General features: G+C 46.0%; 9 protein-coding genes, 1 long non-coding RNA gene and 2 pseudogenes across 16 annotated transcripts; 5 read left to right on the top strand and 7 right to left on the bottom strand.

Moving 5' to 3' along the window:
• Positions 1-68,895: 68,895 nt before the first annotated feature.
• Stk25 (serine/threonine kinase 25) lies at positions 68,896-81,753 on the top strand. The gene is made up of 12 exons (XM_059278626.1): positions 68,896-69,089; positions 69,249-69,334; positions 74,397-74,627; positions 75,983-76,039; positions 76,744-76,852; positions 77,632-77,789; positions 77,876-78,061; positions 78,225-78,370; positions 78,656-78,770; positions 79,178-79,249; positions 80,303-80,439; positions 81,129-81,753. The coding sequence occupies exons 2-12, from the start codon at positions 69,305-69,307 to the stop codon at positions 81,166-81,168; spliced, it is 1,281 nt and encodes a 426-aa protein (XP_059134609.1). The 5' UTR covers positions 68,896-69,089; positions 69,249-69,304; the 3' UTR covers positions 81,169-81,753.
• Positions 79,513-183,811, bottom strand: Farp2 (FERM, ARH/RhoGEF and pleckstrin domain protein 2). Of its 2 annotated transcripts, XM_059278625.1 has the most exons (28): positions 183,725-183,811; positions 167,057-167,267; positions 143,797-143,901; positions 142,924-142,966; positions 140,932-141,010; positions 136,240-136,337; positions 134,565-134,679; positions 133,496-133,643; positions 131,052-131,147; positions 128,133-128,296; positions 127,835-127,903; positions 126,422-126,479; positions 123,899-124,157; positions 110,428-110,606; positions 104,583-104,672; positions 104,036-104,169; positions 103,341-103,422; positions 100,682-100,919; positions 95,675-95,805; positions 93,615-93,683; positions 92,840-92,929; positions 86,466-86,548; positions 85,488-85,606; positions 85,053-85,210; positions 83,738-83,845; positions 83,342-83,493; positions 82,395-82,559; positions 79,513-80,160 (listed from the first exon to the last, which is right to left on the bottom strand). In XM_059278625.1, the coding sequence occupies exons 2-27, from the start codon at positions 167,237-167,239 to the stop codon at positions 82,415-82,417; spliced, it is 3,195 nt and encodes a 1,064-aa protein (XP_059134608.1). In that variant the 5' UTR covers positions 167,240-167,267; positions 183,725-183,811; the 3' UTR covers positions 79,513-80,160; positions 82,395-82,414. The 2 variants fall into 2 exon arrangements, with proteins under 2 accessions (XP_059134608.1, XP_059134607.1); XM_059278624.1 differs by lacking the exon at positions 79,513-80,160 and having other exon boundaries at positions 81,886-82,559.
• Positions 183,812-185,959: 2,148 nt separating this feature from the next.
• On the bottom strand, positions 185,960-224,216 carry Septin2 (septin 2). Of its 4 annotated transcripts, none has more exons than XM_059277980.1 (13): positions 223,932-224,216; positions 212,005-212,031; positions 209,141-209,261; positions 201,017-201,103; positions 198,856-198,979; positions 197,673-197,807; positions 197,425-197,542; positions 196,117-196,218; positions 195,485-195,630; positions 190,946-191,029; positions 189,178-189,235; positions 188,548-188,667; positions 185,960-187,915 (listed from the first exon to the last, which is right to left on the bottom strand). In XM_059277980.1, the coding sequence occupies exons 2-12, from the start codon at positions 212,011-212,013 to the stop codon at positions 188,566-188,568; spliced, it is 1,086 nt and encodes a 361-aa protein (XP_059133963.1). In that variant the 5' UTR covers positions 212,014-212,031; positions 223,932-224,216; the 3' UTR covers positions 185,960-187,915; positions 188,548-188,565. The 4 variants fall into 4 exon arrangements, with proteins under 4 accessions (XP_059133963.1, XP_059133959.1, XP_059133961.1 ...); XM_059277976.1 differs by lacking the exon at positions 223,932-224,216 and adding an exon at positions 223,594-223,665; XM_059277978.1 differs by lacking the exon at positions 223,932-224,216 and adding an exon at positions 223,477-223,500.
• Positions 215,386-216,745, bottom strand: LOC131923617 (protein IMPACT-like; annotated as a pseudogene).
• On the top strand, positions 223,818-302,443 carry Hdlbp (high density lipoprotein binding protein). 2 transcript variants are annotated; one of them, XM_059277974.1, is made up of 28 exons: positions 223,818-223,972; positions 263,164-263,228; positions 264,661-264,773; positions 267,424-267,581; positions 268,716-268,931; positions 274,154-274,360; positions 274,541-274,756; positions 275,419-275,625; positions 276,207-276,314; positions 277,499-277,603; positions 278,125-278,203; positions 280,067-280,206; positions 281,321-281,425; positions 281,892-282,005; positions 283,371-283,457; positions 283,586-283,717; positions 286,641-286,859; positions 289,351-289,572; positions 289,654-289,872; positions 290,367-290,505; positions 291,947-292,101; positions 292,949-293,053; positions 293,289-293,423; positions 294,505-294,648; positions 298,847-299,032; positions 299,528-299,644; positions 299,869-299,997; positions 300,136-302,443. In XM_059277974.1, exons 3-28 carry the CDS (start codon positions 264,698-264,700, stop codon positions 300,220-300,222), a joined length of 3,807 nt encoding a protein of 1,268 aa, XP_059133957.1. In that variant the 5' UTR covers positions 223,818-223,972; positions 263,164-263,228; positions 264,661-264,697; the 3' UTR covers positions 300,223-302,443. The 2 variants fall into 2 exon arrangements, with proteins under 2 accessions (XP_059133957.1, XP_059133958.1); XM_059277975.1 differs by lacking the exon at positions 223,818-223,972 and adding an exon at positions 259,443-259,544.
• A 2,119-nt stretch (positions 302,444-304,562) lies between these two features.
• Ano7 (anoctamin 7) lies at positions 304,563-336,996 on the bottom strand. Of its 2 annotated transcripts, XM_059278453.1 has the most exons (24): positions 336,889-336,996; positions 334,922-334,979; positions 333,984-333,986; positions 332,353-332,483; positions 328,049-328,156; positions 327,287-327,423; positions 325,272-325,329; positions 323,963-324,073; positions 322,671-322,836; positions 321,388-321,478; positions 320,722-320,818; positions 318,309-318,452; positions 318,104-318,241; positions 317,412-317,510; positions 317,233-317,335; positions 315,464-315,575; positions 315,174-315,228; positions 313,711-313,808; positions 312,478-312,611; positions 311,395-311,600; positions 311,154-311,296; positions 306,354-306,444; positions 305,845-305,964; positions 304,563-305,672 (listed from the first exon to the last, which is right to left on the bottom strand). In XM_059278453.1, exons 1-24 carry the CDS (start codon positions 336,994-336,996, stop codon positions 305,595-305,597), a joined length of 2,589 nt encoding a protein of 862 aa, XP_059134436.1. In that variant the 3' UTR covers positions 304,563-305,594. The 2 variants fall into 2 exon arrangements, with proteins under 2 accessions (XP_059134436.1, XP_059134435.1); XM_059278452.1 differs by lacking the exon at positions 333,984-333,986.
• Positions 336,997-349,219: 12,223 nt separating this feature from the next.
• On the bottom strand, positions 349,220-376,499 carry Ppp1r7 (protein phosphatase 1 regulatory subunit 7). Its single transcript, XM_059278311.1, has 10 exons — positions 376,291-376,499; positions 373,534-373,662; positions 369,252-369,307; positions 368,588-368,653; positions 367,968-368,098; positions 366,978-367,140; positions 364,606-364,722; positions 361,360-361,464; positions 357,467-357,553; positions 349,220-349,605 (listed from the first exon to the last, which is right to left on the bottom strand). The coding sequence occupies exons 1-10, from the start codon at positions 376,340-376,342 to the stop codon at positions 349,429-349,431; spliced, it is 1,083 nt and encodes a 360-aa protein (XP_059134294.1). The 5' UTR covers positions 376,343-376,499; the 3' UTR covers positions 349,220-349,428.
• On the bottom strand, positions 351,613-351,712 carry LOC131923757 (U6 spliceosomal RNA; annotated as a pseudogene).
• On the top strand, positions 367,802-369,724 carry LOC131923317 (uncharacterized). Its single transcript, XR_009382571.1, has 3 exons — positions 367,802-368,186; positions 368,603-368,738; positions 369,395-369,724. It is a non-coding gene; the product is annotated as an uncharacterized LOC131923317 (long non-coding RNA).
• Positions 376,500-377,258: 759 nt separating the features above from the next.
• Positions 377,259-414,092, top strand: Pask (PAS domain containing serine/threonine kinase). The gene is made up of 18 exons (XM_059278310.1): positions 377,259-377,552; positions 382,423-382,658; positions 384,079-384,326; positions 385,122-385,292; positions 387,728-387,868; positions 388,567-388,701; positions 391,575-391,835; positions 393,490-393,658; positions 394,626-394,779; positions 397,115-398,562; positions 398,655-398,836; positions 399,210-399,377; positions 404,177-404,302; positions 404,416-404,550; positions 406,824-407,023; positions 410,446-410,579; positions 413,053-413,199; positions 413,757-414,092. The coding sequence occupies exons 2-18, from the start codon at positions 382,472-382,474 to the stop codon at positions 413,912-413,914; spliced, it is 4,164 nt and encodes a 1,387-aa protein (XP_059134293.1). The 5' UTR covers positions 377,259-377,552; positions 382,423-382,471; the 3' UTR covers positions 413,915-414,092.
• Positions 414,093-417,219: 3,127 nt separating this feature from the next.
• Positions 417,220-421,961, top strand: Mterf4 (mitochondrial transcription termination factor 4). Its single transcript, XM_059278613.1, has 4 exons — positions 417,220-417,306; positions 417,880-418,378; positions 420,014-420,198; positions 421,223-421,961. The coding sequence occupies exons 1-4, from the start codon at positions 417,286-417,288 to the stop codon at positions 421,568-421,570; spliced, it is 1,053 nt and encodes a 350-aa protein (XP_059134596.1). The 5' UTR covers positions 417,220-417,285; the 3' UTR covers positions 421,571-421,961.
• Positions 421,962-426,925: 4,964 nt separating this feature from the next.
• Positions 426,926-488,729, bottom strand: Sned1 (sushi, nidogen and EGF like domains 1). Its single transcript, XM_059278740.1, is given in 32 exon segments — positions 426,926-426,962; positions 427,720-427,732; positions 427,735-427,802; positions 432,883-432,970; positions 433,491-433,607; positions 439,581-439,679; positions 440,528-440,610; positions 440,682-440,826; positions 443,049-443,330; positions 443,984-444,096; positions 445,682-445,865; positions 446,093-446,389; positions 446,710-446,823; positions 447,439-447,552; positions 447,857-447,970; positions 448,618-448,731; positions 453,133-453,306; positions 453,931-454,044; positions 454,192-454,308; positions 454,512-454,628; positions 455,897-456,013; positions 456,514-456,627; positions 456,764-456,868; positions 457,113-457,238; positions 460,424-460,537; positions 460,669-460,782; positions 463,782-463,895; positions 464,230-464,355; positions 466,562-466,724; positions 467,273-467,413; positions 470,652-470,939; positions 488,517-488,729. Coding segments are annotated over 32 exon segments (4,239 nt in total).
• Between the last annotated feature and the right edge of the window lie 5,639 nt (positions 488,730-494,368).

The following is a 494,368-nucleotide window of genomic DNA, read 5'->3' as shown; positions in this document are numbered from 1 at the left end:
GACTCATACCTGGGATCTCAGAACTCCAGGTAGGGGCAGGAGTTTCAGGAAATCAAAGTCATTCTCATCTATATAGCAAATTCGAAACCATAAGGCTGTTGGGGAATATTATTTTAACTAGGCAAAGATGTGTCACATTTGTTTATGCTGCAGAATATTACTTTAACCGTGTAAAGGCGTGTTGTTTTTGTTGATGCTGCATTGGTTTAATTATGTGACGATGTGTTGCTGTTTCACTTGGCCTGCCTAAGGCACCTGATTGGTGTAATAAAAAGCTGAACAGCCAATAGCTAGGCAGTAGAAGGATAGGCGGGACTAGCAGGCAGAGAGAATAAATAGGAGGAGAAAGCTGGGCTCAAAAAGAAGGAGAGAAGAGAAGGAGGAGAGAACAAAGGGGAAAGAGAGGGAGATGCCCAGGCCAGTCAGCAGACACAGACAGAAGAAAAGGTAAAAAAGCCCCGAGGCGAAAGGTAGATAAAGAGAAACACGTTAATTTAAGTTAAAAGAGCTAGCCAGGAACGAACCTAAGCTATTCAAAACTAATAATAAGTCTCCTTGTCATGAGTTGGGAGCTGGTTGGTGGCCCAAAAGAAAGCCTGCTACATAAGGCCCTATCTCAAAAAAATTGTTTTAAAAATAGACTCGTGGGATGGCTTAGAAGATGGTGTTTGCCCCCAAGCCTAACTGAGTTCAATATCTGGAACACCTATGACAGAAGAAGAGAACCAATTCCCACAAGTTGGCCTCTGACTTCCACATGCGTTCCATGCCATATGTATGCCTCACACAAAAATAAATCGAGATTAATGAAACAAAACAAAGCCAAGCATGGTGATGCACACCCTTAATCCCACCACTCAGAGAGGCAGACACAAACATATCTCTGTGAGTATGGAGTCGGCCTGGTCTGTATAATGAGTTCCAGGCCAGCCAAGGCTTAAATCACTGTGTCAAAAAATAAATAAATAAATAAATAAATAAATAAATAAATAAAAGAAAAGAAAAGAAAAAATAAAAGAAAAAAAAGGTTGAGAATTTGATAGTTCAGCAAGTAAGAGTGCTTGTTGTGCAACCACGAGGACCTGAATTGAAAACCTCAGATCCCGGTATGAGCTCAGTGCACAGGCCTGTAATCCCAGTGCTCAGTACCATCATGCACAGCCTGTAATCCCAGTGCTCAGCACCATCATGCACGGGCCTATAATCCCAGTGCTCAGCAACATCACGCACAGGCCTGTAATCCCAGTGCTCAGCACCGTCATGTACAGGCCTGTAATCCCAGTGCTCGGCACCATCATGCACAGCCTGTAATCCCAGTGCTCAGCACCATCATGCACAGGCCTGTAATCCCAGTGCTCAGCAACATCACACACAGGCCTGTAATCCCAGTGCTCAGCACCATCATGCACGGGCCTGTAATCCCAGTGCTCGGCACCATCATGCACAGGCCTGTAATCCCAGTGCTCAGCACCATCACACACGGGCCTGTAATCCCAGTGCTCAGCACCATCATGCACGGGCCTGTAATCCCAGGGCTATCAGGGGCAAAGACGACAAGATGCCTGGGCCTCGCAGGGCACCAGCCTCGCTCAAGTTTCGCTGAGAGAGCCTGTCTTAGGGAATAAGGTAGAGGGTGTTAGAGAATGAGGGGAACCCTGCAAGTGTCCAGGCAAGGAAGCAAACTCCGAAGGGATGAGAATAAAGACTCAGTTCAGGTTGACTTCATTCACCCGGATCAAACTTGGGGAGTCTGATCTTAGGCAGTTTATTCCCAACAAACTTAAACACAGGATACTTTGGACAAAAGTTTCCTGGTGCGATACAATCCGCAGTGCATAAGGAAGCATACATACACTGAAGCTCAACTCAGGGTCCATGCCGTTTCTTCCAACAAGATGAGTTCTAGAGACGGGCTACTTGTACTAGCTTAAGGGTCTAGGGAAGGCTCTGGCCTGGTCTTGGTCATACAGTTAGCAAAGAGGTCATTTGGACTATTTAGCTTACCTCTGTTCCTGGCTATGGGAGCCTGGGGAACCACTGGCTGTAAGGATCAGTTGGACTACTAGCCACCTCCAGTCTTGGTTGCAGGAGCTTGATATGCCCTGGCCTAACAGATAATGCAGATCACAGATAACCAGGCTATTAATCACTTAGAAATCCCAGCTTTCTGGATGGAAGAACAGGTTTTTCATTTTTCCCGTTGGAAAAACAATTCTGTCCGCTTAACGTTGTTGATTTCTCTAGAGATCTGTGGGCACAGGACCTTTGTGCTATGCTCCCAACAAGAAGAGGACACTAGAAGTCTTCCTCTGGCCTCTTCATGAATACTCAGGTAAGCAAGTGCCCCCCACACACACACATTGCGCACACACACACACACACACACACACACACACACACACATACATTTAATCTTAAAAAATAAAAGGACAAAAGAAGATCATATATACAAGTTCACAGTAATTTAAATTTTTAAATGAAACACAGTTTGTCAAAACTGACTCTGGAAGAAAAGAAAATCTGAACAATACAATACCAATGAAATATATTTAGTTTGTAAGAGTATTCCCAAATTATTTTAGTTACTTTTCTATTGTTGTGAAGAGACACCATGACCAAGGTAACCTGGAAAAGAAAGCATTTAATTGGGGGTTTGCTTACAGTTTCAGAAGGTGTGTCCATAACCATCACAGTGGAGAACAGGCAGGCGGGAATGGCACTGGAGGAGTAGCTGAGAGGCAGAGAGACCCTGTACCTGGTGTGGGCTTTTGAAACCCAGTGACACACCTCCTCCAACAAGACAACACACCCTCTAATCCTTCCCAAACAGCTCCACCTACCACATATCAACATTTTTAGTTTCGTACAGTTTGTTGAAGAAATATCAACAACCTTTCATGGGCCTCCCCAATATTTCTCAAACTGTTTTGTAAGAATAATCTAACACCGATATCCAAACCTGTGAAGCACACTACAAGAAGGGTAGGAATGACGTTGCAGTGAGGGCTCAGTAGTTAAGAGTTTGTACTGTTCTTGCAGTTGGCCCAAGTTTGAGCAGCTCACAACTGATAGAATTCCTGGCCACTTCCCCAGCTACATGACCACACATGCGCTGTCCAGCAGCCAAGCAAGAGGCACAGTCATTCCAGGGCCTTATGTCCTATGTAATCTGTGCGCTGCGTGGTCATGTAATTTGTGTGCAGCGTGATCACATAATCTATGCACACACATGGTGTAGCTATGTAAGCCCATATGCACATGTGTGGGGGAATCCATAAAAAGCAGGTCACAGACCCCTCACCCACTCTCTCCTTGCACGCCCATTTCCATAGGCCTAAGCACTCCCCTCTGTTCTCTTTCCCCTAATAAACTCTTATAGGGGGGTTTGTTGTGCCTTGTGGCTTTTCTTGAATGGTAAATAGCACTGCATAATAACTAACAACAACTGCCTGCAACTTCAGGGGGATCCAATGCTTCTGGCTTCCCAGGATACCTGCACTCATGGGCACATACCCCCACAAAGACACCCAGACACAGACACACACACAAATTTAAAAATAAATGAATAAATAGTTTTAAAAGGAAAGTTGTGGGCCAGGAGTGTTGGCACATGCCTTTAATCCCAATACATGGTTGGCAGAGCAGGAAGATCTCAATGAACTGTCTTTTTCCAATTAAAATTTAATTTTATATATATGGGTGTTTTGCCTGCATATATATCTGTGCACCACATGCATTCCTGGTGCCAATGAAGGCCAGGGAGGGGCACTGAATCCCCTGGAACTGGAGCTACAAACAGTAGTGAGCCACCATCACGTAGATTCTGGGACTTGAACCCCGCTGCTCTGGAAGAGCAGTAAGTGCTTACCAGTGTTGTGGAATGATCTTTTTGTACACTGTGAAGATGTGTCACTCTGATTGGTTTAATAAAAAGCTGAGTGGCCAATAGCTAGGCAGGATTTCCAGGCACAGAGGATGCTGGGAAGAAGAAGAGAGATGCCAGGAGATGCAGAGCAATCAGTATGAGCACTATGGAGATGAGGTAATAAAGCCATGAGGCAGAAAGTAAATTAATAGAAATGAGTTAATTTAAGTTATAAGAGCTAGTTAGAAACAAGCCTAAGCTATCAGCCGAGCTTTCATGATTAATAATGTCTCAGTGTCATTACTGGGGAGCCAATGGTCCCGACGAAAAAGTCTGATCACACTCCAGCCCTTCCGTGAACTCTTTAATGCAGAGTTGAGTGCTGTGGCAAGACGGTCATGAATTTGTGAAGAGCGTTCAAGTGCGGGATTCCAGTTCTGGATAGGTAGAAACACAGAAAAGCTCAGCAGGGGAAAGAGGCTAACCCGAAGGATGGACGAAGAGAGGACGTAGGCAGCCGTGAACCCTGGAGCATGACTCTAAGTCTTTGGGGACTTACTTCTGACAAGGAAAGAGCTGGAGCCCGCAAACTCACAACTGTTCTCACACCTGCTTCCTCCTCTCCCCGTGTAGCCTCCAGCCCTTTTGGCCCTGCTCGGTCTGTTTTCTTCTGTGTAAAATGAGACCATGTTCTCCCACTTCCGGTCTCCTGCTGAATGAAGCTTGACTCCTGGCTACACAGCAGCAGGGGTGAGTCACTGGGTGGAGCTGATGACTGTCTCTCAGTCCAGGAGTGCAGAAAACAAGTCAAAAGCCAAGCCACCGCTGGGTGTGGCAGATTACACCTCTAATCCTGGCACTCTGGATGCTACAGAGTGAATTCTAAGACAATCTGGGTTACACAGTGAGACCTTGTCTCAAATAAATGAATAAATAATAAATAAGCATATAAATAAACAAAGCCGGGTATGGTGGTGCACACCCTTAACCCCAGCACTCAGGAGGCAGAGGCAGGTGATCTCTGTGAGTTTAAGAGAAGCCAGCTGTGCTGCCAGGACCTCTTCCCTGGGTGGTCTACGTCACCATATCCTCAAAGCCTGATACCTCCTGGGCACCTCAGGATGCTGGTTGACACTAAGCAGAAGTTCCAAATCCTGGCCCTTATTGGGCCAGGCCTCCTGTCTCTTAGAGTAGAGAACATCTCCTCCACGTGAAGTGCCCTGTAGCAGGCTGAGCTGAGATGCCATCGTGTAGCTGTGGAGAAAAAGCCCAGAAAGACACTTTGGAAGGGGAACTGTTGTTGGTTGCTTTTTACTCTTTATGCTTGTGAAGGGCCCACCACCCAGCTCCCAAATAAATCACATGGAGGTTTATTCTTTCTTACAAATGCCTGGCCTTAGCATGGCTTTTTTCTACACAGTTTTTCTTAACTTAAATTAGCCTGTCTACGTTTTGCCTCTGGGCTTTTACCTTTCTCTATTTCTATATACCTTTCTCTATTTTTTACTCTGTGGCTTGCTCTGTAGCTGGGTGGCTGGTCCCTGGAGTCCTCCTCCTCCTCTTGCTCCCAGATCTTTTGGCTCTCTCTGCCCAGATTTCTCCTCCTATTTATTCTCTCTGCCTGCCAGCCCTGCCTATCCTTGCTTACAGGCTGTTCAGCTCTTTATTAGACCAATCAGGTGTATTAGACAGACAAAGTAACACAGCTTCACATAGTTAAATAAATGCAACATAAAAGAATGCGACGTATTTTTGCATCATTAAACAAAAGTTCCACATCATAAACAAATGTAACACATCTTTAATATTCTACAACAGAGACTAGCAATGCTGTCCTCAGGTGAGACTTGCCCCTAGCTGTCCCCACGCTTCTCATAGTCTGCTTTGTCCCTTTTTGCCATACAAGGGGCATAGCACCCCAGGCAACTCTCTCTCCTCCAGACCTCAGCTACCTCCAGAGCACGTGTGGTCCACAGCATAGCACTAGAGAGGAGCTGTACTTCCAGGTTTCCAGAGGCACCGTGGATTAGACAAGTATAGACAGACGTAGACAGGTCTAGGTGGGGCTGGATGGCAGGGTGATGGGGTGGGGATTGGGGAGAATGGCAGGAAGCTCTCAAGTTCAGGATGAGATATGGTATGGAGAGGAGTGATAGATGATGTCCACAAGAACCTGACCCCTGGCTGGCCCCAGTGATGCCTGTTTTCACATTCTATGTCTGGGGAGGTCTTCACTGACCAGCTCTCCAGCTGCTAAGTGTGGGATGAGCCCTGTTTGAAGGATGACCATTACCACAGTTTCTGAAGTCTCCTTTCCAAATGTACTCTCAGATGGCTGCTTCCCAAAGCCCTTGCTGCTACGGCTGAGGTTCATGTCAGCCTCTCCCTCTGGACAGCCCTCCTTCCCACAAGCTTGTCTTTCTAGGCCACCACATGCATAAGACACTGAGAATGATGTTGTGTTTCTCTATATTGTTCTATTACCAATAAAGACTTGGGAGTCAGATACCGACAGATCAAAGAAGCAGGGGTGACCAGCAGACCTTCCCCTTTTTGCCAGAGACCCAGCCAGCGTGTCTCTCTCCACATGTTCCAGACCAAAAAGACTGAGAATCTCTAAGTATAGGTGGATTTTTCATCAGGACCATCAGCTCCCTAATTGCTGTGGAATAAGCTTTGTACACTGTAAATATGTATTGCTCTCATTGTTAATAAAAAGCTGATTGGCCAATAGTGCAGCAGGATTTTTGGGGCAAAGAGAATGCTGGGAAGAAGGAGGGGAAGTCTGAGAGGTTGCTAGGAGATGCAGGAGGAGCAAGACATGCTGGAAGACTATTAAGGCCATGACCCACATGGCAATGCATAGATTAATAGAAATGGACTAATTTAAGTTGTAAGAGCTAGTTAGTAATAAGCCTAAGCTATTGGCCAAGTATTTATAATTTATATTAAGTCTCCCTATTGATTATTTGGGAATTGGCAAGTGGAAAAGAAAAGTCTGCCCAATAATGACACAGAGATTTATTAATTATGAAAGCTCAGCTGATAGCTTAGGCTTGCCCCATTAGCACTTATAACTTAAATTAACCCATTTCCATTAATTTACTTTCTGCCTTATCTCCATAGCGCCCATACTGTTTCCTCAATGTCTGGCTGGTGACTCCTCCTTTCTTCTTCCCAGAACTCTCTGTCCAAAAATCTCATGTAACCTCTTCCTGGCCATTCAGCTCTTTTTTTTTTTTTTTAAGATTTTTATTTATTTATTTCATCTATATGAGTGCTCCATCTGCATGCACTCCTTTTTTTCATAAGAGGCTATCAGTTCCCACTACAGATGGTTGTGTGCCACCATGCAGTTGCTGGGAATTGAACCCAGGACCTCTGGAAGAGCAGACAGTGCTCTTAACCACTGAGCCATCTCTCCAGGCTGGCCATTCAGCTCTTTATTAAACCAATCACAGGGACACATCTTCACACAATGAAGGAATATTCCACATCATCTAAGCCCCTCCCAACTCTTTCCTGTGCATCCCTCTATCCATCTCCCTGGGTCCTCTGTACTCTCTATGGCTAATTCTTGTCAACTAGTTGCTTACTCCACCTCCTGATTCAAGGTTAATTTTATTAACACAGTCTCATACAGTTCAATCAAATATTCCTCAACAGACCTCCTTTCCAATCTCCATTCCAACTCCTCAGAGTAAGATCAGGTGACCCCACAATGCACTGCCATGGTTCTCTCTCCCCTCCCACCATCTTGGCCTCTCCTCTCTGTCACCAGTCTCCTCAGAGATCCTCTCTTTGGAGACTGGGAGCCTCTTCTGCCTCAGTCACTCATTTCTCCCTTCCAGAACATTCTTCCCTGTGTTATTTCCTCATAAAGGCCCGCCGCTCCTCTAGCCTCGCCATCCCTGTCCTAGTTAGGCTTACTATGGCTATGATGAAGCACCAAGACCAAAAGCACCTTAGGGAGGAAAGGGTTTGACTTACATTTCCACATCCCACTTCATCATCAAAGGAAGTTAAGGCAAGAACCTGATCAGATCAGGGACCTGGAGAAAGGAGCTGATGAAGAAGCCATGGAGGTGTGCCAGCTTGTTCATTATGGCTTACCCAACCTGCCTTCTTTCCTTTCTCTCTCTCTTTCTCTCTTTCTCTCTTTTTTCTCTTTCTCTCTTTCTTTCTTTCTTTCTTTCTTTCTTTCTTTCTTTCTTTCTTTCTCTCTTTCTTTTGTTGCTGTTGTTTGGGTTTTTTGTTTTGTTTTGTTTTTGGTTTGTTTTTTAGGTTTTTTCAAGACAGGGTTTCTCTGTGTAGCTTTGGTGCCTTTCCTGGATCTCGCTCTGTAGACCAGGCTGGCCTCGAACTCACAGAGATCCGCCTGCCTCTGCCTCCCGAGTGCTGGGATTAAAGGCGTGCGCCACCACCGCCCGGCTTCAACCTGCTTTCTTTTCCACCCAGGACCACCAGCCCAGGAGTGGTACCACTCACAATGGGCTGGGCCCTCCCGTATCTATCTGTAGAAAATGCTCTACAGACTTGCCTACAGCACAATTTTATGGAGGCATTTTCTCAGTTGAAGTTCTCTTCTCTCAGATTACTCTAGCTTGTGTCAAATTGACATTAAAAACTAGACAACACAATCCCCTACCCAGTGTTTCTTGTGGGAAGTGTAGGAACAGTGGGCTCTAGTTGGAGGAGAAAGAGGGCTAATGTAGGCTCACATTCTGCAAGAGCTGGGCCAACCACAGTCTTCCTTGCTTTGAACTGGCTCATCATGATACCTCCCACCAGTCTGGAAGCACCTTTGATAGTCCTTGATATTATGAAAGTTTAGGACATCACCAATGCTGCTTGTACACAGGATATCTTGTAGGGTTTGTTGTTTGTTTACTTTGGTCTTGTTTTGTTTGCTTTAAGCCTGCAACACTTGGTATTCCAAAGAGGTCTCCCATTCAAGTACTAAGCAGGCCTAAGCCTGCTTAGCTTCCAAATCAGATGAGATTGGATGTGTTCAGCATTCAGGATGGTATGGTTGTCAGCTGTTTGTTCTGAGACAAGGCCATGATGGCCTCAAACTAATTATATAGCTGTGTTGGCTGGATTTTATGTCAACTTGACACAAGCTAGATTAATCTGAGAGAAGGGAACCTCAATTGAGATAATGCCTCCACAAGACTGGCTTGTCAGGAAGCCTGTGGGATATCTTCTTAATTAATAACTGATGACGGAGAGCCCAGGCCATTATAGGTGGTGCCACCCCTAGGCAGATGATACCTGAGTGGGATAAGAAAGCAAACTGAGAAATCCATGAGAAGCAAGCCAGTAAGCAGGCTTCCTCCCTGGCCTCTGCATCAGCTCCTGTCTCCATGTTCCTTCCCTGACTCTCCTCAATGGTGGACTGTTACCTGGAAGTGTAAGATCAAATTAACCCTTTCCTCCCCAAGTTGCTTTTGGTCATGGTCTTCATCACAGCAACAGAAACCCTAAGGCAGTAGCTAAAATTGATAGTCCTGCCTCAGTTTCCCAAGAACTAGGATGACAAGTGTGTACTCCCATGCCTGGCTTTCTTGTTTGTCTGAGACAAGGTCTCTTGTAGCCTCATGCTTTTTAAAATCCATTTTTGTGAATGGTAGAAAGATTTGTGCTTTCTTTCTTTCTTTTTTTTTCCTCTTCAAATTGTTTTAATAATTGAACTGGAACTTCCTGAAGAGCTCCTACTGACATAGGACTCAAGATACCGATGGGCCCCTTGTAGCTATTGGCCGGCCCAGCTTCTATTCAATCAATTTATTGTGAACACCCCTGCCTGTCAGAAAGGTGACACACCTCCAGCCTATTGCTTATTTGAACTCTTGTGATTTCAAGCCAAGAGGAGGTCATTGTCCTGCTTGCCCATGGCGTAGTGCCCATGGGCAGTTATTGACAGCATCTTTCTCACCTGTGATAAGCTTCCCTGGGAGGAAGAGCTGGTATAGGTACCAATGTAACTTCGTCAACGACTATGGATTCCAGGTCTAAAAACACTGCCTTGGCACATACGTGCTAGAGCCTTTCTCACTGAAGAAGGGACTAAAGAAATTACCTCCTTCCATAGTGGTCTTGTCACTTGGCAGCTGTCCGTGGCGCTGGTGGCCCTGCCACTCTGGACGCCAGCCTGGCCAACGTGGATGGAGATGCACTCACATATGATGACTATAGGTTAGAAGGCTGTGGTGGTTGGAAAGAAAATGACCCCCAAAGAGAGTGGCACTATTAGGAGGTGTGGTTTTGTTGGAGGGAGTGTGTCACTGTGGAGGTGTGCTTTGAGGTCTCCTCTGTTCAAGCTACACACAGTGAGATAGACCACTTCCTGTTGCCTGCACAAGATGTAGGACTCTCAGCTACTTCTCTAGCACCGTGTCTGCCTGCACGCCACCATATCACATCCTAATGATAATAGACTAAACCTCTGAAAATGTAAGCAACCTCAATTAAATGTTTTCCTTTATAAGAGTTGCCATGGTCATGGTTCTCTTCACAGCAATAGAAACCCTCACTAAGACAAGACCAAGGCTACAGGAACAGATGCCAGGTGCAGGTTACTGTCCTCAGCAAGCTCAAAATAGAGGTTGGGTAACCACTATGCAGGATGTTACCTCAAAAGTTTCTTTTCTTGTTCACACTTAGTAATGGACAAATGTATCCTGGGGACTTTTATTTGAATGGGGTTTCTGCACCCTCAACATCACAGGTCTGTTCTCAGTCTTTTCCCTCAACCTCTGTGTTTTGTTTTTATTTTAAATGTCGGTTCCATTTTATTTTCATGGAATATTTGCCAAAGACATATATTACAGATCAGGAACTCATCTGTTTTTTTAAAATCCATTTTTGTGAATGGTAGACTTTTGCTTTCTTTTTTTCCCTCTTCAAATTGTTTTAATAATTGGACTGGCACTTCCTGAAGAGCTCCTACTGACATGGGATTCAAGATACCGATGAGCTGACCTTGTAGCTATCATCAGGCCCAGTTTCTATTCATCAAAGTGCTAATTACTTTATCACAGGTGTGGATCATCTAATGTAGTAACATCCACTGTCATGCACCTGTGCATTTATTATTCAAGATTTTTACTTTAATTATGTGTCTGTGTGTCTGTATGAGTGTACATGCACAGGTGTGGGTGGGTGCCCACAAGAGGGCACTACATCCTCTGAGCTGGAGTTATAGATGTTTGTGAGGTACCTGACATGGGTGCTGGGATCTGAAGGCTGAGCCTCATGACTGAGCAGACTGCGCTTGTGCATTTTAACCCAAATTTTCCATATCTGTGATTCCAATGGGCCAATAGTTCCTTGACATTGTCCATGAAAAGCAGCTACTCACCGGGCGGTGGTGGCGCACGCCTTTAATCCCAGCATTGGGGAGGCAGAGCCAGGAGGATCTTTGTGAGTTCGAGGCCAGCCTGGTCTCCAAAGTGAGTTCCAGGAAAGGCGCAAAGCTACACAGAGAAACCCTGTCTCGAAAAACAAACAAACAAACAAACAAACAACAAACAAACAAAAAAAGCAGCTGCTCCCTGCTTTTCAGCCCTGCATGGCATGACCTCCGGGATCTAACCCCACATCACTTCGTACTACTCCAGTTGGCACTTGCCGGTAGTCGGTAGCTATTGAGTTTCCGTGGTGAAAGGTAAGGAATTAGTTCCTCCTGGCCCTTTCCTGCTTCCTGTCTGGAGTCTTCTCCCACTTTCGTTGAGGCAGCGTTTGAATCGTTTGATAGTTCAGGCGACAAATCATGTTACCTACAGGAGATGAAACTGTACTTCTAACATCACTCCTGCTCCGTGGGAAACCTGGGCGCCATCAATTACACTTTTCCGTCTTGTTCTGGTTTGGTTTTTAGATATGTCTACACTTTATCTCCTTGGACTGATTTTGTTTGTTCTCTGAAATGGCCTGGAAGTCAATTCCTTTAACTTTCTAGTGGTAGTTCTCCATAGTCGAGCACACCTGTGTAAACTTTTGCTGTTCCCAGTGTCCAGGCTACCTGCTCTATGAAGCTTTCCTCACATGAATTGTTTTCTTTCTTTTCTTCTTGTCTTTCTTTTCTTTCTCTTTTTGTGTGTGTGCAGGTAGTTGTGTATAAGGGGTGTCAGAGGACAACCTTGGGTATTGTTCCCCAAGCACTGTCCACCTTCTTAATTTTTTTGAGACAGGGTCTCTCATTGGCTTGGAACTTGCCAACTAGACTAGACTGGCTGGGCTTTGAGCCCCAGGGACCCACTTATCTCTGCCTCCCCCTTCAGACTGGATTCAAGGCCTCGGACTGGCAAAGCAAGCACTCTGCCAACCAAACTCTCTCCCCAGCCCTCCACCCCACCCCCACTCTTTGAGACAAGGTGTCATGTAACTCAGGCTGGTCTGGAACTTGTTATGTAGCTGAGGATGACCTTGGATTCCTGTTCTTTCTACTTCAGCCTCCTGGGGGCTGGGATTACAGGCATGCACCACCGCACCGATATGTGGTGCTGGGGTGGAACCCAAGGCTTCATGCATACTAGACAAACGCTCTATCACTGACGTGCATTCCCAGCCTCTTGCATAATTATTTTCTACCAAAAATATACAGAAAACAGATCAAAGACGTCTAACAGTACACTCTAAGAATAAATCTCCTTCCTTCTACTTGCTCATCTTCTGAACCTACCTTTTATTTTCCCAGTATAATTGTACTATAAATCCTGGTTGCCAGAAGGCAGAGGTAACTTTCACACCCTCCAGATCCATAAGACTCCTGGTCTCCACTTCCGGTTTGTCCATCTCACAGGCTGGGACAACCTTCTTTGTACAGAGCATTAAATGCCACAGACACCTGTACACCCTTCCAGTACTCCATGCCACTTCTCCATATGAACACCCCAGAGTATTTCCCTGATTTCTCTGCCTTCTGGCTGGATCTATAGAAGTCTGCAATAGCAGGTGGGACCCAATGCTAGTGGGCCACACATCTCCTTTGTCTCCATTGTCCAGCTCTCTGCTCTATCTCTTGGTCTTTCTCTTCTGGTGTGTGGAAGAGGACTTAGTTTTCATCTTTAATCTTTCTGTTGAATTTTACTAATGACTGTCTTGTCTTTTTTTTTTTTTTTTTTTTGGTTTTTCGAGACAGGATTTCTCTGTGTAGCTTTGCGCCTTTCCTGGAACTCACTTGGTAGCCCATGCTGGCCTCGAACTCACAGAGAGCCACCTGGCTCTGCCTCCCGAGTGCTGGGATTAAAGGCGTGCACCACCACCGCCCTGCTGTCTTGTCTTTTTTAATGCTCTTATTCTTTGAATGTTACCTTAATTCAGCCCCCACCACCAGCACTCTTGAGACAGGGTCTCACTAAGCAGCCTTGACTGGCCTGGAACTCAAAGAGATCTGCCTGCCTCTGTCTTCCGAGAGCTAGGATTAAAGGTGTGTGCCACCATGCCAGGCTCCCATTCTCTTTTATGCACAGTGCCTTCTCTTACGGTGGCATTTCCTATGTATGCACTTTGTTTTGCTGGTTTCCTAGAGTGCTATTCCTCTTGTGTGGGTTTCTCCTTGGCTATCCTTCAGTGGGACTGAAAGGCCCAGCTGCTCCAAGCAGGTGTACTTGGAGAGCGGGCGACTGGCTTATTTTCTTGGCGATCCTGAAAAGCCTTATTCCTGGGCACTTTCCTGCTGAGGAAGCTCCTGCTTAGGGCAGAGGGTACAAGAGCTCTACTGTCTGGCCGGTGGCACCTAGAGACAGAGCGTAGGAAAGAGGGTCACAGGTTCACAGTCAAAAACAGGCCCTCTTCCCTCATCCAGACCACACCATTGCTGGGGTCATCTATGGCTGGGGGGCTCAAATACAGTTCCCCCAGAGCTGCCTACCCCAGCTGTGGGTATTTACATTTTGATTCATAACAGGAGCAAAATTACAGTTATGAAGTAGCACCGAAAATAACTTTATGGTTGGGGGTCACCACAGCATGAGGAACTGTATTAAAGGGTCGCAGCAGTAGAAGGTTGAGGACGACTGCCTTAGGGCATCCAGCGGCCTCACTGTTCGCACCGTGGCTGGGGCTTCAAGTGCAGTGTCCTCAGAGTTACCATGATGAGCCATTTTCATAGTATTCTCCATTCCCACCTGTGAGAGGGTGCACTCCCCTGACACGGATGGAGGTGGACCTCATGATTTATCTCAACCAATGTCATACATGCAGAGTGATGAGGGCCACCATGGGGCAGAAACCAGCTGGTCATCTCACTGGTCCTGTGTCAGAGAGGGCTGCTCCCTCCACCTTGCTCTAGGAGGACTGGATGTCAGCAGAGCTGCAGAGAACCCAGTGTGGGCAAGGAACTCGGGCAGGAAGGATGTCTCAGCTGCGTGTCTACTGTGATCCGAGCTGTCTTTTTACACCGCTTGCTGTAGCCGACAGTTACAGTATTAAAATCTCTCATTTGATGTGCGGAGACAGTTCAGTGGGAAGGGAGGTCTCTGCACAAGCCTGGTGACTTCAGTTTAATTCCCAGAACCCACATAAAGGTGAGAGAAAAGAGCACACTCTACATAGTTGTCCCCTGACCAGTGACATGGCATGAACAACCATACACATATCATACACACATTAATAATAAAACAGCAATAATATTTTTCAAAAATCGTATTCATTTATTCACTCCTGTCTCTCCCCAGTTTTCTTGTCCAGTGGTTTTCCCCTAGTTTAAAAATACCTTGCTGGGGGACTGGGAGACATAGCTCAGTGGTTAAGAGCACTGGCTGCTCTCTAGAGGACCCGGGATCAATCCTGAGCACCCACATGGGAGCTCACAACTGTCTGTAACTCCAGTTCCAGGAGATATGGACTCCCTCACACAGACATACATGTAGGAAAAACACCAATGCACTTAAAAATAAATCTTGGGGGGAGGAAGAAATAAAACTTAAAAACAAATACCTTGCTGGATCTGGTGGTGAACGCCTATACTCCCAGGCTTCAGGAGGCTGAGGTAGAAGGCTCTTGAGTTAAAGGGCAGCCTTATTACAATAGCCAGATCCTGTCTCCAGTAATATGTCTATATCTATATCTATATCTATATCTATATCTATATCTATATCTATATCTATATCTATATCTATCTATCTACCTATCTACCTATCTATCTATCTATCTATCTATCGATCTATCGATCTATCGATCTATCTATCTAGCCCTTCACTGTCATTTTAGGCCAGTGAACCATTTCTAGTTGGGATTGTAGTCTCTACTAATTATTCTTGTCATTTCTTTTTTTCTTTTTTCTTTTTCTTTCTTCTTTTTCTTTTTATTTATTTATTTTTTGTTTTGTTTTTGTTTTTCGAGACAGGGTTTCTCTGTGTAGCTTTGGTGCCTGTCCTGAAAAACTCACTCTATAGACCAGCCTGGCCTTGAACTCACAGAGCTCCGCCTGCCTCTGCCTCCTGAGTGCTGGGATTAAAGGTGTGCACACCACCGCCTAGTGTTTTCCTTTCGTTCTTTCAGAACAAGTTTGTGAGGGCACACAACTCCCTGGTACCCCGTGGGTTTGTGAGAGCCCTTAATTCCACTCTCAGGACTGAAAGATCATGGCTCAGGATAGATTTGAAACCTCACCCCACTCTTTACACTCCTCACCCATCAGTCCAGTTTTGCTCCCCCAACCCCATCAAACGTTCCTCTCCTCCTTCTCTCCCTCCTAATTTCCTAGCAAATGACCGCAAACCTGGCACCATATGGCCACCATCACTTATGCCCTCTGAATAAACTCTAGAGACCAGAAGTCCAAGCCCAGGTGTGGTAGAGCCAGCCCTGCTGGGGAAGGGTGGGGGGCTCGCTCTGGCGCACCTAGTCCTGGAGAGGCCCAGCAAGCCTTAGCATTCCTCAGTGGAGTCTGTACCGCTTCACTCTGCCTCTCTGGTCACAAGGCCTTCTCTCTGTGTTCCTGTGCCTCTGTGTCCCAATCTCCTTCTCCTTATAAGGACACTAATTGCTGGTCTTAGGACCCACCCTTACTCAGTGCCACCATATCTCAGCTCGATCACAAGGGCAAATGCTGCTTCCAAATAAGGCCACAGTCCCAGGTGCTGGTGGCTAAGGCTTGAGCATTACCCTTTGGGTGGGACACAATTCATCCCACTCCACCCTGTGCCCGTTTTCAGATTTTTCTTTGTCCCACAACAATTCCAGCACTTAAGAGGGAGAGTAGAGGCAGGGGATCAAGAATTCAAAGCTATCATCAGCTGATCCCGAGCCCAGCCTGGACTACATGGAGACACTGTCTCAAAAACAAACACAAAACTCAAAACAAAACAAAGCAAAAACCCCCAAAGCAAGAGAGTGTATATTTTTTTTCTGTTTTATTTTACATCGTATTTATTTATGTGTGGGTGGGTAGGGGCACATGTATGCCATGCGAACCCTGTGGGAGGAAGTCAGAGGCTGACTGAATTGATTCTCTCCTGCTATCATGTGGATTCTGGGGATTGAATTCAATTCTTCAGGCTTGGCAGCAAGTGCCTTTACCTCTGAGTTATCTCCTTTGGCCCCGTTTTTCCCTTTTAATCTGAGAATTTCCTCATCAATTTTTTTGGGATATTCTTATCTTTGTGTGTATGTGTACATGTATATATGTCATGTATTTGTATTTGTGTGTGTCTAGTTTGTGTGTATGTTAATGTGGCGTTTGTAGTTTATGTATAGTGAGTGCAACCATGTGTGGTGTATATGTATTTTGTATTGTGGTAGATGGGTCTTTCTGTGTATATGTATGTATCTATATTTTGTGTGCATGTCTGTGATTTGTATGTAGTATGAGTGTATCATTATGTTTGTGTGCATATGCTGTATATATTGCTGTTTGTCTGTGTGTAGTGTATGCGTCTACGTATGGTATGTGGTATATATTGCTGTGTCAGTGTGTGGTATGTATGACTGTCTGTCTGTGGTTGGTGTCCCAACCCCAGCTCCTGGTACATGGATAGTAGGATCTATGTGTTCATCTTCCATGTTTCTTTTTCCTTGACATCATTTTCTAGATCCACACTGGAGAAAAATCAATTTCTGGGCTCCGTCTTCCCCTCAGGAGCTCCTCACTTATGATGCTACTTTATTTGAGTTCTGTTTTTAAATCCACATTTATTCCCACATCTATATATGCACAATGTCCCCTGGTCTTCTGGAATATCACTAATGTTCCAGAGCCTTTGGTCACCTCAGTCATGTTTCTCAGGGGTACGAGCAGGGGTGATTTCCTTCTTCAACTGAACGGGTGTTTCCTGTTTGTTTTGGAGAGATGCCTGAATAAGGGCCTTGATGCCCTGGTCTTAATCCTCAGATGCTTAACATGGCAAAGAAATTCTGTAGACGGCACTAAGCTCAGGAGCTAGAGATGGTCCTGGGTCTTGACAAGAATCTCTGTGAGAAGGAAGCAGGAGAGCCAGGGTGGGAGGGGAGATGCTTCACTGGAAGTAGATAGTTGAGATGCTGTTAACTGGCCTTGCAAATAGACAGAGGGTGGTTCTGAGAGATGGGAAAGACTGGGACATAGGTCCTTCTTAGCCCGTCCTCAGGAGAGCCGGGCCACACACCACTGTCCGGCTGCTGGCATGCCCTGAGAATAACAAAGGTGTTCTGTGTTAAGCCAGTAAGTCTGTGGTCATTTGTTATAGCTGTCATAAAAAGTGGCTGTGACAATTTAACTGTGAGCTCAACTGTACACAGACCACGGCAGCAGTCACGTCTCCTGTGTGGGGTGGGGTGGAGGGAGGAGAAGCCTGGGGGGCACTTTGGGGTTGCTCTTGGGCCCTCCTCAGAGGTAAACTATTTATAAACATAATATTGTTTTGTTTTCTGAGGTGCCTAACAAGGACATGTTAGGCAGAAACTCTACCACTGAACTGTACCCCCAACTCTACGTGTTCAAAAACAGACAGACGTGGACCCAAGTGTGGTGTTGGACATTTAATCCCTGCCCTTGGGAGACAGAGGCAGGCAGATCCCTGTGAGTTTGAGGACAGCCTGCTCTTCATGGCAAGTTCCAGGTTACTTAGTGAAACCTTGATTCAAAATAAATACCTAAAAGGAATTCCAGGTAAGGTGGCTCACAACCCGTTCTCAGCACTTGGGGGGTGCAAGGCAGGAAAATCTTGACTCTGTGGCATGTTAGTTCCCACAGCAGCAGAAGCCTGCCTCGGCCACCAAGGCAGTTTCACCGTCACTGTCTGTCGGGTGCCTTTCCTCTGCGGGTTATGTGACATGTGCACCCCTTAAAAATGTCCAGGCACAGCTCACCCTCTTGCCTCTTCCCTGTTCTCTCTGTCTGTCTGTCTGCCTGCCTTCTCGTGTCCCCACTCCGACAAGGCCTTTGGCCTTCCGGTCTTTCACTTCCGCCTCTCCCCTCAATAAACCTCTTGCTGGTGCAAGTGGTGTTTGCTTAGGAACTTACCTTGGCAGGGCCCGAAAGGTACCCACTTTGCCTTGCCTTTCGGGGAACTCACTCTGTAGCCCAGGCTGGCCTCAAACTCACAGAGATTTGCCTGGCTCTGCCTCCCGAGTGCTGGGATTAAAGGCGTGCGCCACCACTGCCCGGCTCGCCTTTCTTTTTTTAATCATTACAAGCAAGCTGGGCCTCATTATTCTTCCCCAGCAGCACAAACGTTCCATATAAGAGGATTAGGGGTGGGGATATATTAACACAAGACGACAAGTTGGGTCCAGCAAGGTAGCTCAGGAGGTAAAGGTACTTGCTGCCAAGACTGATGACGAGTTCGATCCCGGGAACCCACAGAGTGGGAGGAGAGAACCTTCTGTAAGTGGTCCTCTGTGGAATATATGATTGCGCCTGCATTCACACACACAAGTAAATAAATATAGATAGGTAGACAGACCGACAGACAGATAGATCGATGACAGATAGATAAATGGGGCGGGGAAGATGGCAGCTGAGTAGGGGTAAGCACCAGGGTACCCATCCGCACCAGGTAGCACTGGAAAGAGAGGGAAGAAGGCACCAGGCTGAGCCAGGAACAATGACTTCCCGCAGGACATGGCCCCTTCCAGCTGGGGCTAAAGACTCCTGGGGGCCCCATCGGCCTCAGTTCCCGCCTCCAACCTGGACCAGGCCAACCTACCAGAACCTTAATCTAGGCTTCACCAGTGAAACATCCTTATCTGCAAACCCCTGTAAGTAAAGCATCTTGCCTGAGGCTCCGCCCCTATGACTCACCCCCTCCTGACCCCGCCCATGCCCGTAGCCCCTCCCCCAGGAGCAGGAGGACCTGCCATAGAAAGACCATGACCTTGTTCATCTCCCACTTAGTTCTCCGCCTCTTCCAAGATCCGCTCCTACAAGTAGCTGAGCCTCCATCACGCCCCACCCTGCGCTCACTAGAATCTGTACTATACTTGAGTGCTCCTTCACCCTACACCGCCCTACAGCAGGCAGGCCCTTCTGATGCTCCCGACCTGGTGACAGTCCGTGCACCAAGACTGTGAAAACCATGGGGGTGGGGGGAAGGGAGTATGTACTGGGGGAGGTGTCTTCTTCCTCTAAAGCCGAGGCTGCTCCTCCATTCCCGATAAACCCTCAGATCGGTCAGGAAGAGTGCACTTGCCAGCCATGTGCTAGCCGTCAGGGACAAAGAGGACCTTTCTTAGTGGCCATGGGTCCTCTCGTGCCCCCAGGCGGCCAGCTGCCCCAGAGAAGCGCCAGGTCTTTTTGCTCCATTGAGTTCTCAGACGCCCACAGCTGCAGGAAACTGGTGGCCCGTGTTTCCTGTGGGAACTTTAAGTTTTTCCCTGTGGATAAGCATTCTTTTCTTCAGTTTGTTCCTTGTTCTGGGATCTACGAGCCCCGTTCTCCGCACCGCCCCCTCCACCGCCACAAAAATATGTTGTTTTGAAACAGCATTGTTCTGAGATTTTAAAGTCAAGGCCAGCAATCAACGCAATATTTTTCTTTCCAATTATAACAGTAAAACCTGGGTACAGTAAAAAACTGGGAAATTAGAAAAGCATATAAGATTTGAAAAGCTGCAATCACTGTATGGAAATAACTCTTGTGGTATATTTTCCATGCGAAAGAATATTCACATTTATGTCAAAAGCCTGAGGTTCTAAAACCGGACTTCACACTAAATGTTACATGAGTATTGTGTTCCTCTGGCCTTTCCTCACATTCCTTGTGAAATTCTATCCCACAACTGGGATCCTTTGCTCACTCTTCCTAGACAGTCTGACCTTGTCCTTGATGTTGTGATAAACATGGGAGTAGGAAACACTACATCATGGACAGTGAGGTGAACTGTCAGCCAGGGCTCAACTCCGCTGCTGAGATATTGCTCTTTGATCTGAAGAGATACTGGTTCCTTGCGCTTTTCAGCCCCAGGGGAGATGGAGAGCTTGTAGTCACATTCTCCATCTGACAGAGAAGAAGCAGACTCCGAGGGAGAGGAATAATTGGTCTACGCAAAGCAATTCAGTGGTGGCGTGGGAAGCCCGAGAAACTGGCAGAGAACCCAGGGGCCAGGTGGAGGGTGGGGCTGGTAGGAAGATTAGAACGTCTGCCCTAGGAGTGGTCCCAGCAGGGCTCTGTCCTGACATCCAAGAGAGATCTCATTCTGGGCATTCTCCTTGCCTGCTGGCCAGCAGCTGCTGAGCTGTTCCAGGGACAATGACTGGGAATCGGTTCTGCAGTACATACACACACACACACACACACACACACACACACACACACACACACACACACGTAGTTCAGGAAATCTCTTCTGGGACACCTGGGATTCGATAGTCAGAAGTGAAAATCACCTGGCCCAGAAGGCTGAAGTCCAAACACAGGGCAGGTGGCTCCTATCCATCCTCTCTGGTGTTCTCGCATAGTTAGTTCTGCACTCAGCATTCTCGTTATCTCCCTGGTAGCACAGGCTTCTCCAATCCTCAGATAATTCAGTTGGACCCCAAATGATCTGGAAATAGTCAAAATCACATAGAGGTCCCCAAGCTGCCCTTGCTACAAACCCCAGGCAGGTCAGGGATTACCGGAAGAAATTTGCCCCAACACATGGGTCACAGGGTGAGATGTCACAGGGTGGGTGGACAGACAGCAGCTATTCTAGCCTGCCACTGGCTCACCTAAGTCCAGTCCTGGGGCCCTTGGTCTGCCAGGTGACTGAGACCCATACTCAGATCTCTTGGGGCTAAACTCCTTGACCCTCGCTGCTTTTCCTTGGGCATTGACTTCTCACACTATTTTACCAATTGGCATTTTAGCCTGGTCTCAGTGGTGTAGCTGAGTCCTGGACCTCTCCTGGGCACAGTCGACACCCATAGCTGTACTATCTCAGTCTCCAGGCTGAGTGAATTAAAAATGCCCAAAAGGTTTTGATGTGCTACAAGAAGGAAATCCACCAAGATGCTCTGGTGTAGATTGACAACCTGGACCATCCCCCGAGGGCTGAAGAAACAGCACAGGGGACCAGTAATAACAACTGTGAGGTCTAAGGAAGAGGAGTCAGAGGCAGCATTTGAAATCCTGACATCGGGGGGAATCAGGGACCCCAATAGTGAGGCAGGTAGATGGCTGTGGGGGTTAGTCTCTGATAGCCATGGAGCCCCAGGGAACAAGCAAATGGCAGCTGCCAGCTGAGGAGGTGAGTGATAAGAAAACCTGGCACTGAACTGCCTGAGTTGGTTCTGGCCTCTCCTCTGTTTCCAGGCTGGATTCGTGGCATGGATGTTGTAATAAAGCTGAAGAAGAGGCTGAGCAACCTTGGGGGAAGAGTATGGAAGTTAACTCCTGAAGTCAGAACCCCTAGGCATGCTCTCAGCCCACGGAGGGTCCATCTGCAGTACAATTCACATTTTTGGCTGGGGTGATCCTCAGTGCTACTATCATGGCCTCACAGGACCCCTTGAGTGACATAGCTCACTCTAGGGAGTGAAGGGAGCCAATGAATGGATGTTCTATAAGCATCTTAACCTCCCTGAGCAGAGGTCAGGTGGGATAGAGCACTGTAGACTTGATGAGACCATTCAGCTGTATTACACCTCCAGGCTCTGCCACAGAGGGGTAACTCATATGTGAGGCCATTTGCCCTACAGCAAAATGTGCAGGTCCAAGGTCAAAGGGACCCAGCAGCTCCTGGCTCTAAGTTCTATGTTTCCTCAGTGGAGGCTTTGTTCATAAGGGGGGCAGGTTATACCTAGGCTAGATAATGAAACTGAGGCCTTGGTTTCCCTGGCTTTGAGGAAGGTATGTGCTTATCCAGTATCCAAGTTTCTCTCCCCTGTTTCCCAGGGATCCATTAGAAGAGTGTGCCACTTCATCCTGGGCTAAGGTAGACCAGATGTCCTTCTGGCTGTGATCTCCTTCAAACCCTCTCTCTACACCCAGTACAGCTTCTGCAGGGGAGCGGGAACATCTTTACACCTGGGGACAAGACTTTCCAGAAAGGTTTGTTGACATCTGGCTGCCCCGCACCCCTGCCCCCATATTTGTGTTTGTACAATCTGACAAGTGTTACCTGTGATTTGAAGAAAAAGCTGAGCCTCCCCCATGGAACCAAGGAGCCTGGGGCACACAAATGCCATCTCCTATGATCATTCTAGTGTCAGAGGAACAGCGTAGTGTGGAATGCAGCCAGTGAAGTCCAGTCCATAGACGCCCATAGAACGAGAGGCTTGATTTCTCCACAACTAATTGGGACTTACAAAAGCAGAAACAACCATGACAGGTAAGAACTACCAAGCTCCTGATTTGAACAAAGTGTTTGCAGTCTCACAGGGGAAACCACAGATGTAGATATGAAATTTAAACACTGTAAAATGGGTGTGGGTGGCATGTTCTTGTAATCTCAGATAAATGCCAGCGTCCTTCCTCCCTCCCTCCCTCTCCTCTCTCTCCTCCTTTCTCTTTTCTCTCTTCTTTTCCTCCTCTGCTCTTTCCCCCCTCTTTCTCTTCCCCTCTTCTCTCTCCCCTCCCTCTCTCTTCTCCCCCTCCCCTTCCTCCCTCTCTCCCCTCTCTTTCTCTCTCTCCCCCTTCTCTCTTTCTCTCTCACTCTCTTCTCTTCTCCTCCCCTTCCCCTCTATCTTTCTGTCTCTCTCCTTCTCTCCTCTCTCTCCTCCTCTCTCTGCCCTCCCCCTCTGTCCCTCCTCCCCCTCTCTCCCCCCTCCCCTCTGTTTTGTATAATATTTAAGGGTCCAGCCCTAATATTATACAATTCCAGGGGCCCAGGAGAGACTCTACCATCAGTGCGGGAATGAATCCAATTGCACAGAGCTCTTTTGTTCAATTTGTTTATTTGTCAGTCACCATCATTCCCTCACCAGTCCAACTCTTCAATTCTACTAATTCCCTTAATTCCAATTATCTTAATTCCCTTCCATCCCCTCTCTTAATTCCCTCAATCCTATCCTCTTTCTCCCAGGACTGGTCTCTATCCTATCCCAAGCAGCAATGCCTCATGTTTTGTATACAACACAAGGTTGTAGGGTCCCTGAGGCTTCCTGGCAATTTTATTTGCAACCCAAAAGGAGAGAGATAAGAGTGGAGTCAGTTAGCAGTTGAAATAAATCAGAAAAGGAATTTATGTGCTAGAAATATATCTTACTGTGGTTAGGTGAAGGCATTACGAGTCTATCATAAATGTGTTCAACTGTAAACTTACAGGTGATGGGTAGGGAATGTCTGTAGGTCACTAAAAGTTAAAATTGTCACTTTTTTCCTCTGCCGCCAGTTTCCTGACAGGGCTGGGGAGGAATACTGATAGCTAGTCAATCTGCATCACAGCTGGAAACGCCTGCTGAGAGAAAACCCCTTTGATTTAGGTTCTCTGGGACCTTGAGAGAGAGCTGGGTAGGATGCCTTGATTTGCACAAAAAACAAAGCTTGTTTGTCTAGTGGGCAGGTACTTGGCCTGTGAGACAGGCAGTCTCAGAAAGGACATTTTATCTTAGTTCAGAGGGTTTTCAGGCATCTAACAGATGGCCTGGTAGCTTTCTATTCCTTGCTTGCCTTTTAAGGGTTTGTTTGGGGTTGACTCTATCTTAGGAAGTAGCTCAAGGAGGGTATTTTCAAAAGGCAGATACCCAAAACAAATGCTAAAGAGGGGCCTGGGGCTCAGAGGCAGAAGGTTCTGTTTATGTGACTGTTCAGGTGCTTTGAAACGGAGGTACACACACACACACACACACACACACACACACACACACACACACACACACACACATTTTAGGAGAATGATGAGCACAAGGAATTTATAGCAAGACACAACTGAATATTAAGCTGCATAACACCAATAGTCCTTGCTGATTGGCTTCCCACTCAACTGACCCTTGGTCTGGTCAAGGTATAGCTTAGAATAGACAGCTGGACTTCTATTTCATATTCCTGTGGCTCACCACACCTCTGCTTCCTGACTGTGCACGCAGTGTGACAACCTGCCACCATGCTTTCCCATCATGTGGACTATATCCCTTCAAACTATGAGCCAAAATAAACCCTTCCTTCGTTCCCTTAAGTTTGTCACAAGGAGAGAAGTAAGTAACTTCTGTATCTTACTGTGTTGAATTCAGTCTTCCTGTGCCAAAGTGAGATAGATGTACCTACACTGGTGATTCTGCTCTGGAGAACCCTGACATACACTTGCTATGACTGATTATTGGGGTTTTACTTTCTGCCAGTGCTTGCAGTGGATGCCCAGTTGCGTCTCCTCTGGGCTTTAATTTTCACTTTCCTGCTGGCTGCGGACCTGAGCACCTTTTTTGTTTTTTGGGTTGTAGCTGAAAGTTTTTCTGTGTCCAGGCCTGATGGCAGTCAGGACAAATCTCTCCCACTCACATCCCCCAAGTAAATACACAGAGGCTTATATTAATTATAACTGCATGGCCATGGCTCAAGCCTTTTTCTAGCTAGTTTTTATATCTTAAATTGGTCCCATAACTATTAGTCTATGTATCTCAACATGTTCTGTGGCTTTACCTGCATTACATGTTTCTCCTTGGGCAGCTCACTAGTATCTCTCCCTGCCTTTTCTCTCTCTCTCTCTCTTTGAATTTCCTGCCTGCCTCTAAACCTGCCTTGCCATAGGCCAAATGGCTTTATTTATCAACCAATCAGAGCAACATATATTCGCAGCATACAGAAAGACATTCCCCCATCACTTCCCCTTTTCTGTCTAAACAAAAGGAAGGTTTCAACTTTAACCCATTAAAATGGTTACCAAGCAAGAATTATAATATCTAATCTATTTGTATTTGACAAAATTAAAGAAAATATTCTATATATCCTATATTTATGAGTCTAAACTTTCATATCTAATTTATCTTTTATCATAACCAAGGAAAATTATAGCTATAACTATATAGTCTTCAACTACATCAAAGACCCCAGAAGGATACAACATTATCTAGGTAAACAGGAAGTGCATTGTAAGCAACTTCCAAAAGGCTAGAATGACACAGACAGTTGGCTGCCTGGACAGTCATCCAAAGTTCCTCTGTAATGTTGGGGCATCCATCTTCAGCCTACAGGCCTAGAGTCTCTCAGTCGCTTCTTCCTGTGTTCTGTAGAATATCTGGCAGTCTCCTCTGCAAAGCAGGAACCTGAAGGACCATTTCGCCTTGCAAAGTTCAGTGGTCACCTTCCCATGGGTGCTGCATGTCTAGTCAATACATTTTGTCAAGTAGTCCAGGCAGGAACAGTTTCTTGCCCAAATGGCTATTTTTGCAAAGAAGAAGATAAACTTTATATAGAGTGTCTTTGATGCCCATCCTCCTCTCTGAAGTAAATCAGTGCTGCCAGGAGCAGACATGTCTCACTGTCTGGGAAAGTCTTAAGTTTTTAAAACATTTTAAATGCCATATTCTGTAGGTCTTTGAAGTGTTTGAAGATTACCTACCTAACTGAATTATATCTAAGAGTATACCTAGAAAACTTAACATGATTACAAGTTTGATTATCATAGATGATTAACTATTAACCTGTATTTCTCAATTATACATTACAATTTTAAATGAGTTACACAAACAAGATACTTTAAACAAGAGTAGAAATATACAAAGAGTATAACAAAATTAACTTTAAATTTGTATTAATAAACTAAAATCCATAGCAATGTAAAATATTTTAAATAAGTTATTGCTCTTTAAAAGTAGATTCAATAATCTACCCTTTTATCCTATCATATCTATATCCTACATTTCTATATCATATTTCCCCTTTCTTCTTTTAGAAAGTGATTGACTGTGACCAATAACAATTTGTAACCAACAACCAAAACAAAGACAAACATCTATACATAGATTAATAGTTATGGGCTAATTGAAGATATAAGAGTTAGCTAGCAAAAGGCTTGAGCCACGGCCATGCAGTTATGATTAATATAAGCCTCTGTGTGTTTACTTGGGGGATGCAAATGGTAGAGATTTGTCCTGATCGCCAGCAGGCCAGGATACAGAAAAACTTTAGTCTACAATTGGCACCCATGTGGCAAGAATTCATTAAAAAAAACATTGGTGTCCTTACAGGCCAGGATTACAGGACCCCAGCTCGGTCAGAGCTACAAGCAATCTGGGCTACATGTGGCCAGAGCTGCACTCAGCCATAGCTGCAAGTGGCCGTAACTGTAAGCAGCCGGACTGCTTGTGGGTTTACAGAGCCCCTGGCTCAGGCCCGGTATGGCTCAGGCCAGAGTACGTGGCTGGACTTTCTTTAGCTTTTAGGTTTTTTTTGTTCTCCTGGTAGGTAGTAGGCTCTCTCTCTGAGAGAAATATTAGAAGATATTATTCTAAAGAGCGATCACCAGCCATCCAGATTTTCCAAGAACAGGGCACAACTGCTGATCTTCCAAAGACACCAACAGCTCTACCTTTAAAATGGTTAACAGACAACCCTGTATGGGTTCAGCAATGGCCTTTAACAACAGAGAAAATTCAGGCTTTAGAAGAGCTGGTACAAGAGCAGTTAAATGCTCAGCATATTGAAGAATCAACCAGCCCTCGAAATTCTCCTGTATTTGTTATTAAAAAGAAATCTGGTAAATGGAGAATGGTAACAGACCTAAGAGCAATTAACAAAGTAATTCAGCCAATGGGCTCTCTACAATCTGGAATTCCTTTGCCTACTCTGTTACCTAAAGTATGGCCTCTTATAGTTATTGATTTAAAAGACTGTTTCATTTTCAATACCCTTACAAGAAAAGGAGAGAAAAATATTTTCCTTCATGATGCCTACTTATAATTCTCAACCAGTTAAGAGATATCAATGGAGAGTTTTCCCACAGGGAATGTTGACTAGCCCAACACTGTGTCAATATTTTGTACAACAGCCATTGGAAGTAATATGTAAACAATTTCCTAAAATTATAATTTATCATTATATTGATGATATTTTACTAGCTAATTCAAATGCAGATACTTTAGAAAGAATGTTTGAAGAAGTAAAGAAAATTTTGCATTGCTGGGGATTACAAATTGCTCCTGAAAAGATACAAAGAGGAGATTCTATTAATCACTTAGGATATAAAATAGGTCTACAAAAAATTAGACCCCAAAAGGTGCAAATTAGGAGAGATTGATTATGGACTCTTAATGACTTTCAAATATTATTTGGAGACATTTCCCATCTATGAACTGTTGTTGGGGTTAAAAATGATGAACTGAATAATTTGTTCAAAACCTTGGAAGGTGACAAGGACTTAAATAGTCCAAGAGAATTATCAGCTGAAGCTGAGAGAGAATTGGCCTTGGTAGAAAAGAAAGTACAGGAAAGACATGTGGATTGTGTGGATCCAAAGCTTGCTTACATTTTGATTATTTTACCCTCTAGGCATTCTCCTACAGGAATTTTAGTGCAGAAGGAAGATGTTATATTAGAATGGATATTTCTACCAAATAAACAGAGTAAAAAAAATTAAAATTCATGTGGAAAAGATCTCTGACTTGACTTTAAAAGGAAAATTCAGACTTCATCAATTAGCAGGAATAGACCCAGCAGAAATTGTCATGCCTTTTACTAAGGAGGACATTGACAAATTATGGGAAAAAAGTGAACCTTGGCAAAGAGCTTGCAGTATTTTTTTGGGAGAGATTAACAGCAAATATCCCAAAAGCGATAGAATTGAACTTATAAAGAGAACTGATTGGATTTTTCCTCGAATTGTATGGGAAACACCCATATCTGGAGCTTGTACATTTTATACAGATGCAAACAAACAAGGAAAGGCAGGTTACAAATCAGAAAATTTCAGTAAAGTGGTTCAAAGTCCTTATAATTCAGTTCAAAAATCAGAATTGTAGTAACAATTTTCCTTGTTAAGAATTTCAGAAAAGAAACTCACTAAGAGGTGTAAAGTGTATAAGTTTGAAAGACATCATAAGATAGTTTTTTGTTGGTAATACAAGTTAGGATAAAAAGTGAATTAGGTACATTTTGGACTCACCAAAATAGAATAGATAATGGAATATTTTCTCTGAATTTGTCAAATGCAAATGGACTAGACATTGTTGATGTATTTATTGCCTGTATATATTGTATATAGTTATTGTACTTATTGTATATAGTTTTCTTATATTAGTTATAACTTTTTTATTCTTTTTATTTTTATTAGACAAAAAAGGGGAAATATGGTGATATTTTATTTGTGTTGAAATATGGTGATATTTTATTTGTATGTTAATGAATAACGTTTGTCCGGAGATCAGAGGAAATAGCCAGCCATAAACACGAAAGTCAGGCAGTGGTAGCACACACCCTTAAACTGATCGCTTAGCAGGCAGGGTCTCAGTGTGTTCAAGGACACACTAGGGAACAGAGTCAAGCGTGGTGACACACGCCTTTAATCCCTGTACCAACGATAGAGACCTGGAGGTCTGTACAGACAGGAAGTGACAAGGAAGTGAGGTAGCTGGGTTAAGAGCCAATGAGAGGGCAGAACTGCAAGGCAATAAAGGCATGGGTAAGACAGGAAGTAACTTGCATTTTGGAGGCTACATAGCTGGTGAAGTAAAGGGGTTGGTGGCTATCACTATTTCCCTGATCTCTAAGGTTTTTACCCCTATATTTGGCTCCGTGTTCTTTATTTAATAAGACCACTTAGAAATTTGTCAACTTTGGGTTTTTTGTTTGTTTGTTTTTGTTTTTGTTTTTGTTTGTTTGTTTGTTTGTTTGTTTGTTTTTGAGACAGGGTTTCTCTGTGTAGTTTTGGTGCCTGTCCTGGAACTCGGTCTGTAGACCATGCTGGCCTCGAACTCACAGAGATCTGCCTGGCTCTGCCTCCTGAGTGCTGCGATTGAAGGAGTGCGCCACCACCACTTGGCTTGTTAGTTTTCTTATTGTCAAATTTTTGAGAGTTTTTTTTCCCCAACATCAATTATTTGTATGTTATTTGCATTCTTTTCTTTTCCTTCTTTTTTTAAGATTTATTTATTTTATGAATGAGTGCTCTATCTGCATGTATACCTGTAAGCTAGAAGAGAGCATCAGATCCCACTATAGATGGCTGTGAGCCACCATGTGGTTGCTGGGAATTGAACTCTGGACCTCTGGAAGAGCAGCCAATGCTCTTAGCTGCAGAGCCATCTCTCCAACCTCCTGCATTATTTTCTTTGTGTCATTAGTTTATTGTTTTCTTTTGTGCATGTATATATTTATGTATACATCTGTGCGTTTGTTCATGTGAGGTGCACACATTTGTGCAAGTGCATGGACACTTAGACTTTTCTATGTGTGTGTACGGGGGCTAGAAGGCAGCCCAGCTGACTTTCCTTAAGTGGTGTCCATCTCGTTTTTGTTTTTGTTTTTTTTAATCTTTAAAGAACTAATCTCTCTCTCTCTCTCTCTCTCTCTCTCTCTCTCTCTCTCTCTCTCTCTCTCTCCCCATCCCCCCTCTGTGTGTGTGTGTGTGTGTGTGTGTGTGTGTGTGTGTGTGTGTCTTTGTGTCATGGCACTTGTGTGGAAGTCAGAAGATGACTTTGTGGAATCAGTCCCTCTACCTTCCTGTGAGTTCTGGGGGCTGAACTCTCGTTACCAGGCTTAGCAAAGGCCTTAACCTGCAGAGCCAGCCACCTGCTGCTCCTCCCTTGTTTTTGAGACTGGATCTTTAAATAACCTGGAACTAATTAGGCTAGGCACCTAGCCAGTCACCCCAGAGATCTCCTGTCTGTCTCTATGTAACTTGTAATGGAACACATGTGCGCACCTCCATACCTGGCCTTTTAACTTTTTTTTTTTTGTAATGCGCATGGGTGTGTTGCCAGCATGCCTGTCTGTGCATGGTGTGTGCTTGGTGCCCAAGGAGGTCAGAAGAGGGAGTCAGAGTCCTTGAAACTGGAGTTACAGACAGGTGTGGGTGCTGGGGATTGAACCTGAATTCCCTGGAAGAGCCGCCAGGGCTCTTAAATGTGGAGTTGTGTCTCCAGCCTCCTGGATTTACACAGGTGCTGAGGATTGAACTGGGTACCTTACGCTTGTACAATAAGCACTGTACCAGCTGGGTGGTGGTGGTGCACGCCTTTAATCCCAGCACTCGGGAGGCAGAGCCAGGCAGATCTCTGTGAGTTTGAGGCCAGCCTAGGCTACCAAGTGAGTCCCAGGAAAGGCGCAAAGCTACACAGAGAAACCCTGTCTTGAAAAAAAAAAAAACCCCCCCCCCCAAAAAAATAAATAAGCACTGTACCAACTGAGCCATCTTCTCAGCCCCAGTCCTCCGATTACAGGGCTGGAGAGACGGCTCAGCAGTTAAAAGCTGTTTAGGTTCAACTTATCATTCCGTTCCCTTTTGTTTTGTTTTTGTTTTTTGAGACAGGGTTTCTCTGTGTAGCCTTGGTTTTCCTGGAACTCACTCTATATAACCAAGCTGGCCTTGAACTTAAGAGATCTGCCTGCCTCTGCTGCCTGAGTACCGGGATTATAGGTGTGTGCCACCATGGCTGGCTCATGCTTTTCCTCTTTGTGGTATATGATGTGGAATATACCATTTTAGCCATTTTAGGTCTACAATTCAGTGGCCTAAGTAAATTTCCAGTGTAACTTTCACCTCTATTTCCAGAACCCTTTCCTCATGCCAAACAGAAGGTAAGTGTGTACATGAAGGTGTATTTTCCCAATTTCTTCCTTGGTCCCTGGGAACTCCTATTTTCTGCCTCTAGGGGTTTGCATACTGTGGAGGTAGAATTACATTATCTGTCCTCTGTGTCCAGCGGCACGGCTATCCTCTGAGTCACACACATCCCCCCTTTTACGGTATTTATCTCAGTGGGTGTGAGGTGTCATTTCGGTAGCATTTCTTCTTTGGTTTTCACTCTGGGGGATGAACGGAGTCCCACAAATGCTGAACGCATACTCACAGCTGAGCTGCACCTCTCCGCTTTGGGGATTTTTGTTTGTATTTCCACAATGTTTAATAATATTGAGTCTCTTGCCGGGCGGTGGTGGCGCACGCCTTTAATCCCAGCACTCGGGAGGCAGAGCCAGGCGGATTTCTGTGAGTTCGAGGCCAGCCTGGGCTACCAAGTGAGTTCCAGGAAAGGCGCAAAGCTACAGAGAAACCCTGTCTCGAAAAACCAAAAAAAAAAAAAAAAAAAAAAAAAATAATATTGAGTCTCTTTTCACGCATTTGCAGTGTCAATGGCAAGAGGCTGCAGCCCAGGCCTGCCACCAGTCACCTGAAAAGTTCCTTTTCTCTTTAGGTAAAGCTGGAACCCTGCCTACACCACAGAAAAAAAAATTCATGACCAGTTAAGGTGAAGCCAAATTGGTGAGTTTATTAAGTATGTAGACAGAGAGACATATAGGAAAACAATACATATTCAAGACATAGGAATGGATGAAAGAGTCATGCTTAGGTGCCTTTACAGAGGATATATATATATATATATATATATATATATATATATATATTAGATTATTAGATATATATCATGTATATAACAGAGGATATATATATATACACACATATGTATTTATACATGTATAAAACATTGTTGAGACTGTGATAGACCATGGAGACTTTTGCAGTTGAACTGAATGAATTTTTGCATTATGATATGGCTACAAGCCTTTGGGGGCCAGGAGTAGAATATAGTGGTTTGAAAGAAAATGCCCCCCAAAGCAAGTAACATTATTAGGAGGTGTGGTCTTGTTGGAATAGATTTGGCCTTGTTGGATAAAGTCACTGTGGAGATGGTCTTTGAGGTCTCATATATGCTCAAGCCACACCCAGTATCTCAGACCACTTCCTGTTACCTGCATGTCAAATGTAGCCAGCACCATGTCTGCCTGCATGTTGCCATGTCCTGTCATGATGATAATGGTCTAAACCTCTGAAATGTAAGCCACCCCTATGAAATATTTTTCCTTTATATGAGTTGCTGTGGGGGCTGGAAAGATGTCTCAGTGATTAAGAGCACTGGCTGCTTCTTCCAGAGGTCTTGAGTTCAATTCCCAGCAATCACAAGGTGGCTCACAACCATCTATAGTGCGATCTGATGCCCTCTTCTGGTGTAAGGGCATATGTGCAGATAGAGTAATTATATACATAAAATAAAAAAATATTTAATTATTAAAAAAAAGAGTTGCCGTGGTCACAGTGTCTCTTCACAGCAATAGAAACACTAAGACAGACTATTACCAGAAAATAAGGACAGTTTGACTTCTTCCTTTCTCATTCTGATCCCTGATCTCTTTATGTCATTTTTGGTTTTTTGTTTTGTTTTTTTGTTTGTTTTTCGAGACAGAGTTTCTCTGTGTAGTTTTGGTGCCTGTCCTGGATCTTGCTCTGCAGACCAGGCTGGCCTCAAGCTCACAGACATCTACCTGGCTCTGCCTCCTGAGTGCTGGGATTAAAGGCGTGAGTCACTGCCGCTGCCTGGCTGCCTTTATGTCTTTTTCATGACTAATAGCTATAGCTAAAACTTCGAGCATTATGTTGAATAAGAGAGGGGAGCATGGCGCTGGCCTCGTCTTGCTCCTGGCTTTAGAGGAAATGCTCAGTTTGTCTTATTGACTATAATTCTGGCCATAGGCAAGACCTTTCTAAATGGAACTTTATTACAAAGGAGCCAGCTCTAAGTATCAGCAGAAAAGATAGATGAATAGAAAGTTTCTGTACAGCAAAGAAAATATCAGCAGAGGAAACAGACAGCCCACTGAATAGGAGAAAATCTTTACCAGCTATACTTCAAACAGGAGACTAATATCCAAAATTTACAAAGAACTACAGGAATTAAACACCAAGGAAATAAAGCCACCAATCAACAAATATGTTAATGAGAGAGGTTGATGAGACAGACACTCTTCAAAAGAAGAGACACAAATAGCCAGTAACTACTTTTAGATTTATGTGTAAGAGTGCTTTGCCTACTTGTATGTATGTGTACCATATGTATGCCTGTACTACAGAGGTCTAGAGAGGACATCCAATTCCCTGGATGGGATGGTTATGAACCACCATGTGAGTGCTGGGAATTAAACCCAGGTCCTCTGCAAGAGCAAAAGGGCTCTCAATCTCTCAACCCCTGAGCCAACTCTTTAGCCCCACTATTTTTTAAAAATATTTAACAGAGCTAGTCATCAGGAAAATACAAATTACTACTACTTTGAGGTACAACCTCCAATCGGAATGGCTGTGAGGAAATCTGGCAAAAGGGCTGGAGGGATGGCTCAGCAGTTAAGGGCCCGTCTTAAGTTTCTGTTGCTGTGACCAAAGACTATGACCAAAAGAAACGTGGTGAGGAAAGTCTTTATTTGGCTTATACTGCACATTACAGTCTATCGTCAAAGGAACTCAGGGCAGGAATCAAAGACAAGGACCTGGAGGCAGGAACTGAAGCCAGAAGCCATGGAGAAGTGCTGCTCACGGGCTTGCTCCTCTTAGGATGCTCAGTTTGCTTTCTTATTCGCCTCAGGACCACCTGCTCAGAGGTGGTACCACCCACAATGGGATGGGCCTCTCCATGTCAGTTATTAATCAAGAAAGTAACCCACAGTCTTGCCTACAGGCCAGTCTGATGGGAGCATTTTCCCACTGAGGCACTCTTCTCGGATGACAGTATTGATGCTCTTTTAGAGCAGAGTTCAGTCCCTAGCACCCACAGCGAGTATCTCACAACTTCAGCTCTAGGGTATCTGTCTTAACTCCTTCTCTATTGCTGTGATAAAACACCATGACCAAGGCAACTTATAAAAGGAAGGGTTTAGCCAGGTGGTGGCGGCAGTGGTGGCGCATGCCTTTAATCCCAGCACTTGAAAGGCAGAGGCAGGCAGAGCTCTGTGAGTTCCAGGCCAGACTGGTCTACAGAGTGGGTTCCAGGATAGCCAGGGCTGTTACACAGAGAAACCCTATCTTAAAAAAAATAGGAGGGGTTTATTTGGAGCTGGCAGTTCTAGATGGTTAGAGTAGAGTCCATCACCATCACAGCAGGGGGCATGGCAGCAGGCAGGAAGACATGGTGTTGGGGCAGCAGATGAGAACTCATACCTTGAACTGCAAGCATTGGGTAGAGAGAGCTAACTCAAATGGCTTTTGAAACCTCAAAGCCCACATCCAGTGACATGCTTCTGTCAGCAAGGCCACATGTGGGACCATTTTCATTCATACTACCACAGGGTCCAGTGTCCTCTTCTGGCCTCTGAGGACAGCTGCACACAGGTGGTATACACTCAGACAGACACATACACAGAAATAAAAAAATTAAGTGTGTTTAGTAAAGGGAGATTTGATTAAGAGAAGAAATTTGGCAAATGTTGGCACGGATGTAGAAAAAGATGTCCTTATTTACTGCTAGTCAAGTGTAATTTACAGCCATAAGAAGATCAGTTTGGAGGTTCCTCAAAAAATTAAAGAGTTTACCAGAGCTGGGCAGTGGTGGCATACGCCTTTAATCCCAGCACTCAGGAGGTAGAGGCAGGTAAGGTGGACTGCTGAGTTCAAAGCCAGACTGGTCTATAAAGTGAGTTCCAGGACAACCAGGGCTACACAGAGAAACCCTGTCTCAAAAAAAAAAAAAAAAAAAAAAGCTGGACGGTGGTGGCACATGCCTTTAATCCCAGCACTTGGGAGGCAGAGCTAGGCAGATCTCTGTGAGTTCGAGGCCAGCCTGGGCTACAGAGTGAGTTCCACGACAGGCTCCAAAGCTACACAGAGAAACCCTGTCTCAAAAAAACCAAAAAAAAAAACCAACCCATATTAATTAATTAATAAAAAATAGAACTACCATATGACCCAGCTATTCCACTCCTGGGCATGTACCCAAAGTACTCCATACCTTACCACAGAGATATGTACGCATCCACACTTACTGCTGGCTGCTCTATTCACTACAGCAAGAAAATGAAACCAGCCTAGATTTCTATCAACAGATGTTACATAATATTATTTTAACTAGGCAAAGATGTGTTACATTTGTTTATGCTGCAGAATATTACTTTAACTGGGTAAAGATGTGTTACTTTTGTTTATGCTGCATTTGTTTAATTATGTAAAGATGTGTTACATTTGTTTCACCTTGCCTGTCTAAGGCACCTGATTGGTCTAATAAAGAGCTAAATGGCCAATAGCTAGGCAGTAGAGGGATAGGAGGGACTTCCAGGCAGAGAGAACAAGTAGGAGGAGAAATCTAGGCTAAAGAGAGGAAGAGAGGAGAGAACAAGAGAGATGCCCCACGGCCAGAAGCCAGGCAGCCACCAACCAGACATAGAGACAGCGAGAAAGTAAGAAAAGATAAAAAGCCCCAAGGCAAAAGGTAGATAAAGAGAAACAGGTTAATTTAAGTTAAAAGAGCTAGCTATAAATGAGCCTAGGCTAGGCTGAGCATTTATAATTAGTAAGTCTCTGTGTCATGATTTTGGGAGCTGGTTGGTGGCCCAAAAGAAAAAGCTTAGTACAAACAGATAAATGGATAATGAAAATGTGGTAATAGACAAAATGGAATGTTATTCAGCTATAGAGAAAACTTAAACCACTAAATTTTCAAGAGAATGGATGGTCTTGGAAAGGATAATAAGCTAGGTGACCCAAACTCAGAAAAGTATCACATGTTCTACCTCATATGCAGATCCTAGCCTATAATACATAATGTAGACATGTAAACAGATGTAAGTATGGATATAGTAAAAATAAAATTAGAAAAGAGACCAAGAGAGGGTAATGTTATGTGATGAGAAAGGATGGAGTGTAGGCAGGACGACTTATGAGTCATGAAAAAAGACATAAAGCTATTTTTTTCTAGTGTCAACTATCATCGTTTTTGCTTTGCTTTGCTTTTTTGTAGCAGATAAATGAACAAAACTGCAATTGAGAGTGAAATGTTAAAACCCCAGGCAACCCTGTAAGCAGAGTTTTCCTGTCCTGCAGCTGCTCTCAAACACACCAAGGCTTATATTAATTATAAATGCTTGGCCAATAGCTCAGGCTTGTTACTAATTTATTACTTCTTATACTTAAATTAACTTATATTCCTTATTTACACTCTGCCACATGGTGGTACCTTTATTAACATGGCACATTCTTCTCCTGCTCTCTCTGTGTCTAGTTGGCAACTCCAGACTCCACCCTTCTTCCTTCCAGCATTCTCCTAGTATGGCTCTCCTGCTTAACCTTATCCTGTTCAGCTACTGGCCAGCCAGCTTCTTTATTAAACCAATTACAGTAACATATATTCACACAGTGTAAAGGAATATTCCACAGCATGAGGAGCCACTGCTTCAGAATGGCCACGTGTAGAACTTCACTGAGACGTATAGAGTTTGGGCCTGGACAAAGGCTTGAGTGGCTCTTGATCTAGCTGTGTGATGTTTTCAGTTGTGAGTTCATTAAAATAAAGTGATTTTATACTAAAAAGTTAAGTTTTTTTTTGTTTTTTGTTTTTGTTTTTCGAGACAGGGTTTCTCTGTGTAGCTTTGCGCCTTTCCTGGAACTCACTTGGTAGCCCAGGCTGGCCTCGAACTCACAGAGATCCACCTGGCTCTGCCTTCCGAGTGCTGGGATTAAAGGCATGAACCACTACCGCCCGGCTGTTTGGAGAGAATTTTTAAGCCTTTTAATGGTTCGTAAGTTAGAAGACTAGAGGGTGTGGAGACTCAGAAAGGTCAGGTTTTATTCTCTTTCCACTCTGAGGCATCAGCAAACGGTAGAGCCAAGTAAAGTCTAATAGGCAACCCCTTTTCTGGAAATATGACTCTTCAGTAAAGGTGGTGGCTCGGGGCAGCTTCACGCTGGAGGCGGAGTGTGCAGAATCCTACCTCAGTTTATACTGTGGACTTTAATCTGCTCCCCGCAGGGCATGGATGACTCAAGTAGTTAATGTTTCCCTTCCCAGGTGACATGAGTCATGAATCCCTGAATAAATTTTTATTGGTTTGCTTGGGGCAACAGAATCTGGGTTCCCTTGAGTCCACCAGCCATTTTTGGTCTACCTTCACTGTGGGCCCTCCTCTTTTCCATGTTTCCTGGGAAGGCGTATCAGAGCTCTCTGTGCTGCTCCCTGGAGTCAGATACACCTGTCAGCATGTCACCCTGAGTAATGTCAAAGTTGCCTCTGGTGTCCCTGGGTACATGACTGCTGTCTGTGTGAGTCACCAGGTATCTCCAAAAGAGATAACGTCTTAGGTCCATATTGAACCAGATGGGTTTCCCTGTTAAAGGTCCTCTCCTTTGGGGCTGGAGCAATAGCTTTGAAACTGACTGTGTCCTGCTCTGGGAGAGGACCTGAGTTGGGTTTCCAGCGCCCACATCAGGTAGCTCGCAACCACCCCAGCAGATCTAACACCCACTTCTGGCCTCAGTCAACACATACACTCACATATACAAAATTAAAAATAAAAAAAAATCTTTTTTTTTTTTAAATGCTTGTTGTCTCTACAGCAGCATGAACAAAAAGAGCTAGGGTTGAGTATTTCAATTCAGTGTAAACAGCAGCTTTCTTATTTTTCCCGATTGTAAAGCAACGTGTTCAGCATTTTGAGCTGAGGTGTTTTGAGGAAGGGGCTTTATTTATGTATTTGTGTACGTGTGTATGTATGTATGTATGTATGTATGTATGTATGTATGTATGTATGTATGTATGTATTTAGGACAGGGTCCTCATGTAGCACAGGCTCACCTCAAATTCACTAAGTAGCCGAGGATGAACTTGAACTCTTGATCCTCTATCTAGAGATCCCAGAACTCTATGTTCTGAGTGCTGGGATTGGAGACATGCACTACTATATCTGTTTGTGCAATTGTTTTTTATTTGATTATGGAGGTAGGGAGACCACGACACATGTGTGGAGGTCAGAAGGCAGCTTACAAGGTCTGATTCTTTCCTTCTGTCGTGTGGAGCCCAGAGCTTGAGCTCAGCTTGTCAGACTTGGTGATAAGCCACTCTACCTCCTGAACCACGTCACTGGCCCCTATAATTATCTCTTGGAATAAACCTCTCTTCTGTTTAAAGGGTTTTGTTTATTCACGCAGTTACTTTATTTGTAAACTACTTTATTATTTGTTAAAGGTTGGCCTCTCAGGTTAGGCTTGCTAGCATAGGTATTTTAAGATTTTTACATCAGAGTAGAATTGGTTTTGGTTTGGTTTTTTCCATTTGTTTTGGGGAATAAGGAGCAAAATTGTCAGGTTTCTCATGTGGCAAGATTTGAGGGTAGTTTTTAGTGAGCCTGATGAAGGAGTTTAATATGTTGGCGTTACCTCCTACTTAATTCCTGGTGTGCTTTGACTTTAAGGCCCTATTCATTTTTTAGTGATTTATTCATTTTTATTTTATGTGCATTGGTGTTTTGCCTGGATGTGTGTCTGTCTGTACGAGGGTGTCAGATCCCCGGGAAGTGGAGTTACAGACAGTTGTGAGCTGCCATGTGGGTGCTGGGAATTGAACCCGGATGAGGTAGGAGAACAGCAAGTGCTCTCTCTCTCTCTCTCTCTCTCTCTCTCTCTCTCTCTCTCTCTCTCTCTCTCTCTCTCGGGTTTTCAAGACAGGGTTTCTCATTGTAACAGCCCTAGCTATCCTGGAACTCATTCTGTAGACCAGGATGGCCTCGAACTCACAGAGATCCACCTGCCTCTGCCTCCTGAGTGCTGGGATTAAAGTCATGCACCACCAAAGTGTTCTTAACCACTAAGCCATCTCTCCAGCCTTTAAGGCCCTGTTTCACACAGTGTTGAATTAGGCCCTTGTTGACATCAGGCTACCCATGTTCTAAGTTACTTCATATTATATAAAATAATAGTCTTTCAGACTGTGCCTTTGAAGACTTCACCTTATAAGCAGCTTATAAACTCTAGTTGAAGGAAGAGGGTGACTCAGTCTCTGGATAGACTTAGAAAGTGCACTTCCTGTCAAGAATTAACCACCTATCATAAACTGATAAATGAGTGATTCCTGGGAACATATTAGAATAAAGGAATCGGCATTCCCCTTGGCCAGACTCCCAAGGGAGGGAGGGAGGGTAATATGACAAATTATTGTTATTGAAACTGCTAAACCCTGTGAATTTATTGCTACTCATTAATTCTCACATTGTGGAAAGACACAGACATGTTCATCTATATTTCTGGCAGAGCACATTTATGACAACCCTCTATCACAGTGGTTCTCAAGCCGTGGGTTGCAACCCTTCAGGTGGGAGGGGGTCGAAGGACCCTTTCACAGGGGTCGCATATCAGCTATCCTGCATATCAGATATTTACATTGCCATTCATAACAGTAGCAATGAAAATAACTTATGGTTGGGGTTCACCACAACACGAGGAACTGTATTAAAGGGTCGCAGCATGGGGAAGGTTTAGAACTGCTGCCCTAACAAGTGTCCCGGACTGAGCTCAGTGGCCTCAAGTGTCAGCATCGCTATATCTGCTCCTGAGTTTTCTGACTATTCACACGCTAGAGTCTGTCTGCTGGGGGAAGCAGGCTATGGGCCCACGGATGTCCTCTTACAAAAGGGCAAGGACTCTCAGTGAAACCTTGCCTTTCTGTCACTTACAGGGCAAAAAGTTGTTTGTTTTTTCAGTCAGGAATTTCCAGTGCTGCAGCCTGTAACAAAATCTCCCTTCACTTTTGAAAAGCTGTTGTATAAAGTTTATCAATTTTTTAAAATCCCATGGTCACATCATTAATTCATTAAGTTATTTAGAAAGGAGTTCTGGCCTCTCCATCAGCTCCTGCCTCCAGGTTTCTGCCCTGTTTGAGTTCTAGCCCTAACTGCCTTTGATGATGAAATGTCATATGGAAGTATAAGCCAAATAACCCTTTTCTCCCCCCACAAAAAAAAAAAGAAAGAAAAAGGAAAAAAAAAAAAAAGAAAGGAGTTCTGGGTGATTGATTAAGGTAGAGAACAAAGCCCTATTATCTAAAAGAAAATTAATGTTTTTTACCTACCCCAACAGAAGTTAGCCAAGGCTCCTCATTGATATCTGCAGTAATTGAGGGGAGATCCATCAGGGAAAACTGGAAAGCTTCAGTCTTCAAGAGCAGACATCACTGGAATGAGGCCCATCCTCTCTTAGGAGGTCAGAACATCCTGGCTACACCGATTTCCCTCTGTGCAGGACAAAGGCCCGATTTCTTAGGATTCTGCTAAGGATAGTTTTCTCAGTGCCCAGGTTTCCAACAATTGTGACCCAAATTGGTCTCTTTACAACACTCTTTTATATGGGGTCTCTCTGAGGAGGAAGGTTTATTTGCTTGAGGGGAATGTATTCTTCCTAGGACTAAAGCCATCAAATGGGCTTGATTGTACGTCCGTAATTGCTTCCCCTGGGCCTCTGTCTTTATTTGATCTCTGTTATGTGGTGTACGTCTTTAATTCCAGCACTCAGGAGGCAGAGGCAGTGGATCCCCGAGTTTGAGGCCAGCCTGATCTACAGAGTAAGTTCCAGGACAGCCAGGGATATACAGAGAAACCCTGTCTCAAAAAGAGAAAAACAGAAAACAAAGGAAAGAAAGAAAGGCCAGATAAAGTTGACTTAGGAGGGACTCGCAGGTCCATTTATGAGGCTGATGTCCTGTCCACTATGCTAAGAGTAACAGGGTGTAAAGGTTTCTACTGATGTCAGAACAGACTGATAAAATAAGCACTGAGCAAAATTTGGTTTTAGTATTAAAAAAAAACTTTATCATACATCCACTATCCCCAAATTTATCTTTTGTAAACTGTCTTGAAACTTTAGGAAAACAAACACTATCATAAATATTTATTACATTGGTGTAAGTGTGTGTGAATGTGTGTGTATGTGAGTGTGTGTGTGTTTGTGTGTGAGTGTGTGTAGGTCAGAGGACAGCTTTCAGGATATGGTTCTCTTCTGCTATGTGAGTCCTGGGGATTAAACTCAGATTGTCAAGTGCTCTACCCACTTAGCAGTCACCAGCCCAGCATTATCTTTATGGACAATTTTGTTTTGATTTTGTGAGAGAGACAGACAGACAGACAGACGACAATGTAGACCAAGCTGATCTTACACTTGCTGTGATTCTCCTACCTCAGCCTCCCTAGAGTTGAGATTACAACAGGTGCACCATGCGTGGTTTTTATAGGCAATCTGGGTTTTATCAGTTGCATTGAAGTTTCTTGACTCTCAGCCAACAGGAAACACAAAGTAGCCCTCAAGGTGCCAGGTGTTTCCCCTTCTTTTAGTTACTTGGGTTTTTTTTAAAAAAATATTTATTTCATTTTTAAAATTGTGTGTGAGGATGGGGTGGGGGTATGCACACACAAGTGCAGGTGCCAGAGGAGCCCAAGGTGGCGGAGCTCTTGGAGCTGGAGTTACAGGCAGTTGTGAGCTGTTGGATTCGGGTTCTGGGAATTGAACTCGGGTCCTCGCAGTGCTCGCCCCTAACCACTTTGCCATCTTTCCTGCCCTCTCTTGATTTTTTCCTGGTTTAAGAAAATACATTTCCAGGCCCTTACCCAAACACACCTTTCCCTGACAAGGTCTCACTCTGTGCCACAGGCAATCCTCCTGCCTCAGCTTTCTGAGGACTGAGTCTATAAAGATGAGCCACCAAATTCAGCTTTCCAGTCTTTTTTGTCTTAACTTAGTAGGTGTGATGGCTGTTCTTGGTTGTCAACTTGACTACATCTGGAATTAACTAAAACCCAAGCTGAGGCACACCTGTGAGGGATTTTTGCCTAATTTGAAGTAGGAAGACCCATTTCTAATCCGGATCTTTGAGATAGGAAGACATGCCTTTAATCCAGATCATTTGAGCTAGGAAAATCCACCTCTACTCTGGGCCACACCTTCTGCTGGAAGCCTGTATAAAGACAAGGAAGAAGGAAGCTTTTGCTCTTTGCCTGCTTGCCCTTGCCTGACTAGCAAGTCCATTCCTTCAGTGGCATTAGAGCCTACTTCTTTGGGATTCCAGCATATACTGAAGACCAGCTGAGACATCCAGCCTCATGGACTGAGCAACTGTGGGGTTCTTGGACTTTCTATTCACAGCCACACATTGATGGATTAACTGGTCTGTGGCCTGTAAGTCATTCTAATGAATCCTTTTTCTATATATATAGAGATTCATTCTATAAGTTCTGTTACTCTAGAGAACCCTGACTAATACAGTAGGCAATCTGTATCTTTTCTTTGGAGAAATGTCTGCTTAAGTTCTTTGCCACTTTGAATTTTAGTTTAACATATTATTACTCAGTTGCAGTTCTTTGTATATTCGGGGATCTTAAACCTTATCAGACAAGATTTGCAAATATTTTCTCCCATTCTGTGGGTTCCCTTTTCTCTTTGTGGATGTGTATGTGAGGGTAGGTGGTGTCTCTTTCTGTTCTTTTTTGTTTGTGTGCTTGTCTGTGGGTGGATGCATCTGTGCATATATGTATGAGTACAGTTACCCAGGTGGGCAAGTCTAGAGGCCAGAGAGTCTTCAATTGTTTCTCCATTTCATTTAAAGAATATTTATTCTTATTTATGTATATGTATGTATCTCTCTGTGTGTGGGTGTATGTCATATTCAGGGGAGATGGTGCCCCTGGAGGCCAGAAGAGCCTGTTAGGTCCTCTGGAGCTGCTGTTCCTGGCTGTTGTCAGTCACCTGACATGGGTACTGGGAACTGAAGGGCAGCAGGCACTCTTAACTGCTGAGCCATCTCTCCAGCCCCTCCACCCCCACGTCATTGTTTGAGACAGGATCTCTCACTGACCCTGGACGTTGTGGTTTCAGCTAGACTGGCTAGCCAGTGAGCCCCAGGGATCTACCTTTCTCGCCAGCCAGCACTGGAATTGTATGTTCAGCTTTCATGTGAGTGCTGCGTGTCTGAACTCAGGTCCTCATGCTGGGAAAGCATGCACTTCACCCAGCGGGCCACCACCCAGCCTTGTGTGTGTGTGTGTGTGTGTGTGTGTGTGTGTGTGTGTGTGTGTGTTTGCACATATTCACGTGTGAGTTCAAGTATGCATGTTCCATGGTATATGTTCAGAGGTCAAAGGACAACCTCAGATATTGGTCTTCCCCTTCCACCTTGTTTGAGACATCTTCCTCTGTTGTTCCTGACTGTGCATCTCAGGCTAGCTGGCCCGGCCTGTGATCTCCTGGGGGATTTTCCTGTCTCCACAACCCATGTTGTTGGAGCACTGGAATTACAGATACCCAGCTCAACACAGGTTCTGGGACTCCGAACACAGGTGTTCACACTTGCATGGCAAGTGCTTTACCCAGGCCCCCTCTGTGTGTGTGTTCTTTAAAGGTTTATTTTTATTGGTGTGTATGAGTGTTTTACCTGCACATACACAGTCTGTGTACCATATGAGTGCCTGGTACCTGAGGAGAGATGACTATGAGCCATCTTGTGGGCACTGGGCACCAAACCCAGGTTCTCTGCAAGAGCAGCCTGTGCTCTTAACCTCTGAGCCATCCTTCCAGCCCCCTTTGTGTTTGTTTATTTGTTTTTGTTTTTGTTTTTTCAAGACAAGGTCTCATTATGTAGCCCTGGCTGTCCTGGAACTCACTGTGTGTAGACCAGGCTGGCCTTGAATTCACTATGTAGACCAGGCTGGCCTCTGCCTCCTGAGTTCAAGGACTGCTCCTCTTTGGGTGTTTTGAGAGTGGGTCTTGCTATATGTAGCCCTTGCTGACTTTGAACTTGCATGGGGTTCTTCCAACTCTACTCTTGCTCAGGCCATTCCAGTCTCGTCCCTTTTACACAAGTTTGGAAGTTACTTCTTTGCATCTTATCAGCTTGTTCTGCCTGGAGCTCCCAGAGAACAAAATGGTGAGCTTACAGCTGGCCCAGGGACACTCTCCTGTGCGTCCTCTGTGGGCCGACAGCTGGCTTTTCCTGTGAGGAAAAGGGGACATCTTGAATTTTGTCCACTCTATCTTACCTAAGTGGGAATCCTCACTTTAATTTTGCTGTTGTTGTTGCTGTTCTTAGATAGATTTTCACTGTATAGTCCTGGCTGGCCTGGAACTTGCTTCTTACACCAGGCTGGCCTCAGACTTGAGGCCGCTGCTTGTTGGCTTGTCTTAGCGGACTCAGCACCGTGCTTCTCTTCCAGAAGTCCTTGGCTTTCAGACATACACTCAGATCTATGGACTAAATGAGTTTCAAATCCTCAGTCACGGAGTATTTTAAAGATACACTAGACGAGTAAAGCATAAACAGTTTCATAATGGAAAGCTAGCTCTAGGTGGTGGACGGGACAATTACTGCTGACTTCCCTGGCCCAGACTCAGATAAGCTCCGGCTATAAGGAGGCCTTGAACATGCTGGCAGTGTCTGCCACCGCTCAGGATAATAACAAACCCTCCTCCCAAGTGTGAGAGAGCCAAATGAGCCGCAATGCGGAAACACTAAGAACCTGACTGCTGTAAATGCTCTCAGGGGCAGACAGACCCCACCTTCTGTGAGTGAGGACAGGAATGTGAGTTCTATGGAGGGCAATGTCCTTAACATTAAAGATGTTTGCAGCCATTGACTCAGTGATTCCCTTCCAGGAAATGTTCCTATGCTCTCCTGTGACATCATCACAGGGGTCATGGTACAGCAAAGGTCAGAACACACCCAGAGTTCATCATAGAGATACATTCCATCCACAGGTATTGGCCTAGTTTAGACTCCTATCTGTTGTCAGAAAGATCAGGCAGGTGTCCTGTGTGAGATGTTCTGTGCATGCTGTGCAGAGGGAAGGGCACCGGGTGCCTTTGTGTTCACTTCTGTGTGTCACTGGGACTCTTCAAAGGGCCCAGGGACTGGTGACCGTGGCTTCTCTGAGAGAAAAATGAGACAAGAAGGGTGTGAAAACAGCTCAGTTTCAGAGTCAATGAGTCTTTCCTCCCTCCCTCCCTCCCTCCCTCCCTCCCTCCCTTCTTTCCTTCCTTCCTTTATTTCTTTTTTGTATTATGAGACCCAATGTTTATTTGAATACAATTTTTTTTGTAGTTTTTACATTTCTCATGTGAGCTAATCTTAATTCTATGCCCCGTGGGTGACCCAGTTCTGGGGAGGGAAGGAGGGGTGCAAAGTGCCCAGCTTTCCTCCGTGTGTGGGAGCCTGAGGACCATGCCTTTCTCCGGTCCTGTTTCTTCAGTGTGTGGGAGCCTGAGGACCATGCCTTTCTCCTGTCCTGTTTCCTCAGTGTGTGGGAGCCTGAGAACCATGCTTTTCTCCTGTCCTGTTTTTGGAAGGAGAGCTGGTGGACTCTCATGCCTAGGCTTCTCCTCTATACTCTTGTCTTGGAGTTGCAAGTGCGTAACAGAGATGGGGAGAGAGGGTAAACTGTCAGTCAGAAAAGACTAGAGCCAGTGTGATGGCTATTCTTGAGTGTCAATTTGATGCATCTGGATTTAATTAAAACCCCCAAATGGAGGGCACACCTTGCTTAATTTGAAGTGGGAAGATCCACTTCTAATCTGGATCTCTGAGGTAGGAAGACTCGCCTTTAATCCAGATCATTTGAGCTGGGAAAACCCACCTCTACTCTGGGCCACACCTTCTGCTGGAAGCCTGTATAAAGACAAAGAAGAAGGAAATTTTTGCTCTTTGTCTGCTTGCCCTTGCCTCCCTAGAAAGTCCATTTCTTCAGTGGCATTAGAGCCTACTTCTTTGGGATTCCAGCATACACTGAAGAGCAGTTGAAACATCCCACCTTGTGGACAGAGCAACCATTGGGTTCTTGGATTTTCCATTCACAGACAAACATTATTGGATTAGCTGGACCACAGCCTGTAAGTCATTCTAATAAATCTAATAAATCCCATATATATGGAGTTCATATATATGTGATATATATAATATCTAACATATGTTGTATATAATATACAACATATATAACATAACATATTATATATTATATATGGTATATATAATTTTTTTTGAGACAGGGTTTCTCTGTAGACCAGTCTGGTCAGATCTGACTGTCTCTGCCTCCTGAGTATTGGGATTAAAGGCATGCACCACCACTACCATGGCACAGCAAGTGCTCCTAAGTCTGAGTTTTACAACAGACACACGTATCACCCCCTGTAAAGGTGAGGGTACCAAGAGGGAAATGAGGTGGTCTGACCTGCCTGAGGGGTCTGCATCTCCCATGCCCTAGCAAACACTCTGAGGACATATTTCACAGGAATAGAAAAAACAGTCCTAAGGTTCATACAGAGTCACAGAGGACCTCAAATAGCTATGGCCACCTGGGAAAGGAAACAGCTGAGTCAGGGCTGGGTGGCACACACATGTAATCCCTAGAGGAGACATGGAGGCAAAGAGGATCATGGGTTCAAGGCTAGCCTGGGGTACATATGGAGACCCTGTTACAAAAAATGTGTGAGTGGTAGCCTGAGTTCTATCCCTAGCACTGGCAAAAGACAAAACAGAAAACAATAGCAAAAAACAAAACAGACAGAAGAAACTGAAGAGATGCCTCAGGGTTTAAGAACACTCCCTGGTTTTTCCAATGACCTGGGTTCAATTCCCATAACCCACATGGTAGCTTACAACCATCCATGACTCCAGTTCCAAGGGATCTGACACCTTCTTCTGACCTCCATGGGCACCAGACGCACACATGATAGTACAAATACATACATGCTAGCCAAACACTCATACACATAAAATAAAGAAATCTAAAAAGAAAATAAAAATATGGAAGCTGGAGACATCTTGGGGACATTTCATGATTGTAAACCACATCTCAAAACTGTAGCAATTAAATAGTAAGGTATTGGGGTGAAAACAGACACACAGACAAATGGAACAGAATAAAGCTGGGGGGGGGAGGAAACTACAAACACATAGTTTCTGTGGTTTGAATGTTTATCCCCTTCAAAACTCATGTTGAAGTTTAATTACCATTGCAATAGTACCAAGAGATAAGGTCTTCGAGCAGCAATTGGATGTGGTATTGTGTTCCCCAAAATATTGTGTACCTTAATAAACTTATCTGGGGTCAGAGAACAGAAAAGCCACTAGTTAGGCAGTGATAGCACACGCCTTTAATCCTAGCATTCCAGAGGCAGAAATCCATGAGTTCAAGGATACAGACAGGCATCGTGACTCATCACGCCTTTAATCCCAGAAAGCAAGCCTTTAATCCCAGGGAGTGATGGCTGAAAGCAGAAAGGTATATAAGGCGTGAGGACCAGAAACTAGAAGCATTTGGCTGGTTAAGCATTTGGCTGGTTAAGCATTTGGCTGGTTAAGCTTTCAGGCTTTGAGCAGCAGTTCAGCTGAGAGCCATTGGGATGAGGACTCAGAAGCTTCCAGTCTGAGGAAACAAGACCAGCTGAGAAGTTGGCCAGGTGAGGTTAGCAGTGGCTTGTTCTGTCTCTCTGATCTTCCAGTGTTCACCGCAATAACTGGCCTCAGGTTTGATTTTATTAATAAGAACTCATGCTACAATTGGGCTTGAGGTTTCCACCCTCATGAATGGACTAATGCCAACAGAGTGGCACTCAGCTGTCTCGCTATGTCTCCTTGTCCCCCATTGAGGGAAAATGCAGAGGAAGGCCTCGCTGTATGCCAGTGTCTTGATCTTGGCCTTTTCAGCCTTCAGATCTGGGGGAAAGAAAAGTCCTCCTTACAGGTTGTACAGCGCTGAATGTCTGGTTGTAGGAGAACTGACTACAGAAAGACTCTGGCAACAGACAGTCCTCAGCAAAGGTCCCAGGAATACACAAGAGGGAAAGACATTATCTTCAACAAGCAGTGCTGGAGAAAAATGGATATAAAAGGAAAAGCTGTACCCTTGCCAAATACAAGGCACAGAAACCAACACCAAATAGAGCAAAGATGTTCACACCCGATCTTGAAACCATAGGACTTCTAGAAGTAGAGAGGGAAGTCTCCTTGCCATTGGTCATGGTAAAGCTTTTTTAAAATGTCATCCTAAAAGCAAAAACAGACAAGTGGGACCTGGGTTAGATCCCCAGCAATGCATAAAGCAGGCATGATGGTGCAAGTCTTATAATCCTAACACTCAGAAGACAGAAGCAGGAATCTCAGAAATTCAAGGTATGTGTGTGTGTGTGAAGCTTATGCATAGTGGGAAATTATCAGAAAGAAGAGGGAGTCTATGACTGTTGAGTGGGAAATATAGATCCAAGCCATGTATACAGGACAGAGAGAGAGAGAGAGAGAGAGAGAGAGAGAGAGAGAGAGAGAGAGAGAGAGAGAGAGAGTCACACAATAGGAAAATCCCATACCTAACCTAACAGACCTAGACAGAGGACCTGAATAGACACACTAAAGGCATCACGGCCGGCCGGGGTTATAGGTCACTGGTAGAGTTCTTGCTTATCCCTCCCACGCCCTGGGTCCTATCTCAGCACCACTGTGTTGTTCTTGCTGTTTCTGATGAGATCACTGTTCCCTTGTAGATCGCAGTTTCTCTCTGTCTGTCACACTGCACGATACGATCCCTTTATCCCTGGAGCTGTGCAGTTTCACTGGGTTGCTGGAGAAGGGAGTTGCTTCTTATTTATGCTGCTGGCCCAGGGAGGGCACTTCCATGAGCCTTCAGGCCTTCCTGCAAGTCTGGAAGGTCTTAGCCGGTATATTATCAGACAGCATCAAAACCTGCAGGTCACACCTGATGTAGAGGTGACAGCTTGGGAAGACTAGGTGAAAAGAAATGCATTGTGGGCCTACAGTCTCAAAAATCTGTGGTGTGTGTGTGTGTGCGCATGTATGCATGTGTGTGCAAGTATGTGCATGTGTGCATGTGTGTGTGCATGCGCGCATGTGCTTACACACTTGCATGTAGAGGGCAGAGGTTGACACTGACTGTTTTCCTCAGTCACTCTCCACCTTATTTTTTGAGGCAAGTTCTCTCACTGAATCTGGAGCTTGTCAATTTGGTCAGTTGTCTGGCCAGGAGCTCCAAGGATCCACCGGCTTTCATTTGCCCAGCAGAAATTGCAGAAATGTTCCACCTTTCTTGGCTTATATGTGGGTTCAGGGGATGTAAACTCAGGTCCCCATGCTTACATGGCAAACACTTTGCCAACTGAGTTAAAATTCTTTATCCACAAAAGCAAATATCCTAGTACCTTGTCTCCCATCCCTGGAAACCCGCAGCTGTGGTGGAGACAGTCCACGGTACCGTCTTTGCTCTTGGTGGATCAGAACTAAGGAGTCCTTAGGCATTTGGTGACCATAAAATCTCAGCGGGGCTTCCCTGGCTCTGCTCCTCCCGCTACCTTCCACTGGCTTCTCCTTTACTTTTACAGTTAAGACTGGAAAATTACAAAAAAAAAAAAAAAAGCTGTGTGGTGGTGGCACATGCCTTTAATCCCAGTACTCAGGAGGCAGAGCCAGGCAGATCTCTGTGAGTTCGAGGCCAGCCTGGTCTACAGAGTGAGTTCCAGGACAGGCTCCAAAGCTACCAGAGAAACCCTGTCTCGAAAAACAAACAAACAAAAAACAAAACAAAAAGACTAGAAAATTCACACTCTGTTCTGAAACCACATGTAAATATTTCTTGTCTATCTATCTATAGCATAATTCTAACTGTTGAAAATCAACATATGAACTGATGTGCTGCAGGATAATCTTTTTGTACACTGTGAAGATGTGTCTCTGCTAAGGCACCTTCTGATTGTTTTTTAAAGAGCTGAATGGCCAATAGCTAGGCAGGAGAGGATACGCAGGACTTCTGGAAAGACATACGGACTCTGGGAAGAACAGAGGTGGGTTTCACCAGAGAGACAGAGAGCAAGTTGGATGTACAGTATGGAGGAGAGGTAACGAGCTATATGGCAGAACACAGATTAATATAAATGGGTTAATTTAAAAGAGCTGGTTGGGAACAAGCCTAAGCTAAGGCCAAGCTTTCATAATTAATAAATCTCCATGGCATTATTTGGGAGCTGGCAGTCCAAAGAGAGACTGGCTATAGTGCTGGCACATACCTTTAATCCTAGCACTTGGGAAGCAGAGGCAGTTGCAACTCTGTGAATTTGAGGCTAGTCTACATAGTGAGTTCTAAGTCAGAGATACTGTCAAAATGAGAAAGAAAGAAAGAAAAGGAAGAAAGAAAAGGAAGGAAGGAAGGAAGGAAGGAAGGAAATCAGCATTCAGTATTTCATTGTTACTGCTAAGACATTATTTGTTGCTGACCTGGGATAAATACAATGAATAAGGTCGCAGGGTGGAGTCAATGGCAGGCTGTTTTAAGAAGAGATGCCGAGCCCACTCTCTTACAGTCCCGTGAGGATTCAGTGACAGTGGTTTACAGCCCACCTGGCCGGGAGCTGAGCTAGCTCGCATCCTCATTTTGTGCTCCCCAGCTTCCAGAACTGTGGGACGTAGGGTTTTTGTTTGTTTTGTTTAGGTGACCAGGCTTCGGTATATTGTTATAATGTCTGAGCAGACACATACCATCTTTCTATCCCTCCTGCCCCACCACATGGTGAGGAGTGTGTAGAGCCCAGAAGAGGGCACTGGATTCCCTGGAGCTGGAGTTACAAGCCGTTGCGAGCTGCCATGTAACTGTCAGCTAGAAACCAACTTGGTGCTAGAAATCAAGCTCAGGTCCTTTGCAAGGGCAGTAGGTGCTTTTAACTGTTGAGCCACTTCTCCAGCACAATTAATTAATTAATTGCTGCAGGATATTCAATCACACTGTGAACCTTGAGTTTGCATTTATATTAATTAAATAAAATCAACCTTGGGTCAGGAGGCAGAGCCAGCGGCTAGTTGACAGAAAGTAATCATAGAGAGTCAGAGGGAGTCTGGAAGACAAACAGGCTCATAGGAGGTAGTAGAGAGGGACTCTGAGTGTGGCATCTTTTTTGGTTTGGCAGAGAGGGAGGACACACTCTTTCTGAGACACCAGCGAGGAGGGAATGTCAGCTAGTAGCTCCTCAACCTCTCTGAGCTAGCAAGTTTTCACCCCAGCCTCTGACTCCTGAGTCTTATTGATAAACAGAATGATAGAGATTTAGTTAAAAACTGTATTGGGTGGCAGCAGCAGGAGGTAGATGGGGTGGAATGTAAAAGTCTGGCTGGGCCACTGCCTGAGAATCGGGCCAGTAACTTCAGAGCTACAGCTACTCACTGAAACAGCAGTAGATTCAGGTGTAGCTGCTGTGACTGCAAAAAAACAATTTATTTATGTGTTTTTTATTTTTATTTTTCCTACTTATTTATTTTTGAGAGAGAGAGTCTCATTGGGTACTCTGGCTGACCTTGAACTCAGATCCACCTGTCTTTGCCACCTATGTGTGTGGGGAGGATTAAAGGCATGTGCTACTATGCCTGGCTTTCTTTTTCTTTTTTTCCTAAACACTTATTTTTATTTATGTATGTCTTTCGGTATCTGTGTGTGGGTATGTGCATGTGTGTTCAGGTGCCTGTGGAGGCCAAAAATCAGGGGACTGGAGTTACAGGTGTCTGTGAGCTGCCCCATAGGACTTTAGGGAGCTGAACCCAGGTCCTCTGCAAGAACAAATGAGCACACAGAACTGTTGGCTTCCTTCTTTATTAGTTTTTGTTTGTTTGTTTTATGAGACAGGGTAGTCTTGAGTGCCCTTGAGCTACCTGTAAAGCCAAAGATGACTTTGAATTCCTTCTTATTTTTTTTCCAAGTGCAGGGATTACAGGCATGTGCTACCCATGCTTGGCTCATGAGGTGGTAGAGATTGAACCCAGGGCCTCCAGTCTGCGAAACAGCCTATTAACTGAAGTACATTCACAGCCCAACTTTCAAACAAAACAAAACAGGTTACTGTCCACTTCCCCAGTTTGTGGAGCACCCCCAAAGCCTCGTCTGTGCAGGCCTTCACTGGCAGGTGTCGGGGTAACTAAACAGCTTTGGGTTGGCCGCGTATTGCCTCCTTGTAGCCTCTTCATGAGGTCGCCTGGGTTTCTCTAGCACAGTGGTTTCTGGGTCCCGTTCTTTCCCCCTTCTCCTCCACCTTCCAACCTGGAAAGGCTAGTTGTCTTTATTTACAAAATATCAAAAATATTTAAAACTGTGTAAAATGTATCAAGGGCAAAAACTAGAAGTGGCTTGGTGGAAATCTTTGTTTCCCAAGGCAAGCAATGGAAAGAATGGATCCCTGGGGCAGAAGTAGGGCATGAAGTCTAGAGTGTTTGGGTGCACTTTGAGATTTTAGGACAGAATTGTGGTGCCCCCTGCCCACTTATCATGGACCTCTGGATAGATTTATTAGGCTAATTTTTCCAGACATGAGCTTTCTGAAAAGCTACCTAACAGGGTTTGTTGTTTGTTTTGTTTTGTTGTTGTTGTTTTGAGACAGGGTTTCTCTGTGTATCACTGGCTGTCCTGGAGTTCACTCTGTGGAGATCCACCTGCCTGGGACTAAAGGTATATGCCACCACCACATGGCAACCTAAGTTTTAATTAAGTATAATTTTCATCTTTTGGGAGCTTTATCTTGGGCAGTTACTTGAAGCATTTTTGTTGTTTTATGAGTAGGGGATGCTTTCAAATCCCTTTGCACATCCTAGTACATTTTTGAAACACTATTTCCCTGTATTTTCTGTTACCTCTTGGGCATCATTTTGTTTTAGTTCATCGTTTTTGTGGATTTTTTTTGTTGTTGTTGGTTTTTTTTGTTTTGTTTTTTGTTGTTGTTGTTTTGGTTTTTTTTTTTGTTTTTAGGGTTTTTTTTTGTTTTGTTTTGTTTTTTTTTTTTTTTTTTTGGTTTTTCGAGACAGAGTTTCTCTGTCTTAACAAATCTGGCTATCTGGGAACTTGCTTTGTAGACCAGGCTGGACTCAAACTCACAGAGATCTGTCTACCTCTCCCTCCTGAGTGCAGGAATTAAAGGCATGCGCCACCACTACCTGGCAGGTCATCATTTTTATGTTGGTGTCCTTTGCTCATGTGGGAAATTATGTTATTTCCCACTTCTGTGACAAAATACCTCAGATAAACAAAGTAGAAAGGATATATGTTGGATTGTAGTTTCAAATGGGTCAGTATGTCCCTGGGTAGCTCCTTTTCTAAGAGCCTCAGGCAACACTGAGCATCATGGCAAGAGCATGTGGTTATACAAAACAGCTCACCTCAGAGAGGCCGGAAGCAGAGGGGGTTGGGAGAGGCCTGGGCAAGGTATACCTTTCCAAGGCCTGTCCCCAGTGACCTGCTTCTCCCTATTTGGCCCAATTATGCTATGAATGTATCAAGAATAGATTCTATCTATCTACTGATAGACTCTATCAATTTACTGGCTGTCCTGGAACTCACTCTGTAAACCAAACCAGGCTGGCCTCGAACTCAGAGATTCACCTGCCTCTGCCTCCCAAGTGCTGGGATTACTGCCCAGCACATGGGGGATGCTTTAAATTTTACAATTTTTGTTAGCTAGTTTTATGTCAACTTGGCACGAGCTAAAGTCATCTGAGAGTATGGAACCTCAATTAAGAAAATGCCTCCAGCCAGGTGGTGGTGGTGCACATTTTTAATCCTAGCACTGGGAGGCAGAGGCAGGAGGATCTCTGTGAATTCAAGGCCAGCCTGGTCTACAGAGCAAGTTCCAGAACATCCAGGGCTACACAGAGAAACCATTTCTCGAAAACCCAAAAATAAATAAATTAATAAATAGAAAAAAGAAGAAGAAAAAAGGAAAATGTCTCCATAATATCTGGCTGTAGAAAAGCCTGTAGGGAATTTTCTTAATTAGTGATTGATAAGGAAAGGCCCAGCCCATTGTGGGTGGGGTCATTCCTGATCTGGAATAAGAAAGAAGGCTGAGCAAGCCATGAGGAATAAACCAGTAAGCAGCACCCCTCCATGACCTCGGCATCAGTAACTGTCTCCAGCTTCCTACTCTGTTTGGGTTCCTGTCTTGACTTTCTTTGATGATGAACAATGATATGGAAGTGTAAGTGAGATAAACCCTTTCCTCCCTAATTTGCTTCGGTTATAGTGTGTCATCACAGCAAAAATAACCCTAACTGGGATAGAAAGTGGTACCAAGATAGCGGGGTGTTGCTGTGACAGACCGGACAATGTTGTTTGGGGACAGTTGTGGAAGGACTTTGGAATACCTTGGTGAGCTGTTCTGTGGGAACTTGGAGGATAAGAATGTTGAGAGCAGCACAGATAACGGAGGTGTAGTTTTTAATCTAAGTTGTTCTATTACCAGTGAAGACTAGGGAGACAGATATTGGGGTAAAAACCTGACAGATCCAAGAAACGGTGTAGGAGTGACCAACTGACCTTCTCTCCACATTTCCTAGACCAAAAGAAGGCAAACTCCCGCTCCCGCCCTGAGAATCTCCCTTCCTATTCCTTCCTATCTGTATCCTGGGTCCTCTGTAGTCTCTATGACTAATTTTTGTCAACTAGTCACTGGTTCTGCCCTCTGATTTAAGGTTAACTTTATTAACACAATCTCAGGATGTCACAGTGTAATCAAATGTCCTACAACAGTTCCCCCTTTTTGTCCAATAAAAAGGAAAGGTTTTAACTCTAACACAGTAAAACTATATACAATTATTATCAGGTAAGAACTATACTCACAATGTTCACTTCATTTGTATTTGGCAAATTCAGAGAAAACACTCTTTTACCTATCCTGTCTTGATGAATCTAAAGTTTTATACCTAAACCACTTTCTATCATAACGTCTATTACCAGCCTAAATACCCTTTTAGACCATAAGACATTTTCTTAAATAAACAACTTAAGCTTTTAGGTCTCTCAACCTTACAAACTTTACATCTCTTTTGTAAGTTTCTTTTCTGAATTTGGTAACGAAGAAAATGGTATAACTATCTAGTCTTCAACCCCCATCAGAGACCCAAGAAGGATATAATATTACCTGAGTAAAGAGGAAGTATAGAGCAAACAAATTCCAAAACTAAAGAAATAACAGAGACAGCTGGCTGCCTCGACAGTCACCCAAGGTTCCTCTGCAATGTTGGGACATCCATCTTCGGCCTACAGGCCTAGAATATCTGCCAGACTTTTCTGTGAAGCAGGAATTTTGAAGGACTGTCCTACTTTGTCTTGGTAAAGTTTGGCAGTCAACTTCCTTTGTGTCCTGCTTGTCCAATTTGGACAGCATACTGTCAGCAGTCAAGGCAAGGGCAGTTTCTTGCCCAGTGGTTAACTTTACCACAATGAAAGCAAATTCCATTTGGAGGTTCTTTAATGCCCATCATCCTTTTTTTGAAGTTTATTGGTGCTGCCAGGAGTAGATATGTCTCACTGTTATGAAAAGCCTTATGTTATTAATACATCTTAAACGCCATATTCTGTAGATCTCTGAAGTGTTTGAAGACCATCTATCTAAAATATATCTGTTTAACCTTGAAAACATACCTAACATGACTACAAGTTTGATTGTTATAGATGACTAACTACTCACCTGTGTTTCTTAAGTATCCTAAACAGTTTGTAATAATAGCTTTGAAGGACTAGAACTTTATATTACAATTTTAAATTAGTTGCATAGGTACAATAACTTACAGCATATTGTAACAAAAATAACCATAAGTTTGTACACACAAAATATACAAAAATCCATACCAATGTAAAATATTTGAAACTAGGAGTTGCTTTTTAGTTTAAAAGTAGATTCAGGCCGGGTGGTGGTGGCACATGCCTTTAATCCCAGCACTCGGGAGGCAGAGGCAGGCGGATCTCTGTGAGTTTGAGGCCAGCCAGATCTACAGAGTGAGTTCCAGGAAAGGCGCAAAGCTACACAGAGAAACCCTGTCTTGAAAAACCAAAAAAAAAAAAAAAAAAAAAGTAGATTCAGGCCAGGCAGCTGTGGCACACGTCTTTAATCCCAGAACTCAGGATGCAGAAACAGGCAGATCTCTATGAGTTCAAAGCCAGTCTGGTCTACAGAGCAAGATCCAAGACAGGCACCAAAACTACACAGAGGAACCCTGTCTCGAAAAAAACCAAAAATAAAAAATAAAAAAAAATAGATTCAATAACCAACCCTTTTATTCTATTCATTCCTATATCCCCCCTTTTTTCTTTTCAGAAAGAGATCCCTGAATCTAATCTCCTTTTCTTAGATTCCTCCCTGACCATGACCAATAACAACTTGAAACTAACTCTCCTAAATAATGACAAACATCCATAACTCATCAAATGACCCAAAACCACCCACCCTACCTCTCAGGAATGTGGGCGTCGTGTTCTTAAAATTACTTCCTGTTGTCTGGGGGTGATGGCATCTTTAGGGAACCCTAAGAAAATTGGGATAATGGTCAAGTCCTGGAAGCACTAGCTGTATCATTTGTTGTCCAGTCTCTGTGGTGATGGAAAAAATGCAGGGTTTATCTGAAGTCCTGGCTGGAGTAGTCTATGAGGCTGGACCAGTTTAGCTAACCACTTTGAAGTTGTCCTGAGAAGTTTGTAGTTCAAAGCTGATTCTTGGGTGGTGTTTGTCATCTTAGTGGCATTACCACAATCTAGGTGGATTTGTCATTGTGAGGCCCCATCATGTTCTTGGATACCTCAAAGGTCACTGTCAGGAATGGTCATGGTTCATTGCAGAAAATGTAAACATTTTAAATGTACAGTGTGTTCATCTCCTGCTTCCTTTGCTTCTGGCTGGTGACTCCACCCTCCTTCTTCCCAGTGTTCTCTCCATCTGCCTCTCCCTCCTAGCCTCTTTCTGCCTAGCTATTGGACAGTTGGCTCTTTATTAAACCAACAAGAGCAAAACACCTTCACAGTGTACAAAAGGATTATTCCACAGCAAGTTAGTTTAGATTGAATGGCCAAGCTGTTTGATGAACTACCACCTCTCCTATTCATGAGGTCTTTCCTGTTCAAATCTAATCTTGATGGTATCCATAGTGTTTCTTATCCCATGGAAACAAAAGCACAAGCTCTTCGCCAATGTAACACGTATCCTGGTTTCCATTCCAAGGTCAACACATATTTAAAATATATAGGCTGATTTAAAGTTAATAAAGCACTGTGTAATCTATCACTGGGGATCTTTATTACCCCTTTCTGTTTATTAAACATCTCTTTTAAAGTGCAATTAGATATTTCTATAACTACTTGTCCTACAGGATTGTGTGGTATACCTGTAATATGCTTTGTGTTGTAATATGCAAAAAAACTGTTTAATTTTACTAGAGACATATGCTGGAGCATTGTCAGTCTTAATTTGTACAGGTATCCCTATAATGGCCATAATTTCTAATAAATGTGTAATTGCAGAATCAGCCTTTTCAGAACTCAAAGCAGTTTCCCATTGAAATCCTAAATATGTATCTATGGTATGGTGCACATACTTTAATTTTCCAAACTCTGCAAAATGAAACTTGGCCAAATTCCACTTCTTTGAGTACCTTTTGGGTTACTTCCTGCAGGTAATGGAGTTTGATTATACAGAGAACAGTAGGACATTTCCTTATAATTTCCTTGGCTTGTTGCCAAGTGATAGAAAAAAATCTTCCTTCAAACATTTGCTATTAACATGGTGTTTCTTATGAAATTCTGAGGCTTCTAGAACATTTCCTACCAATAGCTGATCAATTTCATCATTATCTGTGCTAGAGGGCCTGGTAGACCCATACGGAATCTGATATGTGTTGTATACAAGGGATGATTTCTATTTTTGATTAGTTGTTGTAGTTGAATAAATAACGAAATTAACTCTGAATTATCTGGAATAAGTTCAGCAGTTTCAATATGTAAAACAACTCTTTCTGCATATTGAGAGTCAGTAAATATATTAAGAGTTTCTGGAAAATCTAATAATGCCATGAGAATAGCATATAATTATGATTTCTAAACTGAATCATAAGGGATTTGAACCACTTTAGCTATTTTTCTTGACTTATAACTTGCCTTTCCTTATTTATTTGCATCAGTGTAGAATGTAGGGTCCCCAGAAATTGGTGTTTCCTTTATTATATGGGGGAGAATACAATTAGTTCTCTTTATACACTTACGTCTCTTGCTTTTGGCATATTTGTGTAAATGGACATTTCCTGTCCCAACTACCTGTTCCCATATACCCAGCAGCCACTTCCCAAATTAAAACATAGAGGCTTATATAATTATAAATGCTTAGCAGATAGATCGGGCTTGGTACAAACTAGCTCTTACAACTTAAATTAACCCACTTCTATTAATCTATATATTTCACATGGCTCATGGCTTGTTACCTCATTTATTTTACATCCTGCTTGCTTGGCAGCTGGCTAGCATCTCTCCTGACTCTGCCCCTTTTCTTCCCATCATTCTCAGTTTGGCTTTCCTGCCTAACTTTCTGCCCAGCTACTGGACTGTCAGGTTTTTATTAATCAATGAAAGTGATACATATTTATAGTATAGAAAAGGATTGTTCCACAGAATATTTGTTACTAATCTCTCACAAAAAATTACTGCAAGCTCTTTGCCAATATTCATTTTCTGCCCATAATGAGGCAATTTTAGCATTGCTAAAAAGGTACCACAATTTCTACTGGGTCTGCTCCTATGAATTGATGAAGTCTCAATATTCTTTTCAAAATCAATTCAGAAACCTTCTCTACATAGGTCTTTAATTTTTTACTCTGTTCGGATAGGAAAAATGTCCATTCTAAGATATTATCTTCTCTCTGCATAAGAATTCCTGTGGGAGAATGAATAGAAGGCAAAACAATCAGAATACAATCAACTTTGGATTCAAGCAATCTGGATGTGCATTTTTTTTCTACCACAGTCAATTCTTTCTCAGCCTCAGATGATAATTTTCTTGGACTTCTTAAGTCCTTATCACCTTGTAAGGTTTGAAATAAATTACTTAGTTCTTGAGTTATTAATCCAATTGTGGGCTGTAGCCAGTTAATATCTCCCACCAATTTTTGAAAATCATTAAGGGTTTATAATTGATCTCTCCTGATTTGTACTTTCTGTGGTTGAATATTTTATAAACTTATCTTATATCCTAGGTAATTAAAAGAACTTCCTTTGTATTTTTTTTTTTCAGGAGCATATTATAATCCCCAACAAGGCAAAATTCTCTTTACTTCATTAAACATGTTTTCTAAGGTTTCTGCATCTGAATCAGCTAGTAAGGTGTCATCCATATAATGATAAATTATATATTGAGGAAAATGTTTACAAATTATTTCTAATGGCTGTTGTACAAAATATTGACATAAGGTGAGGCTCTTTAACGTCTCTTCTGTGAGAATTTTCTAATGGCACCTATTAACAAGCTGGGAATTATTATAAGTAGGCACTGTGAAGGCAAATTTTTGTCCATCCTGTTTTTGTAAAAGTATAATAAAAAAGCAATATTTTATATAAATCACTATAATAGACCATTCTTTAGGTAATAAAGAAGGCAAGGGAGTTCCAGGCTGTAAAGAGCCCATTAGCTGGATCACCTTATTTACAGCTTTCAGATCTGTTACGATTCTCCATTTTCAAGATTTCTTTTTAATAACAAATATAGGAGTATTCCAAGGACAGATCAATGCTTCAATATGTTGAACATTTAGCCGCTCCTGTACCAGCTGTTCTAGTGCCTGTAATTTTTCTGAGGTCAAAGTTCATTGTTCCACCCACACAGGTTTGTCAGTTATCCATTTGAAAGGTAAGGCTGTTTGTACCTTTAAAAGAACAACAGACCAAGATGTTTATATACAACTTGAACAGTCTGTGTCTGTTCTTGATAATACTTTTTAATATTTCTCTCAGAAGCATTCTTTATTTTATAGTTTGGGTCTGAGATTGGAGGAATGTTAATTTGTGTTTTCTATTGCTGCAACAAATCACATCCCCATAAATTCATTGCTATGCTAGCCACACATTGCCTTAATTTCCCTATCTATCCTTCTGACCCTATACACTGGACCTACCTTGTACATTGTTTTACCTGAGATAAAATTCCAATCCCTAAAAGCTGAATATTTACCTCCTGAAGAGGCCAATCTGGATGCCAAGATTTTGATGAAATTGTTATTATATCTGCTCCTATGTCCATCAAACCTTCAATTACAATGCCATTTCTTTGTATTTTTAGCTTTGATCTTTGATCATTTATAGAAGTTTGCCTAAATACTTGTTTTCTGATCTCTCCTGAACTTTTTTGTTGTATCTATAGAGTTGTTCTGTCTTTAGTCACATCCAGAGCAATGTAGTTTTTAACAACAGGTATTAAGTTTATTAATTGCTCTGTGGATGAGTTTCTCCAATATTGACAGAGAATAATTGAACCAAATTTGATACTGGGGCCTGCAGGAGGCCCCCTAAGGCATTTCCCAATATCAAAGAGTTATCTAGCTTGTCTTTTGTTGATCTGCATCATTAGTCCAATGCCACCCTTTGCCACACCATCTACATACTCCAGAAGGCTATGCTCTTCTATTTGAATTATCTTTAGAAAAAACATTGTTCCTAAAAGTGCCTTGCCTACAATCCCTTTTCAGATGACCTTGCTTACTACAATTAAGACATCTGATAGTTTGATTTTTCTTAAAATTTTTAGAAATCACTTCTCCCATCCAAGTATTATCTTAAACATGAGATCCAATATCAGCTGTATTTCTAATCCATTCATCTTTTGGTGCTGATCTTGCCTTTAAATGCCCAATCACTCTTTTGCATTCAGAATTAGCATTTCAAAAGTCAAAGATTCAATTAATATTCATCTGACTTCTGGATCTGCTACTATTCTATTTACAACTGAAGTCAATCTTTGCAAAAAAAAATCAGTGAAGGCTTCTTTTGGGCATTGTATAATGTAGCATGAATTCTAATTGATCTTAACAATAAAAACTCAGAGTCAGATATCAAAGGTAAAAGCTGAAAGATCAGAGAAGTAAAGGAGCCAGCCACTAAGGAGACTTCTTACCTCTACCAAATTCTCAGACGGGAAGGAGGCTGAGCTTCTGTCTCTTCCCACCTTATATTACTGTCTCCACCTCCCTAGTGCTAGGATTAAAAGCATGAGCTTCCTATGTGCTGGGATCAAAGGCATGATCTCTAGTGCTGGGATTAAAGGCATGAAACTCCACTACCTGGCTTTGTTTCTCTTTTAGACTGGATCAATCTTGTGTAGTTCAGGGTGGCCTTGAACTCCTGATCTTCCTGCTTCCTCCTCCTAAGTGCTGGGATTAAAGGTATGTGCCACCACTGCCTGGCCTCTATGGTTAACTAGTGGCTAGCTCCACACTCTGATCTCCAGGAAAGCTTTTTTTGTTAGAGCACAAACAACATATCACCACACTATAATTTTAGTAAATGACTAAAACCTCTTTCCTGATTTTTCAAACTTCCCAAGCATTCAAAGCTGCTAGATGCTATAGGGCCAAGGTGGGATCATCAAATCCATATTGTCTTTGCAAATCAGCATATTGGCCTTCACTGAGGAAATGATCTTGGGAAATATCAATACCTCTAGCCTTATTTCATTGTTCAATGGCCCTAGTTTACTCTTTCCACCATGTTCTTCATTGTAACTAAGGACCAGCTTCCAATATTGCTGTAGCTAAATCTTTCCAGTCTTGGGGGATAATTCTGTTTTGAGTTGCCCATGAATTTTACATCTGCTTTACATAGGGTGAATGCATACCATATGAAATGACCACTTCCTTAAATCACCTCAAATCTAATATTTCTATAGGATTCCATTTAACTTCTATATAATCTTGGGGGTACCTATCATCTCTGATCATTTTTGTATAGTAACTGGATAGAATACGTTTGCTTTTTAATAACCTTGGGCCCCTCTTCAGTTTCATCATGCAGTGGTGCAGTAGGTTCTGGTCTAAATTCCTCTGTGTTTGAGTATCTTCCTTATTTTCATTAGTATGTATTTCAAAGCTTGTATCTTAGCAATAGTTAGTCCTTCTAAGGCTTGTATCTTATCAGTCAACTCTTCATATTTGGCACAGTTATCAAATCACTTTTTTGTAGTTGTTTTGTTTTTTTGTTGTTATTGTTTTGTTTTGATGTTGGTTTATCAAGACAAGGTTTCTCTTTGTAGCCTTGGCTGTCCTAAAACTCACTTTGTAGACCAGGCTATCCTCAGACTAAGAGATCCATCTGCCTCTGCCACCTAAGTGCTGGGATTAAAGGCATGCACCACCACACCCAGCTTCAAACCACTTGTTGAAGGATAAATTATGAATTACCAAACTGATAGTAGTTATAATTGACATTATGTCAATCCCAGCTAAGTCAGTTATCCCTTCATTTATTTTTCCCTCTTCAAACTATCCATAGTTGCACTACACATAGTCCTAACTCCCTGTGTTGTGCTATTTCCCATTTTTAATGTGGGAAAGACTTTTCTTTTTTAATATAATCTACCTAAATCTCTCATTAAGAATTTCCCAGGTGATTTACCCAATCGGCTGACTTTTCAGTCTGTCCACAGCAGTGGTGAGTGTGAAGGCAGCTATGTGTGACACATGGGGGCACAGTTGCAGAGGGGTGCCCAGGCTGCTGGACTGGCTTGGTGGGCACTGAGGGTGGCAGGGGTGCAGCAGGCAAGGGCACAGTGGGAGCCGAGGGCATGGCCGGTGCCAGAGCCGCTGGCTGACAGAGCCTGTGCTGGTTGGCTGTGGCGAAGGCTGCAATGTCTGCAGAATCGTGTGGCAACAGAGTGCCCTGTGTGCACATGTGAAGTATTAGCAGCAGCAGAAGCCTGAGCAGGCTCTGCAGGTGGGTGGGTGTGGCTTTGGCCCAGGGAGTGGATGCAGGGGAACCACAGCTTGAGAAGCCTGGGACCCGTGGTGAGGGTGTGGTTGGGGGCAGTGGTGGGAAAAGCTGCCCAAGGGGTGGCTGCAGCAGTGTGTGTGTGTGTGTGTGTGTGTGTGTGTGTGTGTGTGTGAGAGAGAGAGAGAGAGAGAGAGAGAGAGAGAAAGAGAGAGAGAGAGAGAGGTAGCTTTAGAAGCATCCACGTGATGTCATGTCATGTATTGGGTGCCAAATGTTGTTTTTATCTAAGTTGTTCTATTACCAATAAAGACTCGGGAGTTGGATATTGGGGTGAAAACCTGATAGATCAAAGAAGCAGCAGTGGAGGAGCTACCATGGGGGCCTGGTTTATGAAGTTTCAGAGGGAAATTTGAGAGTCCCTCAATGATTCTATCAGGGTCATTTGCTATTTTGTGTTGAGAATCTGTGGTTCTGATCGGTTGGGATTGAAGAATCAGTTGTGATTAACAAGATGGTAGAATCACTGAATGCAAACCTTTGCTTTTCTGGGACAGTTGAGGCTGGTCAACTGGGGCTGAGATCAGTGGCAATTAAGAGAGATCAGCATCATTGGGGCAAAAGCTTCTGAGATGTGTTTCCTCAGAGTCAGCACATGCAAGCTATGTTCAGAAGGGGCCAAGGTTGTACCTTGTGCTGGCAGCCAAACTTGGTCATATGTAAGAGTCTCCCAGATGGTACCATTTTTGAAGGCACAATGGGGTCATGGAGAGCAGCTGAGGCTTGGCACTGTGAGAGCCCAGGAGAGGCCATTGGTGAAAGTGCAGCCCGGTTGCAGCAGAAGACTCTAGCATTTTGGACATGCCAGTACCATGAACAGCAGTAGCTGTGGAATGGAACCAACCTGAGCCTAGGAGACAAGCTCTGCATGCTTCAGAGGGCCAGAGTAGTGTAGTGACCCCAGGCACTTTGGAGGAGCCCAGAAGATCATGATTGAATCCCAGATATTGGATATTTAACGAATTATGTTGTTGGAGTTTGGTTTGAGCTGATTGTGACTGTGCCTTTTTGAAACAAGAAAGCATTTAACTTATTTTTTTATTTTATAGTAGCCCACAGTTGAGAGACTTGATTTTAAAAGGGAGTTTGGATTTTAAGAGTCTAGAGGCTAAATTAAAAGATATATTTAAAGCCGGGCGGTGGTGGTGCATGCCTTTAATCCCAGCACTTGGGAGGCAGAGGCAGGTGGATCTCTGTGAGTTCGAGGCCAGCCTGGTCTACAAAGTGAGTTCCAGGAAAGGCGCAAAACTACACAGAAAAACCCTGTCTCAAAAAACCAAAAAAAAAAAAAGATATATTTAGATTTATTTTTATTATTTTATGTGTATGAGTGTTTTACCTGCATGCACATCTGTGCACCACACATGTCACATGTGTGTCTGTGCCTGAGGAGGTGTGAGCCTCCATGAGGGTGCTGGAAATCGAACATGGGTCCTTTGCAACAAGTGCTCTTTTTTTTCTTTCCTTTTATTAAAAATAGATTTTCCCCCTTTTTTTGGCTTTTCAAGACAAGGTTTGTCTGTGTATCCCTGGCTGTCCTGGAACCCACAATGTAGACCAGGCTGGCCTTGAACTCAGAGATTTGCCTGCCTCTGCCTCCTGAGTGCTGGGACTAAAGTCATATGTCACCACCACCTGAGAAAAATAGATTTTTAAAACAAAATATGGTAAGATAAAACAAAAAACGTCACATCAAAGTTGGACAAAGCAAACCAACAGAAGGAAAAGAGCTCCAAAAGAAGGCACAGGAATCAGAGCCCCACTCACCCACACACTCAAGAGTCTTACAAAAACACTAAACTAAAAGCTATGTGCAGAGGACCTGGTACAGACCTGTGTGGGCCCTGTGCTTGCTGCTTCAGTATCTGTGAGTCCATACGACTTAGAGGGCCTTGTTCTCCTGGTGTCCTCCATCCTTTCTGGCTCCCACATTCCTTCTGCCTCCCCTTCTGTGGGGTTTTCTCAGCTGTGAGGGGAGGATATGATGAAGGCATATCATTTAGAGCTGCATGTTCCAAGGTCTCTCTGTCTGTGTAATGTCTGGTTGTGGATCTCTGTACTTGTTCCCATCTGCCGCAGGATGAAGCCTCCCTTATGATGGCTGACTAAGGCACTGATCTATGAGTGTAGCAGATATCATTAGTAGTAATTTTATTGTTATTTCTTTTCTTTTTAGACCAGTATTATTTGATTTCATCCTAGGTCTCTGGTTCTTAGTCACCCAAGCAGTGTCCTGTATGAGCGGCATATCACAGAGTGAGTGGGCCTTAGGTCAAATAAGACAAGGCTTGGTTACTCCCACAAGTTCTGTGCTACTATTGCACTAGTATATTTTGCAGACTGGACAGATTTTAGATCAAAGGTTTTGTGGCTGGGTTGGTGTTTACCTTTCTCTTTTGGTAGCCTGCAGAGTGCCTTCCCATACCAAAGACACTAGAACATGAGGGCGAAGGTGCTATGGAGGCACCAGCTTGACTTCTCCATGTTCAGTGAGTTGTGTGGGTGTTACAACAAGTGCTCTTAACCACTGAGCAAACTCTATAGCCCCGAGATGGAATTTTTTAAGTGTTTGAATTTGTAAGACTGTGGGACATTTTTAAGTTTGTAAAATGTTTTATATTGTGATGTTGATATTGATGTGTAATCCTGGGGATAAAAAAGAAGGGAAAGGTTGTGCTTTACAGTGATGTGTTTGTGTGTCATGTTGACAGTGGGTCAGTTATGCTGGGTAACTTTACGTCAACTCAACACACGATAAAGTCATCTGAGAGTAGAGAACTTCAATTAAGAAAATGCTTCCATAAGATTGGCACGTAGGCAAGCCTGTAGGGCATTTTCTTAACTAGTTATTGATGAGGAAGGCCCCAGGCAATTGTGGGTGGTGCCATTCCTGGGCTGGTGGTCCTGGGTTCTATAAGAAAGCAGGCTGAGCAAGCAATAAAGAACAAGCCAGTAAGAAGCACCCCTCCATGGCCTCTGCAATCAGCTCCTGCCTCCAGGTTCCTGCCCTGTTTGAGTACCTGTCCTGACTTCTTTTGATGATGAACAGTGATATGTAAGTGTAAGCCAAATAAACCCTTCCCTCCCCAAGGTGCTTTGGTCGTGGTGTTTCATCACAGCAGTAACTAAGCCACAACAATCTTACTGTTTTATACATACAGACATTCCACATCCACGTATGTCTGTACACCACTTGTGTGCCACCTGGTGCCCACAGAGGCCAGAAAAGGACTCAGACTCCTGGAATTGGAGTGACAAATGGTTGTGAGCCACCAGGTAGATGCTGGGAATCGAACCCGGGTTTTCTGCAAGAACCTGCAGTGCTCCTAAGAGTTGAAAAAATATCTCCAGGCTCTTGGGGAATGCTTTGTAGCCAAATCACAACAGAAGTCTTCCTAAACAGCCAACAGCTCTTGGCTATCTGTTTGATCCAAGAACAAGGTGATAAGCAGATAGGAAGTTTGATCTCATGAGTAGGGTTTTTTCACATTGAGTGTGAACGTACACATTTATAATCCCAGCACTTGGGAGGCAGAGGCACATTGATGTGAATTTGAGGCCAGCATGGCCTACATAGTGAGTTTTAGGTCATCCTAGGCTACAGAGTGAGATCTTGTCTTAAAAAACAAAAACAAAAGCCTAGAGAGATGGCTCAACCACCAAGAATTTCTGCTGCTCTTTCAGTGGACCAGAATTTAGTCCTAGCATCCATGTCCATCAGCACACAAATCCTCATGTAACTCCAGCTCCAAAGGATCCAACACCCTTTTCAGGTCTTGGTGGGTGACACAGGCCTTTCTTTGGACTGCCAGCTCCAGAAGAACGACATGGAGACTTTTTTTTCATTAATTATGAAAGCTTGGCCTTAGCTTAGGCTTATCCCCAACTAGCCTTAAAACTCAAATTAACTCATTTATATTAATTTACATTCTGCTATAAAGCTTGTTATCTCTCCTCAGCACCATATATCCAACTTCCTTCTTGTCTAGTTGGTGAAACCCCTGCCTCTCAGATTCATCCCTGAGTTCCTTTCTCTCCCCAGAAGTCCTGCCTACTCTCTTCTGCCTAGCTATTGGACATTCAGCTCATTATTAAACCAATCAGAAGGTGCCTTAGGCAAATGAGGTAAAACTGACACTGTTGTGTGATATTTTGTTTGTGTTCTGACAAGCAAAGCTTGCTTGGAGTCAGAGGGCATTACTAGCCACTAGTTAACCATAGAGGTCTGGAAGTCTGTACATGGGAGACAGGAAGTGATAAGGCGGGGCAGAGAGAGGATCTAAGCTCTTTTTTGGACAGAGGAGTGGTAAAGGTAGGAAGCAACTGGTAGCTGCTCCCTTGCTTCTCTGATCTTTCAGGTTTTTACCCTGATATTTGACTCCTGATTTTTATTGATAAGATTAATTAGATTTACGCTTCATCTGATGCCCAACATGGGGCTTCTTTTGTTGTTGTTATTGTTTGTTTGTTTGTTTGTTTTTTCAAGACAGGGTTTCATACATTTTCACAGTATATAAAAAGATTATCCTGCAACAGGTGGGTATCTGTTCACATGTGACATACATATATATGAACATAAATAAGTCTTAAAAATAGTAGGACTTGCCAAATGCCAGATTTCACTATAGGAGAGCTAAGTAGGGATCCATACTGAAGGTCACACCACAGATGGTCTTTTTCAGGGGCAATAAAAATATTTGCCCCAATTATTTATGCCTAGGGGTGGGGCATGGTGCTATGGGGCCCAGTGTTTGCTGGAAATCCACTTTCTTCTGGGGAGTAACACGACAAACAGCCTAATCAGCATGTAGTAAAGTTTGGAGATGAAACAGAGTCAGATGCAAGGTGCTGTCTTGTTTGCAAGATTTGAGATGGCCCCAGGATGACGCACAGGAAGAAAAGCCACCAGGGAGCAGAAACAAAAAGCTTTCCTCAGTAGAGTGGGGAGGTTGTGTGGTTTGTGCTGAGCTATTTTTTTGGGGGGGGGGGCAACACCCAGCTCCAAAATAATCACACAGAGACTTATTCTTTCTTATGAATGCCTGGCCTTAGCTTGGCTTATTTCTAGCCAGCTTTTTTTTTTTTTTTTTTTTTTTACTTAAATTATCCCATCTACCATTTGCTTCTGGGTTTTTACTTTTCTCTATTTCTGTATATCTTTACTTCTTACTCCATGTCTGCCTGGGTGGCTGGGTGGCTGGCCATTGGCATCCTCTTCTCTTTTTCTCTATCTACTGCCTCTGCCTGGCAGCCCTGCCTATCCCTCTCCTGCCTAGCTATTGGCCGTTCAGCTCTTTATTAGACCAATCAGGTCAATCATGACAAAATCCACCTGATTTCACAGGATGGAGGGCATCTTCCAGCCTTGGGAAATCCCTCTAGGACCACAGACATCTTCCCTGCACCAAGTCTTGTCCCTAGGGCCCGACGATTACATCTTTACAGATAGGGAAACTGAGGCAGGAGAGAAGCATTTGCCCAAGAAATGGGCCATGCTGAGCGACTTCTCTAAGGCATGTGTGTGAGTGTGCATGCGTGCGTGCGTGAGTGTGTATGTGTGTGTTTCTAAGTGCAGACAAGGCCATCACACTGCCATTAGTGCTGGAACACCAGGCCCTGAGGGTAATGTGGGTTGGACTCCAGGCACTGTAAACAGCTTCAAGGGAAGTGAGAAGGATTGAAAGGCCTGGAACACTTCATGGCAACTGCGCACGCGCGGCACTCGGCACACCGTGCGGCCTAACAGAGCCCCCGCAGGAACCCAACTCAAGGTTCCAATCCAATCTGTGGTGTTCCTGCACCTCTCTACGGCCCGCCCCACCGCACGGCCTGCTGGGACTTGTAGTCTGACACCCTCGCGGCCGCAGAGCACCCCCCGCGCAACTCCGCATCCTACCGCGCAGCCAGCTGGGACTTGTAGTCTCAAATTCGCGGGTCCGGGGTACCCGGCGGGCGGCGGGACTCCTAGTCCCACAGAGCCTCGCGCTCGCCACGACACCCCGCTCGTAGCCGCTGCCTCCACCTCACGGGCTGAGAGGCCTGGGCGTTCCGGGCGCCCGAACTGCGGTGTGAGCCGCCGTGGGGACTGCGAAGCGGGCCGGGAATCCGGGATGGAGCCTCCCGGAGGTGGGCGCTGCCAGCGGGCCGCGCCTGGCTGTTGGGGAGGCCGGGCACGCCCTGATCAGGGGCGGGTCAGGGGCCCTGGGCTGGGGATCGGAGGTCGCGGGTGGAGGGACTCCATCCACGGAGCTGCTGTTGATCGAGCGGCCTGCGGGTTTCTCGCAGGTGCTTGAGGCGAGCGGGCGGAGTGGCTACGACGGACGGGTCACGTCAGCGGGGACATGGCTCACCTTAGGGGCTTCGCGCACCAGGTGAGTGTGGGCGTCGGCGGTTCGTGGGGGAGCGGGTTTCTCCACGCCGGGCGGGAGAGGGGCGGAGGCTGTATGTCGGGGGGTGGGGGGCAGGTCGCTGTGTGGCCTGTGTGGCCGAGCCATCGCCGGCAGGAGCCGAGACCCACGGGGAACCTCTGCTGTGTAAGGACCTCTGCTCAGGAGCTGGTGTGGACAGGTGCAGGAGCCTGCCCTGGGCAGAACCGGCTTGACCCAGGCTCGCAGCGCCTCCAGAAGATGGACTTTTCCTTCCCTGGCTAACGGGATGTGTAATCCCAACACGGAACCACATAGGCATGGAGGATGAGGAGGCACAGGGTTCAAGGACTCGGAGGTGGGGTGGGGGAGGATTTGCTGGTTGGACCCCTTTCTCTTTGTCTGTCTGTCTGTCTCTCTCTCTCTGTCTCTCTCTCTCTCTCTGTCTCTCTCTCTCTGTCTGTCTGTCTGTGTCTGTCTGTCTCTCTCTCTCTGTCTCTGTCTCTGTCTGTCTCTGTCTGTCTGTCTCGTTATTTCAAAGCAAATGTGACAGCCAGCCGTCAGTGAAGTGGAGCAGACTGCCTTGGTGGCTGGTTTTCGGTGCTTTCGCTGTGGGATTTGCATTTTAAGGGCTCGGTTTGGTTATGCATAGGCTTGACAGTGGCACCGCGAGGGAACCGGCGGCGCTGGAGGACAGTGCAGTCCCCCCACCCTCCCTTTCCCCTGCATCCTTGAGAACTGGGTGTGCAGACAGGAAGCGCGTCCGTCCGCTGCTTGTGGGCAGGAACTGGAGGCAGGGCTCCTTGGAGGAAACCAATCCAGCCTGGAAGACTCCTCACAGCTGTTGTTGGGTAGGGCTTTGGGCCCAGCTGTCAACAGATGGGCTCCCGGGCTTGCTAACTGATGCTGAATTAAGCTAACACATTTTAAATTTTTTTTTTTGACATTTTGCCTCTAATTATATAACATACTGAGAGAAAAATGTGCCTCTAGTTTATTTTTAAGAGGCCTAGGCTTAGCTCCTGTAGGTCCCAGAATGACAAAGTGGAGCTGTAAACTGTGAAGGGCTGATGGTGAGGGGACCTTTCTCAAAGAGAGCACCTTTTTGTCTTTTTGGGGGCCTGTGTCCAACCCAGACATGCTTGGCTTCCGAAACAAACACAAAACCTTGTAGGGTTCTTTTCTCCCAGCGTGGCTGTGGTGTCTTATGAAATTGCCCCTTTGTGTGGTAAAGATCATGCTTTCCTCCATAGCCTGCGCTTCTGTCTTAGATTGCCCTTCACCTGGCCAGTTCCATCTCTGGAAGGACCAGATGGTTATGGGCAAGCAATGTGTGGTGGTAGTTGAGGATGTGTGCCAGGACCCTCCTCTTGGTTTGTTTGTTTTTGGGGTGACACCCAGCAGGCAAGAGGCTCTCTGTATAGCAGCCCTAGGAGTGAATGGAGAGAATGGGTCTCAACTGCACAGAGCCAGTTCAGTCACTTGAGTGATGGCCCAGAGCACATCCTGTCCAGAAGAGGAATCTGAGCCACCCACATCAGGATGCTGCCTCACTGTCTTTGACCAGTTGAGACTAGGGCACTAGGGCACGACCATGCCAGGAAGGTTCCTGTCATACTGTTTCTGCTAAGGCTGGCTGGTGCACAGTTGTAGGTATCCGAAAAGCACGGACTTAGAAGAATGAGGTTTCCCCCTTCCTTGCCGAAAACCTAGAACTCTGGCTTTGGGGTCTGCTGCTTTCTCCTTCTCTGAGGCAGTGGTGAATGAATGCCTGGCCTGAGGATACCCTTCTTGGGCTGCTCTGCGGACCAGTTCTGACTCTAGGTTCCCAAGTGGAGGGCAATTAAGGATTCTCAGTATGGCTGAGCATTAGGTCTGAGTCTGTGGGAAAAGGGGCCCCCGAGAATCGGAGGGATGGTGGTCCTGGGTCATGGTTCTACATCTTCCAGGTTTTCTTAGGCTGCTTTAGCAGCTACTGGATGAACCAGTGATGAGACTTTATAACCTCAAGTCATCAGCTAGACCTCCTGGAGTCTGAGATGGCTCTTAAGGTGTCTCAAAACTACACATGGGTGGAGCTGTAGCAGCTGAGACACAGTGGGGACTAAGTGGGAGGAGGGGGGTTTGAGGAAGTGTTTGGGAGCCCCTTGGAGCAGAAACAGGCAGAAAAGGGTCTGCTATGTGGACCTTATCCTGCACTTGGCTTTCAGGACTGGCTTTGAGCAGGGATCAAGTGGTCAGGGCCCAGACAGGAAGTGGCAGAAGACTGAGGTAGTCTGTACTGATTTCATACCGTTATTGGTGGGCTATCCACTGGTGGTATGGTGAGAGTGCATGGCCCAGAGTGTTTATTTCTGATCCGGCTTGGATCGAGTGCCAGTCTTGAAACAGCCGAGGTGTCTGACTTATCATCCATACTAGAGAGAATTTACTTGAACACGTGATTCAGCAGGAGAGCCTGGGGGCAAACACTACTCCCTGGCCAGTGCAGCCTAAGGGACCTCAGGCAGCCGTCAGCTTTCTCTGTCTGGCCAATTCTCAGTGTGGCCTTTGAGGACTTCAGGCTGCAGATCTGCTCCAAGCATCCACTGCTGCTCAGTGAGAACCGGTCTTAGGATTTGGCTGCCAGTTCTAATGGGGCTGTGAGAAGGATCACTTTGGAGTGGATTGGTCTCCCTTTTCATTTTCTTTAAAAAACAAAAAACGATTACCTTTATTTATGCATGGGTAGGTGTGTATTACCACAGTGTAAATATTAGAAGACCACTTATGGGAGTTGGTTCTCTCCTACCATAGGGGTCCAGGGGATCAAACCCAGGTTGTTAGGCTTGATGACAAGTGCTTTTACCTCCTGAGCCATCCTCTGGTCTTGGTCTTTTTCTTTCCCTTCCTTACTTTCTCCTTTTTTTTAAGTTTATTTACTTTTATGTGTATGTGTGAGTACATGCATGTATATATGTGCACCACGTGTGGGTGGTGCTTGAGATATGGGTTGTTGGAAACCAAACCCAAGTGCTCTTAACCACTGAGCCATCTCTCTAGCTCCCAGGCCAAAGTAGGGTACATATGGATACCACAGCTATTCTGCTCAGAGTGCCTGCTCTGGGCACTGCATGGCACTGTGGCACATACTCAGGCCTCTCAGAGGCAGCTTTGCTTGAGGGATTAGGTGACTTCTGTGTTAAGACACTGCCCTTGTTCCTGGAGCGCATCCCCAAACTTCTCCACCTCCTCTTGTTCTGCAGAGTTCTTGGCTTTTAAGGGGGAGGGGGAGTATGGTTCTCTGTGTCTCCCTGCTGCTTCGTTCATGGTTAAAAACCTTAGCAGTGTAGCTAGTTGGCAAGGGAAATGTCTCTGGAAAGTCTCAGATGGGGTTTAGTCAGGTCTCTGAAACCAACTGCTTTGCTTGGAGAGAAGAGGCTGGGGCAATTAGGCCTCAGGGCAGCAGGCAGCCAGGTCACTCTTGGAGGACAGGCTCCTTAGGAGCATGGTAAACACCTCGGACAAGCTCTTCCCTAAGCACAGAGGGATTTGGGCATCAGTACTTACACAGCTGTAAATAAATGTGGTTTTGCTCCCTGCCCCCACTTTCTTCCACCATGTGGGCCTAGGGAATCAAACTCAGGTTGTTAGTCTTGGTGGCAAGTGCCTTTATCAGCTGGACCATCTTACCATCCTTATTTGGTTCCTTTTAATCGGCACTAAAATACTATTTGGGGGACATCCTTTTTGGAGGAGCATTTCCTAATGGAGGTAAAACCTGGCAGGATTGATAAACTGGATGAGACTCGGTGTTCCCATTCCTAGGTCCTCTTCCAGCTTGGTCAGTGGTATGGAGAGCGTCAGTGGTATCCAGAGTCTGCCAGATCTCACAGGCAGGGGTAGGGACACTCAGTGGTGGCCCTGGGAGAGGCTCTGCTGCGTCTTCCCTTTTCTGTGTAGCCCAGGAGTATCTCCGTTCCTGGAGGCAGCCGGGTTTGGACAGAGGACGTACCTTTGCCGTCTTCACTTGTAGTGTACTGGGCTTTAAACCAGGTATCTTCAACACGGTTGGTTCAGCAATGATAAGATCTTACTGTTTAAATCTAAGAGCCGTCTAGGGCAGCCTTCTGTGTTCAGTATCTAGAATCCAGCATCTGAGAACGTGTTCAACTCAGTGCGAGTATGAGGGTGTAGCTGGCTACAGGACTGATTTGGGAGTGGAAAAGTCCTAGAGGACTGATCTGGGAGTAGGTGTAGCGTTTAAGAGTGTGGAAAACATAAGTTAGCTTGTGTTAAATCTTAATATCTCTATCTCTCTCTCTCTCTCTCTCTCTCTCTCTCTCTCTCTCTCTCTCTCTCTTTGTTTTGTTTTGTTTTTGAGACAAGTTTCTCAATGTAGCCCTAGCTGTCCTGGAACTAGCTCTGTAGAACAGCCTATCCTGGAACTTACCTGCATCTGCCTCCTGAGTGCTGGGACTAAAGGCATGTGCCACCATGCCCAGCTAAATTTTATTTTTAAATTATGGGGGTGTATGTACATGTGAGTGCAGGTACTCGCCAAGGCCAGAGACCTCAGATCCCCCTGGAGCTGAAGTAGTAGGCAGTTTTGCAAAAGCAGTATGTGCTCTTAACCACCAAGCCGTCTTTCCAGCACCCAGCTCACATTACTTCTGACTGGTTTTCTTGGAATAGTCTTAGATTTATAATAAAAGGAGTTTTAAAATACCCTCTGACACACACATATTCCTGCCTGTCATTCCTGTCAGGTCTTGGCCTGGCTCACTGTTAGACAGCTGATGAGGGCACTTTGAGATATGATAGTACCCAAAGCTTATAGTCTACATCTGAGTCTACAGATAACCTCTGATTCACTTTATCAAATCTACTGAATATAGTGTCACTTGGAGAGTTACGTTTAGGTTTTCTGAACAGGAATAAAGCGGCCAGAAGAGACTTGAGGAGAGTTCCCCCAGCTCCTTGCAGTGGACCGTGCCCTCAGTCGGCAGAGGAGCCCTCTTGTAGTATTTCCTCGAGTGGGTGTTACCCATGCTCTGTCTCAACGTTCTGTCCCTGTTGGCTTCTATAGCATTCTCGTGTGGACCCAGAGGAACTCTTCACCAAGCTTGACCGCATTGGCAAGGGCTCGTTTGGGGAGGTGTACAAGGGCATCGACAACCACACCAAGGAGGTGGTGGCCATCAAGATCATTGACCTGGAAGAGGCAGAGGATGAGATTGAGGACATCCAGCAGGAGATCACTGTGCTCAGCCAATGTGACAGCCCTTACATCACCCGCTACTTCGGCTCCTACCTGAAGGTACCTGCCAGGAGGAGGGGCCTCTGTAGTGGTTGGGGTGGAGCACTCTGAAGGTTCTGGACCAGGTTTTCTCCTTTGTTTCCAGAGGGAATAGTATGTACCCAAGAGTAGAGGAGAGCAGAGAAAGGCACTGCTGGGCACATGGGGTCCCTCCGGAAGGACAAAGAGTCCCCCCTCCCCCATAGCTCAGCTTCACAAGAAAGTCTGTTCTCTTGAGGAGTGCCAATCTACAAGGGTCACTTGGCTCTACGGTGGTCCTAATGGCCCAGCTGTCTTCTCCATGGGTTCTGTTAGGCACCATCTAAGGGGTCTCTGCCAGCAGTACTCTGGGGGCCTGCTAGGAGGGCACTATTGAAGAGACTTAGCTACTTCTCTGAGCGCTTGGTCTGTCCACCTGGTGCCTGTACCAGAGGTATTGTAGCTGGGCAGTCACTGAGACCTTTTCTCCTGCCCCTCCCCCTTGACAGGGTCTATGTAGACAAGGCTGGCCTTGAACTCACAAGAGATCTGCCTATGTCTCTTAAGTGCCAGAATTAAGGTGTATGCCACCACACCTAGCCCTCCTTTTTTTGTTTGGTTTTTAGTTTAATGTGTGATGTTGGTTTTTGCTGTTGTTGTTGTTGTTGTTTTTAAGACAGGGTCTCTCTGTAGTTTTGTTTGTCCTGGCTTTGAACTTACAGAACTCCACCTGCCTCTTCCTCTAGAGTGCTGGGATTAAAGGCATTCACCACTATGCTTGGCTTGGCCCTCCTTTAAAAAAAAAAAAGTATTGATTTTTAGTATATGTGCTGCCGAAGCGAGCACGTTGATTTTTTTATTATTATTATTATTTTTACCTATATGTGTCAAGTGGAGGTATGTGCACATGAATGTGTGTATGTGTGTGTGCATGCATGTGCATGCGTGCTTGAGGAGACCAGAAGAGGGTGTTGTATCCCCCTGGAACTGGAGTTAAAGCCCTTTGTGAGCCACATGATGCTGGTGTTGGGAATTGAACTTGGGTCTTCTGAAAGAGCATCAAGTACTCCCACCTGCCAAGACATCTCTCTCTCCCTTCTTCCCTCCTTTAAAAAAACAAAACAAAACAAACAACAAAACCCAAGGTCTCCTAGCCCAAGCTGACCTTGAACTTCTAGCCCTCCAGGTGCTGGGCTTATAGACATTTACTACTTTGCCTGGCTAGAACCCTTTCCTGTTGGGGTTCTTGGCAGGAACTAGCCTGGTATAGTTGCTGTATGGCCTGAGCCCCTAGCTGACATCTTTTGGTGGCGTTAGAGGGGTTGACCTGTGGACTCCACACTTGGTATGCCTCCTTCAGTTGCTGTCCAGACACTGACATGGTTTTCTGCTCCCAGAGCACCAAGCTGTGGATTATCATGGAATACCTGGGTGGTGGCTCTGCACTGGACCTGGTAAGTTTGGGCTCAAGCTATGAGCAGCTTGCTGTGGGGGTGTCTTTCTGTACTCCAGGAGCCACTGCTCTGCAGACTCTTAGGCTTGTGGGCTTTCTCAGGCCACCTGTTTACTGTCTTAGTGCTTTAGATGTTCATCAGGAATTGTCAATTCCCAAAACAAATACTGTTTATCTTGCCCTGATTGATGGTGAAAGAGGTCTTGGGCCTCTACTGGCCTGGGGGAGGCACAGTTAGAAACCCCAGACAAATAAGAGGGTCAGGATCATGGTTAAGACCCTATTCTTATCTTTATAGTCACAGAAAAGATAAATATAGGTTTATTTTATTTTTATTTACTTTCTGTTTTTCAAGACAGGGTTTCAGCCAGGTAGGTGAAACAGCCTTGGCTGTCCTGGAACTAGCTCTATAAACCAGGCTGGCCTCAAACTCCAAGATCCGCCTGCCTCTGCCTCCCAAGTGCACCATCACCACCACCACCACCACCCAGCTAAAAGTAGTTTTTATGTTTTCTGGAAACAGCTTCTCACCCCCATTTCTCCTTCCCCCATTATCCTTGACAGCTGAAACTTTCAGAACTAAGGAACACAAAGGCCCCAGCCTTCTGCAAGGACTCAGAAGTTGGTGGGTGGTGGAGCTCAGGAGCTGTGGTGGTATGGGCGTGATAGCTACAACTGAGGTTCTTCCCTGATGTCTTTCTTCAGCTAAAACCTGGTCCACTGGAGGAGACCTATATTGCCACCATCTTGCGGGAGATCCTGAAGGGCCTGGATTATCTGCACTCAGAGCGCAAGATCCACCGAGATATCAAAGGTCCTGCGGGGTGGGCATGGATGCAGTTCTGCCCATGACCTAGAAAGAGATGGGCATGTGGAACCAGTAGATTGTGGTGCCTGAGGGCATGGGATGTGGGGAGCCCTTCTGCCACCTGGAAACTGGGGTGTGTGTGTCAGTCTTGCTTTTTATCCCTTTTTAATGGCCACACTGAGGATGGAACCTAGGGGATTGTGCATGCTAAGCAAACATTCTGCTACTGAGCTACTTCCCAAGCCTAGGAAAACCTTCCTAATTTCACATCACCTAATCTCAGTCTTCACATAAGTGAAGGAAACCAGTTGTGTACCTAGTATACGTCAAGAGCCTTGACTCAGCATCAGGTGTGGGTTTGTGCAACACTCCTGTGTGCTCCAGTCCTGATGAGGACTCACAAAGCTGGGCCAGTGAGTGACTTGGTGAGGATGGCTGAGCCTTTATGTTACAGTGAGGGATTCCATGGGCAGAGTGATAGACTTCCTGACTAGCCCATGTCAGCTGTGCCCTTTGGTTAAGGTCACTGTGACTAGGTGTGGTGTGGATGTCACCCTGGAGCAAAGGTAGGAATGCTCGTGTAGGTGTCCAGCTTGCCTGCTTTGTCAGCAGTGGCCCACTGGCCCACAGTGGCAAGAAAATCCATCCAAGGTCCCAAGACATCCCAGCTGCTGTCCCCAGGGGCCAGGGATACCATCCCATCACTGGTCAAGGAGTTGCATGCAGGGCTGCTTGGGGCGGGCTGTGGAGCCAAGGATGATGCCCACCTGTCCTGTATTGAGCAGCTGCCAACGTGCTGCTCTCAGAGCAGGGTGACGTGAAGCTGGCAGACTTCGGTGTGGCTGGGCAGCTCACAGACACACAAATCAAGAGGAACACGTTTGTGGGTACTCCCTTCTGGATGGCACCTGAGGTTATCAAGCAGTCTGCTTATGACTTTAAGGTGAGTTCTGGATGGGAGGTGGGAGTACGCTGCCACCAGCTCAAAATGTCACATGTAGCAGCTGTCCTGTGTGATACCCTGTCTAGGCTGACATCTGGTCCCTGGGCATCACCGCCATCGAGCTGGCCAAGGGGGAGCCACCAAACTCAGACCTCCACCCTATGCGAGTCCTGTTCTTGATTCCCAAGAACAACCCACCCACGTTGGAGGGCCACCACAGCAAACCCTTCAAGGAGTTTGTAGAGGCCTGCCTCAATAAGGACCCACGATTCGTAAGGCCTATCCCCACTTCGGCCACCCCAGGCAGCTGAGGGAGGGCTTATGAAGGGAGGATATTAACTTGGGGTGAGATGGGGCCCAGCCTTCACATCCCTACCTGTCCCGCCTTGTGTCTGTTGTGAGGGTGGAACTCAGCTCTGACTGTCTTCCTGGCAGCGACCCACTGCCAAGGAGCTCCTGAAGCACAAATTCATCACACGCTACACCAAGAAGACCTCCTTTCTCACTGAACTCATTGACCGCTACAAGCGCTGGAAGTCTGAGGGGCATGGCGAGGAGTCCAGTTCTGAGGATTCTGACATGTAGGGCCTTTTTGTTAATGTTTGTCCTCAAGGGCTCCCTGGGTGCTTTAATGCCAGCGGGGTCTCCTCCAGAGGCAGGCTTAGAGCTAGTTGCTAGGGTGAATGAAGACTGATAATGGGCAGGGAACCTGCATGCTGAAGAACGGGGCCTTTTAACTATCACCTAGATGCTGCAGCCCGGGGCCTCCTAGGCCAAGAGGCTGTCTCAAGGAAATGAGATGCACCCCAGTACGGTTATTTCCAGCCCTGTCTCCATCAGCTCTTCTGATTCTTTATCCTCTTTAGTGATGGCGAGGCTGAGGATGGGGAGCAGGGTCCCATCTGGACGTTTCCCCCAACCATCCGGCCAAGTCCACATAGCAAGCTGCACAAGGGGACTGCTCTGCACAGCTCACAGAAGGTCTGTTCATGCCCTGGGCCAGAGCACTGCCCCATATGTACCAGCCCTGCCTCAGCTCCCCTGGGACAGCCGATGTGGACTGCAGTGTGGGTACCAGGCTTTTGAGGTCAGCTCCAAAGTGCCCTTGACCTAGGGCTATTTTAAACACTCATTATCTGGGGTCTGGGGTAGAACAGGGTAGAGTGGGTGGTTTCTAAGCTCAGAGTGGCATTGATCTAGCCAGGAATCATGTTGAAGCCTGGGTCTGCAGGTGCTTAGGTGTGGGCCTGTGAGAACTGATGGCTTGTAGTTTGGGAGTTGACCCCTGGTTCATACTCTGTCAGCCTGCCTAAGCCAGAGACTGAGGAGACAGGGAAGGGAGCCTCTCTAATCTCTCCATGTACCCAGTGCCTTGCTTCCCCTTACAGCCCGCTGAGCCCATCAAGAGACAGCCAAGGTCCCAGTGCTTGTCCACGCTAGTCCGGCCTGTCTTTGGAGAGGTGAGAGTTGGTCATGCAGGGCAGTAGCTTTGTTCTCTAGAGGTGCTCCCTGCAGAGCCATGGTGTAGTGTTCTAGAGGGCCCTGCACCCAGGCTTTACACATTGGATTCCTGCGTCGATTGCAATTGGTGATGTGCAGGCTTGTGGGTCCGGTTTCCTGAGTAGACGGACCAAACCATAAACCACTGGGAAGAACTGACCTGGCCAGTGCCCTTTTGTGTCTCCAGACCTGCTAAGGTTGTCTGGCATTACGGTACTACTGTTTGCAATGTCCAACTACCACATGGTTCTTCTGTGGAGGAAGACAAAGGATCGCTGATGTTGGGTCAGTCCTAGGCAAGGGCGGTGATTCCTTGGTGGCCACATGACCTTATGTCACTGTTGCCGGCTGAGGGAGGTCAAAGCCATCATCAGAAATACAGTGCAAGCTGGGGGTGGTGGCACACACCTTTAATTCTAGCACTTGGGAGGCAGAGGCAGGTGGATCTCTGTGAGTTCAAGGCCAGAAATGAATGCTCATATGGATTTGAAGGTCAAGCAGCAGGTTGTAGGCCTATTTTCCCACCCCCGTGGGTGACAACAGCATCTGGAGCCCAGAGAGGGAGTACAGGAAGTAGAGGAATGGAAATAGTCTCCCTGAGAACAGGGCAGGTAGAGTAGGATTTGGCAGTGACCTTAGCCAGAGGAGGAAGCAGCCACTTAGGGCTGAGTTATGGGCAGCATGCAGTGTTGCCCAGGGCCGAGAAAGTGACTAAGTAAAAGTACTGTCAGGAGCTGAGGTCCCAGAAATGGTTACCGACGCTCTGAAGTCTGATCTGGGATGTCTGTCAAAGTCCTTGTAGTGTGCTCTGGGTTACTGTAGTAATTTCCAAGTCAGACTGGATCCACTTGATTTCTTCCCGACCTTCAGTCTGTAAGAAGCCATTTGTTCTGATCAGGGGAGAGAAGGGCCCCAAGAGTCCTCATCTACAGGGAGTGCTCCCTTACTTCCTGTAGGTCTTCCCAATGTGGGTCTCGGGTAAGATGCCAGTTAGGTGCATGTTCTCTCTGCAGCTCAAAGAGAAGCACAAGCAGAGCGGCGGGAGCGTGGGTGCCCTGGAGGAGCTAGAGAACGCCTTCAGTCTGGCCGAGGAGTCCTGTCCTGGCATCTCGGACAAGCTGATGGTGCACCTGGTGGAGCGTGTGCAGAGGTGAGCACAGTGCCTGACCAGGTAGGAGAGCCTCATGGGGGAACTTAGCACAAAACAAAGCCTGGGACTCATTCTTGGGAGCAGCTGGCTTGGTCCTTTTTCAGGTTAGCATACTCTCTCGTTTGTGCCTTTGGAGTTGGAGAGGGAAGTGGGCCTCTGTGGCTTTGAGCTACACATTAAGGTTGGACCTCAGTCTCAGGCAGTGTCTGGACAGTTCCACAAAATGGCTCAGTGACACAGCATTGTGTATGGCTGACTTCCAACCTTTATCCTTGGTGGCTTCCTAGAGGTTCTGTGCCCCAGGAACAGCATGGGTGCTTTGTAAGCCGAGGACTTGCCTGCTGTTGATTGGGGGCCCCCCAGCTGACTCACACCTGTGAGGGGACAGGCAGGGCAGACACTGGCCCTTCCTTGGCAGCTGCACAGGCTCAGGGTTCCCAGGCTGTTCGAGGCCGATGACCAGTTCCTCCTCATATCCTCTGGACCCTGTTCTTGTCACTGAGAGACCCATCCTGGTGGTTCTTAGGAGCAGCAGGGCGGGTTTAGCCAGCACTGATCCTGCGACCGAAACCCTGAGGATGTCTTGTGAGATGCTGCTGGTAACCATGCTGTGAACCACACATCTGAGAGCTTGTCGGGTGCTGCTGAAGTACATGTCCAGGAACGATAATGGTACCTTTCACTTACAGGTTCTCACACAGCAGGAACCACCTGACGTCTACCCGCTGAACGACTAAATGCACTGCTCTTCGTAGAGGGAGAAGAATGCTTTTTGTTTTGAGCTCTAAAAGGACTGACTTGGAAGCCCTCTTGTGCTGGGTTGCAGCTGCAAAGACCTGCCAGTCTGTAGGCTTCACAAGCCAAGTTACCTTCCTTGTGCCCCACCATCATGTGCTGCCCCGCACAGCAGCCACTGGATACCTGTGTTCACCTCCTCGGTTGTCTGAAGCTATGGTAGGCAGCCAGGAGCCCTGGAAGAACTGGGAGCAACTTGGAAGGCTAGTGTGACCTTCTAGAATCCTGGGCGCCTGCAGCTGCTAGACTAAGGATCAAAGCAACTTTTGGGCAGCTCTGGCTCTCACCCTACACCAGGGATATTGTCTCGGGGGCTCATAGGGGTCCAAGACGGTCATAATTTGCCTTGTGGTGTCAGTTCAGGTACTGTGTGTTTTCATGAGTACTCGAATCGTCCAGAATTTGCCCCCCCCCTTTTTTTTTTTAAAGAAAATTGAACTTGCTAAATATCCTGACAGTAGGTGTTAGTTTTCATAGAGCATTGAAAGCCCTACCATTTCAATAAAGACCTGGATTGGAGACAGTCTGATGATGGAGCCTAGCCAGATGGGGTTTCAGTAGCCTCTGAGCTAGCGTCCCTTCTAAATGTTGCCATATAACTTCACAGTTTCTTGTGGCCTGCTGGAGAACAAAGTAAGGCAGAGGGGATGCTAGTGGGTGGGGATTTGTCTTTTTATTTTAAGTCACATGAATGAGCAGGAGTCACAGGCCTGCCCTAGTTGATGAGAAATACCGGGAACTAACAAGGAGAGGCCCCACCCTCCCAGGCCTCGGTGGAGGGGGAGGTGTCTTTGGTTTCCATTTTCTAGACGGTATGTGGGATGGGAACCAGAGTGGCTTTTGCCACACTTGTTTTGTTAGGACCTGGAGGCTAACCCTGAGCTTATCACATAAGCCTGAGTATAGTGCTTGTCTAAGGCAATGTGAATTTGGCTAGTAGTGCTACAGGAAGATGTGGAAGCAACCAGTCCTGTGTTTGGGGCCAGTCCTCAGCAGGGGCTGTGCTCAGAACAAACTAAGGACCCCCATTTCCTTTTCATGGATCTCAGACATGTGCCACAGCCATCTTGAGCCTTCACTGGAGCCCATTCTAGGGCCAGTGCCAGCATCGTCTGGTGGGGAGATGATGAGCCCTAGTTGCTCAGCTCTGGGGACAATACCTATACTCTGCAAGTCTCCGTCATAGGTTCTTGTCCATGCAGGCTGAAGGACATTCCTCCTCTCTGACCTCTGCCTCCAGCCCTGGAGAGAGATGTGAGCAGTCCTGAGTGAAACTTGGGGGTCTCTCCGGTGAGCTGCTGGCCCTTTCAATGACTTCCATCCACCTGTAGAAAGGGTCAAACCAGTGGGCATATGCTCACATACCTTCCCAAGAATGAGACAAAATACAACTAGTCAGTAAAGTTCTTGCTGTTGAAGCATGAGGAACTGAGTTTCATCCCTAGCACCTGAGTAAAAAGCCAGGTCTGATGTGCACATGGAAGTCCATCACTGAGGAGGTGGCGATGGATTCACTGGTCGGCCGGCCAGCCTAATCAGTGAGCCTCAAGTGAGACACCTGTCTCAAAAAACATGGTGGACTGGGGCAGTGCAATGCCTTAGCAGCTAACAGCACTTGCCATGCAAGCCTGGCAGCCTGAGTTTGATCCCCAGAACCCACACAAGGGTACATAGAGAGAACCAACTCCAAAGTTGTCTTCTTACCTCCACACAAGTGGCACATGGGCCCATGTTCCCTCCCTACAATAAAAAATTTAAATAAAAGGGGGGGGAGCTGGAGAGACGGCTCAGCAGTCCAGCCCTGGCAGCACCCACATGGCAGCTAACACCTGTCTAACTCCAGTTCCAGGGGATCCGATACCCTCACAGAAATACATGAGGGCAAAACACCAGTGTATATAAAATTGAAAACAAAAAGGATGCCTGCTGAAGTTGTCCTTTGGTCACAATATGTATGCATACATGTGTACACTTTGTGCCCACATACAAACATGGACATACACTGAAAACAAAACCCTGCATTATTTGACCCTTGTTTTCTGGGAACTGGGGAATTGGCCTCTGGGTCTATGACTGGCGATGAGCAGAAGCAGCATGGCAGAATCACCTTTCAAACGTGTACTTGCTCTCAGCCCGGAAGAAGTAGACGTGAGATTTGAATTGCAGCTTGAAAACGTAGTCCTTGTGGATGCTGTCAGCCTCCCTGGGGAGGCTCACACTGTAACCCAATAGTGGGAGGCTGGCCAGCGGGTAGTCATCCTGGAAGTCAGCACAGGAGCAGGGTCACTGGGGTGCAGGTCTGCACCAAGAGAGCCCGGTACTCTGTGGCCCTCCCCAGCCCTTCACTTAATATCACTGGTTCTCCCCCCCCCCCAAAAAAAATGGTAGTTTGTACAGAGGGACCACAGGTGAAAAAGGCTAATTCCATTTTCATAGAAAAGGTGCTATAATGGTGGAATCAGCATCAGACTGTGAAGAAGAAATAGAATCGTGCTCAACATACCTGATGAGTTTTATAGAAGAACAAGCAGAAGTTGGTAAAGACCACCCAGAGCTTCTGCCAGCCATTGCTGTTCTTGAACTTTCTCAGCAGATATCCTGAGAGCTGGTTCTGTCAGTGGAAAAGGCAAAAGCACTTTGCCTTCACCATAATCCTTGCTCAGCAGATGCACCAGTTCCATGACCCTGACATCTAGCCAAAATATCCACACACAGGTCTCTGCATGCTCAACATGTAATTTTTTTCTTCTCCAAGACAAGGTTCCTCTGTGTAGCCCTGCTGTCCTGGAACTCACTCTGTAGACTAGGCTGGCCTCAAACTCAAGCGCTGTGCCTGCCTCTGCCTCCCGAGTGCTGGGATTATAGGTGTGCACCACCATACCTGGCTGATGCTCACCGTTTATCAACATGGTTTGTGCACACTTAAGACCTGACAACAGGATGTTAGTCTGGGACACACTTAGGTAGGATACTTCTCTTCCTGATACATAATAAAATTAGTTTTCTGACAAAGGACACTATTTACAAACATATAAGAGAACAAGACGAGGTTGGTGATGACATATTGAACCAAGTGTGGAAGGTTCTTGGAAATTATGGGGGAAGATACTTAAGTGCCACACTGGAAAAGACACCCCCAGCCAGCCCACTGACCCCTCCTGTCTTCAGGGCCTGTGTCTAATATGTGCTGCCTAGCTTCCCAAGAGTGCCCCACCTACTTTGATCTGTAGGTATCTCGGGCCTCACTAGGGACCTGCTGTGTTCTGACTCCCACACAGTCTTGGGCCTGGCCCCCGAGAGTGAAGACGAGGCTATGGAGAACTTGGAGCCAGGGTGGAGGGGGCAAGTCCAAGAATGGGTGTGTTGAGGTGCTAGGCTGAATAGCTTGAGGTTCTGTGAAGCCAGATGTGTAAGCGGGTGAGCATGAGCATGGGAAGTGGGAAAGGCTGTGGACAGACTAGGGAGAGCACTGTCCTGGGGCAACAAGTGGGCCTTTCACAAATCCCTCCATAGAGAGCTGCCGCCTTGACAAGACACTAGGTGACGTTTGGTGTGACGTCGCTTTTCAGAGAGCTTGAGTCGACAGTGAGACTTAAACCGCTTTCTGCTGGTGAGGGAGGGCAGGAGGCTGCTGTCTGACTGCGCCCCTGCCTAGGAGCCAGCACGCCAGTAGGGGAACTCACAGGAGGGCTCGCCCCTGCCTAGGAGCCAGCACGCCAGTAGGGGAACTCGCAGGAGGGCTCGCCCCTGCCTAGGAGCCAGCACGCCAGTAGGGGAACTCGCAGGAGGGCTCGCGTGTACGCTCAGGACAGCCATACCTCAACGGCTGCGCTGTGGTCTGCTCTGGACACACTCGTGTTCCGGTACCAGCACACGTGCATTGTGGTGTTGGCCCTGTGCTGGCTGTTCCCTTCCAGGGAGCCCCGGGTTCCTCGGGCATCTTCTGATTCCTCCAGAGAGACCTCATCGGAAGATCCTGGGGAGAGTTAGCAGCACCTGGCACCACGAACCAGTGAGGCTCCCCCAGGGTCTGGGAAATAGGCCCTTGGTACCCAAGCCAGCAGCCAGACAAAACCATACGGTGCTAGGATAGGCCAAGAATCCTTCCACCTGGGCATGGGCACCTATTTTCCTGTGTACGGGAGGGAAGCTCACGGGACCTGGCATGCTGGCCAAGATCAGGAAAGCAATTTCTAGAAAAGCTTTTAGAGCTACAGAGGGAGTCTCCTAGGGTGTCTTGAGTCAGAACTCACTGGGGGTACGAGAACACACTGGGCCTCCCAGCAGCACTGGGGATGTGTCGCCAACACTCTTGGCTGCCTGGATCGCAGCATTCAGGTCCTGCATCCATTTTTCCTTTTCTAGCCGAGTGCTGTAAAGCAGAAAGTCAAGTTAGCTGCCTCTGCAGGGCAGCTCTTCCTGGCCTGGAGTCCTGTCTTTTGTCTCAGGAGATAGGTCTGGTTTGGGCACCTGCTCCATCCCCTGGGTCCTGAGGATTGTCAGAAACATGCCTTCTCCAGCCTGTTACTAGGGTGAGCTGGAGAAGCAGGAGGAGCTGGAGGAGCAGGAGGAGCTGGAGGAACTGGAGAAGCTGGAGGAGCTGGAGGAGCAGGAGGAGCTGGAGGAGCAGGAGGAGCTGGAGGAGCAGGAACAGCTGGAGAAGCAGGAGAAGCTGGAGGAGCTGGAGAAGCAGGAGGAGCTGGAGAAGCAGGAGAAGCAGGAGGAGCTGGAGAGGCAGGGCAGGCCTCGGTGCTAGAACTAGTGAGTTTAGTATGAAAAGTCTCAATGTTGAAACACAAGACGATTTGGTTCACGATTAAGGTGGCATTTCCTGATGGAAAGAGAACCAGCCAAGACAGACTTCACTGAGCAGGAACTACACCTGGAGAACTCACTGATCTGGAGAGGAGAAAGCCTCAGTTTGCTCCCATGCTGTGGCCCCAAGCTGACTTTCACCATGGTAAGTATTCCTCTTGCTCTAGGGCTAGGGTGCTGGTGCCACTGGGAGACCAACTGCCATGAACCCTAGGGCACAGGCGCCTTCCCAGAGCACCCTGGTTGGTCTCTTGAGAAACAAATATCAACAGTCCTTCCCTGCCTACGAGGGAGAAGATACTCCTTGCCTGGTAACCTGGGAACAGCTGAGTCCCATGAGGCCCCAGGGGTTGGTACTGAGGTCCTCATCCCCGCAGCAGGCTCTGTTCTCAACTGAGTGGTGGAGAAGGCCTTACCTGGCTGCCACCACAATCGTCTTCTGAGCTGCATAGATTGTGAAGCAATGAGGAACAGACCATTCATTCTCGCTTTCTTCTACCTGGAGGCGAGAGAAGAGACAAGAGCCCACGGTTCAGAAGAAGGCTGATTGAGCCCAAACCTGAGGCACATACAAAATGACGGCCAACAATGCTAGGTGCCTCTGGCATGGAAGGCTGTACAATCTAAGTCTATATGACTATTGGGAAGTCCAGGGGCACACTTGGATCCCTACATTCTGGCAGCTGCTGCCAAGTGACTGAGGTCTGATCTAGAGACACTGAAATACTCACCGGTGGGTCCAGCACTATTAGCTGAAAATCAAGCAAAGAAGATGTTGAGCATTTTAGAAAATTCATCTGTCAATCTGGCACCAAAATCTTTACCAGATGCCAAGAAAAGCCATTGTATACTGATTTCAACCAAAGCATACTAATGATTTGATGGAATAATTCCAAGATAAAATATTACCAAATCAAACCTAAAGTCATAAAAGAAGTGTCCTAGCACCAAGCAAGGTGACTTAAAGAATGCAAGGATGGCTGGGCAGTGGTGGCGCACGCCTTTAATCCCAGCACTCCGGAGGCAGAGCCAGGTGGATTTCTGTGAGTTTGAGGCCAGCCTGGTCTACAGAGTGAGTTCCAGGAAAGGCGCAAAGCTACACAGAGAAACCCTGTCTTGGAAAAAAAAAATGCAAGAATGGGGTGATACTAGAAAGCTTAGTAAGAGAATTCATCCTATCAGAGGGCAGAGAAAGTGATCTCTTTACACACTGAGAACGCCTTTGCTGAACGCCAACATTCTAATACTTCTGACAGTAAATACCTCTGCAATAGGAGGAAACTGTTTTAATGTGACCAAGCTCCTCTCTCACAAGCCAAGAACCACTCTTTCTCTGAATAGTTTAGATAAGGACACACTGTGTAGCCCTACGACTGACTACCCGTTATAGATGACCCAAAGAATGCATAGTTCCCTATACAGACAGAGCCCACAAGACAAAATCCCTGAACTTCACTCTCGACAGGAAAGATCTGGATTGGCACCCTGCCAGCCATTTAACAGAATGTGGTCTGTTAGTCTTCCCCCTAGTTAATATTTAAATTTCGTGTGATTTCAGTTGAAATGCCAATGGTATTTCGGAACGTAATTTGTCTAAATGGCTCCAGAGTTTACTTGGAATACTTCAATTCATTTTTAAAAAGTGTGTCATCATTGTGTGTATGATGTGAGTGAGTGTGTGTGCATGTGTGCATAGTTATCTATTTCCACTTTTACATGGGTTCCAGGAGACCCAGCCTGAGTTGTCAAGCTTTCATACCAAAAGGAAATCTAAAAGTGGGGATAAGGATGGGGTAGGATGCAGTCCCTCACATAATAGCCATCTCCACCGTGGATGACACTGTAGTCGAGTGGACAATGCGGTCGTAAGGAAAGTAGAAGATGAGGTGTCCCACAAAACAGGCAGTCTTTGCGTTCAGCGAGAGCAGGGAGGCTTCAAAAATGATGGGGAAGTGACTACCTGGAGAGAATACTACATCCCTAACTAATCACATCTAGAAAACTCCAGACTGAAAAATGGAACTGAAGAGATGGTTCAGCCGTCAAGGGTGTTTGCTGGTCCTTCACAGGACCAAAGTTTGGGTCCCAGCACCCACTTGGACCGCTCACAGTTGTCTGTAACTGCAGCTCCAGGGTATCCAACACTCTTCCGGCATCCAAGGACACCAGTCCACAAATGCACATACCCACACATACATAAAAATACATCTTAAACACATTAAAAGTGCCAATAGGACTGTGTGGTGGCACACACCTTTAATCCCCGCACTCAGGAGGTGGGAAGAGGCAGGTAATGTCATGAGTTTGAGGCCAGCCTGCTCTACACAGTTCTAGGACAACTGGGGCTACGTAGAAAGACCCTGTCAAAACACCAAAAGACAAAAGCCAATAATACAGTGTCATGTCTAGCCTAAAGGGCTAAACATACCCTACATGGAAAAGGTGGGAAGGGCTGACCACAGCAATATGTCTACAGCATTCCTTCAACAAATGGTTAATGCCAACTCCACATTTCAGAGGCCATTCCAAAATAAGACTCCTCTACAGGATGGAGTTTTAAATTCCACTAAACTATAGAGAAAAAAAAAAAGGTAATTACTCCATGATAAAAGCATTTGTGGCCGGGGCTGAGTAGATGGCTCAGTGCAGTAAAATGAATTCAGATCTCCAGCACCCATGTAAAAAGCTGGGTATGACACTGAGCATCTGTAATCCCAGCACTGGAGGGACAGTCAGGCAGATCCCCAGAGCCCACTGGCTAGCCAGTCTAGCTGATTGGTGAGTTCTAGGTTCAGTAAGAGACTGTCTCAAAAAATAAGGTGGAAAGAAACCTAAAGAACCTGATGTTGACCCCCAGGCTTCCACATTCATGCACCCCCTCCCCCCCATACATACATGAAATTGTGCACACACACCACACACTTGGAAAGGTTGACTAGCCAGCTTTATTTTAAAAAAGTTTCACTGATGTGCACAAATGGGGACAAAGCAACAGACACACTGAGTGATTATTTTGCAGAAAAACCAAGTGCCAAGGCTAGGGACTTAGTTAGCCTGCCAATCAATCGTCCAAGGGCCGGAAGAGTAAAATGATGACGCCCCTCTCACCAGGGTAGGGAAGGCAGAGGGATGGCCCTCCTGTACTGTAGGCCAGGTGCACATTTAGAACTCATTGTCAACAGCGGCTGGGCAGCCATGAGCAAAGACACTAAGACATGCTTTGCATGATGGGACCACTGTGAGGATGGATTTGAAGATGTTTGAGAGACAGCCCAATAATGTGGTGTACGCTCCAGAAAGACCGTACTGGCCTGATGACATGTTAGCTGCAGTACACTGGAGCTTACCACTTGTCACCAGATTCCTCTACTGCACCAGAGAAGTCAGAGAGTGTCACAGAGTGCTCAGGATGAATTACTGAGAAAAAACAGTACTGGTCATAAAGTGGTAGGTGGTAGCTGGTAACAAGTCACCACAGCTAAGCCTGGAGTGCTATAGTCATGGTGATATTTACCTAATATTTCCAGTGTCTGCCCTATAGGGGTGTGTACTTTAAAAGTAAGCCATTGGACAATGGGGTTGGCTTCCAGAGGTGGCCCCTGCAAACTCAGCCTCATGGAATCACATGTTATAAACATCTGTTTCAAGGCTAAGCAGAGGCTACAGTCAGGAAGAAAGGAATCCAGCATGCTGCTGCAGCAGTAGACACCAGAGCAGTGTGCGGGGTGCAGATGACCACCGCAGAGGGGTCCTGGAAACACACACTGTATCGCCCTTGCCTTCAGTGTCTCCAGGGTCTACATGAGGGGAAGACAGCCTCCAGATCAGTGGTTCTCAACCATGAATGCTGAGACCCTTTAATACAGTTCTTCATGTAGTGACCCCAACCGTGAAGTTATTTCCATTGCTACTTCATAACTGTCATTTTGTTGCTGTTATGAATCATAGTGTAAATATCTGTGTTTTCCAATGGTCTTATGTGATCCCTGTAAAAGAGTCGTTCGCCGGGCGGTGGTGGCGCACGCCTTTAATCCCAGCACTCGGGAGGCAGAGCCAGGCGGATCTCTGTGAGTTCGAGGCCAGCCTGGGCTACCAAGTGAGTCCCAGGAAAGGCGCAAAGCTACACAGAGAAACCCTGTCTCGAAAAACCAAAAAAAAAAAAAAAAAAGAGTCGTTCAAGCTCGGGGGGTCGCGACCCATGGGTTGAGAAGCACTCCCTGCTCTAGATTTTCCTGACTCTGTGGCTTTAAACAGGGTTTTCTTTTTCTAAAAGAAAATTTATCTGAAATTTATGCTTTTATTTTGTGTGTATGGGTCTGTATGTATGTCTGCAAACCATGTGCATGCAGTGCCCACCTAGACAAGAAGATAGTGTGGGTCCCCTGGAACTGGAGTGACAGATGGCGGTGAGCTGCCATGTGTATGCCGGGAATCAAACCCGGGTCCTATGGAAGAGCAGCAGTGCTCTTAAGAGCGAGCCATCTCTGGCTCTTATTTTTAAAGATTTATTATTTTTATTCATATGTGTGTGTATGTATATGTGTGTCTGTGTGAGGGTGCTCATAGATGGCATTGAGTCCCTTGTGCTTGAGTTACAGGCAGTTGTAGGATGCCTGACATGGGTGCTGGGAACTGAACTTGTGTCCTCTGGAAGAGCAGCAAGCACTCCTAACTGCTCAGCCATCTCTGCAGCTCTTAAACAGGGTTTTCATTAACCTCCATAGGCAAAGCTGGTAAACTGGGTTATGTTAAAGTCCAGTTGTTATCCCATGTTAGACATCCCCATGGGCACGTATGCAGGGTGTACAGACACCCCCATGGGCACATATGCAGGGTGTACAGACATCCCCATGGGCACATATTCAGGGTGTACAGACACCCCCATGGGCACATACATAGGGTGTACAGACACCCCCATGGGTACATACATAGGGTGTACAGACACCCCCATGGGCACATACATAGGGTGTACAGACACCCCCATGGGCACATATGCAGGGTGTACAGACATCCCCATGGGCACATACATAGGGTGTACAGACACCCCCATGGGCACATATGCAGGGTGTACAGACATCCCCATGGGCACATATGCAGGGTGTACAGACACCTCATGGACACATATGCAGGGTGTACAGACACCCCCATGGGCACATATGCAGGGTGTACAGACATCCTCATGGACACGTATGCAGGGTGTACAGACATCCCCATGGGCACATATGCAGGGTGTACAGACATCCTCATGGACACGTATGCAGGGTGTACAGACACCCCCATGGGCACATACATAGGGTGTACAGACACCCCCATGGGTACATACATAGGGTGTACAGACACCCCCATGGGCACATATGCAGGGTGTACAGACATCCCCATGGGCACATATTCAGGGTATACAGACATCCCCATGGGCATATATGCAGGGTGTACAGACACCCCCATGGGCACATATGCAGGGTGTACAGACACCCCCATGGGCACATATGCAGGGTGTACAGACACCCCCATGGGCACATATGCAGGGTGTACAGACATCCCCATGGGCACATATGCAGGGTGTACAGACACCCCCATGGGCACATATGCAGGGTGTACAGACATCCTCATGGCATATATTCAGGGTGTACAGACACCCCCATGGGCACATACATAGGGTGTACAGACACCCCCATGGGCACATACATAGGGTGTACAGACATCCCCATGGGCACATATGCAGGGTGTACAGACATCCCCATGGCACATATTCAGGGTATACAGACACCCCCATGGGCACATATTCAGGGTGTACAGACACCCCCATGGGCACATATGCAGGGTGTACAGACACCCCCATGGGCACATATGCAGGGTGTACAGACATCCCCATGGCACATATTCAGGGTGTACAGACACCCCCATGGCATATATTCAGGGTGTACAGACACCCCCATGGGCACATATGCAGGGTGTACAGACACCCCCATGGGCACATATGCAGGGTGTACAGACATCCCCATGGGCACATATGCAGGGTGTACAGACACCCCCATGGCACATATGCAGGGTGTACAGACATCCCCATGGGCATATATTCAGGGTGTACAGACACCCCCATGGGCACATATTCAGGGTGTACAGACATCCCCATGGGCACATACATAGGGTGTACAGACACCCCCATGGGCACATATTCAGGGTGTACAGACACCCCCATGGGCACATATTCAGGGTGTACAGACACCCCCATGGGCACATACATAGGGTGTACAGACACCCCCATGGGCACATATGCAGGGTGTACAGACATCCCCATGGGCACATATGCAGGGTGTACAGACACCCCCATGGCATATATTCAGGGTGTACAGAAAGCTCACAGCAGCAGCATCAATGACTCAAGTCCCAAGCAGCTTTGTACCAAGCACAGTACAGTGAACACAAGCCTGTGTCTGTCCAAGGGATGGTTGTTCCTGGGTGAGCATCATAACTATGTGGCATATGGAAACAGCTATCTACCCAAACCCACTCCGAGTTGTGGGTACAGTGGGTGAATACTGTCAGGTGCTGAAGGAGACTGACCCAGACACCTGCCCATTGGTTGAATATGGTGCAGTCTGGGAGTCAGGAAGAACAATAGTCATGAGAGGTTGAGGAGAAACAAGAAAAGTCCAACATATTCCCTTAATATCACGTGGCCTGCTCACCACTGATAAAGACCTCAGGCTTGCTGTTGTGTGAGGGAGGTGGGGAGAAGCCCAGCCCAGTACCTAAAAGCCAAACCTCGGGTAAGCATGTTACCACTCACCAGCATGCCACGTAGAGGAAGGAAGCCACGAATCCGGAAATGACTGGCCCCTGTGACACTTTTGCTTGTATACAGCAACATATCTGAGAACTGAGGGATGGAAAGCCTTTTAGACAAGTGAATTGTACCAACAAGGGACAGAGTTTCAATGTAAATCTGGTTAGACTCTGATGACTACAGATGGCCATTATGTGTCTACCAGATCTACCAAAGTGATTGGAGGTGGTTGGGGGAAAAGTTCATTCCTTTGATCCTTTTTGACCAGATATATGTAGCAGTCACATAAGCCAGCAGAACTGGGGACCAGCCAGCAGTGCCCCCTGGGCTGGCCTAGCCAGTAGAAGCAGTCAGGAGCTCTGGCGGGCACCGTCAGTTGGCCCCTCACCTGCACGGATCAAGTCTGGGGCACTTGGAAAAGAAACCCGCTCAGATGAGGACACACACGGTCGGGTCCTCTGTGGCCACGTTTCTAGGCCAGCACTGAGACCCCTCGGCTGCTACTGGGCCACCAGAACATTCCTGCAGCCACATGGACATCTCCATGTTGGCTCTGCTTGTCCTCCCGGAATGTGGAATGGGAACCAACGGGCAGCGCAGGCGGAGCAGCCGCCTCCTATGGCTGACTCTCAGGAGACCTCCTGAGTTCCCATGGGACCCTGAACTGCCACCTGGGGTGAAGCTTCTTGGGGCTGAGCTAGCAGGCAGAGGGAGGGCTTGACAGAATTTTGCCCGCTGACTCCTCCCAGAGTGGAAATGCGGTTTGGGGAAACATTACCAGAAAAAACATCCTCTGCTGCAGGCCCTTCTTGGTGAGCTTGTGAAGGCAGCCCTCACGGATGAACTCCTGAAAGACAATCAGGCTCCTGTGAGCAAGAGTGCAACAGACACGCGCTAGTTGGGCCAAAGGTCATGGTAGCCAACAGCAACTTCCAGCTTGCTGGCTGGCTGGCTTGTGTGCACATGCCACAGCATACGTGTAGAGGTCAGAAGACAACTGTCAGGACGTCTCTCCTGCCACTCTGTGGGCTATGGGATCAAACCAGGGTGTCAGGCCTACACACACACACACACACACACACACACACATCTTCCTGCTGAGCCGTCTTGCCAGCCCCCCTGGCTTCTTTAAGCCCTGCTGAGTGGCAGCCGTCTGGGAGAATCATCCTACTCTTCAATAGTACCCCTAGTTACCCATGTCCTATCCTGGTACCAACTTGGTCCCCAGTCATCTACCTGCCCTGAGACGAGGGAACCAAGAGGTACACTCTAGTGGAGAGACACTGGGAGGTCATGAAGAGTACATCTGAGTTCTGCTGTGGGAAAGGCTGGGCAGACGCAGTTTTGAGATGGGGACAGTCTCCACCAACACTGGTGCTTATAGTTGGCTACCCTGCACTGGGTACTGAAAGAACAAGACCCCTATTGCCACAAAGGCTTACAAAGTCAAGGAGCCAAGTGTGGTGGCACGTGCCTTTAATCCCTGTCCTCAGGAGGCAGGGGCATGAGGCTCTCTTAGAGTTCATGGCCAGCCTGGTCTACATGGTGTAGTTCCAGGCCAACCGAGGCTACCCAGTGAGACCCTGTCTCAAAACAAAGAAGTCAAAGAAAAAGGGCCAATCAGAATGACTGATGCTTGGGTGGGTGCGGCCCTCCAAACACCAAGTAAAGCACACAAGAAACTACATGCTTGCTGACATAAGACAGTCCTAGCAGGATAGTTCCCCAGGAGACGGGACGGTCTACCACCCTGTATGTGAACTTCTGTAGCAGTTAGTCCTTAGTGGGGCCAGTTACTATGCTTGCTCACTCCAGTCTTTATGTCAACAGTACTGAGTCAAGAGCAAAGGATCATGGTGACGGGACACAGGCAAGGGACACACCGATCCTTGGGCTAGAACTGCACATCCAGAAAGAGCCCACACACCTACAGACAAGACAATCCAACCAATGTGCCAGGATATCCATGTGCAAAGGAATAAAGCTGGACTAATGGGTCAGAAGACTGGGCACGCGGCTCAGTTAGTGCATGCTAGGCAGGCGTGCACAAAGTTCCATGCTTGTCCCTGCTGTTACATAAGCCAAGTGTGTTGGTGTGCACCCACAATCCCATCACCCAGGAGGTGGAGGCAGAGAACAAAAGGACTAGAGGTTCAAGGTCATCCTTAAATACATAGTGAACGTGGGGTCAGCCTGGGTTACATGAGATCCCCCCAAAGAAAAAAAGAGAAAGAAAAACTAGGAAAGAAAACCAAATAGGTGACTAATCTTGGGTTAGGACATAATTTCTGTCCTATGACACCTAAGGCGTGCACAACTAAATGTAGCTAGAGTTTGATAGCTTGGGTGTCCTCAAAAGGAAAAGTTTTAATATTGTAAATGATATAACCAGTGAGGGTAAAAAGACAAGCCAGAGAAGGGGAGAAACTATTACAAGATTATTCTGCTGTTTTTCATCTCAGAAACCTGAGATGGAGTCTCGCCATGAAGCCTAAACTGCCCTCAAACTCAAAATCCTCCAGCCTCAGCCCCACGCGCTGGGATTGTAGATGTGAACCACCATTCCTGCTACTGTGTTTTCTTAGTCTCCCGGCACCTTGTGGGGCGGTTCTTCCATACTGGCTCTTCCAGAACGGGGACTGACTACTAATGGGTCTCCCATGGGGCTTCTTTCTGGGGTAATGAAAATGTTCCCAATAGTGACGATGACTACATAAGTTTGTGTGTACACCGAAAGCCACTGGATTACGTACTTTAAAGGGGTGAGTTTTATGCTGCATTAATAAAATTCAATTAAAGACAACAGGCATAAAACCTTTCCCAAGTATAGCCACTTACCCTTCCAGGAGCAATGAGGTTTTCTACGCCGACCAGGTCCCGCTGTAGCTCAGTCAACTTCTGGAGGTTCTCTAGCCGGGTAAGGCTGTGCTGGAGCCTGGTGGTCACTTCTGTGATGGCCTTCAGTGCCTCTGTGTGGAGAGGGCCCTCGGTTCAAACCCCTGAACAAGACCCCCACTTTCTGCCTTGTAAAAGAGCCAGTGTTTTATAGGGTGGCTTTAGTTTGAGACACTTGAGACTCTTTGCAGGGATCCCCTGGCATGAGCTCTTGTTCAGGGACAGTCCCTGCAGATGCCCCGGAAGCTTTGGCTTTGTTGAAGCCAAGGGGTACACCAGCCGACACTATGGCTTGCTGGAAAGGGGCAGCTTCTGTAAACAATGCAAAGCACTATTAGTTCTTTAAGGAGATCAGGTCATTGTGCCTTAAATAGTTGAAGTAACTTACTTCTTGTGACAGATGACCACTTAGAGCTGAAGCAAATGTAAGAGGTCAATAAATAGGAAGGAAACTCACTGGGATGAACACAAACTCCACAGCTGCTTGCCTGGTCCTGTCCCTCTGCTGTCCCCAGAGCAGTGGCCCATCTTCCCTGCCGGACCCACTCATGGGGACTGCTCTCATCTCTTGTAAAAGAAGTTTTGTCTTTAATTGTGTACATGTGTATGTGTGGTTGTGGGTGATTATGTACACACCCGAGTACAGACACCACTGGAGTGTTCACGAGGGCATTGGACGCCCTGGAGCTGGAGTTACAGGAGATTGCGAGCCACCTGACATGGATGCTGGGAACCAAACTTGGGTCCTCTGCAAGAGCAGCGAGTGCTCTTAACCACCGAGTCATTTCTCCAGCTTCCGGCTCCCCCTTTTATCAGGACCCTCTTCCTGCCTGACCACAGGGCCTCTCATTTGTGGGTCCTCCCTCCACAAGCAGCTTGACAAGGTCTCCAGCCCTGACTAACATTGTCTTATTCTCAGTCCCACCCTGACAGGGATTTCATGGAATCAAGGATATCTGGTGTTGTTAGAGGGTGCTTGTAGCTTTCAGAGGCAAAAGCAAATTAAGAGAGGAGCACACACAGAAATCATCATCCTTCACAAATCATGAACACATTCTTCTACAAATGCTACGTACACAACACTGAAAACACCAGGAGGAACCAGCGATGTTACTGCAGTCTGAACATGAGTCATGGGAGCTGCAGCCTGCAGGTCTGGGCATCTGCATCGCCTTGTTCTGCCGCTGTGAGCCTGGAGAGATGGTCAGTGGTTGGGAGCACTGACTCCTCATATAGTGAGGGCCCAGGTTCGATTTTCAGCACCTACATGGCACCTCATAACCATCTGTAACTCTGGCTCCAGAGGACTCCAGTGAGCCTCCAGCCTGGACTCCAGTGACCCTCCTGCCTGGACTCCAGTGATCCTCCAGCCTGGACTCCAGTAAGCCTCCTTCCTAGACTCCAGTGACCCTGCTACCTGGACTCCAGTGACCTTCCATCGTGGACTCCAGTGAGCCTCCTGCCTGGACTCCAGTGACCCTGCTGCCTGGATCCCAGTGACCCTGCTGCCTAAATTCCAGTGACCCTCCTTCCTGGACTCCAGTGACCCTGCTATCTGGACTACAGTGACCCTCCGTCTTGGACTCCAGTGAGCCTCCTTCCTGAACTCCAGTGAGCCTCCTTCTTGGACTCCAGTGAGCCTCCTTCCTGGACTCCAGTGATCCTCCTTCTTGGACTCCAGTGACCCTGCTGCCTGGACTCCAGTGACCCTGCTGCCTGGACTCCAGTGACCCTCCTGCCTGGACTCCAGTGATCTTCCTTCCTGTACTCCAGTGACCCTCCTTCTTGAACTCCAGTGACCCTCTTTCCTGGACTCCAGTGACCCTCCTTCCTGGACTCCAGTGACCCTGCTGCCTGGACTCCAGTGACCTGCCTGCCTGGACTCCAGTGACCCTCTTTCCTGGACTCCAGTGACCCTGCTATCTGGACTACAGTGACCCTGCTGCCTGGATTCTAGTGACCCTGCTACCTAAACTCCAGTGACCCTCCTTCCTGGACTCCAGTGACCCTGCTACCTGGACTCCAGTGACCCTCCTGCCTGGACTCCAGTGACTCTGCTGCCTGGACTCCAGTGACCCTGCTGTCTGGATTCCAGTGACCCTGCTATCTAAACTCCAGTGACCCTCCTTTCTGGACTCCAGTGACCCTGCTGTCTGGACTCCAGTGACCCTGCTGCCTGGATTCTAGTGACCCTGCTACCTAAACTACAGTGACCCTCCATCCTGGACTCCAGTGAGCCTCCTTCCTGGACTCCAGTGACCCTGCTGCCTGGACTCCAGTGAGCCTCCTTCCTGAACTCCAGTGACCCTCCTGCCTGTACTCCAGTGACCTGCCTGCCTGTACTCCAGTGACTCTGCTGCCTGGACTCCAGTGACTCTGCTGCCTGGACTCCAGTGACCCTGCTGTCTGGATTCCAGTGACCTTCCTTCCTGGACTTCAGTGACACTCCTGCCTGGACTCCAGTGACCCTCCTTCCTGGACTCCAGTGACCCTCCTGCCTGGACTCCAGTGACCCTGCTGCCTGGACTCCAGTGACCCTCTTTCCTGGACTCCAGTGACCCTGCTGTCTGGACTCCAGTGACGTTCCTTCCTGAACTCCAGTGACCCTCCTTCCTGGACCCTAGTGACCTTCCTTCCTGGACTCCAGTGACTCTCCTTCCTGGACTCCAGTGACCCTCCTGCCTGGACTCCAGTGACCCTCCTGCCTGGACTCCAATGATCCTGCTGCCTGGACTCCAGTGACCCTCTTTCCTGGACTCCAGTGACCCTGCTGCCTGGATTCTAGTGACCCTGCTACCTAAACTACAGTGACCCTCCATCCTGGACTCCAGTGACCCTCCATCCTGGACTCCAGTGACCCTCCTTCCTGGACTCTAGTGACCTTCCTTCCTGGACTTCAGTGACACTCCTGCCTGGACTCCAGTGACCCTCCTGCCTGGACTCCAGTGACCCTCCTGCCTGGACTCCAGTGACCCTGCTGCCTGGACTCCAGTGACCCTGCTGCCTGGACTCTAGTGACCTGCCTGCCTGGACTCCAGTGACCCTCTTTCCTGGACTCCAGTGACCCTGCTGTCTGGACTCCAGTGACGTTCCTTCCTGAACTCCAGTGACCCTCCTTCCTGGACTCTAGTGACCTTCCTTCCTGGACTCCAGTGACCCTCCTGCCTGGACTCCAGTGACCCTCCTGCCTGGACTCCAGTGACCCTCCTGCCTGGACTCCAGTGACCCTCCTGCCTGGACTCCAGTGACCCTCCTGCCTGGACTCCAATGACCCTGCTGCCTGGACTCCAGTGACCCTCTTTCCTGGACTCCAGTGACCCTGCTGTCTGGACTCCAGTGACCTTCCTTCCTGGACTCCAGTGACCCTCCATCCTGGACTCCAGTGAGCCTCCTTCCTGGACTCCAGTGAGCCTCCTTCTTGGACTCCAGTGACCCTGCTGTCTAGACTCCAGTGACCTTCCTTCCTGGACTCCAGTGACCCTGATACCTGGACTCCAGTGACCCTCCACCCTGGACTCCAGTGACCCTCCACCCTGGACTCCAGTGACCCTCCTGCCTGGACTCCAGTGAGCCTCCTTCCTGGACTCCAGTGAGCCTCCTTCTTGGACTCCAGTGACCCTGCTGTCTAGACTCCAGTGACCTTCCTTCCTGGACTCCAGTGACCCTGATACCTGGACTCCAGTGACCCTCCACCCTGGACTCCAGTGACCCTCCACCCTGGACTCCAGTGAGCCTCCTTCTTGGACTCCAGTGACCCTGATGCCTGGACTCCAGTGACCTTCCTTCCTGTACTCCAGTGACCCTCCTTCCTGAACTCCAGTGACCCTCCTTCCTGGACTCCAGTGACCCTCCTTCCTGGACTCCAGTGACCCTCCTGCCTGGACTCCAGTGACCTTCCTTCCTGGATTCCAGTGACCCTGCTGTCTGGACTCCAGTGACTCTGCTGCCTGGACCCCAGTGACCCTGCTGTCTGGACTCCAGTGACCTTCCTTCCTGAACTACAGTGACCTTCCTTCCTGGACTCCAGTGACCCTCCTGCCTGGACTCCAGTGACCCTCCTTCCTGGACTCCAGTGACCCTCTTTCCTGGATTCCAGTGACCCTCCTGCCTGGACTCCAGTGACCCTCCTTCCTGGACTCCAGTGACCTTCCTTCCTGAACTCCAGTGAGCCTCTTTCCTGGACTCCAGTGACCTTCCTTCCTGAACTCCAGTGAGCCTCTTTCCTGGACTCCAGTGACCTTCCTTCCTGGACTCCAGTGACCCTGCTGCCTGGACTCTAGTGACCCTGCTGCCTGGACTCCAGTGACCCTCCTGCCTGGACTCCAGTGACCCTCCTGCCTGGACTCCAGTGACCCTCCTGCCTGGATTCCAGTGACCCTCCTGCCTGGACTCCAGTGACCCTCCTGCCTCAACCTCCCAAGTAGCTGGAATTACACTACATCCATGGGTCACCCCTCCCAGCCAATTGTATTTTAATGACAATTTCAATGACTTATAGACAGAATCTTCTTGTACTAAGTATATACTATAACTAAAATTTCTATTCGTAAGTGAACAGGATTTAGACTTTATCCTTTTGTCCCTTTGACAATTCACGTAAGTTAGAAACTTCCAATAGGCCGCTTGGCTCAAATACCTGCTAAGTTTTAGAGTCAAGTCTTCCAGGGCAGAAACACCTACAAGAAAGGTCATTCTAGAATATGCACCATCCCTCAGTACTCTCGTGTAAGTGATCCTAACAGCAGGACACCACCTTGGGCATAGTACCCCACGCCATGGAAGGTAGTCAGGGCTGGGAACAGAAAGGCAGGTCCCCGAAGCAGCTGAGAGGAGGGCCAGGCCGGCAGCCAGTTGTGAGCACTGGGGCTGTCAGCCCCTCTGGAGTAGAGCCATGGCGTCTACACTTCCAACTCCGCCCTCAGAGTGGAGAGGCACAGTGCCCTCACTCACCGTGGCAGTCGCCATAGTCTGGGTGCCCAGGGGAGTAGTGAGCACACAGGCGTCTCAGCAGCAGACGGTAGTGGACGAGCCTCTGGACAGGCTTCAGCAGGAATGTGTTGAGAGGCAGGTAGCAGACCTTCTGGAGCTCGAACTCTTTGTAGACTGCCTCCAGCTTTTTACAGTGTTTCGTGGCCTTTTCCAGTTCCGTTAGGACCTCGTCGTGTCTTTGGAAGTAGCTGGTAAACTCCTACAGAGGCACAAAAGGACAAGGCTCAGGTGAAGAGCCACAATGGAGGGACGGTGGCATGTCAGTGGGAAGGCACCTTGTCCACCTGGGCAGAGTCCCCGTGTGGACTTCACACAGTAGCTGGGAATGCTGACAGGGTGTAACAGGGATGCACAGTGCGGTAGATCCAAGCCAGAGTTCCCGTTTCCACGGAGCCCATGTTTCCCCATCTTAGACTGTACTCCAAGTGTGCACCCTGGTCCGTTCCCAGGGTCAGGGCCCCTCCACAGCCGGGCCTCACCACACCCACTGCTGGCCGGCCCCTCCCTCCACGCTCATGTGGGGGAAGACCACGAGCCTTTCCTCCATTTATGGCTAAAGAACAAACCTCAGAGGCTAGCGGAGCTAGAGCTCACCTCATAGGATACCCTGAGAACCGGACAAGAACTAAACTCCATCTGAGCTCTGCCCAGGTTCAGTGCCGACTCGGTTATTGGAGAGAGGGAGCAACCACGCTTTGGGGAACTGCCCCGAGAAGACTGTTCTGAAGGGACCCCTGTGTTGAGGGATACCCTACTGCAAAGCTAACAACGGTCGGAGGGGAATTCTGTTTTAGGCACTGTGTTCTAAGGAGCATTCTGGACTGGATAAAAGCATGATTCTAGAGGGATCCTGTTGAGGGGAACACTATGCATGTTTTGAGGATCACTCCTCTAAAGGGAACGTTGCTCTGAGGCTGACTGCTTTGCTGGGAGCCCTATTTAGAGGACTCTGCCGAGAGTAAGTATGCTAGAGAAAGACATTCTAAATAAAACCTGATTCTGAGGGGCATGGTTTGGTTGGTAAGCTGTCTAGGGAACCATTTTGGGAGAATGATATTCCTAAAGGAACCTGCTCTGGGGAAACACTGCTTTGAGAAATGATAGTGAGTAGCCAGGCAGTGGTGGTGCATGCCTCTAATTCCAGCACTTGGGAGGCAGAGGCAGGCAGATCTCTGAGTTCGAGGCCAGCCTGGTCTACATAGTGAGTTCTACAACAGCCAGGGCTACACAGAGAAACCCTGTCTCGGGAAACCAAAAACCAACCAACCAACCAAACAAACAAACAAAACAAAAATGAAAAGGAAAGAAATTATATCGAGAGAAATACTGCTCCAGGGAAAAGTACTCTGAGGGGAACCCGCTATAAGGAACCCCATTCAGAGAGAATGCTGTGAACAGGAAATCCTATTCTGAAGGGAACTCATTGCTGAGGCATGATGTTCTGAGGGAGGGAGAAAAGATAATCATATTGAGGGGAAATGCTATTCTGAGGATACTCCTCTCCTGGTGGAAGCTTATCTCCTTCTCCCTTCTTTTACACACACACACACACACACACACACACTCAAAAACACTGTGTGTGTGTGTGTGTGTGGGAGAGAGAGAGACAGACAGACAGACAGAGAGAGAGACAGAGAGAGAGAGAGACAGAGAGAGAGACAGAGAGAGAGAGACAGAGAGAGAGAGTTTCTCTACATAGCCCTGGCTCTGCCTGCCTCTACCTCTCAAGTACTGAAATTAAGGGTGTACATCACCATGCCCTCTCAGAAGGGGGCATTATATCTGCTGGAACTGGAATTACAGACGGTTATAAGACACAATGTGGGTGCTGGGAATCCAACCCAGGTCCTCTGCAGATACTACAAGTGCTCTAACCATTGAGCCATCTCTGTAGCCTGGGAATGTTCTCAGAGCACTGCTCTGATAGGAACACTGTACTGGGGTGAACCTTCATTCTGGAGAATATCATTCTGAGAGGAAACAGGGGCCTGCCCTTCTAGGAGAACACTGTTCTATGGAACTCATTTCTGAGGGGAACCTTATTTAGAAAAAAAGCTGTTCTGAGGTGGTAAGGCCGCTCTGGGAATACTACTTTGGGGAAAGGCGTTCTGACGGGAAACCCAAGGAGAGGTAGGTGGTTCTGAAGGGAAAGCTGGACTGAGCAAGCCCCTCCCGATGCCATGTTCTGAGAAGAGCTGCTCTAAAGGAAACACTCTTTTGAGGAAAACACTTCTGAGAGACCTGTATTTTAAGCACATCTCCTTGGGTGAAATCTTGTTCTGGAGACTGGTGTCTTGAGGGGAACCTTCTAGGAATTATACTCTGAGGGAGAGGCAGCTCTGTGGGAACCTTGCTTATCTAAGAATGTCTGTTCTGAAGACTTCTCTTGTGAGTACTGGTACTCTTAGGGGAACCAAGTTCTGAGGAGAATCCTGCTCTGAAGGAAATCCCTTCCAGGAAACGCCTGTGTTTTTATTGGGATACTGCTCTGAGGAACCCCGTTAAGACAACACTGTTATTAAATGTAGAATGTTGTTCAGAGAACAGTTTCGAAAAGAATTGTACGTTTCATTCACAGCTTTTATGCAAGGCCTGGAGTTACCACACAGACCTGTCTTACCTTTAGCTGACGCATGTTCCTGAGGAGAATGTCCCCAATGCGTTGATGGTCGTCTTTTAAATGGGCACTGGAGGGTCCTTCCCTGGATTAGAGGAACAAGAAGGTTTATAAGTCTCATGGAAGCTTCTGGAAAATTCCACGGTAACAAGTTGCTGTAGTCAGAGTCATTTTTCCTTTTTTTGCGACAGGGTTTGACAGCTGATGCCCACATGAGATTCCCGTCTCCATCTCCCTAGTGCTGGGATTGTAGGCACGGTCACTACACCTAGCAGTCAGAGTCATGATGACGTGTTTGCAGGTGGAAAGAATTTGACTTGACGGCAACAATTACTGCATCTCTCTAAATCTGACAGTAACCAGGTGAAAACAGACTTTTTCTTTTTGACTTGCTTCTCTATTCTCTTTTCTGGAATAGGATAAATAAAATGTATTGTTATTTGAGTTTATTCTAGCTCACTCAATAGGATTTTGAAATACACTTCAATGAATTAATGGTTGTCCTGAATTAGTTTCTGAAGATGGGGACTTCCGGAGATAAGTCAATATGTCAAGGGTGGGTACTCCCCAAGGAGAGTTCAGGACTTGGGGACCCAGCCCACGGAGCCAACAGCGTGTGCCGTGGAAGTTCCAGTAGGTGGGAGTCTCCGGTGGAGGGAGTCAAGGGAACAGTCCCATCTGGTGCCCGGTATCGTTACCAGAGAGCCAGCCTCTGCTCCACCTCATGCAGGAAGCCTCTGTGGAACTCGTAGACTGGATCAATGTTGGAGAAGAGCAGGGTCATCAGGCCTGCAGGCATGGCATCCTCCTTGATCACCATACTTCGGAACCACTATGGGAGGAGTTTGGCATGATGAGAGGCCCAGCTGGGAACTGAAAGGCCATGCCTCTGAGGGCTTGTGACCTCACGACACCAAGCAAAGGTCCTCCAGTTTATAAGGATAGCCTAAACCAGAATTCCTTACATAGCCTCTTTGTTGACCGTATAATTTTCAAATATAAACAAAACAATTCTAGGTCAAAGCTTCCAAATAGATACATTTTTGGCTTTACAGCATCATGAAAACTTAAGACATCAGCATATCTAACATGACTTAGACATCCTGCTGCACGGCAAATCTGTTCAACAGAATTTACATAAGTAGGTCTCAAGATTGCCAAAGGTATTTCTCAGGATGGTGCCTCTGTGTTTATATCTAAAGCATATTAAGGAAATCAAAACGATCAAGGACTAAGGTTTCATACCACAGTAATAACTTCTAAATCCTTCAGATATGTTCGTTCTGTAGCGAGAATCTCCTTGGCTATGAAATAGGCCTCGTCTTCTGGTATGTGCTGAAAGAGGCAGAGAGAACCGTGAGGGCACTTCTGGGGGACACTTCCTTCACATCCAGGGAGAGCCTGAGGTTTGTAACATGCTCTGCTCAAGCAAACCGCATTTTGGAAATTCCTGCCATAATTCCTAAAGGGATTGACTGTAAAACAGAGACTTTATTTGTACATGTGTATGGCTCAATGTATGTTTGTGTGCTGATGTACAAGTGCCTGCAGAGGCTAGAAGAGGTCACTGGATTTCAGTTACAAGTGGTTGTGAACCTCCTGATGTAGGTGCTGGAAACTGAATCCAAGTCCTCTGCAGGACCAGCAAGGACTCTTAACTACATAGCCATCTCTCTAGCCTGGAGATTTACTTGTAAGTAAACACATCCAATTAAGCCCAGCTAACATTTCTCTCCACATTTTGCCCTCATTATATGTTATTCTTTGGAGAAAATAATTGCTATTCAAATATTAATATATGTAAAACAGAACTGAGGTTTATTACCGGTTTTGTGATGAAATTATGTTCCTCTATCATTGCCATTGATGAAGCTGGTTAAAAGATACAGAATGTATATGTTTAACATACATAGTGTGTATGTTAAACAGGTATGTATGTGATTAAAGGCTGGAGAGATGGCGCTGTGGTTAAGAGCCCTGGCTGCTCTTCCAGAGGACCAGGTTCAAATCCCAGCACTCACATGGTGGCAGACAACCACCTAGGACTCTAGTCTCAGGAGAAGCTGATGGCCTCTGTGGGCACTGCATGTACATATATGTACATACACATATATACATGCAGGCAAAATACACAGAAACATAAAATAAGAATAAATAAAAACATGTATGCAATTAAAATAATTAAATTTGGGCTAGAGATATGGCTCAGCATAAAAAAAAATTTTAAATTAAAACAATTAAACTTACCTCATAAAAGTAACAACAACAAAAACTACGAGTGTGTATTCTGAGTGTGCCTATGACAAGGTGCTGAGCTGGCCGATACACTTCCTGAATGTGGACGCAGACCCCAGGTCCAACTCCAGGCTCGGCTTTCAGTGGCTTCCCTTGTGCTTGCTAGTACTGGACCTGAGATGGACCCGTCTAAGGAGCTGAGCGATCTCCGTCAGGGCTGTGTCTGTCTAGCGTGCAAGGCGACATTCCCAGTCAATGAGGGGCTGCAAGTCATGGCAGAGCACTGTCATGGAGCATGAAGGTGGAAAGGGCTGAAGCCTGCAAAGACTGTGACCAGGTCTCTCACATGGAATGGGTAGAGTGGGCCAGCAAACAGGACAAATGTCAAGCACAGAAACTGATGTGGGATAGTAAAAGGGGGACGAAAGAAAGCCATCCGACCTCTGGTGCTTTGGAGTGTTTGGGGTCAACGTGAATGCACTGTGGCATGCATGCATGCAGGATGCAAGCAGACCTGGAGAGGCAGGCGGGAGTCTCAAGAGGCCTTTGGACAAGTCCATTGAGATGGTGCGGGCGTGAATGTGATGTGTGATCGACAGAAGCTGCAAGAATGACCGCAGTGAATTCTGACCTAAGCCAAGGGAAGGATCAGCGCTCACCACCAGAGGTGGGAAGGCTGAGGCAGTCCGGGAGGAAGCACCATGCTAGCCTGCAACATGCTTCACAGGCTGCACAAGGAGAAGCAGGGGCCAAGGTGACCCCACCAGAGGCCCATGTTTGGGGACCACATCTCTTCTGTGCCCTGATTTAGTTCAAGACAGACTGCAGTGTTCTCTCACAGTCCCTAGAATAAAGGAGTAATGAGGTGTGCTCATCTTAGGTGTCTTTGAGCCCATGGAATGTAGTGCCTTCCACCCGTCAGAGAGACACACCACTGTAATGCATTCTGATGCCATCCTTCAGAGCCAAGTTCTGCCATAGTCTCCCCAGAAGTCATGTGCAACTTCTCCATCAGCTCTTCTCAAATGATTGGGAGCAACTGTGATAGTCTGGGTCCCTGGTTCTACCCCTTGGTATCTTCATGCTGTTCCCGGAGTGTGGCCCTTTCCCCAGCAGAACAGCTCACTTATTTTTACAACCTTCCACATTTTTTGTGTGTGCCATAAAGCATTTTTAAAAAAATTCAAATCCAATGACATCTTTTTAAAGAAGTCTTATCTCCCAGACTTGACATACGTATGTCATGAACTTTCAGCAGTGAGAGCTGGGCGGCTCCAGCCTTCCTCACAACAGGACAGAGGTTCTGGTTGCTCGTTTTGCACACTTCTGGCCTTGGCCTGGGATAAACAGGTCAGGGAAGACGGCCTCTTAATGGCAATTATCTTTGTCTGAAACCCAAAAGCCCATCCTAACTCTGCATGTGCTATAGAAACCAGGTCCAGAGCCCCAGACCAGCTCTTCACTGTGTGATAGGAAATGTGCCAGAGCACAGTCCCAAGAGCATCACTGAAGACTCTGCAGGAGCCACTGATGGCGGCAAGCACCAACTGCCCTGCCCTGTTCTAGAACGACCAAATCAAAGCCGAGCAAGCTGACCTGCTGGCCAGAGATGGATGGATGGTGATGGGGCCAGCCCAGAGGGACAGCACCATCTGCCCTTCTTCACCCCTGTTACCACAGGATAGCGCCAACTCTCACACCCACACAACACAACACAGGATGCTTCTGCTGTCTTTTGGCAATCCTGACTTCAGAATACTCGATCTTTAGCGACCTCTTTTAAAAAAGGAAGTGGGGGGAAAAGCACTAAGTGAGGCCAGAGAAACAGCTCAGTGATTAAGAGCACTGGCTGTTCTTCCAGAGGACTCCAGTTCAATTCCCAGCATCTACACGGTGGCTCACAACCACTGTAATTCCATTTGCAGGGGATCTGATGCTCTCTTCTTGCCTCAGTGGTCACTGTATGCATGTGGTACACATATGCATACACAAGCAAAACACTCATATATATAAAATACAATTAAAAAGTTGCATCAAGGGCTGGAGAGATGGCTTAGTGGTTAAGAGCACTGGTTGTTCTTCCAGAGGTCCTGAGTTCAATTCCCTGCAACCACATAGTGGCTCACAACCATCTGTAATGAAATTTGGTGCCCTCTTCTGGCCTGCAGGCATTCATGCAGACAAAATACTGTATACATAATAAATAAATCTTTTTTTAAAAAAAATTGCATCAAGGGCTGGAGAGATGGCTCAGAAGTTAAAAGAACTGGTTGCTCTTCCAGAGGTCCTGAGTTCAATTCCCAGCAACCAAATGGTGGCTCACAACTATCTGTAATGAGATCTGGTGCCCTCTTCTGGTGTGCAGGATACATGGAGGCAGAATGTTGCGTAATAAATAAATAAATAAATAAATAAATAAATAAATAAATAAATAAATAAATAAATCTTTAAAAAAATAACTGCACCAAGTAGAAGACAGTGGAACAAAAGAAAACAGGCTGGCTCCCACCAGCAGGCTTGGAGGGCCATCCTTTCCTTGTTCTTCCACACACCCGAGCAGCTAGACAAAGGCTTGAGCAGGCCTGGGCATGGATTGGGTGGTACATCTCTAACTCATGCCTCTATGTGCAACCAAATGACTTCAGGAGAGTCATCAGTGGCTTTGGTTCACAGAGTTGGAACAGTAGGAGACTCTGGTAGAAAACGACCTTCAGGTCAGACCCCAGCTACTTCTGGCTCAGTGCCCCTGGGGGGCCTGTGATGCCCTGGACCATCTGTGCCACCCAAGGAGCTTAGCTATGCTTGATACTGCCTTTATTAGGCAGACTTAGATATTCGGGACTGTACAGTTGCCAGACCAGAGCTGAATCTCAAAGGGCTGCTGTAGATGTCCCTCTTTGCTGAGGAGGCTGCCACCTCCTGGAGAGCATGCATCTGTGAAGGCTAGAGGTGACCTTTCCACACAGGGCCTAGGACGGTTCTTGTTCTCAGGTTCATTCTCAGGTTGTGTATCATGATGACCAGACACCTTCTCTTAGGGCTACGCCCTGTGAGCCCAACTATCTCAGGTGAAGGTCAACTAGCTTTTTCTTTTTCTTTTTTTTTGTAATGTGGTAATGTTAAAAGGAAATGGTGAAATAGATTATTAAGTTTCCAAAATAAATAAAAATGATCATAAGACAACTGTGTTCATGCCAAACATGAAGTGGTTGAAGAAGTACAAGTGACCCCACTGCAGGCTGATCTGTAGTCCTGGGAGTCCACCTCTCGCCTGCACGCCTCCAGGATAGCCACCTTGTAACCATCTCCCTCATTCTGTTCAAAGGACTTCTCCTAGTCAAGATGGGGTTCTGGGAGATACCTGGGCACAGAGGAAGGAGTGGCCTGCCTCCCACCATGTGGAAATGGGTCTTGTCCTCCCTGCTAAGGTGTGTCAAATGACCCATAGGCCCTGCCATTCTCTGGATAATGAGGCTAGAATCTTGCTAGAGTTTGGATTCGGACTGTTCCTGAAAGGCTGACACGTTGAAAGCCTTGGTCTCTTAATTTAGCACTATGGAAATGTGAGAACTTCAGGTGGGACCCAGTGGGAGTTCTTTGGGCCCACTGGGGGCAGGGATGTCCCCAAAGGGTTCAGGAGACTGCAGTCCCACTTCTCTCTCATGTCCTGGCCATGAACTAAATGGCTGTTCCACCAGGAGCTCCCACCAAACCAGCTTCTCTAGGGCCCAAACAGCAGAGCGCCTCTCCATGGGCTAAACCCACCGACACTGTGCGACAAAATAAAACTTGTGTCTTCATAAACCGATGTCCCGGGTGTTTCTGCCGGAGCCACAGAGAGCGAATACAAACAGGGGGCACAGGTGCTGTAAGAATGGCAAACAATGGCACTTTTCCCCGGGCGGTGGTGGTGCACGCCTTTAATCCCAGCACTCGGGAGGCAGAGGCAGGTGGATCTTTGTGAGTTTGAGGCCAGCCTGGTCTACAGAGCGAGTTCCAGGAAAGGCATCAAAGCTACACAGAGAAACTCTGTCTTAGGGGAAGAAAAAAAGAAAAAGAAAAAGAAAAGAAAGGCACTTTTCTGTGATGGCACCTGAGACAGGTCCCACCTGCTCAGCCCCTATTACCCACCTGGCTGATGCTCAAAACCATACTTCATCCTGCTGTGGCCTCCTAAGAGATCGCAATGGCTTTCTGTTATAGGTCTATTCCCTCCCCCAGACTGTAATTGTTTGATTGCCTACCAAAATGTAACCCCAGGTTGGCTACCGTAAAGTGAACTGGTTGTCCCTGGCACCTATGAGTAAGTAGGATCTTCTGCTTGCTCATTCTCTACTGTATATTAAAAATGTGCCCTCACTACAGAGACCTACAGGAACACCATGTCACGCCCTGTCACAAAGCCCAGGACCTCCCACTCCAGGCACTATCTCCAATGTTGGCCAGGTCCCCTTCTCATCCAGGAAGTCTCCCATATGAGATCTTCCTGAGCCCCAACCAACCTTCCTTTTGCAACCGCATCTCCAAGTCACTTGGCTGTAAGCAAGGAGAGAGGAAGGAACCAGTAGGGCACTAAATCAAAGGGGAGAGGCAGTGGGCCCCTGCAGGGAATGGCCTGTCCCCTTCCCACCTATCTTCGGGATCCAGCCGAACACTTGGAAACCATGGATGCCAAAACATCCTGGCACACAAACACGGGAATGCGTGGGCACGGAACCCTGAGTTCTAAGGGTAACAGTGTCTCAGATGATCTGTACCAGGTCAATGGGGTGTGAGCAGTCTTCTCCTGCCCACCCGGGGGCTCCCCAGTTAGGGTATGCATCCGGCAGCACGGTCAGTCTCAAGAGTGGCCCACCTTGTGTTTCTGCTCTTCTGGGTTGTCCATCCTGGCTGTACCAGCACCACTGAGGACAGGGCTTAGAACAGGGGATGAGCCCTGCTCAGCCGTGCTCAGAGAGGCCTGAAGCTCAGGGCTCAGGCTCAGCTGGCTCTTCTGGCTGGAGGGAGAAGGCTGAGGACTATCCACAGAAAAGCCTAGAAACGAATGAAGTAGGGTGGAGCAAAAAGTGAGAAGAGCTGTGAGGCTGGCCCCTCGCATAGACTGCAAACCTGGTGCCGTTAACGGGCTCTATGGAGAATGTGTGGGGTCATGCGCGGTCCTAGACACGGCGCCAAAGGGAACAGCGGCGGCTAATCTGCCCAGCACCGGAGACCAGCACACGGTGTGACTCCTCGTGGCCCCGGGTTGGGATTCTAGGGGTGTCTTTCTGAGTATATCAAACACCACAGGACCCTGAAGCAAACGGCTCCATGGAGGCCAGGGATGGCACACACACACATCACCACGTTGCTCACCGAGAAGGCACACCTAATTTTCAGCCTGATTTATTCAAAAGCTAGGTTACATAAAGTTGCTCAGTTCACATTCTCTGTCTAGCTGCTGGGCTTTTCACTAATGAGAATATTTTTTCTGTTAGTTTCTCTTACCAAAACAAGAGACTAATACCTAACTCCTTTACTAATTAAAACAGTATTTGCTTTTCAACAGATCAGACTTTCAGCCAACTTCCTAGGAGGCCAGTGATGAGGCATAATGCATCTGACAATTTATAATATTGAAATTTGCTTAGGAGGCTGAGCAGGACCACCTTGAATTTAAGGCCAGCCTGGGCTACAAAGTAACATCCTGTCACACTTTAAAAAAGAAAAAAAGAACATTCCTTAACTTCTTATCAAAGGATTCTTATAATTTTCTATGGGAAAGCAACAATTATTAAATGCCAAATTTTAAAGATACATTTAAAACAGCATTTTTGTTTGAGACAGGGTCTCAGCCCAGGCAGGCCTCAAACTCACTACGTAACTCCTTATCCTCCTGTTCCCACATCCTGAACGTTCAGATTGCAGGCAGACAGTACCATACTCCAAATGGGATTTTACAGGAGAAATTCAACGCTGTTTAGAAACTACTGAAATTTAGAAACTACTGAAATGGAAATTTACCTCATATTTCCAGGTGAAAAGTACTTTAACTCTGAAGTCACTGTTCCTCACTATGATTACTAAGAGCCTAGGAGCCCTGGTTGTGAGGATGCTATAACAGCAGGGCTTCCTCACTCCATCCATGACTGCTTTCAAAGGGAGGTCCTCGTCTCCGCTGCTAAGAGTCCTTAAGTGAAGTCCTCTATAGTGACCAGTTTATAAGGCTACACCTTGGCGTTTAACGTAAAGCTCCTAAACGAGAACAGGTAGCATGGAGCCCCCACTCACAGGGCCGGCACAAGCCCCCGGGCAGGGCAGCCTCCAGGGTGGCAAGCTGGAGCAGAGGAGGTTTTTATTTTCACATTGACAAAGTCAGGGATCTGCAAGGCCCTCGCCTGCTGCTGGGGAGTTAAGGATGCTCTGCAGCGCTCCCATAGAACTCTGCTTTGGAACTGTTCACAAGTCATATCTGAAGGCAGGGGAAAACATTTATTGACATAGAAACCTAGGCGATGTTACTACACAAACGTTTAACAACCAGTTTATTAAAATTTGCTTTATTACAGATTTAGTTGAAACATGCTAAACAACATTAATGATAAAAAAAATTATAGCTGCCACCACATTTCAATCTTTGTCTCTTTTGTGGGGACCAAAGTGGAGCCGACTCTCTGTGCTCCCCTGAATTGTGGGTTTCTCTATGTTGAGTACATCCCAAAGACGTACTATTTAAGGTTGATGCTCCAAAATCTTTGTCACTGGTAGCTCAGAACTGCATGAAGTCCTTTTAGAAAATTAAAATTCAGAGGAAATCTAGAAGCTATGAATAACTTACATTTTACAACTACACTGTTTAAAATAGAGTAGTTGTGATGCTTTACATCCAATTATGAAAAATATGTCAAAGACCACCACTTTACAGCCAGGCATGTGCCTTTAATCCCAGCACTCAGGAGGCTGAGGCAGGCGGATCTCTGAGTTGAAGGCCAGCCTGGTCTACAGAGTGAGTTCCAGGACAGCTAGGGCTACATAGAGAAACCCTGTCTCAAAAAACCAATACAACAAAAAAACAACCCCCCCCAAAAAAACGAAACAAAAAAAGAGACCACTTTTACCTATGACTTTACTGTTCCTCACTTGAAGATATGAAGTCTAGAGCAAGTTCTAATGGACAATTATCAAAAAGTTTCTGGAACACAAAGTAATATAGAGCACAGGCCGGCCTGCAATCCTAACAATTTATAAGCTAGCTGGGCTACACAGCAAACCCCAGCTCAAAATAAAACAAAACACACTCCCCATCCCCCAAAACAGAAAAGGTTCTCACAGAGGCTGGCTGGCTGGGTAAGTGGTTAAGAGCATTTGCTGCTCTTCCAGAGGACTCAGGTTTGGTTCCCAGCACCCATATGGCAGCTCAAAACCCATCTGTAACTCCAGTTCCAGTGGATCTGATGCCTTATTCTGACCTCTGTGGGCATCACGTGTGCATGCAGTGCATAGACATACATACAGGCAAAATATTCATAAGCATAAAATAAAAATAAATCTTTTTTAGGTTGCCACAAAATTGGACTTTAATTTTTAGTAGCGGGAGGGGCAGAGCATGCAGAAATGGGTACTTGAGGCACCGTCGAATGATGCACTCTGAGGATGCCAGTAGGTTTGGCAAACAGTGTACTGCCAGTGTGAGGGAAAGAGCCATTAAGGCAGGAGGCGCAACTGCCAACATCCAGCCTTTAGTAAGAACCCTATGAAGAAGGGAGACTCGGCTTCGGGATGGATTAGGGTTAGTGTAAGCGACTTTTGGCTTTATGGAGGTTAAAAATCACTTGGTATCATCACTGTATATATTTTCTATATTACAAAAAAGTTATCAACTCAAAATTTAGTGAATTATCTTAAAATGTACCACAAGGTACCCTTAAATATTTTGTTTACAGTTAAACCTGTTAGAGAAAAATGTCCAAATCATTCTTGAAATTATACAGATAAAGATCACATGATAATGTTAAATAATCTGGGACTTAGTGGAAGGGTACTTCTCCAACACGTGAGGGGCCTCAATTTGACCCCCAGCAAACACACACACACACACACACACACACACACACACACACACACACACACCGCTACTACCACTGCCACTACTCTACCAAAAACTACGAGGAGATATTCTGTCAACTGGCAATAAACATGTAACTCTTCTCAGTGGGACTGTGGTAGATCCTCTGAGCTCCATTAGCACAGCAGCATCTGTCCCTGGAACACACTTTCAGCTGGAGCCACCATTGTGTGTGTGTGTATACATATATATACACACACATATATATAGTGTGTGTGCGTGTGTGTGTGTGTGTGTGTGTGTGTGTGTGTGTGTGTGTGTGTGTATGAAGGAGTAGCTAGCCAGTGTGCTTTCCAGAATTGATAAAGACAGCAATGGAGTCAGGGCCACTCAGTTTCAGTGACTCGGTGTTCCTTGACATAAAAGACAATTGGCCTGATGGTTCTTCCATGAAAAATCCTCTCCACATGACTAAGACATATTTTTGTTTTGTTTTGTAGACAGGCTCCATACGTGGCTCAGGCTACCCTCAAAACTCCCTGATCTTCCTGATTCCACTTCCTGAGTACTGGAATTGCAGGTGTAAAAAGACATATTTAAATGCATGGCTAAAGCTGTCTTAAGAACAGTTTTAAGTGCTATAGAATGTTTCACGCTAACTGACATTCTACTACAGAGTCAATCTTATGTATTTGCAGAAACACCCAAGGTCCTCTAATAAAAAGCAGAGAGTGAACTGCTCTGAGCCACAGGAGTCCCTATTATAAAACTCATTCATCCTCAGCCCTTGATGAATATGCCTACACTCAGAGAACATTTAACCCTCCTACTACAGTGTGAAGGATCAACTTTTTTTAGCTGTAGGGAAGGGATTCTTCAGTTCTCAAACTGAGTTTCCTGAGATTGAGAAGTAGAAAGAGCAGCTACGAACTCTACATTTCTGAGGGGGCAGATCCTGCTGTCCACTGGGAGAGACCGTTGCACGGGCTGTGTGGGGGAGTCATTTAACACATTCTCAGAGCTGCGAGTTACACGCTTGCCTTCACAGGGTATTTAACGCTTATTTCAAACTGTCAACAGTGAGCATTCCTGGGAGGTGGTTTATCTCTTAAAACTACTCAAAACACATCTGATAATTTTTGTAATATTATTTAACAGGCAGTATAATTCTTTTGTGCTTACCTTCATTTTTTTCCTTCAAGACAATTGTTTTTGTTCATCTAACTAGAGATGAAAGATGATGAAAAAGAACTTCACATTTAGAGAGAAAAGAAAATAAACTTTTATTTCATACCTTTAAGTTCTCTTTTTAGGAATTCTTTAATAAAAACAGTCTTGAACATATTTGCCTCATAGCAGAGGGTCAGATCCTATTCAGCAAAATTGAAGGTCAAATTGAAGGTTAATTTGGGTGTCAGAAGCACAAGGAAGAGAAAATATGGCTTGAATAGTAGACTGTCAGTTTCAGAAAGAAAAAGAAGGGGGAAAACCCACAGAACTGACTACATAATGCAAACAGGTAAATGTGCATTTGATGAGTTCAAAGACCTTGTTTCCGGCTTTGCTACCGGGCCAGTGTCATGATTCTCTTCACAAACAGAATCTAGTTTAAAAACAAGTGGAAGGTGGAGAAATGATTAATAGTGCCTCCCTGTCTTGATAAGGAAATAAGGAAGACAAGGACATTCTTCCCTCATGGTCACTATGGCTTACGGTTCAACGGTTGCTCAGAGCATACCAGTGGTTCAGCTCCACAGGCCGACTGCTCAGAGCTGGCAGCCCTCTGCCCCTCCTCACAGCGTCCTCAGGCACCCTGGCGGACTCCAGCTGCTGCAGCAGCCTTCTCAGAATCACACCATGATGCTCAATCTCCCCGTGCAGGGGTGCCAGACCCCCTACCAGGACTTGGGAGCCACCACCAACTGCCAGATCAACCTGGAACTTCACAGTTCTGGTGTCAACCTATTCTGCAGTAGGACAGTGTGTGACTCTGAACTTTGCTCACCGGAATCTCACAAGAAGAGGGACCTGGAGAGAAACTGATAAAGCTGCCAAGCCACTGAGGTAGCTAGACCTTCCTCAGGCTGTCAAGAAATCAGACTGAAGCCACAGAGAGTGGGCTGAAGGCGTGCTCCGCTTGGGAAGAAGGGTGTTTTTCTAGCGCTGGAGACACTGGCCACAGACAGAAGACACGCCCACTTGTGTGGCTTCAGTGAGAATCATTACCTGGATAAGCAAGTGAATTCCAACAAAGAACTGGTGATCCTATGGCCAACTTGTACAAGGTCAGAGTTCCCACCGTGACACGGTAGAATGTCCCGGCAAGTGCACCCAGGGGGAGGCAGTGGGAGCCGAGCCTGAGGCTGACTCTCCTGTAGCTTAACACTGCACAAAACAGCAACTCAAGTTCTTTAATTTCATTGAGGAAGAGGGAAAAGGGAGGGAGGGAGGAGGGAGAAGGATAGAGGGGAGGGACGGGGAGGAGGGGGAGAAGAGGCACAGCACTGTCAGGTTATGTGGTTTACTTTGCACACGGACTTTGATAGTTTTGTTTTAATAGAATGATTTCCTGGAGGTTAGGGGTATAGCTTAGTGGTAGAACATTTACCTAACATGCACAATGAGGTCCAAACCCCAAAACACACTTTTGCCTAAAACCTTTAGAGCCTGCAACAAGTCAAATATAGTGAGTCTACAGAGTGGCCCTCATTGGAAGGGGCAGTTTGCCAGGTGGCGGCGGTGGCGCACGCCTTTAATACAAGCACTTGGGAGGCAGAGGCAGGCGGATCTCTGTGAGTTTAAGCCTAGCCTGGGCTATGGAGTGAGTTCCAGGACAGCCAAAGTGGTTACACCGAGAAACCCTGTCTCAAAACACCGATAGATAGATAGATAGATAGATAGATAGATAGATAGATAGATAGATAGATAGATAGGCAGGCAGGCAGGCAGGCAGACAGACAGAAGTGGCAGAGTTAAAAAATGTAAGGACCTTGCTGGTTTTACCATCTCCATTGGATGGCGTTAACTCAGGTCAGATGACACACAAAGCCCCGAGTTGGAGCTCAGCAGCTCACTTATCACCAGTTTTCTCCCTGTAGACCCCCACACTAGAGCCAGTACGTCGTTCATGTGCAGCAGGTGCTGACAGTCATGTGTCAGCAGGGAGCAGGCCTGTGTGAAAGAGACCTGAGTTTCTGCCACTAGCCTCTTTTGTGTGAGAGGTGACTGCACCATGGGCTGTCTCCTAGAAGTGCTGTTGTCCCGGCCACTGCTCTGTGGAGACACACGGATGCTGGGCTCTGGGGCCTATGTGCCTCCCACTCCAGTCACAGGTGCCAGCTAATCACTGGTGCCTGGACCTGTGGCTCTGCACCCCCAGCACCTCAAAGAATTAAGGTGCTCAGCGTGTTTCTGGCCATTGCTGCCCCGAAGGTGGAAACAGGGTCCTCGAGCCCCCAAGGATACAAGAGGCCAGAGAAGTATGGACCTCTAAGCAAGCAGCAGAAAACCTCTGTTGGATGACCAGGAAGTTCAAATTCGTAGCTGGAGCAAAACCTGCATGAGATTGCTGAGCTCTGGGGAGTACTGCGCTCCAGGACAGCCCTCCTCCCTACACCACTGGGAGGTTCTAGCCCATGGGAACAAACTGAAAAATATGTCCTGGTGCTCAGCTTTAAGAGTTAGCAGCACTGTCTGCGCAGAGTAAAGCATGTGTCTGTGGTGTGCACTCTCAAGGTGGCAGCGTGAGGCTTGCACCTTCAAGTGTGGTATCCATGGTCTAAGCACACTCCAGCGGCTCCTCTACCTCCTCTGCCACACTGGCCATGTTAACCACACCAGACAACACAGAAAGGTATTGAAAGAGTGCTAAGACAGAGAAAGCAAGATGCCCCCCCCAACCGCTGGCCTTCAACACAGATGTCACTACTCATACCCATAGTGAGACAATTTATGTAATCTACGTTTGGTGAAGGGTTGCATAAATATGCACTTATTTCAAGGATTAATTTAATATGTGAAATAATCTGTAATCTATATAAATCAAAACTCTTAAGTAGAGGGAAAGAAAGCTAAAAAGCCCATTTAAAAATTCATAGTAAATATTTCCTCATTTTATTGAATAAACAATTAAAAATTGTCAGTACATATCTGCAAATTTATAAATTTCCATGGAAAACAAATTTTATAAGTACCACAAACAGACAACAGAAACGTCTCTTTAAAGCATCAAAGTTTGAATGCATAGAGAAATCCCAGCTCCACTTCTCCTCATTCCCTAGAAGAATGAATGCAAATGCTTTCATCCAAAGACAGAGCCTTGTGCACCAGTGGACACTGTGGAATGGGCCACTGCAGGGAAGGAGGTGACAACGGCCGCCACCTGTGACAGTGTCTTTTGTCTATGCAGCCCCGAGACAAGAGCCAAAGTGAGGCCACAGCAGATGCAGTTCCACGGACTTCAGAACAAACATTAACTACTGAGTACTAACACTGACTACGAAGTAACCGTTCTCGTAAAGGACTTTCTGCTGTTCTATGAACTGGAGGGAAGAAGTGTACCTTGAAGATATACAGTACCTATCAGTATCAACTGGCACATAAACACGTAAGAGTTAAGAATGAATGTGTGCACATCGCTGTGTTATTATAACCACAGTGTGGGTGATACAATATAATTACTACTCAGGCAGAACAGGGGAGAGTGCATGAAAAAATGAAAACATACCTGTGTACTAAAACTATCAGAAAGGATGGACTCACTGGGCATGTCAATGGTTTTCATGTTACATTCCTGAACGTGCTAGTGGCCATCCCTTGGTCATTCGTACTAAATAAAACACAAGTGCTAATGAAAACAGGGCATTCTAATCTAATGCCAGACTCAGACAATGTCTCTGCCATATGAAAAGGCACAAACATTACCTAATGGATCAAGGATATGCAGTGCAGAACATTGCACATCTCTAATATAAACAATCTTGCTACCGTGTAATCATGTTGTTAGTCTTCAAATATTCATAGTGGCTTATATAAAAGGCCGAGACTTTGGGATCTTAAATACAAAAATAGACTTGATAACTAATAAAAATGTATCTAAAGCAGAGTACATTGTTAGTGGTGGACTTAATGGTTAGAACAGATACTGCTTGATGGTGGCCTTGTACTGCAGGGGACAGCCATGGAGTCTTGTCCCCTACCGACACTGACACACAGACCTATTATCTGCGTGGACAGACCTGACCACTGTTACCTTTCTGCATGGACACACTGGCTTGGACAGCTCTCTACCTAGGTCTCCCTTCTACTCACCCTAACTGTCACCAGGACAGCCTTGACAGGGCCTATCCAGGGTGGAGAACTATTTCTTTTAAGAAGGTTCTGGACATCACTAAGGAAACCAACAGACTGAGAGCACTGTAGAACACTGTAGAACTTTTGTCTACTCACTCTGAAGAGCTATTCCCGACTAGGACATGCTACTCAAGGCTCTGAACTCACCTCCCTCAGTCTCTGCATCTGAACAGTTACTGGTCATATGGGCCACATCCCCAGGCTGGAGCCACTGGCCAACACAGGCAGGCAAACCACAGAAAGGCTCAATGCTCACTCTGGGTTCAGTGGCTTCAGGTCAAACCATACCTTCTCCTAAAGTGAGAGTACCACTGTAGCTCCAGAGCAGGAGAGGCGTAATTTGTGACTGGCTCTGGCATCCTTTGGTCCTAGGTCTGAGCGCCTGCCCACTGTGACTGACAGGGAAGGGGAAGGTCAGCACAAGCGTGAACAGGAACTTAGAAGAAGGCACAGCTGATGCATTATCAATACTCTATTAAAAGAAAGTTGTCTGAAGTTTCTCCAAATTATGCCAAAAAGTGGCCCTTCACTAGTGTTATCCATAGAGCACCTCGGATGCCAGGCTCGTACCAAAGCTGTCTTGCCCCCTTTCCCACTGGTGGTCATGTGGGGCTATGGAAACTGGTATATGTGGCTGGCCTCCTGGGTGCCAGTCCAGGCTTTGGGACCTAGGCAGTATCACTAGGCTGACTTTCCCTACAAGGCACAGGCTAAAAGTAAGGGGTAGGATATTCTGATTGAAACGTCAGACAGGCAGACACAGAAAGCAGATCCTGTCTGTGTCCTGACTTGAACAGTTCAAACACTAACTGGCTTATGACTGTTGAGACAGGAATCTCACTGTGTAGCCCGGGCTGGCCTTAAACTCAAGAGCTTCTCTCCTCTACTTCCAAAATGCTAGGATTGCAGATGGGCCACCATGCCCAGCACTTTGAAGATAACTGGGTAATTTAAGTGTGTTCTCGCCTCAGGTGATACCAGGGAACTATCATTTTATACAATAATGAGTGAGTAGGCTCATGTCAGACTGTACCTTCTGTTTCACAGGCACGTTCAGAATGCTCAGGAAAGGTATAATAAGCACTCCAGGGGATTCTTCAAAGAGCTACATCCCCCAGTCAGAAAAGGCAAGGATGAGCGTAAATACCTATAATCTCAACACTCTAGAGGCTAAGGCAAGATCACAGAAGTCCAAGGCCTGCCTGGGCAGCTTAGTAAGAAGTAAAGAGAAGAATGGGACAGAGTCTGGGGCAGGCAGAGTGCTTGCCTGACCAGCAAAGAGCTCAGGTTCAATCTCTAGCACTGCAAACTAACTAGGAGAAAAGAGAGAATGGGTGTGGCCAAACACCAGCAATGCTGATGTGGGCGGGGACTGAACGGGACAGAACAGGCTTATTATACCTCTTTTCTAGTTTTTGTATATTCTGAAAACACCCCCACCCCCCAAATGAAAGAATTATCTACAGAAAGTGAGGTTCCATTAGTACAAATACAAAACAACAAACCCCACTCTATAGGAGGCCCTAACAGCAGATGGTGACAACAGAATTCATCGAGACTCTCCAAGGGGACAGTGTGACAAACTGACCCGGAGGAGGTCCTTGTCTGTCTGATGGGAACAACCCCTTCCCTCAGCACAGCTTTGCCATGACATAGTCACCCCAGCCTGGTAGTAGAGAGGGCTCCACCCCTTCCACACCGGACCTGCGGCCCAGATACGAGGGTGGGCTTGCTTAAAAAACAAATGAGTACCGAGTTCAACCCTCAGCACTCAAGAACTGGATGTGGTACAGCATACATCTAATCCCAGCGTTCTAGACGTGGAGGTAGAAGGTCAAGATATCTTTGGCTAGATAGCCTGGGATACGAGGGTCTCAAAAAAAACCGAAACAAAAACAAAAACAAAAACAAAAACAAAAAACCAACCAACCAGCCAAAACTCAAAGATGACAAGTTTGTTGCTTCACAGCATGAACGAGTACCCTGGCCAAGCGACAGTGAGGGAACACAGTAGTCTTCCTCAACCACATGAACACCAAGGTTCAAGAACAACATTCAAAAGGTGACACAAATCCAAGGCTGACTTTGGGAATCATACACTGGGAGAAACCAACTGTCTTAAGCAGTTCTGCTCTAAGCAGTGATACCTTGTATGCATGGAAAGCGGCACCCCACCTCTAAGAACCGGAGACAGAATAAACAGTACTAAACACACAGCAAGCACTGATTGGTGGGCTGGCAAAGAAGGAGACTGCAGTATACAAGTCTAAGGGAGTTACAAAAAAGAAACTTATGGCTGGGTGTAGTCTGTATTCCCAGCATTTGGGAGGTTGAGACAGGTAGACTGCCATGAGTTCAAGGCTAGCTTGGGCTATATGAGTTCTAGGTCAGCATGGACTACACATTAAGACCTTGTCACAAAAACCAAAAGGAAAAAAAATCAGGGAACATTTAGTCACAAACTCCTTGCTAGAATCTGTCCAATATAACAAGAAAAGACAGAGGCCCGTGGTGCCCCAAAGACCAGCACAAAGCCAGAAGTCTCACAAAGGAGGCTGGGGACGACCTCAGGGATAAAGCACTGGCCTAACATGCTCAAGAACCTGGGTTCACGCCAGAAAAAAGTGATTTCCACAGGACATTTTGATAAGAAAACGAAACTTTCAGTGTATATTGCATTGCTAGATAAGATCACAAAGGACCACCACCAAAGCAACCAACCAAACCATACCAATAAACCTGTCACCTGTGGGCCTGTGGGCCTGTGGGCCTGTGGGCCTGTGGGCCTGTGGGCGGGACAAGCATACCCAAGTGTGGCCAGGGCTGGCTTCAGCCCAGCACTTAGGAGGTCCCGGGTCTCATGTCAGCGGCTTATCTTGTCTGAACCATGAACATCAGTCCTGCCCTTCAGAGTGCTCTGAAACATGTAGTCCTCCGCACAGCATCAATCAGGGCTACCTGAGCACTGGTCCCTCCCGCTGCTTTGGGGCAGAGCCGGGTTTGCGATAGTATCTACAGGAAACAGCCAGCAATGTGTATTACAGACCACCTGATGCAAGCCAACACCACTCCTAGAGAGAAGACTCAAGCTCTTGTACGTTCTGAGGCACTTCTTAGGTTCTTATCACTTTAAACAAACAGCTTGCTACGTCAGTAAAAGAAACAACTCTCCTGCACCGGCTTATACTAGGACCTTCAAAGCTCACTTGTGGGTCTGGCTCTGCTCGACTGCAACCATAGTACCTACTGCACCTGTAACTAGGATGAACAGAAGGGAGCAAGGCATTTCACACTTTCACAGCGGCTTTTAGACCAGTGCCCCTGCCAGCCCACTCTAAACACAGCATGGCCTTGGTCTCAAGTCAGTAATAAGGAGAGGCTGGTGGCACCAGTGAAGTCCCAGGAGGGCCACCCCTGCATCCAGAAGGCTATCGTCTCCACTGTCCTTCCTGTGTTAGGATGCTATCAAGGCATTCTACAGAGATGTCATACCCTGTACTGACTGCACAAACTAAACAAAACCTCATGCTAACTGGTCACAGGAAGCATGGGTCATTTTAAAAGCAGCATCAAGGGGCATGATACCAATCTATTACAGATGAACAGGAATCTGAACTGCATAATATTGAAAATGTATAGCACCAGTTTTTACTTGAATTCAAAGCAGGTGTCAAAAAGCCAATGCTGCAGAGGCCAATTCATCAGTCACTACAGGGAATGGCTGGAAATACTCTATATTAGAGTGATGTGTAAGTTTTAACATCACTTCAAATGAAAGTTTTAACTCTTGACATTCAAAACAGTATCATCTAACTGTAACTAGAAAAAGCCCTGACTATCTACATGAACTCAATCACTTCCTATGTCTGAAGCAAAGGATTCTGATCTGTAACTACACCAATGGGGGAAGGGTCTCTTTATAAAGGAGTCTAGAGGGGTCAAGATGGGTTTTTATCTATCTGCTTTCCTAGAGTGGAACTCTTTAAACTGGGCTGAAAACCGAAAGGGACTCTCTCCCCGCCCGTCTGTGCAAAAGGGTTACTGAAGAAGAGGCTCGTGTCCAGGGGTGCCTCCGCCTCCGAGTCCCACGAGTCTGTGTCTGAGCTGCTCGAGTCCTCAGCTGTCGTGGGCGGGTAGCTGAGCTGCTCTAGCTGGTCTACAATGTCGGAGAACTGGAAGGCTGAGCTGGACTCAGAGCGCACTGAGTACGCAGGGAAGTTCACCATGGAGCTGGCCTCAGACTGGTTGGCTGAGCTGCACGTGTGCAAAGAAAGGCCACCATGCAGTGGCATGTTGTTGAGGGAGCTGTTATCAGACTGGTTGTTCCTAAGGGAGCTAGTTTCAGAAGGACTCAAGAGGCTCTGCATCAGGCTGGCCTGTGCCTTCACCTCAAACAGCTCTGAGGTGTCTGAGGGATGGACATTGCCATTGAAGTCACTTCCTTCCCCAAATTCAAAATCATCTTCTACACTCATGTCTACTGCCTCAGTAGAGTATCTGTCTGGACTGGACTGGGCAGACTCTGGGTGCTGGAAGGAATCCAGACCACACAAGGCAGGGGACCCAGTGGACTGGACAGGTAACAGGGACTCCTGAAGGACTAAAGAACTGTATGGGAAAGAAAACGCCTCAGAGCCTCCAGCAAAGAAAGAGATGTCTGCTGGGTCATCATCTATGAACTCTTCAGACACCTGCAGCTGCACATTTGTCAATGTGAAAATAGGGGTCCCTCTGAGGCACTGCCGGCCACCCTGGTACTCCCCGCTGGGCAAGAAGGAGCTTGCAGAAAGCTCATCCTCACAACTGTCATATCTACAAATAGCGTTGAGTCCCCTACTGGCCCTCCCTTTGTTTAGGTCTAAAGCATTGAGACTCTGTCCTTTGGGACAGGCAGAACCATGGCTGTTCACAACACCACAAATCCCGGCACCTGGACCAGGCTGGAGCACAGGGGGTCCAGGGAGATGGGCCGACTGCATGCTGGGGCCTTCGGATGATGATGCTCTGCTGCTCTTCTCTGCTGCTGTGCTCTTGATGTAGGGAGCCTGGGGATCCACAAGGGAGCTGCTGCTGTCCTTCACACTGGGTACACCAGGAGGGGACAGAGAGGAAGCAGGGAGTGCATAAAAGGAGGCATTTGCTGAAGACAGGGAGGCAGAAGTTCTCAAGCCATCGGTGAATGAGATGCTCTGGGGATCAAAATTAAGAAAAGAGGGAACAAATAAAATTATAAAACACTATTACAAACTGTAAAGCCAACGGGGTCAACTTCCAACATCTATACATCCTTACAACTTTCCTTGAAAAGGGAACCTGAGCAGATTTTTCTCTTTTACCAAGTGAGGATTTGGGTTTTATTTGGAGACAGTCTCACTGTAGTCTTGGCTAGCCTCAGATTCGTGGCAATCTGCCTCCCAAGTACTGGGATTATGGATGTGTGCCATGCCTGGCTTAGAAGTGTATAGTACTGCAACCTGACCCAAGGCCATCTGCTTATAACACCCTTTAATTCCTTCCCCACTCCTGTGGCATGAAATATCATCGTAGAAAAAGAAACTATCACAGAGAACCACATGACAAGGTTTCTGGGGTAGTCCTAGTCCTCCTAAGTCTATAAGCAGATACGTTGGGTGTTCACATCTCTATTCAGCTAAAAGCGCCCTTCACTGTGGTGCTGACACCAGGTGACAAGGGCCTGTTTATGGTCCTGGGGCTTGTGAGTGTTAGAGATTTAATATCACCAAGGAGGAGATACACGTCAGTCCACTCAAGACTGAAGCGGGAGGTTGAAAATCACTGACTAGGATGTCCCTTGCCAGCACCCAAGGGCTCTGGGACATTTTTAAAGTGCTAGAGTGGCTCCAAGTGTGAGTCAGAGGAGGTGACAGCAGGGGGAGGGGAGGGGAGGAATCACACTGTGGCTCTCTCTACTCCAGGTCCCTACCCATGTCCTCACTCACGATGCCACATGTAAGGATGCCTTAATTCTCTACTTGCTAAGCATCACTCTCGTGTGTGCTATTAGTAAGACACAGTCACACTTCGAAAAAACCCTTAGCTGGGTGGTGGTGGTGCACACCTTTTTTTTTTTTTTTTTTTTTTTTTTTTGGTTTTTTGAGACAGGGTTTCTCTGTGTAGCTTTGCGCCTTTCCTGGATCTCGCTCTGTAGATCAGGCTGGCCTTGAACTCACAAAGATCCACCTGGCTCTGCCTCCCGAGTGCTGGGATTGAAGGCGTGCGCCACCACTGCCCGGCTGGTGGCGCACACCTTTAATCCCAGCACTCACAAGGCAGAGGCAGGTGGATCTCTGTGAGTTGGAAGTCAGCCTGGTCTACCGAGCAAGTTCTACAACAGTCAGGGCTACACAAAGAAACCTTGCCACAGAATTGAGTATTTCCAGGGCAGTACGTCCGTAAGCAGTACACCTAGGCATATACATATCTCAGCATGAGAAACAAGCAGGTGCTGTCACAGGAGGCCCAGTAACAAGCCTTGTAGAAAACAATAGTTGGTCATAGTTTAAAAGTAATCTAGTTTCCAACAGCTACCATATTGCCTGTTTTTAGTTTTGTGTGAGGCGGTGTTTTCTATGTAGCCTAGGCTGGCTTTGAACTCACGAGCCTCTTGCCTCAGCCTCCCAAGTGTTGGAATTATAGGTGTCAGTCACCATGCCTGGCATACTGCCTTTTCTTAATCACTCAACCACATTTCTTTATTTTCTGTGGGTTTTTAAAATAAATTAGATAATGAAAGTATAAATGTAATTTTCGTGTAAAAAATTCAATTAAAAGATGGGAATACCAAACATTAAGACACAAGGCTCAAAAGAAGTTCTCAGAAACTGTGTTCAGTATAAATGACAGACCATCAATAAAAAGGGCAAACACTGCTCAGAATGAACTATAAGCATGAAACCACAGCAGCACAAGGAAACAATGACATGATGGTACCCAAAAGCAGAATTGGTCGTATAGTCATGCTTGAGTGTGGGAGTTAATATGAAAGTGGTATAAGACGTATTGTGAGGCAGACCTGGAACACAGACTAGTCACTTATGGCTCAGCATAGGGGTGCGGAGCAGCTGATATCTCACTGGGGACATCCCTGCCAAGTGTTCTTCCATGAGGAGTCTGCGCACATCTATGTAATCAGACCAAACACACACAGCTGCAAAGCTGTTTCCTCCGTGCTCCATCTTTGTACAGCATCCTTCAAGAGCAGTGCGTCAGCCCGCCACTGCAGAGGCTACAGTGTGCTTGGGAAGTCACTGGCACAGCGGGCAGCTGTCCCGGTTTCCCAGCAACCGCAAACACTAAGACTCATCATCTGGGATTCTCTCTGAATCAGAAGCGTGCACTGAGCCATGTGAGCCTTCTTACAACACTGGGGGTGACTGTCTAGGAGAGCACACCCTGGTAGTTAATATCGCTAATGGTTCAACCAAAGACTGACCTGTTTAGGCAGATCTACAGTGAGAGCATGAAGAGATGTCCGAGTCTTACTGTGCCGTCTGCAAAACAGAGAATATGCTATGAGGCTCACACACCCCCCCCCATCTCCATATCTGTATCCACAAAGAAAGCTCACATAAGAACATGACCAAGACAGGGTGGCAAGCTACAAATTGGTAGCATAAAAGGAATGAGTAACTAAAATTAAAAAAGAAATTCAAAAGGGATAAAATTATATATTCACACTAAAGAAAACTTCACCTAAGTTTTGAGGTGGCTTACCATACCATCAAGGTTAGCATTAACTGTCAACATGACAGGATCTGGAATCACTTAGGGGTCCAAGCCTGTGAGGGTGATTTAGCTTCTGGGTACGCCTTGAGAATTATGCTGATTATGGTTTTTTGTTTGTTGGTCGTTTGTTTGAGACAGGGTTTCTCTGTAGCTTTGGAGCCTTTCCTGGAACTCACTCTGTAGCCCAGGCTGGCCTAGAACTCACAGAGATCTGCCTGCCTCTGCCTCCCAAGTGCTGGGATTAAAGGCGTGTGCCACCACCGCCCAGCTATGCTGACTACGTTAACTTCCATTGTGAACAGAATCTTTCCCTGGAAGGGGATCCTACGCTTGAGAAGGAGAGCGAGCTGAGCAAAGGCACCAGCACTCTGCTTCCCGACTGGGAAAGCGCTGTCACCACCGCTCCAAGGGCCTGCTGCTCTGCTCTCCCCACTGTGGCGGCTGTAACCTGGAGCTGTAGACCAGAACAAGCCCCTCCTCCCATAAGTGGCTTTTGTCTGGTATTTTTATCAGAGCAGCAGGAAGAGAAACTAAGACACCACGTAGAACCATCATACAAAAAATGAGCTATGTAGTTTAGAGACTTTAAATTGATACCAACTACGAATACAATTATCTCCATGAAGACATTACAAGCCCATTTTTCTTAAAAAACAAAAACCAAAAACCAAAAAAAAAAAAAAAAACCCTCAGCATTGAAATACATGCTTATGCCTTTAAAATGTCATTTATCCAAGTAAATATTTAAAATAAGCTGGACATAGTGGCACATGCCTTTAATCCTAGCACTCAGGAAGTAGAGTCAGTAGGATTTCTGTGAGTTCCAGGACAGCCAAGGCTACACAGTCAGACCCTGTTTTTTAAAGGGGGAGAGGGGCCTGGAGAGATGCTCAGTGGTTAAGAGCACTGGCTGCTCTTCCAGGGGACATGGGTTCAAGTCTAAGCATCTATATGGCAGCTAGCCACCATCTCTAAGTCCAGACCCGGGGGATTTGGCGCCCTCTTTTGGCTCTGAGAGTACTGCAGGCATGTGAACGCAGGCAAAAACGCCCCCCCCACAAAAGTGTTAAAATAGAAAATGTAAAGACATACACTTTATATCATAAGTGTCAGAGTTTACCTTTCATATGGAACTCTCTTCATCCCACCGTCTTTGACATAGTCTACTAGTTGTTTCTGAGTTCTTCCACTACAAATAAAAGCTCAGTTAACAACACAACGAAACAGTAATCGCCAGTGTTACCGTTCAGAGTTAGGAACAGACTGTCCATCGTCTTCCAGAAACATGGGTAAATAACTCTGTGTATTGTCCCTCACAAAACTGCTCCTGAATACACTCATCTGCCCAGCCTATGCCACCTCCTTCTCTCTTCCCTCACCCCAGCAGTCAGCTCCCCTGCAGCAGAGGTTAGCCCTACCTGTATCTGAAGGAGGAGCCCCGGCTGAAGAAGACAGCTTTTGCCTTTGGCTTAGGCTGGTCAGAAAGCCTAAAAAAGGTATGGTATTCCACACATATCTTCCAGAAGTTCTTACATTCATCTCTGCTACCCAGCAAGAACTCTAATGTGTCCTGGTAGGGTCCCTAGAAACAAAATACAAAGGTTCAAGAAGCAAACACAACAATAAAGAACTGGAGAACAGAAGCAAGATCTGGAAGCAGATCATATCACAGGCAGTCTCAAAATTAAAAATCAGAGCCAGGCATGGCAGCACATGCCTTAGATAACTACAGGTTATAGTTTTCAGGCTCACGTGTATCAACAGGAAGAAACCACTGCTGTTTGTCTCTTTGAGTTCTTGGCATAGATTCCTAGAAATGCAACTGTGAGCTCTAGGACCACGTGCCTTTGAATCTTATGGTCTATCTCACCGAATCATTTTCTACAACTGCAATACTTCCACGTGCACTTTGAATCTTATGGTCTATCTCACCGAATCATTTTCTACAACTGCAATACTTCCACGTGCACTTTGAATCTTATGGTCTATCTCACCGAATCATTTTCTACAACTGCAACACTTCCATTCTTCTACTGAGTCCTAAAACATAGGCGGCTAGCCAGGCGGTGGGCACGCCTTCAATCCCAGCAGAGGCAGGCACATCACTGTGAGTTTGAGGCTAGCCTGGTCTACAAAGCAAGTTCCAGGACAGCCATGACTGTTTACACAGAGAAATCCTGTCTCAAAAAACCAAAACAAACAAAACAAAACAAACAAAAAACCCTAGGTGTTTAGAGATTTAAATGTAACTTTAAAACATGCCATTCCAATAGTTGCTTTCATAAACTGAACAGTGTAGCAAGCTTTCTTATGGGCCACCAACCAGCTCCCAAATCATGACACAGAGACTTATTAGTTATAAATGCTCAGCTTTATCTTATGATTGTCCCACTAGATCTTATAACTTAACCTGCTTCTCTCATCTACGCTTTGTCCCGGGGATTTTTATCTTTCTTTCATTCTGTATGTCCTACTCCGCGTCCAGCTGCCTGGCGGGTGGCCTTGGGCGGCATCTTCTCTTTCTCCTTCATTCTCTTTCTCCTCTCTCCCATTTATTCTCTCCAATCACCAGCCCCACCTGTCCCTCTTCTGTGTAGCTATTGGCTGATCAGCTTTTTATTAGACCAATCAGGTGCCTTTGGCAGGCAAAGTGCAACAGCAACACACCTTTACATCATTAAACAAATGCAGCACAGACAAATGTAACACACCTTTACACAGTTAAAGTGATATTCCACAACAGAGTAGTATTTCTCTTCTACCTTTCCAGATTAACTCTAAGAAACACTTTTTACTCACAGAGAAAAAGGAAGCCTTTGACTTGCATCTTTTCATCCATAGAGAGTAGAGAACTATTTTAAATAATTAACAGCAGATCACCTTTCTTTTGATTGAGCCTGTGGAGTGGAGCTATAATCACAACACTTAGGAGTCTGAGCATAGTGTGGGGGACACTGTCTCACAAACCCCAAAACCAAGCAAAACAAGAACAAAAAACAACCAAACAGCCAAGTAAACACACAGACATATGCAGACAGATACATGCAGACAGACACATGCTCCAAGTCTCTACTAAAGTCAATGCAGCCCCATACTGCACATGAACATGGACAAAAGCCCCATGTGCTTCTCCGAGGCTTAGACAGAGACACTCTTCTGATCGGTCCCAGGGGACCAGAAGTACCCTGAAGCCCACCCAGGTAGCATCTCAAGCTTCAGCCAGGCCACAGCTCAGCTGATCTACTGTTTCCTAGCTTCCTTTGAACAAAGAAGATACAATTTAAACACTAACTACTTGAAGTATTGAATTTTCCCAATGATCACATTGCACAGATTACACTTTTTCTATTTCTAATCATTCAGTGGTGAAATGGTGGTTATTAGCTTGTCAGCTCTTGTTGACTGGAATCTCTGATAAAAAGGGGGGGTGTTAGCCGGGCGGTGGTGGTGCACACCTTTAATCCCAGCACTCGGGAGGCAGAGCCAGGCGAATCTCTGTGAGTTTGAGGCCAGCCTGGGCTACCAAGTGAGTTCCAAGAGAGGCGAAAGCTACACAGAGAAAGCCTGTCTCGAAAAACCAAAAAAAAAAAAAAAAAAAGGGAGGGTGTTTTGTTTTCTTTTGTTTAGACTGGATCTTGCTATATAAACCAGGCTGGTCTCAAACTTTGTAATTCTCCTCCCCAGCCTCCAGAGCATTGGGATTAAAAGGAGTTCTTATTATTCCATCAGACCTAGTCAGGGGTCAAGTTTTGGGAGTTATTTAATGAATGTGCCTGTGTGTGTGCCTGTGTGTATGTATATGCACCATGTGTGTGCAGGAGCCTATGGAGGTCAGAAGAGATCCCCTGAAACTGGAGCTACAGACAGCAGTGAGCTGCCAGGCAGGGGCTGTGAACGGAGCCAGGTCCTCTGCAAGCAAACTGCTGAGCAGAAGTCCTCACTGTGTATTGCTGACAGGTCCAGATTACTCTCAGCGTGTGCCTTCCTAGGCTCATGCTGAACTGGAAACCCTCAGGTAGGGACTGATAAGCTCCCTAGAGGGGCAATGTGGGCATGCTGGGCACTCATCCCCATCTTGACTCTGATCCCAAGTCCCAACTTTAAATTATCAAATACCTGATCCTGAAATGATTTATAAAGTAGGGTTTTTGGAGACAGGCTCTCTAGCCCAGGCTAGCCTCTAATTCCCTAGGTAGCCAGGGATGACCTTGAACTTCTGATCTTCCTGCCTCTTCCTCCAGAGTGCTGAGATTTTATATTAAATGCTTAAAAAGACCCTTAATATTCTGTAGGATTAAACTGCCTAACAATATTAAAAGTTCTAAAATAATACTCACATGGACCTCTGGGTGGAGTTTGATAAGAAACCTTTTCCTCTTGAAGCTTAGTTTCCGGACCTTGGACCAGTTGAAAGTGTTGATTTTGGTGGTTCCCTGGAATATCAGAGACAGACACACATGGTACATTTGATTACAATGTAATCAATGTAAGCGCACATGACTTTTCTCACAGAGCGGAATCCGCTTCAGCTACATCCTTGATGAGCAGCAGAGCAGTTCAAGTGCACATCACCATTTCACCTAGAACAGCTCTGAATCAAATGCCAACATCACATATATTATCTATTTTGCACTGGTGATTTAAATTTCTTAGATACAGCTTCATTGCAAATTTTAAAAACCAATGGTAGCATCACACATTTTGAAGTCCCCCCAACAAAGGGAAGTGTCTGGAAGAGGCCATGGTGATGGCCAGGCTGGCAGAGAGGGGTGTCAGGTTTCTTCCTAGGGAAAGGCAGGAAGACCACCCTAGACTGCACTGTAGTTAAAGAAAACTTCTGGTTTCCACATCAGCAGATGGGCAGACGCAAAAAACAAATACAGGTGCATGACCAGTGCACACGTATGTAGCTTTCAGAGGGCTTAGAAATGACTCCCTAAAAAGCAATGGGTAGACCTGGCGCCCAGATCTTGGTTTCTTTTTTAAAGAAAACTTTTAGCTGGGTGATGGTAGCGCACGCCTTTAATCTCAGCACTCAGGAAGCAAAAGCAGGTGGACCTCTGTGAGTTTGAGGCCAGCCTGGTCTATCAACTGAGTTCCAGGACAGCCAGAGCTGTAACACAGAGAAATCCTGTCTTGAAAAACCAAAAAAAAAAATTTTTTTTTTTTTTTTTTTACTAGGATTTGGGAGCAGGGCCTTCATCAGCTGAACCATTTTGTAAGCCTAAGCCTATTTCTAAATGTGTAGTTTGTTCTACATTTGTTTTTCTAGCATTCTGATTTGTTTTTAGGGATTGACATTTCCTCTGTAATAACAGCAGATTGACAAGGCTCAGAGCCTGAAGCAGCAGTGAATCTACAGTAGAGCCTCCCTCTCATTCTTAACCGAAAGCCGGTCATTTTAATTATCCTCTGTAGGACCAGTAAAATCACCAGTTTAATTTGTACAGAACAGTGTGAGAGTGTGTGTGTGTGTGTGTATGTGTGTGTGTGTGCACGTGTGTGTGTGCACGCGCGTGCGCGTGTGCGTGCGTGTGCTCAAGTGTACACGCACGGGTGCATACAAGCCATGGGACATGTGTGGAGGTCAGAGGACAGGTTGTAGAAGGCAGTCCGTTCCTTCCTCCATGTGGCTTCCGAGGATTAAACGCATATCATCAGGGTTGGCAGTAAGCAAGCTTACCCAAGGAGCCACTATGCCACAGGCTAATTTTTTTTTTTTTTTTTTTTTGAGGCTTGCTTTGTTGCCCAGCCTGCCTTGAAGACGGTTGGGATTACTGTATTACGGTGTCAGTGGTAAATGCACTGTGATGATGTAAAAAGCACCTTATCCATAGGACATACCATATAGGTCTGAGGGTGAGGATGTATGTCACTTATCTCAAAGGACACTGTGGTAGAAGCAGGGACGGAGTGCACCAAAGGGTGAATCCAGGTTAAGGACAGACGGGGTTCTCTGTGCTGTCCTGACACTCAGCGACCCGGAGAAGTTTCCACACTAGTGCTGTAGTCGCAGGCACCGGCATCAGCACCGACAGGTGCTAGACAGTCAGGCTTTTCAAAGAAGCCTCCAGCTGCCTGTCAATCTGGCCAGCGTTCCCGGGAGCTGACACATGGAGGGATATCGGGAACTAGGGGGGTCCATATTCCTGCGGCCTGCAGCAGAGGGACTGTGTCACCTTCTAACTGCAGGTTTCTCGTGAGTCTACATTTTCAGGGAGGTGCCTTGATTCTAACCTCTGACACACACCATGGATGGGAGACCCCTAGACTGCTGTAGCACAGGGAATGTATACTGTGTCTGTCGTGGCTGCGACTGATCTTCATACAGATAAACCAGGCCTTCTGCTTTCAGGCCCAGCGTGTCTAACTCTGAGCTCCCTGTCATCAAAACTCTCATGGCCCAGCAGAGTTCTTACCCCCAGAATGTCCTCTGCCCCACCCCCAGACAAGATCCTGGCCCGAGTTTCAGATCCTAAAGGTGACTCTGGTTCACCATTAGAAGGAATGACAGAGCAGACACCTTGGGCAGTGGTCAGCCCAGGCAGTAGTCACGACTGTGAGTTCCAGGGCAGTGAGCACAGCTGTACTGGGCGAGAGAAGGACCAGAAAGCAGCTTCTTCGTTGTAGGAGATGGGTCAGATCAGATGATACGCTAAGTTTCTCTTCTGCACACAGCACTCACTCATCACAACAAAAGTCCACCAACAAATACAGCAACAACAAACCATAGCAAGCCCCTGTGCACCGGACTCTGGCCCCTCCCTGTCCTTCCACCTACCTGGAACACAAGGACACCCATGTGAGAAACTGCCAGATTAATCTTGGTCCCTTCTCTATCAGAAGCCATGTGAAATCTGATGCCATACATTTCCAACTTTCTTGCAATCTCCAGCACCTGGAAATCCGATTCTGCAGGTGTCTGGCCCCTATAATGAAGGACATTTTAACATATCAAACACTTGTCTTCTAAAGGAGTCAAAGCATATAAGAAATAGGTCAGGAAAACAGTCAGATAAGTCAGCTAACAAATCAACGTGGAAGTTTTTATTTTTAGGGGGCATGTGGTTCACTTCTGCATTTACCAACTACAAAACTAGCACACCACATGTGGAGGCCGAGGAAATGGGCTCCTTCTGTGTTAGTCTTCCATCTTCTTATTCTAATCTACTTGTAAAAGGTAGAGTGTTTCATCTGAACTCACTAAATGATTAGTTTTACAATTTACTAGAAGTTATATGCCAACGACACTAGCTACTGAACAGTGAGCTGGAGGAAATGTCCTAAATGATACTGGTATCTTTCTTATCATCGCAAAACAACTGAATTTACTGAGTGGTGGTGGCGGCGGCGGCGGCGGTGGCGGCGCACGCCTTTAATGCCAGCACTTGGAAGGCAGAGGCAGGCACATCTCTGTGAGTCTGAGGCCAGCCTGGTCTACAGAGCGAGCTCCAAGACATCTAGGGTTAAACAGAGAAACCCTACCTTGGGAAAAACAACAACAACAAAAATAACTGATCTATCCACATAAAGGTCTCCTAAAATGCTATACAGTCCACAGCCCAGGTTACATTACCAGAAAACAGAATGAATCTGGCCAACATCCTATTAAGCAGCCTCAGGAAATCAATGCTCACATGAAGTCACATCTGGAGCAAAGGAAGGCTCCCCTGCTCTGTGCCCGAATGTGGGACTTTCCCCTTGCTTTGTTAGACCCACACAGGCTGCTGCATGTTCTCAGACCAGAGAACAACCAATGTTACTTCAGTTCAAATTCTGCAGAAGCCTAACAAAAGTCCCTAAACATCCTTTAGCTCTAACTGCGTCACCCCCACTCCTGACCAACTTACGTGTGCCTCTGATGGAAGTCTAGTATCTTTTCCAGGGATTGCTCCTGGTTGGGCAAGTACTCATTGACTTTGAGGTGTTCTCGATCCAAGGCTTCATCATAATCCCCTATCTCCGCTGAGATGAGACAATGAAAGCAAATATTTTATATTTTATCTTTCCAAATATTTCCAGCATATTTCCAAATATGTTGTTCAAAGATAAACACAGAAAGGTATAGGGATTTTCCCCTCTAACTCCTGAAGACCAAAAATTCTGATAGTTTATAGTGAACCCTGAATATAATGACAATTTTTATTTTATGTTTTAAAAGATTTTAAAAAGTTTGTGTGTATGAGTGTTTTGCCTGCATAGGAATGTAGCATGTACATGGACCATGTGCATGCAGAGCTTGAGGAAGCCAGAAGAAAGCATGTACTCCCGGAGCGGGAGCTGTTGATGGTTATGAGGCACCATGTGGGTGCTGAGAACAGAACCTGAGGCCTCTGCAGGAGCAGCAAGTGGTCTTAACCTTTGAGTCGTCTCTCTCGCCCCAGCTTACTATTTGTTTGTTAGTTTGCTGAGACAGGGTTTCTCTGTGTAACCCTGGCTGTCCTGGAACTCACTCTGTAGACCAGGCTGGCCTTGAAGTCAGAGATCTGCCTTCGCCACCCAAGTGCTGGGATTAAAGGTGTGGGCCACCACTGCCCAGCTTCTATTTTTAAAAATCAGTTTATACATATATTGTCTCATGAATACTATAACCACGACAATTATTTTGCTTTAGAAAAATGCAGGCTAAATCATTTTTTTTTCCTTCAGGGCTTTTCAAATTTTCAAGAATCTCCTAAATTTATAATTTAAAAAAATATTTATTTATTTTTATTTTATGTATGTGAGTGTTTTGCCTGTACATAGTAAATGCACCATAACATAGCCTCGCCTTAGTCTAGAAACAATGTGGGTCCTTCCCTTCCTATGTCTTCATAAGTCCTGTAAAACACGTGCCTGCGTCTCGGAATCTCTTGCTACTCTTCACGGTCTATGTCTGAAGTGAGTTAGTTTTTGTACCCTTCTCCACCACCTTTTGTTCCACATAAGACACTAAAGGAATGTGTTCTCTTCCCTTCAGCGTTAATGTTTAGACAGCGGGGACTCTAACTCACCCTCAGGAGGCCCCTTCTGGGTGTGCTGAGGATCTGATTTACAGCCTGACTCTGGACTGAATATGCATTGCTGTTAAATTGGCTAAAGGTAGATGGGGCGCGGAGACAGAGGTCAGTCTGGGTACACAAAGTAAGGCCAGCCCAAGTTGTTTAAAAACATAAACAACAACAACAACACACCCGAGTGCGGGCTCTGTGGTTCAGTGGTGCAATGTCTGCCTAGCAAGTGTGAGGCTCGCTGTTCTTTTCCAGCACCGGGAAGGAGAGAGACAGAGGAAAGACAAATGGGAGACAACTCTGAAGAATGAACGTAACTACAGATTTGGGCTTTGGGCCTATATGCAGAGCTATTTGTCAAGGAGTGGCACATTACAGTGGTTAGCTTTCATCTTATCAAGAATACATCTAAATAGAAATGCCCATTTAAAAAACAAACCAAAACCAGACTTGTCAATTACACATGCGCACCAGCCAAGCAAGGGCAGCTCTGCTGGCCTGTCCCAGACCCTCCCGCGGGGGCGCAGATACTAACACTGCAGGAGGTGGGATACGAGCAGGGCTGCAGTGGCGGCAGCGCACGTCAAGCGTTCTTCCAGGAGGTCTCTCTTGAGTTGCAAGGCAAACAGGTACCTAGACAGGTGTTCAAGCAAGAGAAGATCAACTCCAAAGTTCTGAACATAATACAGACACGCCTCTCTAAGAGCGCACACAGCTCTGGGGTGCAGCACTCAACACTGAACAAAATGGAGTGCCCTCCAAGCACAAGTCACAAAAGCCCTTTCACAGAGCAAGCAGACACCAAAGGTCAGAAGACAAGTCTGCTCAGCAGGCTCTGTCGTGCACGTCAGAGCACACCCAAAGTGCTCAGCACACAGAGGAACTTCTGTCCACAGCAGGACAGAGAAATTCGCCTTTTCAGGCATATCACTAATCCACGCAATCACACTCTCTGAGGGAATACCTTCAACAAGGAAGTTCATGAATTCATATTACAGAACTGCAATCACAGTTTTGGACAGAAGAACAGAAATACACAGTTAAGACAGCTTCAAATGTGCTGTAATGCTTTGAAGCAGATTGATAATACTCAGTCTCAGTGAGAATCTAAGACACATGTACTTTAAAACACCACTGGTGAAAATGTAAACAGAGAAGGCAATTGGAAAGCATTTTTGAGGCCAATCATGGTGGCACACACTTTTAATCCCAGCCCTCCAGAGGCAGAGACAGGTATATCTCTGTGAGTTCAAGGTCAGCCTAGTCTACATAGTAAGTTCCAGGAAAGCCAGAGCTACATAATCGTCAGACCCTGTCTCAAAATAAATAAGTAGGTAGGTAGGTAGGTAGGTAGGTAGATAGATAGATAGATAAAAAAGAAAAGAAAAAAGAAAATATTTATATCTTAATTTAATCCTTAATAAGCATGACTAAGTAGTTCTTTCTAAGTATTGTTCTGGAAGTTGCAAAACTTGGTGAATAACCCAAACTCCCTGTTTTCACAGAAATTTACACTTTGGTACAAACTATTAAAATTTTACTAGATTTGGGAATGGAGAGATGACTCAGCAATTAAGAGCACATGTTGCTCTTCTGGAAGACCTAGGTTCAATTCCCAGCATCCACATGGTGGCTCACAATTGTTCTGTAACTCCAGTGCCAGAGAATTTCATGGTGGTCATCAGGCACGCATGTGGTACACAGAAACTCGTGCAGGCAAAGCACACACATGCAAAAAAAAAAAAAAAAATTACTACATTCTCTGTTTTTTGATAAACGAAATGGAATGCTTCTGAACCTGTATATTGTTCTTATGTAGATGGCATGCTAATCTCTGTAGCCTTTCAATTTTAGTATACACGCAGCTGAAAGGAGCACCTGTAGACTCAGAATTTAAGATGTATGTGCTCTTGAACCAGACAGTTCCATGCTAACAGATTTTCCACAGCAGTATTCCCAGAGTTCACAAAGGCATGCCAACAATGACATTTCTTTATGATATTTTAACAGAAAAACTGGGAATAAGCCCCAAATGCACTAAGATGCTAATGAATGCATTAGGTGCCAGTCTACACTCAGTGTGAAAGGCTATGGATTACTAAACATGGGGGGAAAGTTTCAACGTACAGTTCACATGTATCATTTGATAATGCTTTGTAACATAATTTCCTTGAGGCTCTAAGCTGTGTTCACTGAAAGAACTCTTAGGAAGATCTCTGCCCAGTGTTTGAACTTACCTGGGGGGTAAGGGGTGGGCAAGGACAAAGAACTTTGGTTTTTTATTTTACATAACTTTATTTGAAATTTTCTTTTTTGCCACAGATATACTTTTTAATAAACTAAAGGGGAAAAAGGCCTTCTGAATGAAAATAAGGGGGCATAACTGACTTCCCAGGGCCGGGCTGTTGGTAGAGTGCTCACCAAGTGCACGAAGCCCTGGCTCCATCCCCAGCAACACTGGAACAGGCTGTGGTGGCCAATGCCTAGAGTCCTTAAACTCAGCAAGTGGAAACAGGGGGCACCCTCGGCTGCTCAGTGAGTTAAAGTCAGCCTTAGTCATAAGAACCTTTTCAACAACAACAAAACAAACAAACAAAAAACCAGATTGCCCCAAACCAAGCTGAACCTAATACTCAGACACAGGATTCTAAATTAGAGACTATTTTGTTTAATTTGGGAGAATATGATTTAGAAATGATTCCCCTTCAAAAAGGTCCCGCATGGTGCTTCTCAGAGTTCAGTAAGTTACCAAGGTGTGTTTTATGTTCACTTACAGTAGCACTGCTTTGCTAGCTATAGTTCAGTCTCCTCATCAACCTAAGATGCTGCTCTCCTTTCTCTGTACCTGACATTCCATGAGTTCCTGCATGGTCCATGATCTACAGAGCCTTTAGGAGGGATTCACTGTAACTCACATGATCCTGGCCCAGTCAGGACTTACTCATTTTGGGGACACTATGATAGTGTCCTATTCTCTTTCATCTGCATCTGACCCAGGGTTTTGAGTCTATTTTATTTTTTATTTTATTTTGGCTTTTCAAGATGTGGTTTTTCTGTGTATCCCTGGCTGTCCTGTAACTTGCTCTATAGACCAGGGCACTGGCCTCAAACTCAGGTATCTGCCTGACTCAGCTGGAATTAAAAGTGTGTGTCACCATACCCAGCTTGAACCTAATTTAAAGTTGTAGCTTTATTTTTCATTATAAAATCAATATACATAAGCACAAAAGGCACAGAGAAGATTTCCTAATCTTTCCCACCTCAAGGACAACTGTTACATTTTCTGTCAGTAATTTCTACAAAAAGAGCAACATATAATTAGAGAAGCAATGGAAACTTCCTCATACCCCTACCTGACTCATTCTATGCCGCTATTCATGAGGACTATTGCATGGTATACACCTCTCACTTAAGTAGGTTTTTGTTGATAAATATTTATATGATCAGAATTTTGACAAATTTTAATTTGACAAATTTAATTTGTAAACATAAATCTAAGCCATGCAGAAAATACTATTTGAAATTGTTCTAGCACTCCATTCAAGTTTTATTTTCAAGTTTAAAGCATAGATCCTTCTTCTAAGTTCTACTTCATATTTGTGTCTGTATAATAACCAGATGCTAAGATCTTCTTTAACCACATTTACTGGCATTTATTTGTCTCCTAGCTCATTTATTTTTTAGCTTAAAAGTATTTATTTGGGAATACTAATGTGCCACACACACGCATGTGGAAGTGGGGGCATGACTTTTGGATGTTGTTTCTCTCTGTCCACCATGGGGTTCTGGGACTGAGTTCAGGTCAGCAGGCTGGCAGCAAGCACCTTTACCCACAGAGACATCCACCTTGTTCTCATTCATTCTTTTTGTTTGTAATTGTGTGTGTGTGTGTGTGTGTGTGTGTGTGTGTGTGTTTTAATGCACTAAAGATAACTTTAGAGGTACCAAAATGTGTCCATGTTGCATTAAGAAATAAAAACAAACACTTCATTTTGTATTTATTTGACCAAGAACAAGCTCAAATTTGAATTCTCCATTATTCTCCTTGCATACTACATCTGTCACACTTCGTGGTTACTGGTCAATCTGTGGTCTGTCGTTGTATATATTTGTGCCTGCTTGAATGCTGTCTAATGTCTGACAGTCCCTTAGGTCTGTCTGTCCCTTAACAAAGAACTTGGCTCTGAATTTATTGAACTATACAATAAACAGCACGGCAAAGGGACGAGGGGTCCTTTATAGAAATCTTTAACAGAGTTCTACAAGGGGAATCATTTTATTGACCCTAACTCACTCAAACAATATCCATATGCTTTTCCAATATTTATAGTGAATATTTATTTTATAAGCAGAATATTTATTTTATAGCAGATAGTTACCACAATACACACACACACACACACACACACACACACACACACACACACACACACAATCTGGGTGAGGGGCATGGAAGAGGACATAACTTAAGATTGAAGCCATTAATTAGCTTAGGTTGTAAAAGCTGATTGCATGGGCAATCCGAGGCAAGTTTGGCTGGTTCTCTTAAAGGCAGGTTAAACACAGTAGGAAAAAGATACATTAAGTGGGCTTTTTGTCAGTTTCACACAGGCTAGAGTCATCTGGGCAGAGGGAACCTCATCTGAGAAAATGCCTCCACCAGAACGGTCTGTGAGCAAGTCTGCGGTGCATTTTCTTGATTAATGATTAATATAGGTGAGACCATCCCAAAGGGTGAGGGGCTGCAGAACAGGTTGAGCAAGCCATGGAAAGCAAGCCAGTAACCAGCATTCCTCCGCTCCAGTTCCTGCCTTGAGTTCCTACCCTGACTTTCCTCAGGGACACAGTGGGACCTGAGAGTTGTAAGATGGAATAAACTTCTTCCTCCCCAAGAAAAAGGTTTTGCTTTGGGTCATGGTATTTTTTCACAGCAATGAAAATCCTAACTAAAACAAAGATAAAGCTTATGTGAGTTCAAGGTGTATCATTAACTTGGGTGTGAGGTTCAGCAAAAATTCAGTCTCTCTGGAAAATATCAAGGGATATTTTCATAAAATTATAGCACTGAAATAGCATATCATAATATTTTTCACAATAAATAAATAAATGTAGTAAAAATACAGTTCAGCTACACTCAGAAACAACTAAGTAGAAAGACAGCTTTGTTCCCTCCTAACCACTCAGGCAGGTGAATAACAAACGCCCCTGATCAGCATGAGCTCATTACCTTGTGTACTCTTCCTGCAACTGACCAGGATCTGGTGGGAAAAATTTTACTGCCAGACGAAGCACTGCATTCTTTGGCCCTATAAAAATAAAATAAATAAAATGTCACAGATAAGGTTAATCTCCATATTTATTTTCTTTCTATAATAAAATATCAAAGACATTTCCTATACACTCATTAATGAGTCCTTAATTACCAATCACATGTATTGAGAAATTTTAATATTTTGTTTTAAGCAGAGATTACTTGGGGAACATTCTAAAGTAGGTGGGAAATTACACATTAAAACTTTAAAATTAACGCTAGGCATGGTGGTGTACACCTTTAATTCCAGCATTTGGAAGGCAGAAGCATGCGGATCTTTGTGAGTTCAATACAAGCCTGGTCTACAAATTGAGTTGTAGGCCATCTGGGGTTCCACAGTGACACCCTGCCTCAAAAAGAAACAGAAAAAAAGCTAGAGAGGATATAGGTGAGTTGGGAAAGTATGTGTCTACCTTTCACAAGGCACTGGGCTCCATTCCCAAGACCACATAAAAACCAGGTGTGTGTATCCTATAATCCCAGCACTGGAGAGAGGCAGAAAGACCAGGAGTTCAAGGTCATCCTTGGATACATAGCAATTTTGAGGCCAGCTTGGACTACATGAGATCCTTTCTCAAAAAATAAAATTTAATTATAGACAGCTGTAGTGGCTTACGACTGTAACCCTAGCACCAGGGAAGCTGAGGCAACAGGATTACTGTGCATTTGAAGCAATCCCAGGCAACACGATAAGTCTGAGGTTAGCCTGGACTACAGAGTAAGACCCTGGCCCTAAAAACAAAAGCAGTATTAACAATGAATTTAAACAACAACAAATATGGGCCAGGAGCGGTGGTGCACCCCAGCACTTAGGAAGCTGAAGCAGGAGGGTCATGGGTTCAGGACTAGTCTGAGCTACAAAGGGACCTTGTCTTGAAAATGAGACGACACACAGAACAAAATACATTCCTGATTATATTTTAGGATAAAATTACATTAAGATGCTTATACCATTAATATTGTGGAAATAAAAACATGTTTTTTAATTCTTATATACATTAGAGAGAAAAAACATCACCGGTACTTACTAACTGAACTAGAACAATCTGACTTTGCAAAAGGCACCAGACACAGCAGATCTGATGTCTGTGCCACTGAAATTTAACACCAGAGCTGTATAGTTTTTAGGGAAAGAGGAGGAAGTTGGCTAAAATGCTATGGCAACATGAACAGTCTTATCTTCTCTGTGCAAGTTACTTCTATCCTTTTCTCCTTAATGTAGTTACTAAAAAGGTGTAGTCAATGCTGCCCATGACAGCACATGCTTGTAATCCCCTCACTTGGGAGGCTAATGTGCAGGATCATGCGTGCAAGGGCAGTCCGGAATATGTGGAAAGAACCTGCTCCCCTCTCCACATCCAAAACCCAAACCAAGAAAATATAAAAAAATCCCCGAAACAAAAAGTTTGTTTTGTTAAGTGTAGAAGTGTTTGCTTGCATATATGTATGTGCCCAACATGCCTGCCTGGTCCTTGGAAGCCAGAAAATGGCGTCAGGTCTCCTGCACTGGAGTTGCAGGGGATTATAAGTCTCCATGTGGGCAGTGGGTCTTGCAAGGGCAGCAAGTGCTCTTAACCACTGACCCATTTTTCTAGTCCTCCAAAAGTTTCTTTAAAAAGGCCTTGCAATGTCTTCTCATGACTTAGAAAGAAACTTTTCTCCCCATAACATACTGACCCACAATTAAGATACCAAGCAATAAATCCTGTGACTTTCAAATTTAAGGCAAGTTATCTATGATGATTTGAGTTAAATCTAATGTCCTTATGCCTGTTTACTGTAGTTTAAAAACCAACCAGCAAAGCGACTTCAAGTCTATCCACTGTGACTACTCTTCCCACCTATGCAGAGCCGTGACAATGACCGTGAACACGTAGAGAATTTACCATTCCAGAACAAGGTACTTACTTCGTACTTGCCTAACGATGGGCTTCATGGGTTCAAGCCAAATCTAAACAGGGTTTAAACAGAAGAGAATGAAACTAGTCAATAACTTCCTCATTTAGTAAGTATACTACAAAACACAAACAATTAATTAGAAGATTTTATGACAGGATATTTTAAGTTGTTCTCTTTCACAACAATCACATCTTAATAAGCTGTACAGGAAGCTCAGCAATGCCTGCTTCAAGGAGCTGGAGCACCACTAATGTGCTATAACTCCGTAACACTAATCTGGGTAACGCTCAGCTCTCAAACAGAACCAATTGTGAGCAAGCCACAAACTGATGCTGCTATGTGCAAGGTGTCTGCTGTGCACCGGAGCAGAAAACTCAAGCAAACCCACCCCGCTGCAGGGCCGAGACATGACAGAGCACAGCAACGACACACTTTCTGATCTAAAGGGCTGATGAGTTTTTTGTTTTTAAAACAGTCACATCTATAAATAATAATACGCCACACTTTTACAGTTTGTTTAATAAGTGAAATGATGCAAAGTTAGTCACTTTGCTCAAAATCAACTTGCAACACAATTCAGATCTAGCAGGCTGCATCGGTGGTTGTCATGGCAACTCAGAAGGTTTCCTTGGCACAGGTGCTAGTGGGTGGAATAAGTTTAAGGAGGATATGCATTTAGGCTTAAAGGCAGGCATATTCCTCACAGGTGAAAAATCAAGTACTTTATTATCACAGCTTTGCTAAGAATGATGTGTCACTTATCAAACATCTTGTTTACATCATTATAGTATGACCTAAAAGGTTTTTTGGACACCGTGGACACCATGGTTATTCTACAACACAGTTAGATCCAATTTCCAAAAGCAAATCAAAAGCACATACCCAGTAGGACTGGATGTTCTTAAACTCCAGACCAAAGTAGTCACATTCAATCAGGTTCAAATGCTTCCACACTTGTGTCAGTAAGACCTGTCCATCACACTTAGGCTGCAAGGAGACAGGTGAGAAAAAGCTCACTGATTGTATGAAGAACAACAAAGGTTTGTGAAAACTGGCATAAAGTCACATGTTCCACATAACGTTTTATTGAATTTCTTGCTTCATTTTGACCTTGTATGTATAAGATTCACAAACTATCACATAGAAATAAATGGATTTTGGGCTTAGAAACTGATAGCAAAATAAACATACAAACAAAAACTCCATCTTACATTCTTAGTGTGTTTTAGTCATTTCTTTCTGATTCTAGACTACAGCAACCATTTCTAGGTTCAGTTAACATTTTATCAAATAATTTATCAATATAAATTACCAATAAAAAGTAGCATTCCAGCCGGGCGGTGGTGGCGCACGCCTTTAATCCCAGCACTCGGGAGGCAGAGCCAGGCGGATCTCTGTGAGTTCGAGGCCAGCCTGGTCTCCAAAGTGAGTTCCAGGAAAGGCGCAAAGCTACACAGAGAAACCCTGTCTCGAAAAACCAAAAAAGAAAAAAAAAAAAAGTAGCATTCCAAAGTCTATTTATGTAGTATTCCAATTAGTAACTTACTATTTGACAATATTCACATGCTATGTAGCCCTGACTGTGTTGGAACTCACTTTGTAGACCAGGCTGGCCTTGAACTCAGAGACTCACCTGCCTCTGCCTCCCCTGTTCTGGGATTAAAGGTGTACACCACAACTGCCTGGCTGAAAAACTTTTGAATAGAGATGTTGAACAAATAATCTAGAATCATACTGAATTAATATAATTTATCTTCTACCCACACATAAGCTGAGGAAGAAAAACAAACAGAGCTTAGCGGTTAATAAATTAGTCCCAGGATAAATTAAAACAGTGACATTCATTTATCTTAGAGGATCAGGAGAAAGGTCTGTAAGGCAATTCCACCTTGTGATGAGACTGTAAATAAAAGAAATTTCTTGAGGGGAAGAGATGTTTCCATGGTGCTGCACGTGGATGTCAGAGGACAACTTTGTGGAGCTGAATTTCTCCTTTCACCTTTACATGGCTTCTGTGGTTCCTGGGGATTGAACTCAGGTTGTCAGACTCAAGGCTACCTTGCTGACCCTATTTAAGAAATTGGGAGTGTGGGGAGCATGATGCTACACACCTGTGATCCCAGCACTCAGGAGACTGGCAGGCTGGCTTCTCTGAGTTGGAAGGCCAGTCTGGCTTACATAGTGAGTTCCAAGCAAGCCAGGGTTACACAGTAAGACTGTTATCTCAAAAACAAACAACAATAAAAAACCAACAAAACAACAACAAAAATCTTAATATTATAAATTCATATGTGTAACCATTGGGGAGGAATTTGAAAATAATTTTCAAAGTTTAGTATGTATTTATCTGTCCCAACAAGGCCACCTCTGGAACTTTTCCATATAGACTGTCTCATAAACTGCACCAAGCTAATTACACAAGGACACATTCAGTATAGAATTGGCCAAATGAGTAACTGTAGTAAGCTCATGGCTGGCTGTAATCTTAGTACCTGGGGAGGCTGAGCCAGGAAAACTGCTGTTGAGTCTGAGGCTAGCCCTGACACACAGGATGAGTTCCCAGGTAAGCTTGGCTCAAAACCAAACATACAAACAAACAAACAAAAAACCCCATAAAACCCAAATAAGTAATAACACACTAATGATGAAAAGAGAACACTGAACTCTTTTTTGTTTGTGTTTTGTTTTGTTTTGTTTTTGAGACAGGGTTTCTCTGTGTAGCTTTGCGTCTTTCCTGGAACTCACTCTGTAGCCCAGGCTGGCCTTGAACTCACAGAGATCCTCCTGCCTCTGCCTCCTGAGTGCTGGGATTAAAGGCGTGAGCCACTGCCGCCCAGCTCAAGAAATTTTTATTCATTTTACATATCAATCACAGATGATATAATTATTTTTTAAATATTTATTATCCTTACTTTGTTTATGAGTGTTCTACCTGCACACTTGATGCTTGCTGCATGAGTGTGTGGTGCCTGCAGAGGTCAGAGGAGGGCACCAAATCCCCTGGAACTGGAGTTGGGTGGTTGTAAGCAGCCACGTGGGAGCTGTGAACTGAGTGTGGGCCCTCTACAAGAGCAGTCTCCAACTTGAGACAATTCTTACCACCAGTGCCGCAGGTGGTAAGAAAGCAAGACACTGAGCACAGCAGGCAGGTACTCTATCACTAGCCAAATCCCTAGCCTGATGTAACTGTAGGGATTTTTCATGGATGGGGTGGGGCGGGGTCTCACTACGTAACTTACATGGCTAGCCTGGATCTCATTAAGTAGACCAGGTTGGCCTTGAGCTTGCAGTGGTCTTTTTGCTGCTGCCACTCAGTGCTAGGAAGACAGATGTGGGACAGCAGGCCACCAAATGTGACTTTCTGTTTTTGAGAATAGTTTTCATTGAATGTGCATGACTGTTTGGCCTACACATATGTATGTGCACCACAGGTGTGCCTGGAGCCTTTGGAGGGCAGAAGAGGGCATCAGATCCCTTGTAACTGGGGTTGCAGGTGACTATGTGACATTGGAAACCAAACTAGTATCCTCATCAAGAGCAGCAAGAGTTCTTAACTTCTGAGCCATCTGTCTAGCCCCCAATTCTTTTTTAGACAAGATCATATGTAGCACAGGCTACCCTTGTGCTCATTATGTAGACAAGGCTGGCCTTGAGATCCTGATCTTCCTGTTTCTACATCTACAGTGCTAGAATTAAGGGCATAAGCCATCATGCTCAGCATCAGATGTTATTCTTTTTTTTTTTTTTTTTCAGGAGACAGTTTCTCTATGTAATCCTGGCTGTCCTGGAACTCACTCTGTAGACCAGGCTAGCATTGAATTCAGAGATCCACCTGCCTCAGCCTCTCAAGTGCTTGGATTAAAGGCGTGCTCCGCCACAGCCGCCGCCACCACCAACACCACCACCCGGCTCCAGGAGTTATTCTTTATCATCTTAAGATTGACTTCCAAAATTCCATGCTGTTGTTTTAACACTTATAGTAAAAGAGAAAAAAGAAGCTAGGTGGTGGTGGTGGTGGTGGTGGTGCATGCCTTTAGTCCCAGTACTCTAAGGAGGCAGAAGTAGGCAGATCTGTGAGTTTGACGACAGGTTGGTCTACAAAGTGAGTTGTACTCACAGAGAAACCCTGTCTTGAAAAAAAAACAAATCAAAAAAAAAAAAAAAAAAGAAAAGAAAGAAAGAAAAAACCAAATCAAACTAAACCAAACCAGAGATGGGGGGGGGGGGTAGGGGGTAAGTAAAAACCTAGAAGGAAAAAAGCAAACTATCATAAATTGCAAAATGATGTTATTTTTAAAATCCAAGGGGTTGAGGATTTAGCTCAGTGGTAGAGCGCTTGCCTAGCAAGCGCAAGGCCCTGGGTTCGGTCCTCAGCTCTGGGAAAAAAAAAAAAAAAAAGAAAAGAACATTTAAAATCCAAGGATAGCAACTAGAAACTATTATAAAAGAAGTCAAATCCAGTCATGTGACCAGGGGAAAACTATTACACAAAAGTCAATAGCCTTTACCTATACAATTGACTATAATTTGAGGACAGATTAGAAGAAACAATTACATTTTCAACAAAAAAAAAAAAGTGAGCGATCTTGGAACAGGCTCACTAGTCTCTAATGCTGTTCATGTCTGCAGCTTCTTGATTGATTTTCTATTGTCTCAGTAAGGTACCAAAGTCTCCAACAATTGTCCTGTTCTCAGCTTCCTCCCTTCATATGCTACTGTTTTGCTTTAGGGGTAGGTGCTCTGATGTTGGGTACATGTATATTTCATTACACTTTCAGGCTGAATTGACCCATCCATCATTATATAGTGACTTTCTTGTTTGTACAGACAGTTTACTTTGTCTGGTTAAGTACAGCCTCTTTTCTTCTAGCTAACATTTCCATGGCATACCATTTCAGCCTATAAGCATCTCTGAATCGAAATGGCATGTTGCTTGTAGACAGCATATAAGTGGGACTTGCAGATTGAACTCAATTCCTTTAAAGATTCTAATGGCATTTTTCATATAAATAGAAAAAATGTCTAAAATTTGTGTCTAACCACAAAAGGTCTCATATTACCCAAAACAATCTTGAAGATAAAAACAAAGTTGGGCACATCATACTTCCTGATTTCAAATGACATTATAAAGCCACATCAATCAAAACAATATGGTACTGGAATTAGCTATACACAAAACCAATGACGTATAGCGAGCTCAGAATAAACAGAAGCAATTAAGTCAACTATTTTTTTTTCCCAAGGAGACAGAATAGAAAACAATAAACTCTTTAATAAATGGGACTGGGCAAACTGAATAACCACATGCTAAAGAAAGAAACTGGACCCTTACCTAATACCATATATAGAAGTCAATTCAAAATAAAGACTTTAACATATCTGACTTAAAACCATAAAACTTCTATAAGCAAGGCCCAGTATAGTATATCCAAAGCCCAGTACACACTTTTAAAACTGGCACATGAGGGGCAAAGACAAGTTATCCTCCACCACAGCTGGAGGATAACTCAGGGGACAGTACTTTCTAGCATGTACAAGTCCCTGGGTTTGATCCTTTGTGCCATGAAAAGAAAGGGAAAGAAAGATGAAGAGGAGGAAGGAGATGAAGGAGGAGAGGAAGAAGAGGAGGAAAGGAAGAAGACAGCAGGAAGTGATAGAGGGCTTAATGAGCTCAGAATTAGAGATACACAAATGAAAATTACACTTATCATCTCTCTGCAAAACTTGGAATCTCAAAGTACACCATGTTGGAAAATGTGGAGAACAGGCATGCTCATGGGATGCTGCTGGGAGCAAGTATCAACCTCTAGTGGGGCCAGGGTGGTACTACCCAACAAACGCAAGCATCTGTATCATTATCTTAAAATTCCCACTTCTTAGAGGTACTTTACGAGTGCAAAACCATGCATGAAAACAGCACTTGTTACAATATACTGCTAATACTAACTTTAAACATCAATCAGTCAGTAAAGTGTGGCAGAATATTTGTTTACACTGCGTGAAGATGTGGTGTTGTAATTGGTTTAATAAAGAGCTGAATGACCAATAGTTAGGCAGGAGAAAACAGGCAGGACTTCCAGGCAGAGAGAGAATTTGGGATAAATCTAGGCACAAGAGGGACATCAGCAAGACACTGAAGAAGTCAGACATATGGTACAGAGAAGAGGTAACAGAGCCATGTGGCAGAATGTAGATTAATAAAAACAGGTTAATTCAAGTTATAGAGCTAGTTGGGAAAAAGCCTAAGCAAAGGCCAAGCTTTCACAATTAATAGTAAGTCTTCATGTCTTTATTTGTGAGCTGGCTGCCCAAAGGAAAGTCCGACTACACTAGAGGACTGCTTGACATTTGAACATTCAAACCAGGAAATGCTGAGCACGGTTAAAAAAAAAAAAAAAAAAAGAGTAAGGCTGCTGCCATCTGCATACTGAAATGGAAGTCTCTCTAGAATACAATGTTAGAGGAAAAATTAACGTGATTCACTATGCACTCAGATGTTCAAAGGTTTCCAAGATGGCTCCTTGGCACCCTTGTTTCTGGGCCTGTGCACTGCGAGGCAGGACATCTGACAGGGAGCATGTGGTGGGCCAAAGTGGCTCACAGGAGGCAGAGAAAATGAGAAAGGAAGGCAAAGGAACAAGACATACCCTTCAAAGACATGCCTCTGGTGGCCCAACTTCCTACATCTAGGTTCCATTTCCAAATAATACACACAGTTATGAACTAATCAATGGATTAGTCCATTGAGAAAGAAGGCACTCTCATAATCAAATCACCTTTCTGGACTACCATCAGCTGGGGACCAAGCCTTCAACAAGTGAGCTTTTTTTGGGAGAGACTCTGTATCTGAACAGAAACGATGGTAAGGACAATGAGAAACTCAATCAGGTAGAACCTCTCTCTAGTCCCTTGATTCATGGGTGTGCTGCCAGGCATCTCCAAACTGTACCAGCAGCTGTCCTTCCTGAGAGGCTCTGATCACAGGGTGTTCCCCAGACATCGTCTGGCCCCTGTGGTTAAAAGCAAGGGCAAGTTTCACTGTCTACTCATGAGACAGGCTTTGAGGCTAGATTCCTGGTTTTTATTGAGTGGTTATTTTAAGCCTTGGTTTTCTTCATTTGAAGATGAAATGCTATTCTTACCCTGGTGTTCGTTAGTTTTTTGTCAATGTGACAAGCTAGAGCCATTTGGGAAGGTCTGTGGGCAAGCCTTAGGGCATTTCTTGACTAATCATTAATGACTGATGTGGGTGGGCTCATCCAAGTGTGTGCAGTGCCAACCGTGGATAGGTGATACAAGTTTTATAAGAAAGCAGGCTGAGCAAGCCATGGGGAGCAAGCCAGTAAGTAGTGTCCCTCCATGGTTTTGCTTCAATTTCTGCTACCAGGTTCCTACTTGAGGTCCGCCCTGCCTTCCTTCGATAATGAACTGTGATATGGACATATAAGAGAAATAAACCCTCTCTTCCCCATTAGCTTCAGTCATGGCAGTTTATCTCCAGGACAGAAGCCCAACTAAGATGGCCTGAAAGGGTTTTGTGGACATTTAATGAAATAACAGGAAACAGGCTCTGCACCATGCATGGACAGGTCTCCAAGCCAAAACCGGTACATACCAACTTAACACAGAAAACAGCAGGGGCACCACCAGAGAGCATCGGCCAGCACACACCAAGGATGCAGACCCTTCCTGGGATGCTCACATAGGAAAGGTCCTCAAGTTCGTAACTATCTTTTCAGGGAGGGTCTGCTGAGAGGACAAGACAACAGATGGCGCTGAGATGATCCCTTGATTATGTAATGGATGAGCTTACTCAAAGTGGCATCTAACAGTTTCTTCCTCCTGCCTATATGTAGGCAGAATAGGTGCTGGAGATGTGGCTCAGGGGGAGAATGCTTGCCTACTATGTGCAAGGCCCTGGATTAGATCTGCAGCATTAGGAAAAAAATATAAAACATGAAGAATTTTTATCTTTATCATAATGTATTTTATTTTAATTTTTTAGGTTTTTTTTATTTTATGTGTTTGGGTTTTTTTATGCATGTATATGCAACATGTGTGTGCCTGGTACCCATGGAAGTTGGAAGAACGTCTTCGATCCCTTGAACTGGAGTGTGTCTCAGTTAGGGTTTCTATTGCTGTAAAGAGACACCATGACCATGGCAACTCTTATAAAGAAAACATTTCATTGTGGTGGCGGCTTACAGTTTCAGAGGGTCAGTCCATTATCATCATGATGAGGAGCGTGGCGGCGTGCAGGCAGACGTGGTGCTAAAGCTGAGAGTCCTCCATCTTGCAGGCAACAGGAAATTGACTGACTGTCACACTGAGGGAAGCCTGAGAAAAAGACCTCAAAACCCGCCCCCACAGTGACACACTTCCTCCAACAAGGCCACACCTCCCAATAGTGCCACTCCCTTTGGGGCCATTTTCTTTCAAACCACCACAGCATCACTGCTATCCACTATGTCAGGTCCCCAGCAAGAGCAGCCAAGTGCTTTTAACCACCAAACCACTCTCTAGCCTACCATGATATATTTTAAAGATACAAAACTTGGAGAATATTTTTCAACATTACTTTCCAAATAAGTTTTTATAGGCTCAGGCCCCTTAATTTTTACAGATTCCTCATGACCTGACCAATAGTTTACTAAATGTCATAATAAGCTCTGTTCCTAGTGTTACACACATCTGTCACATGTCCATTCTGTGTGTGTACAACACGTGTGACTGCAGGTGCATGCATGCCATGGCTCACACATGCCATGGCGCACCTGCAGAAGTGAGAGAGAAACTTTATGGGAGTCAGTCCTTGCCTCACACCTTGTCTGAGGCAGGCCTCTCCTGCTGTCTGCTGCCGTGATTCACAGTCAGGCTGGTTGCTCAGGAGCTTCCAGGGGATTCTCCTGCCTCTGTCTAACACCTCGCTGTAGGAATGTGAGGATTGCACATAGGATTACAGTGTTAGAACCACTGTGAGGGTTTTGACACGGGCTCTGGAGACCTGAACTTGGATTGTTTTGCTTGCAGGGCAAGTGCTTTTCCATCTACAGAGCCATTTCTCCAGCCCCCATATTTTTACCATCTCAAATATTCTATATTACAAGTTTACTTTCTGTACCTAAACATGAAGAAATTCATGTTCAGCTAGACAGTAATAGTCTACCCCCAAAGCAGTAATGAGGTGAAACAAGATGCTCCATGACATAAAGTGAACAGGCTGTTCATCTACGGACAGAAACACTGATGCCGTCCATAGACACTCGGATTGAAGAGAAACCTGTTGTCATACTGGCATCCCACTTGACAACACAGCCATCCAGATCAGAATACAACATGAGAACTACAGGGTAAAAAGCAAAACATTTTGTTCAGTGCTTCATCATTTTAGTTGGTCATGGCATTCAAGTAAGTCCCTTCTCCAAGCTTAGACATAAAGTATATTGTTCAAAGTCTACATCTACAAAAGTGCCATTAAAGATTCTGTCTAGATAGAAATGGGCACAAAAGCTCAGCTAACAAAGTACTTCTTTATCCTTTGTCTCAGATCTGTGGGAAAATTCTTCTGCACACAGCTTGATTTTGTCCTCTAGCCTGTTTGCCTCATGCACCCATTTACAGTTCAAGCCAAGCTGCCCTGTGACAAAATCTGTATCTATACTATTAGCTTCATTACTTAATATTTGTTTTTTGTCTCATATTTGGTCATCCTCAAATTGCCCCCCCTTTTTTCCTTTTTTCTTTCTTTTCTTTTCTTTTTTTTTTTTCAGAGCTGAGGACCGAACCCAAGGCCTTGCACTTGCTAGGCAAGTGCTCTACCACTGAGCTAAATCCCCAACCTCCCCCTTTTTTTATATATATAATTTATTTAAATTTATTTTATGTGCATTGGTGTGAAAGTGTCAGAGCCCCTGGAACTGGAGATACAGACAGTTGTGAGCTGCCTTGTGGGTGCTAGGAATTGAACCCTGGTCATCTGGAAGAACAGTCAGTGCTCTTAACCGCTGAGCCATCTCTCCAGTCCCTCTTTTTTTTCTTTTTTTTTTTTTTTGGTTTTTTTGAGACAAGGTTTCTCTGTGTAGTTTTGGTGCCTGTCCTGGATCTTACTCTGTAGACCAGGCTGGCCTCGAACTCAGAGAGATCCGCCTGACTCTGCCTCCCGAGTGCTGGGTGTGTGCGCCACCACCTGGCATCAGATTGCCTTTTTTTTTTTTAATGCCAAATGCTGTTTATTGAAGGAGGGAAGAGGTCTTAAATACAGGCTTACAGCACAATGGGAGAACCCTGGAGGGCAGAAGTTCGCTACCGATGTTTTACAATCTTGAGATTGCCTTTTATAATGCATTACATGGCACAATTAAAATAATCTCGAGAGCTTACAGGCAGTTGTAGCTTTTTTCATTCTAGATTCACTGAAAGCTTGTCAACATTGTGAACAGCCATCTTCAGTCTACCTTGCGTCCTCATACATCCCTGCATGGTGTTAATGGGTGCTTCTGACTGTGTAACAGTGAGGGACCGACGCTGACTCCATGCAGTCTACATCCTTAAGACAAGAGACCGGCTGAAGACAGGGGTGGTTGTGCACACCTGTAATCTCAGCACTCAGGAGACTAGGACAGGAGGACTCTGAAGTCCCAGGCAGCCTGGGTTAAACAGGGAGACTCAGTGTGACAAAACCAAGCAAGCAAACAAACAAACAAACGAAGTGGAAGGGGATCCAGAGAAACAAATCACTCTCCATCAGGGCACATGAGGAAACACAAGTTCACCTGTCGGTGGACCCACAGATATTCTTGATGTTAGACAACAGTTACCTTAAACTACTCAAGGAAACAGTGCAGCCTAAGATTCTAATGGAAACCTGTTAATATCAGTGAGACAATTATTTTATTGTCTCTCAACCCCAAACCCCTGTTCCTCAGCCATGCTTTGTGGTGTTGGGGCAGGGCACTGAGGAGAATATGAGGGAGAATTTCTCTCCTCTTTCAGACTTCAGGAGTTCTTGTCAGCCGTGTGCAGGATGGCCAGTGACTCCACTATCCCAGGAACTTCACCAGCACTCCAGCTCATGCCAGCCAACCTGTTCCACTGGCATCACTGAACGTTGCCATCATCCAGGGGTCTGAACCTCAGCTTTGGGGAAGGAGGCCTTTGCAAGCTTGTCTTTCCACTGAGTCTCCTTCCCTCTGCTCTGCACAGCTCCTCTTCCCCAGCCTTTCAGTTATGCTGCTGTAACTAGTTAACGACTCTTCCTGGTAAACATCCCAGGTTAAGGTCCTAGTGTGGTGTAGTGTCTGTCTCCTGACTAGATCATGAATAACTAAGTAGGCAGACTCTAGAGAATGCCCATGCACTGGGCATCCTTAACAGTTTTAGCCTGAAAAGGGGGCCCCATGTGTGAGGCAGAAAAAGGAAAGCCCTGTGCCACTCCTGCAAGCTCCGAGTGAGACTGCTTGCACCACTAGAGCAGTGTGACAGGAGCAGAGGCTCTGCAAAGCAGGAGGGGACTGCAGCTAGCAGAGGGTCATCGGGTATCTGGTCCCCGGGACCGACCGACCAACCGATCGGCCTGCACTCCCAGGCTTACCAGTACAAAGAACACTTGCCTGTCAGTGGCTCTCAGGAGTGAAGAGATGTGCCTGAGACACAGACCCTGAGACAAACTTCCTAGTAGACAATCCACTGGACTTGTAGAGCCCGAGGCATGAACAGATGTGCAGATAGTAGTGAACTCCTATCCCATTAGTGAAAGAAGTTGCTTAAGTCTCCCCGCTGAGCAGGAACAAAGGCATATCCAAAGGATTGTGCCCATCAGTTTTACTACAACCTTGTTTTCTCAACAGATTTGCATGTAGCATGTCATACACAGGAAACCAGAGGAGCAACCTATGAATTGATGTGTAGGATCTGGACAATGAACACAGGACTTCCTTTTATTTCTTATCTTCCTACTCTTATCTTTGGTTCAAAGAAAACTCTCTAAAGGAAACTGACATTAGAAATCCCGTATTTCTTCTTTATTAACAGAAGTGGGTCCTGATTCGTGAGTCCAAGTGAAACTGGACATGGAAACAGAACTTGCCCGTCAGTGTACCCTGTGACCTCACCGTGCTGGGGCCCTGCTCATGTCCACCACTTGCTGCAGCATGGAAACCCACTTCAAACCACACAGACAAAGTAAGAGTGACCAAATATTCCTGTCAAATTCCTAAACTAGCAGTACCTTCCTAAAAAGCAGAAAATCAGCTCTAATGAAAAGAGTGTATGTGGCACAACAAAGAGGAAAATATAATTTTTTAATTTATTCTAAGACTTATTTTTTGTGTATGAGTATTTGCCTGCACGCACACACACACATATGCACACACACACACACACACACACACACACACACACACACACACACACACTACGAGGCAGAGAGAGGGAGACTTGGAATAGCAAGAGTCTCTTAAACTCTCAAAACCTGCCCTCAGTGATGCACCCTCCAACAAATCCTCCCCAAACAGTTCCACCAACTGGGGACCAAGTGTTTAACTATATGAGCTTATGGGGGTCCATTCTCATTCAAATTTCCACAGTTGGTTTTAAGTATGTATGGAATATTATGAAAGGACATAGTCATAGTGGTGGTCAGACATGTAAGTGGTGGGGAGACAAAAATACACATGTGAAATAAAGTATTTTAATAAATGTTAAAAAGGGGGGCTTCTTTCAGTAAAAATAAGAAAACTAAATCCAAACCCAAGGAATGGCCTGCAGTCAGTCAAGGCCAGGGAGTAAAGACCTCTGCAGCACAGGAGGCCAGAAGCCGGTGCAATTCCAGGAGAGTCCTTGAGTAACACATGCTGATGGCAAAGTGCAAACAAAACCCAGGGCTTGAAACCTGATAAGGCTAGGAGACCATGGAAGCAAAGTCTAAACACAGCCAAGGACGGCTTGGTGATGCCGAGGGGACAGGGCAGGAAACAGCATATATAAACCATACATACCCACACACCAGCCTCCAGACATAGGGCATGTTCCAAATTTCAACCAGGTATAATCAGTTTACTCCAAGGTAGGAACCTCCTTGAAACAGCCAACCACTGAAGAAGCCCTCTGCTTTGAAGTATACACGGCAAGTATTCAGATACACACAAACACGATGATATTCAGATAGCCACACAAAAATAACTGAAGCAACTGCCACTGTAAGATCAGAGCACAGGGTGTGACAGAAGAGATCTAGAAAGGGAAGGGGTCACAAGAGAAAGTTATTTGGATGAGAATTCTTGTGTTTTGGCACGTTAGCTGTGCAACCTTGGATAAGAGTGGAAGCTAGGTTATTTTTTTTATTTTTATTTTTTTTCCGAAACAGGGTTTCTCTGTGTAGCTTTGCGCCTTTCCTGGAACTCACTTGGTAGTCCAGGCTGGCCTTGAACTCACAGAGATCTGCCTGGCTCTGCCTCCCAAGTGCTGGGATTAAAGGCGTGCGCCACCACCGCCCGGCGGTTATTTATCTTTTAAAAACTGAGTAGAAAGATGGCATAGCTCAGGTTGTTATAACGAATACACCACAGATGGTAGAACTTATCTAATATGTGCCTCTTGGTTCTGGAGGCTGAAAGTCTAAAGCCAAGGTTGTAGCAGACATACCGAATAATGAAAACTCCTTCCCGGTGCAAAGACTGAAGTCTTCTAGCCCCAATGAAGAAAGAGGAAGCAAGCTCTTTCATGTCCCCTCTTACACAGGTATGGAGTCCATTAATGTAGGCTCACTTTGGGGCTTTAAGGCTCCTCGGAAGTGTGGATGGCTGTCCACTTTAACAGCCACCTGTGGGTGTGGCCATGAGAGCTTCTAGGTTTCTACAGTTGATATACATTACTTGCAAAGAGAAACAATTCTTTGGTTTTTGTTGTTTGGGTTTTTTTTTTTTCTTTTTTGAGACAGGGTCTCTAAGTCAGCTGTCCTGGGGCTTGCTATTAGACCAGGCTGGCCTCAAACTCAGAGAGATATGCTTGCCTCTGCTTCCCAAGTGCTGGGATTAAATATGTGTGCTATGCCCAGCTGAAATAATTATTTTTTTAGATGAACCCTCTGTAAAATCTTAAGGCAGAATAGCTTGAGACCCCCATGGTAGCAGTATGCAGCATATGGATGTGATGGCTGTATACAGCTACTGTCTGAGGCTTTCCAGGGACACACATCCCAGAGAGCCAAGGAATTGCCCAAGCATAGCCCAAATGGGGCCACACTGCTTGTAAAATAACATAACATTTAAAAGTATATGATATTCTGTAAGTTAGAAAAGTAGAGCGCTGTCTCTGAAAAGACAGATGATTGTATTTGTCCCCTCAGCTTTCTGGGAAGATCTTGGTTACTTTCTTAAAGTGACAGATAACAGAATAAAGCAATTTTGTTAAAGACAAAAATCTCACTATGGCCAGGCGGTGGTGGCGCACGCCTTTAATCCCAGCACTCGGGAGGCAGAGGCAGGCGGATCTCTGTGAGTTCGAGGCCAGCCTGGGCTACCAAGTGAGTCCCAGGAAAGGCGCAAAGCTACACAGAGAAACCCTGTCTCGGAAAAAAAAAAAAATATCTCACTATGTAATTCAGGCTAGTCTCAAACTCTCCATCCTCTTTCCTCAGTATCCCAATTGCTAGATCTGCAGGTATACACCATCGTGCATCGCTTAGAATTTTCATTTTTAAAGGTAAATGTAAGTAGAGCTGACGTGGCCTAGAAAGGCTCCACAGCTGAGGTGAAGCTGAGATGGAAAAGCATGCATGGAGAAGAGGGAGGCTTTCTGCCCACAGGTGAGTGGGGGACGAGTTAGGAAAGAACGGATTCAGCAGGAGGTCCCTGACAGACTGGGTGATGTGCAATGGTAACAAGTGATTGAAGGGTCCCATTCCCAAGCTCACTGACTCTTCTCACAGCCAGAGCCTAGTGTCTAGTCTACAGCATTTAGGATGCTCTCAACAACATGGCACCCACCTATTTACCACTGGGCTTTAAAGGCCACTGAGGTGGAGTACTTGGGGAAAGCAACACTTGAGGACCACACGGCTGAGGCAGTGACCAGAGCAGGCCTGAAGTAACTTTGTTGCAGGCCCCACAGTAGGTCAGGTGGTAGACAGTAGGAGCCATCAGCATAGTAAGGCTCTGGGAAAGCTGGGAAAGAAAAACAAAACAACAAACAAAACAAAACAGAAGACGGTAGCAAGATGCTGTGGGATTTTCTGTATGTCACATGTGTTGCTGATTAGTCAATAAATAAAACACTGATTGGCCATTGGCTAGGCAGGAAGTGTAGGCGGGACAAGGAGGAGAATAAAGCTGGGGAGTGGAAGGCTGAGTCAGAGAGACATTGCCAGCCACCACGATGAGAAGCATCATGTGAAGATGCCGGTAAGCCACAAGCCATGTGGCAAGGTATAAATTAATGGAAATGGATTAATTTAAGCTGTAAGAACAGTTAGCAAGAAGCCTGCCATGGCCATACAGTTTGTAACCAATATAAGTCTCTGTGTTTACTTGGTCGGGTCTGAGTGGCTGTGGGACTAGCAGGTGAGAGAGATTTGTCCTGACTGTGGGCCAGGCAGGAAAACTTAAGCTACAGCAGGATGTGAGAGGAAAGGGACTAAAGTTGGGAACAAGTTGACTCCTTTGGGGTCACAAGACTATAAAACAGCTTACTTTCCAGAGTAATACAGCAACACCTTGGCAGCAATTCAAGATAGGTAACCCCCAACTCAGAAGCACAAATGTACACATGATGACACAAAAGAATGTGTGTGCCAAGTCTGCTAGATACAGCTGAGCATCAGGAACAATCTCACCGCTCACACCTCTTAGGAGGCAGCAAAACAGCTGGAGCCCCCCATTTCTTTCTGAGCCATCAGAACAGCTAAGGGAGCCCAGCAGTTCTGAAAGTACTGTCTGACTCCTCTGTGTGTGCTGGGCAGTTGAGGGAAGGCCTCCCATGACCTATGAGCCTTCTGGGAACAACCTGGCCTACAATTCCCCTGGCCCCAGGAAGCCAGTGCTGGTGACCTCTCATCCTTGTATCTGCATGCCCAGATATGATGTCAGAGCAAACTGCCCTACCAAATCTCTCCCCCAGGGATGCAAGCTGGCAGAGATGCAAGCTGGCAAAGATGCATGCCCACACTCTATCAAGTGGCTAAGGGCTGACGTATAAACCTTGGTCCTAACCAGTTTCAGAGATGAAAGGTGGTGCAAAGAGGAATGAGCACATGGACATTGCAGGCTTGAAATGATAGCATACATGCCTGGTGGCATAACCTACCCTCCTCCTGCTCCAGTGAGTGATCCATGTCCTGGCAGGAGTGCTCCCCTCCTCTAGAACCAGAACTTCTAGACCAGCAGAAGTTAAGGTGGTGGGAACAGGAAGCATCACTAGGGGTGACAGTGAGTGGAACCATTCCTGTTTCACCCCTTGATTCCTGGATCTATGAATCCTAGCTATGGGAGAAACTACACCATGCTGACACCTAATTGGTGCTCTGTGTCTTCAAGAGGCCATTCCATTGTTCTATCAGTCCAGCTTCTTCAGGATGGTGGGGAACACAGTAAAATGAATGGATTCCATGAGTATGGGCCCACTGCCGTACTTCTCTGGCTGTGACGTAAGTTCCTTGGTTAGAATACCAAACACAGTGTGGAATACCAAGGCTGTGGGTAAGGAATTCTCTAAGTCTATGGATGGTCGTTTTGACAGAAGCATTACATGCAGGAAAAACAAATCCATAAGCAGAATTAATATCTACTCCACTAAGGACTACGTATTGTCCTTTCTATGAAGGGAGTATTTCAATGTAACTCACCAGCCACCAAGGTGCAGGCTGTTCACCCCAGGGAATGGTGCCATACTGGGTTTTGGTCTCTATTGTTGGCAGATCTGGCACTGAGCAGCAGCTGTAGCCAGGTCAGCCTTGGTGAACGGAAGTTCTTGTTATTGAGCCCATGTATAACCTCCATCTCTGTCAAAGGGCCACTTTGTTCTCAGGCCTACTGAGCAATGACAGAAATGGCTAGGGAAAGAGGCTGACTGTCCCCAGACTAGACCATCCTATCTACTAGGTTACTAACTCCTCCGTTGATGTCACTGTTTGATGAGCATTTACATGGGGCAGGAGAATCTTTATACCCTTTGCCCTTCTGGAGAGTTCTATCCACATACTTCTTTCCCAGGTATCTTTCTTACCAATTTTCCAATCATGTCCTTTCCAAGTCCCTGACCATCCAGCAATCCACAAATCAGTGAGCAATCACACATCTAGCCATTTCTCCTTCCAAAAGAAGTATGACCAAGTGTACTGCCAGAAGTTCAGTATTGCCCAGTAAAGCAAGGTTTCATTTCAGTGATGCTAAGCTCTTCTTAATCATGGCTGATTCTTCATCCCTAGCTGACCAGAAGCACAGATTATTAATTCAAAATATCAAATGACCCCGACAGTCTTTAAACTTCCCTCTGAACTTTATAAGCCAGGCCACCATCATCTGCACTGTTCTCAGTATTATCTTCCAAGTTCCAAAACAGCCCACTGAGCTCTCAATACTCAATGGCTTTCTAGCCCACAGCTCCAAAGTCCCTCCCCCATACAACATGGTCAGCTCTGTCACAACAATACTCCATCTCTGGTGCTAATTCTGTCTTGTTTGGGTTACTATTGCTGTGATGAAACATCATGACCAAAAGCAACTTGGGAAGAAAGGGTCTATTTGGTCCACACATCCTGAATCACAGTCCACGGAAGGAAGCCAGGGTAGGAAATACAGAGGTGGGTTGGGAATGTAGCCGCATTGGAAACATGCTTGTCTGTTACGCTCAAAGCCTAGGGTTTGGTCCCCAGCACTGCATAAATAGGGTGTGATAGTACACATGCAGTCACTGCCCATCATCCTGGCATTCCAGAGGTAAATTCAAGGCCAGCATGTGCAAATGAGATGCCTATCAAAACAAAAAATGAATGCATAAGCAATAGTTTAACTCTGTGACAAGGACAAATTCTGAGTCATGAAGTTCCGTGCTAGAGTACAGAGTTTGTGTTCCAGTAAAAACTTAATGCTTTCCTTCTGACCAGGAAAAAATAGTCAGAATTCCAGAAAGTATTGTAGACAGATGTTTGCCATTTCTCCCACATGAGCATCCTAAATATGGCAAATAAACGGCCTTAGAATTCATTTTGGTCTGACCTCAGAAGAAACAGCTAGTAATTTAACATCTTAAGTTTGGGGATAATGTAGGTGTTTTGCAAAAGCTCTTAGGAGATTTTAGGATACATTGCTGTTATATGACTCTGCCCTAGATCTTGAAACCTGTGATTTTGTCATGGAAAATTGATCCTTTTTTTTTTTTTAATCCTAATGCTAGGAATGTGGTTGGGTGGTGCATGGCAGAGACATTGACATTCTTATTCTTAGCTATTCGGATTGTGGTATTGGAACTCTCTGTACCAGCTCCCCACACTAACAGCAGCAAACACCCTCTGTGCTTGACTAAAAAGAAATGATGCCTGATGAAGAAGTTAGGTTATAAAATGGAGAATAGGAAACGTTACCTTGCTTATCCTGGTGTCCCTAAAAATCCTTTAACCACAGTTTTGTAAGGAGAATGCTACAAGGATTCAGGATCTCAGCAGAGGGTATAGAAGTGAAATTTGTTGGTTATGTCCCAGCTTCTTTAGCTGTGGGTCACAGCCCCATATGGGGTCATGTAACTGAATGTGTGGATTGTGAAAAATTTGGCATCAGTAAAAGATTTCTTTTTTTTATTTGGTTTTTTCAAGACAGGGTTTCTCTGTGTATCTCTGGCTGTCCTAGAACTCACTCTGTAGACCAGACTGGCCTCGAACTCACAGAGATCCACCTGCCTCTGCCTCCCGGAGTGCTGAGACTAAAGGCATGCGCCACTACCGCCCGGCTAGTAAAAGATTTCTTTGGTTTGCTTTTTTTTTTTTTTTTTTTTTGGTTTTTCGAGACAGGGTTTCTCTGTGTAGCTTTGTGCCTTTCCTGGAACTCGCTTTGGAGACCAGGCTGGCCTGGAACTCACAGAGATCCGCCTGGCTCTGCCTCCCGAGTGCTGGGATTAAAGGCGTGCGCCACCACCGCCCATAGTAAAAGATTTCTTAATGCAGAGTGACCAAAAAGTAATTCAAAACTGAATGTGCATAATGAGTGTAGTGCTCACCCATGGTATGTCGCAAGACTTCATTGCTGCTTTGGTTCTGAACACAACATGCTCTCTTCACTTCATACTGCATATAGCTCACACCGTGCAAGGCCAGTGAATCTGCCTGAAAAGCCTCCACTCAGATTCAAGGCTGTTATATGGTATAAATTGCAGTGTTTTTATTATACATGCAGAGTTTTCCGTGCCTATAGAAATATAATGGTTTAATTATAGAAAACAAAAAAATTTTAATACTTTTCTACTATCGTTTATTTTTCAGCAGGTATCAAATTAATATGTCTTTAGATTATATTGTGTTAGAATGTCTGTGCTGATGATTTGAGTTTCATTTAAAAATATCAAATGAACTTTGCAGAATTAGGTTAGAATTTCCAATAGTTTCTGAAATGGCTGTAAACATACTTCTATTGTATATTGATGCAAAGTAGCATTCTCAGCATTGATGACTACAAAATCAAAGTATCATTTAACCCTGAAAAACATTGAAGATGCTCTGTGTCCTGTAGTATCAAATATTTAGCCAAGATTTAATTCTTAAAAGTAAATAGGCAGTTTCACCTGCCCTAGACATTCTGCCCTCTGTAGTTTGGAGAGGACCCTCTAGGTGAGGTCTCAGGTACCCCCTTCACTGTATGAGTGACAGAGTTGGACACTGTCAGTGTCAGAGCTGAAAGCATTTCTACTCCACAGCTTAGCATGTGGGATAAAGCAAGCTGATACATAACTTTCTTCTACAGGGTTTTTAAATAAAGTTATGGCTCCAAGTGAAGATTCTCTAGAGATGAAGCTAGATTTCAGTGTTGATCACCAACCATACAACTCATTCAGTGAACCGAAACAAACCAAGACTATCCAAGTCAGAAAGCCAGTCACTGACTGACCTTTGGATAACCAAATATCCCATCTATAAATGCTAAAAGTCCATTAAAATGAGAGTAATAACTGAAGCCTACATCCACACAGGGCACTCACCCTGTAACTGCCACAGCAACATCCTCCTTTTCCTGCATCACTAAGAGTAAGTGCCTTCTACACAAGCAGAAGCCTCTCAATCCAGTCACAGTCAATGTGAGAACCATGATGTGATCTTACTTCAGTCTTACAAAATCCTCGTAACCAAGTTTGTTTCTGCAAATGACGTCTATGGATGGGAGTACCATAAGTCCTGGTTTTAAAATAAACTTAAGACTGTGTGTGGTGGTGCACTCAGAGGCAGAGGCAGGCAGATCTCTGTAGGTTTGAGGCCAGCCCAGTCCACAGAATGAATTCCAGGACAGCCAGGGCAACACAAAAAAACCCTGTCTCAAAATAAATAAATGAATGAATGAATGAATGAATAAACAAAGTTAAGGCTCAAAACCGAGACCCTTTAGAGCAGAGGCCAGACTTCAGTGTTTACAACCGTATTACTCATTCACCTAACCGAAACAAATGGCACTGCTTCCTGGCTTGCCTCTCATGGTTGCTCACCCGGTATGAACGACTCAGGACCATCTGATGCTCAGGGTGGCACTGTCACAACGGCATAGGCCCACCCCCACCAGTCAATCAAGACAGTGCACCACAGGCTTGCTCACAGGCCAATGCTTTGGTGGCATTCTCTCAGCTGAGGTCCCCTCTTCTCTAACTTGTGTCAAATTGACAAAAAACAATCCAGCTAGTGATGCATGAGAGGCTGAGGATTCCAGGACATGCTGGTGTCTGTGTTCAGAAGGTAATAAGTGAGAGTTAGGACAATGTAATTACTGTAATTAATAATATCAACAGAATAAGAGAAAAGCAAATGAGCAGGGCTCAGGAGGCAAAGGCAGGCAGGTCTGTAAGTTCCAGGGCAGCATGGTCTACATAGTGACTTCTAGGCCAGCCAGGGTTATATAGCGAGACCCTGTCTCAAAAAAGAAAGTAATAAAGAAAAACAAATGATCATTTCAATTAATGCAAAATTTTGGCAAATTTTAACATCTGTTTTTTGTTTGTTTGTTTGTTTGTTTGTTTGAGACAGGGTTTCTCTGTGTAGTTTTGGTGCCTATCCTGGATCTCACTCTGTAGAACAGGCTGGCCTTGAACTCACAGAGATCCGCCTGGCTCTGCCTCTCAAGTGCTGGGATTAAAGGCGTGCGCCAATACAGCCCAGCAACATATGGTTTTAAAGAGAATGGGAGAACTCTCACTTAACTAGGAATAGGTGACAACTTAACATATTAAAGGCATCTATAAAAACCAACAGCAAACAGTATACTTAAGGATGAGATTGTAAATGTTTTGTTTTAAGGTTAAGAACAAGACAATAATATCTTCTCTTAACGTGTATTTAACACTGCATTGGAAGCTATAACCAATGTGATAATATAAAAAGCGCAGAGATTTAAAAAGAAGAAAAACTATTTTTTTCACAGATAATCTGATCAAGTTTGTTAAAATATTAAGAAATTCAAAAAGCCAGTTGGAATAAGAAAAAGTGTTCTCAACGAGTTGTGTCGATTCATGGAATCTGTCACAATCCTTTATCTGAAGGGCAGAAACCACATTGTGCGTCTTCTAGGACTCTGCCTGATGGAGGCACTTTGGAAACTTTGCTGTCATGTCTTTTTCCAGTGTTTTTGATATTCATAGATCCCCTGGACACCTTGGCTTTCTGTATTTAATCTTGGGGGGACTTTCAAATGATATGGGTGCCTTGAATATGACAGAGGCTTTCACGGTTCTTGGTGAACTGAACTCAGTATTCTGGGGTTCTAGACGATCAACAGCCACCTAAGCCTCCCTGAACAAGTGGCTTCTGAGTTCCCTGCCTCATGCCCAAGAAGCACATGGAAATTTGGACAAGAAGTAAGAACACAAAGTGTCCGTTTATTAAGAAAAGGAAAGAACTCCCAAGAGTGGGAGTGGCTACAATGGAAGAATAACTTTTTTTTTTTTAAGAGTCTCACTCTGTAGCTCAGGCTGGTCTCTAATTTGTGGCAACCCTCCTGCTTCAGCCTCCTGAGAACTGGGATTACAGAAGCACATCACTTTATTTAAATCAATATTTAACCTTATAGCTCAGTTTGAGGTCAGCCTGGACTGTACACACAGTGAATTCTATGCCAACCTGGGCTATAGAATAAAACTGTGTCTCAAAACCAAAACCAAAACCAAACCAGACAGATGGACAGAGTACAAACAGACTGGGATTACAGGGATCAATACAGCTCTTACTTCTATAAACCTGCATAACACTTGGAGATGAAACTAAAATGCTTCAAAAGTCATACAAACAAGCTTTGGCTCTTGTCTAGTGCGGCCTCTTCAGGTCTTTACGGGCAGAAGCAGCACACTTCCCCACCACTCCTCACACCTGTGCACTGCAGAAGCTTCTCTGCGTGTGCTGACTCACACAGACAGGGCTAACTGTGACCGACTCACTTTGTCCTTACAATCTATCTCAGGAGCAGTTTCCTAAACAGCACACCCACTAGGATGGCTGAAAAGGCTCAAAAAAGAATGTGGAGAAATCAGAACCCTTTAACATTGCTGATGGGAACGAAGAAGTAGTACCACGACTTTGGGAGACAGATTGGTGCATCCTCAAATGACCAAACCTTGGAGTTACCATGTGATGTTGCAATTTGACTTCCTTGTCCATTACCAAAGAAATTAAAACATAATGTTCACACAGAATCTTTTACATGAAATGCTCATGAACAGCATTATGTATAGCCAAATGGTATATACTGACAAATGAAGTATTTTTAGCTACAAACCATCCTTAGCTATATACATAGTTCAAGTTCAGTCTTGGTTACATGAGATCCTGTTCCAAAAAAACTGTATAACTGTTATGCTGAGCAAGTAAGTTCTGTACTAATAATGTGAACTGCCTCCCATTGTTAGCACTGGTGTGCACCTCCTCACACCAACGTTGGCACTAGTGTACACCCCCTCACACCAACGTTAGCACTGGTGTGCACCTCCTCACACCAACGTTAGCACTGGTGTGCACCTCCTCACACCAACGTTAGCACTGGTGTGCACCCCCTCACACCAGCGTTAGCACTGGTGTGCACCCCCTCACACCAACGTTAGCACTGGTGTGCACCCCCTCACACCAACGTTAGCACTGGTGTGCACCCCCTCACACCAACGTTAGCATTGGTGTGCACCTCCTCACACCAACGTTAGCATTGATGTGCACCTCCTCACACCAACGTTAGCACTGGTGTGTACCTCCTCACACCAACGTTAGCATTGGTGTGCACCTCCTCACACCAATGTTAGCACTGGTGTGTACCTCCTCACACCAACGTTAGCATTGGTGTACACCTCCTCACAACAGCAGGCCTCCCTCGCTGCGCACTGCCTGGACGCCAGGTTCACTGTGCACTGCCTCAGGAGGTCAAGCCCACACTACCTCTCACTGGGCACTAATTCACAATGTAAGGCTTACTGTGTGCTGCCTGTCCGTGTAAGGCCTCACTGTACAGTGCATACCGTGTCACCCCTCACTGTGGAACACCTCGTCCACAGGCTTGCCTCCTAGTGCTTATCCAGCCCTTGTACCAGCCCCCTGAGCAGGAAGGACTGATTCTGTGCTCAGACAGGAATGCTGACACATCTCAAGGCCACATGTCATCTATTATGGAGGTGCCAGGACCCCAGACACCCAGGTGGGGAATGGAGAAGGTCGGAGTCAAAGCCATTTGGTCGCAGCTTGAACTCTTCCGCCATCCTCTTAAAACAAAAGAATGGAAACAGTGGACCCTTCAGAATTTTATTTGAAAGTTAACTTAGATTTACTATTTCTAGAGACTCTGCTGGGTAGTCAGCAAAGCAACTCTTGATTACCTGAATAAACAAACACACAACACAAACCCTTACCAGCAAAACGGAATCTGGTACAGATTACTTGTCTTTAGACCACAGAAGGAAATATGCCTTAAGAAATCATGCTTCTTACCTCAATGTCAAACACTTCCACAGTACTGTCCAACAGTTTCACTCTGATGCGCAGGTGCTTCTCCTGCATCCTGGGTGAGAGAGTCTGCTCTGGTTCCAGGGTACTCACTCCAACAGAAGTCTGGCCGCCCAAGCGTGTCCCTGAAGTCGGTAAAACTCTGTATGTTCCTTCTATCTCTCCCATTCTTCATTAGTTGAAAGTGGAGGAAACACTAAAACAAAAATACAGTAAATAACTACATTATTTAGGTATTAAAGCAATGTAAAAAATTGAGCTCATAAGAACCCGCAATATCGTGTATTTAACTTCTGTGAGTTTTAAATTACATTAACATAAGGAACATAAAGTTCTTTTCCTATACATATAGTTGTGGCACAAAATGAATAAAATCCCTAGTAATATTTCAAGGTTCTCTGAGCCAGATGCATACATTAAGTCACTGAACATCCGAGAAGCTCTTCATGAGTGACATCATTACCACTCACCTGGGACAGGGAGAAAACCTATGACCCTCTCTCTTCCCAGAACTTCTCAGCACCCAGCATGCCTTCCTCCTTCAGCCCAGTCACATGCGCTAACAATTTGGTCCAAGTGCTGGACAGTGTCCTTTCTAGTAAAAGTAACAGGAGAGCATCAACATGTCTCTGGCATGGTCACAGTAATCTGAAGCACCCATAGACCTGTCTTTTACATTGGCTCAGTGTGCCAAGAAGGCCACAGGGATGAAGCTAAAGGACATGGAAACAGCCAGATTTGTCTTTGCCAGCTTCATACTTCTTGTATTTTCTAGGGTAGAGCAGTTGCCACTGGTCATCTGTGAGGAAATCTGAGGTATGGCACCAAATGACAGCCTGGACAAGGACCTGGTGAATCCACATACCTGCCCCAGACTATTCTCAAGTTGTGCCCCACCTTAAACCCACCATAACACTGGTACCACTATGCAAGACCATTTAAGATGACACTAGAGGATCATTTTCAATCCTTCTTGTTGCATGAAAGGAAAAGCCTGTTTTTAAGCTGTTCGGTCTAATAGGGTAATTTAATAAAGAGCAAGCTAAATATCTGCTAGAATCTCAATATTGTTTTCCCTTGTACTAAGGTACTTATTATCTATGGAAATTTTTCTTCTTAAATCTACTATTTATGTCTGAAAATCAAATTTTAAAATATTAAGGAGTAGGGATGTGGCCTGGTTATTACATCACTTGCCTGGCAATGAACAAAGTCCTGAGTTCAATGCCCAGCATGACATAAAGCAGGTGGTGGTGTGGCACATACCTAATTCCAGCACACAGGAGCAGAGGCAGGAGGATGGGTCTGAGTTCAAGATCATCCGTGGCTACACAGCAAGTTCTAGGCCAGCTTGGTCTATATAGGACCTTCTCTTAAAAAACAAAAAACAAACCTAAACAAGCAGAATGTGGATGTGCATGCCTTAATTTCAGCATGCAGGAGGCAGAGGCAAACGACATTCTATGAGTCTGAGGCCAGCCTGGTATACAGAGTGAGAACTTGCCTTTAAAACAAACAAACAACAAAGAAAAAAAAATTTTAACAGTAAAACCATGATAGCAAAAGACACAGGCAACATGGTAGAAGTGAGACACATACACCAGATGTTTAACCAACGAAGATTGTAGTCTGCAAAACTTACTTTATGTCTCTTAAATCACTTTGTAAATGTTTTCTGCTAACTGTAGTAACCTTTTAAAGAGTTTATTTCTCTCGCGTGGGAGCTGTGGCTCAGTGGCAAAAGGCTAGCCCAGCATGGCACAAGGGTCTGAGCTAAACCCTCAGCACTAAGAAAACAAAAGCATCAAACTCACTCAGTCCCCGCCCATCCTCTTCACTGCCACCGCAGCTGCCAGTCCTTTCCCGTTTTCATGAATATCTTATCAAGACCAACCAACAAAAGGATCTCGTAGCCTTTGAATGACATTTGAAAAGCTTCCTCATGACTCACTACCAACCAAGTCCTTCTTAAAGCCACATCCCACAAGGATCTTAGTTCAGAAGTGCTGCATGCACCCAGTTTATCAAAGGAGGTTAAAATCTTTTGGCAAAGTGCAACATTCTAGTGCTGTGGGATGTTCTGTATGGCAAATGTGTTGCTCTGATTGGTCAATAAATAAAACACTGATTGGCCAGTGGCTAGGCAGGAAGTATAGGCGGGACTAACAGAGAGGAGAAAAGAAAGAACAGGAAGGCAGAGGGAGACACTGTCAGCTGCCACCAGGACAAGCAGCATGTGAAGATGCCGGTAAGCCACGAGCCACGTGGCAAGGTATAGATTTATGGAAATGGATTAATTTAAGCTATAAGAACAGTTAGCAAGAAGTCTGCCATGGCCATACAGTTTGTAAGCAATATAAGTCTCTGTGTTTACTTGGTTGGGTCTGAGCAGCTATGGGACTGGTGGGTGAGAGATTTGTCCTGACTGTGGGCAAGGCAGGAAAACTCCAGCTACATTCGAGTGCAAGAAGGTTCAGCAAGTAAAGGCACTTTGCCAAGCCCGATGACCTGGCCTGGACCACCAGGACTCACACGGTGGAAGAACAGAACTGACTCCAGAAAACTGTTCTCTGACCTCCACAAATGTGCCACATATGTGCATCCACACAGATGCACACAAATAAAAATTTTTTAAAAAGCATAATGTGAGCAAAGTGATGAAGTGGTATGTAATCGCACCAAGTTAATTTCCCATCTCAATTCCCGTATAAAGCCAGTTCAAACCAATGAATAGGCCAACTACTTACATGTGAGGCTCAGGTAGCTGTGACCTACCATTCTTTGGAAGCTTTCCAGTCTGTATGCTTCCTGAGGGCAGGACTAGATTCTCACTGTGTCTGCCAGCTAAGTAGTTACTTAGTATCCATGGCATTAAAGAAATTGCTCTGTGCAGCTAAGTAGTTACTTAGTATCCATGGCATTAAAGAAATTGCTCTGTGCAGCTAAGTAGTTACTTAGTATCCGAAGCATTAAAGAAATTGCACGGTGCAGCTAAGTAGTTACATAGTATCCATGGCATTAAAGAAACTGCACTGTCTCATCAAGCAGTATACTGTATATCATACATAAGACTGAAGACTGACCACAGCAGACCAGCACATAGAAGTGTCCACACTGTCAATGTTAGCACAAGTCTATGAAGCTTTGAAAACTACAACCATGAACGTTTTCGGTTCACTTTCACAAAATTTTAATACAAAAAGACTAAATGGAGACTTCTGCCTTTAGGTTACCTCCAAAGTGGAAGTAGATTAAAATACAAACAGTAGCCTCTTGTTCTTCATCAGTTTATGTTTCTCAAATACTGAATCATCAAGTGTTCTTGCTAAAGTTTAAGTGTGAACTGTTCCAAAAGGTCTCAGTGTTAAAGGCCTGGCTACCACCTGATAGGCTTTTGAGAAATGACTGAATTATGAGGGCTCTAACCCTGTGGTGGATTAACCCACTGACAGGTTCATAATTGGATGACATTACTGCCTTAGGGCCTACTTGGAGGAAGTAGGCCAGTGGGGGTCAGTGTCCCTCTGCTTCTCTGAGGTCAGCCAATTTACCACATGCTCTCTGCCATGATGTTCTTGCACTACAAATGGACCCAGAAGCAATGGGGAGTGACTATGACTAAAACCTGAGACTGATTCAGAATAAACTCCTCTTCCCTGGAGTTGTTTTCTCGGGTATTTTGTTATAATGATGGGAAAATTGATTAACTTTAGTTCTTCTGAAACAAAGTATGTGTTTTATTCTGCTCATCAAAGCCAATCTTCCCTTAAGTAAGGCTACAACTCTGAAAATTCTATTTTCAGAGGCTATTTATCTAATTTATCTTACTATGTAATTTTCACTTGTATTTTATATATATTAATATAGAGACAGGATTTTGTTATCTTCCCTGACTGAATCCACCCTCTTGCCTCAGCTTCCCACATGTTGGGCAATGGATACATGACACTGGACTCAGCTTCTATGTTGAAAGAAAAAAATTCTTCAGGTTTTCTTTTGTATTTATTTTTGTTTTTTGAGACAGGGTTTCTCTGTGTAGCCTCGGCTGTCCTGGAACCCACTCTGTAGACCAGCCTGGCCTTGAACTCACAGAAATCATCTGCCTCTGCCTCCTGAGTGCTGGGATTAAAGGTATGTGCCACCACTGCCCAGCTTGTATATTGTTATAAGATGGTTGCATCTAATCATGCAGTTCTACGAATGGTTATGAACAAGGATAACCACAGGACCTAGAAGTACACACTAAGATGAAAAAAAAAAACATATAAAAAGAAAATGCAAGGGAAGTTATTGCTAGTTCACTCAGGATAAGAGTCCCTCTCTTACTTAAGCAGGGCACAGGGTAAGTACTCCTAGGGCAGACAGAGTTCACTTTATAAAGCATTAAACCACACAGTGTGGTGGCATACACATGCATCTAGGAGGCTAAGGCAGGTGGTCACAAGTTCAAGACCAGCCTGGGCTACATAGTAAGACGTTGCCTCCTAACAAATGCTCTTAACTGGACCATCTCTCTAGCCCAGCTCCTTACTTATTTTTATTTTTCATGTGTATAGGTGTTTTGCCTGCATGTATATCTGAGCACCTCATGAATACAGTGCCTGAGGTCATAAAAGAGCATCAGGTCTCCTGGAACTTGAATTATGGACAGTTGTGAGTCACCATATAGATGCTGGGAACTGAACCGGGATCCTTTTTCAAAAAATATTTATTTATTTACTTATTTATTTGTGTGTGCCACATGCCAATAGGAGCCTGTAGAGATCAAAAGAAAGCACTGGATCCTCTGGTACTGAAGTTACAGATGGTTGTGAACCATCATGTCGGTGCTGGGAACTGAACCTGGGTCCTCTTGCAAGAGCAGTAGGCCTTCCTGCCTTCCTCCTTCCCGTCTTTCCTTTTTAAAGATTTATTTTGTACATGAGTGTTTTGCTTGTGTGTATGTCTGTGCCTGATGCCTGAGGAGGTCAGAGGAGGGCACTGGGTCCCTGAAATGAGTTACAGACGGTTATGAGCTGTCATGTGGGTGCTGGCAACCAAACCCAGGTCCTCTGCAAGAACAAATGCTCTTAAACATTCTCTCTCAAAAACAAAACAAATGGAATGACTCAGCAGTTAAGAGCACTTGCTATTCTTGCAGAGAAGCTGGGTTTAGCTCCTAGCACGCACATCAGGAAGCTTACAACCACCTGTAGCTCCAGTTCCAGGGAATCTGACACACTCTTTTGGCCTCTGAAGGCACCTGCATGAACATGTGCACACACATATAAAACAAATATTTTTTTAAAAAATCTTACACAATTAAGCCATAAGTTCATATTGTATATGTATATTTAGTAAAAATATATTTAAAAATAGATTAACTATAACCTAGCTGTAACTTTTCATTTAATATTAATTAGTTCATCGGTCATGAGAACAAAAGACACAGAAGAGTTCAAGGGATATCAAAGCTCTCGTGAACCCTGAGTCTCACCAGGGAAACCGCTGCAAGCTTACACACCTTCTGAGCGGCGACCTTTGTCTTTCTTTTCATCTGGTTCAAAGAGAATCATTCATAGAGCTGCAGCTGAGACCCAGAGTCCTAACACACTCTATTCACACTGGTTTGGATAAGAAATGACCCTGGAGGCACTGTGCTGCAATTTCAAAGACAAATCTGTTTGCTGTTCGCAACAGTGAGTGATGTGGCATGAACTATCCACTTAACAAGTACTCAGATTTAAGGTGGAGTCTGAGACAGGGACTTAAGGTGAGACTTTAAAGCTCAGTGTATTACTAAGTTTAGGAGAGATGAATAGAATTTGATAGAAAACTGGTAGACAATCCCAGTGTAGGGAATGCTGGTTAATCTTCATCTCTGGTCTCTCAACTGTTTCAGAAGCAGCAAACAGTTGGGCTCTTGCTGCAGAATCACAGGCTGCTTCTTCACTCGGTATCATTTGCTTTAGTCTGACATGAGGAATAATTGGGGGGAGGGGATATGCTCTAAATCTGCCTTATGTAAGATATGACCTAACAGGAATGAACTTTATTTTGTTTTGTGTGCTTATAAATAAATATTAAGAAGACTAGGTCAGAAGAAACACAGGTCTGGGAGCCTACAGTCCACTTCTGCCCTGTCCTGGTATCTGCTGGAGCACCACCCCCAGAAGTCCACAGAAAGGCCGGGCAAAGAACCAGCAACCTATATAGGGGACTCAAGCAATTTTCTCATCTCTTTTTCCATGTGAATGGAATGCTTTGTAGTCTGCATCCCTAAAAATATCTCTGGTAGCTGGATACAATTTCCATCATTTTGTACCCTTCACTACAAATTTGGCTGCTTTGGTTATGTTCCTATTTAAAAATAATAATTTAAAAAACTCTGTGACATGTCATTTCCTAAAGTTGGAAAATTCAGCCTAAAAGTTGGCAAAGGCTTTGGGGATGGTGGTGATGTAACAGACATCTACTCTGGAAGGGCTGCTGACAGTGGGGGCGGGGGAATGTATAGGACGGAATGTGTATGGGAAAGCTCTGCACCAAAACGGCTTAAGTAAACAAATAAATAGAGGCTGCGAAGGAACACTTAACCCAGAAGCGACAGAGTCAGCTTTGAGCCTCGCTCTGGTTACCAAGATTCTTGCTCTCCCTGAACAAAGGCACAATCTACTGTCCACGGTTAAGGGAGCTAGCTAGAATGCTGTTGAGTCGTGGACATCTGCCTTCCTTGAAACCCTGGGTCCTAATAGGAGAATTAAGAGGCAAGCTTCTTTATTGACTAGCCAAAGAGACAGGATATGATATTTAGCATTTTCATGAAATTTGTCTAACAGGTCTAAAATCTACTCAATGTTATGAACTTTAAAAATGTTTGTGTGTATGTGTATGGGCATATCTGTGCCACAGCATGTATGTGGGGGTCATAGGACAACTTGTGGGAGTTGGTTCTCTCAGTCTTCCATGTGGGTCCAAGGATGGAACTAAGGTCATTAGGTTTGGCAGCAAGTGCCTTTACCAGCTGAGCCTTCTCACCGGCCCATGAGTCATCTTTCATAAATGGACTCCAACCCAGTCCCCCAACCTTGGGCTACACTACTGCAGTACAGCAAGGGATGGGCCCCTCCTTCTCCCAGCACAACTGATTTTTAAAAAAAAAAATAATAAGTAAGCAAGTTAATCAATATGCAAAAGCTGAAAAACAATGTCGGGTTTTATATTACAGGGCAAGGTTCAAAGAACTGATGAGAAACAGCTAGCTAGGCAGACGGGCAGGTGTGAGCATCCACACCCTTCCTAGGAGTCTCACTGACTCAACAATCAGCACCTCTCTAGACACAGTTGCAGCACTGCCAGGCGGAAGCTGACGTGGCCTTGGCCCTGCAGAAACCACAGCTGGAGTCATCGCCTGCACCATGTGGACAAGTGAGCCCAGCGGCAAACACTGGCTCCTCCACCCGATCAGTCAGGAACTTCTGGTGTTGGTGATGTTAAGACTTTAAGAAGGCCGTAGCAGTGCTGGGGAGATGGCTCAGTTGGTCAAGTGCTTGCTGTACAAGTGTGAGGACCTGAGTGTGCATCCCCAGAATGCTGTGGGATGTTTCTACACTGTGTGAAGATGTGCTGCTGTGATTGGTGTAATAAAGCACTGAATGGCCAATAGCTAGGCAGGAAGAGGTTAGGTAGGACTTCCAGGGACAGAAGAAGAAAGGCCAAATCATCAGCCAAATGCAAAGGAAGCAGGATGGGCAGGATGGAGAAAGGTAACACCACATGGCAGAACATAGATTAATATAAATTGGTTAATTTAAGTTATAAGAGCTAGTTGAGACAAGCCTAAGCTAAGGCCAAGCTTTTATAATTAATAATAAGTTTCAGGATTGTTATTTGCAAGCTGGCAGTCCAAAGATAGTCCGACAAGAAAGCTTGCTACACCAGAACCTGCCCAAACCAGGTGTGCCTGTAATCCCGGTGCTGGGGAGGCTGCGACAGGCAGCTCCGTGGGGTTTGCTGGCCCACGAGTCTCATTTAATTTGTGAACTCTAAGTTAGTGTCTTAGTCACTTTTCTATTGCTGTGATAAAATAACATGTCCAAGGCAACTTACAAAGAATTTGGGGCTTACAGTCTCCGAGGATTAGAGTCCATGATGGTAAAACAAAGGCATTGGGACAGGAGCAGCCAAGAGCTTATCTCTTGACCCGACAGTTGGAAGCAGAAAGAGCAAGACACACTGGGACTGGCAAGAGTCTGTTGAAACCTCAAACCCACCCCAAGTGACACACCTCTTCCAAAGAGGCCAGACACACCTCGTAATCCTTCTCAAACAGTCCACCAACTGGGGACCAAGTGTTCAAATATACGATTGGATCTCATTCGATCCACATTTAGTAAGAGACCTTGTTTCCAAAAGTAAGGTGGAAAATGACTGAAGATGACACCTGAAGTCAACATACAGCCACACACGTGTATGCACACCCACAGTATGTATGTACACACACACACACACACACACACACACACACACACCCCAAAACCCAGAGAGAGGTAGGTATTTCCTAGAACAAGGACAGCAGATGCTTGGTGGAAAAAGTTCGAACCATCACACACAGGATCCAGTCCCAACTCTGCCACTGATCCACAACTGTTGTAAACATCTCAATGGAAAGAAAAAAACACAACTGAAAGTTGATGTGCCAACTAGTTTATAGTACCTATAGCCCAAAATAAAATAAGCCCCATGGGGCTCTGTGATCAGTCTTCCGACCTGGGCATGTCCAGCAACAGCTACAGAATAAAGACCCATCACACAAACACCACAGAATAAACAAGACAACGGGTCCAAAGACGCGTCCACCTTGCAGCTCTACCTTCACTCTCTAGTTGTTTAACTATCTGAACATTAAACAGATTTATAATTTCCATCACTTGGTGCTTCAGACAATTGCTAGATGCTCTAATTTTACATAAAACAAAATTCTGTAACTGAAAAAAAAATTTTGTGGTGGCCTCACAAGCTCTAGGCAAGTACCGCAGGCCCAGGTTTAACCCCCCCACCCCCCCACCTCCCCCCCACCCCCCCAGTATAACAAGCAGCCACCTGCACTGTTGGCGCCTGGCCCTTCTAACCAGGAAGAATACACTGAAAACACGTGTTCTAACTCTCCACCTCTCTCTTCTGGTGTCAGCTGGAGACAGATCCCCACAGAACTCTAGTCACATGAGTGGACCACCTGAATCCAGGCCAGCCTCATTATTTCAATATTAGCTGATTAGTACCATTAATTACATCTGCCAAGTGTCTTGCTATGTAACACATTTCCAGGATGAACACTAAGAATTAATGGCCACAGAGGCCACAATCCTGTCTTAGGGTTTCCATTACTGCGATGAAACACCGTGACCAAAAAGCAAGTTGGGGAGTTTTATTCGGCTTATACTTACACAGCACTGCTCATCATCAAAGGAAGTCAGGACAGGAACTCAAACAGGGCAGGAATCTGGAGGCAGGAGCTGATGCAGAGGCCTTGGAGGAGCGCTGCTTACTGCCTTCTTATAGAACCCAGGACCACCAGCCCAGGGGTGGAACCACCCACAATGTGCTGGGCCCTCCCCCATCAATCACTAAGAAAATGCCTTACAGCTGGATCTTATTGGGGCATTTTCTGAGTTGAGGTTCCCTCCTTTCAGATAACTGTACTTTTGTACAAGGTGACATAAGACTAGCCAGCATACTAACAATCACAAAGTTCTCACATCGGTTCCATATTTACATCACTTCACTTTCAGTCTGTCTTTCGCTTGTGAGCATTTCCCTGGGTTTTCATGTATGAGTATTTTTGGATTATATCCTAGACTTTTAAAAGCACTGTGCTGTGGAGTGTAGGTCTTATTTCAGTCCTGTGGAGCATACTGGTATTTCTGATGAGCAGACACTGGCCTGGCTGCATTCAGGTTACAGTCCCATCCAGTCTTCTGTGGAATATTGTTTCAGTGCCAACTCCACTTCAGAGCCCTGATGTTCCCCAGGAAAACCCTATATGTGCAGAGGCCCGAAGAAAGCATTGGATCCCTCGGAACTGGTTGTGAACTGACATGTGGGTTTGGGAAATTGAACACAGGTCCTCTGGAAAAGCAGTCAGTGCTCTAATCTGATGAATCATCTCTCTAGACCCTGGTTCTCAGTTTCTGACCCACACATGATCAGTGTTGAGCCCCTAAGTCCATAAAACTTTAAGGGGCAACTTTCTCAAACTTTCTCTCTGTGGTCTCTCTGGTACACTTTCCTGTTCATAAGGCTCCCTTTTCAGTCCTTTAGCCAGAAATCTGGGGCTTTAGCAGCCCTGCTGGCCTACAAATTGTACTTTGCCTGGGACGGAGCTCCAAGGGGGTAGAGGGGAAAAAGGCAACTGCTACGGCAATGAAGAGGCAAAGAGGAAAAATGGTGGACTTTCCCCGCTCTCCTCTGGAGCCCAAACTAGAAGGCTTTTCTGTAGCTCTCCCTATCCCTACCTGAAGCCCACCTCCAGGTTCTGAATATTCTGATGGCAAGACAGGGAACATTTGGGGGGAAACAGGAAGCTCTCTGTTGATGGCATTCATCTCCACTGCCCATTACCTTTTGCTTGCCAGAGTCCTCCGCAGCTGCATCATGCACATATCCAGATGTTCTAGCTAATGAGTGGGAGGGCCAGGATGAATGGAGTGTGCACTCCCAGAAACTAAGCTCCACTATCACACATTTTAACCATGAGCCAAAATAAACCCATCCTTCCTAAAAAACAAGCCCACACATGTTTATGGTGGTTCTCACTGGGAGAGGGTAAAGGACTGATTTTTTACTCTTCTTTCCAATGTAAAATTCTTTCCCAACTTTTTACAGTAATGGATATATATATATTTTACCTTTGATATCACACAACACCTGTAATGGCCTGCTTCATGATTTACTGATAGCTGCCAACCTTCCAGAGGCGGCAAGAATACTGTCCCTTGTCTAAGAGTTATAGTTGTTCTTGTTCTGTTTTTCTACAACAGTTCAATTAATAAATATTTTTAGCTGAGTGTGGTGATGCATGTATTTAATCCCAGCACTTGGGAGGCAGGTGGATCCTTGAGTTCGAGGCCAGCCTGGGCTACAGAATGAGTTCCAGGACAGCCAAGGCTGCATAGAGAAACCCTGTCTCAAAAAGCCAAAAGTAAATAAACCAAGCAAAACTTTTAACACTGGAACTAATTTAGATATTATGGTCTGCTCTCCATATTAACTACTACTGAAGAAACTGTGACTTTAATAAAATAGACAAAATATTTAGTAAAGCCTTGTAAGTTAATTTCCAACATCACTTTTTCCTTCTCAAACAAATTTCCACTAGCCAAGGAAAATGCACTTAGGACCTTCACTCTACACACTACTGGTTTATTTGGCATCGAGCATGGGTATAAAACTGCCCTCAATCAAAGTTAACTTGATAAAAAAAAAAAAAAAACTAGTCTGGCTCAGGTTTCTAGGTCTCTCACATGGGCCTCGGTTCCAAGGTACTGGTAAGGCCCCAAGCAAAGTGTTCCTATCGTCATATGTTTCTGTAAAATTTACTAAAAAGTTATTCTGATTGTAACCACTTAAGGTTGTTGGATCTGTCTGGTGTAACTGCCTGTGCCGTTCTCCCCCACAAGAAGGTAGCTTGGAAGAGCAGCTGGCACTTCTGGGCGCCAGATAAGGACCAACTAAGGTGGACGTACATTCAAATGAAATGAGCTCCCAGAACGCTGCTCACACCCTGTGGCCCTAGGCAAGCAGCACAAATGGGTCCACTAGTATCTAGCCTGGAAGGTACATGGACAATGGAAAAGAAACCGGAAGACGGAAATACAAGGAGCCGGAAGTTCCTTCGTGAGGACATTGTCAATAGATCTATCAAACTCTAGGCAGAGTTCAGTTCTCAGAAGACAAAGTACAAATCCTTACCTATCAGAAAAACAGGTCAATAATACAGAACTACAATTGTAAATATGCCTTTGATGAATATTTTCTTCCTTATTAAATGTAATTGTGCAAAACAGAATAAAGATCTCCACTCCCCCCCTCCCTGGCCCCAGAAACACAAAACTGTTTGTGCACTATTATAAAATATGCCTATATGTGAAATCATAAATTATGTGCCCTACCAATAAAAAAGTATCAGCTATTCTAGAGGGATGAATGAATTTTATTTTCCCACTGTCATGAAAAGGAAATTAAAAATACAGAGCTAAGAAAAAAGGGATTATATGTCAAGTAATAAATGTGTCCTTCCTTCTTTCCAAACAGGGTCTCATGTAGCCCAGGCTGTCTTTGATGACTCTGAACTTCTGGTTTTCCTGTCTCTACCACCCTATGCTGAGATCACAGGGATGTACTACTATGGCTCTGAGGATCAAACCTGGGGTTTTGTGTATGTTAGGAAAGTGCTCACTCATTATCAGCTACATTCCTAGCTCCTTACTTTTTCTCATACTAAACAAATGTTTATTTAATGAATTAACTTTTATCTGTAGTCTTATTTCTTTAAAGGAGATTTATATTTATTATTTTAAATTGTGTGTGTGTGTGTGTGTGTGTATACGTGCACTCACACATTTTGAGTGTGTGTGTGTGTGTGTGTGTGTGTGTGTGTGTATACGTGCACTCACACATTTTGAGTGCAGGTACCCACAGAGACCAAAAGTGTCTGATCCTTCTGGAGATGGAATTACAGGCTGATGTGAGCCGCCCTACCCTTTTCTAATTACATATTCTTCAGGCTCCACAAAACTTAGCATCGGAGGTTGCCCCCACACAAAACTTTATTATTGTATTGTATTACTGATTTGTTATTATTATGTATTTCAAACATTTACTGATCACTTATTCTGATACTATAGAAACTCTGAATGTTTAAGGATATAGGAACTTCTAAGGGAGAAAAACCCCTACAATGCAGTGGGAATGGGAATGTTAGATGGTAGTTAAGTATGCTAGATAAAGTGAGGATGGCAGAGGGGAATTCGGCAGGTAGAGGAGCAGTTGGGATGCAGGGAAAGTCTAACCAAAAAGACTTGTCAGTCCTCATACCCATGACAGTAGCTACTATGTCCCAAATGACCACCACTGCCAGGAGGCCCAGATCCAGCCCTTTGCTTTATACTGTGTCATTTACTGTCACAACCACCTGTAATGGTGGCAGTACAGCTCAAGGAACTCCAGCTCATGGAGGAGAATGACTTGGCAGTCCCTCACCTCTACAGAGGGCCTCAACTCCATCCTGACTCTACGGTGTACACACAAAGGAGTTGAATCAAGAAAGGGAACCAACCGAGTGAGCACACAAGACCACTTGCCCACGGCAAGCACAGTGAGGAAAAAGAAAATCACTAGAGCAGTGGCCGCCCAGGCTCAATGGGGTGGAGGTCCCACAGGAAGCAAGAGATCAAGTGGAGCATAGTGATACTCGCCTTTAATCCCAGCACGCCTGAGAAAGAGTTCGAGGCCAGCCTGATCTACATATCGAGTTCCAGGACAGCCAGGGCTACATGGCCAGACCCTGTCTCACTCAGGTAGGGTGGCTACATTACCTGTGTGTTATCAGGGTTAGGGGAAAAGGCAGAGTGCAGCTAGTTCAAGACACCAGAGGAGAGCAAAGAAGCATTCTGAGGCTGGGCTGTTAGGGCTCCAGCAGGTCAACTAGATGGAGGTCCATACTGAAGCAGGTTTTGAAGCTGGGGTGGGATATTACTAAATTCATTTTGGGATGTGATCAGGATGGGCTGGGGAGGGGAGATAAGCCAAAGCAGGCTTCCTCATGGGATCCTGTTGTCACGGTGCCTTTGTTTTTTAATTACATTAACTTGTGTATGTGTGTGCACATGTTTGACATTGCTCACATAAAGAAGTCAGAGCACAGCTTTTGGGAATCATTTATCCCCTTCTACCATGTGTGTCCTTGGTTTGAATGCAGGTCACCAGGCTTGGCGGCAAGCACCTTTTCCCATTCAGTGGTCTAACCGTCCTCAGGTTTTTTATTTTAAAGGAGTAATAAACTAAAATACCTTAGTATTTAGGCTTAGTGGGAAATAATCTTCTAGGACTAAAACAAAGTCACTCAAATCATTCTGCCCTCCTGAGTCTGTCCATGTCCTCAAGCATGTTTTTACACTTTAATTTTTGTGTACACACCATTTCATCTTTAAGCTTAAAGGCGTATTTCAGGCATCTTTCTCGGAATCAAAATGGTTCAAATTATGCTTTGAGGAGGGACAGGAATGAGCTTGCCAAAGAATGTTTACTGGTCAAGAGTACTTACTTAACCACCTGACTGATACAATGTTTGCTGATGTGATTATTTTTTAAAAGTGGGATTTCCAAAATCAAAATATCACATACTGACTAGTAGTTGCTTTCCAAAAATAGTAGACCACAATCCTCTCCAACATAAACACTCCCAAGAAAATTGTAACACTGGAATTTATCGTACTAAGTTCTTTGAGATCCTCAACTTTCCAGCTTTCCTTGATAAAGTCAAACCCTCACATCAACAGATACATTAGAGCCAACTGACTCTACACATCGTGACCTAAGAGAGCGGACTAAACTCATCCAGCTTTTCAATGTGCTCTGGCTGCATACTTAGCACTGCATGGCATGTGCAAAGCTCATGAAGGGAAACCGGAAACCAGACAGGAAAATGGGGGAAAGGAAAATATGATTGTAACTGAAATGGTAGGCAGAATTTAGAGAAATCCATTAACGTCTGAATACAGGTGTTCATGTGACTAGAAGCAGGAATGTCTGGAAAGGGGGAAACTGACAAATAGACATACATGACTTCCCATGGGGATTACTCATGGATTAATCACTGCTTAGGCAATCCAGTTCAGATCCTTCCCTCCAAGCAGGTAACTGTGGCATCACTAATGCTCTACCAACTCATCTGACAAATACCCAGGGTTAGCCTGTGCTACCGTTTACTCAGGCTGCTCTTTCACTTGATAGTAACAATTACTGAAGTTCAGAAAGTGCTAACGTAATTCAAGGCATCTTAACAGCTGTCAAAAATTGATTCTTAGTCCTCACAACAACCCTACGAGGTAAGTACGTTTTAAACCACTTCACGGATAAGGAGTCTAAGGCAGGGATAAATGAGGGATATACCTCATAGTGACTTCCTCTTTGGTAAAGGAATTTGTAGGAAGGAACCTAACTCACCATTAGCACCCATAAAATGTAGCAAAGCAAGGTCATTAGAGAAGCAGGGGGATGACTGGTTTTGCACATATGCCAAAATGTCATCCTAAACCCACCAGTTAACTTCTTCCTGTCCTTTAAAACGGAGTTGTGCAAAGGCACTCATGATGCACACCTGTTCCATCAGCACTCAGAAGGCTGAGGTAAGAGGGTGGTGAGCTGGAGGCCAGCCTGGGCTATGGAAAAACTGTGGGGGATGTAGGTGGGAATGTGGGAAGGCTGTGCAGCTTGGGCATGTCTCCTTTGAAGACTTTAGAACTGACAAAATAACAGCCATAAAAGTGCTTCACAAAAAACTTTTTGTGTCTGGAAATTCACAAAAATTTTATTTAGCCTACAAGTAAAGGTTACTTCACACCTTCCTATTTCAAACGACCTCTTTCATCTTTCTAACACTGAGAGAACCTGTAGTGCTGATTATAATACTGTCGCCACAAGACCCACTCAAATTCAGTGTTACCCGCTAATTACCAAACATTTTCACAGTGGCCCAGTCAAAAACACCTCATGGAAACAAAACAAAGCTAGAGAGAAAAGTCACCCTTGAAAGATTCTGCTCGGAATTCTAAGTCTTTCCATTCTTTCTAAACACTATGTATCGACATTATTTCCTCCATGAATGCCTTGCTTTCTCGTTTCGATTTTTCACCACCATTCCTGGGACATGAAAGATTCTGAGAAATCACTGCCACATGTAAATGGCAAAGGTGTTTATAATCTAGAGTGAGTGAAACGCAACGGGCCAGTACTATTTCTAGATCCTAGCAGAGTAAGAACCTGGTTCTCAGTTTTGAAGGAAAGGCTGGGAAGAAAAACCAGGGAGTGGCCGATGCCCTTCTGGGCTTTCATTTGTGGCTCTCGGTGCTGCTTCCCAAGGCTCCTGCTTTGTTGCTCACTGGCCTGGGGGAGGGGGTGTCTGCAGGAGGGCACTCAGTGGCCCTTAACTCCCCAGGAGACACCCAGTGCCCAGGAGAGATGCCCAAACTCTCGATCGTCCCCCTTTCTCGACAGCTGGCCTCCACGTGTGATGTTCCTGCCCTCGGTACTCTGCTGACAGCCAGGCTCCATTCGGAACTCTGCAGCTATCAGCCCTCCCCAGACTGCCCATGGACACCAGCAACACTCCTGTCCTCAGCGGACATCCAGTCTCGACCCAAGACTCTCCTCCCTTCGCCCTCCACGGAGAGGCCGTTCACAGACGTGTGTTGTCACACGCGGACTCGATGAGGAGCTGGCGCGCCTCACGAAGGCCTCAGAGCCCGGGCGTGGACTTTCTCTGGTGGACCGCCAGCCTCAGGCCTGGGCCGGCTCGGGTTCCAGAGGTTCGGCCAACGAAGGAAGCCCGAGCTCGCCCCACCGCCCCTGCGCGACTCGCCCCCCTGCCCACGCCCACGGCCGCCGCGTCCTCACCGTGCCACACCGGCCTGCGCCGCCGCCAGCCAGGCCTCCTCCACGTCCTGCGCCCGCGCCGCCCGATCCCGACAGCTAGCTGCTTCCCCGCCCCCGCCGCGCGTCCGCCGCAGCCCCGCCCCCCCGCGGACGCACCGCCGATTGGCCTGCGGGCGGGTCCTCCGGACCGGCGCCTGCGAGCGCAGCACTTCGTTCTGATTGGTGACCACACGGGGGAGGGCGGGGCGAGAGAGAACCATAATGTCAAAAGCAAAGCCGGGGAGCTCCCCCGCGGGTGGAACCAGGCTTCCGTACAGTGGGCGGGTCTTCGGCCCTGGGAGGGGTTTGAGGACCCGAGAACTCTGCGCTGGGTGGGACTTAGGAAGCGGCGAGTTCTTTTTCTTACTCTTCGCTTTGGCATGCCGGGAAGATTCGGTCTTGGACCCGACATCGGAATAACTTGAGGACCCAGCCCTGGATTGGACTCTGGACTCTGGTGGGCCCTACATAAGCCTTGGGCGGGACTTTGGCACATGGGCGGGTCTCAGCCTACAGCCTGGCTTTGGCAAGCAAGGTGGTCCGATTCTGGGTGCAGCCTGCTCCCAGCTCGCGGAACTGTCCTGGCACTCATAGCCTTGGTCACGCCCGACTGCCAGCCTCCTTCTTGCCTCCCGTCCATCGTGCCCCACCTGGGAAGAGTGGAATTGTGGTCTGTGGGCACCAGGTATTACTGAAGGGTCGCTCTTGAGTACTGTACCAGAGGCAGGCTACGTCAAGGAAGACCCCTGGAAGCCTTCGTTGTTCCCTTCTGGTTTTGAGGCTCTTTCTGGGAATCAAAATGGTGAGACCTGATTCTGGGCCCTCCACTCCTGTGACTTTCAGCACCCTCCTTTTCTTCTTCCATTGGTTAACTGGCCCTGCAGAGAGCCAGCCCTCTCAACCACGTCCAAGCTAAGTAAATCCAGGAATGATTTGGCGCACAGCCCCAAGCGATTCATACAAAGCACTGGCTTTTGGAGAGAAGTCCATAAGACAAGATGGGAGGGCCTCAGCTTCCCCAAGGCAAACTAGGCTCAGCAATGTGGAGAGGGTTCCCAACTTTCTCCACCACCCTAGCCTTTTCCTCTAACCAGCCAGTGCCACTGAGTGTGCTACCAATTGTAAGAAAGGAGGCTGGATAGGGCAGGAATGAGGTTAGACCTGAGCAACCTAATGACCTAGAGAGCAGGAGTCTCACTACCCTGGGGTCAATGTGCTGTTCCGAAAGCAAGAGGAAGAGGGGCCCAGATGATACTGGGACGGTCGATCCAGTGGTCTGGCTACCCAAATGGGCATGAGGCCAAGTCGAGGAGGTTCATTCAGATTAGGATAAAGTTTAGGTTTGTGTGGCCTTGCGTCTCCTTCCACCTTGTGAGTCTCAGGATCAAACTCAGGTTTGATCAGGTTGGGTGGTCAGTACTCAGCCACTGAGCCATCTCACCAGTCCAAATTCTGGTTTTTAAAGTTGCTTTTCTGGGCTGGAGAGATGGTTTAACAGTTAAGAACACTGGCTGTTCTTCCAAAACACCCAAATTCTATTTCTGGCACCCACAAGGCTGCTCACAACTATCTGTCACTCCAGTTCCGGGGAATCCGACATCCTTTTCTAGCTACCCTGGGCACTAAGCATGCACATGGTACAGACACATGCACGCAGGCAAAACACTCATACACATAAAAACAAAACTGTAAAAAACTTAAAAATCTGAGCATGGTGGCTTACACCTTTAATCTCAGCACTCTGGAGGGAGAGGCAGGTGGATTTCTATGAGTTGCAGACCAGCCTGCTCTACAGAGGGAGTTCCAGGCTAGCCAGGCTACAAAGGGAGACTGTCTCAAGCACTCCCAAGCAATAAATACAGTTTAAAAAAATTAAAAAGCTGTTTTCCTCACTTACCTCTTTATATGGAGAATTAGAAATATATTTGGATCACTTTACTTCCCACTATGTTTAACAGTTGTTGCTTCATTTTCTAATTAGTAAATTTACCTATGAAGTTTTAGTGTCCATTTTAACCAAATAATCTGTAGATAATTTGACAGCCTGTACATAGTTCTGTCCCAGCTGTACCATTTCTTCTGGAGTATCTGAGTTATCTCTGATGCAGTACTCATGCTATTAATACAAGTAACTTCCTGTTCTGATTCACAGTTGTCATTGGGGCCCTGAATCTTCCCAGTGGACTTCACACCTTACTCAAATAAAATGAGGACTGCTTATTTAATATCTAAATAATAGTGCTTTATTGAAAAAGGGTTAGTTTAAATGGCTACAAAGTTGAAGTATACAATGTTTTCAAAATACATTTCTACAGGCACAAGTTACTTCTTTGTGAGAGGACATTTATTAGCAAAAGTGTATGTTTAGACTTGGGTGGAAAAACTGAAGGGGGATTTAGAATTGTGGCGGCAAGACCTTCCAGCACACATTGCCATCCTTCAATGTCAGCTGGCCCTAAGTGGCACCCTTAGCTCACCAGGGCTCACACTGACTACCTGGAAATGCTTTTCTATTGAAAAACCATCTTTCTCCAATCAAATTAATGTTAAAGTAACCCAAACAAAGGACTGCATGGGTGCACTCTCAGAGGCTTCAAGCCATCAACACTTTTCTGGCAGGAACTTCAGATAATGAACCCCGTAACCATTCACAGTGAGGCAGCAGTGAAGGGGCAAAACGAGCAAACGGATCATTTTCTGTAATTTGTAATAACAATTTTAAAGTCTCCTTTTATTAGTACTATTTTTGGCCCCTGCCTTATCATCAAACACTTTCTTCTGCAGCAAGATGAAAGCGCAGAACTAGCACCTGCTTCGCTCCCTCCACACCACCATCTCCTTCGCTTGCCCCTTTCTGTGGCCATTACCTGACATGAGAAGACATGGCAAGAGAGGGCAGGCCTGAGTGCCAGAGATAAACCAGGCATGGCTCTGCTCACCTGCTTGCGGCACAGAATGTCTTTCATTCATGCCATGAAGACATTTATATGACACAAACTGAGGAAAATGGCAATGGCTGAAAACAGATAAGACAGTCTGTACATAAAAAACTGCTATTTTCTTCTCAATAGAAAAATCACTGAAAAAGGGAAGTGTTAGAGAAAAACCTGGCAGGCATTTGGGCTTCAAGCGGCATTTTGTGCAAGAGCACCACCCAATCACAAGCCTGGGTTCAGATGCATGCCAGCCAAGGACTATTATTCCCACTGCCATGGTAGATCTTTTGCACCTAGTTATACAAAGTACATTAAAGTGCAGTATAAAATATAAACATTTTGGTTTTTTAAAAAAGTATTGCCTTTTTAGTTGAGTAAAAAGTTTATTGACTCTTACTGTGTAAAGAGTCTTGTTACAATATGAAGCTGGAGCTCATAGCTGCTTTGGTTTTCTCCACAGCATAGCATAATCAGTGTCCACAGTATAAAAAGTCCTTGTAGTGAGTTCTCTACAGAGGTTTGAAAATGATCTGGCACTAGAATCCAGAGCTCTTAAAATCTGACCCTGAAGTCCTGCTTTTTAAAAGGCATTTAAGCATAAACATGTATCTCATTAGGTACTCTCCTCTATTCTGCCTGGTTAACAGATAAACATGCAGATGAATTAACCGTATTAACTACAGCAGCAAAAGTGGTTTTAGGTGTTCTGCACAAAAATAAAGTTAACAGTGTGACTTCGTTCTAATAAGCAAGTATTCTGCCACCAAGTATGCACAACCACTTCTGTCTGTCACAAGTACATCATGTCCACCACACAAGAACATTCTGAACAAATAAAAATGTCTCGATATAAATCAAGAGTACTTGTCAGTGATTAGTCAGGCCAGCTAAATCAAAGAAATTCACTATTATTAACAGTATACGTGTTGACTGATTCTTAGAAATAAATTCTAACATTAGTGGTTAAGGAAGAAGAAAACAGGGTTTACCTCACAAAATATAAAATGTAACAGCAATGAGATATAAATGTTAAAAGTACTTCATACCAGAGGGTAAAAAAAAAAAAAAAGAGAAAAGAACCAAATATCAAAACCATCCAAAGTTAAAAAAAAACAAAAAAACTGAAATCCTCAGACACAGGAACTTAAATTCTGATGGGCACACTTCCAAGGGTGTTAAGAAACTTGATGCTGCAGCACTTATCAGGAATACTTTTCTTTTTATCGAAGAGTGTTTTCTGTAAAGTAAAAACAAAATAATTTAAATGGAAGTGATGCATTTATTGCTTTGATCATTGACAATACTCCCTCTGCATATGGAAGGGAATAAACTGAGCAAAATGTTTTGTATCTATGACCAGTTAACTAAATCAAGATTTATGAAGCTCTCCTATACCATCAAGCTCCGTGAAACTCAAGTGTAGAGAATTACACTAAAGCACAAATCTAAGTGATATGCCAATTTCCAATGGTCACATAATGGTTGCCTCAAAGGCCTGGAGGTCAGTAGTTTGCAGCTAGGCGACCCTCATTTAACTGGCATTGATTCTTCTTCCTACCACCTATACTTTTCATCTGCAAAAGCTTTTAATAAATTAAGGAAGTTTCTTTGAAGATGTTTACAATATTAATGAGTTTCCAACACTGTCTAATGAAAGTTTAACATAAATTATATTTGTAACATTAGAAAATAGGAATATTTTCATTAGACAGTAGGTGGCAGCAGAGAATGGTTTCTGCTTTTCAATAAAGGCTAGCGATACAGCTAACGGCAGATTAAAAATGCACCACATGGGTAAAGTTTAAGACAAGGAGCCCATCATATTCAAGGCTGAGCTGATAATGAGATCCCCCTACCTCCCCAACTTACTAATATGAAAACACCATTTCACACATGGTGCCCGAGTGTACCGCTGTCACTGTCACCACCCTGCATCTGCATCTGCATCTGTGCTTGCATCCTTGCGATCATCTCCTGCATGCGGCGAAGCTAAGAATGGGACATAGCAGATACAGTGTTGGTGTTGTCAGATTTAGCTTTTACTGTTTTTCTCAAATACAATAATATGTTCAAATAAAAACTTACAAACCTAAAATCTAAAAGATCAACAATTCATCAAAAATTCAAGTAAGACAAATTACCACTAAACAGAAGCAATAGTTAAACTCCCTATGTAAACTCCTGATCTCCCTGTTTCTACTTCCCAAGTGCCAAATACAGGCAAGATCCATCATGCCTAATTTATGCCTCACTGAGACTGCACCCAGGGGGTCCTGAATACTAGATAAGCACTCTACCAACAGAGCTACATCCCCAGACTCCTTACCAATTATTGTCACTGAAGTTTGTATATGTTCAGAAAGGCTCCAGAAGTATTCTAAAATACTTACTTACAATCTTTCAGGTAGCTTTGTAGTTATGACAAGTATTCACACTGAATTGATTTGGCTAAGAAGTGATTTCTTTTTGTTGACACCAGAATATGTGTATTCTACTTACCTCAGCCTCCTTTTCAAGCAAGATCTGGTCTTTATTCATGTCCTCATTCTCCACTTTCCTAAGGGAACAACAACAGAAAAATTACAATTGGAATACTGCAATGTACTTCTGAATAGAAAGAAAACTTTAGAATTCTGAAGACCACTACTTTATAAATATATGCTTACAGCTTTTTAAATTAAAGCCATGATAAAGAAGAGAACACAAGGAAGAAAAATGACAAAACATGAAACTGGGACTTCAGAAGATGACCTGACTTTTGTTCTACAGTCATAAATAGCCAGTCTAACCCAGGGAAGGGTCTTGGTTTTTAGGTAAGTTCCCCTTTATGACTATATGGTGAATAAAACTGTCCCTGGAAGGAGCCAGAGGAGCTGAATGAGCAGAGCCTGTAGAATAGGACTGAGGAAAGTACCTCTAAGCACACTGGCACCACCACCAAGGTGTGCTAGTAGGAATACTTTTTTTCTTCTTTTTTAAAGATTTATTTATTTATTATGTATACAGAAGAGGGAGCCAGATCTCATTACAGATGGTTGTGAGCCACATGTGGGTGCTGGGAATTGAACTCAGGACTTGTGGAAGAGCAGTTGGTGCTCTTAACCTCTGAGCCATCTCTCCAGCCCACTAGTAGGGATTCATGTACTCCGGCTTCTAAAACCTTTCCTTATGTCTGGTTTCCAAATTAACATCATAATACTTCAAAAAGCTTTTTTATTTTTAATTCTGTGTATATGTGTGTCTATATACGTATACATGCACATGAGTGCTGGTTGGAGTTCAAGTTATAGGCAGTTGTAAGCTTCCTAGGAACTAAATTCCAGTCCTTTGGAAGGCCAGTGTGCATTCTTAACTGCTGAGTCATCTCTCTATCCCCTGCCAAAAGACACTGAGTAACTGTATCACTTATTCATCCAGCTCTATTTTAATTCAATGCAGATTGGGTCACAAAATATACATCTTATATACATTAAGATGGTAAAAAAGGCCGGGCGGTGGTGGCGCATGTCTTTAATCCCAGCACTCGGGAGGCAGAGCCAGGCGGATCTCTGTGAGTTCGAGGCCAGCCTTGGCTACCAAGTGAGTCCCAGGAAAGGCGCAAAGCTACGCAGAGAAACCCTGTCTCGAAAAACAAAACAAAAAACAACAACAAAAAAAAAGATGGTAAAAAAAAAGAAAAAGTGAATGTGTCCACATGGAGTCTGTAGAAAACAGAGCTGCTACTCCAGGGACACCCATGGCGAGCTTACCCTCTATAGCTTTCAATGGCAAGCAAGCCTGTCCTTATTTATAGACACAGTAATGCTAAAGAAGTACCAATACCAACCTCTGGCTTTTCCATTTCTGCTGTTTAAATAAATGGTTTTATTATTATTATTCCACATCTCTGCATTTTGCCTGCCATGTATACCTATGCACCACAAGCATGCCTGGTGCCCAAACATGCCAGAAGGCATGGAATCCCCTGGATCTGGAGTTACAGACAGCTGTGAGCTATAATGTGGGTGCTGGGAATTGAACCCAGATCCCCTGCAAGACGAGCAAGTATTCTTAAGCACTGAGCCATCTCTCCAGCCTCCAAAACTGCTCTTGATGTGCACATTACGAATGTCTCTTCCCTACCCCCACTTGACCGAATTAGCAATATATTTTTAACAATTTTTCAATAGGAAGCATATGCTGTGTGTGATCAAGAGGACTGAGGTAGGCACACAAAAGACAAGGGAAAATGACTCAGGGAACATGATATGGGGAAGACTGTGACGACCTGCCGCCTCTCTTCAGCCTCTCAGAGCGGAAGTTTTCATAGTGAAGGTCCTGGGTCACTTCCTGTAGGTCCTGCATGTGGGTGCTGAAAAAGAGGAGGAATACAGCAGGGATTTATGCCTATGGCAGTTTCATGGGGAACAACTATCAAGAACACAGAAAAAAACTGCCAGTGATGAGAGCCCAAATAATTGTTTAGTAAACTGTACACAGGTTGCTGGAATCTCAGGACAAGCTATGTAACTGGAAATGCATAGGTGAAGTAAACTCCTTTGCAACCACAATAAGCTACAATAAAGTTTTGGGTAGAACACTTTCTCCTGAACACTGCCACAGGTACTACTAGACACAGTACAAAGCCATTACCACTGGAGGGATGTGGATACGAAAAAGACTTTAGGAGACTTTTAGGTAAATGATACCTGAAATAAAACACATTTTTCTAAAAGATCTTATGAAAAATAAACTATTCAAATAGGTGTCTGTGTAGCTTTTTGTAAATACTATACATTTAAAAGTATGTACAGAACATTATAACACCTTCCTATTTACTGAGAATCTAGGGAAATAATAAGAATGTGGATAAAAGGGTAGTTGGATCTTTCTTTTTTTTCTTATTTTTTCCCAGAGCTGAGGTCCAAACCCAGGGCCTAAGTGCTCTACCACTGAGCAAAACCCTCAACCGCATGGATCTTCTTCATTCTCAGAAATACACACCTGGCATGTAACAGAGAACCACACCTCTTCTACAACACTAACACTCCCTGAATGACAGGGGCTAGGACAGCCACGGGCTCAGCACTGCAGACCAAGTGTGTCCTAACTACTCTCAAAACCATTATGCTACATTTGTAGTAACTTAGACGGCAACATCTTAGGGGTTCTCATTCAGTAGCAGTGTTAGTAAGCGGCAATTTTAACTCATCAAAATTTTAGTTTATTCAGATTATGTCTCTTTGAACTTTTTTCATTAAAGAGATATATTTTATGGAGAACTACAAGAGGAAAGCTTAAAGGCTCTATAAAGAAGTCACAGAGAAGGAAATTGTTTGGTACATACATTATATGGGTGTTAAATATACTATACCCCAAAATATATATAACTGTATGCTAATAAAAATAAAATCAGGTATCTGTTCTGTCTCACCATGTGATAACCTCTGATTCATTTGAACATAGTAAGGAAACCCTCACCAGATGCCAATATTCTAGCTTCCAGAAAGAGACAAATAAGCTTCCATATTTATAAATTACAATAGGAAACAGGCCCAGACTGTCTTATGTTAATCTGACACCTGTAACATTTTCACAATTTCCTAGGCAAATGTTTAAGAGTGATGCTGGTTTACAGCCTGTAGCATTAACAGGCACTGGGGGCTCCCACACTGTTTGCCGGGCAGTAGCCATGACCCCCAGGGTCCTGATTTGCACAACTAACAAACCTGCTATTGGTGAAACAATGCTAACACGCAGGTGTTCATATGCTAGCCTAACTTCGACATTATCAGCTCAGACGGTTTTTTCTCTTTAATAAAAAATATTTTTATTTAAGTGTGTACATGTGCGTTCAGGTGCTTACACTGGCCAGAAGAGGTCACCTGGAGCTGTTGTTGAGAGCCTGATGTGGGCACAACAGCAGCAAGCACTTTTAACTGCTGAGCCATCTTTCCAACCCAGTTTTTTTTCCCCTCTTAAAATCTAGGGTTCCACAAACTATATCCTCTTTTGTTTTTCATAGTATTGTCCAAAGTCATTACCCTTAATTATAAAACTATTCAGAATCAACGGTGAGGGGAGTACATACTTAAAAAAGAAGAGAGGTGTATTGTCTTTAATCCCTTCTTCTAAGTTTAAACTTGTTTATGGGGAGGCACTTGTGTCATGGCCTACATGAGAGTCAGGTGACAACTTGCAGGAGTCAGTTATCACCTTCTACCATGTGGATCCTACAGATGAAATTCAAGTTGTCAAGTGTGGTAGTATGCATATTTATTGGCTGAGCCAACTCACTGATCTCTATTTTCATTATCATTGTGTGTGTGTGTGTGTGTGTGTGTGTGTGTGTGTGTGTGTGTGTGTCTGTGTGCTGGCAAAGGTCAAACGTCAACACTGGGTGTCTTCTTCAATCAATCTCCATACTTTTTTCTGTTTAAAAAAAACGGAAAATGGGGGAGGGTTCTAAATAGGGAGGGAAAAGGGAAAGAAATACAGAGGAAAGAATGAGGATAAAAAAAAAAAAGTTTGTGTGCACACATACACAAGTGTCCACAAAGGCCAGAAGAGGGAGCTGAACTCCCTGAAGATAGAGTTACAGGCAAACCCAGGTCCCCTGCAAGGATAGCAAGTATTTTTATGTTGTAGGACATTTGATCACACTGTGTGAAGATGTGCTGCTGTTTTACCTCACCTGTCTACAACACCTTCTGAGTAGTTTAATAAAGAGCTGAATGGCCAATAGCAAGGCAGAAGAAGATAGGCAGGACTTCCAGGCAAAGATAGGAAGGGAAGAATCTGATGCATGGGGGAGTGGGGAGGGATTCACCAGCCAGACACAGAGGAAGTGGAACGTACTGTACTGAGGAGAAGTAACAAGCCACGTGGAAGAATGTAGATTAATATAAACAGGTTAATAGAAGTTTGGATTGTTTTTTTTTTTTTTTGAGACAGGATTTGTTTGTGTAGCCTTGGCTGTCCTGGAACTGTAGATCCACCTGCCTCTGCCTCCCAAGTGCTAGGATTAAAGGCCACATATGGCCAATTTAAGTTTTAAGAGCTAGTTGGGAACAAACTTAAGTTCAGGCCAAACTTTAGTAATTAATAAGAAGTCTCCATGTCATCATTTGGGAGCTGGCAGTCCAAAGAAGGTCCAACTACAATTTTAAATTGCTGAACTATCTCTCTCTCCTGTCTTTTTTAAAAAATACATTTAAATTATATGCGTGTGCTCCCACCATAGCCCATGTGTACAGGCTTTGCAGCACCCTAATGCCACCAACTGACACATTTCACTGACTCTCTCTACCTTTTTTCCCCCTAAGACAGGGTTTCTCTGTGTAGCCTTAGCTGTCTGGAAACCATTCTGTAGACCAGGCTGGCTTCAAACTCACAGAAATCCATCTGCTTCTGCCTCCCAAGTGCTGGATTAAAGGCATGGGCCACCAGTTTCCCCTTTCTACCTTATTTTTGAGAGAGTATCTAACAATAAACTTCGAATTACTGATCTGGCTAGGCTGGCTGGCCAGTGAACCTCAGCCATCTCCCTGTCTCTACTCCACAGTACTAAGATCACAGGAATGTGCCACTGTACCCAGACTGTTGTCTGAGTGCTGGGGATCTGAGTTCAGGTCTTTATACATGAGTAGCAAGCATTTTACTGTTCAGTCATCTCCCCAGCTCCCATCAAAGTGTATTTTTTGAACAATATGCTTTCTTTTATTGTGGTGGTTTGAATGAGAAAGGTTCCCTGTAGGCTCAGATGTTTAAATACTTAGTCCTCAATTGGTAGCACTGTTTGGGTAGGTTTAAGAGTTGTGGCCTTAGCCGGGCAGTGGTGGCGCACACCTTTAATCCCAGCACTCGGGAGGCAGAGGCAGGCGGATCTCTGTGAGTTCGAGGCCAGCCTGGGCTACCAAGTGAGTTCCAGGAAAGGCGCAAAGCTACACAGAGAAACCCTGTCTCGAAAAACCAAAAAAAGAGTTGTGGCCTTACTGAAGAAAGTCTGTTACTGAGGTAGGCTTTGAGATTTCAAAGCTTCATGTCATTTCCAGTGTGCTCTCGATGCTTCCTGTGGTCAGTTAAAGAAGTAAACGCTCAGCTTTCGACAAACTACCATATTTGCTGCTTCCCTGCCAGGACAGACTCTATCCCTCTGAACAGAAAGCTCAGATAGATCTTTTTACATGTTGCCTTTGTTATGGTGTTTTATCACAGCAATAGAAAAGTAACATCTATACTTTACTCTCTTAATGACAGCAATTGGGGTTGGAGATGCAATTCAGTTAGTGAAGAGCTTGTGTAACATGCACAAGGTCCTAGGTTCAATTCCCAGCATCATAAACTGGGTGTGGTGGCACATGCCTAGAATACCAGCACTTCGGAGGTAGAGGAAGGAGAATCAGAAGTTCAAAGTCATAATTGCATATACATTAAGCCTGAAGCCAACGAACATCTTTATTACTATATGTGAAACTCAACTATAAAGAAGTTTATCAGTTGCAAAAAATGAACGGAAACCTCAAGGCTAATTGGGACCATCTAATGTGAGATCTTCAGGCTAACAAGGAGGAGCACCATGTGTCAGAGCTGGGCCTGGGGCAACTACAAGAGGCTGTTCACCTTCTAGCTGGAGCTAGGACCTCTTGGGCCATGGTTAAGGTTTAATTTTCCTTTAGCATCAATGACTTGAGATGAGAGAGCAAGAAGAACAAGTACTATGAGAAAGAGGTTCAACAGAGATTCAGAGCCCCAGTAAAGGACCCCAGTCCCTAACTTATTAGTCTGATGTTAAGCTCTGCCATAATGAATACACCAAGTGTCTTACATGAGCATTGTTCTCAGCTTCAGGAAGTCATTGTGTTCTGGGTTCTCCACCTCCACAACACCCCATGGGTAGAGACGACCTCTGACCTTCTTGCCTTTGGCTTCAATCAGCTGGTTGGAGCCAACCACAGAGAATGGGATACTGGCCTAGAAACAAATACAAGGCAGTAGCAGAATACCAATGTTCACTGTAAACCAACAATGGGCACAGAAATGGCTCCCTGCTGCTATATTACAAAGCCGCTTTTTTGTTATTGTTGTTTTGAGACATACATAGCTATGGAAGGCCTGGAATTGGCTATGTAGACTCCACTGACCTCTAACTCACAGTGATCATCCTGCCTCTGCATATCCCTAGTGCTGATATTAAATAGGTATGCAAGTATGCCTGGCTTTAACTATGTTTGACTGAGTGCTAAATACATACACATTTCACTTAGAAATGTCAGTTATTTTCCAAATGGTACAAATCAAGCCTGCAATGACATTTTCAAGCCTTAAGTAAAAATTTCCTAAATATACCCAAACTATATTGCTGTAATATGACTTTCCCAGTCTTTCATTTTAAAATATGTACACAAAAAAACAGGAAAACGGAATTGTTCACTTTATATATCTGGAGCCAATTCTTACCTTGAGGAGTCTAGTCTGTTCCTTAAAATCTTCATCTTCATCTGACTCTGCATCCGGTAAGTGATAGATTTTGATGTTATGCTCCTCGATTTCATCCAAAATCTGGAACAATAACAAAACTAGAATCAATTTTAGCTAACTGTGTATCATTAGCTAACTCATATTAGAAATTCAGAAGAACTGTACAAGAGGCAGAGGCAGGCAGACCTCTGTAAGTTCAAGGCCAGTTTAATCTACTTAACAAGTTCCAGATCAGCCAGGACTACAAAGTAGTATCACCTTAAAACAACAACAAAAAGAAAATACCAAGAAATACATAAGAATTATTTGTATATCAATGATCAAACAACCGACAAGTTATTTTCAAGCACTTTTAAGAACCGCTAAAAAGGTTATGTATGTTTGAATTTTGGGAGCTTTTCTGTCTGCAAGAATAACAATAATAACAGTAATAATCACAAGCCATCACTTTCAACATACAAAACAGTAGGAATACTGATGATAGTCCCAGAACAACAGCTAAACTAAAAACACTCCCACAATCATCTAGCAAGATAAGAGCCCAAGAACAAAGAGAAACTATGAGCACCTAAAGTTCCTGGGCAATGGGCAGGTGCCTCATGCATAATCATGGCATGGGAGGAGTATATCATGCAGGCAAAAAGAAGTCTGGGGAGTAATCCCAGCACTTGTCAGCAAAAGCTGGTGACCTCTGAATTCAAAGCCACCCTGGTTTACATACTGATTTCCAGGCCAGCCAGGGCTACACAATGAGACTGTCTCAAAACATGAAAATTAATTAGTTAATCTTCAACTGGGCATGGTGGCACATGTCTTTAGTCCCTATCTCAAAAAACCAAAATAAAAATAACAAACCACCACACAGGACACCATAAAGACTGGTCAGTGTTAAACTAGCTGAGATGCATCAGGTGGTAGACAGCTGCCACATGAATTTTCAAAACCCAAATACAGGGAACAATTCTACTTAGACAGACTACTGCAGAAAAACATTTGGGTTAAGAGGACAGACATCCACTTAATGCTGGTGGGAGCTCCTTTTACTCAGCCACTTCCTACTCCATGAGGCTATTATTATCTAAGAAGAAGAAGAATTTAAACTATACAAATCCGATTCTATGAGGATGAAAAGTAAAAAACAGAACAAACAAAAAAATCTACAAATACTGAGTATGAATTCTGTAGTCCTGCCTCTGGCAACTCAGTTGAAATCTTCCTTCCTCCTGCTTCCTGGACAGCTGGCACAAAGTCATGCAGAGGAGGCATGGGTGGCCAACTCTTACTCACCCTTTTCTTTAGCCGCTCACGCTCCTTCAGAGTGAGTGTGTCAGCTTTTGCAATGACAGGCACAATATTCACCTTATTGTGTATCGCTTTCATAAATGCAACATCTAAAGGCTTCAATCTAAAAACAATGTTCAAAAGTCACACATTTAGGGAAAGCATAGGAATATAGCACAATTTTTTTTCTCAAAATCATCTCACTGCTTATATTATAACACGCAGCAGGTTTCTGTGGTAAACAACTGACTCACCCATGTCCAAAAGGTGAGATGAAGTAGAAGCAACAATGTACCCTGTTATCAATGATGTGCCGCCTGTTCAGTCCACTCTCATCATGTAGGTAGCGTTCAAATTGCTCATCAATGTAGGAGATAATTGTCTTAAAACTGAAACACAAAGTTCAACAGTAATCATGGGGTACAGAAACAGGCAGTCCCTAACTTCAAAGAAAAAACAAGTTTCTCTCCCCTTTCCCATATAATATGTAAAACAATCCATAACAGAAGACAGTTAATCTTTAAGAAAAAGAAGGGGTGTGTGTGTTTTAAACTGTGACAAGTATTAAGTAGGTCTGGTGAAGCAATGGCAGTCAACAATCTAAGTATAACAGGTTATAAGCACCTGACGGGTAGCCTGTGAAACTGGAAGGCTGCCAACCCTTTTAAGACATACAAGTGCTTCCCAGGAGGCCAAGAAGCAGGGCGCTATCAGAAAGCATGCAGTCCAAGGCAGGATTATGTAAGCTGCTGAACAGGACAGCACATTCATAGAATGGTGAGAAGGGGGTCATTCTTAATGCAGAAGATGGGCAAAGGAGTCCCATCCCCTTCCTTCCTCTTCTCAGTGCTGCTAAGTTGATGCTTTCTTGTGGCAGGTTTAGGAGAAGGAGGAAGCAGGTACACCAGTAGGATTTTCCACACAATAAAAGCAACAGGTTGGTCTACCTTCTTAATTTCCTTGTTTATAAAAATAATGGCAAAGAGAAGCCATTCACAGGTCCTATGACTCACATTTCACCTCCTACCATATGGAAGGGACATACATACATAAATAGCAATCTGTCCACTGGTTGCAGTTCAATCACAGGGCTTTGTTTATGTTAGCAGTTTATAGATGATTAACTTTTCAATCTCTGGTCTTATTAGAGTGCTCTTAGAAAAAAAAACACAACTAATTCTCAAGCTGGACACAGTGGCTCATACCAATTATCAAAATACTTAGGAAGATAAGGCAGGAGAATTTTGAGTTCATGGCCAGCCTGCATTATATAGTGAGACCCCGTTTCAAAATAGCCAATATTTAACACTTTAAATGATTAGGTCCAGCAGTTCGTTACTAACATTGTCTATAAATGTAAATTCATTAAATTAAGTAAATGAAAACAAATGCATAGTACTTGGCACTTTGGGGGCTCTGTACCCTCTGGATTCATACCAATCCCTGCAGTTGATGGCATCCCCATAGCCAGGTGTGTCCACTACTGTAAGCCGAAGTTTGACACCCCGCTCTTCAATTTCAACAGTTGAAGCCTCAATTTGGACAGTTCTTTCAATTTTCTCTGGAAAAGAAACAAATTTAATAGAAAATGTACCTTAAAATCAAGCATGCTAAAGAAGAGATTATCCATTATTCATGTTCTTATGACAAATGTCTTGGAAGGTCCGTACTTGCCTTTGAGGAAAGTTCTCAGAAAATAATATAATGACTACTTAAAATGATCCCGAGCCAGCAAGAGAAATGTTGGTGCTAAAAAATGAATGTTTTCTTGGGATCATTAAAAATACCTGTAGCAGGAATTGTTAGAAGGTCTTATTAATAAAATCAAACCTGGAGCCAAGTATTGGGGTGAACACTGAAAGATCAGAGAGACAGAACCAGCCACAGCCACCTCACCTTGCCAATTCCTCAGCTGATCCTGTTTCCTCAGACTGGAAGCCTCTGAGTCCTTATCCAAATGGATCTCAGCTGAACTGCTTCTTGAAAGCCTGAAAGCTTAACCAGGCTCTAGTTCCTCGTCCTCACACCTTAAATACCTTTCTGCTTCCTGCCATCACTTCCTGGGATTAAAGGCTCTTGATACCATGCCTGGCGGTTTCCAGTGTGGCTTTGAACTCACAGAGATCCAGACGGATCTCTGCCTCTGGAATGCTAGGATTAAAGGCGTGTGTGCCACCATTTTCCAGCCTCTCTATCTAGTGGCTGTTCTGTTCTCTTACCCCAGATAAGTTTATTAGGAGGCACAATATTTGGGGGAACACAATATCACTACAAATATCAACACTGAGAGGCCAGAGAGATGACTCAACAGTTAAGAATACTTGTTGCTCCTGCAGAAAACTAAGGTTTAGTTTCTCGCACCCACATGATGGTTCATAACCACCAAGAACTCCAGTTCCAGGGGATTCAACCTCCAAGGGAACCAGGCAAATGTGTGGTACACATACATACATTCAGGCAAAACACTCATACAAATTAAAAAAATCTAAAAAAATCTTAAAATGAAAAAAATACCAATATTGGGACTGCTAAGACAGCTCATGGAGTACAAGTGCCTGCTGCCAAGCCTGCTGATGACTGAGTTCAAATTCCTGGATCCCATAGGGTAGAAGTCATAGAGTTACCTCCTGACTTCTACTCATGCATGCACATATGAACATGCCCACACATGTGTGTGCATACATGCATGCATACACACACACACACACACACACACACACAGAAAACATTTTAAAACCCTAGGTTTCTAAGACAAAGAAAATAATCTATGAATTCATTTAAAAACAGAATGTAAAAGTATTGATGAAAAGGTTGTACATTTTTATTGTGGTTGACTTTATAAGCTTAATCCATCTTATCAAAAGTATTTATGAGTCTAGAGATGTGGTAGAGCATTTGCTAGCATGAAGGTTCGATTCCCAGTATTATAAAGCCAACAAGCATATATTTGAGAATGCCAGTGTCCTATGGTGGGATAACCAGAGAATAGCCAAATTAGACATATATTCCTGTAGTAATTTTCTGTTTACATAACATTTTAAATTATATTTTTTAGATAATACTGAAGATTGAACCTACGGCTTCATGTATGCTGTGAATGGCTCTACCACTGAGCTATCTTCTCTTGTATGTAACTTTTTTGTTTTGTTTTGTTTTTGTATTTTTGAGGCAGGGTCTCTCTGTGTAGCCGAGGCTGTCCTAGAACTCTCCCTGTAGACCAGACTGGCCTCAAACTTGCAGAGATCCAGCCTCCGAGTGCTAGGATTAAAGGTGTGTGCCACCACCACTCAGCTTATGTAACTTTTTAAAGACATAAAATTCTTTCAGTTGAGTTTCTCATCCAGTGTACAATACGAACAGAAAACTAGGACATTTAATAGATAACAAACTGAAATAAAGGTTAGCTGCACAGATACAGAACAAAGTCTACAACCAAATTCCAGGACTTCAGATAGAACATTCTTTCTCTACTTAAGTGACAGTTTACAAAACACAAACTGACTAAATAAAACACACACCTAAGGCTTAAGTTATTAATTATATACTTTAACAATGTTCAGGTAAAAATTATACTTAACAGTAATATAGAAATATTTACCTGCAGCTCCAGGTATAATTCTTTCTGGATAGAGATCAGTCAGGAATAAGCTGTTTATGAGAGTTGATTTTCCTAGACCAGATTCACCTTAAATAAAAATGAAAACATTGTCATGACCTTCCCCATATGATTGTTAAACCTAGAGTGTTTACCAGCACATTTGCTTCACAAAAAAGAACATCATGGATGCTCAAGGAAGGTCAGTAACCTGCCCAAAGTCAAAGAACAGGAACTTAATTTGAATCCAAGACAATGGGATTGTAGAATTGGTTCGCGGCATGATTACAAACAAATTTTCTCTCGTCACAGGTGTGCAGTGTCTATACACCTGTGTAGTACAGAATGTACTTTGGAATTTCATTGTTGTTGGTTCTTTAAAATAAGTCGTGACTTCTATTACTTTAAAAGCTCCACATTTATTTAGCTCTCTGACTCTGTGCCTTCTGTGTTTGTGCCTTCAATACTTTCACAATGACTCTTCTACTACTCAGAAAGCACACTTGATCCTGTCACTGACACACTTAGCACATATGTAACCACTCTGTAGGCCCTGCTGACATGCTTCTTGATGTTGGATAATCTCATAAAGACTTGAGATCTTAACAGCACACACCATCAATTTCAGCACTTTCCCAAACTTCTTGGTATAAAGATAAACAATTTTATTACCAGGGATTCAAGGTGCCCTAGTTTTAATAGACTCCATTATAGGAAAGACTACAATAGTATGTCAAACACTGGGCCATGCTGAGTGCCAATAAGCACCATCTACGGAAAAGCAATTTTGTTCTTTTGAGATGGGGTTTTACTACTTAGCTCAGGTTCTATGAGAGAGCAATGTGCACTCTTAATGGCTGAGCTGTTCTGAGATACTTTGATTGCATTCTGACACTACCGAGACTCCCAATAAAGCCTGCTTTCAATCAGAGGTGGAGCTAGCTACTAGCTGAACAAAATTAGCCATTGAGATTTTGGAGGATGGAGGACAGATAGTAGCAGGGTGGGGCTTAGAGAGTCTGGGCCTTTTTGGAATGAGAGAGAGGGGGAGAGGGAGGTGGTGAGGGAGAGGGAGGAAGTCACTGGTTGCTTTGTTGCAGCTTTTCTGATCATTCAGGTTCTTACCCTGATATCTGACTCCCAAGTTTTTACTGATAATAATATTTAGATCTGGTGTGCAGATCTCTAGGTTTCCCCTACTCCTTCAACAAATAGTGAAATTCCCCCAAGGCTATGTTGCGGGATATAGTACATTGTGTGAAGATGTATTGCTTTGATTGATGTAATCAAAGCTAAATGGCCAATTGTTAGTTATTTAGCAGCACTCTTACCCTGCGAGGAAATGTCATGAATGACAGAATCCACTAACAAGAGTTTTATTAAGATAAAAGAGACAGACGAGGGCTCAGGCCTTCGGAGAGACACGTAGGAGGAGGAGGAGGCGGAGGAGGAGGCGGCAGCCGGGAATATGGCGCAGGCTTATAAAGGCTGGGTGGCACGTGTGTACACAGGTCGAGGTGGCTACTCCATGCATGCGCAGATCACATGGTTGCGTTGTGCGCTCTTACGCAACCATGCAAAGCCACAGGGTCCTGGTCACGTGAGACGCCTTGGCCCGGAAATGGCTATTTTGACCCGGAACTGGCTAGGCAGAAATGTCTAGGTCTGCCAGACATGCACAACGGTGGGGGTGTGTCGTGGGTCTATCACCAATAGCTAGGCAGGAGAGTATAGGCGGGACTTTTGGGCAGACAGAGAACTTTGGGAAGAAGAAAGGCGGAGTCACCAGCCAGATAGGAGGAAGTAGGATGGGCAGTATGGAGATGACGTAAAGAGCCACATGGAAGAATGTAGATTTAAAAAAATGGGTTAATTTAAGTTATAAGAACTAGTTAGAAACAAGCCTAAGCTAAGGCCAAGCATTCACAATTCATAAGTCTCTGTGTCATTATTTTCGGGCTGGTAGTCCCAATGAGAAAGTACAATTACAATGAGCCATGTCTATAGCTTTGGGGTAGTATTTTTCTATATAAAATATTTATATTAAATTATGTGTATGTGTAGTTGGGGGTGGGAGTTATGTACAAGTGAGTACATAAGGTGCCTGAGGAGACCAGAGAAGTTGAATTCCCCAGGAGCTGGAGTTAAAGGCAGTTGTGAGCTACCTAACAAGAATGCTGGAAACTGAACTCAGGTCCTCTGCAAAACATAGCAAGGTCTCATAATGGCTGAGCCATCCCTCCAAACACCAAAGTAATATTTAATGGGGCATTTTTTTCCTCTTGTGGTAACTATTCTTTTATGTTCTATGAAATGTGTTTTGGCTCTGTCATAAAATTGTTTATCTACTTTCTTCTAATTTTTTTTTATATTAGGTGTAGGATCTATTTCAAGTTAATTTGCAAGTATAATAGCAAGTACTAGTTGAATTTTTCCATACAATCATCCAGTTACATCCAGTTAATATTTTAAAAAGATTAAGTTTCTGCTACTGAACAATCCTGGTACCTTAGTCAAAAGTAACTGACCTTATAATGTGGATCTATTTCTGGGCTATTAAGTCTCCGTGCCTTATTATACGGTCTTGATTATTTTAGTTAAGTTCTCCAACTTTGTTCTTTTTGAAACTGCTTTGTCCATTCTAAGTTTTCTGAATTTTCATTTAATCTATTTTTAAAAACCTAATAACATTTCTGATTGGGAACAAACTGACTCTGTGTACAGTTTTAAGGAGAAAAGACATCATCTGTAATGGTTTGAATGAGCAATGTCCCCTATAGGCTCAGGCATCTGAATACTTGTTACCAATCTGTGGCCCTATTTGGGGAGGTTTCCTCATTGGAGGGAATATATCATTAGGGTCAGACCTTGGGAGTTATAACCTTACCCTACTTCCAGTTTGTTCTCTCTGCTTTTGTGCTTGCCTTTGAAAATGTAAGATCTCAGCTTCGTGTTCCTATAGCCATGTCTGCTGCTTGCTTCTATGCCTCCCACCATAATGAACTCATCCCTCTAGAACCATAAGCAAAAAATAAACTATCACTTCCTTAAGTTGCCTTGGTCATGATTATTTTAGCAAAGTAACAAAAAAGTGACCTACATATCTTCTTAATAGTTTCCAAATAGAGCAGATCTCACAATTAATTTACATTGTCTTTAACCTCTCAGCAGTATTCTTCAATAAACAGTTCTCACACATATTTTGCTAGATTTATCACTCAACAGTATGTTTTTATTTTATAATAATAATAATGTTTTTATTATATAATAATAATATAATAATAAATAAATGTCAAGATTTTGTCTCCCCTTTCCTCCTCTGCTGTCGGATTATGCTTTTGTACACTCGTTTATTAAAATGCTGATTGGCCAGTAGCCAGGCAGGAAGTATAGGCAGGATAAGCACACAAAGAGAATTTTGGGAAGAGGAAGGCTGAGTGAGGAGATGCCAGCCCACTGTCCAGGGAGCAGCATGTAATGGCACACAGGTAAAGCCATGGAACACGTGGTGACATACAGATTAACAGAAATGGGCTGAGTTTAAGTGTAAGAACTAGTTAGTGGTGGGCCTGAGCTAATGGCCAAGCAGTTTTAATTAATATAAGCCTCTGTGTGTTTACTTGGGTCTGAGTGGCTAAGGACCAGGCAGGACACAGGAAAACTTCAGCTACAATCCTCTTCCACCTTTTTTTTTTTTTTTTTTAAGATAGTCTCACGTGAAAGAGGATGGCCTCAAACTTCCTAGGTGGCTAAGGACAGCCTTGAACTCTTAATGCTCCTCCCTCTTAAGTGTTGGGATTAGAGGTATACATCCCCATGCCCGGCTTGGTTCTGTCTTTAAAATTATTCACTCACAGTCCATGTGCATAAGTGTTTTGCCTACATGTATGTAAGTGTACCACATGTATGCCCACAGAGGCCAGAAGAATGTATTACGTCCACTGGAATTTCAATTGTAAGCTGCCATGTGGTAGCTGAGAATTGAACCTGGGACCTTTACAAAAGCAAAAAGCTGTGCGTTTTTTTTGTTGTTGTTTTTTTTAACCCTAGGGTTATAGGGACAACCTTTTCAAGCTTGATATTAGTAGTTTGCTCAATCAAAGGAACTTACTAATTTTGCCAATCTAGCATTTAGTTCCATTTTCTATATCAGTTTCTCTTTCAGTGTTTTCCTCTCATTTTCTTATTTCTGAGGTTAGTCTGTTCCTTTCTAGAAATTGGTTAAAAAAAATTGATGACTAAATTTAACTTTGAATTTTAAAAAAATTCATTGTATGCTTGTGCATATGTGCTATCATACATATGTAAAGGTCAAAGGACAATTCTTGGGATTTAGTTCTCTCCAGGCACCTTCTAGGATTGCAGAGGTCAAACTCAGGTTGTCAGGCCTGCCCACAAGCTCCTCTACTGAGAGAAGGGGTGAGGAGAGAGAAAGAGAAAGGATGTATGCAAACTGGAAGTGGGATAAAGCAAAAACTCTCAAGCCCTACATCAATGATGTAATTCCTCCAGGAAGGCTCCACCTTTCTTCAAGGTTCCACAACCTTCCTAACAGCACCACCAACCAGGAACCAAGTGTTCAAAAACATTAGCCTATGGGAGACAGTTTTCATTCAAACCACCCCAATAGTGTAAAATACAAATATATTGTTGGTTTGTTTTTCGAGACAGGGTTTCTCTGTGTAGCAGCTCTGGCTGTTCTGGAACTCACTTTGTAGACCAAGCTGCCCTTGAACTCACAGAAATCTATCTGCCTGCCTCTGCCTCTGCCTCCAGAGTGCTGGGATTAAAGGCATGTGCCACCACTGCCTGGCTACATACTTTTTAATTTTGCTTTTTGGCTATTCAGTTAAAAACAAAAACAAAAAAAACAAAAAAAAAAACAACAACAACAAAAAAAACCCAACTACCCAATATCCTGTTAAGTGTAGTATGAATACTACACTATAAATGGCCAGATTTAATTTCTCTTTCTCTCTCTCAGAATCAAAGTCTCATTATGTAGCCCAGGCTGGTATCCAACTTGGATCCCTTTTCCACCAGCTTCTCAAGCACTCGATTTAAAGACATGCAGCACCACATTTATTGATGTGTTTAATGATATTTCCAACTTAGTAAGTATTAAGTAGTTTGATTCTCCAAGGCTTATTTATAACTTTTTAGGGATGGATAACAACAGATTCTATGTCTGTTTTAGTCCTAGAGACTCTAAGTGCCCTGAGTGTTCAACAAGAGCTCTCTTTGAATGGCTAGAATTCAAATGTTTCCAACCATACACAAACTTTCTAGCCCTGTGTAGTCTTCAGTTCAGTTCACTGTCTCTGGTGTTGACATTTTACCCAGCTTCAGCAATCTATACGCTACACGCATAGATCAGTGTCATTCAGCCAATACCTCTGAGGAATTCCAAGTGTATAATTCTGGAATTCTTTTGCTTTTTGAGAATTCTGCCTGGCTATCTTAGGTAATAGCTCTGTGACACTGTTGTATTTTTTATTTATTTCATTCTCCCCACTCTGATAAAAGAAAGGTCTACATAATTTGCTTCAAAAGGATTAAATTCCTGCATTGCCTACTGTTCAGGGTTAAAACAAATAATAACAACAACAACAACAAAACCTAAAGCATACATGTTTTCCTCAGTTGTCTTAACAATCCACTGCAGAAGGGCTAGCTTATTTAAGGGGCTGATTGCTGTGGGATGTTCTGTATATTAAATGTGTTGCTCTGATTGGTTAAGAAATAAAACACTGATTGGGCAGTAGCCAGGCCAGGAAGTATAGGCGGGACAAGCAGAGAGGAGAATTCTGGGAAGAGGAAGGCTGAGGCAGAAAGACACTGCCAGATGCCGCCATGACAAGCCAGATGTAAGGTACCGGTAAGCCACGAGCCAAGTGGCGACTTATAGACTAATATAAATGGGTTAATTTAAGATATAAGAACTAGATAACAAGAAGCCTGCTGCGGCCATAGAGTTTGTAAACAATATAAGTCTCTGTGTGTTTACTTGGTTGGGTCTGAGCAGCTGCGGGACTGGCGGGTGAGAGAGATTTGTCCTGATCATGGGCCAGGCAGGACCAGAAAAACTCTAGCTACAGCTGATGGACTTCAGGCATCAATTCAAGTCCAGTCTGTTGTCTTTCTTATAAGTGAAGCTCTATTACATCATTATGCCTATTTGTTTATGTGCTATCTGTCTATGGCTGCTTTTCCACTCTAAGTGTAGAGTTGAATATTATGACCAAACTATATGGCCCATAAAGATCTAATACTAATGTGGACCCTTTTAGAAAGCTTACTGACCCCTAACTTATGAATAGTCAGAGAGTAAAGATACTGCTTGTTTTGGGGTTTTTTTTTTTTTAGCGTTATATAGTCAGATAATAATGTGACAGAGTACACTGCTCTTTTCTAGTAAGAACCTAAATTCCCATTATTTGTATTATATAATTGTACTCCTAAAATATGTTGGCACCTACTCTTCAGCAAGAATCCCTCATTTTAGATCTGTGTACTATTAATTCTAAAAAATAAGCATGTCCTACTTAGTCATGACCATCACAAGGCTTTTCTAATGCTTACTTCATTAGTTTTGAAATTTTTTACAATTGCCAAAAATTGTAAAATGTGATATCACTAACAGAATCAACAATTCACCATTAAAGCCAGGTATCATGGCTCAAGCCTTGAACTCCAATACACAGGAGGCAGTGACATGCATATCTCTGTGGGTTTAAGGCCAGCCTGGTCTATATAGCTAGTTCTAGGCCAGCCAGGGCAACATAATGAAACTCTGTTTAAAAAAACAAAAACAAAAACCAGTAACAACAATAAAACCCCCCACCACAGCTCATCATTAAGCTTCTACTGGCATGCTAAAACACAATATATGCAATAATTCATAATACATTATGACAGTATCTATTATATTGGATACAATAAAAATACATTTAAGCAACCATTCAATTTCAATAGCCTTCCACTGTAGTTTATTACTATTTTTAAGTGAAAATTAAACACAATACTAATTAAGCGATTACATTCATCATCTCTAATATATAGTAATTTTGCAAATTCGCCTTTAACAATACTTCACAAATTTGGGTTGTCACAAAATTTGACAGTGTTGTTTTTTGTTGCTATTTTTGTTTTTTGAGACAGGGTCTCTCTATGTAGTCCTGGCTGTCCCAGAGCTCACTACGTAGACCAGGCTGGCCACAAACTCACTGAGATCCTCCTTCCTCTGCCTCTGCTGAGATTAAAGGTACTTGCCATCATGCTAGCCTTTGACAGTATCTTTAAGAGCCTTCTGTTTGGTGTCTCATAAGACAGTAGCCAATGTCAGCAGGGATGGCAGACATGCATAGGAAGCCTAACTGGGACTTGAGGATGCTTCTGAAGTGGGTCACTGTAGGACTACTGGCAGCCTCAGTTCCTTGCCTTACAGTCCTTTTTTTATAAAGTCATAACAGCTAGCTTCCTCTAGAGTGAACAGTTCAAGTGATTGCAAGGCAGGAGCCATAATACCTTTATGACCTAGTCTTAGAAGTCATATCATTTCTTCAACATCCACTGGCTACATTAACCCTGTTTAAGGGGGAGGAGTGGGGGGCACACAGCAAGATGGTTCAGAAAGTAAAAGCACTTAATGCTCAAGCCTGATGACATGAATTCTACCCTTAGAACCCATATAAAGATAAAGAGAACCACCTCTACACAGGTGTGCCCCTATGCACATTAAGCTCACGCACAGACACAATATAAAAATTAAAACAAAGAAAACCAAACCAAATGAACAAACAAACCTATTCAGTATAGAAAAGGACTGGTAAGGGTTGTGACTACAAGGAGTCAAGTATCATTGGTGACTATTTTGAAAGTTAATTATCACAAAGAAACTTTCATTATATACAAACAAGGAGATGACATAAAATTGTATTTTCCTAGTGGGCAAAAATTTCTGAATATATGTGTGCATATATATGAAATCCTGATCAAATAAACAAACATGTTTTTAAGTTCCAGAGGTGATTTTGTCAAAAAAGAAATGTTCTCATTTACATTATAGGTCAGGCCAGTGCATTTCATAGGCTGGGAAAGGGGAATATTTAGTAAGATAATTCTTACCAACCACCATCAGTGTGAACTCGAACCCCTTTTTCACTGATTTTCGGTGAACTTGATTGGGAAGATTCGCAAATCCAACATAGCCAGGAGTTTCTGGATTTATAAACTGAGTTGGTTGTTGCTAAAGTAAGATTTAAAAAATAAAGAGCTAATAAACATCTTATTGGTTGCTTTTATGACATTATCAGACCTGTGATAAACATAGGTAATCAACAATTCTCACAAATTAAAAAAAAATCATCAAAGAAACTCCACAAATTATTATCTTCAAAACTTATACTATTATCAGAAAACAGTGTTCACTTAAGAGGATTAAAGAAAGCACAATCTGGGGGATGGCTCAGTGGTTAAGAGCACTGGCTGCTCTTCCAGAAGAACTATGTCAATTCCCAGCATCCATATGGCAGCTCACAACTGTCTCTAACTCCAGTTCCAGAGAATTCAACACCCTCATACTGATATACATATGTAGGCGAGACACATAAAATAAAATCATTAAAAAAAACACACAATTCAATCAAATTCCATAGCTATATGCTGACTCATAATTACTATTTTGTTAAATATTCTGCTTAGCAATTAACTATGTAAAATATATATTAATTTATCCCAGTGCAGTAAATTAAATTACAGTTTGAGATGAAGAGAATTCAGAGAACTGACTCCTTTCATTCAACATTTAGCTAAAGAACAGCAGCCTTATCAGGCATGATGGGTCTGTGAAAACATCGGGAAAAAAGACATTCTTGCTATTCTTCCTTTGATGACACAGAGCTTTATCTAGAGGAAGCAGGAAGCTAAGAGTGGAATGTTGAGAATTCAGCGTCAAAAATTATGAAACAAAAAACTAAGCCCACAGCTGACTACACTGAAATATCTATTTATTTGTTTGAGACAGGCTCACTACATATTCCTGGCTGGTCTGGAGCTTGCAACCTTCCTGCTTCAGCCTTCCAAATACTGAGATTATAGGCATGTGCCACCGTGCATGACAGTGAAAAGACAGTTAAAAGAATTCTTGATGAAAGAATGCCTGGTAAGACTAAAGATGGTTGAAGATGTGATAAATCAAGAACAGTAAAACCACAATCTAGGAAATGAGAAGATAGTGTACTTGCCTTGCAAGTCTGAGAACCTGAATTCAATCACTAGAACCTAAATTAAAAAAAAAAAAAAAAAAAAACACACAAAAAACTGGACATGGTGATAAACCTTTGGATCCCAGCCCTGGACAAGTGAAGACAGGTGAATAGTTGAAGCTCCAAGCCAGTAAGAGATCTATCTGTGTCTCTCCCTCCTCCCTCAACCTGATATATACAAAAGAGGAGGAGGGATAAACAAACAATCAAGCATACAAACAAAACACTGGTAAACCATGAGGAATGATACCCAAGGTTGAACTCTGGCTTCTACACACACAAACACTAATGTACATACACACATTAAAAGCTGAGCGGGCTAACACAGGGAGAGCGTGCAACCAGGACATGGTGCAGGCAAGGAACCCTAGCACTAAGCAACTTGAGCATCAGTTTCTTTACTCTGGAGAGCTGAGCAATGCCCAAAGTGGGGGTCTTCTCAAACATGGAGGAGATCCCAAAGCTGCACTCAACACATTGAAGGTGAGGACTAGAGAATGAACAAGAATACCTCTGACACACCACAAGCACATGCTTACACTTCCATCCTACTCTCATATACCAACACTCACCTAGAGCCACAGACATGCAGATCCACACGCACACAAATTCAGACCCAAACACTCCACTCCAACACACTATACTCACACACTCACATATCCTTACCACAATGGACTCCTACATGCACACATACCACACTCCCACACATGCACACATACACAATACACTTGTATCTTCACATATACAAGTCTTACACATACCACACACCATACACACAGGTTTATACACACCCGACTCACATCATATATACAGGCTTGTACAACACACACACACACACACACACACACACACACACACACACACACACAAACCCAACAATTTATGCAGTGGCATACTGAAAATGAAAAAATTTGAATACATTATTTGAACTAGACAAAAAAGACAAGTTATAAAATAGCCTTTCTTTGAGGATTACATTTTGTAACGATCCAGTCACATATACACACAGATAAAAATATACCTAAAACATTCATAGTGATTACTTCTGGGTGCTAGAATAATGGCTCTTTTGTTTATCTCTGTTCCACATTATTTTATAAAAAGCAAAAACTGATGTTATGGCTTTTCTTTTCTTTTTAATCTTATGTGCATTACCGTTTTGCCATGGGTTTTGGGTGCCCTGGAACTGGAGTTACAGACAGTTGTCAGCTGCCATGTGGGTGCTAGGAATTGAACCTGGGTCCTCTGGAAGAGTCGTCAGTGCTCTTAACCACTGAGCCATCTTTCCATTCCCCTGGCTTTTCACTGTATAGTAATAAACACCCATAGACTAAAAAATAAAGGGCAAAGAAAAATGATACCCTTGCAGCTTTAACCACAATTCCACTTTATCAGCTTATGTCCTTTAGAACTAATTTATATCAGGGCTCTGGACCAATTTATAAGGGCTAATCTAAACCAATATAGCATTTCTAAGAGCCCTATCAACTTAATTATATGAATTATTGGAATTCTGAATTGCTGTTTTATTGGTTTTGGAAAAAAATTAAGATGGGTAAGAGGATTTATGTTAACAAATTAAAAAATTTGGAAAAGAAGTTAACTCAAAACTTTAGAATAATAACCCAATATTAGAAATTTACCTATAGAAACCCTACTTTTTAACTATCTGAAAATATAAAACAATTTCTCTCTATACCATAGATACATGAAATAAGACCTTACCTTAGACATCTTTCTCGATTTTTCTGTCTGTTAAAAAAAAAAAGACATGTCTGAATTTGTATACACACATTTAACAGCATGAACTGACCCATGATGATACAGACACGTGACATTAGCTTGTTTCTTTAGCCTTTTAATAACCTCAAACATTGCCCTAGAAATGATACAATCATTACTCAATATAAAAACAAAACTAGCTAAATTAATAAAAGCAACTGTATATATGGCTCTACATTTCCAAATATATATATTCCCCACCCCCAGTACTGATTACATCTTAGACATCAGGGATGAGATGGGAGAAAAAGACAACCTACTTCTCACCTCCAATTTAACTGAAGCCTTTCAAAGAGGAAAGGATACCCCTGTACCTGGAGTACTGTACCCTGAAATGTGTGCCATCTCTTACTGAAAGATCCCTAGAGTGACTTGGGAACTAAATTTTAGCACTGGGGCACAAGGTGCAATATGAAGCACATTTACAAGTAAAGAGGACAGATCGAATAGTTATGTGCCTGCCTGGTGACCTCTGAGGTCAGAAGGTGTCAATCCCCTGGAACTGAAATTATGGATGGTTTTGAGCCACCATGTAGATGCTAGGAACCAAACCCAGGTCCTCTGAAAGAGCAGTAAGTGCTGTAAACCACTAAGCCCATCTCTCTAGCCTCAGAGGGCTGAATTTCTATACAATGCTTCTTTGATATTTTTAAACCTTAACATACATGAGCACTACAAACCCCAAGTTTCTCTCTCAAATAGAAAGGTTTCCAAGCACCTAAGACAAAATGAGGTTCCCACACCTCATTGTTTTGGGCAGGTTAATTAAGGTAGACATGCAAAAGAATTCATGGGCCTTTAATTCAGTATTATTATGTTTCATGGGAAACCTAGGTTATAGTCTTGGTTCCCTTTTCCAGTGACTTCTATAAGCCTTACTGTTGAAAAAGTCAGGAAACCTACATTATTACAAGAATTTTCAAAGTGTCAGGGTGAGGGAGAACATGTAGAGGCAAAGAAAACAATCAATAAAATTTTCCTGTCAAAAACAAAAACAAATGTCTGTACATTAATCAGCTCTCTGGAACTATGAATAGAGAGTAAATTATGGCCCTTGGATAGAAATGACATCCTTGAAAAATGCTATTAATAGAACAACTAAAAATATTAATCTCAGCAAAATTGAAAAGTTAGGAGCAGGAGTCAAATTAGAGAATTAAAACTTTCTAAAGGAGATATAAATGAATCAGAGGGAATATAGTTTGTCAGGAGCTGTGCCCTAACTGCAAAGAACAGTCTGGCCAGGAAATAAATGGGAAAGTAAATAAATACTAATGGGAAAAAAGGGAAGATTTCCAAATCAATAGAAAAATATAAAACTATATGTGCTGGTCTATCCCTGTAACCCCAACACGAGGAAGACTGAGGCAAGAGAACAGTGAATTCAAGGCTAGTCCTGGATATTTGTCTTGGTATGTAGGTGTTTTGTTTTGTTTTTTTTCCTTCTTTCCCTCCTATTATGTATCCTTTGCTGTGTATATCTCTCTGTATAAATAAAATGCTGACTGGCCAGTAGCCAGGCAGGAAGTAAAGGCGGGACAAACAGAGAAGAGAATTCTGGGAACAGGAAGGCTGAGTCAGGAGACACCAGCCTGCCACCCAGGGAGCAGCATGTAAAGACAACAGGTAAAGCCACAGAACATATGGTGACATATAGATTAATAGAAATTTTAAGTGTAATAGCTAGTCAGTAGTTAGCCTGAGCTAATGGCCCAGCAGTTTAATTAATGTAAGTTTCTGAGTGATTATTTTACAACTGGTTGTGGAGGTCCGCAGGGGCTTGTTGGGACCAGAGAGAAGCTCTCCCGCTACAATCCTTTGCTGGCGTCAAACTTACAGGGATCCAACTCCCTCTGTCTCTGAGTTATGGAATTAAAAGTGTGAGCCACAACACCCAGCCAATGTCTTAAGTCTTAAAAAAAAATATTAACAATCAAAGTAACAAATAGCAATCTAATCAAACCAACAGAACATAGGGAAAAAGAAGAAACTATGAATAACGATCTTACATCAAGACAGAAAAGATGAAATTCGGAAAAATAAGCGTTGAAAAACAGATATCCTCCTTAAAAGACAGATTGAATTAAAGCAAATAGACCAGGCTGCAATAATTTGATTACACTGCATATGGAGATTTTTGGTAGGGTGAGAAAGGCTGAAAACTAAGAGGCAAGTGAAGAAATACCATGCCAGTGCCAACATAGGCAAATGGGCAGTTGTTTGTTTTAAGTCCTAGAAGAGTATTATCTGACAAGAGGAAATGTTAACAATATACTTCTATAGGAAACATGTAGGATACAAAACAGTATATACAGTTCAATACCATTTGTATGGAAAGATAAAGTTGTATGTATAAAATCATGCATAAAATATAAGAAATGTACACACCCCATATGTTTATGGTTATCTCTTTTTTTGTTGTTTTGTTTTTCGAGACAAAGTTTCTCTGTGTAGCTCTAGCTGTTCTGGAATTCATTTTTGTAGACCAGGCTGGCCTTGAACTTGCAGAGATCTGCCTGCCTCTGCCTCCTGAGTGCTGGGATTAAAGGTATGCACCGCTGCCACCATCCAGTTATATCTTATAGTGGAATTGGATGTGATTACAATTTCACCAATATAGTTCACCTGTCCTGAAGTATTTTGATACTTCAGCTGTTCTTCTGCAATTAGTCTGAATAATTTTCTTCCCATAGCCTGCCTCATGGGTCACAAAACATCTCCTTCATGAAGCTACTGCTGTTCCCATTAAAAAGTAGATGCTACTTGCTTTTATATACTGGCATATGGAGAACATTTTTAACTAATATAAAAAATGCCAAAGCAGACACCTGGCAGTAGAAAGTTATATGGAGAACTGGAAATTTTCTACATATGATTTTCACTTTTTTTAACAGAGGAAAAAAATGCTATCATTAGCTGTTTCACATTCATGGTGTAGTTTGAAATATGTAATTCAGGAGTTAGAATTGAAAATTTTGGTATCTCTTCTCCTACCAGCAAATGACCGCAGTGAAAATTAAGGATTGTTTCCATAAAATATGGCTATTAATCTTATAAAAATAAATTAACAATTTTAAGTGAAGGAAAACGAGATCAGCGATATTAAAATATGTTTTGTCTTCTGTAAAGAATCAAAACAAATGTTAGACAAAACATCAAAAAAGAAATTCAAATGTATTGTAGCAGGAAAATCACGTCCCCCCCAGCATCAAATTCTTGCTCTTTTTATGAGTTATTTTGATTCTAATAAATGACATCTAAAGTCTTTAACAGTTAATACATAGAATATATTTAGGATTTTATGAAAACAGAGTTGTTCCAAATATAGATGTATAGGTCATCCTACAACTCGATAACTTACATTAAATAATGTTGAAAGTAGGATTTTCTGTCTCAGAACCCACTCTACTGTAAAGATAGGTTTAAAAGTAAAGGTCACTAGCTTCTAATTTAAAATACTAAGTGAGGATGTGGATCTTTCAAGGTTAAAAATGAGAAAAACATCTGCCCAACTTCAGATACTTTCCATGCTCTTGTACCTCCCCAAAACTGCCTTCCTAACTTCTGCTCCTTCCTATGGGAGCAAAACCCAGACAAGTCTGTGCTCAGTTCATCAGTATAGTAAATCATATCTGAAAGGGAACAGTGCATGACTTACCCCCATCTCAAAAAGGGCAATTTTCTGCCTTTGACCTTTCATACAGTTCACTCCAGCCTTTTTTCACTTTCTTCTTTCCCAAACTCCTAGATGACTAGAGTGAACTTGTGAAGTTCTCCACTAGTATATTTCTAACAGTTGTTGATGTTTGAAATGATCTGATCCTAGCAGAATCCCTCCATACAGTGGGATACTACCACTACAACATTCCTCCCATTCAAAATCTCCATCATTCTCAGTCCTGCAAGATGGTCTGTTTATTCTTACAGTATATGCTAGGCATAGATATTGTAGGTGAACACTGACCATTTTCTTAGTCTCAAAGAAATTGACAAGAACCATTTTTACTCATTTAGAACAAAGTACTGTGGCCAAGTGTACCTTAAAAGTACTTCTTCCTTTTGTAATAGGAACAATATGATCAACTGTAAGTATTTTTTTCTATTTATGGTTCATTTTCGCTGATATTGAAATCCAATGCTTTAACTGGATTTTCTAGCTGATATTCTAAAATGAGATCATCTATGTATTCAACATCTTCAGTTTTTTTCCCCCTTTATATCTGAGTCTGGTTCTGTTATCTGAAATTACAGCATTAGAATTTCTTTTCTTTTCTCCACCCGCAGGTAAAGGAATCTTTCACCAATATTCTGTCATTTCCTTTTAATTAAATATTTTGGGAGGAAAAGAAACTTGGCCTTGATCACAGGACATAAAAGGGAAACTCTCAACTGTACCAAACGGGTAGACACATATACTTTTCCTCAAGGCTGTTTGATAATGGTGCACATTTTGCCCTTTCAGCAAGGAGCATTCAATCAATAAATAGGTAGCTGTGCCTGAATATTTACTTGGAAACATCACCTGCAAGCAAAGTGTCTATTTGGGGTCATCTACATCATCAATGATGCTAACACAAAATATTATGGCACAGCCATTAATGACACACCATTCTTTGCCATAAATGGTTGCCACTTCTTCAATTTCCTCATTAGTTCCAGAGGAATAAGAGTCCATCACCATCATGATGGGGAAGCATGGCAACAGGTAGACAGGCACAGCACTAGGGCAGCAGCTGAAAACTCAAATCCCTACATACCTTGAGACTGTTAATACCAAGCAACTGGAATTCAAGGCAAAAGAATAAAACAGCGCCAGGTGGCTGTGGCACATGCCTTTAATCCCAGCACTTGAAGGCAGAGCCGGTGGATCTCTGTGAGTTCGAGGCCAGCCTGGTCTACAGAGCGAGATCCAGGACAGGCACCAAAACTACATGGAGAACCCTGTCAGAGGAGGGAGTGGGGAGAACAGCAACAAAAGCACTAATCATTTTAAATAATCATTTAAAAATGTATAAGGAAGACATAACAGGTCCTGTCCAAATACTTAACTGCAGACAAAACCATAAAGCAAAGGCAAAGAAAATTACCAAGTCAACTTAATAAAAATACAGTTCAAATGAGGAAGCATTAATAGGCTTCTCTTAGAATTGTACAGACCAAGTAAACAGTATTCCAAGGGTAGAAAGGCAGTAATACAACCAGTCTTGCTTAACTGATATACAGGTTTATGGAATAGGGAATGAATAAAATTACATCTTACATTTCAAAGGTATTAACAAAATGTGAAAGCTTTAATTTACTTTTTAGGGTTTTGTTTTAGAGACAGTGTCTTATTATGTAGCCTTGACTGTCCTAGAACTTGCTAGATAGGCCAGGCTAGCCTCAAACTCATTAAATATCTGCCTGCCTCTGTCTCCGGAGTGATAGGATTAAAAGTATGTATCACCATGCCCAGTATGAAAGCTCTTTATAATCAACATTCTCAAAGCTCTTTATAATCAACATTTTCAGTGCATGATCTGTTTAAACTAATTGTAAAAAGAAACAAAACAAACCCTCAAGGAGCTAGAACAATCCTGAACTACTCTTGGATTAAGGAAAGCCCCAAAGCGAAAACCACAAATTGTCTCTAGGAACCAAAGGAAATGGGGGTGAGGGTGGGGGTGTCCTCAGATGTCCACATTTATAGGACAAACTCAAACTTGAGTTTTACATAGTTTTATCAGTAACACTAAAAATTTAAAAAAAAAATTGTCCCTAAAAATACCCACAAATGACAAAAAAACTCTAAAGAAATACAGAGAAAAAAAATTATGCCAAAACTACAAAGACAAATAAACTCAAAAACTGAATCTTTCAAACTAATTCTTGTTTGTTTTTAAGGCAGGGTCTATGTAGCTCTGGCTGTCCAGGAACTCACTAAGTAAATGAGGCTGACCTCTAACTCAAAGAGATCCACCAGCTTCTGCCTCCTCAGTGCTGGGATAAAAGGCATGTGCCACCATACCTGGAAGAAACAAATTCTTCATACTCACTTAATTAAAGAAATGAGAGCAAGAAGGTACAATCACAGATACAGACTACTAAAAAGACCACAAATTGAAAATGAGAGGAAAGAATACTATCTCTGGCACTATAAATTACCAAAATATAACAAAAACTAGAACCAGTGCCACTAAACAGCCCACCAAAGTCCAGCAGCAGGGCCAGCTAGATCTTGGGGATCTACATGGCAAAAGGGGGAGAACAGGTTCCAGCAAGTTGTTCACTAATCTCAGCACACACAAGCAGCATACGCCCTCACTCTCACCAAATACATAAATGTAAAAAAATCATCTAACACTAAAGAAAGCAACACACACACACACACACCCTAAACTAAAAATGTAAAGGGCCAACATCAGATGGAATTAGAGCAAAATAGCATGTACCTCTGAAGAGATAATAACAAAATCATTTAACTATTTCAAGCCACTACAGAAAAAAGGAAAGTGAACCAATTTATTTGTGAAGTCAGCATAATTTCATTAACAAATCCAGAAGGGAAAGGAAGGAAGGAAGAAGGAAAGGTCCTTCAGTAAAGAGAAACCAGCAAACATCAAATCAACCTCATTCATGAATATAAATATAAAATTTTTAAATATTTGCCAGCAATTAGATTCTCGTAATGTATCAAAGTTATCAATATAAGACATAACAAATTAAGAGAAAACCATATATAGATACTGATGAGGTATATAATTAAATTCAATCAATCTGCATGAAAATACTAAGGAAACTGATTAACTATAATTCAGGGTTGTTTCCAAAAACAATAGCAAATGGTATTCGTTAATCAGTGGGATTACTTAAACTAGGGGCTGAAGGGATGGTTCCCTGGTTAAGAGCACTTGCTACTCATCTGAGGACCTCAGTTCGATTCCCAACAATAAAACAGCAGCTCACATCTGTCTGTAACTGAAGTTCCAGGGGACTCGATATCCTCTTCTAGCTTTCTGGGATACCAAGCATGTGAAACACAGATGTACATATAGATAAAACATTCATACACATAAAATACAATGTTTTAAAAAAGAGATACTAAACCTATTTGAATTATAGCCAATAATAGATTAAAAGATGTCCATTACTCTTTAAAATACAAATGAAAAACTTAAAGCACACACAAAAACATCACAATAATACCCTCAGGTACTACCCTTTATTCAATTTCAATAATTAGCAACTCAAGGCCAAAATTAGTTTATTTCCAACTTCTCTGGATTACAGTGAAGCAAATCCTAGATATACACTTCATTTATAGTTCAGTATGCACAAGGGCTCCTAAAAATGACAAGCTGTTATTTCTAGAGAAAATTAATTATAGCTGTTTAATATAACCAAATACCCAACTGCCTCATTTTTTTCATTAGAATCAAAATGAAAGTAGGATCTAGATATTGCAATTTTACCATGATTATTTAATACAACCCTATTAGGATTATTGCATCAAGAAAAATCATGAGCTGAGCAGTGGTGATGCATGCCTTTAATCCTAGCATTCCAGACGCAGAAGCAGGCGGATCTCTGTGAGTTCGAGGCCAACCTGGTCTACAGAGTGAGTAGTTCCAGGACAGCCAGGACTGTTTCACAGAGAAACCCTGTCTCAAAAAAACAAAAAAAAAACAAAAAAATCATGAAACAAAACTACTTTGCTGACAGGGCTGAATATGCAAAAAAATACAACACTTGAGTCACAAAAAAACACAAAACAAACAAAAAACAACAGTAGCTGGCTTGGTAGCTCACACCTTTGATCCCAGCACTTGGGAGTCAGAGGCAGATGAAACTCTTGAGTTTGAGGCTAACCTAGTCTACACAGTGAATTCCAGGACAGTCGGAACTGCATAATAGAGAGACCTAATCTAAAAAAAAAGCCCAATAGTAAACCAGCCTATGAGGTATAGGCCTTCAATCTCAGGTATCTGAGCAACTGTCACAAGATCACAAACACAAATGTTCCTGACAAAAAAAGAACTTTATAATAAGGTAATTTATTTGGTCAGGTGCTAAAAAAAGGTATGTGATGAGTCAAAAGTTTCTTTTTAGGGGCTGGAGAGATGGCTCAGTGGTTAAGAGCACTGGCTGCTCTTCCAGGGGACCTAGGTTCAATTCCCAGCACCCACATGGGAAGAAAGGGCAAATAATAATAATAATAATAATAATAATAATAATAATAATAAACAGAAATAGGGGAAAATACTTAACAAAAATAATGAAAATCGAACTATGTGTGGTAGCACAGCACTAGAGGCTGAAGGCAGGAGCATTACAAATTTGAGGCCAACTTGGATTATATGGTGAGTTCTCAAATAGTCTAGGCAACAAAGAAACCATGTCTGAAAACACAACAAAACACTTAGCTGCACAGGAATACATTTTAGCTTATTTGTCTTTTTTGGTTTTTGAGACAATCTTTGTAATCAAAGCTCACTTTGAACTGGCAATCCTGCTTCAGCCTCCCAAGTGCTACGATTACAGGAGTGCAATACTATACTTGGCTACAAATAGATTTAGAAACAAACAAACAAGCCCTAAACATATCATTTTGTTTCCCCAAATTGGTATAATTAATTCAATTGTAAACTGGAATCCCTATGGCATGACTTCTTTAAGCACTGGGTAAAGTAACTTCTGTCTACATGGAAGGATAAAATACCTGAGAGCAGTATCAGAGTGGACACTTGCCTTCACTACTGTTACATGTATTTTATTTCAAACCACAGGAAGATACAGGCAACATCATGAGTCCTTCCTACACAGCTGTTATCTCCTTACCTTTACTGACCCACGTTTGCTGTGAGATGTCTTTCTGTATGCTGTGAATATGTGTTGCTCTTATTAGTTGATAAATAAAGCTGCATTGGCCTATGGCAGGACAAGATGGAGCCAGGCGGGAAAATGCAAGAGAGATAAGAGGAAGAGAGGAGAGACAGAGAGACGCCATCCCGCCATCCAGAGAGCAGCATGTAATGGCACACAGGTAAAGCCACGGAACATGTGGCAACATATAGATTAACAGAAATGGGATAAGTTTAGTTATAAGAGCTAGCTAGGAAGAAAACTGAGCCATAGGCCATGGCCACACAGTTCATAATTAATATAAGCCTCCGTGTGTTTATTTGGGTCTGGGCGCCTGCAGGACCGGGCGGGACCCAGAAAAACTTCCAGCTACACAAGTTCCCAGCCATTTTGAAGATATGGGTCAGTTCAGACCAAAAAAGGGTAATTCTCACTATCAGTTTCCTTTCTTTCAAGAAATACACAAGCACAGAACTGGAGAATACAGTGGTTCTTCAATATGGAGCATGCCAGGCTATGAATTCTTTACCCTACGTTCAAACATAACTTGGATCCACAATGGTTTTCTAACAATTTAGTAACCAAAACAAAAATGGGTTTTGGTTTCGTGTGGGGGTGCAATAGGGACCCAGGACTCCTGCATTCAGGCAAGCTTTACCAACTGAACTATATATCCCCAGTAATGCCAAAATGAAAGCTGAGAGGGGAATGCTGAATTTCTGAAGCACTTGGTATTTTAGTGAGAAAACCTTGATCCATTTACATACTACTAAGTACAAAGTGGAGATCTAGTTGATCTCCACATCTAAGATAAATGCTCAAACTAAAATTTTATTCTTTCACACTGTGCATATTTCAGATGTCATGTTATTTGTAAGTTCTTTATCCTTGACCCACAGCTTCTTTATTCCAGAGTAACACTATCACCCTAAATAAGATCCAAAAGATGAATAGATTAACAAAACTGTATTTTGACATTTGACATTATTTTGCAAGTGGCATTTATAGTAATGGAATATTCATAAATCAGAAGCATCATTCATGTACATAAACTGTTACATTTTGCATGCATTGTCCCTAATCCCCACACACACATTCAGACTTCTCAATGTAGGATCCTGAATAGCTTTTATTCGAAGTACCTAGACTGTCTTGCCATTTAGAGTTCTTAGATGTGAGGACTGCACAAGTACATTATGCAACACAACACTCTTAATGGAGCTTGGGGCAGCATGCCACAATCAAAGAGAGCTGAATTACACTCATGAATGATAATAGAGGGAGGCCCCACCCCCTTTCCCTAGGCTACCCAGCTTAACCAAGAGAATCTGATCCCATTAAAAAGCTCTTGTTCTTCACAGAGCTGTAAAGAGAAAAGAAAAAAAAAATTCAAGGTGGAAAATTGAAAAAAAGAATCAGGACAACCTTTACAACTAAGAAAATCATCACCAAAATTAGATATAGCAGCACACACTGACAGTTTGAATGCTGGGTGCTGCAAAGAATACCTGAATGGCAACTACCAAAAAAAGCCACTGAAAAGGATCAAATTAGAGGCATGCTGAGGAAAGTTTTCAGGACTGCTACAAAACCCTACTTTTCCCATGTTAGCAAGACTAATTTAGAAATGTATCTCAGGTACTAAACTAATTTTAGCTACTAAGGAAATACTTGAGAACCCAAGTTCCTGAATCCCTTACTATGCAGTAGGTACCCCAATACTGAACGCCAATGGAGCACCTAATCCGTCTGAAGGAAATCTCATCCAGTCAGAGTCCTGAATAACGAGCAGCGAGCAGGAACTAACCAACAGATAAGCAGAAGACTGAGAGCGTGGGAGGTAACACGAGGCGTAAATTGGGCTAAGGCCAACGATAGAGACCACAGTGGTTTGAACTAGAAGTTCCATGGGAAGAGTCTGGCATTCGTGTAAGGTAGGACAGGACAGAGCCGGGAAGCACTAAGAAATGTGGCCGGAAGATTAAAAAAGGGGGGGGGGCAGGCGTGGTCTGGGCCTAGGACCGGCTTCAGAGTTAAGACTTCAGCGCTTCTCACCTTCAGAGGCCTCCGCTCCACGTCCCCTGTTCCCTGTCACTTACACTGTTACAGCCCTTTGTCTAGCATCGCACAACCCTGGGGAAGGCCACAGCCGACAAGACCACTCCTCCAAACGACTATCCACTGCCTCCCACTGGGGAACCTCCTTACCATCTCGGGATGACTGACTACAGTGCTTCACACCCCCAGGGCGAACTGGCACCGTTAAGTGAGAAGATGGCCACACAACCGTCGATAGGGCTCTAAAGCTACCCTCACCCAACTCCTCCATCCGCCAGCGTAAACGCCCGAGGCCCCCACCACACAGCAGTTGGAACGTACGCGGTAATCTCACCGGGACCGGCCACACCCGCCCCAACGCCCTGGACCCCGGCCAGGAGGATTATCCAGATGGGGGACGCCCGTCCGGTTGTCCTCGAAAGGGACGACGCCCGCCGCGCGTCCATCGCGGGAGCCGCGGACGAAGGGCGCGGCCGCCCCTCCCCCCCACCCCCCGCGCGCGCGCCCCTGCCGCACCCGTCACCACAGCCGGAGTGGGCCGGGGGCGAGAGACGACCTCTGCTAATCCCCGGAGCGGGGCCAGCTCGGCTCCAGCCCGCGCGACAGTGGGTACACACACGGCCACACGCTTACCCGCTAACACGCCGGAGAACGCCCGTCCGACTACGGCCCGGATCCGCCCCGCTCCGCTCCGCCCCGCCCCGCGGCGCGCGCGCGAACAGATGGCGTCATCGCGCCGTCCCGCCCCATGCCAACTCCTTCCTGGGCCCCCGAGTAGTTCCCTCCCCCCCCCCCCCCAGGTTGCCGGCAGAGCGCAAGCGTAGGACACGGCGGGCGTCCGCCTCTGCGCAGGCGCCCTGCCCCTCCCACGGCGGTTGGCCATATAGAGGCTGGGGGTGGGGGGAGGTCAAGCGTAGCCTCTTCTCCTTTACCAAGATGGCGTCCTGTTCCTGTTTCGCCACAGTTCCTACCTTATGAGCTTGGTTTCCTCGCGCTAATAAGAGAGGAGCAGGTAATGAGATTCTTCGCTTGGGGGGAAACTTAGAGTCAGGGCAAGGATATTTCTTAGGTAGGAATGAGGTGTCCACTGAGAGTGAGAGACGACCGGGGGCGGGCAGGTGGCAGCGTGAGTGCGGAGCGGTGAAGGGGAGGGGGCTCTTTGCCTCTGCCCTCTCCTCCAGGAAGATGGCGGCAGCACCGAGCTCCGAGCACCGAGCCGGGATGGACAGGCGCCTTTGACTTGCCGGCGGGCATCTCTAGCCGCCTCCGCGGTCGTCTCGATGGCGGGCTGCCGTCCCGTGATTGGCTAGGCGCTAGTCACGTGGGCTCGCCCCCCCCCCACGAACCATAGAGTGGTGCCTGTCCCTGGGGACGTGGCCTTCCTGTGCCGTCGTGAGCCCGAGCCCCGCGGGGGAGGGCGGAGCCGGCGCGGCCCCTCTCCTCTTTTGGTCTAGGGGCGCGCAGTGAGATCCGCGGCGTGCCCCACGAGCCCGCTCGCTGCGACCGGCTCGAAGCTGGGAAGGTGCAGTACTGGGCTGCGGCCTGGTCCGGTTGTCCTTTCCTCTGTCCCAGGAGGTCCTCTGGCTGGGCAGCGGTCGTAAACTCCCGCCTAGGCCTTGCACAAGGCCTTTCTATAGGAAAATACCCTAGGGTACCCCGCCTGAGAGGAAACAGTAATCGCGCGACCCTAGTGAGTGATGCACACAGTGTCGGTACCCCAAGCTGTTTTGACACATGCCTGTTGTGAGGGGGTGTTTCGTGCGTATCTACTTTTTGAAAAGTAGCCGGGTGCTCAAGGCTGCCTGCTGTATATATCCTGTCTGAGGTGGAAGACTGGAGGGTCAGTCTAGGCATGGTATTTGTATATGGTATACCTGTAAACCAAAGGAGAAACTGACCTGTGTTTTATTATAGTGTTTACAGGCGACGAGAAAGTATGGGGGGAAACCGGAGGATTGTAATCTTCACTTAAAACGTGACTTGCCCTTCACCTTTGGGTTTTGCTATATAGTCACCTTAAGCCCTCAAGCAATGACTTCACATATTTGTTGGTGTGCCCGCCTTTATTCCCAGCACTCGGGAGGCAGAGGCAGGCTTCAAGGCTAGCCTGGTCTACAGAGGACGTTCCAGAACAGCCAGGACTACAGAGAGAAACCCTGTCTTGAAAAAGCAAAAAAAAAAAAAAAAAAATTGCTTTCTTAGCAGGTAACTTTCAGAAACCTAGTTAAGTCAGTCATAGAATTTTGTTTGAGGCTAGTAATAGCCACAATCCACAAGTAAATATTTATTATGGACTCATAATGTGAATATGGAAACATTGGGCAAAACCTATTGCTTAGGTTTATGTTTTGAACACAAAGTACCCATAGGCTAAACTTGTTAATTATGTTAGACACTGGGATACTTGAAAGCAGTGCTTTAAAGTAGTTGAAGAGGTCTTTGGTTTAAAAAAGTGAATTAATACTTCTGGATTCAAAACAATCCTTAACCTATTAAGACTGTTTTAAACTTAGAGAAAATGGGGCATATTTTCTCCAGTCTCAGGGATAGTATCTGAAAACTGGTTAAGTAATTTCCAGCAGCAGCCAACGGTGTTGATAGCATCATTAGTTATGAGTCCTGCACTTTGTAGAGGCTTGCTTCATCTTGAGAACACCTGGAAGAGGCAGCTAGCTCAGAATAGACAGGGACACACACAGGCAGATCCTTATCTTTGCCTTTCTTAAGGCAGACTCACTCGCAGTGTCCAAATAGACTTTCAAGTACATTTTTTTAGTATTGTCTTAATTTTCTAATGTCAACCTAATAACCCCACTTCTTCAGCATTAAAAAAACGGGGTGCCACATGCTGTTAGGGATTCTAGGGATGCAGAGATAGAAAAGATCTTCTTTTTAAAGAGATCTTCTTTTTCTAGCAGTTTATAGTTTAGTGCAGAAGATTCACTTGAAAAAGAAAGCTTATTTTAGAGTCTGATGAGTGCCATAATGGAAATACATGAGAATGAGATAGGAAATAGACGATGATTACTTGTTGGAAAGCCTTCATAAAGAATGTAATTCTCTTGAGCCTGTAATCCAGCACTTTGGATTGTGGAGACAGACACATCAGGAGTTCAGGGTCAGCCTCTTCTGCATATCGAGTTCATGGTCTGCTTGGCCTACATGAGATTCTGTCTCACAATCTTCTCCACCAAAAAAGATTATGGTCCTTGAACTGGGGTTCCAAAAATGATTAAAGAGTTTCCAGGTGGAGTTGGCAGGACAGAATGTTGTAAACAGAAAGAGTAGGAAAGGTAAGGTATAATGTTGTAGCCAGTGACACATACAGCAAGAGGCTGAGAATTTGATAACCATACTGCTGATTCCTTGAATGGCAGAGGGCTTAGCAGAGACTGTATGAAGATGTCTTTGTGGCCTATGTTCAGTCCCATCCCAGTCTGATTTGGACAGGATTATGACCACTGGGATGACCTATGTTATTTTGTAAGATAGAGACACTTCATTAGTGTCTCCCAACTGAAAATTATTTACTGTAGAGTCTTCAGCAGAGACCATGCCTTTTTTTGTTGTTTTTGATTCTTGGACAATTTCACACATCCTTATTGTGTATCTTGGTCGTCTCCACCTAAAACTCTCCCCTTCCACTCACCATGAATAACACCTGCCTCCTTTTAAATAACCCACTGAGTTCAATTAGTGCTTTTAACATGAGTGTGGAGAACCTACCAGCAACCACAACCAGGAAGAAAAATGATACCACCACAACCTCTCAGCAGCCATCTATTGCTTGTAACTCCTTCTTAACTGATGTGGAGTTTCATGAGCCCCTATCCTGTCCATACTGAAATTGACTGGCTTGATCTTGTGCAGGTAACTGTACTGCTCTGAGTTTGTGCTTGTAATGGCTGTGTCCTGTCTGTCAGGCAGTACTTCATAGCACTGCTCCCCATCTTCAGACTCTTACATCATTTCCCACCCCTCTTCTGCAGTGTTCCCTGAGTCTTGCTGGGAATGGGTGTTGATATAGAGGCCCCATTTAGGGCTGAGCACTCAACAAGAACACAAGATTTTTTTTTTTAACATCTCATTTTGGATTAAAAAATTCTATTATCTTAGAATAACAAAGAAGTGACTGTTCCTTAGCATCATTAAAGACTATGCTTTAATAAACAGTGTTCTTCGTGAAGACATCAAAGACTGAGGTGGGCTCTCATTTTTAGTTGTGCAGGTAAATATTATTTTGGGTGTGTTTTAAAACTTTTATTCAACTAAATCCTTAAGCTCATTCTTTTATGAATAATATCTTAAAAAGCGGGAAATAATGAAAATGTAAAAAAAAATATACAAAAACAGGCACAGTGAGAATTTATCATCATTTGGTTTAAATGAGCTAAGGGTCTCAGAAAAAGTCTGTCCTCACTGCCCCCAACATTATATTTTATAATTTAAGATCTAAAAAACAGCTACAGAGACTGGAGAGATAGCTCAGTGGTTAACAGCACTTACTGCTTTTGCAGAGGTCCTGAGTTCAGTTCCCAGGACCCAGATGGCCATTCACATCTGTCTGAAATTCCAATTTCAAGGAATCCAACATCCTCTTCTGGCTCTTAGGGTACCCAGCAAAAACATGGAGTCAATACGTAATATTTAGGCAACTCTCACTAAAATAAAAAGAATTCTAGCACTTGGGAGGCTGATGCAAGCAGATGAGAGAAGAGATTCAAGAGTCAGGTCCCACTCTGGACTATAGAGCATGACTCTGCCTTCTACTTTTTTTGATTCTAGAAGCTCTTATTTGATGAATAGAAAAAGATGTGAGACTATTAATGGATTGTAGCTACACTCGGTCAAGTTCTTGTCCCAGGTGCTTATAGACAGTGGAGGTGCTCTGGCATTGGCAAGGTCTAGTCTGTTGGCTTCTTTCCTCTGGTTTTTTTTTTTTTTTTCTCATGACTCTTGTGCTTTTTACTGATAGCCTGTTGCCTGGCTCATAATATACTGCAGTTGAATGTCCTTTCTGTGTCTCACACTGATGAGAGCTTTTGTGTGGCAAATTTAACTAATGTTTTTGATTCATTTCTGCTGGATTGTGAGGCTCCTCTATATCCAAATGGGATAGCAAACTGATTTTTGCCCTTCCAAAGTTCTTTCTGTCTTTTGGTATCACTGGTCCATGGCTGCTTTTGCTGACATAGGCCATCTCCACATACTCAGTCCACCCAGGATGCATTTGTATACGTGTGTGTCTAAGCACAGGATAAAAAGCCGTACTTTGTTATTCTCAGCTACATGTTGAGTTTGAGGAAGCTTGGACAACATGAGACAATCTCAGAAAATGTTATAAACAGTGCTTCAATAAACAAAACAATCTCTCATTTAATCCAAGATAGAAAAAGGCAAAATGGTTATTCTTTACAAGTTATGTATTAATTGGAAAACTGTCAAAGCTATTGGTAACAATATTTTAAGTAAGGTGGTTGACCAGGCACTAAATATCTGCAAATCTAGTTTTACTTACTTATTTATAGGTAGGGTTTCTCTGTGTAACAGTGCTATTTTGTAGACCAGATGGCCTTGAACTCACAGAGATCAACCTGCCTCAGCCTCCTGAGTGTTGGGATTAAAGGCATGTTGTACCACCATCCATCTAGATTTATTTTTTTACTTTTTTTTGAGACAATATCTATGTACCCCTGGCTGTTCTGGAACTCTATGTAGATCAGGCTGGCCTGCCTCTGCCACCTGAGTTCTGGGACTAAAGGCATATGCCACTACACAGGCTTTAGATTTCTTATATGTAGAAGTAATCAGGCACAGAATAACAGAAATAAGACATGGTGGCACACCCCTGTAATCTCAGTACTCGAGGCTATGTCTTGAACACACACACACACACACACACACACACACACACACACCCCAAGAAAACTGATCTGATTAGACCTACCACAAATATATATGAATATATATGTATGCACAAATACATATGTCTACATGCATGTGGATTGGTGTGTGTGTGTGTGTGTGTGTGTGTGTGTGTGTGTGTGTACAGGCACATGATAAATCTATAGCACCTATGAAAAACCTAAAAATTTATTTAAAAGCTTTTATTAGATGATTGTATAGTAATTCCTTCATAGGTGGTAACTTTTTTTTTTTAAGATGTTGTTGTTGTTGTTGTTGTTGTTATGTGGTTTTGGTTTTTCGAGACAGGATTTTTTTGTATAGCCCTGGCTAGCCTCGAACTCAGAGATTTGCCTGCGTCTGCTTTCCGAGTGTTGGAATTAAAGGCCTATGCCACCACTGCCTGGCATGATGTTATTATTTTTAGTTACGTTTATGAGGGGACACGAGTGTGTGTTCGTGAGTGCAGGTGTCTGTGGAATGACCCATCAGTATTGGATTCCCCTGAAACTCCTATTGTATAGGCAGTTGTGAGCGACCCAATCAATATGGGTACAAAAGCAGCATGTACTTTTAGCTGCTGAGCCATCTTTCTTGCCCCTTGTTGTTTTGGGGTGTGTGTGTGTGTGTGTGTGTGTTTTAGTTTATATGTATGGGTAGTTTGCCTGCATGAATATCTCTGCACACATATGCAGTGCCACAGAAACCAGAAGAAGGCATTAGATCTCCTATTGCTGAACTTACACAATTGTGAACCGGCATGTTTGTGCTGGGAACAGAACCTGGGTCCTCTGCAGGAACAGTCAGCACTCTTAACAACTGAGCCATCTAGCTCCCCCTTGATAGTTTTAAGTAGAATACCTTTTATTTATTTACAATTTCATTCATGTAAACAGTGCATCTTGATCATAGCATACCCATCTCCACCCTTCTACTCCATACAGACCCTCTTAACACTTTCCAGATTCCTACTTTGTATCCTTTTCTTTTATTGTTTTATTTGTTAAGAACACACAGAGCCCAATTAGTGTGGCCTGTTAGAATGTTCAGTTATCTTGAGCAGGTAATCGTAGCTGCAGCAAGTTTATGGGTGTATTGGCCATGTCATGCCCTGAAGACAGAATTCACATGTACTCCTCCCCATCCTCCAGCTCTTATATCTTTCTGCCCCTTTTTGTGAGCAGTTGTGGGTGGGGTGAGGCTGCTGTAGATGTCCCGGTTAGGGCTGAGCATTCAATAGACACTTCATCTCTGAACTTTGACTAGTATGAGCCTTTTGTTAACTGCTGACTTCTGCCTAGGGAAGGTTCTCTGGCCAAGGTTGAAGGCAGCACTAATCTGAGTAGAAACATAAATATTTAAAAGACAGTTTAACCACACATTGTTTTTGTTTGGCTTTTTGAGACAATGTTTCTATGTGTAGCCCTGGCTGTCCTTGAACTCACTCTATGGACCAGGCTCGCTTCTGCCTCCCAAATTCTGGGATTAGTAGTTGGTTTAGCAAAGCAATAATAGTAGATTCCACACTAGGGCCTGTGACTACCAGCTTTTGGCCAGGTTTACTATATCAGGCCGGATATTCCCCCCACCCTTTGAAACAGACCTCAATTGACTCCAAAACCAGTTGATTACTTCCATAACCTTTTTTTGTTTGTTTTTTTGTTTGGTTTGGTTTGGTTTGGTTTGGTTTTTCGAGACAGGGTTTCTCTGTGTAGTTTTAGTGCCTGTCCTGGATCTCGCTCTGTAGACCAGGCTGGCTTCGAACTCACGGACATCCGCCTGGCTCTGCCTCCCAAGTGCTGGGATTAAAGGTGTGTGCCACCGCTGCCCAGCTTCCATGACCTTTGTGCCTCTGTTGCACTAGTGCATGCATCTTCCCTGGCGGTTGATACTGTGGCATGCAGGGTTGGGTGCAGTGATACCGTTGATGTTGGGATTCCAGATGTATACAGCCATTCCCAGTTACCCTTATTACTTTTCCTTGGTTACTGGTAAGTTGTTTAAAAATTAAAATTTCATTTAAAATCAAGTTTATATCTTATTATGGTTTAAAAGTCAAATCCTAGAAAAGCCAAAAATATCAATATTCTTCCCCATTTACAGTTCTAACCTCTGTAGAGAACCCATTCAGTAGATTTTCTTCATTTTCCAATTTGGAAGAACTGTCTGACATTATTTTCCACCCATGTTTCATATATTGTCTCTTCACTTAACTGAGAGTAGATGAGAAGTTTCTAGTTTTTCCCTCCTCTATTCTGGTCCCCCCCCCCCCCCCCCGGGATTCTCTGTGTAGTTTTGGTTTCTGTCCTGGAACTCACTCTGTAGTCTAGGCCGGCCTCGAACTCACAGAGATCCGCCTGCCTCTGCCTCCCGAGTGCTGGGATTAAAGGCGTGCGCCACCGCTGCCCGGCCTATTCTATCATTTTTATGCAGACAGATTGGTAGCTGCTTAGAGTACTAGTCTGTCCATAATTTGATTAGTTCAGTATGTAATTTTTTTTTTTTTTTGTTTTGTTTTTTTGTTTTTTTCGAGACAGGGTTTCTCTGTGTAGCTTTGCGCCTTTTCCTGGAACTCACTTGGTAGCCCAGGCTGGCCTCGAACTCACAGAGATCCGCCTGCCTCTGCCTCCCAAGTGCTGGGATTAAAGGCGTGCGCCACCACCGCCCGGCATAATGTTTCTATTTTACTGCTCAGTACAATTCACAACTAGGCCAAATGGTGTAAAGTGAGGTTATCATATATCTCGTTTTGTTGAACTTTTTTAGTTTTCTTTATATTTTTATATATTTTAGTTTTCTTCTGCCCATATTGTTGAAATATTTTAATAAATGTAATCCTTGTTATCTGATGAGATACAGTATTCTGCCCATTTCATTAAGGTTTACTGTATGTGTATAAGTGTGTGCCTGCTTGTATGTATGTATACCATATGTGTGTGTGGTTCCTTTGGAAACTAGAAGAGAACATCAGAGTCCTTGAAACTGAGTTACAGACGATTGTGAGTGGCCATATGGATGCTAGGAACCAAACCCAGATTCTTTGCAAGAACATCAAGTACTCTTAACCTCTGAGCCATCTCTCCAGCCCACCCTACCCTGTTTCATCTTCAATCATTCTCTTCTAGTGCCTGTGACTTTACCTGTTCCTGGGATCTTTCTATGGCTTTGTGATGGCACCTTGGTTTTCAGGAACCCATGTCCACTTATGTCTTTTACTTACATTTGGTGAGGCACATCTTCCGGTAGTGGTCATACAATAGTTGTGAGAGCTTGTGCGTCTGAAAGTCCTTTTTCTGCCCTATTTTCTGCGTGAGGTTTGGGGCATCATTTAGCTCTTTTTCTTCCAACTTCCAGCCAAGTCTGGGACCATCCTCAGATGTTTTCCTTGATGAAATGAAACAAAAAATTTCCTCTGGGATTCAGAACAGAACTCCTTTAGGGGCTGTTTACATCCCATGTCTTGCCTGCACATTGGGCCTCTTCACTCTGAAATTCATGCTCTTCTCAACTGGGCATTTTTCGTGGTTTATCATCTTGAGTTCTTCCCATATACTTTCTTGTTCTTTGAGTTCTCTTGGTACTTCCCAATTACTGTTGTAACCTCCCTAGGTTTTCTGCTACTTCTAATTAAAGTTATAAATTGACAGATCAGAATTCTATGTATGGGGGTACAAAGTGATGTTATGGTTGACCAATACAATGTGCAGTAATGAAAAATTAGCATTCTACACATTGAGTAATTGTTTTGTAATAAAAGTCTTTGAAATTTACTCTCAAGAATTTTGGAATGTATGATGTATTACTTACAGAGTTTCCAACACCATACAATCCTTATTTACACTTTGTACCTTCAGCTTTCATGTTCTTTCTGGAAGATGTTCTCAAATTTATCTCCTAGCCCTTTTGCTGAGCCTTATTCTTTGTATTTTTATTTTAGAACTTCCTATTTATGTATAGCTATCCTATAGTTTTTTTTTTTACCCCAAAGTCACTGTTGCTTCAGGCTGCTTTGTGTTTCTTTGGGGTGTGTTGTTTTATTTCTGCCTTCTCCAGTCTTGCTTTGGTGCATATTGGTGTGTCAGGGCGCCTCTGAGCCTGTGGTCCTGCCTTGTCTAGGGCAACATTCATTGTAGAGGCATTTGTCAGGGTTGTCTCCTTAGAGCATCCTAACAGCTGGTGACCCTAGTGCAAAGAGTGTACTTCCCTTACTAGAGAAAACAGTGACAGCCTTTGGGGGTGGGGGGAGAGACAGCTAGACAGCTGTCTAGCTCTACAAAGTTTCATGTGACTCAAGAGGTCCTGCTCAAGTTCTTAATTCTGTTTCCAACCCAAGTTTCTGCTACTTCCAGTCAGGTGTGTTGTCTTCTGCATTGCTGGTGAAAGATTCAGCTCTTTCTGATCAAGTTTCCATTTCTAGTCCCTTGTATTTTAAAGTTCTTATTTCTACTCAGGCTTTCTGTTTTACATCTTTAAAAAAAATCCTTATTTATCGTTTTAGTTAGTACTTCAGAAAGGAGTACAAGAAAATGTACTCCTGCCATGTGCCATAAGGAATAAAAACATGGAGATCACATCTTAGTTGGGGGAGACAGGCACATTAGTTACAGCTAAGAAAGAGGAAGAAATAATAGTATCATCGAGCTAGACAGCAGGAGACAGTGGCCACTGAACATAAACTACTTGGAGAAGCATTGCTGATGGAGTGACACCTGTTACTTTCAAGCCTGAAGTGAGTGGATAAGCTATGAACAGCCACCTGGGAAGATTCTAAGTATAATGAATAGGAAGTACAAAAGCATGGAGTGAGGATGTGTTTGGTGTGTGGCTGGAGATCAAGGAAAGAGGAAAGCAGACTTGGAGGCCCTTGGTAGTAAGTAACTGCAGCAGAGTAACCACTGATGGTGGCATTAGTTTTCCCACCAGCCTGGGGTCCAACTCCTTTGGCCTCTGTGGACACCTGCATTCATGTGCACATACCTACACAGATATATACCCATAATTAAAAATAATTCTTTTATGAAAATGAAAATTCATTTGGCAGATAAGCTAAGTGAGATTTCAACCTAACAGCAAAAGATTTGCCTTAAAATTGTATTTTCCCCACATCAGACTGGAAAAAATAAGACCTGACCATCTTAGTTGTTATCAAGGGTGACAAGGATAGTTCACAGATTGTAACTGGACAATTGAGCTCACTAGAAGGGCAGTTTTGTTCTGGCAGTACAGATTGATGCATTGCCTGGGGGAAAAAATGTATTTTTCAGGAATTTGACCTAAAGAGTTTCTGGCCCAACTGAACAGAGACCTCCCTTCCCCTCTTCCTCCTTTTTATTCCTTCCCCTTGGAATAAACTCACAGAGTAGCCTAGGCCAGCCTCAAGTTCTTAATCCTCCTGCCTCCATCTCCCAAATGCTGAAATTAAAGATAGGAGCCACCACAGCCAGCCAAAGAATTTTCTTTTTAGCATTTTTTGGTAGATGTTAGCAAGATGAACAAACAAAACAAAATACAAGATAGCTAGGTGTGGTGGTGCACACCTTTAATCCTAGCACTTGGGAGGCAGGGGCAGGTGGATCTCTGAGTTCTGAGACCAACCAGAGCTACATAGTGAGACTCTGTCTCCAGAAAAAAAAGTTACAAGCTACTCTGGCATTCCATCAGTGGGGGATTTATTGTTAGGTCTACTCCATTTAACATGCAGTTGCTAAGAAATGAGTTAGAGTTGTACATAAATCTTAGAAAGACGGCCATGACCTATTTATATACAGAAATAGGTGTGCCAAGTGGTAAGTTTATATGAGATCTTGTTTTTATTTAAGCAGTATATCAATGTATGTACTGAACAGTGAATTTGGAGATGTTTCTTAAAGAATAAACCAGGGAGGCAGAGACAGATCTCTGTGAGTTTGAGGCCAGCCTGGTCTACATACTTAGTTTAGGATAGCCAGAGCTTCATTGTGAGACCCTGCCTCAGAAAACAAAAACCAAACCAAAACAAAAAGACTTAATTTTTACATAGTTCTGTTGAATTGCATTGGGTTAGTGATAAAATTGTCTTCCTTGCTAAATTATTCCTATTAGCAGATACACGTTAATACCAATGAATTAATTCTACCCATATTAACCAAACCAGTATTAATGTAGCCCCTCCTATCCCATCCGAGGCCCTGCTGTGGGTAGAAGACTCAGGACAGATAGAGACTTTGCTGTGGCAGCGGGCTGCACCTGAAGTGGCCAAAGGTAGGAAGTTGCTAAGGCAGAAACCATATGTTTACAAGTGGCTGTGAACAATCGGTATGAAGTAAGTTTGTGAAAATACTCTCAGGTTTGCCCTTTCTTCCCATGTGTTGTTCTCAGGAGTTCCTAAAGGTGGACACTGAAAGCATGCTGCAGTATTCAATGTCTTAGGTTCAGACGGTTAGGCCTTACTTCTTTAGCCCTGACTGGGATGAAAGTGTGAGGTGTTTTCCCTGGGAGACCTACTTTTTTAGCCTTGGACCTGTTTTTTGTTAGTTTTGAGAAAGGGTTTCACTGTATATACCATGCTGGCCTTGAGCTCTCCGTGATTCCCTCCTGACTCAGCAAAACACTGTTGAGTGCTGAGATTACAAGTGAGGGCCACAATGCTCAGCCTTTGGGAGACAGGCTCTCTCTCTCTCTACCTGCATCTCATAGATTTGCTAAACTGGCTGGCCATGGAGCTCCTGGGATCTGCCTGTCTGCCCATTCCAAACCCAAGTGTGGTATGTGTGGGTGTTGTGTCTGGCTTTTATGTGAGTATTGGGGATCTACACAGAGGTTCTCGGGCTTATGTGGTAAGCACTTGAATGACTGGACCGTGTCCCCAGACTTTGCCTTTCTAGTTTAAAGGTGGAGAAATGAGTCTCTGAGAGGGTTTATTTTTATAGCTCTGGAATCTCATAACATTTGACTCAGTTCATTAGAAATTTAGTTTTTAAGATTTAATTTATCATTTTAAGAGTGGTACATTGAACTATTACTGAACAGCATTGTGGTCCATTTCAAGAGTGAAGCCTGGCATGTCAGCACATGCCTTTAGTCCCAGCACCTGTAAGGCAGAGGCAGGAGGATCTCTGTGAGGCAGAGGCCAGCTTGGTCTACATAACAAGTTCTAGGATAGCCAGGATTACATAGTGAGACCCTGTCTCAAAAAAAAAAAAAAAAAAGAAAAGAAAAGAAAAAGAAGGCATCAGTGATACAAAATGCCTCATTTGCTAGACATAATGATGAACACCTGTAATCCCTATACTTGGGAGGCTGAGGCAGGAGGATTGTGAGTTTATACCCAGCCTAAGCCACAAAGCAAAATCATGTCTCAGAAAAAAACACCTTACCTGCTAGGACTTGTATTCATTGCTTTCTTTACCCCCAGTAATAGTTCTCAGCTGGGAAAGGTGGTCTGCAGTGGCCATCTTAGGGTACTTCTCGAATCTAGTGGTTAAGACTGTCCTACACTGCACAGGACAGCCACACAAAGGTCGTCTGACCCAAACACCAGCAGTGCTGTGGTGGTGAAGTACTGTCTTGAAGGGTCAGTTCGTAAAGCTGTCGTCACCGCCCGTTTTCCAGCTTCAGGGAGCAGAGGCTGGTGGAGAAAAGCGGATGCAGATAGGAGGTTAGTGCTGTGTTGCCTGTAGGATAAGTGTTCTCAGGGATGGTGTTGGTAATAGAAAATCTGCACTTCTTACCTGTGTCGGGTGTGGGTTAAGTAAGCATCATGTGTGAGCTCACTTAATCCTCACAGTGAAACCAAATGGTACAGGAGAGGAGACAGGTATACAGAGTCAAGATTTGTAATTACTTTTTTCTTTGTCTTGTTTTCATCCTTTTTTTTGGGTGGGGGGGAGTCCTCGAGGCAAGGTTTCTCTGTGTAGCCCTGGCTGTCCTGGAACTTGATCTGTAGAACAGGCTGTTCTCCAACTCAGAGATCCACCTGCCTCTGCCTCCTGAATGCTGGGGCCAAAGATGTGCACCGCCACGACCTGGCTTATCCTCAATTTTAGAGGTTAACAAATTCAAATATTCAGTCACAGTTACATAGTAAGTGTCTGTAGGGCCTCTCTAAAGTTCAAGGCTACAAAGGTAATATCCTCTCCTTCCTTCCTTTCTTTCTTTTTTTTCGAGACAAGGTTTCTCTGTGTTGTTTTGGTGACTGTCCTAGATCTTGCTCTTTACACCAGGCTGGCCTCAAACTCACAGAGATCTACCTGGCTCTGCCTCCCAAGTGCTGGGATTAAAGGCGTGCGCCACCGCCACCCGGCCCACACCATTCTTTCTAGTCCAGGAGTGAGGACAGTCAGGTCTTTGCATAAAGACAGATATTTAATCCAAAAATACCCACTGTGAAATTGTCCTATGTCCCTCAATCAGCAAAATTTATTTTTCACCAAATGTATATTCCCTAAATAGGTTTCTGGTACGGAATGAACAAATCAAGTCTCAGCCCTAAAGCCATCCATGTACTCAGCACATCTTTACAGTAACCTGCTGCTGATTAACACTAGAACAAAGACCACTTGTGGCTGCCTTCAAGAAGAGATCGGCTTTCTAGTCTAGACTGCTTGCCATATCAGTGTTTCTGTCATTCTGTCGGTCAGTGACCTAGCTCCAGTGATTCTAGCAACATCCTGCCATCTGATGAGGGCCTCCACCCCCACTCTAGATTAAGGGCAAGCCATCAATGAGCATTTTCTTATTTGGGATCCCCGTGTCTTAGCTGGGTAGTGGAATTATTAAGGGTGCCAGCACATGTTTAAGGGAATGAACAGGATATTGTTGGTTGGTATTTGGCACACTTGTCTTTTAACTGACATTTTGATGAATTATAATGGGTTTCCTGGATCTAGATCCTCAGTTTCAAGCTCTGAGAAAATGCTTGCTATATGTAGAAATCTAGTCTAAAAGCCATCAAGTGATGTCAGTGCCCAGCTTTCTTTCTCTGGAGGTTTACCTGTGCTGGGATTAATAGAGTCTTGAGGTCCAGGTTTACTTGAGTCAACATGTTCTGTGTCTGAGCCCAAGTGTTGAGGGCCTACAATCCTTTTGACACTACCTTGGGTTGTTAGGAGCTGTATTACTTGATGGCATGTGATGCTCTATTCTGCAGCAAGACAAGTGCTGCCTCTTGTCTTGCTTCTTACTCACTTTCTGTACTAGCCACCTTTATTGGCACTAATTTCTTTGCCCTTCTGGCACCCTTTTGCAGGGGTGAGGAGGCAGGGTCGCTTGGGTTGTCTGGGGCCATGGAACAGTGGTTTGTGGGTCTGCCTATAACAAGCTTTCTTGCCAAACTATCTTTGGACCACCAGCCCACAAATAATGACCCAGAGACGTATTATTATGAAAGCTTGTCCTTTAGCTTAGGCTTGTCTCAACTAGTTATTATAATTTAATTAACCCATATTTTTTAATCTATGCTTTGCCTTGTGTTTGGTTACCTCTATACTGTATGTCCAACTTCTTAGAGTCTCATTGGTGTCTCTCTGCCTCTCTTCTTCCCAGAGTCCTCTCTGTCCCCAGAAATCCCACCTAACCTCTTCCTGCCAAGTTATTGGCCATTCAGCTCTTTATTAAACAAATCACAGGATTATATATCTTCATGCAGTGTACAAATATCCCACAACATCTGCCAGATAAAAAAGGACATACATGATACTGGGCTTCTGGAGGAGTCTCTGACCTTGTGAAGTTGTCCTGGAGAGAACAGACAGACTTTTCTTTCACAGCTAATTGGACTGACTAGACCCAGTGCTAAATCTGCTTTCTTTTTTTGTTTGTTTTGTTTCGTTTTTGTTTTTTGAGATAGAGTTTCTCTGTGTAACAGCCCTGGCTGTCCTGGAACTCGCTCTGTAGACCAGGCTGGCCTCAAACTCACGGAGATCTTCCTGCCTGTGCCCCCCAAATGCTGGAATTAAAGGCATTCGCCACCAGCCCACCGCTAATTCTGGTTTCTTTCTGGAGAGAGGAGAGTAACTTAAACCAAGTACAATCCATTTGTGTTGTCATCTTTACTACAGATGCTGCTCTCTGTACCTTAAAGGGACACTCTCTAGGGTGCACTAACACTTGTGTGTCAAGCCTTCCCAGTACTTGATCCCCACACTGGGATTGAATTAGTCGAGATTGGGAGTGTTCTGTAAGCAAAGATCCTCTCACCTGGAGTCAAGCAGATAAGGACACATGTGTGGGCCCCTGGGGGAGGGAAAGTGGCCCTCTGTGGGTTCCTTGGCATCACCACCTACAGAGCAGCTCAGCCAGTGGAGGTTTGAAGCCTGGAGGGAGGCAGCTACTGCAGTGGTTGCCATGCAAAGGCCTTGGGGAAGTGGTAGCTGGAGAAAGGGCTCTGACCCACCAAGAAGTAGAAGAAAGAGAAACAATCGTGCAAGTGGAGAACTAGTAGGAAGATTTTGAAACAGGTTTAGTTGTTTTGGCTGTTTTTGAAATTAAGATAGAGATGACTGGCTTACAGATGTTTTCTCTCAGGGATCCCTTTCCTGTATAAACTGTGTGATTCTGAATCCCTGCCTTCCTTGATAAGGTTTCAGACTTGATAGACTGTGTATGAGTAGAAACTTAGAATCATTTTTCTTGTTTGTTTTGTGATACTGGGAATTGAACCTGAGGTTTGAAACATGCAAGGCACCCTCAACTGTATTAGTCAGGGTTCTCTAGAGTAACAGAACTCAGAAAGTGAATCAGTCTCTCTCTCTCTCTCTCTCTCTCTCTCTCTCTCTCTCTCTCTCTCTGTGTGTGTGTGTGTGTGTGTGTGTGTGTGTGTGTGTGTGTGTGTGTGTGTTTGATTTATTAGAATGACTTAAAGGCCGTGGTTTAGCTAATACAACAATAGTGGACTGTATATGGAAAGTCTAGGAATCTAGAGTTGTCCGGTCCACAAGGCTGGATATCTCAACTAGACTTCAGTATATGCTGAAATCCCGAAGAAGAAGTAGGCTCTAATGTCAGTGAGAGAATGGACTTGCTAGTGAGGCAAGAGCAGCAGGCAAAGAAGAAAAGCTTCCTTATTCCTTGTCTTTATACAGGCTTCCAGCAGAAGGTGTGGTCCAGATTAGAGGGGGGTTTTCCCAGCTCAAATGATCTGGATTAGCGGTGTGTCTTCTTACCTCAAAGCTCCAGATTAGAAGTGGATCTTCCCATTTCAAATGAAGCAAATATCCCTCACAGATGTGCCCTCTATTTTGGGATTTTTGTTAATTCCAGATGTAGTCAAGATGACAACGAAGAATAGCCATCACATCAACTTTTTTCACTTTTCTTTCTTTGATTTATTTTTATTGGTGTGTCTTTATGTGTGTGCACATAATTCAGCCAAATTCTTCTTTGAGACGGAAGCAGGACTCCTGATATCTGTAAGATTGAGGCCAGTCTGGTCTAGAAAGAGCCAGAGGTCCATAGTGAGACCCATTCTCAAATAAACTGCACACACCCGACTCTACCCTCAAAAAGACAGGGTCTCATCTGCCCAGGCAGGATCCTCTTGCCTTAGCCTCCAGAGTAGCTGAGATTACAGGTGTGCTTCACCAGATCTGGCTGTGTTGTGCCCTTATTGCTAGATTTTGCACTGAAGTCTGAGTGTTTCTCGGGGACTCTTCTGGCTCCTATGAATGAAGTCAAATTGTGCTGCATTGTGCCTGTGTATTCTGTTTTATATAAATGCATGTTTAGCTGTTAATTTCACTCTTTATAAGTATTTCAGGGCTGGAGAGATGACTCAGTGATTAAGAGCACTGTCTGTTCTTCCAGAGAACCTGGATTTAATTCTTAGCATCTACATGGCAAGTCACTACCATCTTGGGCATATAACACCCTTTTCTGGACTTTGTAGACATTGAGCATGCACGTGGTGCACATACATATTTGCAAACACCTACACACATAAAATATAATATTTCAAATGGAATTATGGATTGTGTTTGCTTTTCAGTTTTTAAAAATTAAATGTAATTTACTAGGTAATTTACTTAAATCTTATGTGAGACATCAATTTGAAGAACACTTCTCCTCTCTTCTCTTTTCTCTTCTCTTCTCTTCTCTAACAAGACTTCTATTTTGATACATTTGCTTCTACTGGGAGCTGACATGCCAACCCCAGAGGACTAAAGTTCCCTATTACCTCTGTTGCCTGCACGGTGAGCCCTGTGGGATTGTAGGGTGGCCTCGCACAGAACTCTTAGCCTTCTTACTCTGGCAGTTTGGGGGACATAGTCGAAAGAGCTAGAGTACTCAGACAAGAACCTACTTAATTTACACAGATTCCAGAAATGGTTGTCATCATATCCCTTTGAGATTGGTAAGTGCAAGGAGAAAAAAGGATGGTGTTACTGAAGAAAATCAACAAAAGCCTGGTACAGTCTCCTTTGTCCCTGTGGAACAAGATGCTGTGTTTTGGAGCCATGGTTTTCAGTGTGCCGATGCTGCTGTGGCTGTCCTCACCTTGTCTTTGGCCAGCTCTGAGTGGGATCTGCTTAATTAAGGAGGAAGAAGTCCTGAATGGGAGGAAGGGAATGTTTTCTTCCAACTGAAGACCTTTTCAAGCTCTGAGGTTAATTTTACAGTAAGATTTTCATGCAGATCATGGCTGTAAAGCACTGATGTGATAATAGGTTTTTTTTTCCATCAAATCTCACTAATTACCTACTATCATAAATTTTCCTGTTGAACTGGACTCTGTTGAAGGTTGTTTTAGCATATTGAGAATTAACTTGGCATTCATGTACAAATCTGTGAAATGTTTTAGGTCCAGTGCTGGCCTCCTTCACTAAGTCCCACATCCTGATTTGGTAGGGATGTGTGTACAAGGGAGCATGTGTGTGCATTTTTCTCTTAGCCATTGCTGATTGCCAGTTGCTCCCTTACTTAGTCCTTGGCCCTTGTTTATGTCATGTACTGACCAGTCTATAAGCAGGGTTTTTTGTTTTGTTTTGTTTTGTTTTAGTTTTTCATCTTGCTGTCCCTCAGAACAGTCTGCATTTGGGTCCATATAACAGTAGTGGTAAGCTTCTGGAGCACTGATTCCTCCCCTCCTGGGTGGGGTGGGTTGCTACATGGACCTTGAGGTGGTCTGGTGTGTGTCTCTGTACATACCTGGCTGAGCTCAGTAGCTTCCTTCATGCTTTCTAATAATTTTTTTAAACTGCTCTGCTTTCAGGACTTTCACAGAATGAGTAATAGGCTTGAATATCATTACATCTTTTTTGTTTTTAAAGACTTCAGTGGTGTGTGTGAGTGTGTGTGTGTGAGACTATTATAAAATCTAGCAGGACTACACTCCCTCTCTGGGCTTTAGAGAAAAGTCTGTACTTTACTTCTTCCAGCTTCTTAGTGGGTACCAGGTCACCCCATTTCCACCTCTTTCTGTTCAGCTTGTTCCTTTCTCTTACTGTTCTGCCTCTCTCTTACAAAGACACATATAATGAACTAGGAAGAGAACAAGCATCTTTTGTGATAAAATCTCCTGGACTAAGACAAGATGTCAAGCATCACCTCCCTTATCCAGGTTCTCCTGCCAGCATAGACATAAACTCAGGAAGTATGAATAAAACTTCAGTTTTGCCAGCACTCTGAACTCTGCCCTTAGTGCTCCTAGGACTTCAATTCAACAAGGAGGCTTTTCTAGACATGTCATTTGCAAATAGTGCAATTTGTCTTCTTACTTAGTTGTATCTCCTTAGATTTCATGTTTGCCAGTCTTTGATGATAACATCTTGTAATTTTGTTGCTCCTTCTAGTATAGTTGTAACTTTTCACTAAATATAATAGGTTACTTTTGGGAAATATTGTACATGTAGACATTTCCTAAGATTAAACTGTAGGAAGCAAGGAATCAATGTGAAATGTCCTCAGTCTCTGGATTTTTTTTTATTATTACTATTGTTTTTTTAAATGATCCTCTGCCAGTCTATGTGTGTTTGCACTCCTTTAAACTATAAATACAGAGTTACTGGAATTAAATCGTTTTTGCATCTGTAGGATAGATCTACTGAGATATAATGTTTTATTTTCTCAATTTTATGACTTGTTAGGCTAGTGTTGTACTTAAAAATTTATATGTTTATATATGATTTGAATTGATAATCTCTTTGCAACATCCTCTCCTTGTTTGGGAATAGGGGGAGGCAGAATCACGTGTGCCCTGTTTTCCTCTGGGAAACCGTCCTTTCCACCAGGTAGAAACCATGTGTTTTGGATAGAATGGCTCAGCTGTGTAGATAGATGCTGGCTGGTTTGCTGTGGCCCTTCACTACAGTTATTGGTCCCTTAATGGGCCCAGAACCCAATTACTGCCAGTGAGATACCAAAATAATTAGTGAGGCCCCCATGAGGGAAGGAAGCTCTTATTTCCTTAGGAGATACTAGATGATATAATTAATGCTGTTTGTAACTCTGTTCTTGTTCAGAACCAGACATAGGTAATTCTCATATTCTCCCCTCCACCCGTGTGTGTGTGTGTGTGTGTGTGTGTGTGTGTGTGTGTGTGTGCGCGTGTGTGTGCGTGCGTGTGTGTGCGCGCGCGCGCTCAACTTTGTTGAACTAGAGTTACTGCTCTAAAAAAGAGAAACTGACACTTCGGTTTGGGTGGCTGGGGGTAGGATTTGTTTGTTGGTTTGGCTTTTTGATACGGGTTCTCATTGTATACTCCTGACTGGTCTACAACTTATGGCTCTGAAGTTACTAGAATTACTAGGCATATATGACCCCACCTTGGCCTGATTTGGATAAACTGGGTTTTGTTGTTGCTTTTATTTTCTCTTTGGCCAATTCTTTTGTTTATTAATCCCTTTGACTGTATTGGTTTTCTCTGTCTTGCCTGAGTACTTAATTCGCTTGTTTTCATTTTTCTTATGATGCAGGTGTGTTTTACCCACTGAGTACAGTTTTAGTCACATCCTGAAGACTTTAGTAAAGAGTGCTCTTTGCTTCTTTTCCTTTAAAAATACTTTTCTTAGGAAAACCTTGAAATACACAAAAAAGAGGTCTTTGGAATACTGCCACCCACCTTTGACCAGTTGTCAGCGGATTGCAGTTTTCTTTCTCCTCTTCACTCTCTGGGCAGTAGTTTCTGCTTTTAATGTTTTCCGTCAAATTTCAGACTTCATATCATTTCTTAATACTTTAGTGTATTACCTTTAGTAGATGTGAGGCTTAAATCATAACCGCCTTACCATTGTCAAAGTTATTAGTATCATCTAATATCAGCTAATTAATATCATGGTATCATATATTCAGTTTACCAGATATCACAAAAAGCGTTTTTATGCTTGGCTTATGAATCAACTCCAAAAGCCTTCTCTCCCCTCCTATTTGGCTTAAGCTAATGCTTAGAAAATCTGGAAAAATACATTTCCTTTTTACAAAATTTTCCTTTATACAGTTCATTTATGAACATATGGGGCATCTGCACTGTGGGGTACCAACATTTTGTATTTGGTTTACTGAATTTTGGTGCTCTTCAACATGATTTTGCAATCCTTACATTTCCTGTGAATTGGAAGCTGGAAACTAGGTCTAAACAATTATTTTGATTTCAGGTATTCCCCTCCCCTCCTTGGAGGTCATCAAGAATATTTCATGGGGCTGGAGATGATTCAGTCATTTAGATCAGTTACTGCTATCCCAGAGGACTCAAATTTATTTCCCTGCACCCACATAGGAGGCTTGCAACTGCCTCTAATTCCTTCTCTAGGAGGACCAGATGCCTTTGACCTCTATGAAAGCACACACACAGACACAAACACAGATACACATACACACACAAGTACACACAATTAAAAATGGAATCAAGCTTTTTTATTTAAAAAAAAAATTTATAGACATTGCTGAATGATTATTGTGATTGGTCAGGAGGAGTGATGCCTGACTTAGGATAGGTCAATGGATACAGTGCAGTGACATCGGGATGATTTGTGAAGTTCTTTGTCATGAAGTTCTTTGTCAACCAGTTATCTAATAGGCTTAACAGTCATTTTGCTTGTTGCTTGGGTCCATTGTTTCACTGGAGTATTGGTTTCCTGTTGCAGCTGTTCAGATTACCAGATTGTGCTTGAAATGAGTCTTGCTGAGCTAGTCAGAGCGTCACTGGGTGGCTCCCTTGCCTTTTCCCTTGGTAGAAGTCATTATTTAGCTTGTGGACCCTTCCTCCTGTAGGCATACCTTTAAATGCATAGGTAAATAGATACAAAATGCCCCCTGGGGGTGTATACATGCTACGCCAGCACTCTACCACTTGAACTATATCCCCAACACTTTGATCTTTTTGTTTATTTGGTTTTTGAAACATGGGGTTTCATATCACCTAGGCTGGCCTTCAGAATGTAGGATGAACTTAAATTTCTGATCTTTCTGCTTTTGTGTCCAAGTGTTGGGATTACAGGAGTTGCTACCACACCTAGTTTTACCAGATGCTAGGCATTAAACCTGAGCTTGTGCTAGAGAGAATGTTGGATAGTTAAGAGCACTTGCTCTTGTAAGGGATGCTGGTTCAATTCCCAGCACTCATATGATGGCTGACAACCATCTGTAACTCCAGTTCCAGGGGATCTGACACCCTATTACTTCAGCACCAGGCATGCACATGGTGCACATGTGTACATGCAGGCATAATATTCCTACACATAAAATAAATACAATCTAAAAAATAAAAATATCAACAAGAAAAGAATCCTGGTGCCTAATAGGTAAACATCCTCCCAACTGAGTTATATCTTATACCTAGACCAACTTTTTTTTTTTTTGAGCTATCTTTTTTTATTATTTAAATGTGTGTGTGTGTATAGGGAGGCGTGTTGCATGGAAGTGCAGGTGCCAATGGAGGGCATTGTGTCTCCTGGAACTGGAGTTAAAGGTGGTTATGAGCCATCAGATGTAAGTGCTAAGAACCAAACTTCAATCCTCTGCTAGAGAAACAAGAACTCTTTATTGCTGAACTATTGATCCAGCCCTGAGATAGGACCTTACTATGTTGCCCAGGCTACCCTTGAACTAAGAGACTCTTCCCATCTCAGTATGCTTAATTCATCTTTTACAGTTCCATGGATGTGAACTTTTCTTCTTTTGCCACCTGCTCACAAAGAAACAACACAGAGACTTCTTATTAATTATGAAAGCTTGGCCGATAGCTTAGGCTTGTTTCTAACTAGCTCTTATAACTTATAACTAGTTCTTATAACTATCATAAATTAACCCATATCTTTTTTTTGGTTTTTTGAGACAGAGTTTCTCTGTGTAACAGCCCTAGCTGTCCAGGAGCTAGCTCTGTAGACCAGGCTGTCTTTGAGCTCACAGAGATCTGCCACCCGGCCATAAATTAACCCATATCTTTTAATCTATGTTCTACCACATGGCTTTTAGCTCTAACCCATTTTGTGTGTCTGACCTCTTTGGAGTCTGGCTGCTGACTCCTGATGTTTCCACTCTTCTTCAAATTCCCACATTCTCTCTGCCCTGAAAAATCTGCCTAGATATTGGCCATTTAGCTTTTTATTAAACTAATCACAGTGACATATATTCACACAGTGTAAGGAATATTCCACAACATTTCCCTCTTTTTTTTTTTTTTTTTTTTTTGTCTAAATAAGGAAAGTTTTAACTCTAACATAATACAGCTGTAAACAATAAGAACAATTATCTGTTAAGGATTACATTTACTATGTACAGTTCATTTGTATTTGGCATGTTTGTAGAAAGTACTCCATTATTTATATTCTCTTGATGAGTCCAAAGCTCTGTACGTAATTTACCTTCTATCATAACTAAGGAAAACTGCAACTCTTAACTATCTCATCTTCAACTCCATCAGAGACCCCAGAAGGATATAATATTACCTGAGTAAACAGGAAGTGCAGAGTGAACAGCTTCTAAAACTATTGAAATGACAGACAGCTGGCTGCTTAGACAGTTATCTGTAACATTGGAGCGTCTATCTTCATCCTATAGGCTTAATATCTGACAGACGTTTCTGTGAAGCAGGAATTTTGAAGGATTGTCCCGCCTTGCCTTGTACTTTCTTTTGTGTCCAGTGACTAACTTTTGCCACATTGAAACCAAACTCTATATGGAGGTTCTTTGATGTCCATCGTCATCTCTGAAGTAGATTGTTGCTGCTGGGAGCAGATATGTTTCATTGTTGTGAAAAGCCTTATGTTATTATAATATTTTAAATGCCATATTCTATAGGTCTTTGAAGTGTTCAAAGATCACCTGTCTGTCTAAAATATATCTATCTTCTGTATAACATTGAAAATATACCTAATATGACTATAAGTTTGTTATATGACTATTCACCTGTATACAGTTTGAACTGTATAATCAAACTGTAATGTAAATCTTTAGCCATGCCATATGAAAGGATGGCATGTAATAAGTCATGAGGACTCTGAAGCCAACAAGATTTATCATATCTCATCTCATCTCAGAGCTGTTCCCATGTAAGGGATCAGCTTATATATCACCTGTCCTATGTAGTCTTTTGGCTTCCTTCCCCATGTCTCAGATACTCAGGAGGTCTCTCCTGGTCAAATCTGATCTCTATTGATCTGGAAGGAATTCACAGCTTTTCATTTCCTGTGGAAACAAATAAAACCTCTCCCCCAACACACTACATTGTCCAACTTCCATTTTGAAGTTAAGACATTTTTAAAATATATAAGTCAGTTTAACTTATCAGTTTCCATAATCCAATGTCTCTCATCAGCTATTGTTTTTTTGTACATTAGCATTTTTAAAATTCAAAGTTAACAAGACACCACATAGGATCCAGACTCTCTGTGTGTTTTCCATCCTTACATGGCTTTGTAAAGTAACAACAGTTACTTTACTCTCTCTTTAAAAACTCTACTTTATTATTTTTAAACTAGTTTTTTCTGTCTAAACCCATTTTTTTTCCTTAAGCCTATGCACATTGTTAAACGCTGTAACCTGTGCACTACATATCTGTAACCTTTTTTGTCTGCATGAGCAAAACCTTAAATCCTCCACATGGCTTAGTTCATGGCGCACTGGTGACTCAAACATACAGGCAGCTGCTGAGACACGTGTCTGTATTGCGGCCAGCATAAGAGAAACGAGACTAGGAAGCTCCATTTTTGTGTGTTTGAAACCTGTTTTTAAGCTTTCTCAAGTCTTATGTGGATATATGTGGCCTGATGTTGAGCGCCATTTGTAGGTGGATTTTTCTGTCCCTCCAACCAGCTCCTAGATAATTACATGGAGACTTCTTACTAATTATGAAAGCCCAGCTGATAGCTTAGGCTTGTTTCTAACTAGCTCTTATAATTTAAATTAACCCATATCTTTTAATCTAAGTTCTACCAAGTGGCTTTTACCTATATCCCATTTTGTGTGTCTGACTCCTTCCACATCCAGATGTTGACTCCTGTTGTCTCCACCTTTCTTCTTCCCAGCGTTCTCTCTGCCCCTGAAAATCCTGCCTAGCTATTGGCCATTTAGCTTTTAATTAAACCAATCACAGTGACGTATATTTACACAGTTTATTTCCTTATATTTCTGTGTGTGTGTGTGTGTGTGTGTGTGTGTGTGTACGTACATGTGTACACATACACGTGCTATAATGCACATGTGGAGATCAGAGGACAACTCATAGGATTCTGTTCTCTCCTCCTACCATGTGAGTCCCAGGAATCAAACTCAGGTCCTCAGCCTTGGCAGCAGGCACCTTTATCTCCTGAACTATCTCTCTGGCTCTATTAGTTGTATTTTTTTATAGAGATTTCTATGTAATTTTGCTTGTCCTAAAATATGGTTTCAGTAAAGAAAATAGACGGTTTCTGTATCAGCATTGAAACATATTGGAACTAGCAATTTGCAAAGGTGAATTGTGGGTTTTTTTGGAGCTTCTCACCTAGAATTTTTGAAAAGCACATAGTTGCATGTCAGTCCACTTGTAACCATTTTATGAGGCTTGTATTGTCCAAGTTGATGTCCCTATACCTTGCTCTTTAACTGCTTCCTTTTTTGTTTTGTTTGGAGGTTGTTGTTGTTGCTACTTCTAAATATTTTTTTTAAATTTTGTGTGTAAGTGTACCTGTATGTATATAAAGACACCATTTGTATGCAGTGCCTATAGAAGCCAGAAGAGTGTGTTGGGTTCCTTGGAACTAAAATTAAAGATAGATGCAGGCCAGCATTCAGGTGTTGGGAATCAAACCCAGGCCTTCTAAAAGAGCAGCTAGTGCTCCTAACTGCTAAACCATTTCTCCAGCCTTGTTTATTGTTTTGCTTGCATGCCTGTTTAACATGACTCTTAAAAGGTCTTATAATAAAAACCCAGAGCCAGTATATCGCCACATACCTGTATGTATCCTTGACTGCTTTCCAGTTTTAGTGAGGTCTCTCACTGAACCTAGAGGCTTGCTTGCCTCAGATTCCATCTCTGCCTTCTCAGTGCAGGGGTTACAGGTGGCTGCCACAACTGTCTGGCTTTTACATGGGTTCCAGGGATCCAAAGTCCTCACTCACTCTTTTGAATCAAAGCTTTTCTATTTGCTGACCTGTTTCCAAGATCCCATGTCTCCTTGCTTTCTGCTATGGCAGGATGGCCAGTATTGTCTAAATCTGTTTCAGGCCTAGAGCCATTTCGCAATGACTCCTGGCCCAGTGGGAATGGTGTTATAAGCTGCTAGGTGGTTTCCCATGCAAGTAAACACAGAAGTGTACCCCAGACCAAAATGAAAAGACATAGATATTTCCAGTTCAAATAATAACTTCTAGGGTTCTTACTGTAGTGTATGTCTTATTCTGACAATTTTGATTCTTAGGGATGTAAACTTGATTACCAAGACACATAAGAATGTAGTAAATTTAGGGGGCTGGAGAGATGGCTCAGAGGTTAAGAACACTGGCTGTTCTTCCAGAGGTCCTGAGTTCAATTCCCAGCACCCATATGGTGGCTTAAAACCATCTGTAATGAGATCTGGCTCCCTCTTCTGGCCTGCAGGTATACATACAAACAGAACACTGTATACATAATAAATAAATAAATCTTTTAAAAAAAAAAAAAAAAAAAAAAGAATGTAGTAAATTTAACAGAGGACTATGTATAATTTATTTTACAGTTCTCTGATTTGTATGGTTCTAAAAGTTTTGAATCGATGTGTTTAGATGTTCTTGGCTTGGCTTCTGTCTCTGACCCCCTTCTGTTGTTCTTTGTTTCCTTCTCCCTTCCCATGGCTGGAAAGATAGAACTATAAGGTCTTGGGTATGTTACATGCTTGCCTTCTAGTTTTGAAAATGTATAATAATTAGACGATATAATAGACCTTTGCAGTTTTGCTTTGTTGCGGAAGATGTAGTCTCAACTGCACCATTACATTTGAGACTGGACTGTTGTGGGTCCCAAGCTATGATACACATTGTATATTCAGAAGCTGCCAAGAAACCACTTTTTCTTTGAATGTGTCTTGGAAATGCTGCTGTGTACCACAGCCTTCCACCTTGTGTGCTGCCTCTTTGTGGACTCAGGGTTAGTCCCTCACTTCCTTCTGGAGGTTGTGTTTGTTTCCCGACTGCTAAGCTGTTTGTCACTATCTGCTCTTGCCCTTGTACATCTTCATTCCCTTGCTGTCTAGACAGCCTCTTTATCAAATGTTGAAGTTGCCACCGCCACTCTTGTCCTGCGTGGTCCCTGAAACCTGCCTGTAGTTGCAGTAGAGGACTTTCCTCAGCCCTTGTTGCTGGTCTGCTATTCTGCTTGGCTCCCTCTGGTTTGGAGTCACGGGATTGTCTCTACCTTCCTTCCCTCTCTGTGTGGTTCTGGTTTTCTAGTAGAAATTATCGTTTGTGGGCTGAGGAGGTGGCTCCGTTGATAGAGTACTTCCCTCACAAGCATGAGGATCTGATTTTGATCGTACATTAAAAACTAGCCTTGGCCAGGCGTGGTAGCCCATGCATTTAATCACAGCACTCAAGAAGCAGAGGCATGGGGCTAGAGAGATGGTTCAGATGGTTAAGAGCATTGACTACTCTTCCGGAGGACCTGGGTTCAATTCTCAGCACCCACATGGCAGCTCATAACTGTCTATGTAACTCCAGTTCCAGGGGACCCGACACACATGCCAAAACACCAATGCACATAAAATAAAAATAAATTAAAAAAAAAAAAAAGAAGAAGCAGAGGCAGGCAGATGTTAGTGAGTTCCAGGCCAGCCAGGAATACAAGTGAGCCCTTGCTCTACCCTCTATCTCCCCCAAAAAACAAACACGGTGTTGCACCCTTGTAATCCCAGAGCACTGGGAAGGCAGAAACAAGCAGAGATCCTGAGGCTCACTGGCCAGCTAAGCTAACTAAAGGTTGCCCTCTGCCCTTCATACCAACAGTACACAAACCTGCATGCATGTTGCACATACACAAAGTACACTTTGGTTTTTTGCAAATAGCATTCTCACTTGACAGATGAAACATCCAAGTTCTTGCTCCCCAGATGTGAATCAGTTTTTCTCTTCAATTGTGGCATCCTAATCCTAAATTGATGTTTTGACTATCAATCATTTAGGATAGAGGAAAATGACTTTGCTCTTGCAGAGACAGGAAGGGTTTCCCTGAAGCCTGTTTGTTTGTTTGTCTGTCTGTCTGTCTGTCTGTTTGTTTGTTTGTTTGTTTTTCAAGGCAGGGTTTCTCTGTAACAGCCCTGCCTGTGTCCTGGAACTCGCTTTGTAGACCAGGCTGGCCTTGAACTCACAGAGATCTTCCTACCTCTGCCTCGCGAGTGCTGGGATTAAAAGTGTGCATCACCGCCGGGAGGTGGTGGCGCACGCCTTTAATCCCAGCACTCGGGAGGCAGAGCCAAGCGGATCTCTGTGAGTTCGAGGCCAGCCTGGGCTACCAAGTGAGTTCCAGGAAAGGCGCAAAGCTACACAGAGAAACCCTGTCTTGAAAAACCCCAAAAAAAAAAAAAATGTGCATCACCATTGCCTGGCTCCAGAAAGTCTTTAAATCAAAAAGAGTTGATCTCAGAAAGATAGTACTGAAAAAAGAATGCAGTCCCACCAGCTCATTTGACAATTGAGGAAAAGCCCAAGTGAAGGGGGAGAAATGTCCAGTGTCACCAAGCATGTGACACCTTCTGGTGCCATGGGCTGACTCTATTTGGAAAAGTAAAGAACCCACTTAGTTTTCTAGTATTTGTTTCTTTTGTAGAGAGTTCATTGCTATTTGGATAAAATTGGTCTTAAGCTTAAACTTACAATTTTTTTTTCCTTTTTTTTATTTTTGAGACAATCTCACAAATCCCAGACTGGCCTAGAATTTCCTATGTAGCTGGAAATGTCCTTGAACTACAGATACTCACTCTTATCTTTCAAATTCTTAAGTATTTTCATCCATTCCTTTAGCTGGCTTTGTATCCATAACAAAGCTTTTTATAAAGATGAGTTTAGCTTAATCTAGCTTGTAGAACTTTGTAAGAAGAAAGTTAAAAACCATTCAAATAAAATCCTCAAGTTTTAAGTTGCTGCCCCTGGTCAGTTGTCAAAGTGTTTTGTTTCTTGTCCAATGGGATTTATAGTGAGACAATTAAAAGTAGTGAGAGGGAAAGTGCTCCTTTATAACCGTCTCGTTTCTTGTCCTCCTCCCCAAAATATTACATGCTGTTGAGGCTGGATTGCTGTGAGCTCCAGGTAGTAGAGCCAGAGCTGCTCTGAGTGAGTCCTCTCTTCCCCAGGCATGGTGGAGCACACCTTTAATCCCAGCACTGGGGAGGCAGGGGCAGGCAGATCTCTGTGAGTTTGAGGCCAGCCTGGTCTACAGAGTGAGTTCCAAGACAGCTAGGGCTACATAGTTAGACCCTGTCTTGAAAAAATAAGGGGAAGTGGGGGTGCTATGGAGCCATGCAAGGCAAGTGATCTTCATGGGTGAAGATATAGGAAAGCATGTTCACTTTCAAGGCCTGTTTTTTGTTTTTGTGGAGTGGGTGACGTGGGGGTGGCACAGGTGAACTGTATCCTGCCAGGTTACCCCTGGGTGTGGTGCTGTAGTTTGACAGAACTTAGCCTGTAATGCTCTCCAGGTTCTCAGAGAAGCTCTATATTGTTTTCCCAGTTACCCACAGGTTTATATATGGGTTTTGTTTCGTTTGTTGTGGTGTTGGAAATTGAACTTACTTGTTGGCACAGTAGCCAGTTCTACCATGTTTTCTTCTCCAAACCTGTCTTTTGAGTTTGAAGCCAGCCTGGTCTACAGAGCGAGTTCCAGGACAGGCACCAAAACTACACAGGAAACGCTGCCTCAAAAAAACAAATAAACAAAACCAGTTGTCTTTTTTTGTTCTATGGCACTGGGTGTAAGGTTGAAGTCCTCTTACTAGACTGTAGTCAAGGCTCTGATGTCTGCCACTTAATGAGTGCTGGGTAGAGCCCTAAGACCTTGGGCCTCTCACTTGAAATAGGTCTGCTGATTAGGTTCCACTTACTTTCTTAGGTAAATCAAACTTATGTATAGCTTCTAGAATTTTCTGTCTCTCTTTTTTTAAATAGATCCCAAACTTCAGAAACTTAAAAGCAAATAGATTATAGTGTTCTTTGAGATTTTAAAGATAATTTTTTCTAATTGACATAATTTTTAAAGCTATTTGCCTTGCCTAAGAATTTCATTATAGTAAACTTAATGTTTAGAAACATTCATTCTTGCTTCATTATTTGTACTATTTTTACAAGTGGTTACATTAACAACCAGGTATGAGAGTAAGCCCAGAGGACTCTCTCTAAACTACAACATCCCTGGTGGGAGCCATAACTCAGGGCAACCAGAAAGCAGGCTGTTAGCAGGACCTGACATCATCTGACTTCACGGGGTGGAGGTTTGGTCTATTAGGTATGAAGAATAGTCTGTTTCATTTCTGTAGAATTCTATTAACTTACTGCTTTGTTTTGGATCTCACATCTGGTCTACCCTTTAGAAAAGAATTCCATGTTTTATTCACCTGACATACATTCTTTTAAATATATTTTAAATACATTTTTAAAATGTATTTATTTTATTAGCTTTATGCATATGTGCTGATTATTTCAGTATTTATCAAATTGAGTTTCACTACGTATATTCATTTATTGGATTGTGCTCATTTAGTGCTAGCAAGATACCTGCTCTACACCAAGTTCTTTTAGATGGCACCACAACTGACAAAACCTACCCACCCAAATCTACAAACGTGACAGGTAAAAGTTAGCCAAGGTGACCTGAGTCATACCTGCGCAAACTCAGGAATTATGGCAGCCCATTTGGTGTTCTTTATATAGTCTGTCCACTTAGTTCATCACTTGCTGAACTAAAATACAGATACATATTTTCACATTACTGAGAAATAAGCCAGAATAACAGTCACTGAAGGAAAAATTGTTACCCTTCTGTTACTTCCTGAGGAGAAACTGACAGAATTAGGGGAGGAAAAACAAGATACTGTGGCTGAGTGAGATGCCTCAGTGAGTGGGTAACAAGTTTTGCAAAACAAGACCCTGCCTCAACAAGGTATAAGGTGAGAACCAAATCCTTCAAGTTGTCCTCTGACTTCCACATGTATTATTTGGCATATGCATAACACACACACACACACACACACACACACACACACCCTCAGTAAAATAAATGTTTTGTTTTAAGACAAGGTTTCTCTGTGTACCCAGGCTCTCAACTCACTCTGCAGACCAGGCTGCCTCTGCTTCCTGAGTGCTGGAATTAAAGGCACGTACCACGACCACCAGACATATTTGTTTTTTATTTTAAAAAAAAAAAAAAAAAAAAGGCTAGCAAGATGTCTGAGTGTGGGTAAAGGTCCTTGCTCAGTTCTAATGGTCTGAGCTCTATCTCTGGAACCTATATGGGGGAAAGGAAGAATTGACTCCCAAAAGTTGCCCTCTGACCACCGTGCAGTCTGTAGCACACCTGCATCCCACCACATACCTCAGAAATAAGTGTATGTTATTTTTTTAAGGAAAAAATATTGAACATTTACTGTTTTTGTTTGTTTGGTTTTGGTTTTTCAAGACACAGTTTCAGCTGGCCTTGAACTCACAGAGATCTGCCTGCTCTGCCTCCCGAGTCCTGGGATGAAAGGCGTGTGCCACCACCGCCCTGTTTTTTGTTTGTTTGTTTTTAAGGCAATGTGAAAGAAACTAAAGACGGCTATTTGTTTCTCTTCCTGAACCTGTACTATCTATCTATCTATTTATTTATTATTTATTTATTTATTTATATTTTATGTATGAGTGCTGTGAATGTATACCTGCCCACCAGAAGGGGGCATCAGATCCTATTATAGACGGTCATGAGCCACTATGTGGTTGCTGGGAATTGAACCCAGGACCTCTGGAAGAACAGCCAGTGCTCTTAACCCCTGAGCCATCTCTCCAGCTTGAACTTGTACTGTTTTATTTAAGGCTGCTGAATTGTGTGTGTATATGGTAATAAACATCAGTGAAAGAAAAGTGAATTTTGATATATTTGTTATTAAAATACTGCTTTTTTGTTAAGCTTTTTTGCTGTGTTTTGTTTTCCAGATAGGGTCTTGCTATGTAGCTCTGGTTGTCCTGGAAACACACTTTGTAGTCATAATAGGGGTTTACACTAATAAAAGTATACTCTGACCCATATATATTTACAAATTTTTAGCTGTCAAGATCACTGAAAACATTTCTTTGTCCTAACCTGGTGATCAGTCTCAGTATGAGTGATGGAACTGCTAGCATTGCTCTCCCTTGTCGATAACTAGTGTAGCATGTCTGGTGTAGGTCAGTTTCTTCTGTAAGTTTTTCAAGTGGGGGAGTGTCACCACTCTAGAGGCAGTGGGACCTGGGAGAACAGAGGCAATAAATGAGGTGAACTGAAGTCTCCTGCAATAGCCGACTTTATTCAGAGCATCAGACGTTTATACTCTGAGGGTTAAGAAGAGTCACATGAGTAAGTGTACAATCACAAGGACAAGCAACACGTGGCAGAAACATGTTTTTCCAAGAAGTATATAAAGGATAGTTTAAACATTTAATTGAATGACAGCAGCAAGCAATAATTAGAAATCTGAAGTAAACTCACTTCTAATCACTACACCTGGGAGGAGCACGAAAACACATTCCAAGAACAATTTTGTGTTTTGAAAAAGTATGGTCACAAGACTTGTTTTCTTGGAGCTTCTCACAAGCACTCAGAATTCTTCTCACACAACTTCATTCATGGGCTTTATGACTCCTCTTAGAATATGTTAGACTGTCTTATCCTCTGCTCCATGATTTATTGTTTAGATTAGTTTGCTGGGCTAGGAATCAAACCTAGACGCTTGCACGTGTTAGCCAAGTGATCTATCTCTGCGCACCATCCCCAACTCTGAGATTCCACTCCATGATTCTTAACTATCTCTTCTGTTGTTCATTCTTATGTTTGTTTTATTTAATGTCATGTTTGTGGTTGATGTCTTTATTAATTGATGTTTTTTTGGTTTTTGGGTTTTTGTTTTGGTTTGGTTTTTGGTTTTTCGGGACAGGGTTTTTCTGTGTAGCTTTGCGCCTTTCCTGGAACTCACTCTGTAGTCCAGGGTGGTCTCAAACTCACAGAGATCCGCCTGCCTCTGCCTCCCAAGTGCTGGGATTAAAGGCGTGCACCACCACCGCCCGGCTTCATGTTTTTAATAGTTATATCATCTTGTGTCTAATCCCATATCATTTAATTTTTTTTCATTTAATTTTTTCAGTTGTAGTTTCACAAATTTTTATAGCATTAAGGAGCAAAAGCCAGGATATGTGTATGCATGTGTTGCCTACATGTATGCCTGTGTACTGCAGGAAAACCAGAAGAGAACACCAGATACCCTAGAACTGGAGTTATAGACAGTTGTGAGCTTACATGTTGGTGCTAGGGATCAAAATGGGGTCCTCTGTAAGATGGTAAGTACTTTTAATCAATAAGTTATCTCTCTGCTTCCCCCCTTTTTAAAGGAGGGGTTGTGCATGTGTTTTACAGGTGTTTATGGGGATACCAGGCTTGTTACATGGGTACTGGGATCCAAATTCCAGCCCTCATGATTGCAAAGCAAGTGCTCTTAACTGCTGAGCCATCTCTTCAACTCCCTGCATCTTACTCTTTGGACTTTTAGCTTCTATACTGTAGTTGATCTGTGAATATGGGGTTTTTTTATCCTTTTATGCAGTTTATTCCTTCTTGAGTGTGCCTACCTTCTGTTTGTTTTTTTTGTTTTGTTTAGTTTTTGCTTGAGGTAGGAGGTCCCGGGCAGAAGGGGTAATGGAGATTTAAACCCAACCGTTGAGAGTCCTAGTCTCCCTCTGTGTACTGTCCAGAGAGGCTTTCATCTCCCAGCCCAAGCCAGTCAGAAAGCATCTACTTGTTGCTATGTTCCTGGTCTACTTTTCCCCTTAGATCTACTTTTTGTTTAGGGCATAGCTCTTTTAGGGAACCATGATTTGGAGAATTGGAGAGTGTGTCTATCTGCTAGCATTTTACTTTGAGCAATCAATCAGGAAGCTTATTTTATGTTCCTTGAGGTATGAAAACCGAAATATCTCAGACCAGTGTTCACTTTTTTGAGGCAGCTAGAGTTCACACTTCCCATGTTTCAGTATACTGAAGATAACTAGTCATAATTCTCAGCGTTCCAGGAGCATCTGGGATGTTTTTTTGTTTGTTTTTGTTTTTGTTTTGGTGCACATTTAACATTTACTTTGTATCTTTTTGTTTGACATAAAGTCTCATATAGATAGACCAGGTTAGTCTTGAACTCTAATCCTCTGGCTCGCTCTCTCTCTCAAGTGCTGAGATTACAAGCCAATGTTACCACACCTTCCTTGGTGTAATAATGTCATTAAGTCCATGCTTTGTTTTATTTTTGAGACATCATCTTACTCTGTAGCTCACTGCCTCAAACTCCCACTACTCTCTGCCTCAGCCTCCTGAGTACTGGGATTCTAGGATATGACCACACCCAGCTAGCCACATTTTAACCAGCTCATTGAGGTCTCCTCGTACTTGTGTTGACTTCCTGACTCCACTGGAGGTCCCTTGACAGCAAACTAGCTGACTTGTGGGTTCTTACTGCTTTTCTTTCCTTCTCCTCCTCCTCATCTCCCTCTCCACAACCCTGAGACCTCAGCAACTAACAAAAGAACAACAACAACAACAACAAAACACTTGTTCTAGTTGCTGTTTGATTCATCTCCAGGGAAAGACACCCTGCAGACCACAGTAATAACACAGAAGGGAAGACAAGTTGGTGCCTACAGAGGTTTTAGGAAGCTGTATCCCTCGGTAACTGCTGGCAGCTTGGAGATGCCCTTGGGTCTTTCAAGCAGTGCACATCCTTTGCCTTCAGTGGTTTATGTCATGAAGGGCTGTGATGTTCATGCCAGGTGTATTGCTGGCTCCACGGCTTCTGAACTCTGACACCCCTGCTTGCATATACTTTCATATTCAACAGCCCTCATCCCCAGCCTGAACTCCTTATTCCTTGTGTCACATTCCTTGTCCCTTAGTCTGCAGTCCAATTAGAGCAGCTCTTCCCAGTCCCTCAAGCCAACAGCCTCTGTGCTGTGCTGTGCTGTTCCTAATGCCCATCACAGTACCGCTACCTTTTAAGTATGTGTCAAGTCTGCCCACTTATTTTGTTCACTGCTGCAAATCCTTGTGAGCCTTAGACTGAAAAACTGCAGAAGGCCTCTTCTGCCCTTTCCGCATATCACACTAAAAGCACACCTGGGAAGACACATACTATCCAGACCTGGTGGCTCATACCTGTATGTAATCCAAGTACCAGAGAGGGAAGCTGAGACCAAAGAACCTCTAGTTCTACACAGTGAAACTTTGGGGGGTGGGGTGCACATCTGGTTGATTGGTTACTAGCCTTTAGTCATTCTGGGTAACATCTCATGGTCATGGCCTGTACTGATGGGTCTCACTGACCTGTCTGCTCTGTGTAGGTCAGAAGTGTGTTGATGTCACCTCAGGAGAGGTTCAAAATGATATATGTCTACAAATTCAGGTAGTTGTCACTAGACACAATAGGGCAGAACCAACTGGCTTCCAAGGAAGCACTCTGAGGCAGAGGTTCTGCACTGTCCAACTCAGTATGGGTGAGGGAGGAACACACTGCAGGCTGGTCTGTACAGATAGGACCCTGAATAAAACTGTGAAGACGGCTTCACAGTTTTGGAGTTGGTTATGTTGGTCATTGAGGAATGAAGCCGGCAGGGGTTTGTAGTAGAGGCAGGAGGAGAAACAGAACCTCTAGAGAAAGAGATGTGCTTCACCAAGGAGTGCTCTGGGGGATGGTAAAATAAATGGTTTTCCCGGCCGGTCTACTGTGTGAGGTCCTCGGAGCTTTTCTCTTTTGGTGACACTGTTGCTGGTGGCCTCGACTCCTCTACCCTTATCTCGGGGCCTGCCTGCTCTCTGTAGGTAACTAACTTCCCAACTCCTCGCCCCCTCTCAGGCCGCAGAACTCTTGTGGAGTTGGTCCGCTCCCGAGCGCTCTGGGGACCCTGCAGCGGGCGGGGCGGGCGGCCGGTCTGACGTGTCTCGGCGGGATTGGAGCCGCCGCCCTATATAGCAGCGGCGGCCCGGGCGCCGCGCCTCGGAGCGTCCCGGCTTCTCCCGCGCAGCGACAGACGGACAGACTCTCGGGAGGTCACACTCACGAGTGAGGATCGGGCGAGCTGGCGGGCGGGAGTGCCAGGGGCGGGGCGGCGGGGGGCTCGCTGCTGGGCACGGCCGGGGTCGGTTCTCCAGCTCCCGGCCGCACTGGCGCCTGGTCTCCCGCTACCGCGACGGGCGGGGGCCGCTACGTGTCACTCTGCGCATGGCCGCACTGGAGCGCAGAAACTTTCCCAAGTCCGCCACGCGCCGCGGGTCTGCTTGCGGGCCGGGGCAGCCTGGACTACTAGCTCACCGGGCGGGCCGCCGCGGTGGGGGAGGGGAGCGACCTGGCCAGGTTGGTGACGTGGGCAACCGAGCCGGCCCCTCCCCCGCACCCCTTCCCCCCAGCTCGGCCGCACGGGCCCTACGGGCTGTGGACAGGACCTGGGTCAGTGGCGCCCTAGTTCGCGCTGCAAGCTGGGATCTTCACCCGGGGCCCCTATGTCCCGCGCGGTGCCTCGCTGCACCTCCACCTGCGGCATCCGGCTACGTGGTCACTGGAGGACTCCTGGCCCAAGTACTTGGATGCGCCCCAGGGTCCATGGGTGAAAAATACATTACGGAAAAATACCGAATTTGGATGAAAGGCAGGGAGGCCGAACAGGATACTGTCCCTTTAAGTCTGTCCCCGCCCGCGGGCGCTCTTGGCCGGTGGGAGGGCCATGCTGAGGTGGCATCTGCGAAAGTTCCTCCCAGGCTGGGTCTCTGACTTCCAGAGCTGGGTAAAGCACTAGGCCGGCCTTGGTGGTCACAGACTTAGAGTATGTGATCCCAGCAGAGCTGAGTTTTGTTTTTAATTTTGGAGTTTGTACTCTACTATTGAGGTGTGGGGGGGGGTACCTTCGCAAGAATTCTGAGGATATAAAAGTAAACAGTTTCAACTTTGGAAGAGAAACCTGAATCTCAGATGAAGGTTTTCAAGCTAGAGGTTTTCGGTGCCCTCCATGCCGACTGGTCTAGTGTATAAAGAACTTGAGTCCCTCTAAGGTTGATAGTGATACTCTTTCTCGAGTCTGACTGAGTTATCTTCGCATACTATTGCCCCTTACATAATTAGTTGGCACAATTTAGCACAGGGGAATCAATTGAAATACTTCCTTTTTCAGAAGCAAAAGTGTGGAATTATTCATTTTCAGCCTTTTCTGATTTCTGGATTAACACAAGGTTTCAAGCTGCCACAGATTCACCTTTCTCTTTTGCAGAAGTCCCTGTTGCTCCCTAGTTCTTAGAGGAGTAAAAAAGGCCGCCCTTGGCCTCTGCCTCTCTTCCTTTAGTTCTGGTTCTGTGTATTGAAAACTGACTTTTTCTGCCATGTTTATTTATGCTCTAAGAAGCAAATTGTAATGTCCAAGTTGTAGATGGAGGTTTGCATTGGGTGCTGACTCCAGCTTCCAGCGGCAAAGGTGGTTGAGATGGCCTCAGTGCTGAGGGACTGGAGACTGTAGAGGAGGGTCTGCACCCACTGGAGGAGACATGACATGGAGCAACCAGAAGAGGAAAGGGTGTAGATTTCATCCTATCTTGACAGAACCGTTACAGGGAGGCAGGGGAACTGGGATCCCAAGAGTACTCTTTTTATTTTCTCTGGTGGTATTTGAAAATCAGATTAGAGTAGTACTCAATCTCTTTCAACTCAATCTCTTTCAGTCCTGACTTGTATGATATAATCCAGGAAAAGTCTGAGATACCAAATCTTGGGCTCTTAATCTCCTGAAAGTTTAGCCAGTGGAGATGCAGGAGGAGGGCACGTGTTCAGCTGTGGTGGCTGCTGTGCAGTGTGAACATCCAGGTGCAGCAGGTTAGACCTCTGAGTGTTGTCAGTGGAGGTAAAGCAAGGAGCAGCGGGTGCAGGTGGGTATAAAGGTGAGGGGAGCACTGCATAGGCCCTGCGTTAAACCAGGGGCAGGTGGGCTCTGCTTACCCCAGAGTCTACAGGGGAGATGAGGTCTATTTACAAATGGACATCGGGTATTTGTTTAAAATTAAGTCTTTAACAGGGTTCTGAGTCGTTAATTTAAAAAAAAAAAAAGCCTTACCAGATGATAACTGAACAGAATCTGTTCAGTATATCTCTGTGATCTCTTTGCCCCAAGCTCTGACAAACCTTGAAATCTGAAAGCTAGGCCCCAGTGAGTCTTGTCCACCTGTCCGGAGTTTTCTAGAAATCCACTCTGCTGTCCCTGGCTGCCAGAGGGTGTTTATACTTGTCAGGGGCTCTGGAAGCTCTGTCCAATTTGTTCCTTGGCAGTGACAACTGGCTTAGACACGGAGGTGCTTTCAGTAGCCACTTGATTCACCGTAAATACTCCAGGAAAAGGATGCCTAGGTGTGGGAGCATGCTTAAAAGAGTCTATGTAGCTGGGCGGTGGTGGCGCACGCCTTTAATCCCAGCACTCAGGAGGCAGAGGCAGGCAGATCTTCGTGAGTTCAAGGCCAGCCTGGTCTACAAAACGAGATTCAGGAAAGGCGCAAAGCTACACAGAGAAACCCTGTCTCAAAAAAAAAACAAAAAACAAACAAAAAAAGAGTCTATGTAGAGACTGTTGCAGTCTGTGCTGGGCAATATATGGTGTGGGCTTGAGTAGCTATTGCTCTGTACTCAAGACTTACCTTGTCCTGGAAAGCAGAGGCACTAGTCAGTGGCAGCACAGAGACAAAGACACATAGTGGAGGTCACGTGGATGAACATGATAAAGTGGAGTGGGCATCTGGGTTTAAGGCCAGACGGTGGTGGCACACGCCTTTAATCCCAGCACTCCAGAGGCAGAGCCAGGTGGATCTCTGTGAGTTCGAGGTCAGCCTGGTCTACAGAGTGAGATCAAGGACCAGGACAGGGACCAAAGCTACACAGAGAAACCCTGTCTCGAAAAACCAAAAAAAAAAAAAAAAAAAAAGGAAGTGATAGTAGAACCCACTTTAGTCCAGAAAGTCAGGAGATAGGCAGGTGGATCTCTGAGTTTAAGGCCAACATGGTTCACATAGATCTTGTCTCAAGAACAAGAAAAGGGTGTTTATAGAATAGTTTATGACCTGATTTTTAAATGTCTGGATTAGAAGGGACTGAAGGACTTTTACAGGACAATAGCAAGAACAAAGGAACTGCAAAGTTAACAAGGATTCTTTTTGGTTTTGTTTTGGGGACAAGTCTCATTTTGAAACCCAATCTGGCCTCAAAGTCACAGAGCTCCACCTGCCTCTGCCTCCCAAGTACCAGGATTAAAGAAGTGCACCACTCCAGCTCTGTTACAGAGCCCTTGGGCACTCTGAAAGCTCAAGCACAAGATCTGAATTCTGCTATGTGCCACAGCATCACAGCAGATTCAGCCTGGCAGAAGTCACAAGGACCTAGTGTACAGGTCACTTCTAAGATCCCTTGAAGACTTGTCCTCTGCGAGTTCTAGATGATTGAAGTTTTACTGTAATGTGTCTTGTTCAAAGTAAATGGTCTAAGACAAGAACTTTTATAGTGTTTTTCCCTACGAGATTGCCTAACTATTGAAATTACAAGAAGCCAAATATAAAGAATATTTAGCCCTTTCTTTCTTGAGAGGTGAAAGGGACTAAGTTATAAAGCATAGAAAAGTAACTTTTTTTTTTTCCTCTCCCTTTCTACCCTATACCAGTAAAAGCTGGCAGGCTGACAGAGGCAACCTCGGGACGGACTTTCTGGCTACTGACCATTTTGCTGGTAAGTTCGAGTGCCTTTACTGAAGACTTCCCTGTGCCTGGGGCACAAAGATGTGTAAGTTAGTTCTGGCCTGTACCTCCTCTTAGGCTTCATCTTGTGTGCATAAGAGGCATCTCCATGGCTTCATGTGCCTTAGCTGTGTCCTCTGCCCTGCATCTGTTTTAATCCTTTTCTTCTTATAGGTGAATTTGGTTTTTTCAGGATTTGGGCCTTAATATGCTTTAGGAATATTGAGCTTAACTTTATAAAGTTGGAAAGAGGTCTTTATTGTAATGAAGTAAGGTTTTGGTTTTTTGTTTTGTTTTGTTTGGTGTTTGTTTTGTTTTTGATACAAGGTTTCTCTGTAGCCCAGCTGTCCTGGAACTCCCTCTGTAGACCAGGCTGGCCTCAGAGATCCACCTGCCTCTGCCTCGGAGTGCTGGATTTAAGGGTGTTTGCCACCACACCCAGCTGCATAATTTATTAACGTACTTGCATTTTGCCAAGATGTGATACAAGTAAGACACTGGTGCGTAATGGTGTAAAGGAAATGAGTTCTTCCTCTGGTGTTGTGAAGCTGCCTAGAATTACAGAAGGGCAGGGTCTGAGAGTACTGAATTGCACCAGACTTTACAAATAAGGGAGCTGGAACCTTCCGAGCCAATGTCCATGGCTGTCCTGGAGTAAGGAATGCTGTGCCTTGAGCCAGTCTCCTCTCTTGTGAGTGAATCTCCTCCCACACTGGGCAAGAGGGGCCTGAGATAGTCAGCAAGTTGAAGCATTTAGCACACTATGTGGCCCTGGTTTACTGACATCATGAAGCACTGACACATGAGACTTCTTTTCCCCACGAAACCTGAGAGTGTTCAAATGGTTCTTAGGATCTCTTGATAAGTACCTTGCATATCCTAGTTGTAGTAATTGTCATTTTTATACTTTCTACAAACATCAGAAGGCATATGTTGAACAGTTAACAAAGTAAGATGGAGATAGCTGTTAAGAGAATGAACCCGGGACTGACCTATACCCCAGCTTTGTCAGGCAGGTGGCAGGTTCCAGTAGTCCCAGAGTACCCACGATGTGGGAGGAGGGTACACGCTGTTACTGAGGCCATCTCACTGTGGCTCCTACAGTGGATAGGCGGTACAGAGTCTAACCGTGGGCATCTCGTACTAGGTCTCTTAGCCAAGTCTTGTCTACTGTATGACAGTTTCTGAGAAAACAGCTAATCAAGTGGGCCAGGACCCTACTTTACTTGCCTTTTCCATGTTTACCCTTCAGATGAAACCGTGAAGAGTAATTTACATCAACCTTGTGAGGAAAATAAATACTCTGGTGTTCAGTAAGAAGATAAAAACTTTGACTGAAACATTTAAAATAACAGTCCTGTAGATGGTTGTGAGTTAGCTGTACTTGGGTCTTCTCCTCCTTGATTACCTTTCTCTTGATGTAGTGTCTTACTAGGATTGTGTGTGGACGTGAGATCAACCATGAGCTCCGTTGCAGTTTTGACCCAAGAGAGTTTTGCTGAACATCGAAGTGGGCTGGTTCCACAACAAATCAAAGGTGACAGACCACTTTACAAGTTTTCCTTGTTAACCTTCGGAGACTGGGCTTCTGCTAATTTGTATTAGTTGGTTGCAAGTGGGACTGGACAGGTGAGAGGAATGACTCCAGAAACAGTGAGCTGTAAATGTGGGCAGTTTCCTAGAAATCAGTTAATCTGACAATTGGCAATTAATGGTATCATTTACAAAATTGTTGCTCCAATTATGGGATACTAAAATGTTGGCTGTGAAGCATCCCAAGACATTGTTGAGCCTCTGAGGATGAAGGTGAGGTCTGACTTCTGTGCTCTTGAAGGCCACTGGCTAAGATAGAGACTAGCACTGTCCAGTGGAATAGAATGCTAGCCACATAAGCAATTTGGAAGTTTTCCAAACCCAGGTTAAATAAAAGGGAACAAGTGAATTTTTTCCCAAATACTTTCAGACAAAAGTTTTGCTGTTTAAACCAGGCTGATCTCCAACTCATGATCCTTGTGCCTCTGGGATTGTAGGCATGTGCCATTATGCTTTTAATATATTTATTTAACCCAGTGTATGTAAAATGTTGTCATTGCAACATCTCAATATAAAAAAGTCTTAAAACCAGCTATTTTTCTTTAAATTTTAGTATACATGTTTATATAGGGCATTTGATTGGAGTGCTAAATTTTTTTACAAACGTCTTTCATCAGGGTTCACAAGACAGCTCAATAGGTAATGATGCCTATCTGCCAAGCCTTATGACCTGGATTTGGTCCCAGCACCTACACAGCTGAAGGAAAGAACTGACTCCTGCAAGTTGCCCTCTAACCTCATATGTCAGCATGCAGACGTATGCACATACACAGATAACATGTCGATAATATTTTTGATTTATAGTTTCTAAAATTTTCAAATGAAAGAATAAACTGTTCTAAGTTGTTAAAACATGTTTAAGTTTTCCCATAATGGGATTGAATATCATTTCAAAAATTTAGAATGAATTAAATGTTTAAAATTCACTTCTTAGCCACACTTAACCCACCCATTCCCAGTGACCACTGTGTTGGTCATTCCTAAGACACTGCTGGTTGCCTTGTTCTCAGTATCTGGAGCCTAAGTGCAACCAACTCTCTGTAGTTTCTCCTTTAAGAGGGAAAAGGCACTGCCAGAGTTCAGCCTCTGCTCATGCTACGACCATCAGGCTAGAAAGCAGTGGACTTAGACTAGAAGCCTATTAATTCCATAGGGCATCTTCTCTCCTCCATGTCTGCATGCTCCATTGTGGGTTTTGTTTTTTTGGGTTTTTTTTGGTTTTTATTTTATAATTTAGTTTAATTTTACATATCCGCCACAGATTCCCCTGTCCTCCCCCCTCCCACCACCCCCCATTCCCATCTCCTCTAGGGCAAAGACTCCCCTGGAGATTCAGTTCAACCAGGTAGATTCAGTCAAGGCAGGTCCAGTCCCCTCCTCCCAGGCTGAGGGAAGTGTCCTTGCATAAGCCCCAGGTTCCAAACAGCCAGCTCATGCACTAAGGACAGGTCCCGGTCCCACTGCCTGGGGGCCTCCTAAACAGTTCAAACTAATCAGCTGTCTCACTTATCCAGGGGGCCTGATCCAGTTGGGGGCTCCTCAGCTATTGGTTCATAGTTCATGTATTTCCATTAATTTGGCTATTTGTCCCTGTGCTTTTTCCAATCTTGGTCTCAACAATTCTCGCTCATACAATCCCTCCTCTTTCTCACCAGTTGGACTCCTGGAGCTCCACCTGGGGCCTGGCCATGGATCTTTGCATCCGCTTCCCTCAGTCATTGTCCATTGTGTTTTTATTAGACCATGTTACTGGTAGATACTGCTCAGTCCTAGGAATTTGGGATTATCCAAAACAGTCATGTACTTGCTTTTGTGGAGATAATGGTTAACTGGACAAAAGCATGCACAAATTGAGCATCATGGACCATGAACATAATAATCAGAGGCTCTGATTTTTCCAAGTCTCACTGTTCCTGACTTGGCTTGAGAGGACATCAGAGACAGTCCCCTGTGAGTTAATTTCACCATTGTACATTACAGAGAAAATGTGGAACCTGCCTCAAAGGTAGTTCTTTCTGGTTTTTTGAGACCGGGTTTCTCTGTGTAGCTGTGCACCTTTCCTGGATCTCACTCTGTAGCCCAGGCTGGCCTTGAACTCACAGAGATCCACCTGGCTCTGCCTCCGGAGTGCTGGGATTAAAGGCGTGCGCCACCACCACCCGGCATCAAAGGTAGTTCTTAAAAGCAGTGTTTAAACTTATACTCTGTGCCAAGCATTTATATAGTCTTGATTTGCTTTTGTACTATTAGAAAATATGAGGACCTAAAAATCTTGCCTTCAAGGGTTTTATACATCTTAGTATTAAAATGGGGCTTATACTGTCTGACCTCTCATAGTGGGACCATGTAGAGGGCAAAAAGTTGACACTTCTGGAATTAGGAGTCTAGCCCCATCCACTTCTCACGCTCAGGGTGCTGGGCCTGATGACTACCTGAGACCCTTTCCCCTAGCTGTGAGTGACGGGAGTGCGATGGTAGCATTGCTCACTCACCGTTGTTTAGTGGTCAGGGCTTCCTGCTGAAACCTCAACTATTTCTCTTCATATCATGTTGAGTTGTAGTGTTTTCCTCCTAATCTGTATTCTCTGGTCTAGTTGCCACTTTAAATTCAGAAGAGGAAAGCGACCCGCCAACCTACAAGGATGCCTTCCCTCCACTTCCTGAGAAAGCAGCTTGCTTGGAAAGTGCCCAAGAACCTGCTGGAGCCTGGAGTAACAAGATCCGGCCCATCAAGGCCTCTGTCATCACTCAGGTAGAAACACCATTCCTTTTTGCTTTATCTACTCCTTGTAGGAAACAGTAAGATCTGATAAAAGGGTTTTGACTCTGCAGTGATGAGAGCAGTTGGGTATGTAAGGTTGGGAGGTCCAAAGATTAAACAGCCCCCTCCTCCTCTGTGCAGCACACCTTTTGCCATGGTCATCCCATCCAGCCTCCCTGGCACTCTGGGCTGACACACAGTTTGAGATAGGCCATAGTTGTCAGATTCATGGGGCCATGTGCTTTCCTAGTCACTGTAGCCCAGAGTTGCCAGGTCTGCCTTCCCTATCCATATGACAGTCGATAGCTAGTCGTCTGTTGCTGGGCTTGGTGACACCTGTCTTTAATCCAGCACTCAGAAGCAGAGGCAGGCAGTTCTTTTCTTGAGTCAGAAGCCAGCCAGAGCTACATAGTAAGACCCTGTTTCAAAAAAAAAAAAAAAACCAAGCTACATATCTGTCTATAAGCAGCTAACTAATTTCCTGGTTTCTTTTGGCTTCATTAGCCCTTCTCTCTGAGCTATTAATGGATGTTAGAACTGATGCCTGGTTGTGGTAGAAAATTGTTACCGTATAACCATAACTCCTTGTCCTTGTGTGCATGAGCAACTGCATCTTGATCTTTTCTTGTGGCCTTGCTGCTATCTTGTCTTGTTACATGTATCGTTTGGAAGGTTTACACCTCTATCAGAGATGATTGATCCCTCTTGCCTCCAACTCTGCTCTTCCTCAGCTCTCCCTAAACCTCCTCACTCTTTAAGCAGAATTTGTTATGCTTCAAACTCTTGATGTTGCCTATGCTCCTGCCTCCTGGTCTGTTCTCCTGCTTGTTGCCTCTGCTGTTTCCTGTCATGGTGCTGCCTTCTCTGTTTAGGAAGGTTCTCTGTCATTTCCTTGGTGGTTTGGACCTAGGCACTCGTCCCCCCTTTACATCCTTCACAGGCTTGTTTCTGATACTCTTCCCAGTTCTCTGTACCAAATGCCAGTCTCCTGTCTTGGGTGATTTCTCCTTACTGCCTTGCCTAGGACACTGCTTAGTGAGTGAGTGATTAGTAAATACATACTGCATATGGTCATTCTTCCTCTTCTTTGGTGTAACTTTGTCTTTGGGGATCTTTTCTGAACAGGTGTTTCATGTACCCCTGGAAGAGAGAAAATACAAGGACATGAACCAATTTGGAGAAGGAGAACAAGCAAAAATCTGCCTTGAGATCATGCAGAGGACTGGTGCTCATCTGGAGCTCTCTCTGGCCAAAGACCAAGGCCTCTCCATCATGGTCTCAGGGAAGCTGGACGCGGTCATGAAAGCCCGGAAGGACATTGTTGCTAGACTGCAAACACAGGTGGGTGTTCCGAGGCCTGGTGTCCCAAATGGCCGTTACTTGGCTGATCCTGGTGCAGGCAAGAGGTCAGCAGCATTTAGAACCTTGGTGATTTTAGTGAAAACCACTAAATTAATGATAGCACTGGGGTACCTCTCAGATCGGGAATTGAGCTCAATGTACTCTGGCTTTTCCCAGAGTTTGAGACACTTAAAATCCAGTGAGCTTGGTAGGTAGGTAGTGATCATCAGTTTCTAAGCCTCAAACTTGGGAAGTAAAAGATCAGATTTTTTTTTTCCTCTATTCCTAGCAGTCTGATGCTAGTACTTGGAATTTATTTGAGACCCATTAGAATAAAAACGCAGATCTGCAAGGCATTTCTCCCTAAGGCCAAGAAAAAGGCAGGTGTGCCATGTGACAACTTCCATGCTGTGTGGGCTTGTCCAGAGATGGGGGTTACTCCCACTTGCTGCTGAGCTCTAGACAAGCTAGAGGGGGAGTGATCCTGCTCTGCCACTGACTGAGCCACACAGTCTCTAAGGTGGTTCTAAGCCCCAGGTAGCTTCATGGAATTATACAATTAACTGTCACAAAGGTGAAAGCATTGCTTGTGATTGTGTAGCATTGTAACTTGTATATACTAGGCTCTAAAACTAGTATATACTAGTTTACTAGTTACATGATGAATAACTGTTATGTGATTGAGAATTTTTAAAAGCGAATACAAAAATACCATTTCACCTATAAATAGTATATTATCTATTACTTTATAAAGGAGATGCTAAGGTATTCATTCATATTTGACCCTTTCTTTGTTTAGACTTCTGTGTCAGATGTCTTTCAAGTTGGTTTAAATTAATTTTCATTTGGTCATGGCATCACATGTCTCCTTAACAATATCTCCCTACACACACACACACACACACACACACACACACACACACACACTGCCATTGATTTGTTAAAAGGTTAGTATTTAATTGCTGGTTTCCTTTGTTGTGTCTTATGGGCTGGTATTAAGAGCTTGGCTAATTTATTTCTTGTTTTGGGGGGTTGTTATGTTTTGTTTTTGAGACAAAGTCTTGCTACGTAGCCCTGGCTGTCTTGGAGCTTGCTCTGTCTCCCAAGTGCTGGGATTAAAGGCACATGCCACTGTGCCTAGCCTTGAGCTTGATTACTTTCATATTCAGCTTGTCTGGTGGGGATACTTGTTACCACAAAATGAGTTTTGCTGTTGTTGTTTGATTTTCCCATGAACTGGTTCTGAGATTGGTTTGGAGGCTGGGGTGTCCTCTGCCTCAATTTGTCTTATGTTCGTACGATTTACTGGTGAGCTGGCTAAATTCATTAAAAGTCGAAAGTGGTGGTTTTCTGCATCCTACCTTTATCAATAGCTGATTTTAAAATGTATGATGGTGCTGGGGAGATGGTTTCATGGGGAAAGATACCTGCTGGCAACCTAAATTCATCCCTGAAACATGCGCAGTAGAAGGGAAGAACCAGTTCCCCCAGTTGTCTTCCAAAAACACACACATAAATGCCCATAAAGTAAATAAAAATGTAATTTTTAAAATAAATCACTTGGTCTGAGAATGCTGTCGGTGGTAGGTTGTTGTTTGGGTTTTTTGTTGTTTTGGGGTCTTGTTTGTTGGTTGGTTGGTTTGGTTTGGTTTGTTTTTCTTTTCTTTTTGGTGACAGGGTCTCTATGTAGCCCTGGCTGTTCTGGAACTCTCTGTAGACCAGTCTCACCTCGAACTCACAGAGATCCCCTGCCTCTACCTTTCCAGCTACTGGGATTAAAGGTGTGCAACCACCACCCCCAGCCTGGTAAAGTGCTTTTAATGTGTGCAAGACCTTAGGTTTCATCCTTAGCATAAATAAATTAAATAATTAACTAATGTAATTTTTCCCTTTACTATTTTTCTACCGTCAGTCTTCAGCAGGTAATTGTCAAATTTTAGTACATCTTTGGATTACATTGTATTAGAATGTTTATATATATATGTATATAATGTGTATATATATTATATAATGTATAATGTGTATATATATATATAAACTTTTTTAAAGATTTTATTTATTTATTATGTACACAGTGTTCTGTCTGCATGCATGCCTGCAGGCCAGAAGAGGGCGCCAGGTGTCATTACAGGTGGTTGTGAGCCACCATGTGGGTGCTGGGAATTGAACTCAGGACCTCTGGAAGAGCAGTCAGTGCTCTTAACCTCTGAGCCATCTCTCCAGCCCGTATTAGAATGTTTGAGGGGCTGAGTTTAGATTAATTTTTTAAGAAATGTTAAATAAATTTTGATTAGCGTTTCCACCACTTTCTGCAATGGCTATGAACATACTTCTGCCATTTGGTACTACATAATCAGTACTATTTTACTTCTGTACCTGGAGTATAAGAGTTTCTCAGGAACAAAGGAGTTGTGGCTGCTAGTGACTCCTGATCCAGATAGTATTGGTTCTCTGACCACATCTTCAGAGTCAGCCTGTCATCGAACTCACGGTGCAGTCCAGGCTGGCCTCTACCTCATGAACCCACCTCAGGTGCCATGTGCCACCATGCTAAGGAATTTTCCTATAATGTCATCGTGAGCTTGGGGACATTGAGAAATAAGCTGCCTCATCTTTGACTAGAGGAGTCCTTAGGTTTTCTTCTTGTAGGCAGCTTTCTGTTGCCACCCCAAATCTGGATTTCTTAATTTCTAACACAAAGAGGTCTCAGGTTAATCTTGGGTGTATGCTTCCAGAGATCTTAGGCTGTTTTCCCGGGTTTGGGGTGGGAAATGCGCTGGAGAGGTGAGTGCCGGGCTCAGTGCAGTCGCTGGAGAGTGGTTAGGCTCCTGCGTCTTCCAGAGGGAAGTTCTTGAGAAAGGGATATCATGTATCCAAACTATTTCTGCTTAACGTGAAAAAATGGCAGTATTTTTAAATCAAAATAATTTTTTTTCTGGGTTTTCCTACATTTGTTTGAGTTTATTTTAAATTTTTCAAAATTATTCCAACAGTCACATGACTATAATGTCAAAGCTGGATAGAAACGCTCCTTCCCAGCTTATATAGTATGCACCTGTCCCCTCCATTTCCTTGTGTGTGACTATACCTATATACCCACTACATATGTTACTCATTGTTTACATTTACAAATAGAAACATAATACAACTTACCATAAGCCCTAATCTCTAAGTTGCTTTTTTTTTTTATACTATTTCTGTGGTGTCTTATGTATCAACAAATATTGATTTTCCTCAGTGTTATAGACAGCTGTGTGACATACTCTGTAGGTATCCTGTAGTTTAAGCACTTAGGTGGTTTGTAGGCTCTTGTTACTATGTGACTGACCAAAAAAGTGGGGGCAGGGATCATATTCATAGGCTATTTCTTTTTTACTGGTTTGTATTTTGGGATAATCCTGGAAATGATATTGCTAGGTCAAAAGGTGATTTTAAGTATCTACTTTGGCCAACAACAAGTAAGTTCCCTCCCTTAGAAGTTTAGTGTCTTTCTCTCCCATCTGCAGAGAACAAGAGCCAAGCTCATCTAATATTTAGGGTTTTGCCAGTCAGAGGCATAGCTGAATAGACTTATCCTGGCTTTTGTATGCAAATGCATATGTAGGTGTTTATATGAGTGTGTGCTTGTGTCTGTGCAAGCTGGACACTGATGCCTCAGTGTCTTCCTGAGCATGCTCCACCTCTTTTTTTTTTTTTGGAGAAAGGGTCTGTTGCTAAACCTGGAGCTCCAGGATGGCAGGCTGGTCGGTGAGCTCCAAAAATCTGCTAGTCTTCTCTCCCTCTGCACTATTAGAGTTACAGACAGGTGCCACTGCACCCAGATCGTAACTTAGATGGCAGGCACTTTACCAACCAAGCCATTTCCCCGGCTTTGGGGATGTCTTTTAATTTGCAGCAGCATTTTGTGAAAGGTCTCTTCTATTTTTTTATGTCAGATGGTTTGCTTGCTCAGTTTTGGGGAATTCACACTAAAAGAACTTCCAATCCCTTCTTCAGGCATAAAAAGTAAAATTTTTTGCAGTTTATTTTTCCCTTTTTAATCTCTGTATGTTTTGCTCTGTGAATCTTTGGTCCATTTATATAGTTACGTTTACTATTTTTATTATGTTGAATCACTGTTAGGAAAGCATTTTCCACTTCCAAGTCATAAAAAAGTTTATCCCTTTTTTCTTCCTTCATGTCTAAGGGTGTTCTTCTTTTTCGGTTTCTGATTATTTGGTTGTATTCCGGTATTGTGAAATACTGGTCCAGGTTGATCTCTTCCCACATGGCTGTTTTGTCATCAGCACCCTTTCTGACCAAAGGCTGTTCTCGGTAGGTCCTAAGTGTCCACAGCAGCCTAGGTCTGTTTCTGGTCCATTAGTCAGTCTTCCTTTGTGCTGATGCTCTCCTACTTCTATCTAGTGCTGTACTATTGCTTGGTTTTCTGGTTTTCCCATGCAAGTTTGGGGTGTGAGAGAAGGGTGTGTGTTATGTGCAGGTATGTGCACATGTGGGGACCAGAGGTTGACATCACATGTCTTTCTTCATTTCTTTCTGAGACAGAGTGGCCCACCATACTTAGAGCTCACCAGTTACCTAGACTGATTGGCCAGCAAGCCCTGGGATCCTGTCTTCACCTTCTAGCACTGAGCCCATGAAAGTTTTATAATCAACTTTATGCTTAAAACTCCAGTAATTTTTTTTTTGTAATTAGAAAAAAATGATATATTTGTGATTTAAGCTGCCTTTTGTAGCTTGTATGTGATGTTGTTAGCTTGTAGCATACATTTTTCTCCCTTTTCCCATGGTGGGGATCAAAGCCAGGGTTTGTAGACACCTGTCAAGTCTAGACCACTGGACTACACCCCATGTTACATTTCCTAACTTGCAGTTTAAGTGAAGTTGCTGATTTCTAGAGTCGTCTTCCCCTCCCCCCCCCCCCCCCGTTATAAATGTTAAGAAGAATGTAATGAAATATTTCTCCATGCAGTCAGACATGTTTTCTTCTGTCTCTTATAATAGAGGGGTCTGAGCAATGGTGTAGATACACTTGAAATGGCCCTAGTTGGGGCCAGGGCAGGCTCCCTGTGACTGTGGTGTGGTGTTTGAGCACTTATGATTGTAATAGAATGAATGAGAGAGGTTGGTTGAGCATTCTCATTAGAGAATGTCCTAGACAAATGTGCTTCCTCAGAACCCTATGTGTGTTTTTATTTTTTTGTTGGTCTCTCCTGTTACAGGCCTCAGCAACTGTTACCATTCCTAAAGAGCACCATCGCTTTGTCATTGGCAAAAATGGAGAGAAACTGCAAGACTTAGAACTAAAAACTGCAACCAAAATCCAGATCCCACGCCCAGATGACCCCAGTAATCAGATCAAGATCACTGGCACCAAAGAAGGCATTGAGAAAGCTCGCCATGAGGTCCTTCTCATCTCTGCTGAACAGGTAGGTCTCTGAGTGGTTTGCACCCTACACTCTGCCACCTGCCCAGCACTGGCCTTGCTCCTAGTGAGCTGCCCTTTTCAAAAGGAACTAGGGGCACTGTGTGTATGTGAGCCTTGACTGTGACGTCGGCAGGCTCTGTTCTTCCAGGGTGCTCTCATCAGTTCATTCTGCCCTTTGCAGGACAAGCGTGCTGTAGAGAGGCTAGAAGTGGAGAAGGCCTTCCACCCCTTCATCGCTGGGCCATACAATAGACTTGTGGGTGAGATCATGCAGGAGACAGGGACTCGCATCAACATCCCTCCACCCAGTGTTAACCGGACAGAAATCGTCTTCACTGGAGAGAAGGAGCAGCTTGCTCAGGCCGTGGCTCGTATTAAGAAGATTTATGAGGAAAAGGTGCATTGTGGAGGTGGCAGAGCTGGGAAACAGGAACAGTTAATGGGATTTGAGTGTGGGAATTTGGCTAATACCATAGTTGACCCTATACCCTTTCCCCCTTGCTCACAAAGCCTTAGTATCTGTGTTCAGTGCTTGGTGGCCACATTTCCCTCTTGGCCTACTTGGTATGCTGTAGGGTGGTGTCCTGGTGTGTGACCTTTCTCGGGTCTGTGACCACACTGATAGGTTGCTGCTGTAAGATTGACACAGACTTTTTAGAGGTGATTTGTAGGTTATTCTGACTTTGAAGTGTGAAGCCTGTTCCTTATTTGGAAAAGCAAGATGGGAGTATAGCTCTGTAGTAGAGTACTTGTCTCAAAAGCACAAAGTCCTAAGTCAAATCCCCAACTCTATAAAAGAAAAAGAAGAGGAAAAATGGGGAGAGCAGTTGATTTATTTACTCAGGTCTTCGGGGTTGGCATTAACAGCTTTGAAATTGACCAGACTCGGGGGAAGGCCAGGCACTTGAGAAGTAGAATTTTGGAGAAGCTGGTTATGGTCTTCACTTACTGAGAACCACATCTGTGTCCCCTTCTGACTTGGCTGGTAGTGACAGTCTGTCCACACTGCCTGTGTCTCCTGTCTTTCTTGCTGACTACCTTTATGGTGTTCTTAATTAGAAGAAGAAGACTACAACCATTGCAGTAGAAGTGAAGAAATCTCAGCACAAGTATGTCATTGGGCCAAAAGGCAATTCATTGCAAGAGATCCTGGAAAGAACTGGAGTTTCTGTTGAGATTCCACCCTCAGACAGCATCTCTGAAACTGTGATACTTCGTGGTGAGCCTGAAAAGTTGGGACAGGCGTTGACTGAAGTCTATGCCAAGGTAGTTCCCTCTAAGAGTAAAGTGTGCTTTGATGGGGGGCCCATTATGGACTGGCTCTTTGTTGGTTTATCCTGGAGACCCAAAAACAGTGAAATGTGCCCAGTTTGGGGCAGGGGCTACTCACCACTGAAATCTTCGTGTGTGTGTGTGTGTGTGTGTGTGTGTGTGTGTGTGTTAGTGCGTGTTAGTGCATGTAGGTGGGTCATCACTTAGGAGGTGAGACGTTCTCTTGACATAGAGCCTCCCAAGTGGGCTGGGCTGGTAGGCAAGCACAATTCTAGTAGTGAAATTGCAAACATACGTTATCCCATCCAGCTCTGGGGACCATCAGCTGTGTCCCCAGCCCCACCTCTGTACTCTTATAGGAGTGGTTTGACTTTTTCTTTTTTAATAAGGTCTGACTGTTAGACCAGGCTGTCCTAAAACTCTTTAAAAAAAAAAAAAAAAAAAAAAAGCTGGACTTGCCTCAGTGTCTTCAGTGCTGGGATTAAAGGAATGCACCACCGCACCTGGTGTGACCTTTGTTTCAACATGAACTTGAGCCCTGCAGACCCACAACTGTTTCCCTGTTTTTGTCCTAGGCCAACAGTTTTACAGTTTCCTCAGTCTCTGCCCCTTCCTGGCTTCACCGTTTCATCATTGGTAAGAAAGGGCAGAACCTGGCCAAAATCACTCAGCAAATGCCAAAGGTAGGGAAACACTTTTAACCTGGTATTTTGAAATTGCCTGATAAGGTTTTGTTGTTACTATTTGTACTGTGGATGATTTGAAGACTATGGAACAATATCAAGCTTCAGTTACCCTGTTGATACAGTCAGCTTCCCTTAATAACCATGGAAGAGCATAATAAATGTCTTTAGGTATATGCACCATTTTTCAGTCTTTGTAACCAGAGACAGTTTTCATTAATAGATTTAATGAATGAAATGTCTTAACTGTGCATTTAATAATTACAATGTAATGATTGTAATAATGATTTGAAGAGCAACCTTTGGAAAGGGACTTCAGTGTGTCATCAGCCTTCTCACACTGTGTTGTCCTTACCGGAGACGGCAGAGAGCCTCTGTCACTTTATTCCTGTTCTGTTGACATTGGGGTTGTCTGGCTTGCTTGTCACTTCAGTGTTTCTAGCCTTAGAATCACAAGTGATATACTTAGATGTAGGCAGACTGCTCTCCCTTTCCAACTACCTTACCCTTTGTATGTTACAAACTGCACAAGATACTGGCCTGCTCATGTAAAAAGTGAGTTTTACTCCATCATGTTCTCAAAATTTTTGTCCTTAGACTGAGTAAATAGCTTAGCTGCTAAAATGCTGAAAAAGTATGAAGACTAGAATTTGGATAAATGACAACTGGGCATGGCAGCCTACCTATAAGTCTAGTCTCAGAAGGTAGAAACAGGATCCCCAGAGCAAGCTCTGGTTTTGACTGAGAGACCCTGCTTCTTTAATAATAAGGTGGAAGAATCACCAAGGATGATTCTTGCCATCTACTTCAGGTCTCTACAGACATAAACTCACATGGATTTTTACACAAAAATGAAGAAAGAAAAGAGACACTGTCTTTGCCATCTTTTCTCTTTATACAATCAAAGTGAAGTCTGCCTTCCAAAGGGAAAACAATGCCTGAGAACATGAACAGTGGTGATGTCTGTACACACTGAGGGCAAGCACACTGGGAAGGGCTTCCCAGCTCCTGTTCTCAGCAAAGAAGGTATATCAGACCTTGGACCATGATATTTGGTGCCGTGCTTCAACCCTTCCTTTCAGCTCTTTGTGTTGTTGGTGGATGAGACCCTCACTACCTGTACACGGCATAGCAACTTGTATGATTTGGCCTTGGCCATTCCTTCCCTCATTTTGGTTTGGTAGGTTCACATTGAGTTCACAGAAGGTGAGGACAAGATCACCCTGGAGGGCCCCACGGAGGATGTGAGTGTAGCCCAAGAACAGATTGAAGGAATGGTCAAAGACCTGGTAAGTGCCCCTCTAAGTAGAACATTTGCTAGCTACAGGGAAGGCTCTGGTAGGGTGGGAACAGGTAGAAGTCTTGTCATGGGTGGTCATGGAGACAGAAGAGTAGCTTTGTTGGGGGTGGAATAGGTTCTGAGACAGAAGGTGACTGGACTCCCAGAACTCTGGGTAAGGGAAACTATTTTGAGGTTGGGACCTTTGAGGATAACAGAGGGACAATCTTGCAGCAATTCTTGGTGGTTGAGATAGGGCATTTCCTGCTGGGTGTGTGGTGGTGCACACTTTTAATCTCGGCACTTAGAAGGCAGGGGCAAGTGGATCTCTGGAGTTGGAGGCCATCCTGATCTACATAGAGAGTTCCAGGACAGCCAGGGCTACATAGAGAAACTTTGTCTCAAAAAAACAGAATATGGAGAAATGGCAAGAAGAAAGGACAAGTGCTGATGTCTTCTGCATTTCTGAATGGCCAGGCACATCTTCGAACCAGAAGCATTCATCTTTTGAACTTTGTTCTTCCCTTGTAGATTAATCGGATGGACTATGTAGAGATCAACATCGACCATAAATTCCACAGACACCTCATTGGAAAGAGTGGAGCTAACAGTGAGTAAGGCTGATGGGTGGTGGCAGGGCCCTAATGCCCTGAAGCCCTGAGAAGGAGGACCTCAGTGATGAGGACCTTCATGATTTTCTTGCTGTAGCCTCCTGAGTGCTGGGTGAATACGCCAGGCAAAGTATGCTGTCAATAGAAATTGATTATGCAGCTTCTACACCTTCCTAAAGAGACCTAATTGTCACTTTCAGAAACCAGCCCTCTCTAGCTGAAAATTGTGTCTTTACTCTTCATCCAGCCTGCTACACTTTGCCCACCAGTGTTCGTGGGACTCTTATAGTTACCTTCTCAGACTTGTGTCCAAGTCGTCCACTCAGAGAGGACTATTGTTAAGTGAGTAGTCATACACTGTCTCAAGCTCGGGTTTTAATTTGTTGGTTCAGATTGCAGGAACAGCACAAGAGTGCACTGACTTTAACAATATGTTAAAGTGAGCCACCACTCCCAAGGATTGATAGATTGAGTGCTGGAAATGAAATCCAGGCCCTTGAAAGTGCTAGGCCAAGGAGTCCTCCACCCCCAGATAGGGTGTCTATATAGCCTAATTGAATTTGTGACCTTCCTGCCTCTGGGTCCTGAGAGCTGGGATTATGGTGTATGTCACCACTCAAGTCCTTCTTTTAATCCACCTTTCCTGTATGGCTGTGCTCATATAACACGTTTGCATATCCTTAAAACAACTCCATGCTATAGGGGTTATAAGCCTGTCTGCTCCTCAGTGACCTGTGAATGATGCGTTCTTTCTGGTGGTAGTTTTATATTTTGTGCCATTTTCATGACAGTGATGATATCCCAGCTGAATGACCTCAGTTGGCACTTACTTCACATGCAGCTTGAACCTTGCGTGTACACACCAGGAACTTGCTTTTATAGTTTTGCTTTTTGTTTTAGTTAACTGTAGAGTTTACTTAATAGATACAAAGTACAGTCATACACTTCTGAAATTGATTTCTGCTCACTAGGAATTACAGAACTGTACCATGGTCAAAGAACTGTGTTCTACCAGTTACAAACCTTCATTTTCTTCCATATTCTAAAATCTATTTTCCCCAACCTACCCCTATCTCTTACTCTTGAATTTAACCCTAGAACAGCTGATCACATCAGTTCCTTCCAGATGACTATCATATACTGTTTGTGGAGCTCATCTTGGGCTTTGCTTTTCCTGACTGTACAATGGACGGGTCTTGAATGGGATCACCATATTCTGTCCAGAGAAAGTGATGGGAAGGGATTTTTGCAAATTTTGTCCAACAACTGTTTTACAAAAGGCATAATCTCCAGTATACTACCCGGAAAGCCATGATCCCTTGAGCGACCCCAAGTTAAATGGCCTTAGTGTGGTGGTACACTCAGGAGGTAGAGGCAGGCAGACAGCTGGAGGCCAGCCAGGGCTATTTAATGCGACCCTGACTTTGCCAGAGTGAATCAGGTCCCTGGGTGGCTGTGTCCTTATTTAATGTGCGTAACTTGCTGCCTGAATTATATAGTTAACAAAATTACTTGCATATTAGTAGTGCCTGTTATATTTTAGATATTCTAATACCATATGTATACTCAAGGCCAGCTATGTTTCATACTAATTGGCACTGGTCATCATTCATCTGAAGCTCTTAGGGCAGTTGCAGCTTATATTCAAAGCTGGAAGACAATGCCCTAGAAACTTAGCAATCTGGAGAGCACAACCAGGTTTTTTTGTTTTTGTTTTTTTTCTTAGATACTGAAAGTTTTGATGAATAGGAATGACTAGTTAGCATATTGAAGCATGACCCTCATTCTCTTGACTATTAGTCATTAGTAGACAACCATACCTTTTGTGTTGAAGATGTATTTGTATTTCCTTTTGTCCTAAGTCAACAGAATCAAAGACCAGTACAAGGTGTCTGTGCGCATCCCCCCTGACAGCGAGAAGAGTAACCTGATCCGGATTGAGGGAGACCCACAGGGCGTGCAACAGGCCAAGCGGGAGCTGCTGGAGCTCGCCTCTCGAATGGTAAGCCAAGCGTCCAGACCTTTCCCGAGAGGTGCTGGCTTGTGCCTGTTGGCTGCCTCTAAGGAAAAGCGTTGTTGGAATATGTGGTCCTGGAGCCATGTTTCTTCTGCTGTCCTCCCCAGATCACCAGTGAATCTTGTCTCTCTTCACCCCTGAATGCTAGAGAACAGAGGTCCCATGTGCCTGCTGCAGCTTCACAGATGGGCTGTTATTTCTAGGCTTGAAAGACAATGCAGTCTCACTGTGGGCCTGAGACACCCAATGATGAGGATCATGCTGCAGTGATTCCTGACTAGCTTCCCATGAAAGTCGCTGACAGCCTTTAAAAGTCCAAAAGGGTTGATTTAAGACCTGACTGTGTGTTGGTCCCAGTTCATGTTCTTACCCTAGTTCCCATGCTAGGAACCTCAAATTGGAAGAAGAAATGTTTTATGGGGAGTGGTTCTTTCTTTCCTGTAACCCTTTGGCTGTCCTCTGACCGTCCTTGAGCTTGGTATCTAAGCCAAGGTCTGCTGTTGACATCATTGCCTCCTGCCTTGTGTACCTTGCCCTGGAGTGTGTTCTGCCCGTACTGAATCACTGACATCAGATACCAATCTGATCCACCAGAATTCTTAGCAGTGTTTTATAGGCTGATGGTGTTCTTCCTGGATTCTGTCTGTGCCTGCTGTTCTTTCCTTCTGACATTTCAGTGGGGACAATGGAGGACATTGAGACTGGTGTGGGTTCAGTGACCTGGGATGAGCCATCCTAATTCTCCATGTAGGGAATGTGGTCCAAGCCCAATTGTGCTCAAGGAGCGTTTCCCTGCTGTGTAGGATGTTGTGGTTCTGGTGGAAAAAAGTGCTTCTGGCCCAGTTTAGTGGTCAGTGCTACTGTGACTGCACTCAGGGCTGACGGGCCCTGCAGTCCATTCTTTAACTGTACTGTTCAGGGAGATAGCTCACTACCAGGATGTCAGACAGGTGTCCTGGAATAGGCACTCGTAGTGGTATATTGTTTCTAGAGGCTCCTGCAGACAGCTACCTGGACACTACTTCACATGGTGCCTGGTGGTGGGACGTTAGTAGCCTTTCTTGTGATAAATGGCATCATCTACTTAATTACATTTTAGGAAAATGAGCGTACCAAGGATCTAATCATTGAGCAAAGATTTCATCGCACAATCATTGGGCAGAAAGGTGAACGGATTCGTGAAATTCGTGACAAATTCCCAGAGGTAAAGCTTTCTCCAAAGCACTCCCTCTTCTTTCCTTCCTTCTTTCCTTCCTCTCTCCCTCCCTCCCTTCCTTCCTTCCTTGGTTTTTGTTTTTCCTTAATGTTTGTTTTTCCTTGTTATTGGGGATCTAACCCACAAGGCCTTGTGCATGCCAGTAAGTGCTCTACCCTGAACTACACTGCTAACCCCAGTAGCATTCGTTGACCTCTAGGAGTGGTGATTTCCACTTAAGGGATTGTCAGTATTTCACTTTAAAAACATACATGCTCATAGGCATACATACACAGTAGATGATATGGATTGAGGTTGGGACAACTTTCAGGAGTTAGTTCTCTTCACTGTGTGAGTTCTGAACTCAGGTCATCAGGCTTGGTGGCAAAGCACCCTTACCCACTGATCCATCTTGCTGCCCCCAAGTTTAGTCTTAGAATAATTGTACACTGTCTCTCCTGGTGATTTGTTTTAGGTTATCATCAACTTTCCAGACCCAGCACAAAAAAGTGATATTGTGCAACTCAGAGGCCCCAAGAACGAGGTGGAAAAATGCACTAAGTACATGCAGAAGATGGTTGCAGACCTGGTAGGCAACTTCATGTACCCTCTGGGGTTGGGGAGCAGGGCTCCCACAGACCTTTTGAGAACCTGCAGGAGCTCGGCCTTAAGGGTGGTCTGCTGTCTCGGGGGCTTGGAACAAAGTGATGGTAACACCTGTCTCAGTACCTTGGTGCTTGGTATACAGTCGGTAATTATCAAGTGTCTGTGGTGGAAGTCAAGTGGAGATGCCGTTTTCCATATCCCCCTCATTTTTCTTGAGGGAATCTTCAAATACCCAGGTAGAGAACCTGCCCCATTTTGTAAGGAAAGAGAAAACACACAGGTAAAGAGAGAGTAATTTACTGAATTAACTGTTTCCTCAAAAATTGAACTGGAAAAGGAGGCATAATTGCATATACCTGTAATTCTAGCACTCAGAGGCAGAGACCTAAATTCAATGCTGTCCTGGCTACATAGTAAGAACCTAACTCCAAAAAGAGGAAGAAAAGATAATTGTAAAAAGAAACAAGCTGAAAGATTTAGAAAAATGTGGAAAGGGAATTGGTAGGAAAAGCGCAGATCACCATAGTCACATGAGGGGTCCATTCTAGTTCCTGTCTCCCCCGACGGGTATCACGGAATTGTTGCCATGAAGCTACCAGGTGCTGGGCTTTTTAGGGTACCAGGGCCTACAAGCCTTGACATCGATTTTAAGTCCCTCCCCTAGCCAGAATGTGTTAAAGCTGTGTGGACAGACTTTTCTCTGTGTATACTGAAGAGCTACAGAATCTTTGGATGACCCCTTTTTTTTTTTTTTTTTTTTTTTTTTAGCAAAAAAGTAGTAAAAAAAAAAAAAAAAACAACTTTATTGATATGACATCACATTGCTCTTAAAATTATATCTGGACTTCCAGCACATTAGAAAATTTCAAGTCACTATCTCTTTACCAGATTTTTTTTTTTTTATGCCAAATGTCGTTTATTGAAGGAGGGGGATGGTCTTAAATACAGGCTTACAGCACAATGGGAGAACCCCAGAGGGCAGAAGTTCGCTACTGATGTTTTACAATCTTGCATCTAAGCTGTTAACGCCCATTATGCAGGATACACAGACAAGGAAGTTTCCTTAAGCACTCAGGAGGGTGGAACCGGGCAGGGAATTAGCATAGGGAGGATATCAATGGATGACCACTTCTTATAAAGGGATTTCTATAAGTTGATATGCCAAGTTAATTAGATGGTGGACAATTTATCTAATTTTTCCTTACAATAATCAAGTAGATGGGGAGAAAAGTAGGCTGGGTCTGTGTTTGCCAGTGGTATGTACTTGAGTTCATGTAGCTTTGGAGGATAAAAAGGAGACTTCACCCTCTGGCATGAATAGTTATTGTACCATTCTCTTGTCTTTAAGGTGGAAAATAGCTATTCAATTTCTGTACCGATCTTCAAACAGTTTCACAAGAATATCATTGGGAAAGGAGGCGCAAACATTAAAAAGGTGATCAACTCATTTTGGCCAGCCCTAAAGCCTTTGTGGATTCAAAGGAGGGACAGACTTTCCTTCCCAGCCCTGTGCTCAGGTGTGTCTACTGTAGGAAAACTTTCTCTTATGTACCTCTCCTTTAGATTCGTGAAGAAAGCAACACCAAGATTGACCTTCCTGCAGAGAACAGCAACTCTGAGACCATTGTCATCACTGGCAAGAGAGCCAACTGTGAAGCTGCCCGGAGCCGGATTCTGTCTATCCAGAAAGACCTGGTAATGGGAGCTGCTTCTTGGTGGAACTCCTTAAAATCCCTAGCCAACTCTTCCCAGCCTGTGTGGGGCTCCGCTGTCCACCTGGGGAGTGTTAATCAAGTGGTCAGCAGCTCTCTACTTCCGTTTCTCAGTTCTTATTCACTTGATACTACAGCAAGGATGCCACTTGTCCTTGGGTCTGACCCAGTGTGACTTTATTAGACTTTCTTTTGTTCTTTTTTGGGGGAGTTGGTTTGGTTTGGTTTGGTTTTTCAAAACAGGGTTTCTCCGTGTACCTCTGGCTGTCCTGGAACTCATTTTGTAGACCAGGCTGGCCTTGAACTCACAGATCCACCTGCCTCTGCCTCCGCCTCCCCAGTGCTAGAATTAAAGGCATGCACCACCACATCCTGCTTAGACATTTTCCTTTTGTTAATTTTTATACCAGAAAATCATTTCTGGGGCTGGAGAGATGGCTCAGTGGATAAAGTACTTACTTTAACCACATTACATGGTTTCAGAGCCTCAGAAATCATGTTGAAGCCAGGTGTGGTAGTACACGTCTGTAATTGCAGTGTGTGTACATACATTGAGATGGGAGCTGGAGACAAGAGAATCCCCAGCCAGCCTAGCATATGTAGTGGGTAAAAAGAAACCCTGTGGCCCAGGATTGTCTCTGACCTCCATGTGTGTGTCTACACTCACACACATCATACACAGAAGGATTGTAAAACGGAAAGCAAACTGTATCTCAAAGTGCCCACTGAATTTTGTTTAGCTTTTAAAAAATTAACATGGGGCTGGAGAGATGGCTCAGCCGTTAAAGGCTAGGCTCACAACCAAAAATATAAAAAATTAACATGAAGTAAGCTAGAAATGTTTTCATTGTGTAGTTTGATGATAATTGTACACCCCTGGAATCATCCTGTTATGTGACTTTCCTGGGGAGACATAAGCGAGTGTCTTTTCACACTAGATATGGCATCAACAACACACTGATGTAACTAGTATACCAAAGTCCAATTTGGTAAACCTGTGAGTTTATTGCTCATTTTACAGACCATGGATGAGAGCTTACTTACAGGTACATGGGTGACGTCTTGTGATAGTGGCATCCCTGGACCTCACTGTACCACTTGGACAGTTAGAAAACTTCCTCTCCCTGCAATTATTACTGCATATCTAACTTTAGAGAGGGTCCTTGTGAATCTTGGAAGTTTCAAGACCTTCCTGACTCTAGACTCTAGGGGGTTTTGTTTGTTTTTTTTTAATTCCTGAGCTTTATAAATTTCATTTACTTCCTGAGACTTGAGCCTCCTCCAAAAGAGAACTTGTTTTTGTTTATAGACTGGATCTAACTACTTAGCCTTGCTTGGCTTGAAACTCAACAGAAATCCACCTGTCTGTACCTGGAATTAAAGTTGTGTGCCACTACACCCAGCCTAGAGAGAAAGATTTTAATTGAGAAGTCATTATACAGCACATCCCCATATGTCAAATTAGTGACTGATATTATTGTTGCATACATTCATAATGCTTTTGAACTTTAAGTTACTGAGAAACCATTTGTTCCTTTAGGGTTGTTAGACAGGATCACACCTGATTGTGTCTAGTTTGGGTCCGAGTACCTTCTGCTAAGCTTAGACTCAAGACTCAGCACCATGTCATCTACTGAAGGTGGGATGCACGCACCATCCCTTTAGTCCTAGGCTCCTCCTGCGCCCAGGGTGATGTCTGTAAATCCATAGATAAGTGGCCTCTATTTCTCAGGTTTTTTTATTCATGCTGCCCTCGTTAGACTCTGGTCTGTGTATTCACACTGCCTCGTCCCTGACTGATACCTGTTTCCTCGCCTCTTGTGGCTCGCCTTGCCTGTTTCTCATCACCAGTGTCTTTAAAACCACTTTTTTAGGTAACGGGTAAATTCAGTCTTTATTTCATCTTGACTAAAATCAGAGTCTTTGTTTTAATAAGAAAATTTGTTTGTAGATATATATTGTTTGTTTTTGCTCTTTTGGAGGGCCCACCAACCAGCTCCCAAATAAATCACACAGAGGCTTATTCTTAATTGTAAATATCCGGCCTTAGCTTGACTTGTTTCTTGCCAGCTTTCCTTAGCTTATCCCATCTACCTTTTGCCTCTGGGCTTTTCCCGTTCTCTTCTGTAAATCTTACTCTTACGCCATGGTTCGCTATGTAGCTGGGTGGCTGGCCCCTGGAGTCCTCCTTCTCTGGCTACTTCTTCCTTTTCTCCTCCCAGATTTCTCCTTCTGTATATTCTCTCTGGCTGCCAGCCCCACCTATCCTTTCTCCTGCCTTGCTATTTTCCATTCAGCTCTTTATTAGACCATCAAGTGTTTTAGACAGGCAAAGTAACACAGCTTCACAGAGTTAAACAAATGCAACATAAACAAAAGTAACACACCTTAAAATATTCTACAACACACATTAATTCACCTGCCAGCCACCTGCAGAATTGACTTAAGGCAGCAGATCCAACATTACAGAGTCTAAAGTCATGGCTTTCCTATTAACACTGTTTATGTCTTCCTGCTGGCCTACACGCAACTGCCTTAGAAAGTCTCCCCCTGCCGGGCGGTGGTGGCACACACCTTTAATCCCAGCACTCAGGAAGCAGAGCCAGGCGGATCTCTGTGAGTTCGAGGCCGGCCTGGGCTACCAAGTGAGTTCCAGGAAAGGCGCAAAGCTACACAGAGAAACCCTGTCTCGAAAAACTAAAAAAAAAAAAAGAAAGAAAGAAAGAAAGAAAGAAAGAAAGAAAGAAAGAAAGAAAGAAAGAAAGAAAGAAAGAAAGAAAGAAAGAAAAAGTCTTACCCTATCCTGTTTCTTCAAACACTTTCAGGTTTTAGCTGCATTCTTTTCTTCTGGCCTTTTCTCACCACACAACAATGTAACTTCCTCTTAATGTTCTATTTGATTTCAGGCCAACATAGCTGAGGTGGAGGTCTCAATCCCTGCCAAACTTCACAACTCTCTCATTGGCACAAAGGGCCGTCTGATCCGCTCCATCATGGAGGAATGTGGTGGAGTCCACATTCACTTTCCTGTGGAGGGTTCTGGAAGTGACACAGTTGTCATCAGGGGTCCTTCCTCAGATGTGGAGAAGGCCAAGAAGCAGCTCCTGCACCTGGCTGAGGAGAAGGTGAGTCACTGCTGACGCTCCCTTTCTCGGTATGGAAAACCTTGAGTGTTCTTTCTTTGTGGCAGGTCAGAAAACAACTTTATAGTAGGCACGTATGTGTACAAATGCCCGTACATAGGGGATTAGAAGGTCGGGGCTTTGAATCACTAAGGTGGGGGTTTGGAGGGAGCAGTTAAGATTTCAGGAGGAATTAAACTATGACTTACCATAAAACTCAAAAAAAATCTTTTTTCTATAACACTAATTCCATTTTTTTTTTTCATTTCTTTTATATACTGACTGCAGTTTCCCCTCCCTCCTCTGTCTCCCTGTTCAGAAAGTGGGGGGGGTCTCCCATGGGCTTGAAAACTCACAATTCTTTATGTGTAGTTCTGGGCTTTGACCAAGACAGTCTTCTGACCTCTGCTGCCATGAAAAATTTACTAACCACCACCAAGACTCTCCTTGGGTCCTTCTGTCAACCCCCCATGGGCTGGCATGGTGGTGCACATCCCAGCAATCTGGAGGCAGAGGGAGGCACATCTCTTGAGTTTCAGGCCAGTAAGGGGTACATAGTGAGACCTGTCTCAAAAAAAACAACCAAACACAATCTAGACCTTTCTACTTGGATAACACCACAGGTTTGGGATGGCCAGCCTTACAAGCCAGCATGTCAGCTGATGGAGACTCCTTCCTTCAAGTGTGGTCTCTCAATTTTTTAATTATTGGGCTAAGGGGCCAAATAGGGATAGTTTAGTGGTTAAGTACTTACTGCTCTTACTCTCTGAACTAGAGTTCAGTTCCCAGCATCCATGCCACTATATGGCTGACAACCTCCTGTAACTCTGACTCCAAGAGATTCAACACCATCTTCTAGCCTCTGGGCAACATGTGTGCACAGATATGTGCAGAGATACTTTTTTTTTTTTTTTTTTTAATCTAAAAGGAAATTTTTCATGGGCTAGGGAAATAGATGGCTTACCATAAAACTATGAGGACCAGAGTTTGGATCCTCAGAACCCATATAAAAGCCAGGTGAGTGTGGCAGCCCATCTATAATCTTAATTCTTGGGCAAGTAGAGTCAGAAAATCTAGAGCTAGATGACTAGTCACACTGGCAGAAATAGCAAGCTCCAAGTTCTCCCAGAGAGCCTATCTTAATATAAAGGGAAGGATAGTGAGGAAAAACATCCAGTGTTAATGTTGAACCTACAAACATATGCACACTCCAAAAAATTTTTGTTAAAAATTGCTTGGGCTGTTCTGATCCTTTGTTTTTCTACATGGACTCAACTGTTATTATCTCTGTTTTGGCGTGTAGAAATACATTTATTATTTATACATACTAAGTACTTACTAATTCTTAGGTCATCTTTGTACGTTTTTGTCTTGTATGTAAAACTCACATGTCTTTGAGTAGGCTCATGTGTTCCCCTAACCTCTGGTGGAAGAGGTAACGGGCAGCCTTGCCTAGCTGACCCTTAGATGTAGTGTGAGGGAAGTGAATATTAGACTTTAGCAGACTCTTGGTCTGTACATACTGACATGGCCATCCTTGGTATCCTGTTTGCTTTTATTTTGTTTGTGACGATTTAGCCAACCTCTTGGTTTTACATAATGTTGAACTGGATTTGCCTAGTTGATTTACCTTTGTGTATATGCAGCAGATCCAGTGTCACATTTAAGATCCTTCTGCCTCAGGCTCTTAGGCTGCAGTTGCAAGTGTTTGCCACCACATTAGTTTTTAAACAATGTTGTTTATGAACATCTTTATCTGAGGAGTCATAGATCTGGATGGTAGTATTTGGTGAGGTCCACTCGGTCCTTTCTTCCTCATCTTCTTCATGCTGTGGACCGGGTGACACATCCAAAGACAGTCAGGCTGGCCCTGTGGATCCTCTGTTTTCTCTAATTCATGAGTCTGCCAGACATACACCTATGTCCAGCTTTTGTCATACCCTGCTTTCTTGGTGCAAAACAAGGGCTTTGGGCTACTGTGAGTGAGGGCCCTGTCTTAGCTGTGGCCTTTGTAGCTGGTGCTTCTCCAAGCTTGAGCTGCTAAGTTGTTGTGCACTGGCTAGTCTGTAGGCTGGGAAGGAACAGGGCTGACCTTTGGAATACTTGATGTGTGTTTGGTCTGGAAGTATATGAAAGAGTGGGAGAGCCACGGCCCAGGAAACCCTGTTCTCCTCAGGGCCTGTGCTCGGCTAGTCTGCCACCACACATAGCAAGCCTCTAGTGGGTAACAGATGGCTTAGAGAAGTTTAGTCATTGCTGATAACAGGACCAGAGTCATTTGTGCATCTTTCTGATGGCTGTGGAGAAAAATGACTGTCTCGGTATTCCTGTTTACTAGGTATAAGGTGTGATAATTCCACTGGCGGCTTTGATAAGACATAGGACATTGCAAATGCATAAGGAGAGCCCACCCTACTTCTCAGAACTCTTTATTCACACACTGTGGTCCAGGCAGGCTGTGAGGGGCAAACATACATGAAGTTTGTTTCTGCAGCAAACCAAGAGTTTTACCGTGGACATCCGAGCCAAGCCAGAATACCACAAATTCCTCATTGGCAAAGGAGGAGGTAAAATCCGAAAGGTGCGTGACAGTACTGGAGCCCGAATCATATTCCCAGCTGCTGAGGATAAGGACCAGGACCTGATCACAATCATAGGAAAGGAGGATGCTGTCCGTGAGGCCCAGAAGGAGCTGGAAGCACTGATCCAGAACCTGGTAGGTCACAGGCCTTAGCAGTCCGTGCTGATCATGCCATGGTAGAGTAGGTCTTCTGCAGTTCCTTCCTTCTTACCGCAGGATAACGTGGTTGAAGACTACATGCTGGTAGATCCCAAGCACCACCGCCATTTCGTTATCCGAAGAGGGCAGGTGTTGCGAGAGATTGCTGAAGAATACGGTGGGGTGATGGTCAGCTTCCCACGCTCAGGCACACAGAGTGACAAAGTTACCCTCAAGGGTGCCAAGGACTGTGTGGAGGCAGCCAAAAAGCGCATTCAGGAAATCATTGAGGATCTGGTGAGTGCCCAAGGGCTCTTGATCGGCTCTGATCACCATTGTGTGTCAGGGAATCCACAGAGCAGTCACATTAAAGCACCTCGCATGAAATCACCAAGACAGCCTTGAGAGTGTCGCTTCTCCATATCCCTCATGGTCTTCCTTGCAAGGCCTTATGCCCTCTCTGTGTCTAAAGTGACTGCCCACCAGTAGGCAGTGTCTCGTGGGCAGCGTGCTGCAGTGAGGCAGCACTTCTCGTATGTAAAGCAGGTGTTATATGTTCAGACTGTAATAAAAATTGTACTGTAGGTTGTGGGTATCTGTTCACTAGAACCCACTGCAGGAGGCCTGCCACCCTGCCCTGTGCCCCCCACACACACACCCAGTCATGCTGGGATCTCCAGGTTCACTTCGTAAAGGGTGGTATGGGACTAGTGGGGAGGGTGGTAGGGAAAATGCTGCTATACATTGACTTGTAGAAGTTGACCTTTGCTCTTTCTTGTATCCACCTTCAGGAAGCCCAAGTGACGGTGGAATGTGCTATCCCCCAGAAGTTCCATCGATCTGTGATGGGTCCCAAAGGTTCAAGAATCCAGCAGATCACTAGGGATTACAATGTTCAAATTAAGTTCCCAGACAGAGAGGAGAACCCAGGTGGGTCTACTTAAGCTTAGGTTGTGGTGTCACATCGGTGGTAACCATCACTGCCCTTACTGCTGTCAAATGAGTCCATCCTGGTGATTCTGGACTCTGGTTTTGGCACTGGAATGGTGCTTTGATGGATGCTAGCATAGATTTCAGGCCCATCATCCTGGTCTGTAAAGGACAGGACAAGGCCCCATAAAGGGGCCAGGAGCTTCCTTTGTCTTACCTAGGAAATTGCTGAGAGTCTAGTTCCACTCTTTTCTAGGACACGATTTGCGTAATAGTGGGGTGTCTGCTCAGCCTCAAAGAACCCTGCACACGCACATACGCTCGCTCTCTCTTTCTCGCTCTCGCTCTCTCTCTCTCTCTCTCTCTCTCTCTCTCTCTCTCTCTCTCTCTCTCTCTCTCTGTCTCTCTGTGTCTCTCTCTGCAGTGCAGATACATCCTTTCTAAGCCTCTTTGAGGTACCTCATATCTGTTCCAGAAAGGCCTTAAGCCTAACCATGCTTTGTTACCTTGTTCTACTTGGGTAGTTGGTAACAGGAGACTTTGGTTGAAGACAAGAAGAGTTAATGTGGTCAGTTGCCAAGGAAGGGTCATGTATGAACCTTCTTCTGCCTGCTTTGCATGTGTGAAACACAGGGTGTGGGCTTTCCTACTGATGTGTACTCTACTGTCACTGGCTTGGTGTCCACGGTGCTTGTCACACAGTTACTCCAGTCCATTTTCCTGAAGATACAGGCCATTTATTAGGAATCTTAGACATATTGCTCTATGGATTTCACACCTGAGTAATCTGTTCTCAACATAGAATAGCATAAAGAGTTGTAGTGTGTTTTCTTAGCCGCCCTTGTCCCCCAATTATAGATACATTTTCTAACTTTGAGTATGCATTTATATGTTTACTTTTATCAGTGGGCGATTCCTAAGAACCTTTGACTTAACCTTGGCATATTCATCAAGATCATACCTAGTATCACATAGCTTTATTACATTATCCATAGTATTCTAAATTGCTAGATTAATGATATCTTCAGAGCTACTCTTGCCTAGTTTAATTCCAGTTGATGGTTGTCCCATTTTTTGTTGACTCTCCAGTTAGCTCACTTTGATGTGTGTGGGTTAATATTACCTGGACATTTACAAGCTAGAACCCCTTTCCACCTTGCCTGTATCCTAGTGGCATGCCCCTTTGTTTGGGGGCTTTTCTTTTCTGGCATGAAGAATTTTCATGGGCCTGTCTTGTCCTCTCCCTTGTTATCTTTCCCAAATCTCTGAAACTCTGCCGTTACCTGTCCAGAACAAGGTCACTGGGACTGAGCTCCTACATACCAGTCTCCTACATCACAGCCTCCCCAAGCAGTAGGCCTTCTCTGCACAGCTGGGACTCGCTAGTGTATGTGATTTATACCTCTGCAGTTGTCAACTAGGCTTTCCCCTTTATTCCTAGTTCACAGTGTAGAGCCTTCCATCCAGGAGAATGGAGATGAGGCTGGAGAGGGCAGAGAGGCCAAAGAGACTGACCCTGGCTCTCCCAGGAGGTGTGACATCATAATCATCTCTGGCCGGAAAGAGAAATGCGAGGCTGCCAAGGAAGCTCTGGAGGTGCGTTTGCCTCACTCTTTCTCTTCCTGATGGTTCAGACTCTGCCCGGGTGGCAGCAGACAGTAGATCCTATTATGTCAGTCCTAAAAGTGCAGGCATTTGCTCTATGCCTTTCTGGGCTGGTCACACAGCCCAGGGAGGCCATTTCTTTTCACCAGGACTCAGGATTCTACAGTTTATTCCCTGACAGCAGTGTTAGGCCGTAGTCATGGAATTTGTAAAAGGATCTTGTTAGTGGTGGGTGAATGCGAACTCCAGCCTCAAGCCCCTCTTGTCTATCTACTGTCTGTACATTCCCTTCCCAACTGAAGTAGAGATAGTCTACCTCAAGTTTTCCATAACCATGAGTTATGTGTCGAGTCCTCTTGTGAGCACCATGACACCACAGTTTACAGACAGTGCCTGCATGGCAGTATCTGTTGACTGATAGAAATAGGTGCTGTGCAGGAGCAAAGACTGGGGAGAATGGGTGATAGACAATACATGTCGGGACTTGAATGCAGATAACTGATCCACCTGTCCAGGAGACTCCATTGCAACCCACACAGACTTTGGCCAAGTTGTCACGACCACAGAGGCATGCCAAGAGTTGGGCTTCTGTGCTGGGTCTTCCTCCCGTGGGCCTTGGCCTGCTATAGTGCAAAAGGAAAGTGAGGTGCAAGAGTAAATCCTCTGCCAGCATTACCTTAGACTGGGCTGCCTGTCCTGTCTTGTTCACTGTGCATGGAGATCTGTGCCATCTGTCTGTCAGCCGGTCACACTGACAGCAGGTTCTAAAGGGTACACTGTTGTCTTCAGGGCTGTTGGCCTTCACCTCTTAGCCTAATCTCTACCATTGTCCTTCTAGGCCCTGGTTCCTGTCACCATCGAGGTAGAGGTGCCCTTTGACCTTCACCGCTATATCATTGGGCAGAAAGGAAGTGGAATCCGCAAGATGATGGATGAGTTTGAGGTAGACAGTGTTCACTGGGTGCTGTACTATGTGGTGGGGACTGTTAATCTGGAGAAAAGCCCATGGCTCTCTGATGCTAATGTTCTTCATCAATGTATATTGTCTCTGCCTCCTTTGTTTTGTCCAGTCAACCACTAGCCTTCCTCCCAGTCTCCCTCAAATTCCCCAAAGCAGGTGAGCATTACTCCCTTTCCATCTTGGTCCTCTAGACATCAAGTTGACTCTGTTGTGACAGGTGAATATACATGTACCAGCTCCCGAACTACAGTCAGACATCATCGCCATCACTGGCCTCGCAGCAAATTTGGACAGGGCTAAGGCGGGGCTACTGGATCGAGTAAAGGAGCTACAGGCTGAGCAGGAAGATCGGGTGAGCAAGCACAAGGCTGCCTGCCTGGGCTGGGTTTGGAAACAGCGTGGTTCAGAGCCTGTTTCAGACAGCCAGGTGTCAGTGCTGTGTTGTCGGAGTCTGGTGGTCCTGCTGTGGAAAACTAAAGGCAGAGCTTAGAGTTTCTCTTACTCCCCAGTCAAGAGAAATATTTTGATGTATCAGCTCCTACAAAAAGGGAGGAACATAGTACCTCATCACAGGGACAAGTAGCTTGCTCCTGTGCTTCTGGCAGAGTACTCTATGAAAAATTCTGAGAGACATGCTGCTCAGGAGTTAGGGGAGGTCTGGGAACTGACCCTTCACAAAGGGGCAGAGAGAGAGAGAAGCACAGCTCAGATGCTTGTGCACGTTATGGCTGTACTCTGGTGCAGCTCTAGCCTTAGGCTGTCGAGGTCCCGGACTGTCCATCTGTCCTATGGACACATAGGCTCTTACTGCCTTCTTGGCCTCTTCTGTACTCCAGCCCTAAAAGACCTAGAAGATTTTATTCAAGCTGATTCATCAGATCCTGGTTCATAAATTCAGGAAGTAGAAATAGAACTGAAAGAGGCGACTGACATCTTACCCCTGTAGACAGGCATCAGCCTGTTTAGAACCAGTTATGTACTGGGTGACACATGAGCAAGACCTAGTTCTACAGCAGGTGATTGAAAGTGACAGCGAAGCAGCACCTAGTCTTCTGGACCACCAGGGTTAAAGGCATGCTGTTAGCAAGTACTAGAGTTTCTGGCTTGTGTTTTAAGAATCAGGCTGGAGTGGCGGGGGTGGGGGATGGGGGGGTGCGCACCTTTAATCACTTGGGAGGCAGAGGCAGGGATCTCTGTGAGTTCAAGGCCAGCCTGGCCTACAGAGTGAGTTCCAGGACAGCCAGGACTACAGAGAAACCTGTCTTGTAAAACCAAAAAAAAGATCAGGCTGGAAATGGGACCTGGGTAGAAGTGACTTAGCTTTAAATACAAGTGCTCATACTCATGGGCTCGCTCTCTCTCTCTCTCCCCCTTCCTCCCCCCCCCCCCTTTTCTCTCTGTGTGTCCTCTGCCTCATTCTCACTTCATTGTAGGCTTTAAGGAGTTTTAAGCTGAGCGTCACTGTAGACCCCAAATACCATCCCAAAATTATCGGGAGAAAGGGGGCAGTGATCACCCAGATCCGCTTGGAGCATGACGTGAACATCCAGTTTCCTGATAAAGATGATGGGAACCAGGTAAGATGAGCACCTCAGATGATGTGGTTAGAACAATTGGGCAGGTGGAACCTTGTTTGACCTTCTTGCCTTGACCTGGGTTTTATTGTTGTTGTTGTTGTTGTTGTTGTTGTTGAGATAAGGTCTCTATGTAGCCTTGGCTGTCCTGAAACTCAATGTGTAGAATAGGCTAGTGTTGCGGGATATTAGATAGCGCTGTGAAAAGTCCGAGACCCTTGGATCAGGGGGTGGAGCCAGTGACTAGTTGACAAGAATTAGCCATAGAGACTATGGAGGACCCAGGAAGATGGATAGAGAGAGGCACACACAGGAAGGAGTAGGGAGGGACTTATAGGCTCATGGGCCTTTTTGGTTTGGCACAAGTGGAGAGATGAGAGACACTCTTGCTGGTTCTCCAGCTGGAAAGGAAATTCAGCTGATGCTTTTCGGCTTCTCTGATCTAGCAGGTTTTCACCCCAACATCTGACTCCTGAATCTTTACTGGTAAATAGAACAACTTAGATTAAAAACAACAGGCTGGCCTTGAACTCACAGAGATCTACCTACCTCTGCCTCCTGAGTTCTGGGGTTAAAGGCCTGCACTACTGTGCCCTGCTTGACTTGGGAGTATACTTAGGCAGCTTCTGTGATTTGTCCAGCAGGAAACAAGTGCTTAAGTCAGAGGGACAAGTGTCTCAGAATCCAACTTCAGCTCCAGTTATGGACCAGAGCATAGTGCTTGCCAGCTGTGTGTGCTTCCTCAGATTGTTACCTGGGGCACAGGGCAGTCTAACCGCCCTGGGCCAACTGTGGCACTCATGACAGCCGGGCCTGAACCTCAGCTGGTGCCTCTTGAGCCGTCGTGCCTACGTATGCGCACACTATGTCCACCAGTGCCCAAGACTTTGTGGCCAGGCTACATTGAGCTATGGAAGCAGGTGGACAAAAGCCAACCAGTTCTAGATTCTCTGCATCCCCATCCCACTTGCCATGGTCCCTGATGAGTTCTGCACAGCCTCCTACTATACATAAAACAGTGTGAAGGGTAACTCGGCTCCTCGCTCGGTTCTACCCTGGTGGGCAGACAGTCCCATTCCACCTCACCTCCAAGTCTGCTTATGGCTTGTCTTGACCTATGTGTTCAGTCCGTCCTTCCTTAGACCTTACCTCTCAAATGCCCTCCATGAATGGCCCTCTAGGCATGGGCCAGCTCTGCTTGAACATCTTTCAAGCCCTGTGGCCATGATCACTGTGCCCAGAAGTGTACCAGTAGTAGCACGAGGGTGAGCACCCATCAGCTGAGGTGTCCTTCTCATTCATATGTGTGTGTGTGTGTGTGTGTGTGTGTGTGTGTGTGTGTGTGTGTGTGTATGTGTATGTATGTATGTATATATTCAGTATATGAGTGTGTGTGTGTGTGTGTGTTTTAAATGTACATTGGTGTTTTGCCTGCCCGTGTGTGAGGGTGTCAGATCCCCTGGAACTGGAGCTACAGATAGTGTGAACTGTCATGTTGGTACTGGGAATTTAACCCAGGTCCTTTGAAAAAGCAGCCAGTGCTCTTAACCAATGAATCATGTCTCTAGCCCCTCCTTCCCATCTTTACTTCCACATCTCTTAGCCTGTTTGTTTCTGAGTCTTTCAGCTACACAAATTTAGTTGGCTGTTGTTTGTTTGTTTGTTTGTTTGTTTTAATATGTATGGGTGTTTTGCCTGCATATATGTCTATGCACCAGATATGTGCCTAGTGCTGGCAGAGGTCAGAAGAGGACATCAGATCCCCTGGGACCTGGAGTACAGATCATTATTAGCTACAGTGTCAGTGCTAGGAATTGAACCTGGGTCCTCTGGAAGAGCAGCCAGTGTTCTTAACAGCTGAGTTATCTTTTTAGCCCTCAATTTACACACACACACACACACACACACACACACACACACACACACACACACACCAGATGTGGGGGAGGCATAGTGAGGGCAATAGATTTTATATATGTGTATAAATTATATCAAAATATATATTATGTGTGTGTGTGTGTTTATACACACACACACACACACACACACATATATATATGTAGTTTGTTGTCTCACCATGCCTTAGCTTCTTCCAGTTCCCTGTAATTACTAATTTTTTTTTAGTTGTTCCACCATTTTGACTACTTAGCTAATCTGTGTATGTATAGGGGCACATATATGCCGCAGCATGTGTGTAGAGGTCAGAGGACAACTTGTAGGAGTCAGTTTGTTTCCTCCAGCCATGTGGGTCCCAAAGATTGAACTCATCAGGTTTGGCAACGAGTGCCTTTACCTACTGAGCCATCTTGCCAGCCCCAATCTCTTTAAATCCACAGCTTTTTCCTGTGAGAGTTCCACTTGCACTTTGCAGAACTGATTCTGTGGAGTGTGCTGACTGACATGGCCACGGCATGCCTGTTTTTGATGACCCTTATTTGGATCCGCTGCCTGGCCTTCCCCTTAGTCTGGACAGGAAGTTCTTAGTTGGCTGCCTCTCTCTCCCCTTGTTCCTAGATCTCTTGCTCCCCTCCCAGGCTGGATCTTTCTGCCTCCTAATGTTAACTCCAGTAGTGGTTTCTTTGTAGTCTCTGTGTTCTTCCTTTTATTTTGAGCCTGTTGTCCTGGAGATGAAAACACTGGGGCTGTTTTGTTCCCATGTGTCCCTCCATAGTCCCTGAATTGTCTGTTGCTCACATCTGTTTGGAGGCCTGCGCTGATGGGTCTGAGTGAGCAGAGAGTACTCTAAGGGTCCTGGACACTTCCAAAGAAGCAGAAGGCTGATGGGCTGAGAACTTTGCCTTATAGTAGTCCCCAACCTTGTGCTTGCTTTCCTTAAACGCACCTACTGGTACTTCCTCCATCTTTATGATCAGGTTTCCTTCCTAGCCTTTTTTTTTCCCCCTTGTGCGTGTGTGTGTGTGTGTGTGTGTGTGTGTGTGTGTGTGTGTGTGTGTACACACGTACGTACAGGTGCATGCACACACACACCACAGCACACATGTGGCGATAAGAGAACAGCTTGAGGGAGTGATTTTTCTCCTTCCACCATCTTAGCTCCAGGGATCAAACTCTAGTGCCTTTACCCACTGAACCATACCACCTGCCCCTCCTTCCTACCTTTCCTGGGTTTGGGAAGGAATGAGTGCTTAGTGGATGTTAACTGTGGGTGGTTTTGTTTACAACTTTATTTTTAAAACAATTATTTTGAGTGTATGAATGTTTTGCCTATGTGTATGTATGTGCACCCTGTGTATATACTGTCCAAGGAGGCCAGAAGAGGTCATTAGATCTGGAGTTATGGATGGTTGAGTAGCTTTGTTGGGGCTGGGAACCAAACCCAGGTCATTTATGAAAGTAGTGCACACTCTTAACTAGTGAGCCATCTCTCCAAGATTTATTTTTATTTATTTATTTATTTATTTTGGTTTTTTGTTTTGTTTTTCAAGACAGGGTTTCTCCATGTAGTTTTGGTGCCTTTCCTGGATCTCACTTTGTAGACCAGGCTGGCCTTGAATTCACAGAGATCCGCCTGGCTCTGCCTCCCGGGTGCTGAGATTAAAGGCGTGTGCCACTGCCGCCCAGCCCCAATATTTAACTTTTAACTTTTTTTTTTTTTTACTTTATGTACATTAGTGTTTTGCCTGCATGTGTGTCTGTGTGAGGGTGTCAAATCCCCTGGTACTGGGGTTACAGACAGTTGTGAGCTGCCATGTGGGTGCTGGGAATTGGCTGGGAATTGAACCCAGGTCCTGTGAAAGAGCAGTCAGTGCTCTTAACCACTGAGCCATCTCTCCAGCCCTAATTGTTAACTTTGATTATGTGTATTTGTGTGTGAGCTCATGAGTGTAGGTACCCACAGACGCCAGAAAGGGGCATCAGACCTCCTGGAGCTCGAGTCACAGGCAGTTATGAGCTGCCTGACATGGGTGCTGGGAATTCGATGAGACCTCTGGTCCTCTTCAAGGGCAGCAAGCACTCTTAACTGCAGGGCCACCATTCTGACCCTCTAACCTGATGTGTTTTCTGCCTTGTTCTTCTGAGAGGATGAATGTCTCCCCTAAGGTGACGTCTGATGCATTCATCCATCTAGCCACCATCCACACACCTGCACTGTGACCAGCTTGCTAGGTCGGCACACTGCTTATTCTGGGGCATCCCAGAGAAGTCACACTCTTCTCTTGACTGATTTCTCCTTTTTAAGCCTCAGGACCAAATCACCATCACAGGGTATGAGAAGAACACTGAAGCTGCCCGTGATGCTATCTTGAAAATTGTGGGTGAGCTAGAGCAGATGGTTTCTGAGGATGTCCCACTGGACCACCGTGTGCATGCCCGCATCATTGGTGCCCGAGGCAAAGCCATCCGGAAAATCATGGATGAGTTCAAGGTGAGTCCAGAGCCAAATGAAGTACAAGAATGAGAACTCCCGTCCTTCCAGGGCACTGGAAACCTGCGGACGCCTGCCTATGCTACTGACCACATAGAGCTGGCAGGGAAGAGTGTTTGGTTCTGGGGTATTAGGACCAGAACCCTTCCCTGCAAGCTGTAGGACGGTGCTGCCCTCTGACATCACTGGTAAGCACAGACAATGAGGACTCACAGAAAGGGCCTCTAGAAGAGCAGAGCCATTAGGCTATCGGCCATGCGTTTCTTCTGCAAGATGGGACTGTCATGCACACACTCAGCAGCACCCTTTGTCTTCAGGAAACCAGGTAGTCCTGGCAGGATGATGCGGATGACTTCCTCAAGCAAAGAGCCCTAAAACCAAACTTTGAGATTGTCCTGAATTCAGAGGGAAATCCTTCACTAACTAAAAAAGTGTGATGGTGGTACTTTGGTCCAGAGTCCTTCCTTTAATGCCCTTTGACCCTGCTTCTTCCAGGTGGACATACGCTTCCCACAGAGTGGAGCTCCAGACCCCAATTGTGTCACTGTGACAGGACTCCCGGAGAATGTGGAGGAAGCTATCGACCACATCCTCAACCTAGAGGAGGAATATGTGAGTCCTGAGCAGAGTCTTTAGGGGCCCTCAAGCCAGCCCAGGCTGAGCTCTGAAGCAGCCTGTCCCTTGACTAGCTTGGAGGCTTGGCTGTAATCCTGAGGTGACTCAGATGGTTCCACAGGCAGGGAGGGGCAAGGGGGTGGGAGGGTGGCCCCGGGATGGCCATCAGCAGGTTCGGCTGGCTGTCGGCTGAGCAGCACCACCTCCCCTGTGCCGTGCAGCTGGCTGATGTGGTGGACAGCGAGGCGCTGCAGGTTTACATGAAGCCCCCAGCACATGAAGAGTCCAAGGCACCATCCAAAGGCTTCGTGGTACGAGATGCTCCCTGGACCTCCAACAGCAGTGAGAAGGTCAGATGGCACTTCTGTACTGCCTGTTCCCCATGGGCCAAGCTGGTGGGAGAGTGGGGTGTGGGCAGAGTTACTTTGGAAACTTGGTAAGTCAGTGAGAGCCACCCAGTACTTAAGTTGTGTCCTCCCTCCCCACAGGCTCCTGATATGAGCAGCTCTGAAGAATTTCCCAGTTTTGGGGCTCAAGTGGCTCCCAAGACCCTCCCTTGGGGCCCCAAACGATAATGATCAAAAAGAAACCTTTCCAGCCTGCTGCCCAAACCCAACCACACAATGGTTTGTCTCAATCTGACCCAGCAGCTGGACCCTCGTAAATTGTTGATGCTCTTCCCCCTCCCCGAGGTCTCGCAGCAAAGCCTGGTGGGCTGGCCTTGTGTGGCTGCTTCTCCAGGCCTGGTCAGCACCCAGCAGGCTCAGGGTCTGCTCCTGATGCTGTGCTCTGGGACAGGCACGCCACTGTGTGAAACACTAAGCAAGGTAATCGAGCATTTCGTGATCACAGACTCCAGCTTCCTGGTCCACCCAGCATGTAGTCAGCACTCTGACCTTCACACCAGAGCTCCACAGCGGCTAGGAGCTGACTTCCTGTGTCATGACCTCAGGAAATAAATTTCCTTGACTTTATAAAAGCCAAAACGTTTGCCCTCTTCCTTTCCCACCTCCCTCCTGCCCGCCCCCGTCACCCAGACCTTCCTCTCTGTGAAAGCAGTCAGCTTCCATTAGCTGCCAAAGTCTGCTTAGCACGGGCTACAGGAGAGGAGGAAGGCACGGTTTGGGACAGCAAGAGGTCAGATGTCCTGGTGATAGAGTGGGCCGAGAGGTAGAGGGTGACCTGGGTCCTCAGATGGTACCCACTAGGGTTCTGAAAGCATCGGGGCTTGTCCTGCAGCTTTAGCCTCACGAGCTGGTGTCTGCAGCCTAGAGGCCCAGCTGTGTGTGCCATCTGGGCTCCCTGTGGCTGTCACAGCAGACTGGGGTGGCTTGAGACTTTGGGGGGAGGGGAGGTAGAGACTGGCTTCTTTTTGGTGGTGGGAGAGGGCTTGACCCTAACTGATAGCTCAACTTTCCTACAACCCTTAGCCTCTGCCTGGCCAGACACCTCGTGTTCAGCTGCCTTCTTTCTACCTCAGCCAGTGTGGTAGTACTCTCATGTGGTTAGTGCCACCCCCGAGGCTCCTCTTGATTTAGACATTTCTGGTGGTTCTGGGCTTGCCATTGAGTTGAGGAGGGTGACAGCTTGTGCTTTCCCTCAGCCCACATGATTCAGGGGCTGGTCCAGAGCAGGGTGCTCATTCCCAGCCAGCCTGACCATGTAGGCTCTGGCAGGCATACCTGGATGCTTTCTGCAGTCCTGAGGGACAGGCTTAAGGGCAGGTATCATCGATAGAGGTTGTCATTCAGCGTGGATTAAAAGGAAAGGCAGAATGAAAACAAAGGACCCAGCGCAGGGAGTGCTGCTAGCTGAGGGAGGCCTTTTCTCCGCTGCAAGAGGTAGCTTGGACCACTGGCCCCAGCTAGCATGGCTTCGGGCCCGCCCTCACCAGGAAAAGTGGTCCCCAGCAGAAGTGTCCCTCTTGTGGAGACTGAGGACAGGTCTTTTATCTCCAGGTCATCTGATCAACTAGCAACATGTCCTGTCCCAGATACTTGGGTTCCTAGAAAAGCCAACCTGTGCCCATCTCATGGCCTTCCCTGGGAACTGTCACTTCTACTGTGTGACACCTTCCCCAAGTCTGTCACTCTCTATTTGGTAACTCAGGCTTGGCCACCTGTAGATTAACTCTTAAGTGGATCCAGAATTGCTTTTCCAAGTCTGACTTCAGTTCCCTGTAGACGAAGCAGCCCCATGCACCCATTATAGGAATGATGCTGAGATGGGAAGAACATCATCTCCTTTGCACAGTAGGCTGGCCGCTTGAGCCAGGTGGGTGACACAGGGAGAGGGCTGCCCTGCCTTTTCCCTGGAGCTGTCTTTTCTCCCATCTGCATGACACTGGGACACCTTGCTTCCCTCCTGCCCTTCCAGCCCCTCGTCATCTTCATTGTCATCCTACAACACCCAGTCTCTTCCTTCCCCAGAAGGTAAAGTGGAAATGATCACCGGGATTTTGCACATCTCCATTTATTGCTAAGTGCTATAGATGTAAGCCCTACCCTACACTGTTCAGGGTCTCGCTCCTTTTCTCTGATTGTTAATAAGGACTATGAAATTGACTGTGCCCAGGTCACCTCCCTGCAGCCTCCAAGCTGTTGAGGGGCCTAGGCAGGGGTGGGGAGTGTCCTTTCCTCCTTGTTGAATGTCTTCCATGTCCTATGTTTCCATAGCTACATCCATCCCTTGGCCTTAACTTTGGAATTTGGAGATTATATGCAAACATGTGTAAAGGCTCATGAATATGGATGACACTGGAATTTTATAAATTCTAAAATAAAACCCGAAACCAGAGGCAGTGTGATGAGACTCATTTTATCAAGTCTATATTCTCTCCTTGTGACTGAGTGGTCACAGTAGCCCTGGGTAATTCCCTAATTCATGTTGTGATTCTCTAGCAATTCTTAGCACTGTTCTGGCCTGTCTGCATGAGGAAGTCTTGCGTGCTCCTGCACCTTGACCCAACCTCCCAGCCCAGGCAGTGCCTACCCCACAACTATTAAATGAGACAACTCTGCTGGGGGAGCAGCATGGTCTTTGCGAAACCAGCAACATCCCCAGCTTTGTGAGTTTTCTGTTGACATTCCTGACAGGCTCCCAACACCCGGGCTGAGGTTAGGCCTGTGAGCAGGTCCCTGCCTGCGGGAACTGAGAAGGAAAGGGGTGGAGGGCAGAGCAAGGTTAATTAAGGACCAACTACTCCAGTCCCCATGCCATAGAAGATCCATCAAAGGGCTAAGGGAGCAAGGGCCTAGCATAGCACCTCTCGCTGAGAAGGCCAGTAACCCAGCATCTCCAGCCCAGGGGATGCATCCTGAGGAAGCACACCTGCAAGATGGTTCCAGATGAAAACAGGACCCCACAGTGGGTCTACTTTCAGGTCCCAGCACCAATATGCACCTCCTATAGTGTTGTGGATAAGACCCTGGTGTCCCGTGGAAGTCACTGGGAGTTAATGGCTGGGTAAGGCATGGGCCACCCTGGATTGGTTTCAGCAGTGTGTTTACATGACACTCCTTCAGGTAAAAGCAGGTATTTTCTTCTGTTTGGAGTGGAGTGGCTTAGGTAAGCGTGCTTCCTGCATGCAGTAGTGACTTTTCTGTCACTGATAAAACAAGGCACCTTTGAGAAGGGGGTTAAGGCTGTAGTGGACGCAGCGGAAGAGCAGGAGGATGGAAGTCGCATCTTGACCCATAGATACAAAGCAGAGAGCACCAACTGGAATGGTACACTGTGGGAGCCCGTTCTCGGGTTCCTCGTGGCTTTACCCAGCAGGTCCGCATAGAGGATGATTAGGACCACGGGCCTGAGTGCAGGTGTCTGAGATGGTCTGCACTTGGCTGTGCTGGGGGAGGAGGTCTTTTGCTCCACCCCTTGGCATCTCTATAAAAACCCTGGGGCCCGTTGGAAAAGGTTCCAGGCCCTCTCGACGCTATCCTTTATTTTCTATCTGTTTATCTCCGCAAGATTCTCCGCAATAAATCCTTCTAATATTTCCTGCTGCTCACACTCAAGAAAACTCTGGGGAACTGGGGGGGGGGGGGGAATGCCCCACAGTACACTTTCTCAAAATTTCCTCCAGCAAGGCTATACCACCTAAGCATCCCCAAATGGGGATGGAGTATTCAACTGCCAAAGCCTGTGAGGGCCATTGCTCATTCCAACACTACACTGTACAAGCCTGACTTCAGTGTAATCCCTGGAGCCCAGGGGAAGAACTGGCCCCACAAAGTTGTTTCCTGAGTTCTATATATGAGCTGTGGCACACATCCCCACACTTACCCACAGGTCTTAAATACACACAATAATAGGTTTTAAAGACTATGACAACAAAACAGCTTGAAGAAAGTACATGTGGCTTGTGTAGTAAGGCTTTCCCTAGCAAATGCACTCATTGAACTGGCTAGGTTGTCCAGCAGCCACGCAAGCTTCAGTGGGCAGCCTTGTCCCATGTCAACTGCCAGAGTAAGCACAGAGCCACATCTGAGGCCAGGAGTTGCCAAAGTGAAGCAATGGGTATGTGGATGAGAGCATGGTTTGGAAAAAGGTTTTCAAAGGAAATGTGTGTGCTTCATGGCCTTCCAAAACTGCATATTTTTCTTGGTTGTGCTGACAACCTCTCGGTGAGTCGTAATAACCCTACAGAAATAAGCACAGATAAGTACTGACTTTTAGACCTTTATTCCAGTGTGGTCGGATGGCAGAAGAGGAGGAAAGACCCATATCCCATCATGAGTGGGTAGGAAATAACTGGCAATTAGCCATCAGTTAACCCAGCTAACAGAAGGCAAGCAACGAGAAAAGGCCCAAATTGTACCCCATTTGAAAAGTAGTTGTATGTAAACACAAAGAAAGGGAAAATGGAAAAGGTCCACTAGGTGTCACAGAAATCTGGTTTGTTTGTTTGTTTGTTTTGTTTTTCAGCTTCCACTGTAAGGGGTAAGGCCTCATTCCACACCCTCTCCAGTCTGTGCTGGCTATGTGCTGAGTCCCTGGCCCAGCACTGGAAGGCACACAAGGGGGATAGATATTGCAGAGGCCCTTGATCTGTCAGGATAAAGAGGCCAAGCTAGCTAGAACCCAGAGGCCTTGGGTAATCGGGTATGCAAGAAAGAGCAGACACAGGCTTCCTACTGTGGCCTGGGATGTGGTATCAGGCCTGAGAGCCAGATGTGCGGATGTGCAATGACCATGTGAGGAGAGGCAGAGGGTGGGTCTGGAGGGATGGTCGGACCCTACACTATCACAAGGAATGCTACAAATAACTGAGTAAATCCCTGAGGAGGCAGGGACCCCAGAGTCTGACCTCAGTTGACAGAGGACTTATGCCCAAGGATGAGGACAGAGGGGTGAGAGGATGTGTCAACAGTAAAGCCACCTCCTGGTCACTAGGATTCAGGAATGCATGCAGAGGCCCCTTAGCCTTTGGTTTAGGGATAGGAAACAGGGATCCTCCCTACTGGAGATAAGAGAAAGTCCTGGCTGAGGCAAGGGAAGCACAGATTCTCTGAGTACAATGGCCAGCATTGTAAAAATGAGAGCCACAGAAGCCAGCGTTTCAGATAGCCCTTTTGCCTTGAGATAAAGGGAAACAAGCCATTGGCTCAGGGACTTAGGAATGGCATAGGGGATAGATAGCCCCCTGAAGGCCAACAGATGTCTCTAAGCACTGCTGCTCCATTTGGGTGGCCTTAAGGAATACCTAGTAGGGGTGGTGGCCAAGCAGTATGTATGAGCTGAAGACTGGCAGCCAGGGGCCTGGTTATTCTAAACCAAGTGTATGAGTAAGTTGAGCTGGGGCCAGGAGCATGGCCATGGCCTCCAAGGACATGCACAGTGAACTGTCTCCTATGACATCTTCAGTCTTCCAAGCAAGTGTGTCAGCCTCCAGTAACCCTCAGAGGTGAGAGTAACCTCAGAGATGGAGGAGAGGAGGTTACTAGTTCTAAGACCCTAGGCTGGAAGGCCCAGACTCTGAGCTTGGAAGCTGGTCATCCTTTGCTCCTGTTGCTCCAAGGAGAGCCTGTCTTGAAGAAAGTGAGTTGTCAGGGTGACTACAGAATAGATGTGACTATAAAACCCCCCAGTCCTTTGCCCACTTTGTGGATGTGCTGTGAGGACTGACTAGGTAGGAACTAAGGTCCATGGTTAGTCATGGGGCCTGAGAGCGTGAGGGTCAGGGCTTGGATGCTCACCTCGTTCTCAGCCAGGGCCTGCTTAGCTAAGTAGTATTCCCGCTTCACCTTGATCTCCACAGACTCTGGGATGTCAGGAACCAGGAGATCCAGAAGACGGCCAATGGAGAACACCACGTGCTGGCGGTAGAAGCCCCACCCCGCCCCCAGCCCTTGGTAAAACAAAAGCCTAGACTAGCCTTTAGGCAGCCAGGCTCCCAGGTGAGTGGAACTGCTGGAGGAGCAGAGGCCTAGACCACAGAGACCAGGGTGTATGGCCCTTCAGAGGTCCCCATAGCACCTTGCAATCCTCAGAGCACTCAATGGCTAGCTAGCCCATGAGCCAGGGGCAGAGGCCGGCAAGTAAGGTGCAGAAAATTTCGATGAGCGGAGAAGACAGAGTGGGAGTTCTTTGGTCTTACTGACCCACAGGTTTAGGTTAGGCAAAGCAAGTCAGGGGCATCATGTTAAGTACAGGGGCCAGCAAGGGGATGGGAGTCATTGGAAGAGCTTTCAGAGGTCTTGGATACCTCAAACACGATGACAAAGGCCAGGCGGATGGCCAGGAGAGTCCAGTAAGTCTGGGAATAGTGTCCATCATCATCCCTGAATGCTCGGTACCTGCAGGAGACACAAGACTCGGGGTACTGCTCTTGGGTTGAGCTCTAGCTGGCAAGTGGTCCATCTAGAATCAGCCTTTCCATTTTCCTTCTCTGACTCTTTGGTGCTGTCCACAGACCAGCTTTCTGGCAATGCTCTCTGAAACAGGAATTATCCCCAAACAGGGACTCAGTATCTTTAACTGGTGAAGTTCTGAATGAGTGGGTGGGAAAGGTTGTCCTTTCACCCCACGGGGCTAAGCTGCAAATGTCTTTAATAGATGTAACAGCCCAAAGAGATTTCTACAAATGCTGTCCATCTCCTTACACCCAGAAGATGTAATCTCTACAAGCCAGCAGCTGCCCTGCTCCCTTACCAAAGCAGTTCTTTTTTTTCTTTTCTTTTCTTTTCTTTTCTTTTTTCCCCAAGGCAGTGTTTCCTTGTGTATCCCTGGCTGTCCTGTCCTGGAATTCACTCTGTAGACCAGGCTGGCCTCTAACTCACAGAGATTCACCTGCCTGTGCCTCCGGAGTGCTGGGATTAAAGGCGTGCAACCACCACGGCCTGGCACCACAGTGGTTCTTAACTTGTGAGTCATGACCTCTTTGGGGGTCAAATGACCCTTTCACAGGGGTTGCCTAAGACCATCAGAAAACACAGATGTTTGCAATTCATAACAGCAAAATTACAGTTACAAAGTAGCAATGAAAATAATTTTATGGTTTGGGGGTCACCACAACATGAGGAACTATATTAAAAGGTTGCAGCATTAGGAAGGTTGAGAACCACTGCTTTACCAGAACATGTGGCCTTCACCTCCTGCACTATCTCAGACCATCCTGTCTTTTGACATCTTCCTGTGTTTGTCACATGGTAAAGATGGACATTCCACTCTGGTACATACTCATAAGTTCCACTCCAGGAAAAGCATCACCAGGGAACTGTGTGGGGTGGGGCAGGGGTGAAATCTTTTTTTTTTTTTTTTTTTTTTTTTTTTCTGGAGCTGAGGACTGACTGAACCCAGGGCCTTGCTAGGCAAGCGCTCTACCACTGAGCTAAATCCCCAACCCATGGGGTGAAATCTTGAACATTAAAAACGTTATCACTGGGGCCGGGTGGTGGTGACACACAAGCTTTTCATCCCAGCACTCGGGAGGCAGAGGCAGGCGGATCTCTGTGAGATTGAGGCCAGCCTGGTCTACAAAGTGAGTTCCAGGAAAGGCACCAAAGCTACACAGAGAAACCCTGTCTCAGGGTCTCAGGGGAAAGAATAAATAAATAAAAAACCTTTATCGTTGAAAGCAAAATCCCTGTTACAGTTTGGATCTGGAACAGCCCTGAAGGTTCGTGTACTGAAAGCTTCTTCCCATCTGGTAGCACTCCTGGGAGGTGGCAGAAACTTAGGAGGTAGAGCCTAGCTGGGGGAAGCAGCTGACTGGGGCCAGGCCTGTGAAGGGTGTGCTTAGACTCCAGCCCCGTTATCTTCCTCCTGCTTCCTGGCTGCCATCAGATAAGCATTTCTGTTCTGCACACCTTTTCGGCCTTACCCATGTCCCCAAAACACAGAAGCCAGCAACCATGGACTGAAGCCTCAGAAACCTCCTGAGTTGTTTATGTCAGGTGTTCTGTCCCAGCAGTGGGAGTCTAACAAGTCCTCGATGGATGGGATAAGCTTGACATGGCTAAACTCGGTGCAACAGAAAAAAGACAGAGTATGTAAGGCGGCAGTGATGAAATCCCCTCTGAATGTAGTGCAGGGAGCAAAGGACTCAAGAGTATTCAAGATGAGAGGAGAAATGGAGAGACTCTACGGCTTAGCTCATAGACACAAACTGTTCAAAGGAACAAAATGACTGGGCAGAGTGGCACACACTTTTCCCTGTACTCACTCAGAAGCGGAAATAGGTGGACCTCTGTGAGTTCAAGGCCAGCCTGGTCTACACAGTAAGACTGTCTATAAATTATTTTTATTAATTAAACATATTTCTGGAACAAAGACATCACTCTAGGTCAACAGCACACTGTGAAACTAAATGAGAAACTTTAAAACCAACCCTACCCCAACAGATATGTGTTAGTGGAACATAGGAAATGAGGGAGAAACCGTAAGCGCTATCTGTGAACGCTGCTAATGAAAATGTTAAGAGTTACAAGTGAGGCGTGGCAGGCCTGCAATCCCGTTGTTCAGGGAGAAGACCATTGCTGAAATAGTAAAGCAGTAACGACTTCGTCTTAAAATAAAAAAAGAATGAGATGGAAGGAAGGAGAAGGGACTGGTGTGGGGCACCCACCATGGGCTGAAGCCACAGAAACCATAAGCTAAGATACCATCCTTTCTCATCGTTTGTGTCGGATTTTAAACAGGGATGGCATAGCAAGTCACAAAAGAATACTATTTCCTGAGATACAAGCAAAACAACTTCACCTGTAATTTATACCTGTTATGTGAAAGAGAAGGATGCAGAGAAGTATTTCCATACATGTAAGGACTGAGGGGCTGGAATGGCTTAGCATTTAAGAGCTCTTGATTTGGTTCCCAGCATCCACATGGTAGCTCACAACTGACTATAACTCCAGTTCTAGGGGACTTGATGCGCACGCTCATGCGCGCTCTCTCTCTCTCTCTCTCTCTCTCTCTCTCTCTCTCTCTCTCTCTCTCTCTCTCTCTGTGTGTGTGTGTGTGTGTGTGTGTGTGTGTGTGTGTGTACATGCTTGTGTGAGTGTGTGCATGTGGTTTTTTGCAATTAGGGTCTCACTATCTAGCTCTGGCTGTCCTAGAACTTGCTATGTAGACCAGGCTGTTCTCAAACTAATAAGAGATCCACCATCCTCTACCTCCTGAGTGCTGGGATTAAGGCATTTGCTACTATACTGAGCCAGATGCCCTGTTCTGATCTTTCTCTGTGGGGCAATGTACACATGTTGTACATAAACATACACACAGGCAAAACACACATATAAAGATAGCTTTTCGAGGCCGGGCGGTGGTGGCGCATGCCTTTAATCCCAGCACTCAGGAGGCAGAGGCAGGTGGATCTCTGTGAGTTCGAGGCCAGCCTGGACTACCAAGTGAGTTCCAGGAAAGGCGCAAAGCTACACAGAGAAACCCTGTCTCAAAAAAAAAAAAAACAAAAAAAAATAAAAAAAAAATAGCTTTTCGAGCCGGGCGGCGGTGGCACACGCCTTTAATCCCAGCTCTCAGGAGGCAGAGACAGGAGGATCTCTGTGAGTTCAAGGCTAGCCTGGTCTACACAGCTAGTTCCAGGATGGTGAGGGCTACAGAGAGAAACCCTGTCTTGAAAACCAAAACAAACAAACAAAAAGAACATAAGGGAAAAATAAAAATAAAAGGAAAAAGCAGTCTCTTTGAAAAAAATCACAAAGATGAACTCATTGCAATTAAGAACTTCAAAATACATAAAACAAAAACAGTCCTATCTGGAGAAACTGACGTTACATTCTTTACAAGATTTTGAATCACATCTATTAGAATCTAATGGGTTAAGTGAGGTGAAAATGGGAATAAAGGAAAATCAAAAAGTAGGAACCCTGGCCTAATGGGTCTATCTGTAAACATGCTCCAAAGTTAAGAAAACTTTTTCAAGCTCATGTGAAACGTGCCAAACTCCACTGTAACCAGATCACCGAAAGAAGACTCAACCAATGAAATACACACACCAACTCAAGTTCTACAAGCTACAAGCTAGAATCAATGTTTGGGATGGTTGGGTTTGTTTGGTTTCTGGTTTTCCAGAGGACCCGGTTCAATTCTCAGCATCCACATGGCAGTTCACAACTGTCTGTAACTCCAGGATCTGAGAGAGAACTCCTTATGGGGACCTTCTAAGTAACTTCTGGTTGAACTTAAAAGAGTTAAGGCTATTACCAAATGTGTTGAAGTAAATGTTGACAAAAATTTGTTTACTAGGGTTGAGGATTTAGCTCAGTGGTAGGAGCACTTGCCCAGCAAGCGCAAGGCCCTGGGTTCGGTCCTCAGCTCCGGAAAAAAAATTTTTTGTTTACTGATACTTCAGAAAGGAGTGTACATTTTCAACTCTAGACAGGGGTAAAAAATACACAAACTACACCTGGAAGTCAGGCTCCAGAAGTTCAAGGTCAGCCTACATTAGAATTCAAGGCCAGGGGCTGGAGAGATAACTCGGTAGTTTTAGAGCACTTGTTCTTGAAGAGGGTTCGATTCCCAGCACCCACATGGTTGCTCACAATCATCTGTAATTCCAGCTGCAGGGGATCCGATGCCCTGTTATTGAATTCGAGGTCATCCTTAGATACATGAGAGACAGCTTCGAAGACCGAACAACAAAAACCTACATGTCGGCCGAGCCGTGGTGGCTCACGCCTTTAAACCCAGCAGGTTCCCTGAGTTCGAGACCAGCCTGATCTACAGCAGGAGGTCCAGGACATCCGGGGCTGTTACAGAGAGAAACCCTGTCTCAAAAAAACAAAAACAAAAAACCGCCTGGCGGTGGTGGCGCACGCCTTTAATCCCAGCACTCAGGAGGCAGAGCCAGGCGGATCTCTGTGAGTTCGAGGCCAGCCTGGGCTACAGAGTGAGTTCCAGGAGAGGCACCAAAACTACACAGAGAAACCCTGTCTCGAAAAAACCAAAAACAAAAAACCTACCATCTCAGGGGTGAGTGGGGGCATCGGGGGAGGAATGGATGAGTAACACAGAAGGAGAATCCCGCACTCTCCTGCCGCCGGCTCACCTGCAAGTGCGGTTGTGCGCAGCCGCGAAGGCTGGCGGCGCGCGCGCCAGCGTGAAGTTGAGGAAGCCGCGCAGGTCCGGGGCGCGCGTCCAGCGGTAGTAGGCACGCGGCAGGAAGTCGGAGGAGAAGGCCAGCAGGAAGGCCTGCGGGCGCGGGGTCAGCGCGGGTGACGTCAGCGGGCCCCGGCTCCCACCCCACCCCCGGCCGCACCACCCAGCAGGCCAGCCGGGCGGGCGCTCACGTTGCTGATGACGGCGAGGTGTGTGAGGCCCGCTAGGATGTGGAACCAGATGCCGATGTCCTGGGCGCGCTCGGCCACCGGGCGCCGGCACTCGCACACGAACTTGCGCGCGTCCAGGCGGATCTCCACCCAGTTGTTAAGCAGGGCAAAAAGCGGCGCCAGCGGGCAGGCGGCCACGAAGATGGTGACGAATCCGAACTGCAGCACTGCGGGGCAGGAGTAGCCGCTGGCTGGAGCTGGTCAGCCTCTCAGATCACCCGGGGCGGGAATGGCATAGGGACGCACAGCTTACCCACCAAAGCACCAAGCAGTTGATTTCGCCCTTTTTCCTCCCCGCCGGTTGTATTCAGGGCCAGGGCCACTGCCCACCTTCCTGACTTGGGAGCTCTGCACGACTCTGATCATGGTGCTCCTGGATGGCCCTGGCCACCCAATACGTCTGAAGTCGGGGAAAACCTGCCTCTGGCTTTACAACTATCCTTCCCATTTATCTCCAGGGGTAGCCTGGGTCTTCTGTAAAATTGCTCAGCGAGGTCTTCAGATGCCATTGTGCAGGATACATAATATCAACCTGCTCCCTGTAACCCACCCGGTTTCTTATCCACAGAGTGATCTGCAGCTGTTACTGGTTATGCTTTGGTTGCCAGGCTCTGCTGACAAAGTTATGACTGTGCCAGATCTCCCTTGTGTTAGTCAGGCACAAACCCCGCCCTCAAAACCATCACACCCCTCAAGCTATGGGCATGGGCCACCACTTGGCAGTTTCACAACTAAGGAAACCCGTTAGAGGAAATCAGCCCTCTAGACTGGCATGGCCCAGGTGTACATGCTGGAGAATCTTGGCTCTGCCCCAGGACCTGCTTTCCCTAATACACAGCCTCAGCTCCCAGGCATCCCCAGCCCCCACCCCCATCCCCCACCTCCCCACCTCTCACCACCACCACCCTGGCTCTGCTGCCACCCCATCTCTTCTCCAGATATCTGTAGGCTGACTGCCAGGGCCCCTGTATCCCCCCCACCTCTCAATGACACATTGCGTTTCAGGGTAGGCCAGGGGCAGTGTGGCTGTATTGTGGATCTTACCCATTTCAAGGTACTCGTGGAACAGCCCCTCACAAGGCAACAACTCGTAGTCAGCCTCCCAAGGTGCTGGGTGGGTCCCCATGGCAGCCTTCCCTCTCCTGGAGTGCAGCTTCTGCCAGCAGCCCTTCAGCTTTCTGTAGGTACAAAGTGGAAGATGCCAGGGCTGCTCCAGCGTCCAGTGATGACTGAGCTCGTCGGAGAGGACACGCACCCTGGACGGGCTGTTGCCCTCCGGCGAGGTTGGGCAGGGCAAGGGACTTGGAGTTCTTGCAGGTCAGACTCATCCAAGGCCCTGACCCCTCTAAGGGACATGACGCCGTTTGCCTTTCTGGTTTCCTGCTGCGTCCTCGAGAAGGTCAACCCGGCTCCCTGGAGCCTTTGGAGGGGGAACCATAGCAAGGCTAGGAAGGAGCTAGTGAGGCTAACAGCTGAGTCCCAGGAAAGCAGAGGGGCCGTGGGGCCAGGTATGTGGGCTTCATCATACTGGGGCCACATAGATGTGGCTGCATCACACCCGGGAGGCAGGTATCAGTCCTGTGTGTATGAGGCTTTGTCAGAGGTTGTGAGGTGTCGTGCGTCGAACACATGTGTTGCTTATCAGATTGTATGGGGGTACAGGTGTCTATTGGCTTCCTCACACGACCTGCACCTGCTAGACACTGAGCTTTACCCTGCACTTCCTGGTCCCCCTGAGTGCCAGAGAAGCCAGGATGCTTCCAGAGAGAGACTGCTACGGTTGTAGTGTCAGGGTGAACACTGCCTTTTGGAGGTGGTAATGGGCATCTGGGTTGGTGTGGCCTCAGGTAGGAGACTACTCCTGGGCAGACTCTTTGGAGGACTCCAGCCTATGAGGAAGGCCACAGTTCCAGCTAGTGGGACAAGGATGAGGAGCTGGTCCCTAACAAGGGAACCTGAAACAGGCATGAGTGTAGGAGTCAAACCTGAGGCTTATCCCTCCCAGGCTGGTTGGTGGTGGTAGGAAATACATGCTGGCCTGTGTGGTCTCCTACTGAGGAACCCAGGCCTCCCCTGACAGAGCTGTCCAGAGGCTGTGCTGGTGACAGGCCCCCCAACACCACAGCCATAACAACAGACGGGAGAGGCTGTTGTGAAGCCCACAGTATGACATGGCGGTCTAGGGTACGGCAAGTCCTGCCTCCCCTTTTATTCTCCTAGCACTCTGAGGAAACCCTGTTCCCTAGAAGCTGCCAGGGCAGGGTGGAGGTGACTTACGGGACAAGGACCTCCTGCACATTGTTGATGATCTGCTTGCCCACCATGATGACCAGGAGTTCCTGTGCCAGCTCAACGAGGCAGCCTCCAGCCGCACACTGCATCAGGACAACTTCACGTTAGCTGTGGGGAGGGCCCAGGCACACACTCACCTAGCTTTTTGCCTCAAAGGTGGCTTCTCTACCTCCACCTCCCACAGGACATGCCTGGAGTAAACCTTGAGAATTGCAGAGATCGACCCTTTCCACCTCACTTCAGTTATGTGTGGGAACAACCACTGGGCAGCTGTACTTTGTGCCCTGTAGCTCCTCAGCCAACTGTAGCCACAGGCTCCAGGGAAGACCCAAGATGTGGTCAGTCAAGAGTCAGACCCAAGGAGTTTCTAGGAGTGCATGCCATGCCTGGGAAACTCAGCCACACCGTGGGATGTCATCCTCCCAGGGTGGGAAACCTTGAGAACTCAGTCAATGCTGAGGGCAGCACCTGGATCCAGCCATTCTTGAATGAGGGTCTCCAATAATTTCAATGCAAGAGCATGTGGTAGCCCTTTTCTCACCTAAGGCAGTCTGAGCTGGGCATCTCACTAAGAGGTGGAAGCTACCTCATATGGCACAGCAGCCACAGTATGGCCCTGAGGTAGGGGCCCAGTTGCTCTGCCTCTCCCTACACAGTTCCTTCCCCTTAATGTAAAGGTGGACAGCTTCCCTCAGGGAGGTGAACCAGCTTGCAGTAAGATGAGATAATGGCCCAGGCCCTGGGAAGAGTTCTAAAAAGAGAAGGGTCTTTCAGATCTGGTGGCCAGTAAGGGCTGTGGAACCCCATGTCTCCCAAGTCCAGCTCTATAGCCACCACTGGACAGCTCCAGATGTACCCACCACACTGCCTGTACCTCTGATCAATCCCGAATGGCCCTCAGCTAACAAGGCTGGAAGTGTAAAGACAGTTCTTTGGGTGTCTGGGCAACATAGAGTCCATTCCTTACTCCTTCTTGGTATTTCTGCTTTGGTGTCTTGAAGCCCTGTCCCCTCCAGAGGAACCCACGTGCCATCCTCTGCCAAGGCCACCGCACATCTGAGAAGCCAGGCTTTAATGATTCCCAAAGAGAAGCAGGGCACACTAGTGTCCGTGGGAGAGGATGGCCATGGAGAACCCAGACAGTGAGGCTGGCGGGCACTGGCCTCAGTGCCCCCCTCATGGGGGGCATCCTAAGGGCTCAGATGCCTCCAGGGTGTGTATTGGGTTAAATCAGAGTAGGGCAAAGACCGATGGTGTGTGTATTCTCTAGACAGTGGTTGTGAATGGGGCTGATGTGGTCGAGTCCTGGAGTCTTAGGAAGCAGCTGTAAGCCTGGCCTCTGGCTTGGGCAGTGGTGGACACAAAGAACAGCAGAAATTAAGGCCTCAGTGGGTACAGAGGGAGCCTAGCCTCCATTCCCTGGCTGCGTGTGTCCTCAGCACACTCACCTCTTCATTTCGGACTCCAAACAAGGTGTGGTAGTTGCCTGGGTATCCCACAAACCTAGCAGGATTCAAATTGTGAGGCTGTAAGAGACTAGATTCTGAGTGTCTCCTCTCTTTCCCACCCCCCGAGGCCTGGCTGGGAGAAGCACAGACTTGACCCCTTGTCCCCTCCCAGCCCATGAAGTCATTCTTGCTCCGTCCTTTGCCCTGGCTACCTATCTCTATCCGCTGCTGAGCAGAGTGGGGCAAAGCTGAGCCACAGAGGAGAGGTGACAAGTTGAGGTGACACTTACCTGCCCTTGAAGAAAGCAATGTACACAGGCGAGGCGTAGAAGTTGACAAACTGAAAGATGAACACCTTGAGGGTGAAGGCATCCTCGAATGAGGTCTGTGTCCGGTGCATCTCTGTGCAGATGGGGCTTTCTCTCAGTTCCCCGGGTATGCTGGCCAGTTCCAGTGCACTGCCCCTTCCCAGGAGACCACACCACCATCCAGGGTGAGGAAGAAGCCATGTTGTCCAGAGAGTTTAAAGTTCATCAAAGGAGGGGGTCAACATAGAGCAGTCCTAAAATTCTAATTTCTAAATTTTCCTAAAACGTGATTAAAGTGGTGGTAAATCTTGATTATGTATGTGATTAGGTTAAATTGGATTATGAAAACACACCTATTGGTCTGTCCAGGGTTGTTTCCAGAGAGTATTAGCTCATGAGAACTCTGACCTTATCAGTGGATCAATATTGCTAATCAGATGGATTAATAATATGCTGAATACTATTGGGATTTGGTGGAAGTTGGGGCCTACATGGAAAAAGCAGGTGTCCTAGGGTCTGTATTCCACCTGATCCTGTCCTGTATTCCCCTCCTTGCTTTCTGGGCACCACACCCTCCCTGCTGTGATGGACTGTCACCTCTGAAACTGTGATCAGGGATACATAATTCCTCCCTTAAGTCACTCTGTCTGGTAATTTAGCAAAAAAGGTAACTAATACAATTAGGAATGCCTGGAATAGTGACTAAAAAAAAAAAAACTACACTAAAATCTAACAACATTTGCACCCTTGTTAAAATAGTGTATACAGGACCAGTGAGATGGTTCAGTGAATAAAAGTGCTTGCTGCCAGGCCTGATTACCACAGTTCCATCCCCAGAGCTCACCTGGAAGGAGAGAACTAACCCTCACAATGTATCATAGCACACACAAGCCGTAGCACATGAGCACACACACACATTAAATACATGTAATAATTTTTAAAAGTGTGTGTAGATAAGGTTGGGGGTGGGATATGTCCAAGGACAAATAGTTTCTGGTCAAAGCTGAGTGAGAGCTGAGCTATATTGCAAAAAAATTGCCAAGACCAATGTGAGAACGTAAAAGGTCAGTTGGAGGAAAAGGGCCCAAAAGTCCCCAACTGTGGGAACCTACACCAGCTCCAGCTCCACTATTCATTCTCCTGGGAACATCTACCTGTGGCTCTTCCAGGTAAGAACTCCCCTGGCACCTTCCTGGAGACCTCCCTTAGTACTGTATTCCCTTTCTATCCATGTGCCCCAAGGGTGCTCTGTCCCTTCTCAGGACCTTGCTTGGCCGGGGCTGGTATAGGCAAGGCCTTGTGGGACAAGTGATTGGGCCTCTTAGCGTTTGCTCTTAGGGAAAGTTGAAGACAGAAAGAGAAGTGGAGAGACGGTGGCAGAGGGAGAGGTATGTTGACCTGGGGACAGATACAGAGGATGTCCAGACACTTGGTAACCATTTGGAGTGGTCTGAGCTGGTCACAGCTAAGCCCCCATCCCTAGTCCACCTGATGGAGGTCCTAGTCCTTGTTCTGGAGGCTCTAGTATCACACTGAGAACTCTACAAGCTTGAGGGATCTTGTGAGGAAGGTAGGAGAAGCAGAGCCCTTGGCTGAGTGCTCTTGACCCTCTCCCTTAAGCCCCCCCCCCCGCCCCTGCTCCCGCCCCTGCCATTTTAAGGAGGTCTCTGGGAGACAGCGCAGATGCCTCTTTGGGGAGCATGGGTCCACGGCAATCAGTCCATGTTTGTATTGGTTTGGCCAGCGCTTACCCCATCTTGTTAGGACCTGGGCCAGGACCACGTAGACCTTGGAAAGGATGACGATGAAGACAAGGTTCACTACTGACCCTGTGAGGCTGGCAATTCGTGGAGCCTGGTGGGGAACAGATGATAAGAGCAGGTACAAGGGGGGTTGGAAGCCCCCAGAAGAACAGGCCGCGGAGACTCACCCAGGCCGAAAGGAAGGCGTTGTCTGACTTGGACACAAGCACAGCCATGATGGCCCGGTACAGAATGATAGACACAAGGCACATAATCACCACGGCCACCTGCAGGACCAGGAGAGCCCTGAGCCCCTGCTGTGGACCCAGCACCCACACCCTCAGGCCATAGGCCTACACAGGCCTCTGGGTCCACAGCAGCTCCACAGGTTCCTTTTCCCAGGGCTCTCATCTGCAGGCTGCCTATGCCCCAGGGGTTCTCCAGAGGTGGGGCAGGTTAGGACTGGGAGGTCAGGATGCCAGGTAGTTACTGTATGTTGACCTTCTACCCTACCCAGTGTTGGAGAACTGTGCCCATTCACCCACCTCTTTACAGCCCTAAATTCGGATCCATAGTACCTAGAGAGGGCTGGAATCCTTTTAAGCAGTCTTTGACTAGAAGGTACTAGAAGAAATTAGTGTGCCCCATGCTCATTTTTGGAATCCGTTCTCTTGTTTAATGGGTGCCCTGGGCCACACATGGTGAAGCTCTTCCAGAACCCCTCATGGTATATGCACATACACCCCTTATGAAAGCCCAGTTTGGCCCTGGGCTCAGGCCCTTCCCTGAGGCACAGAGCACAGGAGCCTTTCTGGAGGAAAGAACCCCTGTGGCTCAGGAAGACAGAGGCAGAGGAGACAGGGTGGCAGGAGCCCCGCACCATCATCAGGAGAACCACAGAGCCAGCCAGCATGCGGTGTACACGGCTCTTCTCAGGGAAGTAGGGTTCGTCTTCCCCAGTGATGGGGTTCAGGGCTGTCAGAGGAGCCTTCGCAGCGAACTGGGGCCGAGGCCTCTCCTGAAAGGGAACCATGCTCAGGAGGGTGTGACCCTTGCCAGAAGACACCCAGCCCAGCCCCACTTACCTCAATGTCCTCATAGTCAGAGCAGTCCCAGCGGTAGGCCAATGTGGCATTTTTCCGCTTCCAGTACTCCAGAAGCAGCACCGCCCACAGGGCCATGAACAAACTGAAGAAGACAGTGCCGCCATGGTCAAAGAGCCGCCCAACCTGCAGGGGAGAGGGGACTCCGAGTCTTCCCAAGGACGGGAGGTCCTTTCACAGGCCCTTCTTCTGGAGCTGGAGTGTCTTCCCACACAGGCACACCACGATGCCCCAGACCCACAGGAAGAAGGCCTCTCAGGAGCTGCTAGTGCCTAGTTTCACCCAGTCCAGGGAATCTTTTCTTAAAGAGTACCTTCAAACTCACCATGCCACTGAGGATGATCTCGAATTCCTGATCCTCCTGCCTCTGTCTCAGGCATGCTACCACCCTTGTTTACGTGGAGGAGGGGCCAAACCCAGGGTCTCATGAATGCTAGGCAAGAACTGTTAGCAATTGGCACACAACCAGCCCATTGCTCAGTCTCGCCCAGCTCACTCAGCTCAATCCTGACTTGGATTCATCTGAGCCCATCACATAGAGAGGAGAGTTTTGTATTTTAGAAAAACTGGAGGATGCTGGGACAGATGAATATGTTTCACACACAAGGTAGTCAGGAAGTTGGGAGGCTTAGGGGGAGTTGTAGTGGGTTGGATTGTTACTCTCAAAGAGGATATGTCCCTTGATGTAATTTTATTTGGAGTAGGACGCTTTGGTTATAGATGTAATTAAGGTATGGATTTCTAAAGAAAAGTGCCTTCCATGGAATCATAACCCCAATGTCAGCTCTCATAAGAATGCCTGATGGAACACATTAGGGAAAGAAAGGCCATGGAGACAGAAACAGGAAGTGGGAACAGAGAGGCAGCCACAGACTAGATACCAAGGAGCCAGAGAGCTCAGCATCTAGCCTTCACCTGCCAGGCAGCACAGCATCCTTCATCCGTCACTGCTCTGCCAGACCGAGCACACTTGTTGTTGTTGTTGTTATTCTGGTTTTTTTGTTTGTATTTTGAGAGAGAAAGGGTCTTATGCATGTCTGGCTGGTCTCAAACTTGCTATGTACTGAGAATGACCTTGAATTTCTGATTCTCTATCTTTTTTAAATAGCTTATTTTTATTTTATGTGTATTGTTGCTTTACCTGTACATTTGTCTGTGTGAAGGTGTCAGAGCCCCTGGAACTGGAATTACAGACAGTTGTAAGCTGCCATGTGGGGTGTTGGGTATCGAACCCAGGTCCTCTGGAAGAACAGCCAGTGCTCTTAACCACTGAGCCATCTCTCCAGCCTTGATTCTCTACCTCTTAAGGGATCATCTAAGACACACCCAGGAGGATTTCTGGGATAGAAGCAAAGGGAGTGTGGGTTCATGCTGGGCACCAAGGATGTCAGGAATGCACAGAAAGGAAGCATACCCAGGGCCATGCTGGCCCAGCCTCTAGCCAGCTGCACAGAGCCTGTGGCCAGGTCTCCTAGGCTGGGAATCCTGCTCAGAGTCCAGACTCTGTTTGTTTGTTTGTTTGTTTGTTTGTTTGTTTGTTTGTTTGTTTGTTTTTCAAGACAGGGTTTCTCTGTGTAGCCCTGGCTGTCCTGGAACTCACTCCATAGACCAGGCTGGCCTCAAACTCACAGAGATCCGCCTGCCTCTGCCTCTGCCTCCCAAGTGCTGGGATTAAAGGTGTGCGCCACCACCGCCCACCTTGAAGTCCACACTCTTGGTTCTGCCGGTGCCTAAGAGCTTCTGGAGATGCCACAGCTAAAAGTCCTGGGGCAGGTTTCCAGGTGATCACTTGGTTAGTCTTTTGTGCTGATTAGTGTTTGTTTGTTGTTTGCTTGTTTTTGTCAACTTGACACAAACTAGAGTTATCTGGGAAGAGAGAGTTTCAAATAAGAAAATACCTCCATCAGATTGGCCTGTAGAGAAGGCTCAGTGGGCAGTGCTGCCCTGGGCAGGTGGTCCTGGGAGGTATAAGAAGGCAGGCTAAGCATGAGTCTGGTGAGCAAGCCAGTAAGCTGCACTCCTCCATGGCCTCTGCTTCAGTTCCTGCCTCCAGGTTCCTGCCTTGAGTTCCTGCCCTGACTTCCCTTCATGATGGGCTATGATCAGAGCATGTAATCCAAATAAATCCTTTCCTCCCCAAGCTGCTTTTGGCCGTGGTGATTTCTGACAGCAACAGAAAGCAAACTAAGACATGGATATCTAACACACATATCAGTCAAAGCTACTTTGTGACGACATTCTTGAGTCATTTGTACGACATAGCAGACCTAACCTGAATGCCAGGTTAGGGGCACCAGAGTCGACAGCTCTCTGAGGGTTCTGACTTCACAGATAGAACCAGGACCTTTAGGAGTGGCCCACCTTCAACACCCTGACCCCCGCGCTGCTTCCATACCTGGGCCAGGGTGCAGGCACTGGAGAGCAGCCAAAAAGAACAGTCAGCGCAGAGTGGGCACATGTCAAAGCCATCGGAACTGTGGCACAGCTCCTGCCTGTGGGGTATCGATACGGTTCCAGGAACTGAAGGACTGCACCCTCTTCCAAATCCGCCCCACTCCTCGCCTCCCTGCATCACTGCTCTGCAGTCCTAGAACTTTCAGTCATCGTTTTATTTTTTGAGACAGGGTCTCGCGTATCCCAGGCTGGTCTTGAACTTGCTCCGTAGCTGAGGATTCCTTGAATTTCTGATGCTCCTATCTCTGTCACCTGAGGGATTGCAGGTGTGCACCACCACAGGCTTATGACGTGCTGGGGACCTAAGCCAAGGCCTCATGCATGCTGGGCGGGTACTGTCAGTTGAGCCCATCTCCAACCCCACCAGCAATCTTTAAAAGGCAGTTTTTGAAAATATGCAACAATAATAGTGAAAGATAAATTTCTGGACTTCGAGCTACACAAGGAAGTAAAACACAAAGCCAGTCATTTATTATAGGAAAAGCCTATACTATTCTAAGGACAAAAGGTTGAGCATCAGTACCAGCCTGGGGACACCCCTGACCACCTTTCATCTTATATCATGAGGCACAGGAGGCCTTGGGAGCTAAGGTAAGAGGCCACTTACGTTGGTATGTCTGAGAAGACCAGGAAACATCCCACCAGGAACACCACGGTGCCCACCACTGCTGCAGGCAGGAGCCAGCCTGTGTAAAACCCTGCAGAAGGGATGCCAACAGTCCAGCAGTTAGAAATTGGGTGTGCCCTAGGGATGTATTTGCTTTATGGGACCCAAGCTAAGCTCCGTGGGAACTAGAATCTGGAAGGAATGGGAGTCTCCCCTGGCCACTGCTCTTGACTCTGAGCATCTGCCCTCAACTCTGGACTCTGTCACCGTGTGGGCTCAGTAACAGTGTCCCCTTGACTCCGTCCCACTGGGTGCTTTATCTCCTGATAGTGTCCCCTAGCACATGCCCACCTCCAAACAACTGCTCACTAGTGTCTTTCTGAGAGGCACAGGATGCTTTGTAGTTTGACCAGTGGAGGTGTGGGTCCTTCTGGGCCCACCCTTATTCCCACACACGACTAGGGCACCATCTCAATGGACCATACCCCGGCCCCCTGAGGTATCCCACATCCATCAAATGTGCACCTGCCTGCTTCCTGTGGGGTCAGCCTGGTCCCTACTGACCCTGTGAGGCCAAGAAGACACCTATAAAGTGTCCTCTGTCTGGAGTCCAGACGAAGAGTTTTCCAGCATAGCCATACTGGACAGCAGGAAAGGTAAATCCCAGGATGGGGAAGGAGGGTCAGAAGGCAGATCCCCGAGAGGGTGACCAGTCTCTGAGATGCCAGCCTGACTTGGAGTAGACTCCCCCATAGGGATATCTTTTCCCTCAGAGTAGACATTCCTGAGGGAGCCTCCCAAAAGGGAATGGGTGCTAGTTGTAGTCAAAAGGACCCCACAAACTAAGGGGCTCCCAGTGCTGTGCCTAGTGTTGTGGGATATGTATACACTGTGTGAAGATGTATTTGCTGTGATTGGTGTAATAAAAAGCTAAACAGCCAATAGCTAGGCAGGAAGTATAGGTGGGACTTCCAGGTAGAGAATGAACTCTGGGAAGAAGAAAGTGGAGGCACCAGCCAGATGCGGAGGAAGCAGCATGGGCAGTACAGAGAGATGAATGAGGTAACAAGCCACACAACAGAATGTAGATGAAGATAAATGGATTAATTATGTTATAAGAGGTAGTGGGACAAGCCCAAGCTTTCATAATTAATAAGCCTTGTGTTATTTGTGAGCTGGCAACCCAAAGAAAAATCATCTACACAATGTCTGTTTTATTTATAGAATTATCCCAGAGGGCAGATTGTCACAACACAAAGACCCTGCAGCAAGGCGGGACTCACCAAGCCAGGCGAAGTAGAGAGCCACCTTCTCCCCGAAGTACCGACGCACGTGGTCCAGTGGCTGGTACTTGTTCCACTTGCCCCAGCGAGCCCAGTGCTGGAGTAAGACTTGGCGCTGGGTGAGCCCCAGGACCTGTGAGTCCTCTGGGACTGCAGAGAGTGGGCCCTGGGAATAAGAGGCCATTGCGCTGGGCTTCTCCACGATGTTTTAGCTCTGCCCGCTAGTCCTCCCACAGGACACTTCTAGCAATGGGAACTTCAGTGCTGACCCGGACCCACAATTCCACCCTCTAGGGCAGGCAAATGGCACAGATCCCAAGGGACGATGTTGTAAGGAAAAAACACAATCACACTGGGGGATGGGCCAAGAAGTGTCTGAAGGGAAATGTAGTTCGAATTCCCGTGACTCCTGGGACTGCTGAGTGTCCAGGGCAGGGGATGAATCTGAAAGAGCTGGCCAGGACAGTAACTGGGGTACAGGCTGACCAACAGCACTGTGGGATTGTCCAGGCCTGGCACATGTGCTGTGTGGTACCCAAGCCATTCATGAGCCGCTCCTCATGGACCCCAGCTGAGTTGACATGAAGAGTAATGCCACTGTGAGACTGTGTGTGTGTGTGTGTGTGTGTGTGTGTGTGTGTATGAGAGAGAGTGAGAGAGAGACAGAGAGAGAGAGAGACAGACAGACAGACAGACAGACAGGGGTGGGGGTGGGGGTGCGCCTGACATTTCTATGTCCACTTCATTTAACTTTGTGATATCAAGCAGGATTGTTCCCATGGCTTCATGAGCATGCATGACTCAAGACCTTTTGGAATTGCTCTTCAGGGGTCCCCTGTATGGTAGAAGGCTGCGGAAAAACTGGGGCAAGAATAACACCCTGACCTACACATGGATGATAGAAAGCGTGTCAGGGCAGCACCAGGCAGCTATTATAGTGAATGTCTCTCTGCCTCTGCCCTAGACTGCCCAGCTTCTAGGTAGGGAAAAGGGTGCCGGAGACCTTCCTATCTTTTCTAGTGAGAGATACTGCCTGAGAAACCCAGTCTTGGTATCTGGAGTGGGGGTCTGGTATATTTGCCAGGGACCCCCAGCCAGGGCAAGAGACCAAGCTGAACCTTCAGCCTCCAACATGGACTACTTCACATTACAAGGCTATGCATTTGGTATTCCTAACCCCGGGGCGGCTGTCACAGAGGGCAAGACTCCTCTGCTTCCTGTGGACAAGGCAGGCAATAGCACTGGGGGAACTCACCGTCCACCCTAGCTCAACCCCAAGCCCTGAGACTCACGTCATGCAGAGGGAAGGCCGCACTGAAGACACCCTCTGCCAACAGCTGATCGATCCCAAAGAAGCCTTTCTTCTCGTGGCCATATTGAGTCTTGGCCAGGATCTCAAACAGCTGTGGGATGGGTGGAGGATAGCACCTATCACTGGTCATGTGAGGGCACAGTAGGGAGACCCATCTTGGTGCTGAAACTTTGGATGACCTCTTACGGCCCCCAGTGATAGATAATGATATTGGTGGAGTGTCCCCAAGGCCGTGAAACCCAGATCCTGTGTCATAACCACACATTCATGACTACACTGGTAGGGATAATAATCATTCTCCCATCTTTAGTCACATAGCTCTTTAGAGTCCATCCTGGGCTGGAACCTGGACCTAGTCATGCATGGACCCCTGTTCCAGTAGGATCAGCTCTGTTAGGATACCTGTCTGGGGTGGGAAACCTTTGCCTTGGTGGCCACTGTAGCAGTGGCCTTTGGTGGTTACAAGTGTGTGGTTCAGGCCTGTCTAGATGCTCCTGGCCACATGCTGTTGGAGCATACCTCCTCGTGTAGTGGTTCTCAACCTTCCTAATTCTGCAACCTTTTAATACAGTTCCTCATGTTGTAGTGACCCCCACCCAACCATAAAATTATTTACATTGCTACTTCATAACTGTAATTGCATTACTGTTATGAATTGTAATGCAAACAGCTATGTTTTCTGAAGGTCTTAGGCAACCCCTGTGAAAGGGTCATTTGATCCCCAAAGGGGTTAAGACCCAGAGGTTGAGAAACATTGTCCCAGTACCTCAGATCTGCCCCTGTAGCCTGGTTTTGACAGATTAGCTTAGGGTATACCGAGACCTATTTCTTGTCTGTTCTGGCCAGCCAAGAGGATCACCTCAGCTGGGCCTGGTGCCTTGGCTGTCTGTCCCAGAGGTCCATACCAAGTATTGTTCTGGGCCCCAGGTTGTGGAGGGGTACTGGATAGAGAGCTGGCTTTCACTTGACTCCATGCCATCTGGACATGCCCCACCCCCACTGTCCTGCATCCAGGCCACACCCTCCCTCCATGCAGCAAGATCAGAGACAGTCTATAAGGCTTCTGCCCTCTGGCTACGGGGAGCTTTATGGTGGCCAGGAAGACCTCAGGGTTGGTGGCTGGGCTCTGTCAGGCCTTTCTTTTTTTTTTTTTTTTTGGAGCTGAGGATCAAACCCAGGGCCTTGCGCTTGCTAGGCAAGCACTCTACCACTGAGCCAAATCCCCAACCCCTGTCAGGCCTTTCTGAGCCTAGTCAGATGAGGGTCTGTAGCAGACACACTCCACTCACAATCTGGTGCCTCTTGGTACTGGTGAAAAAGGTGTCCTGGTTGTCACTTCCAAGGAACCTGCAGAGGTGGGAATTTTAGAGCTTTGAGAGTATGGGAATTTTTGCCACAATACAGAAGTAAAGACACAGAAACAGACATGATGGAGAAGAGTATGTGCACACAGAGCCTTCACAGAGACTCACAACCCAGAGGCCGAGGAGGCGGCCACTCTGCCAGATAAACCTAGTTCTCATTTTTGCCTTTTCTTTCCCTCAGACAGGAGGCCACAACAGATGCTACACACCACACACAGAAAGCCGGGGAAAGCAGACGGTTCATACAGAGGACAAGGCCCACTAAGAAACCCTCAGCATGCCTGCCCTGAAGCTTGGAAACAAGGACTAAAGGCACAGGAGGAGGGAGTCGGGGGTCACAAAAGTCCTGGCTGCTTCACTGGTGGAGGAAACAATGACTGAGGTTAGGTCTGCAGGCTTCGTGTGGTCACACAATAGCTCTGCCCAGAACATGAGTAGGCTCCTGAGTTCCTGAGGGAGGGCTGTCCACACACGTGTTGTCTCCCTCACTGGTCAGAGAAGGTGTAATGAGGGAGTCCACTGACCCAGGACCCTGGAACAGTGCAAGGAATGGACTGCTGAGGTCTGAATGTGTCTCATTAAAGTTCATGTGCTGTAACATGTCAAGGTGGTGGAACCTTTAAGAGTGGGGCCAAGCCAGGCATGGTGATAGCACATGCCTTTAATCCCAGCACTTGGGAGTCAGAAGCAGGTGAATCTCTGAGTTCGAGGCCAACCTGGTCTATATAACCAGTTCCAGGACAGCCAGGGTTACATAGTGAGACTCTGACTCAAAAAAATAAAAAAAAGTGGGGGCCAGTGCAAAGGCATGAGGTCATGTGGATTCCACTCTCAGAAGGGACTAATTCTGGTCTCAGGAGAGATCCAGTTACTGAAGGAAGCCTTTCTGGGCATAGCTAGCTCCCTTTCTGTCTCTGCTGTCCTGTGTTGTGGCTGCTACGTCTAGCCAGAGGCTGCCCAGCAAGACTGAACTTTTTTAGCTGCTGAACACGCAAGCTGAATGAACCTCCTCTTTTAAAGAGCAGTTTGTACAGCGAGTGAGAGGGAAGAATGGGCCAGCTATAATCACTGCATATCAACCCTCGTTTCTTCCTGTTTCTTCTGTGTGTGTGTGTGTGTGTGTGTGTGTGTGTGTGTGTGTGTGTGTGTGAGAGAGAGAGAGAGAGAGAGAGAGAGAGAGAGAGAGAGAGAGAGAGAGAGAGAGAGAGAGAGACATGTGTGCACATCCCACAGTGCATGTGTAGTGGTCCCAGTACCGAGTGACCTTGTTGAGGCAGGGTGTCCCTAGTTTCTGCTGCTCTGTATACTCCAGGCTAGCTGGCCTGTGAGCTTCAGGGCAATTCTGTCTTAGCCTCCATCTCAGTATAGGAGTTCTGGGATTACAGCTGTGCACCATCACGTCTGGCTTTTTGGGTGGGTTCCAGGGATTGAACTCACATTGTCAGGCTTGCATTTTGACTTGTTAAGCCATTTCCTCTGCCCTCAACTTTTCTCCGACAGAGTACCCATCTTTGGGTATTTTGTTATAGCAACAGAAATGGATTGTGACTTGGGCCTTGTGGATCCATTCCTAGGATTTGGGGCATGTTTGTCCCACAGCACTATCCTGACTAATGCAGGTGACTTACCAAGTCACAGCTGTTCAGTAGGCTTGTTCACCTGGGATTCAGATGGTGTTCTCTGAAAATCCCAGGTGAGGAGAGCATTTGAGAAAAAGCATGACATTTAGTTAATTCATTCACAGTCTCATTCACACATCCATCCTGTTCATTCACACATCCATCCTGTTCATTCACACATCCTTCCTGTTCATTCACACATCCATCCTGTTCATTCACACATCCATCCTATCCATTCATACATCCATCCTAGTTCTTATGGGGGCTGGTCCCCCAGGAGGCTGTCCTGCTGGGCTCAACAGGGCTGTGACGATGCCATACCATTGCAGCTTGCTTGCTTTGAACTGGCAGGAGTAGTACTCAGGAGGCGTGTCTGGCACGTGCTCCAGCAGGATATTAGGGATGCCCAGCCACTCCAGAAGGGTGGCCGACCAGTTGGAGGCCTGGTTCGGTAATTCCTAGAAAGAAAATGGTTCAGAGGGAAATCTTCGCAGCTGGGGAGGAGACTGGCCAAATCTGAAAATGGGACTCCAGTCAAAAGACCTCAGCATCGAGAAATAGCATCTCTTATTCTTGGCCCTGCCACGGACCCTTCCCCTCTCGGGGCCTCGGGCTCTGAGAGTTGCTTGGCTTCTTAAATGGAGGACCAGAGCTGCTCCTGTCTCTAGGGAACAAAAGAGAGTGAACAGTGTGTCTCTCTCCAGCCATGCTAGTGAAACCCAATGTGAGCAATGCAGGCACGCCATCCTGGGGGCACAGGGAGGCTGCCGTCCTTCACCCTGAGCACACGAGGGAGGCTCCAGCTGCCTCAGCAGATGGGCCTGCAGGGAACTCAGCCATCCCACAGCCTCGGCTACCCTCCATACTGCCAGACTTTTGTATTCCTGAGCCTGCCAGGCAGGATATTCTCCCCCATTCACCCAGTGGGTGTTTTGAGGCTCCATGTGACAGTGGACAGGAAACTAGAGGTCCCCAAGTGGAAGCACCTCCAAGGAGTGATGGTTTTGGCAGCTGAGCTGATCAAGCAAACGTAGATCTGGGTGGGGCCCCCACCCTCTCCTTCTCCCCTTACACCCCCCATACCTGCAGAGGTAGCTTCAGGCGCAGATCTTCTGCATAGTAGCAGAGTACAGCCCAGGGTGCTCTGAGGAGGACGTAGTGAACTGCAGTGGCCTTGTCCTGGACGTCATGCTGCAGGTACCAGAGGCTTCTGTGAAGACCTGAGGGTGTTGCTTTGTGCTCTGTGTCTATTCACATTGAGGAGAGGCCTAACCCTGGCACAGCCCTGGTGCTGATGGACAGCCAGTGGCCCGGCACTTTCTCAGTGGGGATGCTCACTTCCAAGGCCTGTCTCAGAAAGCTTGTGGTGACAGCGCCTCCTCTGGGGCCCATGCCACCTGCACTCTCTGCTGCTGTGGCTATGACAGCCAAAATGACCCTTCCTCCAAGTCTGAGAAGCCATGCAGGGCTTCTCCGAGGTCATACTGACCTAGGCCATCTTCTGGTTAAAGAGGCAGCAAATGCAGCTTTGCTTGGTGATGCTCAGCGGCTGCTTCACCCGTTGACAAATCTCTGGAAAGTCACACTGTTCTCCACATACCTAAGTAAATATGTACACCCCTGCGCGCACAGATGGGGGACACTACTGTCTGTTCAAAAGTGTAATGAAACTAGATCTCCACATCTAGAGAGAGTAACTCTGCTGTACAGCCAGCCTCCACTCAGCTATGTGTCAGGCTATAGCAAAAACAAGCCTTCCTCATGGTCAGGCACTGTTCACTGAGACCAGCAGAACCCCTGACAGAGACAAGGACAAAGTGCACATAAGGATAAAGCTTTGGGGCTGGAGCAATGGCTCAGCGATTAAGAGCACTGACTGCTCTCCCAGAGGACCCGGGTTCAATTCCCAGCACCCACACGGGAGCTCACAACTGTCTGTGACTCCAGTTCCAGGGGAATCCGACATCCTCACATATATGAAGGCAAAACCACAAATGCACATAAAATGAAAATTTAAAAAAAAAAAAAAAGAATAAAGCGTCCCCAAGTCAGGTTTCCTCTGTGTCTTATGCTGTGCAAGCTTGTAGTCCCTGCTGATTTAGGTCTAAGTAGCACTGTCAGTCCAGGTTTATACCAGTTCTATTATAGACTTAGAGCCGCACGGAATGGGAGCTTGATAGGTAGATGGGGATGTGGGGATGTGCAGCAGTCTGTAGTCTATCACCGCGGCCTAGATACTCCCAGTAAACTCCTTTACTCATGAGGATGAGCTAGTCTGAGCTGCTCTTTGGGCTGTCATTGCTCTGCTAGTTTAGAGACACATGTTAGTTTTCCATCTTCCCCCAGATCCTGTAACACTGACTGACATGATGACAAGACACCCTCAGAGCCCTGGGACAGGTGAGGCTTTGGGTCCCACGAACAAGAGCCTCTGTGAAGTACAGATGTATTTCAAAGACCTTCCCAGAGGTTCTCAACCTCTGTACATCACAGCCATCCGGGGTTCCCCCGATGTCCACGTAAAAACTACACCTTGCCCACGGGAGCAGACGTGGACCTGGTCATTCGGGGCACCCTTGGATGGTTGTGACATGCTGAGAGCTGAGAACTGCATTGTAATCTCAAGCCTGAGGGGACTTTGGATAATGTATTGGGGGAGGTTGTGGTTGGGTAGATGGATAGTGGGTGATGAATGGATGGTGTATGTGTGTGTGTGTGTGTGTGTGTGTGTGTGTGTGTGTGTGTGTGTAACACACAGGGTCAGAGACTGTGGTGGTTTGAATAAGAATGGCGGGGGCTGGAGAGATGGCTCAGCGGTTAAGAGCACTGACTGCTCTTCCAGAGGTCCTGAGTTCAATTCCCAGCAACCACATGGTGGCTCACAACCATCTGTAATGAGATCTGGTGCCCTCTTCTGGCCTGCAGTCATACATGCTGTATACATAATAAATAAATAAATAAAATCTAAAAAAAAAAATGCTCCCAGCACATTTAAAAAAAAAAAAAAAAAAAAAAAAAAAAAAAAAAAAAAAAAAGAATGGCGGGGCTGGAGAGATGGCTCAGAGGTTAAGAGCACTGACTGCTCTTCCAGAGGTCCTGAGTTCAATTCCCAGCAACCACATGGTGGCTCACAACCATCTGTATTGAGATCTGGTGCCCTCTTCTGGCCTGCAGTCATATATGCTGTATACCTAATAAATAAATCAATCTTAAAAAAAAAAGAATGGCTCACACACTTGAATGCTCAGTCACCAGGGACTTTTTGAAAGGATTAGAAGGATTAGGAGGTGTGGCCTTGTTGGAGGAAGTGTGTCATGGGGATGGGGAAGAGGGTGGATTTGAGGTGTCAAAAGCCCATGCCAGGCCTGATCTGTCTCTGTCTCTCTCTCCGATTACAGATCAGGATCTAGCTCTTAGCTACTTCTCCAGCACCACACTTGGCTGTCACCATGCTTCCTGGCATGACGATAATGAACTAACTCTCTGAAACTGTAAGCAAGCCCCCAATTAAATGCTTTCTTTTGGAGTTGCCGTGGTCATGGAGTCTTTTCACAGCAACAGTGACTAAGACAAAGGCAAAAGTAGCTCTTTCAGTCAGTAAAAACAAACAAAACTCATATCAAAAGTGACACACGGGACCAGCAATCTACATGTCTAGAGCAAATGAGTTCCTACACAGCTGAGTGGAAATAGGCAAATGACCCAACAGAAAAGAAAAAAATGACACACAAAGGAAGTTGGCCTCACAGTTGCTCCCGGACTTAGCTGGTCCTACTCTGGATTTCTTCTTATTTTAGGATAGGTTGTTAGCAATAATATGCATATGTGCACACCAGACTTTGAATGTTGGTCTTTTTCTGGCTAGAAGTATAGAAGAAGAGAGTCTCACCCTCTCTGATGATGCTGGGAAGCTGCTGTGAGCTCAGTTCCTGGTCTACCCTGTGCTCCCCAGCAGAACATCTGCCCTGTACAGTGTACTGCGTGGCCAAGCTGGGGTGTTTGGTACGATAGGTGCATTTAATGTATTTTTAATTCTACCCAGGTCTAGGTACTGGGTTCAACTGGGTTATGGTTGGGAGAAGGTGCCCCCATCATAAGTCAAAGGGAAGCTTCATGGAAACACAAATGGCTCATAAATGTGTAAAAAGGTACAATCTCTTTAGAAATGAGAGAAAAGGAAAAGGAAAACTAGGGGAAGGTATAGCTGTGTATCAGCTGATTGGTAAAGATGGAAAAGTCTGACATTGCCACGTGTTGAGAATATTCAGAGCAAGGGGGTGCTGGCTCACCCCCAGATGGCAATGTAAATTGGGCCACCAATTGAGAGAAGGGTGTGGTCACAATCACAGGCCTTAGCGGGTCATCAACTCTGCTCCCAGGAGAAATGCAATCCACAGCCACCCTAAGATGACTGACAACAGGTAGCTGTCACTGGGATCCTCAAGAGGGAAGAACTCAAACACCCACCAGCCCACAGCAAGGCTGGCCAGCGCCTGCGGTTAGGAGAGCCTCACAGGCCACATAAAATGGAAGGAGCAGACTCTATTGATGGAAGCCAAACAGACAAAGCCAAGCTGCAGTGCTCAGTTATGATACGATTAACAGAAGGTCCACAACTGATTCTTAGGGCGGGGACTGTGATGACAACATAGGACTATGATGTCCTCTTCTGGGGACAGAGGAAGGTGGCTGGGATGGCAGAGGATGAAGAATATGTATATAAAGACCCACCAGTGAAGGGCATGGGGATAGACAGGGATCTGCACACTCCCACCCTGAGATCCCCCATTGCCTGCCTGCCCAGGGCTTACATGATTTTCTCTTGCTCCCTGGAATCATTGTGTAAGTTGTTCTTTGGTACCATAAAACATGCAAAGGGGGCTGGGCAGTGGTGGCACACGCCTTTAATCCCAGCACTTGGGAGGTAGAGGCAGGTGGATCTCTGTGAGTTCGAGGCCAGCCTGGTCTACAAAGCAAGTTCTAGGAAAGGCACAAAGCTACACAGAGAAACCCTGTCTTGAAAAACCAAGAAAACCAAACAAACAAAAAAACAAAACCAAAACATGCAAAGGGACCTTCGAATCTGCTAATCCTATAAACACCAACAGTGATTGCAAATGACACAAGCTGGTAGGCAGTGGGTGGCGAAGATGGAGGCAGTTTTATCGACCGCCCTGAAGGCTTCAGCCTCTGTGAGCGAGCCTGGTGCATTAGGATGGCTCCATGTTCTTGTTGGCCTGGGGTCTGTGGCTCCGAGCCACAGGAAGGGTGGGTATCCAGCAGGACCCTGGGGCCTTGTTTGCTTTATATCTGTTGATAGTAAGCCCTCTGGTGTGCAGAGCAAAGTCATGCAGAATTTATAGAGCCCCCCTCCTACCACCATGTACCTGATCTACATGCAGGCCAGCCAGACGAAGGTTTTCCAGAAAGGCCTCCCTCCAGAACTCATGTGTGTCTGTCTTGTCCTGGGTAGGGTTCTCTTGGTTCCTCAGGTCTTCTTCCCAAACAAGAACAAAATCTACAGGGATCAATGGGGACAAAAGCAGAGAGTGTAGGCTAATGGAATGCAGGCCCAGGGCAGGGTTGCTGGGGTCTCAGCTAGGGCACAGGGGCTGTGATGGGCTTCTCTGTGGCTCTTGCCCAACCCTATCCTTAATTGTAGTTCAGGCTGGAGGGCAGGCGAGTGTGCCATGCAGATCAGGAACAGAGGCTGGGCGTGTCCTCCTGGGATCCCTTCCATAGCTTGGTTCCCACAGTCTAGGTCCCAAACTCCTAAAAGAACCTGTCAAGTGTGATTTCTTGGACCAAATGATAAGACACATTTCATCAGAGGACACCATGGAAAAGGTTAAGACAACACAGAGAATAGTAGAAAATGTCTGCAAAACCTGTTTCTGATAAGGGACTTGTATCCAGAATTTAGAAGACTTTTACAATCTAACAGCCATGCAGACACAGACAGACAGATACACACACACACACACACACAAACAACCAACTTAAAAATGGGCAAAGATTTTGAAGAGACATTCGTCTAAAGAAGATATGAAATAGCCGGGCGGTGGTGGCGCACGCCTTTAATCCCAGCACTCGGGAGGCAGAGCCAGGCGGATCTCTGTGAGTTCGAGGCCAGCCTGGGCTACCAAGTGAGTCCCAGGAAAGGCGCAAAGCTACACAGAGAAACCCTGTCTCGAAAAACCAAAAAAAAAAAAAAAAAAAAAAAAAAAAGAAAAAAAAGAAAAAGAAAAAAAAAAAAGAAGATATGAAATATCCAATTGGTGCAAGAACAGACAGTCCATATCATTAGTCATTAGGAACATACACACCCAATCCATAGTGAGATAATGTTACAGAAATAGTTTGCCTTCTCAGTGAGCAATCATCAGCACACTTAGAGATAAAGGATAGCCCTTTACTGAATCCCCTGGCTGACTGGGGCTGACGCCAAATTAAGAGTTGTCGACTCCCAACAGGAGGTTTTGTTAGCTTGCATGCACCACCTCAGGCTTATGCATTTTACATACACTGTCATCCTTAAATCTCTTCCGGGTCCTGGCCCCAGGTTACACTTCAGACAATTTAAACATTGAGACAGGGGATTGCAAGTGCAGCCACTTAGGCAGAGGGGAGATTTACATTGCAAAGATATTGCCACAGTTAATAATTGTTACCCATGGTCATCTTGTTCACCTGACAGAATTCTGCTTTTCCTAATAAGAACACAGGGGACTTAATGGCAGACCAGAACTTAGTCATAGTTGTGACCTTGCACTGCCTCCCCAGAGCTGCCCTGGAGAAGTATGTCTTTAGTATGGGAATCAGGGCTTAATGGCTGCTTAATCCTAGTGAGTAAACATTTACATACTAAGTTTTGCTTATCTTATCCCGGTTTGCAGACTACTATCTTTTGGGGTAGTTTGGAGGCAGCATTCTAGCCAAATTCCACTTGCGTGGCTTTAATGTCTCCTAAGCAAAATCTATCCCTCCGAGTTTTTTCTACATCAATAACATTTCACACCCGCTGTGCTAAATAGAGGCAACAGTAGAGGCTGTGGTGTGCTGAGAGTGTGGCATTTACACATTTACACAGAAGGTTAAACACTGAGTTACCCTATGATCTGGCAATGTCACCCAAAACTATCAACTCACGAAAAATTAAAAATATGTCCACACAAAAGCTTGCATGTAAACGTTCATCTTATTCCCCATTCACAACAGAAAAAGGAAAGAATGGGTGAACTTTGTGGTGTGTAAATTATTTATCAACAACTGCTTTAAAAAAAAAACAACCCAGCAATATCAACATTTACCTCCCTTGACCACGTGCATTGAGAATCGCTGGGTCCCACGTGATTGTGTGCTGGTCTTCCGTGGAGTCCTAAGTGTTTTCTGGGCCATGTTACATCCCTCCGGTGGTGTGCGTTTGCATTCCCACAGGCCTTTGCCTGAACATGCTACTTTCTGCTTTGCTTTTCCCTAAGAGTCATGCTTAGGAGCGTGAGAGCTGTCTACTGTCCCTTCGGAGCTGATGGGGAGTGTGGGCCCTTGACCCCGGATAGAACCCCTGCAGGTCCCACCACAAAAATGAAGGTGACTCTGGGCAGATGGGAGCCATGGGCTAGGGGGATGGTAGGAGAAGTGGACCTGAGTCTGAGATGACCAGAATTTCTGGCTGACAACTAGGAGGAGGAGGGGACAGTCTGTCCTAAGGCTGGAGCGGGCGGAAGGGGTTTTCCTCTCTGAGCCCTCCCGTCAGTGGGGACCTTCCTTTCCTGTTATTGCCCCAGCTACTGCTCGCTCAGCAGATACCTCTCACCTCACCCTCAGCACTACAGTATCAACAGGGGACATCATGGGAGGCCTGGTTATTCAGTGACCCAAGCGTGCTGGCTTCCTGTTGTCCCCCGAGGCACCCCGTTTGTGACCCCACCCCAGGACCAAGTACAGATGGCTTACCAATCGGGGGTTTGGCAGGGCTCCCAACTCTGCTGGGGCCCACCTGCTGTTTACCTGCCTGAAGGAAGGAAGAACACCTTCAGCACCCAACCATCAGGGTGACTCATTCCCACCCTGCCCCCTCCCTGGCTGCTCCATGTCCCCTCTACCTCAGTGGTTCTCAACCTTCCTCATGCTGTGACCCTTTAAAACAGTTCCTCATGCCGTGGTGACCCCCAACCATAGGATTATTTCACTGCTACTTCATAACTGTAATTTTGCTACTGTTAGGAATTGTAATGTAAACATCTGATATGCAGGATATCTGATATGCAGCCGCTGTGATAAGAGAGCCAAAGGGGTGGAGACCCATAGGCTGAGAACCACAGATCTACCTCCTCCTACGTTCCTCTGTCCCTCCTGTCTCCACCCTGCACCCTCTTCATCCTCCCCTGATTCTTCCTACCTCTTCTCATTTCTTCCTCAGCCTTCCCCCTCACCCCGTCTCCTGACCCTGCTCTGGCCCTGCCCGAGACCACCCTGCTCACAGAGAAAAGCTGGGAGGGAGCCCCAGGGCGAAGGGCTGCTGAGAGGAAGGACTGGAAGAGTAGGCTAGTCCAGCCTTCACCCCGTCCTCACTTTCCCCACCAGCCTCCACCAGGCCTGTGGTAAGGATCAAGCCAGCAAAAACCCTGGTCAGGCCTGTGCTGAATGCCCTTCCCGGTCTCCACAACTGGAAGGGAAGCCACACTGCCCGCAATGCAGCCTTGAGGACAAGTCAGAGCAACCAGAAGGCAGACTCATTCTCGTTTTCTGTACGTTCTTTTTCCCTCTGGAGAGCAAGGCTCTGTGTTCTCCTCTCTGGGGGCCTCATTTTGTGGTACAGAGGGTAACAGAAAGGGGAACTTACATTTACCCTCAGATTACTGGGGCAGCCCCAGGGAAGGACCAGGGCCTCCTGTGTGGCATCCAAGACTGGGACCCACAGTGCTCCCAGCCTACTTGGGATGCGAGTGGTCTTTCCAACAGAGAGAGAGAATCCTAAAGCCAGAAAACGGCACCTGGAGGGACTCTGTCCTTCCATGGGTGCTAAGGCCGCCTTCTTGGTTTTGTTCAGGAGACCAATGTCTATGCCTTAGTTGCAAAGAAGCTCAGCTGAGGCCAAGGAAGCTGTGTAGACCAAGAGGCTCCCCCTCTAGGGCTACTCACCTTTGCAGAAGGTCTCCCTGTCTTTGGAGACTAGCCCTTACCCCAAGCTAACTTCTCTTGTTCCCACTCTAGCCTTCGGGTAGCACACTCTGAACCTTAACCACCTCCCCCTCCCCCTCCCACTAACCCCACTGCCCATCCAGCCAGGACATGACCCTGACTACAAAGCTTTTCCTCCTGACAGGAGTGGACTCCCTTCACAACTTGCTGTTTTGACAACAAGAGACTAACTAGGTCACAAGCACCTTTTCATTTCCAGAAGAGAAAGTACCGGAGCAGTGGAACATCCAGGGTGTGGTCACTGTCTGTCTCCTGGTATTTGCAGGCCTTTGCGTGCATCAGAATTCATGGGTGACTCACCATACTCCCCATCCCTCACATCCATAAAAAACCATGACATATAGCCCCGACTCCCTCCCTTTCGCAGGAGCTCTGGCAGAGAAGGACCAGACCCCGGACCCTGGTTCTATCTGCTTTCTCTCTTTCCCAGAGCTTCCCACCTAACAGGACCTCTGCTGTCCCTCCAAGTTTGAGAGAGGTGAGTGGTGACCTATTGTTTGGCAAGGAGGCAGCTGTCTCCCTGTAACTCAAGGTTGAGGGGTCATGGACGCTGTACCCACTTTTCAAGGGCTCTAGTACAGGGGCGAGAGTACAGGTCCTGACTGGGATGGGAAACCTCCCAAATCACATAGTACACAGGAGCCTCACGGCCCAGAGTGTAGGGAGGGGGAAGAGGGCACTTTCGCCGTGCCCACCAGTACCCCTAGGGTTGAGGGTACCTCTGAGGCGTGGGCTGTGCTTCCATAAGAGGACCCATTCTCTGATTCGAGGGAGGCCATGTCGATCAGCACCGCACTGTCTTCTTCCCGGGCTCGCCTCCGCAGCATCTCACACCTGCACCACATCAAGGCCAGGGGAGCCACCGAGGATGGAGTGGTTAGTAGACACCAGTGAGAGCCAGCCCTGACACTGGCAGAGCCGGCAGCAGCCTATTTTACAGATGAGCAGACTGACTCACAGACATGGGGAAGACTGACTCACAGACATGGGGAAGGGCTCTGCCAGAGCCAGACAGCATTGTCCTAATGTGGGCATGTGAGGGTTCCCACATCCTGGGATGCTAGCTGCAGGAAAGAGCCAGCCACTGAGAGGAGTCTCTGGGAGTCTAGTGTAAGATTCGACCACCCACCCACCCACCCATTCGTTCATCCAGTAAATACCGAGTCCTCCTGCCCCGAGTGCTTCCAGTCTGTGTAAGCAACGTCACAGCATGAGGTTGCCACGCAGACCCCCGCCCCACCTCCCCGCCAGCTTCCTTCCTTCACCTATAGAGGAGGGCTGTCTGGGCCATGAAAAACAGACGATGCCTTTTAAGGTCACCCAGCCTACCTGGTTTCTAGAGGAGATCTCAGAGGTCACAGCCTGCCCATCAGCACAAACCTGGTCTCAGCCTTCGCAGTAATTCTGGAGGACTTGCTGCCAGGTCTCCAGGCTCCCCAGCAAGACAGAGCACAATCCCTCAGGGAGTCCTATGGGGTCACCATGCCAGACTGTGACCTGTGGCCCAGGGAGGAGGTAGGTGGAAGCAGGGCTGTTGTTCAGGTGCACGGAGCCCAGGGATTCAGGAAGGAGAAGGCAATGCTCTCATTCCAATTCCTTATTTTAGATAAACGGAGGCCTGGAATGGCAGCCATAAGCCCAAACCTCCTGCTCCTTCCAAGACTCAGCATTATAATGTGGGGACCCCAGGAGCGAGTGAGAACCGCAGGGTAGAACAAGGGCCCTGGAGTTTTGTCACCTGATGAGTGGGACAGGGAATGAGGACAAAGGAGTCCCAACCAAACCCCAGACATGACCTGTTATGAGTAGGTGGAATGCTGACCTTAGGGCAGGGTGCCCTGTTCAAAGTCACATTCGACACTTGTCCCTGCTCGTCTCTAGGGCTTGGAGCCGACACTGTGCCAGGCCTCTGGGGCCCAAGAGTAAGTCCCCACACGGCCTCTCACAGCTCAGAGTGTGGAACCCCAGTGAGCTACAGGGGCTGGTTCAGTTTTCTGAAGTCCAACTCCTTCCTGCCGTCCCTGTGGCCCAAGCATCTAGGAGGAGGTCACCCAGCCTACCTGGCACAGTGGCTTCCAGAGGAGACCTCAGAAGTCACAGCCTGCCAATCCGCACAAGCCTGGTCTCAGCAGGAGCAAAATCGGGGCCAGCTGTGTTCCTAGGGCCCTGCCTGAGCTGCGGAAACCACTCACCTGCCCTTGCCTCACAGGTTAAAAGGGCTGGAAGCCGACAAGAGAGGTTCTCAGTGCAGCTGGCCACCGGGAGGTCTCTCTCTGGGCAGGATCTACCTTTGTTTAAAAAGAGGGTGTGGGGCTCTGAGCCTGCAAACACAGTCAGCCCATTTTCCCTAAGAGCCTTCACACACCCTACATGCAAATTCGATGTGCCTCTGGCACCTTATTTGCTTAGAGATTCCAGTGGCAGGGAGATGGTAGTTACAGGGCCAGCCACAGGTGTCACCAGTCAGGGAGCCTCGTGTATGTGGGGTAAAGTGAGGCTTCACAGGGGTCAGTCAATAGCACTGAGAAAAGGGTAAGGGCTTTACTATGTCTTGGAGTGTGAGGTTAGGCGCTGTCGTGAGCATGCTGTTAGGAACACAGAGAAATAGTTTGTGTTTGTCCACATCACATTTTATTGACAACAAATTCACAAGGTACAGCATCTTCAAGGGCAGCAATCTGCCAGATACTCCTGCGTTCCTTGACAGTCCTGGCTGAGGCAACACAGGTTCTTCTATTCCAGTCTTAATTACTCTCAAATGATACACATCTCACACAGTAAATGTGTGTGTGTGTGTGTGTGTGTGCAGATTATGGAATGGCTGCAAAGGGTTAAAAGGTGCAAGGAGTTTCTGAGTTTCCAGCAGGTCTGAGAAGCCAAAGCTGGGAAACTGTCAGGGACAGGAGAAGCTGGAGAAGCTGGAGAAGCAGGAGCTGTGAGTCAGGACACTGTGGGTCATAGGTTAGAGAGTGAAGTGGGAGAGCTGAGTCCAGCTGCAGAGGCAAAAGGACAAGACGGGTCCAGACCGGGCCGGGCTGAAGGATGGAGGCAGTACCAGATGGGAGAACAGGAGGATGGGCAGATTGAATCTGAGAAGGCTGTGTCAGCAGTGTGGATAGCCTGAAGCCTCTGGGGCAGGCAGGAGTTCTCTGCCATTAGTCAGCCCTTGATACATGCTGGGCAGTCAGAAGGTAGGTCCATGGGGACTGTCACCATCCAATTGCTAGATTACTTCTTTATGGGGCTCAGATGAAGGACTTACATACTTTCCTTGGCCTGGTGTAGTGCAAATTCTTTTTTTATTTTTTATTTATTTTTTTTTATTTAATGGCTGGAGACACAGCTGTGGGTGCTGGGAACCGAACTCTTATATTTTTGGTTGTGAGCCTAGCCTTTAACGGCTGAGCCATCTCTCCAGCCCGTAGTGCAAATTCTACTTGGTCTTAATAATAAAAACCCAGAGCCAGATATGTGGTAAATGCTGAAAGATCAGAGAGACAAAGGAGCAAGCCACAGCCATCTCTTGCCCCGACAGTTCCTCGGCTGAGAAGGGGGCAGAGCTCCTGTCTCTGCCTGTCTTATATTCCTTTCTCCACCTGGCCATATCACTTCCTATTTCCTCCTCCCTAGTGCTGGGATTTTTTTTTTTTTTTTTTGAGACAGGGTTTCTCTGTGTAGCTTTGGAGCCTTTCCTGGAACTCACTCTGTAGACCAGGCTGGCCTCGAACTCATAGAGATCCACCTGTCTCTGCCTCCCATGTGCTGGGATTAAAGGCGTGTGCCTCCCAAGTATTGGGATCAGAGACATGAGATCCCAAGTGCTGGGATTAAAGGCGTACGCCACCACTGCCCGGCCTCACTAAGTTCTTGAACCTGATTTTCCTGATATGATTTTAATATGCCCACATGCCCCTACAGTTCCAATCCACCATGATAAATTCTAGAGCAGTACCCTTTCTACTCCCAGAAATAATCATTACTCTGTGCCATGTGGATGGTGTCGGACAGATGGTGTACAGTCAACTTACATTCTCCATCTAGAGTACAAAGATGCTTGCAAACAGAGTCTCTTGAGGTGAAAAGCCACTGTTTTACACAACGTGGAATAACTTAGGGCAAGGTGAGGCCTGACCTCAACAGGCACGTACACCTTCTCAGGGCTTCCTGTGAAAGGGCTTGCTAAATGGAGAGTTGCCCCAGCTTTTCTCCTCTGTGGTTTCGGCCTGTCTATGAGCCACTCCCATCTCCTTGGTTCCCCGTGCAAGCAGGGAGAACCCTCTGCTCCCTTTTGAGATCCCTCCATGGACCTCAGACTTGTCTCCAAACCCTCTCAGCTTGGCACCTTTCAGGAAGCCTCCATTCTGGGTCCTGTGATGTGCCCTTGAACAACACGTAAAGCACAGGTGGGCAGCAGATCCTGGTGGGCAGCAGGCCCTGGGAGACCAGGCTGCCCAGGCCCAGAGATGGATTCTACAATCAAGCCTCACAGAAAACAGGAGGAGAGCACATGGCAGGACAAAGGGGGGGGGCAGAAAGGTGGGGGGGCAGATACATGTGGCTCTCAGCAGTCCCAGAAGACACCTGCAGCTGATCTACTAGGGTAAGCTGGAAAGCATGACATGATATACCACCTCCCCCAGCCTGCTGTAACTCCTCGTCTCTGGTTGGTCAATCGCAGAGGACCATCACAGGAAAAAAAATCTCCAAGGACTCTCCAACTCCAAATCTCTGCTCTTTTTCTCTTTGAGACAGGGCTCCTCTATGTAGCCCTAGGTGTCCTAGAACTCACTCTGTAACCCAGGTTAGCTTCAAACTCAGAGATCCCCCTGCCTCTGTCCCATGAAGAATATTCACCACTCTGCCCAGCTATGGTTTTTTGTTTGTTTGTTTTGCTTTGAGACAGGATCTTGGCCGGGCGGTGGTGGCACACTCGGGAGGCAGAGGCAGAGGATTCTCATTCCTGCACTAAGATTTTTAATTTAAAAATTATACTTATTCACATAGGAATGTTATATGTGCATGCACACCCATGCATGCATACCATCACATATATGTGAAGGGCAACTTGTAAGGGTCACTTTTCTCCTGCCCCCACGCGGGTTTCCAGGGATTGAACTCGGGTCACCAGGCTTGTTTGTTGGCGAGTGTCTTAACCCAGTAAGTCATCTCACCAGCTCCCATGGGCTGATTTCCCATGTGTATGCTACACAATCCTACATGAGTTGGTGTTTTTTTTTTTTTTTTTTCCCAAACTCTGTCTCCTTAGATCCCAGGTGCTAGGGAGAGCTAAGGCCCCCATCTTTGACACCGGCTGTATTTGGCTCTTTTTCTATTGGCTTATGTGACATTTCTAAGTCCATCACAGAGGCTGGAAAAATGGCCTGGTGGTTAGAAGCACTTGCTGCTCTTGCAGAGGGCCAGTGTTCAATCCCACAGGACAGCTCACAACCATCTATCACTCAGTTCCAGAGGACCCATGCCTCTTCTGGCTTCCAAGGGCAATGCAGCACACTTAGATGGAGGAAAAACACTCATACACATAAAAAGAAAAAAAAATGAGCCCCTACTCAACCCTGCCCTAAAGTCTAGGTATCCATGTGGGGAGAGGCGATTGTGATGTCTAGGTAGGTTGGCCACAGGGCCCTGGTATGTTTCTTTTCCAGCTGGGGATGGGGCCCTAGCAAATTGGGTCACAGGCTCCCACAGCTAACCCTGGAGGGCCTGCCTAAGGACAGTTCCCTCTACCTCTCCAGCTTGCTGTCCTCAGACTGCTTTGAGATCTCTCAGGCCATATCCCACACAGGTCAGAGGCCCAGTGCTTTCTTCACCTCTGTTATACCTACCACATTTGGTCTGGCGTCTGCCTAAGGTGCCCCTACCCCTTCCCTTACTAATACACCCTTTCCAGGCTTGGTGCCCAGGAGCAGGGAGAGGGAAGCAGGATAGGGGGCCACAGATCAACCTTAATTCTGTCCAGCTCTTCTGTACTCTGAATGCCCACACAAGTGGGCATGTGGTCCCCACCTGGAAGAAGGCAGGTAGGTCCCTGGTTGCCCCTCCGCAGTCCCATGCCCCATGGTGGCAGAGATGGTGAATCTGCAGCAAGGTTGGCAGTGTTATGAGACCCTGCCGTGTCCCATCCCACGTTCCTGATCCCAGCTGGCAGAGCTGACCTGAACAGGGAGAGAGGGATAGTCTTGTACAATATTAGAGGGACCAGCCTTAATATTATACATCTCAGGGGCTCAGGAGAGAGAACTACTAACGGCGAGGACTATTTTCAGGAAATAGAATCTCAGCACACCGAGCTCTATAGTCCACTTGCTTTAATTCCTCTGGCATAACATCCACATATACACAGCTTCAGTTCTGTTCTCATGTCTAGCTCCTTTCTTGCCTGATTTCTCTCTGTTTATCTACTGTTCCCTCTTAAGTTCCACCTTAATTCTACCTCATCTAGGTCCTTTTCACCTTGTTCTTACCCAGCTAGGACTTTCCCATCTGACTCTTCCTCATCTTCCATCTAGTTCCTCTAGTACTCTCCTCTAGCCCTTCAATCTAGTTCTTTCCCTTCTCAGTTTGTTCCTTGCAAGTTCTTACCCATCTAGTTCTTCCATTCTCTTTTCTCTTCTCTGTCTCGTGCCCTGGAAGTCCCAGTATATAAAGGGAGGGTCCGAGCTAAATTGTGTAAAGCTATTACTTAACGTCCACCTCTCCTAGGCGGTGTCTCCTTGTGGAATTTACCTTAGGTCAGGGGACTTGCATGTGGGCTGTTATCATTGTTAGTCCTCGAAAGTTGGGCGCCCCCCTGAGCGGTGTCTCCTTGTGGAATTTAAGTCAGGAGACTTGCAGGTGGGCTGTTATCATTGTTAGTCCTCGGAAGTTGGGTGCCCACCCGGGTGGTGTTTCCTGTAGTCCTTGAAAGTGGGCAAGGGAGATAATCTGATTCTAGAGAAAGCCTTTCCTGAGGCTGTTCTCCAAATACCTGGAATGTGTATGTCCAGAGAGTGATCAGTCCACACTGTTAGCCCTTCTTAGGGAAAAGTCAATTGGGAAAACTACGAAGGCACACATGATTTTCATAACAGAATACAGCTGATATATAACAAGCCAAGTAACACCAAAAACTCCTTGGGATTTGGCTTCCTCTGGAGGAATTCCCTGATCCCTCCAGGTAGTGACTTTGCCATAACCAGCTGAGTTCTTATGATAAATTCCTGCGGCCTGCAGCAGGAGAGCTGGCAGGTGGGTCTGGGATGACCAGGACAGAAAAACAGAGGGGAGGAGATCCTGTGGACTCCGAACAGGAGGGTGCAGACAGGGGTGAACATGGACTCTCCCAGGAGCAGGGGTTAAGACCTTCCACCTTCCGGTTGGGGAGTGATGCAGAGGAGGGAGTGGGAGAGGTCATTTCTGGAGGGTCCACTGAGGGGAGAACTTCCCTGTGGGCCCAGCCCTCCCAGCACAGGCCTCCTGGTGTGCTGGGTTCTTGTGGGGGTAACAACCTTGAAGGGATATAGTACTCAGTCTAGCCACAGACAGAAGTAAACCTTGTTTAATAACCAGTCATGCTTTGATTAGACATCAACGGAGCCAGAGGCAGACGCAGGGAAATAAAAGGGCTCACTTTCATACAGCTACTACCTAGCTGCCATCTTAAAACATACAAAGGGCCAGGTGGTGGTGGCGCATGCCTTTAACCCAGCACTCAGGAAGCAGAGGCAGGCGGACCTCTGTGAGTTCGAGGCCAGCCTGGTCTACACAGAGAAACCTTGTCTTTTTTTTTTTTTTTTTAAGATTTATTTATTTATTATGTATACAGTGTTCTGTCCGAATGTATGCCTGCAGGCCAGAAGGGGGCAACAGATCTCATTAGGAATGGTTGTGAGCCACCATATGGTTACTGGAAATTATTGAACTCAGGACCTCTGGAAGAGCAGCCAGTGCTCTTAACAGCTGAGCCATCTCTCCAGCCTGAGACCCTGTCTTGAAAAACCAACCCCCTCACAAAGGACACATCACATACCCCAGTTCTGGAGATGTCAGGTCTAAGTGTCACTAGACTAAGGTCAAGGTGTGACCAGGCTTCATTCTATCCAGTTTCAAGGGAAAGGCTGATTTATGAATTCTCCTTTATCTTCACAGCAGTCCTTACATCTAACAATCTATCTTCCAGTCACATTTCTCCACCGTGTCTCAAAGTTTTATAAACTTAGTCCAAACTGCAACCCCCTCTCCTGCTGTATCAGGTCTCGGATTAGGACCCGGATGTTTGAGGGTTCAAGTTGGCTTCACTTCTGTGGGCAGCACTGGACAGGGTTTAAGTCTTTGTATACACATCTAGTTATTTCGGCAAGGGTTCTGAAGAGTGGAGCTGAGTGAAGAAGAGCTTAGATGGTATAGGATTGCTGCAGCCCCAGGATGCTGAGCTCCCTAGATCTCATCAAGAGAACCGAGTGCTTATTCCCTCAACCTCCACAACCTGAGTTACTTAGTTCCCACTGAAGCATTCCAAGAACAGCTTCACTCTGGTTTGTTGTATTGTTTCGTGGTGCTGGTGATAAAACCCAAGGCTTGCCACATGCTAGGCAAGCACTCTACCACTGAGCTTCAGCCCCAGCTAATGAACAGCTTTAACTGCCCTTCACTGATTATTAAGAGCTCCATGTTTGTTATGCGTCTGTCTCTTCTGATGGAAATTCCCAGTTTTCTGACTTTTTTCTTTTTATTAAAAAAAATTACACTCTTGTGTATGTGTGCAGCACTCAGGAGGCAGAGGCAGACAGACCTCTATGGACATGTGGTGGTCAGAGGACAACTCACAGGAATTGGTTCTCTCTTCCTATCATGTGGGTCTCAAAGACAGAACTTAAGTCATCAGGATTGGTGCCTTTACCTGTTGGGCCATCTGGAAGGCCTAACTTTTGTATTGTCCTGTAGACACTCTCTCTACTAAATCACAATGTCTCGCACACTGACTTTGTATTGTCCTGTAGACACTCGCTCTACTAAATCACAATGTCTCACACACTGACTTTGTATTGTCCTGTAGACATTCTCTCTACTAAATCACAATGTCTCACACACTGACTTTGTATTGTCCTGTAGACACTCTCTCTACTAAATCACAATGTCTCACACACTGACTTTGTATTGTCCTGTAGGCACTCTCTCTACTAAATCACAATTTCTCAAACACAGGTGACTTTCTACTTTACTGTTTTGAATTTGGCTTTTGGTAAGAAGGGCCCTTTTTCTTTTTTTTTTTTTTTTTTTTTTTTTTTTTTTGTTTTTCGAGACAGGGTTTCTCTGTGTAGCTTTGCGCCTTTCCTGGGACTCACTTGGTAGCCCAAGCTGGCCTCGAACTCACAGAGATCCGCCTGGCTCTGCCTCCCGAGTGCTGGGATTAAAGGCGTGCGCCACCACTGCCCGGCTGGGCCCTTTTTCTTAATGGTGGCTTTTATCAGGTAGCTAATACCTCTCACTTCTTTTCCTTCCTAAGTTTGTGTTCCAGTCTCATGACTAGAAACCCTCCTTAGGGAGAAAGTCAACATAATTTCTATCTAAATGCTCCCATGCTTCACCACTTACTTCATCCATATAACAAATCTGTTCCGGCCTGCTGGAAACATATCTTGTATCAGTATCTACTTGCTTCACATCTGAACAAAACATTTCCATTTCAGTGACTGTCTGCAGTTTCTTGCACTGGTATTTATGCAATCTGCCTTATTTTTCACATTTCAACAGCTCTGGACTGAGCATACGGTGTACAACTAATGGTAGAGCTAGCAGTACAACTCATTGGCAGGGTTTCCTAATGGTTCATAAAGTGCCAGTATCTTACAATTCATGGTATGTGAGTTTGATGAAAGACAGCATGGTAGCTTTATCGAGTGTGCGTGAGCTACCGGTGGAAGGTGAAATATCCCCAGAGACTTATACATTTGAACACCTGGTCCCCAGTTGGTGTTCTATTGGGGAAGGTTGTGGAACCTTTGGACACAGAACCCAGATGCAATGGGTCACTGAGTGGTGACCCCTGGTTGAATGGGTCTTTGCCTCCTGATTGTAGATGTCAATTCCCACGGTTGGAAATCCACTATGTCCACAGAGCCATGAGCCAGACTAAACCCTTTCTTCCTTCTGCTGTTTTTTCAAGACATCCTATCACAGTGACAATAAAAAAATAAGTGTATCACCCAATGGGGAAAGTGCTCCCCATTCAGTCATTCTCCAACCCCCGGCAATGGAATCAGGGCCTTGCATATTTTAAGCACACACTCTACCATAGAGCTAACTACTAAGGTTATAGTATAGTCGAAAGCCATGCTCCGTTTTTTTTTAATGTGGGGATGGGGATTTGAACACAGGTTCTCAGGTTTGCAGAGCAAGCTTTCTTACCCACTGGACTTTCTCAACAGCTCAAGTTCATCTATTAGATTCTACAATCTTTTTTTTTTTTTTTTTCCCCGAGATAGGGTTTCTCTGTGTAGCTTTGGAGCCTGTCCTGGAACTCACTCGGTAGCCCAGGCTGGCCTCGAACTCACAGAGACTAGACTGGCTCTGCCTCCTGAGTGCTGGGATTAAAGGCGTGTGCCACCATCGCCCGGCTAGATTCTACAATTTTTAAGACATCTTTTTGTTTATAAAGGAATAAAAATGTTAAGATATATAAGATGCAGGACTACAGAGCCAGTGAGATGGTTCAACATGTAAATGCCTGCTGTGTAAGCTTGACAACCCGAATTTAATTCCCAGACTCACACAAAGGAGGCAGGAGAGAATCAGCTCTACAAATCTGTCCTTTGAGGTTCATATGGTGCACCATAGCACTTTTGTGCCCACAGCCACACACTGACATCATGCATACAATACTAATAACAACAACAATAACAATTAGTTTTCTTTGAAAAAGAATCCAGGACTATAGACAGCTGAGTCTTTATAACATTAAGATAATTGGTGGTTTGTTTTAACTGCACTAAATGGTGATTTATATAAACTGTTTCCTTTCCCTCCCCCTAACAGTAGGAATTGAACAGGGTCTCCTATATGCTAGGCAAGTATTCTATTCTTGAGCCCTTGTTATTTTTATTCTGGGTTAGGGTTTCATTAGGTTGCCTAGGCTGGCCGTGATTTCATTCTGTAGCCAAGGCATGCCTTAAACTTCTAATCCTCCTCCCTCAGGCTCCCAAGGAAGTAGCTGGGATTATAGGTCTGTACCCTGGCCCAGTCCTGCTTACTCTTAAACCATCCTTGCATTCCTGAGATAAAACCTTGGTCAAGAAGCAATATTTTTTCATTTGCTGATCTTCTATTTAAGACTTCTGCATTTATATTCCTGTGAAGAAGCAGTGTTTTTTTTTTTTTTTTTTTTGTTTTGTTTTGTTTTGTTTTTTTCACATTACATTTGCCCATATTTTCAGCAGGGGCATTCTCAACATAAACTGAACTTCCAGCCTGTTCCACTCTGGAGATTCTTTCTGGGACTTGGAACTGTTTTAAGGAATAACTTTTTTTGTTTTGTTGTTTTGAGACAGGGTTTCTCTATGTAGCCCTGGCTGTCCTGGAACTCGCTTTGTAGACTAGGCTGGCCTTGGACTCACAGAGATCCACCTGCCTTGCCTCTGGAGTGCGGGGTGAAAGGTGTGTATCACCACCTGGCCTAAGGGATAACTTTTTGACATTTCTTCTTCCTTCTAGAGTTTCAGTTCATTTGGAGACATTTAACCGCTAAGGTTCTCCTCCACCTGAATGCCGCAGGTGCATCCTTGAGACGGCTGTGTCGCTGTGGTGCCTGCTGCTCCCTCTCAACTACTTTCTCTACACACTCTATGGAATCATGTGCAGGTGTGGGGTTCCTGTGAGCTGTGGCAAGGACACCTACATTTCAGTCCTTCTGTGTCCAGAAGGTTTCGGCACAATCCCAGGGCCATGGCACAACCTTCTCTGGGCTGCACGCTGCTCCACCCACCTTTTCTTGCTAAGAGCTTGCTTCATGACAGGGAGATGCCGCACAGATTCAGATCATACAGTTTATTTCGGTGAGAATTAAAATCAGGAAATGGATGTTAAACCCCATGTAAGCATTCTGACATTACAAACTCCTAGGCAGTTGGCCAACCAGTTAGCTTGGCCACCTGAGCACATGCTTAACAGCTCAAGGCACACTGTCCCCTGATACTGAACACAGTCTAGATCAGTGCTGTCTCTAGAACCTTCTGTGATGATGGGAATGGGATGCCTCCCATTAGATGTGGCCTCTGAACAGATGAAGTGTGAGCACAAAAGAAGAGATAAAATAGAGTCAACGGACTTAGGTATGAACAGTTAACTGCTGCATGTGGTAGTTAGGGGCCCCATCTTAGACAGTGTAGAACGAGAATCCTGGAAGCTGAGAGGCCTTTGGTGACCATATTCAGTCCTTACTGTGTGAAAGAGGAGATCTGAGGTGCCAAGGGATGACAATGCCCTTGCAGCATTAGATTCATGCCTTAGCAGTTTGCTCAGAGAAATTTCATATAAATAAGGCCAGAGGATCATGGGTGAGAATAGGAGGCCACCTGATTAGTAACTAGTGGCCAAGAGCTTAGTTTCATATGTTTTTGAGAACCACTTAGGTTCAGCAGAGCTGCGGGTATGGAGTGAAGCTCTCCATATCTCAACTTTTACCAGTGGGAACAAGGTCATACAGTGCCCAGCGTGCTCAGCCATCACTCATGATGGGAAGGCAGGGAACAAGGTTACACAGTGCCCAGCGTGCTCAGCCATCACTCATGATGGCAAGGCTCTGAGGATTACAGCATCTGAGATTGGACCACCTTTTACTCATTTTTTTTTAAATATAATTTTTTCTTTCCAAAATTGGTCTGAAAGACTATCAAATGTGCTGTTGTGGGTCATGACTGCTTAAACCTTGCAAACTGATTTGAGGGCTTGCTGGGGCAGCCCAGAATGCCCGCCAGGCTAAGGACATAGACAGACAGGAAGAACAAATGGCTGTAACATGTCCTGCATTCTCTCCATGGCTACAATAACCGTCACCAATTCACCAGGAAGACCGCGTGGCAAGATTTAATAGTGTTGGCATCTCCAAATGGTGTGTGGCATCACAGGCCAGCTACCACCAGTGCCTTATTATTGCCATTGGGTTGTGACTGTTGGTATAGTGACGACTTCAGGAGCAATAGGTAGATTAAAAAACCGTGGCCGGGAAGTTCTTTCGAGGAGAGGGACCAGGTGAGGAGCAAGAGGACTCAGAACCTGACGAACGTGGCGTCGATCTGCCGTACGGAGGGTAGGGCCAGCATGACCTTCCGCCGGTACTGTGGGTCCTTCTGCAGGGGGTTGCGTTCCAGGTACACGGTCTCCAGGTTCCTGGCACCCTTCAGCTCATCAAGGTCACTCCAGCTCTCCAGGAGATTGTCATTCATCTGAAGGAACACATGAGAAAAAAGCCTTTAGAGATCAGCTCTGGCCTCTATGTGCCGGGATCCCCCAAATATGAGACAGGGGTTATTAAAACACCCTACAGCACTGGCTCTCAACCTTCCTAATGCTGTGACCCTTTAATACAGTTCCTCATGGTGACCCCCAGCCATTAAATTATTTTTGTTGCTACTCCATAACTGTAATTTTGCTGTTATGAATTATAATGTAAATATTTTTGGAGACAGGTTTGCCGAAGGGGTCGTGACCCACAGGTTAGAACCACTGCTCTATAATCCTCCTTATCCCGACCCTCATAGATCCTTCCATCACCACTTGGCACTTCCTGGCTGCCTTTAGCAGCACTGTGAAAAGCTCTACTGCTCACACACGAGCCAAGTCTGTTAAGAAGAGCTGAGGCAGCGTTGGCTGCACACCTCTTGGCCCTCACGCAGGTCTGAAGCTGGCTACTCTTCCTACACACTTGCTCTCCCCAACTGCTGCCAAGGCTGAGGCTGTGCTGACTGTATTGCAGCTGGCCAGGGGCTGCTCTACTCCAAGCATGACTCTTAGATCACCTTTGTGGTACATTTCTGAGGATGTCTCCATTGCTTGCTCCTGTATGCAAAGGCCACCAGAGGCTGACCGACCAACATTGCCAGCACCAGATGACAAACACAGAACCTTGCAGTGGGCTGGGGGCTGAGCCTGGCAGGAGAGTGCTCTCCCTTCTCAAATGCGCCATCAAGATGAGACTGAACTGGTTGACTTCTACATTGTCCAACAGATGCATGCGGCTTCATGGTGGGATCAATTTTTGAGACAGAGCTACCTTGCGTAAGAACCTACAGTATCAGGTTAAACTGTCCAAACCCATTTTCCAGTCTAAGTGCTGAGGCAGAAGCTTGGGAAGGACACCTTTAGCAAAGTAGCCACCTAGATGTGGGCCATGGCATGCTAGTTTAACCAATAGCTTGTTCTACAGGACAGAGGAAAACCATGATTAATTAGTTGAGTGTGCTACTTCTGTGGTGTAAGTACCACGGCTGACTTAGCACCAACATGCCACCACTAACTATAGCTGTTCACAAGTGTGCACAATTGGCTACTCATGTCACTTAGGCTAGATGTGGTCTACCGCACTTATGGGTTTGAAGACAGAAACTAAACGGCAGGGCAAGCTGCTATGTCAACAGCCTGAACAGAGGAGCCAAGTCTAGCAACAAACTTCAGGACTCCGACTGCAGCTCCTGCTCTGCCCATGTCAGAAGTCATGTCTGTAGACACTCCAGGTTGCACGGTCTGCAGCAAGCAGCTGTAGGAAGAACCAGGGCATCACTCCTAGAGAAGTGACCTCTGTAGTCTAAGAGCCTACCATGGGAGACAGGCTACATGTGAAGCAGAAGGGAAGTAGAAACCTGTAGCCTGGATGAAGGGTCACTGGATGAGAATGCAGTGGAGGGAGGCATTTCAAGAACTAGATTAGCCGGGCAGTGGTGCATGCCTTTAATCCCAGAGCCAGGCGGATCTCCGTGAGTTCGAAGCCAGCCTGAGCTACAGAGTGAGTTCCAGGATAGGCGAAAAGCTACACAGAGAAAGCCTGTCTTGGGAAAAAAAAAAAAAGAACTAGATTAATTTCCATGTAAGAGCTTCTCAGGCACTTGTCCTAAGACCCCACTGTCCACAGGACTTGGCCTGGTACCATTCCTTTGGGTTTAGCACCTGGTCGCATAGGTCCTGGGAGTGTTGCTTCTCTTGCACTGATGATTCATGAGGCTCTATCCTGTGTGAAGCCCTGAAGAATGCTGGGATTTGACAGAGTGATGATGTTTGCGGGGAAAGGTAAGGAAGGGATGGGCAATACAACAGTGAGAGCCCTTAAAAGGATCATGGAGCTTTTTAAGAATTATGCTTTGATTCCTAAATGAGTTGGGAGTCCATACAGGATTTGTTCTAGAAGGGTCTTTATGCTTTTTTCCTAGGTCCTGTCTTTTTATTAGCTCATACACAATAAAAATATGGAATGCTTCATAAACTTCTGTGTCATCCTTGCACAAGAGCCACGTCAATCTCTGTATTGTTCAAAATTTAGTATGTGTGCAGCCAATGCAAACACAAGGGTCTTATTTGGAGGGTAGACACAGGGCTCCAGGGCAGAAGGCCATCGGACAGTACAGGGAAAGGATGCTGGGGGTTTGGGCCAGGCGGCAGCAGCAGAGGTGGGAAGAGATGGGGGTTCTGGATGCATTTTGAAGGCAGGGCAAGTATTTAGATGTTGGAGTGGAGAGTGGATCTGGTACACAGGAAAAAGGAGGTTTAGGAGGATGCCTAGACTTCTGGCCTGAGGATCTGGAAGGATAGAGTCACTGTCCACTGAGGCTGAGTCAAATGGAGGGACTGTAGGGACAAGGCATGAGCTCAGGCTTGGACTTGTCTTACTTGGGTGACGGCTCAACACAAGAGTAGACATCTAGATCCAGGGAAGACACTGGAGCTAGGAAGAGAAACCTGAGCAGAGTGGTGACATTTAAATCTGTGAGACTGGACAGGGCTGTCAAGGAGAGGAAAATGAAGACTGAACGCTGAGGCACTCCTGTGGGTGCAGAACAGAAGAGGAAGAAGCAGACAACCAAGAAAGACTCAGGGACACAGGAGAACGGAGGCCTGTGGCTGGCTGTCTATTTTCAGAAATGCTCAGAAATCAAATATAGCTGCTGAGAGGTGGGAGAAAGATGAGGAATGGAAAGGATGTTGCTGAATCTGGAATGTGTCCACTGGCAGAGTGGAATTCAAAGCAGTGTATAAAGGGCAGAGTGCCCACGGAGATACCTGGATGTTGGCTGCCAGGCCATGCTGGTGGCTGCGTACTTAATTTCAGCAGGCTCAGGAAGATAGATGTCTGCTCACCACAAGCCATCACCTCATAGGGCAAGTCCAAGCCTGCCATCATGAGGCCCCTCTGCTGCCCCTGTCTGGCTTAACTTCAGTGGGTAAGGGTCCACCCCTGCTGCCAGGCTAGACAAGGGCTGGCTGTGAAGGGGAACTGAGAGGGGACAATGGGTGAGCAGGGGAAGGAGTGAGGCCAAGGTGGGACTCAGGATGTCATCTGGCCAATGTGTCTGAAGTTCACGGAAAAGGGTATGAAGAGGAAGAGGTGGAGAAACTGAGATGTTAGGTCATTAGAGAGATCATCTACAGGGACACTGTATCACCAACGGTGTAGACAGACAGAAGTGGTGTTGGAGAGCATGAACTAAGTACGAATGTCTGCAGAGAAGAGAGTAGCTGTGTGCATGCGTGTGCGCGTGCGTTTTGTGTGTGTGTGTGTGTGTGTGTGTGTGTGTGTGTGTGTGTGTGTAGGGGGGGGTGTCTGGGAGCTGGTAGTGTGCAGGGTGCTGGGTGGGTTACATAGCCTATGCCAGCAACCACTAAGTCACTGGCCAAGTGTGCCACCAGGCTGTTTACCACTGACTGGAAACATAGGGCAGCACTCCCGAGAGGCCCAGTGGGGTGAGGCCGGCACAGGCACATTGAGAGAAGAGAAGCAACTGATCCATTCATTTGCTGGTGACATGTAGGCAATGTCTGTCGTCAGAGCAGGTATCAGCAGCAAGCAGGCTGCTGCACCAGGTCTCCTTCCTGCTCTAGATTTTGGTCAGCATGATGCCTGCCTTGCCAGTCTGGTAAGGGGAAGGGGCAGGACTGGACCCTCCAGGGACCTGTGCCACCCCTCCTAGATCCAGACTGTAACCGTGGAACATTTCAAGTAGCAGGAGTGAGGCAAATTGTTCTGTATATTACCCATACTTATCTGCCTGCTATTTTTCTACTGGGTTGCTTTCTTGTCACTTTTAGGTTTTATAAATTAGAGAAAATAATCTTGGCCTTTCAGGTGACCATCATACTCATGCATCATGTGAAATGTTCCTAGGTTTCATATATAATAATATATCTAAAAAGTGTATCTATAAGATGGAAAGGATATATGCTAGAAGGGCTTTCTTTTCCTCTTTAAACCCGACCTTTTTTTAAATATAATAAGCATATATTTTTATTATGAAGAAATGTAACAAAGCTTTTACTACTATGGGAAACAAACCATGTGCCACTGATGACATTTTGGTCAACAAAAGACTGTATCTCAGTGTTGGTCCCCGGGGTCCATCTAGTCAAGGTCCCACAAGGTGTTATTTAGTGACATCATAGCTGTCTTTGTCTATGTACATATACTCTATGATGCTCAGATAACCGAGGTGTCCAATGATGTATTTCTCAGAGGTGTCTCCATTGTACAATACACCTGACTATTTCTTCATGTGTATGTCTCATCATTTTGTTAGGATCCTGCATGTGATCCTACCATGCTTCAGTGTGTGGGTATGTTTAAGGTTCTGAATGCTTCCAAATACTTGTGTTAGCACAAGGGTTGCTGTACTACAGACTGGCTGTAACCACACTGCACAAATCTGCCAACTTCACAGACAAAATGCTTTCTCTCATTGTTTTTTAAAAGATGGATTAAGTTAGGAATCGTGTGGGCATTTGCCAGCAGTAAGTACCTCTCCTGTTTCTGTCAGCAGAGTGCTAACCTCTCACAGTTTGAACATTAACACGGTCAGCCTCACTGAAATGACAACCCTTCCTTTCCTAACTCCCTCTTCTGGATTCACAGAGTCTGTATCAAGCACTGTTCTAAGTGCTGGTGAGACAAAAGAAACGACATGTACACAACAGAACAGCACTCGGCCTTCAAAGCAGAGACAGTCTCACTGTGCTACGACAAGGAAGAGCCTGGACGACACCACACTGTTGAAGCAGCAGTGACAAAAGGTCACAAACTGTGTGAGAGTCAGAAGGGAGAACGGTGGGAGCCAGCAGGGAGGAGAGGGAGAGGACAGTTCTGGTTTGTCAGACAGGGGTGGTGGTGACGGCCACACAACCAGGAATGTGCTTAACACCATTCCATTCCACACTAAGAAGGTGTAGATAGTAACTTTTAGGTTTTGTTTTTAAAAAGAAGATTAAAAAGTCCTAAACAAACCTTTGTTCTTTGGTCTTCCTGACCTCTACATTTACTAGTGGGGAGACATACAGATAAGATGAGCTTTAGCTCCAGTCAACCCGGGAGCAACTGCTGCTAGACTTGCTTTTGTTATAAACGAAGAGAGCAGGACATGGTGGGGACAGCTGCTTTCACAGGCTGGACAAGAGGCGGTGCAGAACAGGGATCCCTGAGAGGGGAGGCAAATGGGTGAGTGCCTCGGTCACCCTGGCTGGCCTGTCCTATAGGAGGCGCTTTCCATTAGGTGAGGATGGGAGCCAAACAAACCGGCAGCCGCACTGAAGTGAAGTGGAATTATGTGTAGGTGGGGAGAGATGATGTCAGTCAGAATTTCTAGGTAAGAGTGAGCTACATAGGAAAAGAAAATCCAGAAATCCCGTGGTGTCTCCCTCCTTGTATGTTGGACTAAAACTAAGGCAGATACAAACAGAGTGGGAGAATGGGCTGAATTTACCAGGGCCCACATGGAACAAGGACATGTCTGTGGCTTCTGTGACACTCACTAGAGACCATAGAGGGGTAGGCCATATGCAGGGACAGAGCTGGTTAGCCTGAGAGGACAGAACATGCAGGTTCACGCTAGCAATAAGCCCTGAAGGTCGGCAGGGACTTCACTTCTTGCTAGATACAAAGCCCAATATATTTTGAAGAAACACAACACAAATCCAGGTATATAACTTTTAGTTTCACAATACCTAACATACAAGAAGTTACTAGCCATGCAAAGAAGAAATGACAAAGAAACCTAAGAATCTAACAAGAAACCAAAAAGAACAGTGCAGGCTGCAGAGACAGCTCAGAGGATAAGAGCAAGGCTGTTCTTGTAGAGGGTCTGAGCTTGGGTCCCAGCAGCATATCAGGTGGCTCACAGTCCCCTGTAACTCCAGCTCCAGGGATCCCATACCATCTTATGGCCTCCATGGGCACAGGTCCTCATGTGTGCACAATTCATACTCAGACACACATAGATATATATAACTTAAAAAAAAAAACTAGCAACACGTTCTCAAAGAGCTGAAAATATAATCAGAACAAAAACTCACTGAATAGGTGTGATCAACTTCACTGTCAGCATGACTGGGTTTAGACTCACCTAGGAGATGTCTGAGTATGTCTGAGGGAACTTCCAAAGAAGTTTAACCAAGGAGGGAAGCCATGCCCTGAATGTGGGTGGCATCATCCCTTGGGCTGGGATCCTGGACTGAATAAAAAGGTAAAAAGCAGTATCATCAGCCCCTGCTCTATGTTTCCCAGCCTTCCCTGATGTGAAGGGTCCAGAATCTAGCTGCATGCTCCTGCTACCATGAACTCTGCCATGACAGACTGTGCCCTTTTAAACTGTGAGACAAAAATAAATAAATAAATAAATAAATAAATACATTAAAAAAAAAAAAAAAAAAGGTTTTCTTAACCTCTGAGCCATTTCTCCAGCCCAAATCCTTTTTTCTTTTACGTTGCCTTTGTCAGTTATCTCGTCAAGAGAAATACCTAGGGCTGGAGAGGTGGCTCAGCAGTTAGGAGTGCTTGCTGCATAATGAGGACCACAGTTTGGCTTCTGTGTAACAAGCCAGGCACCCTGCATGTGTGTGTAACACCAGCTCCAAAGGAGGTGGAGACAGGATCACTGGGGTTTTCTAGCTTCCTGCTTAGCTGAGTGAGAGAATGCCAGACCCAGGTTCGGGGAGAAACTGTTTCAAACAAACAGGCAGAGGATGACAGAGGAAGACACACATGCCTTCTGTGCCACACACAGGCATAGGCATCCATCCATACACATGTTCTATAAAGATGCATAAACACCAATAAATTCACAAATCTCTAAAAATGGAAGTAGCTAATTAATGAGCTTAACAGCAGACTAGGTACTGCAGAAGGGAAAACAGTATCTTCAAGACAGCAACAGAAATCACAGAAACTGAAACTCAGCCAGAGCAAAGCCTGAGGACAGGCGGGATAGATGAGCAGCAGATGTGCTATGATCTAATTACCAAAGGACTAACACACATATCCTTACAGTTTCAGAAGAAACTAAGGATTTCTTAAGGATTGGGAGGGACTGGAAAAACTTTAAAGGGAAAAAAATTTTGTTTTCTGTATTCCACAAAACTATAAATTTACATATTTAAAAAGTTCAGCTGGGCCAGGCGGTGGTAGCGCATGCCTTTAATCCCAGCACTCAGGAGGCAGAGGCAAGCGGATCTTTGTGAGTTTGAGGCCAGCCTGGTCTACAGAGTGAGATCCAGGAAAGGCGCAAAGCTACACAGAGAAAACCTGTCTCAAAAAAACAAAAAACAAAAAACCCCCCCAAAAAAACAAACCAAAACAAAAAGGGTTGGGGATTTAGCTCAGTGGCTGGGTTTGGTCCTCAGCTCCGGAAAAACAAAAACCAACCAATCAACAAACAAAAACAAAACAAAAAAAAGCTCAGCTGGGCATGGTGGCTCATGCCTTTAATCAGAGCACTTGGGAGGTATAGGCAGGTGGATCTCTGTGATGTCAGCCTGGTCTACACACAGAGTTCCAAGAACAGTCAGGGCTACATAGAGACCTTGTCTCAAAATAAATAAATAAATACAATTGTGTATCTATAATAGTATACTAAAAAAATGAAGGTAGGGTGGCGAGATGGCTCAGTGGGTAAAAACACATGCTGACAACTTGAACACGATCCCCAGAACACATGCACGGCACACTGAACATCAAGGCATCCAGGACCAGCAGACTTGCATTCATTCACATGTTTACTTAACAGGACCCATTGAGCCAAAGAGACAGATACCAATTCCACTAAGTTTAAAACTTACCCAGAATTCTTGCAGTTCTGTTAGATGGCTGATATTTTCAATCTTTTTTATCCTATTTGATGCAATGTCCAACATGGTGAGTTTGTTCTAGAATAAGAAAATATTTTTTTCTGGATTACTGAAGTTCAATAGCAGCATGCGACCATGTGCAACAGTGATCCACCCTCCCTGCCTTGGGTCAGCTTTGACAGAGCAGAGGCTGATACCACCTACTCACTTCCCATGGCTTCCCCACCTGGACCTGAGTCAGTGTTTTTGCTCAAACCCTCATGAAGCTCTCACTGTTCCTGAACTTTGTATCAGTCTGAAGGCCCCATAACTACAGAGGACCCCAGTGAGACCCTTGCTCCTGTTCTTTTTTTTTTTTTTTAAAGATTTATTTATTTATTATGTATACAGTCTTCTGCCTGCACACATCCCTGCAGGCCAGAAGAGGGCACCAGATCTCATTACAGATGGTTGTGAGCCACCATGTGGTTGCTGGGAATTGAACTCAGGACCTCTGGAAGAGCAGTCGGTGCTCTTAACCGCTGAGCCATCTCTCCAGCCCTTGCTCCTGTTCTTGTTGTCTGGGAAGAGCAGTGACCCAGAGCTTTGAAGAAGTAATGCCAATCACTGCAGCATGTCTTTAGTGCTTACCGTGAGGAAAACAGTGCCAAGTTTCTCTACAGTGGAATTCCTCTCTTCAGTGAGGCCGAGGAGCTTGAGGTTTGGGTGAGGATAAGACACACAGTGGAGGTGGGAGGAGTAACAGAGATGCCTTCCTGTCTTGGACAAAACTACCTAGGGCAATGCTAGGAAGGCCTAGGTTCTGAAGGGCTAATGTTGGGGCCTGCTAGGACTTCAGCTGAGGATGGTGTCTGTGGGTACCAAGTATCTGCAGGATACAGCACTGTGGTTTTTCCTTTGTGTAGCCCTGGATGTCTTAACAGCTAGCTCTGTAGACCAGGCTGGCCTTGAACTCACAAAGATCTGCCTGCCTGTCTTTGCCTCCCGAGTGCTGGGATTAAAGGCGTGCACTACCACCACTTGGCTCACAGCATTGTGTTTTATGATGTGCCCTAAAAGTGCATGTCAGATGCTTCCTGACTTGGGTAATTGTTTTCAAGTTTACAGCTTCAAGATTCAAGAGAAGAACAATTTCATAATGAAAATTAAGTCTACTGTAGCTTATAGTGCTTGCCAATATGTTTTAACAAACCATTGTGACGTTTTCCTAGACTCCATGTGAATCTTGCAGCTGGATGGAAATCTGGTAACAGTCCTTCCCTCCTCTGCCCTAAAGACCTCTTAGCATTTTAGACTCATGGTCTCTGTTTTCTACTGCATTCCTGGTGTCTCGATTCCAAATCTTTCTAAGTTTTAATGGAAATTAAAAAGGAAAAAACCTTCATAGTCAGTAGCTATTGATTTTAAAATGTCACAGCTATAGCTTCCCAGTCCCTTGGAGGTTCCACAGTACCACCCTACCTTCCTCCACACCCCATGCAGGCATCACACAAGCATCGGCACACATGCTAGAAGCACCGAGTCCAGAAGTGCATAGCTATGAGAATACTGAGTAACAATTCATGGGGCTTCAGAGTCAACAGAGCCATAGAACAACTGTACACAGGAAGGGACTATAGTGCCACACTGAGGACACAGCAAGCTGGGACAGGACAAGCCCACCAATGGAAACCTTCCCCAGCACTCTGTCATGGCCCTGTGGTGTTCACACTGTGTGCAAGACTGTAAACTAGCAAAACAGTTGTAGTCTGAAAGCCACTATAGATCTGAGTCTTGTCAAGTCCAGGTACCAAGGCTCAGTGGGAAGAATGCTGGTGGTGGACACTGGCCACCAGGACTCTCCCTAACCTTTCTGACCTGAGATCCAGCTATATACTCAAGCCCCTTTGTATGTGAGGAGGATCTGAGTGCTCATTCAAAAGCAAGCAAGAGTTTTTAAACTGAAAACAGAAAAAAACAACAGGGTGGGGTGGGCAGCTTATACACATCACAGGCCATAGCTTCCCGTGATAAAGTAACACCCAGTTCAAGAGCCAGAACAAACATTTTAGGTTAATGAAGGGAAAAGCTCAGGGCACAGAAGAGCCAAATCCATCAGACAGGTGCCTTGGGACATTGAAGAAAGAGCATCTGGTAAGTGAGACAATGACAATGCATGTCCCACCATGAAAATAATTCCTGGCCGGGCGTTGGTGGCACATGCTTTTAATCCCAGCACTCAGGAGGCAGAGGCAGGCGGATCTCTGTGAGTTCGAGGCCAGCCTGGTCTACCAAGTGAGTTCCAGGAAAGGCATAAAACTACACAGAGAAACCCTGTCTCGAAAAAACAAACAAACAAAAAACAAACAAAAAAAAGAAAAAAAAAAAAAAGAAATTCCAGATCAAGAGATAAAACAACTTGGGACAACATTAGGTAAATATTTTATCATGAGTTGAAATAAAATCTGAAAGACTGTCATATTTGACTATGGTAAACATTACGATGACACGGTTACTGTTAAGACTGTATTTTTCTGTTTTGTTTTAGGCACAGGAATGATATGATATTTAACCAAGACTTAGGTACAACATGCCTTAGGTAGGACTCTACACTCATACCTCTTTCCTGTTTGCTTGAGGACAGACCTGCACCACGAGAGAACTACAAAGCAGATATGGGCTGGTCTCCCATGGGGACTGGTACCCGTGAGGAGCAGGGGTACTGGTACTCTGTCAGTGTGTGCACCAGCCCCAAGGCTTTCTGAAGTCCCCCTGTTCCAGCTACTGCCTCCATCACCCCTTTGAACTACCATTCTATACTACAGAAGGTCAAGTGCTGGTTTTCATCATATATGCGTGTTTGAGATGATCTCATGCTGCCTAGGCTAGACTCACGATGTAGTCAAGGTTGGCCTTGAACTTCTGATTCTCCTGCTTTCACCATTCAAGTGCTGTGATTATAGGTGTGTACTACCACACCTGGCTTCATATGCTAGCTAAATCCTTAATTTGATTGCAAAGTTAGAGGAAGGCTACTAAATTTCGAATAGGCAAATTTTAGCTTTCCTGAAAATTCTTATACAAGTGATGAACTAAAACTCAGAACACTGGTTTTCCTCTAGAATCTCACTGATGGTAACCAGGTCCTGGGCTGGGGCACAAAAGGGCAAAGGAACCTGTGATGAGATTTGAAGAGGGATGTTTCCAAGAACAAAAAACCTGACCTAATCTTGCTACTTTTGGTGGCAATTTAACAAAACCAACCAACCAAATAAACAAAAACATTCCCCCCAAAACAAAACAAAACAACCCCAGTAAAATTGAACAAGAAAAAATATTTTATTTGTCTTGAATCATGCTTGGAGAAAAACAGGTGGGGCCAAAGGCAACTTGTAAGTATGGGAGGAGTGGACAGGCTGGTGAAAGGCAGTGGGGAGGAGACCTTCAGCACTCTGGACTCCAGGAGAGGGGCCAGGGGAGCAAGAGCCACTCTTCCTTCTAAGGTGAGCTGGGCTCACTCTGTAGCCTTTACAGGCTGAGGCAGGGCAGGAAGTTCAGTGGTCAGAGGGAGAAATGGGAAGGATAGAGCTGATACTTGTGTTAACTATCTGTGTAATACGGGGGGCAGGTAAGGAGTTTTCAAATCACTCAAAGGCCTACAGGACATGGCAGATGTGCAGTGAGCTACCCTAGGAGGGTGTCTGTCTGTGATACCTGTGTTGAAAACTCACAGGCAGCCATGTGACGTGCTGGCCCTTTGGTTCACTGGGGTAGAGGGTCCTTAGCTCACATCCTGTAGGTAGTATGTCCACCCGAGGCTAGGCCTGGAGGGCAGTGGGTACTAGCACCCGCCCCTCCCTCTCCACCTCCCTTTATCTCCCTCAGACAGACCAATGGGCTCTTACGTTGTTCTCCAGGCCCTCGATAACCTCGATACCATTATGGCTGAGGTATAGTTCACGCAGGTTCACCAAGCTCTGCAGACCCTCAATCTTCGTTAGCCGGTTGCTCTGCAGAAGAGAATTAAAAAGTATCAGTCTTGGGGCTGAGGATTTGGTTCAGCGGTTAAAACATCTTCCATTCAAGCTTGAGGACCCGAGTTTGGACTTCTAGAACCCACACAAGTTGCAGGTGAGTGTGGTGGCTTGCCTGAGAGTCCAGCCTTGGAAGCCCAGAGATAGGGGATCCCTGGAGCAAGCTGGCCAGCAAAACTAGCTGTATCAATAAGTTCTGGGTTTGATTAAAGGACTCACTCCATGAATAAGGTGAAGAGTGATCAAGGGTGATTCCCAACTTTAATCTAATCTGGGGTCTCCACAAGCATACACATAAAGGTGCATGAATACACAAATATTCATACCACACACAGGAAAATATTAAAAGATAAGAAAAAGAGCTGTCAGCTACACAGAAGGTGAGAAATACAATGGCTTTAGAAATGGGGGTTGGGTGTGTAGAGAAATGGTTCAGTGGTTAAGAGCATTGGCTAGTCTTCCAGAAGGCCTAGGTTCCATTCCCAGAACCCACATGCTGCTCACAATCATCCGTACCTCCAGTCTTGGGGTATCTGATGCTTTTTTCTTCCAAGAGCAGCAGGTATACATGTGGTACACTGAGATACATGCAGGCAAAACATCCACTCACACAAAATAAAAATATAGTCAATGGGTGGTGGCAGCTCATGCCTTTAATCCTCTACTCAGGAGGCAGAGGCAGGTTGATCTCTTGAGTTCAAGGCCAGCCTGGTCTATAAAGTGAGCTCCAGGATAGCCAGGGCTACACAGAGAAACCCTGTCTGGAAAAACCAAAACAAACAAACACAATAAAATAAAACATTTAAAAAATGTTCTTAAATGGGACTTGAGAGAAGGCAGGTAACATTTTGGGTCTGTTGTACTGGGTTGAATATCACGCATGGGAGTTTGGGGTTTTTATATGAAAATCTCACTTTTTTTTAGATGTATCTGAAGGTTTACTTGAAGTAATTAAAAAATAGATTTGTCCTGAGTGTGTATGTGCACATGCCCATGGAATGAAGGGTACTTGGAGGTTAGGGGCCAACTTGTAGGAGTCAGATTGCTCCTTCCATCACGAGGGTACTAGGGGTTGAACTCTGGTGGTCAGTTTGGGTGGCAGGAGTCTCTATCTGCTCTGCCATCTTGCTGGACCACTGAATTAATTTAACAATTTAAAAATGTCAAAAGTATCAATGAAAATGTTTTTTATTTTTGTGTATGGGTGTTCTAGCTGCATGTATGTCTGTGTATGTACCATGTGCATGCCTGGTGCTGAGGCCAGAAGAGGGTGTTGGAGCTGCCATGTGGGCATTGAGAATGAACCCAGGTCCTCTGGAAGAGCAGCCAGTGCTCTCAACTGCTGAGTGATCTCTCCAGCCCTCCTCAAGGTATCGTGTTTAAAAAAAAAAGAATTATTTAGTATGCATATGTGGGTATACCTGCGGACATCAGAGAACTTGCAGGAAGTCCGTTCTCTCCATTATATGGGACCTGGGGAATTGAACTCAGGTCTTCAGGCTTGGCAACAAGCTCCTTTACTCACTGAGCCATTTCTCCTACCCTAACATTTTTGTTTTACAACAAACCAACTTTCACTTCTTTTAGAGTATCTTGCAACTCAATTACAGTTCAAAAACTTCTCTTCGAAGCAGTCTGCAAGGCACTTGTTTTACGTAGTCTAAGAGAGGTTCCTGTGCCATGAATGGCTGTCAGGTCAGACCTGCCAAACCAGGCATCCCAGGCACACCCAGACACACCAGGCACACCCTTTAACTCTTCAAGGTCTGAATCTACTAATTTGCTGCCAACCGCCCCACCCCAAACAAAAACAAAACCTCAAAAAACAACAACAAAAATGTCCACATGAGTCAGGCATAGTGGTGCACACCTTTAATCCCAGTACGCAGGAGGCAGAAATAGTTGGATCTCCTGTGAGTTTGAGATCAGCCTGGTTTACGGTGAGTTCCAGGCTAGCAAGAGCTAACAGTGAGACTCTGTCTTAATTGAAAAAAAACAAAAACAAAAAACAAAAAACATGAGTGTCTGCATACACTAGTGCTGAACAGAAATGCCCCCAAACCCATGGTCCCACAGGGTCTGCCTTCTCTGTACCACTGAACAGACACTCGAAAGAACTAGAGTGAGCGCTCCCTTCTGAAGATGGCGTAGCGTCCACCCACCTATTGTTCAACTGCCAACAAGGAAACGAAATTCTTTCATTATTATGTGTATAAACGTTCGCCTGCTTGTATGTCTGCACATCACATGCTTGCCTGGTGCCCTCAGAGGCCACAAGAGGGTGTTGGATTCCCTGGGACTAGAGTTATGGATGGATATCTGTGAGCTGCCATGTGAGTGCTAGGAACTGAACCTGGATTATCTGGAAGAGCAGCCAGTGCTCTTTCTTAACTTCTGAACCATCTCTCCAGTCCAAGGAATGAAATCCTATCTTTTAAAAATGAAAATAAGCTGGGTGGTGGTGGTGCACGCCTTTAGTCCCAGCACTCGGGAGGCAGAGCCAGGTGGATCTCTGTGAGTTCGAGGCCATCCTGGGCTACCAAGTGAGTTCCAGGAAAGGTGTAAAGCTACACAGAGAAACCTTGTCTAGAAAAAACCAAAAAAAAAAAAAACCAAAAAAAAAAAAAAATAAATAAATAAAATAAATAAATAAATAAATAAATAAATAAATAAATAAATAAATAAATTTATATGTGTGGGTGTTTTGCCTGAATGTATGTCTGTCTGTGCACTATCACGTATGTGACTGGTGCCCCCGGAGGCCAGAAGAAATGTGTCAGGTTTTGCGGGAAGAGCTGCAGACAGCTGTGAGCTGCCATGTCATGTCGGTGCTGGGAATCAAACCTGGATCCTCTGGAGGAGTAATTGGTGCTCTTAACCATCTTTCCAGCTCCCCAAACTGAAATCCTTAAAAGTAAAAGTAAATTATATAAAAAGAATGGAATTTTAGTTTAGAATATATGTACATGTATAATCTGTGGGTTCTAATGTTTTCATCATCTACTGATTGTGAAACAGTGCTGATCAAGGACATACTATGGGAATAAAACAGGTTGGGTGTGCTGCTGGGTCTGGCCCTGTGGGAATGAGAAGCTGGGAGCTGGAGAGGTCCAGTACCTGCATACTGAGGACTGTTAGGTTCGTAAGTGCATCCAGGTTCTGAAGTTTTGTAATTTTGTTTTTCCCCAGAAACAAACTCTCCAGGTTGGTTAATGTGTCGATATTTTCAATTGCCTGTCAAACAGATGAAACATCAAGTAAAGAATCTAGACCGTAAGACAAAGCAATCTAAGACTTCAGCTCTGTGATGTTGGGACTCTAGGAAATTTCCAAACTATCCTTCGAATACACATTATAGAAAAGGAGGAAAATTATGGGGGTTAAAGACTCTGATTCCTGGGCTCACTCCCAATCCTCATACTTCTCTTTCTCTTTCTCTCTCTCTCTCTTTCCTTCCCTCCCTCCCTCCCTCCCTCTCTCTCTGATTTCTTGAGACAAGAGTTTCTTTGCAAAGCCCTGGCTGTCCTGGAATTCACTCTGTAGACCAGGCTGGCCTCCAGTTCAGATTTGCCTGCCTCTGTCTCCCAAGGTGTATACTACCACCACCACCCGGCCAACTCTCATAGTTTCAGAGCTCTGGGAATATTTGAAAACTCATACGCTAGCTGATTTTTCTGGCCCAATGTGGCACTTCATTCTACACAGCTTTTGAGATTATGTATCCCCACGAGCCTCGGCCTCTACATAAATGCGGATGCTGGGAACTTGCTCTCAGAAGCCCACGAGGGATGCCCCATGGCCATCCCATTCCTCTTCCTTTGCTTTTTCTTCCTGCAGTCACATCTACTTAGCCCTAGCTTTGTACCCTATGGCTCTTGAAGAACCCGTAAGGGCAGGCCACAAAGCGTGGTACAGTACTTCCTAACACCAAATGGGGGGTGCTTCAAACATGGGGTGGCAGACACAGGCATGTTAATACCTGCCTCAGCCACTAAGGAAGAAGAGCGAGGACACGCGCAGCACAATGACACAGGATGTCAAAATTAGGCTCATATAATCTTATGACTGACAAAGCCCTCACGTGTGCCCATTGGGAAGCCACCCTCCTCTGCCTGGCAGACCCTCTTCCAATCTCAGAACCTACATGACCCGCTGAGGTTCCCGTCTGTCAGACATAAGGCACTTTTCCTAGTAGTTATGAGTCAACTGGTAAAAACTTGATATTGCTGGGTATGGTAGTATATGCCTTTAATCCCAGTACTGAGAGATCTCTGTGAGTTCCAGGCCAGTCTGGGCTATAAGACACTATCTGAAAAGACTTAGTTTAGAGGCCGGGTGGTGGTGGTGCACACCTTTAATCCCAGTACTCAGGAGGCAGAGCCAGGCGGTTCTCTGAGAGTTTGAGGCCAGCCTGGTCTACAGAGCGAGATCCAGGACAGGCCCAAAGCTACACAGAGAAACCCTGTCTCAAAAAACCAAAACAAACAAACAAACAAACAAACAAACAAACAAGTAAATAATAAAAAAATAAAAGACTACTTAGTTTAGTTTCTGTGGAACACTGTATCTTTTTTTTTTTTTTAAAGGCATCTCATTTTCATTCTGACCCATGTTTTCAAGGTCAAATGGATCTTGAACAGCAAACGAAATCCTGCCAAAGGACATATTTAGGAGATGAAGGGCCAGCCCAACGTTTTGGGGCATTTTAGCAGCAAGATACTTGCTTATCACACGACAGATCACTGCAAGTAACCACCCTCCTAGGCTTGGGATGCAGATGGAAAAAAACCACTATGAACAGGTTTAAAGGAAAGCTTAAGTTGGCTTATCTTATGATGCACAGCTGGAACTAGCTTGGCACAGGACCACGATACAGATACCAGACTAGACCAGTTGGTGTGAGCACAGTTCTTACTAATTAATACTGGCTTCCAAGGCGCACATAATCAACTAACCTGAGTTTATAGCGGCTCACAGAGACTAGACTGAACTAACAACCAGGGAGCCTGTATGAGACTGACCTAGGCACTCTGCATATATGTTACAGTGGTATAGCTTGGTTCTCTTATGGGACTCCTAACAGCAGGAACAGGGGCTGTCTCCAACTCTTTTACTGGTTTTTTGGACCTACTCCTCATACTGGGTCACCTTGCCCAGCCTTAATACATGGGGAGGTGCTTAGTCTTACTGCAGCTTGATACGCCATGTTTTATTGACACGAGACCTGCCCTTTCCTGGATGGGATGGAAGAGGAGGGGATTGGGGGGGGCAGGGTTGGGGAATGGGAAAAAGGGACTGGGAGGGGAAGATGTGGGGAGACTGTAGCTGGGATGTAAAATAAATAGATGAATAAAAAAAAAAAAAATACTGGCTTCCAGGTAGCAGTTTTCCTTAACTATTTCCCTGTATCCTCCAAACAATAAGAACATAAGAAAGCCTCAGCCAGGCACATACCCTATGCATACCACTGCAGATCCACCTATACTTACCCGGATGCGGTTTGAGCCCAGCTCCAGCATCTGCAGTTGATGTAGGGTACTTATGTTCTCAATTTTATTGATCTTATTGTTGACCAAGAAGAGTTTTTTCAGCTGCGTCAGTTTGTCAATCCCTTCAATGTTCCTCAGCAGATTAAAAGAAATATCCAGAATCCTGGAAAGAAGCAAAATATTTCTTGAAAGATCACAGACTGTATAGAGTCAGAATTCCACTTGGAAGGATATCTGCCTCCAGGATCTGCAGTCACTAGGAGGTGGGGTCTGACCATGGCCCCACCGCTCACTGACTGGCTCACACTGGAGCTGACCTATGGGACCATGAAGTTGTCTGGTGCTTGGAGGGCAGTAAAGGCAACCTGTAGGCTACCAACACTGTCTCCTAAGGGCTCTACTCTTACAGGAGAAACCAGGTTTCATTTATGCCCATGTCCATGGCAGAACCTAATACCATGTTCAACCTGGGCGGTGTTGGATTAAAACTGAAGCAAATAAAAATCAAAACAGCTGGGCATGGTGGCACATGTCTGTAAGGCCAGTACTGGAGGGGTGGAGGCATGAGGCTCAAGATTCAAGATCATCCTCAGTTACAGAGAATTCAGCTTAGCCTGGCCTACATCAGACACACACATTCTCTTTCTCAAAAAAAAAAAAAAGGCCAGCACCAACAAAGGAATGAAGTCCAGACAAGGCTACAGCCAAGTAAGGCTGATCCCTTTAGTCCAAAATGTGGCTGAAACTTTTGTTTTTAAAAGAGGCAATTATGGATTAAAGCTCCTATCTTCCCAATTCTGACATCATTATTGAATGGAACCCAGCCAGAAGCCTAGTTCCAGCCTTCAACGCTAATGGCACATATGAGGCTGTTGCCTCCTCTTAGAGCTCTAGCACAGGGCAGCCCTCCAGACTACAGCCAGGCAGTGGGTAGGTTCTAGGGAACCTGGACACCCAACCCATCCCATCTCCTCTGGTCTCTCTACTCACTCCAATTCTGTCAGCGCCTCCAGATTCTCAATCTTCTTGATCTGATTATCATAGAGATCCAGTTCTCGAAGACTCTGCAGTTCCTCCAGGTTCTCAATGCATTTAATTAAGTTTTGACGGAGGCACAGTGACTGGAGGGTAGGAAGAGGATCAGCATTGGCAAAGGAGAACATAGGGCCACCCTCCAGGGGCTGTTTTATGCTGATCATCAAGGGGCAGGTGAGTGAGAGTAGGAAGCTGGAGTTACCCTCCTCTACTTGAGGACAAGTGTAGCCCCAAAGGGAAGCCATACTGAGTACACCTGTTTGGGGAGGGAGGCACTCAATAAGGTTGGAGTGTAAGTCAAGTTCTCACAGTTGGAGGGACCTTTATTGGGCTCCATTTTCAGAAGTAAACTTCACTGCAGTGAGCTAGGACAGGAGACTGCAAGTGCTCACCAAGGCGCCATCAGAGCCCAGACAGCCTCGAGCTCCTCAACTACAGGAAAACACCTATCCCATCAGAATAGAGATAGAATACAGGCCAGTGCCACCCACAGGATAAGAAAGAATAAGGATTGTGTATATTCTCCAAGTAAATGTTACCAAGTCACCTTGTGTGCAAGGACAGATCCCTCTCACCTTCACTTTCTTCAGCACCTCAAAGCCTTCAATCTTTCCAATGCGATAGTGATTCAGATCAACATCCTGAAATATAGAGGAATCTTGCTCAGATCCATCGGAGTTTTGGAGACCTGGCCAGAAGCTGCTTAGGAGAATGCCAGATGGGGAGGTAAGGGAGAGGCTGTGGTGCTAAGCAGATCCACTTGTGATTGGCAGGTCGATAATCTTCGGTTTAGTTGTGATTTATGTTAGTTTTATGTATAACTGACTCAGTAGTGGTTGTCTGAATTCAATTCCCTAGCGACTGGCTGAACACACACATGGACATGGACGGACATGGACATACATGGACACACATACACACACACACACACACACACACACACACACACAATTTTTCCAAAATTGGGGGTTGTGAGGACCCTACCATCAACAGCATGACTACTGGACTTGTCTAATTTGAATCAAAAGCATTTCATTTGTCACACAGTTCTTACTGGCTAAAGAGAAATAGATTTCAACTGCTGGTATTAAAAATAGTAAAAATACAGAACACCAAACCAATCAAGAGGATTGGGTGATCTTTCTAGTCACTGATCTGTCACCCTTATAAAAGATAAGCTGATGGTTAGGGTCATCTGTAACCATGCCCCCTGAGGCTGAGTCAGGCAGGCAGCATTACCTCTGCATCTCGGTCCAGGCTGATGGTTTCCATATCCACTGCCAGCTCATGTTCCTCTAAAAACAAACAAACAAAAAGGAACAATTCTGTTAATAAGAATCAGTGGCCACAGGTTTTAGTAAAGAGTTGCCACTCTGCCCTAGGGCTGTAGAAGTTTTTTGCGGGGGACACTAAAGATGAGAAGGTGATAGCAAGGCCTCCAAAAGTCTATCTGTGCCTCGAACTTCCCAAGAAGCCAAAGTCGGCTTGAAGCTCTTGATGGGAAGGAAGAAAACAGCTCCCTGAGTCTTGGTGAACTCAGTGAAGCCTAGTCATTGCTGGGAAGCATGTCCCCACCATGGCTGTCCCCTTGGAATCCCTGGAGTTTGTGTTGCCAGAAACCTATCCACCCATGTATTCTTCCCCCTCTATTTGTGGCAATAAATTGGGCCATTTGAATACAGCTCATGCTGGGCCTAGTACATGTTCTGGGATGTGCCTTTTACTGCTTTGGAAAGTAGCCCAGCATCTACAGATGCTTCCCTGACAGAGAGGGAAACAAAATGAAGCAGAGCTCAACAGACAGGATCAAAGAGCTTCAGTGAATAATTTAAGCATACTTCTCAATTGGAAGCCTGGTGAACTAATTCCAGCAGAGAAGCCCATTTGGATGTCATGAGACGATCCACCCTAGAGAGCCAGATATAAACTGCTTCCTGCTGCAGTGGAGAGCCTTCATCAGAACCTGATTAAGTATGATATTGAAAGAACTAAGACACACAGAAATGCACATACATGTACACACATCCCCCAAACCCTTGAGATCAACAGCATTTCCCCCACCACCAAAGTGCCACCCACTTTTCCCAGCAGTCTTATAATTTTTCCCTTAGTTTGTACTAATTGGCATCCAAATAAAGCTAACTATTTTGACTGGATCCCCGCCCCACCCACTTTCTTTTAGACAGGGTTTCACTCTGTAGCTCAAGCTGGCCTTGAACTTTCTTAAATGTTTATTTTATGTGCATGGGTGTTTTGTCTACATTGTATGCCTGTCCCCCACTTGAAAGGCCAGTAGGAGGTCTCCTGGAACTAGAGTTACAAGGACGTTGTGAGCTGACATGTGGGTGCTGGAAACTGAATCCATGTCCTCTGGAAGAACAGCCAGTGTTCTTAACAACTAAGCTCCAGCCCTTAGCCTTGAATTTTTTTTTTTTTGGTTTTTTGAGACAGGGTTTCTCTGTGCAGCTTTGCGCCCTTCCTGGAACTCACTCTGTAGCCCAGGCTGGCCTCGAACTCCCAGAGATCCGCCTGCCTCTGCCTCCCGAGTGCTGGGATTAAAGGGGTGCACCACCACTGCCCAGTTCTTAAGACACTTTTTATTTTGAAACTTTCTGTAGGAAGGAAACAGACTGCTTTTTTTTAGTGCCTCTTTGAGTCTAAACTCTTCTGTCCCCAAATACTCTCTTTCTCTCCTCTATTTCCTTTGACTTCTTATCACTTACTACTGTTTTTTGCCTAGGCCCCTTTTCCTGTTTCTTTTCCTTCGGGCACACATGTACTTGCACCTTACAGTGGAGCCAGCTTACTCACTCTTGACTTCAGCCCACGTCTGGCTCCTCCAAACATTAGCAGACTCTGTGCTGGTCAGCCCATTTCCTCACTGGAGGCCTTAGAGAAGCATGTGGCAGGGGGCCAGCTTAACAAAGAAGAACTGGACCTACATGGCTGAATTCACTTCACTGACTTTCCATGATGCTTTTCTACAGCAATCAACAGTACTCAACTAAAATATGTTGTTTTCTGGTGTTTACCTAGAATTTATAGTATACGAACCAATCTGTATTAAATAAATGGAACCAGATAAACAAGAAAACAGTACGAGTCCCCTTCCCCTCAAAAGACAGCAGTAATTCACTGTCTATAAGCTCAGGAAGTTGTGACAGGAAGGCACTAGAACTAAGGCAAGTAGCCAGGCCACTGGTATCCAAGCCAGACACTGTGCGACTGAAAGCAGGCATGATTGGCCGCAGCACTGGGCCAGAAGGAGAAACTGGGGCTATCCTAGGCTTCTCAGGATATGTGCTGCACAGCCAGTTTCCTGTCTGCCACAGCATCCAGCATGGGTTAGGGGTCTAGGGACATAGCTCAGCTGCAGAGTCTTGCACAGCAGGTGTGAGGAAGCCCTGGGCTCAATCCCTAGTACTGAAGACAAAAAGGGGAGGTGGTTTGGGAGATGGCTTAGTTAGTGAAGTGTCTGTGCAAGCACAGGACTGAGTTAGATCTCTGGAACCCACATAAAAAAGCTGAGCATGGTGGTGTACTTGTAATCCCATCTCTTGAGAAGCTGAGCCTAAGTGGAATTTCCAGGCCAGTAAGAGACCTGCCTCAAAAACAGTAAACTGAGGAGCAACACTTGAGTCTGTCTTCTGGCATCTACATGCATACATACATACCTGAACACATATACACTTCACAAACATGAACATGTACACATATATACATATACAAGTTAGGAAAAATAGGTAATAACTGTCATGTTTGAATGTGTTTTGCTGAAACTTAGATAACTATGAGCAGTTTCAGTTTTTTGTTTTTTTGTTTTTTTTAAAGATTTATTTATTTATTTTGTATACAGTGTTCTGCCTGCATGTATGCCTGCAGGCCAGATGAGGGTACCAGATCTCATTATAGATGGTTGTGAGCCACCATGTGGTTGCTGGGAATTGAACTCAGGACCTCTAGGAAGAGTAGTCAGTGCTCTTAACCTCTGAGCCATCTCTCCAGCCCCCAGTTTCAGTTTTTTTAAAGAGTAGAAATACATGCTCCCAGAGAATTACTATATGTTCTTTCTAGTCATCTGGAGGTAAGAGCATGGACTTTAGTAGGCTGGGCTTCAGCCCAACTGGCCTGCCTTGCAGTAGGGATCTCTGGCTGGCATGAGACTTTTTTATTTTCCTCACCTATCACACATTAGAGTTCTCTTACAGTGAGTGACCCATCCCAGTAACACAGCTAGCCGGGAAACGAAGCCCAGGACAATGCTGCTCTAAGTTCCAAGTCTTCCAGGAAGCCTAATGTTTCAGTGGCACAGATCTCAGTCCTGTGATCAAGTCGAATGATGATAACAGTGCCTATTTGCTCTATCCACCCACATCACCTCCAGAATATCAGCTCTGAAGTTCCAAACTAACTGTGGTGGGTACTTCTGTGGTAATCTCCTTTTGCCTTAAAATTTGGTTACCATAGTTACGAATCATCTTTGCTGGCACACAGTGCACAATGCTATTTTTAAAAGTAGCTATGTTTTTACAAATTTATTTTTATAAAGGTAATGCATAATTATGAATACCTGAAAAATCCATACAAATCTGGAAAACGTAAGAGGCAGTTTCCTCTCAAGCCTGCTGCTAAAAGAGATCCTCAGCAATGCTAATGTGTTTTCTTTTTAAACAAGTAAAACTAAATTCTCATGCTTTTTAACTAAAAATTGTATTTTAAGATACATACTACTTCAAATTTGCCTTCCCTGCCCAACAATTCAGCTGGGACATTTTCCTGTGGTTATGTTTTCTGTCATTCTTTTCCACGTAAACTGATTTTCTGAGCAAACACAGAAGCATAGACCATTACCAAGGAGGGTATAAAACCACCACAGGAAGCTGTTCAGTTCCAAATGGAGTGATTGTCCTAACATCTGTGCTTGTGACAGATGATTCTCAGGCCTACATAAATGTCGAGGTGGATGTGGGCATAGTAGCACACATTCTTAATCCCAGCATTCGGAAGGCGGAGGCAGAGGCAGGCAGATCTCTGAGTTTGAGGCCAGCCTGGTCTACATGGTGGTTTCAAGACCAACCAGGGCTACAAAGTGAGAGCCTGTCTCAAAAAAGAAATGTTGAGGTTGGATCAGAAATGATTTTTTCATCACTGTGGCAGGATACAGAAGCATAGCAGTAAACCACCATGCTCTCTTCTAATTTTGTTTTCTGAGTAAAGTATTAAAAATCATTTTCTGACTCTGCTCTAGGTAACACATTAGTACCAAATATCACCAGTAGTAGCTCTGTCCCTTCAGCAGAAATGGATCTACTGTACTCATAAATGTAAATCATTATGGGTAGTTGCTGAGGCAGCACCCCAGGGAGCAGGCTGCCCTCTGCCAGCCTGCCCAGCTGCCCACTCTACTGAAGACTCTGAAGAACACACCTCCTCCCACAAGGAGACACCATGTGCAAAGAAGCAGCAATCTTCAGCAGCACATTCCCCCTACGTTGAGTTCATAGTGAACTATGCCCGGTACCTTCTGGGTCCTCCGCCCCCCGTTCTACTCCGTCCTTCAGGCTCTGCTCGCTGAGGTCTGTCACGATGCCACCGACATGCTTCTTCCCTTCCTCATCGCCTGATTCTTCAGATTCAACCCGCCTGTCAACTGAACCCATACATATCAGTGAGAATTCACATCCACTTCATGTGACAATGTGAGGAACACAGAACAGATTAGCACAAGTTTTAAGTTAGCAAGACTTCTTTCTGAAATAGCTGAATTCAGTTTATATGAACACTTGAATGTCTTCTATGCCCCAGCACTATTTAATATATAGAGACAAGAACCAGGAGGCCACATGGGCACAATTAACATGCTGTCCTTCCTCTCTAAGAACTTGTAAGGAACTGCCTAGTGTTCCAAAAGCCTCTGGACCACCTGCAATCAGGAACACTAATGGCACCACACAGTGAGGTACCTTCCAGGTGGCCCTCACATTGTCCACCTGATGTCCACCACAAGAGGGGACCACAGTGAACCTTCTGCCACATACCTTCATTGATGTCCCACTAGCCATGTGGCCAAGAAAAATCAATTCAATTTACAGGCCCCCATTCTGAAAGAAATCAAGACTAGCTAAAATCAGACTGTGGGCAGGGAGGACAGCCAATGAAAATGAGAATGTGTCCAAAGTGCCAAATGCCCCAGGTAAACTGCTGATGTTAAAAGATCACAGGACAGAGTGTTATCAATGCAAAGCTTTTTGGAGTAAATAAACAGGTTTTGAGTTATGAAGAAAGCAACAAGGAAATGTGGCTTTGGCAAATGATCTTCCTTTCTGAACCTCAATATTCACATCTGTAGGAGAGTTAGTGGAGTAACAAGCCCCCCACCCCACCCTGGTCAGGACCAAATGAGAAAGGGCACAAGAGTGGCTTGTGTGTATGACATGGAGAATGTATGAGTTACCAAGACACACAGGACAGTCTGTGTTCCAGGATTAGGGAAATTGGGTGCTGTGTTACAGTCTCTGCACCACCCCTGGGGTGAGCCAGGGGACAGAAGGGACAGTCAGTGCAACCTGTGCCTCCATCCTCAGGGCACCAGAGGTTCTGGAGCCTGGGACAGTGTACAAGAATGTGATTGTTATGACACGACAGGCTAACAAAATAAAATCTATCAGAAGGAGGAAGGTTTGAGTTGAGGTACTGGCTGTGATAGAGAAGGGGACAAACCATGGAGCTCAATGAGCATGGTGGCCCATGCCTTAAATTCCAGCACTTTGGCAGACTGACCTGGGTGGAGCTCTATGAGTTCGAGGTCAGCCTGGTCTCTACACAGCAAGCTCCAGGCCAGCCAAAGCTACATAGTGAGACCCTATCTTAAAAACAAACCAAGGCCACAACCCCCCTTCCTCCCGGGGTGGGGGGGCGGGGGTGGGGGAGACACACGGGGCTCTAGAAAGTGTCAGCTGGTAACGACATGTGTGGGAGTAGAAGAGAGAAAAGCCTGGTTTTTGTATTTGCCCTTTACTGAGAAACGGAGGAAGAAGGGGGAGGAAGGTACTGGAGGAGGGAGGGAGGGGATAGGAAGAAGCATTTCCTTGCTTAGAAAAGATTCAAAGGTAAAATAAAACAAAACAAAAGCCCAGCATGACTCCCTTAAAGGCTCTCCCAGACCTTTTCTGGGAAGCCTTGCTGGCTCTCCCAACCCCCATCTCATATGACTTGATTTAGGTCAAACTCTTTTCCATACTCCTTTGCTTTCGACTGGGCTGCCTTCCTCCGGAATGGTACTGGTCCTCCCCATCTGTCCCCAGTCCTGGTGACATCTCTAGTGATCCTTCAAGGCCCAACTCAGGGCAGCATCACCGTTCTCAAACACACTGGACTTTCCTTCCACACCCGTCCCTGGCTCTGCGGCCCTCTTCCCTATCACTCTTCTCAGAAAAGTGACTGCGTGACTGCTCTTCCAGAAGTAACACTCACCAAAACAGAGGAGTCTTTAAAAGGCATTTAAGGGTTCAGATTCGCCTGATGCTACCATGGGTATACGAGTGTGTGTGTATGCATACATATATATGCATACACCTATGTATATACATATAACACACATGTGCACACATGTAACGACTGTGTATCTACACAACTGTGTACAAAAACATGCACATATGTAATGTACATTCTGCATATATGTAATGTAATGTATATATACACACTTATATATGTATATGATGACACAATCCAACAGTGTCTTAAAAAAGGAAGAAAGTTGAATTTAGTTCTTTCAAGACTCTGAACGTCTAGAAAACAAGACACCGCCTCCTAAACTCAATCTCCGAACCTCCTTGTTACCCATCGCTCTGCCACAACCCATTCGCTTCCAGAGCAGACGCTTTTCCATCCACGTCGCGTGAATAAACTGTGGACTTTTGCAGGTCCCCACGCCTGAAACCTCAGTTTCCCCATGAGCTGACAGTCCCCCGCCCCCTCGCCTGTCAATGTCGGAGCCTAAAGACCAGGTTCCCACAGTCGCGGCTTCCACGTCCGTCCCCCTTCCCTGGGCCGCCTCGCGCCACGTTGTTCCCGGGGCTCTGGTCTTTCCTGGCCGCTGCCGCCCTCGGGCCGGGGCTCCCGGGCTCCGAGCCTCCCCCGCCCCGTCCAGCCCGGTTGGCAGCTGTCAGAGACCCGTGGCTGTGGCCAGAGGCTGGAGTCCGAGCTCTGATCCGGCAAGAGGCCGTGCCCGCCCAGCCCCCAGCTCTCCGCTCCCCGGTCGCCCGCAGGGGCCGCTCACCCTCCATCATCTCCTGCGACTGTTGCTGCCCCGCGCTGCGCTCCGCCGCCATATTGGCTGCTCTTCCCCTTTCCGGAATCTGTCGCCTCAGGCCATGGGCCAATCAGGACTCCCGGCTCTGTCAGCCCGCCAATGGGACCGAGCATACAGGCGCGAGCTGACACGCTTGCGTGGACGCAGTGCTTCATGGGAGTTGTAGTTTCCCGCAGGGCCCCCCCCCCCTGGCTCCACCTGAGCCAGGTGTTTGAGGAGTGAGTGGAGTCTAGAAGAGCAGGGCGATAACGGACTTCCCGGCAAGGCAACAGGCAGCATGGGAGACACTTCAGGCTTGCGAGTTCGCCCAAGTCATTGTGCCGACTTCGGAGGCGAGGAGCTACTGCGGCCAGGAGAGCTCTACAGGCTACAGGTGAACACAGGTTAGACTTGCATCCCGGGCCTCGGGAGCCTCGCTGATGTGTGTCTGCACGACGGGCCGGTAGGCTAGGGAGACCGCTTTGCTCCGCGCCTGCGCGTTGATTTACTGGTGCCACGGGCCGCTTTTCGCGGATGCTCGGAGCAGGAGGGAGGGGCCGCGGTCCGGCTCGGGGGCGCACGTTCGCCTCCTCCAGCTCACGGAGAACCACCGCATCGTCCGCTTCCGCCCCACCCTCCAATAACGTGGTCGTCGAAAGGTGGGCTGGGCGTCGCTCACCTTCCTCGGTTCCGCTGTGGGAGTAAACGGCAGTCCCTTGGCGTGGGTGGCGGGTGGCAGAGAAGTCGGTCTCTTTTGGCTCCTTGGAGGCTCGGTAGGGGGGCGTCCGGTGAGTCCCTAGCAACCGTTGCGCGCGCTCTGCCGCGCGCATTCACTGAGGCCCGCCCATAGGGGTGTCTGGTTGGTTCTTGTCGCCTGTCACTCTGCGCACGTCGTTCTGCGATTGGTCGGTGGGCTAGAAGCGCGCGGGATCTTGGCGTTGTGAATCCGTCTAGGACGTTCGCCGGCCTCGGGTGAGACTCCAGTGTTCGAAAGAGCTCTTGCGGGTGGCGGCGAGGCGCGGTCTCACGCAGTTGTGGAGCGGCTCTGGCTCTTACCTCGCGCGCCACACTCCTTCCTTCCGGCCCCGGTCCGGGGTGGTGGCGGGTTCCGGCCGTTTGACCCGCGCACAGGAGCCGCCAGCACCGGAATGTCCCCTGCCGAACTGCAAGCTTTTTTTTTTTAGGTCAGGCTAGCGGGCCAGTGAGCTCTGGGGAGTCACTTATCTTCACCCACTAATGCTGGATTGCAGGTACGTGCATCCTTGCCCGGCTTTTTAAGTGATTAAAGATTTAAACGGTCCTCACGTTTGCATAGCAAGGGCTTTTAACACAAGGAACTATCTCCCTAGTTCCTGTATTACTTTTAAAATAAAAATTTGTAGCGTTCACCATTTAGTTTGAAGGATGGTACTTTTTTAAAAAAAAGTAAATTAAGGTTTCATAGCAATGTATTCTGAAGTTACACAACTTCTAAAAAACAAAGCCAGGTTTGTTGACATTGGCAGTGAGCCATAATTAAATGTCCTGAGCTTTGTTTATAGGTTGGTTCTAAAAGCAGAAAACCACAGTGTGATCGTATCATTGTTTGCTGTAGCAATAATTAGTGCCTTTAGATACCTAGAGAAGATGTACACCTTTGACATTGAAACGCTGCTACTTGAAGGGAAGTCCTACGTTCTAAAAATTTCTGTCTCCTACATATCTATATTTTGTTTGAGACAAGGTGGTGTGTCATATAGGCTTGAACACTCTATATAGCTACTTTCATTTCATTTTGAGCTGTTGCTCTCTAGGATCACATACTGAGTGTATGTGCCTTTGTATGTAACATTCAAAATAAGGCAGATAGTCATTATACATTATCAGTAGAGGGTTACCTAACATGTGGATAGCTCTGGGTTTAATACTCACCTCCACACAAAAATAACGGTTGTCAGGCTGATGATGCCTTCCTGCCTTCCCAGCACTTTCAATGCCCCTGGAGACCTCAAAAAAAAAAAAAAAAAAAAAAAAAAGGAGACAAAGCCCTACAGTTTGAGCTCAGCAATATGGCTGGGGGGCGGTAAAGAAAGACACTTACTGCTGAAGTCTGACATTTGGGTTTCATACCTGGGACCCACTTAGTAGAAAGTTGTTTGCTGACCTCCACACACGGGTGCTCTCTCATGCCCGCTCTCTCATGGGCTGTCTCTCTCTTTCTCTGTCACACACACACACACACACACACACACACACACACACACACGATGAAAATGCATCAACAAGTCATGCATCATAATGAGAATAAAATGAACACTGGAGAGATGGCTCAGCAGTTAAGACTTAGGTTCAGTTCCCAGCACCTACATGGTGACTCAACTGTCTGAACTCTATTTCCTGGGAATCTGATGCCTCTTCTGAGTTCTTCAGGCTCCTACATGTATATGGTACATATACATACAGAGACAGGCGCGCGCGCACGCGCGCGCGCGCGCACACACACACACACACACACACACACACACAAAGAAGTATTAAAAAAAGTAAAACAAATACACTCAACTTAGAAAGTAGGAGGCTGTCCCATTTTGCCTCCTAATTTTAGTGCTCTGTCAGATTCAAGGGAACCATCTGCCTGAAGCACGGGTTTTCTTTCAGTCTTGGTGAAGTGTTATCCTGTGTGTGTATATTTTTAAGCAGTGTATTTAGATTTTTTTATATTAAAAGAAAGGAATCTTCTTGCACATAGCCTTTTGTAATTGGAAGTTTTTCACTTCTTATACTGGTAAGATTCATTCTTTTTTTGTTCTTATTTAGTTTTTCAAGACAGGGTTTCTCTTTGTCACAGCCCTGGCTGTCCTAGAACTCACTCTGTAGCCCAAGCTGGCCTCGAACTCACAGAGATCCACCTGCCTCTGCCTCTCGAGTGCTGGGATTAAAGGCAGGCGTGTGCCAGTTTAAGATTGGTTCTTGTACACAGTTCTTTTGTTTCCGCTGCTGATTATACCAGAGCTTTCTTCTTCAGCGTATTTAAGTTGTTTTATTTTCTTTTTGCCTGTTCTCTCTCGCTCCCTCCTTCCCTTCTCTCTCCTTGCCTCCCTGCCTTTCTTCCTGACTGGTTTACCAGCCCTCACCTTTGTCAAACCATGCTGGCCTGAATTGTCATTGTCTATCTTGCTGTTATGTGCATGGATTTCTCTAGATGGGTCTCTGCAGTGTAGCCTCTCAGGAAGTTTTCTTTCTCAGTTGGTTTGAAGATAGCATATTTGGTAGATGTAATTTTGAATAACTTTGGGCCTGCATTTATCATTCTTTGCTTCTCAGAAGGTTACTAGGACATAATGTTTTATGGAGTTGGGGTCACATTGGCTCGCTACTGGAGTCTCTGACCTGTAGTATGAATCTTAAAGGTACTTACTAATAAAATCAAACCTGAGGCCAGTTATTGGGGTGAATGCTGCAAGATCAGAGAAGCAGAACAAGCCACAGCTTCCTCACCTCGATAGTTCCTCAGCTGATCCTGTTTCCTCAGACTGGAAGCTTCTGTGTCCTCATCCCAACGGCTCTCAGCTGAACTGCTGCTCGAAAGCCTGAAGCTTAACCAGCCAAATGCTTCTAGTTTCTGATCTTCACGCCTTATATATCTTTCTGTTTTTGCCGTCACTCCCTGGGATTAAAGGCTCGCTTTCTGGGATTAAAGGCATGAGTCACCACCATGGCTGTTTCCAATGTGGCCTTGAACTCACAGAGATCCAAAGGGATTTCTGCCTCTGGAATGCTAAGATTAAAGGTGTGAGTGCCACCGTTTTCTAGCCTTTGTATCTAGTGGCTGTTCTGTCTCTGACCCCAGATAAGTTTATTAGGGTGCACAATATTTTGGGGAACACAATACCACCACACTGACCTGCTTTAGAGGTTGTAGCATAGCTCTCCTCTGATTTCAGTTCTTGTCATTTTTACCTTTTGGAAGTTCTCCCTGTGTATGTCTCAGAATGTACGGGATGGCATTCTTGGTGAGTGCTGGTTGTTACAAAATACATGGGTTGCTCAGATCATATTCCTAGCCTTGACTTTTTCTTTCTTTTTTTTAGAAGATCAAAGTTCATTTATATTTTAATTTTGTTATTATTGTATGTGTATATGGTGTGTGTGTGTGTGTGTGTGTGTGTGTGTGTATGTGCATGTATGTACATAGGTGCAGGGGAGGTCAGAGGACAACTTTGTGGAGGTGGCTTTCTCCTTCCATAGGTTCCAGGGATTAAGCTCAGGTTATCAGGCTTCCCAGGGCAAGCATGTTTACCTGCTGAGCCATCTTGCTGGCTCTGTATTTTTTTGAATTTTTATTTCCTGTTCTTAAATTCACCCAGAACTAATTTTTCTATAGAGGAAGACATAGGATGCAATTTCTCTCCAAATTATGTAACTATTTAAAACTAGCAAATCCCAGTTAGTAAGCATTTGGTCTCAGTTCTAATTTGGCTGTTGAAATCCTGCAGGAGTGCTATGGGGTGTGAGTTACTGTTATCCTCATTTTACGTGGCAACTAATACTTGAAGGCCACATTATCTGTTCAGTGCAATTGTGCTGGGGGAGACCTCATGGATTTTCCATGTATGTGAGGCTTATATTTCTCGGTCTGCTTCTGAAATTGACCATGTCCTGTTGTCCATTTATTTACTTTGTGTAGCTTCATGGAATATAGTAATGTCAGCATTTTGTTCTTTCTGTGTAAGGGGCCCGCCCTGCTGTGCTCAGGAGCTGTTGGCTAACTAAGGTCCATAGACTCATGAATATGTCCGACACTCCACTGTGATCGACTTGTGACCAAGTTATAATGAAGCTCACAACCTGTTCATTCCAGCAGGTGCTCTTCGCCCCTCCTATGTTGTTAAAGAAGTATCTTTTTTCTTGGCTGGCCTTGAACTTACTATGTAACTGAGGATGTCCTTGTACTCTTGCCTCCACCTCTCAATAGCTGGGATTACAGAGGTGTATCACGACACCTTACTTAAGCTTAAAAAGACTTTGTGATCACCTTAAAAGCCAGTATACAATTTGAGGGCTCGGCTCCTAGGAGCTCCTTACTAGATTCTGGTGGTTTGTAAGAGTAGGTGCCTGTCCCTTCCTAGATGTCACAGGGCCTGGCCTCCTGCTTGTCCCAGCTTGGTCTTCCTTGTAAGGCAGTTTCTCAGCTGATTCTCAGGTCTAAGTGAGCTAGTATGGGAATCCTGTATAGGAAAAGGCTGACGTGGACCTCAGAAGTGTGTGCCAGGCTGTTTGTTCATGAACTATGAGGTTTTTGGAATGTAGCCTAGAAGAAAGGGCTCATGCTTAAGGTGGGCATATCTTGGCCCTGTGGTCTCCCTGTCATGGGAGTTGTCCTGATGCTGGCCGCACAGTGTGTTCTTGTCTCCATCAGTCACAAGGTGGGCCTTGCTCACTCCTGGCAGAGTACTTTCTTCTTAGTGGCTGACTGTGGAGTGGCCTTAAGCATGGGGAACTGTTAAATATACAGTTATGATTGACATTCTTAACAGTAAGATGAATGGGGACACTCAGTGTGTCCACTGTGGGAAGTCCTGAGAGAGCACATGGGACAAGACTGCCGGAACTCAGCCTACACACTGGAGGGTGGATTAACTTTTGAGAGTAAGGTTAGTTTCCTAGTGTGACACCGTGTTGTAGCTCTGGGATGTGTTGCCACTCTGAAACTCAGTGAGGGCAAGGGGATTTTTCTGTATTTGAGTCTACATTTATGTCAGAACAAGGAGTTGAAAACAACACATCTCCTGTCTCAGTTGTGATGTGGTCTTACTTTTGGTGTATGCTTCAAGGTGCTCTGTGTGTGACTGGTTCTTATGGCATCCAGAAAGACCTTGGTCTGGGAACATCTCCTCACATGTGGACCTGCATTTCCTGCTTTCTCTTGTGGCCCCTCCCACTGCATTCCTTGTACCCTTTATACTTCCCTTCTTGTTTTCCCATGCCGCTCTGTGTATTTCTCTGAAAAACTTCTTGTTCATAGGATTGGGCTGGCGATCCTCACTCTACAGGTCCTGACCTGGGATGCCAGTACTCCGGCTGGCTTGACTGTTCTGTCTCTGTACTGCAGACCTTCATCATACATCCTTTGTTTTCTAGGTGACAGCTGTTGGAGGCAGGAGCTTGGTGACCAGTTGGCCTGCTCTCCATGGAGGACGGAGGTCCACCTGTTTTTGCTGAGGACTGGAGATGCTTGTCTGGGAGTCCTCCTGCCCAGGAAGGTCCAGCTACCCAGGCCTCCTCTGAGCTTAGCAAGTCACTCTCCATAGCCCATAGACACCTGAGCAGGAAGAATGGGCTTTCTAGACTTTGCCAGAGCCGGATGGCACTTTCTGGTAATCACCTTGTGATGCTGTGAGCATCAGCCTTATAAACTGAAAATGTGGAGCTGCTGTTTCCTCCCCTGGGAGCTCTTTTGTCAGGGACCAAAAGATGGTTTATGTTTTCTTGCCGGGGAGAGGTGTCTTCCCAGGTCCTGGGCTATCCCTGGCCCTGGGCCATAGCCAGGAGGAAAGAGCTAACCTGTCTAGTGTTATGTGACTGGTGGGGTTGGGGTGGGGGAGGATTGAAGGACAGTAAGGTGTGTACTTGAAACTGAGGGGGATCTAGAAAGCAGGGCAGTCCTTTAGGATGACAGATGTCCAGGAGCCAGGACAGAGCACAGTAAGGGTTAGGATCCTGCCTTGAGGTCACAGAGCATTTTGCTGGGGCATCAGATATGTTTGGTCCTGGGAGAGGGCCAGTGGTGCTGCTGAAACAAGGCAGAGGCCACAGCTTACCAGGAGGCTGCTTTGCCTGGTACTGGCCGGGTTCTCTTTGAAGTGTTGACATGGTAGGTTGGTTTCAGGAGCTGCTCAGGGAACAGGAGCAAAAGGTAGAGGTGTGAGTAGGGCACTGGCTTGGTCACTGCTGGGGCAAGTGGGTGGCCTCCGGGAAAGTTGGCTGAGGCCATGTACTGAGCAAGTCTGGATTCTAGATGAAGGCCGCAAAGGAAAGGAGAAAGGACAGCGTGGGAGAGTGGTGAAGACTAGGTTATATGTGCTTGGTTTTCAACTTAGGAAGACCAGAGGCCAGTGCAGGGGGCATGGGATTGGGTCTTGGTGATGATTGGAGCTACAGGCAGGTGTGGGGGCCCAAACCACACTGCTCTTTCCAGGACGGTAAAGGCACTGGGAAATGGGAGAGGTGGATGGATCTGTTGGTGAGAGGAGGGGAGAGGAAGGCACTCGGGTGCTTACCCAGGGGGTCTGGCTGAAGAGCTCGGTGCCTCCGGTAGGCGGAGTGCAGTGAGGACTGAGGATTCACTGATGGGCTGAGCATTTTGGAACCATTGGAGAGGTGGCTAAGAGCAGCTCCTTTATAGAGTGATGGGGACAGAGCCCATGGGAGGAAGCAGGTAGAGGGGTGGGCAACAGGTCGTGTTTGAATTGTCTGACAGGTCCCAGGAACAAGTGACCGGGCAGCGGCTAGAGATGACTGGTGGTTGAGAGGAGTCGTTGTAAGCAAGAGCTTTGTAAGTGTGAAGGGCAAGGCCTCAGAGTGTGACCTAGACAGAAAGGCTCTTGTGTTGTCTGTACATCTCGGAGAACATTGACGCATGTCCCTGAGCCCCGGAGGGCTGTTTTGGAGAGACTCAGTCACTCCTTGGCACTGTGGGTTAGACGAGTGCTTGAGTCCTGTGCAGGCCACATACTTGGCCTGTTTCGGTAGCTGTTTGAGATCTAATACTTCCTTCTGTCCTTCCTCTCCTCACAGAGGACAGGTGGAGCTCTTACTGTCTCTCATCCCTGGCTGCCCAAAACATTTGCACAAGCAAACTGCACTGCTCTGCTGCAGCTGAGCATGCCGACCCTGCCGCCGCCGCCGCCGCCGGGCCACTGGGCAGCACTTCCTGCTGCTCCTTGCTACGTGGCCTGGCTTCAGGGTGCTCTGCACCCCTGCTCTCCACTCCTGTGTGCAACCCCAACAAGGCTGTCTTCACCGTGGATGCCAAGACCACAGAGGTATTTGCTGCAGCTTGAAGTCCAGTGTAGATGTGGATTTGGAGTTGTCAAACGTGGTCCCTTCAACTGAGAAATTTGTGTTTTAAGTGTAGTTAGAAAAATAGTTGATTGTACCTATAAGATGCAAAAGAATTTTTCCTTTTTGGACAGAGGCTCTAGAGAAAGGATGAGGTGCATTCTTTGTTATACTAAGCACGTTGACTTAGTTATGTTAATGAATTTAGTGCCTGAGTGAAATGTTTTTGTACCATGTACATTCATCTCTACAGGAGCTGAGACTTAGACAGGAGTGGAGTGTGATGCAAGTTTCCACATTTTTATAATAGTCTTTTAAGTTAATTGATCATATAATGTTTGTATGCAAGTGTGTGTGTGAGTGTGTGTGTTGACGCATGTGTGCCACAGTGTGAATGTGGAGGACAGAGGACAACCTGGGAGAGTCGGTTTTTTCCTACCTTGTGGGTCCCAGGGATTGAACTCAAGTTGTTAGGCTTGGCTGTAAGCACCTCTATCTGCTGAGCTACCTCTCCAGCCCTCTTCCTAGCTCCCTAGTCTTGATTGGCATGTGCTTGTTTTGGCTGGTGGGGGGTCCTGGGTATAGTTGGCCCTGATTGGATGTATCTGAGGTAAAGCTGCCTGAGGTGCAGAGTATGAACATCATTGTCTGAGCCCCTGATGGGAAGGCGGTGCTGGGAAAGGGCAGGCCTTGGGCCTCCTTGTTGCCTCCTGTGTTGTTTGCTCCTTTGTTGTTTCTAGGGCCCCAGGAACTGATGGCTATCTGTGTGTCCTCTGCAGATTCTGGTTGCCAATGACAAAGCCTGCAGCCTCCTCGGGTATAGCAGCCATGACCTGATTGGCCAGAAGCTTGCACAGTTCTTTCTCAAGTCCGATTCTGAGGTGGTGGAAGCCCTCAGCGAGGAGCATGTGGAGGCTGATGGCCATGCTGCAGTGGTGTTTGGCACAGTGGTGAGTGAGTGTGTGGGGTAGGGATGGGGTTGGGGTGGGAAGGATGCTTTGCCTCTCTTTAAGGTGAGAGTAGCATGTAAAGGGAAGGGCTCCATCCCGGCCTCACTCTGACTTTGAGCTTTGTTCTGCTGTGTGGCTGGCAGCACCTGCAACTTTAGCATCTTGATTGAAGCATGGTCCTGGTGCTGTTTCCCTACTTCAGATGTGAGGAAGGGTGGGCCCTTTAAAAGCAGAGTATTCCTAAGATGGATGTAGTGGCTGTGGTGCTTTGTTGTCATGTTGTGGTGAGGATTGAGGCTTGGACTACATTTTAAAAAACTGCAGGTACCACGTGAGAGTTTCAGAAAAGTGATATAATTCCCCTCCCCCTTTTTCATGTATGTGTGCATGTGCACATGTATTGTGTGTGTGTGTGTGTGTGTGTGTGTGGCTACCCAAGGTTGACATCAGAAATCATCCTCTATCAGTCTTCCACCTATGTGTGTGCATGCATGTGGCTACCCAAGGTTGACATCAGAAATCATCCTCTATCAGTCTTCCACCTTATTCATTGAGGCAGGGACTCTCAATCAAACCCAGAGCTCTCCAGTATGGCTAGTCTTGTTAGCTGGCTTGCTTTGGGGATCTAGTCTCTGTCTTCTGAGACTGGACTAACAGGTAGGCCTCCACTCCTACCCAACATGTAAGTGGGTTTCTGGGGATCCTAACTCAGGTTCTCATGTTTGTATGGCAAATAACTGCTGAGCCATCTCCTAAGGCCTCTGAAATGATACAATTGTATCACTACACCTGATTCTTGCCTTTAAAACCACACTTTCCATTTATTTGCCATGTGATGGTGGGATGGGAGCATTTTCCTGGAGAGTTTTGGTCCTCTCCTAGGCTGCTGGGTATATCTAGGACATTGACAGGTGAGGTGAATTATAGGATGCTGAGGGCTAAGCTCTAGTCATGAGAACTTGGACAGGGTCAGTTGCATCAACAAATTAGTGGGTCAAGACACTGATTACTACCAAGAAAATAAAATTATAGCCTTTAGTACATATTAATGCCTTTTTATTTTTTTTCTTTTTAAAAATATTGATTTTATTGTTACTTATGTGCACGTTTATGTGTATGTACACATATGTTTGGGAACTCAAGGAGGCCAGAGGAAGGCTTTGTAATAGCTACAGGGGCTGGAGTTATAGGCAATTGTGAGTTGCCCAGTGTAGCACTGAGTAGTTATGCTCTGGAAGAGCAGCAAGTACTCTTAACCACTGAGCCATCTCCCCAGCCCTTAGTGCTCATTTCATTGAGAAATTACAGATACTATTTCTTTTTCTCCTGCTACCTTACCATGAAGCTGAGTATATTGGTCAGTTTTTCAGAAGCACAGGACCAACTATGTATCTGGCTAAAGGGATTTATTAGATTGGTTTGCGTGGTTGGAAGCTGGATAGTTCTACAATAACTGTGTGCAGGCTGAAGACCCAGTAGAACCAGTAACCACTTAGTCTAGGAATCTAAAAGCCTCAGAGCCACAGGGACTGATGATGCAGCCTCAGTCTGGAGGGTGAAGCCCCCTGAAAAGTTGCTGATGCAAGTGTGAGTTCAAGGCTGTGAAGACTGGAGTTCGGTGTCCATGGGTGATAACCATAGCAAAAAGCACCCACACACGTCAGAAAAGCTGGGATGATAATTTATACCTGTAATCCCACTACATAGAAGATCAAGAGTTGAAGAGCAGCTTGGGCAACATGGGCTTGAGATCAGGCTGGCCCACATGAGATCCTGTCTTAAAACAAGTAACAACAAAACCCACTAACACCAACAGCAGAAAGCTAGTTGAGTGTACATGTGAGCTCTCCTTACCTGCTGCTTTTCTTTTCCTTATAGGCTCCTGCCTCCCATTCAAGAGTGGTCTTGCCTTCCTTGGTCCACTGACACACACCAGTACTCTCTGCAAGTACCATCGTAGGTACACCTTGTGGTGTGGTGTGTGCTTCAGGAGTTTTCTAGGTGTTTCTCAATCAAGGGTGGCAACCAAAAATTAGCCATCACACTGAGTATGAAAACCTTCTTGATAAAAATGCACTCAGAGCCGGGCGGTGGTGGCTCACGCTTTTAATCCCAGCACTTGGGAGGCAGAGCCAGGCGGATCTCTGTGAGTTCGAGGCCAGCCTGGGCTACCGAGTGAGTTCCAGGAAAAGGCGCAAAGCTACACAGAGAAACCCTGTCTCGAAAAAAAAAAAATGCACTCAGACTGTAGCACTGTGGACTAGAAGCCTCGTTTATACTTGGATAGGTTTCTGAAAGGTGGGCAGAGCTTGGCTGCACTGAAGCCTTGATGCACCGGGGAAGGTCTCTCCTGACGACAAGCACTTTGCCCTGCTGGTTGCGGAATGCACACTGCAGTTGCTGTGCATCCTGGTACAGGAAATGTGTGTCCACAGGTGGACGTCGTCAGCCGGAGTGGGGAGAAGATTCCAGTCTCTGTGTGGATGAAGAGGTTGCAGCAGGAACGGGGCTTGTGCTGTGTAGTGGTTCTGGAGCCTGTGGAGAGGGTCTCAGCCTGGGTTGCCTTCCAGAGTGATGTAAGTGTGCTTCCAAATCTCAGCTATCTCCTGCTGACACAATGCTCTCTTCCCTTTCATAACTTAAAGAAGGAAGTGCCAGGCCTAACTGGGTTTGCCTTAGTTATGGCCCTTACTGACTGCATGCTTGGGCAAGAAGTCCAGTCATTGGTGCCTGAGGTTTTCTCATCCATAAAATGGGAATAGTAGAATCATAACTACTCAAGATTGTTCTTGTGCTAAAGATGTCACTCTTTCAGAATAGTACTTAAACATGAACTGAGATGTAGTTCCTGAAGAGTCTGGTGTGGACCAGGGCTTTTTGCCTTTTTTTGAGGGAGGAGGGGGTAGATTCGAGACAGGTTTTCTCTGTGTAGCCTTGGCTGTCCTGGAACTCACTCTGTAGATTAGGCTGGCCTCGAACTCACAGAGATCCACCTGCCTCTGCCTCCTGAGTGCTGAGATTAAAGGTATGTACCACCACCACCCAGCTGGCCCAGGGCTTTTGGAGAGTATTCAGGAAAGTCACTTGGGGACACTGAGGAAACGGTATTGTTCTTGTGAAAGCCCATGGCATGCCTCTTGCGCTTTGGATACAGAAGTTGTGACGTTGTTCTTGCATTTGGTTTATAAACACTGGAGCATAAACTTCAGTGACATTTAAAGACAAGTGTGAGAAGCTTCTGTTAGGAGTATTGCTTTTTTGTCCACCCCCCCAGGGAACTATTACATCATGTGACAGTCTCTTTGCTCATCTCCATGGGTTCACATCTGCAAAGGATGTAGTTGGACAGTGTGTCACAGACTTGATTCCATCTATGCAGCTCCCTCCTCCTGGCCAACACATCCCAAAGGTAGGTGCCTGAACCATCTGCGCTGGGTGCTGCTGGGTCTTGAGTTCTTAGAGTAGACCCTGTAACTTGACTGCAGGATCATTCTTGGCTGGGGCAAAGCTCCAGCTCTTTGAGGCTCCACCAAAGCCTAGAGTCATGTGGTCTCCTGGCAGACCAGCCTTGTCCCCCAAGCCCTCGCCTTCCTGAGGGTCCAGGAGAATGGGCTGATCTATTAGGTAACCTTGTTACCCTGGTTAGAGTCTTCAAACAGAACAGATAGGATTTTATATAGAGACACATGATTGTTTCAGGGAGTTGATGCTGTGATTATGAGGCCCCCTGCAAGCTGGAGACCCTAGGGTGTGCCCTGGGTGTGGCTCATCTAAGACTGAAGGTCTGAGAACCCTGACCCCCTATGGAGGAAGGGCCAGAGCTCAAAAGCAGAGAGCCTGGAGTTTGACATGGGGCATCCCAGCTGCAGAAGAGAGATTCCGATTGGTCCTTTCCTCATTTTTCTCTTCAGACCTGTGTAGCCTTGGCTGTCCTGGAACTTACCCTGTAGCCCAGGCTGGCCTCGAACTCACAGAGATCCACCTGCCTCTGCCTCCTGAGTGCTGGGACTAAAGGCGTGCGCCACCACTCGGCAGTTTTGCTAACTTTGTAAGAAAAGGTTTTTTTCCCCTTCTTCCCTCCCTCTCCCTCCCTCCCTCCCTCCCTCCCTCCCTCCCTCCCTCCCTTCTCCTCCTCTTCTTTTTTATTTCAAAGGAAAGACCATTCAGAATATTCCCCAGGTTTGGTTTTCTAAACTTAGTCCCCTATGCTGACTTTTATGTGTGAAATTTTCTAGTTCATGAGATGCAGGTTTGCATGGGATGTTGTTACTGAAGAGTCTGGTATGGGCCAGGGCTTTTTGCTTTTTGTTTTGTTTTGTTTTTTGAGACTAGGTTCCAGGCTGTCCTGGAACTCAGTCTGTAGACCAGGTTGGCCTTGAACTCATAGAGTTGTCTTGTCTTCTGCATTTTCTGTTCTACTCTGAAGAAGTAGCCAACAGATTGGCAGGGCATTGGCTGGTGGCAGTACTGTATGTAGAGTCCTGTACAACAAAACTGCTCGGGACCAGCTCACAGGCAGTCTTCTAACTTCCTGAGGCAGGTGTCCAAGAGATGGCAGGAGAAGACACATGTAAGAATTTTCTCAGCTCAAAACCAGTCACCATCTCCTCTCTTAGCAGATGGAATCTTTACAAGGGGAAGTCTATGTCCCTTCGCATTGTTGGGTTCATGAGTCTTGGGGTCAAGTGAGATTGGCAGAGTGGGTCCTGGTCAGCTCCTCCCTCTGAGGTAGATGGATTTTGAATTCTCATTTAGACCATTGTTCAGGACTCATAGACTGGGTGCTCACTATGCTCAGGACAGGGAAGATGAGCCACCAGACCTCCAACATAGTCCCTAACTTTTCATGTCTTCCAGGGTAGGCCCTGAAACTGGAAAAGAAAGCCAAGGTCTAGGTTCTCACCTGAAACCTGATTCATCCTGGTTAGGCGCACTGCACTAGTCAAGTCTGTTTTTTAGTTTAGTTTATTTGAGACAAGGTTTCTTTGTGTAGTCCTCACTGTCCTGGAACTCTCTATGTAGACCAGACTGGTCTCAAACTCACAGGGATCCATCTGTCTGCCATCTAAGTGTTAGGATTACAGTGTACATCACCATGCCTGGCTATATTCAAAATCTTCATTGGAAAATTACATGCCTTCAACATAATTGAAGTAGATAGTACATAACGTAAGGATTTGGTTGTGTGTTGGGGGAGGAGCTGAGAAGGTAAATGGTTCCCTCAGTGGACAGTTACAGCAGGAAAGCAATGCCACTAGGATGGAGGGACAGAAGACTGGGTATGCAACCGTGACTGCTGTCTTCTTGTTACTATGAAAAAGGAATACTTAAATAAAATAAAATAAATAATAAAATGTTATAAAAAAAAAAGGAAGCCGGGCGGTGGTGGTGCATGCCTTTAATCCCAGCACTCGGGAGGCAGAGCCAGGCGGATCTCTGTGAGTTCGAGGCCAGCCTGGGCTACCAAGTGAGTTCCAGGAAAGGCGCAAAGCTACACAGAGAAACCCTGTCTCAAAAAAACAAACAAAAAAAGGAATACTCTGACAAAAGCAACTTGAGAAAGAGGTTTTATTTTAGCTAACAGTTGAAGGGTACCGTCTAAGGCAGCAGGCGTATGAGGCGGCCGGTCACATTGCTTCCACAGTCAGGAAGCAGAGAGTAATGACTCTGTGCTGCTACTCAGCCCCCTTTCTCCACTTGCACAGTCCAGGATCCCAGCCAAGGGAATGGTGCCGCCCACAGTGGGCAGGTCTTCCCACCTTAATCAATGCAATCGAGATAACTCCCCTACACACACCCAGAGGCCTGTCTTGAAGGTGGTTCTAGATTCTGTCGTGGTGACCCTCATCATCACAGCTACTCTCATAGATGGACTATACATTCGCTGAGACTAAGAGGTGCTGGAGAAAAGTGACAGCTCTTTCCCTTCCAGACTTGGAGCTGAGGAGAAGGATGCAGCCTCTCTATACCAGCAGGCTGTAGTTTGGCACAAATGCCTGCTCGGGATGAGGCTAGGTCCAGTCCCCTCATTGGCTTGCACCTTGGTCTTCTTATTATGCGTTTGTTCTGGACCCTGAGTCCTCCACGCCTGCTGCTGCTGTTCCCAAAGTTTTGATTTCTTTGGACAGGGTGGGGCTAGGGAATAGTCAAGGGGAGCAACATGGGTGAGGGATGTCCCTAGCACCAATATGTGAGTGGAGTTTGGATCTGAAACATGACAGCTCAGGATTCTGTTTACACAGTACTTCTGTAGTACTGAAATGCAGCTGCCCTGTCTTTCAGAGTCTCAAGATTCAAAGGTCCGTTGGGAGAGCCAGAGATGGTACCACCTTCCCTCTGAGTCTGAAGCTCAAATCCAAGCCCAGTGGAAAGGCTGTAGCTGACAGTGAGGCTGCTTCTGAACCAGGTTACCAGGCATCTGTGTGGGTGTTCTGCACCATCAGTGGCCTCATCACCCTCCTGCCTGATGGCACAATTTATGGTGTCAACCACAGCTTTGCACTAAGGTTGTTTGGTTATGGGAAGACTGAGCTCCTGGGTAAGGTAGGCTTGCCTAGTTTCCCAGATCCACAGTACTCTGAGGAAACTGTTCTACATGTTCATGGGACCTGTACCTGATGGGTTGTAGAGCTTACAGTCTATACTCATCCTGTTTACAACCAACCAGCTCATATTCCTGGGTCCCACATCAGTGACCACTCTTGAATTGTGTCCTGGATCATTCCAGAGAAGGATGTGGGTCCTCTGCTTGGGATCTCTGTTCCCATCCAACTGGCTCTGGTCTGGCCCTTTGAACCAGGTTTTGGTCACACTGTGGATACTACTAGTTCACACATTCTGAGTGAGCATAGTTGGTGGTGGGCAATGGAGGAGAAAGGATTCTGTAACCTCCTTTCCTGAGGTTGGGCTTGTGCTTGGGTAGATGTCTTACTCACCAGGAGACAGGCCATTCGCCTTAACTTCCCTTTTATTTTCACCCAGACCTGTAGGGTGCAGTCTCATCATGGCTCTGTACAAGCCTCCATAGACAGTGTAACACTCTGAGTCATGAATCAGCCTGTTAGGCCAGGCTTAGTAGGGAAAGTCCATTTTGTTCCAGCTGGGACAACCCACTAGCTGAGTGTGGAGTCCTGAGGCCCTGAGAGCTCAGATTCTTGGCTTGGATGCTGTTTGGAACATTCATGGGAGCATCCTGCCTCTCAAGTCTCATCTCAGCCCCAGAAGCCAGGCCTCACAGCTCCCACAACTTCTTCTTAGTTAGGAGATGGATTCCAGCGGTGTTCTGAGCCCATTGGGAGGGCCTCCCATATGCTAGAGGGGATCATGGAGCAGCCTTGGGAAGCCACCCACTCCTGCCGCTTTTGGCATCTGCCTGTTCCTCCCCTGCTGTGGACACCTGTTGAATGCCCACCAGGCTCACCTGGTTCCTGGGTGCAGGTGCTTACGGCCTTTACTCAGCATCTTGATCACCTGGGGGCTTCTGTCTCTTTTTGTCATTTCTTCTGGGTGATACTAGAATATGTGTGACAGGTGGTTAGAGTATTCTCCTATGAGGCTCTAAAAAGAGGTTATTCTGCTGTTCAATAAAACCTTAAGGAGTAACTAACCTAAAGTTTAGTTGAGTTTTCTTGATTAAAAAGCAGTTAGCATACTCCCTGGATGATGGCTTTCTGGATGAGTATTACAGGCATGGAGACTCTTAGAGTCTTGTAGGTATAGATACTTGGCCCTCACAGGCAGCTGTCCAGGATGGAGGCTGCATACAGTTCAAAAGCAGCATCTGAGTGATAAGATCTTACTGTGATAATTTGGCCCCTGATGGGTGCACATCAGTGTTCTTGGACCAAGAGCTCTAAGATATTAGCTTGGCAAATACAGGGTCTCTGCTCTACCTAGAGCAGAGAATGTGAAGCCACAGGCCAGATGTCTGCTTGGAGGACATGTAGGTATTGGTATAACTTGCCTTTCTGTGTTGTTTGCCTTTTTTATTAAAAAAAAAAAATGAAAAAATTTGTGCGTTATGTGTCAAATGTCAGAGGGTCTGTAGATTAGCCAAACGCATGTGACCCAAGATCTTTCCCACTCTGAGGGCTGAACTGTTGATATTGTCGATATTTTCATTCTTTCCAGGAGGATGAGTTCAGTGGGTCAGAATGAATCCTCCTAGATTCTGAAATGGCCCTGCTTTGCTCCCTAGAACATCACTTTCCTGATTCCTGGTTTCTACCACTACATGGACCCTGCATATGACAGTTCTGTACAGCTGCCAGATCTTGTCGACTGCCTGGACCTTGGCAGTAAGAGTGGGCCTGGGGAGATGAGCTCCGATGCCCAGCAGGACTGGGACCTGGCCAGTGGGGCCCAGGGTAAGGCACAGCCTCCTCCACTGCAGTGCTTCTGTGGCTGCCTGGCCCCTTATAGGCTGTGGCTTCTGTGACAGATGAACAGAGCAGAAGCCATTGGTGAGCTCTCCAGAAGCTCAAAGGTGGGCAGAGTAGTGGGAGGCTTGTCCTAGTTTGAGACTCTGTCTTGTGCCGGCCTCCTGTTCCTCTTTCCCTGGAGATGGGACAGCTGTGGGTAGTTTTTTACAACTGTGTTAGCATCTAGAAGGCAAATAGGGAGTCCTCCAAGACTGAACCGTTTGTGCCTGTGTCTGAGACGGAAATAGCTGGCCCAAGTCTTGTCCATTTAAAGAGAATTTATAACCAAGCCAGGTGTCGTGGCCATACTTGTAATCCTAAGTTGTAGGGTTGCAGTTATTTGAGGCCAGCCTAGAATACATAGAAAGACCCTATCTGGGAACAAAAAGCTGCCTCCCAGGAACCCCTGCCCGCCAAATAATAACAATTATACGTTTATGTAGTTTCATGTAGTATAAGGTTGAGTTGTCATAGCGTATCATATTTATTTATGAATTATGTTACATACCCATTGACCTTAGTGTTTATCCCAGTAGTTTAAGGTCTTCAGTGACTGGTTCGTAGAGACAGTGTAAGCAGTCAGCTTGCTGTCCCAAAAGATCCCCTTTGTCTCAGGATGCTGGGAGGGTGTGGGACTTGCCGATAGCCTGCAAAGCCAGTATCTGGTCACTTGGGAGTTTGTGGCAGTGCTGAGTGAGGCCTGTGAGTCCAGGTGATGTGGAGTGGGAAGACTTCTGATCTTCTAGGGAGGAGAGAAGTGATGGAACAGGAACAAATATGAGGGATCAGTGCTAACAGAACTTGAAGCTCTTGGTGTGCTTCTGACGTACATACTTAGTGTAGGCTGTCTGAGTAGTTGAGGCTTTAACACAGAGTTCCTGGGAATAGAAAACACTCTTGATTTTGCTGTTAGATCCAAGGGTAGATGTGGTGTTGGCCCGTGACCCCATGCTGTCACAAGAGGAGACCTTGAAGCTGGTAGGAGGACAAGTCAACCTTAGGACTCAGACACCGGTGGAAACTGGATGCCAGATACTTCCTTCTTACTCGTCTCAGTCTTCCCTGGGGTAAGTGCTTTGGTGGGAGGTGGCAGGGTTACTAAACACCAGGTTAGGTAATATCCAGCTCATGGGTAATAATGACAGTGATGATTGATGTGTACTGGTCACCCGCTCTGTCTGTACACACGGGTGCTTTTAGGAAAAAGGACTGAGTCCTTACAACCCCTGTGAGAGAGCACCCATGATGTTATTCTCATCTTATGGACAAGGAAGTAGGCTGTTGAGAGGTCAAGAAAATAATAAAAGATACAACTTTAGAATTTTGAAAATCATTTGAAACCATTCTTTTTATATATTTTGAAACAGTTATTCATTTTGAGTAAAGGAGTTTATATTGGAAAACTTTGAAAGGTAGGAATAAAAATTCATTTGTCTGTCACCATAGCATTTTAATGTGTCCAATGATGAGTTTGTTTTGCTGCAATCTGACACAGAACACATCATGGTACTTGGTTGCAAGATGGAATTAACTCTGGGTAGAATCAGAGACTCATTATTCATGGACTTCTTTAGATACTGATATTCTAAGAGCTTGAGTAGCATCCATCACATGTAAAGTGTAGTTAGTTTCTACAGAAACTCATTCATTCATCTATTTGTTTACTCATTTCCTTACTCCACAAACTTGTAGAAGACTTAAGGTTTCATTCCCCAAAGTTACAATGTACTCAGGAAGGTGAGCTTACATGGTGAGAAGTATGAAAAGTCAGGACTTGTTAGGAAGGGAGTGAGTGAAGTGTGTTCTGAGGAAAAAATGCGGAAGCTTGAGTAAGTTGTTCATGGTAAGCCAGGGGCTCAAACAAAACAAAACAAACCACCAAATTCTCCAGGTGAAGTACTTGGTCAGTAAGTGGGTTCTTGGCTCACCAGAAGCCAGCCCTTGGCAGGGGACCTGAGGTTCCTGGGGCAGCCTGGATACAAGTCCCAGTTGCCTTAAGTGAACTTCTCCTGCTGGGACTAGAGGAGGGGCTTCCTAGCTCCGAAGGGTCACTTGAAAACCTTTCTGTGCACCTCTCCATAGTGGCCAGAATTTAGTGACAGGTGATACTTGGCTGCCAGGGCAGCTGGCAGGTTGCTCTCATGCTAAAAATCAGGGATTCTAAGTCTCCAACACAGAACCTCCCACCCCCCAAGTTGTTGCTAGCACAGTGTTAATGGTCAAACCGTTTCTGAGCTAGCGAGAAGCCATTGGTGGCCTTCCCTTGGCCCCTGCAATGCAGAGGTTTACTGGCCATACTGTAGGGACAAGCTCATGTCCCCAGGCTACTAGTTGTCCTAGCAAGTATGACCTGTGACCTTTCTAAAATCTCAGAGCCTGTCTGTCAGGGTTTGGGGTGGAAAGGGGAACAGGTGTGACAGTAGACAGGAAAACAAATCCTGGGAACCACCAGCATTTGGAGATTCTAAGAGGGTGAATACCGTGTCCAGGCCTCTTGGCAAGGTCTTAATGAAGCACTTCTGGTGTGCATTCCCATGCCTTCATCCTCAGAATGACCCTGTAATCTGTTCCTAGAGAGTGCTAGATGTACCCTGTGACTTGGGAGAAATGGACAGAGAGGGAGGGGAGTGGTAGGTAGATGGAATGCTTTCTTGCTTGGTCTCTCTGCAGACCTTCATCTCATTCCTGCTTCTCCAGGAAGACTTTGCTTTTAGAACTCGACCCACAACTTCCACTGTGGAACTATCCTCTAAGGGACTTTCCCCCCTGTCTTTATGGACTTCTGCTATACAATTTGTAGGCACCCCCATTCCAAGACCACATAGTATATATACCCTGATGACCAGGTGTTTGACCTTAGTCCTGGCTGGTGTGAGCAGACACTAGTATAGTAAGCTGTAGATAAAGGATGGGCTGGTGATAGTCAATCATCCTGCCTGGAATGCATAGAGCCTCCTCGCTACGTGTGCAGCTTCTTCACACTGAATGTGCTTGTCCTTGCCCTGCTGTGTCAGAGGGCCTTCACCTTCTCCTCCCATCCTCCTCCTCCCATCCTTCCTGCTCCTCACCTCAGCTCCTTGTATGCATTCCTTTGCCAGCCTTTTCTGACCTACCTCCCCAGTCTCTGTGCACCTAGGTGTTGGATGGTGTTGAGAATCGGCCATAGCCGGCTGTCCTGGAGTTTATTAAACACTCTGAAATCCATTTCAGTAGTTTTCTTTGATTCATCCTTGGTAAATGTAGATTTATATGAAGAATGTTTAAGAGTAGATATTTTATTTTTAGCTTAGTTACAAAATTGAGAGACTTTCTGTTATAACTGTATCATGCTGAACGCATTGCACTTGTCTCTCATAGAGGGAGAGTCAGTGTGATCTCTCATTGCCAAATTCCTGTCTCCAGGGTGGACAGCAACCCAGTTTATGGTGAGCATTCATTGCCCACAGACCATCAAAGCATTCCAAAGAGAAACCTGCTAGCTCATGGTGGACAGTTACTGTCTCAGAACCAGCCAGACACTCCAGAAGTAACCCCTCCAGTCCTTAATGAACATTTATTGTCTGAGATTCAGAAAAATATCTCAGAAGAAAGCCCACTAACCCACAGGAAATGGTTATTGCCCAAGGCCCAGCAAGACACCACGAAAGGAAGCCTGCCAATCCACGATGAGCAGTTATTACCTGCAGGCCAGCATGTCAATGTCTTGGGGAAGGAGAATCCTTCAACAGCAGAGAGCAGGTCCAAACCAAAGGATGCAAAACTGTTTGCTTCACGGGAAGATTCTGAACCTCTGGTCCCAGCTAAGGACAGGAGCAGCAGCATGGACGTGTGTAGTCTGCATCAGGAAGCTCAGCTGGAACTGATGGGCGTCAGCAGCCCCAGCAGTCCTAACCCCTGGGCCGATGCCACCATGCCTGAGCCCCACACCACAGGGCAGCTAGCAGGAGGGGGCTTCCTGACACACTGCCCACAGTATAGGAGCGAGTGGCTCTTACAGCAGCGAGGCCAGGACTTGGCTCCCAGCCCCTCTGGAATGGCATGTGTCTTGCTTGGGACACCCACTCTGGATGAACCATGGTCAGGAGTGAGAAATGACCGAGAAGAGCTGCAGACTTGCTTGATCAAGGAGCAGTTGTCCAAGTCGAGCTTTGGGGGAACTCTGGGCATCTCCTGTGTGGAGCTTGTCCCAGCAGAACATCCTCCTTTCGCTGGCCCTGTGTCCTTCTGCGATCTGGGAGGCCGAGACCTACATGCTAGCCACTTAGGCAGCTCCTCAGCCTGCTATGCTTTGGCCACCGACCTCCCTGGTGTCCTGGAGGCAGTAGAAACCCAGGAGACTGATGTGAATTCTTACTCCTGGAACCTCAGGGAGCTCTTTCTCAATGACCAGACAGACAGAACTCCATCACATTGTTCCTGTACCACATCTGAACTCAGCGAGACACCTTCTCCTTCAGTGGTGGGCTCAGATTTAGATGTGGGTGTTCTGCACAGGCAGAGTTCAGATATTCTAGGTGACCGAGAGATGTTGCTCCTGACTGGCACCTATTTTGACCTTGGCGAAGGCAGACAGTTACAGGAGATGGGCGCAGGACATGATCAAGCAGAACTGTATGACATTTCTTTGGTATCCTCTGAACACTGTGAAACTAGTGACATAGAAAGCCCAGGCTGTGGCCCTCCCATACCAGATCCTGGTTCTGATGGTATGTGCCTATCCACAGAGAAGCCCAGGCTGAGTGCCCAGATCACTTCCACTCCTGTGGCACCTGGGGTCTCCAGCCTGCAGCCGGAGATCCAGGAGGGCATCTACTCTGGAAGCTGCTACCACCGCGATGGCTTACGACTGAGTATGTTCTGGGGAAGAGGCTTTTTAAATCATAGCAGTGTTAAATGAGGTCATTGGAGGGATTCTATACTTCCTCACCTCCCTGCCCTTCAGGTATACAGTTTGAAGTGAAGCGCGTGGAGCTCCAGGGCTCTGCAACCCTGTTCTGCTGCTGGCTGGTGAAGGACCTCTTACATAGCCACCGGGACTCAGCCACCCGAACCCGCCTGCTCCTTGCCAGCCTGCCTAGCTCTACCCACTCCATGCCTGACCTCTCTGGATCCAGCTTTGGAGAGGTTGGTATCTGGTCAGCTCACTCTCTGTTTACTTCCTACTGTGCTGCTGCAGGTTCTCCAGGTGGCATCGCTGCCCTTTTGGCTGGAATGGGTGGAGGGTCTGTTGCTTTTTAACATTGTCTTCTAGTACCTGTGTAAGTATAAAGCAAATGCAGGACTTTAAATGAATATATACCTTGTGCAGTGGGGTGTAGATGCATTTAGACATAAACCAGTTTGGGTTGGTGGGTGGACACTGCCAGAGGGATCCATGGGAGATTTTCAGACCAGGCCCCTGGGAGCACAGGAGATAAGGATAGCATGATGAATGCAGGTGCTGTGCTGATGGAGATGAGGTGCTTGTGATCTCCCAGACCTTTCTTTGTCTCCACAGGTGCTTAGAGCCAAACCTTGGTTTGAGGAATCCCCAATACCCGCAGAGCTGGAGGGGCTGGCGGCCTGTGAGGGCGAGTACTCCCATAAGTATAGCACCATCAGTCCACTTGGAAGTGGGGCCTTTGGCTTTGTGTGGACTGCAGTGGAGAAGGAGCACAACAAAGAGGTGACTGGGTTCATGTGGGGATGGCCCTACTGGAGGTCCCCATCTGTAACGCCGAGACTTGTAATGGAGGAAGAGGGACCAGGATCCGGGTGCTTTCCAGATCTAGGAGGAAGCTTCTGCAGTACACTCTCTTAACTCCAGAAATAGCCCTGTTGAGTTTCACATTCAGATCTTGCTTTCTTGCAGGCTCTTGGGCCCTGGCCAGCCTTGTTCTGTGTTTACACCTCCCCTCTTGTGAACACGGGGCTTAGACTATTCTTCTACTGTCCACATGGCTGATGACTCATGGACATGCAAACTTGCTTTTAAAACTAAACTTAAGACTTCCTCTGCTCAAGTGGAAAAATAGATCTCCACCAAACAAAGAAGCAAGATAGCTAACAAACACACTCAGGGTCTACTCAAGATTTCTTATGATAGCTCTCAGCTGGGTTTGTACTTCATGCCTCTTGGGTGCCAGGCATTTTTTAGGTACACTGATTCATTCAGCTGGCCTCCCACCCAGTCATTAGGGCCACTCCTATGCGTTCCTCTTCTGTCCAAGCCTTAGAACTCACCGTCCTTTGATCCCAAATCCCACTGGCATTTTGTGATTTTAGTACCAACCATCCCACTCAGAAGCAGCACCCACTTGTTGGTATGAACACTGTCAGGCTCCCCAGGCATATACTACTAGCCAGATCCTGGACGGCCCTGGAGTATTGCCACAGAGTCCTTTATTATCACTTGTTGCTGGAATGCACCAAAGATCTGTGTCTGAGGTGGCTGTTTGATATTCTTTCTGGTTCTAGGAATTTTTCAGAGGATGTTTTAGGATTTTCCCCTCCATAGCATGGCAGTTTTGTCTTGTCCTTCTTTGGTTCACTTTTCATCCTTCTTCCTTCCTGTCATTGACTAGGTCCCCAGAACAGTATTCCTTGACAGTTGTGCCACTGGGTCCCTTGGCTTCCTTTCAGTTTGTCCCTATGGTACCATTTACTTCCCAGTGAGCACATTTCATTTGAAGACATCGTATTTTATTATTAGCCCATCTGGCTGGATAAATTTTTTTTAAACGTTTATTTGAGAGTGTGTGTGTGTGTGTGTGTGTGTGTGTGTGTGTGTACATGCACAAGGTCAGTGAACACTTACAGGAGTTGGTTCTCTTCTACCATATGGGTTCTGGGAATCAAATTCAGGTGGTCAGGCTTATTGGCAAGCACCTTTACCCACTGAACCATCTCACTGGTCCCTGAATTTTTCTCTTTTTAAGAATGAGTTTGAGAGTCTGGAGACACGGCTCAGTGGTTAGGAGCACTGGCCACTCTTCCAGAGGCCCAAAGTTTCATTCCCAGCTCCCATATGGCAGCTCACAACTGTCTGTAACTCCAGTTCCAGAGGACCCAGTGCCCTTACACAGACGTACACGCAGGCAGAACAACAAACAACCGGAAAACAGTCATTAAAAAAATTGAGTTTGGGTGGTCAACTATTGAATGATGTCTTTCCAGCACTTATTGACATGATTGTACTGTTTCCTTTATTAATATAATGATAACACTAGTGGATTTTCTTTTTTGTTTTGTTTTGCTTTGTAGCTTTGGTGCCTGTCCTGGAACTCACTTTGTAGCCCAGGCTGGCCTTGAACTCATAGAGATCCACCTGGCTCTGCCTCTGCCTCCTGAGTGCTGGGATTAAAGGTGTGCGCCACCACCGCCTGGCCTACTAATGAATTTTCTTATGCTCCTGGATTCCATCCTTAGTTATGTATAATATCTTTGAATGCATTGCCAGCTTTGATTAGCTGTTGTATTTATTTTTATTTAGAAATTATTGATTATAGGGCTGGAGAGATGGCTCAGACGTTAAGAGCACCGACTGTTCTCCCAGAAGTCCTGAGTTCAATTCCCAGCACCCACATGGTGGCTTACAACCATCTGTAATGAGATCTGGCACCCTCTTCTGTGTACATAATAAATAAATAAATCTTTAAAAAAAAAGAATAAAAAAATTATTGATTATAGGCCAGGCATGTGACACCATACCTTTAATCCCAGCACTCAGGAGGCAGAGGCAGGTGGATTTCTATGAGTTTGTGGCTAGTCTGGTCTACATAGAGAGACCTGTCTCAAAAAATTTTAAAATTATTATTGTATGTATGTACATGCATGGTGTATGTATATGTATAAGTGCATGCTACACAGTGAATGTGGAGGCCAGACGACAACTTGGATGAGTTGGTTTTCTACTTCTGCTCTCTGGGTTCCAGGGCTTGAACTCAGGTTACCTGGCTTGGCAGCAGGCACCTTTACCTGCTGAGCCATCTTGCCAGCCCTAAAATTGATGATTCCCTCTTCACTTGGTGTTCTGATTTTGGATTTGCTGGACTCATTTTGTAGATTTTTTTTGAGGGATAGATTCATTTTATTTTGTTTTTGCACATGTATATGTGGTATACATGCCTGTATATTTTATGCATGCTCATGTGTATGCATACAGTATGGAGGTCTAGGTTTGATGTTGTGACTCTGAATCACTCTCCACCTTACTGAGGCAGGGCCTTTCAGTAGAATCCAGTGTTTGCCCATATAGCTAGTCTAGCTAGTCAGCTTACCCTGGGATCCCTTGTCTTCATCTAATGAGAGCTGGGCAGGCCACCGTGTCCACCTGCCATGTACATGGGTTATGAGGTTCTGAATTGTGGTCCTCATACTTGTGTGTCAGGCACTTAAACCATTGAGTCATCTCCCCAGCCTCAGTTTCTCTGTTGGATGTGAATACCAGCACTATTAAGACTATTTTTTGGTACCCAGGTCAAAACTGGCTGTGTTGTGTGGGTTTGTTTCCTTAAGCCATACTGTTTTGATGATTACAGCTTATAGTAAGTTATAAAATTGGGAAATGTTGATCCAACTTTGTTGTTCTTTTTCAAGACTGTCTTGACTGTCTTGCAGTTTCATAAGAGGTTTGGATCCCCTTGTCCGTTTCTACACCCTCCTGCCTCTACTTCCCATGTGCTAGATTGACAGGTGTGAGCTATTATACCTGGTAAATCTACATTATCCTTATATCCAGTTTCTTGTGTTTCTTATGTTTACATTTTACTTGTTGGAATACATTTCTTACTGTATTCATAACTGAATTAATTGTATTTGTATATATTAACTATATGAAGTAATTTTCCCCAAAGAGTATATACTTGAGTATTGTACTTAAATGTACTGAGATGGATTTTCTCAGAACTTTTTTTTTTTTTTTTTTTTTTTTTTTAAGACATGGTTTTTCTGTGTAACCCTGACTGTCCTGGAACTTGCTTTGTAGACCAGGCTGGCCTCAAACTTACAGAGATATGCCTGCCTCTGCTTCCCAAATGCTGGGATTAAAGGCGTGCGCCACCACCACCTTGCTTTTCTCACACCTTTTTAGACCTGTTTCTGATGTCTTCAATCATTATTTGGAAGTAAATTTTGCTTCTAGCAACCTAACTTCTTTTTTCTTCCTGTAATTATCAAAATTGAATTTTAAAAATTATCAGGATATATTTAGGAGTTTGTGTGTATTTATTCTTGCCTGATGCTTGGTAAGACTTTGATCTAGATGCCTCAAGGTTTATTTTAAAAGACTTTATTTTTTGTTTTTATTAATCCTCTCCCTTCTTTCTGTGAAACTCACTTCAGGCATGTGTGGTAGCTCCTGGAGATTGCCTGCCTTTTTTGTCTTCTTGCTCTGTGCAGGTGGAGGGGTGGCAGGCATCTCTACTTACGATGTCTGAAGCAGACCACCTGCTGGCTGTTGGCCTCCCTTCCTGGGCACTGAGCCCTTCCTCAGTTTCTCAAGACCCCAGCGGCTTGGTTCTGCCTCATCTTTCTGAGTTCTTTCACCTCTCTCTCGCTCCATATCATCTGCAGAGTGTCTGCTTCTCCCAAACTATACCTCCTCTTCTCCTGATCAGTGTGAAAGGTAGTTGTACAGTGCAGACGCTTCCAGCTGCTACTCCTGCTTCTGCCCCCACCCCAACACTGGTCACTGGCTTGGCTTCCTTCAGGTCCGGGCACTTGCTGGCTTTTGTTCTGGCTTTCCTCCCTTGTGCTTAGTGTCTCATCATCTTTTTCCTGGGCACTCAGCCTTCCTAGGACGTGATGCAATTTACTGTCTGCTTCTCCGTGAAGGATCAGCTCCTTGGAGCCTGACAGTGTCTCTCACTGATACACAGACAGGCTCTGCTGGAATTTTTACCCAGGGCTGCTTTACCTGTGTGCCTAGCATTCCATGTACTGGCCAACCTGTTGGGTGGCAAGCCTGTCCTGTAGAGAATGACATGCAGCCTTTCTTTCTTTTCGGTGGACCTTGGTCCCATTGCACCTGGTAACTGAAGCCCCTTGCTGATGCTGGGTGGTGGTTCTCATGCTTACTACACCCACCAGGCTTGAGGGACTCCCTGGTTAATCCAACATCAGGACTGACACTTGTCTACCAATGAGAGTTTCCTTTATTTTCTCTACTTTTTAGGCTTATTTCATTCTCTTGAGGGTGATAGTGTTGTGGGAACACTTACCATAAGGTTTCTGAGACTTCTTTTCTCCAGCAGTGGCCATGGCTCCTCAGCACCTCCAGGGATCCCCGTCTATCCCATCTTACCCGTAATAGACATGTAAAAATCACCAGCATTTCTGTTTGGCTGCTGCCTCCTCCTTTTCCTGTTGCAGGGACTTGCTAAGTTTTTTCTTCCATGGCCATGGTCTTGTGGGGGATAAGTGTAAGCTGGTAGTGGGCACCAGGTTTAACATATGGTAGAGGTCTGCTCTCCTTCTCCCGTACAGGTGGTGGTGAAGTTTATTAAGAAGGAGAAGGTTTTGGAGGATTGTTGGGTTGAGGATCCCAAACTTGGAAAAGTGACTTTGGAGATCGCAATTCTGTCCAAGGTGGAGCATGCCAACATAATCAAGGTGGGTGGTGGTTTTCTGTGTGCTCTCACCCTCCCTCATGTTGCTTCTCCAACATTAATTTATTGATTGGAGGTATTTTCAGACAAAGCTAGACCTGGCCTTGTCTCTTTCAGGTTCTGGATATATTTGAAAACCAAGGGTTCTTCCAGCTAGTGATGGAGAAGCATGGCTCCGGCCTGGACCTCTTTGCTTTCATTGACCGCCATCCCTGCTTGGATGAGCCCCTGGCGAGTTTCATCTTCCGACAAGTGAGTGTGGGTAATTGAATGTTATGTCTGCAAGGGTCAGTGGCATGTAGTCAGTTTCCTCAGTGAGCCAGTGTTTGCTTTCAGCCTGGAGTTTATGAAATAAGAGACATACTTTGAAGAGAGAGTTGTGTGAAGTAGAGAAAGTGAGGCTGGAAGGAATTGCCAGGGAAGTGTACTTTAGCAATTAAAATTTATTCATATCTGTATAGTGTTTTCATACCAGTCATAAACATTAAATAACGAAGCCATCGTGCTGGTTGTGAGTCCTGTGCGCGCGTGTGTGTTTGTGTGTGTGTGTGTGATCTGAATCTGTGTCCTCACGAGTAACGAGACCTTTGTGTAGCCTTAACCTAATGTTGCCTTTTGTCTTGATCTGTTTTCTATTTTTTTTTTTTTTTTTTTTTTTGGTTTTTCAAGACAGGGTTTCTCTGTGTAGCTTTGCGCCTTTCCTAGATCTCGCTCTATAGACCAGGCTGGCCTCGAACTCACAGAGATCTGCTTGCCTCTGCCTCCCGAGTGCTGGGATTAAAGGTGTGCGCCACCACCGCCCGGCTGTTTTCTATTTGAGTGTGTGTGGATCTTTGCTCACCTGCTGTTTTATAGACACGGGAAAGCTATCAGCAAATCTGGAAGGCGACTGGGAAGGAGGGCAAAGACAGTGACTCGGCTGAGTCCCGAGAAGGCAGTGGCTGCTCCCTAGGTGCTCCCACAAGTGTGTGGATCATTTATACTTGTCCTGTAATTACTTCTGAAAGTGACGCGATTCCTAGTGAAAGCTTCTTTCGTTTACAGTTCTTCAAAGCTGTAAACTCCTGAAAGTTGTTTGGATTCCTGAAAGTTGCTCAGGCTTCTACATGTGTGTTTCAGCCATTGTGAATGCCAAAAGAATGCCCATCGCCACACTTACACTTCCTGTTGGAAGATTATACATTTGTTTTATTTGTTTCTATTATCTATCTATCATCCGTCCGTCCATCCATCCATCCATCCGTCCGTCCGTCCGTCCATCCATCCATCCATCCATCCATCCATCCGTTAGCAGTGCTACCCAGGGATCAGGACCATGGGCAGCTATATGGACACAGGGCAGAGCTGGGGCTTGTAAAGGAAAGGATGAGCTCAGTACGATTTAGCTATAGTGAGATTTTATAGTCTTGTTAAAAATACGGTTTCTGACCACATGTACAGTACACACCTACAATTTCAGTACTCCTGTCAGTGAAGCAGGAGGGCGGAGAGTTCAAGGCCACTCTGGGCTACAGAGCAAGATTCTCCCCTGACCCAAGTTTCCTGATTTGTTCTAACATATATGTGTCTGTATGTATGCATGTATGTATGTTCATATGTTCATGAATGTTCAAATATATGCATATGTGTGCATGTACATATGTGTGTACTCATAAATCTATATATAAATATACAGGCAAGTGATTATAATGTATACTTTATTTTTTAACTGATTGGGCTTAGTTGACATGCCATTAACTTATCTTTCTGATTCAAACATTTTTCATTTGGAAGTATAAAATTGTCTCCAAAGATCAAGATGATTGATGTTCAAGAAATCACCAAGTTGATCGCTCTAGTTGGTATCCAAATTGTGGTGCAGCTAGTCTTCCTGAAGACCACAGGAGACTGGCTTAGTAGACCTGCACCTTAGAGATACAGCATGCCTGGGCATGGGTGTTAGGATGCTTGCCTTCCAGAGGCAGAGTGCTATATACGGTCTGCTTCCTGTGGAGCCACTTACTCCACATAGTGGTGGATATGCTGCCTGGGGAGCGGCAGGGAACACACCACACAGAGGAGCTGCTGGAGCTCCATCAGGATTATCTGCTTCTGCTTTGACCTCAAACTGCTGAGCACACTCTGTGAAAGACACTTTCCTTCCCTGTGAGCTGTGGTGCCCACACAGTGCCTGTGCATGGGTACTTTGCATGTGATACCAACCAACAGTATCCCTCAATGGCCCACATGTTTCTAAATATCTACTCGGTGACCTGTCTTTCCTGCTGAGATGGTTATGGGGCAAGTGTCTGCTGGGAGGCTTTCTTTGGTGAGTAAAAACAGACATCGTGAGCCATTGAGTTTGGGTTGCTTGCTGGCCTGTACCAGGCACGGTGATACACTCCCAGAACGACTGTGCCTCCTGTCTGTGCAGAACCATATCTCCAGTACCCAGAACTATGCTCTGGAAAATGTTTATTTTCCTTTCTTCTTCCTAATATTTACTTGAATTGCTCTTTGAAGTGTTCTCCTGCCTCTGATTCCAGCTGGTGTCTGCTGTTGGATACCTGCGCTCCCAAGGCATCATCCACAGAGACATCAAGGATGAGAACATTGTGATTGCCGAGGATTTCACAATTAAGCTGATAGATTTTGGCTCAGCTGCCTACTTAGAGAGAGGCAAACTATTTTATACTTTTTGTGGAACAATCGAGTACTGTGCACCCGAAGTTCTCATGGGAAATCCGTACGTATCACACGCTCCATAGTTTACTTTCCTCTTGCCTCTTGCATCGTGCCCATGACAGTTGTGGTTATAGGAAGAAGTGGCTTCAGTTTGTGCCTTTTTATTGAATAATGAGGATAATGTTCTGGAAAATAAATGTGCAGTAGGCAGGAAGCTGGACGATGGACATAGGGGTTCATTCTACCATTTTACCTTTTGATTGTTTGGAATTTGTTGCAGAAAGTTAGAAAATTAGAAGCTAAGCCGGGCAGTGGTGGCGCACGCCTTTAGTCCCAGCACTCGGGAGGCAGAGCCAGGCGGATCTCTGTGAGTTCGAGGCCAGCCTGGTCTCCAAAGCGAGTTCCAGGAAAGGCGCAAAACTACACAGAGAAACCCTGTCTCGAAAAACCAAAAAAAAAAAAAAAAAATTAGAGGCTAAAGAGGAAAGTCTCAAAAGTAGAATTCTCTGAGTGATTCCTGTAACTTGCTGTACTTATTGAATATCAGGAATAATCATAATTTCAAGTTTTTATTTATATATTTAACTATTTTTTTATTTTTTGGTTTTTCGAGACTGCCCTGCTGTCCTGAACTCACTCTGTAGCCCAGGCTGGCCTCGAGCTCAAGAGTTCACTGCCTCTGCCTCCTGAGTGCTGGGGTTAAAGGCGTGCAGCACCACTGTGCGGCTTAGTTATTTTCAGTTGATGTGTATGGGTGTTTTGCCTGCAGGTATGTCTGTATAGCATGTTCAGTGCCTGCAGAGGCCAGAAGAGGGTGTTGGATCCTGTTCTGGTTAGTATTTTGTCAGCCTGACCCAAGTTAGAGTCATTGGGAAGAGGGAACCTTGATTGAGAAATGCTCCCACCAGATTGGCCTGTGGTCCAGCAAGCATGTGGGCCACTTTCTTGATCAATGGTTGGTTGGGCTAGGTGATGCTACTCATGAGCAGTGGATATTGGGTGTTATAAGAAAGCAGTCTGAGGGGCTGGAGAGATGGCTCAATGGTTAAGAGCACTGCTTGCTCTTCCGAAGGTCCTGAGTTCAATTCCCAGGAACCACATGGTGGCTCACAACTATCTGTAATGAAATCTGGTGCCCTCTTCTGGCCTGCAGGGATACATGCAGACAGAACACTGTATACATAATAAATAAATAAATCTTTAAAAAAAAAAAAAAAAAAAGCAATCTGAGCAAGCCATGAGGAACAAGTCAGTAAGCAGCATTCCTCAGTGGTCTCTTCTTTGGTTCTTTAGTTCCTGCCCCTGCTGAGTGGTTATGGGGCAGGAACTTAGCTCTCCTGATGATGGACTGTGACCTATAAGACAAACTCTTTTCTCCCCAAGTTGGTTTTCATCATGGGTTTCTTTTTTTTTTTTTGGTTTTTCGAGACAGGGTTTCTCTGTGTAGCTTTGCGCCTTTCCTGGAACTCACTTGGTAGCCCAGGCTGGCCTCGAACTCACAGAGATCTGCCTGGCTCTGCCTCCCGAGTGCTGGGACTAAAGGCGTGCGCCACCACCGCCCGGCCGTCATAGGGTTTTATCAGGGCAATAGAAACCTACTCAAGACAGATCCTCTTGGACTGGAATTTCAGAGAGTTGGGAGCTGCCATGTGGATGCTAGAAACAGAACTCAAGTCCCCCGAAAGAGCAACCAGTGTTCCTAACTGTGGAGGTATTTCTCAAGTTCCAGCAATCAAAATTTCAATAACCGTGTTGGGCTGACCATACAACAGGCCCAATAGCAAGAGTGAGAGCATGAGGAATGATGGGAAGGAACTGTGGGGCTCAGATTCTGGGCTTTGAGCTCAGGGGTCAAAGCTGGGTTTGTTGCTCTGTAGTTGGGGAGCCTGTGGGCAGCAAGAACCTGACCTGAAAAGACCTCTTTTCTTGGGACTTGAGACAAAGAATTGAAATGGAGCTCATTGCCCATGTGTGTAGGGACTATATAGAAATTGCTGATAGTGGTTTGTACTGTACACACAGGGATTGTGGTCTTCGCCACATACAAATAGGTGTGTCTATATAAAATGACCTTCCTCAGTCTTATTTATACCATGGTATCTTCCTCTGCCTGCATAAATTTTGGTGAAGTATATACCGTGTCTCAGGAAGAGAGTGGGTGGTTAGAGGCACAGAATGTTTAGCTAGCTCTGTGTGGGCTTATAGAATAGTGTGTAGGGTCAGCAGAGAGGCGTAGTCAAAGCTGGATTTCACATTGGGCCTGATCAGGTCCAGATTGTCTGCTCAACCCTACCTTGTGTGAGAAACCTTCAGCAATGGGGGCTGGGAAGCGACCAGAGCCCAGGCCTATGTCTTCTCAGGGCACTTTTCAAGTCACAGTCAGAAAGTGAGTGATCTTGGTAGCTCTCACTGACTCCTGAAATTTGGTCTCCCTGAACTGCTGCTGGGCTGGTCCTTGTGTGCAGTATGACTAGGCTTTGTGCTACCAGCAGAGAGTGCCAGGGGCAGGGAAACTTTCCCTTTTGGAGTCAAGGTGTATGTTCAGAGCCACCATAGCAAGATGTTGAAGGGGATGTAGTTTCTCTTCAGATCTGGTTTGGTTGTCCCTGTTGTCAGTGAGTGTCCTGCTCTGGTACCATTCTGTAGTGGTTGAAATGTAGTCAGTATTGACGAGGAACTGCATGTCAACTGGTTCACTGTACATGCTGTGTGTGGCTGGTCTGCTGTTCCACACCCAGGCTCTGATGCTTCCGTCTCTGTACTTAGCCATCTGCCTTCCTCCTGTCTTCTGTCTACACTGCTTTCTGCTCCCTGCCCATCCTTTTCAATTGTATGTGTGCTGCTCATGCTGTGGGCCTCTTGGTCAGGACCTTGTCTCAGTCTACATCCTTCCTTCCATGTTGCACACACACACCTCCATCTCATCAGGCAAAGGCTCTTTAAGAACATTCTGCCTCCTCGTTTTTATACCCTTCTTCCTCAGGGGTCAGCAAACTCAGTTGGCTAAAGGCAACCTCCCTGGTGGCTGGTAGCATGAGTGAAGTTAGAAGAACACTCCCCCTCTTCCCTCAGGCTTGCTCTTCCAGGGGACCCCCGGTCCTGATAAACCCCTCCGTCCTGCCCTCCGTTTCTCTGACCCCTCAGCTGTCACTGCACTTTGTCCTTCTGTGTTTCTCCCCATTTGTCTTGCCTTTGAGCCCCCTTTTCTCTCACCTCATGATCTTTGTGTAGGGTATTCCATCACCTTGTTCTGATGCTGCCTGTGGCTCCGGTGGCCCTTAGTGAGGCCACATTGTGACTTGCTGCCCACACTTTTGCTCTCCCAACCCTGGGAATCTCTCCTTTTCTGGGGCAGCCCTGCATGGACGGTGAGAATGCCATTCTGACTGGGGTTGGAAGGCTCTGGCAGTCAGTGGAGGCTGCCTCAGTGAGCTTTGTACTGAGTGCAGGGAGGCCTGAAATGCTCTCTGTTCCTCTTTGCAGCTACAGAGGGCCAGAGCTGGAGATGTGGTCTCTGGGGGTCACTCTCTACACGCTTATCTTTGAGGAGAATCCCTTCTGTGAGGTGGAGGAGACCATGGAAGCAGTCATTCATCCCCCGTGCCTGGTTTCCCAAGGTGAGCATGAGCTCCAGATGGTGAGTGACGCCACTGCCTGAGAACCCAACACTTTGTTTCTGTCTCCTCTCTGTCTATGCTGATTAGCTCTTTTACCTTTCTTTTTCATTCTAACATTTTGATCTGAGCACGATAATTTTAATGTGACTCAAAACATTTTTCTAATTTTAGTAGTGTCCCTTGGATTTTCAAGGCCCTCTTGGAAGTGACACTCCACAGTCAGTAACCTTGTCTCTGGCAGCATCTCTGTGGTCAGATGCTTAACTTATGTCAGGAGCCCCATTTGTGGAGGAGGGTGGTGTCAGTGCATGGAGAGACTTGACCCTCAGCAGCTCATGTGGAAAAAGTCAGTCATACCCTGGGCCCTGTGAGCAAATGTGACAACAGCAAGTTGAGGCCAAGTGGGACCTCAGATCTGTAGTGAAGGCCAGGGTTCAGACTTTGGGTTCTTAAGCTTGGAGCCGATACCCCAGGAGCCTGAAGCCTGGAGGAGCTCATGGAGCTGGCAGATGTGGTCAGGTGTCATCCTGTGGTCCCACAGCAGTCACTTACTGGGAGGACCCATGTGGTAATAAGATCTTCAGTCTGTGCCGTAGCTTCTGCTTAGGTTAGAAGCCTCTGTCTCTTCTAAGAATCCCAGATAGGGCCTTACACAACAGACGCCCATTCAAAGTTGCAGGAGCTGAAGGTCTCAGTAGAGGTGGTGGCAGGTTCAGTGCTCAGTGAGGCCACTTTACGACTGTGGATGGCACCTTCCTTGCTGTGTCCTCATAGTGAAGACAGAGAACCAGTCTTTTCTACCTCTTAGGACACCACCTCCAGTCTTCCTCTCCACTCACGGCTTCCTCTAACTCTTAACACCTCCCAGCAGCCCACTGCCCTGCACCGTCACATTAGGGGTGAGCTCACTAACACACACTTTGGAGGGGCATACTTGGCTACAACAGCCTGGAAGAGGACTTCAGAGCTTTACTAGTTGTGACTCCCTGAGATGCTGCAGTTTATGTGGTGTACTGCTCTGCTCCAAGGCTGCCCCATGGGTTCTGATTACACAGGTTGGGCTCCTGATGATGAGACTCATAGAGGTCCTGGCCAGTACATTGTACACATACTTAGAGGAAACAGGACCCAAGTGCAGATTAAGGTGGGCTCCTGCTAGAGCTTCAGCTGCCTCCCCACAGAATGATCTGGGGTGCTTGAGTTGGCTACTGCCTTCCCTTGTATGTCATGGTCATCCTCAGTCCTCATGGCCAGAGCCGGTGTCATAATCAAGGTTTCCGTTGTTGAGATAAAACACTATGACCAAAAGCAACTTGGGAGCTTATAGTTACACACCATAGTCCATCACTGAGGGAAGTTGAGGCAGGAACTAAAACAGGGCTGGAACCTGGAGGCAGGAGTTGATGTAGAGGCCATGGAGGAGTGCTGCCTCCTGGCTTGTTCCTCATGGCCTGTTCAGGCTACTTTCTTTTTTTTCTTTTCTTTCTTTTTTTTTTTTTTCTTTTTGTGTGTGTGTGTGTGTGTGTGTGTGTGTGTGTGTGTGTGTTTGATTCAGTTTCTCTGTATATCCCTGGCTATCCCTATAGGCTGACCTTGAACTCACAGAGATCCACCTGCCTCTGCCTCCAGAGTGCTAGGATTAAAGGCTTGTGCCACCACTGCCCAGCTTCTCCTGCTTTTTTTATAGTACCCATCACCACTATCCCATGGGTGGCACCACCCACACTGATCTGGGCCCTCCCACTTCCATCAAGAAAATGCCCCACAGGCCAATCTAGTGGTGGTACTTTCTCAGTCGAAGTTGTTCCTTCCTAAATAACTCTTAAGTTTGTGTCAGGTTGACATAAAACTAGTCAACACACTTTGTAAGCAGCCATCTGAGGTTTGTGTAGGTGGAGTTTTCCTGTCCTGCCCACCAGTTCCCAGGTAATTACACAGAGGCTTAATATTACTTAAAAATGTTCAGCCATTGCTCAGGCTTGTTACTAGCTAACTCTTACACTTAAACTAACCCATATTTCTTACCTGTGCTTTGCCATGTGGCTCATGGCTTGTTACCTCATTTTCTGTAAGTCCCGGTTTCTTGGTGGCTGGCTGGCATTCCTCTTGACTCTGTCCTTCATCTCAGCATCCTCAATGTGATTGCCTTGCCTAACTTTATCTTGCCTTGTTATAGGCCAATCAGCTTTTTTATTAATCAATGAGAGTAATACATATTCACAGTGTACAGAAGGATTGTTCCACAGCAGGTTTGATTGAGCTGGATCTCAGCTTCCATGCTTCCATTTTAGAGGTGATAGATTCATAAAGGTATTTTCTGAGAAAACTAGGCCAGGCCTTGAAGCCCTAGGACTCCTGGCTGCTTCCTTGCTTTGTGAGAGGTTCTGTGAAGCAGGATACCCTGAAATCTATAGGTCTGAGATGTGTTCCATTTGACTTGGCCTGGTTCCACCTGTGTTCTTTATGTCCCTAGAACTTAGGAATCTTCTGTCTGGGCTGCTACATCCTTCCCCTGAGCAGCGGACCACCTTAGAGAAGCTGATCATAGACCCCTGGGTGACACAGCCTGTGAACCTTGCTAACTACACCTGGGAAGAGGTGTGTCGGACCAACCAGCCAGGTGAGAAGTCTCAGCCTCCCCTTCTCCTCCCTCCCTTTCCTCTGCGTCTTGGTTTGGGATAGGAAGGTGACCCGGCCTCCTTCCTGGATGAGGCCCTTCCACCACACTGTTCTAGATAAAAATGCCAGAGTCTGTGGCTGGCCTGAAAGATGGGGCTTGACTGTGCAGAGACCCTTAGATGCTACTTGGGACCTTAGAGGGAGGACAAGCGCTTTTATTAGCCTTGGCCAGGAGGGGTGGGAAGGCAATAGTGGAAGAGTCAGCTGGTTGTCTGAATAGTCCAAAGAGGGGTAAGATACAAATGCTGGCCATGATGCTGTGGGGCTAGATGGGGGTATTGTCTCTTCAGAAAGGACTCCCTAGCCCCAAGTCAGAGCTCCTGGGAACCAGGCTGGAGACTAGGATCACTCCTGGCATCTTAGCAGGATCTGTACTTTCAGAATATCTCTACTGGGGTTTCAGAAGTCACTGCCTACTGTCCCCCATTTCTGTTGTTCCTAAACAAAGCATTTTAGAATCTTATTGCTAGCTTGCAATGTCTTTTCTTCATCCTTCAGGAAGTGGCCTGTTGTCAGCTGCAAGTTTGGAGCTTGGGAGCAGGAATCCAAGTGAAGTGGCTCACACAAAGGATTTCGGTTGGCCTCCTGCTCCCAGGGAGGTTCCTGGTGACCAGCACTGCCTGCATCTCGAGGACCCCTCTCTGCCAGTCAGCTGAATGAAAGCTCTCTCCACTTGGTTTGGGAAATTATACGGATTCAGGGCTTCCTACGTGGAGAAAGGAAATTCTGAAGAATTGGGATGAATTCCTCTTCTACGAATTCTTGTGCAAGTGCTAACAAAAGTCTGCAATACTATACATATTGGTTTTCGGTTTATGAAAGACTTGTAATTCACGTTTTTTTGTTTTCTTTTTTATAACCTTGAAAAAGCATTCTAGTGTTCAATTACTTTGTACAATTAAAAGGCTTTAAGTTGTGAGCCTCAGAAAGACAAAAGGAGTATTTTAATTCTCTATTTTTGTTCTTTTGTTCTTTGCTTTTAAGTTTTTGAGACAGGATTTCACCATGTAACTGTGGCTGGCCTTGAAGTCATAGAGATCTGCCTGTCTCCTGAGTGGTAGTGTGGCACCATGCCCAGCTCTTTCGATTTGTGTGTGTGTGTGTGCGCGCGCGCGCGTGCATAGGTAGGTAGGTTTCTTTCCCACTGATTTGGTATGTGTGATAGATGTGTGGAGTCCATAAAGCTGACTAGATAGTGCGGTGTGGTGGTGGCTCACGTCTTTAATCCCAACACTCACAGTGGATCTCTGTGAGTTTGAGGCCAGCCTGGGCTACAGAGTGAGTTCCAGGAAAGGTGCCAAAGCTACACAGAGAAACCCTGTCTCACAAAACAAAACAAAACAAAACAAAAAGCTGACTAGACAAAAATGACCAGACTCTTTCTTTTCTTGAACTTTTTCCAAATTAAAGCTCCTTAATTAATTAACAGTTCCCCTGGTTAGGACTCTATGGGACATGGGAAATACTTGGTTTTGTTTTTCCATTTCTGTACCCCACTTACCACAGCTAAAAAGAAATCTATCTAGTTTAGTCTGGGGCTTCAGGCCGATCAGCCATCTCTCAACCCATAATGCCTTGGCAGCACTTTCAGACATCCTGGGACTGGCCCAGCTCTACTTCGTCTGTGTGAAAGGCTCTAACTGTACCTCTGTGTTTAGGAGAAGGGTCTCAACCCTACTGTGACTGTGTGTGAGGGTTTCCAGGTCCAGTCCCCAGAAGTTAGTGACATTTTAGCTTTTGATTTCAGATGAGCTGTTTCTGAGAATGAGACATTTTTCTTGTAGTCTTTATTGTATATACATATAGCACAAGATATTGCAGGGTTTTTTTTTTTTGTTTTTTGTTTTTTGTTTTTCAGACAGTAGTATAGCTGGCTGAGGATGCAAAATCCAGCTTTCCAAGAACCATTTCTATATTTGAAAAAAAAAATTAAAGCTTTTGGTAAATAGTCTGATGTCTTACGGGTGTTCTTTGCAGGAAAACCAAACTAAACCAAACAAAAACCCTGAAAACATTGGAGACTAAAGTTCTGAGTTGGCAGCTGATAATTTTTCCTCTTGGGATTTCAAGTCTGATTCGAGAATGCAGTTTTGTGAAGACTAAAGACCCTGCCAGACTTTCATAGTAACCTTGTGTTCTAGCCATCACTTTGTTCCAGAGCTGGCTATTGGTTCAGGTTCCTAGATTATTTTCATATAGTTAGGGGTGGCATAGGGTTTTCTTAGGCTTTAGGTGTAAAGGCCTAAATGATACTTATTTAGAAAGAAAATTAAGACAAAAGAAACCAGTTCTTTGGCTTTACACAGATTGTAACTTTCCTGTCCTTTTACACAACGCTTCTGTCAAAAGGTAAAGTTGAAACACTCCAGCACTAGATCAGTGCCTAGTACAGAGAAGGAACATGTTTAGTGATGCAGCAGCCAGGTCCTTTTTCTCAGATAAGCCAATAAACCAGGAAGAAATAGATTGGTCTGGAAAATTCTGGTGTTTCATCCTTATGGGAAATCAGACCTGTGGGCTAAGAGGGCTCTGTTGTTTATCAGTGGAAATATGTCATTGTTCCTGTCATTTCAAGTCATTTCATTACTTGGACCATGTATCTTTTTTTAATGGCAGACGTCTTTGTGTGTGTGTATGTGTGGTGTATGTATATTGCATACTTGTTGCAGTTACAGTTGGGTGTCCTCTGTAACTTCCTTTGAGGCAGGGTCTCTTCCCTATAACTGGACCCACATTTCTTTTTGGCTAGGTTGGCACTCAGTTAAGGCCCATTGGTCCTGACTCCTTCCCTCTTGGTGCTGGGATTATAGGCATGCTTGGGACCACACCTGGATTTTTATGTGGGTATGGGATCTGAACTGCAATCCTTATGCTTGTGCTGTTAATTGCTGAGCCATCTCTTCAGCCTCTAAAATGACTGACTGACTTTTAGAGTGTGTGACCGGGTATTCATGTTTAACACAGAATTAAAGAGAAAAAAAACCTATTATATGGGCATGTGTGCCATTGTGTATATGTGAAAGTCAGTGGACAACTTTGTGGAGTGAGTTTTCTACTTTTACATGAGTTCCTAGGGTCAAACTCAGGTCATCAAGCTGGTGTGGTAAATGTCTTAACTGCTGAGCCATCTTGCTGACCCTAAACACATATTTTTAAACAATACAACTTACCAAATACCTTTATCTGGGTCTGGATCCATCTTACATTTCAGGAAGAATTTTGGGCTGTCCTGAGAAGTTATTGCTGTATTACAGTGTCCACCAAAAACAGTACTCACTTTCAAAGGTGAGCCCAGGAACACAAATTTTGGTTGTTCATAAGAGATTCCACCCTGGGTGTAGTTAGGTGAGTTATTACTAGTTACAGAACAAAGTCATAGATCAAGGCATTTACCAGACATCAGTGGGGACCACAGATAGGAAGGCTAAAGCAAAACTGGGAAAAGTTACTACAGCATTTTAGGTGTTAACTAATAATACTATTAGCTTTTGGATTGGTGAAAACCAGTGGTGGTCTTAGAATATATTTTAAAGGCCTTCATAGTCACAAAGCTGTTCGGTTAGACAGGGTGGACAGTGAATGAATTTCAAAAAGGCTGAAAATGATTCATGATGATTTGGTTCTGGTTTGCGACATACTAGCTCCACAATTAGTTAGGTTATTTGGCCTTATAGAATCTTTAACGCGTGCGGCTTTGTTTGTGTCCCGTCCGTCCCCGCCCTCCTGTAAGTGGAGTTTACAACAGGAAATGGTGCTGTGAGTTTATCTTCACCGGTACTCTAAAGGGCAGTTAAGAAATCCCGGTAGTCTTGCTTGTTCCTGGCAGAGACCTGCTTGCGTAGAGAAGGGAGCTGCATCTGCATGGGCGGGCGCGGGGCATGAGCCTGTGGGATTCAAGGCTTGGCGGCGGAACGGAGGAACTCTGTCATCCGGGAGTGCCACGGATCCGGACCGGGGGCCGGACATTGTGGGCCAGGAAGGCCCGCCCCTTCCGGTGTCCCAGTTAAACGTCCGCCGCCTGGGCTCCATGGCTTTTCTGGGTCGGCAGGTGAGGTTGCCGTAGGGAGGGTGCCACAGCAGCCGTGGGCGGCACATGCAGGCGGCCCTGCCGCTGGTTCTTTGTGGCTACATCCTGGGACTTTGTGGCGGTAGCGATCCCGGGGGGCGGGTGCACAGCCAGCCTGGTCCTGAGATAAGCCACTGGCTTCCACGGAGTTTGGGCTAATGTGGAGGCAATGGGCTGAGGAGACCTAGACCGCTAAGACAGAGGGACGGGGAGGCTGGCCATGCTAGAGAGGGTTTGGAGACCAGTCTGGCGGGCACCGGGTGCATCTATCTGGTGGCTAGTCTGCGGTTCACAATTTTCAGCCAAATATTAATGACTAGCAGTCCTCTCTAAAGCTAAAAAGTATTGGTTGTGCCCGACACCTATCTCTTCAGTAAGTGCTGTTGTCTATATGCTAATTTCCTTCTCTGGAGACTTTGGGCCCAGAGGTTTTACAGATTGTTTACAAAAACTGTTAGCTTTTGTGGGCCAAGGTCCAAAATACTCTGGCTCAGTAATCTTGTGATAGTCATTCTCCTGAGGTGGAACTAATTCTGTTTTGGCTCTGTCTTACAGGTTCTTGACTGGTACCGTCTAAGGGCCCTCTCCTGGGCCTGTTTGGCTAGGCAGACCCCTCATCTCAGAGAACAGAAAAGGATGAGTCCTTCTTTGTTTTGCAAACTGACTACAGCACCCAATGGAGAGAGCCTTCAAGAGTTGTCCTGTGTTAAATCCAAAAAGTATGTGCAGGAGCCAGAGTACAGGACGCGTCTTGTTCAGTGTCTTCATGAGGAACAGAGGACTTGTGTGGATCCTAAGTCCTTGGAGCTTGAGAAAGCCATCACTTCCCTGCAGGACATGGGTTTTGATGAAGCCCATATTAACGCCTTGCTCAGTATGCAGCCAAGTGTCCATCCTCAACAGATGCTGGGCATAATTTCAGAATTTCTGCTCTTGGGGTTGCACCCAGAACCTGTATTTATGGCCTTGAAGAAAAGTCCACACTTACTGAAGCTATCTCCAATGCAAATGAAGAAGCGTTGCAGCTACCTGCGGAAGCTTGGCCTTGGAGGAGGTAGACGAAGCCGCAGACTTTGTAGTGTGAGAGGAGTCAGAGTTAGTGAAAAAATAGCCTGCCTTAGCAGAGTGTCTTGCCTTTGATAGTGTGACATGACATCATCTACAAAGGTGCTAGGCTGCGTTCATAGCTATCCTGGGATGCATGTGGTATTCATCCCTGTGGGCTAAGCACACCTTAGTAAGGTGAAGTGGGGTAGGAGACTTTTCCAAGGAGAGGTCAGTGTCTCTGAGGAGATGTGTGATGGGTCTTCTGCAGAAGGCGTTGTAAGAGGGATGAGAGGTTAGGCAGGAGGAGAGAACCAAGGCCAAAACAAGTCCCATGTGTTCTGTTCATTGAGTTCTCTAGCTCCAGAACAGTGGGGACATGAAGTCTATTTGGTGGGTTAGTGTTGCTATGTGGTAGTGGTATATGTGTATGCCTATGTGTGACCTCTGCAAAAACATACCATACAAAACTTTAGACCTGGTCATGCCAGGACCTGGAAAGCTGGTAGAGTGGCCTCCTTCTTCCAACTGTTGTCATTCTGGAGAAGGGAGATGAGGATCTCCAGTGATCTCTGCCCATTTGACATCTCTTATTTCTTGTTATTATTGACTGTTCCTGGTAAGCAGGGGAGGTTAGAGTCTACTATGTTTGGTGTCTCTAGAGGCCTCCTTCTAGAAGATAAGCAAAAAGATAACTGTATTCCTCTTGATAGATTTGCTTTCAGTGTCATCTAAGTCTAAGCTCAGTCAGTATTGAAGCACAGCTTGAGAGATGAAAATAAAGTGCACACTTTGGCTGGGCATGATAGCGCAGGCTTTTAATCCCAGCACTTGGGAACCAGAGGTAGGAGGATCTCTGTGAGCTCCAGGACAGCCTCAGCTACACAGAGAAACCCTGTCTCGAAAAACCAAAAACAGCAACAACAAAAAAGCTTGTACTTTGGAAATTCATCTTCACATGGGAGTGAGACAGAGACAGTGACCAACTAGCCTGATGGGAAAATTAGTTAACAGCCTAAGTGGTTTTTAAGTTTCCAGCTATTAAATTTGCCAATATTCATAAGAAAATTGGCCCAACTATTATAAGACCATTTACTCCACTTTGTCTGGGACAGCCCCATTTATACTAATTGTCTGAATACGATTACTAATGTAGCTCACAATAAAACACTCAGAGGCACATTAGGGATGTAGGGTGGGTTGTTAGATCTGAGAAGAATCATTTCCATGGTGCTTCATAGAATGTAGATGTCTGAAATTAGCAATCCTATAAGGGGAGGGGATTCTTGTTCTCTCTCCCCCCTCCCCCTCCCTCCCTCCCTTCCTCCCTACACACACACACACACACACACACACCCCTTCTCTCCCTCCCTCCCTTCCTCTCTCGAAGTGTGTGTTTATCTGTATCTGTAAGTGTGTTTGGTGGGTGTACATGTTCTGGGGCACATCTGGATGCCATAAGACAACTTTTAGAGTCAGTTGTCTGCTTCCACCATGTGGGTCCTGGAGATTGAACTCAAGTTATGAGGCTTGGTGGCAGGTGCCTTTATCCACTGACACATCTACCAGCCCCTAAATGTTGTTTAGCCCTTGGCTTTCTAGAATATCCTGAAGTTACATGCTTTCCTTTTCTAATACTCTGCAGGGAAACTAAAGAGAGTGCTTCACGGTTGCCCTGAGTTTTTCACCATGCGTCAGCGGGACATTGACAGTGTTGTGAAGGTCCTCAAGGAGAAGTGCTTGTTCACAGTACAGCAAATCACGGAGCTTTTGAACAGATGCCCACGTGTTTTTCAGGCGGACCCCAGTGAACTAGAATACAAATTCCAGGTGAGAATAAGTGATTAGGCTGGAGATGGCAGATTTTTCAGGTTTTAAGTTGAGTAAGGTCAGCTGTGTGGACAAGAAGCCTCTGAGTAGGGCTAAAAGCTGCTGTTCTAGAATAACACAGCTCAGTTCTTTTCTCCCCTCCAAAGCAAACTTGTCTTCTGCTTTACTGCCTTGACAGTGAGTGACCTGACCCCATTCCAGGTCCAGGGAGGTACTCTGAAATAACTCATTTTGAGAAAGCTAAAACTTGATGACCCTTAGCATGTCTTTGTGTGGGGATTTGGAAGATGTGACAGTTGTCCTAATAGTTTAGTAACAGATGTGACAGATAGGTCAAAAGCACTTGTGCAGCTGGGCAGGGTGGCACACTCCTTTAATCTTAGCTCAGGAGGCAGAAGCAGGTGGATCTCTGAGCTTGAGGCCAGCTGGTCTACATAGTGAGTTCCAGGACGACCAGGGCAATGTAGAGACCCTGTCTCAAAAAACAGAACAAGCAAGCAAACAAAAACACTTGTGCCAGCATGAGGACCTGAGTTCAGATCCCTAGAACCCATGTAAGAACTGGATTTATGCCTTAGCACCCCTATGGGGAGTTGGGAGGTAGAGACAGGAGGATTCCTAGAGGCTTGTGAACCAGCTAGGCTGGTCTTTGACCTTCACAAGCATTCTGTGACATACTCAAATAACTGTGCACACAAACTGTGTATTCACACATTTTTAAATTCCTAGGTATCTTATGATTTCTTTAGGTTGGGTTTTTCTACACATGATTTTTGTTCCCCTGTTTAAAGAAAAACATATCCCTTTACACCGCTTTGTTTTCTGCTGCATTTTTCTCAGCATGAATTTGGAAATGCTTTGAAAACTGTCAGACTTCTCACAAGTGTTGGTATTAGAGAGGGCTATTCTCCCATTACTAATTGGGCAATTCTTTTCTAATGTTTTGGACTAAAGTTTGTTTTGAATTGGAATATAAACTTTAGGGTTCTCTACATAGATTCCTAAACATGTTTGTATCTTCCAGTATGCATATTTTAGGATGGGACTTAAGCATCTGGACATAGTCAGGACTGATTTCTTACAGTATTCATTAACCAAGATCAAACAGAGACACATATACCTGGAACGCCTTGGACGGTATCAAACCCCTGATAAGAAGGGGCAGACGCAGATCCCCAATCCTTTACTAATGGACATTCTCAGAGTTTCAGAAGCTGAGTTTTTAGTCAGGACAGCGTGTTCCTCTGCTGAGGAGTTTGAGGTTTTTAAAAAGCTCTTGGATCGAGAAGAAGAGGAATCTGAGAGCCATGCATCTGAGGAGGAAGAGGAGGAAGAGGAAGAGGAAGAGGAAGAGGACGAAGAGCAGCTGTGATGAGGACTGAGACAAAAAGGGTCCAGGGATGCCAGAGATCATTCCTGTTATTCTCAAAGCTTCGGGCGATTACCCGGATCTTCTCAAGCATTTTTCATACTAACACTGGTCATTTGGTGAAAAAAAACTGTTATGATCCACTGGATCACATCAAACCAGATAGGAGATGCTTTGTTGTGATCTGTTGGGTTCTGTGGGAGGCCTACTGCATCCTAAATAAAGGACTCAGCTGTTAAAATCCAGGGGATGCAACTCATCCAACTTTGGTGTCTTTTTCTCTGTTGAAATATGTTGGTGTTAATTCCAAAACAACGTAGAGAAAGCTTTCCAGCTCAACGGCCACTTTGTATTTCCTTGTAGTAGTAAATATAAAATCATGAGAATGTAACATGAGGGTATTATGTCATAGCACTTTATTTTATGAAAACAAGTAGGTTTTCCACAAAATAGTCATGTTTTTAATCCGACATCATTTCACGGCCCTCTAATGTGTTCAGTGTACAGCGAGTGAAAGGCATTGGTTAGTACTATGTTCCTTAGTTTCGCAGTCTTCTCATCTGTGAGCTGCTGACCCTTCCTGCTTGGGCAAGTTGGCCTTCATGTGGGTTCCCGGCTAGTAGTATCTTTGGCTTTTTAGCCTGGGCTGCGGAGTGAGCTCAGAACCAGCACTTCAGGGGCGGTAGGTGGTCTTAGGTGACATCCCTTCTGCCTTCTGTATGATAGATGGAGCAGAGCACAAGCCCCAGGTCTGATTTTGGTTTGTTCTAGGAAGCTTTCAGATACCCTGGCATGGATATCATGGGGGGATGATAGTGAGTGTCTTGGAGTGATGTAAAGTATGGGGACTGGGATGAGGTGAGCTCTGAGGAGAGGCCTGGTTTGATGGAGCTATAAGGCCTCCTAGAAAGTTGTCTGTGGTCCTTCCTCAGGAAACTGCACAGGGTTAGTGATGCAGAAAGCTTTTTGATGGGACAGCCAAAATCAGATATGCTTGGTAGTATTTTTTTCCTACTTGGTGACATTTAATAGTCATGTGAAACCCCTATGTGTTTCCTATATAGACAGAATCCAACGCATAGATGGGGATGACCCTGATCCTCAAGACATCTGATGATCTTTGGAGATGTTTTTTGTGTGTCATGGCCCTGGGATCTTGTGGGTAGAAGCCAGGGATGCTGTAAAATACCCTACATTGCACTGCATATGAATGATCAGGTCCACAAAGCAGTGTCAAAGCTGAGAAATTGCTCCAAGACCTGGCCCAGTAATGTGACCATAACAAATTGGGATTGTAAATGGACTCAACGATTTATTTCTGTCTAAAGTAGAGATCTTGCTGGATCTGAGGTGTATTTTGTGAGGAATCCGCACCAAGGTGTGGAGGCTTTGGACTCCCCTGGAGCCTGACTGCAAAGAGGAGGGTATTCACAAAGAAAAGCAGTTACTCCAAGATTCCCATATAATCAGAGCTCCCACTATGGCAGGTATGTGAGGCAGGTTAACTCCTGCCTGGCAAGGTTGTGTCTTTACCTGTTGGACTCTCCACACAAAGCAAGACAGCAAGCCGTCATGTCTACCACTAACAGCCCATGGGCAGTGGAGAAGGTGAATGCCTTCTAGCTGTTCTTGGCCATGGACAAAACTATTTGAGAACAGTGATGCTCATTCTTGGCTGCCTACTTTTCCACTTTGTGGCATCGAAGTGACCTTCACTTTCCCTGAATGTAGGATATTTGGTCTTGGGCTCCATCAGAGCCGAATAGAACCCCAACCCTGAGCTTAATTAGGTGTCTGCTCATCCCGTATTTTTGACTAGCAAATGGTGAGCCCAACAACTCATGGTTGCTCCTTCATTTGGACACAAAAAAATAAACCTTTACACCTCGTAAGTTTTCTGATTCCATTGTGCCATTTCCCAAGTGGACAGTAATTGTTTTGAAGGGCATAAATCTGCTTAAGAAAGGTGTGTGAGAAAGCAGAAGCAGCGTGTTTGGAATGATACACACTTTTTCCTCAGCACCAGCAAATCTTTCTCCGCTCTGAAGATCCACAGTCAGCATTCAGTAGGCTGGGTCTTGTTTGAAACATAGGCTCCAACAGGAAACAGGAACGTGGCAGCGTCTGCCTGGCGGGTAAGGCTCCTGAGGTCATTCGTATAGTATAAAGGTTTCATCTATGTTTCCAGTGATGTCATTTGATCTTGCTATTCACTGCTAATGCTGTAGCTTATGAGGAGGGATGGTGGCAGGTCTCAGTGTCACATGGAATTTGACATATATGTTTGTGGACCTGGTCTCTGAGCCCTGTCTTTGGCTCTCCAGGCCCCTGGAGATAAGTCAGTGTGTATCTAAGGTACAGTAGTGAGTTTTTGACATGACTGCTCCACCTTCCTGAAAGAGAAAAACAGGCTCAGAAATTTTTAGTGAAAAATAAATGTTATTCTTCAAAGCATGTTTTTGTGAACTGGAGGGCAGGAGGCCTCTGGTCGGGATGTAGTTCTTGGTGCCGGATCTCCAGTCAGGTCAGCTCTGCTCTTGAGGGATCAAGCTGTGGTTGGCTTTTCTGGTTCTGACCTCACTGCAGGAGAAGACAGCTGCTTGGAGCCTTGTTGAGAGTGGAGTGGAAAGCGGAGGCTGTGTGAAGTGTGTTCGTCTTGGTAGGCCACACCATCTGCTTGAGGTACAGATCACAGGAAGCCTTGGACACTGTCTCCTGGAGCCTGCCTGCCCTGTGCCTCTAAGTGTTCCCTTCGGATTTGAACATAGCAGCTCCTGCTGCTCCCCTGTGCTGTATGCATATCTTAGGTTTCTGAGGATCCTGATTGCTTTTCTTCTATGAAGGTTCAGGGGTCTTCATGCCTTGATGGCGATTTGTCATTCAGGAGATGTCTTTCTCTACAGAAGACTAAGGTCTGGATCATCTCACAAACCAGGTACCTGCCAACTATGGCCTACTGCCCGTTTTTGTGAATGAAGATTTATTGGAATACAGCCATGCTATCTACATCTGTGACCATGTTGGCAGTACAGTAGCAGAACTGGGTGGGTGCCAGAGAGGTCATTTCATCTGAAAGCCCAAAATACTGCCTGAGCATTTGTCTGCCCTGCCAACCCCTGAGTTGTAGACCAAATGTCCAAACCCTGTTGTAGTAGTAATCAGCATTTCTTCTTTAGGTCAGTATACATGAGGGGAGCAGGGTAGAGCTCATCTGTCTCCACATGGCCCTTCTTTCATCTCTTGTGAAAGCCGAGCCCTTTCTTCTCCATGTTTTGAGGGTTCAGGGGACACTTCTCCGACCCTAGAATCTGGGGGTGGGTTTCTGAGCACAGAGAAGCATCACTGACTGAGAGCCTGCTAACCCAGGTATCTGCACACTCACTACTCACAGAGGTCCTGGCAGAAACCAGCAGCTGGGTTAAGAGTATAGGTGCTCCAGTGCTCCCCCTGCAGGAGTCCTTGGGTGTGCGGGTCTGGCTGTCTCTCTTTTAGAAATCTGAGCACAGAGATCTTAGAGAAGACCAGCTACAGTCAGGAACTTGTCTCATTTTTAAGTTTTGGACCTCATCTTCCTGGGTTTTGGAAATTCTTGAGGCGGGCAGTGTTCCTAGGACATGCTGACCATTTTGAAGGAAGAGCAGCAAACTGAGACACATTCCTCTTTATACCCACTGTCTTTCTCTGGAGGCCCCAGGTACTGTCCCCCAGGGGACCTGTATTCAAACTTGCATCGCCAGAATTCCAGCTGGCCGTGATGCAGAGGGATGGAAGTGAGAACATACGCACCTCTATGGGGACACCTGGGCTCAGCCTGTGATTTAAATTTGAATCAACAGGCTGCTGGTCCTCTGCTGCCTGCCTTTTGGTGATGGCACTGGGTCTTTTTCCCAGGGCAGCCTTGAATGGTAAGTTTTGATGTTTTTCTTGAGTGTGTGTGTGTGTGTGTGTGTGTGTGTGTGTGTGTGTGTGTATGTATGTGTGTGTGTTTTCCCTGTTGCTCTGAAAATAAGTGTTCTATAAGCCAGTATGTGGTAAGTAGCTGAGGAGTATTCATTTTTATAAACATGGATTTTCTGGGTGAGTTCATAAAAGAGATGCATCAATATCTCATGTGACTTATTGCCATACAAATATTTTAAAACCAAATAATTGGTGGACTCTTGATCTTTGTGGGGTTAAGTTGCTCACAAGTGTTGCAGGGTGTTTTGTGTGTGCATTCTTGGAGGCTGAGGTGAGATGTCGATGCTGTTGAGTGGACTGGATTTGAGTGTGGTCAGCTGCTCTTCAGGCAAGGTTTTCCCATCTGAAACGGTGAAGCTGCAAAGGCCCTGCTGCTTGGGCCTGTCTGAGAGCCTGCTGCTCTGATGCCCTGATCTAGCCATGCTGATGTCATATCTGTGAGCACTTTTTCTTAGGGTGAGCTTTGCCTGGAGTTCCTTTGCTTTGGGTTGTTCTTAGGCCGTTGGGTGATAGTTCTCCTTCATGTCCTCTACTGTAGAAGAAAAAGTGACTCCTGAAGGGGCTGGTTTCCAGATGTGCCTCTCTCCCACCTCTGGAAAGATGAACGGTTCTGGCTTTCCCAACCAAAACTGTCTTGGGCCAGCCAGTCTGTCATTCCCAATTGATGTCAGGCCAATAAGAAGTCACTGTGGGCTGAGTTCAGGCTGTACAGGGGTTTCTGCAGAGTAACCCCTTATTTTCCAGACTGTTGTGGAAAAAAATCCAATGCCCTTTAACCTCTCATAGTTTATACATGGGGAGGTGGGTGGAGCATGCCGGATCAAACGGGCAAAGTTGCTTTGATTTCAGGGTTATTAGTGTTTAGAATTCCAGGATCCACTGCAACTCTCCCAGGGAGAGGCTGTATTTAGGATCACCTGGATGTTACATGGCAAGGCTCCCACCCTGTTCTACCACTAGAATGCCATTCACAGGGCGTGGGGGTACTTCCTTAGGTCCTTCCCAGCACCCCAGGGTTGTGTGGCATCCTTGATCCTTCTACCACCCAAGCCCACTGCCCTGAAGGGGCCAGTGGTTCTTATGCCTTGCCTCACTGTAACTGGTCTGCAGAGAGAGAGAGAGAGAGAGAGAGAGAGAGAGAGAGAGAGAGAGAGAGAGAGAGAAAGTCCCTCCCCATAAAGTCTCATTTCCACCTGTAAGCAGATTCATATGCAAGCAGACCAGGTTATGTCTATAGGGAGGCTATAGTCAGGGGATTCTGGAACCTTCCTGGTTGGGTCTGTAATAGCACAGTGCTGAATCTGCCATCAGTGTCTGATGAAGAACCTCAGTGCTCAAGGTGCTGGGTATGTTGGTGTCTCCAGTTCTCAACAGATCTTGGTTTGGAGGAGTGTGTGCTTAAGATTTCTTCAGTGTTTGACTGTTACTTTGTTTCCTGAAATAATTAAGAAAACCAGTTTAGTGAGAAAGAACCCTACCTCTGTCAGCCTTATCTGTTCCTCACATATAACCCAGGCAAGCCCACACAGACTGACAGGGAGTCTGGACTTGCAGCCTGGCGGCTGTACATTACCAGCTGAAGGTGGTAGTTGTGGACTGAGCAGACAGTAACCTGGCATTGTGGGAAGAGTGTGGAAGGAAGCGAACAAGAGCTGCCCTGGGAGATTGTGACATACTTAGGTCAAGCAGCACTCCTGATGACTGCACACCGCAGCCTTTCCTAAAATTTAGTCACGCAAAGCAAGGATATGTGGCTTCGACTGGTCCATGGAGAACATTCCTGAAGGTGGATTCTCATTGTCAGAACATAATGTCCTAAGTATAACTTTCAGTAAGATCCTAAACAGCAATGATTCCTGTGACTACCTTGAACTGGGGGAAAGCCCGGGTGTGAGATGAAATGTAAAAAGATGTTCTAAACTTAGAGTTACACACTTGGGCCTGTCAGTAACAGCCTGCGCTTTCCCATCACAGCCCCGATTCTCAGTGCAGGACCGGAGTGACCACCTCCAAGCACAGCTGGGCCTGTCTGTGCACCCACATGTGCGTATGTGGGCATTAGTTTCTGAGCAGAGTACAGCCACACACGAGCTGCAGTTTCGGGCAAGCAGCCTGGCTTGATCCAACCCTGTCACTTCCTGACCCATCCACCCACAGAGCTGCAGGCAAGACAGTGTGGCCCCAGGATATACCTGTTTGGGGTTTCCTGAGGCTGGTGCTCTCACAGCGCTCTTTAAAGCAGATGTCCTGGTGAACTTTGTAGACTTTCTTGTACCTGTTGTCAAAAGAAAACTCTGTGAAGCTAGGCCCGGGGCAGAGAGGTGTCTAAGTGTTTCATCTAGCTGTGTATGGACAGAGGGAGAGACCACTATTTTCCTTTTTTTTGGTTTTTCGAGATAGGGTTTCTCTGTGTAGCTTTGCATCTTTTCTGGATCTCGCTCTATAGACCAGGCTAGCCTTGAACTCACAAAGGTCCACCTGGCTCTGCCTCCTGAGTGCTGGGATTAAAGGCGTGTGCCACCACCACCCGGCCACTATTTTCTTAATACATGTTACTGGGGGCAAAGTCTAACATCAAGGTCCAGGGACTTAAAAATTAATTTTACTGAGTACAGCATACATAAAAAGGTATTCATTTCAGGGTCCCTTTTCATGAATGCTGACAGAATCATGGTGTTGAAAGGCATCACTGAAATTTCAATGGCAGGACATTGCTGGGGGCAGGCCACTTGTCCTGAGGCCTCAGAAGGTTTGACTCCATATGCTAGTTAGTGTTTTTTGTTGTTGTTTGTTTGTTTGTTGGTCAGCTTGACACAAGATAAAGTTGTCTGGGAAGAGGGAACTTTAACTGAGGAAACGCTTCTATCAGACTGGTCTATAGTCTGACAATATGTGAGACCCTTTTCTTGATCAATGATTGATGTGGAAGGGTCCAGACAATGTGGATAGTATAACCCTTGGGCAGGTGGTCCTGGTGGTATAGGAAAGCATGCTGAATGAGCCATAGGGAGCAAGTCAATAAGCAGTGTTCCTCCTGGTCTCTGCTTTAGTTCCTGACTCCATGTTTCTGTCCTGCTTGTGTTCCTGCCTTGACTTTCCCTGTTAGTACACTGTAAAGTATAAGGTCAGCACTTTCCTCCCCAAGTTGCTTTAGGTTATGTTCTTTGTCACAGCAGCAGAAAGCAAATTAGGACACCCAACTCCTCTGTTTTATGAATGTTTCAAGAACATGGTCATGAAGTCTGGCACTGTAAGCCTCAGAGGCAGGCAGCATGGACCAGGAGGCCTGATGAAGCCTGCCCATCCCATTTTTTAATCAGACTGTGCTAGCAAGCCTCTTTAGCTTCCAAGTTTCATGTATAGTGGGATATACTTATAGATCTCATACCATTCAGTAGGAATGGGATCTATGTGTTTGGGCCTGTTAGAATTTCCGTGTCTGGCCGGGCGGTGGTGGCGCACGCCTTTAGTCCCAGCACTCGGGAGGCAGAGCCAGGCGGATCTCTGTGAGTTCGAGGCCAGCCTGGGCTACCAAGTGAGTTCCAGGAGAGGCACAAAGCTACACAGAGAAACCCTGTCTCGAAAAACCAAAAAAAAAAAAAAAAAAAAAAAAAAAAGAATTTCCGTGTCTGATCCATTGAAAAGAAACCAGGGATCTGGTACAAAAGCTTTTGCTTACATTAGTTTGGGAGGACACTTTGGAGGACTTCTGGCTTTGAAGGAATAGAGGATCTGGGATTAACTTTCAGCTTCAACTACCAGAGAACTGGAGGAGATAGAGGGAGTAACTACTTCCAGAACCTAGAAAATAGCCCAAAGAAAAACTGGATGCCCTGAGAAGAGATCAACCTGAGAGAATACTGCCATTCATTCCGGAGCACTTGTTGAGAGGAGGCAGTGGTCACAGTGTTGAGGATGCCTGCTGGGTTGGAGAGGCAGAGGCAGCTGGAGCTTGTGGGGGAGTGTTCTGGAGTGGAGAGGGCTCCATGGGGGGCAGTCTGGAAATCTGTGATGAGAGTCGAGCTGTGCACACACAGGGCTAGAGTCCTGAGCAGCTAGGCTAGACCTGAACCAAGACTGGTAAGATCTCATTTGACTCCAGGAAGGCGGTGCCACAGAAGGGGTGAAATTAGCCCTAGATGAAGTCTTCTCTAAATCCATCCTAAATCCTCAAAGGGAACAAACTGTAATCAAAGCCTGCCTTGCAGAAAACAAAACAACAAAAATACCTTTCTTGAATTCAAATAAATCCACCATCCAGTAATATGAAATTTATATTGTTTAGCATCTGATAAATTATGACATTCAAAGAGCCATAAGAACCAAAAATCAAAAATGCCCCCAAACAAATACAAAAGCTGCATATGATATACAACCTGTAGAAAAATAACTGACTAGAAAACAATTCGGAAACGAGAGGAAAACCTTTAAAGTATCTGCTATCTGTTTGTCTCATATTGGAGAGATGGCTCAGCAGTTAAGAGCACTGGTTGCTCTTCCAGAGGTCCTGAGTTCAATTCCCAGCAACCACATGGTGGCTCACAACCATCTGTTTGTCCCACATGTTCAGCAAGTAAAGGGGAATATCAGCAAAATGAAGGGAGGAATGGCTGATCAAAGAAAGAATTAAACAGAACTGCAGCAATGATACAACACAGTATCTGATCTGGGGCTGTTGCTCAGAGGCACAGACTTGCCGAGCAGCCTTTTAAGACTGAAAAAAATGACGACAAAACCCCAAAAGCTAACCAAACAACCATCAACAAGTACCTGAAATTGAATCTGTTGAACTGTATTAATAATAAACTAGATGATGAAAAAGAAAAGATATGTGGCATTGAACACACAGCAATACAAACTCCCCAACAGGAAGCATAGATACATTTGCATATACACACCATTTACGGTGCTTTAAAACAACAAAAAGACCTTTAGTGACCCGGGGGACAATATTAGTCAAATATATTCATAATTGAGCTCTAGCAGGAGAGAAGAGAAATGGAGGGACAAAGAAGAGATGAACAATGGCCCAGATTTGACAAAAGCTAAAACCCCAGAAATGCAAGATTAACAGATTCCAGAGAGGGCCGGTGCTGGAGGTGCACACCTTTAATCCCAGCACTCAGGAGGCAGAGGCAGGCGGATCTCTGTGAGTTTGAGGCCAGCCTGGTCTACATTATGGAGTTCCAGGACAGGCAGGACTACAAAGAGAGACTCTACCTCAAAATAAATAAGTAATAAATATTTCAGGGAATAAAAAACGGTATCCAAACCAAAACACACGGTTGAGTTGGCCAGAAACAGCAACAAAGAGGAAATAAAAAAAGGAGCCACAGGGGTGGAGAGGACAAAGGGGCGGTGACAGGGCCAATCTTGTCAACTGGATGTCACCGAGACGCACATCCTTGGTTGTGTCTGAGGGTGTTTGCCGACAGCACTACGAGAAGGCTGCCGTGATGTGGATGGCACCATCCCCCAGACTGGGGGCCTGCCCAAGTATGCGCTGCCATGCCATGACTTCACCTTGACCTCCACCATCATGGACTGAAACCTCTAACCATGAGGCAAACAGACCCTTCCTTTACCTTGTTTATGCCAAGTATGTTGTCACAGAGAGAATTCTAACCTGAAGTGCTGAAACGAGAATTGTAACTGTCAACCAGTCATCCTTTACAAATAGTTATGCCCCAAGTGAAGCTTACACAAAACCCTTTCCAGACAATTGAGAGCAGAGAACCGTGGACTCTTAGATCATACAAAGGAATGATGCGGGTTGGAAAAGCAAGACCTTCAGCATTGGATAATGACAAGCGGCTGGCAGCGCTGTGACATTTACTGCTGTAAATGGAAAGAAGTCTGATGGTGACTCAGGTGAGGAGGTAGAAGCCTCCTGTAACTGTATCCAAGTAACTCAAGGTAAACGGAGACAAACTGCAGATGTGTATTGTAAATCCTAGCGTGACTACTGGACAAAACAAAACAAATATAATCTATGCGCCAGTAATCCAAAATGAGCCAGAAAAGAGGAAAAAGCAGTAAGGATTGGATGGAACAAATAGAAATCAATATGTGATTTAAACCCAGCCACACCACGCCCATTATGTTCATTGTGAAACGATCTAAACACTGTAATAAGACAGGTCAGACTGAATATAACCAAGACCCTCCTATGTGTTAGCTACAGGGGAGCCTCTTCAAAGATGCGGATAGGAACGGGATAGAAAATTTGGTGAGTGAAGGACTCTCCTCACACGGCAGTGGGGCATCTAACACAGAGGCAGGCTCTGGTATAACCACAATAGCTGGAAGCCAGAGGATGATGGTGCAGCTACCATCAGATCGCCGTCGTGGGCCCAGGGGGAATGGTGGTCATAGCTGCTTCCCCACCCATACAGCTCAGGACCTTGTACCTCTTCCCTCCTGACTAAGCCTGCCTTTGCATCAAGCTTGGGCAAGCTTTCTGCCATTTCCCCTCCATTCTTTCATCCTCTTCCTTCGAGGAGCATCCAGAGTGGCTTGAACACTGTGGTCACACATCACGCAGAGCCCTTCAGGATCTCCACGATTCATGGAGAATAACACCACAGTCCATCTGAGGTTCTCCCAGATCCCAGGGACTCTCCTTTCTTCTCTCACTCATACTCTGCTCTGTTGGCCTCTGCTGTTCCTCAGACATATTGGGCACAGCCCGATGCAGGACTTTGTAACACTGTAACAATGTGTGGAACATTCTCTGATATCCCCAGCTCCTCCATTTCTGTTCAGTGTCCCTCTCTCATGAAGCCTACTCCTGTCCCCTCCATTCCTGACTCTCCTCACCTTAGGCTTTCATCTCTCCTTTCTTTCCTGGGAACTCCCTGATTTCTTGTACAGTGTAGCAAGTGTGCTTTTGCTATGGCCGTCCTTATCTAGAGCACAAGCGCCTGGTCCCTGAGTGCCTGGAACGACCAGGCTCTCAGACACAGTGACCCAGAGCCGTCGCATGCTATAGCAAGGAGGGTATCAAGAGATGAGACAAGCAGTCTTTTCTCCTAGTCCAGACGGAGAATCTGAGGCAATGGGGATTTGCCCACCGCCACATCACGCTGGGTTAATAGTAGAGCTGGGACTGGGGTTCTCATGTGCTCTTTGATTTCTGGGCTTTAAGGGAAGGAGGAGAGTCAGGTCCTGGAACTGTGTGAAGGCTTCCATGCATAGTAGTCAACCTGTGTCCTCTTCAGTCAGTTCTTGAGCTTCATGGGCTGGGCAAATAGTTTAGACAGAAGTGGTCGAAGCCAGTGTCTGCAGTCTCCGTCCCTACTGGGGGAATAAGGACACAACACCAGGGCACAAAGGCAGAGGCAGAGCTGACTTACACATGGTGGCAGACATCGCCTTCCCAGACAGGAAACGACTTCGTCTCAGAGAACAGCCGTGTGCAGGGACGAGGCACCTTTTCACAGGCTATGGCACAAAGGAGAAAGAAAGGCCAGCTCTTAGGAGGAGGCCGTTTCTGCCTCCCAAGAGAGACCTTTGCCCGAGGATGAGCCCTGCAGCCTGTGTCAGCCTGGGGATCTGTGCCAGCTACTTTCTGGCTTGGGGCTTTGCTTCAGGGTGCTCAGTATCTGCAGCCTAGTTTTCCTTAAGGCTCCTATGGCCTCAGGATTATTTTGTGTCTTTGTGGGAGCTTCCAGATGTACTCAGTCCACATGTGTTCCCTCTCATCATCAATCTGGCTCCTGCAATCGCCGCCCTTGTCCCTGACTTCCTAGTCTCTGCTCTGGGCACTTCCTTCCATCCCGTGCTTTGAGCAGCCCTCTGCCCCTTGTAGTTCATGGTCCATCTCTGAGGCCCCACATACACCATCCTTCCTACCTGGGCTCTTTGTTATCTCACAGACTGGAAGCCCTTAGGGAAAGCCCCAGGGCCAAGTCCCAGGTCATTGTGATGGTTGCCCTGAGGCCAGTAGCCAGCTCTGACTTACCGAGCTCACAGTGTCTGCCTTTGAACCCAGGCTTGCAGTCACAGCTGTGGGTAGTGGCACCTGGCACACAGGTGCCTCCATTCTGACAGGCATCTTCTGAACAGCTACCAGGGGCGCCTGGGAACAGGAAGGCGATGTTAGCTTCAGGGCCCAGGGAGGCCTGCCAGCTCTGCAGACTGTCTCCTGATGATCTGGCCCACTACAAGGACAACTGTCATTAGCATTCTTGGTTTCCCGTTGTCCCATCTTTGTCTAATGAGAACCCTTTCAGGTTAAGAACACAGTCCTGCCGACTCTTCTGTTTTATACAGTGTATGCAGGGCTTACTCTATATCCTGGCTTGGTCTTTGAATTGCCATTTCCCCACGTTCATGGAAACATGTCTGGAGCCGACAGTCTGCCTGAGCTGTCCTGCCTAAGGCCTTTCTAGGGAACAAAAACAGGATACTAGGCTTTAAAAAACTAAATGCTTGTAATCCCACTTGGGAAACTGAGGCAGGAGGATCACAAGTTAGAGGCCAGCCTGGGATGTATAGCGAAACCCTGTGTGAAGTTATGGAATTTATACCAATTTATACCAACATACCAATATGTTCAAAGATAAAAACAAAGGGGGGTGTTAACTTCTTAGCCTCGTGTTTTTTTTCTCCACACTTGAAACCCCACGGCATGAGTGGGACCATTCTCTACAGCACACGTGGCATGATTTCAGACAGCACCAGAGCCACTGCTGACACAGGACGAAGCAGACGCCACAGCAAACAGCCCCATGACCTCCCATTTCCAGCCTCTGCCGCTGACTTGTGTGTTTGCTTGTTTATAAGTATTTTTTCTAAAGTCAAAATTATCAAACAAGATAGATAGAAACCATCCATTTCCATTCCCCACGCCTGCTCTTCCCTCCCTCAGGTAACTCACCATCTTTATTAGTTTGATTTATTTTTAAACATAAGAAAAATATGTTCCCATTTCCCTTCCCATTTTTCCACTTCTTAAAAGAAGCCTTTATTTTGAACTTTTATAGATCATAAAACATTACATTCATTGGTTTCTAGCATATTCACTGATACGCATCCATTACTACTGTCAATTTTTATTTATTCTTAAAATTTTACAAGATTTTATTTTGCATGTATCAGTGTTTTGCCTGCATGTAAGTGTATGTACTACATTCATGCAGTGCCTGCAGAGATCAGAAGAGGTCACTGGGTATCCTGGGACAGATGAGATGGTTGTTAACTGCTGTGTGGGTGCTGGGAACCTAACCTGGGTCCTTTGTAAGAGCAGCAAGTGATCTCAACCACTGAGCCATCTCTTCAGCTCCCAGAGTCAATTTTTAAAAAGTCACTTTAAAAAAAAAGTCACTACTTCTTGCTTATTTTTTGCATCTATGTGTGTGAACACCTATGCCATGGCACATATGTGGAGGTCAGTGGACTTGTGTAAGTCAGCTCTCCCCACCACGTGTGTTCTGGAGACAGAACTTAAGCTGGGCAGCAAGTGACTTTACCCACTGAGATATCCCAGCAGCCCCCCAGAATCAATTTTTGAATACTTTAATTACTTCTTTTTTGTTTGTTTGTTTTTGTTTTTTCTTTTACTGAGGTTTTTTTTCCCTCTAAGATTTATTTATTTATGTATGTGAGTGCTCTGTCTGCATGTACAAGTTTATGCCAGAAGAGAAATCAGATCCCACTTTAAATGGTTGTGAGCCACCATGTGGTTGCTGGGAATTGAACTCAGGACCTCTGGAAGAACATCAGGTGCTCTTAACCTCTGAGCCATCTCTCCAGCCCTACTTTAATCACTTCTAAAAGAAACCTCATACTCTTTAGCTGGCTTCCCTATATCTCCATCTCTGTCCTGAGGAGCCACCAAGTACTTCCCATCACCATAGATAGCCGTATTTTAGACCTTCATGAAAAGGAATCTTCTTACACATGGCCTGTTGTGCCTGGATTCTTTCATGTAGTATACCATTTCAAGTTCCTCCATGTAACAGAGTTTTATTTTTGTTTAGGATTGAATGACATTATTGGGTAGACATGTCACAGTCTATTATCAGTTGGCAGGCTTGGCTATTTTTCTTTTGGTCATTACTAATGAAGATTCAAGCTGGGTGGTAGCGTACGCCTTTAATCCCAGCACTCGGGAGGCAGAGCCAGGCAGATCTCTGTGAGTTCAAGGCCAGCCTGGTCTACAGAGCGAGATCCAGGATAGGCTCCAAAGCTACATAGAGAAATTCTGTCTTGAAAAAACCAACCAAACAAACAACCAACAACTAATGAAGATTCCATGAATAATCATATGTAAGACTTGCATTGACACATGCTTTAATTTTTCTTGGCTATGCCCCTAATAGTAGAATTTCAGGGTCACATGGTAACTCTTGTTTTACTTTGAGGAACTACTGGTCTGTCCTCACCCCAAGCAGCTTTATATTCCCAGCGGTGGCCTCAGGGCTGATTTCTCCACATCTCAGCATTGCTTATTATTATCTGACTTTAAAAAAAAATCCGAGCCATCCTTGTGGTATGAGGTAGCATCTCAATGTGGTTTTGGTTTTCTGTTCCCTGATAAATGATCGTGTCAAGGATTCTTTTTACTTGCTTGTTGGTAAGTTGTGTATCTTCCTTGGAGAAATATCTGTTCAGATCTTTTGCCTGTTTTTAAGTTGAGTTATTTGCCTTTTCATTTAAAAGAATTCTTTGCAAATTTAGATACAAGTTATATGGTTTGAAATATTTATTCCCATTCCTTGGGTTTCTTTTTTGGTTTTTCGGTTTGCCTCCTGAGTGCTGGGATTAAAGGCATGCGCCACTGCTGCCTGGCTTCCTTGGGTTTCTTAATGTGTCCTTTGAATTCAGAAGTTCTGAATTTTGATGAAACCCCATTAACCATTTTTTTTTTCTTTTGTTGCTCATACTTTTGGTGGCGTATCTAAAAACCCTCTTCTAAACCTAAGGTCTTATGTTTCCTTCAGAGTTTTTAGCTCCGAACACTTAGGGCTGTCCTGTGTTAATGTGGGTGTGAGGTTTATGTGTGAGGTAGCAGTCAGCTTTATCCTTTGTGTGTGGACATCCCGTGTCCCGTCACTGCTTGTTGAGAAGACTGTCTTTTGCTCATGTGCAAGCTCCCCTTCTCAGAATCAGTTTATGATAGACATGTGGGTTTATTTCTAGACTCTTTATTCTGGCCCATACATTTACATGTCTGTCCTTAAGCAGTGTCACTCTTGACTTACAGCATGTTTTGACACATCAACCCCATCCTCCATGCATGGGTCAGCCAGGACTGTGGAGACCATGGCTGACACATGTCATTTGTGGGCTGAATCTGCAGTTGATAGAGACTTAGGAAGATTAATAGGAGCTACCCACTATAGCCTGATACTGTATAGCCAACACCACTAAACACACACACACACACACATACACACACACACACACACACAAACCACAAACACATACACATACACACATACAAACCACACAAATACACATACACACACATAAACCACAACCACATACACACATACAAACCACAAACACACATAAACACACACATGCACGCACAAACACATACATACACATACACAAACCACATGCACACACATAAACACATACATACATACACACAAAACACACACAAACCACATACACACACACAAACACACATATAAACCATAAACACACACACACACACACACACACACACACACACACACACACACACGCACGCCTTTTTGAATCAGGTGGTGAATGGGTGTGGTTGCGCCCTGTGGCAGGGCATTGTGCTTTTGTTCCCCATGGGTGAATTATACAGCAGATCATTCAAGTCTTGTCCTTGTCTGCTGTTTGGGGACGGTACCTGCCTGTCCTTCTGGTGGAAGCCAGACTACTGGTATAGGGGGATAAACCAGAATAGTCTAGAAACCCTGCTGGGGTGAGGAGTTGGGGAAAACGGATAATGCTGAGGGTTAGCACCTGCCCTTCCACTCCTGCCCTTGAAGTCCATCCACCCCATGCTGGTGTGGGAACCTGCCTCCTCTGTGTAGATTCTTCCTGGGATCTGAAGGTTCTTCCCTGACCTGGAAAGTTGCTTAGTGAGGAAACACCCTTTGTGGGCATTAACTGTGCTTTAGGGATTCCTGGGGGCCTTTTGGGGGTACTCTTTTATGTGAGAAATAAAAGTCCAGCTCCTCCAGGGAAAAGGATCAGATGACCTTCAAGGAAACAAGAACAAGACTGGACACCAGATGACACTGGAGAAAGGATCCTCAAACCTGGCATATTATACCCAGCTACGGTTTCCTTTACAAGTGAGGGCTACTAAGATTTTTTTTTAGAGGCACACATGGCCTTTGAAGCTTGGTTTGAGCAAGTACCCTGTGGAACTAGACAAAGCCAACATGCAGAGAACTAAGGACAATTGAAAGAACAATTGAGACTCCTTAGAGGTCAAAGGGGAGTACTGGTCCTGCAGTGTGTAATTCACACTAAGGCCACTGACATTAAACTGAATGAATAGGCTCACAGAAGGGAAGACGTTGGAACAAAAGACACAGCCCAGAATGGACTCATTCAGTGTGTGGACACTTGATTGGCAGTTCAGGTGGCTGAGAGCTGGGATAAAAGTATATGTCTTGTGGAGAACTGTCTCTGTTGTAATGTGTAATAAAATTACTCCTCCTGCCATCCACTCCAAGACTAAGGACTCACAGACACAGAGTGCAGGGTGGAGGTGGGCTGCAAGGAGAGTCCAGAGGGGGAAACCCACAAGGCAAAACTTTCTGCCAGATTTTAGCATGAGCTGGGCTCCAGAATTATCAAACTGATGGAGACAGACAGCATGAGTATGACATGAACCAAAGATCATGATTAATTTTGTACCTGAGGCCATTAAGGATCCTTTTTCTTGTGCTATCACTGAAATTTACCCCACCATAGGGTGACAGAGGCTTTGGGGCCAGTTCTGCAGCCACTTTGGATTTCTCTTGTGATGGAACCCAGGAGACTGAACCCACACCTTCCCTGTTTTGGGCTTTATGAAGGGACACCTAGGACTTGAAGGAGCTGATGTAACACATTACCCAGTGAGTCTCTTTTGTCCACTCATACAGCAGCAGTGTGTCTGCACTCGGAACAAACTATGATAAGGAGTACCTCGATGCTGCAGTGTGCACAACCACCCTCCCAGTGTGCATGGGGTCAAGAGCGGGTACAGGTACCCGCAGGTTGGGGAGAATATCAAATTCAGGGATCAGTGGGCCCTCTGTTTGCAAATGTACCCTCTGATACTGTAAGTGCCCTTACCGTGGACAGGTGTCCTTGGAGGGCAGAATTTTCAGGTGATATTACCTTGAGTTACACTCCCATAAGTACTTGGGTCTTCTCTGGGGCTAGGTGGACACAATCTAAGTCCCTGATGTGACTCGGAAGGAGAAAGGAGCTCTGGGCCCTAAAAAACTCTAATCCACAATCTCTAGAGGGATTAGAGGGAGAACAGAGCAAGGGTCTGACAGCTGAAGAAGCAGGCATCAGTTTGTGCTGCCCGATACTTGCCCAGTGGTGCTGGAAATAGACCCCATGCTATCTATGTGGGGACAACCAGCTGACCAGAACGGTCCAGGCTGAGTAGCCCGACAGGTTGCCAAACTTGGGGGGGGGCATCCTCAAGGCAGGACTTGCTCAGAGTAGCCCGACAGGTTGCCAAACTTGGGGGGGGGGGCATCCTCAAGGCAGGACTTGCTCAGCGGGCACTCTTCACTATTCACCTCGCTGACTTAGTACCTCCTCTATGAAGTGAGGCTGGGGGGCCTGAAGTGGATCCCCAGGGTGGGTGAGGAGCAAAGTGTAAGCGATTACTGAAAGAGGCAGGCAGGACAGGCTAGTCTTTCCAAGACAGATCCTGGGTTGGCCTTGTTCTCTGGCTCCTCTCACTCATGAAGCAGGGGACTGTGTCCTAGATGGGGTGCCCAGCTGCCCCTTGGGCAGAGCCTGTACCTCCTTCCTAACTTCCTACTGTGGTGTTCTCACTACGGCAGCTATGAAGGAGAGCCAGCTCCCACCCCTCCACACAACGACTTACTTTCTGTGTCCTTGCTGCTGTTCTTGGGTAGCTGCAAGGCCAGGTTGACCTGCTCAGGGGCCTCCTCTGTGTTCTTGAGCGGCACCAGAGTGGTGGGTTCTAGGAGAAGCTGAGGGTAACCACATGGCCCTTGCTTCACGCCTCGGCCCACCCCTGCCGGCCCACCCGTGGATCCCACCCGTGGAGGCTGGGCCTCACTCCCACCGCCCCTCTGAAAGACATGTGTTCTACTTTCCTGGAGCTGCTTCCTAAGGGGCCTCATTGTACAGCTGAGGTGTGGGCACTCTCTGCCTCCCAGGGTCAGGTTCTCCTGTCCATTCCCTAAGACCTGCTCCCTGGGCGTGTGTGTGTGTGTGTGTGTGTGTGTGTGTGTGTGTGTGTGTGTGTGCCTTTTCTTCCTTTTTGGGATTTGCAGCAGTCTGGGCTCTTGGCCTCAGCTGCAAGTCATTTCTACAGAGCGTCTCTCTGCCCAAAGGCATTTTCTGTTGGCCCCTTGTCTGCAAGTCTGATGTTCCCACCTCCACATCTCAGCCCGCCCACCAGCAGGCGTTCCCTCTCTCACAGGAGGCTTGGGGTCACCTTTTTGCCACTGTCCCTCTGCTTCCCACCGCCCCTCCACACCCTACTCATGCCCTCTGCGCTCTACCCTCGAACATTTCCAGTCTCCACAGAGTGAGGTTAGGTGCCTGGCCTCTCACAGGCAGCCTCCTGGAGTGCCCCTTACCTGCTGAGCCCTCCCCTTGTGGATGGCAGGCACCCTTCCTGCTACCCTGGAAGTCTAAAGCCTCACACACGGTCAGGATTGAGGCTGCTAGTGGACTCATCAGCTAGTGTGATCTTTTAAACCCAGCTTTTAAGGGCCTCAACATTTTTTATGCCAGGGGCAAGGGCAGTGAGACCACTAGGGTTGACTTCCAAGTCGGTGCCAGGAAGTCTTCAACACTCACGTGATCTCACAGTGACTGATTTGCTGGGCAAGCCCCCAAACCTGGCACTCACTCTTCCTCTTCCATCTACAAGCTCTGAGAACCTGCAGACAGGGTAGGAGGGTCAAGGGTTGAGCACAGCCTAGGAACCCAGGGCAGGGGCTAGCGTGTGTACCTGGGGGGCTGAGTTGGTGTTTCAGGGGCACTGTGGTCATTGAGCAGGCGCAGCTCTGGCAGGCGCACAGGGGCCGGTCTATTTCTGAGCATCCGGAGGTGGTGTCCTCCCTGGTGCCAACGTCTGTCAGTGCCATCCCTGGAGGCTGCAAAAAAGGAAGGAGAAGTAACCACCAACTAGGTTGCCTGGTGTTCCTGTCTCTGCCTCTACTGCAGGGAAGTGGCGGCTCACATCTAGCCCTGCTTTGGCAAGGGGAGGGAGGGGTACATGTTGCCTGAGAAACCTGTGTCACCCATTATATTCTTCCTAAGCAGAGGCCATGCATTTATGTTGCAACAGACACACTGGCCTGGAAGGCCAGCACTCCGTCACACTCCCTGGCAGAGTCCTCATCTGCTAAGCAGATGCCAGGCTGTGGATCACAGCCTTGTGGGTCAGCAGTTTTCCTGATGGGCAGCTTCAGCCAGATCTACAACCAGGCCTTGTTACCGTAGAGTGTCCTTCAAGCTAGGTGACTTCCTTCTCTATCTGGCCCTTCCTGACTCTGATTTGGTTGTAACGACAGGCTCATGGGGAGACCCCACCTGGTTTTCTACATGGCAGGTATGCCTAGAGCCCAGCTGGTAGCCCAGTGGGGCTGAAACTGAGAATTAGCATAGCATAGCAGCACCATATTCACTGTTGTGTTCACAAAGCAGCCTCATGGGCTGGGAAGAGGAAGGAGGAGGGACCTAGGAAGGCTGGCGTTGGAGCCCAACTCTCTTGAGGACCACTGGCCCTGCTCTTAGACCCGCCGTCTGTCCCTGTGTACCCTCTGCTTGTCTTCTCACTGTGTTCAGGACTGCTGAGACTTTTCACACACCTCGTGTGAGGTTTGAGAATGTAATAAAGGGCACATGGGACACTTGTGGGTTCCAGGAGGGTGCCCTGCCACCCTTGGGAATAGACTAAGGTCCTTAATATGGCCACCTGAACTTCCACACCCCAGCTTTTTCTTGTGCCCCTCTCTGTCCAGGTGTTCCTTCCTGTCCTCCCAAGCCACTTGTAGTCTCTGGCCATATCCCATGTTCGGCGGCTCCTTTTGGGTCAGGCCTGGGCCTCTTCCTTGCTGCCTGCTTGGTAGCTCTTTCGGAATGAGGTCCTGCATTTGCTGCTAAGCCTGCCTGGGATTAAATTGGTGAAACGGTGTAGGATGAGGCTTGACAAATATATATTTCCAGATTGCTGGTGCTGTCAGTTGTCCTCCCTTACCCACAGGTGAAAGCCTCCTTTCCTATGGCCCGTGTCTCTGTTCCCAGGGACGGCCCATGCCAGTTGTCTATGCTACCTCTTTGCTGCAGGCTGCAGGAATGTAGTAAGAATTCAGCTGAACATGGTAAAGCTTTACCTGGAAGAATCAAGGAATCCTTCCAGAGGAAAAGCCAAATCTCAAGGAGTATTTGATGTTATTCGGCTTTCAATATATCAGCTGTTTCCTGCTATGAATCTCATGTGTGCTCTCATAATTTCCCCAATAACTTATAACAGTGTGGATAGATCATTTCTTGGGCATAGACATTTAAAGTACTTGGATAAGGTCACAAAGACCAGGTCTTCTGCCTCCAGGTTTCCTGCTCCCTTTTTAGCATTTGAATTGGATATCTGCCTTCTGAAATATCCCCTTTAGCAAGCATCCAAGGACAAGGGACAAATAGAATAGCTGGTCAGGCCATCCGCTAGGCACCTGAGGTCCCTGAGTTAAGGTAAAAACCCTTGTGGAGACACAGCCTGTCTCCTAGGTGCATAGCTTTGTTTCTTGTGCAAATGAAGCTCGACCCTCCTTTTTCTCACAGCCCAAATGGCATTCCAGAGCAATTGACTCAGAACAAAATGTCTTTTTTTGTATACCAGGTGCAATGTAGCTATGAGGCAGGTTTCCTATCTCTGAGCAGAGTTACCCCGCCGGACCAGAAGGCAGCAGGGCAGAGTTTGCAGATTGTAGGGGTATTGAGACCAGGTCATGGGAAGAGGAACGAGAAGGAATGAGGATGAAGAAGAAAGAAGATGAAGATGAGGACAGAGATGGAAAAGAACTTAGAGTTATGAAAGGACAGGAGAAAAAGGAAAGAATTGAAGCTGTGTGGACAGAATCTTGTCTCAGAGGAATAAAGTAAGTGAATTGTACAGCTCAGTGTATTTAGATTAATTCCTAAAGATTATCCCTGCCATTAGTAGTGTCTTCCCTAGGACTCTGGGAGAAATCTCCTCAGGGCAGGCCCCCGAGGAAATTTCAGTACCTCTTCTGGGCAAGGATACCACACCCCAAGAACAGGCAGCAGCAGCTGTGGATGTGAACAACTACCAGCCCCAACCTCTCATGGAACTCACAGGTGATGATGTAGAGGTGGGCAGGCTCACTGTGCAGCTGGCCCTGCTCTGTGCTCTGCACAGCTGTAACCGAGAGCTGGTACCGCCGACCTGGCAGCAGGTCACGCACTGTGTAGGACACCAGCTTCCCGTTGGGGATGTAGCGGCTCTTGGTGCTCTGACTGGTGGTCACATTGATGACATAAGCCTCCAGTGAGATACCAGGACTGGGGGTGTCCCAGACTACGTGGGCAGAGGTGGCTGTGACTCGAGAGGCAGTCAGGTTTGCTGGAGGTAAAGGCCCTGAATGAGGAATGGACAGGAGGAGGAAGTGAAAATCAGGTCAAAGGGCATCTAGTGAAACATCACCTAAGATCTGAGAGGGATCAGGTGCATCTGAAACCAGCCTGGGTTACTGTTGACATTGCCATCCCAGGGGAGTGTGGGAACCTTGTATGCAGAGGTTAGGTCATACCTCCAACATGCCTCCTCAAGTGTCTATGGGCCACAGATGGGCAGTCCTGAGTCTGGGAGGCATAGAGAGTTGTCCCCACCCATTATCCTTGCTTCACAAACTTCCACTGCTCACAGACTCCCTTCTTACAGTCCATACCATGGAAAGAGCATGTGTAATGTCAAGAAATGTAGCTAGAGTAGGCTGATCACATGGCCCCAAAGCCCTGCGTGTCCTCATCCCAGCCTGCTCTTTGGTCTCCGATGTATTCCATGGCGGGCATACTGAGGAATGTCTCGGTGTACTCGGGTGCTGGAGGCAGTCTTGGACAATGTCTCTGGCAGAGGACTTCTCCCTCAGTGATGAGATCTCAGGGAGGTCAGGGCTGGGTTTATCGTATAAGGACACTTTGGAAAGGATAGGCTGCCAGGAGGGAGGCCCTAGGTCTAGAGGGTGCGACGCGTGAGAGAGGACCGGAGGCAGAAACTGCCTGTCTACTTACGGGTCCACACGTTCAGTGGTGCTGAGGCCAGGCTCTCAGTAGGGTGTTCAGCTCCTCCAGGCCCACTGAGGGTGGTTAGCCGCACAATGTATCTTCTTCCTGGCAGCAGGTCCCTGCCAGAGGGGGCAAGGAGGAGAGGACCATCTAGAGGTCTGTGGCTAGCACTGTATGACCCGGAGTAGGGTTATTTTGCTGCTAGTGGTTCAGGCCACCTCCATGAGGGGCAGACCAGTGGTCAGTCCTTGGACTGTAGTGCTCCAGGATTGGGAAGTTTCTCCACTAGCTAGTGAGAAGAGAGAAGGGTGTGAAAATAGCCACAGTGTGGTCAGAGGACACAAGTTCAGATGTGAAGTCCAGAAATGGGACAACTTGGGAAAGTCTCTGTGTAGGCCCATGTAATGTCCATGCCATGGTCTGGGTTTTAGAGCAACCTGCCAGGATGCAGGAATGGTAAAAAGAAGCCTTACTCCGAGTGTTAGGGGTCCCCACTCGCTGCTTCTGACCACAGAGGAATGGAGGCCAGTTGTTCCCCCTCCACTGTTGCTAGTCCTGTCCCACCCAGTGATGATGTAACATCCAGAGAATTCCAAAGCCAGTGCCCCTCTGCCAACTTCAGTTTTCTTTGCTTCCTATTTGGGGAGCCAGGCATTAAGGAGGAGGGCATTCCAACACCAGCTACATATCCAGAGAAAATGGGACAGTGACTATGCAGCCGAGGGTCCAGTGACCTGGGCTGACCTTATCAGAGACAGCGTATGACAAGACAAAAAAAACTAAAACCAAAACAAAATGCAAGAGGAGAATCAGTCCCAGAGTTCTGCATCCTCTGGTTCAAACAGCCGATTTTAATAAAACACAAAATCACAAAGAGGCAACGGAAGTATGGCACATTCAAAGGGGAAGAGGAGCAGTCAGGAGCTGCCCAAGAAGACGTGTTACGGATCTACTAGACAGAGACCGAAGTGGTAACCTTGGTGCTCAGGCCAAGATTGAAAGAGAGATGTGCAGCAAAATGAGAGAGCGGTGTATAAACAAATGGACCGAAGAGACAGGAGGTCTGCGCAGGAACTGAAAAGAACCGGGGAGGCCGACTACAAAGGCAGTCTGTCCTCAGCACAGCGGGCTGACTAGTTTGCAAGAAGGAACAAGAAACTTTGGAAAGTGGTCTTGAGGGGGCTGGAGAGGTGGCTCAGTCGTTAAGAACATTGCTGTTTTTGCAGAAGGCCCGGGTTCAATCCCAGCACCACATGGTGACTCACAACTGTCCATAACTCCAGTTCCAGGAGATCTGACACATTTTGACCTCTGTGGCACTAGACATGGAAGGTTCACAGACACCCATGAGAGCAAACCACTCATAAAATTAAATAAATCAATCTAAAAAAATAAAGAAAAAAGTGATTTTGGCAATTCTGTGAAGGACACGCCTACAGACCTGGATTTTAGGGCTTTCTTACACTTTATGGGGTCCTTGCAATACTGTCAGGGTACTGCTCTTTGTAGTGGCTTGAGGCTAGGCAAGGCAGGACAGCACACACACACACACACACACACACACACACACACACACACATACACGCACGTCCCCAGTGAGGCTGGCTCGCCCAGGCCCCGGCCCCACTCAGGTGAAGGATGGCAAGTATGCCGACACACAAGGAACACTCTGGGCCTCTGTGTTCCTGCGGCATCTTCTCTTACCCAAATGTGAGTCGGTCCACACTCCTGTCCACTTCAGTGGACTGGGCCACCGTGGCCTCAGGGTTGAGGACGGACACTCGAACCCTGCTGACAGTAGCGTGCTGGATCCTGTGAAGAGTCCACTGCACTGAGATGGCATTGGCTGAAACATTGGTGACCTCAAAGTCTTCAACAGGGCGGGGTCCTGCAGGGCAACAGGAGGCTCAGTGGATGCCACACCTCCCGCCCCTCCCTGCCCAGCCCAGTGCCTGCTCCTTTCTTCCCAGTCCCTTCTCTGATCTACCCTTCTGGTTACCGTGCCCTTCCCTACAGGAAGGGCAGCCCCCACACAGAGATGTGTCTGCTGAACTGTGAGCGGGGGACAAGCGCCTCTCCTGGGCAGCCGTGGCCAGGCCCCCTTCGGGAACTCACGGGTGCGGGTGAGCAGCGCTGTAGGCCTGCTGATGTCGTTTTTGTTGTTGGTGTTTCGCTTGACTGAGAAAACTGAGATGTTGTAGGCACGGCCGGCTGCCAGGGCCCGCAGCTGGTGAGAGGAGCGACTCCAGTCCACGAAGTCCGTGCGCCGGAAGGATCCGTCCGAGGAGGCGTAGGTGACCGCGTAGCCGTCCAGCACCTGTCTGGCTGTGGTGCCCTCAGGGGGGCTCCAGGAGATGGAGACCCCGCTCTCCTCCACCCTCTCTACCCTGAGAGCTGTTGGCGGGAGGAGCTCTTCAGGGTTGTCACCAAACACAAGGGAGGTGGAGGGTTAGACTCGGAGCGCCAAAGAGGAGCTCCCAGTCACGTCACCTAGATTGGTTCTGGGGCCTGGTCACCCAAGGCCTTGCTGGCGGGGAGTCTTCTCATTTGGGCTGCTATGGCCCTTGGAGGTCTGTATTTCCGCATGTGTGGCTGCTGCTGGGACCTCCTGCCCGCTCTCAAGAAGGGGACCTAGGTCAGCAGCTGTCTGCCCATCTCTCCCGCCGGGCCCCCGGCCTACCTTCTGGCCCCCTTGCTCCTCCATCCTCCTTCCCGGAGCTCCTGGCCCTCACCTTTGGTGCAGTCCTTGCCTGTGTAGCCCACTTTGCAGGTACAGCTGTGGGACCCGTTGCTGGCCAAGCAGTAGCCGCGGCCCCCACAGGGGCTCGAGAAGCAGGGGTCACTCACTGAGGGGGGGAAACGGCAGTGAGGAGGGGAATTGGGGTTTTTCCTTTTCTTGTACCTAGGCCTCTTGTTGCGTAGGTACAAGAGGGGTCAGGTAGGTGGCATGGGTCAGGGAGGGGTGGGGTAGCATCATGACATCTGCTGTCTCTCTCTGCCTTGCATAGCTAAGTGCTACCTGCCAGGCGCCGCATGGCCAAAACCAAGCTTGGCTCTAGGTTGGTGCTCCCATTTAGGAGGGGCTTGGTCTCAGGCTGAGACAGAGACTATTCTAGAGAGTGAGTAGAATGCTGTCCAGGAGCACTCTAGCGCCGGGAGCAATGATGAGCAGGGATAAACTGCCACCACTACCAGCGCCAGGAAAGGCCTGGTTGAGGGACCTACCATATGCTAATAGCTGAAAGGGTTCTCCACAGAGAGGACGCTGAGCGCAGGGCTCTGGGGCTGCAGGCTCGGCCTGCCTAGGGACAGCAGAGCCAGTCAAGGTGGATGTGGAGCTGTGGACTGAGCATGTGTTCCTGGGAGTGGAGGAAGGTGGAGGTGGCAAATAGGGCTGGCTACCAAGGAGATGAGAAGGCCAGGGAAGGGGCCTCGGTGAGCAGGTAGGCCTGAGATCCTACCTGTCTCGCAGTGGTAGCCAAAGAAGCCCTCTGGACACACGCACAGGTAGGCCCCACCACCGTCCTCACACCGGCCTCCGTGCTGGCAGGGGCTGGAGGCACAGGCGTCCACCTCTGGAGAACACCCAAAGGGTTGGCCCGAGCTGCAGGGAGGGACTCTGGGGGAGGGAGGAGAGGACAGCGGGAAGAAGGGATAGGGGGAGGCAAGGAGCAATGGCCAGGAGAGGGGTATGGCGCACCTGTGGGTAGGAGGGGCTCTCAGGGACCCCCCCGCCCAGTTTCCTTCCTCCCTCCAGGTCACCACAGCCTTGGGGGTTTTCTTTCCCTGGGTGGCTTGTCCAGCAAGAGGATGGCTCCTGGCTTCCCTCTGATCTCCCAGCAGCCCTGGTTCTGTGGGACCCACCTGAAAGAGCCCTACCTGTTTCACAGTGGACTCCACTGAAACCTTCAGGGCACTGGCAGATGAAAGCCCTGGGCAGGTCCCTACAGGAGCCTCCATTTCTGCAGGGCTGCGCTTGGCACTCGTCTGTCTCTGCAGAGACGGGGGGACAGGACTGGCTCATACTGGGGAGCTCCCTGCATGTCCCCAGGATTCCAACTGCTCCCTGACGATCAGCAAGGCCCCGAGGCCTCCATCCCTGGGGTCTGGACTCTGAACTACAGTCTTCCTTCTGTCGCCTACACTTGTTCCTCCTTGGCTGGTATCCTGCCCATTTCCAGCAAAGCACCCTGCCATCCCTGTCACTGCTTCTGTACTCCAGGCTCGAATGCTCTCTAGCATTACAGCTGGAAACCGCTCCTGGGCTTTTCCCTTCCAGAAGCCAGTCTCTGTTTCAGGGCTCAGAGCTTCACACAGGCACAAGGGATGCAGGTCTCACCCTGTCAGGTATTGGTCAGGCCTCTGCTCTCTGCAGGTGTCAAGGATTGTGACCTGCCCATCTTCTCTGCCCCACCCCCAGGCCCGAGTCTGATTGCTAGGCCAGTAGTTTTCAGATGAGCTCTTAGTCCCCCAGGGCAGGCGGGGACAGAGAGCGTTTAAAATCTATCCTGGCCATCAGAATGGCCCTAAGACAACAAGCAGGGAATGGGATGGTTATTTAGATAGAGCTCTGTCCCAGGGAAGAAGTGATAGAACAAGGTGGCCCCGGGGAGCCCCGTTGCCTTGAGCAGACCTCTTACCTAGCTCACAATGGACTCCTTCGTACCCTGGGCTGCAGAGGCACTGGTAACCGGCATTGAGGTCCTGGCACGAGCCGCCATGCAGGCATGGCTGAGACTGGCACTCATCTACCTCTAAGGAGAGATCCCAAGAACAAAGCAAGGTGGCCGTATTAACCTATATGCAAATGGATGTCAAGTATCTCTGAGGTTCTGAGCAAGCTTACAATACTCCTCGATACTCAGAGGCCAAATCAGGGTTATTCATGGAGGTCTCATGCCTGGCTCCTATCTACAAAGTGGCTGCGGTTGCTTCTGAACCACTGAAGAGTCTCTCCGAAGGCTCCTCTGGACCCACAGCCACCAAGGTTTGGCAGGAAACACCTGATGTCTGACCTTGCTAGTTCTGTATCTAGGACACACATGTAAAACTAGTATGTTTGTGGGGGGCAATCTGCAGCTTTAAAATGTTCACCATATGCTTCTTTTAAACCGGAAGTTGTGCTCCTGAATTTGAATGTTCAGTTTGAGAAAAGTCTAATTTCACACTTAAGAAGTAAATAAATGTGGGGGCTGGAGAGATGCCTCAGTGCTTAAGGACATTTATTGCTCTAGCAGAGGACCCAGGTCTGATTCCCAGCACCCATATGGTGGCTCTGTAACTTCAGTTCTAGAGGATCCAATGCCCTCTTTTTTGCATCCTCAGTTACACACATGGTGTACATACGTAAATGCAGGCAAAACACTCATATACATAAAATATAGGAATCTAAAAGTTATTTTAAAAAAGGACTAAATAAATGGCATTGGCTGACAGTGCTGGAACCAGAAACCAGAGTGATGTATGTATCTACTGGCTCACAGGTCCCTCCCCTCTGTATGACACCCAACACCTGTGTCTATCATTTCTCTGTCTCTTGAAAATTATTTTTTAAATTACTTTTTGGAGACAGGATTTCACCATGTAGCCATGGCTAGCCTGTAACGTAACTCTTTTTGTAAACTAGGCTGACCTTGAACTCATAGAGATCCTTCTGCCCCTATCTCTGGAGTATTGAGACTAAAGACATGTGCCACCATTCCCAGCCCTAAAATTCATTCTTGAAATGTTTTGAATTGCCTAAAGAAGACATGGCTTTGTTTTCGTTGCTTCTGAACTTTATTGACAGGGTGCCACGATAGGTGTTCTTCCTCACTTGACATTTCATCAGTAGGAGACCTCCATACTGTTGTGGGTCCCTGTGGTTCACCACATTCACAGCTGTTTATACTCCATAGTTGCTTACGTCATGTTTCATCCTTTCTTATGTGGTGAGCACTTGTGTTGATTCTAGGTTTTTTTTTCTTTTTTCTTTTGGTAACTACAAAAACTGCTGCTGTAGAGGTTCTCCGGATATCCTGGTGGAGATAGGTGAGTTTCTTAGGTTTCCTGGAAATGGGATTGTTGAGACATAGCCTGCATTGGTAGTCAACAAGCAAATTGCCAAATCATTTCCAAGCGCTTTTGGCAACTTAGAGTCCCTCTACCGAGTGATAAGAAAGTCTGTTGTCCGTGTTCTCACCAATAGGATTCCAAACTTCTGAAATGTGGCCAGCTAAATGCATCGAGCTGATTGATTCGTACATTTGCATTTCCCTGATTACTGTGAAGTAAAATGCTCATTTTCAGTTTGTTGGCCTCATACAGTTCTTCCATGAAGTGTGTTTTGTCTATTTTTCTCTTAGGCTTATTCTTTCCATATTGGTTCCTTGGTCTTCTCCAGGTAGTCTTGAATCAGTGTTCTTTCTCTCGCTCTCTGGACACTTACTGATCTATGTATATTCACACACACACACCTTCTCAATTTCTAGCTTTTATTTCACTACTTTAAAGTTTTAAGTTTCTAATTTTTATACACCCAAATTTGTCTATTTATTTCTTTCATAGTATTTTTGTGGCCTAAGGAATCTTTCTGCACTCAAGAAAAAAAGATGTATACCTATGTTTCCCATACAAAAATAACGTTTAAGTCTCTGGTCCCCCTGGAATCTATCACTGTAGTGACTGGAAACAAATGTCATACTTTTCATGTTATCCCAGCTGTCAGGAATATTTTCCCATATGCTTTCATGGCAGATTTTAGTTTTAGCTTTTACATAGTTCTTCTCACCCACACAGAAGTTATGGCTCTGGCTCTGTGGTGCACAGTACCATTCTACCGCACTTCCCAAGTGTTCCCGGCGGACTGTGGGAGCTCAGTTGTCCTGCCCTTTGCTTCATCTCCTGTGATCTCTTTCACCCATGGGTCACGTCAGCAGCTTCTTTTGTAGAATCCGCTTAGGGCTTTCTGTGCACACAGCTGACATCTCCACAACTCCCCCTCTTTATGACGGCTGTGCCTTCTGCTGCAGGGTCTCACCTTAGCTGCATCCAGGACCTCCTGGGCAACGTGGGAAAGCAGCGGCAGAGTGGCCTTTCCCAGTGCTGGGCAGTCTTCTACCGTTAACCTTTGTTAGCTGTAGAGTTTTCATGCATGCCCTTAATCTGACTGAGGAAAAATACCATCTTCCTTTTTTTTTTTTTGGTTTTTCGAGACAGGGTTTCTCTGTAGCTTTGCGCCTTTCCTGTTGTAATTTCTTGGTCCTCAGGCATAGTGTAAACAAATACAGTACAGACCAAAGGGGGACATTGCTTCCCTGAGCTGAAAAGCTCTGTTCTCTGCCCTGCAGCCTGACTGACCCACCTGCCTCTGATGTTACTGGGTCAGGCACTGTTGCTGGGGGCTGACTGGGGGCTAGTTTTAAATTCTTGAGGGCTGGAGCAGGCCTCTCCTGCTGGATTTCAGATCTTAGACATGTGGGAGAGTGGGATGTCTAACCTTCAGACCTGCCCCTGGTTTCACATGCATGTGGCAGGTCCTGTGGGTGGGAACTGGTGGCTGTGTGAGGACTTGCTCTGTGATTTCGGCATCTCTGCCATCGCTCCACTGTGCATGACCTACAGGATTTCCTCTGCTTTGTGGCCTATTTCCTCTGCCCTATCACCTCCTACTCATGGTGGGTCTCTGCCCTGAGATAAAAGTGCTAGCAGCCTTTCTCACACAGGAAAGGATGCAGGAAATTCTGGATCCTCAGCTCTGACAGGTTAACTGGTATGATCCTACGGGTCTCATGGTGTTCACAATCACAGTTCAGCCAGGGAGACTGTATCCTCACCCAAGTGCATCTGGAAAGAACTTGCTCTCTCCCCTCTGACGTTTGTTGTTGAGAAGTGTGATGCCTCTGAGTCCTTCACCGTGCTGTCCCCCTGGCTAGTCAAGGATTTGCTGTTATCCCATGATATTCTTATGTCTCAGGCTTGGTGCTGCTGCTCCCCTCCAGGCTCTATACTTTCTTTTGGGCACAACCTGTTCCTCTTCTTTCTGGGGAGGCTCTCCCAACTGTCTTCCAACTCACCGACTTATTCTTCATCAATATCCACTTATAAATTATGCCGATTATTTCAACTATTGTGGTTTAAAGTCTCCTCTTTCTACTTGCTTTAAAGCATGGTTTACTGATCCCCTTGTACACGGCCAATGCCACATTAACTTTTGCACACTGTCACGATAAATGGTACAACATAAAATGTGTATAGTAGACGAGTATCCTTTTGTGCTGATTGGCCATCTTCTCTAGTTCTGTCTCCAATGATAGCTGCTATATGGACACCCATCACTGCTTTTGGGGGCTGTGCTTCCAGGAGCTTTCTTCCTTGCTGGAGCCCCCTCCTCTGTGCCTGGCAACATGTTGAGGAGAAGAGGAGCTGAGAGAGGCACTCTCCTGAGCACCATGCAGGCAGGAACTTGGGCTTGGGAGGGCAGGAGTAGAGGATAGATGCCTCACCGAGGCCAGGTGGTCCTCTTCAGAACTCTTTATTTTGTGTGCCCACACAGTGGGGTGGGCTTCTCCAGGCATTTGGGAAATGGCAATTCTTGTAGGTGCTGTCCCTGTGTATGTTTCGTGAGAACTGTGTTATGATCTCACAGTTCCTGATGGCAGAGCTGCATATACAGGCTCCATTCTCTGCACTTGCAGCCTTGGTAAGAGCTTCCCAGCTCTAGGGTTTCGGTCAGAAGGACCCTGTCTCCAGGACAGAGCCATGGCTGGGACCTTGGAGAGGATGCTGTCTGGAACAGCACTCCTCCAATGCATATGTGGGGGCTAGGGTTTTGTTTAAATGCAGCTTGATTCCACAGGTCTGGGGGCAGGGCCTGAACTGAGATCTGTTTCTTTAGGACCCTGCACTTTGATTAAGTCTTGGCCTCAGCTGTTTTATCTGCAGTGTGGGTCTGCAGCTGCCTGTTCTTGGTTGCTCTGAGGACAAGGACGCTCTAAATAGGAATAGCCCAGAACAAAGCTGATAGCAATCCCCCTTGTCACCACAGGATGCATAGCCTCCATTTACAGAGAGGAGATGGGGGAGGGGCTTGTGTGCAGGCTCTGTCCCAACTTCCTATGGCTGTGAGAGAAAGATGTTGGCCCTGCCCACCCATCCCTGAGGGCCCACAGAATCACCAATGCACTGGGGAGGCTGGCTCCAGACACCTTGTGGCTGGCAGATACGAATATGGCTGAGGGCGCTCAGACTGAAGCCACGGTCACATGTGTACAGGGCCACTGAGCCCATGTGAGTGCCATTGAAGCGCAGGGTAGCATGTTTCACCTCCTCAGGGCGACCACAGTCCACCTCTGCAAGAGAACATCAGCAGTTCCTGAGTGTCAGGGCACCCACTTAGTCTAATCTATTCTTCCACGTGACCAGAGAGGCCTGGCTTCTACACCACCTGCTCTAGGGGACAGGATCAGGACGGGAAAACTCCATTTACATTGGCTTCTGGGGGTGGCACCTCAAACACTGATTTTCCCTTTCCCACAGTGGTTTGAAAGAGAATGTCCCCCATAGACTCATATATTTGAATACTTGGTCCCCAGTTGGTGGAACTGTTTGGGTAGGATTAGGATTAGGATTAGGATTATGGAGTTTGTATCACGGGAGGCGGGCTTTGAGGTTTCAAAAGCCAATGCCATTCCCAGTTGGCTTTCTCTTTCTGCCTCATGCTTGTATATCAGGATGTGAGCTCTCAGCTACTGCTCCAGCACCATGTCTGCCTGCTGCCCTGCTCACTACCATGATGGTCATGGTCATGGCACCCTGGGAACTGTAAGCCCCCAATAAACTCTTTATAAGTTGCCTTGGTCTTGGTGCTTTGTTACAGCAGCAGAAAAATAACTAGGACCCTATCCCTTCCCTGCCCAGCTCCTAGGGGATCCAGAAAAGATGCCATGCTGCCAGCCCACCCACCTGGCTCTCACCTGCCTGACACCGGTGTCCTGTATACCCTGGCTGGCAGTGGCAGAAGAAATCTGCTCCTAGATCCTCACAGGTACCCCCATTCAGACATGGGCTCCGGAAGCAGGGCGAGGGGGCTGCAAGAACACAGAAGACCCCTTTCACTGTGTTTCTCTTGAGGTCCTCTGTGTTGTACTCAGCCCACCTCTCACCCCTGCCAGCCCAGCTCTTGATCCAGTTTTCACATGTGCTCAGGAGAGTATCCCTGGCTGCTCCCACCATACCTATCTCGCAGTGCCGCCCAGAGAAGCCTGGAGGACAGTCACACTTGTATTTGCCAATGTAGTGAAAGCAAGTGCCACCATTGTGACAGGGGCCAGAGGCACAGGAGTCTGGCTTTCCTGGAAGCAGAAGACACCATCAGAGTCACGTATCATAGACATCAACCTCTCCATGTGCCCACCATCCCAGAAACAAGGCCTTCATGAAGGTGTTCCTGAGAGGCAAGTGCATGGTGGTCAGGGCTTGGCCAGCTAGATTCTGGCTGGCTCAGCCCTAGCTCAGAGCATGTCCATCACCACCCACCCCTGCCCTGGGGCCGCACCAATCTCACAGTGTCTCCCAGTGAAGCGATAAGGGCAGGTGCAGTGGTACTCATTGCCTGTCTCTTTGCACGTGCCCCCGTTCCGGCAGGGCCCGGAGCTGCAGAGGTGCGGCCGGGCTGTGTACAAAGACAGAGAGATACGGTGAACATGGGCCACCTTCCTAGTGCTGCAGAATCCTTGTTACCATGCTCTGCCTTTTCAGTCCTTTGGTACTGGATGGGCCTGAAGTCAAACCTGCTTCTCAGCTGTGCCCCAAGGCCCAACATAGCGGGAGCTAGATCAGCCAGGCACAAACAAAGGGTGAGTGGGGCTCACAGGCTATAGGCCCTGAACCTGCCAGGTCTCTCCTTGATGGAGAATTGAGCCCCAAGTCACAACACACGTACACACAGTGCCCTTCCAGAATCTGCTCTAGACCTCCCAGCTACAGATAGCTTCATAGCTCTACAGGATATCCTTCCCAGAGACCACACCCTCTCCAAGTTAGGCTTACAGGGCCCAGTGTCCCTGCCCTATCATTCCTATTCCATCTTAGCAAATGCACGGGTCTCCCTTAAGGCCCCCTTGGAGCAGGTTCTGGAAGGGCCCTATATGGGATTTCAGGGATAACCATGCAGAAGACCTTCTCTTTAGCAGCTCTCTATGCTGCTTCAGGGACAGAGGATGCTGTGAGAGTCTCAGACACCTCTGTCAGAAACCTGCTCTGGGGCATGTGATACACAGCCGGAGAAGTGATGTGTGTGTGGGGGCTCCTCATAAATCCACTGTGGTCTTGGCTATCCTGAACAGCCAGGCTGTGGGGTGCCCAGAGTCCTGAGTCAGCTTACAAAGGCCTTCAGTCAAGGGTATGCCTGAGATGCTTGGTTTGTGAGAGTGTGTGTTATTGCATGAAAGGGATAATCCTGGGGGGTACTGGTGGAGACTGGAATGCATCATGGAAGAATACTTAAATTCTAAGTAGCTAAATGCTGTAAAATGTCTGCATTCTCTATGTTAAACTAAATCTAACAAAATTGGAATGAAAAAATTTAAGTTCAATATAATCATTCTAAAATCTACTTGGAAAAATACTGAGGAAAAAAAGAAGCCTCTTGAGGCATGAAGACCAGTGACAAAAGTGACGAAAATAACTGTCAGAAATGGCGAGGTACTTGCTGCTCTAGAGCCTAAGAAGAGCTCGGGAGAGAAAGAGTATCTGATGAAGGAGAGAAGGCGGCACACAGACAGCTGTGGGCTTGCGGGCTGGGAGCTCTCCGTGGTGCTGACGGCGGAGCCCGGGAAGGCGCACGCCCCGCCCCCGCCCCGCCCCGCCCCGCCCCCAGCTGCGCTCCAGAGCTCACCCCGCCCCATCCCTCGCCCCATTTCCCTCTTTGTTCCACGTCACCTTTCTCGCAGTGCCTGCCGTGGAATCCACGTGGGCACTCGCACGTGTAGGAGTCGTCGTGGGCTTCACAGGAACCTCCATTAAAGCAAGGGTCGGAGTCGCAGGGTGATGGTAGAGCTAGGGGGAAGAGGGGAAATGCTGTCCTGGAGCACCTGCCTGCCAGGGTCACCTTGACATCCCTTCTGGCTGAAACCAAGGCCACTTAAAATACACTCTGCTTGCATCTGGATTGCTCACCTTGGCCTAAGTCCTCACCCCCCGGCGTTTCTCCTACTCTTTGATTTTAGCAACATTCAAGCTTCCTCTCCAACAAGGTAGCTTTGACCTGTGGTACTGCCAGATCATCATCTGTATAATTACACACCAGTTAACTGATCAGTGCCTTTACAGGTAGTAAATGCAGCAGTCACACAAAATCGTGTATGCATTAAGGCCAGAGGGAAGATAGCTTATGGTGTTTTATCTTTGTCCAAATGTTTTCCCTCAGGGAGTGAAGGAGACCAGAGCCTCCCACACCTGCAGGCTCTTCCATTAACCCTGGCTCTGCGGCATCACCTGCACCTTCTCCTGCTAGACCACTGTCCAGGATCCCTGGTGGCCTGTCCCTAGCCACTCACAGTGGCTGATGTTGTGGTCTGTGTGGCAGACGCATAGGTAGCTCCCGCCATACTCCATGCAGTAGCCTCCATCTGGACACTGTGTGTTCATGTTGCAGGGCGTGGCTGTGACTTCTGGGAAGCAAGAAGCCCCTTTAGCGCCCACTCATCTTCCTGGGGACCTTGTCTTCTTGACGAAGGTGCCCCCCCCCCCGCCTCCAAGACCCAGTGACCCCGGTAATGATATCCAGGGACCAGGCAGGAAACCTACCAAATTCACAAAGGAGCCCAAAGAAGCCTGGAGGACACTGGCAGAGGGTGGTGTTGGTACCCAGGCATCTGCCTCCATTCCGGCACTCGCAGTCATTGAGGATTCCTGTGTGGGGATAGGGGAGAAGCTTCCATGGGCGAAAACTTCTCTCTTTTAACCTCGGCCAATCCTGGCCACCCTCCCATAAAACTGCCAAGCACGCACACACACTCAAACGTTTTGTCTCGTGGGGTTTCCTGCATGTACAACCCAAGGGAGGACCCTCCTCAACTCTGTTGCTATCGGCATCTCCCCCCCCCCCCTTCTCTTGCCCCAGCCCGGGGACACAGCCCCAGGAGTCCCGACATACTCTCTCTGCAGTCCAAGCCCATAAAGCCTTCAGGGCATTCGCACACGTATCCTGGATCCGCATCCACACAGGTGCCCCCATTCTGGCAGGGGCTGGAGAGGCAGGGGGAAGGCACCAGGTAGCTTCCTGCAAGAAAGTCAGTGGTTAATAGCCAGCCACTTGAGAGAGATGAAAATTCCGGGGCAAGAGCAGGCATGGCTGCTGGATATGGAGGAGAAGCTGGCCCCCTGTGAGTTCCCACAGCTGTTCTCAGTGCCAAGGGGCATTCAAGTCAGATGCCTATCTTCTGGGAGCCAGCCTGGCCCAGGCTCCTTTCTTGGGACACAAAAATCAACGCTGAAAGACCACCCAGAGCTTCCATACATCACTGATCAGACATTCCTGTTGGTAAACAGTGAAGACTTTCCAATGATTACTAGTTTAGCTGTTGTGGCTTTAAGTCACTGGGCCTTATATTATGGCCCACAATATGGCCAGTCGTAATGACACTTCATGACTATTCGGAAAAAAATATGTGCTCTGCAAAACTCATGTCCAAGTGGTTCAAAGACCTCAACATAAATCCAGTTACACTGAACCTGATAGAAGAGACAGTGGGAAGTAGCCTCGAATGTGTGGGCATAGGAGACAACTGCCCACACCAGGTTGGTATTTTTGTGCTACTGTACTAAGTTTGTGGTGATATCTTACTAGTGGCTGAAGGTAATGTCAGGAATATTCATCTGCTCATGTACCTCCAAATATGTTTTGTACCTAGATGTCTAAGTGTTTCGCCTATTTTTCAGTTGGTCTTAACTGGATTGTCCTGCTTTGAGTTTGGAGAATCCATCATATATTAAGTCCTTTGCCAGACATGATCAGTTGGTCTTAACTGGATTGTCCTGCTTTGAGTTTGGAGAATCCATCATATATTAAGTCCTTTGCCAGACATGAGCTTTACCACCATCTCCCAGTCTGGAACTCGTTTTGTCCATCTTTTAACTATGCCTTAACAGAGCAAAACTTGTAAATTTGGGCAAAGAATCAAATTTTCTCTTTATTTTTGTGTGGCTAATATTTTTTGCTGTCTTATCTAGGAACACTTTGTTGAAGACCAGATCACAAAGTTTAATTTCTGTTCCTTTTTTCCCCTAAAAATATTAGTTTTGCACTTTTCATATGGGTTCAAGATCCATTTTGAATTAATTTTTGTAAGGTTTGAGGTTCTTTTTTTTTTTTTTTTTTTTAATGAGGATATTGAATTATCCCAATTTGGTAGACAAAGTATCCTTTCTCCTGAATTGCCTTTATGGAAATGTCCAGCAAGACAGTGTATGCCGCCGGGCAGTGGTGGTGCACGCCTTTAATCCCAGCACTGGGGAGCCAGAGCCACGCGGATCTCCGCGAGTTCGAGGCCAGCCTGGTCTACAGAGTGAGTTCCAGGAAAGGCGCAAAGCTACACAGAGAAAACCTGTCTCGAAAAACAAAACAAACAAACAAAAAAAGATGGTGTATGCCTACAGTCCTACTGTACTTGGGAATCTGAGGGAGGAGGATGGCAAGTTCAAGACTAGCCTGGGTAACACAACAAAACTCCAACTCAGAAAAAAGTGAGGGCTATGGGTACAGCTTAGTGGTGAGGTACTTGTCTTGGATGTGCCAGGACTTGACTTGGTATCCAGGATGTAATTATAGATTCTCTCTCTGTCCCATTGATTTGAGTGTGGTGTCTCCTTGCCAATAATACATATTCTACATCACTATAACTTTATAGTAAGTCTTAATATCCAGTAGTGTGATTCCACAACAATTATTCTTTTTCAAAATTGTTTGGACACTCAAGTTCTTTTTCTTTCCCATATTAATATAGAACCAGCTAGTCTATATGTACAAAAACATCCCCCTGGGATTCTGCTTGAAATTACATTAAATCTATGAATCAGTTTGGGAATAAGAGACATAGTTACTATGCGGAGTCTTCTCCTTTACGAACATGTATTTCTGTCTATTTACTTAGATCTTTGGTTCTCTTATCACTTTTTGTAAAATTGTATACATATTTTGTTAGATTTGTATCCAATCCTTCCAACATTCAGGGGAGCTGTTACAAATGGAATTGTTTTAAACTGCTTGGATCAGATGCCCAACTTGGGGGGTGGCAAACATCCATAACTCATTGGAGTTTCTTATTTTTGGTTTATTTTTAAGTGTGTGTGTGTGTGTGTGTGTGTGTGTGTGTGTGTGTGTGTGTGTAAGGAGGGGCACATGCATGCCACAGTTCTTTGAAAAACTAGCAACACGGACACACTCACTGCCTTGCACTCAGCTCTGAACTGTGTGGTTGTTACTTTCATGTCACAATGGAGGGACTTGGTAGCTGTGACAGACACCATTTGACTCTTCAGAAAAAGATTTGTCTGACAAAAAGTTTACATTAGTGCCATACATTTCCCCCTATATGTTATAATCCCTATGACAAATTGCTTCATTTTAAAAATAAAAATTATTTTGTTTGAAATATTTTAAAAGAGATTCAGAACTTTGGCCCACACATTGGACATTTCTCACATTTTGTTCTTCTGTATAGCTCTATATTTTTGTCTTAGACCATTTTCCTCTGTCTAAAGAACTTCCTTTAACACTTTTTTCTTTTGTTTTTTGTTTTGTTTTTGTTTTTGTTTTGTTTTTCAAGACAGGGTTTCTCTGTGTAGCCTTGACTGTCCTGGAACTCGCTCTTTAGACCAGGCTAGCCTCTTACTTAGAGATCTGGCTGGAATTAAAGGTGTATGCCACCACCACCCGGCTCCTTTAACAGCTTTCATGAGAAAGGTGTGTTGCTGGATGCTTATGTGAGCAGGTCTTTATTTCCCCTTGGCTCTGGAATGTATTTCTATGTGGTCTTCCCTGATGGTTTTCCCTTTCCAGCTTGCATGGCTCCTAGCGAGCATCTATTGTAGCTCTTCTCCAGATGTGAAACATTCTTTTCTTCTGCTGACTTATGTTTTAAAAAATGGGTTACTTTTATTTACGAGTAAAAAGCCTAGAATTCTTTGAGTTGAAAAAAAAAAAAAAAAAAAACAGACTTGAGAAGGTTGTCACCTGTCCCTGATGTTACAGATGGAAACCAATGCCTAGAATGGAGAAGGCCCGCCCAGCCCAGCTGTTCCCTGTTCTCTCCAGCTGGTGGCTCTGGAAGGGCTGGAAAGTAAATGGGAAGGTGGCTGATGGGGGGGGGGGGCGCGAGGGCAGGAAGTGAGGCAGGAAAGGGGCGTGGCTGAAGTGAGAGCCACTGCACAAGTTACAGTCACTGTAGAGGACCATGTGGCAGCTACCTGTCTCACATCGAGGTCCCTCAAAGGGCTCCACACAAATACAGCTGTAGTTTCCAACCAGGTCAACACAGGATCCTCCATTCAGGCATGGGTCAGAGCTGCATTCATCCACATCTGGGGGCCGTAAAGATGGGGGATTAGCTTAAGTCAGACTGGGACCAACCTGAACCTGGCCAGAGGGAAGCCCTCCCAAGCACTCCCTGCCACCCATAGGCGCCCCCCCATCCTGTGTGTAGGTTACTCACCTGTCTCACAGGTGGCCCCAGTGTACCCAGCCTGGCACACACATGTTGCGGAGCTGCTCTCTGCCTGGCACTGGCCACCATTTTGACACACTTTGTTGTCACATGGAGACTGTGCTACAAGTAAAGTGGAGTAGACAGGATATTGGAGTCCTGACTATAGTGGACTGATGGGCAGAAGTCCCTGAGGACATATACTGAGCCTTATCCTTGACAGATCTAGGCTCAATGGGAGGGGATCCTGGTTGTCTCTGGAGGGTGACAAGCTGGGAGGAGGTCTGGCTAGGGCAGTTTCAAGGGTACCCAAAGCTCTGTATGAATTGGTTCTAGTTCAGCAAACCTGGAATGGAGGAAGGGCATGTGTGCTGGATAGGATGTCAGGCAGAATGGGACCAACTTCTGCCATACATCCAAAGAGGGCTTCTGGAACCTGGGGCTTCCAGTCTGTCTCATTGGCTAAGGAGGGGCTGTTGCCCAACTCTGCTCCTGTCCCCCGTGGCCACTGTCAGACCTCATAGGCCGAGTCCTCCCTGGACAGCATGGTAGCAACCCTTAGGGTCTCCCTGGGCCTCAGCAGGTGGACAGAGCAGTAGGCCGTCTGGGTCTCCACAGTCTGCCACATCTAGCTCTGCTGATGCATGGAGAGCAAGTAGTACCTAACCTCTGCCTGGAATGTGTTCCAACCATCCAGGCTCTGGTTTGGGCTGGAGCATTGTGGCCTTGTCCACAATGGACAGCTGAGGGTTCACTGCAAAGCCCTCTTACCTAATGGAAATCAAGGGTACCTAATGCATTAACCTAATGCACTTAAAATCAATTTCCTTTTCATTTCTTTCACAAACTTGTTTGTGTGTGTGTGTGTGTGTGTGTGTGTGTGTGTGTACAATCCCCTTACGCTCATTCAACTACAGTTTTCTCAAGTAAAAATGTGTATGTGTGTGCACTGAAATTAAACACTTAGCTTCTTGTGACCATGAATGTTGATAGGATTGTTTTTCTAGACTGAGGTATTGATATGGAAGCTATTTGAACACAGTTGATCTAAATCCTAGCCTCTTAAACTGCAAATTGCAAATCCCATATGTGGTTGCATAACTGAAATCAGATATTGTGAAAAATTTGCAAATTAAAGTACTTCTGGATGTATAACTAAAAATTCAAAATGGAATGCATAATGAACCTGGGATGTTTTTGGCGGTGTGCACTGTGTGGACTTACAGCTTCACTGCTGCCTTGGTTCTGAACACAACATGCACACTTCGCTCTGCATATGCCAGCGGGCTGGGCAAGACCAGTGCACACTGGCCGAAACACTTCAGAACAGTTTTCTTATCATGCATAGGATGTTTTCTTCTCTAATGCAAATATAATGTCTTATGGAAACAAAGGTTTTCACTGCTTCCCTCCTATCCTTCCCCGGCGTGGTAGTATCAAATCAGTATTACCTTTGAATTGTATGATATTAGAGAAAACTTTTTGTTGTTGTTGTTGTTGAGTCAGGATCTGTCTAAAGAGCCCTGGGTGTCCTGGAACTCACTATGTAGAGCGAGCTGGCCTTGAACTCGCAGAGATCTGGATAGGGTAAGATAGGATAGCTGGCCAGTAAGCCCCAGGCACCTTCTTATTTGTCCCTGGATGGTTATGAGTACCCGTTACCACACCTGGATTTTGTAGATGGGTTCCGGGAATCGATTCCAGGTTCTTATGCTTGAGTGGCGAGCGCTTTGCTGAGCCATCTCCAAAATGCCATGAATTTTGGCTTGGGATCAGGATTGTTTTCAGCAATTTCTGATGGCATTAAGCATGCTTCTGCCATTTTGTACTCTACATTTATGTGAAACAGTGTTCTTATCACTGATGATTATAAAATCAAAATATCCATCAATTCTGAAGTATTGAAGATGCCCTGGGTACTGCAGTATCAAATACTCAGCCATAATTTAAGTCTTTATGTAAAAATAAGCACATATACCTTGTCAGTATGCAAATTAGATTTCACATTTTTCTTCCCTCTCATTTGTTTTTTGAGAAATGGTCTCACAATGTAGCCTTGGCTCGCCTGGAACTCATTATGCAGGCCAGGCTAACCTCAAGCTTATAAAGCTCTGCCTGCCTCTGCCTCCTAAGTGCTGGATTTGAGGGCATTCGCCACCACTCCTGGCTGCTTTCATCTTTAGTAAGTGGTAAAAAAAATTATGTGTATATCAGATAATTTTAAGATAAATTTCATTATGATTTATCATTTCTGGGAGTGCATAAAAATTTCCTTAGCAAAAGGGGTCACAAGTAGAAAGGGTTTAAGAGGCCCCATTGCAACTCTAGTGTAAGTTTTTATACTGACGGCTACACTACCCAGAACTCTATGGGGGTGGAAGGGATACTGTTTGGCTGAGCTGGGTCGGGTGTGGTGGTCACAGTGTTTGACGTTCAAGGGCTGCCTTGGACTAGCCCTTGGACTAGACCACGGTGAGACTGGAGGCTGGAACGGAAGGGTCTGCTTGCAGGGACCGTGCAGGGTAAGGAGGAGGGCCCTGAGGAGGTACCAGTGGAACGGCAGAAAACCGGAGGCCGAATCTATGGGGGAATGCCTCAGCTGAGCTGCACTGTGAAGACAGAGGGGGCTCCAGTGGTCTGGAAGCAGCAGGACCCCACCCTGCACCTTCCCAGACGGTGAGAGCCTGGGGAGGAGCAGTTGGTTCAGGGGCCAGGGGGTTGTGTGGTAGAAAGCCTGTGCTCTGTGAGCGCGTGCCTTGCCCCTCCCCGTCTCAAAGCTGTCCCACCTTATCCCAGACATCCTCCACTTTCTCACCCCCACAAGACTCCTGACTCTGACCCTGGCCCAGTGAAGGACCTGGGCTCTCATCTATTCCAAAGCTCCATCCGTGATCTAGTGCCAGGGCCAGGAAGTCTGTGTCTGCCACACTCACCCATGTTTGCCCCTGCCCACACCATCAGACAGGCCTCCCCTGTGACCTCGGGCTCCTCCTGGACTTCTCTCGTGACAGAACTCTCTAGGCTGCCTCCATCGGTGCCAAGACCTCCTGCAGTCCTCAGTCTCACTGTCCCCTAGCCATGTGTCTTGTGCTTTGCAGCTCGCGAGGTTGGTGAGTTCCTACCTGACTCACAGGTGAGTCCCTTGAAGCCGGCTGGGCACTGGCAGCTGAAGCTGTTGACACCATGGGTGCAGGTCCCACCATTTTGACACGGGTGGGAAGCACACTCGTTCACATCTGAAACATGGAGCAGGCTGGGGCCTCAGTAGAGGAAACTGTGAAGGAAGTGCCAGGGCTTTGGGTAGGGGTGGAGGACAGACTAAGCCCTGAACCCTGACAGGCCTTAACTGAGAGTGGCTGGGAGCTGCAGCAGCAGCACCCACTGCCACATAACCATAGCGTTTGACCTCCATCAGTTTCTGTATCACGAGGACAGAGACCTTGGACCTCACGGCCACTGTCAGCCCTGCAGTATTTCCCCTGAGCCTGGTATATGACCAGTGGGTGGCGGAGTGACTGGGTGCAGGAAATCAGTGGGCACCTTGTCCCCACCCGGGTGCCAGTGACTCACCCAGGTGGCATCTCCGCCCCGTGAAGCCAGCGAGGCAGGAGCAGGTGTAGGAGGGATTGCCCGTGACGCAGTCGTCAATACACTTGCCGCCATTGAGGCATGGACGCAGGACCAGGCACACAGAGGCTGTGGACACAGGAAGGAGCCCAGGCCTCATGCCACTGCATCTAGAATGTGGGCAGGAGAGCCACCTGCAATGGCAATGTCTCCCTCCCCTCCACCAAAGGGTCAGTTTAGTGACCATGACATTGGTGACAGAGCATCTTTGTGTTCAGTTTCTGGGTCTTCGAGCTGGAGCCCAGTTTGCCTGGCAGCTCTCTTGCCAGGGTCTATTGCTGATCATTGGTGTCCTAGGTTCTGACTCTGGCTTCCTGTGGAGGCAGACATCCCCGGAATCACCTATGCCCATAGCTCCTTCTTTTAGCTCTTTAATCCTTCCCACCTCTGCCACGGGCACTTCTGGGGTTGCTCAGCTACCCTCCTGGTTTCCTCACATGTAAAGCAAGAAACTGGCATCAGTTGTCACAGCCAGTGTATATTACAGCAAGGCCTCTTAGGAAGGCCTCCTGGGGTTCCCCTGAGACCTCAGCAACCCCCAAACCCAGTTCTATAAGGTCAGGCTGGTCTCCTGAAATAAGAGGTTAATCACAAATTGGCAGGTGATCAGAAAGTCTCAAGGACTCCAATCGCCTGTTACTAGGAGGAGGACTCCAGGGAGGACCAGTGATCACCACACCCTTCAGACTGTGGGTGTCTTTCTGATCAGGGAGCTTACCTTTCTGTCAACTGGGATCATCTAGCAGCACTGTGCTCACCTGGTCTACTTGAAATGTGGCTGCCCCTTTGCAGCCATGGCTGCAAGAAGAGCTGGGCTTGCTTAGGAGTTAGACTTCCAGGCGTGAGGTGCTGCCTCTCAGGAACCATCCGTCCTCCCTTTTGAGCAAGCTCGTGTTTATATAACACCCCACAACTGCCCCTGGGCTAGCAGGGTAGCTGTATCCCTGGCTCCTAGAGGCACCACAGTATCAAGGCACCTCTGCAGCTGTTTCCTGTGCCTTCTTATCACATGGACCTGGGGGTGGTGCTCCACAAATGGGAAGGCACCTGATGGCTGGGTGCTCTTCTGAGAGTCCCCCTCCAGCTGAGCTGTAGCAGTTTGAAAAGCATGGTTTGTCCACACGTGCCCCTTGCTCCTCAACCAGAACCTAACACTCAGCCTTTGGCAAGGGACCTGACTTCCCAGCCCCCACTGCAAGCAATACCCACAGGACCACTTCAGATGCCACTGTCCAGAGTCCTAGTGTCAGAGCTGACTGCTGGCCAGGAGCAGGGCTGGGGCTGCCCTGGGGTTCTGCCTGTTTTTTTAATTTAATTTAATTTTTATTTTTATTTTATGTGCATTGGTGTTTTGCCTGCATGGGTGTCTGTGTCAGATCTTAGAGTTACAGACAGTTATGAGCTGCCATGTGGGTGCTGGGAATTGAACCAGGGTCCTCTGGAAGAGCAGCCAGTGCTCTCAACCGCTGAGCCATCTCTCCAGCCTGGGTTCTGCCCTCTTAAGTGTTCCACTTGCTGCTCTAGAGCCAGGATGTCATGGAGTTCAGCTTTGGTTGCCCAGGCTGGCCTGCTATGTACCCGGCACGTCAAGTGTGTGCCAGCTTCACCCTCCCCAGCCTTGCATGTCCTGAGTACACTCGTCCTCATCTGCCCTTCACCAGACGGTCTCCCTGACCTGCTGGTGCTCTGTGTGGTCACCCAGCAGAGTTCTCTTCAGGGGACTCGGTGCCAGGGAAAAGCACCCTGTCCTGTGGCCTCAGCCACATGATCAACAAGTTTGTGGGGTGGGTCCTAGCAGTGGCCTGTCTTCAGCTCAGGTTTAGGAGGGTTTGTGATGGAGGTCTCTACTGACTGGCAGGTCAGTCAGTCAGCCAGGGCTTTGACACCTCCGCATGGTGAACAGGGTGTTTCTGGGTGTGGTACCTTCTAGAGGCCACATGGTGGTAGAGCTGGGGTTCCCGAGTGTGTGCCACCAGGGCCATCTGACTGCTTGTACTGCTAGACCAGAAGGACCATACTATACTCTGGCTTGTGACTACCATCAGGCCTATGGAGGTCCCTGTCCCCCCGCCCTCACCCCTGAGATGGAGGCAGGGGCAACTCTGCTCTGCTCCTCTCCCCAGAAGACCCAGGTCACCTGAGGCATGGGACAGGATGGGCTGTGGGGCGGGGAGGGTGGGCGGGGATTTAGGGAGGTGGGGGATAGGTTCTAGCCCCTGAGCCCCGCCCCTACTGCCACAGGGTTCCTCAGCCCTCCCCTCCCTGAGCCTCTTACTTGTATGGCCGCAGCCCCCCACGCGCACCTGGGCATCATCGATTCTAAACGCCCAGCGCCCGGGCACGCCCACGTTGGTGGTGGTCTCCACCTCAGCCATGTCTGCTGTGCGTGACCCAGGGATGTTGAAGTAACGGTGCCCATCACCTGCGTTGAAACCTGCCTGGGAGCGGGGGCAGAGAGGGAGGCAGGTCTCCTTACAGTCACTGAGTTCTCTCTCAGGATGGCCAAGTCAAGGATGGTGGAGAGATGGCCTTGTAAGGAGAGGACACTGTAGATGTCGGGGGCTGTTGACTTCAGCAGTCCCTCCAGTCAAGCGTGGTGCTGGACTTCCTCCCTAGCTTCCAGCACTCACCCACTCAGCCTCTAGGCCTCACCTAAGGCCCAAGAGAAGTGCCGCCCCAGGAGAAAGTTGGGGTCTGGAGGTGAGTGGAAGAGCATGGTTTGGGGACAGGCACAGCCTTCCTGACACATTGGGGACAGAGATCCTTATCAGGGAGGAAAGGACAAAGGTACCAGAGGCTATTTTGTGGTTCTGGGCACCTTAGGGACACAGAGTCACTGTGGCTGCCACAGACTGATCTCTGCATAGGCCTGGAAGGGAGCCGATATCTGCCACAGTGAAGGTCGGCCTACCCCTCCTCCTCACGGCACCTTGGCAGGAGGGGCAGGGGCCCCTGAACACTGGGCCCCGATTCTGCCCTGGCCTACCTGGGCTGCGATGCCTCCCAGGCCGTCAGCGTCACCCCCGCTGCTGGCGTGTGTGCCCGTGGTCCACAGGATGGACTCATAGTTGAAGATGGTGAAGGAGAACCGGCCATCGGTGATGAGCACTGTTTGGAACGTGTTGACCTGCCAGGAGAGGGGGTTAGCTGTGACTGGCTGCACCCCCTTGCTGTGAGATGTTCTGTATGTTAAATGTGTTGCTCTGATTGGGAATAAATAAAACACTGATTGGCCAGTAGCCAGGCAGAAAGTATAGGCGGGACAAAGAGAAGAGAATTGGGGGAAGTGGAAGGCTGAGGCAGAGAGATCTGCGAGCCGCCGCCATGACAAGCAAGATGTAAGGTACCGGTAAGCCACGAGCCACGTGGCAAATTATAGATTAATAGAAATGGGTTAATTTAAGATAAAAAAAATAGATAACAAAAAGCCTGCCACAGCCATACAGTTTATAAGTAATATAAGCATCTGAGTGATTATTTTATACATGGGTTGTGGGACTGCAGGGGCTTGATGGGACCTGGAGAGAAGCTCTCCAGCTACACCCCCTGTCCCACATCAAAAGCCCTGTCTCCTTCCAATGGACAGCCAAGCAAGGTAGGACCATGGTGGCTTTGTCTATCTCTACAGCCTACCCCACTGTTAAGGGACAAGGCCAGAACAGCTGGAGCAGACGCTGTCCCCAGCCTCAAGGGGCTCAGGCTCCTTCAGAGGCTGGAGTGCACTCCCTCAGCCAAACCACAAAATCTGTGTGGTAAGAACAAAAACAAAGAGGAAAAGCAGCTTCTAATCTTAGGTTTTATGGTTTTCATGGACTTTAACTCCATGACCATCCCCGAGTGGTGAAACCCCCAAAAAGCACTTCAGATTGGGGTGAAGGAATAATCTCGGGACACATGGGAAACTGAGAAAGGGCAAAGCTAGCCTCCTGCCCCGCTTCACCCCACGCATGAGAACAAATCCCAAATCAAGTATGGTTTTAAACATCATGGAAGTCCTAGAAGAAAACATTGGGCAGTACACACTGCATCTCAGAGAAGGACTTCTGTGATGTTTAGTAATAGCAAGGACCAAAAGAGAGATCGATATACTTAGAGACAAAAGCCTCTGAGTGGGAAAAGTGTTGTGATATCAAAATGATTGGCAGACAGTAGCAAAAAATGCATTTATAACACATGGCAGATAAGACTGCTGATAACCTTCATATCCAGGAGAACTTAGAACAATAAAAAAGGACCATAAGTATTAAGAAAAATTGGCAGAAGGCATGAATAAGTACACTAGCACATAATGCCATATCAATAACACTAGAGAAAAAATTCAACATCTGTAGAAGCCAGAGATATCTAAGTTTTAAAAAAGCATTCCTTGGCCAGGTGTTGGTGGCGCACACCTTTAATCCCAGCACTCAGGAGGCAGAGCCAGGAGGATTTCTGTGATTCGAGGCCAGCCTGGTCTACAGAGTGAGATCCAGGACAGGCACCCAAACAAACAAACAAACAAACAAAACAAAAAGCATTCCCTGTTTTGCCTGCAGTGTTAGCAAAGATGGAAGAGGACAGAGCACTTATCTGGGGTTCAGGGAACAGGCACCTCCAAATGGACACCTGTAGGACACTCTGAGAGGGTAGCAGACTGCTCTGGGGATGTGTGTCACAGCAGGATCTCGAATGGCCATGCATCAGGCACTGGTAGTACGTGGGCCCCTCTCACAGTCCAAGCTTGTTTCAATCATTGTCACAATGAAAAGCTGAACGGGAATCATTCGTATATAAAATTTGGCAGGAGAGACAGTCAACAAACGCTGATGCTTTGAGTGGGTGGCCGGAAGGGTGACGGTCACAAAGCGGTGGGGCTGTGGGGCGACGTGATGCACAGAGCATCCCCATCCAGGCGGTGTTGATGAACCTCCCCAACAGGTGCTGCCTGAATAGACTGTACTTCTGAGCGCACCCCAGTGCCTGCTGCCTTTGTGAGGGGCCTGTGGAAGCCCCACAGTGCTGGGGGATGATCTGTATGTCAAATGCTCTGATTGGTCAATAAATAAAACACTGATTGGCCAGTGGCCAGGCAGGAAGTAGAGACGGGACTAACAGAGAGGAGAATTTAGATAACAAGAAGGCGGAGGGAGACACTGCCAGCTGCCGCCATGACTAGCAGCATGTGAAGATGCCGGTAAGCCACGAGCCACATGGCAAGGTATAGATTTATAGAAATGGATTAATTTAAGCTGTGAGAACAGTTAGTAAGAAGCCTGCCACGGCCATACAGTTTGTAAGCAATATAAGTCTCTGTGTTTACTTGGTTGGCTTTGAGCGACTGTGGGACTGGCGGGTGAGAGATTTGTCCTGACGGTGGGCCAGGCAGGAAAACTCGAGCTACACCACAGTGTGGGCTTGTCTTGTTGGTTCTCTCCAGGGTTGTCACCCAGTACTTGGGACACTGCCTGCCACCCAGAAGGTGCCCTCACAAAAGCCCTTATTGTGTGAATAAACAGCTTTGACAGGCCACTTGCATCTCAGGGCCTCTTTCTGTGTGGCTTAGTATCCAGAACAGGCCTTCGTATAGTAAGTGCTGGAAAGTACCTGTCTGGGTGGGCAGCATCAGCCAACCACACTCACCAAAGACACAAAGGGCTCAGCCACTCCATCTGGTTGATTACCACTATCAGGGAGTGAAACAGAGCAGCCAGATATGGTGGCACGTATCTGTGGACCCAGCACTCTGGAGGCTGAGAGGGAGAGGATCGGGAATTGAGGGCCATCCACAGCTACATAGTGAGTTTGAAGCCAACCTGGGTTTCACGGTACCCTACTCCAAAAAACACCATCAAGTGTTATACAGGTGGTTCAGAGTACTTGCTACACAAGTGTAAAGATGCACATCCAGCCCTAGTACACATTGGGACATGGCTGCACATAAGCCTGTAATTCCAGTGCTGGGGTGGTGGAGACAGGAGGATTGCTTGAGTTTTGTTGGCTGCTAGCCTAGCTCAAAGTTTACTGTTTGCTCCTGTGTAATGATATAACGAAGAAAGTGATACAAGAACCAACCAACCAAAAAATATCCCACCTAGAGCAGACCCTCCCCGACACTGCTCCACCCTGGAACTGTTAGAGAACCAAGCCGTTCCAACAGAACTTCTCCTAGCACCATGGATCCTGTGCAGTTCCCACATGAGAAGTGCTGTGTTGGGCCTGGAAGGGTGAGGCTCTGTCCTCCTCCACCCTGGCCCTGTGATTTAAGAAGTGACATGATCTTAAGCCCAGAGTTCTTTTTGGGGTGTAGACCACCTATAGCTGGCCTACCTTGGCAGGGTCCCAACCACACAGCCTCCCTCCCAGGCCACACAGCCACCTGGACTCACGGGGGAAGAGGAGCTGCCTCCAAAGAAGGTCACGCGGTACCAGGTGGCCACAAAAACCCAGGTAGCAGAGAAGTCCGGGAGCTCAGGAAAGTACCGTCTGATGTCCTCTGTGGCTCTCTGCAGCATGGCTGGGTCAGTGGCCTCACGGTAGTAGACGTCACCTGCACGTCGGTTGTCCACATCCGCCCAGAAGGCTGCCACCACACAGCGGTCTTTGGCGATGGGGAAGGCCACGGGGGTGAACTGAGAGACCTCCTTCAGGAAGGAGATGATCCCGTTGTTGTTCACCTGTGAGGCAGAAAGCCAGGATGGGTATGGACTGGGTACCTTAGAAGCTGGTCAGCCCCGTGGCATCTCCCCAGCATCCTTTAAGAGCGATCCAGCTCAGGCAGGCATCCCAGGTTGGCTGACAGCCCCTGCCCCCTGAAATGGGGCCATGTGGTCCTGTTCTATCCTCTCATGAAGGTGGTGTACTCGGGGCCAGTCTCTGACCTATTGATATACCAGACTTGGGTTGCTACCCAGGCATACTCTAGCCAGGGTTCTGGAGAGGTGGGTCAACATTCCTGAATTCAGCCAAATGTGTAACAGTATACAGGAGGCCCAGGGGCCGGCATGGCTTGGAAAGGCTGTGACGGCCAAGTTGGAGTGTGTGTGTCTGGGCTTCCAGGTGGTCAAGGAGGCTCTGGCCCCAACTCTGCAACTCATTAGCTGTGCAATATGAGACAATTTAACCTGCCTCTCTGTGTTCTGGTTTTCTCACCTCTGAGACTTGGCTAATACTACCTGCCATGTGTTAAAATGTTTAAGTTGAGGGTGTAGTTATGAGGGTAGAGATCTCGTGAATGGAATCAATGCCCTTATGAAAGAAACCCAGAGTGCCTTCTGCTGTGTGAGAACACAGCAGGACTCCCATCTATGAACAAGAGGGCGGGCTTCACCAGTTATGGATTCTAGTGCCTTGGACTTCTCAGCCTCCGGGACTGTTCATTAATTCCTGTTGCTTCCAAGTAGCACAGTGTAAGGCATTTTGTTACAGCAGTCAGGTGGACTGTCTCTAACTCTGACCTCATAGGGTGTTAGGCAATGGTACACGGTCATACACGGGCTTCATTCTGAGGTGATCTGGACTAGCATGGTATGGTATTGTTTATATCTAAACACTGGGAGCAACCCAAGTGTCTCCTGATGAACAAATGTATAAACAAGACAACACAGCACATACAAAGAATGGGACGTTAATAAAAGGAAAAACATTTGACATGTGATAGTGTAGATGAAACTTAATGGCATCCTGATGAGTGAAATAAAATGACAAATACTGCATGACTCCATTTATACAAAGCCTCCAGAGGTGGAAGGGAGATTGGTAGTTTTCAGGGCTGAAGAAGGGGCAGTGGGGAGCTGTTACTTCATCAGTATAGCATCTCAGTTTTGGAAGATACAAAGTGTTGTTTGGATGGATGGTGGCTATAGGAGGAATTAACGTGTCCTGAGTGAATGTGTGTTGCTGGCATGGGCACAGCCATGTCTAGGACCCTGAGGCCTCGGACCTATGGGAGTAGCAAAGCCTTCCTTGGGTCTGAGTACCAGTGTTGACGATGTGTGCAGAAAAGGTCCATCATAGTTTCCTCCCTCTAGATATTTACAGCCTGAAGACAGCTAGCTCCCCTAAGGAGACTGCTCCTACCAAGATTAACTAAGCCTGCCTCCTGTTCGGCTGTATACACTAACCTCAGCTCCCCTTTCAACTGTATATAATAGACATGCTGAGCTTCCCCATCAGATAACCCAAGCCACATGATCCCAGCTCGCTGTACGTGCGTCTGTGTATCTGTCCTTGCTTCAGTACCTTCTCCCTAGTCAGGGTCATGGGACCCAAGCCACGGAAGAGCATGACAGATGGTAATGGTCAACACAGCAAAAGCACTTCAACACCATCGAACTGTTTATACCTAAAATTGAAGATGTGTTTTTTATTACCATAAAAAACTGGGAGAAAATGGTCGTGATAAAAAAAAAAAATCTTGATGGTATTTCCAAAGGCAAAATAGAACAAGGAATCAAATACATATAACAAAGTAATAAGATTTCAGAATGGATTTGATGCAATTACAGAAAAGCAGTGGATGGAAACCAATAGGCAGGCCAGTTAAGAAACCGCCTGGGATGGGGAACAGGGAGACAAGATGGAGAAACCGCCTGGAATGGGGAACAGGGAGACAAGGTGGAGAAACCGCCTGGAATGGGGAACAGGGAGACAAGGTGGAGAAACCGCCTGGGATGGGGAACAAGGAGACAAGATGGAGGGATTAGAATAAAGGTAAGAGAGAGAATCAGCACGAGCAGCAGAGAGAAGGAAAGGGATGGGCAGTGGGAGAGCCTTCCAGGACCGATGAAGGGCATGGAGCTGTACATCCAGTAACCTCAGGGACTAACTAGCTGGAAAAACAAAACTCAAGCCACACTGAACCAGCGCTGCGGAAGTAGCAGCCAGCTGCAGGAAAACATTCTGAAAGAAGAGCCAGCACATCACGAGAGGCTCAGGCGCCACAGTTGACTTCCATGGAAACCATGGAAGCTGGAGAACAAGGGGAGCTCTTCCCGCGCACCAGAAGACAGCAGCACCAACAGAAAGCTAAGTGAAGGCAATTCACACAAGCAGTAACATGCTGCACATAAATATAGACCCAGACCTAAAGAAGGTGAGCCAGCCGGGCGGTGGTGGTGCACACCTTTAGTCCCAGCACTCGGGAGGCAGAGCCAGGCAGATCTCTGTGAGCTCGAGGCCAGCCTGGTCTACAGATTGAGATCCAGGAAAGGCGCAAAGCTACACAGAGAAACCCTTGAAAAAAAAAAAAAAGAATGTGGGTCAACTTCAAGTTGACAGGGAATGTAAGGTCAGAGATTCAAGAAGGAAAGAAGGGAGAAGCTAGAGCATAAATCCAAGTGGACAACGACCAAAAGGAACACTATAGCTAAAGGACTAGTGAGGAAAATCTACAAATTAAAACTCAAGACAATAAAAGCATACAGACTGGGAAAGGCACCCTCAGGCCACAGCTGTTCCAAGGTGGAGTAACGTTAAGTGGGGCCTGTTAATGACCCCTGATGTGTTAAAGGTTACATTGTACCATCTGGAGAATCTCTGAGACCACAGAAACTGCCCATCCTTGATGAGGAGAGATAAGACGTTAAGGGGTAATTAAAATACTCAAAATATGGTGAAAAAATAATGAGGGAACAGATAGAACAAACAGTAAGTAAGAAGGCAGGGATGCAATCAATTGTCAGCCAGATGGAACAAAGGACGTGAGAGACAGAGAGGAAGACATCTGTGCCAGTGACACAGGAAGTTAAAGTGAATTAAAGCTTCCGGTGGGAAGATAAACTGTCCAGACGTGACCAAGGGAAAGCTGGCATGGTCCTATTATCATCAGATCAAATGTACCACAGGGCAAATGGGTCACTAGAGGTAGGCATCAGTTCACACTGCTCAGGCAGATGTAAGGGCTTCACAGCTGAACCTTCCTACCAGGCCATCAGGAGATGAGATGGCAAATGGAAACAGGCCACTTCATGACCATGGTGGGGCATTTCAGAATGTTCTCTGGTAAAATGTTTGGCCAAGAATATGTGGGCTGAGGAGGTAGCCTGATGGGGGGAGCATTCACTATGGCCCTGAGCCTAGTTTTTTTTTTTCTTTCCAGAAACCGTAACACGAATTGCTAAATGGTCTTTTTAATAAAAAACCCAGAGCCTGATATTGGTGTAAATGCTGAAAGATCAGAGAGACAAAGGAACAAGCCACCTCTTACCTCTAGGACTCCTCAGCCTGAAAAACTTTCCTCAGCTGAAAGACTTTAGTTTCTGTCTCCTCACATCTTATATACCTTTCTCTGCCCGCTCATATCATTTCCTGTCTCAACTTTCCTAGTGCTGGGATTAAAGGCGTGTGACTCCCAAGTATTGGGATTAAAGGCGTGTGCCACCACTGCTTGGCTCTCTTTCTCTCCTAGACTGAGTCAATCTCATGTAGTCCAGCATGGCTTTGAACTCACAGAGATCCAGATGGATTTCTGCCTCCTGAGTGCTAGGATTAAAAGTGTGTGCCACCACTGCTTGGCATCTATGTTTAATCTAGTGGCTTGTTCTGTTCTCTGATCTTCAGGCAATTTTTTTTTTTTTTTTTTTTTTTTTTGGTTTTTCGAGACAGGGTTTCTCTGTGTAGCTTTGTGCCTCTCCTGGAACTCACTTGGTAGCCCGGGCTGGCCTCGAACTCACAGAGATCCGCCTGGCTCTGCCTCCCGAGTGCTGGGATTAAAGGTGTGCGCCACCACCGCCCGGCCAGGCAAATTTATTAGGGTACACAACATATCACCACAAGAAACAAGAGTGCCAGTCCCTGTCGGCTATCGGCAAGGTCATTTCCTTGGATTGTGTCTGCCGAGCTCAGCCTTGAGAGATGAAATATTGTCCTCTTGGGGATGAAGAGCAGGCTCACTGTAAGAGCCAAGCTCCTAAGCTAAGAGAGCAAACCCACGATGTGTGAGGCATCTACTTAGGCCTTCATGTTGTCCCCAGACACTCAGTAAAGAAGTGCAGACAGAGCTCTCTTTATGAGGCTCACGTGACCTGTGTCGGATGGACAGTTGCTGAGAGCATTACACATGTAATTGTCTGAGTCTGGAAATACGTAAGTGGGAGAAATTACTCATGGTAATCAAGTTGAGGTTTTGTTAGGAAGATGAGGTGTGACTTATATTAGGAACTAATTTAAGATTAAACTAATTTTCATCAATTTAAATTACAGTTGAAGGAGAAAATCCCCGGAACACACATAAAAGCTGGGTATGGCCATGAGTATCTGCAATCCTAGAGGCAGATCTCAAAAGCTCACTGGCCAGCCAGCCTATCAGAAATGAAGAGCTCCAGGCACAGGCCCCCTGTCACAGAGAGGTCCGGGTTTGGGACCCCTGTCACGGAGAGGTCCGGGTTTGGGCCCCCTGTCACGGAGAGGTCCGGGTTCGGGCCCCCTGTCACGGAGAGGTCCGGGTTCGGGCCCCCTGTCATTTATTTGATACTGCACCGGTACTTCTGGGCATGGAGGTCTCATGAGAAGATTTTTTAAAAGTTATTTCTTTTATTTTTGGAGATTATAATTACATCATTTCTCCCTTCCTTTCCCTCCTTCCAAGCCCTCCTCTATACCCTTCCTTGCTCTCTTTCAAATTAATGGCTTCTCTTTTTCATCAATTGTTGTTACATACATATATGTATACACATAAATATTTCTAAATACTTCAAATACAATCTGCTCAGCCCCTATAATGTTACTTGTATGTATGTTTTCAGGGCTGACTGTTCAGTATTGGATAATCAACTGGTGTGCTCTTATTTCTCCAGCTTTCAGCCTTCCTTAGTTCTTTGTGTAGTGTGGAGGCCTCCTGGGCTTTCTCCATCATGGTAAGTTTTAATGTGCTTTAGAGCATGTCCTTCTAACTTGTGTTCTCAAAATGGTCTTGGTTTTTCTCTTTTGTGTGTGTGTGTGCGTGTATGTGCACATATGTATATACTTGCAAAGACCAGAGAAGAACACTGAGTTTCTCCCTATATTGCCCTCCACCTTAATTTTTAATTTTTTAAATATTTTATTTTATGTGCATTGGTGTGAGGGTGTCAGATCCCCTGGAACTGGAATTACAGACAGTTATGAGCTGCCATGTCGGTGTTGGGGAATTGAACCCAGGTCTTCTGGAGGAGCAGCCAGTGCTCTTAACCACTAAGCCATCTCTCCAGCTCCCTATGTAGAGGTCAGTGGACAACTTGTGGGTGTTGGTTCTCTCCTTCTATGATGTGGGTCCCAGGGACTGAACTCAAGTCATCAGGCTTGTCAGCAAGGGGCTTTACCACCATGCACACCCACACACGTCCACAGAGTATGCACTCCCCCACATATGCTCACACACACCCGTGAATGTACACCCATGAATATATACGTATGTGCATCCACATGTACATATACACAAGCACATACATATGCACACACATGCTGCAATACTTCTCAGCTGTAAAAGAAAGAAATCTCCCATTTGCAACAACATGGCTGAGCCTAGATGACACCATGGTAAGTGAAATAAGCCAGATACAGAAGGGCAAATACCATACAATCTCATGTGTGGAATCTAAAAACACTAAACTCACAGAACAGAGAGTAGAAGTACGGCTATAAGACATGGAGAGTGGAGTGGGGGCATGACAAGGGGCGGCTGAAATGGCATTAAAATGTCTCTAGGCAATAGTTTCCTAAGTGCTCTAGTCCAACGGTGTTGGCTGCATTAGAAATGCAGTATCATTTGCTTGATATTAGATCACCTCCCACCTGTGGTAAGCACATCAGCTTTACTGTGGCAGTCATTCTCAACATACACATAATCACTGCATTGCATGAAACTTGAATATATGATACACACACACACACACATCAGTTTGTCAATTTTACTTCAATAAAGCTGGGAATTTTAACTAAAACAAAACTCAGAACAACCCCAATTGTCCACCACCTGTAAAACACACAAACATCTCATAGACTATTCTGACAACCACACAGTAATGACGAGGAGCAAACAGTGCCATCAGGAGCAGGGATGAGCAATCCTGGAGACTGTGAGGGAAAGGAAGGTGGTGGTTCTTTGTGGCTGGGGTAGAGATTATGGAGGGGCCTTGTCAAGGATGTGTTGCTGGAGCCAGAAGGACATTTACAGGCTGGACTGGGGTGGCTGCTCAGAGGTGGGGTGCAGGTAGAGTGGATGGCACTGGGCCTCTTCCGGAAGGGAAGACCAGCAGGGTCTGCATTACATTTGCTTGTTCTTGGTACATGTCAAGAATCCCTTTCTGACTGTCGTAAGGGTTAGAAGTCACAGATGGCAAAGGTGACCCCAGCCGAGAGGGGGGTCAGTGTCTTTGGGACTGCACTTGGGCTACAGATGGAGAGGGGCTACCTACAGGGTGGGGTCCTGCCGCAATGCCCCTCCCCACAGCCGCCCGCTCATTTGGCCACCGGCAGCTTCCTGAGTTTTCCTTCCTGCCTTAGAGTGGGAGGTGTGCCATGTGTAGAGAAGAGGCCTTTGAGGTCTCCTCTGCTCCACCCCAGACTGCTGCTGCTCTTCTTCTCAGGGTTGGGTAGGAGTAGGCCCAGAGCTGGGGGTCCAGGAAGGAGGCAGAACAAGCTGGCCCTGTTCCTCTGCCAGGACAGGGCAGTGCCAGGACCACAGCAAAGCAGGTACTGGGCCCAGATGTTGGGCTGGCAACCTCCCTTTCCTGGGCAGAGCTTCATGGGCTTCCTTTCTCTAGATGGGATCCGTGAATCTCTTGTGGAGGTGTGCAAGGCCCAGGCCAGAGGTCTAGGGAGTCATTGGTAGCCCTCTTCTTCAGGCCCTGGGAGATGCTGTGTCTTCCTAGATTATAGTTTTTCTGTACTTGCAATACCATGTTGTGAAAAACATACAGTGCAGCGTGGAAACCAAGGAGCATGAATGAGACTTGAGTCCCTGATTGATGCCCCTGGGAACCGTGGATGCCAGGCTTTCCTACATGAATAATCATGTTTAATCCCTGTCCTGGCTTCAGAGGTGACTTCCAGACAGTCAGCTGCTCAACCACTGGCTCCTCATGAGTACAGATGTTGTCCCAAGAGGGGCCATGTTGATACTCATCTAGACACTTGTAGAAATGCTGGATCCTCAGGAAGTCTGCCACCCTGGGCAAGGAGGGGGACACTTTCTCTAGGGATCTGCAGGCTGAGGATGCCATATGTCTGGCCTGGTCTTGGTTCACAACCATGGCCTTCCCCAGCCCTCCCCCGAAAGTTAGGCATGCAGGGCCTTCCTGTGGCCACTCCCAGGTCTCCTCTGGGACCTGCAGCATTTGGGCCAGTTCAGGAACACTGTCTTCCCTTCAGGCTGAGCACCTGTTGTTGAGATAAACAAGGCCACCACATGGATGTCACAGTCCAGGGTGGGTGATAGAGGTCGCAGGAGGACCTTTCAGAATGATTGCTAGTAAAGTCTGCAGTGGACAGAGGCGAGTAAAGATGGTCCCTGCTTCCCAGAGATGCCCTTTCCTCCTTAATTGTAGCTAGCTTTGCCAGGACCAGGCTCTGGTGGGGCAGCCTGAGATTCCCAGGGCAGATTCCTGGTCAGCTGCCCAGCTGTCCAGCTGCTTTGGGAGGCTGGGAAGTCTCAGGAAGCAGGAGGAACTGTGAACACAGCAGGAGGTGGAGGAGGTGGAGCATCCTGGATGGTGTGGGGCTGCCTACATGCCTGCATGCCCACACTCTCCTGTTGCCTCCCCCCAACCCCCATTTCCCCCTTTCTGCTCCTGCAGGAAGGCAGCCCTGGCTGGAGGAAGCAGAGAGGCCGGGCTGTTGGCATTTCCGACTTGTTTGAAGTCAGGAACGTGGAAATGGCCTGAGAGACTGAGTGCAATGTGGCTTGAGCCTGGGCCAACACCCTGGAGTCCAAGACCAGAGGCTGCTTTGGATGGGGGCTCCAGCTTACTTAGCAGAGAGGCTCCAGTTTTGCAAGCATCAGATTAGAGAGGGCATCACCTGGGTTCCCTCCAGCTTGGACTTCTCTCTCCCAACCCAAATAACAAAGCTCTCCTGACCCCAGGCTTCTAACACTTGTTTTGATGACTGCAGGCATGTCTTTCATTTCCTGGCAGCTTTCCGGGCAGTTGAGATTTCTTCTACAGGCACAGTGGGGGCTGGTGTCCTGGGCGGCAGGTGGGCAGGGCTGCTGTGCAAGCATCCTTTCTTCTCAGCCATGGAGGGAAGGGCTGCTCTGGTAAAGCTCAGTGCAGGGTTAGGCATCACAAGAGGTTGTGGGAAGGGCAGGAGAGTCACTAGGGACAGTCAGGATAATGTCCAGGAGGAGGGGTCACTTGAGCTGCGGTCTGTGCTCAGGTTGGGAGGGGTGCATCCTCCCTCTTGCCGTCTGTCCACGGTTAGAGTCTCGCTTGGACCACTTTCTGGTGTCATGTAGAACCTCTATTTGGTCTCAGCTTGCGACTGAGTGTGGCCAACGACGCTCTCTCTTACGTTCTCTCTCCAACCGTCTCTGAAATGTCCTATGTAATGGAGCTATTGCTCTAGCACACCTGGCCAGATGTTCCTCAAGTTTCATGTTCAGCAGGGTCAGAATCCAACCCTCTGGACATGCCTGGCCAGTGAGTAATGACTGTATCTCTCCTGGTGTCCAAACCATCTTTTGAGTCCATCCCCGACTAGGCCACTGTCTCCTGGGCTCTCTTGAGACCTTGGGCCTTTATGGCCTTCCAGCAGTGCTGTGGCGTCCATGTCAAAGGTAGCATTTCCAGGCCAAGCCTATGGCCTCCTCCTTCCCTCACAGAGCTGGGACCCTCATCCCACCAGCTGGATGTCTGGATACAGTGGTCCTTCCTCTGGGATCTCATCCCCAGGGGGCCTCTACAGCTCCTGTGCCCGCTCCTCAAGTACAGGTGGCAGATGTTTGCCCAGTCTCAGGGACCTGAGGGGCTATGTCTGACCCTTGACAAGCTCTGTGCAAGCTCAGAGGACATGTGGCCTGGGCTTACCTTGGTGTGGAAGTTTAGGGTCAGGGATCTACCTAGAAGCTGCCTCATTCTCTCTCTCTGTACTCCCAAACAGGTCAGCAGAGCTTTAGGAGACATGAGCATGTGCTGGGTCCCAAGTGCAAGGGGGCAGGGCAGTGGTTGTATACAGTGGGTGCTTAATAATGGGAGGCTGGTTGAGCAAACAGTTTGCCCTGATTTTGTAAAGAAGCATGTATAGACACACACACACACACACACACACACACACACACACACACACACACACACACACGTCAGGCTGGGAAGATGGCTTGCTCAGTCCTGCTTCAAAAGCACAAGGACATGAGTTTGGTCCTCAGAACTCACATTAAAAACCCAAGTATGATGGTAAGCTTGTTGTAGCGGGTAGCTGTTCCAGTTTTGTCCTGGAAGTACTACCCCCATTGAGGCTTCCAGTAACTGTCACGCCTACGAAGGGGGGCGGGGAGGGCGGTGGGGCTTAAGACCTGAGACCTGGATCCTGGATGCCGGAGGTAGACCGAGCAGAGAGCAGAGTTCTCCAGAGAACACCGCTGGACTGCGCTACACCTTTCCCGGACCCTGTTACCTGTCCCTTCACTTGTGAGTTACCGCACAAAATAAACCTTAATACTTCCACCAATAGCTTGCCATCCCAGCAATGAGGAGGTAGAGACCAGATTTCCAGGGCTTGCTGGCCAGGCAGCCTGACTTCACGACCAGCCGTGTAAACAGGTTTCATCACCACAAGCACACCAGTAATGTGTTACACTAAGTCATCGTGATGCGCCTGGGTGATGGGAATTTTCTATTATCACCCCAGGGGACTATTTCTGACACGACTGTAAATGCATATATACATATGTCGTGCATATATAACCGCGTCTGAATCCATTCTCACAGTATACACAGAGATGTAGGTACTGTAAGTTTAAAATGATCCGCCCAATTCAAACCCAACACAAAGCCACACCTTATTTTGTGCTTCCTCCCTCCCTGAATCTGCAGTTGTCATCTCTAACAGTGATGCTCACTGTCCTACTTAGCTTTGTCAACTTGACACAGCCCAGAGTCATCTGAGAGGAAAGCCCTGATTGAGGAATTACCTAGACTCCGCAGGTCTGTGGCCACAGGTGTAGATGATTGTCTTGATTATTAATTGATGCAGCCTCACGTGGGCAGAACCACACCAAGGCAGGTGGTCCTGACTGTATAATAAAGCTAGCTAGGCATGAGCTTGCAAGCAAGTAAGTCAGAGGGTGAGCCAGCAAATGGCATTTCTCCATCGTTCTTGCCCAGATGGCCCTTAATGATGGATTGTGACTTGGAAACATAAGCTAAATAAATCCTCTTCTTCTAAGTTTTTTTTTTTTGTTGTTGTTGTTAGTGCTTCATCACAGTAACAGAAAGAAAGCAGGACACTGACATTATTCTCTGTAATATAATTACTCTTTCATTCATTAGTTTCAGTTACAAACACATACCACTGTGAAAAACAAAACTATATTGTTTACCATTCTTTTTAGTTTGTTTTGCATATATATATATATATATATATATATATATATATATATATATATATATATATATAGTCAAAGTCCTTCATTAAACTACTTTCTAAAATCAGTACCGAAGCAGCCATTATAAATATAACACATCAATGGAAGGAAAAGAGAAATAAAAGATGCAGAAACAATCCAAATAAAACTTCTATTAGTAAAGAAAGAAAACAGTGGAGGGCTAGGAGATGGCTCACTTGGTAAAGAGCTTGCTGCACAATCATAAAGACTTGAGTGGGAGCCCTAGATCACACGTAGCAGGGCAGAGTGCGGTGGCTCACACTGCAATCCCAGGGCTGGCAAAGGAGGGATGGCTGAATCCCTGGCCAGCACTCCCTGACCAGCCAATCTAGTTGAAGTCGTGAGCTCCAGGCTAGTGAGAGACCTTGTCTCAAAAACCAAAGTGAAGAAGGATTGAGGAAGATGCCAAGGGTTCACTCTGGTCTACACACGCGCGCGCGCGCGCCCACACACACACACACACACACACACACACACACACACGTTGCGGGATATTTGATCACACTGTGAACCCTGAGTTTGCATTAATTAAATGAAACTTTAGGTCAGGAGGTGGAGCCAGCAACTAGTTGACAGGAAGTAGCCATAGAGAATTGGAAGGAGTCTGAAAAACGGATAGAGAAACGCACAGGAAGTAGTAGGGAGGGACTTTGGTTTGGTGGTCTTTTTGGTTTGGGATGGAAGGAGTGGCTATCGCTTGCTGGGTCGCTGTCTAAGGAGGAAGATCAACGTCTCAGGCATCTAGCAGGTTTTCATCCCAGTATCTGACTCCTGAGTCTTTATGGTAAAATAGAATGATAGGGACTTAAAAAGTACATTTGGCTGCAGAGGCAGAGGTGGTTCTGGTGGGACACAGGAGTCCTGCCTGGCCTCGGCCTGAACAGCGGGCCAGTGGGGCTGGGGCAGTAGCTGAAACAGCAGTGGGTTCAGGTGCAGCCGCAGTGCTGACAATAAAACAGCACACACACACACACACACACACACACACACACACACATACACATACACACACACACATACACACACACACATACACACACACATACACACACACACACACACACATACACACACACACATACACACACACACACACACACATACACACACACACACACACACACACACACACACACACACACAAGAACCCCAAAACTCACAAAACCAACCAACCAAACCACACCAAACCAAGGCCCTCTAAATCAACATGATCAAAGCTCCCATGAACTCAGACTAAAGCAGCATGCACAGGGCCTGCGTGGTCTGCACCAGGTCCTCTGCTTACATTCTGGCTTCCGTTTCGTGTTTTTATGAGACTCGGAAATGTGAGAACGAGTGGGTCTCTGATTCTTGTGCTTTCCTCTTGGGCCCTTTTCCTTCTGTTGGTCTTCCTTACCCAACTTCATGTGATAGCTTTTAAATTTATCTTGTTACATTTTATTAGTATCTCTTAAAAGCCTGTTTTTTCTAATGAGAGACAGAAAGGGAGTGGGTCCTTTGGGAGGGGAGATGGGGAGGAATTGGGAGGAATAGGGGGAAGGAAAAGCCATAATCAGGGTATAATATGTTATGATATGAGCAAATAATCTATTTTCAATATAAGGAAGAAAAAATAAAACAGAAAAATGAAAAAAAAGAAAAGAAAAGAAAAGAAAAGAAAAGAAAAGAAAAGAAACACCCCAAATCAGGCCAATGAGATGGCTCAGTAGGTGTTTACCTCCAAACCTGGCTACCTGAATTCGATGCCTGAAACCCACACAGTGGAAGGAGAGAACCAACTCCTGTAAATTGTCCTTTGGCCTTCATACGTGTGCTAGGACACGCACCCCTCTCCCCAAATCAATAAAGTGTAATAAAAAAAGAAATACTGAAAATAAAGGGCCTAGAGGAAGGGACTAACAACACAGCAGAGGGACATTTCGGGAGCTCTGGGGCAGCTGCACACAGTAGGATGTGCACACGATGAGTCTTCAAAGCAGGGCAGCAAAGAACCAGAATTACTTGAAGACAGCCGAGAAGTTTCTCAAATGTCATGAAAACTATATAACCACAGGCTGGAATTATTTATGAACCTTGGGCAGAAGAAATACTTTAAAATGCCACAATAATACACCCGAGAACCAAACCTCTGGAAAGCAGGGGCAAAAGGGAAATCTTGCAGTGTCCGAGCGAAGAAGACACGTCAGACCCTGCCTAGCCATATGAGAATGGCAGGAAGACATCCTGTTAGGAACTGCGCACATGCAAAGCCAGTGGAACACTTCCTTTAAAACTGGAACGTCCAACCCACAACTCTACATCCACGCTGCAGACACAGTTTTCAAAATGAAGGTCAATCGATACGTTTCTCAGACACAACAATGAACGCTCATCACGTGACTATTTCAAGAAATGTTATAGGAAGTCTTGCTGGAATAGTGTGAAATGGGAAGCCACTTCTACATGAGGAATGAAGTCCGGAAATGGCAAACCTGGGTAAACAGAAAAGACCATCTAATTTTTATATCTCTTTACATGACAATGAGCTGTTTACAGCAAAATATTAACAGTGTGTTATTTGGGATAATTACCTGTGTGAAACTGTGGCAACAGCATGAAGCAGCATGGGGAAATAGATGGATGCTACTGTAAGGTCCTGACATTGAATTGGAAGGAGTGCAGTTGTATTTGAAGACAGAACGTTGGCCAAAGCGGTCCCATACGCTTCCCCGACATTACAGGCTAAAGCTATTGGTTACTGTCCACAATTGCTGGTAAGGTCCTATTGCTGAACACAAAACTTACATCGTTGAACATGGGAGAAATCGAGCTGGTGCCCCACTAGGAGCTTCACCCCCACTGACTAGTACTGGAAAGCTACTTTAAATGCTACTGGAGGAGAAAAGTAATTAATTTCACATGTAAACAGTAAATCAGGAAGTTAAGCCAGCCATACCGGTAACCATATCAAATGTAAACAGTACAAATGCTTCAATTAAAAAGGAGAGACTGCCAGACTGGATTGAAAACATCCAACCTCACACCCTTTTGCCCTTACCAGAGAGAGCGTCAAGGCCACAGTTAGGACGGTGCCGTGACAGTTTTGGAAACCAGAACAAGAAGTTGTGCCTGCCCTAGCCGGGCTGCAGCTGTGTGTGCTATCCATCTTTACACCCCTTCTCCTGCAGTCCTGGGCCTTTAGGGGGTTCACATCTTAGTCACAAGACAAGCGTCAGAGCCACATTCAGAGAAGTAAAGAGGCTTGGCAGTGAGGGGCCCGTTCAGGAAAGGCCTCTTAGAGGTGCTCGGCAAGTGTGGGAAGGGGAAGAGACACAGAGTTTCACGGATGCTCTCAGCTCTGGGTGTGTCTACAAGTAGAGAGGGCAGACAGCAAGGAAGGCCAGGAGCTGGGCATCCAGTGAAGGTACACTTGCAGGGGACAGAGCCTGGACTGTGGTGAGTGCAGATTCTGGGGAATGGTCTAGGGAAGAAACAGGACTTCAGTTTGGGTCCACTATGGGGGCACATAAGAAGGCAGCTGGACACACAAATCCACCGGTTATTAGTCTGAATCCTCAGTTCAGTGTCCTCACCTGCACTTCTCACTTGCGGACTGGTTCTACTTTCCCAAGTCTAGCCCTCAGTGTATAGGACGTCCGGCTGCCAGCTCTGGCCAACTAGAAAATCCTCTCTGACACACGCAGTGACCCACTGAGACCCGGGCGCAAGTACAAGTAAACCCAGACAGAAGGAGAAATCCCTGTCCACTCCGCCGGAGCTAAACCAAGGCTCACGAGAGGAATAACAAGGCAAAGTTGACAAAGCGGTCCGCAGAGTAAAAACATGAACGAAGCTGCTCTGGGCCGGGGTCTGAAGGGCAGAGCGAAGCTGCTCTGGGGCCAGGGTCTGAAGGGCAGAGCGAAGCTGCTCTGGGGCCAGGGTCTGAAGGGCAGAGCGAAGCTGCTCTGGGGCCAGGGTCTGAAGGGCAGAGCCAGACTGTGCTCTAAGGGCAGGAAGGCCAGCTCATCCGATGGTGTGAAAGCAAGCCTTGCCTCAGGGGTGTGAGCACTGATGTTCTGGTCAGCAAGAGTTCAAGTCAAGCTCACTATTTACAGTCCTTCTTACTTTCGGGCTCTACTCTCGGACCCTTAAATTCTCACTGTTTTCTCACTCCAGGCTCTACATTTCATGGACTGGCCCCAAAGACCAGGATAGTAAGTAGTTTCCCGGGTGCGATGGTCAGGGAAGATCAGGGTGCATGAGCCTTTTAACATGTCTGGAGGAGCCACTTGGAGGATGGGTGGAGATGGCCTTCCACAGTGCCACCACCCTGTTCGCCCCTTCACCCAACTCAGGTTGGATACACAACTAGAAGACATCTGATTACACCTCAGCCACTGCACCACTTTAACAGACTCCTGGCCCTTGTAGGCGCCCAGCACCCTAAAGGACATGGCTCACGTGGCACCCCCTTTTCTGATAATAAAGGAACAGAAGCTGACAGGCAGGCCACACTGCGGCTTCAATCTTTATGAAGAATCTGGCAGTAAAATTTCCAGCCAGCAGGTGGTGGGAAGTACTCCAAACCACCCGGAGCATCTTACATGTGTTCAAAACCTCAGCAACAACGTGTGCGCTCAGCAATTTCAGGGCCAGCTACTACGGCACAAGGAGGAAGCAGAATGTAAGGTCCTTTCTAGATAGGGGCCACCCTCAGGTAGAGCTGTTATGCTGGGAATATGTCTGCGCTTCTCTAAGGAAGATTCAAGAAGTGCCAATCTCCTGCAGAGCACTTCTGATTTCCACTGGGATGTGGAGTAACACAGAAAAAACGGGGCATGCATCCTTTCACCTATTCCTTCAAGAAGCCTACTCTCAACCAAGCTATGAGGGCATGGAGAGATGTTGATGCCATACCTCACTATGTAGAGTTGGATAAGAGCCAGAGCCGGGACATCCTCTCAGCCTGAGGGGTCTGGGGACACAGCACACACCCTGCTCTGGAGTCAAGGACTCTTTTTCTCTACATAGCCGTGAAAGTCACCTACCCACAAGCCCCAAGTGCTGTTTCAGGGTAGATATATGGGCACGGCTTCCTGAAGAATTCCGTTTTCTTTCCCTCTGAGCAAAGGGGAAGGCGAGGTACACTGTGCACACCATGTCCACATCAGCGAGTGTTTTCTAAAGAGTGTGTTTCAGGGAGAGGCTCTGGGAGGGCGTGTGTTTTCCTAGGCGCCAGAGGCTGGTTGCTCATGTTAAGAGGGTCAGCCATTTCAATAATATTTTCACCTGCGACCTGGCAGTGGAAAATTCAAGGCTGGCCAGAATGCTTAAAGAACATATTGACAGAGCTGTTCGGATGAGCCCTCACATTCCTGAGATATACAGGCCTCTTCCTGCTGGGCAGACCCAGAGCACGGCTCTTCCTGTCTACAGCTTACTTGCAGAAGTCTTCCCTCTGCCAAGTCCCAGGCCAGCGGGACTTTCAGGGATGGTTGCCTCTCCTCTCTCTCCATGCCCTCCCTGGTCATGTCACCAGATACCGCCACCAAGGTGAGGAGGCCATTCTGAGTGGGTACGGGAAGTCAGCCACCAGGCTGTGGAGTGCCACAGTGATGGACTTGTGTGGATTATGATGGTAGCTGTGGGTTTTGGAGATGGTGGTGGTAGAGGTGGACAGGCCGATGGACAGTGGTCCATGTCAGGAGGATGAGGATGCAGACTATGTGGCTGGTGATGCAGGCAGCGTTCGGGATGGCAGGGATGGCGCTATGGGGCTGAAAGAGGCAGTGTTTATGGCAGAGGTGAGCGGGCCAATGGTGGTACTGGTAGTGGAGGTGGTAGTTCTAATGGTGACTGGCACTGGATGTGGCAGAGGCTATGGTTAAGAAGATGGTGTTTTAACTGTAGATCAAGTTGGCTCAGACATTTCTAAGCAGATCTGGTGATCCCGGAGATGTCAGTGATCTGCTCAGGGTCGGACCCTGGGAACATGGAGACCGGCACTCATGCTTTGTCATCCACTGACACTCGTGTCTAGGAGTGGGGGAGAGGAATTACCTTTGGGCGTCCTGTTTAGAGGGTCTGAGGCTGGGTGGCCAACCTCTGGACTAAGAATGGGAGAGAGGCATAAACCCCTCCTCCATACTGCCCCTAGCTGCCAGCCCTGCCCAGCGCAGGTCTTCTACAACTGAGCAAGTCACGCCAGAATTCCTTCTGGCCCTGAACCTTGGGTGAAGTTGAAGTGGCCTAGAGAGGGCTGAGACCATCACAAGCCAGGTGCCCCCACTGGAGAACCTGGCCAGAGGCCATGTGCCCACTGCCACATAGCTCTCTGTGAAGGAGCAGGAGCGAGGGTCCCTACTTGGTACTGGGGGGGTGGTCAGTAGCTCTGCGGATGCCTGGCGAACGAACTCTGCCAACGTCCCAACAGGTCGAGCCATGAGCCGCAGGGGCGCGCCGTGCTCCGCTGGCCTGGCTGTCGCCTAGGTGCCCTGGCGGCTGCTCGCCCCGCCCTGCCCACGCCTCTCCAGCCAGCCGCTGTCCGGCCTTGGCGGCGGGAGGGAGGAAGCGCTGTCCTCATTCCACCTCTGGCTGCCGCGGTGCCAAGTTGCTTGGCCGCAGCAGCCGCGGGAGTCGGGGCGGAGGGCAGCGGCGCCCTCCCCGGAGCCCCCTCGAGCTCGGGGTTACTCACGTAGAGTCCGGAGTGCTCGGCGCCGAAGAACGGGAAGGGCACCGAGAGGGGCTGCAGCCCTGAGCCGCCGTCGTCCTGCTTTGGGGTGACGGCGTCGCCGCGCTTCGTGCCGAACGGGTAGAAGTCGGCGAGGGCCACCGCAGCGAGCACCCCGCGCGCCCCGAGCCCCAGGGCTGCGGCCAGCAGCAGCGCCCATGCGGCGCCGCGGCGCATCGCCGGGATCTGAAGGCGGGCCAGGGGGCTCCGGCAGGTGGCCGCAGTCACCGCACGGCCGAGTGGCCGCACCGTCGTCGCCTCTCGCTAGCTCGCGCCGCACTCTGGACGCAGCACTGCTTAGGAAGGCGCGAGGCAGGACCGCGGACCGCCGGCCCACCTCCGGGACCCGGGTTTAAATAGTCAGCCCAGGCGGCCACCCGGCAGGGGCGGGGAGAGGCGGGCTCATGCAAATAGTGGCATTTTTAACTTGCTAGTCTTCCAGGCGGGAGGGAGCGCGAGCGAGGCATCCCGGTCTCCTTGTCTCTAGGCACTTAAAGCCAAACTAGTACTGGGTTGGCTCCACCTCCAGCCCAGAGGCAACCCCCCGCCCCCTTTCTGGAGCTCCCTTACAGTTGGGCATTCGTGAGGTGAAGAATTGAATTCTCCAGGCACCAGCTTAGGGCCTGCCCACAAGGGGCATCTGGGCTAACAGCAGTTCTGAGGCTGACTGGTTGCCCTATGGCCTGATTTTGGACAGGTTTCCTGTGTGTCTTCTGAGTTCCTGTCTGGCCAGAGCATCTTTCCCTGACAGAATGTTAGTCTGGACCACTTGGCCCTGCAGCACTTAGATGAACCACGTGCGGCCACACCCCAGTCCTAGCCTTGGTCACCAATTTCAGTGCCAGCTGAAGCCTGTCCCAGGGTCTATTCCTTATCTGGTTTCATTGAAGGTGAACCTTGGGCCTGGAAGACTTGAAGACTTACACAGCTTTCTATCCATGTAAGGTTTTTTTTTTGTTGTTGTTGTTGTTTTTGTTTTTTGTTTGTTTGTTTTTCTGAAGGGATCAGACACCCATCACAGCTGGAAACATCTTGGAGACCTGTGGGTAGGCCAGTACTCAGGCCCTGGGGGCAAGTTGATAAATGCTGCTGGAGGGGGATCAGCTGCTATGGTGCCCTAACCCTCCTTGCTCATCTTGAGAATTGCTTTCTAAGTGACTGTCCAGCTTTAGGAGTGCAATCTGGTCCATTTCTGTGTCCCCAGACACTACAGGATTTTGACTCCTGGGGCCTCAGTCTCCACCATCTTCTCTGCTCCCAGATCCTACTATTGGGTGACATGTAGCTATAAACCAAATCTGGGATTCCCCAAAGACAAGACGGCACCTCTCAAAGAGAAGCAAAAAACGCTGCAGGAGTAACAGCAGCCGCCACTGAGATTCTGGGTGGTTTTACGCTGGCTTTGCGTTTTTCTGTGTTTCCTGAAATCTTTCTAACGAGCATGTGTTGTGTTTCAGTTAGAACAAGGAACATTACATGTTATTTTTAAGGGATGGCAGAGAACTCTCTGTGTGTCAGTCAGGGTTCCTAGCTTACACAGAGCCTGTTTGCAGCAGCCTTACCTCTGTGATGGTCCCAACCCTCTTGCCTTGGTGTCAGGGACAAGCTCCAAATTTAAGGAGGTGGCCCCCAGCAGCCATCTTAGTTTGCATTGGCCAGAGCCTGAAGGTGATCACCTCCTTCCATCCTGTGCCGAGTGCCCGGCTTGCCTTGCTCTTGTCCCCACTTAGTTTACCCCTCTGCAAAACAGGATGAGCTGTGTGTGCTCATCCTGTTTTGCAGAGGGGTAAACTAAGGCTGGACATGTGAAAGGTTCTGCTCTACAGGAAGCTATAGAAGAGCAGCCCCTGGTGCCAGGGATGGTGGCACACGCCTTTAATCCCAGCACTCAGGAGGCAGAGGCAGGTGGATCTTGGAGTTTGAGTCCAGAGTGAGTTCCAGGGCAATTGGGCTACACAGTGAACCATTTCTCTCAAAACAAACAAACAAAAAAAAGCATCAGCCCTAGGCCAGGCTCCTGAATTTGAGTGCTCTATGGTACGTTCCCTCATCTCACTGACCAGGCCAAGTCAGGGTCGGGACCAGGCCTCACAAGGCACCCTCTAGTATGGAGCTGCCAGCAGGCCTGGTCACCATACTGGGGACCCAGGAGCCTCTAGCCTCTTTGTGTTGCGTTCTGCACCTGCAGGAAGCTCCCATCTCCTCTCATTGGCTTTCTCAGATGGAAATGTGGCAGGTGGCAGCACCAATTCCAAGGGTGGACGCTTAGAGGACTACAGATTTGCCCTTCTGCCCATGGGGCACTAAGTGGAGCCCATCACTACCCAGCCCTCTTCTCCCAAGCACATGCCTCAGAGGGTCCTAGCAAAGCCCCACGTCTGGATCTGGGTTTGGGTCTGCTTAGGAACTTCTGGGTTGCCACAGGACTCAGCACACTGTCAGGTACACAGTGGTGCTCAATAGATTCATTGATTGAAGAGTTTTCTTCCAGGTATGTGAAGCAGTAGGTGGGACATGGGGTCCTGACTGCTTCCTGCTAGAATCCCCTGATCAGCTATGGGGTACCAGGATGCAGGCTTATCTCGGAACTGGGCTTGAGGGTAGGTAAAGCTGCAAGCTGGGTCCTCTGATCTCCATCAAGAGTGGTGGTACTGACCTCTATCCCCAACTGGGTGCCCTGTGCAGATTTCCAGTGAGGCCTGGGAGACAGGGTTTGGGGGTAAGGTGGGGGGCTAACACAAATTTCCCTGTTGTTGCTGGGCATTACATTTTACATACACACACATACACACACACACACACACACACACACACACACACACAAGACCCACAGGCAAGAGCTTTTTTTCAGGTGCTAAAAATATTATCAGGAAATACTTTTCAGCAACATGCCATTTTAGGTCCCCCCCCCCCCACTGGACTCAAGGGCGCCTTTGTCTCTACCACAGAAAATCCACATTTATCACAACCAAAATCGTTTTATCAAGCAGGCTCATGTTCTGCAGCAGGAAACTTGAGCTCCCCAAGAGGCCTGTGACACTTTAATTTAGAGCCCAACCGTGTGTGCCTGTTTTGGTGGGGGAGCCCCAGAGTCACCCACCAGATGTTCAGGCCTTAGGAATCCATGAAGGTCAAGATGGAGAACACTATCGTTGTTCTGCGTGGTAAGGGGATTGGGCTAGTCAGCTGGTCCCACACAGCAGGCCTGAGGCTGCCACCCACCCTGCCTTTTTCTCCTTCCCTTTGGATGTAGCTAGAGAAACACATGCTCCCCAGCTCTTTCCATCATGAGGCACAATCAGAAGCCCCCACCCTCTGCTGTTCCAGGATGGGGCCCAGGGCAGGTGGGCCCCGCTCCTGAGAAGAAGCACATAGCCCACCTATAGGTGAGAATGGACAGTCCACCTTGACAAAGGGGAGCGATGCCGTACCTGCACAGTATCTGCACATGAGGCCTGCCGACCTCAGCACCCACGACATGACCTTTGCTGTTGCTCTCAGGAAGACAGTTAGCTGGAGCTCAGCATGGGCTTCCCAAATGGCTACAACTTGCTTTGTTTCAAGCAAATAGGAACTGAAAAGGCCAAGGCAGGTGGGGCTCAGGCAGAGCTTTCCCACCCACTTGAGGGGGTGGTGATGCAGGAATTGACCTATGGGAAACTCTGAGTCCACTTGAGGGACAGGGTGGCCGGGGATATATGCATATGTGTACCTGGGCTCCACTAGATAGGTACCTTGGGGACCATCTCCTTCAGGGACAACTCTATTTCCTGCTTCCTGAAAACTGAGGCAGCTGTCATAGGATGGACATGTAGACCTGGAGAAACCACAGCCAATAAAGTCACGCTGCTGGGATATTTTTAAAGGCATTGGGAAAACTCTGATGATATCATGCCAAGTAAAACATTTGGGAAACAGCATTCAGGGTAGCATGCCCATTACAACCATCCTCAGTGTGTTTTCTGGAGAAAGGAACTTCTCAAGTTTCTCCTCTGTAGCAGCGGGGTTCAGATTATGTGTGGTGGTGTGATCTTTACATGCCTCCTGCGTGGTTTTATTTTCTTGTACAACAATCTTTCAGTCAGGCACAGATCACATATTCCAGATGGTCTCCAAAGAGTGGATCACCCAGGAATATTGCAGTGATCTTGCTTTGTGTAATAAATTCCATGATGTTCTGTAGTGACAAAGTTGCCCCATGACATTTCTCAGATGTCCATTGTTAAACGACACAGGATGTCTTTTTAAAAAATATTAATGTTTTAGACATCTCAGATAAGTAGTGCATGTCGATTGCATCCTGCTCCAGCGTAGTTAAGGGGAGCCTTTGCTCCTGCTCCGGGTCTGATGCTGGCCAGTCTCTTGATGTGACATCCGAGCTCTCAGTCTGGCCTTTTCTCCAAGCTCTCCCTGAGCCCAGGCCCTTCTGTTCTATTTGTCTTCTCCCTACAGTGACCTGAGAGGCTGGTGAGGCTGGGAGCTCCAGACTGAGGCACCCAAGGGCTTGGTCAGAGCCCCTGGTCAGAGGGAATAGGGATGTTAGTACCCTCAGTATGGTCCACATCTCTCAGTGGAGGTTGCACAATGGCATGTGTCTGTCAGATTCTGTGTTCTGTCTCTAAGAACTGGGCCAATGCCTGATTCTGGGCCCTCTGTGTATATGTGTACTGGTTTGTCTGTCTGTCTCCTGGTGTTCAGAGCCCTGGGAGATACTTCTGTATTTTGTGCTCCCCAACCCCTGGAGGGGATGGAGAGCAGGCCGAGGCTCATCTGTGGAAAGCCAGCTGAGGAGTTACGCATGAGGTCTAGGCCTAACAACATACGTGCAACTCCAGGCTCCACAAGGAGCTGAGACTCCATCGGTTCAGGACAATGTCTGGGGGCCAATTTCTCGTTCTCACAGACACCCAGAGAGCCTGTTCAGATAGCTCAGGTGAGCGGCAGAGCTGAGGCACCCATCTGAGGCTAGCACCTCTCAAATGGATGTTGGGATCCATCAGACTTCGTACAGATCAGGAACCAAATGTGGGGCAGTCTTAAAAAAAAAAAAAAAAAGAAAGGAACTGCTTGCCTTTCCTTGGAAGTAAGACTGGGCAGTTCCAGCAGTGAGGTATCAGAGTCCTTTCCTCTCAAACTCTGGGGAGGACAAGAGCCAGAAGGCTAGGTCCCCCACCATCTGCCTAGTCTGAATTGTTCACCCCAGCTGCCTCCTTCTTTGGCCTCGCCTCTATCCAGGGTTATCATTCCACCCTCTTTAGTTTGTGCTTGCAGCTCCACTGGGCAGGTGGACTGAGGCAAGGCCCTAATGGAGTAAGCTGTGGGGTCCTGAATCTGACCCACTGGCTGCCAATAGTTAGTTACCTATGTGATCTTGGCCCGGCTGCAAGGTTCCCCCCCCCTCCCCCCCAACAGTGGTCTCATAGCACAGCCTTTCACAGTCTCCACCACTCTGCCCAGAGCAGTAATCAACAGACTCTGACACACACCAATGTGCACACGCCTTAGAAAATGTTTAGAGAAATGCAATATATTCTTTAGAAAACATCTCTTTTCCCAAACACATTCCTTTATGTTGAATAAGTAAGAACAATATCCCCTGCACTGATTTAAATACTCAAAGCGTGGCACTCTCAGAAGGCCTCGCTGTACTCTGAATGCTCTCCTGAGCAGCCAGTGTAAAGGCCCCGGATCACCAGGGAGCACCCTGGCCAGATCACAGTGTCTTTCACTTTGGTGCTGAGAAGTATCCAGGCCTCTCCCTGCTGAAGTGTGTCGTCTGCTTCCAGGTACATTTCCAGGATACCCGCTCAGCTGGC

The sequence above is a fragment of the Peromyscus eremicus genome, chromosome 13 (genome assembly GCF_949786415.1).
Source record: "Peromyscus eremicus chromosome 13, PerEre_H2_v1, whole genome shotgun sequence".
NCBI classification, from domain to species: Eukaryota; Metazoa; Chordata; class Mammalia; order Rodentia; family Cricetidae; genus Peromyscus; species Peromyscus eremicus.
The sequence above is the reverse complement of the archived record's forward strand: the minus strand, read 5'-3'. Positions and strand labels throughout refer to the sequence as shown.

Excerpts from the sequence above, each read along its gene's own strand:
- Stk25 (XM_059278626.1), top strand. The coding sequence starts at position 69,305 with ATGGCTCACCTTAGGGGCTTCGCGCACCAG. Across the intron at positions 78,371-78,655 it reads AGTTCTGAGGATTCTGACAT|TGATGGCGAGGCTGAGGATG; the intron begins GTAGGGCCTTTT and ends TATCCTCTTTAG. Across the intron at positions 80,440-81,128 it reads CTGGTGGAGCGTGTGCAGAG|GTTCTCACACAGCAGGAACC; the intron begins GTGAGCACAGTG and ends TTTCACTTACAG.
- Farp2 (XM_059278625.1), bottom strand. The coding sequence starts at position 167,239 with ATGGGAGAGATAGAAGGAACATACAGAGTTTTACCGACTTCAGGGACA. Across the intron at positions 104,170-104,582 it reads ATTTAGAAGTTATTACTGTG|TGGTTCCGAAGTATGGTGAT; the intron begins GTATGAAACCTT and ends CTCCTCCCATAG. Across the intron at positions 86,549-92,839 it reads TTCCTCTACGTGGCATGCTG|GTAGAAGAAAGCGAGAATGA; the intron begins GTGAGTGGTAAC and ends TCTCGCCTCCAG.
- Septin2 (XM_059277980.1), bottom strand. Across the intron at positions 198,980-201,016 it reads AATTATACCTGGAGCTGCAG|AGAAAATTGAAAGAACTGTC; the intron begins GTAAATATTTCT and ends TTTCTTTTCCAG. Across the intron at positions 195,631-196,116 it reads AACAGACTAGACTCCTCAAG|GCCAGTATCCCATTCTCTGT; the intron begins GTAAGAATTGGC and ends ATTTGTTTCTAG.
- Hdlbp (XM_059277974.1), top strand. The coding sequence starts at position 264,698 with ATGAGCTCCGTTGCAGTTTTGACCCAAGAGAGTTTTGCTGAACATCGA. Across the intron at positions 264,774-267,423 it reads GGTTCCACAACAAATCAAAG|TTGCCACTTTAAATTCAGAA; the intron begins GTGACAGACCAC and ends TCTCTGGTCTAG. Across the intron at positions 276,315-277,498 it reads TCACTCAGCAAATGCCAAAG|GTTCACATTGAGTTCACAGA; the intron begins GTAGGGAAACAC and ends TTGGTTTGGTAG.
- Ano7 (XM_059278453.1), bottom strand. The coding sequence starts at position 336,996 with ATGCTGCGGAGGCGAGCCCGGGAAGAAGACAGTGCGGTGCTGATCGAC. Across the intron at positions 318,453-320,721 it reads GTGCCTGCACCCTGGCCCAG|GTTGGGCGGCTCTTTGACCA; the intron begins GTATGGAAGCAG and ends TCTCCCCTGCAG. Across the intron at positions 317,511-318,103 it reads CTGTGGTTCTCCTGATGATG|GTGGCCGTGGTGATTATGTG; the intron begins GTGCGGGGCTCC and ends CTGGTCCTGCAG.
- Ppp1r7 (XM_059278311.1), bottom strand. The coding sequence starts at position 376,342 with ATGGCGGCGGAGCGCAGCGCGGGGCAGCAACAGTCGCAGGAGATGATG. Across the intron at positions 364,723-366,977 it reads TGGGCTCAAACCGCATCCGG|GCAATTGAAAATATCGACAC; the intron begins GTAAGTATAGGT and ends TCTGTTTGACAG. Across the intron at positions 349,606-357,466 it reads CAGAACTGCAAGAATTCTGG|ATGAATGACAATCTCCTGGA; the intron begins GTAAGTTTTAAA and ends GTGTTCCTTCAG.
- Pask (XM_059278310.1), top strand. The coding sequence starts at position 382,472 with ATGGAGGACGGAGGTCCACCTGTTTTTGCTGAGGACTGGAGATGCTTG. Across the intron at positions 388,702-391,574 it reads CTGGCCAACACATCCCAAAG|AGTCTCAAGATTCAAAGGTC; the intron begins GTAGGTGCCTGA and ends CCTGTCTTTCAG. Across the intron at positions 404,303-404,415 it reads AGCATGCCAACATAATCAAG|GTTCTGGATATATTTGAAAA; the intron begins GTGGGTGGTGGT and ends TGTCTCTTTCAG.
- Mterf4 (XM_059278613.1), top strand. The coding sequence starts at position 417,286 with ATGGCTTTTCTGGGTCGGCAG. Across the intron at positions 417,307-417,879 it reads TGGCTTTTCTGGGTCGGCAG|GTTCTTGACTGGTACCGTCT; the intron begins GTGAGGTTGCCG and ends TCTGTCTTACAG. Across the intron at positions 418,379-420,013 it reads GAAGCTTGGCCTTGGAGGAG|GGAAACTAAAGAGAGTGCTT; the intron begins GTAGACGAAGCC and ends AATACTCTGCAG.